Below are 576,716 nucleotides of genomic sequence, written 5' to 3' on the forward strand. Positions count from 1 at the left end.
TCTTTTTTGTTGTTGTTGTTGATATTAAATTGCTGTTAATAGACCTAGATGTCTAATTTTAATTTCACTTATAACACGTCCATCGCAGCCGCACCGTTTGCAAGACCCAAAAAGCCGGGCGCCTGCCAAGAGCGGAGGGCAGGATTCCTGTTCGGCGCTGAATCACGGAGCAGCATCCCGTGCCGGGGGATGGCCGAGGGGACTGTCCTGCTGTCCCATTGCCTCTCTCTCCCGCAAGATGGCGCCGGCCCGGCCCCTCAGCTCGGCACCGGCCGCGGCCGGAGGTTGCGCTAGGGGGCGCGCGCGGCCCCGCTCCCTCCCCGCCGCCGGAAGCTTCGCACGCGGGGTGGCGGCGGGACATGGATCCTGAGGAGGAGATGCCCGAACTGTCCGACGGGGAAGGTGCCTGTGACGAGGAGGAGGAGGAAGAGGAAGAGGAAGGTGCTGCCGTGGCCCAGCAGACCTGCTGCCTCTTCTGCGACAGGTGTGGGGGCGCGGGGCGGGGGCCGCCGGGCGCCACGCGGAGCGGGCTGCGCTGCGAGCGCCCGGCCTCGGCCCGCGGGAGGTAGATGGTGAATTCCTACTTTGCAGCCTCGCTCTGTAGCTTATTGATCACGCACACGGCCTCTGTGGAGCCAAAGGTGTGTTAGATTCAGACTGAAGGAAGGAGTAACGTGGTAATCCCCTTCCCTCTTGCAGAAGCTGCGTGAAGGCTCTTCTCTCTCTCTCTCTCTCTCTCTCTCTCTCTCTCTCTCTCTTTTTTTTTTTTTTTCCCTCTTTTTCCCATCGCCAGTACCGAGATGAGGGTTTGTATTTCGATGCAGCAGATCAAGCTGCCCCACTCACCTTGTGCTAATGTGATTCTCAGGTTTAACGCAGGCTTTACTCTCAGGGAGCGTTTGAAGTTAACAGGATCTGTTAATTTTTTTTTGTTGTTGTTCATTGACTTTTGTTTCAAAATGTTTGAAAGGTAAAGTCTTCTTTCTGAGGCATATAAGCCAGTGCCTGGTCATCCTTTCTCAAAGGCAGGAAATGTGTTCTGAATTATGCAGAACAGAACAGAGTTCTGAGTCAAGAACAAGTCAGAACAGAGCATATAGCACTAATAAGTTAGAACTTAATATGTCAGTATTGGATATTTAATAGTTTGTTATTTACAGGTCGTTTAGTTCTGCTGAAGCTGTGTTTTCCCACTGCAAAACAGAGCATCAGTTTGATGTTAGTGATGCGATCCAGAAACACGGTAAGTTTTTTTCATGACTTGTCATTTCCTTTTGTGTATGAGGATCTCATTTAAAATAAATTGCAAATATTAATTTGTTTCTGTCTGATCTCCTGGTTCACAGCTTCCAAGATTGAATAAGATGAGCCATTGCAGAAAAATGCTTATACATTTTTTTATGCTGTCTGCTTCCTGCATGCTTTTTCTACTGGTAAAGCTCTCAACCAGTGACAAAAGTGAGATTGATCTCTGCTGGCACGTGCTGATTCTTCACTGCCTACTTGATCGACCTGAGCCAGACACTACATGATTGATCTGGTTTGATCTGATCTGCTGGGAGCTCTTGCCTGACCAGTGATGCTGTTGTTGGGCTCAGTATATAGCAGAGCCAATGGCTTGTGTCTTTCAGATGATCATAGGAAGGCTATCCTCTCGTGTCTGTTAAATTCTTTTTAGTCAAGTTTAAGGTTGGCTGTCACTTGAAGCTGCCATTATATATTATATATTGTAAGACCTAGTCTAGTCTGTTTTCTGTCTAAAATCCAAGAAAAAGTATTTTGGGTTTATCTTTGCTGTTCCTGGGGAGAGAACACATTTAAACTACCATTGCTTTTGCCAAGGTGGCAATTTTAAATCAATATTGGTAGATATTCTTGATGACTAGCATCAGTTTACTTTCTTTTAAGCTGAAAGCTAAGAATATGAGCAAGGGAGCACAACAGCCTAAAATGTCATCAAGGTAGCTGGTAGGATGTGAGACTGGCTATCCTGATGTACTTGATTGCTAAATGAATGAAATCCCTCTTCAGAATTCCCAGTTGGATGTCTTCCAGTCTTAATTTGTGGCAGATGTATTTACCCTGAGGGTGAGGATTTCCTGGGTTAGTCCTATAGTGAAGAAGAACATAAATGGCAAACTTAAGATAGGAAGACTGCTCTAGATAGTGATGTATACCCAAGAGGAAGTTTGAAACAATTATCAATTGAACAAGTAATTAGTATTCACATAACTGTAGAACATGTGGTCTTCTCTGTAATACAAATGCTCTCTCCCTTTTTATTTTTTTCCTCTCAGGACTCAATTTTTATGGATACATTAAACTAATAAACTTCGTCAGATTAAAGGTAGGTGTGCTGCATACTACCTCTGTGCTCTGACTCTGGAGAATAGTGCTGTGCTTTCAGTTTGCTCATTTCTAATAATTGCATGAGATTCTGTATTGTAGTTTTAGAAAAAGAAATCATGGGAATTAACATAACTGTTGATTGGTTTATATAGAAATGAGGCTGTTTTAAATATATTTAGTTAATGTGAAGGTTTTCAGAAGAGGATGTTGAGATTTGCACAAAGCCTTCATACTGCGTATTATTATATTATTTTGTTAGGTTTTTTTGGGCCTTTGACTCTGCTGTCTCTCTTCAGAAAAGGGTTCACTTCTCAAGAACTGAAGTTTCTCAGTCCTTGCATGTGTCCTGGTGCAAAAGCCTTTCCTGAGAGCATGAGCTGGCCAGACCCCTACTTAGTAAGGACAGTATCTGATGCCTTAAGTTACAGAACTTAAAACTCTGCTAAAATGATACCTGAGTCAGGAAAGCTAATGAGAACCTACAGTTTTAAGATAGGCTGTCCTATAATTTGTATGTCTTGTGACTTTGTTCTTTCGTTATTCCCTAAAAGTTTAGGTTAAAACTCAATACCGTCTTACCTTATTAAGTATTTTTTACTTCAATCTTCAAATCTTAAATCCTCAAGTAGTTATTTAATGAATAACTATGTAAACACAGAAATGCAAAAACTGAAGCCCAGAACTGACTTCTCTTTTCCTAACTAAGTATTAACTGGATGCAAAGAGGAGACTACAGTGTATCTGACTTTTGTCCCTACAGCACTGTTTATGTAAGAACACACCTGACAGGATTAGTATCTTGGCATCAATTAGGCAAACACTTGAGTGAACTTCATTCCTGAGAGCAGTGCAATCCTACAAGTATATCCTTCAATATCTATCAATGTGCTGTGCATTACTGCTTGCACTGAATTCCTTGATCCTGGAGTTGCCTGGGCTTTCCCTGGCTTTCTTACAAAGCTCCTTCAATAATGCCCTGCATATTTTACTGTGTGACAGAGCATGTCTTTGCCTTGTTTTCTTGAATGAAATTGAAGGGCTGGCGTTTTCAGAGAAACTTAGCTTATATGTTCTTCTCCTGTCTAGAAACCATCTGGAGAATATTTAAGTTCTCTCAGCAGTCCACTGCCTTGGGAAGGAGAGGAATATTTGAAACCAGTACTGGAAGATGATCTCCTGCTTCAGTTTGGTAAATAACTGCTTCAGTATGACTCCTGCTTTGTGGGGTGAATGTGGTACTGTCAAAGTTCATGACATGTGGAGCATTGTCACTGTTACTCAATTGATGTATGTATCTGAGAAAGTCCACCTACTAATTATATCTAATTTAATTATATCAAAACCAAATGTCTTTTCTAGAAATAATCAAACACTGGTATTTAAGGAAGCCTGAATTCTGGATTTATTTGGCTTAACTTAAACCATGCTTCTAGCATATTGGCTTTTTTTGCCTGGTCTTGTGTTCTGTAGTTAGCCCTGTCAAATTCAGTGCCTTTTGTAAAGCAACCAGCTTGTACAAAGCATCCAAAGACACAAATGGTATGAAGTATTTATGATCTGCTGTGAAGCCATACATGATTGGCAGGTATTCTTTTTCCTCCCTTTTTCATCAGACATAGAAGATCTTTGTGAACCTGTAAAAGTTTTGCCTTCTAATGGTTTAAGTGATACCATGGTGCTCCTTGAACAATTAAAACATGCGGAACTCAGAGCCAGAGCTGCAGAAGCAGCCTTGGCTAGAGCACAAGATGATCTTCAGAAAATGAAGTAAGTCTCTGAACTGAAGTTTTGGGGTATTTTTATTTGATGTGTTTTAGATGAGATGTTCATGTCCAAAGACCAGTAGAAACTGAATGAAGTAGTAGAATTTAGCTATGGAATAAACCTTGGGGTGGGACTGTAGGTTTGACTTGTCTGTTGTAGATTGTTAGTAAATGTCTTGTAGATGCACAGTAAAAACTGCACAAACACCTGCACAGATTGAAAGAGGAAAGCTAAGCAAGCTCAGCATTCAGAAACAGGTATTTTCCTTCAGACTACTCTTTGTTTTTGAGAGACCTTTCTGTTAGTCCTTTAGATAGGAATTTAAACACTGAGGATGCACACACTGGAGAAGAGAGATAGAGATTGACAAATTAAATACAGAACTCCACGTATGTTCAGAGTTAGCTTCAAAGAGTAGTTGTTAGTAGAGTCCAGTTACAGTTTGGAGAAACTCTCAGTGAAAGTAATAAAACAACTTTTTTCAGGTAGTTCTATTTTCGGTATCAGATGAGGGTAGTAAGAATATTCAGTGCATCACAGCCAGGACATTCCCGTAGTTACTTCTAAGTCTTGAAGTCTGCAAAATATGGATTGATGATGCTCATGGATAACATGGAAATATAAATTTTGTTTAAATCCTCTACAAACGTGCCATTTCAAGAGCACATGGACTGGGCAGTGAGGAACAGAAATTATATTTAAGAGACTTGGAAAAATAATGTTCTTTTGTGTGAGAAGTTAATCAGCAAAAACCCTTGTGCTGCAAAATACCTTTGAGGGTTTGTTATACATTTTGACAGTACACACCTGGTGCTACAGGTAACTAAGTACACCAAAATATATTCATACATTAAAATCCTCTCAGCTGTAAACAATTACATCAAAAATTATCAGTTTTGTCTTCAGGTGGGTTTGAATTTTGTAAATTCTACTTTACAGCACACTGTGCTTTTCTGGTGTCTGTACCTTATGCATTAATTCATCATAATTAAAAAAAATAAGAATTAAAGACATTTGTCATTGTGCTTCAAAAGCTTTGGGGTATTTTTGTGTGTGTTTTTTTGCCTTCTTTGTGTTCCATTAATTTGGATTTAAAACACAAAGAAAAACTTTCTCAGGTCATCAATTTCTTTTGAGCTCTCTAAACTTCAGTGAGACTTACAGATTTTTTTTGAAGTTAGTATATAAAGTTATCTGCTCTTGTAAGAGGGAGTCTGTAATTTTTCTTTCTCAATGCAGCCTCTTCAATTCAGCAGGGATTGGCTGGCAGCAAAAATAGCCAGATGTAGATCTGATGAAGCAGAACAGTTTTAAATTATGGACAGATGAGCCAGTTGCATTGTAGTAGTCTAAATGCTGTAATTCAGTGGTTTGTACTGGAGGTTATTCCACAGAATATCATCTGCTTCCATTCAGGTAAACCTCTGTGAAGCAATGACAGTAACATTTCTGTCAATCAGATCTTGTAACTTAAGAGATTTAAGAGCACAGCTTGTCTATGCTGAGTTTTTTAATTTGTCACCTCTTTAGAGGTGATGGCTTTTGTTTTTACTTATCTTTTCTCTTGATTAAAAAGACAGCAGGGCCCCTCTGTCTTTGGAGTTTCTTTGATGCTTGTGTTGCGTGCATAGATTAGAGGAACTACTGGCTTAACTAATTTTAAATTAAATCATTTAAATCTCACACAGGGCTAATTATACTTAATTGGATGTCATAGAATCCATTTTATGAAAGTTTAAAATTGTATCATGTGGATATTTGTATAAAAGTAAAGAAAATGCGAAGTACTATGGTAAAGCGCTGTATTAAAAATAAGATCTAGACTGTTTCTGAAGTTTCTGAAACTGACAAAATTTCAAGACAAAATCCCTTACTATATTCCCTTCCCTACCTAAACTAGCTGAGCAGGGAAGTATTTGAAATGTTAGGAATGAAATAGTATTTTTGGTTTTGTTGTTCTATAAGGAGTGTATTGGTAATGAGATTGTTAGCTACAATTTCTGTATGTGAAGTTCCCATTTAAGAAAATATGATCGCTGTTACAGGTGAGTGTCAACGACTTTGGAGTGGTCTAGGATGCAGCTTTTGTTGCTGTTGGACTGTAGACCTTGAAAGAATATTGTCTGGCTGAAATATGTTTGATTTTTCACTTCATTGTGGGTGTAGTATGATCGTCTTGTTAATGTCTAATACTGTTTTCATTATAAACCCCTTGATTGTATATTTTGTCTTCAAACCTGCTTTGAGGAATGAGAACATAGAATCACAGAATGGTTGAGTTGGAAGGGACCTTAAAGCTCATCCAGTTCCAACCCCCCTTGCCATGGGCAGAAACACCTTCCACTGTCCCAGGTTGCTCGGAGCCCCATCCAGCCTGGCCTTACATCCACAGCTTCTCTGTGCCAGAGCCTCACTGCTCTCACAGTAAAAAATTTCTTCCTAATATCCAGTCTAAACCTACTGTCTTTGAGTTTAAAAGCCATTTGTCCTTGTCCAGACTCCCTCTCCCTATATCTTGTAGCCCTTTTATGTACTAAGGGGCACAGTGGGGTCACACTGGAGGCTTCTTTTCTCCAGTCTGAGCAATCCCAATTCACTCAGCCTTTCTTTACCTGCTGTGAGAATGCAAGAGCAGGGAGGAGGGAAAATAAACAGCATGAAATTAAAGTAATAAATTTAATTTTAAGCTCGGTTTTCTTTTCACCCAAATGTCTCAGTTTTAAAATGCTTTTTTCTCCCTTCCAGTAGTCACCCAGTGTTGTGTGGGCTGCAGTTCTTGTGCTCCTTGTACTGAGTCCGTATCTGCATTACACAGCCTGAAGCACCTTGACAGTGCAGTGCTGGCTTTTGTACCAGCAAGTGCGAAATAGATAATTCTGCCTTAGAAACAGAAACTACCCCCCAATATTTCACTGCTGATAGTTGCTTGCTGTAAGCAGAAAGCAGGGCTCACAGGAGGGTGCTGGAGGGAATGCAGCAGTGCAGCAGCCCCGGGGAGCCTGCAGAGGGAGGATGTGCACACCTACAGCTGCTCCCATTGTTGCCCAGCCCCTGGATTCCTTCCTTCTCCCATGCCCTTCCCCCCGCCCCTTCCCCCCCCCCCCCCACCCCCGTCCAGCCTCCTGTTCGTGGTCCCATAAACGCGTCTCAAGGGTATATTTCAAATTGGTTACAGACAATTTGCTCAGGATTTTGTGATGAACACAGATGTCAGGAGCAGCTCGTCATCCAGTGCCATTGCAGACCTTCAGGAGGACGATGATGGCGTTTACTTCAGCTCCTATGGGCATTATGAGATACATGAAGAGATGCTAAAGGTTAGAAAGTCATCGCCACTGCATCTTAGTAGGACTAAAGAGGAGAGGTGAAATGAAATGGGCTGTGTGCCCTTAAATATACTGCAGAGCAGCTGCATTTTTAACCCTTTCTGTCCAGGAGAGGTTTTTTTGGTGGTAGTTGGGCCGAGAGATAATTTTTCAGTTTTATTTCCTTTGTATGCATTCTGTTTGTGGGAAGCACTACAAAATCATTTACAGTTATGCTTGATATTACAATACCTGTACCACAGCCCTACCTTGCCGAAAGCAGCTTTTTCCTGCTTGTTTAAAACATGGAGGATAAATACAGTATAGGCAGTGAATATTTTTCTTTAGTTTTAAATTTTCCTCATAATTGAAATTTGTTAAGCAAGACTGTTTCTCAGATATTGTGGTTTTCTCTTGCACTGGGTAAACAGAAATTGTTACTTGTGCAGGGTTAAGTGTACTGATAGGATGACATGGAAGAGCTGGAGTATTTCATATGCTAAAGATAAAAAGAAAATTGATGCTTAAAACTTCACAAAGGCAAATCTTTGTATGCCCTTTTGACTTTAAAATAAGGAAAAACAAGCACAAAGCCCAACACCTTTAAAATTAACTTGTAAATTAAAATGTCTTAATGCTTCCTTTCAGAGAAAATGTCATAGCTGTGAGAGTTACAAGCAGTTTTATCATTTTAAGGCATAAATAAATAAAATTCCTGTCTAAAGTCAAGGCAGAATACAGAGCTGTGGGGTGACTTTGTGCCTGCAGCTGGCATATAAACCTTTCAGTTTCATAAATCATTTAGTGGCCCCAATGCAGAAATACACATGAATCTGTGTTAAGAGTAGTTTGACTATGAGTTTATTTTTAAGGGGAGGAGATTTTACAGAAGCACAGAGATGGCTGCAGAAGTAGAAGAATGTTTTCTGAAATGTATGGTCTGTAGAAATATAACTTAAGTATAACTTGAAAATAAATAGAAATGATAGTTTTTTGGTTTTACAGCTGTATAAAGCTATAATTTAAGATAATGTTGGCTATAGGATGAGGAAGCCTTTCTGTTGGCTGATAAAGTTTACAGTAAATCTGCATCTCCACACAAAGAGATTGGTACAAAATTGTACTTTACTGATTTAAGGGTATGTTTGTTGGAATGCTTTTAAGAAGACATTTGACATTCCAAAACATAGGAAAATGATTGTTCTTACTGTGTGCACGTTGAAGTTTTTTCTTTATGCTAGGCATTCACTTTGATTTTTTTTTCTCATGTTTACCATATTTACATAAATACAGTGGTTTACTACATGAACATTTTTAAGAAAGCAGTCTTTCTGTCTGAGTTGTAAGCCCATTTCGGAAACTGTTCAGTCTTGAAACCCTTTTTTCCATTATGTCTGATAGTGGTAAGACAAAATTTCAATTTGGGTTTTTTTTCTACAAATACTTCAAAGGCTGAGCAAGAATATTGTTACTTCACAATTGCCAAGTGACTGGTGTTTCCCTTGATCTACATTTTTGCTTGATAAGTTCTTGGTTGTCATCTTGGTAAATTTTTTTACCGTTTTACTTAAGCCAAGAAAACATTACATAGCAATGTCAAGTGGGAGAAAGGGATTGGTGAATAGAGACCCAAAGTGCCTGGCTGTGGCTACAACTGCATTGAGTTGGGGCAGGGCTAAGTAATGTGAGGGGCAGGATGCAAGGCTGAAAGCTTTCCAGCTGGCTGCTTTCTCAATTGATCATTTATTTTTAAACTTTTTTGATCCTTCCATCAAATCCTATTATATACTACAGTAAAAGTGAAGTACTAAAAATTCAATTGCTCTGAATATAACATCATAGCAAACCAATATGGTTTTAAAGGGTCATGATAGTACTTTTATACTTAAAGCTGGATTTTAGGATTTTCAAGACTCAAAATAATTTTTTGTCTCCAAAATTTTTATTATTATAAAAATGTACTCAGTCACTGTTTTTGATCTTGTTCTTTTATTAAAATAGACTTTGATCTTTTTTGCTGTAGAAAATTTCTGTTTCTCTGTTGTTTCTAGAAATTCTTAACTTGCTGTAGTAGAAAAATTGCCTAGATTTAATAAAAGTACTAGGATTTTATACTTCAGCCTTATTTGCACTAGACAAAAAATTGCTGAGTTGTTTTTTTTTACTTGTCTGTAACACTTGAACTGCAACAGCAACTCCAAAACCTATACTTGTCTGTCAATTTGTGTATCTGCTGATGCATGTTAAGCAAATCAGTGTTTTAATAGATTACCTTGCTGATAAACCGAGTTATGCTGTGGGCTTTTATATACTGAGATACTATGTATGTTTTGTTCTAGGCTTGAAAATATTCCACCTTCTCTGACCATGTTGAATTTCAATCAAACTTAGTTACTGTGTTGGATTTTCATCAGATGGGCAGTATAGCTTTGACTACTAGCTTGTCATCGGGATTGCAAATTTGCAGCTTGTTCAGAAATAAAACCAAGTTAATTTGATGCGTAACATTTTTTTTTTACAGAAATCTCCATGTCACAGAGGTGTCAGAAAACAAAATGATATAAAACATTTTATGAGCTTGTGATTCAAATTTTCACCATTGTATAGGAGCTTTCTATTTAAGTTGGAGTAATTTTGTCACTCTATTACTGCTGTTCCTGGTTAGTATTAAGTTAGTTAATTAGTATTATTATTAATACCTAGTTGGTATTAAGAACTTTGAAATATTCAAAAGAAAAGGCAGAATCAGGAAACCACAAAACAGCTTATCTTTTCTCCAGCTGAGGCAACTGGCTTCATTTGCCACAGTAAATTCTGCAATATTATTATACAGAAGTGTCATGGTTGCAGGGCCCATGTAAGTGCAGTATGTGCAAAGCATCCTTAGGCCAAGTTGAAAAGCAAGTTGTTTCCTAAGTAGAAAAAGTGAACCTGCTTTGTTCTTTAACTGATAGGATAAAGTCCGTACGGAGAGCTATCGTGACTTCATCTATCAAAACCCACATATCTTCAAGGACAAGGTAGGTAAAATCGCTCAGAAGGTACAGTAATTTTTGTGGTTTATTTTGTCTCAAATGGCAGAAAACCTGCAGGATAGCTACTCTGTAGTTCTGGGAATGGAGAGTCACAGGATTTGATTTAATATGCTCTGGCTTTATTAGGTGGTAGAGAGCTGTTGAGCTGCTGGAGGGTGCAGCTTGCTGATAAGAGCAGTGGTGATCTCTATTGTCATTGTGCTGTGTGCCATGGCAGGGCGTTCATTAATTATCTTGGCAGGGTGAAGTTGAGCCTCTCTTGCTGAGGATATTAGGTGGAATCTCTCTGAGGGCTCTTTACCAGGATTAAGTATCAGGATTATGCCTGATACAGTAAAAATGTCCTGGAAGCCCTGTGTAATTAGAGGTGGGAAAGAATTCATGTGGAACTGATTCTTTTGAATTAGTGCTGTTTTGTGTCTCCAGACTGGGTGGTTATTAGTAAAGGGCTTGGAACTGTGAGCTAGTACTTCATTTGCAGTGAGGAGGGATTTCACTGATAGGACCTTACAGTGGTTATGGCCCCAGTATGGTAATAATCCTCTTCTTGTATTTTGTATTTCTGCTCGCTGTTTCTGATGAGTTTGTTGTGTTTTGAGCTTATAGAATCATAGGATAGTTTGGGTTGGAAGGGGCCTGCAGAATCATCCAGTTCGAACCCTTCTGCTGTGGCCAGGGACAGCTTCCACTAGACCAGGTTGCTCAGAGCCTCATCCAGCCTGGCCTTGAATGGTTTTTTTTCAGGGATAAGGCATTCACGCCTTCTCTAGGCAACCTGTGCTGGAGCCTCACCACCCTCACAGGGAAGAATTTTTTCCTAGTATCCTATCAAAGCCTACTCTCTTTCATTTAAATCCATTCCCCCTTGTTCTGTCACTCCAGGCCCTTGTAAAGAGTCTCTCTTAATCTTTAAGGCTCTTTTCAGGTACTGGAAGGCAACAATTAGGTCATCCCAAAGCCTTCTCTTTTCCAGGCTGAACAATATCAATCCTCTCTCAGCCTTTCTTTGTAGGAGAGGTGAGAGAGGTACAGTTCTGTCCTGGCAAAAAGTATTTCAGTGTTTGATAAGACCTATTCTTTGTATGTCTTACCTCAGTTTTCAATTTGCAACTACAGAAAAAATGAAAAAAAAAAAAAAAAGGAGATAGTTTTCTTCCCTTTTTTACCTCAATTCATGTCACAAGCCTGTTTCTACTAAACATTTCTAAACTCTTTGATTATAGTGAGAGAACAAGCAAAAGTGTTGTAGAATTATGCTGCCAGCTACTTAAATGATGCAGGTGACTGCATAGGTGGGCAGCTCATCTAACAGAGCAGAATGATCAATGAAGGAAAGAAAACTTTCCTGAGAGAAATTTAGTTTCACAGATGCCCCTAAAATTAATAACTGCGGGTTTTTACAGAGTAAGACTGATCTGAAGTTACTCAAAATGTGAGGCCTTTTGGAGTAGTAACTTTTTATGATTGACAGTGCTTCTCCTGTGCTGTATGGAGACGCTGGGAACATTCAAAACAAAATGTGGAGTAACTATTACAGTCAATGTTGCTTCAGCCCCAGTAGATACACATGCTCAGGAAACAGCTTAGGCAGTATGTGTGCTTACTGTGTTGTAAAAGCATTCAACTTCTCTGGAGAAAAACTCAAGTGTCGCAACATCTACAAACTGATTTCTGAACATGGTTTTTACAGCAGTTTTTGGTCAAGGTTTACTCAAATTCATGGTGTATCCAAACCCATCATGGTATGTTGAGGTTGAACTCAAAGACAGAATCTTGATTGCTTTGAGTTCCCAATATCCTCCATTCATGTGGCTGGTGCCCTTCTTAGCTTGTGTGCCTGGCCAAATGATGTAGCTTTCTGTTGGTACACTGTTATGGAGAATAAATGGAGTTTTCTGCAGAAACCTGGCTTTGAAGTGACATGTGTTACAGACTTCTGCTGAAAGAGCTGTGTGGGATACTTTGCTTAACTTAATGTATTGTATAATGCTCTCAGAACCATACTAATGAGTGAAAATTCCAAAGGCTGTTTTCTCTTAAATTTTAATCACAATTAATAAAAAGAAAAAGTCTGATGCTGTATTTCCTAGAATTCCCATACAGTATTCCTCCCTGGAAAATAAATACTTACACTTTTTGGTTTTTTCTGAAGGAACAATTGTGAGGTGTTTTGGAAGGAGCTTGTTCAAAGAGCTGAATTTTTATACTCCCTTTTGAGGCAAGTCTGTATCCTAACCTTTAGGATACTAAAGGGGTGTGATTGCATGGTGATAGATGATAACAGAGTATCTAGGTTTGTTTATTATGCATATTATATTCAGAACCAGCCAATTTGTTTGTTCTGTCTCAGCTTTCAAAATAAATTACTAAAACTTGAATGAATCCTGCTTGCCTTTGTTTTCAACCTGTCAAATGTATTTGAGATGAGAATGGGACAATTCAGATTACCTGGCAGGAGTAATGAAGGTGGGTGTACTCAGTAAAAGGAAGTGTCGTCCATTTTACAGTAAGAGTATTTTTTGGGTGGAAAAATAACTTAGTAAAGCACTGTTGCTATGCACAGTTTTTGTTGTAAGGCTGAAGTCTGAGGCAAGCATCAGTGCTAAATTCCGGGAATGAAAGCTTTTAAACCACTGTTCTACTAAGAGTTCATTGATTAAATTAATTTAATTGGCCAAAGTCACTGGCCTCCTGATTTTCTGAGTTTAAAGTAATTTTTTCTGTCTCTGAAAGTAGGATATCAGTTTTGCTTAGACTGCAGAGGATGTGAAGCTGCAGTCTGTTGTGGTCGCCAGTCTAGGTGCTCCAGGTCTTTGGAGAGAGGCCATATGTGATCGCTGCAAGAATGTGTGGGCTGTAGACCCTTGTCCTTAGGCTAATTGCTGATCACTCTGTTTGTCTTTAACTTCCTCACATGTATTCCAGCTTGTATATTTTCTCTCCAGTGCCTCTTTTTCCATCCAATCCCCCTGCCTAAGGCTAGGTGAGTTCCATCTGGGTTTTTAAGTGACCAGGGCAGCTGTCCAAAGTGGTGTCTGTTCTTGTTTTTTTCCAGTTTGTGGTGATTGTGCTCTTTCATGAAACTGCACATCAAGATGATTCTTTCAGAGTGGTTTATTTTTGTCTCTGATTTCCAAGTGGCATGGTTCAGTGATTTTGTTAACTACCATTGGTGAAGTGTTAGAACAGGTGATAGAGGGTATGAAAGTTCAGCAGCTGCAAGAATATTGACTTTTATTTTTTATTCCTGTCTCCGGTAGGTTCAATTTAGGGATTTCGGTAGCCAGAACATGCTCTCACCTAACTTCTGAGTTGTAGAGTTGTCTCCTTTTGAAACATAGCTGCAAAAGAGTTGTAGGTGGAACGAATAACTCTATCCACAACTTCCCTTCCTTCTACAAAAGCAGCTGTTAAAGGTCATCATACAGATGGTTTTTAGTCTGTTTCCAAGTTGTAACTGGCTCTACTGAGACAGGTGGCACTCAATTCTTCAGTCGCTGCTTCCCAGACCACCACAGCAGCAGCTCCCTTACACAGTACTGCTAATAATGAACAGCTGGTTTTATTCATGCTGGCTTCAGGATCATTGTTCTATATCCATCATCAGAATGTATAGAATTGTACAATGGAGCATTCCAGTATTTGCTTTGCTGGTCTTTGTCAGGTGAAATGCAAGGTTTTGTTGTGCCAAAGCAAGAGTGATCAGTAGCTGATAAGCTGAAAAGTGTATTAGCAGCAGGGTGCATTATTGCCTTGAAATATTTTGTAAAATGGGGTTATAGTTCTCAAATATGGGATTGATTAGTGAGAGATTTGATGCCTTCTTTGGAAAAATGTTTAATACAATGAAAGCTGTGAGGGTACATTTTACAGCACTCTGTGTTGTGAGGAGAAAAGACAGTAAAATCTGTTTTCCTTTCTAATAAATTCTTGTTATGACTGGTAATTCTGACTCAGTGTTCTTGTTAACTTAAGTGCATTGTAAGTTGTACTTACTCTTATGTTTAGGTCTTATGTATGGGAAAGTAAGTTCTGTCTTTACAGTTCTGATTCTGTTCATGCTTAAATGGTGTACATGGTATATATGAGTGACTCTACATAGTATTTGATTTTTAGACTTCAGAACATTTTTGTGTTTAATGCTTTGAGTTTTTTAACACCTTTAGTAAAGCTTAGCTATATTAGATATTAGTCTTAACAGTAAGACCATTGATGATCTGGCCAATGCAACAAAATACACCCTCAGAATCTCCAGAGATGCCTTTCAGCCCCAGTGATTCTGTGAAGACATCAAGCCTGGAACTCAACTTAAAAGTGTACTGTAACACATTCATTAGGTTTTTAGCTGTTGAGAAGTTTCCAGCAGTTAGAAGAAATACACTGTTATGATAGCAAGGCCTGAAAAAGGCTACTTGATAAAATCTCAGTGAAGCTTAAAACTGCTGGCAGCTCAACTCTACTTAGTCATAAATTCAGTACTCTTTTCTTAGTTGCTTCACATTTTTTAACTTTTGGGTCTTCCTGTAGTAGCTGATATGTGATATACAAAACCCCAGATGTTTTCATGGATATTACTATGCTGAGAGTACTTTTTCCAGCTGTAGTGGTGAAATTTACTCTTTCATGAAAACTGTAGGGATTCCATCTTAAATGCTTTTTTTTTCACTCTATTTTGATTATAAATAGTGCTAGACAGAACCAGGTGTTAAAACTGTCAGTGACCATTTTAAAATTTAGTCGTCTTGAGCCATAGCTGTTTTGAGGCACTGTGGCCATGTCTGGCAGAGGATGCCTGAATAAACTTTCTGAATAGACTTTTAATTAAACTAGAATATGTTTTCTCAGTGCCAGTGCTAAGTTCGGTTATTAGTGATTCAGTGATTAAAATTGCTCAGGCTATAATTTCTTTGTTCTCTTCTTCATGTAACATTTTAGGTGTTTCCCAGGTAATTGCTTGCTAGTTTGTTTCCCATGTGACTGAGTTAATCTGCAGCTGGAATTAGTGGGCTTCACTGTGTTCTTGGAAAAGGTGGTAGAATGAGAAGTTAGAACTGCAGTTTGACTTGGATATCTCTGCATGTAACATTAAGACTTCATGCCTTCTGTTGGAATATGGTATCTCACTGATGTCAAAAGAAATGTAGAAAAATCATACCCAGGAAAATAAGATTGTTTTGCTTTCATTTATTCCTTTCAGGTGGTTTTGGATGTTGGCTGTGGAACTGGAATACTCTCCATGTTTGCTGCCAAAGTAGGTGCCAAGAAAGTGATTGGAGTTGACCAATCTGAAATCATTTATCAGGCCATGGACATCATTAGGTAGGAGAAGTGGTTGTTAGTTTTCTGTTTATTTATAGGAATTTTAAATAATTTCTATAACTTGTCTGTGTTACAGAAAATAAAAGCCCTGCACTGTCAACTGCTCTCCCCTAATTCAGCATTGCTGAGGGTGCATCCTGTCCAGTTGGGTCACTAAAGGCATTCATCAGTATCAGAACTAGCACTGAACCCTGCTACGGATAGGATTTGTACTCGTCCTCTCAGCTCTTGAACCTCATGGTCTAGACCCATCTCCTTGTCCATTTATCCACTCCACATGTCACTAATTTGCCTATGGAGAATATTTAGGGAGGCTGAGCATATGTAAAAATCAAGCAATAACATCTGAAGACTTAAAAAGGATTTCCTAGGATGAAGTAGGAGGAGTGTAAGTGTTCATGTTCGCTGTTAATAGCTGAAGCCTGTAGTTTTTTTCATTTAGGTTGATTTTACAACTTTGAAAATAAGATCTTGGTAGACTTTGGAAGAGACAAATTCTAGGAAGAATTTGGGAGTGACAATTTTTTTTTGTGCAAGCTCAAGTGGCAGAGAAGTAATGTCTGTACAGAATTTGTTAGGTAACATTCACACATTAGTGGTGCAGCGCTGCACACTTGGATGCTGTAAAATTACTCAAATAAATATCTGCTTGGGAAAAGCACCATGCTAAACCTTAAGTGCATGTTTGACTACAATGCTTTTCTGGCACAAGAACTCATTCCTTAAGGAGAACTTTTCCCCTGAGTCCCTGACATCTTCAGAATGTTTGCAAATGTGAAATAGTGTTTTATGTCTAATGTACTAGATTACAAATTTAGGGCTGTTATAACTTTCAACAACTGCACAAAGTCCTCTTGAGTGTTATTTATACTTAGGGGAGAGTAGAAGTAACAGTCAATATGTATTATCTTTGGGGAGGAGAAGGGCAGGCCTCTAAGAAAAAAGTGAATCAGAACTCTTAAACTCTTAAGATGATGCCGCTTGAAGTACGCAGCAAGTCAACAGTAAGGCTGCATATTTATAGGTATTTTCTGCTATAAAAGGTTCAATTCACATTAAAGTCTTCAGTTCACATCCAGACAATTTATATTTGTCTGGTTAAAGCTACTTTTCCTAAAGAAATAAAGCTGACAAAGTTGCAGTGGAGTAACAATTATTTATTGGTACACTGAACAACTCTAGCTTAAAGACTGACTGTTGGAGCATGCCTCCACTTGTGACTGAAGTGTATGCTCAAACTTCTGTCCTTCCCAGAATTCAGGTTAATTCTAGCATGCAAATTACTGGAAACAGTGTAACCCATGTTGCATGTATAAGTGAACCAGAATACATAGTATGAGTAGCCTTAAAAATAAACTTACTTTAGACTAAACGATTGCCTTTTCTTTTTCTTGCTGTGAATAGTCCCTGTAAAATTTCTAGCACAGTGAATGATTTGATTTTTGTCATTTATCACTGTTAAGCTAGAATAGAAAGTTGAAGTAGACTTCCTAAATTAACGTCTCAGTTTTTTCTACAATGTGTAAACTACATTGGTTGGTTTGGGTTTTTTTAAGCATTATAAATGAAAACACATATGTAGTAAATTAATCCTGTTCCTCTCTGTTGTTGTAAATCATGTCCCTGGATGTGGTCATTTAGAAATTTGTCTTTAGATCTCTTTTAATCCTTCTTAAATTGTTGTTGTGGGTGGTAGCTCTTTAACATTCCTCACTTTGAACTTCTGGTTTTACTTCTGTTTAGAGCATTAAATATTATATTAGACATGCACTGCTATCTTCTAACAGAAGACTGTCTTGTGTAGAGGATTTAATTGATCTTTGCAACAGCCTGTGTGTTCAAGGAGCCCTCTGACCCTTTCCTTTCCCTCCCTTCATACTGACCGTTCTTCCATTGTCTTTTAGATTGGATTTTTAATGTCATTACTGGTCTGCATTGAGAGCCAGACAGAATGTAAGAGTAAGATATTAGGAGAGGGAGGGAAGAGGCAGAGATAAGAACTGCAGTGGGAAGACAAATTTCTGTGGTGGAAATATTTTTCTGCCCTCTGTAAGAATAGCCATGGTAATAAAGATAAGTGCAAGAAAGACTAATATGGTTTGCCAAGAAGAAAAACAGTACATTTCAAGCATGTACACACTAATTTTATTATCATGCAATTCTTGTTTCAAAACCTGTAGTCCTGTCCCAGTCCCTCCCTTTTTATGCAGGATGGTTGTACCATGACATGCTGTCATGCATGTGAGGTAATCCCTGATCAGTGCAGGTACTGAATATTGCAGATGCTTTTGCCCAAATCACAGTGGGGAGGGTGTCTTTACTGCTGAATAACTGTAGTACTGATTTAGAGGGAAGCTTTGTTCTGAGTGACTTTGCAGCTGATTTGGTTAAATAAAAAAGCGAGTCATACAAACAGCCTTGTAAGGAAGTTAATTTCTGTTGCTGTCCTGGTGTGGTGAGTAGGCTCTGATTGCTGTGGAGGTCAGAGGAGGAGAAATGGAAACAAGCAATTTTTAAATAAAAAGGACCAGCAGTTTTAAAATTGTCTTCTCTGTTTTCCTGGTTTCTGAAGCTTGCACATTTGTATGCATGGCATGTTGGAGGTATACAGATCTACTCCCTGCCATCTTCTGGCACTAAATCTGCTGTGATTTTTAGCTACTTGGAAATGTTCCCTATGAAATATAACTGAGGAATGGTACATTCTAGTGCTTCTTGATTACTTAAACCAAAATGTTTGTGAGGGGAGGAATGTGAAATATAGATGTCAGTATGTTTCTCTTGATGGCATAAATTAGAAATAGAAACTTAATTCATTTATGTTTTGACTTGCAGATTAAATAAACTTGAAAAGATTATTACATTAGTCAAAGGAAGAATTGAGGAAGTTGATCTGCCTTTGGAAAAAGTGGACATAATTATATCTGAGTGGATGGTAAGATGCATGGCTATTCTTTTCAAGTTGTGTTCAGGAAAAAGATGGGTTTTATTTCATCTGAAAAGCTATTCTATAAGTGATACTTTTATTTTAACCCAAGCATCTATCATGGTTCCAGCAGTGTCTTGGACAATGTCAGAGATGTCATGGCAGTCCTGATTGTGTGGTACTTGGACACAATTCATGGTCCCTCTTGTTCAAGCTCTTCCAAGTCAAGCCTCTCAAAGTACAGTTGAGCTGCTTTGGGTGCAGGAAGTTTCTGTTACGTAGTTAGTTTGGAAATCTATAAAGCATTCAGTCATACTGTTGTGGCTGCTCAGGTGAAAATAATGGAGGAATATTGTATTAGTCATCTAGCCAGCTCATTCTGATGGGTAAAATAACTTCAGTCTGCAAATTCAGCTAAGGACTCTCCAGACTGTGCAGAAAAGGTGATAAGGAGGGGAGGTGCTGCCTCTGGAAATCTGCAAATACTGAGAGAGCTTGAAAACAAGGTTGCTTTTCATTGCTGAGTTTTAGCATCACAGTAAAACCACTGATTTTAAAAGTACAAAAGAAGTGTGACGGACAGCAGTGTCTAAATGAGCCATCTCCTGGAATCCATTGGATTTCAGCTGTTGGCCTGTTAACTTTTTCATGTACTTGCTGATAACCGTTACACACTTGTCCTTTCTACCTGCTGTTAATCCTAATAAAGAAATCTGTGTTACAAAACCTAGTGCCAGCCTGAGTTTCATAGTGACATAGGAATGCCTGTTCCCTATCAAAAATGTGATAGAAAACATCTCTTTGAACTGTTTTTTGTGAACTTCTGCTAGTCAGTGTACTAATATCACAAGCCTTCAAAAAGCACTTCAAAACACAGGTTTTCTTCATTCTACTTCCAGCTGTTGTGACTTAAAAATTCCTTTCTACCTGAAATTTAAGATCGGTAATGGCAACTTATGTTCAGTGTTACTTGTTTCTTTGTGGGGTTTTGTTTTTTAACAAACTGTGGCTGTTCTGCTATATACAGTGGCCTTTGGGGGGAAGGCACGCACTCACTGTGGATCCGTATGTATCTGCCTCTTTTTCCATAGGGAAAGACGAAAACAAAATTGGTTTGCCTTTTTTTTTTTTTAATATTTGTTTATTACATTTGTGAGTGAACTCGAAATCTGCAGATTTTCCTCCACTGCTGTAATGTACGTTATTTGAAACATGAGCTTAATTTAGTGTTGAGGTCACTAGTTTCAATGATAGTTTAAGCCATTGGTTTAAAACAGTGATTTAAAAATAGCACATTATGGTTGGTGATTTCTGACAGTATGGTGGCTTCACTGGAAATGTAATTATAGTTTTTCAGGGAAGCTTCTATCAACTGCCTAATATGTGCACCAAGATTAATATTCCCAAAATATATTTCTCCTTTCGTAGCCCAAGATATGGTTTTAAAGGGAGCATGGGTAGGTGAGCTGAAGTCCTGTTGTAAATCAGTGCCTCTAAGATGAACTAACAAATTTCAAAACTCAGCTTTTGTAAGAAATGGCATATTAAATGCTGGATATATTTCTTTTGTGTGCTAATTTACCTTTTTTAATGTTGTAATTACATAGCCATGTGCACTTAATCTGATTAGGTATTTTAAATATTTAGGTATGTTAGGATTTTTATAGGTTGCTGCATGTCAGAGATAAAGAGGGCAATGCTGTGGAAGTAAGATTGATAGCTGGACACTGTTCCAACACTGTCCAGAAAGGAACATTATGTTGCCTAATGCAGATGAAGATTCCTCTTTGTCTAGCTTTCTTGTGTGAATTTACTTTTTCATTTGCTTCCCTACATGATACAGTGCGAAATCTGTTCTTAATATGTGAATGTAAGTGCTTGAAAATGTTGGAAATATTGAAGCATGAGATCAAAAAAGAATTCAGTATATATCAGATTTTGCCTCTTTATGCAGAGAATCTGTATGTACTGGCAGGAAAATTCTCATGTTTTCTTTGTAACAAAAATATGAAAAGTTGCAGTTCTGTTTAGAAAACAAACTGCTTTTAGATTAGTAAATGTCAATCCCTTTTGTGGAGCCATAGCTTTGTTTTGCTTGGTACAGATCACTGCTTAAGACCAGTACACAATAAGCTTTTTTTTTTCCTTTTAGAGCTTTGTCTGGAACATCAGAAAATTAAAAACAAGTATGAGGCAAGAGAGAGGAAAAATACTGCATTTTTCCAGGATTGTTTCTAGATTAGGCTTTCTGATAAAGCTTCATGTAGAGCAGTTTCTCATAAAAGGTACAGCATTGCATTATGCAGTATGATGGTTTCTGATGATCATTTACTTAATTGCAGAAGTGACCTATGACTGCCACAAACTGCTTGCTCTTCTTCCCTTTCTTTCATTTGTAAATTTGTTCCCTTAAATAATGGAAAAATAGGAAAAGCATTTCAAATTACACAGAGGGCAGGTGTGTATAACTGCATGTGTGTCTATGTAGAAATTTGTATTTCAAATGCATACTTGCCATCTTCCATAATAATACTTTCCGAATTTAAATTCCTCTGGATATGTTTTTTTCATGTTCCAGGGTTAGAGGCTGAATGAAGAGCAGCTCTATCTTCAGTAGTTTAATTTGAGCCTGTGAAAGAAACCAGCAGTGAACTTGTTTGTAACGTGCTAAATTTAGTTTATGACATCTGAAATTTGTGTGTTTGACAATGTCAGCATCAGTTCAGGACACTTCTGTGATTGTGTTCAATTCAACCCAGTGTGTAAAACACAGAAGAAGGCAGTGGGAGGTGTGAAGGGCTGTGAGCTGTTCTCTTGTTGTCCAAAAGGCAGGTTGCTGAACATTGTACACTACAATGTTAGTGCACAACATGTACTCATAAATTGGGCTTTTTATGCAGTGCTTTATGGTACTGAATATGCAGTAGAGTTATACAAGATAAAACTGGGGAAGAGATGGACTGTCAGATTAAAATACACTGAGGATACAACCCAGTACTTGCATTTTAATCATGTCTTTGGTCAGATAGCTAATATTTTCTTTTCTCCTTTTTCTTTTCTTACTTTTGTATTTCTTTCTCCTTTTTTTAAAATAATTTTGATATTACATGAGGATGGGCTGTGAACAGAGGCATTGAAGATCTAGGGAAAAGAAAAGGAAATGAGCATGTCTGAAACACTGAAACCATCTTCTCTATCCTTCCTCCTTTCCCCTGTTTCTGTGAGATATACACAGTTATTTCCTTGCATGATTTTTTTTTTTGTCAACACCAGTAATGGGGATCACCTTTCTGCTCTTCACATCTTCCTGTTTGGTGTTCTCACTTTTATTTGTTTAACAAAACAACAGTGTGCATAATGACAAAGTCAAGTTGTCATTCTGAGATTTGTGAGCTTGTTCTGTCAGTAATGAATTACTTCCTCTTTTTTTCTCTTTTTTTTTTTAATTAAATCGTACATGAGAGACCATCATGAAGGCAAACTTAGCATGTGAGAGATGGAGCTGCAGCAGAGCATGCTGAAGTGTTTATGTGTAGCTGCTGCTTGTCATTTAAGTGGGCTACAGGTTTGGAGGGAATTTGGTCAAATAAAATGTAATTTTTCATGACATAGAGTAGGCCACATCAGTTTTGTGCATTTGTTAATGCCAGATTAAATTTTGCGTTAGAGATCAGAATCTGTTATCGGATTGTGTTGCATACCTTCTGTAACTTGCTTTACTGTGTAGGCCAGTGGAAATCTTGTAGTTAGAAACTTGAGTTTAAGAAAATAATGCACTTTTTTATACCACTGTGGATTAAAAAAAGATAAAATCGACTCTCTGGGCCAGTGATTTGATAGTTCTCATAAATATTCAGTATTGTGCCTTACTGAATCTGGAGAACTAGACCAGGTTCAGTAATGTTATAAAAAATAATAAAATGCATCTTTGATAGCAAGTGGAGGGGAAACACAATGCTTATTCAAGTAGTTAAACAATTCTTCCAAATTCTATCTTTACACTTTTTTTTTCCTGCTGTACCAAAAATTCTGCTAATTCTTGCTGTTCTCGACCCACTTTTTGATGCTTTTAAAGAGCTTGAACTCTTTTTCTCCACAAAGGTTATCATGTAAATACTGAAACACTTAAACTAAAAGAACTTGAATACTTATATTTATATTTTGATCAGTCGTAAAATATTTCTATGTAGGTTTGAATTAAAATGAAAATAAATACAAGAATGCTGTAGTATATTTGAATAACATGAAAAAAATAACAATGCAGGATATTAAGGCATTGATTTATGAGCCTTTTCTAATTTTGTTAGGAACACAGAATACAGATATAAAGGATATATAAGAAATGTAGAAGAATTCACATTGCTGTGGATTCAAGGGGCTCAGTGGATGTCTCCTTGGGGCAGACATGAGGCAGGGCAGGCGTGTGCTTGAACAGAGTTATTCATAGTGCTGTGCATTTCTCTTCCTGTCATTTGTTTACTGGCTTTATTGTTAGCTGGGGAATATTTTGTTTCATCTTTGCAAATACCAAAAATATAGAACTTCATGTTCCTTCTGAGAAGGAAATGGCCAGTTTTTTAGTAGAAATATGTAATGGGACAACATAAAATTTAGTTTTCTTTGCATTTGGGTTGTCTTTAACAGAGAATGTCACCTTTTATATGTCTTAGTTTAGCAGCTATCAAGATTGTACTAATAATATGCAGCTCACAGATTTGTATCATAGACATCTCTTTGCACTGATTGATTTTGAGGATGTCACAGCGTGCTTAAGAAAAAGTAAACCCTTCACCATTTTTTGGGGTGAAGCAAGAGTTCCCCACAGCATCACGGGGAAAAATGTCAGGTATAATTCTCTTTCCAGAAGGCTTCCCTTCAGGTGGGGCAGCAGGCTGTGAAATTACATTCTAACTTAGAGATGAGCACAGCACACTGAGCAAAGTGTTTTGGTGTAAGTAGTAAATTACTTGATTCAGTACCATTGATGGTTTACGTAACTTACAGGAATGCTATAATGAATTGGGATGGAGAGAGAACTGGGAGTGGGAGGAGAACCAGCAGTGCCAGAGAGGAAAGGGAAAGGATGGTGAGAATTTTTCTGTATTTCTCCTGAAGGAGTGTCTTCCAGCTGTACTTCTTGCACAGGTTGGCAGGTGTAGTTAGTGGGCAGAAAGAAGGAAGGAAGGAAGGAAGAACTGATCCAGAAAGATGTCACTTTGTGAATTACTGGCTCTTGCTAGTGATTCGTCTTCAACATGTCCTAGAGATTATCTTTAAAATACCGTGAAAACAACTCATTTTCAGTTAAAGGCATCTAAAAATACTTCTTGTGAGGTAAACATATTCTGTTATTAAGCCATAACAGTATAAAAAAGAAAGCTGTGGTTCCATGCTGTTCTTCTGGCTTGCCATGGGCATCAAATTATCCCTGCCTGACGCAGCTGGAGCTTCAGGCCTTTTCAGCTGTTCAGCAAAGCTTAATAACAGCCCTATTGCTCACAAATCCTTCTGGGACTTATTCTAAGGATGTACAGAAATTGGGCAGTAAAGTAGAAGAACAGGCAAGATTGGAAAGAAAAGTTTTCAGTGGAGCACTATTACTAGAAGAAACAGATTAAGAAAAGGACATGGCCATTATTTTTACACTGTGTCCTCTTTGAATACAAATATGTCATGCTTCAGGTTCCTGGGGTTTTCAGTTTTGTTTTTTGTTCTGAAGGCTGCGGAAAATGGCATTTATAAGCAATTCTGAACTTAAAGCATTTTTTTTAAGATCATTGAGTCCAACCCAGCACTTCAAAGTCCAGCACTAAACCATGTCCCAAGGTGTCACGTTCACATGACTTTTAAATCCCTCCAGCGCTGTCCTGGGCAAGCCTGTTCCAGTGCTTGATAACCGTTTCGGTGAAGAAATTTTTCCTAACATCCAGTCTGGTGCAGCTTTCTAGATTTCCTTTGGTAAATTACTGCTGACTGGGCTTGTAAGACTGCAGGTCCACAGTCTGGACTTCAGCTGTCCATTTTGTTCTTGCCAAGTAAATCAAGCCACATGGCTAAGCTGTGTTTTAAACAAAATGAAAATTAGGTTGCTAAATGAAAATTCAAAATCTTTCTTGGTGTTTGTCTTAACGGATTTGATGTTACGAGAATGTAGATGAAATATGTTACAGTATTGAGTAACAGTGCTCAAACTTGGAGGACAGGAAAGGTATAAATTCAGTATATCAATTGGAAAACAAAGGGCTGTATATCTCATAAGTATGCAGTTTGTTTAGAAGTAGTTGAGAAAGTGGATGTTCTCTATAAAATGTTAATTTCATTTAATACTGTTTTTGAGTTTTTTAATATCTTAAATATTCAAATAAAGAATGTTTCCTTGTTTCAGCAAATGACTCATTGAAGTTTACAGTAAGTTATTCTAAACACCAATAGCAGTAAGATTAACTTGCCATAAAATTAATTCCAACTCAAAAAAGCCCAATGCAAATCTAGTTGTAACCACTTTTATCCTGGAAATTTTGCAAGTCCAAGTGTTGCTAAATGATGTAGAACACCCAGAGAACCTGTGTTTGGTACACGATTTATTTCCACCTCTCTTAGTGAGCACTGACCAGGATGATACAGGGCACCACAAGGTTGTAAATATGAAGAACCAAAGATGAATTCCATTTGGCCTTTCTCTGACAATAGTTTCAGTGTAACTTTCAGATCTGAAGGGGAAGGGATTTTTTATTGTTTATTATTATTTTTCTTGGAACCTCACAGTTATTACTAAAAAATCAATACACACAGCTTTTCACTTGCTTTGAGTTGAATTCAATGTCTTTTAATGTAGGTGTCTTGTTGGGTAATTATTGGTGTAGATGGCATACTTATTTTCTCTGTGTGCTACATACTTGCAGTTTGGGAAATGGAAGATGATACTTTATATAATAAGCTTTGAAGTGACAGTGCTCTTGTTGAGAAACTTTGGGTGTATGGGCTGATAATGGTCTTAAACTGTGTTGATGAAGCCTATCTGTTGAATGTCTAAATAGAAGAAACACAATGATTTCTAAATTCTTTCCCTTTTCTATAAACAGGGTTATTTCCTTCTCTTTGAGTCAATGCTGGATTCTGTCATCTATGCAAAGGACAAGTACCTGGCAGAGGGAGGCTCAGGTTGGTGTTCAATTCTTTCAATAAATTTAGCTCTGGGAGGAAGCTAAATTAACTCAGAAACTTAGAATAAGCTATGCATGGATGAGAAAGTTGCCATTCTCAGTGAAAAATGTTTCCATTAGTAGGAGATTCAAGGCATTAATTTACTGTATGGGCAATAGAAGAACATTAGATGGATTACCAAGGTCTCAAGTTAATGGTGTTTTTAAGAATAGAGTGGGCTATTTATGCTTAAGTACAGACTAAATTTTTCCTCCCTAATTCTTCCCACACATGTGTGCTTTTATTTTCCCCTCCTGAAATCCAAGTTTCTGCATAAATACGAACAAATTCTTTAACATGTGATACTATTTGAGTAAGCTACTGTGAATTAGAGGAATAATGGATAGGGTGTTCTCCTGAAGGAGGGAAGTTGTGTGGGGTGGACACAGTTTCAAACATATGAAATAACTAATGGAATTAACACTGTTTCAGTTCAGCATATTTATCCTGGTGGTAATATGCTCTTTATTTTTATGGCTTGAGGGTAGGGTTGTGACAAAACAAAAGGGTTTGCTTTGAAGGAGAGTTCTTTTACCCATTTAAGTAGCTTAGGTATTGTCATCTTAAGCAGTCTTTAAATGCCTGTAAATATTTATTCCCTATGTGATGAGTTCTTTGCACAAGTTCTGCATGTGCTTAATTCCTTTGTCAGTATTGTATTTCATACTGACCTTTTCAATCGTAGTCATCAGTCTGGGGTTTTTTTGCCCTTTTGTGCTAACCATGCACACAGTTTCACCACACTGACCTAATGATTGGATTAATGACTGTGTCACAGTGCTTGCTGCAGTGCTTCCCTCTGGTTGCAGTGAGCTTTTGTACACTACAGAGTGCAGCAGGAAAATGGGGTTTCTGCCGTTGTTCACAAAGCTGAATATACAAGCAAGAGATGTCTTAGAATATTTAGTAACCACTTACTAAGAGCTTTTTTGTTTTCAGTAATGTAGAATAGTCCAGCCACATCAAGAACACAGATGTGTGCTCTGTGTAGATACGTGCTAATTTTACACTGCAATACAATTAAATATAGTGACATTCCCTAAAATAAATAAGGAATCATTTTATGTTTAGCTACTACCTCCAAAGCCACCTGAAAGGGACAGAAATTTCTGACCTCTTTTTAAACTGTATTGTTGGTAGGTTTGCTCTTGGTTTTTAAGTCCCAGAGATTCCTTTGAGAGATGGGGTATCCTGGTTCTGCAGTACACTCATCCTTTGGGGTATAACAATAGTCTTGGGTCCTTCTTTGATTCTTGACAAAGCAAACAGTGTTGTTCAGGCACTGATGGGATTTTCAGTTCTATCAACAATTTCATTAAGGTGCTTGCAGTTACTGCTCCTCTGCCAGCTTGTCCAGCAGGTTGTTGCTTGTCACGGCAGGCTGTGACTCTTCTGCAGTGCAGCTGAATTGCACATCCAAATCCAGATGAGCCAGACATAAGAGTTCACTCTGAGGTGAAGCCATACAAGAGAAACGTATGAATCTGCTTAATTTTGTCTAAAGCCACTATGTACTATTGAGCCCAAGATCATTATTACAGAGAATGTTTGAAAGCTGAGAAAAGCAATAGCAGCAGCTGCAATTTGACCAGATCCTTCAGTGATTGAGCTGGGCATAGAACCCAAATTTCCAGATCTGTGTTCAGTCAGTCATATTGTCATTACTTCAGTTCAGCCTGTTGGCATGCTGGAGTAGCTTGTGCCAAAGCATAGAATAGCTTTATTTGGGATAATTTTTGCTGCCCAGGGTACATCTGTTTGTTCTTTGGAGCTGTTGCTGAAACTTAGATTTTTGCACACACTTGAGTCCAGTTCACATTGTCAAGGGATGACAAAGGTAAGGAAGGTGTCATTCAAAACATAATACATTGAAAACATAATGCTCCTTCACATCAGAACAGTGATGGTATTCACGTGGAGTTACTTCTGCACATTTGGAAGATTGCTGTCTTCCCCTTCAGTGTCCTGAAGTTTGTGAGGCATTGCTGAAGGCTGAAGGATTTCCCATCATGTTCTCCCTGCCACGTGAGCTGTTCTGGTGACGGATGGCTCGTGGGCACCGAGTCGAGAAGGACACAGATGGTCAAAGCAATGAATCTGGGAGAGCTCTGAGGAGTATGTGCTTTTGTCCAATCAGCATTTTGCTCATTTCACCTGTGAGAAGGAATAATTACTGAATTATAGGCTTAATGGGGAAAAAAATAACAAGTCTGTCAGGGTTGCACAGGAAAGTGTTACAGAAAGAAACAGGATTTCCAGGGAAATCAAGGGTAATGGGGAAATGGCAAATTTTATGCAGGTGCTTTTAAATGTGTACAAAACTCCACAGTGTTCAGTTGATTTAGGCTGATATTCAGATAGCACTGCTTACATTTTCAGTCAAGTCTCAATATAGTGTATAGGACATGGGTGGGTCTGTAAATTAATGAATTGCTTTAGTCTTCTCCCTGAGCCCTGTTGGTGGAACACAAATTTCTTTTGGATTAAGTCTGAATACATTGTCTACTTCTGCTGCTATTAATAGTAAAAATGCAGATTAAATTGGACCATTTTGTGGTTACATTTTCTCTTGTTCTTAAGCACATTGTATAATCAATCATGAGTTCCACTGCTGATTTAAGGATTTGCTGTGAGAGCAAAGATTTTATGAAAACCAATTATGATCCAGTTCAAATATTTTATGATTGATAGAGGGGATTAAATTTCTCTTTGATTTACAGAATGTCCCAGAAATTTGGGCTAGTCAGAGGAAGGAAGTTTACAAAGTAGTTGATGACATTTTGTTGTGGGTTTAAATTTCATTTCCACTGGCACTACAACGCTCCTGTGTGTTCTGTAACCAGGGACTGCAAGTCTTTTCATCTCTTTTCTCACCATACCATTGCATCCTATGAAACCCATTCCCCTAAAAAATAATCCCTCTAAGGCTCTTGTCCCTCGCTTTTGTTGCCTGTATCACACTGTTTTTTAATTTTTGGAGCATCAGTGGTTGCTGTTGAAGGTGTGAATGCTGTGAGGTAAAGCCAAGTGTTATACATACGCACTGTTAAACAGCAGTGGGAAAGCTTGGAGAAACAGGCTTCACTCGCTGTTGGTTCCAGAAACTACCTGCAGATACTCCCACCACCAGATGGTGATGTTTTGTGCTTGTGTGACAGCTGTCAGGTGTGCTGGAACCAAGTGATTTGTTTCAGACAGGACACTTCACTGTCTTCCTGTTTGGATTCTCATCAAACTGTCTTTGTACTGCTGAGTTAATTATAAGCTGTTCATGGAGACACCTTCTGCCCCGATTTTCTCAGCTGCAAAGTAGAGATGATGATAGTTTACCAATGGGATTCCAGTTTAAGCCTGCTAATATTTATTTATTCTGCTTTAAACAATCAGAAAATGAGAAAAAATGTCAGTGTGCTTACTTTTACATTTTGTTCTTTATAGAACAAAAAAAAACTTCAGGGAAGGTTATTCTTTAAAATCACTATTTGTAAGAATATTTCCTTTGCCCTAAAACTGTTCTCACTGTATGAAGGGTCTAATTTCAATTTGCTGTCTCTATCTTCATTATTTTGCAAGGCAGAAAATACTGCTTTTCTGACCTACCCTGCTGTACCAGTGAGCTATTCATTTTGATAAACTAAAATTTCAAGCAGAACTGAAGACAAAATTAATTTTACAGTTCACCAGATTTTGGGGAGTAAGAGAGAAACGTGGCTTCAGTTGTATTAACACTGCCCCTTTCATGTATTAATATAAAATAAAATTAAATAAGGTGTTTTAGTTGACATTTTGCTCTGAATCAGGTCAAGAATTCAATGTATATGGCTTTAGAGGCTTTAAAACTCTGAAGAACAAAACATGAGAATTTTTGTGAAAAGAAACCTAGCTAAATACAAATTGATCTTCTTTTACTATTTGTTAGGGCTATAGACAACTATGTACATAGCAGCTGTTCTTTGTGGGTTTTCCAGTCAGTTGAGATTGCCAAGAAATTGACTGACTTTGTTGGCAGATGTTAAAAAGGCAAATTCCACTACTATTTGTAAAAGCTGCAGTTACTTGTTCTGAAGATATTCTTGGGAGAAGGAAAAGCATGAATGTGAAAATAGTGTAAAATTATACCTTTATCCTGAAAGTGAGAGAGAGGGAATCCATGAAGTTGTCTTCTGTCTGTTGGGCCACTTCCTACTCTCCAGATGCGGACAGAAAAGTGGTTATTTCTAGTACCCAGAAATAATTTTTTAGGTTTTAAGGTAAGAATCAGCCAGACCTGATAGCAAACAGGAATAAAACTTTTGAGTAAGAATATATGGTCTTTTCTGAAAATAAGGTATTTTCAGAGGTTTCTTATTGCAAAGCCCTCACCTGAATTTTTGTTTGAGTATCTCTCTACAGTTATGAAATTTATTTTGTTAGTCTCTGTATAGAAGCCAGAATAGGCCGTTCCAAATTATTTTCTTCAGACATCAAGTTTCCAATCATTTCCTGGTAGTGGGATTCAACTACAAAGATATTTTGTTATGAACAGGAAATAGTAGAGTAGTGTGTGAAAATTAAATTTTTGTGTCTAGTTTTTTCTGTGGACAAATGGGACTCTAAAAAGTAAAGTATCAGAAAAAGTGTCTTGTCCGAGAGCTAGAAAATGTTCTTTTTTTTTTTTATTATTCTTTTGAGATGTTGTTCACTTTTAGACAAAAGACAAAAAGTCATCTGTGTGTGTAAAATAAAATTTCACTACTCTGTGTTGTTACAGTTTATCCTGATCTGTGTACCATCAGTCTGGTAGCTGTTGGGGACATGAATAAACACGTGGACAAACTGCTTTTCTGGGAAGATGTGTATGGCTTTGACATGTCTTGTATGAAGAAAGCTGTCATTCCAGAAGCTGTTGTTGAGGTGCTGGATCCAAACACACTGGTATCTACAGCCAGTGTTATTAAGGTACCATAGTACTTAATGCTTAGGAGCCAGGTGAAAAGTTTCCTTTGTTTATGGAGGAGGGGTAAAAATTCACATGGCACACACAAACTTTGGCATCTTCCAAGTCATAAAAGTGCTATAAGGTTCTTGCTGTTAAGACTGGAAGGTTTGTATTAATGGCTTTTTTTACCAACTTGGAGCCTTTAGTAAGGTAATTTTCCCGTATTTAGACTGTTCTGTTCTATGATTTCTTCTCCAAAGCCAGATATACTTTGGCAATACTCTACTGGTAACAGTGCATGCATATCCCCTTCTAATCCTTGCTGTCATGAGCAGTCACTGTCCAACTCAGATGTAGGGGCTTACAAAATTTTGCCATCATGGAGCATGTAGCATAACTGTTGTGCTGAATGGATTTATACTCATTTGTTCTCTTTTAGTCAGCGTGTTTTTTAAAATAACTTAAAATCAATGCATGTACTTGTTTGCTGGAGTTACAGTACAAAGTACTAAAATTAATGAGTTCAGGAGCAGTGGCCTGGCCTTACAGGTAAATTGGTTTCATCAATAGCTATCCCACAGAACAAATGGATTATATTTTGTAGGGAAAGTTTAAAAATGCTCCTATTCATCATTGTGATTATTACAGAAGGTACTTTGGTGTGTTTGCTCACATCAGGTGGTACTTGTTCTATATAGCTCATAATGTAACTTAACAGGAACGAAAACATTCCCTAAAGAAAGATAAGGCAGAGGAAAAATCAGAGAAGGTTTTGAGTTAAAGATCATCCAGTTCTAATTCCTGCTGTGAACGAGAATGCTTTCCACTGTCCCAGGTTGCTCAGACCTCTCTCCAGTCCAGTCTTGAACAATTACAGGGATGAGGCAGCCACAGCTTCCCTGGGCAGCTTGCGCCAGGGCTTCACCACCCTACAGTAAAGAATTTCTTCCTAATATCAAATCTAAACCTGCTGTCTTTTAGTTTGAATCCATTCCCTCTTGCCACTCCATGCTCTTTGGAAAAGTCTCTCTTCATCTTTCTTGTAGGCTCCCTTCAGGTGCAGGAAGGCCACAGTTAGGTCACCCCAAAGTCTTCTCTTTCCCAGGATGACCAGTCCCAATTCTCTCAGCCCTTCCTGACAGGGGGGGTGCTGCATTGCCTTGGTGGCTTCCTCTGGGCTCATTCCAACAGCTCCATGTCCCTGTTGTGCTGAGAACCCCAGATCTGGATGCAGAAATTCTGCAGAGAAGAGGGAAGAATAACGCCATGTACCAGCAAAGGTTGGGGGCTTCGTAGCTGGAAAGCAGCATTGCACAGAGGAATTTGGGAATTCTGGTTGACACCAAACTGACCATGAGCCAGTAACACACACTCTTGTGGCAGAAGCAGCCAGCAGCTTCCTAGGCTGCATTAGGAAGAAGTATTATCTCCAGCAGCTCAAGAGAGATGCATCTTCTCTTGCACCTCAGGGAGCTGGCTTGTGGAGTGCCATATCCAATCTCAGGCTCCCCAGTGCCAGGAGTGAGATGACTGTCCTGGAGTGAGTCCAGTGAAGGTCTAGAAAGGGGGTTCTCCAAAGGTCTCTTTCAATCTCAGTTATTGTGGAATGGATACAAAACCAATCTGGCAAATCAAAACCTCCCAGTCTTAACCCATACTAGTTTGATGCTGTAGTTTACCACATGACTACATGAACAAGTTTAAAACAGGTCAAGATGCCTGTGAAAGCGGCTTACTCTCAACAAGGGGCAGCTGTCATCAAGAAGCAACTTTCCTGAGCAGACTGAGCTACTTTGTGTAGTTCCATACCACTGCCACTCAAAGTGCCTGTTTATTTCGGCATGTGAGGAAGAGGAGTTTCAGGTGTTTGTCACATGAGATTAGGTATTTTTTTAGTCTCTTCCCATTTTTTGGAAAGCTGAAATAGTATTGCCTCATAAAAGTTGTCTCATAATGAGAACAACTGAACAACCTTCATCTAAAGGGAGATATTAATTGACATTCCTCACTTTTACTGACAGAATTTTATTACTGATTTTGACAGCATATTGACTGTAATACTGCATCCACTCCAGACTTGGAATTCTCTTCAGATTTCACCCTGAGCATTACAGTGAGCACACAGTGCACGGTAAGACAACTTTAGTTTCCTCACACATGGTCGGTATCGCATTGGACTAAGAGATAATGAATTAATTATCCTTCATTTATCATCAGTCCTTGCCTTGAAACATTCATTCCTGCAGTACAGAGGTGTCAAATGAGCTCTTTCTATAAAGAGAGATGGATGTAAAAGTCCAGTAATGGTGTTACAGGGTAATACAGGTAGGTGAGGAAATGGAAGGGTAAGGAATCTTAGCACTTGGATGTTTCTGTTTTGTTCCTTAGCCCACTTTCTGAAATACAAGAAAGTCTGGTGTTAGCTTGCCTAAGTAATAAATGCATTGAGCTTTCAAACACTACATTATAAGCAACGGCAGGATAGCCTAATTTTTACAGCAATGTCAGTAATTTGCTTTTATATTCAATGCAAATTATAAGTGCTTTCTACCAATTTGTTAAAATACCTTCATTAAATTTGACAAAAGAGCATTACACTCTGAAAGCAGTAGTAAAAACTGAAATTTTTGCCCTCTGGAGTATTGTGGAGCTTCTGGGACTTCCATGCTTAAGTCACATCACAAAATCAAGTGTAAAGGGGTATTTTTTAGCTTACTTCTAATACATTGAAATTAATTCTGCTGCAGCTGGTTTATTGGGCTTTTGCACATGTATACAAAGCAGAACTGCAGGCTTCCTCTGACATGGACACAAAGAATATGTTTCTGTATGATATAAACCGCTTAGGCTGATAACAAAATCTTGGATGCCTGCATCAGGCAATGTAATTCCTGATTTAGATGTTAGTTCATGCTGCTGTATTTGCCAACATTTTTGCAGAGTAACAGTCTGCATAAGTGTTTGTTGGTGTCAAAAAGTGAAATTTTCCCATGTACATAGTTTAAATCATTATAATTTTTAGTTAGTAGATGCATACAAATGCTTCATATTTATTTGCCAGTTATCACCAAATTAGGTAAATACACAGTAACATTTTCAGTTTTTTTAAATGGAAACCTTTATATTTTACGGTGCATAAAAATGAAACCCCTCCTGTTTCAAGGTATTGTAGGATAATTCTAGTTGCCTCAGGGCAGGGTCAGGTTTGATTTGAGATCAAGCTCCACTGCAGCCCTGGTTTAATTTTCTTAATATGGCCACATTTGAATAACTGATTAAACAGAAATCGTTACAAAATGTTGGTCATTTTCTGATGCTTGGGTAAAGTAAAATAGCTTATTTTATAAACATTGTTTTCCCCAGCACTAGGCTCTTACAAAAACTTCATTTCTGTTCTATAATTCCGTGGCATCATTGGCATATAAATCAAAATGTATACCTGCATTTAAGACTTCCAAGAAGGGGGGGGATGTTTGAGAAAAACAGTGTTTCTGAAATTTTGCAGTGAATGCAGGTTCTAAAAAAATATCAGAATGCTGTAAAGTGTTTTGCAGTTCATCATTTAGGTTTATCGACACTTGAGTGAAATTTCCACAGTTTCTATGATGGATTGTTGAAGTTTAGTTGAGGGTTGACAGTTCATCCATCATATCAGGCTGCCTAACCTTGCAGTAAATGAACAATAAAAGTCCATTATTTATGTTGAAATTTTTGAGGAGATGCTTTAAGATTGCAATTTGTTCTTTGAAAATAATAATATTTTATGTTTTTCTTGTATGCATATATTTTGTTGTTCTACTGGCATTTAATTTTCTGCATAAAAATAGAAAGTTGCCTACATTTCCCAAAATTCTAGGGTTTTGTACCTGGCTGTTAGGATTTTTCAGGGGGTGTTTAAAAGATGAACATTTTAAAATATCTTTGCTTTATTGACAAAAGAATTTCCACAAAAATAGCAGTGGGGAAATCCATCTTCGTATGCTTGTATTTCATTTCAAAGCAACTTTTCCTCAGCCATGGAAGTGTGAAAGCAGATTTGGTTTTCTTATTCCTGGTGTTGCCATCAACACTGCTGATAGCAGAGCAATGTTACCATCAGAACTAGGACTGCTTCTGTTGAATAATCTGTCCTTAGAAACCAGGCAACTGAAAAATGTTGGGGCACATAGTTCTGTTATTTGTTCTAAGGATCCTCTTGCAGACCAGCTCCTGGTTTGCAGTGTCCCTGGCTGTGGGGAGTGGGTTTCCGTGCTCCCTCCCAGGGCACTGTGTGAGGCAGATATTCCTACACTGAAGTGCGTCAGCAGATTGGAATGCACAGCTGCTTTTGCTGAACTTCATTTTGCAGAGGCTTTGCACTGATGGGAAGTAATTTAGCAAGTAGAGAAAAGTCCTGTGGGCTCTTCTGGTTGGAGTGTGCAACATGATGTTAAGTGGTTAAAGAGCTAAACTCTCAGCTGGCATCTCTAGAAGTAACAGACCTATAAGGGTCTGCTGCTTCCTCCCATCAGCCTGTTTGCTTGTCTGTGCTAACAGGACAGGATGATGGAAAAGCTGACAGGAGTCAGAACCAAAATTGCAGTTTTTTACCAACTCATTACTACATTTTCTCTGGTCATGGTTTAGAACACCCTCAGGATCCCCCAGGCAGGAGAGGCCACGCTTCATGATTCTGTGGCAAAATCTTAGAATACTTTGACTTGGAAGGGATCCTAAAGATCACCTAGTTCCAACCCCCTGCCATGCCCAAGGATCCCACCCCTTTGATCAGGTCGCTCCAAGCACCACCCAGCCTGGCCTTGAACACTTGCAGGGATGGAGCATCCACAGCTTCTCTGGGGAACATGTGCCAGGGCCTCACTTTTCTTCACAGTAAGAATTTCTTCTAATACCGAATCTAAATCTCTCCTCTTTTAGTTTAAAAACCTTCCCCTTTGTCCTATCACTATCTGCCTATGCAAAATAATGTTAAATTCCTCTAAAATCTAGATTTAAAATCTAAAATCTAAAAGTTTTTCCTCAGCTGATTGTTTTCTGGGTTTGGATGAATGCACTAAGGGTATGAATACCCAGCCATCATGGTGAGCTTGTGTGAAATAGAAAAGCTGTGCATTTCAGAAAACTAAGAGCATGGCATTGACACATCTGATTTGTTTGTCCTTCCACCTATTTGAAACTACTCTCATACTTCTATGTGACCAAAAAGCCCCCTAGCAGGGTATTAAGTCATGTTCATAAGAGATGAGCCTCATGTCTTACTGTAGGTGCATATTGAGTGTGTTGCAGATGCTCCTATAATACATAGAGCCATAGCCTTAAAAAATTACTAAGGCTTTAAATAGATTTTTTCTTCTGGATCTTCAAAAAATTAAATAAGTCTGCCAAAAAAAAATTCTAATACACAAGAAATACAAAGTGATTGAAAAAATAAAAAATTTGTCTTTTTATGTGCTGGTTAGTCTTAGAAGTCCTGAGACAGGGTGGGGTAGTTAAGGCTTTTTTCTGAGAATATATTCCTTCTGTTAATTTTTCCTTCATTCCTCACATGCTTTGCCACAAAGAAGCATTTCCTAGCACTAGATTTATATAGCATCATTTTAACTTTAAAAGATTGCAGATTTTCAAAGCATGAAACAGTTGCATGGAATCATTATATGAAATTGTTCCAAAGCGCTTTTATTGCAAGTTGGTTTGATTTTGGTCCCACAAAGATAACAGCAAAAAATAAAATTAATTAGCCTGCAGAAGTGCATTTTCCTAATAAAGAGCTAGGGTTTGTCACTGCTGATTTTAATGAGACATCTGGTTAATATCAGTTAGTAGATGCTGCTAGAAAAATACTCTGTTAATTGTATTCTAAGTTGATCACTGTGTGAGCTTTTGAGATAAAATATAATGGTAATTACCCTCAGTATAGAAATCAATTGACAAACTTTCTCTTTTGTTTGCAAGCATTTCCCCTGTGAGTCCATCAAGGTTGAGCTTTCCTAGCTGAATAACAATATCCCCTAAGAGGAAAATGGTATCTCTTCATTGCTCCCAGGAGATCTTGTCAAAAAGCGGGAGATGTGTATAAAAAGTGGGAGGGAGAAAGGGGGTGAAAGAAGGATAATGAACTAATTAGAGGACGTGATGTATTAAAACCTTCAGGAGGAAAAATGAAGTTCAGTTGACTAGAGAAAATTCTTCAGATTAAGGAAAAAAAATCTTTGTTTCTTAAAATTTTCTTAAATGTTAGGCAGTTTCATTGCTTAATGTCCAGTCTTCCACTTGGGAGCCAACAAGAAGTATTACCATATGAATATTTGGTTCCAACCTTAGCTGGGAAACTACATTTTTTAAGCTAGAAGTTGGAAATCTGGTTTGGGTACCACAGTTAAACCCATCTTGAATGCCTGATTTCTGAGTAAAGGAAGTACTGCTCTACCATGTTACAAAGCAGGTTTTGTCTTTCTCAACTGTTTACTATCTGTAGCCTTCTGCAGAGATGTCCAAATTATTAATCTTTAAAACACAAAATTGCTGGGTTTTAATTGCCAGGGGTTTCTCTGCCCTGTGATAAAAATGCAGCATCTCTGTTGCATGGATGACAAACATGCCATCTCCATGCTTGGATAAACTCCATCAAAAGCACATTATCTCCCACTTCTGTGGCCAGCTGTCTAATTGTATTTGTTGTAGCCACTCACTGTTGGAACATGATACTAGTGAAGAGAAAGAATGATAAATTACTCACTGTAGGTAATAGTGATGATTATAATTTTTAATTTCCTTGTTCCTAAGTGAATTGGTATGACTGCCTTTGAGTTCTCATAAGGAAATGAGCAGTCTCATTTGTTTTGTCCTGTTAAAATGCTGCATGTACAGCCAGCCATTTTCTTTAGCAAAAAAGCGTTAGTATTTAGATGTATTTGAATTATAATTTAGACTTTTCTTTGCATTTCAGCTAAAGGCTCTGAGTGGAAGAGTGCAAATAATGTGTACTAATACTCATTTATTGTATGTTAAAGCTTTTTATGGTTTTATTATATTTGGTATGTGTTACATAAATAAATGGGGAGGAAAATAGTCTTGAAATAATTTAGCTGGGAGCAAAGACAAGCAGTTTGAAGACAAGTGAATCTTACTGGCAGGACCTGCTTTATTTATAGGTTTTTCATATATTTGCGTGGATAGCTTAGAAACCCTCAGTAATGGATGAAGATCTTAAGCTGCATGAACTCTTCATCAAAATGTGGGGTTGAAAAAATTGGGTAGGAGTTTGTGGCTGCTATTTTAATTTCAGGAATATTTTATTCTTACTTGTGTGAACTCTTTGTTGACCTTTGTAGGATGTTGCTCTGTAGTCTCAGTAATGTGTATCTGTTAATGTATATCTAATCCTTAATGTTTCCTTCATTCCTTATTTGGCCACCTTAGTTCCCTGGGTAAATAGATTGGCTTTGTTTTGGGATTGGAATCTTTTGTCCTCATAGCTTGGCTTTTCTCCTGGAAAGTTATTTGAGAACAAGAAGAATAATATTTTGGTAATGTTTCTAATATTTACTGTCCTCTGAGGCTCGAGCATGTGTCAGGCTGGAATTGTAGTTATTTATTGCCAGTTTAGAAGTCATTATTTTTGTTTTACTCTTCCATGGTGTTCAGGAGACTGGCACTTGAAAGATTTTTCCAGAGAAGGTTTACATTCTTACTGATTAGTTGTAGGTGAAGTTGTAAATGAGCTGTCAAAAGTGTAGCAAAAAGATGAGAGAAATTGCAGTAGGAAAAATAACAGCTATCATTATGCTAAAAAAAAAAGAAAAAGAATCTAAGGCAGTAGTTGTAAAGCATCATTTAGAATTTATGGAGAAATTATTTGCGTGTTCCTTTCCTTTAGTTTGACTTCTTGTAGAAAAGATATCACCTTTAATGAAAATCTGGCCAGCACTATGTTTCATTTTAATATGCATGTGTCTGCTTCTAGTATGCCACTTGTGATTTCTTTTCTTATATTTTGCTGCATATGTTAAATTCCACAAGAGGGGAGGACCAGATCTTCCTTCAAATTGTAAACATTGGAAATCTCTTTCTTCGTAGTATTGCATATTTAATATATGCTTGTGATTATTGTAGCTACTGCAATTTGGGATAGTGTTCAAAAGTGAAATGAAAGGAAAATACTTTGAACTTCACTTTTATAGAAGTATTTCTCTGAAATGTAGTGAAACATAAGATACATGATTATGCATTTCAACATAAAACACCAAAAGAAAAGAAAAAAAAAGAAAAAAGGGAAAATATAAATTCCTTAAAAGAAGTTAGTAAACAAACCCACAATATCATAGCTAGTTTTTTATTATCAAGTATTTAAACTTTGATTTGGGTCAGTGTTTAGATTTGTGAGATCTTTTTTTTAAATACACAGCACTAGTGATTGTAGATAAAATTGAAGAAAGCATCATCTGTGTGTACTTCTACCTTTTTTTTTCCTTTTCCATACAATACATCGGGAGGTGGGCTACCAGATCATTTCTGAAGTGGTGCAGTGCTTACACTAATATGGCTTGAGAGTGGTGGTGGTGGTTGTTTTGGTTTAGGGGTTTTTGGAGTGTGTTGAAACAGACCTGTGTGATGCTGTCAGATTTTAATTTTGCAGAGCTCTTTCAAGGAAGACTGAACCATTGGCTCAGTTGGTCAGAACCTGGTGCTACAAATGCCAATGTTGAAGGATCAATCCCGTATGGGCCATGAACTCAATGATCCTTGTGTTTCCCTTGCAACCCAGAATACCCTGTTACTCCCTCTGCTTCATGTAAAAGCAGAAATTCTAATAATTTGTATCAAGGTTTTTGCAAAACACTTAGAGGATAAATAATTAGAACTATGTTGTGCCTTTGTATCCTTCAGTACTTTTCCAGAGGTATACATAGAATTCTTTAGATTGGAAAAGACCTTTAAGATCATTGAGTCCAACCTCTAACCCAGCAGTCCTAAATCCAGCACTAAACCACGTCCCCAGGTGCCACTTCCACATGACTTAAATCGCTCCAGGGATGGCGATTCCACCACTTCCCTGGACAGTCTGTTCCAATACCTGACAGCCCTTTTGGTGAAGAGATTTTTCCTAAGATGCAATCTAAACTCCCTTGTTGCCACTTGAGGCCATTTTCTCAAGGCCTTTTTTCAGGAGCTGTAGAGAGTGAGAATGTCCTCTCTGAGACCCCTCTTTTCCAGACTAAATACCTGCAGCCCTCTCAGCTCCTCCCCATCAGATTTGTGCCCCAGACCCTGCCCCAGCTCCATTCCTTTCTGTGAAGCCTCTCTTGAAGCCTCTTCTGAAGCCCTTTCAGTACCTCAGAGTCTTTCTTGTGTCATTCTACAGAATCACCTGGCAGGTTTTAGGAAGACTGGGTGTGCTGTTTTTAAGGAGTTTGTAAGTGTCTCTGTAGCTGGCTTGAGATCCCTTTGGCCTGGGGCAGGCACAATATGACAAAACTGCTCAAAAGCAGAAAGATCTCAGAACACTGACAATATAATTAAAATTTTAAGCGTAGCATTGTGTTTGAATGAGCACATATGAATGTACACAAACTATGGAGGACCATACATAACAATCCATTTCTTGAGAACAGCTGGTGAATTTAATACCTCCTATAGGGTGTCTGCTCAGAAATAAAACTGAACTTACTTCATGAAAATAATGTCTAATTTGGATAAATTGAGTTTCAAAGTGATGTTTCTGGCAGGGCATGCATTCTATCACATGGAATCTTCCATATGAAATCAGGGAGAGGAAAAGAATGTAGTTAATGTAGGCTGGAGCTTTATGATAGAATTGAGATAGATATTATTCCCTGGATATATGCAAATAACTTTTTGTGTTGAGCAGCAGGTTTAAACGTTTTCAGTTTCTTATTTTAAAAGGGAAGGCCACAGGCTATGTGCATCAAAGTGGGTATATTTATTCAGTGCTTTTTTGCTTTCTGTATTTCCTCATCTGTAATTGGCTTGTAGAATAGCTGTCATAGGGAATATTAGACAAATTTTGCAGGTGGTCAGTAACTACTGGGTTTGGCATTAGGCTTCTTATTTTCCCAAAGATTTAAAATATGGGAGATAGAGAGTAAAAACACTGTTGGTAAAAACAAATTACATAGTTGTAACTAATTTCAGAAAGAAAATCATCGAACCCAAGTGCATGTGTGGTGGGTTGTTTTAGTTGGCTCAAAAATATTTTGAAAATTATTAATGAAACATACTCATTAGATTTCTCAATTGCAATATGTTTAGCATTTAGTTTTCAAAATGTCATTCAAGCTCTCCCTTCAATGTATTTAACTTAAAAAATACAGTTTCTGTTTCGCCAAACAAGGCTGGGGTTGTCTCTTGACACAACTCACCAAAGTGTGTGTTTCAGTTTTGGGGTGCCTCCACTGCCCAGTTTTAACTGACAGAATTTTGGGGAATGCCCAGAGCTGTTCACAGGAGCTTGAGCAATAATATTTTTCTATTTTTGGTTTCTTTTGGCTCAACGATTATTTCAGTGTTCAATATTGAAGGACATCTATCCATCTTAGAACATAACAAGAAGAAATTAATGGATCAATGTAGAGCTCTTGTTCTCTGTAATCCCTGGAGCTCTGACTAAGGCAATCTTTGTGATGTGTAGTAATTATTATTACTCTGGATTAGCTATTCAAAGCCAGAGTTTCAGGTTGTTTCAGATAAGGAAACCACTGACATTGTAAAGAATAAAATAATTATTTATCTAGTCATTTACAAAAGGTACAAATCCTGTTTCCCTTAACACAGGGGAGGCAGCAGGGAGCACTTTCTTCTAATTAACTCTTGTAATTGAGTTTCTTTTCAACCTGAACTTCACCCCAAAAACAGATCCCTGGAGCCCTTTCTCAGGGTAGCATGTAGGATGTTTCTGTCACCTCTTTTTACCAAGTGTATGAAAACTTGCATCCACCTTAGCTGTAGTCTGTCTGCCTGGAGCTTTTGGCTTTTTGATCCAAGATGTAGCTTGATTGTCTCATTTTCTTTGGAAGCTAGATTTTTTTTTCTCCTTGATGTATTTTTGTTGTCACAACCTTGTTTTCCTGCAGTAATCATGTCCTAAGTCTTATTTATAAGTATACCAGCAGTATTGAGCTGATGATTGAAAAATATTTTATATGACTTGGTAGATCTCTGACTAATGTCCAGAAAAGATTGTGCATCAATAAAAGTAGTCTGATGGGTCAATAGAACTTTGTCAAAACCTTCTTAGTCTTTACTCAAAAGGCATATTAGAGACAAGGCTTTAATACATCTGGGAATGAGATTCTCAGATTGAGTGATAGGACTTTACTAAAGGTCTTGAAGAGTCACTGTTTCCACTGTCTGATGCTCATTTGTCATGAAGGGCTCTCAGTGTCTCCATAGATTTGTATTTTAACTCTTTAGCCACATTGAAATTTGGAACTTGCCAGGCTCGTCTGGAGTGCCCTTTGTTGAAAAGCAGGTGCTTTAGCTTAGTTTTACTGTTTTTAACACATTGTATTCTGGAAATTTTGGATTTAGACTAGAGAGGAAAAATGCCAGAATGACTTATTCATATTATATATTTCATAATGATAAAACCCTATACCCTGATTTTGTAAGCGTGTTTTACTTTTTTTTTTCTGTCAGTATCTTGTAGGAATCTATATGAAGGGTGTGCTACAGAAATTGTCCTTTTAGCTTTTCAGAACAACCAGTTTCCTGGTACTGGACTAGGAGAAAAACCTTGGTGCAGTAAGAGAGAGGTTACAATAGGTTGTTCGCCGTGAGTTTTGTTTTCATGGAACAAGCTTGCCATCATTGCACTGGTACATGCTTTGTTTGAATGCACTGCAGCTGATGTGGGGAGTCCTTTCCTCCCGTGGCAGGGATGGTGATCCCCAGCTGAGTAACTTCAGCTCACTGTGGTTACTCAAAAGCTCTATTTGAGTGATTTCTTCAGGCTGGTGTGATAGAAAGCACAACTGCATTGGCACCAGGGTATGATGTGCTTTAGCCTTTTCATAGGACAGGAGGAAGCAAATAAACATGAGCGTGGACAGGATTTCACAGGTGAAACTGAAGTGGATGTTTTCTTAGCATCTTCCAGTTGTTTATTTGGGTTTCTGGGACTCACAAGCCATTTTTTGTCAAAAAAATAATCCATTAGCATTAAAAGACTGAGTGACTAATAGCGTCAATATGCTGTTTTGTGTGTGACTATTTTATATGTATTAGTATTAGGAAGAAATTCTTCCCTGTGAGGGTGGTGTGGAACTGGCATGGGTTGCCCAGAGAAGTTTTGGCTGCTCCATCCCTGGAAGTTTTCAAGGCGAGGTTAAATGGGGTTGGGGCAACCTGGCTTGGTGGAAGTTGTCCCTGCCCATGGCATGGGGGTTGGAACAAGATGATCTTTTAGGCCCCTTCCAACCCAAACTAATCTGATTTCTCTTCCTATTCAAACTGGAAGAAAAGTCCCACTAATGAATTCGGCACTGAAGAGAGAAACTCTTGACATTAGGAGTGGGATGGCAGGAGGGACAGAGATGTAATTATATGAAGAGTTACAATTAGAAACTATTCCTGCTGGAGGGGCCGGCAGGAAGCATTTGTGAATGTTTTTCCTTACCTGTGTGTGTAGTAGAGGAAGAAAAGGATTCCCTGCCTGGTTGCACTGTGCCTTTGTTCAAAGGGAGCTTCTGTGGAAATTCCTGTTTAGCCACACAATGACTGAACAAATCATGCAGAATCCCTCATACTTGATGCGTGTTTACTGAGGATCATGGACAGGACAAGTTTTATGTGGGTTTGCACATCTGAAAGGCTGTTTTCTCATGTATTATTCTAATTGCAGTTAAAGTGTGTGAGTTGTTTTGGAAACTCATACTAAAATCTGATGTGTAATAAAATGCAGTTAAGTTACAGTGGGCTGAATATTCTCAAGTAGAGCAAAGGTATAATGGCAGCTTTTTTTTTTTTTTTTTTTACCCCCTAGGGTTTCTAGCAAACTTGAAAGCATAAATACAAGCTTGTTCCTCTTAGTAAGCACTTGGAAAGGAGTAGAAATTCCAATAAATGCATATATGAATCACAGAATTTTTCTTGACTGTCACTGTTATTCCTTTATCGTATTTACACTTTCACCTCTTTTTTATAGGCAATTGCTGGTTACTTTGATGTATTTTTTGAGAACTGCCACAACAAGGTGGGTATTTGGGGTTTTGCATTTTAAAAATGTCTTTGAGAGATGAGGATTTTATTTTGCCCTCAAGGTGTTTGGCACTGAATCTGTTTTGCTGTAGCAAAGACTTCATATACATTTGTGTTTGGTAATTGATTGATGTGGTGTGATATGAAAAGGGTTGTTTTTAATCAAACTCTTGAACTCTCCAATTGCAGGTCTTGTTTTCAACTGGTCCCCAGTGTACCAAAACACACTGGAAACAGACGATTTTTCTCTTGGAGAAGCCAATTCCTGTAGAAGCAGGTACATTTAAATTCAGTTGGTGTGCAACAATGGTTGTGTTACAGTGCTGTTACCATTAAATCTAAATATAAAATACTTCAAAAATGACATAAGTATCAAAAAGAACTAGTAAATAAATCTTTCAGCTGCTGTTGAAGGAATTTTTTTGTCTCATCAAAGCAAGGAAGTATCTGTGTACAAAATTCTTGTAGTATCTTGTACAAAATTTAAAATTCCACATGAAAGTATGCATAAGTATCTTGTAAGTGGGTATATGTCTTATACTTGTATAGTTCCATACTGGAATTTTGGTAAGAAAAGTTACGTATCAAAGCATTTCTGTTGCAGAAAAATGTAAGACCAGAGCACTGCTATTGTCATTCTCTTAATCATTAATTAATTTTTTTTTGACATTGCTAATATTCTGAAGTATCTAATTTGTCAAGTAATTGCACAGGATTCCTTGTAGCCCTCCTGAGCTGTCCTGTAGTTAAATGGGTCATGAATATATGCATAGGTTTTATCTGCCTATTATTTATGTGGGGTTACTCTGTAAAATCAAAAGTTTCAAAGAACTCACAGCCATGAACTTGAGTCATTGAGGTGTATAATAGGTTGGTTTGATACACTGTAAATTTTTATAAAATAGTTAAGTACTGTAATAAGTTTCACCTTGAATTTGAAGCAAGTAAAAAAGTTTTTGTTGTCATCAGGGATAAGCAAAATTCAAATGATAAACTGTTGTGGTGAGGTTTTGAAGACTGTAAAGGGATACTTGTTAGTGGTTTAATTAGTTCTGTTTGTGAAGTCATGAAAGCACATTTCGTACAAGTAGTCAAATATTCCTTGTTTTGTAGACACAAATATATCCATTACCCTCATAGAATGGTCATGCAAGAGGATGGACATGCAACAGGTCAAGAATTAAGAGTCTTAACCTCTTACTCATGTAGAACTTCCTTTCAGACTCTCACAGTCTTTTTATAATCCAAGGAAATGAAGTAGTTACATTTTTATGCTGTTGTTTTATTTATGTCCATTTGGCCATCAGATACTTATTCACCACTGCTGATCTCTCACCCATTGATAGTCTTTGAGGGCCCCTTTTCTTTACAGACTAGCAGGACCAAAGGAAGAGCCTCAGAATGGGGCTCATTTCTCCTGGTCAGTTAATAAACTCATGGTAATATGTGACCCTGACCTGAACAGTTTGTAAATAGATCAGACATATTTGGGGAAAAGCATAGAAAAAGTTGTGTGGATGCTTCTGAACTCAATTGAACTGCTTTTACAGTTGCCTTTTCCAGCTACCAGACATGACATCTTTTTACTAGGAGCTTCTTTACTAGAGACACTGAGGTTTGTGATATCTGACAAATAACTTCTCTCTTTCATGCTTTAACTTTATGTTCTTAAAACAGTTTTTATTTGTACTTTCTTAGGGTCCTGTCACTTTTTGCAGTGCATTTGTACTTGGCTTATAGTCTCTTCAGATTGTCTTTCTAGACAAATCTGACTAAGATCTCTTTGCTGCTACTCATTAAATCTCAATGTCATAGAGTGAATTTTTTTAAAGTGCAGTGACATTTGTTAAAATATGCACATTATTTCGTATTACAGAGATCATTTGACATTTTTCAACTGTGTGAAATTACTGGGAGATGTTCCCCAGCCTAGAGTTCTGGTCGAGGTGTGGTGACTTTCTGAAGGCAGCTGCAGAGATAACGTGCTCTGAAGCAGTGACCACAACCAACTTAACCTTCAAGATCACTTGTGCTGTAACACCTTCCTTTCTTTTTATTAGCTTTTATTTTTAATGTATTTCTTAACATTATTCCCATAACAAATCTTGTTTCTCTTTCTTTCTGCCTGTCTCCTACTTTGTAACTATTTGAGTTGCCCTTTCCCATCCTTTTGCCCATTCTGTCTGGTTTTATATCTTAGATGAAATTACCACTTAAATCTAGGACTGTCTGCTTTTGCTTCTAGTGTTAGAGAAGATTCTGAGAGAAACTCCTGATGTAATTTCCATTTCTTTTTTAATCCCAGTCTTAATTTTTGTGGGATATCTGTTGCTTATTGATGACATAAGACCATCAAGCAGAAGGTGCTTCCTGATACTTATGTAGGAATGTATGTTAATTTACGTAATTTTTCTGGAAAAACCATTCCTTCTGACTGATCCTTCTCCTTCATTGTTCCAAAAATCTTTTTCCTCATGACATGTTGTTATAAGTATGGATTTCCCTATCTTCCTTATTTATATTCTTTTCTTTGTCTAGTGACTTGAATATTCATCTTGATAATTTGTGGTTAGCCAAATTTTTTTGGTTCTTCAATCTTTTGATTTTCTCAACTAAACCAACTGTTTAAACTCATCTTTTAGTCTATTTCAACTTGCACTTCCAGCTGTTTCTCTTGTCCCACTTGTTAGTAAGTTAGCACTGCTTGCTACCACTTCTCATTCAGCCTGGCATGTTGAACTGAGCTCCATTCCAAGTGCACTGAGCTTGTAGGGAGACCTTATCTTCAAGAGGGCTTTCCTCAATGCAAAGTAACTGGAGGCAAAAATAAGTGTATTAGATTCAACACATTGGCATCATTTGAAGCTTTTACATCCATCCCTGTGTGTACTGGTATTCATCAGCCCTCTGTATAAATGCTTAGATTCAGAAATACATTATGGCAGTGGGAGAAACAGCAAAGAAGATGCACTTTTGACTAAATATATTCATAGAATGATTAAGGTTGGAAAAGGCCTTTAGGATCAGTGACTCAAGCCATTAACCCAGCACTTCCAAGGGCACCACTAAACCATGTCACTGGGTGACACAACTACAGTTCCCTAGACAGCCTCTTACAGTATTTTTCAACCCTTTCCATTAAGAGATTTTTTCTAATGTCTGAACCTCCCCTGGTGCAACTTGAGGCCATTTCTTCTTGTCCTGCTGCTCATTACCTGGGAGAAGACCAACTCCCATCTGGCTACAAGCTCCTTCCAGGGAGTTGTAGAAAGCCAGGAGGCTGTAGAGAACCCTGAGCCTTCTTTTCTTCAGGTTGAGCCCCCCCAGCTCCCTCAGACCTTGTTCTCCAGAGCCTGCCAATCCAATCCATCCATCTCAATTCCCTTCTTTGGACACACTCCAGCACCTCAAAGTCTTTCTTACAGTGCGGGGCCCAAAACTGACCCCAGGATTCAAAGTAGGGCCTCACCAGTGCCCAAAACAGGAGGATGGTCACTGCCTTGGTCCTCTGGCCACACTACTATAGATTCAAGCCAGAATGCCGTAGCTTAAGATAAACTTTTCTTTTTTTCTAGTAAATATTGGGAAATAAACAGAAATAATGTAATTTGAGTCTTACAACAATCTGACCAGTGTTACTTTGATGGCATTTGCTTGTACCTTTTTAATAGGTTGTGAAAGAAGAATTTGCTAGAGGAAGACACGTTTATAATGTTTTCTTGTTTTGAAAGAATCTTTCAGAAAGGGCAGTGGCTGTTTTTCCCCAGTGAAGAAAAATGGTTCCTTCAGATTTTTAGTTCTGAGTAAAATGGTGAGGCTGACTAAAAGTGCCTTATCAGATGCTTTATAGCTTTTGGGGCCATGCCTGGAGTGCTTATAAAGCACTGACTGTATTTGGTTTTGCTCTGTAAAAGAGATTGAGCTTATAGATACCCAAACCTGCTGGGTATTTAACTGGAAAATGCTCCTTTATTGCCATGGCAAAATTGTTTTGTTCTGCAGTGTGGACTAGCTAATTTTCTCAGCTGTTTGATGCCAGGGTATTTGTTGTAAAAATAGATCAATTTTCTCATCCATAAAAAGGACTGAATGTTTTGATCTATTCTAATGATAGCAGAATCAAGAAGTTGCAAGCCAAAGGATGGGTCTTGGAGCTCATCCTGCCTCCTTTGCTGGTCCTGCTGCAGCCTGCACTCCATGTTTGTACATCTCTGGGATGAAGTGGGAGAGTTTAATACTGGGTCTGAAGGTCTGGACAGTGTGGCAATAAAATCTGCACCTTATTAATACTGATTATTTGCCTCTGAGTTTCAGCTTGATACCTATGATAGATAGCTTTATATATAATGGATATATGTAAATGGCCATATTTAATGGCTAATTTGTGTTTATTTCATTTAGATTTAATGTGTGAGTGGGGAATAGCCTCTTAGTACTCGTGTTCTGAAAAGTCAGATTTTTCCTCATGGACTGTGACAAGAGACTTGAAACTGATTTTCAGTCAAGTAAAGCAAAATAGCATCAGCATGTTGGATATGCTTCAACTGTTTAGTAAGCAATTAAAATTAAAGAAACTGGAGAAAGAAGCAATATATCCTGGGTTTCCTCAGACAAAACAGTGATGTATTTTAGACTCCCTACAGAGTACGAACACTCTCTTAGAGCCCTTTTAATAGCTTGAAATGTCTTTATTTTGAAGACTGAAATTGAGATGCCAAAACAGTATTGTTTTCTCCCTAATGGTCCAAAAATGAGTCTCCTCATTTTGTTGTTTGTTGAAATATTCCTGCTAAGCAAACAAAAATTCTCATTTGGTTGTCTCAAGAATTCACTAAATAAATCAAATGCTTACAAAAATTATTTTAAAGGGCCCACAGAATCTTTTCACTAACAATGCATTAAGTTAAAACCCAGCTCTGTATGCAGGCAAATTCTATTAGCAATAAAACAGCCTATTGTCAGCATTGTGTGCTCTTGATACTGCCTTCCAGTGAAAATAAAACCTTGATTTGTTTTTCTATGGTGTTAAAGGGGCTAGCACAGCAAAGCTGGAGCGGAACTCACATGACTAAGCTCCTGTAAAATCCTTGATTATCTTTAGCTCCCCAGTCACTGTAATTGGAAAGCTGTTTGTAAATTTACAAACTGAAAGAATGTTGATTTGTCTACTTAGCACTATTAAAAGTAGGAAAACAACACTGGCACGATTAATCTGTGTGAATGTTTTCATCCTGTACTGAAATACTTCAGTATTGTGCATCCCAGTTGGATAATTTGGTTCCTAATTAAGATCTTGGTGTCTGTTTTGCCTGTCTACAGCTGCAACATGGTGTCTATAGAAATCTGTCTCTTGCTTATTTACAAGTGGCACCTCCAGAAATTATGCTGGCTTTTGAAATTTAGTAAATGTTAAAACCTGAATTTTGAGGACACACTAAGTCTGGCAAGTCTTATGTTTTATTTATCAAAATCTCCATTTTAAAATGATCCTTCTGACTTTTCAGAAACATTTTTAGATGTGTGTTTCATGCCACTAAATTAAATAAAGAATCTCTTCTCATGGCTGTTCTGTCTCACTGAAAGATAATCGAAATCCCATATTTAGGCAGGAAAACTTGGATGGACTGATGACACAGATGTGCCATTCTGGGTGCCTCCCTTTGCAAGTTCTGCAGCTGCAAGGGAATATGGTTCAAACAGCAACAACAATTCGGTTTTCTCAGAATGTTGTCACACTGCTGAGAGAAAGTTTGGGACAAATCTATACTGTTTAGAATCTCTACTACAAAAAGTGGTGAATTAAGCCAGTTCTAGGTGAGTGAGTTTGGCCATTGCAGCTCTACATTGTGGAGGGCCTGGCCTTTATCATTCCCTGTGGCAACTCTTTGTGGTGCCTGAGCTATCTGGGAATCTCTGTCACTTGTGCACATACGCATTACCTTAGGCAGCCATACAAGCTTGTCTTGGCTTGATCAGCTGGCAGTGCAGACTTTTTTGCAGCAGCCTCATTCCTGGGTTGTCTTCAGCAGTTGAAACTGTCAATTTGGTACAAAAACTCCTCAGAGCGTGCATGGAAAAGACAGAACCTCAGGATAGTTTCAGTGATGCAACAGAAAGGAGTTGCCAGACAATTTATAAAAGTAGGCAGCCCAGAAGAGTATCACAGATCAGATGGATGATACCAAAAGGCGGTGCCTGCTGCTCAGAACAGAAACTGTTAGATCACACTGGGTTGGAGATTGAGTAGGAGAAGTGGTCAAGAGGGGAAGGTGGCATTCTGTGCACAGCTGCAGGTGTCTGCAGTTTAAGAGGATGAATGAGAAGATTAAGGATAAGTTCCTGAATTTAAGGGAAATGCTCTTGGTCCCACTGCAAACTGTTTCAGTTATTTCCTATTGTCATAAGATGGGTGATATATGGAAACTGCTTTCTACCCAGAGTAATGCTTTGGAGACTTGCTCTTTTTTCTTTGCATGCTAGAACTCAGTGTTGCATTAGATAGTGCGTCCAGTTATCTAAACTAGATTGTGTTGAAATTGTCAGCTTCCAGCAATGACAACCTTATACAGAGCGGTATCAAATCATGCTAGTTTGTGACTGGGAAGGCACTAACACACTCAGTGGTTCTCTACAGTGCAGAGGATTTGTAAAGGTAGTTTTCACCAGCAGTTCGGTTAAGTGTGTTTAGCCCAAAGCCCACTACAGTTTTCTAGCAGCTCTCTGAAACAATTCCAGTAAGCTCTTTCATAAGATTCTTAAATTTTAATGGTGTTCAGAATAAATAATGGTTTGAGTACTGTGTTCTTACTTGTCCCATTGTTAGCTTCATAAAACTCTTCCAGGGGAAGAAAAGAAAGAAACCTGAAATACATGAAAAACCTGAAATGCTGGCTGCCTTTGGTAACTCTTTGAGTCTTTTTTGGGATCAAAAGAGGGAGGAGACACCAAGTTGTATTGAAAGGCAGGGTAGTTCCTCACATTACAAGCTCATTGCCATGGGTCATGCCAAGCTTTAAGTAGATGTTATGGATATGTATGCAATGTGTAGAATCTTTGGTTCTGATAAATCCTTTATAGACTGAAAAACAGTGATTTGTTGGACCTGAACACTCTTGATGATAGAGAATCTCTGCACTGAGAGATACCTTGGCTCACAGACTGCAGACTGGCCCAATGTATGATTGTATTGCACAGACATAAATGACAGATGCAATTGCTTGCAGTTTTACTGGTGGTAAAAATCAAAACCAAAATAAACTGGTTCAAATGTACAGAGCACAGGTACTGCAGAGCCTGCAGTCAGACATGCATTATGTGACAGGGAGTCAGTATGGACATGGGGATGCCTTTTTTCCCGTACTAGCCAAGGTTACGCAGCACTTCTCCTGAATTCTTCTGCTTTTTCCATTTGGGTGAAAATTTCAAGCCTCCCAAGGGGATAATAAAAGTGTGGAGAGGGGATGTTAATGGATTCCGTTTTGTCCTAATCAAACTGCAGTGGCGCTGTGTGGTTTACTTGCATTCAGCTGAGCATGATAAGAGCAAGGTGATACAGCTGAGTCCCAGAGACAGCTTCCTCCAGGCAGCTCCTAGGACAGAGAATGGGGGAAAACATCCGTCATTTTCTATCTACATGACATTGATTAATTGTTCAGAACTGCCTTTCGGTTACTGCTGTTTTTGCTTCAGCCCTTGGAAAAGGCTGCTCAGAAAAGCACATTTAATGTGGTTACAGCATAAGGAATAGCTAGGAAAAAAATGAGTGGAATGCTTTGTTTCATTAACTGTCTTTACAAACAGAATCTGAGGGTTCTGTTCTATGAAGTCAGCTATTTAAGAAATTACATTTAAGTTTTTGCCTCATTTGTTTTATTGTTTTGTATTAATGTTTTAAATGGGAAGATTGAAGTATGGATTAATTGAAATAATAGAAATCTAATTCTCAGAGGTTCTTTAGTCTTACTGAACTGTTATCACAGCATGTTAAAATAAGTCAAATAGGTCATTTTGTAGCAGTTTTTAAAATCTGTCTGTTCCAATCAGGTTAAATTTCCTAGCCGGACTGAGACTATAAGGCACCTTTTTCTTTATCTTCCTTCTGTCCTTCTGTCTGGCAAACTTGTCTCTTTTAAATAATCTGCGAAACTGTTTTCACAATTCTCTGCATATTGCATTGTTGTTATGTCAGTCTTTTGATTCCTAATAACAAAGCTGCACAGGAGTTGTAGTGGAATCTCCAGCTAACTGTTACATGATGGAAAAAAACCAAAAATGATCAAAATTTTTTTTTTCTTCTGATCCTTGGTACTATAGTCATTCTTGCTGATAAGCCTTTTTTGATATTTGTACTGCAACTTTTAGCAAAATGCCCTGCATTTATAATTTGGACTTTCTGTCAATTTAATGTTTGTGCATGCAACTGAGAATTGTGCCAAATGGAGACTTCCAAAATTCTTTCTGAATTTGGAACCATATTAATTTTGAGATTGCTATTTGTTTTCATTTTTGCAGTAAGAAAGCTTTTTAACAGGATATTAACAATGGCTTTTAAAATCATAGTGAGTAACAAACAGCTGGAAAATACTTTGGATCCAGTGAGATAGAAAAGTAGCAGCAGTGGATGTGGCTGGTATGAGTGATGAAGATGAATGGGGCAGGGGAGGCCTGATGGAAGAGTAGCAGGGAACTTCCTGCTGTAGATTGGGATCACGGCCTGATGTAATGTGTTCAGCACAATCATCTGTGAGGATGTAGCTCTTTTGGGTTTAAAATTGGTGGAATTTTAATGCTGAGGTGGCACGGCAGTGGATTTCCTAAATGCACACATTTACAAATGTGTGTGTTTGTGTTTTGTGGGTTGTATTTTCCTAATTTACAAATTTACGAATTTACAAATAATTCCTTAAATGAAAGGTCTTAATAAGGACTGAAAAGAAATTGAGATTAGGTTTTTCCCTTCTGTGTAAAAACATTTGCTCTGGGTATAACTGAAGGACATAACTATCAAGTGTTATGACACTGACACTTTGTAAAACAAAACCTGCAATTAATAATGTATATACTTAAAATGCCACAAGGATTTCTGTGGTAGTTTCCTACCAGATTAAAAAAAAATACCTGGTCAGAGCTTAAATGAAATGCAGTGCAAATACAGAGCACATGGCCCATATAGCAGGAAGGGAATAGGCTTTTGTGGTTACATGGTTTTAGTCCAAAATGGTGAATATACCCAAGGGATACAGTGGTTTTCCAGCCACAAGTGAAATTTTTGGTATATCAGTAATTTGAGTGAACCTCTGAGAAGTGAAGCATCAGCCACAACTCAGCACCTCTGCAGGTTTAACTGCAGTTAGACTTAATTTGTTGTGAAAAGCTTCAAAAACTTAAACTTCTGTAGACTTCTAAAATTCTTATTAATTTGGAGCAGCTTCTCATGCAACATGGATGCAATGCATCTTTGCTGTTACTGTGGGTGATTCAATACTGTAACCAGCGCAATTCTCTTTATTTTTTCAGGAGAGGCCCTGAGAGGAAAGATCACAGTCCGCAAAAATAGAAAGGATCCACGGTCCCTCTTCATCACCCTCTCAGTGAAGGACGCACAGCAGACCTACAGCCTTCAGTGAAACTCTGTGCATGTCTGGGAGGGGTTCCATTAAAAGGCTGCATCTGACTGCTGATAACAGTTCTGAAATATGCAAAAATGGTAAACTCTTGGGTTTCTGTGTGTGCACACAAGAATATGGAAAAGTTACCTACAACTGAGATATACAACAAAATCTCATTCGGCTACTTTACGTGGTGTGAGGAAAGCAAGAAGGATGGTTTGGGTTACCTGAGACTGCTAGGTGAGAGAAAAAATGAGCCTAAGGTCTTGCTGTAAGGTACAATAAATATGATCTCTCAATAATGTTTTATTCTTTCACTGGCAAAATGCTTGTATAGTATTTTCTTTATGAAAGAAGCAGCTAAATCATATGTCAGTGCACTTCAGCAGTAGCTGGAAAATCCCAGTGGGAATAATTCCAACTGCAGGATTGCCACAACAAAGTTGTTATTTTTACTACACTTCTGCAGTTGAAAAGTTGTACACATTTCAGTTACATTTGTCTAAATAAATGAACCCAGCGTGATATATAATGCAGTTGTTGCTTTCCTTGTGTTCTGTGTAATTGGAAATTCTGTCTATCCTGTGATGGCTCATTTATTTGTGCCTACGTTTTTTTCTCTACTAACCTGTTGGGGCATCGGTGGATGGAAGTGTGTATCTTAGCAGCTTTAGGAAAACCAGCAAACAAAAAGCAGTTGCTGGAAGTGTGGATTTGGTTTGGCTTCTTCCAGAAACACTGGACACTCAAAGGTTGACTGTTCAAGGGTGGGGGGGTGTGCATATAGGTATTCATTTTAATTCCCTTTAGGCTCCTTAAATGTCCTGATTAACATGTGGATGTTCAGGAGCTCAGCTCACATAACAGGAATGCTTAAGTACTGATTTTAGTTCACTCAGTTTATGCAAGTGAGACTGCACACAGCCCTTAAATTCTATCTATTTTAGGACAGGCTTTACTATAAAAATCTTCATAAAAAATGAGACAGTTGAACACACAGAAAAAATCAAAGATATAAGTTTTATTTCCCAGTAGTATCTGAGAAGTGGGAATGCTCTACAGTGATAAACATGTGTGAGTCTCATTGAGCTGATAACACTTGTCTAGCTTGGTGACATATATCCATTTTGTTAAGGGCCTTTCCAATTTGAATTTTTTTTTTATTTCTGCATATTCTGTGTTTGTATAAACCGAAGAAGGCAAGAAGAGAAGAAAAAGAACCCAAAGGGAGAGCAGTACAAAGCCCAGTAGAGAGTTTGTGTAGCCATCAGTTGCAGGGCTAAAAATTAAAAGAAGCTTGAAAATATGTAAATGCTATTTTAAAATAAATAAACAAATAAACTCCCCAAAAACCAACTCTGCCAAGAACAGAGGATTTGGTATCATCTAGCCAGAAGGAAAATGTTTTGAAATTACTTTCATTAATGTAAAGCCTGAGGAGGGTCATTTAATAAAGGCACTGGATTTTCAAAGAACTTCAAATACAAAAGTGGACATTGATCTAATGATGACTCTCACAGCATCCTGTGGAAATAACCCATCAATTATAGGGGGCTTTTTTCAGCCTAGCTGTTGAGTAATATGGGATTAATCTGACAGCACAATCAGTTATTTGCATTTCCTAATTGTAACTAAGAATTAAATATTGTAGGAAACGGGATCAATAAATACTCACTTAAAGGGATTCTAATGATTGAATCAGGCAGAAAAGTGGAAAGTATTTGGAGCAGAGGTACCTTTGAATTTGTTCAGTGAGAGATAGTAATCCTTCATACAAATGTGATCCTTTATTCTACGGCATATGGTCAATGTGGCCAAAGATGCAAATAATCTGTAGCTGAATTTAAAATAAATAAACAAAATTGTGTGGAAATGGCTGGTATTCTGCACAGTTCATGGAAACCTTTCTCCAGGCGGTAGGAACAACTTGTTCATCAGCCATGGGTGTATCACATTTTAAAATATTTTTTAACAATTGTGGGAGTCACAATTTCAGACCTAAAATTATTACTTCAGTGTGTGCTTGTGTATTGAGAACAGAAAGAAAAAAGTAAGTTGTAGAGAGCCTGAATTTCACTTATCATCTGACATAATTTGCCTGTTATAGCAGCTCATCTAAATTTACCTCACAGGATTTTTTTCTTTAACATCTTATGTGACAAAATCTTATTATATTTTTTTTTTCCCTGACTAAGCAGTATCAAAATTATATATCATATGGGTTAAATCTCTGTAACTTTGAAATTCAAATAAGGCCTCTCTTAGAGGTCTGTTTTCTCCTGCTCTTCCCTTTCCTTCCCTGGTGCTGCTGTGGACAGATGCAGTTTTTGATGCAGAAGCAAATCCCACTGGTGACTGCTGCTCTCCACTGCTCATTCTTCACCTCATGATGCTCGTCTGACATGATCCACAGAGCTGTTTGCTGCTGGGTCCTTTCCAGAGCATCTCTTGTATCTGGCCTTTGAGTTTTTCCTGTTCTGGGGTGTTTTGTTGGTTTTCATTTGCTTGAACTTCTAATGTGCCCTGACAGCATTCCCTTATTTCTGATGACCAAACCTGTCCTGTCCTAGGCTACTCCTCTTCTCCCTGATCCTTTCATCTGAAATGTTGAATGTGCAGCTGATTCTTGGGAGATGCTACAACCCCTGTACAGATCTAATCTTTGCTTCAGCAACCAGTGCTGCTTAGAGTGTGCTTGATTTGCAGGCATAACAGAAAGGGGATGCAGATGTAGTAAGACAGATACAGACAAAGGGTTGTCACAGGCCTTGAAATGTATGAATAAATTGTTGCTAATGGAAAACTGCAAAAGCACATTAAAAAATCTGATTTGGTCTATGATGCATATCTAGGAGGATATAAAGAAAAAAGAAATATGATTGGTAATTTCAGGTCAGTTGTCAGATGCATGAAGAAATACAAGATGGAATTGTGATACCGTCCTTAATGTGTAATTTCATGCATAAACAAAGCCTTTTCTTCAACATCAGAAAATTTAGGACCCTTAATTCATTTTATAAATTCATTTTGTGAAACTTGCACTCAACAAAGGGCAAATGAATACATGGGAGTAAAGGCATGTCTTGTTTCCCAAGAGGATAAAATTTCCCTGACCCAAATTAAAGGCGGCAACTAGAAATTTAATGGGGAAGTCTCTTAATTTGCAAAACCAGGGAACCTGTATAGTAGGTATTAGCAGTGTCATGTGAGTTTGTATATGTGAGTGTTTTTTGGGAGGTTGGATTTTTTTTTTTGGAAAGTATGTTTTTGCCCTGCTTAATAGTGAAGTCCAGCACTTCTGAAGAACTTTGTGTGTACAGAAGTTTTTAGTGTTTAATCCCATAGTTAATCTTTTTCTCTATGAGTGTTCTTAACCAGCAGTTATCAATCTCTATTCATGCTGAAGCAATTTGCATTATACTTCGCCCAAAGTCAGAGGAGTTAAGATTGGCCAGTGTCGCTAGAGGACATGGAATGATTCACACGGACACATCTCAGTGGTATGGCAAGAAAGGAAGTAATTTTCTGACTCCAGTATTTATAGATTCTTGACAATGACCAGGGATTGGATACTAAGTTACCACCTTCCCAGTCACACTGGTTATGTGCAACATCCATCAAAGACATTTCTTAAAAGGAATGTGTAAACACTTATGTTTATAGTTACTTTCCTGGGAAAGTAACTAAAATTATGAAAACAAGATCAGAAGGTTTAATTTTCAGGGCGAAAGGCCAATGATTCATAAAAGTTCTTTTAATATTCAGATAAAACCTGGAGGTTGGCCTGTCTTCTACTTGCAAATCAGTGCACATAGTCTTTGTACTTAAAGATAAATAACTCACCTGAAAATGGTATGGATGCTCACAGCTCTACTTCTTATTTAGAAGCTAATGATATGTTGGGTTTTGTTTTTTTAAAATCTTGTCTTCTGCAATGCTTTTAAATGTTTCACTAAGCTGTAAAATTGTCTTTCTGCTTCTACCCATCAGAGAGCAGCTAAACAAGACTGACAAACTTGGAAGCTTCTGGTCCTTGGTTAATTACTCCTCAGTGAGCACCATACTGGGGTCTCTTAATCAGATTTTTGTGTGTACACCTCAGTTTGACCTTCTAAATTCTGTCCTGTGGGGTGTGCTGTAATGAGACAGATCCAGCTTCTGTGATCCAGAATAAAGCAAAGCCTCAATTTTAAATAAAGCTCCACAGAGCTGGTTTGGGAGATACAACTTTTAACTAAAAATGTAGGCTGCTAGCTAAGTTTGAAGAGTTTTATTTCAAGGATGTTTCTCTGCTCGCTGTTTAACAGTGCCTGACGCTCCCAGCAGTAATGACTCTTAGCATTTTCTGTCCTTGGTTTAAAGTATCTGAAGGAAAAATTGCAAAGTGTGTCTTCCCCGAGGTTTGTGGAGTGACACAGCCTAGCTGTGGCTGGAAGAGGTAGGAGGGGGAGTTGGAAAATCAAGGGTTGAAAGTAAAGGTTTGTGTGAAGACTGAAGTGATGATTTTATTTTTAGAAACCGGGTTTAGAGGTACATTTTGCTACTGCTTTTACTACATGGATTAACTGCATAGTGACAGCATTTAGGAGTGTTCAAAGGCAACCAAAAAGAAAGTCATGGGCATATATCTGAAGACACAAACTATGAATGGAATGGGAAAGACATTTTACATTAGTTTGTTTATCCAGACATAGACAGATGTTAAAGCTGGTGAAGTAGTGACATCTAATTAAAAGACAAATACCTTATTACATGGAAAGGGAAATTGGAGGGAAAATCTGGCTTTTAATGTTATGAGCACTGCAGACAAATTTGCAGAAGGACTTACGTGATTAAATAGGTGTAGAAAACATCCAGTTTGAATTGCTTTTATATAACTTGACAGAAACCTGAAGATAGTTCAATTTTCCCAGCCTAGTAAAAGTTTAAACACATACTGTTTGATATAATTTTCGACCTTATATTAAAATCATAGGTCAATAAATAACTTCACAGGGAAACGTGGTATTGGTAAATACCAATTTAATGGTATTGTTGAGCAGCAAAGACAGAAGGAGAAGCCTTGCTGCTGGTGAGGTACCATGCACACAGGAATTACTAATAGGATATTTGAAAAGCTCATGTTTTTTCAGCACCTGAATGTAATGTGTAAATGTCTGTTTCCTGGCACCCACCAATTGGCTCAGAATTTTTATCTGCTTTGCTAATTCCCATATATCAAAACAGAAACAAACTTCATTTCTATCTCTTTCTGAATGGCAATGGTGTTACTGGGTTTCTTTGAATTACTGGTGCCTCCAGGTTCCAATGCTCTCTGAACTTCTCCATGGTAAATGAAAATGCCTCACTCATCCCATGGAAAAACTCTACCATGAAACAATCGATTTCTGGATTTATAACATTTCTATTGCTGTTCCTCTAACAATTAACCAAAGTAAAATAAAAGACTCTTAATGACAGCAATAACAAATTAAAGAGGAATAAAGCTTACTCAACATGTTAATTCTATTTTCCACTGGGGTACTACTCAAAACATCAGAGCAAACAGAGTGATAGCAAATATGTCTCTTGGAAAGCAAACTGGCTGAAATTAACCTTTTACAAGTAAGAACTACAACCCAAACAAAATTATTCTCCTTGGATTCAACTAACAGATGCTATAATAATCTCCCTTCACATGGTGATTTGAGAGGCTTTTCAAATTACTTTGTTTTCTTTCAAGGAAAAATGGGTGAAACAGGGGATACCCATTTTTTCAGGGCTTTTTTTCTTAGATTTCTGGCATCCTAGTACATGATCCCTTCCCATACAAAAGAAGGGATGGATTTTTCCAAAGTGACTTGCATTGACTGAAAGAGATCACATCTGCAGCTCAGAGTAATGTGCAGTGAGGAACAAGGTGTGGGTGATTCAAGTACTTAGAGGATACCCACATCTGGCAAATGCTGAAAACCCTTCTTCTGGACATAATGCCAGTGCTACCAGAATATAATCTGTTCCAAGTGTGCTCCTCTTGGGATCACCACACCTGATTTAATTTGCTTACCACTTGAGCAGATGATATTCATAGATTAGAATTAAAAATAAATAAATTAAAAGCTGTAAAATTGACATAGTACATCCAGTATTGTCCAAACAAATTAATAGACCTTGGCTTCACTCTTTAGAACCATCACTCTCTGTTTGCAGTACTTTTCATTATAAAGTCAATCTTGGTAAGAATTTTGGCTTTTGCTTCTGTTTCCCTGAGTGTTGCAGACTGCCTGGATGAAAGAAAGAGTGCTAGGGTGAGTGAGCTGGTGGGAGACACACCAGAAGACTGAAGGTTCTGGGAAGCACTTCACTCCCTTGAAGAAGTGTTGGTCCACTTTGGGTAATGATGGTTTTGGTTATTAAGCCTGAAATACAAGTAGGATTCAGTAAGCAGAATTGAATTTTGATTTAACCTTCTGATGGGTTATGCAAAGAGAGGAGCTGTGAAGGGAGGAAATTTCTTAATAATATTGACTCCTGTCACAGCACTGGACTTCCTTGGAACAAAGGCTACTCAACTGGAAAATTGGATATGAGGAGGAGGAGGATTTCTCTGTGACTCAGATGTTAAATTGTGCTGTATTGCTTGCTTGGGAATTAGTACAAAGCCTTGCACTGAGGAGAAAAAGCAGTGGTGCCAAGTTAAGTTTTTTGCCTCATGCGCCTACATACACTGATGTTAATTTTGGGAACATTGTGCCTTTAGAACAGTCATAGCCCTTGTGTTTGTGGAGACCCCAAAATGGATTTGGCTTAGATAATAACAGATGTTATGTGGTGTCTTCAGAGGTAGAAATAATGCTGTTAACCATTGCTCTGCAGTAACACTGACCTCCTTTAGGGTGCCAGGTCACAATGACCTGGACTGAGCAGCCTAGTGAGGACAGGTATCCCCAGTCTTTTGAACTTCTCACCTGGAACAAACCAACGTCATTTGCAAATGACAGCAAACCACAGCAGGGAACAAACACACTGCCAGCTCAGGAAAATTGAAGGAGCGGGAGTTTTGTTAACTAAGGTTGTTTAATATTGTCAAAACCAGAGGATATTGAGGTAAAAATTAAAAGCTCCTTCTTTAATTATCAAACTATTCAGCTCTAAACAAAATTTTCTGAAGTGACTAGGAGTTTTAATTTTCTTTTTTTTTTTTTGTTTTTATTGCTCTGATGAAACTGAGATTTATATTTTTACAAAAGTTTGCCTTTCTGAATGCAAGCTCCTCAAAAACCTGAAGGCAATCTCCTTTGTAGTGCCTTAAATGAAAGATAATTTAAGATATTTTCCTCTTAAACTCTAAGACTTCCTGAAGGTCATTTCTTCAGACTAGGTTGATCTATGTTTTAATATTTAAAAGATGTTATGCTTTTTCTCATCTTCCTATGTTAAAAAAAGCCCCACAAGCAGATGATGTAGTATGAGGGCAGGAGTAAATACTCCATCTTTCATGGCTTTCAGATCACCTTTTAATCCGTAGTTTTGGTCAATTCTTAACTTGAAACCTAAATGCAACATCTGGCTAAGGAATACACCATGGAGTTAGGGTTGTGGCTGAGCCCATCCCTTAATGGAATTCTGTGGTTTTCACAGACAACTATTTCTCTGAATCAGATGTTTCATGCCTGATTTATTCATCCATGTGACAGTTAATTACTTTTGAAGTAATTGAGACATTATTGAAGAAAGTGGGTAAGAGAGCTGTCAGCAGGAAAACCTCCACAAAATCAATATTATAACATCATCTGGCACAGGCTGCCCAGAAAATTTGATAATACCCCATCCTTGGAAGTGTCCAAGGCCAGGTTGGATGGGACTTGGAGCAACCTGGTCTAGTGGAAGGTGTTCCTGGCAGGGGGAAAGGAACAAGATCAGCTTTAGGGTCCCTTCCACACCAAACAATCCTATGATTCTGTGATCCTGTAGCCTGCTTTTGTGGTTGATATCGGAAAACTTTGCTTCAGTCAGTGGAATGGCTGAGCTGTTACCCCAGTCCCACCATTTCTCTGCTTGCATGGATTTATTCCCAGCAAGAAATTGTCATGACAGTCTATAGAGTTAAGAAAAGACTTTCAAAGAACTTACAGGGTATTTTATTAGGTTTTTGATAAAATGCTACTCTTTGATATGCCTGCCAGGATATGGTTGCTTTTCCTGAGTTCTGTAATTGCTCCTCTCGGACAACTCTGTGCTTGAATGTTTTTAATAAATTCCTGTGTTTGTACCTCATGTTAGAGCACTGAGATCAAAATGAAGCCATCCCCATTAGTCAAAATGCCCAGCTAATATATTACTAATAAACCTTGTTTTCAGTAGGTCATTGCCAATGAATCTGGTCTTAAGCATATTCTGATGTTGTTGGCTGTATTTTTAAAACACTGAAGTGTACTGATCCTTTGGAAGAGGTCAAATACATCTTTTCAAATCTCTTTCCCCATCCGCATATTCACTGTTTGGTATGTGCAGCTTTTATTATTTGGGGAGGAGGGAAAGTGATCAAGCATGAAGCTTTGATTTGTTTGACGTTGTCGTGGTTTTAAACTAGTAATTAACAAAAAGGGGAAAAAAGGAACTATTTATTTCTTGCTGTGAGATATGGATTAAAATAAGAGCAAACCAGGCATAAAACTTAAAAGGAATAAAGAAGAGTTTATTGACAAACTACAAGAATAAGAACACCAGAATAAACTTTTAGAAAAACCTTTTCATTTCTCACTGCTCACTATTCTTTTGTTTACATGACAACAGAGACAAAAACTGTATAATTTTGATGGTTTAAACAGTTCTAATTCTTTCCATAGTCTTTTCCTCAGTTTCTGTAGAGAAACAGAAGTTCCTTTCTGTTAATTTATGGAGTTTGTCACAAGAAAACTATTTTTGTTATAGTTTCTCGTTTCTCTGATATCAGCTGCTCAGAGCTACTGTTATTAAAGCCCACCCCTCCCATTCTACATCACTGAAAATGTGTTATGGGTCATGAGTTTGAAGATAGCATTTTTAAGGATAAGTTAGTCAAAGGCAAAAAAAGTATTCTTCATCTGCTTCTGTGAGCTTCACTAAGAAACAGTTTTTCTCATTGCCTCTCAAGGCTTCAAATTTCTCAGCACTTCACTATACCACAATTACTTCACTTATTACTTAAATTTACACTTTGAACACCTTATTCCTCTCCATACTCTATTATGAATTAAAGGGGTTTTTCTCAAGACTTCATTGTCCATTTCCATAGTTTTAACAGAAAGATATTTCAGCTTAATTAAAGCATCTCCTTAATTCTCTACCTTTCTTGAAGTCTCTTTTCTTTCTTGCCACTAGTAGTTTATAAAGTCTCTTTTCATGTTGATCACTCTCCTTTTCTCTCTCTGGATGAAAAGATTAATCCGCAAGTCTCATCTGGATAAGAAAGAGTTAAAATCTTGCCCAAGCTTTTGTAGATAGTTCGGTGATCCCTGCTGAACAGGAGCTGGAGCCGTCTGCGCTGGAAAGTTCTTCATAGCTGCTTTTAGAGAGCGTGGTCTCTGTCTTTGCTTGCTGCAGGCTCAGAGTTCCTTTCCTCTTTCACTCAGCAGTTTTCTAGTGAATGTAGTTACAGCAAAACCTCCAGCTGAACCAGAGATCGGGCCGAGCCCGGCCCAGCCCGACCTAGCTCGGGGCAAGCCTCATCTCCCGGCCGGGAGACGAGAGACGCGGCGGGCCCGGCCCGGCCCCCGCCCGGCCGCATGGCCTGGGCAGGGAACCGGAGGCCAGCCGGAGCTCCGCCACGCTTCACAGTCAGAAAACAAAGAACACCACAGACTTCTGGGTGTACACTTTAAGGTGGGGTTCACGAGTTGATTCTACTTTTCAATGGCTAAAACTGCTGTCAATTCTCAGCAATGACCGATAATTGGTCAAGAGAAAAGACTCCCAGGAGACCCCAGCAACTTTAACTTTCTTAAAGGTAAAGGAACTTTATGACAGACGTGTGCTATGCACTAAACAACATTTCACCAGTCTCTTGGGAAAGGTAGTGTGATGGAGAGCCAGAGAGGTTGAGGTGCTGGGTAGATCTACCACATGCTTTTTTGCATAAAATATTTTAAATGCAGAATCTCTTTTCAGAGTGCCTCACCTCTACTTGTCTTCCATAAAAAATAAAATCTTAGATGGGGTTACCCATCTATTTGTCTAGACACGAAGCTGAATTATGGAGTGGAATGCATAATCCTAGCTGGTAACAAGAGTGTAGGTGACAGGAAAATCAATAAAAGGCAATAAAATTACCTGCAACTTGGTAAAGTAATTACCTCAACCTAGAGCAGTGTATGGTTTAAGAAACAGAAACCTCTGCAGGTCATATTTCTCTTTCTTCCTCATTCCCTGCAGCCTGTTGCAGCTCTCACTGTGAAGCTATTTTTCATGCTCAGTAGCATGAAAATAGAAGAGAGAGAGATTAGGTGTCACTTGGAGGATTTTTGCAGGACATTACATGTGGATCTGATGAAGGGCCAGAGGAGAGATAGTGCAGGTGACATTTCATCTTTCTGCAGTGCATTCCAGGGTCTACGGTTTGCTCTAGCTTGCTTCCTTCTGATTGTGTGGGATTTGAGAGAGATAAATAAACCATGTTGCTATGGGTGTTAATACCGTTCTGGCTCCACATACAAGCTTTCTATGCTTCTATGTTCGGTGATAATCACACCAAAAGCAAATACTGAGCATGCATATGCCCCTCTTTTCTGCCTGGGACTATCCAAGGGGAAGACATATGCTCAAGTCCTCCTGCCTGCTGTATCTAGATCTGAGTTTTGAAGTAGGTTGTGGTGGCCTTGCTGGCCTAAAAAAAAATAAAAAATTAGAGATTCTGGATCAGCCCTGTTTGAACACTGCTGACTGTCAGCTGATACCAGGAGCTGCTCGTAGCTTTCAGATCATCTTTGCAGAAGAAACAGTTCTGCTTTGCAGACCTTATTAGTGCTTGTCCTTGGAGTGTGCATTTATTTCCAGTCTGATTCTGGCTATTTTTGTTTCTTTCCCTGAATCTCACACCTGCTCCCAAATTATGATTGTCCGAAAGTTGAAGTGTGTGTATCCTTCACTTTCTTTGCTTTTCCTCAGGATCAGTGCTGTGTGGTAACTGGAATTTGTTCCTCTACCCACTGCAGACCAAGCTGACTTGTTTCCTCTATGCCTGAAGAATAACCACTAGTAATTGTCAATCCCAGGAAAAAGTTGGAGAAAGGAACATATGGCCAAGTTCCGTAAAATTCTTCAGGCTAAAGTCTCCAGACATCAAAATCAATTTAATTCGTCTGTCTAAATGTTATTGCTCAAAGTTGAGTAATGATGTGTTGCTTGAAGATTAGCAAATTGGGTAGAAAGAGTCAGGAGCCATCCTCTAGATCTAAGATATCTCTGTGTTGTCAGTTTTATAATTAATAATTTCTGTAAAGCAGTGAAAAATTTCCTCTGACACAGGACAGATGAGAACACTGACATTGAAGTAATTGGTTGGTCCAGGTGGTTATACTACAGATATCTGGGAAGACATAACTTGTCTGGGGTTTGGCCCTCTGGCTCATCATCCCCATGATGATTTCCATGTCGGTGACTAGAGTGGGGAAAAGGCAGCTCAACCCACCTTGTCTCACCTGACTGAGCCCTACACCATGATGAAGTGGCAGAATGGAAAAGAAAATATTTCCACTGTCAGAAAGTATCTTCAAAGGATATCATCTCACTAAATGTCTTTTCCATCCATCTCCTCCATTGCAAATAAAGGGGGATGTGTTTATGATTTATGATTGAAGAGAGATGTATTGTCACAATGCAGGTATGTGAACAAAAGGCTTCTCTCAGATTTTTGTGTCAGCTTGAAGAGAACTGAGGGGTTAGTCTCAAAACACTTTAAATAGCGAGAATAACAAAAGGAGAAGGGGAATAAAAATGCCTAATAGAATTCTGCATAGAATGAACCCAATGAACTCAATGAACCACCATACTGGTAGCTGTAATCCAAAAAGTTACAGCTCTGCAATAAGGGCACTGGAGATGTTCAGCTGCCAAGTTTCAACAAAGTCCTAAATGTTCAGGCTCCAAAAAAAAAGTTTGATGCAGTATCTTATTTTCTTAGAAACTGTTCAAGGTGGACTGGAAGTAATCACAACCCCTGCATCATACCTTGTCAAGGGACAAAGGTGTATTAAATTATTCTTTTTAGTTGAAACATTTACTAAAATACTAGGAGTATCTCCCATGGAAAAAAATGAAAATTTGGGTTAAAGTATCACAATTACTTTAAAAAGTATTATGTATAAGAATTTCTATTTATGACTATTTTGGGTTGTCTTTTAAAAATTCTAAGATTCATTTGCATTTATAGCATCTGAAATGGAAAACACATATTCAGAGGTGCATGAAAGAGGAAATCAATCACCATATTGCACACCAAGCCAATGGTGCCTGTCAAACACCCATCACCAAACAAGATTTTTCTAACTTTAGTATAAAATCATGCAGAAAAAGTAAACCTCATAAGGTATAGCTATATTAAAATGAAGAGTGCAATAACAATGGCAATCATATTGATGAAATATTAGAATTATGCTTAAAATATGTGAGTTTGGACTTATATTTTAGTACGTTTAAATAATAACAAAACAGTTGCAATGGATAGCACTACCATCTCCCTGAGCCCCAGTAAACTGATTTGCTTATAAATCTGCTAAGTCCAAACTAAAATTACACATTTAGTTTTCTGGCTCATGCTATTGCATGTATTTTAAAAAGACAGATATCTAAAATAATAAATTAGAAGGAGAACATTTTATATTATTTCAAGTTTCATTGTAAAGCTTTGCTTGGGATTAAGATGGATTTTTAAAATTTCTAAGGAGTGTAGGCATCTAACTTAGCACTGTTTGATTCTAACCCCACTCAAAAGTCTTTAAATGCTTTGGAAGTTGTATTTTATTTTGTATTTGTAGGTAGTGATGTATAAGTGTCTTGGGGCATATTTCAGGAAAAGATGGAATGGGGAGTGTGGATAAACAAATATAAGGAGAAACCTGGAAAAGCTGAACACTAAGGAAGCAAAGAGTAGGCTGAGGCTGTTATTTTAGGGTAGGGAAGAGCAAGGGACATGAAACTTCACACTTTAAAAAAAACAAACCAAAATCAACCTTAAGAATTAATATAAATTCATAAATCTTTGAGGGCCTGCTTTGGGGTGTTTGAAATGGAGAAATCTTATTTTCTGGATGTCTCTTTGTACAGATGCCTCTTGTGTCAGTGAGCCACCTGTTTCTGCCTTTTTTTAAAGGGCTCGTTATTGTTTGAAACCATTTGAGGAGTTAATGTTAATATAATTGTAATGTCCCAGGCCTGGGTTTATATCTCTTCTGTGAAGGAAAATTGGAAAATTTAGGTATTGTTAAGTAATTCTTTCTTTCGTTAAAAACTAACAATATATTTTCACTAAATGACTGCTTATTAGAGAAATTTAAAGTTAGCTGTATGATTGTAGTATATTTCTGGATCCAGATAGTATTAATAAAAAAGGCTTTTATAAAGGGATTTAGTTGTAAGATAATTACTTAATGTTATTTACATGCATTCTTTTGGTTATATTAATAAAAGTTTGCTTATAGGTATTTTAAGGAAGCCCTTCCAGTCAAGGCTTGAGCCCTGGCCAAGCCCTGGTCCTAGCTGGTTAGGGAAGTAAGCCTTCAGACCCAGGTGTTTCTGCACTGAAAGTGTAATCTAGTCATTTTGACTTGCTGATTTGGTCTTACAAAGCTGGACCTCCTTTTGAAGTAAACTTGGAAACCGTGTCTGGAAAAGGTTTTCCAAGTCCTCATGGTGAAATGAGGCTCCTCAGCAGTTGCAGACTCTGGGTGATGGTAAAGTACTTAGGCAGCTGATTATATTATCTTGCTTATTTTTGCTCAGTAGTGCTTGTTGTGTTATTAAATTTACTGTTTTGCTGTTCATAGTAAGAAAAGTGCATGTTATGTTAAACCCTGTCCTGAATTTAATAGGTTGAAATATATTCATGTTACAGTTGTTAAAACAAAAAAGAGGGAGTGCAGGGGTGGGACAAAAGCTTTATATGTTCTTAATTTTTAGAATCGCATTCAGAATGACCTAACCACTCTCCAACAACATTTTTTTAAATCACAAGCTTATTTAGCGTGGTAGCAAAGATAAACTTATGTTTCCACAGATTCCATTCCACAATGGGTAACTGCAAGAGTGATCCAACCAGCCTTGGTTACTCTGGCTTCATCATCAGCTCGTGGAGCTGAGGGAGCTTGTTTGGTTCAAGTGGTGGGCCCAACATATTCTAATAAATTGGAATTGTTTGGTTTCATGATTCTTGTTTGTATAAAACAAAAAAGAGGGAATTGTGGAAAGAGGATAAAATTGAGCTGCGGGATGTGGGATGTGTCTGCAGAAGCACATGGCAGCACAGGGCACCTTGTCTCTGCCTGACCTTGGCAGGAGGAGGTGTCACACAGCACAGCCCTATGGAAAGGAGCCTGCCAGAAGCTGACAGATGAGCAGGTGAGCAGTGTGTGATCATCCCATAGAAGGACATTAAGAAAGTGTTGCTGACATGGCAATGTGTGATAGGTCACGTAGTGAGAATTAGCATATAACGAAATTCTGTGCCTTGAAAAAGTGTATAAAACCAGCTTGTTTCTTTGAATAAACAACTCAGATTCCCTGCTGGTCTGAGTCAGGCACTTAACCACTTTCTCTTGGTTCAGCTGCTTAATCATATGAAACCTCCTCCTGGCTGCCAGCATAACCATATCCTCTTGCTTTTGCCTAAAATGAAGATGTCTAATAGGTTTTAAAGTTAGTTACCTAAATGCTTTTATCCAAGACTATTGGGGGCTACTGAGAGGTCACACAAAGGGATATGAAACTGGATGGAGTCCTTGGAATCACACCTGATCTCAGAGGAGGTATTGCTGAACAGGAGCAGAAAGGATGGAGGTTGCTGCCCATGCTCATTCAAATTCCCAGTTGATGCGAAGTGCCTGAAGTCACCTGCGGGTTTGTGGCAGAGCTAAACTCCAGTCTCACATCATCCTGGATTATGAGGTGTCCCCTGGCCCCTCCCCTCCTCCCCGGGAGGCAAAGATTTAGTTTCAGATAAGCACTGTCAAAGTGAGAGGTGTGGCTGTAAAGCCTGGCTTGTGTGAATTCTGAACTTCTGCCTCGGGGGCTGGGCCCTGTGAGCCCTGGAAGAATTGCCCCACCCCAGACCCTCATGGGGGGCACCCCAGGAGTTCTGATTGGGTTTGAGCCCCAGGGCTTTCTCCCTTGCTGTGTTCCTAGTGGTCCCTGACCTTGAACTCCACCCTGGTTCTGTCCCTCAAAACCCATCACCCTGCCTCTATTCGAGGCTCTCTGTCTCTGGATCTGAGTTTGTTCCCATGCTGAATAAATGGTTTCATGAGCAGAAGCCCGTCTCGTTGGTGTCCCATACAGGTTCCTGGTAACTGTAATCTGGACGTGATCCTGCAGCTGCAGAACACAACTCCTCTCTTTTCCCTTTCATCACTGCCTGCCTAAGCTGGGCCTGTTTGTCTGCTTCTTTAACTGCAAAAGAGTAATGATGGTATTTAGCTGTATTTTGTTAAATTCTTTGCAATGTGATAGGAAAACATGTTTTGAGTGTCTTAGATAAATGGGGCTTTATTAGAAAACGGTAAAAAAAGACAAAATGAAAAAGGTACTTGAGAGAAGCTGATGACTGAAGTACCTCTGGTTATCCTTTTTTGCTTCTCTTACCATCTCACTGACAAGAATAGGAGTGAGCTGAGAATCTTGATAAGAAAATGATCTTGACACTGAAGTCAGAGTTTGGTTTTCCATTATCTCAGATAGTGGATCACCTTGAATTTTTCCTATGACCAAGGCATTAAGTATATTTGGAACTCAATGTTGAAGCTGTGTAGAATTTCAGAAAATGAAGCATAGGAATTAACAGAATAATCATTTAAACAATTGATCCTATTTGTACCTTGGGAGAGCAGTGTCATTCTAATTGGAAATTTATGCCCAAGGGAAAGTTTAAGCTTAATTTCAGTATATAAACTGGTAGAGGATTACTTGCTTTTTCAATCTCAAATGTCTTTGATTGAAATCAAATACCCTAAGTGGAATGCACAGATCATCCGAGGATATTTAAGTTTTTCTCTTGTGAGCAATGTCAGAGTTGTCTCTCCAGAATTAAAGTTGAAGGGATGCTGCAAGTCAGGTCTAGTTCAGCATGACCAGATCAGCACTGAGGGGTTACAGAGATGGTTCTGTGCTCAGTGAGGTGTAGACACTGTGGAATTATGGAGCTTTGGCAAACAGCTGAGGGGGCTGTGAGTAACAGCCGCATGTACAGCTGTAAGCCAGATTCTCCACTGCGATTCCACAGCCCCTATGAGCCATCTGACAATGTAATGGAGCTGAAAAGTGGCTGTGTAATGCATGCCTATCTCCTGCTCCTTGGCTACAGGGATGTTCCCAGCTGCACAGTGCAGGCATTCCCAGCACACTCATAGCTAAGGCTCAGACCCCAGGATAGGGGCTCTCTCTGGATTTACACTGGCACTCTGCTGAGGAGGGTTGGAAATGTTTCCACCAGTATATTCCCGCACAGCTGTTCCAAGTATACTGGGACCACTTCAATTCAGAAAGGGGAGTCATTACTAATGGCCTCCAAATAGGTAGCCCAGTGAGAGAAGCTGTAGCTGAAACTCTGCCCTTAACATTTATTCTTCAGCCAAAATAATGTTAGATTTAACTTATGACCTGAAAAGTTCACTGCCCATGAATGTCCTACAGACCACTCACTGATTTAGCCTTACATCCCAATGCTGGGTATTGACCCTGAACAAATGGGTTTCTTCAACTGGCTCTCTGCAAGATGAACACTTCACTGTGTTGGGGGCTTTCCCCTTTCACAGTGAAAGAGGAAAGAAATTTAATGTGAATAATCTGTGCCTAAAGACAGTTAGAATTTCCCATGAGAGACCACAGAAAATGTTTAAGGTTTAGTTTTGTTCATTTTTTTTCCCCAATCAGAATCCAAATGGCTGCTATGACTTGCTTTGTGAAACACTGAAGTAGGTACATTACTATGTTTATTATGTTTCTTTTCTTTAAATGGGACCATGTAGTCAATGTTGCTAACCCTGGAGAAAGTTCACACAGCTTCACACAGGTGCATGCTGTGATTTTTTCTTTTGACTCAACAATCAGAAGTGAATAAGGCAGAGAGTGAAAGGTGTTAAAATGGACTGGCTATCTGCTAGAATCTGGTCTGTGGGGTGAGTACTTCTGGTGTACAGGACACCTGCTTGGAAAATCAACTTTCATTTGTTGATATTTGTGATATTTTTTTTCCAAATTTCTGATCAGGACATGTGGTAATTTTACATGATACAAGTGACCGAGATACTACAGTTTGAAGAATTGTTCTTTTCAGGCAGTGTTGTTTAGACTTAATCTCTATTAATATTGAAATTTAGCTGAATTGATGCTTGATGGCTCAATACTGGGTCAATGTGCCAAGCAGAGAGACCCACCTCTGCAGGTGGTTTGAGCACTTTTCTGCAGGTGAACCTTCCCTTGTGAATGTGCTATGACCGAATGTCCGCCCATGTTCAGTTCCTTGTCCCTGTTTCCCTGTCTGTTTCCATCTGGCATCGAGTCTGCTGCCACTCTGAGCCAGGATGTGCTGCTGCTCCAGCCTGTCTGTCCCACAGTTGCCACAGCCCTGTCAATCCCACCTCTCAGGTTTGTGCCGAGACTGAGATAAAGTGAGCAGGTTAGTAACATCCAGAAGCACTTGGGTTTCTCTGCACAGCATTCCTGGGTGTGTTTTTGCAGCTCTCCCTGTACAGACCCAGCATGGATTCAAGGAGTCTTCTCTGTCTGTTCTCTTTCCTGACACAACTTACTGTGTATTTATTTGTACAGTTGGAAGAAACTACTGCTCTTAATCCAGTTTTGAGCACCACTATGTCAAAGACTTGTATTTTTATTTTGTTTGCAATGTAAGGACAGGTGCAACTTTACCTGAAGAGAAGGATGTGTTAAATTCAATGACTGGGCTAAGCTAAGTCTGGAGTTCACTATGGCACAAGTGAACACATTGCCTATGGGTAAGCCATGGAAATCTACTTAGACCTCTAAATAGCATCTGCTTGTCTTTTTTTTTTCATTAAATATATGTTTTTGGGTTTTTTTTAATGCCCTGTTCTATTGCAAAGTGAAAGTTCAAAGCTGTGGTTATTATGTCCTATACAAAAATTATGCCCTGTGATTAAGGCAAATGTGCAGACAAATGAAGAAACATGTATATCTGGAGGAAATAGCTGTTAGGAGCATAAATGCCTGGCCAGTGGTGCAGAAATATCCTCCAGATGCTTCTGATTTCCCCCCACCTGATCCCCCTTTCTTTTAATTCTGTTTTTTACGGTGGTCTCCAGAGAAGTATTTAAACCTCTCAGGGTTGACTCCTTTCACAATAAGGATACCAGACTTTGATAGTTACCTGAAAATCTAGGAGCCATCCAGTGAGTTATGTGAGTTAAGGCAATTGGAAAGTGTACAGGAGGGTTAATAAATAACAGCATGAGCCTGGGGCATTTCACAGGATAAAAATAACAGGTACACAAACATAAAAATAAAAAATAACAAATCAGTTGAAAGAATTTTACAGTCTCTTCATTATTTGAATAGAATCAACTGAGAGAGGCATAATATTGCAGCCTGGTAAAGTGAATCTTTGCCTTAAAAAAGGGGCCGTGCTCTTCGCATGGGAAAACTGTTCAGTGGAATTAAGGCTACACAATTTTTTGGAAAGGTGAAGTGTTCCTTGGCAAGGTCCAGCTTATTGACATCTACTTTTGCTCATGTATGTGTGTAACTCAGCTGAGTGAATACAACATTCTTCTTGGCTTTGATGCCTTAAGTTTTAGCTTTCATAATTTTCATGCTCTGTGCTGTGGAGGTGTGTAGTTTTGAGCTTCGTATTAAGTGTTAGTGAGCTCTCTTCACAGAGTAGGTGGACAAAACAATTCCTTTCCTAGCTTGATACCAAGGACAATAGACGTTTCAGGCCCAAAAGCATAAACAACTGAAAAGAGAAAACAAGAAGGATGGGACTTCATAACCTGAAGTTGTAATTGGACAATTAACTCCTATATGCAGATGGACCAAAACTTACAAAAATATAGAGACCTCGTGACCAGTCATCCATTTTTGTGACCATTTTTAGGTCCTTCTTGGGTGTAGCCCTGGCCAGGCTCTTGTACTGCCCAAGGTGTGTCCTTTAAGGCCTTTCAATAAATACCTACTTTATTCTTAACTCTCTCTAGCCTCTAGGTCAGCCTTCTCAAGGCATCAGTTTTGCATTATGGATTGCTATATCACTATAGTTTAAGACCATTTGTGGTTTTAAGAAAAGGCATAACACTTTTTACACACATAATAATTTCTCCCTGTTATCCAAAACTGTAATTTCTCTGCAAAATCCCCAAGCCCTGGGTGAGGGCAGGTTTATTCACTGAGGAAAGCTGTGAAACCCCAGAGAACCGATGGAGACCTGCCCATTTCTTGGACTCCTGAAGTGCAGCGAGAGCCCTTTACACTTGCTGAGGACTTGCCTGAATTCAGCATCCTCTCCCCATCGAAGGGGCACGATCATGTGAAAACCACATTTGACTGCAAGTCAGATCCACAAGGTCCTTGGTCCGGATGGAATCAGTGCATTTCACAGCTATCATTTAACATCTCTGATCTAATTGCCTTTAGGCTGTTCAATCGCAGTCTGAAGTGGACGTTTAAAGGCATTCCCCAGGGTCCTCATGCTCATCCTCAGCCTCACTATTGTATTTGCCTTTTAGGTTTAAGGGAGAAAAAAGTGTAAATGGTCATCCGCTATGGAGAACTCCAGCCAAAGGGGTTTTCTCTGGATTTGCCACCATTTCCCTGCCGGAAAAAACATCAACAAATAAAAGAGCCCGAGTAGAGGAGGGAAGAAGGAAACTTTCCCTCCCGCGAGATGGATTAATGTGCTGTGGGAATTGCTTCCCGGGACAGGCTGTGACTTCAGAGGGTGGCATTTGGGGAGGTCGGAAAGGCTGCAGCTTGGGATCGTGGGAGAGACCAGCGGAGGAGGGGTGGAGGAGGGGTGCAGGTTCTTTTAGACAAACTTTCCAGCGGGAAAAGAGGAGAAAGATTTAAGATCACTAGCTGCATCATAACTCCGTCATAAAGAAGCCAGGAAGGGGGATTTTAGCACAGGAATTAAAACTGCATGGGTGCCCGTAAGCGCGTTTGGGGTGTTTGTGGAGAGATGTCATCGCTTGCTCCTGTCGTGACTTGGTTTTTTTCCACTGAGCCACGGCACGAATGCGGCATAAAGCCAGGAAAGTGCCTTTGATGAGGGAACAGTGGGCGAGGGAGGCAGAAATCACCTTTCGAGCCCGCGGGGCCGGGGGTCGGATACAGCTCCAGATCCTCTCCCGGAGGTTCAGCCCCACAGCCTTCGTTCGTGCATTTGCTTATTTGTAAAGAAGGGGCAGAGGAAGAGGAAAGATGGTCAGCGAGGAGAGAGAAATTAATCAATTACTATTTTTCATCCTTGACAAAGTAATTAAGACTCGCTCGTCCGCTCCACCGGCCGCGGAGGGGGCCGCTTTGCGGGGGAGGCACCGCTCCCACGGGTCCCGAGGGTCTCCTTCGGAGAAGAGAAGCGCTGTCTTCCCTTTTGTTGGAAAGACCACGATCCCCGCCCTGTAGCAGCCGCCGTCCCTCCCAGCTATTTCCTTTGGGAAGAAAATAGGCATCCCTCCAGGCAGAACAGTCTCACGTCGAGTGTGGATGACTTGTCCGGAGGGAGGCAGGCAGGCAGGCAGGCAGGCAGGCAGGCAGGCAGGCAGGCAGGCGTGGGCGGTGTTCGGTGTGAGCTGCAGACAGCTGCTTTTCCTTAATTCCTGGTACCCGATGTGGGCTGGGGGCGTAATTCGCCTGCAGGACAGGCGTTCCGGGGGACGGTGACGAGGAGTTCAGAAAAATCGTTTGAATGAACCCGACCGCTGCTAACTGGGGTGCTAAACCCCCACATTAGAGGGAGTTGGTTTGGTTTCGAAAAGAACCGTAAACTCCGAGTTTGGACCAAAGCAGGTATCTCCAGCCCAAATTGCGTGTGAGAAGGCAGAAGTGGTAGGGAGCTGCTGTGCGGCCCCGAGAGCCAGCCACGGATGGGTAGGACAAAGGAAAATGTTTGAAAACCGAGACGTGTTTCTCCGTGGGTCTCCCTCTTGACCAAGAATGGATCCTTGACTCCCATGCCCAGTGCGACCCTCCAGCCTTGCCCCTGCCAGAGCTTTCCCTGGGGTACAGGGGAAAGGGAGGTGCTCTTGACTTTTCAGAAAGTAAAGGAGATCGATTCCCTTTTGCCAGGGGTGAAACTTCGATTTCATGTTTCAATGCTGATGGAGAAAGCAAAAATATAGCTTGGAAAAGAATGTGAAGAGTGAGACTTCCGATTTTTGGAAAAACAAATTTAGGCAATCCGATGACTCTAGAAGATGTTAAGGGGTCTTCCCGACCAAAATATCTCTTGGACAACTGCCTTGACGCTTTTAATTCGGCCCGTGCCTTTAGAGGCATTAATGTAAGCTGGAGGTCAGCACGGCTGCGGCTGGAGGATGGATGCCTCGAGAAGGAAATGCTGCAGAACACCACCAGTTTTTCCCCCTCCTTACTAAAGCCACCTTTCATGGGCACCCCTCGATTTCTAAATAGACCCGCGGAAAGTACATGTAATCATTGAATGGTTTGGCTTGGAAGGAATCTTAAAGTTCATGCAACTCCACTTCACTCCTGCCTTGGGCAGGGACACCTCCCACGAGACCAGGCTGGCGCTCTGCATGATAGAACAGAGGCAGAAAAGTGACTTTAAAGTCAGGAACGTACAACAATCTACAGACTCTTTGTGTGTGTGTGTGTGTGTGTGTGTGTGTGTGTGTGTGTGTGTGTGTGTGTAAAAATACCTATATGTGCATACAGTAATTGTATACCTATGGTATAGGTAACCACTATGCTCGAAGATGTGCGAAGCAACATTTCAACTTAATGACAGTTGTGCTGCGAACGTGCTCTGTAGCTCTCCTGGAAGCTAAAAGCATTTTTCAGCTGCGACACTGACTGATCTTCTCGGCGAAAACCGATTTTCGCCGTTCTGCTTTGCTGGCCCCCAGCTCCCCGGCTTCCGTGCGGCTGTCAATAATTGTGGCGAGTGAATTTCAGCTGCCACCGCAGTGCCGAGCTGTGACGGAGGAGGTCGGGGCTGCAGCTCAGCTGCCTGCGCTGGAACAAAACTGCCCTGTCCCTGCAGGGGGGGCCGCTCCTGCAGCCAGCAGCTCTGCAGCAGTGACTGGCCCCTGCGAATTTGTTATTTACTTCGTCCGCCGAAACAGACACTCGTAACCCGTAAAAGCAAGGACGCAGAAGGAACGCGTGCGGGACTGGGGAGTTCAGCCCCTTCCTCTCCTCCCCTCCCCTGCCAGGCGCATGCTCCACTCCGCTTACGCTAAAATGTGAAATACTCTCCGGAGAAGCTGACACCAGCAGGGTCTATGCGGATGAACAGCGTCGCTGACGCTGAAACAACTGGAAGGTTGCGTAGGGAGTATCCCGATTTGCCAATGCGCTTTTCATTTTTCTGTCAACGTGAGCAAAATTATCTTGTGCTCAACAAATCTTTGAGAAAGCCCTTCAAGTAGCAAATCATACCCACAAGAGGTGATTAGGTGTGAAATACTTAGTTGCAAAAACGATTCTCAGTTAACACCTGACTTTTAATGACAAATAATTTCCCCCCAGTAATAAAACATAAATGCTTTGATGGGTGAGGGAAGAATACCAGCAACTTCAGGGTTGCTGCCGTCGTCTTTGCTACCACTTAACTGCTCTTCAGACAGTTTTGATGAAAGAGAAATTTGCTTTATTGCTTGTATCGTTTAAATTTAATTGGTGTTTTCCCCATGAGGCATAGTAAAAATAGACGATACAATGCAATTTCATGCAACCAAGAAAGACAGAATTTAAATATATTTGTGTACTTCATACATAGTGAACTTCTCACTCCGTGTATAGATATGTGGTTCGACACAAAATTGATAATGTTTTTATTTTTATTTCCATGTATATGGATATATAAATTCATAACGTATAGAAACAAGCTATTACAACATCTGATCTGTGGACTGCAGAAATGCAGATTTTAAAAAGGGAGCTGGATTGCACTACACTAAGAGGGAGGAGGAAGAGGAGTAGAAATGAAAGGTTTTTCCCCATTTCTCTCTTGCCTAGGGTGCAGTAATATGCTTTTCTCACATGTTCGCTCTAATTATCAGCAAGAAAGTTCTTCTGTGCTCCGGCTGGCTTTGGTTTAGTAATCAGCCCCTATATGAGTCACAGGGAACACGCAATGCCTCGTGAGTGACAGCCAGCCGGCTCTCCGGTTTCTCGGTGTCCCTTTAAAATCTGAAACCAAGGGTAATGATTTATCAAACTCTTATTATCAAGAAAATGTCACACGAAGGGCACCTTGCTATGCACTGACGCAAAACCAGTCTTTCCCAGGGAAGTATAGAAAGCTTTGCTCTGAACTGGGTAAAATCCAGTCCGTCAATTGCCTGTACTGCTCTTTTCATCTCAATCGGCTCGATCTGTGGCTATTTAAGACGTGGTAAGTGCTTGATTTCTTCTCTTCGATACCGAGAAGGGCTGGAGGAGCAGAGCGGTGGTGGAGAGGGAGCTGTCCGCGGTGCTGCCGGCGGAGCCAGCGCGGAGCCTCCCGCGGACGGGGTAGGGATGCTGCGGGGGTGGGGGGGAGCATGGGGAAAGCGGTGGAACCCAAAAAATCACTTATTTAGTGATCGAGACCCTGCAGACTTTATCCCTGGTGCCGGGCGAGTGGGATTACGATGGAGAGCAAACTTGTGGCGGAAAAGGTGACGGGGAGTTTTGTGAGACATTCTGAAAAGGGAAAGGGTATTTTTAAAGGTAACATTAAACTGATGGAAAAGGTAGGATTCACCTGTAGGTTGCTGACTGTATAAAATGAAGATACATTTTAAATTGCAGTTTTAAACTGGGGAAAGGTAGAGGTGAGTGTGGGAGTGTCAATAATCTATTTAATGATAAGGGGAAGCAAATAAAATGTTTAGCATTATGTGAGTCGGAGACATAAGAAAAAGAAGAGGGGAAAGCTACTGCATTTATCCCACTATGGCGGTGAGATTATGTTTTGGGGTTTTTTTTGTTTTGTTTTTTTTTTTTTTTTTACATTTCACTCTCTTGCTGATGGGCTTTGAAGCGTAGTAGCCAGCTCAGAAATGTTCACCAGCACTGTTTCACTTGTTTTTTAACAACCTCGGTTGCCTACAGGGCAGTTTGTCTCTTGCTCATATATATTAAAAAAAAAAAAAAAGAAAAAAAGAAAAAAAGTCGATGTGCACTGTTGAATGACAGAAAGGAAATGGGGCGTAAAATTAAAGAATCTTTCTACACTGGTGGTAGGGAAGGAAGCATCCTACAGTCGTGATGTGAAATTTAACGAGGTCTGGAGGCGCAGTGCTGTAGAAACACTTATTTAAACTTGAATTACAGGATTGAAGATGCTGGTGTTGTTTTTTGTTTGAGGTTTGTTGTTTGGGGCTTTTTCGGGAGGGCTGGGGTGGGCTTTTTTTTGTGTACCGTACTCTTTCTCCCTCCAGAGTATTAACGTTGAATGGGAGGGAAAGCAGGCAAGCCGTGGCTTCTCGAAATTCTGCAACACTCCTGTAGCCCGATCTTCTGGCGCATGCGTTCCCTGCACGTGGACAAAAATTCGTATTATCTCCGCAGTGCCAACACTTTTTTTCTCTTCTTCTGCTTTTGGTAAAATATGTGACGTTGTCATTTTAGGATTACGCCAGTCAAAGGGACATGAGCAAACAGCTTGTGAACAATCCCGAAGCGGTGGCTCCCGGACCCAGCGAAGGTGCGGGAGTTGTAAGAATCAGCCCCGAAAATGAGCCGCAAAACGCCCCTCCGCAAGGCCCCGCCGCCACGGCCAGGCTTCCCCAGTCACTCTCGAACGAGAGCAAAACACTTTCCTCCGAAGAAGCGAAACTAAATGATTTTGAGAGGACCAAAGTCGGGATCTGTAAGCTCAGCAGCACCCCGGTGCAAGCCAACTCGACCCTCCGGAGGGAATCTGTGGAAACCTTTCCCTGCAAGCCTAGCCCCGGGACAGGGATCGCCGGGCAAGCTGAGATCCCTTATTGCAAAATTCCCGCTTTGCAAAGCACAGACGGAGACGCTGCTCTGAGCCTTGGTAAGAGCACACTGGAGCAAAACAACGCCAAGGGCGCCTGGGTGACCTTGAGCCAGAGTACCGTGGTTCTGGGCACAGATGGCAACACTGCTGTTCTTCCTGGCAGAGTGGTGGGGGTGAGTTGTCTCCTTACAGGATTTCTTTCCTCCGCTTCAGCTCGTGGGAGGTCTTTTCCACTCAGCACCGATTTGGGGTGGAAGTTCTAAAATCAGGTGCAGATGAGTCGGGGATGGGGCTGTGTCGCAGGGAGGAGGGAAGGAAGAAGGGGAGAGAGGATCTTAGATCCAGTGCTGTAGTACTGGCGAGCGCTAATTATGTAACAACGGTACAAACGAGCGTCCTGTGTAATTCCAGTTGATTACTGAGCCGTGCCTGTAGGTGCACCCCGGCTCTGACTCGCCGTGCGCGGGTGCGCACGTCCTTACACACCTCAGCATGAGGTTTGGCCCTGTCCCCAGCCCCAGACGTGAAGCGTGCCTTCCCCTTCGCCTCCTCAGGCTTGTTCTCCTGCCCAGTCCCCCGGGGACTGCCTCGGACCCTGCAATCAAAAATAGGGCGAAATAATTCAGCCCAATCCCATAAAAGGTCCCCGGGAGGGAATACCGCCGGTGGTGCGAGGACGGAAAGGTGCCGCTCCCTCTCCCGAAACTGTCCCTGTCCCGCATTTACCCTGGAAGCGGAGTGGTGGCGTGTGGGGGCTGTTCGCGCGGTAAAAGCGATTTTCACTTCTGCTGGATGTACTGGGAACCGGAGGTCGATCCTGAGGCCATCGGCCACCCTCAGAGGCCACCGAGGGCTTCCACCCCTAGGGGAGGCGATGGGACCTCCCTTGCAACGGGGGAATCAGAAGCAGGGAGACCCACCCCAAGCACTCTGTGGAGGGCCATGCTTTAAACCGCTCTTCCGTGTGTATTATATATATATATATATATATATATATATATATATATATATATATTTTTTTTTTTTTTTTTTTTTTTTTTAATAAAGAAGAGGCCCGGCAGCGGCGGTGGGGGCTACAGGGGAGGGGGCCCGCGAGGGTCCCCCAGCCCGGCCGCTGCTCGCTGGGTCTACCTCCGGTGAAGCCGGCAGCACCGCCGTGCTTGTTTGCTAAAGTGCCTGGTTTACCATCTCTCTCTCTTCCCCCTGCCCCCTCCTTTTTTCCCCCCTTTTAGGAAGACGATGTTGGGGACGAGAATAAAGCCCGAGGGAACTGGTCTAGCAAGCTGGATTTCATCCTCTCCATGGTGGGTTATGCAGTGGGGCTGGGCAATGTCTGGAGGTTCCCGTACCTGGCCTTTAAGAATGGGGGAGGTATGATGGCTTTTTCCTGTCTCTCTATCTGCAGTACCGTACGGGTCTGAACCAGTCCCTGCCTTTTTTGGCGGGGAGAAACACGAGGGAAGCGGGGTTGGCGGCTTCCTATTGCAGGGCAGCCAGCCCCGGGCTGAGTGGAGGTGCGGGGGCATCGTCAGACACTTGGTGAAACATCTGCCTGGGTTTTGGGGTTGTTTTGGGGTTTTTTTCGTTATTTTTGTGAGGCTTTTTTGCGGGGGAGGGATTGGGGGGGTTGTTTGTTTTTTTGTTTGTTTTTTATGGTCACCTCTGAAAGCAAGAAAGCCCTGACGAGATTTCCTTAAATGGTAGCGCCTTCTTTAAAAACTCCTGCAATTGGTGCTGGCCGGAGAGAGAGGAAAACGAAGAGGCATGTTGATTACACAGGCAGGGCTTCGGAACCCCCCCGCCTCAGTTACATACAGTCGGGTCTGAATCCGCAGTCGGTGGGATGAGGAAAGAGGAGGGATTGTAGAGTCGGGATAGTGACAAGAGGACCTTTGATCCCGAGTCGAGATATTCCTTTATTTCGAGAGGTTTGGGGATATTGTTTTAAATCTCTCCATGATCCGATTGAAAAATAATCGTTTGAAAAGAGTGAATGTCGATCAACTGAATAGAGGAGAGGATAAGCTGGAAGAGGGGCTATGCCGTTAATAGCTTACACGGGGAAGAAGAAGTTTATTTGCAAGGGTTCTCCTACCAGAGGCTCTTACTGAAATGGAGAACCGGTTGATGTTACTGGATTCAAACCCTTGCAGCTGTAAATCCCTTCCGTCTTCGGAAGGGCTCTCAGCAGAGGATAGTGGTGTTGTGATCATCGAAAACAGTTATATAGAGCCCGTAAGAGCTGTTTCCTTTGAGGGAAGAGGCAATTTTAATGAACTGTTTTAAATGGAGAGCTTTTATTTTCTTTTCATTTTACACGTAGAAACTTCTAAGTGGGAGGTGCTAAATACTCATTTAGCAATAATGAATATTTACTGTCTGTAGAAAACGCTGGAAATGTAGAAAGCCGACCCCCATCTCCGACACCCCCCCTCCGCCTTCCTCCTGCCCCGTCGAGGGTGCCGACACCGGGAATCGATAACAAACTGAAAAATTTTAATAGAAAAATGTCTTGACTAAGTTGTCCCCAGTATCACGGGGTGATTCAGGTTGCTCTCTCTTCTCTCCCCCTGCCCCCCAAGGTGCGTTTCTCATCCCCTATTTGATGATGTTGGCTCTAGCTGGGATTCCCATTTTCTTCCTGGAAGTCTCCCTGGGGCAGTTTGCTAGTCAGGGCCCCGTGTCGGTCTGGAAAGCCATCCCCGCCTTGCAAGGTGAGCGGAGCAGGCGCCGGCCCGGTTTTGGGGAGCATGACCTGCACTCCGTCTCTTGCATGGCTTCAGCCGCTTCCCTGAGCCCCGCTCCGCCGCATGCCACGGGCGCACCGCGGGTTCGGCCGCTCAGCGCGCAGCTTGCGCGGCCCTTGGTGACCGCCTCCCACCCACAGCGAGGGTGTCCCTGTCCCTGTCCTTGTCCCTCCTTGTCCCTGTCCCTGTGCCAGGGGAAGCTGATGGTTTGCAGCCGCCGGGCCCCGCAGCTCCCGCCGCCGCCCGCATTAATGGCTTTTCTTCCTCTTCTCCTGTCTGTCCGCAGGCTGCGGCATCGCCATGCTGATCATCTCGGTCCTGATAGCCATATATTACAATATTATTCTGTGCTACACACTTTTCTACCTTTTCGCCTCCTTTGTGCCCGTGCTCCCCTGGGCTTCCTGTAACAACCCCTGGAACACGCCAGACTGTAAAGATAAAAACAAACTTTTGCTAGGTAAGCTGGGACATGATTATGCTCTTCTTTTATTTATTTATTTATATTTTAAAATTTGTGGCCCTGGTGGTTTTCCAGAGCTTTCTGCGGCTCAGCTGCGCCCCTGGGAGATGCCAGAGGAGACTGCGGATGACCGCGGCTGGGAGAGGTTCCCTGCGCTGGGGAACGATCTCTTCCCGAGCCATTCTGAAGTGATCTGTATCTCATGGGCACTTCCCTCTGGTTTTATTTAAAATTTTCCTTAATAAGGATAAATTAGATTTGTCAATTTAAATGCTAAAAGGAAAAGCCGATTTTTCTTCCCGTTTTCTTTTTTTCCCCCTCCTCCCCGCCGGAGAAAAACTCTTTGTAGGCAACAAAATACCACAGCTGGCAGCCTGGAGTGTCTGCTAAAGACCAATTATTTGTCTTTAGAGAAGCTCCTCTTTAATGAAAAAGCAAAAACCATTTCTGCAAACGGCCCCAAACACACAGTGAAATGAAAACGGATAAAGTAAACCTAGTTAACGACCTTTTGTAAAAGGTGTCGGGAAGTGAACAAAAGTTCAAGTAATTAGGTGTGATCTAATGATTCTTGTAATTTTACTACAACAAAAAAATCTCTACACTTTATTTTTCTGTTCCCCCACCTCATTTCTTCCTAGATTCCTGCATTATTGGCGACCACCCAAAAATACAAATCAAGAACTCTACTTTCTGTATGAGTGCCTATCCAAACCTAACCATGGTTAACTTCACCAGGGAAGGAAACAAAACATTTGTCAGTGGGAGTGAAGAATACTTCAAGTAAGATCTTTCTTTGTTTAGATAAATTACGTTCATTTTTTCTGTAAAATCTACTGGAACAGGCAACAAATCACGGCTTGGAAAATCAGAAATACAGTAGTCAAGGGCAGAAAACGATGCTCATTTTTTGTGCTCAGGAATGATGAGAGCTGAATTCAAACACTGGATTACTTGTTTTCTGTTCCTGTGGTGCTTAGCGCAGCTGGGGTGTTGGCTCATGCCCGGCAGTTTTATCTACTACTGCAATGCAGATAAATAAAATAATACATGGTGAGAATCACTGGAACCATCTAGAGAAACTACTGAGGCAAAACAAAAAAGGATTTTTGTGCTGAATTGCTGCCTGTGGTTGCTGTCATTTTTCTTTTTTCCCATTTTTTAATTTTTTTTTTTCCTTATTCTTAGGTACTTTGTATTGAAGATTTCAGCAGGGATTGAATATCCTGGTGAAATTAGATGGCCCTTGGCACTATCTCTTTTCCTAGCTTGGGTGATTGTTTATGCCTCCCTTGCCAAAGGAATCAAGTCATCAGGAAAAGTAAGAACAAAATTTGTGATTGTATACTCACAAGAAAGTATGGTGCTGGTTTTTAGGGACTCACACTCTTATTTAAGGGATGAATTACTGAAAATAGTTCCAGTAATTGACTAAGTATTAATTGAAATGTCTTTTTCCTGTTTGTGTTTTCCTTTCTAGCCAAAACAGAAACAATTTTTGTTCCACCTTTTTTCTCAAATCTTCAGTAAATTTAAAATGAGCTCTTAAACTCAGCAGTGGGATGGTACAAATGGTACTTTCCAGCCTTCTCTATTCTGTGTGATGTTCATAAAAAGTCTGCAATCATCTCACATTTCACTGAAATCCAGGAAATTGTGATGTAAATTAAGATGTTAAGTAGCATATTTTAAAATCAGAACTGAACTTTAAAAAAAGCTCAGAGTTTGTGTGTATGAGCAACATAACTAGGTATTTCCTGGGATAAATATAGTGGAAATGGAGACATGAATTTTCTAGACCTGGTCACAGAGTTCCAGATCCAAGCCATCCCTTTGTTTCTGGAAGCTGACTTCATCTGTTGGGAGGTCACTTGGCAGAAAATCCAGGGACTCGGAGTGCCAGGGGAAAGTTGAGATATTTTTTCTCCTTATCTTAGTGGGATAGGAAAAAATATTTCATGAAAGGCAAGAGACTGGATAATAATGCGGGTTTGAATGTGGCAATGAATATTTGTCTAAGTTACTCTTAGTGGCCAAGAAAAGTACTGATACTGATATCAGAGAGAAAAATATTGACTCTTTGTTATTAGAGACAGAAATCCTGTGTTTAAGTACAGACTAGTTCAGTCTCTTGACTGTGCAGAAATCCATCAGGGCAACTTGTTGAAACACCTCTTGAAACAACAAGGTAAATTCCAAAAGCAGTTTCAAAAGTCACTTCAGCTCAGACCACAGGCTGAAGGAGGGGATTCTCTCCCTCTGCTCTGGTGAGAAGCCACCTGGAGCCTTGTGTCCAGCTCTGGAGCCCACAACACACAACACAAGATGGAACTCTTGGAGCAAGTCCAGAGATGCTCAGAGGGCTGAAGCCTGTCTACTGTGGAGACAGGCTGGGAGAGCTGGGGCTGTTCAGCCTGGGGGAAAGTCCAAGAAGACCTTCCAGCACCTTCCGCTACCTAAAGGGACCACAAGAGAGCTGGAGAGGGACTCGGAACAAGGACATGGAGTGACAGAACAAGGGAAAATGGCTTCAAACTGACAAAGGGAGGGTTTAGGTTAGATATTAGGAAGAAAATCTCCTCTGTAAAGGTTGCGAGGCCCTGGCACAGGTTGCCCAGAGAAGCTGTGACAGCCTCATTCCTGGAAATGTTCAAGACCAGGCTGGGCTGGGTTTGGGTCTGGGTCATCCTGGTCTAGGCGAAGGTGTCCCTGCCCATGGCAGGGGTTGGAAAGAGATGATTTTTCAGGTCCCTTCTAACCCAAACCATTCCATTATATAATTCCACAATGTGTTATGATATGATTGTTTTCTTTAGGATCCAGACATTAATGTAAAAAATATTTGAAATTATTTTGTGTTGAATGTAAAGATTAACTGGCCATAATCCAACCATTTTATTTGACCACAGAGAGAGCTGTCTTCTAGATATTTATTAAAACATTAAACACACAACCGCTATTGTGTATATAGACATCGTGATGATTAGGTCTAAATAATTTCAAACTTTCCTTTTTTTGAATTTGGACCAAAACTATCATCATGGTGATATGTAATTATTAAGAGGTACAAACAGTAATAAAAATTTTTTAGATTTTTTTTTTTTTTAGTTAAATACAGAAGAAAACTACAGAAGTGTCAGTGTTACTGAATAGCACTTCTCATTTAATTTCCACTGTACTGTGATAGTTCACTCTGGACAACAATCAAAAGTGGTATTTAGTTTTAAATTCCTATTGTTCCTCTCCAGATGGAGAGAGGAATCTTCTTCTCTCCTCTGTCTAGAATTCCACCTCTTATAATCTTATCATATTGTTATGATCTTATCATATTGTTATGATCTTATAATTTTATCTTATCTTCTTATCTTATCTCATCTCTGCTGTTATTCATGTTTCCAGCAGCAAGGAGAGCTATAAAATTTCAGATTTCCAGGGAAATAACCCTGTTGTTTTCTTAGTTTATCCCCTGACTGTTGTCTCTGAGCCTGAATAATCGCCTTCTTCAGGCAATAGTGGCACTTACATTTCCCCTCCTCTCTTCTTATCCAAATCAGCCCTTTCAGTAACCTTTTCTCTGCCCTGTCCAGGTTGTGTACTTCACAGCTACATTCCCCTACGTAGTTCTCATCATCCTTCTGATAAGAGGAGTAACTCTACCTGGAGCTGGAGATGGGATCTGGTACTTCATCACACCCAAGTGGGAGAAGCTGATTGATGCTATGGTGGGTTTGCTATTGCACTTAGAGCTGCTGGGGTGAATAAATCACATGGATCTCTTGTGGTCTGCTGCAAGCAGTTTATATGTGCAGAGGCAGTGTTGTCATCTGTGGAAATTTGTTCTTCATCTTACATGGGTAAAGTATTATCTAGGGTCATTGGAAGATAAAAATATCAATATCTGATGCAGGCTTCCCCGCTTGATTTGTATTTTTTGTTTCTGAATGTATTTGAGCTGATATGTATCAAACAATATAGTTCTTATATTTCTGTCTTCCATATACAGAAAGGTTTATATTGTCCTTTTATAGGGGCTCAACAAGAACAGTGCTCCTTATCAAATGGGCCTGATGTATTTCATGGCAGGATTTTGCTTTTAAATATTCTATTGACATCTGTTGGTCTAACACTCTTTCCTGAAGCTGATGCTATTTTCTTTCCTACTTAGGTTTGGAAGGATGCTGCTACTCAGATTTTCTTTTCCTTGTCTGCAGCATGGGGAGGTCTAATTACCCTCTCTTCATACAACAAATTCCATAACAACTGCTACAGGTGTGTAAGAGTGAAATATGTTTGTCCAAAACCAGTTGTCCTTCACTTTGCAGAAATCTGGTTTGTAAGATCCCCATCTCATGGTTTTTTTCCCTTGTCATTTTTTCCCCTGTTGTCCTTTAGTTAGTTTTTTCCCTCCTGTATTTTTTTCCTCTCTTCTGTTTTTTTGTTTGTTTGATTATTTTTGTTTTGTTTGTTTGTTTGTGGTTTTGGTGTATGTGTAATTTTTACATTTAACCATTTTTGGTTTTGTGTATTTTCTCCTCTCCCTAGGTCCTAATCTACTAGTCTCAAGATGAGAATTTAGGCTTATTAAAGTTCCTACTGGCTCCCCATTTTCAGAATCAGGAGGTTGAGGTTGAAGGGCAATCTGGGATGTGTCAAGAGCTGTGAGCAGTGAAACGGAATCACTCGGCAGCTCTGCGGGGGGACAGCCCATGAGTAGAGTGGGCTGAAGGTTGCATTGTGAAACATGCAGGACTAATTTGGAACCTCCATTTATGCGATTCTTACATCTCCTATGTGTTCTTTCTTTTTCCAATTACTCTTACTGTGGTTTTACAGGTACAAAATAATTTAATGCTATGAAATTTAAAATCACTTTTATTTGAAATCACTGAAAGCTATTTTTACAAGGGAAAAAGTTACTGTATAGTTTTCATGCAAAAGTCAGCCAGCTAAAATGTTTTCAGATGGAAAACATGAAAACAAGTGGCATTAGTAGAGTGCTTCCCTGCTACTTTGCAGTTTTTAGTCAGTCTAAAGCAAACTTTTGCCAGTTCCTGCAATGCCAGAGGTGCTGATTCAGGACAGCCAGCAGCATGTGCAGAGACTCACCCAAGAGGATGCTCAAAAACTTTCCCCAATCAAGACTTTGAAGCGAACACTCCTTGGGATTTCCATGCCATATCCTATTGCTTCTAAGTACAGAGTCCAAAATACTTAACTAAAAATGTAGATCAGAATATTAAGAATTCCAAAAACATTTTTATTAGCGCTCAAAAGTAATTTAATGAAATTATCCCAAAATATGGATGAAAGTTAACAGTTGCATACACAGTAGCTCCCACCCAACAATCCTTTGGGTCCTATTTTTGAAAATGCTATTCCTGAGCATATTTTTTTTTAATGAATAATTACAATCAGAGTATCAGGGGGGAAAATGGAAGAAACATTATGTTACCTTTCTGCATTAAGTTAGCAATGTTTTTTGGAGATTGTAAGATGTTAATGAAAATTTTGAAGGGAATACATGGTAATGAAGTATAAAAATATTACAGTACTAATACCAAACACATGCTTTACCTGTGTTATGGAGAGATATGGGAGACTGAAGTAGAAATAATTAGAAAAGCTTAGTTACTGCTAATATTTTAATTTTTCAACACAACTTTGAATACTGAAATGAAGCATGACTATTTTCTCTTTCAATTTCTATATTCATTACATTTTAATACAGCAACTGTACTTTTCAGTTACACATTAATTTTAAACATAGTCAAAAACCTATAATTGCAGTAAATTTACATAAATGGACTTTATTATGAATGACTGAAATATTTCAAACCTATCTAAGTTTTGGAAGACGATTAGTACATGATGATTCCAAAGAGCACATTGTCATTTTTTTTTTCTGTAGACCTAAAGGATTAACAAAATCATTCCCATTAAGATGTGGTCTGTTGGAAATTCTAAAAGTTTGCCAGCTCAGGTTGAGTGAGCTGGAAGCTCAGCCAGTGAGGTTCTTTGACAGGTTTTCAAGTTGTATTTCATTCTGTTCCTGACAAAAAAATAGCAGTAGGAATAAGCAATGCTAGCCAACATAAAAACCCCAAACATTTAAAGTGTGCAATCTGTTTTTCTAAAGAGAAAGTATTTTATGGGGAAGTTCTCTGGACACGCATATGGTTAAAAAAAATCCTATCAAGAATGTAACAGCTATAGATGGAGCTCATAATGGCTGGTTTGCTGTCAAGTCTTGACATATCCAGCGTAGCAAAACATTCAGCTATAGATTTCTTGAGATTCCCTTGACAATAACTACCATGGGAAAATGTACCAAGGAATCCTCCCTCTACAGATAGGAAGGTGATTGAGTGAGTTCTGCAATATACAGAAAGCTTAATCCTGGAATTTTGTGTATGAGTACAAGAAGGATAAGACAAAAGTCATCTTATCTGGACAGCAGTGGTTAGTCCATATCTAATAGAGAGCAGAAGTCCTCATGAGGCAAAGTGTTAGAAAATGTGTTACAAATCACGTCACCATGACTGACTCTGTTCTTCAGAGAGGCCAAGAGCAGATGTGCTTGCCCTCCTGCATGGTCTGTGGCTCCTACACAGCACATGGATAATAGAAACTTGCAGACCTGATTCCTGGTGGTGCTGTGGAGATTTCTGTGCTCTCTGATCAGCATCAAATGTACCTGATGAGTATAAAAGTGTGCCTTCATCAGCATCCCCACAAGATGTGTGTGCTCACGAGAAACTCCTGAAACATATATACAAAACCTTCCTTGTGTGTATCCCAACAGGCTTCTTGTGCTTTCTTTGCAGGGACACATTGATAGTCACATGTACCAACAGTGCCACAAGTATATTTGCAGGCTTTGTCATCTTCTCAGTTATTGGCTTCATGGCAAACGAGCTCAAAGTGAATATTGAAGCTGTGGCAGACCAAGGTAGGGCTCGCTGGCATTCCATTACTTAGGCAGGCACCGCATGGCACTTCCAGCTCTGTTATTAATGATAACATTGATATTGGAGGAGGGAATGATGGCTTCAAACTGGTGTTTGGATTGGTAAACCACATGTAGGCATTCCTGTACAAGACAAGTTACCTTGGGAAGTCAAAATTTTAGTTAAAACCTCTTAATCACTTGCTTGGTAAGAGAAGGAAGGAACTTGAGACTCATTTTAACCCTTGGTGTAAATGACTAATGGAGGGTAGAGTGGGATGGTCCCTTTATGTAGTCTAAGGGATTATTTGGCTTCTCATTGGTCTCTGCTGCTGTTTGTCAAATCCTCTTCAAGGTAAAAGTTATCTCTGGTTGTGGTAATTTTGGATGAGAGGAGGGTGGGAGAAATCTTGCAGGAGGGGTGAATTGTGCTTCTGAACTGTGGGGAGCAAGGAGGTGCCTCCATAGAGAAGTAAAACATTTCTGAAGAGCTAATTAGAACATCTTGGTTAGTGAAGAGAGATGGTCATTAGTGGGGATCTGAAAGGTCAATTGGTAGAGCTGAGCACCACTGTGCCAACTAAACCATAAGTCTAATTGCTAGCCATTTCTATAACAACTCCAGGGATGAGAACTCCACCAGCTCCCTGGGCAGTCCATTCCAACATTAAACCACCCTTCCAGAAAGAAAAAAATTCTTCCTGATTTCCAGCCTGAACCTCCCCTGGCACAACTTGAACCATGTCCTCTTGTCCTGTTGCTTGTTGCCTGGATGCAGAACCCAGCACCCATCTGGCTGCACCCTCCTGTCAGGGAGTCACAGGAGTTTTTAGGAGTAATGTTTACATTAATATTTTTATTTTAGACTTTTCCTGCATTCTGGAACAAACAACAAAAGCAGCCCCAAAATCTAAACCCCACTGCACTCACCAAAATGATTTGTATTGAGTGAGAGCTAAAGAAGCTGTGCTTGGGTGGAGCTGCAGTGGAAGCTCCAAAGAGATGCAGAGAAGTGGGATGAGAGACATGACTGTCAGGGATGGTGGAGGGAACACTTGGCTCAGCTGATGCATCTCTCTGGAGATGGTGAAATATTCAGAAAACAGGATTTTCTGCTGAGTACTTGCTGGTAGTCTTGGAGTGACCAACTAGTCCCAGGCTGGAGTTCTCTATTCCCAGCTGTTCCAAGGGGTAGGAACAGCTGTGAGTGCATTTGTAAGAGCCCGTTCAGATCATGTAAAATTATTTCATGAGGGTGAGGCTTTGTTGCTCTCCATGACAGGGAGAAACAAAATTTAGTGAAGTAATAGCAGATGAATTTGCAATAGGAAGAGAGTGAAGATTAAGGGTAATTGTGGACTGAGGTAGTGGATTGCATAACCATAGCTAAAAAGCAGACTCAAGCACTGGTGTAAAGAGCCAGCCCTTGTCAATGCCTGCTTTTTTGATTTTTTTTTTTCATTCTAAAGTTGTATTTCTTCTTGCAGTGGAGGAGAAAAAAACCAAAATGATGATGAAACATAATCTCCCTTCAAGTTTTCAAATCCTTGAATAAAAATGTTAATATAAATAAGAAAGGGTTTTAATTTTTTTTCCTTTATTTGTACTCTTAAAATATTAACCTGAAAACCATAGTACACTTTTTCATTTAAAATTTTCTTTTCAGGAAAAACTCATTTATCTGATGAAGAAATAAAACATGGAGGGAAAGATGGCACAATCTCTTTTTGTTCCACTCTCTGATTTAGAACATAGTGTATTTGAAAAATGTTATGCTTTAAAATAAAAGTTCAAGCTAATTTTACTTTTTAAGACATAGAAAGTGCTTGGAGTTTTCCTGGCTTTAATACACTTTTTATAAAGAGTTCATACCCATCAAATCTTGGAAGATGGAAGAAACAGGAGCTAGCCTCCCTATGACTATTTCCTGTGGTTGGATGCTACTAGACATGTGTTATCTAAAAGAGTTATGAAGGACTGATATGGAGACGTGTGCAGTTTCATATTTTATAATTTAACTTTTCCTAAAAGTGTGATTAATAGGAACTCATTATTCTGAGACTTTATTAAACTTTTATATGCAGGTAGCAAGTTTAAACAGAGCCTTCATCTCCAACAGTCAAGAAGAAATCTCTAATCAAGAGATTAAAGAGGTGTTTGTAAATACAATAGGGGTTCTACATGCAGAAACCAATATTTTTGCAGCACATTTTAAAGGCAGCAGCACTTACTGAGTCATGTACAGAGCTTGTTTTGGTTCTGGTTTTTATTGCGTTTTAACTCTTTTATTTGCCTTTTGTTTAGAAGGAAACCCAAACACTTCACAAATTGCTCAAGGAGATGATTTTTATGGTGCTTAAACTGTATTTTTCTCAGTACATGAGCAAGCAGCAGTTCTCTCTTGAACACAACTAGCATGTGTAGTTGGAGGAACGGGGTTACAATGATCTAAAGTAGAAATGCGCAGGGCAGAGTGGGGAGCCCATTCTCTTGGCATGAGGACAACTTGGCTCTCATTTGTATCTCACCTGGCAGGAAGCGTCTCTCAGAGTGCTTGAAGTGGGCATCCCTTCAGCTGGGATAAATAAAGTACCACCTACTGTAATGCTGCCACCACAGCCCTGCACCCTTTGCTCCCAAACAGATATAAGCACTTATAAAAATACTTTTTCTTTATGGTGAATAGAAATTAAAGACCAATATATAAAATAAAACAAAACAACAACAGCAACAAAAAATAATGGAAAATTCTTGATTTAAGCTTTAAAAGATTCCATTTCCTTATTTCTGGTGCTCTACATTATTTCAGGTTTTCTTGTGGATTTTTTTAGAATCACGGTAGCTATTACTTTCTGTTTAGTATCAGGTCTGGGCATATTTTATATTCTATCCACATTTAACAGTGTGGCAGTGAGTTGAAGTAGAGTATTTGCATTTTCATTCATGTTGTAGCACTGAGGTGTGGATGTTTGCTATAGGTTGCTAATTGGCAGGGAAGTGGCAGGAATTTGATCACAGAGCAGGACAATGCAATTTGTGGCTGCAGTGTGCAATTTTTGCTAATTTTTTAAAAAAATTTGGATCAGTGTGTTGGTATACTGTTTTTTTCATTTAGAATTTTTAGAATATGCATTTTATTTATAGAATATGCATTCTGCTTGGAGAGTTGAAATAAATAAGTAATTTGAAATTTACAGTGTAAATAGAAATTAATCAGGTAAGGCTAAATTCAGTAATGCTTAAGCCTTTCTGTAAGTAAGGAAGATTGAATCTGACAACCTTTATTTTTCTTATTTCTAGGTCCTGGGATTGCTTTTGTGGTTTACCCAGAAGCCTTAACTAGGCTGCCCCTCTCTCCCTTCTGGGCTATAATTTTCTTTTTGATGCTTCTAACTCTTGGATTAGACACTATGGTAAACTGCTTTTGTGTCCCACTCTTTTCCTTTTGATTTTCCTATTTATTGGTTTGGAGGACCATGCAATTGATTGCTATTTCCCATGTGGGCAGTGAGTCATGAAAAAAGAGGAATGAAGTAAGGCCATCAGTGTTGATGGCAATTACTTTGGCAGAGCTTTGGTGCTGCCATCTGACCATTTAACACCTAGGACTCAAAATACTCTCTTATATTGTTTTATATCCAGTTGGAACACTTTGTGTGCACTGAAGTGAACCCTTTTTTTTTTTTGTTTTTCAGTTTGCCACCATTGAGACTATCGTGACCTCTGTGTCAGATGAATTCCCCAAGTACTTACGTACGCACAAGGCACTGTTCACTCTTGGGTGCTGTGTGTCCTTCTTCATCATGGGATTTCCTATGATCACTCAGGTAATGTAACTGGCTTTGAGCATCATTGTCTACCCCCAGTCCTCCTCTGGTGGTTGCTTTCCTCCCGCACAAGCTGCAAAAGGTTTAGCTGAATTCTGCCACCTGTGACACATGGTGTGTCTGAAAGTCTTATTTAAAAAAAAAAAAAAATTAAAAGATGCTCTGAGATATTCTTTAAAGACTTTGCTGCCCAAATCTTTCTGATAGTCAGGGCTTTAAATTTTTTTCTAGCCAAACATCTCCAAAATAATAAAATAAATTAAATATTCAACCCACACTGACAGAGGGAAGGGTTAGATTATTCATTAGGAAGAAATTCTTCCCTGTGAGGGTGGTGAGGCCCTGTCAAGGGCTTCCCAAAGAAGCTGTGGCTGTCCCATTCCTGGAATTGTTCAAAGCCAGGTTGGATAGGGCTTCCTGGGATAGTAGGAAATGTCCCCACGGCAGGGGTTTGGAATGAAATAATCTTTAAGGTTTCTTTCTAATCCAACCCATACTATGAATTAAGGAAAAAAAAAAAACAAAAAACAACCAATTTTGAATGTTATATAAGTATGCATACCTATTTTGAAAGCCTTTCCTCTGAGATTAGTTATATACTGATGGTCTCAGCAAACTGTGGATTTAATACTTGAATCCCCATCTACTGTTGATAAACTTCAGTGTCTTCTTCACTAATACCTTCAGCATTATATATAATTTCAAGATGAGATGCACAAAATCTTGATATTTTATCCATCTTTTCACTCCTTTTTTCTTTCTTTTCTTCCCCCTTACCTCATCACCTACTAGCCCAACTTTGCTGTTGTAAAGCCCAGGAAGGATTCAGTCCTTTATTCATTTGGGTTATGCTGCTTAACTCCATCATGGACACAGGATATTAAATCCTTTCCAAACAGATTAACTGGACTCATTATTATGGTAGTTCTGTTTTCAATGGTGATTTTGCTTTTGACGTAGTATTACGTGGTTTGAGACACTGCAGGTGGAAGGTCTGATCACAGTTCAGTCCTTGATCTTAAAGTACTGAATTCAAAGTCTTCCCAAGCTGTCCTAGCTAGCAGAATCATGTGTACCCTCTGCTTTCTTCTTGTTGGATTTGATATTCATTCAGCCAGAAGGAAGAAGCTATAGTGCAGCATGAGCCTGTCAGTCGATATTTGGATGCTTCCTTAGGTTCTGTTCCTCTACAATCTGCCTGCCTCAATGCCACAAATAATCTTTTATCTCTCTTTTCTTAGGGTGGGATGTATATGTTACAGCTTGTGGACACTTACGCAGCCTCTTACTCTCTTGTCATTATTGCCATCTTTGAGCTTGTTGGAGTTTCCTATATCTATGGTAAGAAAAAACATTGGTTTTGGACAGCCTATGTGAAATCAACATTTTAGCAAATGATAAAGATAAATTCTAAAGGAAAGAAGTAATTTTTCTTTGTAATAAAAAGCCTCAAAATTATCTTATTTTGGACAGAAGCATGACAGGACCCATATGATACCCATGATAGATACTCAAAATTCTTTCATACAGTCTCAAATGATTTTCCACCAATAGCTCAAAGATATGAACATGAGAATAGACCAAACACTTAGTGACACTTTTCCACTGGTGCTTTTGTGCTGCAACAGTTTCAGGGACAGAGACCTCCTAAGCAATAGAGGTATCTTTGCGTTTGCAATGGGTGATACTGGATGGATGCCAGGCACCCACCAGAGCTGCTCTATCACTGCCTGCTGCAACTGGACAGGGGAGAGAAAATATAACAAATGCTCATGGGTTGAGATAAGGACCGGGACAGATTTGTTCAACCAATACCGTCATGGACAAAACAGACTCAGTCTGGGGACATTAATTGCATTTATTGTTAAGAAAAACAGAACAGGATAATGAAATATAAAATAAATTGTAAAAACACCTTATTCCCACTCTCCCTTCCTCAGCTCTATCTCCTCCTCACAGAAGTACAGGGAGATGGGAAATGGGGGTTATGGTCAGTTCATCACAGGTTGTTGCTGCTATTGCTCAGGAAAGGAGTCATTCCCCTACTCCAGTGTGGGCTACCTACTGTGGGAGACAGTTCTCCCCGAAATTCTCTTATGTGAGTCCATTTCATGAGCAACAGTTGTCTATAAATGTCTGTAATGTGGGCCACTCTTCCATGGGGTGCAGTCCTTCAAGGGCAGCCTTCTCCAGTGTGGGTCCCTCACAGGGTCCCAAGTCCTACCAGGACACCTGCTCCAGCATGGACTCCCCTCTCCATGGGTCTGCAGGTCCCTGCCAGGACCCTGATCCAGCATGGGCTTCTCCCTGCTCTGGTGTGGGCCCCTCCATGGGCTGCAGGTACATCTGTGCATCCCTGTGCCCTCCATGTACTGCAGGGACACAGCTGCCTCACCAGGGGCTGCAGGGGAATCTCAGCTCCGGCACCAGAGGCACCTCCTGCCCCTCCTTCTGCCCTGATCTGGGTGTCTGCAGGGCTGTTCTCATATATTCTCACACTGCTCTTCTCTGGCTGCAATTACTTCTGCACAATACATTTTTCTCCTTCTTAAATCTGTTATCAGAGATGCTGCTACAATTCCTGATTGGCTAGGCCTTGGCCAGCAGTGGGTCTGTCCTGGAGCCTCCAGGGATGGCCTCAGCCAGGCATGGGGAAAGCTTTTACAGCTTCTCATAGAAGCCACCCCTGTAGCCCCTTCTGCTACCAAAACCTGTCCCTGCAAACCCAACACAGCATTTAACAACTTTTGAAGTCTTTTTTTTTTTTCCATGTACACATCCAACCTTCTCGTTTTAATATTTGTCCATAACATAGTCTCAAGACTATACTCAGAATGATTAATTATTCACAGTGATAACACCAGTTGTACTGATTCATGTTGATGTACATTAAGTTGTGAGGAAGATCCCCAGTTAGTATAAAACAGAGCAATTACCACAAAGCTGCAGTAGTTACAACAATTGATGCAAGTTGTTGATGTTCTCCCAGACTTGCCCAGTGTTTTCAGGAGACCAGTTCTTGCAAGTGTGAAGATCTTCCCACATACTGGATAATTAAGTTATGCCTGGAGTGTAAAGCTGTTCCTATGGACAGGAGTGAATTATATAGTTTAATCAGCTAGGCTTAGAATTCCAAGATACTCTGCTGAATGAGCTGGTGTAGCCACATGACCTTGGTCTCTGGTCCTTTCTTTCCACTGAATATTGGCTTGTATCTGGCAGTGTTGTGGAGTCTGCTCTGTAAATAAGCGCTTTAAAATATAGTACAGGTTTACAAATAATGTAGAATTTGGTGCTTTTGCTTGAGAAATAAATGTTACAGAAGGACAGGAAATCAGCCCTTTCTTTTCTCTAATTTCATGGAAATACAGCGGTGTATTTTAACCTCCACTGACATGCAATTCAGTGAGTATTCCTGGGAGATTGGCTGCTAAGCCAGACATGACCTAGTGAGGAATTGCTACAGAATGTGATGGAAAAATTCAAAATACAGAGAGAAGAGTTGATTTAAGCCAATCATGTTTTGGTTGATGAAAATTCTTGGTTTTCTTAATGTCCCTGGAATGTAAGCAATTGAATTAGAGTTGGTTTAGAAGTGAAATGAAACTCAGCGTCTTTAAAATCAATAAAATTTCATAGTAGGTGATGAGTAGGGAGTCTTAAGAAGAGTTTAAGGGTTTGTTGAGGATTTTTTTGCTTTCCTTCTCCTTCTCACTTTGCTGACAGCATGCCTGAACAATGCTGTACTAGATGTTTTCACTCTTCCTGGCCACCAGCATTGACAGCATCACCTAGTCTGTGCCAAAGCTGGCCCCCTTTAAAGCCATTGCTGTTGGTGTGAATGAGAAAAATTCTGTGTTTAAAATATTTTCAGTATTTTAAAAACTACTTACAGCTGTAAAATTTCTTTGCTCTGCATGATTTTCAGTAAGGATGAAGGTAAATAGGGAATGAGAACTGTCTCTGTTCCTCCACTGAACACTGTGTGGCAGAAGCATTGTAAATCAGTCTTTGTGGAATGACATTTTATTAGGTTTGGAAGAAAAAACTGCGCTGGCCAGTGTCTGCTTTGCTCAGCAATTCCAGTATCCCTTAAAATATTAACATTTATGAAAACCATAGAACAATACAGAAATAATAATAGTTCTGCAAAGGAAGGACCTGAATAAAGGAGAAGGGGGTTTTAATTAGATGTTACTTTAGTGTAATCAGATGCGGAAAAGATCTGACAGATTACAAATCATTCTTTCTATGTTTCCTGTAGAACTGATTCATCATGAACAGATGTCGGTAAAGCCTTGGCTATAATCTATTTCAAATAATGTTCCCTGGAATTAACCTTTTGCTAGACTAAGGAGCTTCCTTTCTTTTAAATGAAAAAGGAAAGACATTGAAATCATTACCTGTGTGACTAATGTACCAGAGCTACTTTTACTGTGCTAAAGCTACTTTTGTAAGGACTGTTCATAGAAATACATCTTGTATATTTGTGATTTTGAACCCTAAATAACAAGCAAAGCTGCTGCTTGGGTTATAGTCCTTCAAGCAGTGCTTAAAATCGGCATAATATATTCTCAATGTCTGACAACTGCTGTTTTACACTCCACTGACACCTTTCTCTGTGTACTTGTACTCTTCATGGCAAGCAGGTTGGCACAACAGTGGCAGGTGCTTTTATGATGAAATAAATTTCTTTCTTGTTACATGTTCTGCTTGCCGAGTTTGTTGAGATTTTTAAATTAAAAAGAGACACACGTAGTTGTTGCCTTGCAATTTCTAATTTTTCAGTAGAGTCCATGCTCCATAATCCAATCAACTGCACCTTTTTATTTCACATGCTGGTTCAGAGGTTTATTCTCCAGTTGTTATTTCTCCAATTTATGATGAATGATTAGTAAAGAACAGCTTAGAGGCAGGGGTATTAATTTAATCATCAGCATAATTCCCACTGTTGCATTTTGTAGCATGAAGCTAAAGACAAAATTCCCTGTGTTTGAGTGAAACACTGCTAGAAACTGAAAATATATGATGTTAAATTTGTTCATGCTCTTTCCAGGTCTGTTTTTTGACAGTTTGTTTTCAGGAAGATTCATTGTCAGAGTGGAAATTGGTGCTGTGTATTTGTAGGAAACATTAGTAATTTTAGACATTTTACCTGTAGCAGAATAGTGAAGCAATCGTCTGGCTAGGTTTGCAGTCTCCTTTTCAATGGATTTTATATCTTGGCACTTATGAATACATCATTGTACTTTAGAGAAGGAAAAATCAGATATGGAATATCATGTGTTGTTTGTTTCCCAGAGTTATTTGTTATTCAGCAGGCTTGACTGATCTGAGAGGGAGACAAGATTTACTAAGATCTGGGAAAAAAAAAAAAAGGTATTCTCTTAAATAAAATAGCCTTTGCATTTTTTCTGTGGAACTTTCACTAGAAAGAGATAAGTAACTTGTAATCCCTCTATCTGTTTACATACATTTGACTCCACAATTGCTAATATTTAAGGGTGCCTTAAACTGTGAATATCTACTGACCATTCCAAAAAGGAACTTTTTTTTTTTTTTTTAATTGGCATTTCAAACAAATCTGTGCAGGTTTACATGAAGCTACCATGAATTTTGGAGGCAGAAACCCTGGTAATTATCCAGTTAGGTATCCCTTCTTTGCAGCAGCAAGTGTGACTGAAGTTGACACTTCAAAGGCAATTTGAACTTTGTGGAAATACCCATCAGCTTGTACCTTGCTCTGCTGCAATTAGTTTAAGACCAGCTTTGTTCCCAACACAGCACAGGGATGGCTGCTGTGTTAGTATCTCCCTCACACTCATTGCAGGTGCTGCACAGGTAAATTAAGCACAGGGGAAAATCTTTCAATTGCAGCAAAAATCTCCCTTCAGATCCATCACATGATGACCAGACATTTGTCCAGACATACAAACTTCTATTTCAGAATAGAGAAGGACCCAACTAGTCAGACTGGTGCTGAAGTACAGTGATTATATGGGTCATAAAAATTGCATGTATTTTACAGAGAAGGAGCTTTCTGAAGAAGAACATTTGTGGTAGTCAGTAAAAAAGAGGGAAAGAAATTACAGCTGCAGAAAAAAAGTGACCTCTGATTCACCTTGGCTCAGTCTTCTAAGCTTACATCCACTGCAGATTTTATCTTTTTCCCCCTTCCCTAAATACAGTCCTTGCAGTACCATTTTCCTGATTAATTTTTGTATTTTTCTTCTCTGTTCCTTATCATAACCGCAATTCTTTAGCTTTTCTCTCACATGCTATCTGCCTGAGCTGGGTTACTATGTGCTCACCCCTTGAGCTGGCCCTTAAGGGCTGCCAAACATCACCCAGCCTTGCTGTCTTCTTCAGGCTGCATCAGAAGGCACCAGATGATGAACAAGTGCTATATTTTTACCTTCTTAATTCTTAGAACAATCGGGTGAATAGACTTATTTCTCCTTGATATCAACAGAAAGGCTTCCAAAATAGGTGGATCAAGCCTGGGGATTATCCCTTCTTACACTCAGCAGCTGCAGCAGCTGACTCTATACAATATGAAATAAAGCAGTTTATTACTTTTGTTACAAGTATTTCTTCCCTTACTCCATACCTTTTCTCCAATATTTAAGCCTTCCCTATATCTTGCAAGTTAGACAAAATGCCACAGAATAATGCTTTGAAAAATTTAGATAAAACTGGCCCAAATTTTTAACATTTTCTGACAGATGAACTCAGACCTCACTCTTATTACCATTAGGAAAGCTGGAATCAATTTTAGTGTTGTTATTTTAACTTTTGGATAAATTATTAATAGCTAACTTACTAATAACCACCAGGGAACAGGAGCTGCTGACCAACACACCTTTTCCTGTCACATGGCATTGCCTGGGAGGAGCTGCAGAGTGGCTGAAATATCATTTTTCAATCTTACATGTTTTATTATCTCAAGTAACTTTATAGATGAAATCAATACAATAATCTGAAGAACTAACACATTGCTTTATCTTTTTGTTCAGACAGCACTGAATATAATTCAAAATATTTGCAGGTGCTCTCTAGGAATTTTAAATATCTCTTATGCATCAGGTGAAAAAGAACAGGACATCAGTTTCAATGCTAAGGGCTACAGCTGTAATCTAGTCATGTAGCAGTTATAGAGAAGTTGAAACATTGTGCTGAAGCAGGTATACAGATTAATAAGGCTGAGCTTCAAAGGGAAATAAAACAAATAGACAATAATTGCAGCTACCCAATACATATTTTTAAGGCTTTAACACAAAACATACTAAACACCTAATGTCAATGTAAAAGCTCAATTGCTTTAATCCTTCAGAAGGAAATGTTTTATTGGAATGGTTCCCACACTATTAGTCCCATTTTTTACTGTGTAGTTAGTTCCTCCAAGGAAGTTTTCAACCAAAAAGTTGGAGTGTGTTTTTGTAGTTAGACACAAAGGAGGACACCAGAGCTGTGTTGCAGACTGCAGCTGGCTTCTGACACACCTAATTGCTTTTCCATTTGCTGTTTACAGGATTGCAAAGATTTTGTGAAGATATAGAAATGATGATTGGATTCCAGCCAAGTAAATTCTGGAGAGTCTGTTGGGCATTTGTGACCCCAACTATTTTAACAGTAAGCAAAACAAACACAAACAAAAAATTTAACATCTTCTCCAAAGAGTTTTGTTGTTGTTTGTTCATTATTCATGATGTTTCTGGGTGCTAGTAGTTAGAACTTGGATGCAGGTACTTAAAGACAGTGCATGTGTTCTTGCCATGGGTATGTAGCAGAAACAGTGTAAGTAGTGGTGTTTTTGGTGGAGATGGATGGTGAGTCTACCAGGAAAACGGTGGCTTTTTCCTGGCCATGCAAAATGCTGCTATGGCACACCACTGCACGACAGCATTATATATTATTGCATATGAGTATATATACACACACACACACACACATATATATGTACACACACATATATATATATACATACATACATACATATATATACACACATATACACACACATACATATGTACATATATATAAAAAATAAAAATTGTATATGAATATATAATTGTATACGAATATATATGTAATTGTATATGAAAATATATATGTGTGTGTGTGTGTGTGATATTTATGTATGCATAAGGAAAAGAAAATACAAGATCCTCCTGTCTGCTGTCAGACTGAGCTAGGGAAAAGAACACTTTACTGACACATAAACTGATTTAAGAGGGATGCTTTGGAAAGGCTGAGGTGGAACGGCGAGGGAAAACAGGAGAGAGGAGCGGGACTGTCCCGTCCCCAGGCCCCGGGAGGTGGCGCTGCGGGACAGCGGCTGCGGCCGCGCCGCCCCCTGCGGGAGGAAAGGAGCCCTCTGTACATTTCATACAAATCCAGCGTGTTTGGTTTATTTTTGCTATTCTTCCTATTTATCTTCCACTTTCACTTCCTCCCCAACTACTTCCTTCAAATTCAGCTAGCATTTACTTCACGTTTAGGTCTCCATTTAATCAAAAGATGTCATGTCACGTTCTCTAGTTCACCATAGCTATGAAAGATTTTTCAAGTCCAGGGGTCCAAATCCAATAACCATATCTTCCTTTGCCATCTAGGTTTCTAACACAGTGCTTCCTTTGCATTTTAACCTAAGTGGAGATACAATCTGAAATCACATACCATTATTTTGACATAAAAATGGAATAATTATTTCAGCCATTTCAAAAGTTGTCAGCTTGACAAATCAGCACAAAACAACAAAGACTTCTTTCATCATATTTTCTGAGCGCATGTACCTCCACTTGGAAGTCTTCAAGCCTGAACCACAGGTGCAGAAAGTTCTGTATTTGTGTAGGGTTTTAAATACTCATTATTTCACAGCGGTATGAAATAGTTCCTCCAAGTCACACGATCACAGAATGGTTGGAGTTGGAAGGGACCTCAAAAGCCCATCTCACTCCACCTCCCTACCATGGGCAGGGACACCTTCTGCTATCCCAGGTTGTTCAGGGCCCCATCCAACCTGGCCTTCAACACTTCCAGGGATGGGGCAGCCACAGCTTTTCCAGGTGAGTTTTCTTAGCTGTTCAGGTACAAGATAAGAAGTTTCTGGAGTTTCTGAAAAGACACACATTTTGAAACAGTAAGTATGAGCTCATCTGGTGGGTGGAGAAGCAAAGCAGTGACTTTCTAGTCTTCTGCAGTCGATGCGTCCAGAGAAGTTGTACTTCAGCTCATGTGCTGGGAAGTTCCTGTATGTGCTCTTCTTTAGTGTAGTGTAAGTGGTGGCAAATCTTTTTATTCCTGGAGGGGGAAGAAAAAGACGCTAGATGAAGTTAATAACTTCTTTTCAGAATTGTTAATTCACAAATGAGGACATTTTTTCCTGAATACTGGAAAAGGTTTAGTTTTTGCAGACAGGAATGCTTGTGTTAAGGGATCAGTGAGTTTTGGTGAGCTCAACAAAATCCTAAGTTGTGAAGAAATGAAATTTTCTATGGTGAGAATTATTTCTCCAATGAGAAATGAAAATGAAGGTAGTCTAGTTTTCTCACATAGATTTTCTTTACCAGTTGTCTTCACTGCACTACAGTATTGCTCTGTGTGAAAACAAGGTAGATCTATCTTAACTACCTATTGTTTGATTGTGACAATGTATGACTGTAGTTTGCAAATCACTTTTAAAAATTTTGAAGACATAGTCCAGTCTATAGTGTTAGGATGACATCAGTGGTATTTATCTTCTCTTGGGGACTTTGTTAAGAATGAAGGCATGTGCATATGGGATTTTTTTTCTCTCTCTTTTTTTTTTTTCCCGTGGTTATTTTCAAGATGCTGCCTTAGATCCTATTTTACACTTCTGAAGCGAATTGTAAGGCTTTTCTGCAAATTGCTCAGATCCTTTACTAATCAGACTTGTGCTCATAGCTACTGTCAGTAATCACAAACAGGGAATAGTGAATTATGTTGCTTGTTAAGGGAAACAAATTCGGATTGGCCATGTTTACTCTCTAAGCTTGCATGTTCTGTTGTTCCCTCCAAATGCAATATTTGGTGAAGTTACAGTGAGAAATAAATTTACACCGATGAGTTATAATTCAATTTTTATTCAATGGAAACATACAAAGTAAAACCAAGTAATGAATTATTTTCTATTATTACCTCTGTAAAGCTAATATTTGAATTTGATACATTTGGATAGCCTAATATTAGACTTTCATTAGATTCCCCATCTCTAGAACTAAAGCTGATCATTTTTATATGTGTCTTCACCTAGTTATACTTCTATAAATCTTCTATGTGCAATTATTGCAAGCACAGGAATTTTCCAAAATTTACTGAATTATGCACAAATGTAAGCAGATATATTGCTGTTCATATAGTAAGTGAAATGGAGATCTTAGCATAATCACATTAGATAAAACTGACAATAGACCATGTAATAAACTATGTTACTCTAGGGACAAAATTCTAATTTCAATTATTCTGGCACAAATACAGTGATTGTTTGGGGATTTTGCAAGATTTCCTTGAAACTCATTAGATTCAGGTCTGGAATCCATTTATTAGAGCTTTTGGCAGCACCCTGCCTTAGGTATGTGTACTTTTATTTGTATTCCATATACACCAAATCTGTGTGTGGATACCCACCATTTGTTGCATAGCAGGCTTGTTTTGCTTACTCAAACATATTTGTTTTCCTTTCTTGTTCCCAGTTTATTCTCTGCTTCAGTTTTTACCAGTGGGAACCCATGACTTACGGAGCTTACCACTACCCAGGCTGGTCCATGGTGCTCGGGTGGCTGATGCTGGCCTGCTCAGTCATCTGGATCCCAGTTATGTTTGTGATAAAAATGCATCTAGCCCCCGGCAAATTTATTGAGGTAATTCATCTGTCTTTTTGCTGTTTAAAAATACGGCACAGGAGACTGTCTCTTTTATTTTACATTGCTTTTCGAGGTATTGAATGTCTAATACAGCTCAGATTATTTTCTGGTAAACTAGTTATTGTGTTGCAAAGAGATGCTCAGTTGATTTAAAATGTAGACCTTCTATTCCTAGTTTCTCAAAAAAACATGGTCCTAAATTGTGGAGTGGTTTGTTTTATGGGATCTAGACAAATTTCATGAGGTTTTGTTTGGCTTTCTTGGAAGAAAGTTTTCCTAGATTTGTTGGCCTTGTTGCAAAAGCAGCATATAGCCACAGGAAGCCTCAGCTGCTGGTGTGTATCATGCCCAGGGAGCCTGGCAATCAGCACTAGGAGAGGTCAATCAGGAGTTGCCTGCGTGCAAAGTTAGGGGTGGTTCGGTACTGGAATCATCCAGGATGTGCTCCACAAGCTGTGCCACTCGCTGAAGTCCAGGAATAAGATGTAGAGTGGGAAGGATTTTCATGCATCTCAAACTATTTGTTATAAAACCTAGCTGGAAATCTTTGCTTTTACCCTTCATCTCTTTATTCTTGAATTAGCTGATCCTTTCTGACACCTGGGTGTAAAATAATTGCAAGTTTTATTTTTAATTTAAGCTTCTTTTGTTTATTTTGCTAATTGGATTCCTGGCACTTCCCCCCACTGCTTCAGAAATGTGGTGGTCACCTTCTTCTCCCTGTTCCTGTGTCCTGTCTCTGCCTGTCACCCCCCCTCTCCCTGGCTGCTCCCATCCTGCTGGCTCCTCAGTCCCTGGCAGGGTGTGGTACAGCAATGTCAGCATTTCATCCCTTCACTGCCTTGCCTCTGGCTTCTGGAAAAGCTAAATGCTCTTATTTTAGGTCTTTGAGGCTTTCTCAGTTCTGTCTTCTCATCACTGCCTGCTCTTGTGCTGTTCCCACCTTGGGAGAAGGAACAGACACTTGCTCCCCTTTTTGTAGCCGCTTTCGCAGTTCAGCTTCCCCGCAAATCCCACTGGGGAAGTTTCTTACTTCAAAAATGAAAAGGAGAGAAAATGTACTAAAATAGTATAATCTTTTTGGTCTCTTGATATGTCACACTACACATGCCTGAGGGAAAAGACCATACTTCTCTGCTTCCCATAGAGCAAAGGAATTTTGTAGGAGAGGAATTTTCACAGTGGTGGGACACCCTAGGGAGAGCATCCAAGCAGTAGGCAGTGAGGCCACTTGTCTAAAGGGTCATCAGCTATTGTGTAGAGCAGACTGGAGTGCCTGGGTCAGGAGACAACTGCCCCTACTGGAAATGAGCTAATGTGGAATTACATTTACTTGTTCCCTGTCTCATAAACTTCTCTTGCTGACACAAATGGTTCTGCTTCAAAATTTCTCACGTGTAAAACTGGCATATATATTGCCACAAAAATAGGGTGCTTCCCTTACTGCCTTTCCAGGTGTGCATTCAAAGAAACCCCCACGAACTTGATCTGTTTTGAAAGGGTTTTTGCTGAAGATATTTCAGCTGTATTCTGCTATGTCCTCAATATTGAGTCTGCTACATAAAATTATTAAAGTTGATTTGGGAGGTAAAAGTTGCAAACTGGTAATTAAGCAGAGATTAAAATAACTGATAGAGAGGTCTGATTCACTTTATTAGGTAATAAACATATAATTGTTCCCTCTTAAGTCATCAAAAATACGTTTTCTTTCCTTTGTATCTGTGAATGTACTGATCAAATTACATATTCAATAAAGTACTCAGTGGAAAGATCAGAAAATTTTTGTTGTTTGCCAGATGACATTCTCCTCTTTCTTTTTTCCTGTAGATAGAAATGAAACATTTTGTCATCTCAGAATTAAAATTTTGTTCATTCATAGTGATGTACTACTTCTTGGTAGTTCGTATACTTTGCGAAAATATGCTAAATAGAAATCCAATTATTTGAATGCACTTACCCACTGCCTAGACCATTGGGCTAAGTAATTGTGCACATATCTTTCAGTAAGAGAGCCTCACAGTCTGTGACAGTAGTTCTGAGCTCCCCACACATGGTGTGGGGGAGGACGATAATCAAACCTGGGCACTTTATTCACTATTAATCTTGAAAACTTTGTGCAAAACAAACGCTGAGCAGTGGAGCATTGCTGGGCCATCATCAATAATCTTGAGCCTATCCTCACTTTTTCTGCATTGTAATTCTGCTCCATGACACCAAATGAGACTCTCTTTTCTCTCCCCTATCATAGCGGCTCAAGCTGGTGTGCTCTCCACAGCCTGACTGGGGTCCATTTCTCGCAAAGCACCGTGGTGAGCGTTACAGGAACATGATTGATCCACTGGGAACCTCCTCTCTGGGACTTAAACTGCCAGTGAAGGATATGGAATTAGGAACCCAATGCTAGTAAATATTACAAAAGGGTGGCAATAACATTGCCAAATTTTACTGATTTTTTTTTTCCATTTTTTTTTACCCACCATTTCTTCTTTTCCACATTGCCTGAAAGTGGTTGCTTAGGAAAGCAGGACTTATGGTTGCGTGCCATAGAGGAGGCCTAACGACCACTTCCAGGTGTAGGTGATGCCCATGACATGTTCTGTACCCAGTGACACAGCAGAAGCCTTGTGTGTGACAGATGACATAAACAGGTGTTGTCAGTTATAGGAATAAACAAAACCAACCAAACAAAGTCTTTGGAGGAAATGAGGTGTGCAGTTTGACCCATTTCCAGAAAGCACCATTTGTAACAGATAGCTGTGATGGGACTAGGATTTTGCTACCAGTGTATTCCAAGGAAGGTTCAGCCCTCAAAAACGATGCAAGTGAGCAAAGAACAGGATCTCCTGTAGTCCTGATGTAAATCCAGCATATGGCTCCTATAGCAATGGGGTTGCTTTTTCTACACTGACAGCTGACCTTGACCCATCATGTCTGCACACTTCCTTTATGATTAATACTAACTTGGAGGGTTTGTTATGTTATTTAAACAAGTGGAAAGCCTTGAAACAGCACACTAGGAAGCAATATATGGAGTGAGAACAGAAACACAATAATCCATTTGATCTTTTCAAGTAGAAAAATAAGAACAACATTTCTAAAAATTATAATTGAGACTGGGACTAAACTGCATTTGAATCTAGAAGTGGTTTGGAAATGGTGCCAGAATGAGTTCTATGGGTATCACTGTTTGAAGTCCTGTCATATGTTTCTTTTGATAATTTGATATCTGTCATTTCGACTAGGTATGCCTCAGTTCTACAAAGTGTCTGACAACTTGTTCCAAGCCAAGTGCACCTGTGGTTTTAGTCACTTTGCTCCAATACTCTGAACATAATTTTCCTTCTTTCTCTGTTTTTGTTTACAGTATCTCCTAAGAAGCCATCATATAATTTGTGCCTAACTTTGTATTCTTACAGTGTAGTCTAGTTACCACCTGAAAGCAGTTATTAGAAGTTAGATGTGCTGTTCAACTTTGTGACTCCCTGTTCATTTGCCTATAAGCACCTTTATATAACCTATAACCATTAGATGGTGTATTCTTCTCTTTCAGCCAATGGGGAAATAGCAGGACCCCACTTGTCTATATATTATATATATAGCACGTAAATTCTTCAAAACATTATTTCCTCTGAAACATGTATAGGGTATTTTTTTCATTAAAACATTTTCATTAAATAAAAAGCCCCAAATCCACAATACTTAATCACTGCAGTCATCCATACAGATGCAACATTAGAGATAGAAAATGTAAGGATTGGGGGACAAAGGATAATCTAGTAGAGGGCCATCATAAACATAGCAGTAGAACATCCTAAACCATTACATTTTAGAAATCAGATATATGTAGTCATATGAATATTAGACTTAAATAGTTTTGTTCCCTATTGGGCAGAGTAAAAAACAGAGCTTTTTAAGAATACATTTATTTACCTAAAAAGAAAATTAGCCCAACTTATTGTAAATGCACTAGAATGTGGGAGAAAAATATATCTTCAATAATTGGCAAAATTTAACCTTTATTATCTTATTATATCCTATACATACATATATGATATTTTTAAATGGTGATCAGTGTTCATGTAGTGTGTGCTAGTGATGTTCTATGTCCCTATAAATATCTTACCAATCAATGTAGAAATGATGAGCTTAGTAGTTTAGCCAGTTTTTTCCTCCCCACAGGCACTGCTGTAGTAGCCTGTAAATGTCCTTTCCTTTCAGGGGACTGTTTCTATCCCATTCTTTTGTCTGCCTGTCTTCATATTACAGGGTCTCAGGTAAATCCTCAATTCATGTGTGTCCGTAGATCAGTAGGTGCGTTGTTTTCATCCCACTGAAGAAAACAAAACACTTAACCTTAAAGTAACACTTCCACAAATTGTTAACTCCTTTTCTCTGTGTGTGTATATATATATGTATATGAAATATATTAATCATTTTGTTGAACTTCCTCTTTCATGGGGCAATTAGTGTTGCCACTTCTAGGCACTGCTGGAGACCTTTAATCCTCACACAGAACAAGTGAAGCACTATCAGGGGCTGTCATCCAGAGCAGGGAGGGCAGGTTCCACATGATCTTACACTGACCCCTGAATCTCCACTCTACAGGCTCTTGTTGGTCCCTGTCTCACACAGCAACAAGACTGTGAGCTTCTCTGCCTTAAAGCTGCTCCCCCTTGCTTCAGCTTTGCCTGCTATTTTATTGAAAGACTTGCTCTTCTTACCTCTGGCTTTTATTTTCCTGACAGAGGGAGGTTTGAGAAGCCATGCTGTATTTGACCTCATGAAGGTCCATAAGGATGAGCTGGAAGTTTGGTTCCCAGGTGGGGCTGAGGGACCTTCCCTGGGTGCAGAAAAGAACTTAAGTCAGCACCTCTCTTGGGAATTACATATTTATGTTGGGACAAATCACTTGGGGTCTCTGTTGACCAATATTCCCTTGCATCTTGGTTTGATTTTTGGACCAAGACAGTTTTTGCTACTACTGTCATTAAAAAATTTCAACAAATATCCATAGATCTGGTCCTCTTTAAAAAAGAGAAAATACAGTCAAATAATTTGAGAGTACTGAATCCTTTCACTTACTGGCTTGTCTCAAGGCATGCCTTGGAACTGGGATTAACTCACTGCCATAAAGTTCCCTCAGTGTAAGGATGTCAGTTACTGCCAACCTGGATTATGAGATACCATTTGAAGGAATACTGCTGGGATATATCTTTTGGCTTGGATTACCAAACCAGACTGTATATGAAATTGTGGCTGAATTGCTTTCCATGATTTATGTAATTAATCTGCTTGCTTTTAATTTAGATGTTGTTCCTGTGCCTGCAAAGTCATTAGCACAGTATTAGGCTTAAATTTGAAACTCTGTAAACAGATGATTGTGAATTTTTGCTAACTAATCTTTGTCTTCAGCTTTGACCCCATTGCGAGGCTTGCAAAAACCTTTGGAAAAGGGGAAAAATGCATACAAAAATCACAAAAGATGTGAAGTTTTCACTGCATATGAAAAGCAAGGGTTTATATTGGTCACATGAGAATTTTTCTAGAGTATTTTATTGTCCAAATCTGAAAGCTGAGATTAAATTAACCAGCAGTGTCTTCTTTAAATGAGAAATTACCTTGAAGTTTGGGAATGCACTTAATTTACCATGTTCTAAGGAAAGTTTGCATGTACTTTGATAATTTTCTAAAAATACATTTAATAACTAATAGCATAACAATAAAGACCTTTAAAAGAAAAAAAGGAGGGGGAAAAGCCATATTAGTAAAAAAGTGATGTGTGTACTTTCAGATCTATCTATCTTGTGAGTAAAAGATGTTTAAATTTGGTGAAATTATGATGCATATTTTTTCTTTGAAATTAAATTGAATTTCTGAATGAGCTGAGATGCATTATTGCATGCATTAAAGTTTACATCTAATGCAAATTCTTGCCATCTTCAAATTCTTTGGGGGTCTTCCTAGTGTTTTTAATATGCAATGTTCAAAATCTGTGTTTCAGCTAGACGAGGCAGCACTTTGTTTCCAAAAGAAGGGTTTAACAAAATGACCCTTAATAGAGAAAGACTTGGATTGTCTTTATATGATGTTTCAATTGAGTCCAAGTAGTATTTTAATTCATTTCTGCTCCAATCACCACATTAGATGTGCCTCCACACTGAAGATCATTGCTTCTGATACATTGTGTGACTATGTCTTTCCATCAAATTCCAACACCCAACTGATTTTAAATACCTTTGGTCTTTTTGTGGTGTACAGTTGTATGGATAATATGATTTCTTTTTGCCTCTGTTAAAGCAATGATTAATTATGGCAGTCATGGGTCTCCTGTTGGTTTCTTATTCTGCAGTTCCACTTCTTGCAATCAAGGACAGACTTGCAGGGACTGTGGTCTCGCAGAAAGCAGAGCTTTTTGACCAGAGGCATCCCAGAAAGTTTCTCTATTCTTCTGTTGTAAGAGACACTTGTTTCTTGGTTTGCAGTTAGATGGTGTATACGTAAGGTACCTGGAAAATGGTCAGAGCTTGACATTTCTGAGGGGCTCAGGTCAGTGACTTGAGGAAGGAGGGGAGATTGGGATTTCTGCCTTTGTCACTGTCAGGCAGTCTATTACCAAAGACAGAAGGTTTTCCTGAGGGGTTTTTCATAATGTGGGAAGTAGGTTGGATCTTAATGCTTGCAATATTTTATTTGCCCATAACATTTAAATACATCTTCAGGTAACCATTTGCCTTATAGCTATCTTCCATTGATAGGAAAATTGACTGAACCATATTGTTATCTGTCCTTTATATCATGTAGTATTACCTTGTAAGGTAGATGCTTGGCTGGTATAAATTGTCACAGCTTTGTCTGGAGTTGTGACAATTTACACCAGCTGAGAATTTGCTCCCTGTGTCCTATGGCACTTTATTACGGACCCATCGCTGATGGGTTAAATCTTAATTACTTGCGTAATGTCATATATAAATATATATATATATATATATATTTACAGGCAATCTATGGGGTACTGCTGCCTATGGATAAAGATTTGTACCCTAGCCAGATCACTACAATTTTTTTTTTCATTTCCTGTATGTGCAAAAGATATATTGTTACAAAGAATGCATCATATGTATCTCATATAGTATATATTATGTTGCTGTATGTTGTTAATTTCAAAAATCATTATTCTTGAGGCCCTACCTCAAATTTTGTATTTATGTGTACAAAAGCAATTTATTGTATTATATATTTGCCTAATATATTTGGATGTGATAAATTAAAATTATTCAACAATGTATGGGCTCTAAAGACTCTAAATAAATGTCCAGTGTTTAAAACAGAAATTACATCAACTTTTCTGGTGAATGAAATGTCTCTTTTTTTCCACAGCTGGCTTCCCCATCCAACACACACCACAAATATCATTCTTACTTAACACACAGCCTTAAGGTATCTTCAGAACTGATCCATTTGATTGTTAGAAACATTGAGCAGCAACTGGAAACAGCCCTCCTGGGAAATGGGGATGTTGCAGAGGGAGAGGAAGATGCAGAATGAAGTATCATTTAAATAGCTGGTTTCTTAACTATTCTTAACTATTGAGTGTTCTGTATGTTGTGGAACAACTGATTGCTTAACAGAGGACCAACTGGATTTGTTTAAATCCTTCTTATCCTATCAATTCAATTATCCCAAAGGTTGTTAAACTGTTAAACTGTTAAAAACAAGAGAGGTTCATATGTGCTGGAGATGTAAATGGGAGGCTGAAAGGAGGAGCAAGTGAAGAAGGAAAGTGTAAGTAACAGTTTCTGGTGTTACTGTACCTTGTGTTTGAATTCCTGCCATGTGGCGAGGGCCATGTGCCACAGCACTGATTTGGAAAGCAGGTTCTTCCCTTCCCAGCCTGCTGTGGAAATGGTACTGGTCCAACCTGTTTCATTGTTGGCAGACACGAGCTTTTGAGAAACTTTCCCCAAATAGAGCACTGAAGCATGACATCACAATGTCAGCAAAAGTGGTAGCACAAGAGATACTTGTGCCAAGAGCATGATTCATTTCAGGCAAGGGTCTGAATCTGAAGACTAGTCTATAGCTGGGTGGCAGGACTGTTTAAGTTTGTTCTGTCTTCAAGCTTGTATTTCTCTGAAATGTGCATGCATGGGTAAAGGAGGTGGTAGGACCTGTTGATGGGAGATTACAGCCATTCTTTGTACATTATGTATGCAGGTGGATTTCATTTTGGGGAAGTCTGAACTTACCAGAGAGCATCATGAGAGTCCTGAGAGAAAGCTGAGTGCCATTAACACCCTTTTCAGGAGGAAAAATCGAATCATATGGAATGTGTCAAACCCCCAAAGTCAACCAGCGTAAATCAATGATACAACACATACAACGGGAGAGAGTCATTTGCTGTCACCATTAGGCATCTACTGCATCAAATCCATAAACTCATGGGAACAGATAAAAATCCATGTCCTTTTAACTTGGTTGTATGGACTGACTATGGCCACAGTTTAAACCAATGCATGTTATTTAACGGCTGGAAGATAAGCACATGTTCTTCTACACTGCTTACAGATGTACTTAGTCTGAAATAATTTTACTTTTTTGGTGCTGAAATTCCTATGGTCAGTGTGGAGGTTGAAGGGCACACCTTATACCAAATGGATTAATCAGCGGTAAAGTTTACTTTAGACTTCTTGGTCTTCAAACATTAGCTAACTATGTGTTTAGGAATTAAAAATAATAATAAAAAAAGAGCAGTAAATATTGCTCCTTGACTGCATACAGAAGTAGACAAATGCTTTTCTTTGTAAGGCTTCACTCTGATGGATTTGTTACTTATTTAGTTGTAAACCCTAAAGCGGATACTTCTAGCCCGGTGAACTGATTATATAGTCCTTTATTAGTATTTGTCAGTGGGTAAAGGCAAGCATGGCATACAGTAATCCCCCCTTCCTTTCCACTTACTCTTCACAGTATTCAAGTCTAAGTGCTGCTGCTAATCCTTGCCCTCTACTGGCGGCAAAGCAAACTTACCTCTTACGGAGCTCAAGTGTCCCGGTGCTGCCAGGCTTTCCAGGGGCACAAGCTTTATTTGTGAATAGAGGACGTTTTCTACCCCATGAACTACAAGTGGTGGGCTTTTAAAAATTCCCCCCGCCCAGGTGGAAGCACTGCTGTTTTCCCAGCATTTGCAGTGCAGCTGGCAACTGAATCCACACATATCCAGACACCCTTGAAGTAATACTGCTTTCAACTGCGTTTTAGCTGTGGCACACAGACAGCCCTACAACTAACTGCTCAGAGAGACACTGGGCCTACTCAAAAATCCTTCCTCAAACTACAAAATGTCACAAGCTTTGTGGCTGGCAGGAGCAACAGTTTAACACTACACAGTTAGCAACTTCACAATAATTTAGGTCAAAACCAAGATGCATTCAATGACCAATGGAGAGTGCAAGAACAATATTCACAAGAATATTATCTGAGCTGAAATCCAGCTCAGTTTGCAGGACAAGTGTTTCATTCTTGCAAAATGAATTTGCAAAACCTCCAGATTTTTTTTTTTTTTAATTGCTATGAATACTCAGGAACACAGTTTTAATTCTTATCTGGAAGTCAGTCTTTTCAGATATATATGCTTCCCATTAGAACATATCAGAAAATCAGATTTTCTGGTGACAAAAGGAGATGCTTTGTTGCCGTTAAGGGAGGTGTAAGAATAGTGTTGACTGCAAGAAGGGGATTTTTTGTTTTCCATCCATTTGCCCTATCCTTTCTCCATATGAACAGCTGAACATATGTGCTCTCCAAATGCTCTCCAAATGTGTGAACATTTGGGCATTGAGCTGGACTATAGGAAGAGTCACAACTGTGGGCCCGGCTTTTTTAAGAGCTCTTTTTACAAAGCTGCTTGTGTTACTTTTTGCAGTACTTGTGGGCTTTAGGATGCTTCTGGTGAACAGAAGAACAAATCAGTAATGGTTAGGATATTCTTTTCCTTGAGATTGCTCAAGATGTGTTTGAAACTGTGCTTTACAGCTGATAACATTTTTGCAAATTTTTGCATGTACCCACAGTAATTTTTTTATAAACAGAATTTAATCCAGGCTTAGGTTAAACAGATCATTTCGAGGATGTATCCATGACCAGCTTAAATTACATATCCACTTAAGACTCTGCATCAAGTAGAAAATGGAAAACTTCAATTAGATTCAATTTGGTGTCTAGATAGACAATGGTTTTACCACCAGATAAGCACAAACAGATATAAGCTAACAGGAACTGGATATACAGACCTGTTCACCAAAAAAGAAATCTCTAAAATCAGATAGTAACTGCTATGCAGAATCCTGATGTTAGCAGGACGGAATAGAGGGGTGTGTCTTCACTTGCTGAGGTACCATTGCCTCTCTCTCTTGTTGCTATGGTTATATAGAATATCTGTGCATACCCACACACACTTGTATACTATGTGCGTACCCCTCCTCTCGCCCCATGGCTGACATCAGGGCACCCTAGCCAAAGGGAAGAAGCTGGGAAGTTACAGCTGAAGAAAAAGTTGTTCAGATACACGGGAAATAAATTACTGATGTGCTTTTTGAGTAGCCACCCCAGAGGTTTCCTGGAGTGCATTACCTTGCTGGCAGCCAGGAACAGCTGTTTCCAGGCATCTCACTAATTAAGCAATTAGGCAACCAAGTCAGACTGTTTGTTCTTGCCAGTGTAAATGTGTATGAATGCAATTGCACCCCTAAGATGGGTATGATTTTTATGGTGTCATCCTAAATTTGTGCAAATCTACAGCTTATTATTTAACATTTAAGATGGCCAGAAATTGCACTGTGCAGCACAAAATCACAATGAGGGGAAGCAGCAGAGAGGATGATCCTGGGGCTTGCAACTGCAGATCAACTAGAAATCTCACTTTGCTTCTGTTCAGTAGGGTGGGAACATCATCTGGGGCCAATAAACTGTCCTTCAAAATTAAATCAGGTGTTCTGCAGGGAAAAACATTGCGTATAACCGAGGCATGTGGTAGTGTGTTCCTTGCCAGGCACCGAGACAAATTAAAAGGCTAGAGCGAAGAAATACTTGAAGACAGGTTTTAGAACAGCTATCAGAGCAGATGCTCATACGGCTCATGAATATCTTTAAATACTTTACCTCCCTTTTACACATTAGATGCATGAAAGAACAGTTAAGGGAGTTGAGCAAGGACACGCAAGAAGCCAAAGAACGACACAGGTTTCTGTACTATACCTCAGAACTTCTTTTTGTTTATTCATACGTGGCATAAATTATTACTACGAGTAAATAGTTAATGAGGGTTGATTCTTACGTCGAGAAAAACGGGAAGGTGCCCCGGAGCCGCCGGCAGAGCTGCGCGGCCGCACTTCGCACCCGCCCGGACGTGCCGCAGCGGGTGGCGGGCCCCTCTCGCTCAGGGGCTTCGCGTTCCGGAGAGAGGAGCCAGCGCGCAGTGGAGGCTCCCCGCGCCGGGGCCGCTCCGCTCGGAGCGCAGCCGTGGCCGGGCGGCGGCGCTGGCGAGGCCCGGGGGGGGCGCGCGTCACGGCGGGGGGCGGGCGGGGAGCCCCCGCTGCGGGGGCGTCGGGGCTGCGCCTGGGCAGCGGGCGGAGCCGCCGCCGCCTCCTGCTGGAGCCGCTCCGCGCGTCGGAGGCTGCGCTCGGCTCCGCTGGGCTCGATGCGGCTCCGCAGCAGCTGCCGGCGGCCGGGGAGGGAGCCAGCAGGCGCCGCCGCCCGCGCAGCGCCGATGGGTCTCCTCCTGCTCCTCTGGGCATGTGCGGCCACAGCCGGGGCAGGTGAGGGGCCGGGCCGGGGCCGGGGTCGGGGTCCGTGGCGGGGCCGGGGATCCCCCGCTACGCCGAGCGGGGCGGGCGCGGGGCTCCGCGGGGAGCAGCCGGGCGCGTCCCCGGCGGGGCGGCCGCTCCGCGGGGGCTGGCGGCAGGCGTGGGAAAGTTTTGCGGGAGCGGCGTGCGGGCTGCGCCCCGCGGGGACGGGGAGCGGAGGAGCGGTGGCCGCCGCGGATCAGGGCGGGCGGTGCGCGGGTGGCGGCCCAGGGCCGTGTCTGGGCGGCGGTGCGCGGAGCCGCCCGCGGTACCGGGCGGGGGGCGCGGCCGTATGGGCGTGATGCGGCTGCAAGCGTGTTATTCCAGCCGGTGCCGTGCCGGCTCCGCTATCTCTCCAGATAGCGCGACCCAAAATCCGCTTTTTCCTTACGAAGGCTTTGTTCTTGGTCCCGGGTACCGCTCCTCCTCGGTTGGAGCTGCTGAAGGGCACGTTTCTCCGTGGTGCTTGTAGCTATTCTCAAGGAAACCACCCGGCACAATTATCAAAAGTGCTAAGGAATTAATGTTCTATAATTAAATTCTTACAGTAATTTTAACCTCATCAAAATCTACAGAGAGATGCGGCATAAAAACAGTTGGAAGAAAATACTGCCCATTCTTTTCATAGTGGTGTTACTCCTGATAGTGCATACAGCGGTTTTTAAATGGTCAACAGGACCAAAAACTCTACTACTCGGAAAGTTCTCTGTATGCAACAATTGCCATCGAAGTTGTGAAAGAGGGCAAAATGCCTCTTCTAGAGCCTCGTCTTTACCGTTTGAATGGTTTCACGTGGGTACGTGCGAATGGCTTGATTGTGTTGAATGTGCATTAAGTAAAAGGCACACTTTTACTTTTTCCATCCCCAGTAGCGCATTACACATGTGCAGGAGATTATAAATGTGCTGCATATGTTGCATGGCTGCACATTAGCTAGATAGAGCGTGGCATGATTGCTGGTGCTTGGGTGTAAGTGATAAAGGCAGAAGCAGAGAATAAAAGCTGACAGAGCTGTAAGGCAGAATTAATTTATTTTAGGGATTTCCTAGTGACATCATTCATAATTATATGGCTTAATCCTCTAATCTACTGTAGTGCCTTCAGTTCACATTGGGCCGAATCCACCGAGTCCTGAGATGATTTCTACTCCCGCCCACCTGCCTGAAGCATTTGGAGTGTTGCTTGTGTAAGCCACTGATTTAAAGGGAATGGCCCAATTACTTGAAATAGGAATTGAAAGAAACATAATCCAGAATCAGGCCCAGGTGTTGCACAGCTCTCCAGTGAAAGCAGACAGCTTGATGCTTAATTTTTACTTCAGAAAGAGATGGTATTTCTACTGGAAAGAGATAGCATAAAATACTAGGTGCAAGTGTGGTTGATATGCCTGTCATATCTTTCAGATAGACTGGGGGAGACCAGAGGGGAAAAGAAGACTTGGTTATTATACTGAAGCTGCTGATTTGTTATTTATTAATTATTAACTAGGCATTTGAGTGCCTGCTTCCATCTGATGATCCAGCTCAGGAAAATGACTAGTTATTTAAAGTGGTGTAGACTCTTGCTAAATAGTTACTGTGACATTAGAAATGGTCTCTGTTTTCAAAAGTATTTTAAAATCTGGAAGAGAACACATTGAAGCTGTCACATGAGATCCTTCGTTGGCATAAATTGAACCCTGTGGATCTTCAGTTGTGTATACTTGTTGAGCCTTGGGTATTCAGGGTGGAATAAACAGCTTTAATAGAGCAGTGGAGCTACTGTGATTTATGGAAGTGCCTGTACTTGCTTGCTGTGGTTTCTGTCCCTACCCTATTGATGGCTGTGATAGAGTTTTCACTTACTTTAATGGGATTGAGATTTGTCTTACTGAACACAGTTTGTCTTTTCTGTTGAGCAGGTTTTAGTACCTACTTGCTCTCCCTTCATATTAGTAGATTATGACTGATCTGAATAGATGTAACCCCTTTCTAATGAGGGACAGCATGCTCTGTTTCTCACAGGGATGGCAAACACTTGTCTTTGCTGATAGGTATATTTCACACAATTTACATTGTGCTGTTTCCCTTCTGAATGAAAACCTTAGAAGGATAACAAGTCCTTTCTTGTTTTGGTGCTGGTCTTTATTCCAGGAGGGGAGGTGTTTTTTGTCATCGGTGTGGACGGTGTCAGTTGTGGTCATTCAGTGCCTGAGTGCCTAGGGTGGAAGTCAAAGATAGTACTAAAAGTCTGATAATGTTGCTCATTATCCGGGAGGTTTTTATCTTTGGAGAAGTTTATCTGGGTTCTTTAGTATTCTCCCAATTCCAATTTTCTACAAAAAGGTAGTTATTCCCATATCCTTATGAAAGCACAGTGTATGTGTGGATATGTCAGCACTCTTGGAGCCTCAGTTCCATCACATGTCTCCAGATCTTAATTTTTCTTGTAGAGTAAGGTTGCTAGAGACCTCCTAAAGCTGTATTTTCAGTACTTTTTAGTGCTCTGTCCTTTGTGGAGTAAAATCCTCTATGTTAGCACAACATGTTATTCCAACATCTTTTCATCCTTGAGGAAAAGAGCAAGTGCTGGAGTACAGAAGATTTATGGGTAGTATATGTAACTTCTGGTTCGTTCTGTACACCTCAGTAATTTCTCAGAGCCTTTCAAAGACTCAAACTATAGTACTTGCTGCTTAAATGATCCAGAAGTATAGTCCTGGAATAACAAATCAACCAATTTAGACCTGAATGTGAAGTCTACTTAGTGGAAATCAATCTGAACGTGCTTTACAGGTAATGTCCTTGCTCCATGGAAGTCAATGGGACTTTTACCATTGACTTCAGCTGTGTCAGGATTTCATTCTTGGAGCCTATTCCTGTTACTAATGATGTTAGTGAAAAATTTGATTAGGAAAGTGTTTGGGTTCCACATGAGATATTTGACCTGTGTCTCAGGCACAGATCTCATGTCACTCTTACTGCTGTGTTGAGAGAAACACTGAGGTCAGGCTGTCATCTTTTCATCCCTAGAAAAAAGGAGGTATGTTTGATGAATTTGGTGTGCTCACCATCAAGTTGCCCTGAGCTTTCCAATATAGCATGTTCGAACTTCTGGAGTCTCTGTCTTCTATGTCAGTCCCATCAGGTTCCTACTAGATTGAAGAATACCCAGGCTTTTCCTGGGCATAAGCCTTTTATGAATTTCAGGTTTAGATTTGTGCTTTTCCAGTAGGTGCTCCTGCAGCCCAGAGGTGCTGCAGCTGGTCTGAGTGAATGTGTGTTTGTAGGTAGGCTTTGGCAAAAACAGAGGTGTGCTTCAGACGCAATATCAAACACCTTGGTGAGTCACCCAAGGCTCTTAGTCTACAGGAGGGTATTCTTTGCCCTGCTACCATATCTGCTCCAGGGTCCTTTGGTCCAGTTGGGAAAATGGATTACATTTAGGGGATGAGCTGTGGGCCTGGTCAGTTGGTCGCACTACATAGGGAATGTGAGAGGAATTTTCATTCCTTACATCTCCCTGGAAATAGCGTCACCAGTAGATGAATGCTGCAAATATCTCTCATCCTTTTGCATAGGTGGTTATGCTTTTCATTATTTATTACTCTTTAACCTTTTGAAGATATTGGATAAATGTATCAGTTTTAGAATGTTTTAACACATGTGTAGTAAAATCTCTGGGAATGAAATATTTTAATTGAATGACTTGGAATAGAATATGTTCTCTTTCCTGCAACACAGTTAATGTCTTATAAGTAATTGCTGTGTACAGTGTGTGTGTGAGTGGGAAGGTGCTAGAAATGTCTGTGCTAGATATTCTTGTCTATTCTTTCCATTACCTGATTTGAAATAAAAATTGATCTAACTCTCTCTGCCTCCAACAGCTGTAGGATTTGGAATGGATCCTGACTTACAAATTGATATCATCACAGAACTGGATCTGGTGAATACAACCCTGGGGGTAACACAAGTGTCAGGACTACACAATGCCAGCAAAGCATTTTTATTCCAAGGTGAGAGAAACATCCTCAATTTTCTTCTCTCTCTTCTGCTTGCAAGAGCTCAGAAAAGCTTTGATGCTTAAGTGATTCTCTGTAATGGTGGTCTTACCTAGCTGTTGCTTTCTTTTGTTTCTATTTCTTGGAATTAGTTCCTGAAATACAGACAATATTTTTGTGTGTGTGTGTGCTGTCAGCAAGGGAAATTAGGGAAGTATTTCTGGGTAGGTTTTCAATACTCCCCAGTATTTATTTCTCACTAAATATGTCAGCGTGGTTTCAAGGGATGGCCTTGTGATTTTTTTCTCTGTGATCATATGCATACAAAGACATACAGCTAAAACTGTGTAACTATGAGAAGGCATTTCATGTGTTGACGCTGATTGGTCATGTAGCAAGTCTTTCGTCAACTTTGTGGAAACTGCTGAAGTGGCCAAATAGAACACTTCTCTATTTAACTGCCCAAGCTGAGTATCAAGGACAGGATAAGTCACTTTGTAGGGTTTTTTTCCCCTTCATTAAGTATTCTAACATGAAGTTTGTGAATTGTTTTAAAATTATGTTGAATTTTTTTTTTTTTTTTGTATTTTTACTGAGTGAAATTCTGGATGTAGTTTTACAGTGTATTTAAGTAAGGTCTAGATTAAGGGGCAATGTCCCATTAGGTAGAAGCACTGAGTTGCTACAATATGACAATTAGGCAAGAGAGATAGATATTTATATGACTTTTTTTTTTACTGTGCTTTAGTCAGTGTTGAAGTAAGCATATTAGTGCTTCCCTTTTTCTTACCTGCCTTCTGTAGCTGTTTATAGAGGCAAATGATTATGATCTCATTTAGCTTCAGTTCTGGATCTGCAGTGTTGGCTGGCTTTACTGTAAATAATAAGGGGAAGTGGGTCTGTATCTTAGTTCATTCTTTATTTGTCCAAGGCCAGTTTAGGAGTCAGAGCAGAGAGGCTTCTGGAGACCACTTCAGAATTTGTTTCCTGTCTTTTATGATACACAAGTAGCTTAATTTTCATTGATTATCAAATTAGCACACAGAAGAGCAGCATTGATTATTTTAATTTAATTTTCAATTTTTTTTTTTTGATACCCTGATTCTAGGTTTGTGTGTTATGGACAAACAATGTTAAAGTATAGCCATTCCTCTAAGGACTCCAGTGGTGTAAATATGTTAATAATTCCAGTTGCTATTCCATACAGTTAATTGCAGCCACACTGATGAGCTGTTGTGGTAGAGTTTTCACAGACTGGTGGTCAGAGCTGTAGGGAAGAAGTCTGAGATGTTTGTTAGGACTTGTATTGAGACTACTGATAATGAAAGTAGCTTTGAAAGGTTAGTGGTGAAGATGTTTTGGATATTCTGTTATTTTCTCCTTGGAGTCATCCACTTGTAGTTTAGGAACTTAGGACTGGTGTAAAAAAAGGTGGAACTTAAAAAATTCATAACAGATGAGCTGAAAGATAGACGTTCATAAGGAGCAATAGACAAACATCTACTGTATGAAATAAGTAATGTGAAGACTGTAGATAGGTACATAAAGGTTATTTTAATTCCCAGAACAGATACGCTTTTTGCTAATGGACACAGGAATAGCCTTGTTCTTGAATATTGCCTCTAGTGTAAAACTTCCTGGAAGGTGGCTCAGGAAAATTACTCTCTTCAGTAAAGCTCATCAGCCCTTGGGTTGTGAGAAGACTGAAGGCCTTTGCTGTCAGCTGGGATGGAAGTCTGAGGCTGCCCTGTTATTTTCTTCCCTCCTTGTTCTGTTATTTGTTAAATGTCAGCAGTGTGTTGGCAGCTGTATGGATTCCCTTTTACTAACAGAGGTGACTTACTTTACAGCTACAGTCTGGCTGTGTGCCAGGTCCTTTGGCTGGAGCCAGGAGATACTCAATTTTGATTTTTATCTTCCCATAGAGTAATACCAATATAGAACTTGGAGCAATGTATGGGCGACTGCTATGTCTGTTAGAAGTATTACTTTCTCTCACAGAGATTCACAAAAAACCCCCTTGTCCAACATGACACCCCCAGACGACAGAAAAACCTGGATGTTAGTGCTTAGTTTCAAAATTACTGTATCCTCTTGGACTAGCTGTTCCAGCTTGAAAGATGTGGTCCTTTCAGCACAGCTCTCCTCTGATTAGCCTATACCATGTGTGAGCAGGTCATGTGTGCTGTGCCTCCCTGTGCCCCACTACTCTAGTGTGGCCTTGGAACCTCTGGTCAGGGCAGGACCTGTTTCACCTGGCAGGATGATTGCTGCACATGGAACCACATTAGAAGACCTCTTCCTTAGCAGGCTTTCACTGCTGAGGATTCCCTAGTTTAGGAAAAAAGAGAGTTTGTATGTTCTTTGGCATGTTGTTTGCACAGTGACAGTTTTACTTGTCACCTTTAACAGCATATATCAGGGCTCTGAGCTTACATAAAAGCTCCCTGTGGAACATTTTCTGTCTTGTGAGATGTATTTTCTAAAATGGCTATACTGGAGCTGTTTAAACTAAGAGTGTTCTTTTGTGTGTCCCAGCAAGTTTACATCTTGGAGGTAGAGAAATGGTAATTTTTCTCCAACCTGGACAGTTTTGTGTCCAGGGTAAGTCCTGGAAAATATGGAATATTCTCCTAAGCAAGATTCTTTTTCTGTGAATTAAACCTTTTGAAAGAGAAAGCTCTATAAGTTTTGAGCATTCTTTCAGTTGCCTTTAGAGGCAAAAAGAGGAAATTAAGAAGGAGGGGTGATAGGAAGATATGCATAAAAGAAAGGGAAAAATATTACTCTTAATTAGACTTTTTATCAGTGATAACTCTCTTACAGTAGATAGCATACTGTTTGTTACAGTTTCTGGAGAGTGATGTCATGATTTAATTTATCCTAGAGAAAATGCAGAAAGACTTTTCTTTGCAGTGTTTGAGGTTTCAGTCTGAGACCATCCCAGTAAAGCTGGTGGAGTATTCTGATTTTTTAATAATATTGGTATTAACAGCCAAACCTCAGGTTTCTGTGTCAAACAGCTTTATAGGCAAAGAAAGAAATTTAGCTCTGTTGTGAATTGTGTGACAGCATGGTGGTAGAACCAAAGTGGCAATTGAGATATGTGGGCTGTATTTGGGCAAGCAAATCTGTTCCTAATTCAGAAAAACATAGAAACTTAAAGTTAAGTGTAGTCATCTGAGCAGTACTGCTTGGCATGGACTTCGATTGTTAGAGTATTTCAGCCGGATTTTTGAGTGATCAGTTCCATTACTTGTATGCTTCAGATCCATTCTCTGTGAAGTGGGAATGAGAAAATAAAAAAAAAAAGCAGTGTAAGTGCTGACAATGTGCTTTAGAGGAGATGTACATATATAACTCATAATTGCAATTCTGCAAACAGTCTGATTCTTAAGATCCCTAACATTCTGATGTCTTATTTTACTAACTTTTACACACAGGAGTGGGGGAAAATGTCTTTGTGGGCAGATGAGTTGCTCTAGCATGAAGGGGCAGAGGAGGGCAAGTGGAGATTTGTGGAAAATGCTTTTGGGGAATGGGGCACCCAAGACCCTGATGCTTGAGCCACATCTCACCTCCAACCATGAGGCTGATGAATTCAAGGAAACAGTTCTAGGGGTGGAAAATCTACCTCAGATATTTAAAATATGAGCTCTTCACCTAATGCCTTACAATAACATCTTACAAACATCAAATGTAAGACATCTACGAATAGTATCTTACAGGCATGAAAAGTGTACAGGATCAGGACAGGATTATAGTGTAAGTAGTAGTGCATTAGGAAGCCCTGAATTCTGGCTTTCTTGATGAGGCTCAGTCCTCTTCTCTGTTTCAGATAGCAGGGAAGTAGGGCTTGTCCTGACTTTGATTTATCACAATCTTTAGTTCAGCAGCAGAGGAAAGCTCTGCTTTTAAATAAAACAAGAATATGTTAACTAGTCATCTTGTTTCTAGGTAGAGTGGGACCAACTTTTAGCCTAGCTGTTGAATTTCATGATTACTTTATCCGATCTAACTTTTGTTCCATGCTCAGTTCTTGTTGTGGAAGTAAAATTTTATTCCTTTTACAATCTGTCTGCTATGCCTATTTCTTTTTAATTCTTCCTGCAACATCTCTTTTGAGTTAATAGAGACTTAAAGCCTTTACTTACAAAACAGTGCCCCCCCCCACCCCCAAAAGTTTATTAAGGCTTTGCTGTTTTCTTTCCTAGCAATCTGGCAGTATTTTTTAACTTAGCCTTTCAATTAGGAATGGTCTTTTTACTATGTATACTGTTTAGCACTCAGCAATGGAAGCCACCAAGTACTGTTCAAAGTCTCGAGATCTACAGTGCTTTGTTCTTGACAGTTTCTTGACTTATATTAAACAGCCACTGGATTTTTAAGAGAAACACCTGGCCTGGAGCTCCTGCAGCACAGAGTTCAGTCATGCTCCTTATTCCCACTTTGTACTACAGACTGCTGAGTTCTTTTCTGTACGGTCATAGCTCCAACAGGAAAGGTGAAAGAATAACAAGGATCTTAAAGCACAGAGAAAGGCAATGTTTTTGTGAGAAAAAGAGTGAAACTTGTTGAGTTTCTGAAACAAAAGGACTGTCCTGCTTCAGACCAAAAGAGAAATCAAAGCTTCACTTCTAAGGTGGGTAGAGGTGCCTCCCAGAAGACTCTTGAGCTTCTAGATGAAGTGCAATCCTCTCTGTTGGTGTTTTCCTTCAGTGTTTTATGACTGACTGACTTTTTTAGACTAATTCCTCACTTAGAGAGTAGAAGTGTTTTCAGATTCCACTCCAGTACTCTCAGTCCAAGAAGTCAGGTTTTGCAGTGCTGAACTGAAAGAGGTTTGAATGCTGGCCAACTTTGCCATGTTTTGTGATTGGTGGATAAAAACAAGTGCCTAAATTGATTTTGTCATCAGGAATGAGCACATACCCTTTTTATCAGGAATGATAGCTCTGCTTCTGGTAGGATGGTTTTCAGGATATGCTCCTTGTGCCCTGGCAACGTGTTTGGGGCATCTGCTCAGCACTGAGCTGTGCTCATTGAATTCCAAGGCCAGGTGAAGTCTGTTGCCTTTGTCCATCTGTGCTGAACTTCTCACCCTCAGTCTCAATGGCCAGGGTGATATGGCCAAGGTTTTAATCCACTTGAAGTGTTAAACTCTGTTATGCCAGCATAACGTACAAGGTGTGTGAGCTGCAGAGCTCAGAAAATAGCCAGGGACTGGATGAGAGGGAGCTCAGGGAGGAAACATGTCATTACTCTTCCTGGGGCAGGTGGTAGGAGTTCTGCAGTTGAGTAGCAGAGATAAACTTCAATTTTGGATTTCAGGCATCAGTCCCTCTTTATGTGAGATAATGAGACAAGAGTAATTGCTTTTTGTGGGTTCTCTTCTTCTATGTTTATAGCAAATGTTAAGTATTGTTCTTACAGAGCAGAAATCTTACAGCAGCAGAAAAATTAGGAAGGCACAACATGGTGGCTGGAAGTTATAGTTCTGCGTTCAGCTGTCATGGAAGAGAGTAGCTCTAGTACCTTTGCCATGATGGTGTATCTGAATATCACATCTTGTGGGAATGCCGGGGTTTTTTGGGCAGAGCCTCTGGGCACACCTGGACGCTGCTGGCAGCTCCCTCCATGTGCTTTGGGACAGCTGGCAAAGCAGCTGATGACCCTTGCACTGTAATATATATGTAAATGTATATAAAGGAATGTTGTAATACATATCTAAATGTATATAAGGGAATATCTGTTTTTTCTTAATTTTTTTTTCACCAGATACTGCCCACTGTCACTTGGACTTGTGCCTCCCCTCCAGCTGGATGAGATTTTTTTCTTTTCCCTTTTAAAATGCACTTTGTTTGAGGTGCTGCTGGCCTAGGCATCGGGCTGGGCTGTTCTCTGAGGTGTGCCTGGCCAGATCCAGTAGTATGTCCCTTCACAGAGGTGTCCTGTAGCTCACCATAGAGGAAGCTCTGCAAGCTCCTTGAACTTGTGAGCTTTTATTTTATTTTAAAGGTCAGAATGAGGTATTTTGCCATTGATGTGTCACACTGTGTAGGACTACTCTGCTTCCTACAGGGGTGAGTGAATTTGGGGTTTTACCTCATGTTGCCTGTGGGTTGCCTCTCCTGGGCTCTTGAGAATTCATGGGGGAGAGGCAGCTGACATCAGATAAAAAGCCTTTGTATGTGTCCGTAAAAACACTTTGACACCTGAGGTATGGATCAGCCTCTCGCTCCCATCATGCAGTAATATTCAGGTGCAGTAGCATTACTTGGTGTTTAATTTTGGCTGTTTCTCTTGGCTTTCCACTGAGGTACCTCTTCTGAAAATCCCCCTCTCACCTGGGCACAGCAGAATTGGTGGTTTACTTACAGCTGATTTGTTTTCTGGCTGGCTCTGAAGGCAACCATGGACACTTCTTTTCCCAGTGTTTATCTGTCCCTATGGTGGAGGCTTGTGGAATTGTGAGAAGCCCATCCCTTGGAGAGTGGGATCATCATTGGCACTCCATACTCATCCCTCAAGATGTTCCCCTGTTTTACGAAGCTCCAGCCTGGTCCTTAGGAGACGTGGCAGCTGCCCACCATCCTAGAGTGTTGACAGAGGTGTTAGCCCTTTGTCAGAGCTGGTTTGTGAAGCACTGCTAAAATAAGAATTTAAATAGGATGCCAACAGCTGGGCTGACTGCACCCAGCAGGATGGAGGAAACTGGGACTTCCCTGATGTGGAGATGGTTTCCAAGCTTGTGTCCATCAGCAGGCCTTGATCTCTTCTTGGGGTCTTGAGTGCTTGTCCTGCTTTCATGTCTTCCTTCCCTGCTTTTGTCCCCATCCCTCTGTAGAAGCTGGGAATGAGAGGGACTTGAAGCCAGAAGTCTAGCACCAAGGACTGAGTTTGTAAGTGACAATGATATGGTTGGGATGAGCAGGCTCCCCTGAGAGCTAGGAGTGACACAGGCTGATGCTGGGCATATGGGTGGAAGCAGCTGGATGAGGTGAACTCTGACAGGCAGAACAAGGGATAATGGCCTCAGATGGTGAGAAGAGCTTTGTGGAGGAGCTGGAGGCCAAGAAGGAAGCAGGTGATGGCCAGGCAGGAAAATTGTGACAAAGACATTACAAGGACTTTAACTTTAGGGATGAGGGAGAGAGGTGCAGGGATCAAGAGCATGGTAAGGGGAGCTGTGCACAGCAGTTGGAAGAAGCAGCCTGGAGAGTGAAGCACAAGGCTGTGGCCTGGATTGAAAGCACAAAGACTGCAGTCTTGGGCCAGGAGAGTAGAATTAGGTAAAGGTTTGCTTATGGTATAGGCAGCATTAGAGCAGCAAAATCAGGAAAAGCACAGAAAGTTTAGATTTGGTGGTGCTGAAAAGTAGCTGTTGATGTCTGTTTATATTTAAGAAGTGTTTTTGGGGGATGCAGCTTGGATAATGTGGTGGTTTATATTAGTGAATTAGAACTTTACTTTTGCTGTGTTGCTCGTCTGTAAAACTGAAGTGTTAATGCCCTTTTCTCTAACAACAGTGGTATGGAGAATTCATTAGTGTTTGTAGAAGGCTCAAATACTGTGCTGGAATAATTAGCTTGGTCATGGTGTGTTCTGCCCTCAGAGAAGGATTTGAGTATGGTGGATTTACTGTTCATGATGAGCCTTGAACAATAAAAATAAAGTAAAACTTAAGATCCTTGTTTGTTAAATAGTTTTTACTCTGTTCTTTCCTTTGTGCACTGTGATCACTGACTGTGTGATCCTATAATTAAGAAAGGTTTCGGAATATTCATCCCCAGAGGGTTGAGCAAGGATTTCCTGTGATACTTTAATTCAAATATCTGCCTAACTTTTATATATATATATATAAACCTGGAATTAGAAGGGTTGAGTGAGATGAATCATCTGCAATGGAGGAAATGAAAGATCACCTGAGACATTTTATTAAACAATGCTCTGAGGCTTTGAAGATAAATAAACTGTGATTAACTTCATCAGTTCCCAGAGGTAGTTTTTGAAATACTCTTACATACCCATCCTGTTTTGGCTGTTTAATGTTTCTTCTTCAATGCTTGAATTATGTTAGAAACTTGTCTAGGGGTAAAATTTATCCAGCATATCAATATAAAAGAATAGCTTGTAAATAATTTCAGAGTTTCTCATTCTGTATTCTCTTGTTTAAAACACCCCTGCCCCTTGCTTCCAAGTAAGTGTAGACTTAAATAGAAACCTAGTCACATTAAACAACAGTGACCAATTTCTACTTTACTTTTTCCCCCCCATCCTGAATGCTGTCATGCTGCCTTCTGTTACTTGATATTTTTTTAGATTTCCCATCATGCCTGTAATGATTAGGAGAGAGTTCTGAGCATACATTGCCTCTGTCCTTGACAGTTATTTTTGCTTTCCTGGGAGACAATAATTGTGCTACTTGTCTATCTTCATTTGCTGCGATGGTAAGTACAGAGGGGAAGTGGGATAAGTACTTCTATAGTGTGCTAAAAGCCTTGAATGCTTCTAGCAACCTGTTGACAAAGTCCTGTCATGAAGATAAGCAGAAAAGAAATAAAAGTTCTTTGCTCTTTAATGGGCTGAGACAGGGATGCAGAAATTAATTTATTAGAAATTTATAGAAGTTAGATCCATGTGTGGATCTAGGTCCTTACAATGAAAGTCATGCTGATAAAAATAAGACTAACAGTTTGAGTTTTTTGTATCTTCATCAAAATAGGAATACAACAAAAATAGTCTTTTTCATGCAAAGATTTTGGTGAATGGATACTCTTAAGTCATATCATACTGTAATTAGCTCCTTGCTTAGTAAACAAGTATTAAAATGGAGTAAGAATATTCTGTAGCATCTTTTCAGATGGGCCCATGTTCTTGTCAGAGCTGTGGGAGGTTGGGGTGAAGCGTAGTTTGCACCTGGGTAGTGTTGCCTTGGGGCAAGTCCCTGACTGGTCCTGGGCAAAGAATCCTGCTCAAGCCTCTGCACCTCATATTGCAGCTCTGGGTTGCTGGACAGATGCTGTGTTAAAAGAGGGCACAACTTAGTGCCTTAGCAGGGCACTGCTGAGCTAAAACTGCTTGAAATGAGGAGGATGGGGAAAAGCAGTGCTCAAGAACTGGGTTCTTACTGTAGGAAATGAAATAAAATGCCCTATTATTGAGTATTTTGACCCCAAGGGTGGTGATATTTTAAATTTTAAACCAATTTTAGTAGAAACTTGTTAATAACTGACAAAAATGTTTATATGCAGCCTACTTGATTAAATTACTTCCAAACGCAGCTCCATCTTTTGCCTAAAAGGAAGTGGTGTTTTTTGATATTACTTTCACTAGTTTATTTTTTTAAGATTTTGTACCGTAAAGAAGTACACAAAGTCAGATACAATAAGACCTAATGAAGGAGCCAGACATGGACCATTTCCTGTGGTGAAAAATCCTGCTGTCTTGAACTGTTTATCAAGTATAAAGATTAGATGCTACTTGAGACCTTAATCTACTTCTTCTATGCCAAATTCTAGAATCACCCTGACACCTATGGTGTGGGTGTATAAATTACACACAAGGGGGTACTTTTTCTCTGTTATTTTTCATTTTCACCACATAAATGGCATGAAGTATTCATGTCATACTGTGCTGGTTTTATGGTGTTACATCATGTGATTGCCTTGCCTTCTGTGGCTTGTTCAAGGATACAGAGTGCATTAGGGTGGTTTCTTTGTTTGTTTTTTTGCTTGTTTGTTTGGTTTTTTTTAGAATGGGCAAAAGTTTGTTTTGGCATCTGATGCCCAATCCAACATAGGATGGTATAGTTAGTTATAGGTTGCATATCTGCTAAAATAGTATAGTTGGTCGTGTAATTCTGATGACAGGGATCTGTGAATCACTGTTTTAGAGCAGTAAGTACTGTAGCTCAAAATTGGCTTTGCTTCCTAAAAGCCTCTCAATAAAGCTTTTCTGTCCCCCATCCTCCATCTTTTGTGGTAACATTTTTTACATTACAGCAGAGTTTGCTTTGGGTGCCCTGAATTGTAAATAGGAGAAATAGTATAAGACCACTGCAGCTGCAGGGGCTATTTTAAAGTGTGTCTTCCCTTGCACGTACAGATGACTCCTCCCTCTGAAGCTGTGAGGTTTCCATTTGGCATGTGTGAGAACAGACACTTCCAAAGGAGATAAATTTGTGTTGTAAAGCTTCATTGGTATTGTGTAGCCCTTTTCCTTATGTCTTTATTTTCATTTTTAAAAAACTTTTTGTGAACTGGAACATAGCAAAAAACTTTTGAGAGCAAAACACATATAAAACTGGATCTTGGAGTTTAAATACTTGTTGCTTTTAAGATGGACTAAGATAGCATTTGTATCTTTCTCTGTTTCTCTCTCTCTACTTCACTGTGAATAATAATCTTGAAATTTTAAAGCCTCTTCCTGGGGACTGGGGAAAATAACAAAGGCAGAATGTGTGGGAGGAGAGTGGGATTTGTGTGTGTATGTGTCATGATTCTTCGTGGTCTGTGGAGGTCTCCACAGATGGTCATCGTGCTGTTTGGAAAGTGTAGCAGCACAGCCTTAAACCATGATATTTGTAGAATGATTTTGTAAATGCTGATGATTTGGAAACCTCATGTATTGCACTTATCCCAAGCCTTCCTTTTCAGGGAATGTACTGACCAGCTGTAGTATGATCCTGCAGTATTAGTTATGGTGATCTTGTTTGGGAAATGGTGGAAGAAATTTAGATTTCCTTCATTATAACTAATTATGGAGTAAAAAAAAAAAAAAAAGAGTTTTGCTTTTATAACAGCATTTCTCACATATTTAAGTCATGTCCTTTGCTTTAGCTTTTTGTTCTCTGATACTTGGCATTACTTTTAATGTTTTTTGATGTCTTGTGAGTGTCAGCTTTCAGGCAGGATATTCTGCCCACCTTGCTTTGTGCCATCCTAATTGCTTAAAAATGTAATAATTAAAAAAAAAAAAGGAAATGTTATTGCTGCTGTTACTGCTAACAGCAAGAAATGCAGAAAAGGAGGCACATGAGACAGTTCTATTTAAATAAAAGCTTATTTTCAGAAACAAAAGCTTATGGAGAAAAAGGGGAGCTATTAATATCCCAATCACGTTTCCTGTTACGGATGAACCCACAGCCATAGATGCTATCAAAGTTGTCATATTTTATTCATGTGTTGTGGTATGCTTGGGTGAAATAAGAAAAGCAATGGTCCAAATCTTAATTATGATGTAAAAGGATAAAACAGTTATTACTGTGACTTTTTAAAAGAAATTATTGAATCTCTCAAATCATGTAAAACTGATGGAGAATTACTAAGTGTCTTAGCTATTTATGGTTCTTTGTTGTAGGTGTTGTGAAACACTTCACCAAAATACTCATTTTAGGAGAAAATATAAACGTGTGCCTATGTATGTTCCAAGAAACAAAGATATCTAGAATATTGAATATAAACATACAGAGTCTGACAGCAGAAATTATACTTCAGTAGTGAAGGGCTCTGAGAAATGTATTTTGTCTCATGCTATTATCATGCAGTTAATAAATAAAACAGACACCCAGCATTTATTTGCTTTAGCAATAACATAGAAGTGATTTTTTTTTTCCTCAGGGAAAGAAAACAAAAGGGAGCTTTAGATCAAGAAACAAGTGTTGTTTAATGCTTGTATAAATCATATCTAGAGTATAAAAAACCCTGAAATCATAACATTTCAGCAGTACATGACCTATGCTTTAAAAGTAATTAAGAAACTATTTAGACTGTCAAGTCTTTAAGAGTTTCTGAACCAAGAGAGCACTTCAGCTTATGCTTGCTTCGAACTTCAAGGATAATTTCATTGTCTTTAGTTGGATTATTCATGTGATAAAATGATTGGAAATTAAAACTGGTGTGTAGATATGTCCAGATCTGTTAGCTGCATTAGGCATAGTATCCTCTCTCCACAGTGAAGAAACCAAGTCAGATTTGCGCTTAGCTGAAACTCCCCTTAATGCGCTATTTCAAGTAGTATTTTGATTTACTCATTTATGAATGCAGGTTTTCTCCAGGGAGACAAATTCTAATTTCTGTGTGGCTTTGCTGAAGTTAGACTGGGATTTTCAGCACAGAGTAATTTAGGCACTGTGCTTCTCTCCCACTCCAGTGGAATCTGGATCTTATTTTTTTTTTTTTTAAATGGGTTATTTGTTGACTTTATCTGTTAAAGGAATCATAAATCATTAGGAATCATAAAGGACTTCAGAAGTACTTATATTTTTTTTTTAAATGTTGTTGCCACAAATTATGAGCAGTATTTATTATTACCTGGAAAAAAGAAGAGTGCTAAATGAGAAATCAGAATTATTACATAATGCTCAGAAATTTAAATAGATCAATCTTTCTGTTCTATTAATCTCATATTTTATTTCTGGATTACAAACACATTTGGAGTTACACTGGGAGGAAATACTACAATTAGTAGTTATTTGCAAAACTTGTCTTCAGTCTGTTTTTTTTTTTTTTTTTTTGTTTTAGGAACTCCTTACCTTCTGGTACCACCTTCAGTTTCCTTTAAACAAATGCAGAATGCGTTTTGTTAGGTTTTAGTATATATATCATCATTTTTAAAAGCAATCTCTAATATTTTTGTGTGACTTCAAGCATACTTGAAAATGCTTTGTAGAAGGGGAGGAAAAAATTGTTTAACTTGCTTTTGCATGAAGCCATATTTTTGAGTGGCTCATTATTTGTGTGTGACATTCATATTTAATATATTCTTGAAATAGATCCCCAGAGTGGCCAGTATTTATCCTGCAAAATGGATAGCACATTGGGAATGGTTCTTGGCAATTTCTGCAGTGTTTCCACTGGCTCTGTTCACAGTGTTGCTGGTGTAAGTCCATAGTCTTTCTGTTAAAATGTTATTTTCCAGATTGGCAAAGAACAATCTTTATAGGCACAGTAACGTGATAACCTTATCTAATGTAGGTAAACAGTTGAAAAGATGATACAATCAGTGACTCTTGAGCTAATTAACTAACAACACATGTAATTTGATTAGCTCACATGATTTAAGAGCAGATTATGTGCTTTTAGTGATAGTGAACTTCTGGAGCATTTCAATGAAGCATTTAAATTAAGGGATCAACCATTTGTAAACAGTCTTGATTTCAGCATGAATCCCTTGAGGAAACAATGGAGCCTACTTGAGAAGATGAGCTCAGCAGCCGTTTAAAATACTTGAAATAAGCTCAAGTAGCTGCCTTGAGTAACAGGTGATGTGTAGCCTCAGCAAGGTGTAGTACCTGTTTTGACAGCAGGAAACCTTCTCCCAAGGCCCTTGGCTTGACTGCAGGTGTCTGATTTTGGTCCATAGCAGCCAATTGGTTTGATGGCAATGTCAGTCACTGGGCTTTGGGTGTAACCTGCTTTGCCTCGGACTGCTGGAGAAGTGACTGCAGTGCTTTCCTTGGTCATTCTGCCTGTGTGGGTGGAAAAGACAAGGAAAAAGCCCTGGAGGTAGGAGACCTATATGAGTTTTCTCCATAGGGGCTTTGTATCGACTTTGTATCCACTGTGGTTGCTCTGCCACTTAGGCACCTTGGGCTGGCTGGGGCTGGAGAAGCACAGGTGGCTTCCTTCACTCTTGACATGTGTTCATTTCCAGGTCTTGTGTAGTATCTGCTGCTGTTTTTGTTCCAGAGAACTCAATTGTCATGGTTCAGTTTGAAACGCTGATAAAGCAAACAAAGGACTTAAGGCCCTCTGACATCTACTTAATTAGCATGAGTGTGGTCACTCTAGCTGGTGTTCACGTCAAGGTAATTTTCAAGAAGCAAAGAGTCTGATATTAAGCCACTAAATCAACTAAATTAGTTGTTGAAGAGAAATTGTGATTTGATAAGTATTCTCTGTTTGATTCCTTCAGTGACTCAAAATTCTCCTGCCCCTGGCGTCTGGAGTTTTAGGACTGGGTTTGCAATGGCTTTCTGAAAGGATTTTTATTTATATGTATATATAATTTTAAACACTGGATAAATTTTGTTAGGAGAGACCTATTTGTAAACTAGTTTGCAAACATGTATATCAAAATGAAAGCAATAAATGAGCACATATAGCCAGGGGTAGTTTTGCATGATACAAAAGCAGAGTTTACACTGAATTACACTATTTTTCCACTTTCTCTAGCAGAACTGCTTTTGCTGTATAGTCATGGGAACTTACCTTTGTGACATTAGCTGTTCACCCTGGTAATTGCTCCATCCTCTAATTTAATGAAAACCCATTAAACCGAAACAATAATTAAAATGAGACATCATCTCTGTAGGAGGCTTGCATATTAAAATCACCAAGCATTTCACTGCAGATGAATCTTATTCTTGAGAACACTGAAGCAACATGTAAAAAGTGATTTACTATGAATAATCATAATTTAGAAAACTGTGCTGTTGAACATGATTTCCTGCTGTTTATTACTGACTCTGAATGGAACTAGCAAGGCAAAAACATTTACAGTGTCTTTTCATGCTGGAGAGAATACTCAGAAGCAGAGATGTGCTTATGAGAATACATCATGCCCTCTTTGGTCCTCCATGGTAGTATAGTTTTTCAGAGAGGGGTGAGGTGTTTTGACCCCTCTCTTTGGGTTGCTGGCAGGTAGAACAGGTGATCCTGGTCCCCACTGTTCCAGTGCAGGTGCCCCAGAGAGCTACAGAGTGTCATCTTAGCACCTTAACATAAATTTACACTTATTTTCCATTGGCAGTACCCCCATCTTATTGAACCTCATAATTTAGCCTGGGTGGAAGCAGTGCAGGCCTGTGGGTCTCAGCAGGACAGCATGAGCTGTCTGGAGCCTTAGTGTTTATGGCTGAATTGAGCTCCCAGAGTGCTCTGAAGGATGTACATGGTTCTGTGCCTTTTCCTGCCACAGGAGCATGTTATGAAGTTTTCTATTTTCTTAGCATATAAAGAGAAATTTATATGGGTTTATCCTCATAGCTCAAAATAAAAAATCGGTGATATCTGCAGACATCTACATTTTGCCCTAGGTAGGTAGGGAGGGGCAAGTACGTGAAGCATTTCTCTGCTTGGCAGTGAAATTATTCTTTTTGGAGAAAATCCCCATAATTAATGTAATCATCCTTCTGGGGATTTTTGCATCTGTTTGTAACTTGTGTGGACTGAGGAGTGCTTTTAGAAAGGTGGAAGTGAGTGGGAATGGGCATTTATCACTGGTGTTTTGCACTGTTGGAGATTTTTTTTTTTTTTTGTTGTCGTTGTTTGTTTTTTTGTTGTTGTTTATTTGTTTGGTTTTTTTTGTTTTTACCAGTTCTTCAAAAGATGTTTTGTGAGACCAGTGTGCAGGAAGGGAGTTGGTGCATTGGATCCCACTTGACTCAGAGGCTTTGTGAGCCACCTGCTTCAGTGAACAAGAAGGTTTTATGATGCTGTTGTGTGTTTTCATCCTCAGCAACAGTTAGGAACTACTTACACTGAGAGTTGCTAGTTTTGGCTCTTTCTAATCTTGGTTTCATTTTTGTAAAGCTGGTGGCATAAAAAAAATGGGACACTGAGGTGATTTTTTGTTTTATTTTTTTAAATACAGTTTTCAGTTTTATTGGATTTTTTCCTATAGCAAGATAAAAGCCAAAAAAGCTGTGATATTCAATTCTTTAATTGCTATAGCTTAAATCCAGGTTCTCTGTTGTTGCAGGATTAATTTCTACTTTATTGTCCAGAATGACTGTTCAAAGTTTCTGCTGAAAGCATGTTGAAGCAAATAGCTTTAAAATGATTGAAGTTACCAATAAAGCAGTGTGTTCTGCAGTATGTTCTCTGTCAAGGGAAGTAAAAGGTATTCAAGCAGGCTAGTGAATGATAAAATGTACCTATTGCTTTAGAAAATGAGTTGATTCAGAACTGAATTTTAGTATTTTTCTTCTAATGGAGGCATATATTAAAGAAAAAATATTCCCTAGATGGATTGGGATATGGCTTTTAACAACTGGTGCACATTTTTCATCACTTAAAATTCTATCCCAAATGGTCACATATTTCCCTTTGTATCTTGGATTGTTGTCACAGTCAAAGGAAGCTTGGCAAAACCTTTGCTTTCTTTCCTAGCATAATCCTTTTCCTTCTCTAACTCATTTTTTCTGCTTCTGTGTGGTGGTGATTTTCTTACACTGTTTCTAACGGAGCTGATGCCAACTCCTCCATTTCTCTTATCTGGAACTTCTAATATATTCAGGGTTTCAAATGGCAGAAGCCTGAGATTTTAATTTTTAGTTGCTAGAGCTGGTGATACATAGAGCATTGAATCCACAAAGGAAGAAGTGACTTGAGGGTTGAAATCAGGTTGGGTAGGGACTGATGATGATCCTGAGTTATTGTACCTAATTCCATTTGGCATTTAGGGTTAGTGTGCACTGAAATACCTGAACGGCTCATATGTATGAGGTAAAGCTTGGCCTAGCATCATTGGCCCCAGTGTGCATCACCTTTCATTTGCTTTTGTGGTAAAGTGAAAACACACCTATGCTAAAATAAAAAATTGAGACTTATTTTGAAAGTGGTGGTAGTGAGTGTTGTGGGTAGTTACAGTTGTGGGTACAATCTCTCGGTGTGGGAGCTTGCTGCAGCTGGGCAGGGTGCTGTAGGTATGCTCTGCAGCCAGAGTTGTGGTGTGAATGCTGGCCCTCTGTGTCAGGGCAGCCCTGGGTGCCGCTTCCTCCTGTAGCTCTTTTTGGCTTGGCAAGGCTTTGTTGGTCAGGGGCTGAATGGGTGTAGCATTCTGGGGCTGCAGGATCATGTCCAGAGAGGCTACGGTTACTGGTGACCGATATGGGACTCAACAAGACGGGCTTCTGCATGGGTAGTCTCCGGAGACCATTTACTCAACACAGGAACAAACTCAGCTTAAATCCAGAGACAAAGAGCCCAGAACAGAGGCAGGGTGGGGGTTTTATGGGGCAGAGCCAGGGTAGCATTTAAAGTCGGAGTCTAATAGGAACAGAGCAAGGGAGAAACCCCCGGGGCACAGAACCAGTCACAACACCCTGGGCTGCCACCCCAGAGGGGTCCGGGGTGGGGCAACTCTTCCTGGGCTCACAGGGCACATCCCCCGAGGCAGAGGGTGGAATTTATTTTTCCCAGGCTTTAGAGCCACCCTCTCACTTTAAAAATGCTTATTTAAAACTAAATCTTTGCCTCCCTGGGCTGAGGCACCTCACAAATGGGCTCTCAAGGGACTAGGTATCCAGGAGAAGGCAAGGTGGCATCCCTGGCTGTGGGGGAGGTGGTGCCAGGGAGGGGGATGGTAGCAACTAAATGGCTATTGCTCTCCGTCTTTGCAAACCAGACCATTGGTTTGTGTTTGGCACTTCTTCCTTGAAGCCACAGCTTAAAAAAAAAGAATTTAAAATCAAGCAACACATATCCTCTCTCTGACATAAGTGTATGTCTTAGTTTAGGGGTCACCCCAAGACAGTGTGTCTTGTGCTTTTGTTCTGCTGAAGGTAGAAAGTTGCCTTTACTTGATGCTCTGAGATGATTCTATCTCTTGGACTTGCAAATAACTGAGTATGCTTGCTTTCTTTCCTTGCTTAATTTTAGAAACACTCTGGTATTTTTTAAAAAACCCTCCAGACAGTCACTATTTCAAATTAAGAAAATATAATCACATAGAAGGGCATATGAAAGTCGTATCTGTGTTTATTTATTTTGCTGAGATTGCATTATCATTCAAGCATGAAGCGATGTTTCATTGAAGATTGCTGTATAAACCTATATTGTTCTAAATTATGTAGGAAATATGACATTTCATTACAGGCAGACAGTTGTTTTTATAGAGGCATAAAAAGTATTTTGCCTTTCAGGTACCTGCTGTGAGGGGGTGTATGTAATTCACAATTTTTCTTCTTTTTTTTTTTAATTTCCAAGTGTGAAAACCTACCTGAAAATAGAATGGTCTTATTCTAAACTGATTGTACTCCTTACTCATTTGTATGATATTTTCTGCAGAAATCAAGCAAAACACAAACACGACGTTCCCGGGGATGGTGTGTGAGGGCAGACACTGCTGGAGAGGTGTGGGGGGCTGTGCCATGGGGACAGGAGTGAGAGATGCAATGTTGTCTTCAAAACCCCTCCTTCCCAGCATTTGAGTTCCAGGTTGCAAGCCCAGGTTGTGCTTGGCACTGGTGCAGTCTCAGCTCCAGAATCCCAGGCGGTGTCCTCTGGGTCCCCACCAGCCCTGCTGGCCTTCTCAGCGTACGAGTCCAGTTGCATTTACCATCTCACTATGGAACTAGTGGGAAAGTCCTCTTGTGGTTACTGAGATTAGGCTGTGGAAAGCAGCATTTCTATTAACATTTTTGCATCAGCAAGTAAGTTTTTTCACATGGGTTGCAGTAGGGATGTCCCAATTTGCTGGTAATGTCTGGACGCTCTCCCCAGATACATAGCACTGTACTTAGAATTGTGTTAATTTCTAAAAAACCTGTTTATATAACTTCTTTGTACCAATTACACTACCATAGTGTTGCAAAGCAGTTTCTAGATACTATTTGTTACCCAGTAGTTTCAATCCAACACTCTGGAATTTTATAACTTTGGATCTTAGTGATCTTAATCAACAGGGAACAAATATCAGTGTTTCATATGGTTTTAGTATACTGTTACCTGTGAAGAGGTGGCAGAGAATAGAAAAATATTTCAGTGTATGTTTCTAACTGAAGTAGTCAGTGCACTGACAAACCATGGATGATTCTGAGCAAGGAGCCCTATATTTTTGTATAAAATTTGATGGATAGGTGGTGGAATGTGGGCCTTCCTATAATGAGAAGCTGTTGTACTTTGCAAGGCTTGACTGAAGTTAAAACATCTATGTTCCACTGACAGCATTGCTTTTATGTAAAGGAATTCTGCAAGCTTTGTTAAGTTGTATTTTATTTCTAGTAACTGTAACACCTTTAAGAAAAAAAAAAAGTAAGACATGAAGGTTTTTAACCTTCAAAAAATTACATCATCTTCATCTGTCAGGTCTTGGACATTCTGCCTCTGAGTCTTACTTGTGCCTTGGAACATGCTGGCAATGTAAAATACCTGTTTCTGTAGATAGCATACTGGATATTGGGGAATTTATGGGTCTGTGGGACACATAGTTTTGTATCTCTTGCATCAGCTTTTTAAGAAGAAACTACATGATATTTATTAACAGTAATAACAACTGCTAGGTGAAGATGATTCAGATAACAAAAGCTAATAGATAAAGACAAAATCCGATCTTCTGTGCTGGATTGTTTATTCTTCTACTATATGATGGCAGTGGAGATGATTTCTGCTCTTGGAATCTTTATCCTCTGCTATGGTAAAAGCAGCACTGGACAGACAAATAGTTTGTTGCTGTAAAGTGGGCACTGTATTTATTTATTGGAGAATTTGAGCCCCTGGCAAAAATTTTTAGATGATGACTAGAGATTTTGGATGTCTAACTGTAGTACTTTTCACCAGTGAGCCGTTGAGTACAAGCATATATTACAAGTTTTGGTGTGTAAGCTCATTTGGAGGGCTTTAAACTGCACAGGAACAACTGTGACACCCAATTACCAAACATGCTTGAGTACTTTTTCCTTGGAGTTTGGTTTCAGTCCATGGCATTCCCTCAGTAGTTGTGTGTGAGGTTTTAGGTTGTTTTCCAAGCCAGTCTCTCTCCTCTCTGTCTGCAAAGCCTCATTTAATGACACAATGGGGCCTTCTGGTTTTCTGTTAGCTGAGAATTTGTGCCAGCATTTTTGGCTTCACAGTAAAATCTTTGGAAAGCAAGCACACTGGGTTTCTAATTGGTTGTGGCATCCAGGAACTGCAAGTGGTCTTGCAAATGCGTGACAAAGGCGCAGCAGGAGAGACATGGCAGTGGGCGGGAAGGTGAAATGCCATGATTTCTCTGCTTTGTGGTCAATTGTCTTTCATAAAGATGATGTACAGTGAATAAAAGGCTGAGTTAAGAATGAATGTGGTGGGAGATGATACATTTGAATCTTAGAAGATCAACTCTGAGAAGGTATGGTGCTGCTTGGACGTCATCAGGATTAGACAGGCTGGAATGTTTCTGCATCTGCCTGGTCAGGCTGTAGTTTAATAAATATTGTATGAGCTGTCATACTTTGCTTGTCTAAACTGAGAAATCCCTGAAAACAGCTGTGGCTCGTAAGCATGTCTTGTATTTATTTCTCAGGCAGGAGAACAGCCGCATAGCATTATTAGTAATAATACATCTCTGCCATACACTGTGCAAGGACAGATTTCCTGTGATGTACAAGAGAGAGGTGGTAACAGAGTCAGTGGTAAAAACTGAAATTGGAGCTTGGTGAATTGTGTTGGGAGAGTCAGTGCCTGAGATTTCTCAGAATTTAGGGGCCTATTTATCTGACTGCAGCATAACTTATTTACAGCAACTTAATCTGCTCTCAGCAGACACAAATCGTTCAGCCTCCCGTCAAAAAATCCATCAGAAAATCAGTAGCTGACCAGTTGTGAACTTGTCAAAGTGACAAGTGGGCATGCTGACAGAGATGGCATTTGGTTTTTTTCATTGAAAAAATGCAGTGGTGGACCATGGCAGATAACTCTTAAAAATGAAAAATATTGATGTGAAAATGAAAAATGTAACCTGAATCTCTCTGACTTAGCATTTTTACTAGACTGTCATTTTCCCTTTTTTTTCCCTTTTAAAAATAAAATTCTTAGATACAGAAAGAGAAATCCATGCAGCACCCCATGTGAGTGAGAAGTTAATTCAGCTCTTCCGGAATAAGAGCGAGTTCACGTTTCTGGCCACTCTGCAGCAAAAGGCATTGACTTCTGGAGCTATATTGTCCATCCGGGAGTTGGAGCACAGGTAAGAGGAATTTGTTTCTCTCTCTTGCATCAGCAACATAAAAGATACTGAGTGCCCAGAGGTCCGTTTGGATGATGTGTTGAAATGGTAGATGTAAAAATCTAACATGTAAATTAGAGCATTTCTTCATAATTTGCAATTTACTACTTTTTCTCTAGTTATTTTTTTAAATAGGAAGAATTAATTATTTAATTATTTTAAAATTACATATTAAATAATAAATAATTAATAATTTAATTACTTCATTTCACTAATTAATTATGCACTCTGGTCTGTAAAATAACTTAATCAGAAATATCAAAGCCAATGTAGTATAGATGCAGTGCACTTCGGAGGTTACAAACCTTGTAATGCAATTTTCCTGACTGGTTTATTATTCATGCTTCGGAGTTCACTTTTTCATAAAAGTTATACTTGCACTTTTCTTGCTTCACTGTGTTATATAACATTATGAAAGAATAGATTTTCTTTGAGATTCTCCAACTAAGCTATTAAGCAATTAAGCTACTTGTGCTTCCGTATAATACTGTGTATGCTTTCTTCCTAACATAAACATGTTATAAACAGGTGTAATTGCATGTATGTCTTTTCCCTCCTGCTGCCCTCCTTTTTTTTCCCTCGTTGTCAGTGTAGGAGGAAAAAGAGGTCCCTTTGAGTGTCTATTTTAGTGGCAGACATCAGTTTGTTACAAAAAAGGTGTATTTTGTATTATTGTCCATCATACACTTCCAGTGATGTTTTGAGGTTTCAGTGTGTGTGTTGTATCAGTCTCCTATTTGTAACTTTGTGAATACTTTTTAAATAATTTCTTAGGTCTTGAAGGACCTTTGTGTCCAGTGTGACACATAAAACACTAGTGCTGGTCTTTTCTCTTGTAATACAAGAAATGGGACATACTTTGGTGGTTCTCATTTCAAATCCAGTTATTCTGCAGCACTTCCATTAAAAAAATCCTATTGGTATTTGTCTTAGTCATGTATATGATACTCAATTGTTAGCCCAACTTCTTCCCTTTTTGTTGAGAAAGTGTATGAAGGAGTAGACAGTGACTTCATCATGACTAAATTGTCAGTGATGCCTTTTGCCAGTGCCAACAGCTGAGATGTGTAGACAAGGTTCCCCAGTTAAGGGGAAGACTTTGCTGTTTCCCTATTCTATATTTTTTCTGTCATCTCTACTTTCTTATTGGTCTTTCTTGTACTTTATTCCTTTTTGTATTTTTCAGGCACTGTCTTGGTCTAGAAGAAGATTGTTTTACATTATAGTGGGATCCCTCCTACCATCTCTTCCCGTTCTCCTTCTCCTACTGTGTCATTCCTTTTGCATTACTTTCAATTTCTCTAATCTATTTCAGGCTCTGTGAAGTCATGGTTAACAGGATCAGTTCGCCATGTTAAGAGTTTGTTTAATATTTATTTAAGAAAGAGAACATTGAGGATAGCCTTTGAACAGAAAAATGCTATCACATGCCTGCACTTAGCAAAATCCAAGGTCAAACTAGACAGGCAGTGATGGTTATACAATGCAAGACACATTTTAGATATTTTTAGATATTGGATTTTTAGATATGGCATCTACTGAATGCAGCTCCTTGAGTTGTCTATCTTGACAGGCAGAGGCTTGTAGGGAGATGTGCTATGCAGGAGTAATCTTGGTTGAACAAAATACACTGCTGTTGTCCTCTGGCGCTGAGGTTATCTATAATATTTAAAATGACGGCATCTGCTTAAAAATACATAGAGTTGGAGAATTGCCTGCTAGTCTCAATTAAACCTTTTTAGCTCTGTGTAGTAACTGAGGAAGTTTCAGTCTCTAATTCCATGCAGGAGTCAGAACAGGCATGTTTGGTGTTGCTCTTGACTGCTGTTACTTCAGGTGGATTACTGTGGCTGTCCTTTTTTTGACTCACTGTGTATCCCTTAAAGCCATTGTTTGTTTCTCAGGTTGCTACTAAGACCTTGGTAAGGATCCAGCTTTCAGACCCCCAGGCCTGTGATGACAGAAGTTAATTAAGTGGACGACAATGGAGAGAGTACTTTTTAACATGGATGAGAAGTAGAGAAAAAAAGATTTGGGGCACTAGAAGAGGACCCTGCTTACATTAGATCAGTATAATAGCAGAACTTTCAGGCTGATAATTTTTGATGTTTCTCTAACAGCTCCTATCTATAGCTTTGCATGGGAACTGAAATGGGTGCAGATACATCACAGGGCAAGCCTTTTATTGTTGCTTCTACTAAGCTTCTGATAATTATCATGGTTCTGTTCTTGATGACATCCATTTTTTGATCAAGCTTTTTCAATTTCCCATGTCTGTGAAAATAGACACTGCCAAGAGGATAATAAAGAATATCTTTATTCAAGAGCAAGATGTGTGGGAACAAGTATAAGGATACAATTGTTACTTAACCAGTATAGATTTTTTGACTATGGAAAACCAAGAACTCAATTTCTTCTCTTTGTTCAAAATAGGAGATATTATGGTTAAAGGGTTGCTTTTTTTAACTTAACAGCATACCAAAAGTGGCCTTCAGAACATCTAGGTCAACAGTATAGGAAAAAAAGAAACTCTGTTAGCTGTGGATACCAGAGTTCATATCTCTATGGGAAGTGTCTTTATTTGTTGTGCAGAGATGTAATAGATGAGAAACAGGTGTAATTCCAATCAATGAAAAGGTGTGTGTATATATTCTGCTTTTTGATGTAGTGAAGATGATTGTCCTACGGTAGTAGCGCATAGAATGCCTAGTTTAGATTTAATTTCTCCAGTTAAATTTTAGCAGGATTTTATTTTCCAATAGAATGGAGCTCTTAAACCAAAGATGATAAAGTAAGATTAATACAATTTTTCTTGAAGTCAGTAATTTAGATATTAGTAATTTAGATGCTGTTTTGTTATTCTAAATGGATATTTTGTAGCAATTAGAGATTTGCTGTTAATTTATATAATCATTTGATGGACAGGACAATGATGACAATGCATCTTTGTTAACATTTTGTTGAATCAATTTAGTGATGATAAAGACTTTGTTTTCATGCTTCAAATATATTAAAGTAAATCTTGGAAAATGCAAATATTAATTAACACAGCTAAATTCTAGTTGGACAGTCTGATAGTTTGTGCAGGCTGTGTGTATAGTTATCTGGAATATAGTGGTAAATCTAAAGATTTGTCATGGTTTTAAACAGTAACTAAAAAAATTACTTGAAAACTTACTTATTTCTTGCTCTGAGATATGGATTAGAACAAGAGCAAAACAGGCTTAAAACTTAAAAGGAATAAAGAAAGTTTATTAACAAAACTACAAGAATAAGAACACCAGAATAAACTTCCAGAAAACCCTTTTATCTCCCACTACTTACTATTCCCTGGTTCACATGACAACATAGAGACAAAAAAACTTTGGAACTTTGGTGTTTAAAACAGTCCCAATTCCTGCTAGAGTCTTTTCATCAGTCTTTGTAGAGAAACAGAAGTCTTTTTCTGCTAATCTATGGAGTTTCTCACAAGAAAACTATTTCTGTTATAGTTTCCTATTTCTCTGATGCCAGCTGCCCAGAAATCCTGTCATCAGTTCACTCCTCCCATTTTACATCACTCTGAAGTGTGTTATGGGTCAATGAGTCTAGGGATGTCATTTTTAAGGATGAGTTATTCAAAGGCAAAAGTCCTCTTCATCTGTCTCTGTGAGCTCCACTGGAAAACAGTTTTCTCATTGCCTCTCAAGGCCTCAAATCTTCAACTATTATTCTATCTCACTCTGTTCCAGCACCTCACTGTATCACAGTTACTCCACCTTTTGCTGAAAATCCACACTTTGAACACTCTATTCCTCCCAATATACTCTGTCATGAATTAAAGGAGTTTTTTCAGGACACTATTGTCCATCTCCATAACTTTAACAGAAAAATATTTCAGCCTATAAAGCATCTCCTTATTCTCTCTTCCCCATCTAAAACTTAACTCTTTTCTTCACTGTCTTTGATGATTTTATGATGTCTTCTTCATGTTGATTGTCTCTCTGTTTCTCTGGGAAAAAGGAGTAATCTGTACGTTTTATCCAGGTAGTAAAAGAATTAAAGTCTTGGAAAAGCTGCAAGTGTTCATGGTGTCAGGTTTCAGTCCAGCAGCAGAAACTACAAACCAAGCCAGACCGGCCGGCTCCGTTTCTCCCCACTCCCCCCACCGCCCTCTGTGGCCTTGTCTGGCCTGGAGGGAGGGGGGGGACGAGGCTGAGATAGAGCCTGTTACCTTTTCAGAAACAGGAAACCAAAGAGAGCAAGAGAGCCCTGGCTTTACATCTTAAGGTGGTGTTCACAGGTTGATCTCAATTTTCAACGGTCAAAACTGCTGTCAATTCTTAGAAATGACTGATAATTGGTCAGGAGAAAAGACTCCCATCAGCCACCAGCAGCTTCAACTTAGCTCCCAAAGCTATCTTAAAGGTAAAGTCACCCCATGACAAGATTATATTTTCCCTCCTAAATTATTTAATAAAAAATAATATAGGATGGACAGACATGTTACTTGGGGATGCAGAGAGCAGAGACTGTTTTCTTGATCAGTGAGTTATGCTAGCCAATTCTTCCTAGATGACCTCTGTGAGCTATTTTGCTTACAACCTTTGACTCTTTAGACTAGCAAAATACTTAGAAAAGGCCATCAAGATATTTAAAATGCCACCCACAATGAATTCCTCATTTCAATAGTGATTTAATACAGTTTTACCTGAAGCTGTTTGGCTGCTCTTACCTGCTCTGGCCTTGCATGGTCCAGAGCCCAAGAACGTAAATTAGATGGAGTCTAATCAGCATTACCTTTCACATGTTTAATGAGATATGTTGATGGTTGTTCTACACCACTGGCCAAGATCAGTATCTGGAGAAATGTGTCAAGGATGGTCAGGTATTCATATGTCATTCTTTCTGAAGAGTGTTTCATAATGGGAGATTTTACCATGATAAAACAAGGGACTGAGTCATAAGATGATTGTTTTGGAGATTTTCTTACAAGAAGCATTAAAAACTTTAATTTTTTTTCTAAATTTTTCCTTTTTTTTTTTTTTTTAATATACCTGTAACCTGTGTCTAGGATATGACCTTCAGAAACTTCATGCCACACCAAATATCTGGAAACCTGTAAGCTAATTGTAGTGCTATAGTGAAATGGATTTAGTGAGTGGAAAATCTGCCCCTTCACAATGTAGCAGCAAGCTGTGTTAATATAAATATTCAGAGGGATTCTGATAAATGTGTCAGGCTCATGGTGAGACTTTTATTCCTTGCAGGTCAGTTTTGGGTGGGGAGGTAAAATAGGCATGGGATTCCAGTCCATTTTTGGATACTTCTCCCCAGGTGACACCGTGAACGGCTCCTAAGGCTGTTGAGGAGCAGATAGAGAGCTGTATGTTCACAAATAATATCTGTAAGTCTACCAGGCCATTATATGTTTAATTAAAAACACAAAGGGGTAATAAGCTAGTTAAATTATTCACTGAAACCTAGCTGACGAAAAGAAGCCTCTGCAAGTGACATCTGACCCTAGTAGTAAACCTGAAAAATTGGATTTACTCCCTGCCATATTTTAGATTATTCTCAGCAAGATGGGTATATGCATATTGGATTCCAAGATGCCCAGGATCCAGAAAGGGAAGGAAAAACTCTGCAGATGTATCCATTAACCTTTTTCTTTTAGGGTAAAGGGCACATCTTTATGAATATTTATATGTTGAATTGCTAAACTGGAAAGCTGTAAAGAGAATATAAAGATAGAGCCTTACTTCCACCCCTCTGAATAAGTTGATGTGAAATATGTGAGGCATTTACATGTTTTTTCCTTCTCAAAAGTCTTTAGAGATGCAAATGCAAATAGAATTGTGCTAACCTGCTTCTATTCTTGGGGTTGAAGTATGCAAGAGTAAAATGAAGAAGATCTGTTATATAAATCTTTCACTGATTTAAGCATTGTGAGAGAGGAGTTACTGATGGAGGAGTTACCTTCCATCCTGTGGCTTCCTGCTGAGAGCAGGTGTTTTATGTACACTAGGCTGACAATTGTTGTCTCTCTGAAGCATTAATATGCTGCTCCTAACCAGCTGTTGAAACACACTCATTGGACCACACTGGGAATTGGAGGAGAATGGCTGACAGTTTGAATTTCTTTAAACCCAAGTTTGGACACTGCAGAAATGTTATGGTCAGCCAGGAGAAGGATGTGTGGGTCCCCCAGGAGTCTGCTCCAACATGCTGAGTTATTCTGTTTGATTGTTTTATGACCCTCTGATACAGGCAAAGAAACAGAATGTCTCAAACTTACACTAAATGCTACTGTCTGAAAACTGTCTGCTGAATTTGGGTTGCTTCTTTCGAATGTTAACTCCCCTGGTTAATAAGACATTTAGATGTCTCCAACATGTCATTAATGTTTATTTGCATGGTTGATGGTAGTCTGGGTGATGTGTCTGTTTTTTTGGGTTTTGTTTGCAGTTTTGTAATGATGCTTGTGTGCACTCTGCTCCAGGCATTGTCTCCAGAAAGGGAAAGGGGTGGCAGTGCCTGCCCTGATGTCTGTCTGTCTGTGTGATGCTGTGGAAAGCTGCCAGAACTGAAGGCAGTGGAGCAGAGAAGGGTGACTGCCTGGGACTAAGGGCATGTGGATTGAGCAGACATATACTGGGCCTTGAGAGAGGGCAAAGGAATAGTTTGGTTTGTTTTTTCTGAGAATGTAGGAGAAATGTATTTGTTGTCTGTTACCCAGTGTGCAACAAATCAATAATTACACACTTGAGAGAGACATTGATTATTTATTTCAGATCTGTGCAAGCCTCGGTGCTTGGTGGTTTCACACAAACCAAGCAGACCAACAGGACTTCCCACACTGTTATTTGTACACAGAAGTCTAGAGTTGGTAATTTTCCAATTACAGCCCCTCTGTTACTACTGGTTAGTAGTTTCCATATGGGTAATCTCAGCTACATTTTGTTCATGCTTGAGGGAAGAGTCTTCACCTAGGCAGGTGTCTTTTCGACCTCTAGGTGTGATTTTTTTTATGTTATAATGGAGATTAGTTCAGCTAAGGAATACATGGACCTTAAATTTTTTGCCAAGTCGGCAATGTATAAATAGGCATACAAGGACATATTGATTTACTACATATAGTTTATTAGTTCTAGGATGCTCTTCACTAAGGGATGGTGATTGTTACACTGATTATCTTTTTTTGCTGATTAGAAAAGTCTGAATTAGCCAGCTAAAAGTGTCTAAAGAATACTGACCAGTCCAGACCTAAGATGATTTTGGCATATTCCACGTTTTGCAACATGTGGAATTTATCATAATTTAAGAAATCACTGAAAAGCTGCTGAATTTGAGAGATTAGAGGGAAGAACCTTTCTTCTAAGGACACTGCAATTAGGGTAATTTGTTTTCAAATACTGTAGTTTTACTCAGGTGGCAGACTTCATTAGTTTAAAAAGGTGTTATCCTCTTGTTTAATTAAAATCTGGCATTTAGAGACTGTAGATTTGGGGATCCCTGATCTGAGCTGTTGCTGCAATGATGGGCGTGAGAAAGGGAGGGACTAAGGGGATTAAGGAGATACCTTGGTCTTGGGCTGAAATTCTCTTTGTATGGCTGTGGTGAAGATTTTTTTTTTTTGCTATATCAGACTTCATTTTTTCCCCGTAATTCATAAAGTGCGTGGGGGGATACAGCATTCACCCACAGCCCATGAGAAAAGGGCACTCGTGCTGGAGCATGTAGATGCTGAAAAGCTGTTACCTAATAAGAACAATATAATAAGCTTGAACAGAGAGAGATGAGAAACTTTGCCCCATGGATAAAAGAAAAACCTCTCTTCCCAGAGATAAAAGAACTTTCGTTTTTGTTTTTATTTATGCTAGAACAGCTAATCTTTAAAATAGTACCCCATAAGTTGACATGGCCTGTGAATGCAGCTTTGGGAAAGCTGCAAGGCATGGGAGGAACTATCGCATTGTGAACATTAATTTTCCTTTCCTGGGCAGTAGATTCGCTGTGATATTGATGCCACAAGAGAACTGTTTCTGAGGAGAAGTGTCCATGGCATGATGAGAGAAACTCCTCTCCCTACAAGAACTGATGAAAGACCATTGTAGAGCTGGTAACTGATTCAAAATCCCAGGTTTTGTCTCTACATTGTCAGTGGGAAAGAAAAGAGGTTGTGGGGAGGGGAGGTGAAGCATTTTGAAGGTTGTATGCTGATTCTTACTATTCTTTTGGTTCTGTTAATAAAGTTTCCTTTATACCTTTTAAGTTTTGAGCCTGCTTTGCCCTCCTCCTAATTAATATCTCACAGCAGGAAATGAGTAAATAATTCTAGTAGGTGCACTGGCGATTTAAGCCAGTTCTAAACCCACTACATGAGGTTACTTTTTTCTTTATACAATCAAAGAGGAAAGTAAATCTGTATTAGGATGACCTTTGCCTAGTTGCAGGTACACAAACACATCAAAAATGCTTTATGCCTTGCAGCTTGCATGCCCAACTGCCATGTATAAGATGGGTACAACAAAAGACAAAATGTTAATAAATATTCTAATACCTAAGAAATAAATACTAATAGAAGGTGTCAGTGTGGGAGTGTTTATTGTTAAATGTTTCAAGCTAGGCTGGTAGAACACAATTACTGTTGTCCTCAGAGTAGTCTGAACAGAAAAATAAAGTAGTGTAATTGACTGGATTTATTTCCTTTTGTTCTAAATGAAAGGATATAAACATTTGGAAGAATATTATTTAGGTAGCCAGTAGCACAGTGATGGTGCACTTTCAGGCTTTTACTTGGGAGGTTTGAAAGTGTTTAGTATTACGTTTTTGGCTATATTGGATTTGCTTGCATAGAAGGAATACTTTTGGAATAGAGTAGGAATAGAGTAAGTGATGCAATACATGGGATTCGGCTTTTGTGTTTCACTTTCTAGAAAGTTAATCTGATTTTTAGCAACAAATTTCATTATCTCAGGTAATGCTTCTATTCACAACACCTTTTGTGCTGCCTGATGTCAGCCTGACTTTGGTGATAACAGTGTGTAGTCTCTGTCACAGCAGTGAGTCTTTAATGCCGCATAAGTAACAATTTGCCATGTATGGTTTTTCTGTGCAGCTTCTGGGTCTGTCTGTATTTAAACCAGATGTAAAAGGTAGCTTTGGGTGGTTTTAAAGTATGGATGTTAAGGAAACTTCACTGTCTTACTATCCAGGGCCACTGTGGCAGTAAGAGTTGTACCACACAAGACTCTCACTGTACAAAATGTGTTCCTCAGTATGCACATGGAGTTGAGGAATAGATCTGTGTGCTTGAGCATGTTAAGAGCATTTCTTCAAAATCCAATGTTTCACAATGCTTAATGCTCAGAGCTTGGGATTGCCCTGTCACTTTATGTAGCTAGGGTACAAGAACAGTGCCTGTGGAAGCTACTGAAATATTTGCCTTGACAGCTGTAACTTGTTCTGGTTTTGCATCCACACAGAGCTGTGATGACAACTGCAAAGTGTTTCCTTCCGTTTGAAGAGATGTATCTTTTCTTTCAGAGGCACTGCTTTTTCTCACCATGGCTCATCACTGTCAGGGGCAGTGCCTTGGGCAGATGCCTGCTAGCTTCTGCAGCACAGTGCCCAGTAGCTGCTCCTGCCCTGATTTGCTTTGCACTGAGGACTGTTAAAACAAGATCTCAGTTTTTTTCATGACACTGACCAGGCTGAGCCACTTGGCAGCACATTCAACACAGTGTCCCACTGTGCACACAGACTCACTTGGTGGTAAGGAAGAGCAAAAGGCCAAGGGAGTAATGGCCTGTGATTCATCACAGAATCCCTGTAGAGTGAAAATCCTGCCATCTCTGTAATAATGGATGCAGATTTTTTGCCTGTTTCTAAATACATCAAGAAGTGTTTCTACAAAGATGTTAAAGCACAGTCTTGCCTGAAGCCATTTTTATCATGAAATAGCACAGTGCTATTGTGAAATGAATAAGCTATGTGCACAAACAAGTCCAAATGGACTGATTTTTTCAGAAGCTTGCTGAATTTACAATTTATAGCTGACTGATCTCTCGACTTTTCCTGAATTTTCACTGTTATTAAAAAAAATTAAAAATTGTGCCTTGGCCAGACTCAAATATTTTCCAGAAGTTTATATGCAGTAACAGTCTAATTTTTATGGCAGTTTTTTTCCCCCAGCATTTGGGAGGCTTGACATGGCCTTGCATGTACAAGGTGAATGGGGCTTCCATCCTTGAACTCCTGTGGTTTTGTGACCTTCTCCCATATAATGTTAAGCAGATGCCCAATGTTTTGACTAGATGGCAACCCCAAGTTTGTACATATTTGCAGGGATGCCATCTGTGCCTGCTGCTTTGCCCTGGGACATCTGTTCAGTAGCTCCAAGAGCATCTGCTATCAGTGCTGGTGCTGCTTCTTGAAAGAGGCTGTGGGGCTTCATTTGGCACTTGATCAAGGATGACGGAAGTTGTAAAGTCAGAATGATAGCTCTGCTTTATTTATGTTTGAATGCGATAAAGAGGAAGGTTGCCAGAATTGAATGCAAAAAGTAGTTCTGCTTTAGTTCCTAAAGCTCTTACAGGAGCATTTAATCTGCTTATCCAATTGTGCTGCTGTCTGCATTGTGGGATATTTTAGTGTTTGGTCATAGTTACTCAGTTAGTGAAGATCAGGAAATAAAGTGCTGTGTACCCTAATGATGTTTTGGAGGAAACCAATCCCACAATTCTTCTTGAGGCCCTGTCTTCTTGGATCCATAGTCTGTGAGCTGTCCTTCCTTTGGCCACTTACATAATCTAACAGCAATAAGGTCTTTGAATGAAACTTTGTGGTGTTTGCCACAGGATAAGATCACTTCTGTGGGTTGAGATGATGAATAGGTGGATATGTTTCTTTAATGCAGATGATGAATTAAGACAAGTCACCTTACAGAAATATTTTGCCTTTTCTGCTTCAGGTGTTGTACATGTTCTTATATAATGTTGATAGTGACTTTTCCATTTTTTTTTTGGTAATTACATCCACAGCAAATGTTTCCAACTGAAAGTATACTTTTAGAAACCTTTCTCTCCTGATCTGGAAGTGTAATGATCAGCCAAATGTATGGTTTAGTCACTGTGGTGGTGACTAAAAGAAAGGGGGAAGAAAAAACAGTCATTAAACATAATTTTGTCAAGCTTTATCCTCTCCAAACAATATTTTTGTGTGAGGTACATAGGGGTTGCAAAAACTGTCAGAACGAATTGTAAAGTATCTTGAATAAATTGTGGAATAATACTGTCCTTCTGGAAAGCATATTGGATGACCTTAAAATATCCCAACTTTTTTTTATATGCATAAAATCAGTCTGAATTTAGCAGTGTTTTTCTCTTGTATATTGGGATTTGAATGAGAGACTGCAGATAGACCTATAAAGAGCATTTGAATTCTATTATTGTATGAAAGAAGCCAGCAGTAATTTATATGCTTAGCAAATAGGAAAAATTCTATTAATGGGAGAATTTCAGCAGTCAAATTGCGTTGCTGTTCCATAAAAACAGTCTTTGTTAATGCATGTGTTGTGAGAACTTCATCTGTCAAAATACATGTTAACTTCTGATTATGCCTTACTTAAAATATATGGAAGTATAAATTATTGCTGAGAAATAATAAATAAAACAAGAAACCATCACTCATGCTAAGAAGTGGATGAGATTACTGTCTCACATCTTTCTTCCTTGAAGAAGGTCTGGAGGGGAGGATAGCAGGGCCCTAACTGTAGGGCAGGCTGACACAGGCTTCATGCAGATTTGATGCAGAATCAGAAATTGTCACAATACTCTGGAATACCTCTTGGGCTTTTGGTATGGATTTCATGGCAGCATTGAAAGTTCATGATGCATATATTCAGATGTTGCAGGTCTTTTCAGGAACCCTGATTCATTCTAGTACTGTTTTCTTTTATTTCCTGACAAAATACTGGAAAGTACCTCCAAAACACCTGTTAGAGATCAGTTCATTTTCCTGTCTCTTGTATGGTAGCTTCTATTAATTTCCCCCCTCCTCATTGTTACCTGTTGTTTTGCACAATGGCATTTGAAATTGAAGATGAGATAGCAATTAAAAAAAAAATCCATTTATTTCCTTTGGCTGTACCAATTATTTTCTCACTGGTTGATGATTACTTGCCTGAGTTTGTTGTTCCCCTCATTTGTCTTCCATTCCCCAATCAGGAGATTAGAACTCTGAAACAGAACAAGTGCACTTACTTCCAAGAGTGAATGGTCATTTTGTCATTGCTTTGGAAGAGGCTTCTTTCCCCCAGAGTCTAGTGGAAGGAGGAAAGAAAAGATGTTTGCTACTGAGAAAGCTGTTTGCATGTGACTTATATTCTGGTAGAGAAAAGACAATTTCTGGACTGAGAACATCATGAGGTGTTTGTGTAATCAATGTTTCAGTGTGAATTTCTGCATCTTAAAAAAAATAAAGTCAATGCAAGAGTGTTGGTTTATGTTATCTTTTGTTTTTTTAAATACGAGAGAGAGAGAGAGATATTTATTTGGGTAACCCAGCTAGTTTCTGCTGTTGTGATTTTGTTGTCTGTTGTTCACTGATATTTCTCTGAGTGTAACTGTGATTTGCACTTGTCGAAGGGTGGTGAAGAATAGGTGCAGAATTTGTCTGCTGTCACCCTGCTTTTCCTGCCACTGAAGTGGTAAAACATGGTGTTTAATACAGTCCTGTGGCACTTAGTGCATTAGGTGCACAAATATAAAAATGTTAGCACTAGCTATTTCATGAAATTTTAAGTAATCTGTTCTGTACTATATAAATTAGTCAGGAGATTGACAACAAGATTGATCCTTAAGCAACAAGCTGTTCTCAGTCCTGAGGTAACTATTGACACTAAAGCTTGTCAAGTGAGAAGCTTTGCAATTCCCTATGCTGGACAAATAATAGAGCACAGATGTGATTAAATGAAGTATCTGACTGACCTTTCCAGGGCTGTACTGTTGCCTTTACATTAACAAAGAAATCATTGTGTAGTGAGTGATCAGCTCTGTGGCTACTGGAGATTATGAAGAATGACCTCAGGAAGCAATTTGCTTCCTGCAACAGTAGATTGTCTTGTTTTGGGCCCTTAAGCCTCTGTGATCAACCATATGTCTCTATATGTATATAGGCACAAATACTTTATGTGTGAGATACTAGAATGTTATGTACTTCTCCCTCATTTTTTTTTTTTTTTTAGTTTTCTGTCTCACTTCCTTTTGTGCTGTGACAGCAGATGGAAATTATAAAATGATTAATTATGACATCACTGACAGTACTTGTCCTAGTGCTCTTCTGGCTTGGAATCTCCATCAGGATTATCCTCTGGATATTGACTATATTGTTACTGAGCATTGAAATAATAAATCTTCTCCAGATTTCATGTGAATCTAATTTAGGTATTTTAATGGGTGTTGGCTGTAGTTAAACGTTCTGCTCTACTTTTTAGAAAACCCCTCTTTCTCTGCTCTCCTTGTGCTAGTTCCTTCACACAGCCTGTTTTTTTTTTCCCACTCTGTACTGTATGTAATTTGTTTGTACCTATGCCGGCTGTGTTTTTATTCAGTGTTGGTTTTACCTTTTCCTCCTTGTGTTTTTCACTTTGTTGCTTGAGTCTTTGATTCATGCGATCTAGTAATGCTTTTATGTTGCATGAAAAATATGATGACAAGGCACTAGCAGGATGGAGGAGGGCTTGTGTTGTCTTACACATATTTCCAGCTAGTGTTTTATCACCTAAGTTTCCTCCCAAGGAACTCTGCTTTCCAGTTATGTTGGAAACCCTCAGCTTCATTGGGAAGATGTAATCTTGAAGAAGTACACACCCCCATTGGCTGTGCACACAGGCTGTTAGGGCCCATGTACTGCCAAGCGATGTAAAAGGCTTATGGGAAAATGAAAATTGATGCTCCAATATTTATTGGTGTGTGTTGCATTTATGTTTGGGAAGTAGATTTCATTACTGTAATTTTTCCCACCCTACCCCAAATCAGCACCTATCTCTCAAATGCCATATTAAATCTGTGTTGGCCGGTAGGGAAAAACATAACATTGTGGAGGTAGATGGGAAAAAACTGTCTGGACAATCTAACATCTTCACTTTCTTGTAGAGCTCTTTCTACTATAAAGGGACGTCTGTATCACCTGTTTCTATATACACAGCTTCATTTTAGCAGGAAAAAGATTTGGTATGATGCAAATACTTGGTGAGGTCTAAGAGAAGATTTCACTATGTATACTGTCAGTGTGCCCTGGAAGAGCTAAATTCATCCTAGAGAAAGAACTGGCTCCCCCCCCACCCCTGTGAGGCCAGTTAATAACCACACTTTGTTAGCTCTCCTGTGAGTCTGACAGCTGTATGAAGATTGTGATTGTTGCATAGTTTATGCCAGATGTGGAGACACCTAATCCAGCTGGGAGGTTTTGTCCTTTCCTTGTAAAGCTGAACAATCATGGCAGTAACAATTGAAGTCAGAAAATGAGTTAAGCACAATTGCATGTAGGGGAGTCCTAAAAATAAACAGTTGTGGTTTTTTAACTGGGTGTGCAAGTAGTAAATACAAATTTAATGATTACCTGGTGGTTTCTTACCTTAATGGCTTTTTATTTGTGGTAATGATATATATATACACCATTCTTTACTTTTCAATTTCTTACAAAGCCTGCAGTCATACAAAATATTTTGGTATAAAAAATAAAGCTTGTTTTTTTGTATTTTTCTATGGTTGAAAAGAAGACTCCAGTTTCCTGGGCTAACAAGTGGTACTTTGAGCTGTTTTCATGTAATTAGTATTTCTGGTTTTGTACTGCTCTGAATTGTATAGCCTTGTCTCTTCTTTTAAAAAAACTAATTAGTAGCTAATCCATGCTGAGTAACTTCTTTAGATTGTGATGTTTGCTTAAAGAAATCTTATCACTTAAGAAGAAAGTGACAATGATGATATCTCAGAGTGAAACTGATTCTTCATGTTTTCAATGCAGCTATTTTGAACTGGAGAGCAGTGGCCTGCGGGATGAGATCAGGTATCACTACAGGTTTAACGGGAAGACAAGAACAGAGGTGTTCCCATACCGCCTGGCAGATGGACAGTGGCATAAGATTGCTGTGTCACTTAGTGCATCCCATCTTCTGCTCCATGTGGACTGCAACAGGTAAGCAACTATGTTCTGCAATTTGTATTTATTTAAAAAATAATCTCTAATTACAGGAATATAATTTGAAAAGATTTATTTTTTTTTCTCCTCATTCCTCATTCAAGAAGCACACTAAACTGCCATGGGATAACAAAAGGAAAACAAAGTATTAAAATGGAACAATTCATTGTGATTATGAACAAATGCAGAAAAGGTTGATTGCTGATGGGGGAGTATTAAATGCATCTCTGTAGTTTAAGCAGTAGCTGATGTTATGCTTGCCAGTGATTGCATTTAAGTGTGATGGATGGATGTGCAGTCTGTTCTGTTGTGAACTGCTTCACTTGGCATACCTGAGAACTTGAAGAATAAATAGATTCATCAGAGACACTTTAATTTTATTTTACATAATCAGACAATGTAGCTTTTACTGATTTTTCCACGTGCTGCCCCATTTGGAAACTTCTGAGAGACCTGGAAGCTTCTTTTTGCATGACTGGCACCAATGTTTTTTATTTTCTGAAGGACATTCTGTCTTTTCCATTAGAAGTTGTGAAGGCTGTGAGATGGCATATTGCCAGGATTTCAGGGAATGAAAAACAGCAAACCTAGACTCTCTCTTGCCCTGTGACTTGATCTCACAATGTATTGTAGACTTCAGATTTAGTGGCTGATGAGGAAAGTCAGAGAGCTTGAGATTGGGACTTTCATAATAGGCTTTATGAATGAGGAAAACAAACCATTACTTTTGTACCTTATTGCACCAAAATGAATAAAAAAAAATCCTTCGTGTTCAGTGAGAGGATCAGCATATGCATTTTGGTATTGTGGCACTTACATGGATTGGGTGATTATAGCAGATTTTTTTGTCTTCATTTTGTTTAGACAGGCAGAATAAACTTAGATGAATATTATAGGAGTATGCAGTTTTTGGAACATTTGAAAAATTTTTAATTTTGACCCAAGTAATTGAGATACTGTTTTGAGATGAATGGTACAGCCATTTTCTGCAACTCCATTAACTACTGAAAAATCTAATCTGAAGGAATGTTGTTTATTGGACCTTATTTGAACCTTAGAAGCAATTAAATGCTGAGAGTAATTTTAATTTCATTGAGGCATGAAATCTACAGTTTGCAAAGATTCTCATTTCAGTCATTTAATTTATGTTCCCATAATTTATCTGTTTTTCTATTTCTTTGCTTTCAACAGAAAGCTTTTTCTTTGTTTATTTGACATACTGGGTTTTGGGACAAGTTCTTTGTTATCTACTTTGATTTTTTTTTTTTTTTTGTGAACAGCAAATGTGTTTTGGGAAGACCCTTTTTAGCTGATTGTTTAGCTGGCTGCTTTCTTGCACAGAATGTAAAATGAAGACAACACAAAATGACTGCCTGGTGCAGAATTCTATCCAGGGACAGGAGAACTGCACAGAGTCATGGTTGTGACCTGATTTTCTTTACAGTAAAAGGCAGAAATAGATAAATACAATTATGGAATGATATGTGCTGTCATATAAAGTGACAAATATGTCCAGCAATCTGTCAGGTAGTTCTAAACAGGGCTGATCCATCTAACCATGTCCCTTAAGGTGGTATGTCCTATGGTTGCTTCCAGCATAAATCTGTACTTAGATGTCTCTATTTGGCTGTGTATTGTGGTGTTACATGATAACTTCTTTGGAAGAGTAATGGAAATAGTTCTGAAAGCATTACTTGAGGACAGATCATAGTAAAAGTTTAAATGAGAGGGGGAAAAGAGATGGGGAAGTCTCTAAGTTCCTTCGTCAGCTGTGGCATCACTGTTCAGTTAATTAGAGAATTCAGTGAATTTTTGTGTTAGTTTGATTATATCTTAACCCTTTATATCTTTGCACTCAGAAAATGAGTCAACGTCTTGTTCATCTTGGCATTTTCTTATGACAGTGCAATAAACGTCGAAGCTGTGAAAATGAAGAGCAAGTAAATGAGCAGTACCTCTGAACACTGCTGAAAGCCCTACACCTTCTTCATATTAGTGTTATGTGAAAAGAATGGGCAAGAAGACCAGCTCCTTTTTAATGCCTTTATTGAGGTCAGCTGTAGATGGGAGGGTGGCGAGGGACTGCACACACTACCGCTGCTCCCGACTGATGACACAGAGGAAGAGATGTTTAGCTCTGCTGCATGGCAGAGCTGAGGCTTCCGTGCTCACGCGAGTCCCCGGGAAGACACTGGCCCCTTGAAAACCTAGGCTGTTCATGCATAGCTAGTGTTGCATAGTTATGGTGATGTAGCCCGGGACATCAGTAAGTGGCTCAACGTTCTCCCTTGCCCCTCGACGTAGTTTGGAGTCCATTTTCTGCCATGGCTCGCTGATTCTAGGGGTCTTTAGATGTTAATTCCACTTTCTCTCGGTGCTAACCCCCACGGGAATTTGCTCATCTACATACTGGGCAATGTCATTGGTTGCCATTAGGGGATGGCGGGAGCAGCAGAGGCAATATACAAGGCAAGGTGGCATTTAACAAGGCTGTCACAACAACATTGGACATAAGGTATTTAATGAAGAAGGCACCTTATGGTAACAACATTCAACTGGGTTAACATCTCTGTATACTGATCAGGAAGTCACATTTTACTCTTTACATTAAGAAAGCTGCAGCTGAAAGTGTGAATAGAGTCCAGAGAGTAGAGGTGTGGACTTAACGTGTAAATGTCACTATTCTAGGCTGCTGCGGTGTCTGGCTCTTAGCAGAGTTCAGGATGCCCAATGAGAAGTGGTGTTTCTGCAGACTTGAATGAACAAGAGGAAGCAGGATATGAATGCACTATATTCACCTGTCCCACCTCCTGCAGAGGTTTGGTGTCATCAGAACAAGAATTCAGCTTCCTGTGTACCTATCTAGTTAAAGAAGTTCTCAGCTTTTTATTTACTGTTTTTGCCAGCAAAACAAAAAGGGAAAAGAAAATAAATTGACTGCCAAAATTAATGCCTTGAATTTCTACTGTATTTCTTTAGGGCTTTGCTACATCTTTTCCTTACAGACATGTCTCAATTTGCATAAATGCATTACTTCTTTTGTTTAGGGGTGTGGTAATGTATTATATGTTTTGAAGGCTATTGTGAGTGATTGATTTGTGAATGCAATGTTACTAAAATTAAACTGTACCTGAGAGTGCATTGCAAGTGTTTGCATTGGAAAAATATCCAGTCACAACCTAGTATTGCTACAGAATTCATACCGTGATACCCAAAGCTGGTCTCTGGCCTCCAAGAACTGCAGTTGATCAGAAAGCATTGGAGAAGAAGCTTTTAATTTGTAAACAGATAGTCAAATCTACTTTTTCTCTTCCCAGCCCTATCACCCACATTACTCTGATTTGTAAAATTGCTTTGACGTTTGTACTTTATTATCTTTTGGATTCAGTTCAAAGTCAACTTTGTTTTTCAGACCTGGGTAGGCTAGGGAAAAGTACTTGGAAACTAGCAAAGACCTGTAGTGCTTTAAAACATAACCTTTAAAACAGTGCAATAGTCTCTGTTCTAATGAGATGTCACGTGAAGGGGAAAGCGCATGTATCAAAGGAAGTTTATTTGTCCAGGTACACGTCCTGCTGCATCTTACTGGCTCCTTTTAGTGCTCCTTCAAGAACAAGGAGTGGGAAATGTAGCTGAGTTTGATGTTAGAACTTGGAGCTGTTAACTCAGGAATCATAGAACGATTTGGGTTGGTAGGGACTTTAAATTGATCTTGTTCCAATCCACTGTCATGGGCAGGGACACCTTCCACTACACCAGGTTGCTCCAAGCCCTGTCCAACCTGGCCTTGGACACTTCCAGGAATGGGGCATCCACAGCTACTCTGTGCAACCTGTGCCAGGGCCTCACCATCCTCACAGTGAAGTTTCTTCCTATTATCTAATCTGAACCCACCCAACTTTGATTTGAAGCTATTTTCCCTTGTCCTGTCATTTTGTTTCCTTGTCCAAAGTCCTTCTCCAGCTCTCTTGCGGCCTCTTTAGCTACTGGAAGGTGCTAGAAGGTCATCTGAGCGAGGAGCCTTCTCAAGGCTGAACAGCCTCAAATTTCTCAGCCCATCTTCATGGGAGAGAAAAAAGATACCTTAAAGTCCAGACTGGAAACCTGTTGAATGTCACTGGACTCTCCTCACTTACTTGAAGAGCTTTCATGCTGGACCTAAACAGTAACCTCTAGCGAGAAATGTATCTCAGAAAACTGACATAAGAAGCAATGGGTGCACTTGCTAACATGCTTTTAACATTCTAGTAAAGTTCTGAAACCTTAGAGAAATGAAAAGATGGCATTAATTATAAATGTACTACTTACTGATGCCCAAGCAAAACCTGTGCTCAAAGTAACTTGGATATTAACTTGCCTGCTTTTGGTAGGATCTGTGCCACCCTGCTTTAGGTAAAAAGGTTTTGTCAGAGATTTTCTGGTGAATGTTTAGATTCAGCTAGAGCAACTGCATCATTGTCCTTAAATAACCAGTACTAACAGATCTTTATGTATGTTTATGTATTATGATATTTAAAAGTACTAATAGATATTTATGTATTTGTATGTATGATCAAATTAACTCTGCGGTGCTTTTTCCCATATTGGACCTTTGTTCATACCTGTCCTCTTGGGAGATTTGCAGCCTCAAGAGGCTGTCAATTCCTACAAGATCTGATGTTAGACTTCTCTGGGAATTAGTCTCAGTTGTGGAGTCTGTATTGTTTCCCGTGGCACCTTGCTGTCCACTGGGATGTGTGTCCCCTATGACAGTAACAGCACAGAAATATGTTGTGTTGTAATAGTGTAGAGAAGAGTGAGGGAATAGAATGGAGCCTACGATTTAGGAGATGGCAGGTACTGTATCAAAATGTATTTATTGACAATTTATTTGCAAAATAGAAATTCCAAGTTGATCTCAGAGTAGCTGATTAATCTGGAGGGGTAAGCCTGAAAGGTGTTTTGTGTGTTTTTAATATTTTTTTTTAAATATTGTTTTACTTATCCTCAGCCATATTGCTACAAAGGTACTCACCTATTCAGACAGTATCCATGTTCCTTTACTTGAACTCTGTGGGCATAGAAGGGAGAGAAAGGTGCTTTGATGAAAAAATTAATGTTCTTCCACTGAAAATCTGTGCTGGAGTGCCTTTTGCTGTGAATAAAGCCTGTGATTTTGATGGATACTCTTAACTGTTTGATGGAGGGGGTTGGTAAGAGCATAAGAGCATAGATTATAAAACTGGAGCAGGCTTGGAAGTAGTATCCAACTGAAAAAAACATCTTGTCTGCTTCTTTTATGTTAGAACAGTGCATTAGGGAATAAAAAATGCATGAGCAGTAGAACTTTTTAATTGGAAAAATAAATAAATAAAGTGACATCCTCCAAATGCGGGAATCCAAGACCTCTGAGTTCTTAAAAATAAGATATTCTGGCTGCCAACCTGGGGTTTTCAACTGATCTAAACAAAGTTCTATGACTTTTATTAAAGTGTAATAAATTTCAAGAAGGTTAAGGGATGTATTTGAAAGAGGGATTTGCTGATTTAGTTACTGTAAAACACTTTCTCTTGAGAGGGAAGAGGGTGTGGTGTCAGTGCTATGCAGCTAGGTAATTTAGTCTCACTATTTGAAATATGAGTTTGTGACCCAGATTGCTTCTCTGGTCTCCAAGTCTCTCTTCTACTTCTCTGTAGTAGAAGCTGTCAGAGAAATGGTTACTTCGGTAGAGTGGTGTAATTATGCATTGTGGGTGCACCCAACATCAGATCTGTGGTATTGCGGACTGGAAGTTAATTTTCACCTACTAGTTTTCCCTTTTGTTTGTCAGAAAGATCTCAAGTGTTTAGCATGAGAGAGACATCCAGCTGGCATGCCACATCAGCTGCCATCAGTCTCTATCATTACAGTTACTATAGTTAACTGCAAGGAAATGTTGAGGATACAGTCAGCATTATTTTCTTTTTAAAGAAGCTTTTAAATAGCCAGGGTTTTTCACTGAATAGCTAATGCATCAGCAGAATGGTAGTATGGGTGTGACCAAACACTGAATGATATGATTTAATCCAGTCCCCAATTATGATGTAAATTTTTTTTTTATCCCCCACAAAAATAATTTGTATACTTCATTGAGAGAATTGTGAGAATGCATAAGTATTTATGAAAGTGCTGAAAAAGTTCTAGAGAAAAAATTGGTAACAATCCATCTCTATGCCTGCCTGTCTTAGACCCTTTGACCACCCCTAGGAGGCAGAAATCACTTGTACAGTTATCTGGGTACTGGCTTCAGCAGAGAGGCCTGACATAGCTCCTGCTCAGCATGGAATCTGCATCTGCTTTTGGCTCCTTTCGGGAACTGATCCAGGTGCTGCTGATCTCCAGGAGTTTAAGGGTCTCTTCCATAGGAGCTTGGGGCAGAGTTTTAGGGACCCATGGAGCCAGAGCTTGATACCTGCAAAGCCCAAATACTGTTGAATATAGACTCGGTAATGGTTTTGTTCCGCCCCTGCCCCCCAGTCAGAACTGGGGACTTCTGGTGCTTCCTGGTGAATTGTAAGTGTTGGTAGACAGGTTGATGGCTTCAACAGGACAGGAGTGTTGTGTTATGCTTTACCATTGGCATCTTGCATTCCTTGTATTTTTATGCTCTGGGTGTGTCAGAGAAAGAGGATGGATAATGGTACAAGGAATGATCTTAAATCAAGACTGGCAAGCCTCAAATGGTTTAGTAATTTCCAAAAGTTTGTGACTAGGTGTATTATCAAATTCTCAAGTATTTGTATATTGGTCCAATATACATGTAGACTTTTTTAATGTTAAAAGCAATAAATCCTTAAATTGGTGTGGTTAGTTACAAGAGCAGTCTCTGAAAAATTTAGCTTGCATAGTTTGAAATGTATCTGGGTATTTTTCTGTGAATTTTTTTCAGAAGTCTCCTGTTACTTGGCTCTATTTTCTTTAAATTTGTTGGTGTGAGAGTCATATGGACAGAGAGGTGATCATAGTAATTTAAGAGTCAACCAGATCATGCAAATGTTTTGAGATTTTTCCTTTCAGATTGTAAAAACAATTATCTTGCTCCAGCCAGGCAGATTAACTGAGGTCTAAGAAATAAATGAACTCTTCCATTTGAAGTGCTTAGCTTAATACTAGAATTTAGAGCTACAAGTCATACAGGATAATACTGGAGCTGAATTGAGAAAATTATAGCATTATTTGAGTTAAATACTTTTCTAAAAACATTAGATCTTTGTCGAAGAGCAGGTGAGAACCTGTCTGAACTATTCAACAGCAGACTTGAGACCTGAGTGTTCATGCAACAAATAGTACAGAGCCTTTCCAAAAGATCTGAAACCTCCTGAGTGTCGTGGGGCTTGAGAAGACGATTGAGCAAATGGGTGAGACTGCTGAGATCTGTGAAACCAGCCCAGACTTTTATGAAGTGGTTTAATAGTTGAGGTGTTTTTCTTTGGCAATTTAGTGCAGTTACCCAGAAAGTGATTATTTTAGGAATCCGGTTGTTACAAAATCCTCAAGTTGGCTGCAGGGAGGTAGAGACTGCTTAATTGCATTTCTTAATACCCCAAAATCTGACAGTTCTCATTTCGTGATTTGGCAACAGAAAACTGACAGCAGTGGTGCAGGATCAGTCACATTTTTTCCTTGGGTGTGTGGAGCTGGAGGCATATGGGATGCTCAGAGGTGGAAGGTGTCAAGCTTGGAAGCACTGAGTGGGGCTCTGGGGTGTCAGGCAGTGGCACAGGTCTTACTGCAGCCGTGCTGTGTGAACAGGACCAGCCAGCCTCTGTGGTCTTTGGATGGTCCTCAGTACATAGGGGGGTCAGGTAGACTCAGTTCTGAGCGTGGGGACAACAGAGTTCCTGGTTCAGTGCTGTGGGAGTGAGCTGCTTGGCAAATGTGCCAGTTGAGGAAATGGCAAAGGTGGTCTAGTCTCATGCTTCAGAAGGTGAGGTTTTTCTGTGAGTTGAGGAATACTCAGTTAAGGATGAGTGTTTAGTGAGCTGGTTGGTGTAGCTTTTTTGGTGGTGTGGGTTTTTTTAATGGGAAAAAAAAAAATCAGGTATTAGCATCTGCTTCCACTTTAAATATTTTAATGATGTGAAGCATCCTTGTTGTGATCTGTATTACCAATGGAATGATACATCGAAAAAGCAGTAAGGAGGAAGATAGTAGTTTGAGCCTTGGCACAGGAGTAAGGTAACATGCAATTGCCAGTCCTATAACTTGTATCTGAGACCAGGCAGTAAATGAAAGAATTGGTGGAAACTGCATTACTTAATTGGGCTGCAGTTTCAGTGGCATCCTCCTCAGCACATCAATAGTGAAAGCAGTGAAAGCAAATAGCTAATAACTACCACTGTGCCAACTAAGGCAACTTGGACTTTTTCAGCCCAAGCTGAATTTTTCTCTGTCACACCAGCTGCTTACCTTAAACTTGTCTGAAAGATGTGCCATGCAGTATCCCTGGGGGACAACCGGGTGCAGTCGGCAATGAGAACTCTCACTGATTTGAGCAGAACCATTCTTTCACCTCCCCAGTGTGTCAGATGTTGTGGGAAATGTGCTGTCCCTGCAGAGTGCTTTTCTGCCTGTCTGCTGGCAGTTTCTATCTAAATTTAATTTTAGAACCAATATAATGGTTTGTTCTATGTTTACTATTTCATACACCTCTCCAGTCATGGCCAATTAGTTATTTGTGGAGAGACTGTAATGTTATCTTTCAAACAACCAAGACTAAACTGGACATTTGGAAAATATCATGGGAAAAGGAAGATGTGGGTTATCAGATGAACCTGCAGGAAGAACTGAGGAACCAGGGAATGAAGCCGTGGAATTAGTGTTGCAGAGATGGTGGTTAATGGGGAGGAGGAGTGGCAGCTCCAGGGAGTGCCGAGTGCCTTTGCACAGTGCTGAGGCAACACCAGGGGCACGGCCCTGGCACGAGTGTGGCTGCCAAGGCAATGCCTGCAATCTGTAGCCTGCAGTTGCCTTCTGTCACTGCAGCAAATTGGCTCTGGAATATGGATGAGGTTATTTTATGATACATACAAATCCTCCAGTGATGACATGAACCCCTTGATGAGATGATCCTGTGACAAGATACCCTGTAAAGCAATTAGCTTCTCAGCAGATGTGTTTTCGAAGGGGGAAGAAGCTGTTTAGTAGAAAGGTTTCTTGTGGCTACCTGAATTTTAAATTTCTCTTTTGTATTAGTGCAGAAAGACGAAAGCCTTGTTCTTCTCACAATTGCACCTATCTTATGGTACTAAATAAATCAACTTTGGAGTTGAGAGTAGCCTGAGACAAAGAAAAAAACAAAAGGCAAGACAAAGGCTTCATATATTTTGTGAAGAGGGGCTGTTCCAAAGCTGTAAAAGCTTATGATGCCTCAGGTTCTGCTGTAACTGCCAGAGTGAAGATCTGTGTGCTGCAAGTCTAGGGCCAAGGACCAGCACATCCCTTTACGTGGTAGGTAGATGGAATAGAAGAAAAGTTTCAGAACTGCCAGTTCTTACTCAATAAATGCCTTGTGACAAACCCCAAAAGCAATCTTAGATTTTTTTTTTTTCCATGAAAAAATAGAGATAGCATAAGCCATTTAATTGTGATTTCACCTCTGTTCTGATAGCATTTTATTTTGGGGTTCATTTTGCCTCAAGACCTTTGTGCACATTTTGATGCACATTCTTCCTGTTTTCTTTTCTGTTTGTAAGGTAGGCTTAATTGGCTACTGCTTGTTTCATAGATATTTTAATACAGTTTTTTCATCTCAGATGCGTCTTGCTCTAAGGGTTTCTTGTTTAATTTGTGGGAGAGGTTTGCTTCTTTTTATATCTTGAAAGAACCCATTGAATTAATTACTTCCTTTTATTTCTAAACTCTGCTTTTAATTGTTCTGACATGGTTTGATGCATTTGATCCATTGCATCTGGAATGTACTCTGAACATTCGATTCACCTGAGATGGGCTTTTGGTATGATGCTTAGTATGGTAGCAAATGAGAGTGCTGTGCTTTTAGCTTTCTTGTTAACCATTTGTTTTATTCAGAGATCTGGTTTAGAACCTGATCTTCAGAGCTTGCTGAGGTTGAAGGGTGTCTTTTAGAGATCCTGTGAGTTTTAATATTGTCCTTATTTATAAGTGTCTTTGTCTCCTTGACTGTAAGTGGATACTTGGGTACATCATAAAAACTGTGCTGCTTTGTGGTTTATGCTCTGGTAGCCAGATAGTGATAGTTGCTCACAAGTCATAAAGAGATTCTGAAATATCTTTGGAGAGTCAGACACTTGTTTGAAAAGTGGCATTTGATCTATGTAGCTCTCAGTTCAATATGGAGATGTTTAAAGTCTTGAATTCACATTAATCCATAGAAGTTATGCACATTGTTTTTTATAAGAAAAGACTGTGTATGTAGATGACATTCACCTCTTCAGAGGAAGAATTCTTTTAACCCAGATGCCACTTTAAGTTCTGCTGAATATGACAAAAATTATCATCTTCACCAAAACCTGTGAAAAGTACATTGCTCATGTGCTTCTGCTATCTGTAGATGATGTACACGTTTTATGGGCAATGCTAGGGCCAGAAGCCACATGCTATAGAGCTCAGCTTTACATAAAGGCTGCTTTGTAGTTTAGTGCTGTTAGGCAGCTGAGCACCACATAGCTGCTGCCTCTACAGTGGGATGAAGAAGGGATTTGGAAGGATGAGAGTGTGGGGTGGGGAAATAAAGAAATAAAGACAGTTTAACAGGTAAAGCAAAGTAAAGCAGAGAATTATTTCACATCTCCCATCAGCTGGCAGGTGTTTAACTGTTTTCCTGGAAGAAGTAGGTCTTTGTCTAACATCATGGTTACTCGGGAAGACAAATGCTGTAACTCCAAACATCCCCATCCCCTTTCTGTTTTCCCCCAGCTTGTATTGCTAAGTGTGATGTCATGGTATGGGGTATCTCTCAGGTCAGCTGGGGTCTGCTGTCCTGGCTGTGTCCCCTCCCAGCTTTTCATGTGCCCCCAGACCCTCGCTGGTGGGGCAGTATGAGGAGAAGAAAAGGCCCTGACACTGTGCAAGCACTGCTGGCCATCAGCTAAAACATGGGTGTGATACCCAGACTGTTTTGGTCACAAATCTGACATGTGGCACTATACCGGCTGCTTTGAAGAAAATGAGCTCTGTTCTAGCCAAAAGCAGTAGTTGCCAAAGCTGAGAATTGTGATAACTATTTGGGTATCAAACCAGCTGTCTTGACACTTAAAGCCCTGCTCTGGATCTGTCATAGTTTGGCATATTTTTTTTCTCTATAACTCTTGACAATCCTAAGTAAATGTCCAAATTTCTATTTCTGCTTAGAGTCTGACTCGGCCTGTTTTCTGGGTTTTTCATACTTTTAGAAGTGCTTTTTTTATATGAAGATGGGTAAACATTGAAGCCTTTTATTAGACAGGCTGTTAGGGCGTAGACACTCTTTACATTGTTGTTGTCAGGAGCCATTTGTATCTGTTTCGTCATTTGCAAGTAAAGTTCATAATATTGACCTTGTTTGTAAAGATGTTGGAATCTACCTCAGGTTCTTCAGATGAAAGTCGCCATAGAGGTGACTTTGCATCAACAGATGCATTTCTGCCCTTCATGGACCACTGCTGTGTCATATAATGGGTCCAGTCCTCTACTTTGGGTCAATAATAATGATTTGTTTTAAGTTTAGTGCTTAAGAAATCCTGATAAAATTCGTGGATAAATTTGTAGGAGACTGAAGAGCGTAATGTGTTTCATAATAAAAGCCTCACACAGGCAGATAATATCTCTGTGAATTCACCGTTGCTCAATTGATGTGTAGAGAATAAACCCCCAAACCTGACAGTGAAACATGCTTTTGTGACCATCTTCACTTGCATTTTTGTAGTTTCCTCCTGTTTGTTAGTTACTTTGAATTTTTCTTGAATGAAAAAAAAGTTGTTTTTTTTTTTTTAATAGAATTTTATTTAGATGAATTTTTATTTTTAAATTTAGATTTGTATTTGGAATACTTAAAGTGAAAAATAGAGTATATTAACTTTGTCTCTGTGATTATAGAGGAAAATCAATGAAATCATTTGAGTGACAAACCTTGAAGAGAACGTAAACTGAGCATTCACTCTTGAGTCTTTTACCTAGCATATGCTATTACTGGACACCTATTTTTTTTCTCCCAAAGCTGAACAATAACTTGATTAAATGGTTGGCAGTTATTACTGTGTATTCAAAATTTAATAAGAAAAGGCTTCCTTCATACCCCAAGATTTCAATTTAAATTGCTTTCCTCTGTTAAGTGATTGTGAACTCCTATACAATGGCAAAAGAGATAGCACCAAAAAAATCAGAATTTCCTCAGGCAGTTTATTTTTCTGAAACAAAACTCTGGAAACTGAATGAATAATTCAGTTAAAGTTGCTCCAGAACTGAATGAGTATCAAATAATACATCCTATCTGTAAACACTGTCAAGAAAATCCAGTCATGTTGGTGCTGACAAATTTTCATTTGGATGCATATGGAAAATGGCTTGAAAGAGAAATATGTAAAGATATCTTAGTATTTATTTTTAAAATAAATTCTTAATCTCTTTGGAAGAAATACTGTATCTTAAAGTTAGGGACTGTTATAATCAATCAGTTTCTCTTTGCAGATGGGTTCAGAGAACATGTTGGGCAAACTTTTTGAAGCAGCTGATGATCTTTATACAATGGACTGTGTTAGGAAGGCCTCATTTGCTATTTCAGAGCAAATTCAGATGCAAAAAACATCTATTGTGTTTTTGCAGGCTCAGCTGGAGATAGTAGCAAGGGTCAAAGGTGGTCAACACCTCTGCAAATTAGATTAGGAAAAAGATTGATGTAAAATATAGGGAACTTCCTTATCTCCTCTGACTTTCTTTGCAGAAGCTGAGAGTGCTGTTTCAAAGACTACGATTGTTGGGAAGGATGAGAATTTAACAGAAAAGTTTTATGGATGTGAATGCTTAGCAGAAGGTTCTCTAGAAATGAAAGCAAGCTTTGATACATAAAAAAGATGTTTTTAGGGATAGTTGTTGCTGAAACAGCTGAGAGAACAAAGGTCTAGTCAAGTGGGAAGGTTTAGAGCTAAGGTTTAGCCAGTTAGAAGGAGGTCTATTGCTAAAAGTCCAACAGGTTAAGTGGTCTTCAAACAAAGCATGTTTGCTACCAAGTAAAAAAGCATAGGCAGACAGAAAGATATTTCTTACCAAAGCAAAAATAATTTTCACTTAAAAACAAATTTCAAAGCTTAAAATGTAATTGCTAACTCAGATGATTAGTGACTAACATAGTATGGTAATTCTGGCAGTTTTGATAGGATATATGTAAATATGAAGGTATTGTGTATGATACTGGTTGACTTATGTAATAATATGCACAGGAAAAAGAGTTATAATGCATTGTAACCTGAACCAAAGGGGCTTCAGAACACATGGGCTGCCTATAGCCATCAGCTGTAGGCTGACCCACGACCCCCTGCTGTAACCTAAGCTATGGAATAAACAGTATTAGAAAGAAAAGCCATCTGAAGTCCCCATCTCTCCGTTGGCTCTTACAACCACAAGGGAACTTTTCTATACCCTTCAGTATATTTAAAGGATCTGAAGATCCAGATGGATGTATACAGGGTAATGAATGGTTGCAAGAGTGTAATTTTTGAGCATCAGGCTTTGAATTGCAAAAATCTGTTTTGATGATTCACCCTGATGTCAGGAAAGGCTCCTGTGCAGCTGTTGGAGAGCCTTTAGAGAGTGATTAATTTACCGTAAGATGAATCACACCCTAGAAACGCTTATGTCTCTCCATTAAGTAAGTGAGTCCAGAGAACTAACTCCACTGTAGATGTGAACTTTTGAGACATTTAAAATTGTGTGCGATGAATTCAACACCTGTTATCCACATGGAAATTTAGAGCTTCCCTCAGAGGAGGGACTCCAAACAAAGGAACCCCATGGCTTTTATACCCTTACAGTCTAAATCTCTGTTTCAAGCCTGATTAATGCGATTTAGGGCTGAGCGTGTTCACAAATTTCACAGAATATTCTGAATTGGAAGGGACCCACAAGGACTGGAGTCCAGCTCTTAAGTGAATGGCCCATGCGAAGATCAAGCCCTCAACTTTGGTGTTGTTTAACTCTAACCAACTGCACTAATCTCAAGGTTCTCATATCCAGTCTGCAAATAGAAGGCACTTCCCTATTTTAGCAACCTACTTGTATTTTAGACACGGAAGAATTTGAAAATGCTATGATTTGGTGTGCTGCTTTGTAGTGACTGTTGAGTTGCAGTCTGTTTTACAGTTCAGAATTTTAGGCAGTGGCATCTCCTGATCAGTACATGTTCGCTGATGTATCCTAATGTGAGGAGTCATGAAGTTTATTTTCATGTTCTGCTAAATATTTCAGCAATTTCAAAAATGTGTCTGGCATGGCAAATACTGTATGTGTGACGTAGAGCTGCATCTCCATAAAAGTGTTAACTTTTGCTTATAAAAGTTGTGTGGAAGAACTTCTTGCGTCTTCACTGCAAGAGACAATTCCATGGCATGTTTTTTCCAGAGGGAGTGTGACCCAGTATGTGAGTCAGTTAAGCCTCAGTCATGCCCAGTCTAAAGGCTTAGATCTTGGGCAGAGACTCTGTGATGTTGGTTAATCTGTCTGTGTTTCAGTCTGCACATGTATAGAATTTCCCTTTTTTACCATTTTATATTAGATATATACCATTATACCATTGTATATTTACACATTAAAAAGATGCTAAAAATAATTTATATTGAGTACATGGAAGGGAACTGTCTCCTTGTCCAACAGCACTTGATTTCTAGACAAGTTCTTCCTTTATGCAGAGAAAGATGTGTGTGTATAGTAGGATGCAAATATTTTAGATATGCCTCCTTTCAGGAATCCACTGATTATTTTATAGATTTTCTATTTTTTGCATATTGTCTTCATTATGTCAGAGATGCCTGTTTGAAATGTGTCCTTGATGATTGCACAAGAATACTTAATAAATCAAAACATGCAGATAGGGTAGAGATGTAAATACAAAACACAAGAATATAATGGGTATTTGCTGATTAACAGGTTTATTAATAGGTGTATTTCTTACTATATTTTGCTAAATCAATCAGTGGTTACTGAATATATTCTAAGCATGAATATTTCAAGACAGTAGGATTGGCTTGTTGGTCTATTACCCCAGTTTTGTGGTTTAACTTCTTTGAAATATGTTAGCATAAAGTAGGGGCAAATCAAGCTTTCTCTTGGAAAGTGAATGCAACAATCATAAATCTGAAAGCCTGAAGTACGTTGTAGAGCTTTCATTAACCTGAGGGCCTGGGTCACCTCATGTTGGAGGGGCTATTCAGCCTGCAGCAGTTTTAGTGACCACAGTTCCACTGAGTCCTCTTTCTTGAGCATTCCTTTTCTTGTGAAGTGTATTGTGCATTTCTCTATGTTGGTATCAAAACCAAATGTGTTGGAAACTGGTCTCCAAGGAGCTCTAGACCAGCATTTCATAAGCTGAAGTGTATAATTTAGCTATTCATATGCCAAATACAGAGTATTGGTCACATGGGTATAAAGCCATAGAAGGTGACACACCTCAGCCCAGAAAGTCAAGTAAGGGGAAGTGAGTGATGTGGAAGCTTAATGTGGGTGTTTTGTTTTTGTTTGTTTGGGGTTTATTTGTTCTGTTTTATTTTTTAACTGATGGGCTTTTTTTCCTTTTTATTTCCCATGAGTATAGAGGGGCTTATAGGAGTAGCAATATGTTGTGTATGTACTTGCTAGGCCTTTTTTTTCTGATGATGTTTAACATATACAATAATAAAGTTAATTGACATAGTTTGTAAATCAAATGGTGTCAACCAACACATCTTTTGGCATAAATAGATAGTAAAGGACTGATCTACATCTCATTCCCTCTCTTGACTCCTAAGCCTGTTAATTCATAGGCAGAGCTAAAGAAAACAAACCAGCTTCATTGACATATGTGGAATAAGGCACAAACTAACCTTAATGAACCCCTTAATTTAAGGTAAATACCTGCTTCAGAAATGTAATTTGAATTAGAGTAGAACAGTGGGAGGAATATGGGGACTCTTGAGCTTTTATGTCTTAAGGATGGCACTTCATGAATAGACTGGAAAGAAGGTGACTATAGCCCTGTCCACATAAGTTAAAAGAGTATTAAAATGTCAGAAAAGACAAGATAAGCCATGTTAGCCTTTGATTTGTCTTCCTAACTTGCTATTGTTGAACTGTCATATAGCAATGTCAGGTTTTGAGATTTTTTTTTAATATGCAATTACAGATAGATATTGTAGAGTTCTTCTACCAACTTTAACTAGGCTAGGTGAATAAAAATCAAATATTCTTCAATAAGTAGTGTTTTTTAACCTGGTCAGCACTGGGATTTTATATATTAGGAGAAATGGAGTTCTTACTGAATATTGACTAGTCTTTTTAGGAGATGAGAAATTTTCCAGTGAGGGCATTATTAACCAAAATAATGAATAAAGCTGTGCTATATACACAAAGATAAATTCCTAATATGATGGAACAGTGCAGTGCACATGCGCTCAAGGACCATATCAATTCTTTGTTTTTTGTTCAGTATTTTGCCACAGTTTTGCATTTGTGTGGTTCAGTTTTGCATGAGGTATGACACAAGGCCTCTACTTACACTTTAAACTATTGATAGAGACAGTGCATGTGAAAATCTTGTAATTCTCAAAACCTGTTTTAAAAGAGTACCGTCTTGTTTTGCTGTTTTGACAGGTAAAACAGCTCAACATGGTAGCTTTATAGATAGACTTAATTAAATAGTAGAGAGAGAAATTTTGTAGAGCTCTGAATGTATCATGTGCATGAAATACAGTGAGTTAGGGCTGATGGTAATTATAATAAACTTTAACATTGTAATTATGAATATTACAAGAAGTTTTCTGACTCCTGTACCCACATTCTTAAGCTGTAATTTTCATATAAGTATTTTGTTCTTAAGCTTGAGATTTTTCATGTTGTTTCCTTCAAAAAAAAGTACTATTAGCCTTTAGTTTTATATATTACTTTTATTTCATCTTGACAAATGGTTTACTCTTTTTTTGATAAGCAGAAGTGGGTGGGATATAGGACTCTGTACTTTTACATAACTTTATAGATCTTTGTAGAAGTTCTTTAATACTGGGATGTTATTCTAGGCCTCTGCAAATAAATGAACTTTTCAGTAGTGTGATATGGTGTATTTGATACCGGCTGGACATGAGAGTCAAAGCCACTCCACACTCCCAACACACACCATAACAAAGCCACTCCATCACTCCCTTCCTCAACTGGATGAGGGAGAAAAGAAGATGATGAAAGGTTTGTGGCTCTAGATAAGGGCAGGGAGAGATCACTCACCCGTTACAGCTGAGGGCAAAACAGACTACTTGGGGAAATCAGTTTAATTTGTTAACAGTTAAATCAGAGTAAGAAAATGAGAAGCAAAACCAAATACTTTCCACCCACCCTTTTATTCTTCCTGTGTTTATTTCACTCCTGATGTTTCTTTGCCTTGACTACGCAGATGGCACAGAGGGGATGGGGAATGCACCTCCAGGGGAACACCTGCCTCCCCATGGAATCTCTGCTCCTGTGCTGAAGTTCTTCTCCCCCTCCTTCTGCACTTACCTGGTTGTCTGCAGATCTGTTTCTCTCATGTGTTCTCAATCCTCTCCCTAGATGGATTGCTGTTGCTCAGAAATGTTTCCCCCTTCTCAGATATGTTATTCCAAAGGGGCTGCCACCGTCAGTGAATGGACTCAGCCTTGGCCAGCGCCGGATCCATCCTGGAGCTAGTTGGCTCTGCCAGACATGGGGGATGTTTCTAGCAGCTTCTCACAGAAGCCATCTTTGTAGTCCCCTGGTGCCTACCCTTGCCATACAAACCCAATACCCACAGCAACTTGCAACATGAAAAATCACTGATTACACTTAGTGAGCCTCTGTTAGAAACATGGAGTATGATTGTGAAGATAAGTTCAGCTGATTGACTTAGGTTTTCCTTTGCTGTTTGTTTTTCATGTTTGTTTTAAAGCCATAACTTTAAAGAAAGAAAAATAATTTGACCACAGATAATTTCACCTCTTTAAGCTAGGGGTCTTGGCAGACTCAGAGTCTCTTCTCTTGGCTGTCACACTGCTGTGATTATACAGCAATGCATACTCCCTGTAAACTGTACAGTAATAGATACAAATTCATCATCTCCTCCATAATCCTTATTGAGCATGACGTTTTTGTTATGAAGCAGGAAGTTCATGGCTCCCTCTGATGTGACATGGCCGTGTGAGAATCCAGGGTCAGTTAACTCTGGCCTTGAATTTTTCATGTTCTGAAGTGATGATGTCATTGCAGCAGTCCGTGTTCCTGGAAAAGTTGTTATGGAAACTTCATTACAGATTTTCTAAAAATAAACAAACAAAACCTCAAGCAAAACCTTTTTATAACTCCAAATACTTTGTTAATTTAAAAATTGCATTACAGCAGTTTTTAATGAGTTAATTTTAGAAATCGGGTATGCAGATTGCTGCAGTCATGTGCAAGTTTATGCAGTACATAAAGGTTGCTTATGGACCTGATATTATTTGCTGTCACTGTTAGATAGCAGACGTATATAAATAAGTCCCATTCTGTGTCAGACCTGTGTTAGTGACAGACACAAGGTGAATGTGTAAGAGAGGCACCACACGTGAACACTCAGCCTGAGGAAATACAATAACAAGGAGAGAAAAGTCCATGTGCAAGGATGAACGAGACAAATGTAGAGGAGTGTTGCAGTGAGGGTGGCTGCGACAAACCTTTAAGTCCCCTGACTTCAGGGCAGAGGGTAGTGAGAAAATAATTAGGAGTGGGAATGATGGTTGGCAGCAGGAAACGATTGCTTTAATAAGGGATAAAAGAAAATAGGGATGATACCCAAAAGCTGAACAAAGTGACTGAGGGAACTCCATGGGGGCAACCAACTGAAGACAGACACAAAGGAGGGTACAACAATATATAACCTTAGGGGAGGAACGTTCTAGAAAGAAAACCATATGAGGAACACAACTAACCAATAGGAGAACAGAACTCGGATCACCTAACAACCTCAAAAGCTCCTGAGAGGAAAACTCAGGCTTGTCCCGAGTTCAGCGAATGTTTCCCAGGGCTTAAAACTGAGGCTCGGCTCAGAAATCCCGTGTTTTAGTCAGGCTGACTCCCACAGAGGGGCAAAAAAAGAGAAAGGGAGTAGGGTGTCATAAAGTTCTTTTGTAAAGTCTATTCAAAGTTCTAACCAGTCTGAAAGCCCCAAAGGGTTGTTGGATTTGGTTGGATCTTGTGTGTGATTGCAGTTTTACTCTAGGGTAGATTTTGAAAGACAGCCTTAGACTAAGGTGGTCCTATTTTATTCCCTACTGTGGTGGGTTCTGGCATTGTATTTCATCAGTGCTGCATTGCTGCACAAGGATAGTTTCAATTTTATGGAGTCTTCATATATTTATGATTTTAATATTTTCTAATTTATTTTAAAGTTGTAATATACTTTCTTTACTATGATCAGTGATAAATACTCTGTTTAATGAAAATATTTTAGGAGTTTTATTTTTGGTTCTATTTTCCATCTTTTATTGTTACCTGATTTTGTCAAAGAAGTTTTCAGTGGAAAGAGAAAATTCAAGTAAATGCAATGTCTTCCCTTTACAGGATTTATGAACGTGTCATAGATCCCCCAGAAATGAATTTGACACCTGAAAGCAATTTATGGCTCGGACAGAGAAACAGGAAACATGGTTTCTTTAAGGTAAGCAGATATGAAATGGCATGTTTTATTTGTCCTAGTTTAGGGCAAATTTGGGAGAGAACCTCCAAATGGGGTCCCTCCCCCATCTGGTTCGGGAAAAAGATTTCCTTGGAGAAGAGTGGAAAAAGCTGTTTCTTTAACAGAAATTGAATAATATTAAACAATAAAGCCTCTTGCTGTTTGATGAGATGGAAAATCCAGAAGAAGTCCTTTTCATGGGATGTTGCTCAGCTCACTCAGGATTTTATCAGTCCCTCTGGTGCTGGAAAGTGCCAAGGCCGAGGCTCCAGTGAGCCATAGGCGTGAGCTCCTGGGGTTTGTCTTGGTTTTCAGTTCAGAGCAGGTTTGAACAGGTCCAAGGGAAAAGGAAAAAAAGCCCAGTCCAGGGAACTTCTCTGCCTCAGCTAGCTAAAAACTAACTAAAAGCAAAGGAGAGCTCTGTCCTGCTTCCTGTCTGTGCTGCAGACAACACAGTCCAGGAGCAGGATGTGGGGGAGCGATGGCTCTTTCTCAACACAAACTATGGCTTCTTCTTCCCCTACTTCACTCTCAGACCCAGTCTCAAAGAAATTAATATGTAACATAAACAAGGTTACTGGGGATACAAGCATCATAAAGTCACCCCAGGACACACGTGAAAAAGGAAAGTAATAAATAGTCAACAAGATACGTCTAATTATTTGTTTTAGAGTCATGAAATATGATGTGCATGAAATTTGGTAGGAACTCTGGACAATTTGTAAACAGCTTGTTTACAAGGTAAAAGTTTCTGATATTTATTCCTGTTTTGCATAACAGTAGCCACAGTATGAGTGTTTATCTGTGAAAGGAGTCCATAAAGCAGCAATAGGCCAATCTGCCTATCCTCAATCTGGTCATGGATTTGTTGCCAAGGTGATTTACCACCCACTCAGTTTCCATGTGAAGCTGTCAGTTCCTAAGACAATTTTACAAGTTGCCTCTTCTGAGGATGTCTCCTCAGTCCCCAGATTTCTAACAAGCTAGGACAATTATGCTGAACTTATTTCAGCATACTAGCTAGCAATTTTAATTGTGAAACAGGTGAAAAACAACTTTAGACTTAAATGATAGTCTCAGGGTTGCTCTGAACCTACAGTGCATTTCATCCTCCAACAGCTGAGCTGTCACTGTGAAGTGAAATTGATAGTATTACTTTATTCTACAGCTGTTGGTTTTTTATCTCAGCTGCTTCCCACTATTCCACAGATGGTAAACATATGTTTATAGCTATGGAGGAAAAGGAAGTTATATTAGAGTCGCCCGTCCTAAATTCTTATTTTATGCAGGCAGTCAGAGCCTCAGAAGTCTGGGATATTACATGTTTGTAAATTAATATTTCTATGTGTTAACACTTTGGAAACAGCAGGGTAGCTAATGGAATGCTAATGAACTGACAATTTTTATTGATCATAATGAAAGCTGAAAAGTGCTTTGCTTTATGTGTGCTTGAATATTTTACTAAGATTCTTCAGGACAGAAATATAATTGGTTATGGTTTTTTAAATCTGGCTTGAGAGTTTCAGAAGTCTTACTTTTTTTAAATTACTTATTGCATAAACTTGGAATTTTTCCAGTTTGTAGAGTACACATCTATTTCCTTATATTTATATGCTCTGTAGGACTTCCCTTTCTTTTTCAGAGTAATTAGTTTCACTGTTTTAGCATATAAAAAAATATATTTTCCTTAATGTAAACAGAGATCTGCAGGGAAATAAGAGTATTAAAAAAAAAATTAGCATTTTTGCATGTGTATTGGAGCCATGAAAATGTGTGTGAGGAAAAACAAATTTGTTGTGTGAATGATTTTTTTTCTTATACCTTTTGTTATTGATATTGTTACTGTTACTGTTCATTTTCTTATCTCATTGCTCTTTCCAGAAAATTGTGCCCATCTATAACCTGTGATCTTCACCTTTTGTGTCTCTAGTTCTCAAATCCATCCTGCCACAGCGTGGAGGGGTGGAGGAAGGGGGATCGAGAGAGAACAGCCTGGGGTTTGGGAGAGTCTCGGTGGGTATAATGAATTGGGCAGTACCATTCCGAAACCAGGACAGCCTTAATTGGTGGCCAATGTGTGGCAGGGGGGGTGGAAATAACAACAGAGCTAGAGTGGGTTGATAACTTACTTGCTCTAAGTGTCTGTACTATTAGGTATGGAGCACTGGCCACAATATTACTTGGCTTTTTCATGTGGTTGTGGTGCCTAACCCCTTATCTATTCCCTAATGTTCCCCTCACAACGATCTTTTTCAGCGCAGGGAGAGGGATCAGGATTAGTTTGTTGCTGGTCTGTCTGATATCTGCTTATGACTTGATAACATCAAGGGCAATGAGTGTTATTTTGGATGTGTGTTCATTGTTGTTTTCCTACCTTTACCGTGGATTCTTCTGTGGAGAGTCCATTAATAATCATATCTAGTCTGTGGGGTAAAGCGGAGGGCATGATTTTCCACAGCTTTTCACCCCCTCTTCCTCCTTCTGTCCTGTTAAAACAGCTTTTGAGAATTTTTAATTTCATTTGGAAATTAAAGGCAAGCAAGTCCTTATTGCTATGTTTTCTCAGTATGGTCTACAGTACCACGTTTAGAGTCAATACAGAGGTTTCTGGGATGGTCATTCAGAGATCTGCCCTGAGGGGGAAAAATCATGAGTGTGAGAAAATGGGCTGGTATTTAGAGAAATTCTCTGCTCTAGTGTTTTGGGAGTTCACCCCTGAAGAGCTACAGGACTCTGATAAAGGGTCAGTATTTGCAAGAAGAATGCTGTTGGCGACTCCAGAGAGGAGCAACTCAAGCAAAAGCAAGCCCCTTCATGGAATTGTTTTTGCTCAAGGACTGGGGTCCGCTTGGTAGGTAATGCCGAGAGACAGGGAAGCATGATGTGTACCACAAGGGGATTTGATTTTTGGATAAGAATAGTCTGTACTGTTAAGTTGTATTTATAATATTGGTTGTTACATGACACTCACTGCATGTCATGACTGCCATGGACAGTGAGTATGGTCTGCTCCAGATACACCAGTCGTGAGCTCCTGGTGCAACAACCAGCCAGCAGCATACCAGCCCTCCTGTCCTGGGAGACATCTAGAGTGGATGGAACCCACAGTCATGGACTAAATGAACTCAACAGACATCTTGGAGGGATGGCCATTGACTATGGAAATGATACCTGTGATTGTGTGTATTTATATGTCTATATCTATACAGTTGGAAGGTAGGACCTGGGTGGGATATAAGTGGTATAGAATAATGTGTGGATAAATTAAGGCTGTTGTGGTTTGTGAATGGTACTCCCCAATTCAGTACCCCCCACCAAGACTCCCTCAAATCACACCTTGCTCTCTCTCACTCCTCCTTTCCTTCCCACTTCCTACTGTGGTAGAATGAAGTTCAGAATTAGAGGCATGAAAGGTGAAGATGATGGGTATTAGTAAGAATGGTTTACTGGAAAGAGATAAGAAAATGAACAGTAACAGCAACAATATTATTAACAAAAGATGTAGGAAAAGAAATTATTTACACATTCCTGATAATAGATGGTACAAGATGGCTCCATCTTCCACACTTTTCCTGACCATAAGGAGCTCTTCCTCCATGGAAGACAGTCCCTTCCCATGCCTCCTGCAGTGATGTGAGTACTGTAGAATAATCACCATGTCCCAGCCATGCTCTTTCTTGGCTACTGCAAAAATTAGCCATGTGCTGGATAGAGCCAGGACAGCCACACAAACTCAGGGTTTGTTTCAAGGCTAAGGAATACCATTATCATCAGGTTAGGAAGCTTAAAAAAATGCAGCCGAAGGGAGAACAACATTGACAGCAGGTATCTGTGGAACACTCTTTAGGATGCATCTCATTGCTGTCAGGATCAGAATTATCTGCAAAATTTGTTTTAGTGCTGAGGAGACCTCTTCCTCCTAAGGGTCCCTCCAAAGAACTAGTGCAGAAATAAGCTTATTAATGCCTCGGTTAGAAGGTGATTTATGTTGCAAGACAGTAGTTTTCATAACTACTAGAGCAGGCCCTATTGATCCTGCTTGTGTCTGGGGATTGTATATTAGGTGCTTGAGAAGCATATTGGTATCTTTATTGCGCAGTATCTTGTATATAATTTGTATAGTCATATTGCTCTGTAATAATTTTGGACTTGGAGTTGTATGGACTAAGGTGAAACTCAGTGTGGGGCTCTGGGCAGGTGTTCAGGTGCCTGGCATGGCTGCCTTGAGTGGAGCAGCATGGTGCTGATGGAGTGGAAATCTGGGCTGTTGGCATGGCTTTGCCAAGGCACAGGAGTTTCAGGCATGTCTGCTGGTGCCCACGTATAGAGGCTTTCCTAACCCTGGCCAGTGCAACTTGCACAGCTGTGTGGATCACATTAACTCTGTGGGAGTAGTAGGTTTTAAAGAGGATGAAAGGCAATGGAGGAAATGAAAATGCAGAAATGGAAAGCTCATGGAATATATAAACCTTTTCACAGAATGTGTGAGGACTGCTCTATTTAGTAGGTATCTGAGAAGTGCAATAAACTGGGCTTTTTGCATTATGTTCTCATGGGATTGGCTTGATATTTAGTGCTGCAGACCTGAATTTCATCTTGTAGCTGGTAATCTGCCTGCACCAGATAAAGGTTCTTCAAGGTGGCAAGGCCTGATGCTGAGCTGAAGCTTTGATTGTCATTAGACAAATGTTTTTGTTGGTAACATAAAGGTGATGTCTTCTAGGGAACAGAAAAACTGGAAACATTTTGACCACTGACATCACACTGTTAAGGAAAAATCCAAGCTCTTGGCAGCCTAGACTTAATGCTGAAGCAGGAATAATAAGAGTTTTTTCATATTTGCTACAATAATTATGGCTGTAATAAGTATTTGACTACAATTAAGTCTTTCTATTAAAAAAAATACATCAGCAAAATTTCTGCCCTGCTTCTATGTTTGATCATAATAATTCATTTTCAGGTGGTTTATAGACCTAGAAGTCATCTATGTTAGTGAACTGAAGCTCATATTCATTTGTTATTACATAGTAATATGCTTTCATGTAGCCAGAAATTAAGACACATAAAATAGGTGTGTTTCTTCTTCAGGCTATGTCTAAATGCAAATCTGTCCAAAAGACAATTGAGCAATGTGACTCTGATGCAAGAAACACATTTGAAGATGCACCTAAAGAAAAAAAAATAAAGGAAAAAAAAAAAAACTGAAGTAAAAATCACTTCTCTCTGGATGGTGTCTTGTTAGCTAGGCAGTATGGTCTGGTGGAACTTTATAATCTCATTTACTCTTGGCTGAGCTTTTCGCTGCAGCGGCTTAAGTGTTGAAATATATTTTTATGCCTCACCTTCTAATTTCTCACTGATAACTGCTGACGGAAAGTATGTAAAATGGCTTTCAGGATGTTCCATTTCCAGTGACAGTATTACTTATGGTTACATTATTCTCATAGGTGAAAAGGTTAGTAAATGTATATAATTCTGAAAGAAAGACAGGGTAATCTGATTATATCTATTAATATTTTCAATTAATATTTGATAATGAGACAGTAAGCAGGAAACAGTGCTTGCTGATTACATGTAAATGTTACTTGCCTTGCCAGGCTTTGAGGACTATTTGAGGCCTCTATTTATGGGTGAAGTATGAGTGCCTGTGAGCAAGTGATGATGTCCTTGGTCTGCAAAATTCACGCTATTGCAATTTAACTGAAAATTAAAACACAGTCTGGCAAATCAGTAGCTTAATTAGATAACTGCTGCTGTGATAAATTTCAGATTAAAGAAATTTTTCTATGTCTGTGAGGAGATAGAGCTGTGTCACAACATCTGATTAAGAGTCACGGAGAGTGCAAATATCAGCACTAGAAGTCCCTTGATTTCCTTTGCTCCTTTCCCATAGTGGCCATGACATTATTAAAGCCAGTGGATCCTGTGAAGTAAGTACATTGCACAGTACTACAGAGATGCAGCAAATGCTTTGTCCTGAGCTTAAAGGAGCAAACACAAGTTTCAGCATTTTCTGAACTGTCTGAAGTGTCTAGGGTTCTTCAGGGCCCAGGTGTGCAGGGACACTGGGCATCTTCTGCTTCCATTGTGGGTATCCTTGCAAGGCAGGGACTACACAAGGTGCAGGGGGCACTGGACCTTTAGGTCCTGCCTCCTCACTCTTGTGCTCAGTTTGGTTTAGGAACCCTAAACAGCTTGCAGTGATCTTCTGCCAGTCCTGCATAGGGCATCTCTCTATCTGCCTGGGCAAGAGGGAGGATTTAATTCTGACTAATGGCACAATTACCTGAACTGCCTGTTGAGATACAGAGCTAGGAAGCTTAGTGAAATGAAGCAATGGAATTGTAAACTGTTACTTACATCTGGCACTAGGTACTTGTCTTTTCAGTGTTTGATTTCAGAGTCTTATTTGGTTAAAAAAAAACAAAACAGTTTTACTGTGTTTTCTTTTTGTCTTTTCGAAAGGTGTGTCATTGGCTTGAGCAACGGATATTATTTCACTGCTTTTTTCACCAGTCTCATCCCATTTAAAGACGTTTAAGTAGTTTATATTTGGCAATAACTAAAGAGAAAGCAGTATTATTGCTGTAATATCCAAACACACAGAGAGATAGGAGGAGTTGTTAGATTTTGTTCATCTTCAGTTATTTTCCTCTCAAGTAGAGTGAGCTGGTAATTTTTTTTTTGTATCCACTGAAGAAATGACTTGTGAAAGGGCTTGTACAGATTGAAGTGAATGTTTGTAAAGTTTTCTCTTCTTTTGCAAAGGGTGTTATTCAAGATGTGAAAGTCGTCTTTATACCTAATGGATATATAACACAGTGTCCTAATCTGAACCGCAGTAAGTAGCAATCTTTTTGTTCTCTCTATATTAGATTTTTCATACAGATTGTTTCTTTGCTTTAAAAATAATACTTTCAGGCTTGCTACTTTAGCATGTGCTGACTTCCAGAAGGCAAAAATTCCATATAAATAGATTGCATTTTATGTCCACATAAATCTAGTATGGTAGATTGTTGTTTATTTATGGGTTATTATGTCTTTCCTTCTCTTCTTTTATTTTTGGTTTCTTTTTAATCTTTGTCTATTGAGCATGCCCAACCTGCAGTGATTTCTTAAGTCTGGTGCAAGGAATCATGGATTTGCAAGAACTCCTGGCAAAAATGACTGCAAAAGTAGGTACCTAAGCTTTTTTTTTAGTTGCCTATTGCCTTTCTTTCCTTCCCTAAGACAAAACTGAAAGTATTTATTCTATATGACATTCCTTATACCATGAAAATTATTCTAAATTTTCATAGTAGAGCTAATTTTTTTCTTGCTGTCTGCAGTAGTCTTATGGGTATAGCTCCATGGTTTTTCTTAAGCTTAATAATGTTTCTGTTGTCTGCTTTATTATTTGTAAGGGAGTTACAAAATACCCAGAGTCTGATATTTTGTAGGAAACCTTAGCTTGATTTTCCTTTTCATGCCGAGGGATAAATGCAGAAGCAAAAGACTGAAATCCCTCAACAATTTCCTTACCATGTGATGCTGTCAGAGGGGGGATGTTTTATTGTGGGAAGTCCTGTGAAATCTTCAGAACTGGTGTAGTCTCCTTCCTGGGAATTGAAATGAGGCCCCAAAATGTAAATACCTGTGAATCTGCTGACTGTGCTGACTTTAATAGCACCTTTGATCAATGGTTTTGATCGTTAATTCAGCTCCAGGTGATGTGGTGTGTGCTTTGTTTTTTTGTTGTTGTTTTTTTTCTTTCTTCTTTTCCCCTCCAGCTTTGGATCATGAATAGGATGTATAGGAATCTATAGTGTTGGGGATTTTTTTGTTTGAAATTTTGGAAATTTTCTTTAGGTTCTGCTCCTATAAAACACCAAGGTTGCCTGTGTAAAGCCAAGGCTCTTCAGCAAGGCTGTGCTGAAGTTTTGGTATAGGAAACTATGTTTTAGAAGCGACCAAACCACCGATCTGTGTTAAAGGAGAATCTGAACACTTTTTTGCGCTTAATATTGATGAACCATCTCGTTTGTGGTAGAGGGCAGTTAATTGTCTCTTTTGAAACAGCACTTACGTGTTAATTACTTAGATTTAAGTGCAGATGCAACTAGCCTGTAGATGTCTTTACTCTCAATGTAGTTGCTGTAGGAATTTCCAAAATAGGATTTGCATAGCAGTGCTGCTTATGTAAAAAAATTATGATTTTTTATGCACTGCCTTCAGTGCTCTTGTCCTTCCCAATAGGAAAGGGCAAACTGGTTTTTGGAGAGTGTGTGCGCTATCCGGGCAATCCTCTTACTCAGCTGACATGCTTTGGACAGGCTGGATCCAAATGCAAAATGTGAAGCTTTTATTTCAGTTTTCCACTTGTACTGAGAAAGAGAGGCAATTATTTTGAGCCTTGATGGTGGTATGAGAAAGTTCCAATTATGCAGTGTACCGAGTAACTTGCTTTCTCTGATGTTAATTATATTTTTGCTTGCTAGTACCTTATGAGGGGAAGCACATAACAGTGTTTATACTGCAAAGACTCTGTGCTTTCATAAAGTGTTGCTGGCATAATCCCTCATTGCAAATTCCTTTTCTGTTACAGCAGTCCACTGACTGTTTTGTTGCAGTTGTTTCCTGTTGTCCAGGCAAAATGCTTGCAGCAGGAAAGGAAATTAACTTGGTAGACGAATGCAAGTTAGAACTGGGGGGGTCTGGAGGGAAGCATTAAGGTTTGTATCTGCATTTCAAGTCCTAACCACAATAGCCACAAGTTACTAATGTAGATGCAAGTATATTTTGTGGGGATGATGCATGTCAAGGTTTTGAAGGGCTGTGCAGCTGCCCGCAGAGATCCTGTTTGGCCTGGCAGGTTATCAGAGAATGGTTTACTAATGTACAGGAGCAAGCATCCCTAGCTCCTGATCCTGCACCAAGAGATGCAGAGTGTGAACAAGATGTTTTGAAAAAGTGGTTTGGTTTCTTTTGTTGCTTTTCGGCTCCACTATATCCAAGATTTCAGCTTCTCTCTCAATATGTTTGCTTACAGCTGTATCACAGCATTTAATAGGTGAGCAAGGGTTGTTTGCAATGAATGTGTATGTGCAGTTTATATAAAGTTATGGACACTCAGAGTGGGGCTTGCCTAGGAAGGAAACATCCAGCTACTGGTTTCAGGCTCCAATAATTTTAGTAGCTGTGGAAGTTATGCAGAATGAAAGCAGAAGGAGGTTCCCTCCCTTTCTGTACCTCTCCTGAGTCTGGTGGGCTCAGAGTGGGACACAGGGCCTATGTGGTTCAGCAGAGCATTTGCTATGGCAGATTGCAAAGCAAATGCAATATGGCAGAGTGCTATGAAAGGAGCATTTGATAATGACTTGTAACAAGCTAGTCACCCTTAAGTCCTCTTCCTACCTTTTAAAGACTAATAAGTGCTTTTAAAAGCTTTTAAAGCTTTTTTTTTTGCCCTAATTTGAATTATTTCTGAATCTTTCCAGTAGATATGTTCAGTTGATTTAATCTTGTGTCCTTAAATAGAGACATACTGTATGTCAGGGTGTTAGAATCTGGCTAAAATATTAATTTGCTGCAGGAGAAAAGGATTGTGTTAATTGCAGCATTCCACACTACTGGGCTAGAATACTGTTAGTTCCTCTTTAAATGTAATGGCTAAAATAATTAATCTAGCCGTAACAATCTACTGAAACCAGTCTGGGCATCTCCTGTGCTTCTTTGAGTGGAATAGAACTTCTTTTGGTAAATTATGAGCCTCCACTGCAGTGTGCTTTGTAATCAGATGTGTTTGTTACATGGAGACTTCCAGCACAGAGATTTCTACTGAGTCTTCCCTTGCTGGAAGTCAAGAAGGTTCAAGCTTGACTTCGATTAAAATCAAGAAAAATCAAGCACTTGAGTTCATTGATGGATGAGGCAATCTGGTTTATTTATATCATGGGTTTATACAGCCAGGAATACTTTTATGAATCACAAAATTTTCCATGTAAATTTTGATGGTTTTGGTGGTTTTTTTTTTTGCTTTTTGTTTTTAAGTCTTGTATTTATTTTGCCAGAAGAAAAATGTTTTTAAACAGAGGCCTGTCATCCTTCAGTTATTTTTATGGGCAGGGAAGGAATGCACATACTTACTGCTAAACATTAAGCTTTCATATGCATTAAGTATATTTCAATATATTAAGTATTTTTATTGCAACAGCAAGGAGTGTTCAGAGCTAGCCACAAGCCCAGGGCTTACTCCAGCAGCATGGTTTCTCCACTGATCATAGTGTGGGATGACCATGTACTAACTCCAGCAAAATCTGAGGAATAGGGTTAGTTTATACCTGCTGATTTCCTAGTTCGGTGTTTCGAAGGTTGTAGTCAAGGCTGGTTTGGCTAAAAATAAGTATACTGGTTTTTGCTTTTTTAAATAATGTGTTTGAATTGCAGAAATTTCATCAAGTTACTTTCATTTATAGTTAAATTATGCAGAAACAAGACTGAGTCAATTGGAAGACTGTCATTGTGAGAAGACTTGTCAAGTAAATGGATTGATCTTCAGGGACAAAGACTCATGGGTTGAAGATGATCATTGCAGGAATTGCACATGCAAAGTAAGAATTTCTGAAGAGCTTCAAGGATAGGATTTAATGTGAAAATGGCCTTTGAATACATAATGTTCACTCTGAGAATTGCTATGCTTTTAGTATGCATCTAGTGGCAGCATGGACAACAGAGAGGGAAGTGGTAAAATAACATTTTGACATTGCTTATTTTTAAGCTTCATACATAAAATCTGCTTTCCCTTGACAATGCTTTCTTATTTGCTCTAATTACAGCTGTGAGGACTTCGTGGTTTTGGGGTGAAGGGGTGGCATAGTCTGTGTTTAGTTTGAAATTGTTTCAACAGCAGTAGCTTTTTCAGAAAGGAGGCATTATCTTAATAGTATTCATAGATGCTTAGTTGCATCTTGCATGGTAACAACTTGCAGATTCATTTTCAGCATTTATCAGACTGAAAAATAGAAGGGACAGAACAAGAATTAGTATGTAGAACTTGTATCCTTCAAATTATTTGATAAATATCTGAAGAGAGCCTTTGTTTGCTCAAGAAAATAGAAACTTGATTGTTAAAAAGCTCAAAGATTACTGGAACAGCCTACAGAAAATAGGGCTTATGTTCTTGACTTATGTTTTCCAGTTGATGTATTTTGCTCTGGGAACGGGGTGTAAATCCAGTAATACGTACCAAAATACTGGAGGCAATTCACCTTCAGTTGCACTTTGATTCATTTTGTAGTTGGGTGGGATTAAATCTGTTACTCTGTTACTGAAGGATAAATTTATAATCTAGAATGGTATTTTCATTTACTTAAATAGTTCTTAAGTTTTTTATAAAATACTCACTAATTGCAACAGCAGTAGTTGAATTTTGTCTTAAAACCCTGTGCTCAGAGTGGAGTTGTGGAATGCCGAAGGATGTCCTGTCCCCCTCTCGAATGTCCTCCCGATGCTCTCCCTGTGCACGTAGAAAGCCAGTGCTGCAAAGTGTGCAAGGGTGAGTACATCACACAGACTTTGCTGTTTTTCCTTCTATTCTACTAGATTTAAACTTGTCTGCCAGCAGGCACATTTTGTAATGATTTCAGAGGTCCTGGTAATTCAGGTAACATGAGTCACAGTGGCAAACATGATTTAAGAGGAAAATAAATAATTCCTGAGAAATGAACAAGCAATGCAAATTTCTGAGGTACTATTTTAACCTATTGTTAGTGTAACATTCTTCATCCTTTTGGGGTCTGGGAAGATTGACTTGGCTCCAGTTTGTATCTCCTCTTGGTGTTGAGGAGCATCAAGCCTATGGTCTGATTTTTCTTTTGTGATGACTAACCAAGCTGTTATCTTTTCTCCTATCTTTTCTTTCAAGTTAAACAGCTGTTCTTTAAAATAAACGTGACAGAACTTCAGACCCTGGCTAATATCACTCTGTGGAGCTGTAGTTTGCTGTAATTAACCTCAAAATAAATTAATGAGAAGAAGGAAAAGCTAAGTAAATATTGTGATTTGTGTTATTGTCAGCTTTCAGTCCCTTTTTCTGGGAATGAAAGCTGTTAAGTAACGATTATGGAAGGAATATTCAATATTTTTTACTTTAATAGTAGTACAAGGAACAAAGACAATTTATGCAAGAAAACTTTATATTTTATATGTCTGAAAATTTTATATTTATTGGCTGTACACTAATGTCAGTTGTATCTTAAGCACAAATTCTCTTTCCTCAGATCTGTTCTGGAAGATGAGTAAATTTCATGCGAGAGCTTTTCAATAATTTATTAGTACAGGGATGTTGAATTATTTTAGGATTTATTAGGAAAATAATAACACTTTTTTAGAATTCTGTCACCTTTCTTCAGTCACTGAATTCATTAGTTCTGTGCACAAATATCCTTACACAAATATGCAGCTGTGATTGTGCACTTGCTCTTGTTTCTCATGTAATCTTATTTCTCTCAGCTGTATGTCAGCATGGATATTCTGCATACTAAAAGATGTTCATGAACAGAGTACTTGGGTGGTAAAGTGGCCATGCTGACCTGTATTTTTGTCTCAAAATATTTTTATTTGTAACATTGAAAGTCTAGGAAGTTCTTTCATAAAACTGGATGTATGCACAAAAGTCAAAATCTGACACAAAGAAATTGTAGGGCACAAAATTGTAGATTCAGTGTATGCCCTCATGAGTAAACTGTTCCTGTTATTTGTAATAGAAAGATGAACAGTCAGACATACCTTTTGTCACTGACTGGCACAAACTTGACTCATTATTCTGACAAGAACTCAGCATGTCAGTCAATGGGAAGAGACGTATGGAAGTTGATTGAAATTGATTGTAAATGCCAGCTCTTTGACAAAATGATGTGCTAGGACCACAGTTAGTCACCTCTAGGTAGATAATAGTAATCACAGAGGTTTTCCAAAGAGCTGCACTGCAGGTGTTATTTTCTCTGTGCTTTTTCTATTTAGCTCTGATAGAACCATCAGTTTTAATTTGCTGTCTCTAGGGAATGTTGAATGGCTGGGTTATTGAACACTTTCCCATCTTAATTAAGGGTCAATGAACAAAGCTCTAATGTCTGATATGTTAAGGGGTTTAGGCAGTTAGTTTTGATCCCTGACACCTTGTGTTAGTATTTCAAATAATATTTGGCAAAATACTAAAATTTTGTTTTAAATATAGTTTTTCTGAATTGTACATTAACTTGCTTTCCAGTGTGTCCATTCTTTTGTTTAAAGCAGTCATGGCAGGAGAACAGACGGAAAGAAAAAGGAAATATCTCTAGTTCAAATTCTCCTAAAAATAGTTACTGGGATTCCTAATTCAAACAAAGCTTCTTCATCTGACATTTTCTTCAGAAGTGAGGCATAAAAACGAGGGCTGCTTTTGAAAAACAAAGAAAACCAGGATACCAGAAGGAAAAGGCCTATTTTTAAATGTCTTAGTGATATGAAAACTGAGTTATCCGGAAAATCATAAATAATTCTCTTTTTTTTGAAGGAATGAGCATTTTCACAAGGAGTCATTAGAAGCAAATTTATGTCTGAAGGTTCATGAAGATTGATCTAGCAGTCTCTTCTGTTTAAAATTTGGGAATCAATCTGTCTATAACAGTTGCTGCTGTGGAATTATTCGAATCACTTGTAAGGGGGACACACCTGCACGTGTGAGTGCTTCCCTTACCTGGACACTCAGGAGGGAAATTTAGGTAAAACAGTCCTAGATAGAGAGTGTGTCTTTTGAGAACAGACTACTCTGAACACTTCCACTGTGCATGTGGCTTGACTCTGCAAAACTTTAAAGCATGGTTCAGTTGCAACATAGGATTCACACCTTTTAGCTTTCCTTTCAGAGTCACAGGTCAGACTTTTACCGGCCAAGTACAAAGAGAAAGAGGTGCAATGCCACAGCAGAAAGTTATTTTATCAGTGTTTAGCATTGATCTGGTTTGTAATGTAGGCCGCTTTTTTATAGTGGATACTTGATTTGTGTGAGATTGTAACAGTATAGCTGTTCTCTCTAATTGATGGATTTACTGTCCTCTGGAATTGGAATTTAGACATGTAGATGCATGGGGACTGTGATTGACCAAGCTCTTTGTTGCTGTGGCCCTGATGCAGGTTGCCTTCTTCATGGTGGCAGTAGTCCCAAACTAGGTGACTTTGCCGTAAAGTGAATGAAGAATGATCGTGTTCCAGTCTGTTGGTTCATTTGTGGAGCCACTTATCTTTGGTACAAGGGTCAAAACTTCAGACAAGAATTTTGTAGTAGGAGTTCTCAGTTTCCTGGGAAAATCTGCCTATTTCATATGTGCTTGAAGAATATTTTCCTGAAATAGATTTTTGCAGTTTGTTGATTCAGTACAGTCATTCACTGCATCTAATCTGTTTGTGGAGTCCTCCTGCAAGTTGAAGAGTCCACCTTTGTGCCCATAAAAAAAGTGAAGGCTTAATTGAAATCTGTGTTACATTATTCTTGTGATGAACTGCACACTAATAAATGTCTCCAGTTCTTGAAGTGAGTCATGAGGACCTCTAGTAACAAATACTGTAGCTACTATACATCATATCAATAGTGAATATTTTCTATTGAATGATAGGTTAGTCCAGGATATGTTTTATGCTCCCATTCCCTCTCTTTAGTTTGGATCAAGAGGCTACTTTCTCTTAAAATTAATTTATTGTTTGTTACTTTGTTTGTAATTTTATGTGATACTAACTTCTGATGAAAGCAAAATGCATTGTGTTTTTAATGTATTGATATCTTTTCAGTGTATGTGAATACTGGTTTTACTTCTGTGTTGTACCTTGCATTTATTTCCTGCTTAAATACTGATTTAATTAAGTCTTAATCTCCCTCCTTCTTCTCTCGAATTACAGCCAAGTGTATCTATGGAGGCAAAGTGCTAGCGGAAGGTCAACGAGTGTTAACCAAGACCTGCAGGGAATGTCGAGTAAGTTTCAGTTGTATAAACCTTTCCTGATTTTAAATATATCTGTGGTGTTCAGAAGTGACAGTGAAAAGTTAGTGCATTTCTTTAGGCTTCCTTCATGCAAATGTGACCTCTGTTGTCTTGAAAAAGGTGACCTTGAAGTCACTGAAAGCCACAAATACAAAAACAAGGCGGGAATGTGACCCTTGCAGGATAAGAAAAATATGGGCAAAATTATTTGGAAGAATGTTTTTTCTTATCTCTGCTTTTATGAGCTTTAGAAAAAAGTAACAGCCTCTTGAGCAAATTACTTATTTCAACCAAATTGCTAAAATTTGAAGCAACTTTCTTGTTATATTGTGTGAGTTACTCTATATTTCCCCTAGTATTGTTCATACTATATATAGCTCTTCTAATAATTGAGGTGAATTGCTGAGTATTGGAGTAGACTGAGTTCTTTCTTGGCAAATTCATGACATTTGGACTATGACAGTATTTAAGAACACAGGTGAACAGAGGCTGTGTTAGATCTGTTCAGGGAGTGTTGGTGAATGTGAACATTGGAAAAGATTACAGTGATCTGGTTATTGCTGTGCTTGGAGCTGAGTGTGCAGAGTAGCAATTTTATGTTCACTAATAGAAATGGACAATAACTGGTTGCAGATGTTGTGAAAACAGCTTGTTATGCAGAATTTCTTTGCTGTTGTTACTGTTGAGCCTTAATGGGGTGCTCAGCACTGCGTATGCAAATACATGGGCAAGGCTGTTCCCTTGGAAGGCAAAGATGCCTGTTACATATAATACGACATAGAAAGTTTTTTTGAGAGTAGAAGTACGTGTATAAAACAGGAGTAGAGGAGTATTTTCACGTTAAAGTGAAACCAGAGAGGCTGATCTGAATTATGTTTGTGGAACTTCTCTGTGCTGGAAATAAGAGTGCTATATTCATCATTAGGACTATGATAATACATTCATGAAGATTAAAAGCAAAAACCAACCATCAGATATCTGCCATTAGGAATGAGTAAAATAATGAAAACAGCTTTTGTATTTTGCTTATTGTTGAAAAGCAAATGATATGGCAATGTTAATTACAGTAACATTGCAGTTGGTATTTGCATCTTAATTGACAGTATTGATAAATATTCAAAATGGCGTCTGTGAATGTGACACCATAAAAAAAATGTTTGATGCATGCCTGTCACTAGAGAGCACGGAATGACTCACACGTACACTTGTGTGATAGGATAGAAAAATCCTCCTTTTATTTTTCTGACTCCAGTATTTATAGATTCTCGGCAATGACCAGGGATTGGATAATTAAGTTACCACCTTCCCAATCACACTGATCATGTGAAATGTCCATCAAGGGACATTATCAGAAGGAATGTGGTGAACACGTTATGTTTATAAAACCCCTATGGGAAAGCAACAGAAAGTATGAAAAACATTCTCAGAAGGCTTGCTTTTCAGGGTGACACATGCCTTCAGAAAAACCCCAACAAACTGAAGTTCTTTCCACAACTGTGCTTCAACAAGATATTAAACCTCACTGGCTGCTAATTATTATATATATGTTCACCAGCCTCTCTGTGGCTAAGGTCCACCCTGCCACAGCTCAGAAAGAGGGGAAGATATTATTAGCAAAAACTATAGGGGTGAAAATAAGGTTCTCTCCTTGCTGAGATGGTATTCCAGCTTTATTCTGGGGATCGTGTGGGGAAAGAGGAAGAAAATTGGTAACGCGCTCCTTTTTGAAGTCAGGGAAAGGTGGGAGGGTTACAGTCTCACAGCCAATAAGGGAAGGGAGGAAGAGATAAGGGGGAAGCTAAGATTCTATATTTCAGGGGTACATTCTTGGGTTATACCATTTTACTAAATGCATTACAACAACTGGCCTGGGGAGAGTTTTTAAGAGAGTGTTTGTATCTGTTTCTGTGGTGTGTCTCTGTACAGGAGGTTCATTCAGTATGTCTTCAGCATGACCTCCTAAATCTGACCTACTTGTCTGCTGCCTCAGTTAGGAATGCTCACTAGATGAAGGATGAATCAGTCAAACTGTGGCTGTGTCATTGTGTTCTGTCCTGTGTGGACAAGGCATTGTATGAATAAAGAAGGGATTTTGTCATAGGAGAGGACCACACAAAATTTAATATGGTTTAATTTTCCAGACATGAAAAACTGACATCAAGTTTCAAAAGCTGCTGATCCATGAAGGAATACAGTGGAGGGTACACATGTACTGTCAGTGTAATAGCGTTGATAAAGAAGACTTAAAAGTCTTTGTGTCTGTAAAAGTGGATATATTTGTGAGGTAATGTCAAAAAGATGATACTGAAATTTCACATTTAAATTTTTATTTGAAGATAGATTCCTTGTTCTTTGCATGGATACTGATCCAAACTTAAGAGGCTTTTAACTTTTATTGATTTTCCATCTATAAAAAATAATATTACTACTGATGGATCCAGCTAGATCAAAGATTTTCTTTATCAGGCTGAGAGACTTTTTTTTAATTTTTCAAAACTAAGTCAGACTAAAAATATTTTTGATGCATATCCTCTTAACCATAAGCACAGATGTTATTCATGAAGAACCATTCCCAGCTGGAATCCTGCTCACAAACACTCTTTAGATGAATCTACAATGACAAAATGAGCACACAGGTATTTCTAAGAATCACAGAACAGTTCAGATTGGAAGGGACCTCTGGAGATCATCTTGTCCAGCTGTCCTGCTTGAGCTGGGTTACCTGGGCCCAGTTGCACAGGATGACATCCAGATGGCTTTTGAATATCTCAAAGGATGGAGACTCTACATCTTCCCTGGGCATTCTGTGCTGGTGCTTGGGTAGCCTGATGCTGCAAGAGTGTTTCCTGTTGTTCAGATAGACCCTGCTGTGTTTCAGTTTGTGCCCATAGGCCCCTGTCCTGTCACTGGGCACTGCTGAGAAGGGCCTGGCTCCATTCCTTCCCTTTGGGAAACGTGTCTGTAGGTTCCCCTCTGAGCCTTCTCCTCTCCAGGCTAAACAGGCCCAGCTCTCTCAGCCTTTCATCCTGTGAGATGCTCTAGCGTATTATTTATCCTTGTGCTCCATGTCTCTCCCCAGGTCATCTCTCACTCGTGGGGGGAATGCCAGAAAATGCAAGTGTGTATGAGCTTTTGATAACTGCACCCTTCTGCATTCAACAAGTGTTTGATTTTTTTGTTTGTTGGTTTGTTTAGGGCTTTTTTTTTTTTGGGTTTCACCCATGGTGATGTGGGCCATTGAATGTCAATGGAAAGATTTTTGTAACTTTTGTTGGAGTGGGAATTTGCAGTTGATCAGCTGCCTCTGAATGACATGATGCCCATTCATAAACAGATGACATGCTTGCCAGGAAAGGGTACAAAAATCAATGCCTCTTCATTAATGCTGGGAGCAGGCAGTCACAGTGTGCCATGCAAGATGGACAGGGCCCATAGCTTTCAGGAAGGTTGACTAAAAAGTTTTTGTAGCGATAAGGAATGATGTGCTTCTTAAGAGTGACAACTAAGGCTGCTGTTTGAAACTGTATTCTAAGTGACTGATCAATAACAGCTTGTTGTGTCTTAGTAATGATATTCCCAGATGTGGTGCTCTCATTGAAACCACATCTCTCACTTCCCTGGGTGGGATGAAGACGAGAGTTGAAGGCACCAAGGGTAAAGATCACAGGTTGAGATAAGAACAATTTACTGGAATCAGCAAGGACATAAAAAAATAAACAGTAACGGCAGCAATACTAATGGCAAAGGGTACAGGTGATTGATTCATGGGGAACAATACCCAACTGCTCCCTATCGACCCCACCAGCCCCACCTCAGAGTGAGGTGATGTAGAGTAACCACCTGTGCTGTCCATGCCCCTCCTGGTTACTACAGAGATCAAGCTAGCCTTGTCTGGAACCAGGGCACAGATAAATTCAGACAAGAAAAAAGCCACACCAAAACAGCCTTATATGAAATCTTGCTATTGATTTTTAAAGCAAATCACGTGAGATGAGTTATTTGTTCAGATTTTCACTGCATGTCACTGATTAGGCTTACATATGATCCTTTATTTTATGTACTTACCTTGGTAATTGCAAGAAATTTAACTATCTTGTTGTAAATTTTTGTCTCCAAATCTCATTCTTTGTGGATTGTATGTCACAACTGAAGCTTGATATATTTATTCCAGAAAAAATTATTTTTGACATCTATTTCTGTGACTGCTACATATGTGAATTGAATATAAAAAGAAGTAATTTTTCTAGGGCTGCCTGAAGCAATAATTCTGAAGTGTGAACTCTTCTTACTTATCTCAGTGGATAAAATCTGAAATCTGATGATGATAATTCTTATAATTGGATCTGTACTAGTTTATAACAAATTGATTTTAACCCAAAGAATACTCAGAAATGTTTTAATTGTTTTAAGACTTAATTACAAATAAGTTTAATTTGTTTTGCCAAGATGAAAAGTCTACAGAAAACTTAAGGAAATAAAATCTTCTTAAATTAATGGAATTCTCAGTTTGTGTTCTTTAATCTCCTTGTGAGTCACTAAAGAAGCAGTGAGCTTGGAATAAATTTGTCTTCAGCTTTTAGGCTCATCCTGACACTCATTTGACTTTCATACCGTTTCTTGCCATATTTTTCTGGCCAGATTTATTGTCAACACTTTTTGTCTGTATGCTGACATACTTTACTCTTTCTGCTATAATTGTCCTGTCTGAGCTTAAATAGGCAATTATTTACAGTTACAGCCAGAGCTTGTCTAGCTGGTTGTTTGATAACGTGATAGTAAGTGATGGCCCAGTGTCTGGTTCTTTTATCACCCTTGATCCTCCAGTTGCACAGACAACTGTGGAGGATTCTTCCCTTTCCTTTGTGGAAGTGAGATCAGGAGGAGACCTAACGCCTTCATTAACTTCACCATTCTTGTGGGCACTTGCTCTGGTGATGTGTGCCCTCCGTGCTGCTGTTTGGAGCTGCTTTTTCTTACAAAAAATAAGAAGATGCGTGTGGGGTCTTTTAAGCATTATTTTTCAAGACAGCAACTGATGCAACTTGCCAGTGAAGGCACTTGGCCCTGCTTAGCCTTAAGATTGTAGTGTCAAGGGCAGTGACAGGCAGTGATTACGGAATGGTCAGATTTGCTTTCCCTGGGTTGGCTGCACTTCGCAGCTGTAAGTCCGACAAGCTGCTGTGCACCTCGGGCACAACATTTGTGCCTTGTAGGCTCAGCAGGCGTTCCCTAAGTCTGTAGGGCAGCTAAATTCTGTGAGAGCTCTGTCTGGAGCCTGGTGGGACAGAGCTGAATTAGTGTGGTGTGGTGAAGTGGCAAGACTAATGACCAGCAAATGTTTTACCTGTGCACCCAAGCCAGTGCTTTGGTGTGGTGTGGCATAGCATTGTGCAGATATGAAAGCAAGCTTCTGCACTGAGGTGTTTCTCTTCATACAGGGTGGACTCGGTTAATTTCAGTATCATCTGTTCAAAGTCACGTATCTGGTCCCTCAGATGATGAGTATGATGGCTTTAATGAGGTTTTGTCTGTTTTTTGGTATTGGTTTTCCTTTGCTTTCCTAGCCCTAGATACATTTGGATCATATATTTAAACTTGTCTCTGCAATCATGATAGCTGGAAAATGAAATTTCTTTGTTTGAAGAAAGCAGAAATTCTTCTTCCACTCTTTTGTTCTGCCATCTGAGATGTCATGAAAAAATATTCTGGGAGGAGTGGGGACTAGACTGATGTTAAAAAGGTGTTTTGGCAATGTAGCAGGCTGCCTGCTTTCTTAGTAGAGTTTCATGAGAGAAAATGAGATTACTCAGGTATGGACAGTCCTGTGGGGTAGCTACTGTAGCTCCTACTGAGCAAAAATCCTGGTTCTTAATTTCTGCTCCACTTGTCAGTTCTCAGTGATGGCATAGCTTAACAAGGGATGCTGAACAAGCAAATTATGGTATGAGGGAGGCTGGAGTGGGGGGATAAGCTAAAAGGGGAGACTATTTTGGGACAAGATTTTAAGAAACAACAAACTAAGGTGCTGGAAAGCTGTTTGGTCTGGAGACATAGTGAGGCTCATTTGCTGGATGGGAAGAAGATGGAGTAAAATTCGGTGCAAAAATCTCCTCATGAAGGCTCTATGTCTATGATTATAGAAGGTTTCTACCAACATCTAGACCTTCTATCACGGTTTTATTCTAAATCTAGAAACCAAAATCATAGAAACATCTTTAGCTTGATTTTGCACAGAAGTTTCTATAAGGGTATCTCAAGATGAGCTTTCTTCTCTGAAGGACCTAACTTTGGAAATAAGGTGATCAGTAATTCTAAAGAATAGACTCTTGTAATTGGACATGACAGAACAACACAACAACACTTGAAAATACTGGTCTTGCTGTGTATATTGGAGTTGAATAACTTATCTGTGAAGTATATGGACGGTGAAGTAAGAGGAATAAAGCTCAGATTTGCAGAAAGCAGGAAGATTGTCTTTGACCTGGAATTAAATTCTTTCATTTCTTCAAATACCTGAAAAGAAGACAACTGTGAGACCACATATTTGGTAAAACTAGAATAGAATTTTAAGCTGAAGTGCCTTGTCTTTTAATCATTTTTTTTTTATTCTGGGCAGAGAAATGCACAGTAGATTGCTCAAGATTTGATGTTATGATGGAACAAATGAATTTTACTTGCTTCTTGCTAGTTTACCAGTGTTTTTACTGGAGATTACTAGTGCTGTGGATGGAGAAGTATGTGATCCTTGCCACTGCATGTGTTTGTGTGTTTTCACCAATGTAATTTTTTTAAAATGTTGTTTATTTTCAGAATGGAGTTTTAATAAAAGTAACAGAGACTTGTCCGCCACTGAACTGCTCAGAAAAAGATCATGTTCTTCCAGAGAACCAGTGTTGCAGTGTTTGTAGAGGTAAGCCAGCTTGGATGCAAGTTGTTGTTTCAAAAGGGAGATACATTGAAAGGAACAATTCCCTTTTAATGAGATATTAAGTACCTCTGTAAGCATGATTCTTAACCCAGTCTATGGTACTCCTTTGGTTAGAAGACTTCCCAGATATAAAGTTGTAATTGTTCTGAATTAGGCAGGCAGAGGGAGAAAAGGAAGAGCTGAGAGAGGAAGGAACCAATATCTCCTAAAAATCCCTATTAAAAGGATGTTGTATTTGAAAAAGAAATATATTTTGTTGCTTAAACTTGCAACTGCAGTGTTTTGAAAGTTTTTTTTAAGGTCTCTATTTTAAAATTGCAAAAACAGCATTAAGATTCTAGTTTGATGGATATTAGGAGGTTGATTTAGATCTGAGCACTTTCAGGACTAATTTGTGAATTAAGCTGGACAATAAAATAATACCAATGCAAAACAATAGTAAACACTAGAGCCCAGAACCTCATTTTTCCTCCTTCGAGTGCATGTTGAGATCCAGGTTCCTCTTCTTTTCAGCCCTCTGAGTCCTGGTTGTAGGCTGGACCAGACTGAACATGCAATAACTAAAATCTTAATTGAGTAAATCCTCTTAAATGAGGAATGTGCAGGTATCACTAGATTAAGAAACTCGAACAAGCTTTCTTCTTAAGACATGTTCTAATCAGTGAATTGATCAGAGACTAATCATTCCCTATGTTTTGTACCTCTGTTCCTCATCTCTCTCTTGGTGCTGAGTCTCAGCTGGGCTTAAGGGAAGCCTGGTCTCTCAGGACTCACGTCAACCTGTAGTGATGTACCTCAGAAATTCAAGCAAGAGATGTGCCAAATGAGCATTAGACATTTGCAGTCTTAGATGGTTACTGAGGTCTGCTGGAATATTTGTCTTGCCTGGATATGAATTCCTCCAGCGCCGTTGCAGATGCTGATTAAGGGGCTCTGAATCTCTCCCTCTGTCAGGAAGTATTAATTAGTAAATACGCATGGTTAAACATTTACTTAGGCCTTGAACTTTAAAATGCATGTGGTTGCAGGGACCAGCATATTTTGAGACTCCCTGTTGGATGATGGTCTAAGAATATATACTTTTTTTTTTTAGTGGTTTCTAGAAACATCTGCAACTATTTAAGCCACCAGTAAATGTTGCTTCTCTGCACTTCAGAGGGCTCAGTGTATTGGTGATACTTCTTTACAGATGACCCAGTTTGATGTAGTGCAGTACTGAAAAAAATATATTCATTACTTAAAAGGATTAAAAATATGAAAGCTTCAAAGTTGTTAGAAGATAAGTTCCATAATTATTCACCTCCATATTATTGTTAGTAATAAGTACTCTTTTTAGATATTCGTCCCCAAACTGGCTTCATAATTTATGATGTAAGATGAATATCTATATTCATGTGATGATCTCTAGAAGCAAGGGAAGGAATTGTGTTTTCTCTTTCTAAGAATTCTGGTACATGATGCTTTCAATTTGATGCATGAAACTTTCACTTCAGTTCTGCTTTAGCTGACTGCTAAACAGTACCTCCTCTTTTGTATTTCATCATGGCTTTTTAAAATTCTTTCGAAAGTGAGACCTAAAGATATGATTAATTTTGTCAACTTTACAAAGGCATAAATTCAATTCAGCACTCCTAAGATGCTTTTTATATCTTCAAGTAGAATATATGCTGCTTGATACTTTTGCTTCAGTTGCATGCAACCCAAAGTGATAGTATATAATTTTATCATGTGCTGTTGTTAAAAATTGATATTTATTAAGAATTCCATATTTGATATGGATTTTATCAAGCAAACAGGTGCTCTCTGATATGGCAAGCAGGCCACAGATTCTGATCCTGTCCTGTGCCAAAATATCCTTTACTGGGAAATGGTAAATTTCTTCTCTTGTTTGCAAAACTGTTTTCCTTCAGAGACTATATTCAGCTTCTTTTTTGTCCAAGTCAAAGTAGTAAGGAAGACATACTGTATTAATTGCTGTCCTGAATAAGCAAAATTATTTGTTGGAAGGTCTCATGGATCATTTGCACATCATATACAAATTTCACATTATAGGTATGATGATGCAGGTAATTTGTTGCATTAGCCCTTAGTTATTAGTTATTAGTCCATTAGCCTTAAGTTATTCAACAGAATATTTAGCAAGCATTTACTAGCAATGTTAAATAAGAATATTACTTCTGTGTTAAGTTTTTCAGTGCATGTTAGTGACTGCTAGGTTGTGGGCTTTGTAGCAGTTTGTATTGTTTTTAGTATTTGTAGTTGTGGAATCGGAAGCCTTTTACTGAATTTCACTTTCTGTAGAGTCCTAGAATGTATTTGCTGAACTGGGGAAGGGTGACATGTTTGCATCTTGTGCTTTTCTAGCTGATCAATAGAAGGAAAGAAAACCGCAGAGAAATTAAAAATCTTCATGATGCTGTGGTATGAGACTGTACCCTCCTCAGTGATCTCTGTAGTACTTACCACAATAATATATGAGTGCTCTAGGTTATGCAGGGTAAAACATAAATCTGTGGTGTTTATGGAGATGGAATTTCTGAGTCAGCAAAGAATAGAGTTGAATACTGTTACATAGAGAGTTGGTGGGCTTCCTAGATAGTCATTATCTTTTGTAAATGGTAGGAATGATAAAGACAGCAAAGAATGCCTGCTCTTCTTCAGGTTTTCTACATGAGATTATAGTATAGTAGAAGGTAATAGTATATTGCTAAAGAGGCAATTACTAGATTTCAGGGAAGTGGTTGTGTGAGGTGTACAGCAAGGTGAGAGTAGTATGGAAGAGCTCAGATTTAAAATGACAATTTATTTTTTTGATTTCATGTACTGAATGCATAAATCAACCTCACCACATCTGTATATGAAATGTATCCTTGACTGTTATGTAGAATACCTCCAATTTTTCCTTACCATCTCTGTGCTTTAATATAGATGTCTGCTTAAACTATGTGGCTACTTTATACTTTCCAACTGGACAATGTGGTATTATTAAACTGTCTTTTAGGCTTACAGAAAATTTAATTAATTTTCAAGTTTCACAAAGAATTGTGTCACAAAATACATTTTTTACTACTTTTGAGAATCACTCATTTTTCTTACAGCATGCCTGCTGTAAATTTTTTATAGCTCAGGGACAAATCTAATACAAAAAATAGTGTCATTAAAGTGTTTTATTGTTCCCTTTAGCCGTTTTTCTCCTTGCCAAAGACAGTGTGTAATTTTGAAAGAGTGCATTTTTTTTCTCCTTTGCATGAGTGATTCAAATAAAATTCCATGAGAGAATCTTTAATGTTGTTATGCTCACAATTTTAAATATGTAAAAATAGCCTTAACAGCCTTAGCAACTTCAGATGTGCTCTTCTTATAAGAAAGAGTGTGATGAAGCAATGAAACAGTTGTGTTTCTAGAGAAAATCATTTGCTGTCCTGCAGTAGGGTGGGACTGATGGATTTAGATTGCCTGCTGACACTCATTAGGAGAAAAGGGAAAATTTTATTGATGAGGTGAAGCATACATTTTAGAGCAGGGAACAGGATTCAAATCTAAAATCAGTCTTCTGCCACCCTTTGTGCTGCTTTGTTTTATTCTGGGAAGGTTTTTAGTCTTTCAGTTAGAGGGTAAGAAGGCTTTTCAGTTTTGTATGTTTCTCATCTCATCCTTCCTGGCTGTGAAACTGAGATTTGACTCTTCAGAAATTGAATTTTTCCTATTTATTGCTGTGAGGTAGGAGTTATTTCAAGGTTTTAAATTTATTAAAATTTAATGGCAGCTGATAAATATGAATTAGTTTATTTCTAAACATAGTTGTAGCATTACTTAGGATTTAAAAGAGCTTTCTATCTGAAAAAAGAAGAAATCTTTTTATACTTGTTAGCCTGTGTAGCTACCATTATTCTATTGCACACAGATAAACACTGTATAATAAGCTCTGCATTCACAGAGTAGCTTGAAAGAATGTATGAAGTTGCTGTTTTATGTCAGACCACTGGGTTCTGGGACCACAGTCTCTGAAGGTTTAAAAGCTGCTGTTCAAAGTGCTGCTTTACACATGACTCATTAAAAACTGATTCAGATCATGGAAAGGCATAATTGGTAATTCAAATTTTAGCACTCTTCTATGACTTTTCCCTCAGATTTACCTTACATATTTATATAGTAACTGTGGGGTTAAATCCTAACAGTAGAAAAGATTTTGAGGTTGAAACTACCTTGGACTTTTAAACATTGCTGGTGCTTTTTAACAGGAGAATTATGACACGTTTTTTGGTTTTTTTTTTATATTAAGAAATCTCTAAATGTGAAGCAGTGAAATGAAGATTATCTTGAACAGCAAGAGAACAGAGGTTTTGCAGTTTTTTATGTGAACAGCTGAGGCTATTGCAAGGAGTATAGAAAATGGTACAGAAGTTATAAGGAAACCCTCAGAAACAAGGAGAGGTGCATTACTGTTGGCCATGAAAAAAGTAAAAAGATATATGGATCTAAAATGTATTGATTGCAGTTGTAGTCTTGAATGAGTTGTTGCATTTTACAATCAATAATTAAGCCAGATTACCAAATATGTTAGGTATGCAAAAAACTGGATGACAGCACAAAACACCTTAGAGTGCTGCTCTGCAAAAGCAGACTCTGGAGCCACAACTTGGAAGATGTTGCTTGGAACAATAAGAGCAATGTTCAGATGTCCCAAAATAGATTAAATTTATAATTTGAGATATCTGACTTGGGGCCACTAAGACTTAGCCTGTTGTGCAGTTCCTGATGCTGCAGAAGTGATAGTTTTATGGCTGCTAGCATGTGTCTGGTTCTTTTCCTAATTGTCTTAATACATTTATTAATGGTCATTCTATAGTCAGAATGAAGGAGTAGAAATTTCTTAAGAAAAAGATGGAGCAAACATTTCAGCAGCCTTGATAAAGGAAGAGAGTAACGTTACCAGAAATGTTTTGGGAACGAACAGAGGTCATCAGGCCCATCAAAAACCCAAACACCCTCTTCAATATTTAATTCCCCTGCTAGTATCTAAAAATGTTTTGAATGACTTTGAAGGGTTGTTGTGTACATTTATGATTGTGTGTGTATGCGCAGGGAAAATGGTTTCTGGCATCTGTTCTGAATGCATTCGTCGGTAATTTTAATTCATACTTGCCTTGTCATCTGTGCTGGCCTGAAATTAGTTAAGATTATCAGAACTATTTAAGATTTTCTGGGGTTTTGTTAAATCCTCTCCAATTGCCTGCTTGCTGAGATGTTATGATTCCATTTTAAGCCACTCTTATATTTAGAGAGGAGGTGACTGTCTCAGATAAGACTTTGCTGAATATTCTCAATGAATTGTTATTTTGGCTGGGAGATGGGGATGCATGCCCTCTGCTATCTCCCACCCATCTGAGATTTAGAGATCCCACTGCAGTATCAGCAGGTGGTTTGGGCATCTCTGTGGGCATCTTTAAGGAGTCCTGTGATCCATTTCACACCAAAGAATTAATCAAAATCAGATATTTGGCTCCAAAACTCCAGCTGGGGAGAATGGAAACCAATGTCTAAGAAATCCAAGAACCACACTTGATACGCATTTTTTAGGCTTTTTTGAAGTGCTAAGTTTACATTTTTGCTGAAAAAAAAATAAAAAAGACCTCTGTAAAAGCCTCTGATCCAAGCAATGATGTACTTTTTCTGACAGAGGCAGAGTGAACCCTTGCTCTTCTGTTCTATCAAGTATATTTTTTTCCTGCTGGTTAACCTTAAATTACAGTTGTTTTGTAAAAGCTTGGTAACATAAAATGTTGTAGCACCATGCATGCTCTTAACAGGAATGGTTTTCACTATTCACTTACAGAAGTATTGAACAAATTTGCTGAAATGCTATAGGAAAGTAGAGTCACTTCTAGACAGCAGTTTTAAGATAGGAAACAGTGTTTCACAGGTCTATTGTAATACTAAATGCCAAGACAATCTAGAGATGTAGTAGATGTTCTATGATTGTGTATTCCTACTGACAGGAGAAAAATGAGACGTCCTTGAGAGCCTTTATTTTCTCAAGTTACAGAACTGGAGCTACTTTCAAAATTTAATTAAAAAATTAAACATCGAAATCAATTATTAAAATATTTAAACTATTATTTAGATATAAAAATATATTAAAATATTTATTTGAAAGTTTTAGTTTAATGCTGTTTTAATAGCCTTCAAGCTTGAAAACCTGATTCTGCATGGAGACTGTTCATATTTGAATTGATAAAAGGAACAAAAGTAATGCAGGTTTTTCTGGAAAATTTTTAAAGTACAGGTGACAGCTCTAGTGGCAAAAAATGGATAGGTAAGGTAGCCATCACATCTGCAGATAAATTTCAGAGGTGGTAAATAAACAGTGAAGGATTCACAGGGCTGTGATGTGATATTGAAAATTAATCACTAGCTTGTGCTTGGGAAAAAGTGCTGTTAAAGTAGTTGATCTGGGACCTGGGACTTATGATGAGAGTTAACTCTGAGAAGCCATCAGTTTGGCTAATTGTAAGTCTTAAATTCTCTGTGAGCTGATCATAAGGTGGAATGTTGACTCACTGGGATAAAAAGAACCTTGAAACATAGAACTTTATTGCAGAAAGTTGTGCCATCAGTCTTGTAACTAAAACATGCTGTGAAAGATGATGTGTTTTTTACAGTTTTGGATGAGAGGGAAATACAGCTAAGTATGAACAAAATACCCTGAGACAGAGTAACAAACCATGTGATATTTTCATACTGCCTAGCTTAATATGCTGATATGTTACAGAGGTTCTGACCCAATAATAATCAAATCAAAGGAGAATTGCTATTCTAAAGAAGCAGGAAACAGACTAGGATGTCATAGTCTTAGGGGAAATGGTGACAAAGAAAATTTTATGAAACTTATTTTCTCTTGGATGTTATCTGGAATGCCAGTAGAATAATAATCCTGTGTGGGGAGCATAAATTAGATACTGAAGGGATAAGTTTGAGGAGATGGCTTCCAGTGTTCAGTTTCAATTATTGTTATAAAGGCAATAATGAGAAGTCAAATACTGTGATTGCATAAGTGACTAAAGGCAGTGTGTTGACACTCTATTTTACCAGTCTAAAATGTACCTGGGCTTGGCAAGGCTGGATCTGGAATACTTGAATTGTTTTTACCAAACTGTGAAATGAGTAAAGCCTAGAAGGGATAACTGAAGTTTTCATTAAGGGAATTGGTTATTCACAAGCTGGCTTACAATGAAAGAAGGAGCCAATTGAGCACCAGGAAGATACCTTGGCTGTGAATAAAACTAATTCAATGTTTACGTGTAGGATTGGATGTTGACACTGCTAACAAATGTTAACATTTAAAAAAAAAACAACTTACCTCTGAACTCAGCATTAGACAATTAGACACATAAATTTGGAGTGCAAACTTGCACACCTGAGTGTTAAATCAGTAGACCACTAAAGTGTGTATGTAAAAATACATTAAAGTAGGATATCAGAGCAAGGGATATGAACAAAGACCTGAATCTGGCATTTAGATGTTAGAAGTCCAGGTTGTGTTTTTCTTAGCTGTTTTTAGGGGATGTTAGGAAGTTTATGATCAATGAGCTAGGACTTTCAGTTCGCTCCTTTATGACCAGGCACAAGTGGCAGAAACTGCTCTGGTATTCAGATAAGTGCAAGTTGGAATACCAATAGATGATATTATGTCTGGGTTTCTGCTTTTCATCTTTCCAGGACAGAAAATGGAGACAAAATAGGAATTACCAAAATGACTACTTATGTATCTCAGGCAAATAGAAATTGACTCTTGGATATTAATAGAGAAAATCCATAAAACATACATCAGTGGAGGGAGGAAAAAAGATCCTGTTGTCAAATTCTGTAAGTTATTTCTTAACTTCCAACGGAATGCCTTTAGAGGTGAAGTTACAATTTCACTTTAGACTTAAGCAGAGAAAGATGTTGATGTGTCTCTGAGAAATACTGAAATTCGGAAAGAAAGAACTTCAGCCACTTGTACCTTTACAGAAGGAGGTGGGAAAGTTCATCCTATTTCTAGAAATGACTATATGGAATAAAAAAAACTGTTCACAAAGAAACTACTGAAAATTTGTGTGAAGGAAAAAGGAGAGATTAATAAAAATTCTCCTTGATAAAATATGATGCATGGAATAATTATAAGCTGTAGAAACAATCAAGCTGATTTTTGATGACAGAATTACAAGGGGGTGTATGAGGTTGCTTTGACTACTGGTACAATTTTGTGCTATGTCTCATTTTGCCCTACTAAAGGCACATGTGGCTATGCAAAATAAGAGAATGAGGGCTTTTTTTTTTTTATATTACACTTCATTGTCCTTTTGGTGTAAGTTAGCATTGCACTTCCTGATAATCAGAGACTTATTGCTATGTGGGTTCAGTAGAACACTAAATGAATTGTCATTGCTTCCTACTTTGGAGTAGGATTTTACTCCTGAACAAAACTATTCATACAAATATCTTTTCAAAGAAAATGTTTTTTCTGAGAATGAATTGATGGAGAAATCCAAACAGCCTGTATGCACCCATTAGGTTTATAGAGAGAATTTGGAATATAAAATGACACAGTTTTTGAGTGATACTGTCAATGCAAATACCTTAATATCTGAACTAAACATGTTTTAAAACCTTGTTGAATGTTCCTTGTGTTTTAGGCCATAACTTCTGTGCAGAGGGACACAGGTGTGGTGAAAATTCAGAATGCAAAAACTGGAACACAAAAGCTACTTGTGAATGCAAGAATGGTTATCTCTCTGTCCAAGGGGACTCTGCATATTGTGAAGGTAAACAAAATATTCAAAGATCCGTTTCCTGAACAGCTTACTCAAAAACATAATATGAAATAAATTGTAGAGGAATTAATTTCATTGCAAAGTTCAGTTTCATTTTGATGAATATCACAGGGACCTTTTTTGTGTTCATAAATAGGGATTGAAGGTTACAAGTGGTGCTGGGCCCCCTGTCTGTAGGGTTATTTCATTGTTGCAGTTGTTTTTGCACACCATGGTCACACTGTCACAACAAATTTTAAAACACTGTTTTTCAGACAATACCACCTACTTTCTAAAATGTTTTTTAGAGAACAGTGCTTTTATAAGCATTAATTTAGCAAGTGGGAATTCTGTAGGTAAGCAGTAATATGTGAAGGAGTACTGAGGCTCAGATAAAAAATTGATGAGCTGCGGTCCTTCCTGAAGTATTTCTGTGGGACAGGTACTCTACTGAAATGGTTTTCCTGCGATACATAGGAGACCTATTTCTGAGAAGATTGTAGCTGAGGTAGTTCTGTTCATGTGTTATGTGATCACAGGAATGAATGCAATGGGGTTTTACTCTCCTTTTTGTTTCTCAGTGGTTTCTAGAGCTTGTTATATGTAGCTGTGATGTACTTCTTAATAAATAAATAAATTGATGATTCAGTATTACCACATTCCTTCCTGCCTTTGTGTTATGGGTTGGGTTTTCTTTGTTTTTTGATACCCTTGTATATCAGGTTGCGATACTTAACCTTTTGACCATCATATAAAGTTTTTGAACGACTCTGTCAAAAATATTTCCCTAGGTTGTTTTTACAGTAATACTGGTGATGGATGGGGATTTTTTTTTTGATAAGCTGTTAAAATACAGCATAAGAATTGAAATACTGAGGACTAAGGATGTAAGAATAAAAAAAATACATGCCTGGATTGTGCTTAAATGATCCTGCATTCATAAAAGGGGTTTTTAGTATATGCAAGTGAACAGAATGTCTTGAAATAGCAGATTATAAATGTGTTTGGTATAGTGCAGCTTTAAATCTTATGGTATTTAGTCATTTCTCTACAAACAATAATTTGAATGATCCTTTATATTCACTTTCAGTGACTGGAAAAACAGTTCCTACGTGTGTTCTTAAAGGTAGGCAGCAGATATATTGTGTATAGAGAGAAACTTTTATACAGAAATCTGAATAACTGCTTTATACGTACTATGAGGACTTCTTGGACATCAGAAGACAGGCTGTTTATCAGCTATGATATATAATCTAGTATTATCTGGGATCTTTTTTTCTCTTTTAAACAATGACAGTGCTTAGTATTTCCATTTATCTAGACTGTCCCTTTTTTCTTCTGTGGAAAAAAATGAAACATTCCGAGCCAAGCAATTTTGGAGATACTGGCAGTACATTAGTAGTAGTGATGGTGGAAAAAAGAGCTTTTTAAAAGAAACTGTCAGGATTTGCAACATGCCTGGGTCTGTGTTGCATAAATTTTTGGAAAGGCAAATTAAATCCCTGATTTCTGTGTGTGGGTGAAACATGAGGCAATAGAACAAATAGCTGTTTTTGCTACCTGAGACTATGGGATACAGGAGTGTTGCTTTCTGCAATTTATGAAATTATATATTTGCTAGAAGGAGTGTAGTTCTCTGGAGGTTACACAGAAGAGATGCCCTTAAGCAAGGGGAGCTACAGGCTGACAAATTGATTAGCCAAGAGGTGACTCCTTTCAGCCCTGTGAAGAGCTTCTTTTCACTCCTCATGACAGCTTTCTGCAAAATTTCTTTTTATGCTTCTCTAACGTCATTCCTCTCATCTACGTGTTTATTCTGCTAAATAGAATAATTTCATAGTTGGCTGTACAATAGTCTCAAATGCAGTTTGGAACTGTGATTTAAACAACTGAGGACAAAGGCATGTATCTGAAGGTACAGTTTAGCAGGAGGTTGAAATAGTATAGGGGTGGATTTTTTCTATTACTGTTTTGAATTTCTATGTCTAAAAATTAAATACTCAAAACACCTGAGCAACAGGTGTTTGCATAAACATGCAAAACACCTATGGAAGCAAGGAATCTCTTATGCTCTTTGATTTGTTTTTGGCTTTGCTATGCCTTTAAACTTAAGACATATGATATCACTGTTTCCTTTGAGATTGAAGGTTAAATTCTTTCAAACTCATGGTATGTGCTGGTAAGTGGCACCTTAGTTCAGAGAGCTCCAGATCATTAAGTTGTAGATTCTCTTTCCAGATTTCTCATCTCTTCCAGTGTACTTGAAGTAACTGTGCACGTGAATTGTGATGTATAGTATTATTTTATGTTACCTATGATTTTACTGTTACTTCTGCTTGCTCTTAATCACACACTTTTATCCTGCTGGAGTTTGGCATAATTTTCATTTTGTAAGGTCTCTGAAGTGTTGTGTTTGAGTCTGCTCTGCTTTTTGATAAGTATTTGTCTCTTTTTTTAGCTTTGCATATTCACTTTGCATATAATTTTGCACATTTCATGTATCAGTACAGTGGAAAAAAGAATTAAAAATATTCTAAATTTTATCAGATAATTGGCATCAACAAATACGTAAAATAAATAATAAAAGCCTGAGAGGCTTTCACTATTCATTCTCAGCAACTGCTTTTCAAGTACTTAGAAGCTCCTTATGTTGAGATGTACATATAAGATAACTACTCGCTATATGTATTCCATTGTTAAAATAACATGTATTCAGGGAAGACAATTTCTGAAAGCTAACAAGTAAATGAAGCTTGTGGTGAATGAAGGAAGTAAGTGGAGATTCTCTATGTTATACAAAAGCAATGTGTTTTACTTAAAACCAAAATAGTTGGGCTTTTTCTGTTTTTCTGAAATTTGGCTGCTTGTCTTGCATATGTAAGACATAATTACAGCATTGGTCTTTTAAAAAGAGATGTGTAGAAACATTGCTATTAATCATGTGGTCTGAGGTTTACTTGAAGCTGTGGATAGTCACAAGCGTTGAACCAGTGTCCCTTTATCTCTGTCACATATGCATGGATAGATGCTGGGACTCATGCAAGTGAGCCAGACAAGTCCAAGGCCTGAGAGACTCAAGCATTCCAGTTGCAGCAGTGTGTGCACACTTGCAGCTCTGGGTTTTCAGGACATGACAGATGGACACCTGTGCTGAGCACTGGAAGTTGCATGTGTGTTAGTGCCACATAGGGCAGCAGATTGTGGCAAAACCAGGACCAAAATGGGGAATCCATTTGAGTCTGTCTGACGCTGATTGTTCCGGATGTGTTGTGTGATGTGTGCAGCAGACCTGTAAGTACTTATACACTTACACTTATGTACTTCTTCAGAGTTGAAAAACTCCAGTCTGTGACTACTTTGCAAATAATAGGACAGTACTGCAAACTGCAAGACAAGAAAGAGTCAGCACATGATGAGTCTGAAGTTCAAAGATGATAAAGAAAGGAAAATTAAGTCTCATCAGCTGAAAGCCAGGCTTGTTGCTAGCTAGCATGCTGATGCTCGCTTTTTAGATGCTAACAGGCAAAGTGCCAGGTCTTCTGAAAAGAAAAATTTCTGCTTGTATTTCACAGTGAAGGGGAAAAGAATAATATTTCTCTGCCACATTTCAGCTCCCCGTTCTTTATTACCTTCTTTGCTTGAAAAATTTACAGCCCCTTTCTACCTGCAAAGTTCTGTTGGTACAAAAGTGATTTTTACCTTGTTGCTGTTGAGATCTGATCTGGTGTGAATACTGCTAAAATCTGAAGTGGGATAGATAGCACAGGACAAATGCACGCTTCCTCGCACTGACAAGAGTGCATGGAACAAGAAAATCAGTATTAACCTTAGCCATCCTTTATGCCCCCAAGAAGCATCTCATAAAAGTGGTACAGTGCCTTATCACAAGTGTCTTGTCATGTTTCACAGCATGTGCTCAGCCAGTGTCACCAGAGAATGTTCTGTGATAACGTGTTACAGATGAAAAGATCCACTGACTAAAGTGGACCTGCAAGATGAGTATCCTCATTTTACGACTGTTGTATTCTTTCCCTGTGTACTTAAGTATGCTTTCTAGGATGATTCTTGTATGACCTGACCCTCACCTTAGTGCTGTTACATCAGCTTAAAGAATGATATTTGTGAAAATTCATTCCATTTTTGAACTTGATAGAATTGTCTAGATGCACACATGACTTTCAGAAGGAACATGACTCAGTCGCTTTTTCCCTTCTGTGCTCCGAAAATGTTATTTAATCTGTTGTTAACAAATTACTGCTCATTTCAAAAAAATGTCACATAAGCTCTGAAATGCTGGCCAAATTCAGAAAATCTGCCTACTTCATGCTCTGAGGAAGAGTTATGGTAATTTTACTGGGCTTGGCAGATTTTGAGAAGATGAAGTAAAGACAAATGAAAGCTTAGGGAGAAGACCAAGTGCTCATTTTCCACTGAGCATGGATCCAAGCATGCAGCATGGGGGCCTGGCAGAATGTCTGCCTGGTGTGCTTGAAATCTCAGGATTTTGTTGCTAGGTATTGTAAAAATAAAACCATATTTAATTTCCTTGTAATTTGCAAGTACCTTGTAGACACATACAGTGGTCTTTCTTGCTTTCAGTTTCTTTTCCTTTGAACTTGGCACCACATGTATTCAGAAAATTCCTTACAGAAAGATAGATATGTAAATATATTGAAAATATCTGGTCTGAAGGTCCATTAGTGTGTGTTTTGTCAGAAAATGTTTGTTTTCTGAAGGTCACTTAGAAAAAAAATTGCAACACACAGAAGAAGACAATGGGTTGTTTTTTTCCCCATTATTGCAGACATCAGGAAAAAGTAACCTTTTTAGATTAATGATATAGTTCCAAATGCAAGGACATAACTATCAGCATGCCTGTGGTAGTATGGCATCTAGGAAAAAAAGTGGAAAACACCCACAGAAGTGATGGCTCTGAGAGAGGCTGCTGAGAGTTTCTTCTCTGCTTGAGATCAGGCCAGTAGCTAGTAGAGGTCTGCTGGCAATCCACTGAGTTTTCACAGGTGGTATTTTTCTTGCTCTATAAAAGAATGTGAATTTTGTTGAATTTTCCTCTCCTCCTCTGTATTGATTTCACTGCAGCTGTTGTAATTTTGCCACACTGTGGTATGTGGTACCATATAAACCTTCTGTGTAGCAGTGATGTATAACTGTGGTTTTGGATGGTTGTCCATTGACTTGACTTCGGGGTCAGCTTTTAATGATAATCCTTCTGCTTGCTGTATTTTCAGAAAACCTGCATCACAGGATATCTGTTTGCTGCAGATATTGTTCTGTGTGCCATGATAAACTTATATTCTGTGCATAGGTGTGAGGATACAGATACATATACAGACCTGTGCATACATTTCATTAATTTCAGGAGCTGGGACAAATACTGATGGTAAATGCACTGATTTTTTTCTCTATGCAAAATCCATAGAAAAGGGGAGGGCAGGAGAAGAATCTAAAAGTGTTAAAGTCAAATCTTCACCTCTGACATTAAAGACAACGTTAATGGCAGTGTTTCAGTTGAAACAAAGTCCTCATGGATATTTACAAAGCAAAACCCAAAATCCCCCCTGCAATGCCAAAACCTCCAAACAACCCCTCTGCCTGCCTTTTATAAACTTGAAGCCAGGTTGCTTTTTTAAAAGTTCACCTTTTCTTTGAAAGTTGAAGTCAACCTACTTGACCTACCTACAGTTGACCTACTTTTTAAGATTTCAGTTACCTAACAGTGTCAAATTTAATCTTCTACTATGTAGGTAATCCTGTTTATCAGTGAAAGTCACTTGTTCTGGTGATATAATACAAATAATATGTTTGTCCTGCCTACTGTTTCCATAGAGAGAGACTTTTTATCTGAAATTATACCCTTAAGGATCACATGAACTCAAATTCCTCTATTATAACATGATCAAAAGGCAGGCACTTGTCAGTTGGTGTCCTGCCTTTATGGATATATGGACTTTAATAAATGAGACTGCAGATTCCTTGTGCTATGAGCTGCTAGTGGAGGAGACTTAACTAAAACCAAAACAGACCCTTTCCCTCTTAAGTTCATTGTTTGGTGGTAAATTCAAGGCAGAGATTATATTCTTGCCAGTGGACAGAAAGATTTTAAGTGAAAAACTAAAATTTTTATCCTAAGAAGATTCAAGAGTTTGTTGGAAGGTGATGTTTGTGCCTTATATGGCTGTGGATAGGTTATTTCTGTTATTAAAGCTGCTTTTATATTTACAAGTTACTTAGTTCAAAATCATATTCTAGCTACAGAAACCTGGAAAGTGGAATTACTTGCCATTCCCTGGAGTAACTTTAGTTCTATTGGTATAATGTCATGCTGAGATTTATATGAAAATAAATTCTAATTTCTAATAACGTAACCATATGTTTTCATATTGCTGTAATAAAGTGTCATAAATAATTATGGCTCCCAAGGAGTTCAGGCTTGCAACTGTCAGTTCTTATAGTGTGAATAACTCGCATTTGAACAAATCATAATCATTGCTATTAAAGGAAAAAAACCATCATCACCTCTTCAGGATGGCAATGAAAATTCTGCTCTGAGGATCTTGAGATTTTTGTTCACATGAAGAGATTAGGGATCTTGTGTTCTCAAATCAATAAATGTTCTTACATGTTAGGGTTGCATTCTCCTGAATTGTACAGGATATAATTTGGTAGATGGATTAACGAAAACCCAGTGTCATGTTGCTGGCTACTAATCATAGTAGAATCTGACTTAAAAGTTGACCAGTAAGAGAAAAAAAGGCTATTGCATGTTCCTTTTCACTGTAATGACCCTTTGTTGTGTGCAGAAGAGGAGCTTCAGACCAAGTTTATTAGAAACCCTCCTGTTTACTCAGGATGTGCAGAAAAGGCCCCCTTGTTTTCTAAACTCTTTCTCAGAAAGGAGTTCTCAATGCACCTGGATCCAGGCTTAGCATTAGACCATTAGACTTGGTCAGAGGTTTGAGTCCAAAGGATTGTGTAGATGTAATTGAACCTTAATATAACTTTGTTCCATGGGGTTAAGGATGGCAAACCATACACATATATATATATATATAAATGATTTATCATGATAGTGCTTAGACTAAAAGATGTTAATCAGAATGATTTACTACACAGTAAAGGTAGCTGTGACTACTAATATAGTGTAACACAGTATTTTTGAAGCATACTGAAGGTATTACATTAAAGTTAGCAAAAGCAATTATTCAGTAGAGATTGATGTTAATCACCCATACCAACGACTGCGGGTACATCTTTTTTGCTTACTCTCCAGGATGTCCCCACTCAAGGGAGGATTGTGCATGAACTCCAAGGAGGGATGTGTTAGAAGGCCTTGCCATTAAAGAGTGGGATTGGGCTTTTATAGTATGAAGTGACCATCAGTCATGTGTCTTGGCCAGCTGTGTCAGCCCAGCATCTCTAGTTGCCAGTGGTATCATTGTTAGTTCCTTTATCAGGTACTTTACCAAGTCTGCCACATCTTCACCTCCTTGTCAGGAGGTTGAACTTCAGGGTTGATGAGTCAGGCTGGTTTCAGCATTATTCAACACCAAAAGCAGCAAGAGGCCCCTTCGTATTCTGCCACAAACAGCTCTGTAAATTGGACATTGTTCCAGTTGTTTTACCCCCACTCCAGGCAGTGCATCCTGCTACACCTTTACTGCAACTTCTCCCCATAGCTGTTCCAACAGTGAAAGAGGGAGAAATCCATGCAGTCAGTAGGGGTGTGTATGTCCTGCACCCTGTCAACAGAAAGAGATTTTGCTTGTCTTTACTCATTACGTCCTTGTATTTTTCCTGATATTCCCAAAATTATTTTTTCAAATTATGTTACAGTATAGCTCATATCACATTCCTGCTGGCATCAATGAAAAGGGGAGACATTTGAAAGAGTTTTTCATGGAATTTTGGTGGCTTAAACCAGTTAAGTGCTTGCATCAAACATTTGGCAGCAAAGGAAAGGAAAAATCAGCATTGTTCTTCTAGTGATGAAGAAATTCGCTTGTGTTTGAACTGGACTGAAAAATACTGAGAAATGTTTGTATATAATGAGGACGTTTTCCTTGGACTTGGATGGAAGCCACTTACCAGGGCTTTTATACAAGTTGCTAAAAATGGTGCGCTTAGCTCTCAAAACCTAAGGGTTGAGGTGCTGAAGTTGGGCTTTTTCAAAAATCTGGAGCATAACTAGAATAGTTAAAAAAAATGGCATGTGTGCATGTAAGTGTTGATGTATATATGGGGAATGGAGTTTTCCCATTGCAACACAACAGCCTTCAGTTACTTGGGGTCTGACAGCTGCATCTCTCCCAGTGACCTGTGAAGTTCAAAAGGGAGTTGGCACAGAAAACCTGCATTTAACTTCCAAACAAATTTTTTTCTGATTCTGTCATCTTGACCTGCATCAAAAGCACTGAAGGGTCCTTTTAGATGTTGTTGAGTTTCTGTGGTTACCTGGTTACCTTTTGCAGTGCTTGGGTTTGCAGAGATGGCAATTATTTTTCACTGTTTAATGTCTTGAAATGAGAAAAAGAGAATGTCTTTTAAATGCTGGCACTAAACATTTTTTTCATCTACTTTGAAGAAATTTGATGTGTGGGTTTGGTGGTCATTCTGTATATAGAACTGTAAAATTGCATGTTGCAGGTGATGTCATCTGCCTGCTTCAAAGTCTGTGCTGGCAATAGTAGAGCAACAGATCTGGTTTTGAGGCTGCCTAAATGTTGGCATGGGTGGGTCAGAAGAGGGAAACAAATGCACTTGTTCTACAACAGGATCTATTACAGATTGAAAAGAACACCCTCCACCTCCCTCAGTTTTGAGAACATAAGAATAAAAACATGATTTGCTGGGGAAACCCATAGGAAGGATGTGAAGGACTCTGATCTGAGGCTAGAGAATGTAGAGACCAGAGGTAACAGATGTAGTGAAGTGAGTGTAGAAAATCACTTTGTTCAGGCTTGTGTATAGGTGTTACAAATCTTGGGAAAAAATAGCATGAAACTCCTTGTGAGCTGTTCTCACTGCCATGGTGTCTCAAAGAAAAAATTTTTTTAAATGCTTTTAAGCAATTTTAGCTGCTTGGGTACAAGTATGTCTGAGGCTCTGGTGCATCCTGAGGAGATGCTGAGCCAGAAGTAGGTAGTGACCCTGAGGACACTGTGGCACTTTGCCTGGCTGTGGAGCCACAGCACCCCACCCTGGGAGAAGGTAACAGATGAGAGTGACACCTTTATAGAGGAGATGAAAATTAAAGGTGATGGCTTTGGGGAGCCAGGAGACTTACAGTGCCCAGGCTTTATAATATAAGTCAAAATACAGCAGCTTTGCTGCATCCAGAAAAGGGCATCTAGGAGATATTCTGTGTTGGCCAGTTGTATGATTAATCTTAAACTATTTACTCTACCTGAAGTTAGTTGCAGAAGAAAACAAAAAAGCGCAATAAACTAAACAATCGCTCCTTTTTCTGCACAGGTTTTATGGATTTTTTTGTTTTTGAAGCTACTGAAGGAAATGAGGATTTTATCCTTCAGTAGAAAAAACCTCAACAAACAAAACACCAAAACCAAATAGAAGATATAATTTGGCTTATTATAAAAATATTTTTAAAGTTATTTTTAATAGCAAATATGTCTTGCCCTTGGTGATAGCATAGCTGGAGGCTGCTCCAGTAATAGTAATTATTAAAGCTATTGTCTTTCCCTTTATGTGAAAATATATTTTTTCCAGTAGAAGGTAAACAAAATTGGTTCTAAAAGTACAAGAGTCTCTAAACCCATGACAAATGTCAGTTTATACTGACACATTACATTTTTACCTCCAAAATTTAGTAAAGGACTTTGGTCATTAACCAAAGTTATCCAAAGATATCCAAAGTTAATGTGCATGTGAAAAACAAAGCACAGAAATTATTGGAAAAGGCATTATTGTTAACCTTGGACTTTGCTATTTGGTTTGTTCTCTACTCTTTTTTTACTATTTCAACCTGCATATTTTTCATCCTTGACCAGCAGTTCTCCTTATGGTTTCTCTTCAGATAATGTGGAATTGAGTTGTTTGCTGCTGGTACAAGCTATGTCTGTGTTAAGTGCAGTCTGTTCTGAATTTATTAAAAGTCATTGAGCTTTTGACATTATCCAGATGTAGCAGGGATACACTGGCATATAACAACTTTTATATATTTAGACAATTTTAGACAATAAATTTAATATAGATAGACATATTTCTTTAACGTATTTGTATTAAGTTTTATTATCATAAAAATTCAGCTAGTTGTGGTTTTTTAATTAAGTTCATTTATGGAAATATATTTATAGATTTATTTAAGCAAAACAACAATGTTATTGTGTTGCATGAGGACATGTATTTGAATTGAAACTAAAAATAAGGCTGCTTTTTTCTACTTGCATCACTCTAGTAAGAAGAGAAAGGTGGGTCCACTTGTATGTAAGATCTGTGTGTTTAGTGGTGTGTATCTGGGCAGGTTTGTTTTGTTTGGTTTACTACCTGGAAACTGGGATAATAGTGGTAGTAGCATCCTTTGTTATTTTTCCAGGGTATTGTGAAGTTTACTGAACGCAGGTATTTTATAAGAAACAGCACAATAATAACACAAAAGCAGCTGAAGTAAGTGTAGAAAAGTAATCAAAATGCTTACATAGCTAGAAATAAGTTGTTGGGGTTTTTTCCAGTTTTATTTTCTAACTGTTATTGACAGCTGAAGGCAGACATTCTATAAAATATTCATGTACATATTTAATTTTTAGAGAATTCATCTTAGTCTGTATGATTTTTGACAGACAAATCTATTTCATTTAGGCAGGTAGCTGCCTCTAAAAAAAATACTTAAATTGTATTTTTCTAATACATCTACTCCTATTTAATGATCTGCTTCTCTGTACCTGTATCTTTTTGGAGGCTGGTAAAAAGAGTAATAAAAAAGAGTGAGACTTTGATTTAAATAATTGAAATCAGTACAAATGTACAGCATCTACAAAGGTAATCCTTATATTGATGTTAGTTTCCTGTTGATTTACTGACTCTTATAATAATTTTAGTACTCAGTGTTTTTTTCCAAAAAAGATACCTTCTTATTTTTCCAGTTGGTGTATCTGTTGTTCATGCCTATAGGATAAATTTCAAAATACCCTTTGGGTGTTCACTAGAAAATTTTTCAGTGTCTGTCCTCATCACTTTCTTTGAAATTTTAAATTTAATTTCTAAATTAGAATCTTAGTTTTCCTTCCTGCTATGGATATTTTCTGATTAGTTGCATTATATTTACCTAATTTTTTATTGCTTTTGTTGAAGATGTTTGCAGTGTTTGTATCTTGCATTGTGTTTATATCTTGTCCTGAACCCACTTGCTGAAGCTGTGTATGCCTTACATGCATGAGGCATATAACGTGTCCCTGTAGGGATCAATGTGTTTAATAGTAGAAAATTATTTTCTCTCCACTTATAAGCTTAAGAAAGTGCTTGAAAATAATTGGGATAAAATTGACAATGCAAAAATGCAAGCTCCTTTTTGTCTCTTATCTTCCTTAGGATTGTTTACTTCTCATTTTTGTTTTATTATTTTATTTCCCTGTCTGTTAGGACTCATATTTTCCTTTTAAGCTTTCACCAGAGGCTGTGTCTGTACATCTTGGTAGCTATTAGTGCTAAGATGGTTTTATGAATACACATTTTCAGATTTGAGTGTGAGTAAGTGTTAGCTCCGAGACATGCTGTGTTTTGCAAAAACTGAGAAATCTAACTTGCAGAGAGTTTGCATTGAAGAATCCCTGTCTGCCTTGGGGCTGGCTCTAGGCATAGACACAGCAGGTGGTTTCCTAAGTCAGCAAAACTCCATGGTGCAGGTTGGCCACATGCTCCTTCTGCTTGCCATGTGCTGGTGCCAGGACACAGTCCCTATTGGTGCTTCTGCTTCCCAGGGAGGAGGTCATGAAGTTTGACCTGCCGTCGTGGCGGGTGTTCGAGGAGTAGCTGTTGCCATTCACACTTTTTCTGTTCCCTCAGGAGAAGATCACTGAGTGTTTTGTTTCCTAACTTTGAGTCCCCCATCCATAAGGCAGTAAAATACAATTTTGTGCAGAGTTGATTCAGTGCTCCGCAGTGTCTGGACTGTGTTGTTAGTTGGCATATATGAGGATGCCATGGCAGCTTGTTGTTGATGCATTCTCACCTCCAGGAGTAGGAATGATCCTGATTAGTTTTTCTCCACAAAACTCTTCCTTACTGCTAGAATATGGACATTGTTTTCCACTGCAGGTTTCTTAGGCAAGAGGAATTTTGCTGTACTTGTATTGTCACTTAACTGACAAAATGGAAAACAGGCAAGCCTGTGGGAAGATAAAGATCATTGTTAAAAATTGGAATCTGAGTAATCAATTCAGCTGGTTTAGTCTTTTAAGATACCAGTCGTGGAGGGCCAGGTTCATGCATGTGAGTTATTTTTTGGTTAAGCACTTTGTTTCACTGGAATTATATAATGCCTATTTAAGAACCACTGTTCTAATCATGAAAGGTTTCCTGCATTTACTTTGGCACTAGTAACATTAACCTTTGAAGGTCAGGCCTTCTACTCTGTTCTGGAGGTTTTTTAGCCCATTGCCCCTTTGGTGACTTTATTTGCTTTTCAACTTTCAGTCTAGTTAGCTCAATCAGTGCTATTGTGAAAAGGTCAGTGGCAATCTGAAGTTCATCCAGTTTGTGGAAGAATGTAAGGCACAATTTTCAGTTGCTGTTTTCTATGAAAATCGGTTCAGAGCCTGACACTGCCACTGTGCGTGGTTTTGATCTGATGATTTTTCTGTACAAACAACAATATCAAATTTGGCTAAAACATGACCTCCCTTGTGACTGGCAGGCAACTGATGCTTGACAACACTGGAGCTGCAGTGCAACAATGTCCTTTTCAGCAGTTAGGACCTTGCTAATTTTACATAAAAGGCTACAGAACACTGAATATTATGAAGATGTAGAGCTTTTACCAAACACTGTTTTGGTTGTCAGGAGTACCTAGGTTTGTGTTTTGGGTATACCAAGAAATTGTCAGCTCAGTCTGAGAGCTAATAGATTGTGCCAGTCGTTTCTTTGTTAGTATTAGCATTATTGGATATTCAATAATGTGGAGCAGATGATGAATTTGGAGGTAAGCTGAACCATCCTCTCTCATTAAATGTTAGGAGGCAAATGAATTTTAGTTTTGATGAACAAAATTTTTTTTTCCTTATTTAACACAAAATAAATAACTGGCGTTTGCTACAGCTTGGAACATCTATTTTGCAATTCACATAAATCTTGAAATGAATTAATGAGGAACATGGAAAAGAGGACTGCATCTTGGACATGGGAATCTAATCAATGTGTATTCCCTCTGAGCTGTATCTGTTTTGTGCTGGGTTCCAATTGATTTTGTAAACAGCTTAGTGTTAGCCATAATCCCCTTTGAATATAAATCATTCCCTGGTACTTTCTCCTGTATTTTAATTAAATCTGAACTGACTGGCTTGGGAACTCTTCCTTCAATATCACTACTAAACCAGGTAAATTCTCCCTTATTTTCTTCACAGCCTTATTCTCACCCCTGTGGAATCCATAGGCATATAGAATTCTCAAGAACTGTGAAGTTTAGAAAACCTGAGACATCCAGAAAATGCCAAAATCAGAAACTACATGAAAATCAGAAATCTCAAGGGAAAATGAACTGATTTTATAGTAAATGATTTTCTTTATTTGAATTTGTGTGAGTTCCTGTTACAGGTGATAACACCTTGTCCTTCAAAAGAAAAAAGAGACTGAAATCATCCTTCTGAGACTGGAGAGCTGGGACAAGGGCCTTATATCCTCAGTCTGTTTTAAGATACAGAGAACATGATCTGTCTATTCTCTTTTCAAATTAATTAGCTGGAAAAACAAATTTGGGAAGAAAAATTTTGGTTGATTGGTACAATTTCTTGGTTTCAGTCTTGTAAAATAATGTTTTTAAAGAGGTGATACTGAAATTATTTTGTTGTGTGTCTTGGTTTGGAAGACAGGTGTCTGCAAGGGAGGGCAGGAACCTCCCTTGGAATGGAAAAATGTAGACCCCCCTCCTTCCGAATTATTATAATTCTGAAATCAAGGGGCTCTCAGGCAGAGATCTGGGGATAGGAAAAACAATTCTTTACTAGTATTTATAACAAGGCAAACAAACAACAATAACTACAGTTTTAGCAATAAAACAGAACCAGGGACCCTGTGACAGCTTTCTCGGCTGAGACGGGAAGGGATGGAGGAGAGGCTTTGTTTCACAAACCCCCTTGGGTGGGCAGTCCTGGTGCTCCTGCAGGGCTCTGAGGAACACTCAGCTGGAACAGCAGGGATGAGCTGAGATCCCGGGCCAGTGGCTGAGGTGTATCAGCAGCTCCGCGGCGGTGGCTGGCACTGCCACATGTCCCGGCAGGACAAGGGGTGCGAGGCCACCACCGAAGAGGGAAGAAGGAGAAGAAGCAGCAGCTCCATATGGGTGATGGCAAAATTCTCTTCTCTCTACCGCAAAGTATCTCTGCGCCCAAAGTGTCCTTCTCCAAAACTGAAGAAAACCCACCAAACTGTCCCCACTCTCCCCTTTTCTTGCCCTCTTCCCCCCCTGGGCCCCGGCCGAACTCTTTGTCTTTTCTCAAGCACCTACCAAGTACCCAGAGTTAGGTTTTCCCCCCTGCAACTAATGGGTAAAAATTCCACAGGCAATCCAGAACTAAAAACAAAACAAAAAATAAAAAACACCAAAAAAGACACATAACCCCCAACATTGTGACATAAGTATCCTACAACTAGCATGAAAGCTGGCACTGTTATTTCTTGAAAGATACAGTAAGAAATATTTTGTCTTGTAGAATGGAAAACTTCATCATCAGGTAAACTGGAGATGCAGAGGACAGTCTGAGTTTGGAATGTTGTAAGTGCAGCAGTATCAGACATTGTTCTTTGATATTCCTGCTCGAGGGTGGGAAGGAATTTTGTTTGAAATTATGTCCCTTTCAGCTTAAACACTCTATTTTCACTAATCCTCACCTGTAAATGGAGGGTGGCTCATCATCCTCCAGTAGACAAAACTCCAGGTATTCTAACTACTCTCTTGTGTCAACAGAAATTCTTCCTACTCCTTTCCCAGAGCCTATTCCATAGGTTATGGCTTGACAGTCTTGTGTAATATCACGTGACGCCCCAGCATTAGTAGCAATAATAATACATAGTAAAATAACTTCGGATCTAGTCTAACTCTATTGCAATAGGTGTATCTTTTCATTACTGAGAATTATTGTATTATATTCATTACTGTATTATATTTTTGGACAGGATTTTTCAATGGTCATAACTCACGGAAGTCAAACCTTCAATTCCTTACAGAATAAGATGAGGCATTACTTTTTTTGGGCACTCTCTGTCTTTAAATTGCAGCTTCACAATCCTACTCGTTTTGGTAATTGATCTGTCCATATCTGGGTACCAAAATTCTTTCTGAAGTGGAAAAGTTTGAGAGTTTAGTCCTTTAAATATCTTTTTTTCTCCCCGCCCCCAACTTTCTAAATTCACTTATGCATAGATAGAAGGCAAGAGCTTGTCATCTGGAGGTTACTATTTTGATATGTATTGGTCGTCTAAGACAGCAGTTGGACTTGGTGATCTTAAAGGTCTTTCCCTATTTAAATGATTCTGTGGTTAATATTTAACCATCAAGGTTGGCTTGAAGTATCATGTGAGTAATGAGATGTAAGGATGAGGATAAATGGTAGAGTATGATCAGTCATTGTTCTTCACAGTTTGTGCTGTGCACTTCCATTTAATCCATTTAATGCAAGTATCTCTCACCAAGTGTCCTTTGTTTCCCTCATAACATATTTACCTCGTAAAAGAATGAGTGATGTTTTATCTTTACCTGGAAGCCACTTTGTTGTCATTAGGAGCAATTTTGGAGTCTGTTAATAACATGAAGGTACACAAAAGTGTTCTAAGCTTTGATTATGTGAGTTGTTTATGGAAAGAAGCATCGTCCATAGCTGTGTGTGCTCATGCATATTTATACATGAGTTTATTTTAGATGTTAGCTACATCTGTACCTTTAGGCTGTTGTTTAGTCTGGTGTAATCATGTTGCAATAATTAAAACATCAGAGGAATAAACAAACAAAACCTCATTTTAGTGCAGTGGGGCTTATGATGCCTGACATATAGAAGTAATTAATTTTTTGCATGAAAAGCATACAATAGGAATGCTATCAAAACTGCACTAGCCAAACTGTGCATTCAGGAGGCAGTAAGTGCACTTGAACTCTGTGGCATGTATTCATACAGGACATGGATTTTTTTGTTTGTTCCTTCCTGGTATTTTGTTGTACTAAGAGGCTGCATTATTTGGGCAAAGCCGTGTTGCTCATGCATGGCTTACTAAATTCTCATTTACTGAAAATATTATCTTTCCTTTCAAAAAGTGCCAGTCCTGTTTTTTTCCTAAGTGTCCTTTCAAATTTGATGATTTGAGCAAACTCCAGGCTGTGGGGTTGATTCTTGTTACTTGTTTGGAGAGGTTAGCTGTGTAGACTCCATCACTTTTTACTTTTCCAATAGGCTTCTTGATTTTTGCTGAGATTTCTGAGCACTTTGATGTGTCCTGTGATCACCATATGTTTTCTCTGAAGCTTAGGACAGTAGTTTCAGTTACTGGCACTAGAACTAGAAGTGAATACTTAAATATTCAGATTTTGACTGTGCTTGCCTTCATGCCTCTGGGTCAGTGTGGTGTGAGAGATGAAGAGCTAATTACAAATAGTTAAAAGAGAATATGGATACTTTCTTGATCCTTTTATAATTTTTTTTATATATATGTGCATTGATATTACTTTTCTAATGTCTTATTGTTCAAAGTTACTGAAAAAGCTTCCTGGTCTCCCTGTGGGCTCCTTAAATTCCACTTGCAGTGGAAGCAGAGTTCAGTGTCAGCCCACACAAGCAGCAGTTGATTGTTGGGTTGCCACAGTTCCCCACATGCTGGATCCCAGGAATGCGTCTCCCAGGGTATCAGGAATCAACTTGACAAAGCATAATGATCTAGAGACTTGTCTGCTGCCATAGGGGCAGGACCAATGCTCACAACCAACAGATAGATAAAAATCCCATCTCTGCTGTTTGCAAAGTAGTTAAAGTAGATTATGTTTTCACAAAAGAAAACTATACTTAAGGGTATAATTGGCCACTGCAGACATTAAGCAGTGAAAAAAAAAATTAAGCAAACACTCCATGAGCATGACTCTTGTAAGTCAGTAAGGCAGACTTGCATCAAGTTACCTGAGATTTATTATGGCTTCAAATGATAATAATCTTCACATCTCAGGTGATAGTCTGGGTCATTGAATGTTGGCTTGAATTTACAAGTCATGACAGACTGCTCTTGAGGTCAGAAAATTGTTTTAAAGTGGGAATGTATTATATAAGAAGAAATTATGATTAAAGTCATAAGAGGACATTGTCTAATGACAGCTTCTTGATGGGGAAGTTGGAATTAGGTAATTCTCAGTTATGTTTTTTACTCCTTCCCCTCATCATCACTGTGTTATTCCAGTGTTTTGAAACATGTGGGTCTGGATTTTTAAAACAACTCCAAACTTCTGCAAAAGTTTTTTAGGGTCCTCAGCTAAACAATGTATGTTTTTGTTTCTCAAGGGGATGAAGGAGCTCAGAGCCCTTTTAGGACCAAACTTTCTGTGTTCTGTAAAAGTTGGAGTGTATTTGAGTAAGACGCTGTATGAAGAGGAAAAAATATTTTAAGTTTTTCTTGTGTACCGAAATGCTTCAGCAAGGTATCAAAGCAAGCATAGGCTAAAGAAAATACACAGTTCTTTTGTTAGAGACCAGCTGTCAGTTTTCTGTTTGCCTTAGCAGTTATCTTGGCTGTTGGCCTTACAAGGAAAATCTCACTGTCTCCTGATGAATCCCTTTTCAGAGCAAACATAAGGTGCTTCATACTTCACCTGCAGATGAGTTTGCTCTGATTGTTGGGATGGTGGCCAGGGAAATGGCAATGTGAATCCTCAAAAGTGGAGGAGTGATCTGGGTACTCAATGTGTCAGAACACATTTAATGATTGGGCTGTTGCACAAAAGGAAGAAGCTGTTTCTTTCTCTGCTGTCTAGTGGAAGCGGGGAAAAAAAAAGATAGAAGGTTGTTGGCTTTTGAAAGAGAGGATCAATCCCTAAAGATGATTCAGCTCTTAATCTCCAGTTTAAATCCTGAGATTCTACTGACTTTAGTTGGTGTTTTAAGGGCTTAAGCAGGAATTAGGAGCCTACATGCTTTGGCCCTTTTGTGTCTGTGTTCTCAGGAAAATGTGAGGTGGAGGTGTCTCCTTGTCAAATGGAGTGAGACCTCTAAGCCTAGAGGAGAGGAGGGATTTGAGCTAAACTCTTGCTATTGCATTTTTTTGTCAGCTGATATGGGCAGGTTTCAGCTCAGCAGGATCGCTTATGTGAACCCTATGCTGTGGATTCCCTGCTCTTATACATGGGCCCTTGGCATCTACTTCAGGGTTGTAGATTTTGGTTGAGGAACCAGACACCTGTATATTTTAGGGAGCTAGTAATAGTTATGTAGAAATTGTGCCCTCTAAAATAGCTGTTTGGACCCAAGGTTATATGTCTACCACTACGTTAGTTGACTGAATTTTAATATTTGGAAAAGCTGTCTGCATATGAGAGAAGTTGTCCTTCTTAATACCACAAAGTGTAAACTTTCAATAATTATTTAAAGATAGCACAATGTGTCACTCTTGTCCAGCTCAGAAGAAAGAAGAAAATGTGGGTACTAGCTTAGGGAAGTAAGTGTCTATATCCTTAAAGGTGGGTGAACCAAGATGAAGCAAGCCATGCCTTTGCTGAGGTATGTTACCTGAACAATCCAGCAGTAAGATTTCATAAATATAAATATATATTATATAAATATATAAATATAAATATCAGTACATTCAATAGGCATGATTTATGTTTGTGTTTATATTATAAGCTAATGCACAAACTGTTTTCTCCATGTGAGAGAAGAATGCATCTTGAGACTAGTCCTAATTTAACATCTTAAATTAGGTGCACAATGTAAGATCCTAATAAAGTTACATCATAATTCCTTGCAGAATTTTTTGTAACATTGCAATCCATTTAATCCAGGACAGGTGGGAGACCTCCGGTTTATATTTGAATGATGAAAGACTCAGATCAGTGAATGGTGACCAGCTGAAAGGTTGTTTATGTGTTTGCTAGTTCAATTTCTGAGGCCTGTAGTAGCATCCTTGAGATGCTTGTAACTTGTTGTCTTTCCTGCTATTAATGGAAGAAGATGGTAATAGGAAATAAGTACAAAATGCAGTTGCTTTCTTAGTGCAAGTGTTAAGGAAATGTCCTGTGTTATACTTCACAATTGTCCTCAATCTTTGGACATAACGGCTCATTAAAAGTGCCAGTGAGAAAACAGATGTTAAAACCAGTGGCAGAAAACTAGAAATTTGTATCTATATGTGTCCTGGAATTTCTTGTCTGAAAAGACAATGTTTTAATTACCTGTGTTGGTGGTATGATGGTGGGTAACCAACAAACAAAAGAAAGTAGAAACATCATATTGAAATAGAAGATACTGGAATGTGGTGTTATAGTAGAAAGAAAGATTTATTTCATCAGGTGTCTGTAATATTCAGGTGGTTTATGGCTCATGCTTCATTTACTGACTTGATATCCTAATCTAAAAAAAGATTCCAAAAGTAAAATTGAAAATTATTTGACTCAGAGAGTTTTTAAGGTTGGTTGTCTCAATTCTTTTATTCCCTTTGAGAACATGATGCACTTCATGATGCAAGTTTCAAGAGATGGATTTATAAATGCTATTTGTTATTACCTACAGAGATCCAAAGTCTTTTAGAAATCCTTGCAGTTTTATTGTGGATCATATGAAATAGAGTATTGGGGACAATTTTGCAGCCTGGAATTCTTGTCTGTACCATGTTTTACCTGTTACAATGATGTCTAGGCAGAACCATCACTACTACCTAAGATTTTGTACCTGTTCTCCCAAATTAGCGAACACTCCACTACTTGTGTGGCCTCATCTCCATAATGAGATCTGAGCTTTGTGGAAATACCAGTATGAAGTTCCAGGCACATATCAAGAATCTCTTAATATTGAAGGCAGGTCCTGAGACACTGAAGTCAGGTCCTGAGGAACTGAATACAGTTACCCATGATTTTTTGCAATTGTTACCTCAAAAGATCTTTTGTGGTTCTTCTTCAAGGAGAACTTAAAGAGAGAATTTTGTGTGAAAGGGAATAAAAGACTGTTTGTGAGTATGTAATGTTACATAAAAGCACTCTTTTTTTCAGGTCAGTGCTGCTACTTCTCTATTTGCTTTTCCTTTAGTATGTTCAGGTTAAATTTTCATGAGATGTACAAGATTTCAAGAGCTGGTTTTGAGTATGATTTTTCACTGTTTAGGATTAGAATGCTGAGATTCACAGGCACAGCTATGTAGTTTTGACAAATGAGAAGTAACGTGAATGTGTTTCACTTGTCATTTCATTCCTATATTTTTGTATCTCTAAAAATAGCTTTTATGAGAAAATCCAGTGCTGAAAGGTAGAAAACTGATGAGAGAGATCAGTATGGTACATTTTGCTTGCTCAGGAGTGCATTACCTTAACAAAATGGTTCCTGACAGATATTTGCCTAACATTGTCTTAAAAACCCCCTAGAGATGGAAACTCTACAGCTTTCATGTGAATCACAGAATGACTAGGTTGGAAGAGACCTCCAAGACTGAGTCCAACCCAGCCCTAATACCTGAACTAAACCATGGCAGTGAGTGCCACATCCAGTCTTTTTTAAAACATATCCAGGGATGGTGGCTCCACCACCTCCTTGGGCAGACAATTCCAGTATTTTATCACCCTTTCTGTAAAAAAAAAATCCTAATATCCAACCTATATATTCCTTGGCACAGCTTAAGACTCATTCTGTCAGTTGCTGCCTGGAGAAAGAGACCAACCCCCACCTGACTACAACCTTCTTTCAGGAAGTTGTAGAGAGTGATAAAGTCACCTCTGAGTCTCCTTTTCTCCAGGCTAAACAACCCCAGCTCCCTCAGTTGTTCCTCACAGGGCTTGTGTTCCAAGCCCCTCACCAGCCTCGTTGCCTCCTCTGGATGCGCTCAAGCGTCTCAATGTCCTTCCTAAACTGAGGGGCCAGAACTGGACACAGCACTCATGGAGCGGCCTCACCAGTGCTGAGTTCAGGGGAAGAATGAGCTCCCTGCTCCTGCTGGCCACACTATTCCTGATACAGACCAGGATGCCATTGGCCTTCTTGGCCACCAGGGCACGCTGCTGGCTCATGTTCAGCCATTTCCACCTGGACACTGTCCAGCCACGCTATCCCCAGCCTGTAATGTTGCAGGGGGTTTTTGTGGTCAAAATGCAGGACTCAGCACTTGGACTTGGTAAACTTCATTCCATTGTACTCTGCCCATCCATCCAACTGTTCCAGGTCCCTCTGCAGAGCCTTCCTACCTTCCAGTAGATTGACACATGCTCCTAGCTTAGTGTCATCTGCAAATTTACTAGTGAAAGACTCAATACCCTCATCCACATCATTAATAAAAATATTGGACAGATCTGGCGCCAGCACAGACCCCTGAGGGACACCACTGGTGACTGGCTGCCAGCTGGATGCAGCACTGCTCACCACCACTCTCTGGGCCTGGCCAGTTCTTAACCTAGCAGAGTGCTCCTGTCCAAGCCATGGGCTACCAGCTTTCCCAGGAGTATGCTGTGGAAGACAGTGTCAGAGGCCTTGCTGAAGTCCAAATAGACAACATCCACAGCCTTCCCTGCATCCACCAGGTGGGTCATCTGGTCATATATGGAGATCAGATTGGTCAAACATGACCTACCCCTCCTAAACCCACGCTGGCTGGGTCTGATACCCTGGCCAACCTGTAAGTGGTACGTGATGGCACTCAGTATAAACTGCTCCATTACCTTACTGGGTACTGAGGTCAGGCTAACTGGCCTATAATTACCAGGATCCTCCTTCCCACCCTTTTTGTGAATGGGTGTCACATTGGCCAGCTTCCAGTCATCTGGAACCTCACCAGTGAGCCGGGACTCTTGGTAAAGGATGGAGAGCGGCTTCGTAAGCTTATCTGCCAGCTCCCTCATCACCCTGGGATGGATCCCATCTGAGTCCATAGATCTATAAACATCCAAGCAGCTCAGTAGTTCTCTGACTGCCTCCTCCTGGACAACAGGGGGACCACTCTGCTCCCTGACACCATCTACCAACCCAGGACGACAGCTGTCCTGAAGACAAGCTGTCTTCCCACTAAAGACTGAGGCAAAGAAGGCATTAAGCACTTCTGCTCTCTCCCCATCTTCAGTTACTAAGTTCCCTCCTGCATCCAATAGAGAATAAAGGTTGGTCTTACCCTTCCTTTCTTTTATCATTAATATATTTGTAAAAACATTTTTTATTATCCTTTACAGAAGTTGGCAAATTAAGTTTGGACTGAGCCTTGGTCTCCCTAATTATTTTCCTTCATGCCCTAGCAACTGCCTTAAATATTTCCTGAGAGACCTGACTCTCTTTCCAAAGATGACACATCCTGTTTTTATTTCTAAGTTCCTTCAAAACCTTGTTGCCCACCCAGGCTGGACGTTTGCCTTGTCAACTCATCTTTTGGCACACAGGGACAGTCTGTTCCTGTGCCCTCAAGATCTCTGTTTTGAAGCACGCCCACCTTTCCTTGACTCCTTTGTTTTTAAGGGCTGCTTCCCAAGGAACTCTGAATAAGTTGCCTAAATAGGCCAATGCCTGCCCTCCTGAAGTCCAATGCAGAATTCTTATTTATGTTCTTCCTGATTTCACCAAATATCAAGAATTCTATAATTTCATGATCACTGTGCCCCAAGCAGCTTCCAACCACCACATTTCCCACCTGCCCATCTCTATTTGCAAACAACAGATCTAACATAGTCTCTCCCCTGGTGAGCTCACTCACCAGCTGCAACAAAAAGTTGTCCTCCACACACTCTAAAAACTTCCTGGACTGCCTTTTTTCTGCTGTATTAAGTTCCCAGCAGATGCCTGGTAGGTTAAAACCACCTACAAGAACAAGGGCTGGTGATCCTGAAACATTCTCCAGTTGCTTATAGAATAAATTGTCCACTGCTTCTTCCTGGTTAGGTAGACGATAAAAGACTCCCAGGAGGATGTCAGCCTTGTTGGCCTTCTCCTTAATGTGGAAAGCTATTCCAGTGCTTCGGTGCTTTTACCACTAGAAGACCTCTTGTAATAATGCCTAATCTATGCTGCAGTCTCAACCCTAATTTAATAGGATAGTTCAAAAATGAAAAAAAAATTCTAGAGAGTCACTTTTATATCTGAGGGTCCTATGAGTCACTGTCATATTGTTGCAAAATATTCCATTGTGAAAGAAGTACCAGACATAATACATTTTTTCTACCCTCTGCATTGCAATGCATCACTTAAAGCATTTCCTTCACATCTGGACAGATTTGGATTTGCTGGAAAAAGTCCAAGGAGTAAGCAGATATTGAGCTAGCATAATCTTCATTCACAGAGCTGATGATGTTAGGCTGTTGAAGAGGACACACTGTAACAATTTTCACACCCATAAAAGGCTGCTGCAAAGCAGCACGAAGTAGTGCTTTTTAACCCTTGTAGTTGAGCTGTTGTTTTTTTTGGTTTTGTTTTGTTAGCTGTTTTTTGGAAAAGCAACTGATTTATCAATTTCATTTGTTGTTCCCACCCAGTATCAATGCAGTTTATTATTTCTGTGTAGGGTATAACTTGCCCTTTTCAAATTGCATTCTATTTTAAAGAATTGTGTCTATAATTTGTCAAAACACCTTCAAGTTCTTGCATCCACCAGCATTTTTGTAGTTACTGCCAGGTTAGCACTGTTAGCAAATTTTGTCTGCATACTCTTTCTTTCATCATCCAGGTGAAAGCACTGAATAATATCAGTCAGGACAAACCCTGTGGAAGTGGTGCTTAATAATATTAAATTTGATTAGTAAAACAAATACATGCTTCACACACAGTCTACAAATTCTTTTAGAACACAATGTATATCACAAAATATCCTTATATTCTTAATTGATCTGTTAGTGTCTTGAAATAACTCTGGGGTCTTTACTGACAAATGAAAAAGGAAAAGGGCTAAAAGTTCCCTCATGCCACAATGAACAAAATAACTACTGCACTAGGGCTTCCCAATACTGTCATTCTCAGCCCACAATGTACTTGATATTGACTGTCCATGGCTGTGTCAGTACTCCTGCTGATCACTGATTCCTTTGAGTGTTGTGAAGGAGGATGCTCTGCTGATGTAACTGGTTGATTGCTTCAGCGCCTGACTCTTGCGTTCCAGTTTAGCCAGAGAAGCAGCCTCAGTGCAGCTTTTAGTCTTGGGAGTAGTCCCATTGAGTTAGCTGGAAGTACCAAGGTGCTTCAAGTTGAAAACATGAAGTGCTTCATCAGTCTGTGCATTTGCACTTTATGAGAGTTAAATGCTTTGAAGCTATTCTAATTGAATGAAGATACTATCAAAATTTCAAGCTTTGTGGGATGATGACTTCCTGAGCTTCTGCCATTGGAAAACTCTTTTGTACATGAAACTCTAAATAGCTTGCAACTCCTACTGGCTGTTGTAGCTCTTACTATAAAACCTCCTTTAATAGTGGTGCAGAGAGAACAGGGATCATTTTCATTCTGTGAAGAAGCTTAATTTACTTCCCTTGTGCTCTTTAATTCATTGTTGGACTATGTTGTATTTGTGACCAGCATTTTAGATTAAACAAGTTCACACCTGGGAGCAGTTTGGAATGTAAAGTATTGTGTCAAAAAGGAATTAAAGCTAATTGATTGCAGATATTGGTGAAGATGGTTAGAGATCCTTGTGCATATTGAAACCTATTGATCTGGGCTGTTGGTCATGGCTGTCAGTCTTGGAGAAAATCCTTATGGCAGTTGATTTGCATTTGGAGCTTCCCATCACTGCACTGTTAAAATAATGAAAATAAAAAAAAAACCTTTTATATCTTCTATACAAGCAAGTGCTTTTTATTGTATGCCAGACACATTTAATAATGTGTGAGACAGATAGGACACTTGCAAGTTAAACAGAAGTTGGACTACATATGAGAAAAATAATGTTTGTTCTGACTATATGAAAAGCAGTTCATATAAATATGTTTTGGTGTTCACCATCTTGTGTGACTTAAGGTTTTTCCATTTATAAATGATGACTACTTGATTCAAGAATTGCATGCTATGATATGGTTGAAGGAAAATGTTTAATTGTAGGTTTCTCACCCTAGTAAGAGGATCAGTCAACACATTAATTAATATATTAATCTTCTTTCATCTATGGTGCCTTCAGGTGCCTCATAGGATGCAAAACAGTGGTTTTAAATGAAGTTGAAGACTAAGGGGAAAAAAGAAAAAGGCTAAGAAATATTTTAACCATTATAAGTGAAAACTTTCCTTAATGCATGGTGGGCGAATTATTGTTTCACCTTTTCAAAACAAACCAGCAATAGCTTCATCTAAAAAGAGATGGTAGGTGGGCATTGCTAGTAATGTTTCATCTCTTGGATCCCAGTTTGTTTTTGTTACTAAGGGCATAAGCCTCCACAGTGATTCTAGGCAAGGTTTTAATGTTTAGGTGAAAGAGAGGAAAGAAAAAAATGCTTAATAAAGTGTTAGCATGACAATAAGTGAGTCTGCTGGAAACACAGAAGTTGAATGTTGGTGGGTGACGTTCATAAATTGCAAGTTAAAAGCACTGGAAGCCTTTTTGATATCAGAAGAAAAAGGTAATTGGTGTCTGCCATTGTCTGCAGTATGACTTATCTTCAGTATTTTCCCTTTTGTTGGTTAAGATGATCTGCGTAATTTTTTCTCCCATAGCCTTGAGAATGGAGAACAGAAAGAAAGCCAGAAAAGCAAGGGAAGGGAAGCTTTCTTAGAGTGATGTGTTTCAACCCTCTCCCCTCCTCCCCTGCCACTGATGGTGTATAACAATACAATAATGCAAGTCTTCTAAAAATGATGGCTGAGATAGAGTGCTCTCAAAAATAATGCATTATATAAAATTATTTTTCGGAATAACATGAATTTAGAATTGCTTTTTTTCTCAAAAGTTGACTTAATCACTATGTGCAGTCCTATGTAGAAAAGAGCTGAGCTAAGGCAAGCGCATTATTGGTCAATTTGACATCAAAAACTCTCATTCCAGTGTTTTTATTTTTTTCTAGCGTAAAAATGTTCTTACATGCAGAGAGATCTATAGCTGATATTTTCCTTTTTCTTTTCTTTCCTCTGTCCTTGGTAATTAGATTGGATTAGGCTATTTCTGGGTATAAAATTTGTAAACTGCAGAAAGAAGTCTAGCCTGTATTTTTCAATTTAGGCTACATTTGCAGCTAGGAAGGGAGGCACATGCCCACTCCTGGCTGCTTTTTTAGGGAGTACAAGGCTCAGTGTCTTTTGTGTCTTTTCTGGAAGAGGGGCTTGACCGTTTCATCATGACCCATTTTACTTGGCTTTTGACACTGAAATGACATTCAGTATTACTGACTTCTTTCCAAAAAACATTGGGTTGTCCCTCAGTTGTGCAATTATAAGTGAAGTTAGATATAGAAGTGGAGAGTAACTGGTGTAAGTCCAAAGCATGCATTTTGCTGTGATGTATTTAGAGCTGGGTTTAATACAGATGTTTTTGGGTAAAGAAATAGAGTTCAGGAAGGCCTGATTCTGGAATTCAGCTACTCTAGAGTCACTGAAGCTACTTACCTGGTTTAAAAAATACTCTTCTGTTGCACTGTTGCAAAATATTTTGTTTCTCAAGGAAAGTTGTGCTGTTTCTCAGAACACTGGACCCCAGGTGTTACTGTGGTTGCCATGGCAGTTTCCTAGCAATCAACATCTTAGATATTACTACTGGCAAAGAAGTGGTGTCTTTCTGATCTTTTTGCCAGATGCTCACATTGTAGAACACTCTACACAGAGTGGTTTGATTTTTGGGATAAAATGTCCCATTGTGTCCCCCGAAATTTATTTTTAATAAATAATTTTTTAAGCTAGTGTCACTTTAAAAAAAAGCCAAAACAACCTCCTACCTTCTTTAAAACTCCTTTTAGAAGCCGTTTTGGTAACTAATATGCAAGTGTGATTGAGCCTAGCTGGCTTTACTTGCATAATCTCAGAAATGAATTTTAAAAAATATGCTTTGCTTATTGAGAATACTTGCTTTAATTCTGTTTGGAATATGTCCTTTTTTCCTTGTCAGGTTCTGGGATGTAAAGTGGAACAGCCTGTGTGCCTGAGTGCTTTTTTGTGGAGAGAGGGTAGGTAGGAGGACAAGTGAGCTACTTGCTCTTTGATAACTGATTCTGTTCGGTTGTTTGTTTTTTGTTTTTTTTTACTTTATATCTTCTGAGCAGCCCAGAAAGAGCTGTAGTGTGGTTTTGTTGGGTTTTTGTTTGTTTGTTTGTTATTTGTTTTGTTTTAAAAGAGTTTTCTTCAGATAAGAGTCTTGGGTAGTGCTGTGACTTAATAAGCAAAGGCAAAGATGTAAGGATATATTTTGACAATGGAGATATTGGTATTCTTCACAACTAAGCATCCAAGCTAATGGAATACAAATGAAACGACTTAAGGTTAAACTGTACCTTTCGGCACTTGTCTGAACAAGAAATGCTGCTTAAACTGCACAGCTCAGGATTATCACAAGAGGAGTCATGGTCCAGGGACTTGTCTCTCCCCCTGAGACCTTATTGCCATGTTGCAGGGTTCTGCTAGGAGCAGGGGAATGGTGACATACTTGCAGCAAATTTGTGAGGGTTGGGCTGGCTCCTGTGGAGAGCAAGAGAAGCCATTGTCTCTGCACATCCTCCACATTTCTAGTCCACCTGCTCTGGGTGGGAAGGTGTTGGCATCTATTGCATGAGAGGATTTATTATGACATATATCATGTGGAAAAGTTACAGTCAAGTCCTTAGAGCAAGGTTTGCTTTAGCTAGTCACAATTTTTTTTTTTTTTTTTTTTTATGAAGGCTGTAGTGAAACTTATTCAGAAGGTTATTCTAATCCTGTTCTGCAATATGAAAATAAAGATGTAGTTTAAAACAAATGACTTGCCAGACATTGAACACCTAGTGAGGTTGTGCTAATCAAATAAAATATTGTGGCTGAATTTTTGAAGCGCTTGGATAATTTTATGACTAATAGTAGCATTTGTAGTTATGAAAGGTAAGATAAAGATCATCAGCTCTCATGCTTCAAGGCATAAGGTAATCACTGCAGCGTTACAGGAGGGATATTTCCCTTCTGAGTAGCATTACACAGTTGGTTATGTACATTATGAGGTGTGTTCTTTCCTTTGATATAAACCATTAGCCAAAAAGGTGACACTTGATGGCTGAACAGGTTATTGAGACAAACCTTATATTAGCTGCCGAGGGGATATATTTCTGTGTGAAAGGGTTCTGTTGCATCACATAATCCAAGCTGTTGCTTAGAGGAATGTATATCACTAAAAATCATTAAATGGGTATCCATTTTTCATCAACAACTATTGAGCTGCTGTAAGAAGCTTATTGTTAGCATATGTGTGAAGGATTACTTGTTGCTTGCATAGTTGGTGCTCTCTCCTGCTTTGCTCCTGTTTGGAGACAGCTTCATACACAACCTCCAGGTGTGCACTTCACAGTTTCACAGTGTTGGCAATAGACATGTAGGCTCAAGAGTAAAATCTGCATTCTGACTGTGCTATGGGGTTGTCAGGCACTGCTGGGTCCTGTCCAAGACATTCTCTGCCCTGATGGGTTGGACTCAGCTTCCACATGGCTGTTGGATTCCTTTGCATGCTGTCCTTATTTAGAGCCATCCATGAGACCAAGCTAAGCTTAGGAAGGTTATAACAGTAATCAAATATGCTTGAATATATTCTCAGTTTTTGCTTAACTAGCCTAGAAGAATCAAGGTTGCCTTGCTTCTTGTCATGAAAGTTATTTTCCCATTCTTGTAATCCCCTTAGAAATCCTTTTCTGGTCATACTTACAGTTTTGCTTTGAAAACAGGTGATCAGGTATCACCCCACTATTTCAGATCAATCTGTGCAGTCGTCTGAGTTGATTGGAAATGTCTGATATTCCCAGAAATTCATTAGACCTTTTTACAGATGGTAAATAACAAATAGATACCTCTTAATCATTCTATCCACCACCTTTTTTCTCCTCCATTTCTTAAATCTGATGAACTTCCAGTTTAAAGCAGAAATCCTCATTAGTTTGTCTTGTAATGCTGTGCTTTTTGCTTTTAAACTTCATCCTTTTCAGTTTTCTACCTCACAAGGTCATCTCATTCTCTGTGTGATGATCTTGTCCTCTTCCATGCTCATAATTGTATTTTCTTTGCATTTCATAACCTAGTCCTTGGATCAAGGTTTCTAATGAATGTATTAAGCAGGATCCATCCCAAGACTGGTTCCTGAGAAATACTTAGTAATATTTTTCCATGTTTAGAACTGTTTTTTTTTCTTTTTTCCACTACAGACTCTTGTAGTGTCTCCCATAGACAGTTTTCTATCCATATTATGGTGTATTCTTATCTTGCTCCTCATTGTCTGCCTTTTAAATAAAGATTTCTAAGAGAACACTGCCAGATGCTTAATTCAAACATAGATTTATTAGTTGCACTATATATTGCCCTTGTCTAAGTAGTCATCTGTCTTACTAAGAAACTCATCATGTCTCTCAGGTGATCTGTTAGTAAGGAGAATATATTCCTTTTCATGCTTCTTCAAGCCTACCTCCATGCCCTTGATTACTGCCTCTTCCAAAGTCTGCTGTAGCCAGTGTCAAAATCACATGAATATGTGTTTATCATGTCTCCTTTCTTACAGTGCCTCTATATTTAATACTCCCCAGTGTTATTTTTGCTTTAGCACTGATGATCAGGAATGTCCAAAGAACAAAGTTTTTGAATAAAGATTTATGAAACTAACTGATATATTGGGAAAACTTTAGCTCCCATTAGGTTATAAATTTCATTAAAAAACTTGCCAGTGAATTTGTATTTTTATCTTCTGGCTCTTTCAGAATATTCCTGCCCTTGTGGCATTATTCTTACTAGAAAATGGAACATTTGTCCAGGTTTGGGGTACACAGTTAACCTTTCATTGAATCTCTGTGAGAATAAAAGTCCTTAACTAGTTCTTCTGTGTATTTTAATCCCTCTCTTCTGATTAGGTGAAATGAACCTTTCATGTTCAGTCTGTTTTCCTTTGAAAGATAGAGCTGAGGTGCTGTTTTTACTTTGTGGCTAATTTAGGACACCTACCATACCTTGTTAATCAATCTCTCTTTTTCCATCCTTGTAAGTTTTTTGCTTATTCCTAATACCTTCTTTAAAGTGCTTCTTATCCTTGCTGTTCTTTTTAAATTTCATTCCAAACAGTTTCAACCTTTTGTTAAAGTCATATCTATATTCTTGAGTTTAGTGTAGGATTATCAGTTTATGTTAACATTCTTATGCACTCAGAGTTGGCTCTGTTGAATCTCTAGACCTTCTTTTTAGGCTTATTTTTATATATATTGTTATATATCAGCTTGTCAAAAGATTAGTTGTTCACAATAATTTGATTAATTTCTAAATTTAACCAGATTTTCTGTAGGATCAATGTTGCTTTTAAATTCTTCACCCTGATGTTGTCTCCAGTGAGGCTCAGCTGTGACTGGAGGTAAAGAACAAGCCTGAAGACTTTACATCATGGGTTAAAAAATTGCAAACTGACATTAGAAAAATCACAATAAAGAGAGATGAGGTTTTCAGTCTGTTCTTTTGATTTACTCACAGTCAATAGGATATGATGACAGGATTAATTAATCCAGGCTTCATATACATTATATAGCTTTCTGTTTTCTACTCTTTATTTCTGGAGATTGATGACTGTCTGATGTTATAACTTTTAATAAGGCACTTGGATTTAGAACTGTCTTCATTTTATTTTCGGATTTATAACTGTAGTTAATCACATTTTATTGCACCCTAATTAACTTTAAAATAATTTTTAGTAAAGATATTACAAATTTTTATATTTTGGACATGCCAAAGAATCTCTGTGGTTGAACCACCTATAGTTTTAAAGAGAAACATCACAAATATAGTGGTTATGCTTTTTAATGCTGAAAAACATCATAAAAATGAGATAAGTGAGGAGAAATAATATACAGACCTATTTGATGTGCTGGTAAAGCAGAGTTATAATGGCATCTTTCTGTGTAATTACTGTAGCCAAAGTCAAATTATTTGACTTGTTACAAATCTGTTTCTTCTCTGGAAGGCCATGGCTAGCCAGGGTGTAGCAACTCTTAAGGCTATGATGCATAATTCTTCTTGTTTCCTGTTGTAAAACATGCCAAACCCGATTGAAGTCACAGTTTGAAAATCAGTTGTAAATTTCTGTCACATAAGTGTGGCAAAAAGAAAAATACCTGTTGGTTCTTACTAACCTTTTAAGTTAATTGCTTACCTAAGAGAGCTCATTCCCCGAACCTGGACAGTTCTTTTTCTCATTGCATGCTGGTGACACAACATACTGTTTCATTCATATATTTTTTAAAGGTTTCCTTATAAATTCTGATTTTTCTGACTGAGGTTGTGTATCATACGAGTATATGTAAAAAGGTTTTTGTGTGTAAGTTTTCCACAGTTCTTCTGCATATGTCTTGAAGACTGAGTTAGTGACAAACTCTACATCTTAAAATATATTCAGAAGTGAAATACATAATGAAGTTCTGGAGAAATATGATCATAGAAATTACCCAAGTGCCCTACATTTGGCTTGCTCAAGGGAATTTAAACAGTTACATTTTAGGCATTAGATTTAGAGAATGTCTTATATTTTTAAGTAACACTCTTAATTATAGAAGGGATGAAAGGGATGATTCCATATTCATAAGAGCTTGTCTTTAAGAGAAATTATTGTCAAATTTAGTAAAAGCTCACTGATGTTGCAAGCAATGTAATGTGCAGGTTGGGGGGGATCAGAGAGACTGGAATCTTGGGTGAGTCTGTGGGCTCAAAAAAAAAATCTGCTCCTGGGAAAGAAATAATAACTAAAAGGTCACCTGAAAAATGTGTGCTTCTAAAAGGCTATAATTTGGTATCATGAGAAGGCCAACCTCCCACTTCTAGTAGTGGTGGTTATAATTTTTTTTTTTTTCAGAATTTGAGTTATGTTTGTTTACTTGTATAAAACCTGTTGGGGATCCACATATTTGCATTGGAATTAGTATCTCTGAAAAAGGTATCAGAAAATGTATCTCAAACTACTGCATTTAAAGTAATTCTACAGAAGCAGTAGCCATTTGTTTCAGCTGTTTACAGACTAAATAACACGTATTAAGATAATACAAAATATACAGAAGTGGGATGAAGAGTTGCAGGTGTTTGGGGACTGCTGTAAAGCAAACAAAAAAAATCCCAAGAGAGGAAGCACACACCCTCAAACAGGGTTTTGATGTTGCCTCTATTTATGCTTCTCCAAACTCTGATTGGGATGCTCTTCTGGTGGGAGAGACCCATGTTCAGACCTCTCCACGTCATCTTCCATGTGTGGCACTTGTTCCGTTGCAATTCAAGGCTGAAAGATGTTATTTCAGTAATACCACACTCTTCGAAAAGGATTTTTATTCATATTAATTCAGCTCTGCATCCTTAATTTGTTGTAAATAATTTCTGGTAAGTCAAAACTGTATTTTTGTTATGTGATCTGTTTATTTAAAATAAAAACAAGTCATCAGACTATGCTAAATACCTCCCAAAAACTCAATGAATTATTTCTACTACTGGATTTACATGCTTTTTTTTTGATTTGTGAGGACGTCAGGTTCTGTGACCTCTCTGTTCCTGAAAAACTGTCTGTTCTGCATTCCCGATCTCCTGCTTTTCTTGTACCAGATTTGTCTGCTTTCGTTCCTTAGGGAGAAACTCCCAAGTTGTATCTGTGGTCTTTGGAAAGCTCTCTAAAATATTTGGGAGTCTGAAAATGACTGACAATCTCACTGTTCCTAAGGGTACAAACTTGGGATACCAGCTTGGTAGGGAATAAATACTTTTTCATTGTGCCTGTATTTAGCCTCTACATTTTATCTTTTCATTTTTAATGGGTACCTTTGGCATAACTAACAGGTAAGAAGGAATTAGTGTAGTATAATGATCTTTTCACACTTCCTTGCCACAGCTATAGTACTACATGCTGCAGTAGACTGAATCTTACAACCTCTGAAGAAAAGCTATGGAAATATACTAGTGGAGAAAAAAAGCAGGATATTGCTGCTCCTTGACCTCTCTCATATGTATATAGTGGCATTTACTTAAGAAGATCCAAAAGTCTGTATTCTAAACACAAATGGCTGTCAGCTTAAGAATTTGAGAACTTGCCAGCTCTGAAGAGAGAAATTCCCCCATCTGTCTTTGCCACTGAGAAAAAGCAGTAATGGCAGTGTGTGAGCATGAAGGACTGGGCAATGTTGAAGCTTTTAGTTTTGACCTCCCTCTTTTTCTAAATGAGCACAGGTTTTTCTTTCAGAGGATAATGGTGAAAATGGCATCTGAACACTGAGGCAAATACACTTTACCAAAGGACTGGTCATTGCATGTGAAATAGTTTCACAGTGTAAAAACCATTTGTTGATGTGCTTTCAGAAGTTGCCACTTCCTCTGAGACATTGCAGGTAGGGTATCTCTTTGAGCTCTAGGGTTGAGACACATGGACAGAAGCAGACTAATGTTCAAAAGTGCTTTTACTGTCCATGGTGATAGTCTCTTGTCAGACATCAGGGGAGACTCACAGACTGATTTCTGAAGCAACTCTTTGATTCCATGTGTGGATGGCCTTTTCTCTCTCTCAGATTTGAAAGGAGTTAGCCTAATTTTCTCCTCAGTTGTCTTAGACACCATGTTTTGTTGTGTTACTCCTGGTGGCTTCCAAAGGCATCGGTCTGCAGCCTCCTGCCATCATGGCCCCAGTGCTCTTCAGTGCTGAGAGAATTAAGGATGTGACTGATGAGGCAAGGAAGGAGAAAGCACAGATATAGTCAGGCTCTTCCTCTCCTTTCAGGATGGACAGAACATCCCAGACAAGGTGGGATTCAGCTGGTCACCAGATGTAACAGTCTAGGCACCCTGTCAAATCCCTGTTTGGCAGGGCTCTCCTCATGTGAATTACATTACTGCAAGGACAGTCAAATTGTCATGGCTTTATTTATTTATTGTGGGAATGGTGGCCAGTGGGTTTGTTATTTTATATAACACTTTGTCTTATTTTCCTTTGTTTTTTGCTGTGTCTTTGCTGGTTGGGGCAAACAGGAGGCTCATAGCAGTGAACCAATTAGTCTTTGAAATGTGCAGCTTTTCTCTCTTAAAAACCCCCAGACTGTGCACATCTTGGCTTGCCTTTGTGGCCCTAATACACTGCAGGTGATAGTTGTTAAGGTACAATGCTGACCAACATCTCTAGCTAGATGGATATTCCAGTCCAACCGGATGGAAGATGCCATGCTGGAGAGACTGTCTTTTTTCAGAGAACATTATTGCTTTGTTCTGGAGCCATCTGTGCCCCTTGTCATGGTAGGCTTCATTTCTTTGCTCTCTATTCTTCTTTTTACTTTCAGACACAAAACTGCTTACAATTACCTCTGCTGAAACTAAGACAGTTATATCTGTCCAAAACTGTTTTTGAGTTAAGAAATGTCTTCTGTGATTTATGGTTAATTCAGAAGTCTAGCAGTCCAACTATTCTTTCAATCCACAATACATATTTCTCCTTATTGTACATCAGCTTGCATCAATAGCTATTGTCCATCAATACCAAAACCATCAATTTATTTATGTCTTTAAGATATCTGGGCCTTTTGGGTGGGTTTTAAGACATCAACTATCAGTATTTATTTACACAGACACCAGATAAAATGGCAGATTAAAAGCAACATTGATGAACTGCAACACTGACAGCAGAAAACAGCCTTTGAGAGACACTGTCAGTAGAAGAAAAAAATGTTTTTTTCAAAGTAGTAATAAGCTGGCTATACCTAAGGGAAATTTGGTAAGAAATATGATTCACTTTGATCACCTTGGAAACAAGCTAACCAACAAATACCTAGTAAGATATTTGAATTGTTATTAAAATATTTTGTTATTACATCAATAACATGGTTAATCAGATGTTTTAATATATGATAACATGCTGATTTTCTGACATAGAACCAAATACAGATTTTAGCATATTGATAATGATACCCTGGATAAGCTCTTGATATTTACTAGCTAAGTCTGAAGAACTGCCTGTGACTGAATGAAGTAGGATGCTTTTCAGTTTTTATCTGCCTTATGTGCCTGTCTTTTGTTACTAATTCCTGAATAAACTGCAGTATGGGATGTCCCTTTAATTACACACCTGTGCTTCGGACACTCAGAGACTTTAGGGGTTTAAAGTGTTAAAGGATGCCTTTATTTAAGATGAATACAGCATGCTCAGGGAACATAGCCCCTTCTGGATCTGCATGGGGGAACTAGGGATTGTTTTAATTTATTTTGCATTTTTATATATGGATACGTGCGTGAATACCAGTTTTTGAAACAGTATGGATGTAAAATATTTGGGTTTTTATCAGCTGAAAATCTGGTGTGCAGGTGTTCTAGTGCACCTTATAAGCTGGGTCTTGTACTTTAGCCAAGGAAAATATCCTGTATCCATCATCCATGATGATGTATCTTCTTTTTATTTTAAGTAATAGCACATTTATGGGGGATTTATCAAAATACAAGAATCTAATACCTATTGGAAAACATCAAGAAGATTTGTATAATCTAGAGTCAGTTGCCAATTGTATGCTATGTAATTGTATTTATAAGAAATTCATGTACGTCTTCTTGTGTTTGGGAAGTCTTTATAGCCCTACGTAGACCTAAAAGTAACTCAATGACAGTGATTTCACAATTCCTGTATAGCTTTTTCCATCATACTTTCTCTAAAACTGTTGCAACAGTTCTAGGATAATTTTACAAGGTCAAAGCAGCATATGATTTTACCCTTCCAAAACCTTTGTGATGATTCAGAAGCACAGTTCAGAGCATGTAACACATCAGGTTAGAAAATGCAAAATTAATAAATAGAAAGCTATTCAGAAAGCACTCTAAAATTGATGAACAGCTTGTAGAAATTGATTTATGAGGTAAGAACAGAAGTTAGATAAGTAGAGGTTAGTTGAATGGATGGGCTGAACGTGTCGTCAAATCTGTGCATGAGTAGTCAGAGTGGAGCTTTTTGTGCATTCAGGGTTGTGGACTAGACAAAAGAGGTGTTTTAGGGCTGTCAAGATAGTTAAGAGGGAAGAACTACAGAGCAAAGTTGTTGAGATTTGTGAAAAACTGGAAGGTAAATAGAAACTGATTGTTAAAGAGAATATACATATACACACATGTTCACCTTTGTTAGTCTGGTCAGTCTATTGTGTAAATAGATTATTTCAGTTCTTTGTTATTTGGGTTTGTGAGAGCACTTCAGGAGAATGAGAAGATGGTCTTTATCAGATGAAGATGGATGACAAAAAAATTATTTTTAAATCTTGTATCAGTGCTTTGTGAGAAAGCTGCATGTGCTCTGTGTGCAAGTCTTGTTATTGTGCATTACTAATTCTTTCTTGACATATACCAAGAAACAGGAACAGTGTAGATAGAAGTCACTTATTTTCTTTGATTTTACAGAATGTCAAGTGAATTAACTCAAAAAAGTTGGCAGTTGTGTTAAATGATGGGTTTATTACTTAGAAGGTTTCAGTACCTCACTCACATTAAAGAAAAATAATTAATTAAAATCACACCTATCAGCTGTTAAATGACAGCTACAACCACCATTTTTAAGGGCTTAAGTGGAAATTTGAAAAATCTCGATTTTGCTTTACCATAATAAATATGTCTCTGATTTTTCATTCTTTAGTACATAAGACATAATGAACATGGTGATAAAATTGCTTACATTATTTTTTTTATGCTAAAGTAAATAAATCATAGTGTACAATAAGTAAATTAAGTGGGTTGACCTTAGCTACCTGCCAGGTGACTGCCAAACTGCTTTATCACTCCCTTCCTCAACAACACAGGAGAGAAAATACAATGAAAGGGTCATGGGTCAAGATAAGGGAGATATCACTCAGCAATTAACATCACAGGCAAAACAGACTTGACTTAAGGAAATAAATTTAATTTATTGCAAATCAAATCAGAGTAGGATAATAAAAAATAAGAACCAATTTAAATCTTCCCACCCCCCTCCCCCCTTCCCAGTCTGAGCTTTGCTCCTGATTCTTCTACCTCCTTACCTCAAGCAGTAGAGGATGATGTGAAATGGGAATTATGGTCACTTTGTAACGCCTTGTTTCTGCTGTTCTTTCCTCCTCACACTTCTCCCCTGCTCCAGCATGGGATCCTTTCTGCAGGAGAAAGTCCTTTCTGAACTGTTCCAGTGTGGGTCCTTCCCGTGGGCTGCAGTTTCTTGTGAGCTGCTTCAGTGTGGGTCCCTTCTACGGGGTCACAACTCCTGCCACCCAACTTGCTCCAGTGTGGGCTTCTTTCAGTGGGGTGACAGGTCTCAGCAGGAGCCTGCTCCATTGTTGACTGTCCATGAGGTCACAGCTTCCTTCAGGGCATATCCACATGTTCTGATGTGAGTCTCTTCCATGGGCTGCAGGTGGATCTCTGCATCCCCATGGATCTCCATGGGCTGCAGGGGCACTGCTGCCTCACCCTGGGCTGCATCACAGGCTGCAGGGGAATCTCAGCTCTGGCATCTGGAGCAGCTCCTGCCCCTCCTTCTGCCCTGACCTGGGTGTCTGCAGAGTTGTTTCTCAATGCTCTCTCTCAGCTGCTCTTGTGAAGGGTTTTTACCCTTTCTTAAGTACACACAGAGGTGCTGCTGGTGTTGGTGATGGGCTCCGCTTTGGTCAGTGGTGGTATGTCCTGGAGCTGGCTGGCCTTGGCTCCACTGGACATAGGGGCAGCTTCTTGCATCTTGTCACAGAATCCATCCCCTGCTATCAAAACCTTGCCATGCAAACTCAATACAGTAAAATGAGAGTTTCTTTTCTGTAGAAAGTCATGCAGTACATGTGACAATGGCATAAATTCTGAAGTTCTCTTTCTATACTTTCTCAGCAGAAGGAGCTCTTCTAACTGTTGGTTTTGAGAAGGATGACTACCTTTGGATTGTGATACAAGGGTTTTGACTGTTGTGGAAATGTAATGTTTTGTGTTTTTCTCCTTTCAGTTTTACAGTCACCTCAGTCTTGTGTTACAGCCCATCAGCAGGAGCTTTAGCCTGTCCACGTTGTTCTCTAACGTGTGTGTATGTTAAAATCTAGGCCCTTACTTCCCTCTTAAGCTCACTTTCATGTCTTCTTGCAAACATTAAGGAAATGTCTTTTTTTTTTTTTTTGTTAGCATTGTTACTCTCAACCTTTTTGAGGCATTCCCTTTGCTTTCCATCAAAGGACAGACATTATAGGGAAGGAAATACAGGCAGTGGCTTCTCCTTTCACTTCTATTTGCAGCAATCCTAGGAGTGCTGTTATTCCTCTTGTGGGTAAAGTGGAGGTTTTTGAGTTCACTACCTTTCAGGAAGTGATTGTTTTGCTGCTGCTGTGCAGGAAAGCAAAGGATATTTGGGATGGGGACACATGAACATAGCACAGGTTATTTGAACTGCATACTTTAACTTAGTAAAGTAAGAAGTGTGAATTAACTTTTTTAACACATCTTTTGTCTGAGATTCATGTAGTAATCTGCAGCACCTGAGTGTGTTGGGAGACCATGTCCCACCAGTGCCTGCTAGCTCTCTTCTGTACTTGGCAGCTACAAATTAATATTTCCCATTTTATGCTGGTGTAGGCATGTTGATTTGTATTGACAAGAGATTTGTATTCTCAGAATCTTTTTCATTTACAAAAATGAGAACTTTGATGCAGGAAAAATCTCAGAGACTCTTCAAAGTAGGGTCTTTATTACATTATCTCATGAATTCTGTGTGGAGTAGGTTTGCTTTGACAATTATCACTTCATGTTTTTCGAGGTCTCTTGCAGTGAGAGTGTGTTTTCATAGCATCCTGTCTGGCTTTACTCTGTGGATGACCTCATGCTGTGTGCCACAATATGATGAGGTTACATTGCTGTTTATAAAAAGTGAACAATGGCTTCAAATATATGTGGAGGGAGGAGAAAGCATTGGAAACCATTGGGATGAAGAGTATTTTGCATTGATTTTTGGTATTGAATTTCTATCCACAGCTTGTCTAGTTCTGCTGTCTTTATTTTTTTTTCATCATTTATTTACAACTAATGTAGAATGACCAATAACATGAGGCCAGAATTTGATTCTTAATCAAGATGATGAAAATTCATTTGATATCTATAGAAGTTTCCATCTTTATATTGATAATGGAATCGTATCACATCAATGGTTTTCATAATGGTTCTCTGCAGAGACAAAATACATGAAGGTTTCATCAACAGCAATTTAAGAGCTACTATTTTGCTCTTAAATAAAGTTTAATCTAGCTTAAAAATTTGAGTCAGAACACAGCAATTGGAATCAGTAATGCTCATTCAACCCTCCTTTTCTTTCTCTTCATTCAGGGTGAGATCTTTGTTGATTCACATCCCTCTGGAGTGTATAAATAAGTACATACACACACAGACTATTCAGAAGGTTGGTACAAAGCCCATTTCTGGGCTTTCAGCAATTCATTATTCATTTCTGGGCTTTCTACTAACTTTCACAAGGATTACTTTAATCTATGTAAAGTATGTCTTTGCCACTGCCCTGCTGTGCAGTCCTGTGTTTTATAGACAATTTTGCTTGGTTTTGGAACAACTGGTAAAAGCCAGCCGTGGCCATGCTGGAATTGGGTCTTAGTGCTGATAGTATACTCTGAAATTTATATAATGGTGCTGGTAATTAAACAGTAATTCACTATCACAACAACAGAATGCCGCCTCTGTTCCCAACATCTACTCCCAAAGGTGTGCTATGTACTACAAATTAAAACTCTGCTTCTGGAAAGCTCAGGAAGCTTGTTTGCAGTAGGGCTCTTGGAAGGAAGGCATGTGCCCATTCAAGCTCTTCCATTAAAACATTGAGCAAGCTACACACTCCGTCACAGTTAGCTTTAATGGCTGGGAAGGACTGGCTCTGCACCTCTCTGCTCCATCCTTTCTTTGTGCTCTGACCACTTACCTTGGTGGAACTTCAGGGAATCTGTGAATGTATTCCTCAGTAGCTGACACTGATAAAGGAAATGTAAAAAACATACATTGTAAAACTCCTTATGATGATGGGCTATGTAGTAATTTAGATGAAGAGTTATGAGAAATGAAATATTAAGGATGTGAGTGTTCCAGTTTCTTCTTTTTTTAACTGCAGCTAAACATGTGACTATGTTATCAAAGAGGAAAGCATTAAATCACCAGTTCAATTTCATAGCCAAAAGCAAAGCAATTAAAATAAATTTATACTAAGTGTTGAGGCAGGACTTTAGGTTGCAGGTAAAGAATATTTTTATGATCAGCTGTTGGATTCCCCCCACCCCCTCTTACTTCACCTCAGGTTATGCCTAAGGAATGCAGAACTGTTGCAATCTCCAAACCAGAAACGCCTCTTTTAGTAACTAGTGCTATAAATCACACCTGATTATCATATTTGCTTAGATGAGAGAGGCATCTTGCACTTTTCAGTTATGTCAATTTGAGATTTTGTTTATGGGGAAAAATGTAATATCTAAAATTAGGTTTTTTTATTCTGCTGATCTTTCATTGTTTATTTTAACATTATAGATGAATTTAAATTTAAAAAGGCACAAACAATAAGACTAGATTGCACAGCAAGGATGTGGAACATGAAAATGTGTTTAGCATGGCTCTGAGGGATATTGGGAAAGGAACAGTTTTGCAATGATCCATAATTTCCTTATCTGAATATGTTATTTGTCTCTGATCCTCTGTGGAACCTGATTAACAGGGAATAATCTGGACTCATGAAAATAAAACCAGTAAATTCTCTATCATGTGGAACCACCTGGTTTCACTTATGTGGCAATGAAGAGGCATTGCTGCCAATTCAGCAATGGTGATGAGTCTGTCGCTTCAGTGTTTCCTCGTAGATTTTTCAGCAGAGCTGGATAGGGGAACAATATGTGATAGAAACAGCTGAATAATGAATTGTTGAAAAAGTGTTAAGAGAATAGTTAGGAAAATGAAGGACATAAATAGAGAATATGGAGCATGGTTGGTGTTTGGCAGCATTGGACAATATTGTTCTGTTACCTGTATGCTGCACAAATAGTCCTTGAGTGAAAAAATTACTTCAGTGCAAAATTGTGGATTATTAACTTGATATGATTTTTGCTACTAACATTTTGCTACTAACATATTATAACAATATAGACTTAAAGTCATTATAAAATACTAGACTAGTTGTCCAGGGGCTGTAGGTTTTTTCAGACATGATAAAGACACCACCACAAAAAAACCCCCAGTTTTTATATGCATTTAATTTTTCAGAAATTTCAGAGAGCTGCAGCATCCTTCATGCTGCAATGCTACAAAAAAAATGTTGCTGTAGGCACAGGGATTCTAGATCAATTACATGGGCAGCCTTCTACAATTTATCATTTGAAGATAACATCTATGTGTATTTGAAGGAGTAAGCCCGTCAATATGGCAGGATGTGTACAGAAGTAGACAAACTGGATAAGAATATTGGGATAAAAATAGAGAGTGAAAGAAAAATAGTGGATGTTGGCACAAGACACATGCTGATGGAATAACATGTTTAATATAATTACTCTCAGTATAATGGCATGAAGAAAGAATTGCTCATTTTAATATAGGAATCCATTGTTCAATCCCAGCTATTAGTAAAATCAGAGGGGATTGAAAAGGTAAGGTGTATGAGCTGCATGAAAATGGATAGAGTTATTTCAGAGCATTGTACTGGTTGGCTAATACAGGTAAATGGAAGATTAGAGAAAAAACAGCACTTCCCTCACTTTTTCCCTTCCACCCTCCCTCTGCATAAGCATCCACTGGTATCTCTCAGAGTGTTTGGAAAGATTAAAAAATAACAAAAATAAGGGGGTGAATCTGTTACAGAAGTCTTGCATTCCTTTTTGGACAGCAGAATTTATTTCATCAATGCTTGCTGAGATCCAGGAGTTTCTTTCGTAAGTGAAATCAAAGCCAAAGCAAGCCTGGCTTTGGGAGTACATTTCTGTAGTAAAGTAGGAGCAGTCATTCTAGGCAACAGAGGTATTTTCCTGAGAATGAGGTGATTATTTTGCTTCGTTTTATAATGGGCAGTAATATATTTGTTAGCAGTAGCAGCATAGCCTTTTATTTGTAGTAGACTTATGTAATGCTGACTCTTACAGATGAGCATGAAGTAGTTAGATTTAAAATGAATTTTTGTGCATTAAGAGCCTTTGAAGAAGAAAAATGGGTGAAAGAGTGGTACTAAGGAAGAGTAGTCCAGTTAGATTTATTATCTATAACTCCTCCCACTTCTTTCCCTGTAGAAATTTGGTGAGGTTTCTATCCTGGGTTCTAGCCAGGGGAAAGCAGTTAGTGTCCCAGGGAAGCAAATTGTGCTGCACTGGTGAGTGCCACTTCTGTAAGGGAACTGGCTTCACAGATATTTACATATTTGTTAGTCTGCATGGATTTGTGAGTGAACATGTACAGATCAGCCCCTTGTCATTGCTCCAGGTTTCAGCAAGGGAGTGATGGAGAACAGTGTCAAAGCTGATTTCAAACTGCAAAGCTTGCAGTTGCCTGAAGATGTGCTGTGCTGACAGACTGTGACAGGATAGCTCACAATTTACTGTTTGACTTATCAAACCATCTTTGGTGGAAAGAATTTGTCCCACATACACCTTTCGATAAGCCTTTTTATCCCCACTATCTTCTCCTCAACATCTAGGATATTCCTAAAACATCTCCTGCTTTCTGGAAAAATATACACCACAGCTGATGGAGGACAGGAAAAGCTAGTGGTTTTTGATGTTTTCTGTACTGATTAATTTCTGTTGCACTGCTAAACATGATTATTATGGTAAATTTAAGCAATATTTTCTTTATTGGCTACTTGTCACTATACCTGTGCAAGCATTTATTATATCTGTAAGGATGAACCTCAGGAACATCAACATTTTACTTATCACATCTGTAGAAATGTTTATTTATTCCTAAATTAACACTTGGAGAGAAGCTTTAAGAAGCCCTCTCTTCTGAACAAGGTAACGTGCAAGTATGATTATTTACTAACTTTGAAAAAGGCTGAGGGATGAAAGCATTTATAATGTGAAATATCAAACACAACATATTTTATAAAAATAATAAAACCAGCAATTTTGGAGCTGTTTTTAAGATAAAATTTATATGAAAAAACAAGCTAACATCATTATGAGACTTATAGCTACATGGGTTTATTTCTAATTTCATATTTTTATAAGAGAAGCTTTTAAAATGTATTATATTTGAATTGCATTCTTTTTCTGAGATTCTCTCTTACCTTTCACTGCATTTAGCTGTTACCTGCTGCACAGTCCTTGGTGATATTGTAAGGACATTGCTCTTACTGTGGATAGAGAGAGCACAGACCTCTGCTGGTTTATTATATAGTAACATATGTGATAACTCTGTAACCCCTGAAATCTCCTGTGTTCCACACTACAAAGAGTAAACAACTTCTCCTGTTGTAGGCTTGCTCCTGCAAAGTTCTGACACCCAACAACTCCTGTAGGGCCAGCACCTGTCTATATGGGATTACATCCATTTTAGTTTAAGTGGTCTGATTAGAATCAGCAGAAGTTGCATCGAATCACAGAATGATTTGAGTTGGAAGGGGTCTTAAAGAGCACCTGTTTCCAACCCCCCTGCCATTGGAAAGGACGCCTTCCACTAGAACGCTTTCAGGGATGGGGCACCAGAGCTCCTCTGGGTGTGCTGCTCTTGCCTCACCACCCTCACATGAAAGAATTTCTTCCCAATGTCTGATCTAAATCCACACTCTGTCAGTTTGAAGCCTCAGAATGAGACAGTTTCTCAGTATTTCTCCCAGGCTACCTATCATTACATCTTGCTCTTTTCAGAGCACTTAAACAGTTCAAGAGGCAGCAGTTGTCACAGTCTTTTTTTTTTTTTTCCTTTCTGAAGGACATGAGGTAGTTCCCCTGAAATACAAAATTCTTACTTCAAGTAGCTGCTGGTATTCCTGAGTATGCTAAAATGACTGGGGGTGTCAAAGAACCTCTCTGCCATAATGTCCATGAGAGGGTGTAATGAATGTTCCTCAGAATCCACAAATCCCTTACAGCAGTGTCCTCAAAGGTGTTGATCTGCCGTGATGAAGTCCAAGGGGCCAGGGAGTAGCTGGAGAGCAGGGAAGGTGGCACTGACTTGGGTAAAAGTCCTGAATCCTGCTGGCCAGGCAGACTTCCAAAATGGGAAGTGACTTGCTTGTTACATGGCCTCTCATAAGCCACTGAGGGAAAGAGCAAATCCAGGAGTGTCTTTAAAGAAAAATCCTTATTCCCACTCAGGCACACTCCTTAGTAGCCTGTTCTTTTGCTGCGCATTCTAAATAGAACTATCAGTATAGTTTCAAAGAATAATTAGAAGGAAAAAAATTAAAAGGCTTGAGTAACTCTAGATAAAGCAATCTTTTTTAACCTCAGTTAGTTCTAAACATCATAGCAGCTGCTACAGGAGTACAAGCAGAATTTTGACTTGTTTTTCCTAGTTGCTTTGGCATGTTGGAGGAAATCACTGAGCTGCTGCTCTTAGCCAAAATCTGTTTCCCCAAATGTTGCATTCTGCTTTCTGTGATTATTTTTTTTCCTGCATTCTCTTAAGCTGTGCTATCATATGTGAATTCTGGCTGTGTATTTTTTAAAATAACTTTCTTGCAACTGTCAGAGATAACTTACGAATAAGGTGTCAACCATCCCTAAGAGCTATAGCTGCAAACATTTTAAAAAAAGAAGTCTGTGAACATTTTCTATTAATGTATTTATCAAATGAATGCACTGAGGGTTAAGAAAACAGCTTCTTTCTGTTAAAAACAATACCACATTACTTATATTGTCTTTAACATTAACACATCAATGGCAGCTTTTGAAATGACTGAAATGATCTTTGGGAAAACGTCAACTTAAACTCGTTTTATCCTCAGAGATCTCGAGTTTCTTTGGGTCCATGCCACCAAACCAGTGCACATAGTTTGCCACTGTAATGATGGAAAGCACAAAAGGGAGTGGAAGTGCAAATTTTCAATTTTCCTTAGAGAGAAGCAGAATTTTATAGCATAATAAAAGGAAAAACTTCCTGAGAGGGACACTACTGTAGCTGAGAAACAGGTAGCAAAATGTTGTGATCTCTTTTAGAGAATAATCAATTGCTTCTTTGAGTGTGAATGGTAAAAGTATTTAAGCTTAATACTGTTGAACTAAAGACCAGGAAGGTACCTTCACTTAAATTTTCATTTTTGTCCTTCTCAGAAATGCTACCATTGTTTGGGACTGGTCTGCACTGGAAAGTATGACTGTTTAAGTGTGATTTGTGTGTGAATGTGTGCTTTAAAATACTTGTTTAGTTGTTTAACCTGATAGTCATGCAGTTTCCATCCCTAGAAGGGCAGTTAAATAGACAGAAAACAGATGTGGAATATTGATACTCTTGTCCTGATCATAAAGTGGGTATATCAGTGTAAAGCACTTAAATCCTCTGCCCAGAGGAAGAGGCTGCACCATTTTAATGATGCTCTAAAAGTCAAAGTGATAGTACTTTCTGATATTATTATATTGGCAATTATTTTATTGCCTTTGGATTCCCAGGTGATGCTACACCAGCCCTAATTTATGAAGGGCATTTTTTACTTTTTAGTTACTTAATGACATTAGGGAATATATTCTCAGCCTTGTTGAAAGGGACTGTTTTCTTTGGTTTATCTGCTCTTGTTTTAGGCTCTTTCCCTGCCTCTGATTGGGCAGTAACTCCATCCCCAAGGCAGAGTTGTACTGCTGCCCTGCCACGGAGGAGATGAATTGCTACCCAGCAAGCTGGTAAACAGTTATATAAACAGTTTCAAGGCTAGCCTAAACATTTGTTGCCAGTAATTAGTCCCTTCTTACTCAGGCAGTTGGGGGAGGCTGAACTGCTGCTATCTCATGGGGATGTGCTGACTGCTGTGTCTAGTGCTTTATGGCTCCCAAAGGCTTCTGGTGCACAATTTGAGAAACCAGGCCTGTGCTAAAGGTTAAAATCAGGTGTGGGGTATGAGAGGTGTATATGAAGAAGACAGGCAGTGGGAGGGTGAAAAGGGAAAATAGAAAGGCAATTGGAGCTGAAGTCAAGTGAGTTTGACAGTGGAAAGGAGATAAAAGCAGGAGAGAACAGAATCAGGGAGAATTTGGAGAGCAAATAAATATAATGAACAAGGAACAACTAAGTCAGTGGAGTGAAAATGGCATGTATTGATTTTTGCATAAGCATAAGGTGGCCGAAATTTTAGGAGCTCTCATGCTCTACTACTACTGCTCTACTGTACTCTGCTGGTTTTGAAACTTCATTGATATGATTCCATCAGCTTGTGAGCATACTTTCAGATTTGACATTACTTTAATAGAAACACTGTTTGATTTCACATGTTTAAAAATTCTAATTATGTTGACCAGGGTCTAATATAGTTCCAGTCAATGCATGGTACTGACTTGAATAAAAAGAGGGGAGGGGAATCCTCCCCCATATTAATAATAATAATGAATTAGACATCAGAGCTTTCTGCAAAGCTTGGGTGTCCCCCCCCCCCCCATCCCCCCCGTTTCTGATTTTCTGCCTCTGCTTCCCTACAGAGTTCTCAAAAATTCTAATTTAGTTTGGTATATTCTCCAACAGGAGAATGAGTAACTGGGAGATAGTTGCAAATGGAGTAATTGAATCTGATAAAAATACATAATCTGTTAGTGCTCTGGAACACTTATTAGTTTGTTTTGTTTTGTATGTTACTTTCTTTCAGTAGTTAAACTGAAAATGATTCCCAAACGACAGGTGATGACACTACTAATGTGTAATGGGATTATTGTTAAATGCATGGAAGGATGGTGTACAATTACAGAGGCAGAGTCCTTTGTTTCAAGATTGTTTCCTTACGAATACCTGATTCACACCTGAGTCCTGGGTCAAGGGTTCCACATTCCTTACCTCACCACCATCCATAAGGTCCCAGACACAAAGTAACCAGCTTGCATAAGCCTCACACCCTGCCTCACAATGTCTTTTTGCAGATTATGGTGACTTTCATATGTCAGGGACTCGGTGATGATTTCAGCCTTTGGCTTGTGGATTGTGAGTGCCCTCCTTTCTTATCTTCTGATTTCGCCTTAGCCTTCCGTGTTTTGACAGGGGCAACTGCTGCTGGCTGTGACTGCCCTTGTGGTTCAGCTGGAACCTAGACGGTTGTAATGTCTGTGGGTTCCGCTGCTGCACCATCAGACTCTCCCTCTTTGGGGCAGGGGGAGGGTTTCCCAGCAGCTGAGGAAATGCACTCTAGCCTGTGGGCCATCTCACACATCTCCCTCACCAGAACCCCCACCCACTCTGGGTGGTTCATCTCTCTGAGGTGGGCTGTGGGGCAGGGGCAGGCTCTGGGGCAGCATCCCTAGTCTCTGGGGTAGGTGTCAGGGTGCTTATCCTAATCAATCTCCCCTTATCTCTGAATGCTAAATAGAATAGGCACATCAGCAGCTCCAGACACTGTATGATATCATTAACATTTAGAGATTTTAACCCTTTGGAAACTGGTGGGGTAGGCCCAAGGAACTGGGTGAAAGGTTGGGAAAAAATTTCCTCTGGCGTCATTTCCTCACAGTGCGTACCATTACTACAGTAACCCCAAAACCATGCAGTTAAGTGTGTGATAGCTCTGAATCCATGTGCCCACCTTCAAGAGGACGTTAAACATCCATGAATTCCTCATCTTACCAACCCACAAAACAAACTGGATAATAGCCACAGCAGCTTTAGTTATAGGACCCATATTTAGGTAAGGTGTAGCAAATGGGAGAAGTATAGCCGTGACCACAGGCCACCTGAACCTGGGTAAGCTAAACAACATGGTTTCACCTAACGAGGTTTCTATATCCAGCACACAAAAGTTATGTGGGAACTGTTAGTCCTTTTTCGCCCTTTTTCCCTCAGTGCCCTCAGGCCCCACATTGGGTGACAAAATCTGTCTTGGTTTTGGAAGACAGATGTCTGCTAGGGAGGGCAGGAGCCTCCCTCAGAACGAAAATATAAACCCTCTCCTTCTGGATTACTCTAATTTTGAAAATCAAGGGGCTCTCAGGCAGAGATCTGGGGATAGGAATAACACTTCTTTACTAGTATTTATAACAAGGCAAACAAACAACAATATCTACAGCGTTAACAACAGAACAGAACCAGGGACCCCGTGACAGCTTTCTCGGCTGAGACGGGAAGGGATGGAGGAGAGGCTTTGCTTCACAAACCCCTCGGGCAGTCGGTCCCGGTCCTCCTGCAGGGCTCTGAGGAACACTCAGCTGGAACAGCAGGGATGAGCTGAGATCCCAGGCCGGTGGCTGAGGTGTATCAGCAGCGGCTCCGCGGCGGTGCCTGGCACTGGCACATCCCAGCAGGACAGGGGGTGCGAGGCCCACCAGCGAAGAAGAAAAAAGAAGAAGCAGCAGATGGCGAAATTCCCTTCTCCAAGGTGCAGCATCTCCCAGCGAGTGTTCTGTTCTGAAGCTGAAGAAACCAGCCAGCCCTCAGCTGCCCCCACCCTCCCTTTTTCCTGCCCTCCTTCCCCCCGGCCCAGCCAAACTCTTTGTGTTTCTTTCTCAAGCACCCACTAAGTATCAGCCATCAGGTTTTCCCGGCAGCTAATGGGTAAAAATTCCACAGGTGAGCCAGAACTAAAGGAAGGACACCTAACCTCAAGCAGGAGAGCTCTGCACTGATAATGAACTCTGTTTCACTGTCTGCTGAGGAGACACTTGAACCCAATGGGGTACCAGTCCCTTCCCAGGCCAACCCACCATTTTAACACACCAGTCCTTGCTGCAAGCTGGAGCCCAAATATCTCTGTTGTTGCAAAGTGTGAGCTGATGCTGGTGATATATGCATGATAATTATGCTGTGTCAAGTCTCATTTTAAAGACCATAAGTATGCCTTTTTAAAAGAAAAACAAACTACTTCACTACCCTAGAGAGAATCATAAATCATGTATTTTTGTCACCCCGAAAGACTACTAGAAGATGAGCTTTAATATTTCAAATGCGACAAGCAATCCATACACATGAATCACAATTTGAGTTCCATTACATCTGAGGTGATATATACCACTGTGTGCTTTATGGTTTTTACTCTAACAATATTAGGTGAAAACCCAAAGCTTTTTGTGATGAATAGCTAACCTTTTAAAAGTATTCGTAGCATTGTGGTCCAGAGAAACAGATTTAGTATTGCCCTACAGGCTTTAATAAGAAAATTCTGTTGCCAGTTTTGACCTCTCAATATTATTCTCTCTAAAGAAAATGCATGTATTAGTAGAAAGCTAATACTGCAAAGGTAAAAGAAAATCTGAAATGCTGAAAGGGTTTATGGAAAATGTAAGATTTGCATTTAAATTTAAATTTAAAGATTGCAAAGACAAATAAATTAACAAAGTTTGAAGAGACAGATTTTTTTTTTAACTTTTGCTTCCTGTTTCAGGCCCAGGCTTGTTCTTCCTGGGCTCTGGAATTTCTGCAGCAACCCATTACCAGTTTTTCTCAATTCTTCTGTTTATAGTCAATTCATCACTTGAAGTCCTTAGTCACCTTTTGAGATATTCTCTTATGGCAGTATTTCCATACAGGTAGTGAATTTTCTTTTTATCTCTGGGTATTCTCATATTTTTTGTTACAGCAACATGGGCCTTTCTTGCAATGAATCAAGTTTCAAATTCCTTCACCTTTGAGACTTTTAATCCTCTCACTTCCCCTGGGGGGAATAAAGAGAAATGTAGTGAGGGAGCTGGAGATGAAGGGTAGTGAATAAAGTTAATTTTCAGGTGAACTGGTTGCTGTTTTGACATTCTTGCTTTCTTTGCCGACATCTTTTCATTCCTTTTCCTTTTATGCTAGAAAATTATTAGATATGCAAGAGCAAAACTCCTCAAAGCTACACTCCAAAGGCCTATTAAAAATAGTCTGCAAGCAGATAAGTGTGAACACACGTCAACACCTGAGTGTTTCCCAAGTGGCTTGAGCACTCAGCGGTGTGATAACAAGACATGTGGGAGGATTTTTCCTGGCTTTTATCTTTCATATATTGATGCTCCTGACTTTTTAAAATTCATTTCATCAAGTGGCACTGCAACTGAAACAACAAAAATGCAAGAGTGAGATAATTTAAAGTGTTCGCAGTGGTATACAAAGTATTTTGCCTCCAGGTCATCATTTCTAATTCATCCCAAGTTGGCAGCAGTCAGAAATCGCTGCCAACTGACAGCTGTTTGCTGGCCAGCACAAAGAGATTTAGCTGGTAGCTCTGTCTGGACAGATGTCTGTAATGTAGGAAGTGTGAGTGTAGCTGTCATGTGTTTCATTTTCAGAACCTGGAAAATGGGGATGTATCTCAACTGCAGCTGCTTCACTTTAGGAAGGTAAAACAAGATACCTGATTTTAGGTAACCAACAATTAACATGTGTACAATTAAACTCCCCCCTCCCCCACCCCTCCCATTCTGGGACTGAGTACTGATGTTTCGGTGCTAATCACTTGCTGTGTTTCTATAAGTGCTGTTTGGAGGGAGAAGGGAGACTGTAGATGGCTGTGCAGAGGAATGTGATAGGAGGCTGCACAGTGGGGTGACCAACTCATTGGCACTCTACAAGCTGAGAAGTTTCTTCAGCTGTGTTGTCAATTGATACCTTTCCAGAGTGTGAACAATAAATAACAGAAAGAACAATTCCCCCTGTATTTCTATAGGGGGAAAAATGTCTCTGATTCATCTTTCTTTGTGTTGGACATACGTAACGCTAGAATTAATATTTTGAAAACCATGAATTACTTCATGTAAAATCTGTGCTGCTAAGCAGAAAATCTATCCTGCTGAGAAAAAATAAAGAAAATTCTTCTATATAATGTCTGGTTTTGTAAAAAAGGAAGGGAGAAGATTTTACAGTTTGTAATATAACAGCTTTGAGATACTTAAACAGGCAAGTAAATGATAGGTTTGAGTCACTATTGTGAAAACAGGTTTGAGTTTTGGATTTGCAGCAGCAATAGAGATTGCTTAAGTGGAGACACGAGGTCAAATTTTTGCTGATCCTTAATCATGTGTTTTTTTTGCTTTGACATGATGCAAATCATAAAATGGTTTATGGTGACTGGTTCAGTCTTCTGCTTGTGTGACATGTGGAGGTGGCACAGAGTCCTGGCCTGTAATTCCTGCAGCAGAACCGTGTGTCCAGGGCCACAGCACTTGGGTGAATCTGGAGTGTGGAGAACTTGCAGTTCAGCTGGGCAGTGGAATCAGCTCCTGCATTGTCCTGGCAAATAATGTGTGGCATATCTGACCAGCACTGCAACTGATACCATGCTGTATGGAGTTACTGTGCCTTTAAGAGTTAGGATTTTCAGTATTCCATACTTTGACCCTATTTTATGTGTTTATGTGTGTAAACTGCACCAGTTTTTGGTTTTTTAACATTGCAAAAAACCCTCAAATATATGTTTCTTTTCCAGAATTAAAAAAAGAAAAAATGTTTCATGAACAGTGGGAAGGAACACATTGCTGTGCTACAGGAGTTTTAGCCCTATTTTAAGAGCTATTTTTTACTGAGTTTGCCTTGTTTTTTAGTACTAGTGTTTAAACAGATTGCCTTTGGAATTGTAAATGGAATTAATTTTCTGTAATGTCATGTTACTCATTTCATTAAGTCTGACTGTAACTTTCCTGGGTGTTTCTTCCCTGCAGACATTGATGAGTGTGCTGCCAAGATGCACTATTGCCACGCCAACACCATGTGTGTTAACCTGCCTGGGTCCTATCGCTGCGACTGTGTCTCAGGATATGTCCGTGTGGATGACTTCTCCTGCACAGGTAAGCTCTCAGGTACAGCAGTAGCACTGTCACATTCTGTGTCTTGTGTGTATTACCTACTTTCTGTCTAGTCCCAGATGCCACACAGCAGCTGACCCTTTGCCAGGATAAAATTTAGGCACAAGTAGGGTAGATAAATGTGGTAGGAAGTGCCTTTCCCCTGTTTGGGCCCTTTGGGATTAATTTAGAAGGTGGTTGAAGAAGGGGTGTGGTGCACCCACTGAGGGCCCTTGCCGGCCAAGACACAGTCCCTTTGTGACCCACATCAGCCTTCTGTGAGAGGTGCAGAGACTGAGATCATGTGTTGTGAGAAGAAATAGCCATCAGCTGTGGTCTGAAACTGGTTAGTGTATTGAAACATGAGAAGTTACCCATGAGGAGAGGCTTTCTGGATAGAGCTGAGACAGATATGCAAAAGGAAAACTGAAATGTATAAATCTTAAATTGTTAGGTGGTTTGGAAATTGCTGTTAATGCTGAGAATTAATGTCTCAAGAACTATGATATGCTGTTTAGGAAAGACAGCAAGTGGATAGCATTAGACAATAACTCTAGTTGGTTTTTTTAAAGATCTCTATCTGCAAAATGAGCTCGAAAAATTCCTAGTGGAAAGTAGGTAGGGCCTCATTTCCATCTAGGGTTTTTTAAGGGACCGTCTCTGGAAGTCTCAGAAAAATGTGAGAAGCTGCTGAACTGCTCATCCTAACTTCATCTAGCTGGGTAACATCTTTCAATGACAATCCAGAAAATCTGATTTTGGGATTATTTTGGTGGTGCACTTGTCATGCAGAGGAGGAAAATATCAGGTAAGTTTACTGAAATGGATATAAATCAGCTCAATGCGATACCATATTTAGAATGGTGTTGGGTAAGCTATTTTCTGAAGGGGAAAGGTGGCACAGAAATATTCAATATGAGAATGATTTCCAGCCTGGATTAACTACATTGTAATGCATGTTATCCTTAGGGAAGGTCATAGGAAATGTTGACTTTCATAATGACAGCATGTCTTTTAGCTAATACTATATAATTTATAAAACCATAGGAAAGTCCTGCTTATCTCTTGAGAGAGGCTGATACTAAATAGCTGTCAGGAAGCTGATTTTTATTTTACCCAAAGAGACATTACTTCTGTGTAATCTGTCTCTTTTCAGTTTTTCTTGATTTTTTACAATGTGACATGACAGATTCAGACCTTAAATTCTGTGCTGTGTGAGGTATCAAGCATCACAGTGATGGGGTGAGTGGTTTTTATAATCTGACTCTTGCTTTTCCATATATGTTCTACTAATTTCCTAATGTGCCTTTCTTTCCAGCAAGGCACTATCATTAGGCATGCAAAGGGTATAGAAAGCAAGGTATTTGTGATACACTGGGAAAGTGTGAAGTGGAAAGACAAGTTGCTTGACAGTAATGAGGGAACACTCACTTAAAGTGCATGCACACAAAGAATCCAGAGCAGGTGTAAGAACAAATAATGGAATGAGAGAGACAACTATTTCTTGAAGGTTTATTGTCTTGCAAAGAACACTTCATTTTTGTCATTGTCATTAAAAAGCAGAGCAAGTGCATTACATAGATCTGGAGAAACTTGGTTCATTGCCTGTTGTAGAAATAAATGTTTGTTATAATATTAAATGTAGTTAAAATAAATACTGTGCAATAGAAGCACTAATCCTGTCTTTGTATTTCACATTATGCTTAAACAGACTTTTAGCAGTAATAGTAATGATTAAAAAAAAGCAATAATAAAAAAAATTCAGGCAGCAAATACTTAAGTAATTTCCCCTTGACAGCAAATGTTCAGCAGGCACAATAGACTGTAGCTATTACTCAGGTCTTTAAAATTTTGTTGCTCCTTATTCAAACTGAATAGATGAGAAATTTTCTTGTTACTGAACCATGTATTTGGAAACAAATCTGAACGCCTGAGATGGATTGGTATTCTGCTTAAAACTTTGTGTGTATGGGGTAAGGCTCTGATGGCTTCAGGATAAAGATGAAATTTCAGATGTAAGCACTTAAGGCACATGCATGGCATTGTATTTTGTACGCTACTGATCCTAAAGCAGAGTTTTTCCATAGAGCAGGAAGTATCATGTTTGGGAAGCCTGAGTCTAGTTCATCAAGGTAAAAAGTCATTTGCAGTTGAGCAGATTCTGTGTGTTGCGGGGCAGCATGTGCTTGGTATCTGATCCCCCTGCTCTGGTAGCTTTCAAAAGGTGGAAAGTATGTGGAGGATGTAAATCTGTATGTGGAAGGTGTAAATCAGAAATATTTTTTAAGCTGAATGAAATGTTTCAATTTGATATTGACGGGGTTTTATCTTTATAAAAGGAATGACTGGTGAAATGCTATTTCAATTTGAATTGAGCAAGATAAAATTCATTAGGATACTGCTGAATTTTAACTATGCTACTTCCAGTATTTTCTTTAAAACACTGTATCTTAATGAAATTGAACTAATTTTTGCTGGTTTGACATTGCTGAAAGTTTTTTTTCCCAAAACAATTTTGGATAATAGTTTCCAACTCTGAAGTAGGAACTTCTGTGGTTATCAGTAAGAAGCTTGTCCTAGTTTAGGGCAAATTAGGGAGGAAAACTCCAAATGGGGATTTCCCCAGGGAAATGCCCCTCTTCACTTTCTGGTCCGGGAAAAGAGAGGAAAAAAAAAAAATTCTTTGGAGAGAAGTGGAAAAAGCTGTTTATTTAACAGAAATTGAGTAATATTAAATAATAGTAATAAAACCTCTTGCTGTTCGATGGGGTGGCAAATCTAGGAAGAAAAGTCCTTTTCATGTGGTGAAGCTCGGCTCGCTCAGGTTCTTATCAGTCCCTCCGGCGCTGGAAAGTGCCGAGGCCCAGGGCCCGGTGGGCCACAGGCGTGAGCTCCCGGGGTTTGGCTGGGTGTTCAGTCCAGAGCAGGCTTGCACAGATCCAGAAAAAAAGGAAAAAAAACAAAAGTCCGGGGAACTCTGCCTCAGCTAGCTAAAACTAACTAAAAACCAGGGAGAAGCTCTGTCCCGCTGTCTGTCCGTGCTGCAGACAACACAGTCCAGGAGCGAGATGTGTGGGAGTGATGTTTTCTTTAACACAAACTGCGGCTTCTTCTACCCCCCTCTCTTGCTCTCAGAGTCAGTCTTAAAGGTGCAGAACTTAATATATAACATAAACCAGACGATTGGGGATACCAGTATCATAAAGTCACCCCAGGACAAAGCTGCTGTGTTGGAAGATGTGCTGATTGCATAGAAAATGCAGTCATATGGACAGAGTGACTAAAACATTATTCTGGATGAAGTCTACAGTTGTATTAAACTCTCACCTATGACTTAAATCAAGTAGTGACTATCTTAAAAAGTAATCAGTGTCCAGTCTCACATAAGCAAATGACCTGGGATGATGAGGTATTCTGAGACAGATTAGTCAGCCTAGTAATAACTTCAACCTGTGTTCACCAAGAAAGGTACATTACGTTTTTCTGCTTACCTGTTCCTAGGCCTTTGTGCACTGAATGTTAATTAAGTTGTTGAGTGAAAGACGGTTTTATTAAGAAAAGTTACCCTGGAATAGGAAGCTGCTTTTCAGTCTCTTCCTGTGGCACTGACAGGTTGTTTATCTGTACTCCAGTAAATCAGTTTTGTCCATTCTGAAACTGGCAGCAAGATTTGCTGCTCCAGATGTTCTCATTTGCTGAAATCTACTGATTTAAAGCATTTGATTGATTCTCACTTGTTTTTACCCCGAATGCTTGTTGAAGAATAAGTTCTCTTGGACTGCTTTCTTCTAATATAGCAGTTTGGGAGTTTGTTTCAGAAGTGCATTATTTCATTTTATAAATTTTGAAACATTATAAATTATGTAATAAGAATATTTTACTTTTATTTTTGATGGGCTGCATCTGTTCTCTGGCATGATTTTAAAAATTTATATATATGATTTTCTGTACTTTGAAACTCGAATAGGTAGTTCCTATGTCTCACTGCCATTCAGTCAAGTATGGAAATACTTTTTCATCTTAATAAGCTATAAGTTACCTGTAATGACCACATATATCATGCTGCTAGGAAGAGAAAACAGTGTGGTTTCATCTATTTTTGGATAATGTTGGCATTTTCTATGAAGACAATCACAATGACCACAAAAAAAGATTCCTGACCTTTAATAGCTACGATAGCCATTTAAAAAATAATGACTAATTTTGCAATGTTCTCCTTGGGAGGACACCAAAAACTTCCTCAAATCCTGCAGTCATTCAAAGAATAAGTTTCATTTTATGTAGTCACCTCTGGGCTTGAACACTGTATTTTGTTTGATTTGGGGTTTTCTTGTTTGCTTGTGTTTGTTTTTTTGGTGTTTTTTTTAAAATTATTTTTTTATTTACTACAAATCTTCACTGATTTTGTGATAAAGCTTAAAGACCTTTTCAAATGAGAGTGCCAGGAGATTCTGCGTTTTCTATTTCCATGTGTTACTTATAGCCATTCTTCTAAATGAAGAAGCCTCCTTTGGACTTGAGAATGTCTCAACCCATTTTGTCCAACTTTTATCTTTTCAAGAAGTAGGATGGAAAGTTATCTGGCCATCCAATGTGTCAGCACTACCCACTCTGCCAAAATGGGGTGAGACCTATGCAAGCACCCTCCTCATTATGCATGAAAGCTATGCTGGCAGATGTTTTTCTCTGTGAAAATAATCCGCCTCCATATTTTACTGTTCTGCATGATGTTCCAGTAGTGGACCGTGCCTTTGAACCTCTTTCAGTCCTCATTTACTGTGATGATATTCCCAGAATTTCTTTAACCTTTGGGTTCTCAAAGCAATGAGTCGCTAAAATATTTGTGTGTTACTTAGAAAAACCAAGTCTTTATCTACCTCAGAAAAAGGAAGTATTTTCAAAACACACAGTTCAGTATTCTAATTCTGTGAACAAACAGATGTTACATAGAAATATATTACTTAGAAGTCTTGGAATAGAAATATATTATTTAGAAGAAGTCTTAGAATATAAATCTTGGTCTTGAGCTTATATTTGAATTTGATTTACAGTATGGGTAGAGAAAAGGAAGTAAGAAAAGCTAATGATTTTGACAAGTTATCCTGTAATTCCCTTCACTTCCATCCTGTGTGGTTTCTGGGGCAGCATTCAGTTTTGAATGTACTGCACTTTTCAGAACAAGCCCTTCTGCAGCATATTATTTAAAAAATTGTGCTTAAAGGATAGAAGAACATAAGAGTTCTGAGAAATCTCATTTTCAAGGGAAAAAAATCAGAAATCCTTTCTCCTGCTCATCTTTTCTTCCCCTCCCCTATGTGTGACAGGCAGCTCAACTGCAGAAATTCCTTGCTGTGGTTAGAACAAATGTTAAAATTGTTTGCTGTTACTAAAATTGATGCCTTTGTTGCTGGGGTTTACCTGTCAGGTTCAAGGTGATGTAGTTGACCCCATAATAATACTAATAATGCAGCAAGTTTCACCAGAGTGAAATGGCAATCTCTAAGGGTGGGTTGCTGGCCTCGCATCCAGAATCAATGTGTGTGTTTGTAAAAGAACTGAATAAAAGCTTTTAGGTAGACAATTGATAATATGGTCACTCTTTGAAAGATAATGCTGTTTTTGGAAATCTAATCTAGTGACCTTCTTTTCCACTATTCCTTCTTTGTGAACTAAATTAGCATTCCAGAAAGCAACATTGTTGTTTTTGGTGTGGCACTTGCACTTTTCAAGTGCTGTGCAGGGACTTGGATGTTCAAGAAAATCAGTAAACAAATGTTACACCTCTTCTTGTGATAGGCTGTTGTTGGTGAATTGATAGATTTGTCTGCTAGCTGAAAACACAAGTCTGGGGCTGCAGGCAGTGAAGACAGGTCTCTGGTGGAATAGTTTTCAGGTTTGTTTTGTTCAAGAGCTGTCTTCAGGTCTTGCTGTTATAAAGAATATCATTAGGATCTTGCTGTGGTGGGGTGACCATGGCTGGATTTCTGGTACTCACCAAAGCCTCTCTATCATTTCCGTCTTCAACTGGGCAGGGAAAATGTAACAAAGGTTCATTAGTTGAGATGAAGACCAGTAGAGATCAGTCACCAAATACTGTCATGGGCAAAACAGACTCAAATTAGAGATATTAATTAAATTCATTACTAACAAAATCTGAGTAGGATAATGAGAAGTCAAAACAGACCATAAAAACACCTCCTCCACATCCCTCCTTCCTTCCTAAGCTCCTCCCACCAATGGTGTAGGGAGATGGAAGTGGGGGTTATGGTCAGTTCATCATGTGCTGCTCCTGACACCGCACAGGGAGAGGAGTCCTTCCCGTGCTCCAGCATGGGGTCCCTTCTGTGGGAGACAGTTCTCCAGGAACTAATTCAGCATGAGTCCATCCCATAGGCAAGGCTTCTCCACAAAGTGCTGCAACGTGGGCCATTCTTCCATGGGGTACCGTCCTTCGAGGACAAGCTGCTCCTGTGTCAGTTCCTTACAGGGTCACAAGTCCTACCAGGAAATGTGCTCCAGCATGAGCTTCTCTCTCCACAGGTCAGTAGGTCCCTCCAGCATGCACCTACCATGGATTCACAACCTCCTCTCAGGCATCCAGCTGCTGTGGTGTGAGCTCCTCCATGGGCTGCAGGTGGATCTCTGCAGCCCCGTGGCCCTCCACGGGCACAGCTACCTCACCCTGGGCTGTGCCACCGTTTGCAAGGGAATCTCTGCTCCAGCACCTGGAACGCTTCCTGCCACTCTTTCAGCCTTTACCTGGGTGTCTGCAGAATTGTTCCTTTCATATTCTCACCCTGCTTTTCTCTGGCTGAAATTACATCTGAGCAATAACTATCATTTGTGATTGGCCCAGCATTGGCCAGCAGTGGGTCGATCCTGGAACCGTCTGGCCTTAGCTCTGCTGGACATGGGGGCAGCTTCTCAGAGAAGCCACCCCTGTAGCTCCCCTGCTACCAAAATCTGGCCTCACAAATCTAAAACATTGGCCTATGTAATTTTTTATAGCATCATAGAAAGGTTTGGGTTCTAAAGGACCTTAATGATCATCTAGTTCCGCCTCCTCCTGCCATGGGCAGGGACACCTTCCACTAGACCAGGTTTCTCAGAGCTCCATCCAACCTGCCCTTGAACACTTCCAGGGATGGAACAGCCACAGTTTTTCTGGGCAACCTGTGCTAGGGCCTTGTCATCCTCACAGTAAAGAGTTTCTTCCTAATGTCTAAACTAAAACCTTCCCTCTTTCAGTTTTAAGCTATTGCCTCTTGTTCTGTCACTATGTGTCCCTTTAAAAAGTCTCTTTCCAGTTCTTACAGGCCCTCTGCAGGTGCTGGAAAGTGCTGGAAGGTCTCCCTGAAGCCTTCTTTTCTCCAGGTTGAAAAATCTGAAATCTCTCAGCCTGTCTTCATAGGAGAGGTTCTGCAGCCTCTGAACATCTCTGGGGGCCTCCTCTAGACTCTCCAACAGATCCATGTCCTTCTTACACTGGGGGCCTCAGAATTGTACACAGTGCTCCTGGCGGGGTCTTACAATAGCAGAGTAAAGGGACAGGTACCTCCCCAAGATGTGGTTGCCTTTCTAGGCTGCACAGTGCTGGGCTGTGTTGAGCTTCTCCTCCACCAACACACCCAAATTCTTGTACTGAAGGCTGCTCTCAATCCATTTTCTCTGCCGAGAGACAACGTATTTGTGGTTGGGATTTCCCTGACCTGGGTGCAGGACATTGCACTTGACCTTGTTGAACGTCATGAGTTTCTGAGGTGCCCACCTCTCAAGTCTGTCAAGGTCCTCCAGAATGGCATCCCTTCCCTCTGGTGGGCACCACTGAGCATGGTGTCATCAGCAAACTTGCTAAACTTTTTGAGAAAAATTATGGAAATATTATTCGGGTTGAGGTCACAGTTTTGTCACTGTTTATAGATTAGGTACCAAATAATCAACTGTCGTGGTTTTAAACCAGTAATTAACAAAAAGGGGGAAAACGAATTACTTATTTCTTGCTGTGAGATATGGATTAAAACAAGAGCAAACCAGGCATAAAATTTTAAAAGGAATAAAGAAAGTTTATTGACAAACTACAATAACAAGAACACCAGAATAAACTTCCGGAAAAACCTTTTCATTTCTTACTGCCCACTATTCTTTTGTTCACATGACAACAGAGACAGAAACTTTAGAACTTTGATGGTTTAAACAGTCCCAATTCCTTCTACAGTCTTTTCATCAGTCTCTGTAGAGAAACAGAAGTTCCTTTCTGTTAATTTATGGAGTTTCTCACAAGAAAACTATTTTTGTTATAGTTTTCCATTTCTCTGATATCAGCTGCCCAGAGCTGCTGTTATCAGAGCCCACCCCTCCCATTCCACATCACTCTGAAATGTGTTATGGGTCATGATGTTTAGGGATAGCATTTTTAAGGGTAAGTTATTCAAAGGCAAAAAGTATTCTTCATCTGTTTCTGTGAGCTTCACTAGAAAACAGTTTTCTCATTGCCTCTCAAGGCTTCAAATCTCCCAGCACTTCACTATACCATAATTACTCTACTTTTTACTCAAATTTACACTTTGAACACTCTATTCCTCCCCATACTCTGTCATGAATTAAAGGAGTTCTTTTCAAGACTTCATTGTCCATCCCCATAGTTTTAACAGAAAGATATTTCAGCTTAATTAAAGCATCTTCTTAATTCTCTACCTTTCTTGAAGCTTTTTTTCTTTCTTGCCACTAGTAGTTTATAAAGTCTCTTTTCATGTTGATCACTCTCCTTTTCTCTCTCTGGATAAAAAGATTAATCCGCAAGTTTCATCTGGATAAGAAAGAGTTAAAATCCTGCTCAAGCTTTTGTAGATGGTTTGGTGATCTCTGCTGAACAGGAGCTGGAGCCGTCTGCGATGGAAAGTTCCTCATAGCTGCTCTGGAGAGCGTGGTCACTGTCTCTGCTTGCAGCAGGCCCAGAGCCTCTCTCCTCCTTTAATCGACAGTTTTCTGGTAAATTCCATCACAGCAAAACCTGCAGCCAAGCCAGGAACCGGCCTGGCCCGGCTTGGCCCGGGGCAAGCCCCCACAGGCCCCATCTCCCGGCCGGGAGAACGGCAGGCCCAGCCCGGCCCCCCCCCAGCCGCATGGCCTGGGCAGGGAACCGGAGGCCAGCCGGAGGTCTGCTACCTTTCACAGCCAGGAAACAAAGAGAACAAGAGAGTTCTGGTTTTTTACTTTAAGGTGGGGTTCGCAAGTTGATCCCACTTTTCAATGGCTAAAACTGCTGTCAATTCTCAGCAATGACCGATAATTGGTCATGAGAAAGACTCCAGGCAGTCCCCAGCAACTCCAACTTTCCTTAAAGGTAAAGTAACTCCATGACATCAACACAATGGGTCTGACTGGGGTTAAGGACCTCAGGTAGATCTGGGCCCCTGATTCTTCTTGGAACCAGTATGTGTTCCCCTCTTTGGAATCCAGTTTGTCAAGACACACCTGAAGACAGACCTTGATCTTTCTAGGAACCTCACTGTGATCTGTGTGCATTTCTTCTCACTGCACATCTTCAGGACAATAGTAAGGCATTTTCAAACGCACTTGGAAATTGGTTGTAAGGCAACCTGAATGGATGACACTCAGAAGACACAAAATATTTTTGTGCTGATCTCTACTCAGCTGAGTTCTTTACTGTCAGGTGCTGTATGGCAGGGCAGGACTTAGCTCCTAGTGTTAAGTAGGACTCCTTTGTTTGAACTGCAGTCAATAACAGTTCTGTTCCCAGAACTGTGAAGGGAAATGTAATTTAGTTTGAGGTGCCTTGAAATGCAGAAACATTTGTTTGAAGTACCTTAGAGGGCTGTTGGCCAAGTTCAGCAGCAGGTAATCTATGCGCTGGTGGGCATTGCCTGCATCAGAAAGCATTTCTTTGCTCTGCAGGACAAGTCATCAGAAGACTTGTGTATTAAATCAATCCAGCAAAATAGAACCCGAGCAACTCCAAATCATCTGACTGACAGTCGCAGAGGTTTTGACTCAAACCCCATTAATGTGGGAGAAAGCTTTCAATGGCACTAATTTTGGCTTTAGGTAAGTCCTGAAGAGAGATAGCTGGTGCACTATTGCCATAGGGAAGCTCTGTTTTTAACAATATCAAAAAGGCTGATTCTTCTGTATTTTAACAATATCAAAAAGGCTGATTCTTCTGTATTGTGAGAGAATGCTGTAGTAACACAGATAATGTAGCTTCTCAATGCATCCCTTGAAGCCTGATAAGTATTTAATTGCTCTTTTGGAAAAGGGAAGTTGAGGCACAGAGAATTGAAGTATTTTTTTCCCAAATTCATGCGGAGACAGTGACAAGCATTAGGGAGTCTAGTAAAGAGTCACATAAATTAGATATGGGAAAAACACAGACTTACAGCAGCAAGAATTCAGTGAACAGTGAGGTTTATTTTTATAGATACTGACATTTTCACAAGAAACAATAGCAGTTCATTGAAGCACAGTGTGCATGAGCCCTGAGTAACCATGTGGCCTTTATGTTATAAATCTTCTCCTTCCTTTTTCCATGCAGTTTTGTAACATCTTTTGTTGCTTTGGAGTTGAATTATTCCGCAGTTCTCTAATTTTAAATGCCGTGTTAGATTCTTTTGTTCCTGACTTCACCTTCATTTTACAGGCTTATTGGGTTTGACTGCAACATTTTTTACATTCCTTCCTTTAAAAAAATGGCATTAAAAAGCAATATTATTTGCTTCTAAGTGCTTTCAATTTGAGGAAAAAGAAAAAGTACTAAAAATGCAATATTTACAGTGATGTTAATTCCTCGCTGGTAAATAGCTTAATTAAACATCTTTGTGCTTTCCTATGCTCTAGGCATGGAAGTGTTGCTAATTTGTCCAGAGTAGTTGGTAATCCCTTGAAGTCCTTTCGACACACTGATTTACTGTAACTTTATTAATACTAAAATTAATTAAACAGCTGACTGCAAATCATACTGATGGTTGTATTTCTTGACTTAGGCATAATTAGCATTTTTACATGATTTCTTAGCTGCAGCCTTTTGTGCTGGTATATAAGCTGTCACAAAAATGCAGTATTTTAAATAGTTTTGCCCATGTATCTTCATGCTTGTGCATAAACTTAAGCATTAAGCATAAACAATAATATTATTGATTTAATATTCAGTCAAAATTCATTAATGAAGCTGTATCTCTAAAGAGACATCAAGGACAAGCTTTGTCTCCTGGTCAGCATTTGTCCTGAGCTCTCTTTGGATTTCTTCTTGATACAATAGGACTAAATCCATTTTTATGGCATAAGAATTCTCAATTTCTAAATGTGTCAATTGCTACAAACAGTCTCTGAGGTGAGGGATAGAAAGAGAGCCACCACACTAATTTCTTACTGGGAATGTGCTATCTCGCAAATCTGCAGCAGTTGCAGGATCGATGCAAGTGTCTGGAAGCAAAAAGCTCTCATGTTTTAGTTATCTGCTCCCACAGTAAATGTGAATGCCTTAAGGAGTGCAACTTGCTTTTGGGAAAGAGTTTACTCAATCAAGTTCTGATCTTTTTGGAGATATAACTTCCAGGGTTTATCCTCTCCTTTGTCCAAACATGTAAAAAATTTCCCAATCTGTATTCTGTTTCTAGACACAATTTGTAACAACTGCTTTGTTCCTCAGACATAGAATTGAACTCTCCTACTAAATCAAGGAGGTAACTGAATCATAGAGAAGGGCACCAGGCTCACCATGCCTCAAGGCAGGATCCTTGAACTGTGAAACATCCTTTTCTTATCTGTTCTTAAAAAACACAAACATTTCCAATGAGGGCGACACTTTAATCCCCTTTTTGTGTGTGTACCCCCCTTACTCAGCCATTTAGAAAGGTTTCCTTAATGGCTCCTTATAATCTCCCTTGACAAAATTTAAGCCTGTCCCCTCTTGTCATATTCTCAGGGAACACAGAGAATGCTTTGACCTTTCTATTTGCACTCCATTTTAATATTTGAAATATCTTTTCATGAGTATGTGTTAATCTTATTATCTGAAACCTAAAAGCCTATTTTTAGTTTTGGCACTAAGCAGTACAGCAGTACTCCAACTCTTCTTCTTAACTTCACATCTTCTTTTGGAAAAATTCTGGGTCTTTGTCCCAGAGTTTCAGTGTCTTATGGAAGTATTTTTCACACTGAACTGCAAGATTGTTGTTGTGTGTCAAGGAAGTTGCTCTCAAGAGTGGTCCCAGGTAAGAGGAGGTGCAGTGTGTGTGAGGTTGGCAAGTCAGATGGGTAGATGTGGCCTAAACCTCCCATACTGATTCTCAGAGTTCCAGGCAGTATTAATGTCTGCTTCCAAAGGCTGGTGAGCAGGCCCAGCACTGGCCATGCTGGATAGTACTCTATTTGCCCTGCTGCATCCTCTTTTTTTCCTGTCCAAACATATTGTTCAGCTATACAAAGAAGAGCTCTTGAATGACTCATGGCCAAGTATAGAATGTCTACAGTGTTTGCTTCTGGTGCTGGAGTAGATTCTATGGCTTGTCTGATTTGAGTAATAATGAGCACATGGCTGCTGGAAAAGATCAGGAAAAAAGGCTCAAATGCTCCTCTAATATGCCTGTGTGTATCTTGCAGTATGTGTATCCTGTGTGACCAAGGACCATACAGGGTGTGGCACATACATACACATTTATTCCAAAGAAATCCTGAACAGAGGGAGAGGAGCTCATTCACATTGGTTCATAGGAGTGCCAAATTCCTGTGACTTCAGTTCAAGGAATGGTGGAAATTATCTGGGATGCAATCACTGGACCTGGCCAAGAACTTGCACTGTATTTATTTGGATTTGATGGTGTGTATCTCCTGAAAGGCAGTGTGTCATGGTGGATGAAAACAGCCTAGCAAATTAGGAGTCACATATCTGTGAAATGTGCAGCACTTTGCTGCTCTGCTATTGTATCTTTGTGTTTGCTGCTTGGATTTATGATTTCCACAGTAAGGCTTTTACTTATGAAACAAAGGAATTCCATAAGACTTGTTAAGCTGAACAGAAAACTTTCCATTAAGTTCATGGTTCTTTCATCTGATGGGCTTTTCTGACAGTGGGAAATATGTGTGACAAAGGTTTTAGCATGTTTTCGTTTTTTTTTCTTTTTCTTAATCTAAATCTGCATTTTATACAAAATGAAGCAATATATTAATTATATTATTACTTCTCATTTTGCTATGATCTCATTTTATACCTGTGCTGAATATTTCATAGTTGTGTGTTTATTGATTGGGAGAAAGGTAATATTTTATTAACAGGTATTGATTCTTGAATGTCTATTACTTTATACAGATGATCAAAGGATCACCTTCTGAGCAATCTGAGATACTGAAAAGATCTTAGGACCCTGGTTCAATGATGGGCACCTGTAATTTCTTTGAAGTAGCTGGGGTTTGGTTTAGCACTGTTTAGAAATGCATTGTAGATCCAACTCTTGCTTTGCTGGTTCTGCATGTTTACATATAAGTTAAAAAATGTTTTTTTCAGGAAAAATACGTACATTAAGGGGATGGAGAAGAGTGCATGTGACACTGAAGGTGTGCAGTGTGATTTGTCTCTTTATGGATAGTCTAATTCTGGTTTTGGAGGACCTTTATGTTCTGTCTATGAGCAAGAATATTGAGATGTGGGTAATAGTACAGGTGAATGTCAGTGTGTCTGATAACTAGATACCCTTGATTCCTAAATTTATTTTTGTGCTTTTAAACATTAGTCAATAACCATAAATCTGGTACTGTTGCCTTTCTGAAGTATTTGTGAAATAATTTTAAAGGGTGTAGAGGAGCTGACACTGGCAAGAAGACTTGCTTGGGTCCTTAAGAAATATAGCAGTGGGAATAGTATGGGGATGGGGGAAGAAGAGGTGCTTTAATCCATCACTTTGTAGTTAATATTTTCATCCTTTCTATATAGGCTTCTTGCCTCCCAGTATGAAACTTACTATTTAGCTACATGACTGCATGTAATAATTGCTCAAACTAGGGATTTTTACAACTCTTACAGAAATAGCTCTCTTCATTGTCAGAGAAGTGGGACAGAGCTGGGCAAATGAACGACACAGTCTTGCTAATTGTATTCCCATTAGAATAGTCTATTACAATTTCTGTGTGCTTAGATTTTTATTTTTTTTTCCCTTTTCAGAGTTTACAAATGAAGTTCATTTTTACAAAATACAGATCATGCTGCTATACTGAGATAATCAGGTGTTTTGGGGAAGGCTTTCTAGGTGATAGCAGAAGGGGCCAGAAAACAGGGCTGCCAAGCAAAGGATAAGGATGTCAATGGAGAGACAGCTTAATGGCCTTATTACTAGTATTTATAACAAGGCACACAAACAATAACTACAGCGTTAACAACAAAACAGAACCAGGGACCCCGTGACAGCTTTCTCGGCTGAGACGGGAAGGGATGGAGGAGAGGCTTTGCTTCACAAACCCCTCGGGCAGTCGGTCCCGGTGCTCCTGCAGGGCTCTGAGGAACACTCAGCTGGAACAGCAGGGATGAGCTGAGATCCCAGGCCGGTGGCTGAGGTGTATCAGCAGCTCAGCAGTGGTGCCTGGCACTGGCACATCCCGGCAGGACAGGGGGTGCGAGGCCACCAACGAAGAAGGAAGAAGCAGCAGAAGCAGCAGCTCCATCTGGGTGATGGCAAATTCCCTTCTCCAAGCCGCAACAGCTCCCAGCAAAGTGTCCTTCTCTGAAACTGAAGAAACCAGCAAAACTGTCCCTGCCTTCCGTTTTTTCCTGTCCCACTTCTCCCCTGGGCCCAGCTGAACTCTTTGTGTTTCTCAAACACTCATTAAGTACCAGCAATCAGGTTGGCAACTAATGGGTAAAAATTCCACAGGTGAGCCAGAACTAAAGGAAGGACACCTAACCCCCAACACCATGTTTTCAGGATCCTAGGGATTTGGTTTAGTCTGCTTTGTGTTTGTCATAACAGAGGGTTCTATTTCATAAATTTTAATTAATAGAATTTTTCATAATGCTGAGCTATCTACCAGCATTTGTCCTTTGTGCTAGTTTTTGGCTGGTTTGTTGTTGGCCTTTTGCTTTCAAAATAGCATAAATCTTAAGAGTGGTGTTCTGTGGAACATATTGACACAGCAAATTCTTCTTCAAACAGTAAATTAAGAATGTGCATATTTAGGCAGACACACTCCCCAAAGGGGCAGAGGAATCCTCTGATCTTTAGAGACTTGGTCTCAGATTCCTTGGTATTCATCCAGTTCTGAGCTGCATCCTCTTATAATTGGGCCCCAAAACCAGCTTTGCAATAAGCAAAGACATTGAAAATGTAGTACCATTCTAGCACAACATATTAAGTTACTCTTTCTTGAATATGCTAGTAGTGCCTGCTCAGTACACTTTTACTTCACTCTTCATGCTTTCAAGAGTCCTACAAGCCCTCTGATGTTTATATGAGGGTAGTTAAATGTATGTAAAACACGTTCCCTGTTTCTCTGGCTGGCATGTTAAATCACTTACAGAAATCTTTTGATTCACTACACAGCTGAGAAAGTTGGGAAAAAATATAGATTTATTCTATACCTCAGAGAAAGTTCAAAATCCACTGTCCAGGTGACTCATCTCTCCCTGGATCTGGGGTTTCTAACTTTTCCAAGATGAAGTAAGCTGTATATCACATCTGATAATGTCGGTTCCTTTCCATTTTTTCTTGTTGCTGCTGCTAAAAGTGAAACACTACTGGGGACACTTCCAGGGATGGGGCATCCACAACTTACCTGAACAACTTGTTCCAGTGCCTCATATCCCTCACAGGAAAGAATTTCTTACTGGCACCTAATCAGAACTTGCCCTCTTTCAGTTTGAAGCCATTCTCCTGTGTCCTGTCACTCCATGTCCTAGTCCAAAGTCCCTCTCCAGCTCTCATGTAGACCCTTTAGGTGCTGGAAAAGAGACTAAGGTCTCCCCAGGGCCTTGTTTTCTCCAGACTGAGCCAGCCCCAGCTCAGCCTATTTTCAGAGAAGTGGTGCCTCACCCCTCTGAGCATCCTTTTACTGAAGTCTTCTGGTAAAGATAAATGCAAATGCAGTAGCTGAAGGGTGTCCTTACTTTTGCCTTCAGTGATGTCTGTATTTGTGTGGTTCATGGGTATCCACACTGCCCTTTCTGTGTTAGTGAAGAGTCAGCAGGAGTAATAGTATGGAGTGCAAGTTTGTTCTCCTCCTGTGTGACACCTGCTGGAATGACTTTGAGTCACCCTACACTCCTGCATGAATTGCCTCAGCTGGGCTGAGGAAAGCTAACTTCCCATTCTTCCTCTGTCCCACAACCAAAACAAGTGCAAAGGTGGTCTTTTATCAGCTGAACTGAAGAAGAACAAATAATTAAGGTGGTATAAGTTGGAAGGCCCACTGTTGTAGACAGCAATCCTGGATATCCTCCTGCCCAAGATCTCTTCAGATAGCAAAGTCTTTGGGTTTGTTTCTTTTTTCCTTTCAGATAAAATTAATTTCCTTTTTATTAGAATTATTATTTAACTTTCCTTTTTATTAGAACCTGGCATCTTGACCTACAGTTCACCTTGTATTTGTTCTCTGTCAGCAGAATTAGTTGTTTCAGAGAAAATACAGGCCTCCCTGCAACTATAATATATCATAGAAGTAATCCTTTTCCTTGGTTCCAGCTAATGATTATTTTGTGCCTTGAAGCATAAGAATTGATAATTTCATAATTAAATTCTAGCTGGCAAGATGATTTGTGCTGTTCATATTCATTAGGGGGCTACTATTTTGAATATTATTTGACTTAAATTCAATACTGCCTAAAGTATTTTAGCAGTTAGACCTATTTTGTAAAATGAGTGTTTCTATCTGTCCACCCTGATTTTTTCCCCTTTAATTTCACTATGCAAGAGAGTCTTTTTATTAATACTGGATAAGAGTATTCTACATTCTGTTACTCATTTTACATACCTTTGTCATAGCTGCTATTAATTTTCTCATAAGTACTGAATAATCATAATCTTTAAAATATTTTTATTCAGTTCTAAAGAAAACAAATGGGAGCTTCCAAGGAAGAAAGTTAAGTAGATACATGAATATTGCAGTGATCTTGAAGATATAATCATTTTTATCACTTTCATGCTCTACAAAGAGGAGGATAATTGCTGCTATCTGTTTAAATCCCTCAAATGCTATTTGTTGGTATAATTGCAATTGGCCACAATACATTATTCCAAATGTCCTTACATTTTAAGTTTAATATAAGAATGTGATTGCTTTAGAGATGATAAAAGTGAGATGGTCTCTGGAAAGGCAGTCAGATTATTATGAAATATTTAATCTAATTACATAATTTGCTGTGATTTAAACCAGTCTGTTAGATGTAATAAAGAATGTTAGATTAGTTTGGGTTGGAAAAGGCCTTAAAGGTCATCTTGTTCCACCCTCCCTGCTATGGAGAGGGACACCTTCCACTATCCCAGGTTGTTCAGCTTGGACTTGGACACTTCCAGGGATGGAGCAGGCAGAGCTTCTCTGGGCAGCCTGTGCCAGGGCCTCACCACCCACACAGGAAAGGATTTGTTCCTAACATCCAGTCCAAATGTACCCTCAGTTAAAGGAGAATAATAGTTGGAGAGTATTGAACACCACCACCACCACTAATAATTAGATGTTTGCCTCTGAATCCTTCAAGATACTTCAAGAGTGTTTGAGTATCTTAGAATTTTTGTGAATCAGTTACCTTGGTCTTACAATAGAGTACAGCACACAAAATGTTATTGCAGAGATTTTTACTCTGGTAAATATTTGTGAATATATCTTTTTTTTTTCTCCTTTCACGTCCATACGCATTCAAATTATAACCCTTAAACTGCATGTAACTGCAGTGGGAAGGCAGGAAAGTTCAGACTTCATGAAATATCAGTTTCAGATGTTGTATAATGATGACATTGCCTTTTTTTCTGTAGTTTCTTGACATTTGTCATCTGGTGCGGACCATGATGCTCCTGGGTTTCCTCCACCATTTAAAAGCTATCTCATATTTTTTAATATGACAAACTTTGTAAAAATTACACTTTTTCTCATAGGGATACATTCTTGATTTTTAATGTTTTTATTTAACATGTGAAGCATACACTTACTGGCTTTACAGAAAACACTGTTAAATAGTATGTTCTAGCTAATCTCAATGAATTTTCAGTAGAGTTTTTTCTTTCTGAGCCTCAATATTAACTCTTTATTTTTTTTCCTAAAGTGAGTTACATTTGTTTCTCCTTAGTGTTTTTTTTTTTGTTTGCTTGCTTTTCCCAGAGCATATAAAGCTATTAGCATGATATTGTATTATGTTCCATGTCCTCCTGTATCTTTTCTTAATGGCAAGTGAAACTAGTTTGTATCTTATTCCCCTTCTGCCTTCTCTTTCTGTGTACAACTGATAGAAATATGAGTTATGAGTTTTATTCCTCTGTACATGTGATTCAAGACACCCCCATATTCAGGTTTCTTTGGTTTCTTTCCATTTACTGCCGTTCATCATCTTCTAATCCTGTTGTATTTCTATGCCTGGCTCAGTGGTTATCATACCAGCACTGGTATAATATGTGGTGATCTGTTCCAGCCTACACAGAAAATGAGAAAGGCCTGTCCAAGGTGAGGTGATAATCCTGTTGTACTTAATGAGCATCTCTTGATATAAAGTAAAATAAAAAAAACCAGTTGTTATTATTATATTAGAACCCACATTGTACTTTCTCAGACAAGAAATAGCACTCAGTGAGCTTCACAGAATAGTGTTTCCTTTCAAAGGGTTTTGAAAACCTTACAACACAGTGTCACAGGCTGTAATAATGCCAAGTAAGTATTTCAAAGACACTAAGCCTAAAATATGAACCTTCCCCATTAATTGTTCAGAAAAAGAATGAAAAATAGGATCATGAGCTAAGACTGTCACTGTTCTTTATGTTAGAAACAGAAGATGGAAATTACTCTGGGTTTGGAATTAGTCATTGGTTCACCCAGTCCAAATGGGCCACTTCCCCACAGGGGCTAGTGAAGTTTTAGGGAAGCACTCAAGTCTAGAAGATGCCTTGTTTAGCTGACTCTTTAATACATGCTTGTCTCAAGGTGTCATCTGTCCATGTAAAACACTCCATTTGTAAGACACATTTTCTCTGTATTATGCCATGGTTAGTTATTCACAGTTTTTATTGAAAAGGAGAGGAGAGATCTCCCAAGGCTTATTTTCTCTTGTATTCCTCCACTGTCATTCCTCCAGCAGGGATCTGCTGGGCTGTGCTGGGCTGTTTCTGAAGGCTCATGCAATCCTTGCTGGAATTCTTACTTTCAGTTATGAATAGAGATAGGAACAATGCATTGCAATTCAGGCCTCTCACAGGGTTAACTGCATTGAAGTTTTTTTCTATTCTGTGTGTCTGCTTTTCAGAAGCTCTTGGAAAATACAGCAGTTTGTTGGTGTTGGTATGGTCACCAGCAATAAGACTTGGTGACGTGTCGTTCATCTTTCCCAATGTGAATACTTTTTAGGATTCCCTATCAATTAGAAAAGCTTTTTCTGGCTGAAAAAGATTATTTTCTTCTTATTAAGGGAGAGTTAAAAGAAACAATATTGCATATGTATAATTTTTCAGCTCTAAGATTATTCCCGGTTGGCCTTATCTTGCCTCTTAATAAATATTTGAAATGCATTTCTGTCCTCTTAATTTTCTGAACTGCATGTGGATCCAGCAAGGTGTGCTTCACAAGATGACTTCCTTGGGTTTCAGCAGCATGAGGTATGCCATTGAAATTCAATTTGTGGTTCCAGGCAATTGTTTTGTTGCACTAATTTTATTTACTTGGCATATTTTTCATGCTGTCACCTAGGAGGCAGGGTCAAATTAGTATCAGAAGAAATGCAAAGAAGAAGAAATCTTCTCCTTCCAAATTAAAATATCAATATTTATTATTTATTAATAATATTTATTAATAACTATTCAGAGTGCTGTTAATTTTTACCATGTTAATTGAATGATCTCTTTCTGTGGTACTGTAGTGCTTGTGACTGTTATGCATAAGGATCCTGCTTCTGTTGCTGCAAGATGGAGATTAGGTGGAGGGCTTCTAGCTGACATCCATCCATCTGTATGCATGGGAGCTTTTCCAGGGAATTTATCACTGTGATATTGCAGGCTCTGTCAGTGTTCAGATTTTCTGAGGAATAGTTGAAACTAAAGGCTCCATGGTTCTCTATGGGAAAAGTTACTCAATTAATGCTAATTTTGTGCTGATTTCAGCACTTGTGCAGCATAGCTCAGGGATCTCATGGAAAGACATTCCTCTTTTGCTGTGACAGTATTTGCTGTTGCTTGCAGACATTTGTCATATGTCAAAGAAGTGACACACAAGACACTGATTGTTAATGATTATAATTGGCCCCTAAATGGATTATATATATATTTATATTTATATTTATTTATATTTATTTATATTTATTTATATTTATAATTATATATATAATTGATTAATGATTATAATTGGCCCCTAAATGGAAGATGTTAAAAGGGCTGAAGTTGCAATTTTCAAAATTATGTTCAAGCCATACTTACATCACTTCCATTCCTTCCTCTAGGTGTGGGACAGGAGCAGGCAGGGGACCCAGGAACCTTGCCTTTTCTTATCTGAATAGGTGTGTTCTTCTAGGAAACAGCCAGTAAAGACACAAAATGCCTTTGCATTGATTAGGGACAGTATCTAGAGCAGGAATGTTACTTGATGTGTAAAGTATGCCTTCATTTTTCTCTTTGGTGACAAATGACAGGACCCAAGACAATGGCCTTGTGTTGGGGAGATTTAGGTGGGATGTTCAAAAGAGGTGCTTCCCCCAGAGGGTGGCTGAGCACTGGAACAGGCTCCCCAGAGGAGTACTCATAGCACTAAGCCTGGTGGATTTCAAGAAGCATTTGGACAATACTCTCAAGCACATGGTGTGATTCTTGGGAATATCCTGTGCAGGGCCAAGAGTTGGACTTTGACGATCCTTGTGGATCCGTTCTCACACAGCATGTCCTGTGATTCTGTGTTTAATTAATTTGATCTTTTCATTTCTTGAAATTCTGTAAAGGGTGATGTCTGGGCATGTACCTCCTGACACCTTCCTCCAAATAATTTTACAGTGATTGTTTGATGCTTAACCTGTAAGTTTACATAGATCATTTTCCTAATGGGCTTTTATCAGATTTGTTTCAGCCATTCCTTGTTTGTGATTATCAGCAACCCTTTTCAAATTGTCTCTTGATTATTTTATAGTGCTTGTACATGCAAGCTAGCCCTGAAATGTCAGTGGTGCTCCAGCATGTCATAATGTTTACCTGTCACCCAACAGTAAAAAATGTCAGGTTTCTCTTAGATTCCAGTCTTTTGTTTCAAATGGTTCAAATACTCCAAATGTAGTATCTTTTCCATTCTTGTCTGTTGGTAAACAATTTCATTATATTAGATGAGCATTTCACTGACATAACACCTTTCTGACCATTTCTTCACAAAAGTATCTCCATTATATAGTCAGTTAATGAGAGAGAGGAGTGGAATTCACATTGTGCCAGATGTTGTCACCCCTAGATTGTGCTTTCTCCTTTGAGCATGTTCTACAGGAAGACCTGTGCTCAATTTAGCTAAGAGAATCATTACTCCCTTTTCTGAACTGGAATGCTGTATGTAATACTGCTTTTCTTTGCTGAAACACATGCTGGAATTAAATTTTAAGCAGTACGTTAGCACGTGGTGTGCATAGGTACATGTGTTTTGTGGAAGTTGTTCCTTGTGAACATGAAAATTGTTCTTTCCAAGTTCACTCTTACGTGATTCTCATTTGTCATATTTTCTCTTGTTTGACTTACGTCACATTTTCTGAAGAAATATTCTAACCCCCTTCATGAAGTTTAATGCTTCCTTTGTGATTTGTGATCGTTTAGCCCCAGTTTCTCACCTGTACTATCCTAGAAGAGAGATTTTGAGTAGCGCTCTCTGAGTCAGTAACACAGAGAAGGGAGCGTGGACGTGAATGTGACTGCATGCCTTGGGGGCTTCTGCTCTGAATCTTTAGCATATTTCTGCAATGCTTTCGCTGCTGTTTGATGGTTTTAGGTACTTCAACTTACTGTCTCTTTATCCCCAAAATTATATTCTAAGTTTCTTGCAGAAAATACTCCTTTTTTGCCTCATCATCAGTTCTCTTGTAAAGTCCTGTATTTGAGTTCCCTTTTCTTCTTGTACTGTGATTATTCTTTGATAAGTTAGTTGTGAAAACCTGCACAATGTATGGTATATCAATTCTATTTGATCCATCTTTTGTCTTAGCAGCAGGATCTTCAAACTGTGCACCATTTTGCTGATGTAAGAGAGTATAGTTGTAGTCAAAGGAGCTCAGGTTGTGATCTTGTCAGATCTCATAGGACAAGTATGGCCTATTGTGATCACTATTATGGTAGAATATCTACAGGGAAAAATATAAATGAAATGATGTTGCACTAGTTTCTATTTCTGCTTTCAAATAAAACTTGATTCTGTGAGTTGAGACTTTCTATATGATACTGAATTTGCACATCTTGAGGGGTAAAGCAATTTGATCACTTAATTCCATGTTAAAGTTCCATAGTATTTTTGTGAGGCTAAAGAAGTTAATTAAGACTTGTACACTGGAGTGACATAAAGAACTAGCCTTACTTGTTTTGATTTTTTCTGTTTTTAATTTTTTTTTAAATGCTGAGAACCCATTTATCCTAGTTAAATCCATTAACTAGGGGGAAGTTAGATTTTCAGCACTCTAAGAAAATAAAACCATTTAGTAATTTAGATGCCTAAATACCCAAAATTGATTTTTTCAACATCCATTTTTAAGAATCAGTCAGTACTCACTGGATTTCTTGCAGTAGTTACAACCAGAGTGTTGGGGTTTTTTTGTTAGATTCATGTATTTTCCTGGAATATGATGATGTTTACCTAGGGAAGTAGTTGAGTCACCCTCCTGGAGGTATTTAAAAGATGGGGAGATGTGGCACCTGGGGATATGGTTTAGTGGTGGGTTTGGCAGTGCTAGGTTGGTGGATGGACTCAATGATCTTAGGATTCTTCTCCAGCCTAAATGATTGTATGATTTGACATTTCCTGTTTACTTTCAGTAAGAAGCAAGATTCCATCTTTGCTCTATTAAAAGTTTTAAATATATGGGAATTTATCCTATAAGCACCATTTGCTTATTTTAAAAGCAGTATATAAAATATAAAGGAAAACCTAATGGCTCAGTTATGTCTAATTTTGTAACCAGAAAATCAGAAGTATGCTAAGTCTTTTTGACTTTCATATCACCTGTTACACAAACTCCAGCACTCCTGAAGCCTTTTCTTTGCATTTGTGATGGGTACAGAGAATTAATACGCCCTCTCTTCATTGTACTTGAACTCTGTTGCAGAACCCTACATGTTTTTATGTGTTCTTCTATCAGCAGATTGACACATCACATGTGCAAGTTCATTTAGAAACAATTCCATTTTACTGTATTGCAGTAGCACTAAGAATTTTGTGCTTCTTTGAAATGGGGTATGTGTTGCTTTCTGAACTTCTTTTTTGTATGGTAGTTAACACATCATGAAGTGCTGGAAACTGAAGCTCTACAGAACTTTTTTCACCAATATAAGTTCATGAAGCCGTGATTAAATGTTGGCTAAAAATGACATCCAAAGATCTATTACATACTTTTTGTATTACTGATTTTGAGATTTCTGCAGAGTAAAGCTTTCAGGTATTGTTGAACTGAAAATACCTGAAAGATGAAATTCTGATATCAACTTGATAGAAGTGTGCAGCTTTCACAAATTTATGGATAAAAAGCAGCCCATCCTGTTATATTGGTATATAAATAAAATGAAACATTTCTTGAGGGCTTTTTTGCTGACCCAGTGAAGGTGCTTGGACCATATTCAGCTTTTTACAACAAAGAAGCAAAGTAAAACTGTATCTTAAGATTTAATGGTAACAAGCATGTCTCCTGAAAACTGTAAATTAGACAGTAGCACTTGCTAGACAAAGTCTCAGGTATTTCAGATACTGTCATCATGTGTGATTTTTTTATTTTCCTAAGTGAATGTTCTATGATTTAGAGAAATGGAGAACTTCATACAACTGGTGTGTTGTTCTTGTCTCTATCAATATTAATGACATGCTGCAGTTTAGTTGGAAATGCAGAGCTGCTTTCTTTTGGCGTGATACATCACATGTAATTCAAGGCTTTATTTGCTCTCAATATGAAATTATCTACTTTGTAACTATGTCAAGGAAAACAGTAACTACATAGAGAATAACTAATGGTTTATAAATACACAAATCAATATGTGCAATCAAGGTACCTCATAAAAGTCCTGTGCCTTGATGCTTAACTAGTTTATGAAAAAGCAGGAGATTGTATTAGAAGTTTAACATCCCATAGTAATAATCAAGATGATCATACTGCTCAGCATGATCCAATTAAAAAACACTGTTCTGCCTTATAATTTAGGCAGGATTACTTATGTGAAGTGCTGTGTGTGAGGGAGAGCTCAGAACAGAATCCCAGCGCATGGACCTGTGCTCTGACTGATCATTGCACCTCAAGGTCATACTGTGTCTTTTATGAAATCTGGAATTTCTTTGGGATTCCTTAAACAAATAAATGAATAAGAGACTGACAAGCAGACTAGGTTACTGCATATCTCTAAAAGTAACAGTGCATAAAATGGTTATTCTGGTGTATAAATGTGGTTAGGAGAAACAGTTTTAAGATGTTCTTGTAGATGAGGATATATCTATTTGTTTTTCAACACATTTCCCATATGTACAATATTATGTTTTTTGTTATATTTTGTGAATCATTTCCTGTTCCTCTGAGGCTTTGTCTTAATAGTTCAGCCTCACTCCTGCAGATTTTGAGTGGCTGCATATGTCAACTCTTTGCTCAGTGAAAAACTGTACCTTGCAGAAGAGCTCATTTCTTTCATGGTAGGACTTTGCCATCAAAAAGCTGACACAAGATTTTTTTTTTTTTACCATGAAGTGGGGGTGTCTTCCTTTGCTAATATCCTATTTCTCTCACCTCCGGGAAGTCACCCGAGCAGCTGCAGTCCACTGGGGGGAGAGCGGATTTAGCAAGGACAAAAGATAAAAGATAAAGGAGGCTCTCTTCTTCCAGGACACTGTCCCTCAGTTTATTCTGAATATATCCAGGGCAGAAAAGAGAATGAGAATTGCTCGTGCTGGACTTTTGAACAGAGAGAAAGGGGGTGGGGAAAGGCAGGTTACAACCAATGGGGAGAAACCGGAGGGGAGGAGTGAGGGGGAAGGGACCAACACATCACAGACTCAGAGGGGGAGCAACAGGAATAAACAATGCAATACAACGTTCCTTATGAATTTTTTTGTTTGCATCTCTAAATATGCAATACACAGATTTCCAAACTCTTGTAATGAATGTTTTGTGTACACCCTGTCTGAATTGAATTCAATGTCTGTCTCCACAATTGTGCTCAAAGTTTGCTGGCAAGTTTGAGAATTAAAGACACACATTGCTAATGACATGAATAATCTGGCTTTCAAAAATAAGACCACAAAACTGCAGCAGAATATCCAGTTGAGTATGTCATGTAGATTACCATTTTATTATCTGCTTTTGATGAGGATCTGTTTTGAAATTTCTGTGTATATCCATATTACTAATATTTCACTATTATATAGAGCATAAAAATTCAGTATAAAAGACTACCCTTTATACTGTGACTCTTCACATTAATAATCTATTAACTGGTTTTGATAATTTTAATATTATTTACTAATTTGACATGTCTACTCAATTTAAATGCAGTTCAAAAGACTAGGGAAGTAATATTTAAGTATAAAGATAAAACAACCATGTACATTTCCAGTGATTCTTAAATTTTCAGATATTTGGTCTAGTTTGTTCAATGCTGTTTTTCTTTAATTTTGGTGAGCTTCTGATTGGGGTGAAATGTGTCAAAATCTAAAACATGTTTTTTCAAGATTTCACTTCTTTAGCTTTCCCACTTCTTACCTTGATTTCGTGTTTTCTTTTTTATGATTGTATTCAGAAAACAGTAAAACCAAATGTCTCTCTTCCCTCTTCTTTACAAAATGTTATATAGGCATTTAAGGTATATGTGCAAATATTTTATAGTGTGCTAGCAAGAGATCAATTTCTTTTTTCTTCTCCTCTTGCAGAAAACAAATGCAATGTTACTGTCAGCAAGGCTACCTATTATTCATCTTGATTTAGTGAAAAATAAACTTTTTTATTACAACAATTTAGAATTTCTTTGCTGCTCAGTGAACTCATCTCATGGAATTCAAATGGGTACTATTGGCAGTTGCTTTTATAAAGTAGTGGGGCAGAACAGAGGATCAGAGTATAAAGTACTTTTCCCTTGGGAGAAAAAAAAAGGTATGTGCATATACAAATGCTCTAAATTAGCCATTAGCATTCAGAGAAGAGATGCTGAACATGTCAGCTCACTGCTCAGCTATGGTCAAAGCTGAGCAGAATAGTGAGATCCTTTGGGAAAGGCATTGAGAACAAATTGATAAATATTACTATGCTATTGTATAAATTCATGGTGTTTTGATGTGTTGAATCCTGTATGTGCCTCTAGTCTACCCATCTCAGAAACTGAGGGGATCACTCAAAGAACTTCAGTGCAAGAGGGGACATGGTAGAGCAGAACTCCTTCAGGTTGCAGAAGAAGTTTGATTCCAAGAGGCAACTGCAGGCAAATTTGGAATTTCATATTCAAATTAAATCCCACTATTTCTTCCTAATTACCCAAGAGTAGCATGTGTCTACTCTTTTAGAATGTAGTCTAAATAATGTCATGTTTAACATCAGAAGTTGTTTGTTGTGTCATAAATTACAAAGTCATTTTCTTACTAAAAAAATGGCAAATGGGATACTTTTGCCAGCATTTTGTATGTTTAGGTGCTCATAAGGATAGGGTTCCCAAAGGAAACAGCGGGGCTTTTCTGTTCTGCATGCTTTTTTTTCTTTCTATTTCCTTGTGGAAATGGACAGGGTGAGCTTGAATGCTAAGGCTGGGAATGGGTATGAATAAAATTAACTTTGTTTTTTGCATTCTCATGAGTAGAAAAACACATTTGATTTGTTTTTTTTACTTAGAATTTTCTGGATTCACAATTAGCTTTTATTCACCAGCTTACCATCTATCTGCAATGTAATTTCATGTTTTGATGTATGCATCTTGTTTCTAGTTGCCCTGGTTTTCTGTGATTCTTCCTGTGTGCTCAGAATAAAGCTTCCTTTTATTCAATCTGTTTAAAAGCTATCCATTTTGTTTCATAACATCTTCTTATGAGCTGAAGTCTTGATTCCACTAAGTCCACAATTCCACCTAAATTCAATTTTTTAAATCTATCATTTTTAAAGCCTTAGTTATTACATAGACATCTGAATCCTAATAACATGCAACAAAGGGTTGCGGCTTCTTAGAAGTATTTGGGGGAGATGGCTTTCTTCTTTCTGAGTTTTCAAAGACCATTGCTTAATGGCTGCCAGATAATTAATCTTACATTAGGCCATGTACTCTATAACAATGGTACCTGTATTAATAAAAAAATGGTGGCATTCAATGACCTTGCTGTTCTGTGAGTTGTCTCTCTAAGTCTCTTGGTCTCTAGAAATGTTTGCTGCATTTGTGGTTCTGCAGACCACAAGATGTCTGTTATCTCAACATTTTAGAGAACAACTTAGATTTCTTTTCAGTGCTATAAAAATATGAATAAATGGATAGTCAGAATCTTTGCACAGTGTATTCCAAAGATGAATGCTTTATTATTGAAGTGTGAAGGCTTTGAGGAAGTAGTGAAACAGAATCCTTACAGTAAGAAAACTGTTTCCATCTTGTAAGTAAGTTTAAACTGGGGCCTTTTTTGTAATAAGAAGTGAAAGTAGCTATAGTGAAAGACCCTACAATGGAATGTCTCCTGTAATTCCATCCCAGTGTGTCTTTTATTGAAGAGCGTCTTTATTTAAAGAAAATGAAGATAAAAATTTTGGCATTCTTGCTTAAAATAAATCCTGTGTTATGTGTACCTTTAAGAAATTATAGGTTTGAAATCCTTTATGTGTTTTTGCAGAAGGGAAAGCTATCCTGATTTTATGACTCTTGACCAAAAGGTTCTTAGCTTCACTACGTGTTTTTTGCTGTATATTTTTAATGTAGAGTTCTAATTTTCAATTAAACATTTTAGAAACACAAACAATACAAATTCTAGAGTTATTCCAAGCATGCACAGAAAAAAAAAAGAGCAAGAGAAAGCTAAAGTTGTCTAGATGCTGCCTTGATATCCCATACAAATCTAGTAAGTGGTAACAGTGTTGTGTGGGAAAATAGAGGCATCCTGTAAATTTTGCAGTACTTCTTGAAAATGCATTTTAAAAAGTATATAAACATAATATAAGCAAAGGCCATATTCCTCTTATATAATGAATAGAAAATTATTTTATTGAAAAGATCTCTTTCATAAGAATGGTAGGTATTTATAATACCCAAAACTTAAAAAGTATAGAACTATTTTATGTTTTGACTGATGCTTCTGATGCTAATTGTCAGAGCTGCCTAGAACCCTTCACAGACACTACATTTCATGTATATATGAAGAGAGAAAATTTGCATTTTCCAGTAATTGTTTATATATATGTTTAGATACATGTGCATTTGCTTTCATAAATGCATGATTAATCCTTTTTTGTACCTTGCATGTGTTCTGAATTATTTTTTGTGGCTGTTTTTATTTACAGACAGTTTTGCAATCTCATATGGGTGGCTTTATGCAGAATATTTGCCTCAGGCAGGCAAAATCTTTGTCTGGCACCTTTCCTTCTGCCCCCAGTGTTTTTCCTTCTGCATTCTTCCAGTTCAGTTTAGCCTGAAACAGAAAGTATTTTTTAAGTACCACAAAATAATAGTATTTTTCGGATTCCTTCACAGAGATTAATCTGGAAAAGTTGTGGTAAAAAGGATTTGACAGAAATATGTGTAAATCAGTGTTGCTGACTTTTTTTGTCCTTGTTTGAATATTTCAATTTATACTTCACACTGAAGTGATCAGCCATCAGCAGCTGGAATGGTAACTCATTTGAGGTGTGCAGGAGCTGCTACAGCCTGGTCTGGGTTAAATTCCTTAGCCTTAAATAGATACTTGCTTTGAAGACAGCTGAAAGTTTAGTCAAAATTTAAACAAGTGGTTTCACAACTGAAACATGGCATGGTTGAATGATCTGCTGCTGCTGAAGGTGGAGCTGATACAGCTGTTAGAGAGCCTTGACCTTTCACAGCAGGTATTCTGTTGGTGCTTGTGTTCTCCTTCTGCCTCAGGTGTTACTCATTTGTTGTTTTTTCACATGTACAAGGTAGATGTTGGTGTGCTGCGCTCTTTGCTTGGATGGGGTCTGTCTCCTCAAGCACATGCAGGGGGACAGTGTGAGTGATCACAGCTGTCTTGGCAGCCTGGTCACTGTGCAATTTCTTACTCATTTCATGTCCTCACATCGTCCATGGGAAATACTTGTTTTCCCACTGTACTGTCACTGAGGAGCTGCTGTGTGTGCTCTGGTATCAGTGTGCACAGACCAGTCTGTGTTCTGGTGCAGGGGGGTTTTCTGCTGTCTGTAGGATGTGTTGGGACTTCTTATAACAGGATGTACAACTAACCAGCTACTTGAAACTATTTTATGTCGAATTAACTTCATTTTTTATGTGATTGCGATCTTTCTAAGACCATGTAGTATTGAAATGAATTCTGTCACTATCAAGATAAACTTCGATTAGGCTGCTTCTGAACAAAGTAGAGGTGCCTGTAATACTTGTCTTACACAACTGTGCATATACTGTGGTAAAACTACCCACATATGAACATTAGACCTATGATACTGTTGGTGTGCACTTCTAAGGTGATTCATAGAATCATACAATCTAGGTAATGGAAGTGTGTTTTTTTAAAAGGATTATTTATTTCTTGGAAATGCTTTTGGAGGTGGATAGCCATTCTCAGATGAAGCCTGAAAAATAATGAATTTCATAGTAATGTCTTCACAAGATGGCCTGACCTAGGTGTGAACTCAGAAAATTCACAGAAGATCCTCTCTAACATTTTTGGAAAAATTCATGGAAGCTTTTGAAAATTGTAGGCAGTTTTTGTCCAGAAGGAAAGCATTAAGTTTAAATGTGTATTTTGCTGGCCCTCACAGTAGCTTGGTGGGTAGGAAATAGGGCCAGGGAGCTGCAGCATCAGAGAGGCTGTATCCTTCCATCCCTCATCTCTGCTTATAGGCAGAATAAATAAAGTAGAAAGAAAATGAGAATTGGACATTTGATTATTCCTTTTTTTTTTTTTTTTAATAGAAGATTGATATCCTTTAGTTTTCTATAAAATCTCCAGTACTTGAGGATTTCAGAAGAATGATAAATACTAGGGAAAAAGCAGAATCTTTTAATATCCTTGTTTTATAGAGGGAGGGGAAAGGCTCAGTAAGCTAACTGATCTTGTAGCTTTACCATAAAGCATGAAGTAGATGCAACAACAGTCCTCAGTAACAGAAATGCTGATGTTGAAGGCTATTCTGAGAGATTTCATAAACAAATTAACTTGCCTGTAAGAAAAGAATGGTGCTGCTGTTCATCAGCAGTAGTAGCTGTTCTTGAAATAAACTTTAATAATCCAGGTAAATGAGAGTTGGGTCAAGGAATTCTGTCCTTCTCAGTAAGCCTGTTCTTTTCATCTTTGATTATGAGCTCATTTTGTGTATACTATATAGCAAATAGAAGTCAGAGAGATGGAAGACTTCAATCAGACTTACTGGTGACCGTTTCATTCCTGAGCATTGCAGGTCATTTGTTTACATGTAGATATATGTGCATATAAAAAACTAGAAGTTACTTTTGTTTAGTTTGCTAGAGTCCCTTTCTTGCACTTCTCATTTCTAGCTACAAGGGAAATAGTCAAAATAAGACAACTTTGGGCTTTTTGTCTTGGCTCTGCCCTCTTTGGTGCTTTGGAATGATGCTGTTTGTGACTCCTTTCACTTGCTATACGGTGTCCTTTGCCCATTTTGTTTGCTGTCTATTCAGTATTTACCATAAATTTACTATTAAAGCAAAAGCAGGCTCTGTCTGATGTGCTTGAATGGGAATTTTTGGAAAGCAATGTGTATATGAAAGCAATATTGTTTGCAAATTAGTCACAATCTCCTTTGAGTTTAAACAGAACAAGAGCCTACTTTCCATGCTCCCTTCCCATTGTGAACACACAAGTGTTACAAAGGATGAGCTTCTGTGAGGGCACATAAAACCCAAGAAAACTTACTACTCAGAGATTCTTAAGGATTTTTCATCTGGATAAAATGAGTTTTGTACCTTGGCAGGAAATGAGTGTTTTCATATTCTTATTAGGCCTGTAAAAACATCAACTATAGACATCCCTACACCAGGGAAAACTTCATTTAAAGTTCCCATCATTGAAGCCATATTGCTTATAAGAAATCTTGGGATTCCTCATTCAGATGAGGTTCCCTTAGACCTCCTTGTGCTAGCAGCATCAAGATATCTCATGAAGAGCAGGTTGCCATGCTGAGATTTGTTGCTCACTCTTTAAATTATATCAGTTTTGAAAAAACTGACCTCTTTTACAACATATGACTGTGGGATAGCTGCTCTGTCAGTGCTAAATCTTTTAATATTTCCAGCATCTGTACGTCTGCATAAATGCTAAATAGTGACTAACATTATCAGAGTCCTAGAACAATACAGCAGACATCCTCTCCTGTGTATTTTGGTAAAACACATCTGGTACCACTGGGAAATCTTAATTTATACTTGAAGTGCTGAGAAGGTAACAGACCAATTTTGGCACTTGTTTGCGTAGGAATGTTCTTGTGTACACACGTGGGCCTAGCACAAAGACATTCTCATTAAAGTTTGAATACTAATACAGGAAAGCTAATGACAGTTAGAAGTAGGAAGAGGAAGGAGAGATATGGAGAAGGGTGTCTCTTTTAAAAGAAAGCATAATTTAGGTTCAGCTGCAGTAAACACCTCCTTGGAGGATAGCTTTATACTTTTTGTGTCTGACCCAGCAGCCTGAGCACCATGAGACCAAAGCAGCAAAGAATCAGCCTGTGGTACAGTTTCATTAAAGATGAAGGTGAGAACAGCAGCCCTTCAAGATCCCTGGCATTCTGAATATGTAAGGCCTCTGAAAATTGGCAAGAAGCTGAAGTGAATTACTAAGCAGAGCTAGGGACCAGCATAAACTAGCATGTATAAATGGAAGCCTGAGTTTATCAGCTGAAGTCAGGCACATATGAGAGTGTGTGTGTTTCTTGCTAAAAGCAAAGAGTGAGAGGCTGTATATTAACTTTGATGCTATTTAAGAGAAAACAGTTGCAATCCGTATAATTTTGCTGTCAAATGTATTTGAAAAATGGAAAACATGTTGGATATATGTTCTGCAAATAGTTATCAACAGTGTTACAGAAGTATTTAGTTTAGTGGATTCCTTAGAGCTCACCATTCAAATCTTACATGTGTCTTGAATTATCTTGAAATTGCCTGTTGTTCTGTACTGTGGAAGAATGAGAGCATTGCAGAGGTTAATTTTAGCCTGTCAAAGTCTGTGATGCTGCTGTTCTCAATGGAGAGACTCTTCCAAAGGCCTTAGTTTAGTCTGAAGAAATGAGTATTTTGCCATGTTTTAGAGGCACTGCCTCTCTGTGATCTATAGAAGGCTAGACTTAATCTGTAGTCCTTTTTCTTCTTTGAACAGCCTGATGCACTGGTAAAAAACTCAAGCAAATCATAATTCCAGGAAAGCATAGCTTTTACCTCTCAGCATATGGATATCAGCGTGATGATTGCAGTTGCATAAATGAAGGCTGCAGAGAAGGGTTCCAGATTGTGATTTTTTTATTATGACAATTATCTGTTGTGTGATTTTAAGAAAATTCATTGCATTCTTTTTGTATCACTGAAAATTTTTAAAGAAAATTATAAAGGTACCTGTGCAAAAGTGTAAAATATTCAGGCTTTCTTTGTGCAGCCCTATATGAGGGAAGTTCCTTGTAATTGCAGGAAGAAGCGAAAAGCTTTGAGGTCAGGTAGCTCATCACCTCTAACTGGTGCTTTACATGAACAAAAAGGTAACAGGATAGTGAAGTGCAGGAGCTGTGGCAAATTTGGCTTGGGGCAGCAGTTGGAGTTGCTGGATGAAAGCAAAATATGGCCTTTTTGTCTGGGAGCCTCTTTGAGGCTTGATGGTATGATTGGTGCTGTAAAAATGTGAAATGTTACTATGTGCTATTAGAGAAAGAGCCAGTTCAACATGAGTTAGAGCAAGCAATTGTGACAACTGAATTGTTAGTAGTTAAAGGGTAGCCTGGTAGGGCCCCCTCTTCTGTTACTTAGCTTGTATTTATGATCATTACTGTTGGTGATGGACAGTGATGTAAATGTTAATCTTCATAGCAGATATATTTTTCCTGAAAATCTTCTTCATAGCTTTTTGTCACAGCCATACTGTGCCTCTTCACCAATTCTTTTTCTGTTTTTGAACCTAAATAATCTACTGTTGCCATGCACATATTGGTTTCTGAACTGAAGCAAGCCCATAGCTGACTCCCATTCCACACCCCCAGCACTCAACCATTGCACTATCCTGGTTATCCCACTTGGTTTTCAAAATCCACATCAGGTCACTGAAACGCTCACTGCATCTTGTAAATATTTTTTTTTTCCCTTTTTTCCCGCCTCACTTAGAGCGTGATGAATGTGGCAGTGGGCAGCACAACTGTGATGAGAATGCAATCTGCACTAACACTATTAGGGGACACAGCTGCACCTGCAAACCTGGGTACGTGGGCAACGGGACCATCTGCCGAGGTAAGTCTGTTACTGTAGAGATACCATAAACTTGTCAGGCTTTGTTAACATTTGCTGACAGTCAGCTACATTCTGTAGCTTATGATGTTAACTTTATGATGTAACTTATGATGGCTGGATTTTGCAATTGTATGCTTTAAGACATCTTCTGGCAAATGGACATGACGAGAATTGATTTGTGCATGACTTCTTAGGAAGAAGGAAATATTTTTGGAATGCAAGGAGAAAAGAATTTTATATTTGCTGAACTGAATACTGTCATTTGAGCTAGTATAATTCAGCTTTTGAGTGGTCATGTTTTATAAAATATGGATGGTATGTGCTGTCACCTTTGGCTTTTAAGTTTTAATGAGACACATTTTAAATTAGGATAATGGTATTTTATGCTAGCATCATGTGGTTGTTATTTGACTACTTGCATCAGAATCATGACTTTTTTAACATATAAATCTTTAAATGTGTATTTTGAAGATTTCTCAGTTTTGTAAACAAGAAATAATGATAGCCAGCCATGCTTTCTGTGAAGTATTCATTTATGGCATGTCATTTCTTAGGATTGGTTTTATGTTTTCCTTTCAGTGGAGAAAGAGAAGCAAATATCTCATATAAGGAAAAAGGATAGTTGGATTAGTGAGGGTTCTGTCTTGAAGTATTACTGAGTTGTAACTCATGCATTTATGAATTATATTTATCTCATAAAAAACTATTTTTTGTCTTTTCTGGGTTTTCATACTTCCTAAACATAATTACAGTAACAGAAAACTAAATTTTAGGTTGTTGTTTTGTTTTTTTTAATTACAACAGCTGAAACTGAGGAATGTACTGGACAAACTGTTCTGTACAATTTGGGGCAAAACAGGCTGAATATTAATTTTTAATACTCTTGTAAATTGGCCAAACAATTCCTAAAAGGTCAATGAGCTTTGATGTCATTCCTGTTTCAAGATGAAGTCCTTCACCAAGATTGTCCTGTCAGCTGCTGAATTAACAACTATGAGATTGGTTTTGATATGACTTCTATCTGGGTACTTTCCACCAATGCCAGAGCATCCCTACACTTAAAACGAAAATGATTTTTTAATGATTGAATAAAGAATAGAAAAATGTAGTGGAAGTGTTGGACAAATTAAACCCCTTGGCTCGTCTTTATTGAAGATCAACAGGTGATACCAGGGAGAGACTCAGTATAACTGCAAGTATATTTTCAGTCTTTGATTACAGTAAACATGAATTGCAGCACAGAAAATTTGAGTTTCAGAGAAGTCTGAGTACTGAACAGCCTGACTGTAATTTTTTTTTTTATTATTATTATTTCATCAATTATATTAATTATATTTCTTTGAAACTGGGATGTTTGGATTAGTTAATAACATCTATGTTTTCACACTGGTTTTCTTCATTTGCATACCTTTAATGTGCCAAAAACTCAAAGTTAAACTCCTGCTGCATATTTATTAATCTAGTAATGTTGTAGTAATGAAATGTCACTAGAGAAATGCAATAATGTTTTTACTCTCAAAGTTCTATTGAAACCTGAGCTACTACAATATATTTTCATATATAGAAATATTGTATATATATGTATTTTTAGTATGCTGTGAATTGCATATGCAAGTGTAATTATAGTTGACATTTTGAAATAGAAATGCATGGAAATACAGGGAATTACATGTTGGGGTCAGAGATGCAAGATATATACCTTTATCTGTAATGCCTAACTCTGACACCCAAGAAAGCACTGAGTTTCACATAGCACCACGGAGACAACTGTTAAGAGTTAAGTAGAAAAGACTGAAAATATAAGTGTGTGAATTAGAAGGTTTCTTGAGTCACTGGGTGAACAGGTTGAAGTTTAGAGTTTAAGGTAGTTTAGAGAGCAGAGGACAAGATGAAGGATTTAGGGTGTTGTCTCTTGTCTTTCTTCTTTCTTCTTCCTGTTCTTCTCCTAGAGGTTTTTGGGTGGTAGTAAGTGATTGGATAAAGAATGCCACAGTACAGCACACAGGTGTTGGGTCATTGGGTCACTAAGAAAAATAATTTAGTTGCCATCTGTTAATTGGGTAAATGGACATATAAAAGACCTTGAAAAGAATCTTTGTTGGCCATTTTACCCCTTTCTATCATAGTGCACATAGCTCCTCATACCTTGTAATGCTGATAAGAAAAGAATAAACAACTGAGACCGAACAAGAGAAAACTGCCTCCCTCTCATCAGTCTTCAGTTCAAAGGGAAAAAGAACGTAACCCAAAAGTCCTTAACGAGACAATTACATTCTTCTATTTTGACTAGGAAGCATAAGTTGGAAGGACAACTGGAGATTATAGAAAGGGATTTGCAGTCTAATAATTATTGAAGTTACTAAGAACAAAAATAATCCAGCACTGCATGGAATAGTCATTACTGCTAACGAGCTACTATTAGAATCATTGGCATTTTAGTAAATTATAAAACCCACAATATAATGTACTGGTTTAATTTTCTGAGCCTGTGGTTCTATGATTACATGAGGTTTTCACAAGTTTGGATGCTAATTGAAGAAATGTTCCCATTTTGCCCATGATAGCAGGAACACCACTTTTGCCTCTTTTTTTACCAAATTCAACAGTGATATGTCATCAGCTACATTTCCTTGCACAAGTGCTGGGGCTGGCAGCAGGAAAGAGGTGTGAGCATGTCAGGGCAACTATAAACTGTTGTTGACCTGTAGTATTTTAGGGTTTTATCTTCAGGCAGTAGAAATTGGGAAAATGGAGATAAAAGTCAAGGTGATATGTTTGCTGTAATACCATCTGAAGATAAGATAAATGTTTCTATTCTCCTTGAGACATCTGCAAGTGCTTCATAAATGTTTACACGTTATAGATGTATACACACACAAAACAGTGGTTCCAACTACTATTGAAATAATAGATCTCTGTGATTCAGTAGGAAATCTTATTAATATTGTTCAGCAAAACCATGAAAAGAAAAATGGTGATTTTGTGATGAGAGAAAAGGTCTGGCTTTGTGCATGATTCCGCATTCAATTTCAACAATCCATTTTAGCAGTGTTATAAAAAGTGAAGTGAGAATAATGCTCTTCTTTGGCTTTACTGAATAACACACTGATAGTCTTAAAAAAAAAACAGGACACTGTTATTTTTGTTTTAGAAAAGTTAACATCTGTAGTTGAATTAAATTGTATTGTGGACTACTGGGAAATACAACTCAATTACTCTGGCAGGAATTTGTGTTGTTTGCAATTTTTGTGAAAAGCACAGAGAAATAAAGAGGAACAGAAATAACATGGACATGAATATAATGATTGCTGGGGATTAATGAAAAAAAAACAACCCGAAAAAAACCCAAATATTGAAGATGAAATAGAATATTTCTTTAAAAAAGCCCTGTATAATCAGGCTGTCACATGTCTTGACTAGCAAAAGATCTCCTGCGTAAAGAATTGCATTACTGTAAATGTACTACTGAGCTATGCAATTAAAGACTGAATTGTGTCAAAGATGTGGAAATGGTCACGGAGGAGGGTGTTGCAGAAAGGGTACAGACCAAGACTTGAAGGCGCTTCAGCATTAAAAGAGATACTGCCATAGCTTAAGCACAAAAAATGGTAAGAGAAGTGGAGATGAATGCAATAAAAACTTTACAAACACATAGTTCTGTATATGTGTGTGTATATATACAGTGAGACAATAAGCTATAGAAGTAAGATTTCTTGTGGATACTCTCAATTTCACTGTAAGAAGCCAACTTTAGCATCTCAGGCATACACTGAAAATTGGGTAATAGAGAGCAGAGAGAAACTGAGGTGAGCTGAAATGATAAGGAAGGACAATACTGTGCCATCACCATCAGTAAACTGGACAGAACAACGGACCCAGAATCAGGTATATTATATATTAGGATTTTTTCAGAAAATGGTAAGTAAACCAGAGAGATCCATTCTAGATGAAATTACAGCATCAAAACCACAGGACAGAGGTATAACTTCTTCTGATAGAGAGATTCTGATAGAGAGATTCTGAATCTACAGATTTGTTAAATTGCTCTTTTCTGTGAAGGAAACTTTAGAAAAAATACGAAGAGTGACTTGGGACATAGAAAATGTTATATGTGGGTAGTGGAAGACGTGTCGTGCCCTTTTACTTGAATTCTCTAAATGAATTATAGAATTCATAGGTGAGGGTAGAATAAGGACAATTGGAGCAATTCCACAAAACTTCAAGATAGGATGTAATAGTACAGCATTAAGGCTGCACTTTGAGTGGAAGGGAAAGGTGATAAAAATTGGTTTGGCAAATGAGTGCCCTGGTTAAAAAAAGTTGTGGTAGGCAAATGGTGGCTTCTTAGTACAGCCTGGTTCTTTGAAGTGTGCCTGTCAGGATGGACCTCCTGTAGTTAGAGGAAAGAAGTTTCAGGTTCCTAGGACAGTTTCAGTTTCCTAGGACAAGCAGGTTTATGAATAACCCATAACCCAGGATTTTGTGTGTGAGCACTGTCATCTATAAAATGAGTAAAACTCACTGTCATGGCTTCAGCTGAAGAACATGGGGTAGTGAATACAGATATAAATACCATTTTTAGACCTCAGAGGCTCTTGGTCTGTTGCAGTATTTGTATGTGTAGTCTTGACAGGGCTTGAATGTGGGAGGCTGGAATAATAAAGGGGGAAAATGTATTTTTCTGCTTTTGATAAGATGTCTTGGTAAGGTCTAGTTGCAGTTCTAGTTCCAGGCAGCCTTGCACCATATGCTGTGGAAGTGACATGTTGAAGTAATATGTGCCATTTGTTTAAAACATAAAAGACTTTGTGCCCTACAGTCTCCTCTGCTTCAGTGAGAGGGGAGGCAGAGAACACTTGCTGTGGAATATAGAGTCCTACAGCTTAGTAGAGTTTATTGTAGAGCTTGTGCCCTGTACCACAGACAGAAGCCAAACAAAAGAACCAAGGAAGCATCATAAGGTTTCTTAAAATAATTGATAGCTTTTGAGATTAAATGCCTTAAATAAGCCCTCGCCCATCCTATTTTACCAGGAGCAATGTGCAAGTTGCCATCAAGGTTTTATTTAAATTGGTTGTTTTCTTTCATACAAGGAGATTTAGATGTAGTATACAAGCCTTGTCCTAACTCTTGTTATTTTGTTGCAAGTTGTTATAAATGAAATTAGAATTTTGACAACTAGGTCCCTTGAGTTAACAGCAGTTTAATTAAACATGAATACAATTTAGTAAATTGTATAGTAATTTGGTATAAAAGAATACAACTTAGTAAAAGAATACAATTTAATAAAAAAAATACAATTTATATATGTAATTTGCCAGTAATTAACTACGATCAAAGCATAAGCAAAACCGATCGTGGTACAGCAGGGCTTCTCACCCCACCTCATGTACAAAACCAACCAGGGTATGGAGAGGGCTTCTCACCCTACCTCACATACAAAACAAAGCACTTCAAACTAAACTTATATACTGTATGCTTATACATATTCATTAATGTTTCCCGTAAGTTTCCTTCTATTTCCGATTTTTCTGACTTTACATCACTATTCTTCATGGCGCATGCCTCACTTGTTGTTAGGGGGTTTTCAGTCTTCTTTTAGGGGTTTTTTGGTGAAGGCTTATCCTCATCCTCATTGTCCTTTGTTTAACCTTACAGGTTTGCGTGTACGTACTAAGCATTGTGTTATGTAAGTCTACTAATTAGACTTACATTTAATGAATTTTATGCCCTATGCCTAAAGTCATTCTAATTTTGTCCATCTCAAGGCCGTTTTCATCTTGGGACATCACTTATCTTCCAAACCACATCCTGCACCTTAATTTTAACATGTAACATCTGTAAAGAGGCACATCTGCCTTGTAACACTGATTCTTTTGATTGCTTCTAATAATAACTTTCCAAATAGTTACAATTTAGTTAGCGTGAATCAATTGGATTTGTTACACAAATGGTTGTTTAAAAGCATAAATTCTGCCCACAGACATCCTTACATGCTATCAGAGAGATTGAAGTGGTCTTGAACACATTCAGATGCTAAACAGGAACAGTTCTTCAGAAACATGGACGAGGTGTGTTTGTTAATCTTTCTCATGAGGCTTTGTTGTGGAGAATGAACAGAAGTCTAGCACTTAATCAAGTGCAAATACTGTTCACTGTATTTTCATATTTTACATGTACAATCTAACAGGTATATTTAGTGTGCCATTAACTAATGGAAAACCGCTCAGATAATTCACTGAGTCCTCACAGAGGTATAGCGAACGTCATTTATTTCTATCTTTAGTACACTTTTATAGGGTCCTACAGGGTTTGCGTGGCTTAACAAGCTACTATTGATTAATACATATTGTTTAACATTCTTTTCCTTATACACAATGCCATTGTTTTTCTTTATTCTCACTGTTCCAGGAGAGTTTCAAGGACACTGCCTTTAGAATTGTTGCCTGGATTGAAAGCTGGGCTGTGCAGACAGACTTTTACTAAAATATTATGCCCTTATTGTAGTAAAATGTTTTCCTACAATTAACACCTCATTTAGTGGTTTCTACTAGAGGTGTAGATTTATTGAATGATTAAATTAGGTGGATTTAGTTACAATCGTACACCATAAAACACATGCATCCAATATGACTGATGCCTGGGCAGAAAAGCATCAGGTATGGTGAAATAAAAATAAAAATCATGTTTATTCTAATTAATATTTAGGCTGTATAATGGTTTATTTCTGCCAGAACAGAGACCATGATTATTTTTTCCCTGTTACATTTTTCTGCAGCATTACACAGGAAACACTTAAGGGATTACAACTCAATATATGCTGCAGTCTTAAAGACTAGCTGTTATTTCTAAATTACATAGTTCTGATGTAATCTGGAAGTTTGGTTTCTTAATTGCACTGTGGGTCCTTACGTATTTTTGTTTTAGGATGTGTGTTTAGGAGTGGGCTTTTTACTGGTGGACTTTACTGGTCACTTCAGGAATAAATTATTTGGACCCTAAAAAAAGCAACCAGATTTTGAACAGATACTCTTTCTTTTTTAAATGGTAGTTGGGATAATCATAGGGAGTCTTTATTTATGATACACCTAGAATGGTTCCTGACAAGAGTACATCTCAAGCTTAACAATTTCTTTTTTTTGGATGTTGGTTAGTAAGTTAACCTGTATTAAACTGTTTTAATCACAAGTTGTAATTGGATGGATATGTTGCTTTGTCCAAAAGCACTCTGAGAGCTGTTTTGCAGTGCTGTTTTCTTGATGTGGTGCCGGAGCTGGCTAGCTCTTCCTCAGCTCTGCGCTGGGAATGGGACACGCCTCAGGAGCAGGCTGACCCGAGGTGTGGCTTAGAGCAATGCTCTACAGCACTTTATAGCTGTCAGGCACAGTATGGAGGCAAAGATGAAGAGAAGATCTTTTGTATGGGTTCCAGGGAAAGGTTTAATCTATGAAGGGTCCAGGGACAAAAGACAAAGAACACAGATGTACAGCGACTTATGTACGGGGGAGGATCAAGGGGCAGATACAAAACTTCAACCAATGAAGGATATCCTGGGGAGGTGTACAAGGTGGGGTTTTACAGTGAATCAACTAATGGAGAAAACATGGGGAGGGGAATAGGTCATGTGGACCAATGGGGCGTCGAGACTTAGGGGACTTCCAAAGGGGACGTCCAAGGAGAGGGTTGGCATAAGGGAGGATTGAGAGGGAACACTCAGAATGAGGGGCAGGGTTTACAAGATTGATAGGGAAGGTACTGGAAAAAGGGGTTGGGATACAGTGATGGGCAGTGTAGAGGAGGAGATAACTTTGGGTTAAACCGACAAAGCAGGGGGGTAACAGAACTAACCACTTACATGAAGAACTTCAAACTTACTAAAAGAAAACACACCACAACATTTTCTTTGTTTCAAAGCAGGTATTTTTACGTTTCTTAGTCTGAAATATATTTAATAATCTGAAAGATGTTTCTCTGAAAGGAGTTTCATATTGTCAAGATGAAATACAAGGGATGGGACCACTTTGCTTTGAGATGATTTATCGCTCAAGTGGCTCAATAAGATATCAGTCTTGAGGCATGAGGTTTAGAAGCAACACATCAGCCATAGCTCTAAGAAGTCATGAGTTTCTTCTCTGCACGGTAATATATAACTTTTTAGTCCAGTAGACAGTCAACACAAAGTTTGTTTTCACTTATTAACCTATCACCTTTACTTAATTTTGCCGCACTGCATCTGTCTTTCAACCAATAAGCTGACAGGTCACGTATTCACACACACCTCTGTTATAGTTTCTAGATCTCTAACTTACTCTATAAATCACACTATTAGAGTTTAAACCTCAAACTATTTTGCCTAATGAATTTTCTTACTTACTCTAGGTATATTCTTACTTGCACCTATAGGAACATAAGTTTATAATTTCTCTACCCAATGTCTGTGTACGTTCATTACTGCATCAATCTAAGCTCTTTGCAAGGCTTCAAATTGAACTCTTCAGTATATGTAGAAGTTTCTATTCATCAGTTTCCAACTCTATATCTTGCAATGTGTAGGCAGTATAGTGATGGTTTAGTAAACAGATGAGTAAAGATAAAAGAATTTTTATGTGTTACAGAATTTCTTCTGGTATGAAAAATACTCATCAGTATTTTAGTAGGAACTAAAGAACAAAAAAAGTCATTCTCTTTGGTTATTTCTGTACTCAGTAGTCTGCTTTTTTGTTTCCCATTTACACTGACATCAGCAAAGCAAAGGTAGATTAAATATCAGCAATGGAAGATAATCAGACATGCTGATAATCTTGATATTAAAGAATATCAGATCACTCTAAGGTAACTAACTGCCACTTAGGTTTATGTTTTTTGCATACGTGTCTATTGGAACTGGAGTTGAAATCCTTTATGAAGCATTGGAGTAAGTTATGAATAAAATGTAGGCCAAGATGGAAAGAAACAAACATGACTTTCATGTAGCCTTGGAATTTCTTTTTAGCAATAAGGCTTTGAATGGTTCATATGCCTTATTATGGCTTTAATTGCTGTTTTGGTGTAATATTCACTAGTCTTATGAAAGAATAACTGAGTTTTGACTCATGCTCAGATTATCTTAATTTTTCAGAGTCTTGAGCTTTGTATATTCTTATAGCGAATATATAGTGAATAAATCACTCCAAAAGCAGGCAAGTGAATTCATGTGCATTTTGCTGTCAAATGGCACACAAGGAAAATGCCATGGCAAGTGCAAGACATTGCGATAGTCACACTTACTGGGTGAGGTATTCTAGATATAATTGACTTAATAATTTTAACCCAGTATATATTTGCACAATAGTGCAATTAGAATTCTTACATATTTTTTTTTCATTCTAAAACTAGCATGGCTGGACGCAGACTCAAGGCAGTATTATTGAAGCCACTAAATTTTCTGTTGTCCTAAATCAACTGTACTAATAAACATAAAAATTTGAAATTTTAATATAAGAATCTTTATATTTTTGTTCATGATTTGACATTTATAAAATGTGATACAGTCATTGTAATTGCTATGTTTGTGTTTGGATTTTGAGTTATATAAACTCACTTTGTGAATTTGCCATGTACTTTTAAAACTCCTTTAGCTCTAGTGTTGTTCTTGGTTTCATTGCATAGATTTAGTTGTGTGAGGTGTTGAAATTCACATGTAATTATTTTTGTATGCATTAGGTTTGTGTGAGCAGGCCTTGGAAGTGGAGGGGCTATTCCCCATCTGTTCATGCTGCTGGGGAGGAGATAAAGCCTGGGAGAAGGAGCAAGGGGTGGGGGAGAGATTCATCAAGATTTATTTTATTTCTCATTATCCTTTGATTTTGTTAGTAATAAATTAAATTAATACCTGCAGGTTGATTCTTTTTTTGCCCATGAAGTATTCAGGGAGTGATCTCTCTATCCCTCTCTGAGTCCTGATCTCAACCCATGAACCCTTGGTTCTATTTTTTCTCCCCTGTCCAGAGAGGCAGTGACAGAGCAGCTCTGATGGGTGAGTGACTCTCAGCCCACTGCATTGTATTGAGAGCTGAGCTCTACACATCCACCACTCGGCAGCCCAATTTTACAGTCTCTCCAAGGGCACAGTGATTCCTGGTGCTTGGAATCTGTTCCGTGCATGAGATTGTTCATGCACATCAGTTACTGAAATAGCTCATTTAAAACCCATGATTCATGTAACTTGTCAGAATCCAGATCCTGATCTCTTTGTTGTCATAGATTTTCTCATCACTGTAGATAGTTACACTACAGTGTAACTGATGTTACACTGTAGCAGTATAACAGTGATTTGTGCTTTGTCCAGAAAACTGTTGTATCTGTATAAAAGGAAGGAAGAGCTGTAGTAATGTTAAATATTTTGAAACTTAATCTGACAGGTTTTTCTGCATTTACTCTGTATGAGTAAGTGCAAAGCTCACAGCAGACCTACTCATGAGAGCTTATGAGGGTTCCTAGGTTCAGATCCTGAAGTGGAGAGTCTCTTGTTGACTCAGTTGCTTATTGTCTCCTATTGCCTTGGTTTGCATTCATTGCTTTCAGGTCACCTATTCACTCTGGGATCATGGTTCTGTGCAGCATGCCCAAAAGAATTGCCAGGTGATGAAAAGTTAAGAAATATGTTTCCCACAATCTCCTGGCCAGTAAAACTGGGCTGTGTAGACTATTTAAGTATTCATTTCTATGTCTTTTAAGAGCATAGTTAGTAAAAGCAAAAATGTAAAGGTGTTACTTTATAATTAATTTCTGCTCCATATATTTTAGTAATTTTCTACACTTTGTTTGAGATCATCTTAGTCAATAACTCCTGTTTGCAGCAGATGTATCTCCTCCCAAGCTGCTGTCAAAACATTGAGGAGCCAAATTTGGAGCCTCCTGAAGTCAAGCTGAAGCTTTCAAATACTACTGGAATGGGTCATTTGTATTACACAAGTTAATACTTTTCTTTTTCTTCCTGTAGTATTGAAATCTAAAATTATCAATCATTAGCCCTCAAACACATCCTTTATTAAAAAAAACTCATTCTCTGTGCTCTACTGCTTTTTTGACAGTCAAGCAATAGAGTCACCATGGACAGTGGTTTGGTCAGCCCTAAACTGACTGCCCTAAACTTGTAATCCTTATGAGTGAAACACTGTCTGTTTATATAAACAATCTGTGGCTCTCCTGGCCTGCCCTGGGAGCTTGAGATGCTTGGAACAAAGCATGTATGTTTTCTTGGTGGCTGAGAAAAATGAGTTCATTAAGAGAATCTTGAAATATATCATTGCACAAACCTGATTGCAGTGTGGACTCAGCTCAGAGGAGCAATCGGAGCACAATAGCAATATCAGTGCAGAGTTTCCTCTCTTGTGAAATCAGTGTCAGGGTTTTAAAGCATTAGCTAAAAAAATCACTAGAAAACTTACTAATTTCTTGCTGTGAGATATGGATTAGAAGAAGGGCAAAACAGGCTTAAAATTTAAAAGGAAGAAAGAAAGTTTATTAACGAAAGTACAAGAGTAAGAAATGAGAATAAAACCTCCAGAAACCCTTTTTCCCCACAACCCAATCATTCCCTTGTTTACATGACAACATAGAGACAAAAAAACCTGGTGGTTAAAACAGTCCTTACTTTGCTATAGTCTTTTCATCAGTCTTTGTAGAGAAAAAGAAGTTCTCTTTTGTCAATCTATGGAGTTTTTCACAAGAAAACCATTTTCTCATGGCTTCCTATTTTTCTGATGCCAGCCACCATCAGAAAAAGAGAAAACTCTGCCATCAGTCCTTTCCTCCCGTTTCACACCACTCTGAGGTGTGCTCGTGGGTCATGAGTCAAAAAGGGCTGTCATATTAAGGATGAGTTATTCAAAGGCAAAAATTATCTTCATCTGTCTCTGTGATCATCTCTGGAAACAGAAGTTTTCTCTTTGTCTCTTAAGGGCCACAAATCTTCAACAACTCTCTCTTCTTTTTCCTGTTCCAGCATCTCATAAGATCATGACTTCTTCACCATTTGCTTAGATTCCCACTTTGAAATACTCCATTTCCCCCAAAATACTCTGTCATGAATTAAAGGAGTTTTTTTCAGAACACTATTGTCCATCTCCATAGTTTTAGCAAAAGAATATTTCAGCTTATTAAAGCATCTCCTTATTTCTCTCCCCCATCTGAAGCTTAATTCCTTTCTTCACTGTCTTTGATAATTTATGTTGTCTCTTTACATGTTGATCACTCTCTCTCTTCCCTTCTCTCTGGAAAAAGGATTAATCTGCAAGTCTCATCTGGGTAGTGAATCTTGCCCAGGCCTTGGGGATGGTCCCATGATCTCTGCCGGAGCAGCAGCTGGGGCTGTTTGCTGTGGAAGATTTTTTTTTTTCCATGGCTGCTCTGGGGGAGTGTGGCCACTGTCTCAGCACGCTGCAGGCCAATATCTTTCCCTCCCTTTACTCGTCAGTCTCTGGTGAAACTCAGCAGCGGCAGAAACTGCAGCCAAGCCACAGACCAGCCTGGCCCGGCAGCTCCGCTGTACAAGGCTCAGCGAGCCCACTGAGAAGGGGCTACTGACTTTACAGTCTCCATCCTCCCCGGGAACTGCAGAACTCCAGCCAGCCCCGCTCCCCCCACCATGGCCTTGTCTGGCCCTGGGGGGAAGGAGGCTGAACTGGATCCCTGTTATCTCTTCAAAGCTGGAAACCAAATTGAGAGCAAGAAATTCCCAGGCTTAGGTCTTAAGGGGGTGTTCACAGGTTGCTCTCACTTTTCAATGGTCAAAATTACTGTCAATTCTCAGAAATGGCTAGTTATTGGCCAGGAGAAAAAATCTCATCAGCCTCCAGCAGCTTTAACTTCCTTAGGTGTTTTCCTTTGTTTCATAAATGCCAATCCATCACAATCAGTTACAGTGTGCAACCATTTCAGGATTTATGTTTATGGAATAAGCACATTAAAAGGCAAGGAGATGCCAAATAATATGAAACTAATTCTACTCCCTGTAGAACATAACCAAACAATTTTGAAAACTGAATATAAATATCTTATTCAAATATAAAATAAGGGCCTTGCAATTTTTGCTTTTGCCAACAGTTTTTGGTAACACTGCTGGCACACCAATACCAAAGTGTATTTATTAATTATGTGTCACTAGAGGACACGAAGTATGGAGCAAGGGTTTCCAGAAATCATCCACATCGCAGCCACTTTTGTGAGGCCAAAAGCCTTTATTGCGGGGTCTTGTCAACCCTTTTATGAGCTTCTCCGACCAGGTCACCCCAATTGGTAGAAGGAACAAGACCCCTCTCATCCCATTGGTGGGATAAGAGAGAAAAACACACTCAGAACATCTGTGCCTTGTTTTGGGAAAGTAATTCCTTATTTACACAAATAATCCTTGAGCGAGAATGGGTTGCCAAAACTTTCCCTTGGGAACAGCCAGCATCTGAGAGCTTGAAAATTCTCTCAGGTTCAGAAAATCATGTCCACAATTATGTGCTTTTCACACAGCACATACTTAATCTGGAGAGTCCTTGCTCATAGGGTAGTGAGGATGGTAGAGAAAAACTGTGGGAAGAACAGCCCAAACAGGGAGGGCAACATATTTGGTTTGAGAAGGGTGATCCTTCTTTATTCACCAGATCTTTGTCCTGTTCTCCTTGATGGTTGTTTAGGGCTGTAGTTGGAGAGAGGATGCTAGGCTAATAAGTCCCAGGGAATAACCTGGTTGATTGATTTGTATGTTCCTCTAGATGGAATTATTATTAGAGCAATCTCTTTTGGGTGACGATAATATTTATGTGTATTCTATTTGTACAAAAGTTTTTTTGGGGGCCTATTCTTGCCATAGCAGTTGAATAGATACCACCCAGAAAACTCTTTTTTATGGAGAGGAGGCTTCCTCTTCATAGTAATTTTCCCCATTACAATACATCAAAGTAAAACCATTAAGTGATTTGTCAACTGCGACATCCATGATTGGTAGCTGATCCAGGATTCAGACTCTGTTTCCAGTCCGATAAGTCTGTTCTTAAACCACTGGGCTGTGATTACTCCACAGAAACGATCCAAACCATTTTTAAAATACCTAAAGAATCAAACAGAAGGACTCCAAAATCAAGCACCTGTGAATATGTAAAATTTAGGTTATCTATTCAGTGTTCAGTCACTAGCATATAGTCCATGCTAATAAAATCACAGGTGTTGTGGGGTTTTGATCCCTCTGCCTTACTCAGTGCACAGTGTACACACACAAATCAGTGAAGAAGATGAAGTCCTGAAAATACATGTTCTACATTTATTATTTTTATTGTTCATTGTGTGACCCTATTTCTTTTAGTTACTGTCCCAGTATTTGTACTGAATTTAAGATGTTACCGTGTCCTTTAGAAACCATTATAAACTATTTTTATCAAGTGGAGTAAAGATTTTTGTCTGCCCTTGCATGAGCTCTCTGGTGTAGTGCAGTGATTTAGTTGTTTGAGCAATTGTCCAGTTTTTCAGGCCTGTGGCTGAGACTCTCACATTTTTCCATTACTTGAGGAGTATGATATTACTCTGTGGTTTTGACATTGGAGGAGGATGTGAGGAAAAGGGGCTCGGTCCCAGGTTCTTAGATGAGTGTATTACAGTTTCATTTCTGCTGCAGACCTGGTTGTATTCCTATTCCCTCTGTTCCCCAACTGGATCTTGATTCTCTTTATTTGTCCTTTCCTGGCTCAAGCACCATTGTGAAACCTGATGAATGCTGTAAGATTAATAGTATGTGATTAAACATTTACAAATGAAGTTTTTTTCACAGATATAGTAAAGGCATATCCTTCAAATCTCTAATGCCAAAGTGGGGGTCCTTGCCCAGTAACAAAAAAAAAAAAAGAGTGTGTACATATATATATATATATATATATGGATTTTTTTTTCCTGCAGTGCAGCTTCTGGTAGATATCCATCACAGGAAAAACTTCCTATAAACCATTTACTCAATCACATTACTGAAAATTGTATTTTATAGTAATAAAGCTTGGATTGCCCTGCATGAAGGTATGGCTCACTTTGTGTGAGTTACATTGGCCGACTTGCTAGTTTTGGAGATTGCATTTATTTTTTTAACACTGGGAATGGCAAATCTGGAAGTTGTGCAGGATGTTTGATGGGACAATTTGCATCTTTTTATCTGGAAAGATTCTCCAGTTCAGCTGTTTCACAGTGGTGCTGGTGTATTAGCCTCTGCCACATGCTGAAAAGTTGAGGCACCCCTGTGTGTGAATGGAGTTCTTACCTAAAGTGTTCAACAATAAAAATAATGAATGTAGCTATGCTAAGTGAGCATATGCTAAGTACAAGACTAACAGCAAGTTTAAACTCTATACTCAGAATGGTACCTGAAAGAAATGTTGCAGTGAAAAACAATCTATTCTGGAACCTACTAAAAAAACAACAGATGATGCTTTGAAGATTATATCATCAAAATTAATTATTAGGTGAATTCAGTACACAAACTACAAGAATAATGTGATTTAAAATAGCTCAAAACACATTATGTGCAGAGGGAATTAGAAGTTAAAGTAAACCAAGCAGAAGTGGGAATTGAAGGTGTCCTGCTTTTCAACATAATTTAAAATTCAGTCATCCAAGAGTAAAAATGAACAATTTGTGTGTCATAAAACATAAGAGTTTTTATATAAGTATTCCTGAAGGGCCAGAGCTGTGTGACCTGTGTTGTTATTTTGTCAATAAACACTGAAACAACTTAGTGTGTCACCTTGATGGTGCTTGCAGTTTTCCCAGCCGCCCTCTGCCCCCTTTTACTTTCTTTTGGTTGTGACCATAAGGAGAGGAATTGTCAATTTGGATTTCTGCAGATGAACTTTAGAACTATTTATTAATATAACTTTATTATACACAGGCACATCAAGCAGGGTTTTAAATTTTAAAATTAGGTAAAGTTCAGAAACTTAGCTTTTGTCTTTCAAAAAGGTGAAAGCAGTACACATCCATACCTTTGTGCACGTCCATCTTACCTGCCTTCCTCTGTAGTCTCTTAATTATGTTGCAGCCTTGAGGGTATAGATTATGGAATGCATTTGCTGCCACTGATGAACAGACTGAATAACTGTTCTCAATAGTCACTTGTACTATTAAAGTCTCCACCCATTCATTTGAGCATATGATTTTATAGTGTCTGATGGCTTTTAGTGAAGTAGCTGCTACTAGTGGAAAGCCCTAGGATGGAAAAAAATGTTTAAGTAGGCAATATCCATTCCTCTGCATTAATTGTAATGGTTTACCGATGCTCATTAATATGCCACTTTTATTACCGAGACACATGGTTGTACTTTTTCATGACACCCATTATTCCTTCCTCTGAACAGAAATAAGGAAACAATAGTCATCTGATATTGCTGTGACATACGTTATTTCCCAAGAAAAGATGGAGGCAATCAAATCAGTCCTGCTTGCACAGCACAGTGTTCCCTTAGCCTTCAGAGAGAGGCAAGTGAGACAATTGTTAATATGGCTATTTTACGCCTGACTGAGCAAGGTATGTGTCTAAGTAAAAGTAAGTGTTTGACTCCAATGAGACTTCTTACGTAATTAGGCACTTCATTTTTCAGTTTTATGCTGAATATGCTTTGCTGTGTTTATATCATATGTAGAATAATCACAGACAACAAGCATTCATCTTCTACTGTGGGTATCAAGGGCAGGTTGAATTCATAATTTCTGAAGAGAGAACTGAGCCACACCCACCTATTGCTCATCTTTGAATCCTTGGCAAATAGAGTGGGCTTAGAAGATTTAGAAACTAATTTTCAGTGACATCGCAGAGAAGTAGTTGAAGCCAAAATAAAAATGAGTGGGACTCTATAATTTCTAATTGGTTATAGGTCTCATTGGTTATTGCCAAGTGATTTTTAGTGCTCCATTATTTATTTATACTTTTACTGCTCTAAAAGCCCTGAAATTAAGAAATAGCTCAGATGTTAAGGTTTTGTCCACTAAGTATTTGTGCCCCTTGCATTAAATGTTCATCAGATGAAAGTAAAAGAATCAAATAAGCACCTGCACACAGCTGGAGTAGAGAGCAGGCAGTATACTTACCATCTTAGGGCCACTCGAAGTGCGATGTGTACCACAAGGGGATTTGGTTTTTGGATAAGAATAGTCTGTACTGTTAAGCTGTATTTATAATATTGGTTGTTACATGACACTGTCACTGCATGTCATGACTGCCATGGACAGTGAGTATGGTCTGCTCCAGATACACCAGTTGTGAGCTCCTGGTGCAGCAACCAGCCAGCAGCATACCAGCCCTCCTGTCCTGGGAGACATCTAGAGTGGATGGAACCCACAGTCATGGACTAAATGAACTCAACAGACATCTTGGAGGGATGGCCATTTACTATAGAAATTATACCCATTGTTTTGTATATATATCTCTGTCTAATTAGAAAGTGTAGGATATGGGCCTGACATAGATGGTATAGAGTTAGAAGTGATTAATATCCTGATTCTAGCCAGGACAGAGTTAATTTTTACAGTGTCCAGGAGGAGGCTGGGCTAGGACATGGAGGTTATTTCATACTAGCTCACATCATTTTCTGGGAATGGGGGAAGGGGTCCCTTCTGAGTTGCGTAGTCGGACATTACAGTTGGGTTTTCCATGGCAGTGAGCATTCGCATATGAATTGTTTGTCTCTTGTACACTCTTCTATTAATATGGCTGCTGCTTCTGTTCATTTTCTTATCTCATTGCTGTTGCCAGTAAATTGTTCTTATCTCAAGCCATGACCTTCACCTTTTGTGCCTCCAGTCCTCTTCTCCATCCTGCCACATAGGAAGAGGAGAGTGAGTGAGCAGCATGTGATTTCAAGTGTTTCAGTGGAAACACTCATTGGGGAATACCACTCTTAAAACAATGGAACAGCATTTTTAGATGTAGTTACCTAAATTCTGTCCACATGGCATTTGAGGCATGCAGATGTTTTTTGGGTGCTTTTGTTTTGTTTTGGGTTTTTTGGGTTTGGGCTAGGCTTTTTTGTTTGTTTTCAATTTTTTGTTTATTTAATTGGTTTTTTTCCCCTCCTTTGTTTTCCTTTGTGTATTACTTCTGTCAGTGTTCCTATTGATCTGGTTGCCTGTTGGGGAGAATTACACCTCATGACAGAGTAAGTTACACTTAATGTATGAAACTTGTTGCATGAAAAAGAGGGTAATTACCTGCCATTGATAAAGGCAGATGTTAGAAATTTATAAGCAGTATTTCTTTGTGCCTTGTACTTGAAACTGAAGATTGCACATTAAACAGAAATATGATACATATCTTAAAATATGATTTTAGGTACTTCTATGATGTGTTTCTAAAGTCTGAACTGCCTTTTTTGTATGTGCTTCAAAATCTTTTATGTTGCTCTGTTCCAGCAGTTGGTGAGAAATATGCTGGCCTTCAGAGCAAATAAACTGCAGTGTAGAATGTGATTAAACTTAATATTAGCAAACGTGGTATTTTCATCTGCATATAGTTATTTAATTGTTATTTAAACCTTAATGTCTTTCTGACATCATGACCCTGATAAACCTTGTAAGTTGTATCCTAGATCATACCAGACAGGGCCAGTAAGGCTCCATCTGTTTTAGATGGGCATGCTAGGAACATGTTAATGAAGCAATACATGAGGACAGTCTGCTCTTGCCTTGAGAATTACATTTGACAGATAGTATGTCAAACAGCAAAGAACTTAACCTGTTACTTCTCATGAAATTTTGTAGGTATCCTGAGAAAAAGCATCTTCATCAAAAATTTGTTCATGCCACTATTGAATGTATGTAGTCTTTTGGCACTTTCTACTTTTGACACTTTCCAGTTTTTTTGGAGCACACTGCAGTGCTGAAATGCCCTGCAGGACTGATAGCTCTGGAGTGTCATAGGTTGTATCTATGTGCCTTGTATTAGCAGCTTCAACATACAGCAAAAGCAACATTTATCTCTACTTAGCTGTGCCACTTAAGCACTTCTGCATCCACAGACTGACTCTGCTGTAGGAGGATGAAAACTTAATGGAAGTTATTTTAATCCTACAGCTGGAAACACACTAGTTTATAAAACATGGAGTGGATGGAGAATGCTCAGGTTGGTGCTTGTACAAGCAGTTACTCACATTTATGTGGATGGTGACATTTGTTCATGGGAACACACATTCATAATGTGTCCTTTTTACTGTGTGCAGTGATAAATGCCTATAGATGTGGAAATGTCAGAAAAGTACGTGGTCTTATTAGAAAGGAGAAAAGTAGAAAATTTCATGCAATGATACTTGAATTCCACTCTCACTCACCAAAGACACGACCATAGAATGGTTTGGGTTTGGGAAGCATCCCTCAGGATCATGCCATTCCAACCCCTTGCCATGGGCAGAGACACCTTCCACTAGATCATGTTGCTCCAGGCCCTGTCCAACCTGGCCTTGAACACTTCTAGGGATGGGGCAGCCACAGCTTCTCTGGGGAACCTTGCCACAGGGCCTTGCTATGATCTAAGAAGAAGGAAAAAAAAAAGGCTTCACTGCCTTCAGTGTTGTATCTTGCTGTTTGCTCTTTGCTACTTAAAGCAGAGGGTGATATCTGAAGGTCCATTTCTTTGCATTTGGTGACGGCTAGGTAATATAACACTTTCTGTCATATTTCCACTATTATTTTTATGCAATTAAGATGCCAGTGTAATTGTCAGAATTATTGTTGAACCCAACCTACCCACCTTTTCATGAAAGTCCCCTGTTAAATCATCAACTTTATTCAGTCATGTTAGGTATTTCTCATTAAACCATAATAATGTGAACTCTCTTCCATTAAGTCAGGTGAGACTTTGTCATGAATGTATGATAACTATATTGGTGATAGATCAAATAAAAATATCATCTGCTAGTAGGGTTATTTGCATTTCACTCATGATGTTGAGTAGCTGTCATGAAGTCTCTTTTCTTTTTATTGCCTTATTTCAAGGATGCAGGGAAGTGAGTTCTGGGTATAAGATGATGTGAAGACAAATAGATCTTCTAAGTTTGAACCAACACACACCATAATGGGATTTTTGTTTTCCAAGCCCAAAGTCAGTTCAGGCATTTGGAAGGTTCAAATCTGATCCTCAGCAGATGTGGATCATATTTCTTAATCTCATTATGCAGTTTTGCATTTAAACAATGCTAAAAGGAGCAGTTATTAATGTTTTCTTTTTATTTTTCACTGAGAGATTTGCTATGCTTGTATAGATATGATACATTGATAACATATGCTGTAGAATTTCTGTGTTTGGCAAATTTTCCAAAACTGGCACCAGCTTTTGTGGTGGTGTTTGTAGAATCATAGGATCATTTAGGTTGGAAAACGCGCTTAAGACCATTGAGTCCAACCACATGTGGTTGCAGTGAGGATGATGCTGTACCTACCTGGCTTGTAAATGCAGCCACATGGATGGGCTGCCTTTGCATTCATCCATCTTTTCTGTGCTACTCCTTTCACATCCGGTTTCTGTGAGTTTTGCCCTGGCATGGCATACTTCTGAGCTGCATGGTCCCTGTATGCTTTCGTATAATGTGATCAGTATTGACTTGATAAATATACAAGGAAGAGGGAATGGAGCAAGTTCAGACAGACTCGGGAATCTCCCCTGTGTTCCACTCTGTGCTCATTGAGTCGATCAGATCAGTCAGGTCAGAGCTCTGTGTTCTCCCCTGCAGGAGCCTCAGTTGGGCAGTTCAGCGCCTCTATACACAGAATGCTTTTCTGTACACAGAAGCATTGGGACTGTATTTTACAAAAATCATTGTCAGTGTCTTGGAACACCAGATAATAAGGGCATGTGAACGAGTGTGTTACTAATGCCTATCACTGCCTGTAGCCATCGCCACAGCATGAGGCTGGTGAGAAGCAGAAGAGAGGGTGACTCAAGGAAACAATGCAACACAGTTGTCTGTTTCCCTTCTTCTCTCATCATTTCCTTTCTGATTTTAATGACAGAGCAGTGGACAAGCTCTAGCCCTTGGAGTTATTTTGGATTGTCTGTAACAATTATTTATTTTCTTTTTTCTTTTATTTCCTTCTGACTTCCAAATTGCTGCCATCATTGCTCAGGAGCTGCTGATGAAAGGGCAGGACCTGTGGACTGTCCTAAGTGTGTATTATTGGTGTTATACTGGTTGATGGAACAGCCAGTTAGCTGAGTTGTAAAGCAAGGGCTTTGTGTTTGCTCTGCCACAGAATATGAAGTATATTAACCGTTTTAGTGCATTTTTTTTAAAGAAGCATATTAAAGTCACTTTTTCTCCCCAGTTTCCCAGCTGGCAACATGAAATGTTACTTTGGCACCAGGACAGCATTTCTTTTGTTGTCATCCAATGCTGGAGGTTAGGCATGCTTTTCAGCTGCTTGGGTAGAAGGATATCTCAATGTATTTGGTTTATTGATATTTTAAAAATACATGCTGTGAAATTAAATGAATAGTTAAATACTAAACTCTTAGGAAGAAATGTCCCTTTAGTGTCTCTTAGATTAGAATTTATCAGGAAAAATGCTTCCAGTTTTGAGTTCAGCATATCACCACAGACTAAAGAGACAAGTATTTTATTTTTTTCTTTATTTGTTAATTGATCTAATGTCAACAAAACCTATATTGATAGTCCTAAAGGCAGAAGTCCTCAGCTTGGTTTATATATAGTGTAACACTGACTGTAAGAAGGGAAAGTGCTGTTCCCTTGGCAAGGGGCAGGCTGTAAACTCCAGGAAGTGAATCTTCAATGACCAGCTGTAGACTTATGAAATATGGTCAATTATTTTCACTGTTATTTTTTCTAAGTTTTTAACTGGGCAGAAGAATACTGGAGTATATGGACTAAAGTATATATACTTTATTTTTGCAGTCTGTTTTAGTCATAGTATCTTTGTCTTCCAACCTACATGAACCTTTGTCTATCTCATGATTTTTGTCTTTGGTTCTTCACTGTCTTTCCAACAAAAAAAAACCAACTTTTGAATATTCTGCTTGGAAACTTATATTCCAGAGTTCTTTGCTACAAAAGTTGGTCACAGAATGTCAATTTTACACATTCAAGAAATATATTTTTTTCTAATGCTGTGTGTTGGTTGATAAAAACAGGGCCAGGAGACCTTCTTCTCCTGTTTTAAAGCCTTTATTAGAATCAGCTTTGGGTGGGGGCCCAATGGGTCGCGCGCACACCGCCGTCGCTCCCTGAAGTGACTCGGAGGAATACGGCTCTTCCTATGGGGTGCAATGTAGGCCAAGCCGGGATCTCCGTCTTCGCGGGTAAACCCGGAGTCCCCGGAGTCCCCTTTGGCTCGAAAGTCCAGGGGTGCCACCCCTAGCGAGTCTCTTCGCGGTCTTAGCGAGGAAAGCGGAGTTGGTGAGTAGTGTCCCTTGATCCCGACCTTAGGGCATCGCTCCCAGTTTCTTTATTCAGTGTTCCGATGCTTCATAGATCGGGTTTTTTGTCCGAGGTGGTGTTTTTCAGTAGCTGATTTGCATAAGCCCCGATCGTCATTTCGGGAAGTTCTCCTCCCTGGCCGCCGTTTCGGGAAGTCTCCGGTCGCCATGTTGAGAAGTCTCTTAACTCCGGTTGCCATACCGGGAAGCCTCTGACTATGGTCGTCATAGGACAGGGGTAACAAGGAACAGTTCGTCATGGAACCCAGAATCGGTACGCTTTGGAACCTGGAATAGAGGCTGGAAAGAACACGTGCAAAACCTGGCCGGCGGCTCCAGTCGCCGGGACATCCCCGACTTCGGGCACGGCCGGACAGGAGCAACGAGGGAACAGCTCGGCACAGGCCCAGAACCGGAACGCCTGGAACAGAGGCTGGAAAGAACACTTGCAAAACCTGGCTGGCTCCGGTCGCCGGGACGTCCCCGACCCCGGGCGCGGCTGGACAGGAGTAACGAGGAACAGCTCGGCACGGGCCCAGAACCGGAGTGCCTCAGAACCTAGAACAGAGGCTGGAGAGAACACTTGCAAAACATGGACTGCAGGTAGGGCTTATTTATATCATTGGTTTTGCATTAATTGATATTTGGTGAGGAGGGAAGAAGCCACCCATGGAAATTATTTTTCTAGGAAGGGGCTGCTAAGAGATTCCTCTGTGTTTAGAAAAAACAATAGCTGTCTAGCTCTGAGAATTGGCAACCTATTGAACCATTTAGAAGCTAGATCCGCCTCTGTGAAATACACATTTTAAGAACAGACAAGCCTGGGAAAGCTCTCTCTTGCTTCTGGCTTTGGAAGAAGGCAACTGGGTGCTGGTCAGGCTGGCCCCGCTCTGCCATGGCCCACACAGCCTGGCAGAGCCAGGCCGGATCCCAACAGTGACCGGGCAGGGGACGGGAAGCTGTGGGGCCCCGGCCAAAGCTGGGCCAGTTCACAGCTGCTAACATCTTGCTGACACCAAGCCCTGCCTCCGCCTGCATTGAGCTGGGGTCTGCCAGGTCCCGGGAGTGGCTCTGGGCCGGGCCAGGCCTCCTCTGCCATGGCCCCTTTTGCGGCTCCAGCAGCTGCTGGTTCGAGGGAGTGGCCCAGCATGGCCTGAAATCCAAGACCATGCCTGCCTAGGCCGCTGCTCGGCAGAAACCATCATGACCATCTGCAGGCCTGGGCGAGATACTAACTCTTTCAGTGCACCAATTAGACCTGCAGACCTTGATTCTCCCCTCGGCTAGGAGAAAAGCACAGAGTGAGGCTCGACACATAGAAGACAACATGAAGACACCAAGGTCAGTAAAGGAGTCAAGTCCCAGAGAGAAGGAGAATGAGGACATGCCCTAGTATTGTGGATAAAAGGTGTTTTAGTAAGGCCATGGCAATAGACTATGATACACTGGAATATCCCCTTTAATTCATGAAAAAGTATGGGGGGATGGAGTGTTCAAACTGTAGACGTGAGCAGAGGCATCTATAATGAAGCAAAACAGACACTGATAGTTGTGATTTCATGAGAAGCTTGAACAGTGTGAGAGAGAGCTAAGAGTGATGAAGACCCTTTGCCGCCAGGGAAAGAAGACTTCTGCTCCCAGAGATGATCTCAGAGATAGATGAAGAGAACCTTTGATTTTGAACAGCTCATCCTTAAAATAATACCACATAAGCTGACATAGTCCATTAGCTCAGCTGTGGGAAGGCTGTGAAAATGGGAGGAGCTTCATGATTGCAGATTTTTCTCCTGGGCAGCTGGTATTCATGGAAGTTAAAAGCCACAAGAGAACTGTTTCTCGTGGAGAAGTCTCAATGACTTGGCAAGAGAAAACTTCTCTCCCTACAAGAACTGATGAAAGACTATTGTAGAGGTGGTAACTGAATGAAAATCCTAGGTTTTGTCTCTATGTTGTCAGTTAGGAAAGGAAAGAAGTCGGGTAGGAGGAAGAAAAGTGAATCTGAAGGTTTTACTCTGATTCTTTTTATTCTTTTAGTTCTGTTAATAAAATTCTCTTTATGCCTTTTAAGAATTGAGTCTGCTTTTCCCTCCTCTTAATTCATATCTCACAGCAGGAAATGAGTAAATAATTCTAGTAGATGCACTGGCAATTTTAGCCAGTGGTAAACTCACCATATTATTTGGTGCATTGACCAGGAAACTCATATTAGCAAACCTAAACCACTACATGTTGATTATTTATTTTTTTAAATTAGAAGCATCTCTAATAGTGAACTTGAAATGTGTGACCAGCTTCTACAGTGAGAATATGTTTAATTTCCAATTAAGTATTGGGGCAGCAATGCCTTGGGGGCAGAAAGGCAAGAGGGGAGAGGAATTTGTTGCTGGTATTTGCTGACTGGGTGATTATTAGGAATAGGAAATACTGAAACTTAATTAGAGTTTCTGATCTGGAACAGTGTATTAGGTTTAATTATGTCTGGAAGTCTAATATATTACACTTTTAATTAAAATGCATGAATGTAAGTAGAAAGCTTTTAAATTTTACAGTCTGGGAAGACCAAGAGCAAGAAATAACTACATTGAATTGTCTACATTGTCTACAATGTCTACATAATGCCATATTAAAAAAAAGCAAAACCAAACAAACCAGTGGTAGCAGCTGAGGAAGCTGGAAGAAAGGTGAGTTTAAGTACCTGACCTGTATGAACTGAAATGAATTTTAATAGTGTACAAAGCTAGGCTTCTTGGCAGGACTCCAGCCAATATCTGTATGGTCCAATATGTAGCAATTCATCCTAATTCTGAGCTGTCATGGGTTCACACCATGCTGTTTTTAACATCCCATCTTTGATGCCAAACATGAACATTGAAGATCCCTCAGTGTCCTGGGGAAATTCCAGTTACTATTCAGCACTGATGAGCTCCAAGGACCTATATAATATGGATTAAATTATTCCTCTGCTAGAGTTTTACAGCATGGTAAAAGGTTTAGCAATGTTATGGAGTAAGATGCTGCGTGATATAAAGCAGATTATATAAAGTGCACAAATTAAAAGTGAATATGAAGAAATAATATGGGGAAATGCACATTTAGATTGATGAAAGTACTATTATGGTTACTGTAATTACTCTTGATAAAAAAATAAAGTAATAAAGATAACATGCAATACAGTATGAACAGTGATCAGTCTCAGCATTCATTCTCACATTTTAATCTCTCCTGAAAGGAGTTTACCACTCCAGCATGGCTGATGGTGGTGATAGATGCAGACTATTTCAGCAATCCTCTCTGTTTTGACAGCTCTACTCACTCATCTGTGGGGCTCAGACCACTGGGATAGATCTCCCTAGGGTTTATTTTGTATCTTGGCATATTTTCCCTCTCAAGTGATGCTTTTGTTTTATGTTGTGAGAGATCGTGTTTGTTCCGTCTTGGAGTCTGGATGAAAGTGGCACAAATCCAGCAACTTCTCACATTAAACAAGTTCAGCTTATTATTTTTTCTGTTTCTGACCTTCAAGTGGTAGAAGGTCTATGTTTAGGACAAGTCAGGATTTTCATTTGCATGAAGATGCTAACATCTTTTATTCAGAAAAAAAAAATCTAGAAACAGAGCATGAGGTGGGATGTAAGAATTTTAGCTGCATTAATATAGCTATTATAGAGTTGGGTAGGAAATGGAAGTGTGGAAGAGGAGAGAAAATACAAGCTATCAGGAGGCAATGAGGAATGGCTGATGTGCCTGTAGGTTTGCGAGGGGCTTTCTTCATTTGTGGGAAACATACGGAAGACAGCCATGCCCAGCTGGAAGAAACTGGTAAGCCGTAACACCATGCTGTGTTTTAGAGATCTCTTTGCTGTTTCTGGATCTCTGAACTATTATTTTCATACTGTCCTTCTCCCTGGGGTCAAGAAATGTTATTCTTAATTGCAAGTATGTAAGAATAGTTTATATACTCCACAGAAGCAATGTGCTGATAAAACTTGTGGAACATGTGGGAAGAGAATAAAGGCCAGAGAGCAACAATAAGATCCTCCTGGGAGCATGGAAGTAAATTAGTAGTTTAATTCTGTTCAGGGTCTCTCTTTGGGTTTGGCTTGGGCAGCAGCAGTCTGTGCATCTCTGGACAGCAGGACAGGCACATGGAAACAGAAGGTGGTTGTTTGGAAGTTCAGGTATTGTTTTGTAGATAACTACTGAAAAATTAGTAGAGCAAATATTTATAAACTCCAAATTTTACTGATAGTAACATAAACTGTGACTTCAGGACCTTATTGCTTCCTGTGTTGTCTTGGTTTAAACTGCAGTTGAATATCACAGTACAGTAAATAGCAGTCCAGGAGTTTCTGGGAAAAAAAAAAAAGGTAAGAAACTCAGCTGAATTTATGACAGTTACATGTTCATGAGGTGCAGTGGTTTCTACATCTTCCTGTTGCAGCAATCACATAAAGAGTAAGGTAAGGTCTTGCAGATCACCAAAATTGGACCTAAGATAAGTTTTTTAATGAGAGGCTTGCAATTGTCGAAAGTGTCTTCATGGATCTGGGCTTTATTTCAGATTCATTCTTACCATCTTTGCCAGTGAGGAATGTCTTTGTGTTGTGTATATCTAGCAGTTGTAAATGGGGAATAACTTACGCTTGTGTTACGTAAGATAATTATGTTTCATGCACAAAATTGGTAGAAGAGCTTGCACATGGTTGTGACAGCACCACCCACTGTAGAACAAAAGATGTTTCTTTTTTTAAAACTTGGTCATCGAATCCTACAATGATTTCAGTGGGTTACAGCAAGGTGAAAACTTTGTGCTTGATGTCCATAACTCAAAGCTTTCTTATAATAGTATCATATTGCTGGATAAATGATTCTCATTTGTAGCATCTGAGTCTTGGACATGTTTACAGACTCTGCTCTACCTCTTTCATTTTAGAATGTCAGGTGAAGATAAAAAAGTACCTTATCTGAAGATGTTAGTGAGTTAATTAGTGCTGTCAACATAAAGATAGATTTAGCCAGACTTTTAGTACAGGAATGTATCAATGTTATATTATTGTGGGGGTTTGTGTTGGGTTTGTTTTTCCTCTTGGTAAAAGATACTGCTCAGTCTGTTCCTAGAATCACAGAATAGTTTGGGTTGGAAGGAATCTTAAAAGATCATTGTGGAGGCAGGTCTGCCTACCAAGGCTTTCCCTTGGAGGAGTGTGCCCTGAGGGAGCTGTGAAAAGCTTATCCCAATCCTCTTCTGGAGAGATCCCCATCAGATAGGACCACCCTCTATTGTCATGGTGAGCTATCCCACCATGCTTTGGTGACTGTGCTGATCCTTTGTAACCCATTGGTTTTCCCCCCTGGTACTGCCCTGGCTTTCCCCCTTAAAAACCCCAGCTTCTGCCGGATTCAGCAGGGGGCTGCTGTCCCTGGTCCCCCTTTGCACAGCTGCTGGAAAATAAAGTCTGTCTCTGTGGAATCGCTGCATGACACTCCTGCCTCTCTATCTCTGAGTCAGCCCAGGATAACCTTGCAAGCTGAGCTGAAATCACTGAGCTGAAATCACTTGCAGCCACAGTCTGCCCCATGCTGAGGTTACCTAGTGGTCAGGGATTGCCAGAGACCCCTTGAAGGCTGTGTCTTGCAGGACTGCTCTCCCTGGCAAGGTCGTGGCTCCAGGTCAGACCAACGGACCTGGCCTGGCTACCACAGATCATCTATCTCCAACCCCCTGCCATGGGCAGAAACACGTTTCACTATCCCAGATTGCTCAGAGCTCCATCCAGCCTGGCCTTGAACACCTCCGTGGATGGAGCATCCACAACTTCCCTTGACAACTTGTTCCAGTGCCTCACCATTCTCACAGTAAAAAATTTCTTCCTAATTTCTTCCATACTCTTGTGAAAAGTCTTTCTTGTAGGCTCCATTCAGGTACTGGAGGCCACAGTTGGGTCACCCCAAAACTTTTTCTTCTCCAGGTTGAATAATCCCAATTCTCTCAGCCATTCATGACAGGAGAAGTGCTTCATTACCTTGGTGGCCTCCTCTGGACTAATTCCAACAGCTCCATGTCCTTCCTGTGCTGTTGACCCAAAAACTGGATGCAGCACTGCAGGTGGGATCTCGCAAGAGCAGAGGGCCAGAATCCCCTCCCTATCCTGCTGCCCATGGTGCTTTCGATGCAGCCCAGGACAGAGGTGACTTTCCAGGCTGGAATTACACATTCTTGGCTCATGTCCAGCCTTTTACCCACCAGCACCCCCAAATCCTTCACACAGGGCTGTTATGGATATGTTCATCCTCAGCCTGAATTGATACCAAGGGCTAACCTGACCCAGGTGCAGCACCGGCACTTGGGTAAACTTCATGAGATTCCCATGGGCCTACTTCTTGAGCTTATCCAGGTCCCTCTGGATAGCATCTTACCCTTCAAGTGTGTCACTGCACCTTCATCTTGGTGTCATCTGCAAACTTCCTTGTCTCAGTGTCCCTTGTAGAGCTACCACTCCAACCACCTGGGCTAGCCTGACACTGTCAACCTGCGCCGGGACACCCCCCCGTGTTACCTCTGTCTCTCTTTTCTTTGCCTCCTTTGGGCTCTGTTCTCTGTGGATATATCTTTTCTTTAGTCTCTCAGCCTTCTCTGGGCTCAATTCTCTGTGAATACAGCTCTCTATAGTCTCCCAGCCTCCTCTGGGCTGAATTTTCTGTAGATACAGCCTTTCTATAGTTTCCCAGCCTTCTCTGGGCTGAATTCTCTGTGAATACAGCTTTCTATAGTTCCCCAGGCTTCTCTGGGCTGAATTCTTCTGGGATCCTCCCTCGTGGGGAGTTCCACTTATATCTCAGTTCTCATTATTCGAAGTAAACTCTCGAGCTCGTTAGAATCTTGTTTCTTGTGTTTATTGCAGGATCCTTACAGAACTTAACAGGTTTCTCTAGGCTGGTTACAAGGTTAATCTTTGCAATTTGGTACATTTCTTTCTTCTGATGGTACAAACAAGGCCTTGTGGCACACTTCATGTCTGATACACAAAATGGCCCTGAGCTACGCAGTTCTTTTATCTTTATACTTATTTTTATCCAATTAACAATAGACACGTATATTATTTTTCTTAATGACCCAATGACCCATCACCTCTGTGATGCACTGCGGCATTTTTTATCCAATCACTAACTATTACCCAAAAGCCTTTAGGAGAAGAACATGAAGAAGAAAGAAGAAGGAGAAGGGACAACACCCTAAATCCTCCATATTGTCTCCTGTTCTCTAAACTACTTTTTTCACCCAGTGATTTAAGAAACTTTCTAATCTACAGACCTACCTTTCTTATCTAACTTTAACATTTGTTTTCATGTATTACTATGAAAACATGCTCATGAATTTCATGTTATATGAAATTCAGTGTTTTCTTGGATCTCAGAACTAAACATTAAAAGCAAGGGCACACAGTCTGTATTTCAGACTCCAACACCCCGAATCCTGGGAATCAGAGGAGCGGCTTGATGGAAGAGACCACAGCAACAATGGAGGAGGCAGGAGTTTTCCTGGGGCTTTGCCCTCTCCCGAAGGGCAAAGTCTAAGGTTTATTGAGTCCGCACAGGGACCTCTGACCTCAGGAATGCTGCTCCAGGAGAGCCCCCGAAGCAGGGATGACAACAACTTAAATTTGGGGGAGGAACCAGGGGAGGAAACAGATCTCAAACCAATGGGAAACTAGGAGGGAGTGTGAAGGGATCAGAGGGACATTGGAAAGGATCAATGAGGAAGGTTCAGGGAGGAACCTCCTCTGTCTCTGCCCTATCACTCGACCACCCTCCCTGAGCTTTCTAGAAGCTAGGAGGACTAACTGAGTGACAGACAGGGCACAGAGGGGAGGAACAGGGAACATTCAAGAACAAGAGGCAGGTACAAGGGTGGATTGACAATTGGGGTAGGAGGGTACAGTTTGGGTTAAACTAGTAACAAAAACAAAGGGGAGAGGGGAACAAACCATTAACATAACAACATGGGGAGCAAAATTAACAACACAATACAACACTTCCTAAGGGTGTGCTCAATCCTTTCATGTGTGTTATTAATTAAGATTTTAAATAACACTGGTCCCAGTATGAGCTTAGAGGGACACCACTTGTCACTGATGTCTGTAGGGACTCTGAGCCATTGACCACAATCCTCTGGATATTACTGTACCACTTTCGTATCCATCTGACAGTCCATCCATCAAATCCATCTTTCTCCAGTTTAGGATGTTTGGGGGATTCTGTCAAAGGCTTTACAGAAGTCCTGATAAATGGCATCTTTAGCTCTTCTATTGTCCACTGATATAGTCATCCCATCACAGAAGGCCACTGGGCTGGTCAGACAGCAGTGGTGCTTAGTGAAGCTGTGCTGTCTGTCTCAAATCACATCCTGGTCCTTGCCTTAGCACAGCGTTTATAAAGATCTGTTTTATGATGTTTGCAGCATAGAGGTGAGGTCAACATGTTGGCACTTGGTGGAGTCCTCCTTTCTACACTTTTTGAAGACAGGTATGGTGTTTCCACTTTTCCAGTCGCCTGTGACTGCATTTGACTGCCATGACTTTTCAACTGTTATGGAGAGTGGCATGACAATGACATCAGCCAATTCTCTCAGGATTCTAGGGAAGATTTAATTTAGTCCCACAGATTTATGTACATTCAGGTTCCTCAGGTGGTCTAAGGAACCTGATCTTTTACAGTGGGAAGCACTTTGCTCCTGTAGTCCCCGTCCTGCTCTCCATCCACTTGAAAGGTATGGGAACAGAGAGTGCCATTGAAGAATAAGGCAAAAACATTTTTGAGTACATCACCCTTCTCCTCATGTGGAACCTTGAACTACCCCCTTTTTCTCCTGTTTTTGCAATACCTGTTTTGCTTAGTCATTCATTATCATGGTTTTATGTGTTAGTAGCTGTGTTTATTGTAGATAATAAATTCCAGATAATAGCAAATGTATTCACTTTCCCTATGAAAAAAAAATTACCTTGAAATTTACTTAGGTATTACTGCATGCTGATACAAACAAATTGGAGAGATTGATTTTTGACAGGCAGCAGCACTTTTTGTTGGTGGTAAACTCTATATGGAATTGAAAAGGAACTGTAGATTTCTGTTGTCTATCAGAATGACAGTAATACTAAAAAGCAATGTCTGTCAACAAATGATGCTGTAGGAAGGAAAATTTGTACTCAATAGGTTCCTTCATTATTGCAACTTCTGCTAAAGTAAACAAGGACAGACATCTTTGTTAGGAAAGCTTGAGCTGCTCCTGAGCTGAGGCAGGAACTTGTACCATAAAAGTGCGTGGACCTGATTTTTCTGAGTCTGAGAGTTCCAGGCTGTCAGTGGCTGATCTGTTCGCAAGGGAAAGTCTCTTGAGAGCATCTCTCGCTCAAGGACTATTTTGTAAAGAATTTCATTTTCTCAAGAGAGTTCTGTACAGCTGTGGTTAGTGTGAAGATTCGGACCGTGGCCCCTCCCCTCCTGCTTGGCGGGTGTTGCCCTGCCCGGGACTCAGGACGCCGTGGGAAGATGGGAAACACAGTATTCCTGTGGTGTTCCCCGGGGGAAAGGGTTCGAAGCAGGCACTGGCCCCAGCGGGGCAGGTGTAGCCTTTTCGGATTCTGTCCGTGGTATGCATGAACTGCGGTGTGGCGGCCCTGATTCCCTTTCCGCACTCCGAAGTTGTGGGCGGCGCGGGCGGGGTCCCTTGTGCACTGCGGGGTCCCGCGGGACCGGCCCTCATGCGCCGTGGGGCCGTTGATCGACTTCAGGGACGCGGGGGCTTCCACTTTACTGGCAGGCGGAGGGGCCGATCCCACCACAGCTCCATGCTGTGGCAGAGCAGCAGTGGGGCCGATGGGTACGGCCCCACTCATGGCAGCATTGGCGAGGCCGCAGCTGGCGCCACGCCAGTCGCAGGCGCGGCTCCAGCTCAGCGAGTACCGCTGCGAAACCTTTGGAGGGTGGGGGTGGGACACAAGCGGCTCGAATGCTACCGCGGAGCACACAAGCAGCATGAGCCGCGGGCGGGGCTCGGCAGAGGCGGCGAAAGCGGGCGCCGCCCAGGGAGGCAGCGCCACCACTTCTGAGACCCGGCTGGGGCTGTCTCAGCCCTGGGAGCGGCGCCGGGAAGGGGCAGGGGCGGCCCTCAGGGGGCACCATCCTTTTCCCCTGGCAGGCCAGCCCGGCTACCAGCTCGGCTTCGGAGCCGGCAGGAAACGCCCCCTGGCTGCTGCTGCTGCTGCCGGGGCAGGGGCGAACGAGTCTCCTTTGTTTACCATAGTGGATTGTCGGGGCGAGTGTCTGCTGGAAGTGCAGGTCGTGGAGAAAGCCCACACTCAAGTACACATTGGACTCTACCACCGTGCCTGGTTACAGTACGGCCCCGGGATCCTAGGAAATTTTGGGATGAAGTCAAAGAAAAAGCTGTGCAGATGGGAGACTGGGAGCTAATGTAAGGATTTAGAGGAACTGGGCACAGTTTCCTTGGTTTTTCAGATTCTGCCAGGAGTAGACAGTATGGTGCAGGAGAGACAAGCTCCAGCCAGGGGCCTGTCTCTGCTCCTGTGACGTCAAAGGGGCAGGATCACAGAGATGCTGTGACCTCTCAGGGAGGTCTTCGGGCTTTTCCTGTAATAAAAGGAAATCCTGGAACAGTACTACCTAACACACAGCGAGCCCTGACCACAAAAACTGTGATGGATATTAGGGACAAGGTTACACAGCATGGACTGGTGTCTCAGGAAGTAATGCACATGATTCGTGTTCTTAATTCTGAGCCACTGGTACTATATGATATTAGGCGCCTTGCCCAGGTGTTGTTTCAGCCTATTCAATTTGAGATTTTTTAGAACAATTTGAGTCAGATGGCCACAAAAGTGGCTGGACAAAATGGTCAATTGCCTCAACAGGACCCTAGATTTGGGGTGGGCCCTGACCTTTTGACAGGGATTGGAAATTTCTCTAACCCTGATTTCCGGGTCACATTCCACCCACTGATGTTAGATCAGTGCCAGAAGACAGGCTTTGGAGCTCTGATGAAAACAATCAAGCTGTCTGCTCCAGAGCAAAAGTTTGGATGCCTATGGACCCCTGTGGGAGGGTAAGAGTGCTCTCCTAATGGGATGGGTGAGTTTCTCCAGGGCATTATTGTGCGTCCGGGGCTTATTGATGCTGATTATTCGGGACAAATATCTGCTATGGTTTCCATGCCCACCCCTCCCCTCACCATTTCCAAGAAAACACACATTGCTCAACTTGTGCTTTTCACGTCCTCAGTTTCTAGGGCTGCAAGCCTGTGTCAAGGGTAGTGTTGCTTTGGATCGACTGGACCACCTCAGGTGCAGTGGACTGCAACCCTGACTGACAAAAGGCCTGAGATATGGTGTACCCTGTGGCCTCTTGGTGCCACCCCACTGCAGATCCACCTGCAAGGCCTGATTGACACGGGTGCCAACATTACCATCCTGGCCTTCTCTGCGTCACCCTCACAGTGGCCTCTGGATCCTGTGGAGTGGCCTGTCACAGGGTTGTGTGGAATGGCCAAATGCTTCATCAGCCAGTGGCTGGTGCAGATCACAAACTCAGAGGGACAATCGGCTATGATTTGGGTTTATGTTACCATGGCTATGGCTAACCTCTGGGGGCAGGATGTACTGGTGGTTTGAGGGGTTCGGATTGGGACGGATTTTTAATAGGGGCCACTACAACAAAGGGCGCACAGTGCACCATGCCTCCCTTTATGGTGGCTGGTGGATGAACCCATCTGGGAGAATCAGTGGCCTGTCCCAAAGGAGAAATTAGTTGCCCTTCAAGAATTGGTTCAGGAGCAAGTGTACCAGGGGCATCTTGAGCCTTCGACCAGTCCCTGGAACACTCCTGTCTTTTATATCAAAAAGAAATCTGGGAAATGGAGGTTATTACAAGACCTCTGGAAAACCAGTGCCATGATTGAGAACATGGGGGTGCTGCAACCGGATATGCCGTCGCCCACTATGCTTCCTGCAGACTGGCTGGTTCTCATCATTGATTTGAAGGATTGTTTCTTTACAATTCCTCTGCATCCTGATGATAAACCTAAGTTTGTTTTCACAGTGCCAGCAATTAACAATGCTGAGCCTGCTCAGAGGTATCAATGGAGAGTTTTACCACAAGGCATGTGCAATTCCCTGGCCATTTGCCAATGGTATGTGGCCCTGGCCTTGTCAGGAGTTCGCAAGCCCATTTTTACCATTATATGGATGATATCCTGGTGGTGGCATCCACTCAGGATGAGCTGTTGAGGATACAGCCTCAGTTGCTCGATGCTTTGCACTCTCACGGGCTGCAGGTGGCTCCTGAGAAGGTTCAGCAGCAGCTTCCTCGGAGGTATCTGGGGGTGAAAATACTGGAGCAAACAGTTCGACACCAAGGGGTGCAATTTGTGCAGCCTGTTAAGACTCTGAATGATGCAAAGAAATTGGTGGGTGTCATTACCTGGTTATGTCCATATTTGGGACTGACCATGACACAACTTTGTCTCCATTGTATGATCTATTAATGGGGGACTCTGATTTGAAGACACCTCGCGAGTTGTCCCCTGAGGCACGACAAGCGCTGGAGGAGGTACACTGAGCCATTTCTTGATTGCCAAGTCTATCGCATTGATCCCTCTGTTGATGTCACTGTCTTCATCACTGCTCCAGAGTTGCCTCCTACAGACATCATTGGCCAGTGGTATGACAAATGGTCTGATTCCTTGCACATTTTGGAATGGTTTTTTTTGCCCCATCAGCCACGAAAAATGGCCACATTGTTGCTTGAATTGATCGCTTGCCTGATAATCAAATGTGGACAGTGGTGTTTGCCATTGATGGGAGTGGATCCCACAAAGGTTCGTATCCCGGTACAGTGGGAGGAATTTGACTGGGGCTTTGCAAACAGTGTTTTCTTGCAGATTGCTCTGGAAAACTTTACAGGGCAGGTCGCTTACCATCTGCCCACCCACAATCTACTGAAGGTGGCAACAACAGTTAATTTTTCTTTGCGGCCAAGATGTAGTTGGGACCCAGTGCAAGGACCCACCATCTTCACTGATGGTTCGGGGAAAACAGGAAAGGCCATTGTCACTTGGCTGGATGGGTCTAAATGGCAGGAGCTGGAAGGTCATGAGACTGGCTCTGCCCAATTGGTTGAATTGAGGGCTGCTGTCACGGCATTCCAAAGATTTTCCCAGGTGCCTTTCAATCTGGTCACGGATTTTGCCTATGTGGCAGACATAGCTAGGTTATTCACTGTTGAAAAAAGTTCACAACGCTACTTTGTTTCATTTGAAGACTTTGTGGTGTGCTATTGAGGCTCGAGTTCATCTGTACTATGTTCTGCGCATTAGAAGCCATACCAATCTGCCAGGTTTCATAGCAAAAGCTAATGCCAGCGCTGACAAATTGGCTAACCCTGCATAGGTAGCAGCCCAGCCTGATGTGCTAGCACAGGCCAGAGCATCACATTCTTTCATCAAAATGCACGTATGCAGAAGCAGTTTCAGTTGACTCCAACTGGGGCTAGTGATACTGTCATTCCTGTGATGATTGTCACGCGTTTGCTCCGCCTTTACTGGTGGGTGTAAACCCTAGGGGTCTCAAGGCCTTGGAAATTTGGCAAACAGATGTTACTCAAATTGCTGAATTCAGCAGGGTGAAGTATTTGCATGTGTCTATTGACACTTCCTCCTCTGCAATGTGGGCTTCTGCTCACACTGAAGAAAAAAACGCGCAATGTCATTGCCCATTGGAGGCAGGGTTTTGCTGTACTAGGAATACCTTCTACTGTGAAAACCGATAATGGCCCTGCTTATGCCTCACAGAAGGTGCGGCAGTTCATGCAGATGTGGGGTGTTTCACACAAATTGGGCATTCTGCATCCTCCAACTGGCCAAGCCATTATTGAATGTGCTCATGGTACTCTGAAGCAGGTTCTTCAAGAACAAAAACAGGGAATGCAGAGTGAAATCCCACAAAGTTGATTAGCAAAAGCTAATTAAGGTGATTAGCAAAATCACCTTATGGTGCTGCAGAATTCAAATAACCCATCTTGAACCATCACCTTTCTTTGCAGGCTTCAGGCTAGACGCATCAGCCCTGAGCGAAAGTTCAGGTGCAAAATTTGACCACCAAGCAGTGGGAAGGCCCCCTTGAACTTATCGCTTCAGGTCGTGGGTATGCATGTGTATCCACAGACACTGGGGTACACTGGGTACCTACAAAGTGTGTCCAACCTGACCTGCATTCCCAAAGGCAGAACCGCGCTAACAGGAAAACCACAGGCCATGACCAGGAGGAAGGTCATCTAGTGGAGGAACCTTTGAGTGATGACACATGCTGAAGATGCAAGTGATCACTCGGATGGTCCTACTACAAGCAGACATTGAACCTCTTGCTCATTTTTTCTTTTTTTTTTTTTTTCCTTTTTTTTATAGCAAGAAAGGGTGAGATGTGTACCTGATTCTTCTGAGTCTGAGAGAGTTCCAGGCTGTCAGTGGCTGATCTGTTCCCAAGGGAAAGTCTCTTGAGAGCATCAAGGACTATTTTTGTAAAGAATTTAATTTTCTCAAAAGAGTTCTGTACAGCTGTGGTTAGTGTGTTTTTCTCTTGTCCCACCAGTGGGACAGAGGTGGTGTTCCCTTTACCAATCATGTTAAACCTCTATCGTAATACCCTATAAAAAGCTGAAAAGTTTGGACAATAAAGCTTTTCCTGAGCATCTTGTTCTGGCTGCTGTGATTGAATCCACCTTTCTACTTCGTGTCCAACAGCGACAAAAGTGTGTTGCCTTGGTTTAGAGATATGTCTGTGGCTGCCCTGAAAAACAACTTGGGAACTTGGCATTGGAAAAACATACTTCCTCAGTATCTGCTGCTTATATTTTAGTAGTCTGGTTGGTTCTCAGCAGGTTTCACAGGCATCTTGTTTTCTGACATTCTTTACCTTGTGAACAGCTCTCGTTGGGTCAAGTTCTTTTACTGCAGTTTTTGGAATGACCAGGAAGCAAAGTCTGTTGAGGTCTATGAAATTATTTAAGCAGTCTCTAAATGCAAAATGCTTCCTGGGTATGTTGATGCTCCTGTGTAACAAAATGAATAGTGCTTATTTCAGCAATGTTAATTGGGCCAGAGCCACTGTGGGCCTTGATCCAGTTTGGGAATTCAGCAGAAGCCTTTGTGGTGAATTAGTCAGGATAGATATGGGTGTCTTGCAAGGTGGTGTTACTCAGTTAGAGGGTAGTACTGAGAACTCAGTGTGAAAGCTAGTGGATATCATGGTAGGTTACCGTTCAAAATACCAAAAAGGCCTCAATAATCCTAACAATTTATGTATTAATGATGACTTATGGGGGGGTTTGGGAGGACTTCCATCCTGAATTCTCCTCCAGAAAGAATTATATGGTCTTGTGAATTAATGTAATCATTGAGTTTAAATACTGTAATAGCCTAAGAAGTCTTAGAAGCTGATTACAGGGAGCTTTTCTATACAGCTGGGACTTCTCATTTTGTAGTAGCATAGAAAGTGAGGTGGCATTGGTCTATTGCTTTAGGTGAGAGTGGGCTGCTGCTGAGAACCAGCTCAGTGAAAGGTAAGATACTTTTACTAGAGGCAAAGAAGCTTTAATATTGTACAAAAAATTAATGTAAGATCTCTTTGAAGATATTTTATATACTTCTGTCATGTTTGTCCCAGAAAGGTGATTTTAAATGGGGAACATTTTCAGTGATGACTGTGAGGGTGTGTGCAGAAATGCAGAATGTATATGATAAAAATGGATTAAAGAGAGTTGGTTTTTTTTTAGCATAGCAGTATGAAGCTAGTGAAGAGTTACTTGTACCATGTACAAATCCAGTGAGAGGTAAACAACAAGGGACAAGAAAAAAAATGGTGAAGGACACTGTAGTTGCAAGAGCAAATGATACAAAATTTTAAAGAATGTAGCAGCTTGGAAGTAAGATTCCTGAGCATTTAAGTTGTAATAATGCCAGAATTTTTAAATTACTGATTCCATATACAGTTATTTAATACAAAAATCTCAAAGGGGAAGAGCTCAGAGAAGGCAAAGTTCTGAGATAGGCTGCAAGGATTTGGTGATTTCCTATGCTGCCACAGTTGTAGCTGTAGCAGCACTTCTGAGCAAAACTTCATGTGAGTTATCTGTGTATGAATGGAAGGAGGGGGATCAGTATTAAAAGTCTCTGGGGTGTTAATCAAAGAGGTTTACAGGTAAGGGCGTAGTTCTTTACTACATCTGTGTGCCCCTGGAAGGGGAGTGGGACATATCTGCATGAGGGGTGGTAATGGCTGACATCTGGCACCAAGCAGCTTTTCACAGACCCTGCCACATCCTCTGGCACCACGGAGGAACAAAACCAGCTGTGGTGATGTACTTCTGGTAGGTGGCCTTGCCTGGTAGCAGGAGCTGGGGTGGTCTGGGCATAGGAATGATCTCACCCTGTCAATAGGCACCGTGACTCAATCCACCCTTGCCACATACAAGTTCTTCATGACTCTCTGGCATATTTTCTACCTGATAACAAATCAGAGGTTGAAGTGATTGATTGGCCAGATCAGGACAGTGCCAAGGTCAGACCGTGACCATGGTTCCAAAACATAGGGAAGAGTTTTCTGACACTGACAAGTTGCGATGTATTTACTAGTTCAAGGTCTTTTACTAAGGGGGAGGTGCAAAAGAAGTGTTTTTTAGGTAAACTGTTCCATTTCAAGGTGTTTAAAGACATAATAAAGACATGGTTTGCATTTCAATGAAAAGGATCAAAATCAGGAAATCTGTATGTGCGTTTAATACTTGGATTATTGAATAAGAAATCCAACCTAGCAGTTAATGCACTGAGTGAAAAATGAGAGTGAAACTATTTAGGTCAAGAAGTAAATGAAGAGATAAGAACATTAATATCTTATTTCAGGCAGAATCTAAAAGTGTGGAGATACAAAGGTTTAGTTTCATGGCGCAAATAAATGTGGGTAAGGGAGCACAAGGACATATATAACGGAACTTTGGCTCTCCCCTCAGGTTGTGCTCTACATGTTAACTCAGATGCCATCAATGTGATGGTAGTTGTGGTTTGGGATGCTAGTTTATTTTGCTGTTACCATTTGTGTGTCTGTGTTACAGGATCAGCACATGGATCTCAGTATCCAAGTGGATAAATGAAAAAGAAAGGGAAAAAAATTATAAGAAAATGCTTATTATAAGAAATTGCTTATTTCTTTCATTGAAAGAAAGCTTTCAATGAGAAAAGCCTCACTTACCTACTGATAAATTCAGGCTTTTATGCATAGCATTATATGCACCGGCCTTGAAAGAGAGAAATGAGGACAATGGCCTGTCTGAGAAGAGCTTAAAAACTCAACCACACAACCCCCTACACCCTTCCTGATTGTACCTGAAATACCAATTTAATCAATTAAATTGATTTTTCTCCATGGGAATGTTTATTTTAACTATAACTATATAAAGAGAATCTAAAACCAAAATCAAAGTCAGTGACCTGACCTGAATGAGGAAAAATGTGAAAAAATGTTTTAATCTCACCAGCACATATTCAAATGTTTAGAAATCTATACAGCTCAAGCCAGAGCAGTAAATAAAGATAAGCACTGCAGTCAGCTCTTGCATCATTTAAGCATCTGGTCAATATCAAATTTAGTTCATGTAAAATAGATGTAGATGAATGTCTGTTGCAAAAGAAACTATAAAGTGAATATCTGCTAAATGGAATGTTGCTGCGGCAGAGTGACAAGGAAAGATATGTCAGAATTGTTGTGCAGAAATTCTAAAAGCCAGCAGTGTTTTCTGCAGGTGCAGTTGGGTTAACAAGCAAGATTCCATAATCTTTTTGGGAAAAAACTTAGTCAATGTTCAAAAAAATGCAGTTTTGCTAATTAAGAGACTGTATAAAACATATTTATTATGTATTTTTTATGTACAATTGCAGTCACCCTTCTAAATACACAGTTTGTCTTCCAGAGCTAAAAGCATATAAACACAGTATTTATCTTAGATAAAGATTTCCCTTTCTTCTTCACACAATGTCATGGCAGCTCCAACACAACCTGGGCAGAAGGGATACAAGTGCTTGAGTGTGTTGTGCTTTCAGTAGATGGGCTGGCAAGCAGCAGAAAAAGCAGGGCTGAGGCAGGAGTGACAGGGAATTGGCCAAATACCATCTAAATTCTTCCTCTCTGGCGCCAACCCTGACCCACCCCTGATCCTTCAACGCAGTCATAAGTTGGGAACCTCCATGCATTTTCTTCTTGAAGCATGAGTTAAGTTTCACATCTGGAAAGATCTTGAGAAGATGACAAGCACTCTTTTTGCAGTATTACTAGGAGTATATTATGGTAAGAATAGTTTCTACAGGTAAATTGTGGTTTTGTCATTGTAGTAAACCATGATCCATGGTTTGTAATATTAACCCTTGTAATATTAACTTCTTGTGTCCGGGCAATGGGCTCGTTGAAAGTTGTGTGGGAAACAGCAAATCCTGGGGGTTACCTATGCACTGATAGCTTCTTGTATTTCCAGGTGTCATCTTCTCAAAAGATTCTAGCCTAGCCAAGGTGATACAAACCATGAAAGCAAAATGTAAAACTTCTTCAGACAGCTGTTCACTAAGTGCACCTTTCAAAAAATAGTGGAGACTCAGTGATTATATCCTCCTTTATTCCACTTATATTCTATGACATGGAAATTTATATCCATTTGACTGACAGTGCTTCTGTGTAATTTCCCTACCACTTTGATAAAGAAAATGTAGCCCTCTGAGAGACTTCAGAGAAGCAAATAAGAAGGAGCTTTGGAAAAAAGGTCAGTTTTTGAAGCCCCCTTTAAATAATCTTATTGATTGTCTTGGTTAATACTTCTACTGGGGAGATCATGTTTGTCCTGGGTATTTTGGACCTGGGGAGGAACTGAGGCATTTCATGAGTGCTCTGGCTACTTCTCAGTGACTCTTTTCATTTTCAGAGTAGTTGGTAATGTCAATAGAAACACTGATAAGATGATGTGTGCTGAATTTGTTGGAACTTCTTTAGTTAATGAATGTCTCAGAGACGCCCTTTCAACTTCTATCTCTTCCAGGACTGGCATCACTGCTGCTGCCAGGCTTTTAGTTCATTCTTCTGCTGACAGTATAATTGACTTGTTTGGGCAGCAGCTGTGTCCTGGAAGAAAGGAAATTTTTCTTTAAATGAGGAGAGCTCCTATTAGAAAGCCTTAACTGTTGAAGTAACGTCAGAGTGGAAGTAGCAGAAGAGGTTGTGAATAAAGATAGACCAGACTTGGTCTATCTTGGTTGGAACTAGCTGAGCTGTGGTTTGTGACTGCTTTACTACTTTTAAAAGTTTATCTGAGCATACCAGACTACATCCATACCACTTTGCTTTACACTCACTGAGCATTTTGTTCAGTTTCACTGAACTTCATCTTGCTGTGAGAGTTTGAGTTTTTTATTCATTTCAGTGTGTTAGGGACTAAGAATTTACTGCTGTTTAATTTCTCAGTTTAGTTCTTCTAAGGCATATGTCTTTTCATGCTAAGACAATTCCTGAGCCATCCAAGGTATCATGCTCTGTGCCCTCTTCTTCATGTCACTTTGTGTGCACAATTACTGTGCATACCTGGCTACTGCTGGGTGTGTGGAATGTGCAGGGGTAGACAGGGCTGGTCTAGGTGTCACCTCAGAAGTCCTTAACAAGGCTTGATTCTGTACAAGCCTTGTTTTCTTACTTGTAATAATTCTTGTCTAATGGATCAAGATATTTTTCCCCTCAATTCCTCTAGGATGGAATGAGCTGCATTGTAGATTTCTGTAGATAATATTTAGCCTTTCTCCTTTCAACTTAAACATTTTGGTGTTTGTTTCTTAATTCTGATTTATATTAGACATTAAATGCCTATCAAGGATACATGTACTTGTCAAAGCTGCAGCAGACTTCAGGGAAAAACTGTGATGCATATCAGAAAGATATGATGTTAGCTTTATTGCGGAGCTGTACCACTCAAATTACCACCCTTTACATCTGTGGCCATCATTAAATGTACAAAAGGCCAAGCTGTAACTAAACAGTACTGTAACAGTGTTGGAGATGTGCCAGTGGCAAAAATGGGGAAGACAACAGCATGTAATAACCTTCTGGAGTCAAAAGCATTATGTCTTAGACTGATCTGCCAACTCAGATGCTTATTTGGGAGAGCAGTCATTGGGGTTTCAGTCCTTGGAGCTATTTTGCTTAATTTTTACCAGAGCTGCAGTGTTGGGGAAGGTGAAACAGGGAAACCTTGTGAATGGTTGTTTAACAAAAGATTCTGAAAATATGAAGGCTAGAATCAAAGTAGAAATGAAAGCCTGCTTTGAGTCATAGGATACTGAGTACTGGTTAACCAAAGAACAATAGCTTAGCCAGCTAGAGGAGAATCCCTGTTGATAAAACAATGTCCTTCTGCTGATAGAGAATGCAAAGGTCAAGAAGCAAGGAAAGAACTTGTAAGGTTTTGTAGAATCTAAAATGCAACACTGTATGTTAATATAGGGAAGCGCATAGGCTGTATGTAAATTCTTCAGTGGGTGTGTCTCATGGTGATTGGTTACTAAGAATTAGAATATTCACGATAGAAAAAGATATATTGGATTGTAACAAGATCTTCGCTCTCTTACCTCTTCACTCTTAACTCTTACCTCTTACCTCTCACCCCTTAGCCTTTCCCTCTTACCCCTTTACCCCTCTCCCCCACTCCGAACTCTCAGCCCCCTCTCCCTGCTCCTACCCCTCTCGTCTTCCCTGCTCTCTCCCTCTGCTTTTTCCCTCTTTCCCTCTGCTCCCTTACTCCCTCCCTCCCCCTTCCAACCTCACCTCCCCTGCTCTACCTGTTCTCTCTCCCCTCCCCCGGACCACGTGGATGCCAAGGCTGGTGGTGGACACGGGTCTCCCCTCCTTTTACCCTTATAATAAATTGCTTATACTTGAACAGCTTGACCCTGGAGAAGTCTCTCACCGCAAGCAAGCGATTTTTACACTCCAATACTGCAGAATGTTCTTTTTTAGTTACTTGAAGTGCCTTTGCACTGATAGTTCATGGAGTTCATGAACATGTGATGATTTTGCTGCAAAATATCTTGAAGAGGTGCAGTTATTAGAATGAACGATCAATTTGTATTAGAAGTAGCAGGACAGCATATTTGCTCTTCATTGTACATGAGAAGTCCTTTCACAATCTGTACAATTAAGAATTATAATTCTTTAACTGAATTAGGACAATGGATTTATATTTAAAGTTACCTTTTAGTCATCAGAATCTGTTTTCAGACTTTCATGCACATCTTACTGTGACTTTGGTTCCTTTTCCAATGATAACAGCTTTCTTTTAATTTCTACACAGTTTTAGGTGTTGAAAGCTAGTTCTTCCCTTTATGGGATTCTTCTGCCTTTTGAACTCAGCAGGCATTTCCTTTTTCATTTTTTTTTGAAATTTAAATACGAGAAGATGTGGCCAGAATTCTGGTGCAGACAGCATTATTCCCTTTTTCTGGTGATTTGTTGTCAAAATTTACATCAAGGGGTACTAGATTTTTCTGTGTGTTTTTTCAGTTTCTCACACATCCCAACTGTTTTGTTTCATTTATTTTCTTCTTCCACTGCTCCATTTTACTTTCTTTGTGTTTTTTTCCTGGAACTTTTGGAAGAGAAAGATAAAATTCATCTGTCCCTTGTCTCGCATGGCGTTTGAGCAAGCTCCAAGTTTCCTGCGGGTGATTGTCCCTCCTCTTGAAGCCTAGCTGGTATTCCTTAACTCTGGCACTCTTTAGAAGTGTGATATCAAGAGATGTTAGAGAGCCCTTGGCTGCTTGTCCCTTGGATCTGGGGTGCTTTATCCTCTCTCATTTTATTTAGTGTGTGCTTACCAAGCAGTGCTCTCTTCAACCCCATCCGTTTCCACACCTTCCAGTGATGATGGACCCTTTTCAGCAACAGAGAAGGAAGGTGGAATCAGTGCCTTGCTGCCAGCCAAGGACTTCAACAATCCATTTATATAGAGGAGAATACTTCTAATGAGGATTGTTTTCTTTCTGTTCTTTTAGATGTTTTCTTGCTTTTGTGTGCAGTGCCTATCTGCAAGATAAGCTAGCAGATTTTGTATTTGAGATAAAGGTTTAGATTGAATTTGCAGCTCACATGCTCTCATGATATTATCATTACTTAAATGTAGTTACAGTTTTAATATTAATTGGCAGCAGCTTTTACAGACAGGGTGGATTTCATAGAAACCTAACTTAAAATGCACAGAATGAGAAAAATGCCTCTCTTGAAAGGCTCCTGCTGAGCTGATAACAGTCTACAGGAAGACATCTATTTAAACAGAAATAAAGAAATATCAGAAATAGCCTTAGGTTGTTCAGATCTTATTTTCAGCTTTATTAAGCTATTTTCAGCTTTATTAATGCTGTGTTTAATTTTTCCAGCATTCCCAACCCCCTTAATTTAGTTTCCACTGCATTTGAATCAATTAGTACACTTTATGATGCACTATTTGCCTCTGCCTATTTAAAACAAGTGAAACAACAGGATGGATTTTCAGTATATTAAAGAAACTGAAGTTCCTCTAAAGACTTGATTATTCCAAATGGCAAATCTCTGAGGCTGGCTGTAATATAGGTTGGTATAATTCACATTTTATTGTACACATATAAAATCAAGTATGAAAGAATGTTTTATGTAAAAAAAACAATACACAAGCAACTTGAGATTGCAAAAGCAGCTGCTGGAAATCCAGGAATTTGCATGAGAACGACCCAGCAGTTAAGATGACACTGAGAAGAGGCGGGTCCACCCAAGCAAGATAAGTGCTCTAACAATCCGGTGATTAACGCCTGATACCGAACTAATCTGATTCTCCAGGACCATGCATCTCAGTGAAAAAAACTACTCAGACTCCCTCTCCTGAGAAAAAACCTCACAATTCTACATCTGAAAGCCTGCTTCCCGAAAAAAGCCACTCAAATTTCATCTCCTTCTCAGAAAACTCATCAGCAGTCCAGCAGCAGAAATATAAATATGTAATAACACAAGAAAAAGAAAGAAACTGAAGCTACATAGCCTCTGTTATAAAATGTGATGGCAAAATGAGGTTAAAAAACCAATTTATTATAAAGCAATTTCAATAAAACAAACAACAAAAGGAAAAACCACAATAAAATATATCAGCGCAGCGCTGGGTGGACAGGGGTCTATACTCAAAGGTACAGATTTTCCCAAATCCACGCTGTATGTGTTGCAGTCCGGGGTTTTTATAGGGGTTTTGTGCCCTGAGGCCAAAACTCTGAGCAGTCACTGTTCAACAAAGAGTCTTGATGGTTGGTTGAATGGATTTCCTGGAACTGGCGAACTGAATCAATAGACAGTTGGGCAGAGTCTCTTTGCATGTAGAAAGGTTCTGAGTGTCTCTTGATTTCATCTTGGGTTGGGCTATCAGGACGGAGTGGTTGGGTTCAGGTTGGAGCCGATGAATATCTCGGCTGGGCTTCTCTCTTTGTCCAGTTTGATTGCTTCTCCAACTGTGGCTTGCAGGGTGGGGCGTTTAGGTCCGGTGATGAGTATCTCGTCCGGGCTCGTTTCTTTGTCCAGCCTGATGGCCCGTGTCCTGCTCATTCTCTTAGGTTGATGGGCGCCGGCTAGAGTTGTTATCTGAGTGCCGCCTAGAATCGTTATCTCTTGAATGGGTATTTGCTGCTGGGTCTGGGGAGGAATCCTTGGGCCACACTATACTTTATATTATCTTATATTATAAATACAGATATATTTATTTAGGCTTTCATGAATTTTTATTCATAGATACATTTATCACACCTCAAACTGAAAAAACTGTATATAACGCAGCTCTCCAAAAGACAGGTTGTGAACTTGGGGGAATCAGTGCGATAGAGGCTAGTTCAGAGTTCACCCAGTGCCAATCCCGGGCTTGATACTGACTGTGATTGTGTTGTTTCCATAATTCGATTTTACAAATTTTTCAATAAAATCCATATTGATAAAATTTGGCTGATTTTATTCATAACACTGGCCAAGTGGAAACAAAAGTTCTATGTTTGTTAGCTGTTCTATGTGCTTATTTCCTCACCCCAGAGACTTCTCAAACTGATTCTTCTACTAACATCTTGGCTTCAGGATTTCTTCCCCTTCAGTATGGATATTCTCATGAAGATTGTTACCCACAAGTTAACAATAATAGAGGTATAGCCTCTATTCAGAAAAGAAAGAAAAAAAGGAAAAACCCTTTTCAGTACTGCAAGGATTTAGAGAGACTTCCCAATGTGATGCCAAAGCTCTTAGAAACCAGTTGAGATCACATTCAGGTTTCCTTACATCACTAAGCATATTTACTTTTTTTTTTCTTGGAGACTAAAACACCCAGGGGTTAGGACAGTAGAGAAGGCAACCTCTCTGAACCTGACCTGCATGATCTTACTCAGCACATAATCAAGGTGCTCATATGTTAAATTTACACTTCATTGTATGTCTGTGCCCTAGTGTATGGCATTGTTTTTGTCGTTATTGGTGTTGGTGGGCTTGTTTTTTGTTTTTTTGGTTTTTTTAGGGAAGTATTTGCTATAATAAGCAAATGTAAAACATTAACTTCATTGCAACACTTTTCTAATACAACTGGGTATATTTAATATTGTTTTAGGTCACATTATCAACTGTTCCTGCCCCCTGATCAAAAGTATTGGCAGCACCAAATTGTAGTTACTAATGTAAAGCAATGCTTTACAGCTACAGGTTTGGGTTTTTTTTTATTGCTACAGGTTTATTTGGCACAAACATGTTAGTGAAGCACTAAGGTTCAATATATGAATTTTATATTCTAGAGAATACATTGAAATGTTTCAGCTTGGAGAAACTACCTCTGTTTTTCTTTGTGTTTGAATTATTTGGGGGGCTGTTTTGTTATTTCCTTGTGAGGTTTTGCTTTTTCATGAATGAACAGTATAATTTTCCATCAATGCTTTGACTATTTGCTGTTCCCAAAGGATACCTTGTTTTGTCTTGCTCCTGGTCTGTCACAACATTTTTCGTTTGACTCAGATTTCTTACAAGTTTGCACATGGCAAATCTTGTAATCTCATTTGGTTCAGCTCTGAGAAACATTCCCATTTCACTGAAGTACCTCCTCAGCAGGACAACAGAGGTAGATCTAAGTCACTGTAGAAGTTGTATTGTGATGCTAGATTTGTTGATTTATTTAACAGTAACAAAATACAATAGGTGAATGACCTTGGCTAAATTCCCTTGAGTTTCTAACTGATACAAAAGTATCTTGTTCCTTTATGTGTGTTTTGGAAACAACAAAAATAAATTAATTCTTAAGTATCTTCATTCAGCTGCTAAATGTCTTAAATGTGTCTTTAAATACCCTGATTTTGGTCAATTGAGTAAATGGGGTTGTGGACCCTGAAAAAGCTGAGCTTCTTCATGGAAATAGCAAAATCCCAGTATTTCTTGTATCTGACACTCCACTGTAAGAATTTCCGTCTTTATCTTGCCCTATAGCTTTTGTTCTGCCAACCCCCTGGAACTTGAGAATTATTGTGCTGGCTAATGTGCCATATAGAGCACAATTTAAAAAGTTTATTTTTGATGGCTGTAGTAGTCTTTGGCAGTACACTGCAGGGCAGACTGAGGAATTGTTACTGACACTATTTTGTGGTTAAATAGATGACTTCAAACTCTGGATTACTTTCAGAAGTACAAGCCTGTCAGGCTGTGCACTCCCATGCAGCAGATTTCTCGCTCTGTATAGGTTTGGTGCTGCTGCCCATTACTTTCTTCAAGCCCATTTGGTGGCTGTACAATTATCAGATTTCTAGTCTGATAATAAAATGTCAATTCCTGAAATGTTGACATGTCGGCTGCAGTGCACAGGAGTTACAGTAATTTTAACTAGAAGCTTGCTTTCTGTCCAGTATATATTTTTATTTCAAGTTTTCTGTTTATACAGAAACAGGACGTCTTAATCTGGTGCTATCCAGCAGCAATAGTTTTGTTTGCTATTAATGACAGATTATGTACACTGTAAGTGATCTAATTTCTTTTTGCTATGCAGTATTATTCATAGTGTAGAACACACCTGGTAATTCTACTGGGAGATTTTTTGGAAAAAAAAAAGAAAACAGCAACAACATAACAGTGTGAATAAAATTTCAGAGTTATTCAGAGACTTATATTTTCCCCAAAATTTGACTTGTTTTGTCAGTGTACATTACAAATGACTAATTGAGTGCTGCTCAGTGAAACCATATACTTTTTTTTAAAAGTCAAATCTTACTTAACACAAAAAGTGTCTTTAAACAGAAATTACTTCTATATGTAGCCACTTGTGTGAGAACACTGTAAGTTTAAGATCTCAGGAATGATTTTTTTTTTTTCACTAGAACGGAGAGGAAGATACTTGAAAAGTACCTTTAGTCTGCTGGAATTTGTATTAGTGAAACAACACATGACTTAAGTATTTGTGATGCTTTGCTTTTATTTTCTACCTGATATTATTAGGCATATTATTAACTTTACACTTGTGTTACTGGAAACAGAATGACAGAATGGACAGGATTGAAAGGGACCACAGTGTATTATCTGTTCCAGCCTCTCTGCTCAAGCAGGGTCATCCCAGAGCATATGACACAGGATTGGAACCCGGTAGTGCTTGATTATCTCCACTGAGGGAGACTCCACACCCTCTCTGGGCATCTGTTCCAATATACAGTCACCTGCACAGTAAAGTTGTTCATCATATTCATGTGGAACTTCCATGCATCAGTTTCTGCCCATTGCCTCTCATCTCACTGCCTGGCACCACTGAGCAGATGGAGCCTGGTCTATCTTCTGACATCTCCCTGCATTAACAGGTTCCCCTCTCAAGTCAGCTCTTCTCAAGGCTGAACAGGCCCAGCTCCCTTGGCCTTTCCTCCTTAGAGAGATGCTCCATCTCTTTGTCATCTTTGTTAGTCTCCACTGGACCCACTCCAGGAGCTCGGTGTCTCCCCTGTGCTGAGGAGCCCAGAACAGGACACAGCACTCCAGATATGCCTCACCAGGGCTGAGTAGAGGGGCAGGATCACCAACCTTGACCTGCTGGCAATGGTCTCCCTAAAGCATTGCAGGATACCATTGGCCTCCTTGGCCACAGGGCACTGCTGTATCTTGGACAGTTTGTTTTCCATTAGGATGCTCAAGTTCTTCTCCACAGAGCTGCTTTACAGCAGGTCAGATGTGTATCTTTGAAATAAACACTAACGTTTTCAAAATAAGCAAAATTGTTCTATCTGATATATGTATCTCCATACTACACATACATATATCTCATTCCTGGCTTGAGTAGTATGCTTTGGTGTTAAACAAACTGTCATGTAGAATAATGCTTATTGTACGCTGATTTCCAGTAAGGCACATGAAGACTAGGTACTGAATGAGAGAATATACTACAGTGTATTATGTTTCTGATTATTTTATTGAATTACGACATGGCATTGCTTTATTTCTTATACCTGATGAGTGACGTTTTCATATGAACAAGAGTATCAAAACAATATGCCAATGCATTGCAAAGTACATTCTCATTTACCATAGTTTATACTTGATAGATAAAATAAACATGACCTGAATGAAGCAGTTTCCTTTCTAGTCCACATCGTCGTTGCTCATGGTGCTGAAATATTTGACATGCCTTTGCATCAAAACTTCAAACTAATAATTTTAATTTTGTCTTCAGATATTTCTTTTGTCGCTGTCTGTTTATGCTTGAACCCAAGTATTTCACTAAAGTTAATTCTCACAGAAGTCACTCCTATGATTTGTGACTTATTTCAAAGAATACACACTTTGTGGAGCTCATTTGCTTGTTCTTTTAAGAGGATACTTGCAGATTCAAGTAATATGCTTTTGTAAACTGTTTTTAGAAGATTTAGTAAAACCACTCACAGATCCAGTAAGTAAGCTGCATCATTGGGCAGGACTAGGGGAGCTTGAATTTGTTGTTTATAAAGTCAGGTGCTCATCATCTGCCAGAGCTGCTGTTACCATTTTGCAGAAAGTCTCAGGATGAGGATATTGAGAACAGAAACATGCATGGACAGATATTCAGAAACCTCACTCTCCTTTGCCAAAGCAAATCACAAAGCAGGCAACTGGAAAAAGCTAAGAAGCAAACAAATCTTACCTTATTTCATATCACAACTTATATAGGGAAGAATTTCCCCAAATCATGTCATATAGCTGTCTCTTTGTCTTCTTCCAGATCACTTCTTGGGCCTTATTGTTTGTAGCATGTCTGCAGGATCTGTGCAATGGTACAACTGCTGTGTGGTTCTGGTGGTTCCTCACAGTCATTCACCTCAACTGTGAAACATATGCACATGGTTTTCCTTGAATTAATTATGAAATATTGAAATTATATTTCTCCATTCTAAAATCTTCCAATGCAGAACAAAATCTAATTTTTTTGACAGGACACAATTAAACAGGATGTTTAATCTTGATTTGGGAAGGGGACTAACCTCTGACAAGCTAAAAGGCTGAATTTAATTTTGTGGAAAATTTCTTGATACTGCACTTTTCAAAAATTATTTATTTTAGTTATCTCTTATCTATAAACAGTCTTGTCATTCTTACTCACTTTAGAATGCATTGTTGGAACACTTTGTGTGCATAATCACAAAATGTATATTAGAATATATATGGTATGCATGTGATCAAATCTCTTAAGAGCAGTGAAAACTAAATTTGTTGTTATTCAGGGAAGCAGGATGTTAGGAGAAAATAGCTAGTTCCCCACACAGCATTTATGGATATGAAGCAGTTTAGTCATGATATTAGGGAACCGATACATCTGTTAGGAGAAATGCATTTTATGCACCATAAAATTAAATGCTGCATTGCCAAGAAATATAGGAAGTATTCCGATAGTCTGTTTTTGCAATCTAAACATTGTAATGAGATACCCTAAGAAGGTGGAACTGTTTTGAAATCATATTCCATTAGGGATGCACACTGTATTTTATGGGAGCTGTCTTTTAAGACGCTTTATTTTTTCTACACTGAAACTAAACTGTGTACCATTAGCAGACTAGTGCATAAGAAAGGTATTTCAAATTTATGTTGAACTATATCATCCTAAATGAATCCAAAATACTAAAAAATATAGGCAGCATCTGTCCCCTGGTGCTCCTGAAGCTCTGTTACCAGTTTGGGCAGCAAACAAACAGTATCTGGAGTGTTTTGCATATGTTACGAAAGAAAATTTTGGCCAGACACTCCAAGCTTTGAGTACTGTGCTTCTGGGAAGTTCCAGCACCTCTGACAGAATCATAAAATGGTTAAGGTTGGAAAATACTTACAAGATCCTTGAGTCCAACTGTTCACCCAGCACTGACTATCTCATCACTAAACCATGTCCCCATGTCCTTTAAATACTTCCAGGGATGGTCACTGCACCACTGCCCTGGGCAGCCTCTTGCAATGCTTGACAACCCTTTTCATGAAGAAATTTTTCCCAGTATATCCAATCTAAAGGCACGCTAGAGCTAGTTGTAGGGATTTCTCATAACTTCAGTTAGGTACAAGAAATTATGCTGGAGCCTATATGGCAAAATAGAGAAAGCACTGATGCAGAATCACTGAAGTCAGATTGGTGACCAAGGTGTCTATTCTGTAGAAAGCAACCAAGGATCTGTATATCATTTTCTTTTTGGTTTGCCATTCTCCAACATGTTACTACTGAGTTCTCTAGAGAAAATACAATTAGAGACAGGGAATAGGTAGCAAAATCAAGTCGATATTATGCATGTTTTCTAGATATCAGCTGAAATACTTGCGTGATTACATGTGCATGCAAAGACACAAGTCAGCAGTATGGTTTTATAAGTCGTGACAGTGATGTACTCCTTTGAGTCTTGTAGCTCAAACAATTTAGAGGGTAAATTCTTAGGCACTGTAAATTGGTGTAAATTGGTATAGATTACTAATTGCCGCTAACAGAGAGGGTGGCCCCTTGGGTTTCTGAAATGCTCTTGGCTCATTCAAAGATTATACACACAAAGATTATATTTGCTTTTCTGTTCTTACTTGTTAAATGCATTCTTTATTAAATTATATTTCTGTAGTTAACTCTGTTCTGTAGAAGTTCCTGGCAGGTTCAGGCTCTTAATGCTTCTTCCTCACTTGGGGGTTTTAAGGCTTAATTGTTCATAATGTATAAAAGCTTGAGATGAAAGGATTTATTTAAAGGCAACATATTATGATGATTAAAAAGCTGATGGTGGTGTGTATAACACTTGCTGTCACACCAGCTTGAGTGAAAGCAATCTGCTTTTAGACTGAAATTTCTCTGGAACGGTAAGAACAATATCACTTTTCAGGGCTTCTTTTATCCTTATTGAAAAACCTGATGTCTCTTTGAGAAGGCAAAATACTGAAGTTTGGTCTCCTTTGTAATGGATAAAACTAATTTGGTAAGTTTATCTCAGGTAAATCCTGGTGTTGAGATGAACATGTCTTTTGTCATGGGGAAAATTAAAATAATTGATAAAAATATACTTTATTTTTTTAGAATAATCTGCTACTGTGGTAATATTTCAGCTACAGAAAAGGTTTATCATTTAAAGTGCACGTAAGAACAGAGATTGTCTCCAATTAATAGTTATTTGCATTCTCTTTTGATTAATCAACTGCAAAAGTCAGAAGAGATGTAGGAGTGCAAAAATTATGCAGACCTACAGGAGAGAATTCATTATTTAGTGTGGTATGTTTTAGCACTGTGTTTGAATCTCTCTTCCTCCATGTGGTGGTTTCACATTGACTGATATTTGGGGAAGAAGTATGAAACCACGCATGGAAGTGATTTCTCTGAGAGAAGCTGCTGGGAGCTTCCTCTGTGCCTGGAAAAGGCCAACAGCTGGCTAGTTCTGAGAAATTACAACATTTTGAACCATTTAGAAATTAGATCTGACTCTGTGAGATCCACATTTTAAAAACAGCAAGCCTGGAAACTCTCTCTTGGCTTCCAGCCTCAGAAGGTAACTGAGCTCTGTTGGGGCCAGCCCTGTTCCCCCATGGCCTGTGTGGCCTGGGAGGGGGCCGGGCCGGACCCCAGTGAATCCCAGGCAGGGTATGGAGGCTGTGGGGATCCAGCCCCAGGCTGGGCTGGGCCACAGCTGCTGACATCTTGCTGACACAAAACCCCCTGGCCCGCACAGACAGCTCCAGGCCAAGCTGGGCCCGCCCGCCCCCCAGCAGCTGCCGGGCAGAGGGAGGGGTCCAGTGCAGCCTGAAATCCAACACCGTGACTGCTGTGGCCACTGCCCACATCTGCAGTGCACAGATGAGACCTGCAGACCACAAGTCTCCCCACAGTTGGGAAAAAAGGACAAAGTGAGGACACGTAGAATAAAACGCGGAGACACCAAGGTCAGTAAAGAAAGAGTAAAGCCCTAAATGGAAGGTCAATGAGGAAATGCCTTAGTGTTGGGCTGAAACATTCTTTTGATACGGCCATGGAGATGGACAATGATACAGTGAAATATCCCCTTTAATTCATGAGAGAGTATGGGGGGATGACATATTCAAACTGTAGATATGAGCAGAGGCATCCATTGATGAAGCCAAGCAGATGCTGGAATAGCTGTGATCTCATGAAAAGCTTGAACAGCGAGACAGAGAGATGACAGTGATGGAGACCCTTTGCCCCCAGGGAGAGAAGTTCCTGGAGATGATCACAGAGACAGATGAAGAGAACCTTTGCCTTTGACCAACTCATCCTTAAAATAATACCCCATGAGTTCATGGCCCATGGACACACCTCTAGGAGGGCTGTGAAAATGGGAGAAATTTCACAATGGCAGAACTTTTCTGCCATAGGCAGCTGCTGTTTGTGGAAATGAAAAGCCATAAGAGAACTGTTTCTTGTGGGGAAGTCTCCATGGCATAGCAAGAGAAAACAACTGATGAAAGACTATACTATAGTTGGTACTGCTTTACCTTCCCAGGTTTTGTCTCTGCTTTGGGTAAGGAAAGAAGTTGGGCAGGGGGAGGGAAAGTGTTCCAGAGGTTTTATTTTGATTCTCCTTATTATTTTAGTTCTATTAATACAATTTCTTTATACCTTTTAAGCCTGTTTTGCCCTTCTCCTAATCCATATCTCACAACAAGAAATGAGTAAGTGTCCTGGTGATTTTAGCCAGTGCTAAACCCACCACATTATTTGGTGCATTGACCAGCACCAAACTGGGGAATCTAAACCACTACACTCTGCCACTCCCACCCTTCCTCATTGTTATTCTTTCTTTCCCTTGTATAAAGTTGATCTGAACTGAGACAGAGTGCCATGGGGCATTACTTATGGGATCCAAGGCTTTTCATCCCTTGACTGCCTTCTTGGCAGCATCTTTAGTGAATTCAGGCCTCTGTCTGTTAGAGACTGTAAGGTAAGATAGATCTGTAAATTGAGATTAACTGTTAATTCTGTTCCTTAATGGGGAAATGTCTGTATCTAACATGGCATCTCTCCTGATAAAGGAGTGAGGGCTGGAGGATATTGTCGGGAGCTCTGAATGTTTCACCTACTTAAGTCCTTCTCGTGTAAGCAGAGGACTCTGATCTCTGGAACTGACAATTCCTGTCCTTCTGGTGTTGGTCAATAGAATGTGATCCAGTTTTGAAAAAGGAATTTTTTTTTTTTTTTTTTGTGGAGTATATTGGCAGAATGGGTGAGATTTGAAAGGTTATGAAAAAGCCCATTAGAGAAGGTTTTCAGAGACACCACTATAGCTGTTACTTGCAGTGTAAGTATAATACTAAGACAGTTAGAGAGAACATCTGAATTTTAGTGTGCTTGTATAAAAAGAAACAGCTCAAGGTCTCTTAATGTCTTTGTAAATTATTTGTAAATTACTTGTCTTTACACATGCCTGATCCAGACCTGAAAGTCCCATTGCCCATTTATTTCCCATTTTCATCTAATTCCTCAAATTAATGTCACTTTCAGATACTTAAATGCTATCAATATTTCTTGGTTTGCTATTGCATATTTCATGCAGCTGTCAAAACAAGGGACTGTTTTTCAGATTCAATTTTGTTTACAATAAGGCATGAGCAACCTTAAAAAAAAATTGCTGAATTTGAGACTTTAGAGGCTATGATTGCATGCAATTAACATCCTCACTTCCAGCCATGACTGAAAATGCTTTCTTAAAGTTTCTCTACAATTTCAAAAGATAGTTTTTCAATATAGAGAATCACCTCAATACAATGTTTTATTAAAATTGTAGGCATTTTTGTTACAGCTTATTGAACATTCTGGTGTTTTTCATAACACGCAGTTACTTGAGGGTGCTTGGATAGATTTTTTTTTTTTAGCAATATAGAGTAAATCTCTCACACTGAGACAGAATGTTTCTCATTGGTAACCAGGCTTGTGTTTTATTGGCAAGGATGCCTGTCAGTGCTACAAGGCTAGGCAAGAAGAGCAAATTAAAAATATACACCTGTTACATTAGGGGTAATCCAGCTATTCTTTTGCTGAATGTGTCTACAGAGTATGCTTATATGGATTGGAACGCTGGGATGAGAGATCTGTAATATGTATGTTGCTGGAAAATTATTTTTATGTTGTCATATATTCCATATACTGCACTACAGCCAAGCAGATCTCAGATTGCATGTGCTGTTATTGAATTCAGTTTTTTTTTTCAGTGAGTTCAGTGAGATTTGAAGTAAGGTCTTTACAAAGTTGTGGTAATAGATCAGGCAAGAGAAAATGCTTTTGTTGTGCTTCTGGAACATACTTCCTTATCCTTAATTTAGGATTGATTAAGCATTTCTAAATGAAATTCTAATTTAGAAATCTGCTGATTTCTAAAGAAGCAGTATTATGTTTGTAAATATAAATTATTCTATACCCATTTGTTAAAACAAATAGGGAGTATAACAAGCACATTTATGTGATGCAAAGAAAAACCGTCATGTCATCTCTCAAAGTAAATTTCAGTTTAGTTTTGCAGTTTAAATTGTTGAGCTGAATTTTGAAACATGATATTGGGATGGTTTGTGGAAGAAGTATTTTGCTCTATTTTGTCATGCTCATTATTAGGTTACTAGAGAGACAGCTGCATCTGGCTTAAAATGGTGCACTAAAAATATTGAAGAGTCTAGCCTTGAGGAAGCAGAGCAGTAAAATGGCAACAAGAATATTCATTCAGCACAGAGTTATCTGGGGATGTGAGAGATGCTTTCAAAAGCGTAATATATCACAGGACAATTTTTATTACATTGCTTTTGTCCCTCACTGCTTCTATTGATCTTTTTCAAATATATTTTTCAAAATTGTCACATATCTGTCTTCAGAGCCATAAAATAAGGTTGACATTAATAAGGGTTTTGTATCTGTCATTTTATCAAGGGAGCAGAGGGGACAGATTCTGTCTATTCAATATGATCTCTGAATGAATTTCATTAAATATAGCCTGTTTGTACATTAGAAAAGATTTTAGGTGAAAACGTATTAATCAGAGAGGGTAACTTTAAGTTGACCTATCAGTCAAGCAAAAAACCAAGCAAGCAGAGAATTTAGTATCATTTAACAGTAAAGAAGGGGCTCAGAGTTCAGAGCCTTCTGAGAGATATGCTCAACCTTCCAAATTCACCTAAATCTTAATTTTGCAAGTGCTGTGTGATAGAGCACTGGGAACTTGGAAAGATTCACTGCTATATCAGCTGAAATAGCCTACTGACAAACTCTAAAATATTAGTTCACTACTTCAATAAATATTATGTAGCACACAAGTGTATACATAGACACACAAACTAACACATTGTATGTGTGTGTGCCTATTATATTTTACATAATTTCTTCCTGATATATGTGTTATTCTTCATAATCCTGCTAGGGACTTTTCTATTTTGCCTGTTTTTCTGTCTTTCACTGTGTGTTGCCTGCCAAATTTGATGGAATTCCTCCACGCTTTTCTGAGTTCTTTTAAAAACCCTCATCTCCTAACTTAAATTCTGAGTTCATTGATCTTTATTCAAATTTAGCTCTCATTACTTACACATTTCGTACTACCAGGATTTGGAGTTTTCACTACACTAGGTGGCAATTATGCTAATTACATTTGCAAAGTATATTTTGTATGTGAAATTTCTAGAAAAACAATTCAAGAATAATAGCTTTACAATCAGCTGATAGAAAACCTTAAATTTTTAGGCTCTTCTGAAACGGCGCAACCCTCCTAAATACCGCACAAAATTCGAAGCATAAATTGGGTTGCAAGTCCCTCACAAAAGTGAGAGCTGCCTAGCTGTGAGTTTGTCTTCCACTCTCAGATGTGTTTGCATCCTGACTGCCAGACCTGACCCACACTCCCCTTCTTGCTTCAACTTGTTGGAAGAAAATTTTCCAGGACCATTCTTTTGCCCAAAGTTCATTCCTGCCAGATTTGTCCTTCTCTGACTCCAGCCAGCTGTAAAAGGACTCCAGTGGCATTTGACAGACCGTGTGTGATATAAGTCGCACCCTGTGTCCAATGGATGTAGTTCATTGAACCAAAAAGAGTTTTGTACTTTTATAGATGATAGTGTCACACTTGAATACAGAGAAGAAGAGCAGAGCCTCTATTGCTCATTTATTTTACTTGTGTGCTCTCTCTTCACTTTCTCAGCTGCCCTCTAAACCCACCTGAGCAACTGGTATCATCTGATTATTCTGGTATTTGGCTTACATAGTTGGATTGTTACCAACTGCACCCCTGTGTATACTTGTCTGAGTAAATCCAGTCAGCCGATGAAATTGTGGTCCTTCCATCATTTGATTATCAAATTCCTTGTATAGTTACACTAGCCCATCTCTCTTCCAACACTGCATATTTTTGTTTACCCAGGCAGTCTGTGCCTGACCCCTTTCTTGCCCTTCCTGAATGTCCATTTTTTTTTACTTCACAGGCATTTAGTATATAAAAAAATAATATATATTATTTATTTGGGAAGGTGACCTTTGTATCTCTTCAGTCAAGTAACATTCCATTAAATTTGTAGGGTTATTATTTGGGTTTATTTCTTTTTTTTTTCACTAAAACAGTTTTATATATTCAAGTATAAATATTTTGTAATATCTACTGTACTACACTTGAAAGTGAGAAGTATTTGCTCGACTTGAGGGTTCCATGCTGCAGTATCTGCTTTACTATGTTAGCCCAGTGAAGAAGTGTACTGTGCTGCCATACAAAAGCCAGAATAATGCAGCCTGTGCATGTCCAGGAGCATGGTGCTTTCATGCTGCTCTTTGTGGAGCTCTGCAGTGAGACTCACCCGCCCCTCCAATATCATCACAAAAATGATGTATCTGCAGACCTTTATTTTTGGCTGTTTCTGTTCTACACAGATGCATCATCAAAGGGGATGTGCATCAGAAATAAAATCCCTCCTCTGCAGAGAAATTATGTCTGTTTAGGAAAGGTCTTTATATAATAAAGGCTTTTATTTTGGAGGGAGAAATCTGTTGGCATTAGAGAGTTCTGTTGACTTTGGCAGAAGCCTCCTGAAATCAATAGATTGTTTCTTTTACATACAGAATACTGAATAAGCATCTAAACAATACAAGTTTACTTGTGTAGACTTTACCCTAATGGCATCTTCACTTAATTTTCCTGATAAAACCTTTATGGTAAATTCAGTAACCCCTCTCCTTCTTTTCAAGGTTGCCAGCCTGCAAATAATTTCAGAGACAGGATCTTCTTACGGGAATATATTAGCAATATTTGATCCAGCAATGATTTGTCTTTCTTGTTAACTTTGAGTAGGAGAGAGTCTGCAATCAAGATTTATAACTGCTGATTCTGTGGTACTGGTAATTCCATCACCCCCAAATAGACTACTGCTTTTGAGGGGTCCAAACCACAGTGGAAATCTATATCCCAGAGATATATTTGTTATATATGACATATAACAAAGCATAAGTCCCAAAGCAAATAGCTTCAGGAGGGCATGAGCACTCCAGTTGGTTTCCTACTCAGTTGCTGAGTTGGTCCTTGTTGGGTCCTCTTGTCCATAAGGCAGAGGTACAGAAGGGATGTAAGGAATTTATTTAATTTCTTCTGCTTCTGCTGTAAAGGAAAAACCTCATTATTGGAAATTAATTAATTTGAGAAAACATGTTAAAAGAAAGTTAATAGTCTTTATAATAGTTAACTTTTCTTTAATAGTCCAGAGGCAGGACTATTAAAGAAAAGAGTTGAAATAAATGAGGTCTGGTAAAATTTCTAGCAACTGAAACTGTATATTGAAATGTAATTCAAACCTATTTTAGAGGTATTGAGCATTTTTATTATTCAGGGGAGTGCTATCAGTACTGCATGTAGTACTGTGAGATTATTTTTTAGCAGTTAAGGACAGTAGCCTTTAGCCTGATTTTTTAACTGTCTTCTGAGATTTGTGGGTTTGATGTTCTATTTTCTGCAAGCCTTTACAATGCAGGAATGAGATGGTTTGTACAAGAACCATCTGGGAATCAGCAAGATAATTCTGGCAGTCTTCCTTGGGGTGTGGGGTTTTTTCCTCTTGCATAAAAATGCAAGAATGAACCACATCCCATAAATCCACCAGTGGATTTTGCCTGAGTGACAAGAACAAGCACAGTTAGTCTGTGTTGCGGAGGATCTTTCAGCATCTACAAAAATTGAAAAGGAGAGTTGTATTCTTTCTCCTGCAGCCATTGCTCAGCTTCTTCCTCAGTTTCATCCTTCAACATCTGTATAAAAAGCTGGTGCCTGGATAACTCCTGGGCAGTACAAAATCCTTTCTCACAGCAATCTGTAGTGCAGAAGTTCCTTAGGGTGTCCCTGAGCAATTATTTTGGTTGTGGTTTTTTTTCCCTGTAAATTGTTAAGATGGGAGATATAAAGGATAGTAGCATTTCAAATTACTTGACAAATAAGAGCTAGCACATTTGAATATGCATATAGGAGGTGTAGTTGTAGGAAGGAATAGAATGATAGAGGTTTGGCCCATGACAGGCATCCCAGCCTTTCTCCCAGATGTGAATGGTACACTTGGCTGTGCCTGTGGATGTTAGTCTGGCTCCTGCACTGACATAACACATAAGTTCTAAGGGGAACCTCTTTTACATGACCAGTCCTGCTACAAATCTTTTGAAGAGAAGGCACCTCACTTTTCTGACCTCCTAACAGGATTTATTTTAAGAAGCAGATTATTTCACAGTACTAAGTTGGTAGTATCCATTATGGTGGCAAAGAAAGTGCATGAGAGCTCTAACTGAAGCCTTCTTACCTACCTATCCCTATCAGCACTTAAAACTTTCAGTGGACATGCATGATTGATATAGACAATAAATGTCATCTTTTTTTCCCCTTTATGAATTCTTTCAAGAGCCCCAGTGTAATATGCGTTCTTTCCCAGTGTAATATGGGATATGTTAAGGATTAACTACTCACTTCTTTTGTCAATATTTTTTTTTTTAAATTTTTGCTTTATATCTGCTCTGCCACAAATTCTGCTTCTTTTGATGTTGTGCAGAAATTTATTATTACTTCACAGAAGTCTCTCTTTACTCTCAATTTCAAACCAGAAAACATATATATGTAGAATTTAACTTACACCTTCTCTGAGAATACTGAGACTAAAGGTGAGTAAACATTCTTTCAAGAGTTCTGGAAGGAATTTTTAGAGTCTCATCATGGGTTTTGTATTCTTTGAGTTGTATTTCTTACAAGTACTTTCAGCTTTCTGCACAATTACACTTTCTTACAAATATTTGTATGCAAAAAAAACCCTAAAACTACTCTTAAACCATATTTTTCTTCTTCTCATTCCGAAATTGCCCGGTTTCAAAATATATTTTAGAAGATTCCCATACGGAGTGTGTGCATTGATGGGGGGAAGTGAGACTGTGCTTTCTCCACAGCACTGCCTTGCTCCAGTGGTGCTTACAATATTCTACTATAGTCTTGTTCTCTTCTCTTGTCTCTTCTCCTCCATAAAACAGTATGGCATGCTATGAATTACATATTTACAGCAAGGCAGATGTGCCTATCAGTTCAGTCATGAGATACAATTATGTGCTCTTTTGCCTGTAAGTGGTTAACAATTGCAAAAGGATCTTTTTAATGCCTAGAACTCTATTCACTTTATTTTTCTTTTTAGTGTAGTGGAAAATAAATCTTAAACATTTCTTCTGTTATGTAGCACTTTAAGCCTTTTCATAGCATTCATAACATCTCTTTGCCAACACTCCACCTCTGATTTTAGCTTGCAGGAAACACTGTGAAAATCTGTTATTAGCTTAGGTACAGAGAGCTTCTGTTTAAATATTAATTGTAACTTCTCTCATAAGTGCAGTCAAACCCACTCAGTGACTTGAGAAGTTCAATAAATACTGAGGGAGTGTGTCAGGGGTAGGGCCTGCTCTTAGCTGTAGAAAGGGTCCTGGTAACTCAGGTTACCAGTGCAATTTAGAAAAGTCCCCTCCCCTCCCCTCCCATTCCCTCCCCTCCCCTCCCCAAATTCCTCCTCTCAGATTATGGTCTCCCTACAGCATAATCTGAGATTTTTTCTCTTGTCATTTTAGTGAGTTACTTCTCTTTGAGTCTGCAGGAGGACTGTATTTTAATGTGCTAAATTTTGTTAATTGCTTAGAATTTAGATGTTTTTCTTACTATCCTACAAATATATATTTAAATAAATTAAGTATTACCCATATATTCCTTTTATCTTGCAGCATTCTGTGAAGAAGGATGCAGATATGGTGGAACTTGTATAGCTCCTAACAAATGTCTCTGCCCTTCTGGATTCACTGGAAGTCATTGTGAGAAAGGTAAAGCTTTACTTTAAAAAAAGAAAACCACCTTCTTTGGTAATGAGAAGTACTGTATGTGGAAGAAGTAATTCTTTTCATTCTTCTTGAAGTTTTCTCTCCAGTGAAGATATGGCTGTTCCATTTCTGCCTTTTCTGCACTGAAAATTTATCTTGTCTAAAACTTTTCATGTTGAATTTTATCAGGGATAAAATACTTTTGCTTCTAGCATGCACTTTTAGTTAATTAGAAGTGACATGAAATGAAAAATATTTGCTCCACCAGTTTCCTGTAGTGCAAGCTCAAGGTTTCCTTTTACTTTTACTAAATTTGTTGTGCAAATTAGACCAGAATTTAGATGATTGCTTTTCACTTCAAGTTATAAAAGTATTAATATTTGATTTGTTTCAAAGTCACAGTTTTTGTAGAATCACAGCCTATTCAAAGATATCTCATTATTCATTATTAGATTCTGCCTGTTTCCAAATTTTTCTTTTTCAAAATCTGCTTCTGACAGCCTCAAACCTTTCAGTTTGTATCACAAAGAGCAGGTTCCTTGTCTACCTTAAATAAGGAGAAAGGGATCTCATCAAACTCTATATAGGACTCTTATTATTTTCTTTATTTAGCAGATTTGGAATTTTATTTTGATTTGTATTTATTAAGGTTATATATTACTTACCTAACTCGATGATGGGTTTTTTTTTTGCACTGCACATTTGTTAATAACTGTTTACACATGTATTTATTTTTGGATATGAAGTGGATTGTTAATGCAGGTTGTATGCTGTAGTATGGATGAAGTTATAATTGGTGAATTTTTTTAGGAAGGAAAAAAAACAGAGTAATAACTATGACAATTAAATTAGTGAAACCACTTGTAACCCAGAGATTGTGCAGTAACTTGTGTGTTTATTAAAGTCACTTAAGCCCAGTTGTCAATAAATCTGCTTTAAGTAGCTTCTGAAAACTGCTAAATACTTCTATAGATGTAGTCAAATTAGCGAATACTAAAAGCCCATAGTTTCCAGTTGTCAGCATTGTTTATGATTATTTAAGAATGAACTAGGACATTAATATTTTCATCTCATCTAGAATAAATCTGAGTACTTAATATTTTTTTTTGCCTGTAGCTTTGTTTTAAATAGAAAAACATCTCCAAAGTCTCCTGCCATTCAGCAGTAACTACTGGCAATATCACTGGGAAGAAATGCAAGGCATTCCTACCTCAGAGCCCCACCTGTCATGGGTCCCCAGCTGCTAATCCTTCCTGCTGGTTACCCAGCATTATGTATAATTTGCTCATTCCTTCCTAAAACATGTTACTCTGAGATATCAGTACATTCAGAAGGATGCAGGATACTAGAGATCTGTTCTGTGTATGTGACAATATGGTACTGCCAGCATTGCCCAAAGGTGCCCTGCCTACCCAGGACTTCAGGCCAGATTTCAGCTCCTCTGCCTGTGATTCTTTCACCCAAGGATCTTAGAACATTCTTTTTTCTTATAGCTGTAAAGGGACTTTCATATCTAGAGCACAGATTTTTCTAAGCTGTTGAAGTGATGGTTTAAAATTGATAAATGGAGGACATAACCATATTTTGACTCCTGTGTTTTTCATGGCTTTTGTATTGTTTTGATCTACAATAGGAGTTAGCACACCAACTAAAAGAAGCATAGCAGGTATGGTACTCTCTCATTATATCAAGCAATTTAGAGATAGATGTCAGAAGGTGATAGCTTCTATGGATGAAATGTTTACAACTTGAACCAGAAGGCAGTTTTTCTTTGAAGATGTATAGAGTTTACTAGTAGGCTACAAATCAAGATAATGATGATCTGACATACAGGCTGGTTTGAGAATGAACAGGGCATTCATGTATGAGTGTATGAGAATTTGTCACATTTTAGTTGTGTTGGAGGGTTTGAAAACTTCAGCAGATACATCATATGTCATATGCATATTTCAGTGGCTAGATGCACAGCAGATCTGTGAGAACAGCTTCAGCCTTCTGAAGGTGTCTGTCCTGGCCAGACTAAACGCTCAGAGTAGAGAGGTGATGAACCACCTTTGAAGCACGATTCCTGTTGCTTCACTGATTACCCCTAAAACACGTAGTGCTTTCAGGAACAGGAGGCAGTTCAGTAAAGGCTTTCCTCATTGTCTCATTGCAGTTTGCTGCAGTTTTTAAAGGACACCTAAGTATTCTAACCCCATGTTTGTTTGTTCTTCTGTTATCTTTCACATTAGAAATAAGCACTTTGTTTCATTTAGTATATGGTATCACTTCCTCAATCATTATGACACAGACCTAAGACAATGAAATGGTGGAGTAGTGCTTCAAATCAAAGCCTAAATGTTCTTGGCAAAACCTTGTCTGGTGGAAGCTCATAGTGAAGTGAGGCGTATCAGAAGTAAAGTGATGTGTTTTGGTAATGTATTCAATTTGCCACAGTGCATTTGAAAATGTCTTTCAAACTGACAACACAGCAACTTCTTATACATTATTTCTGAGCTGAAAGGACTCATCACCAGCTAAAAACAGTATGACCCAAATTGGCTTCAATGCAATGTAAGGGGTAAAATGAGCCAGTAATTCGAAATGTTGTTGAAGAGCAGGTGTGTTTGCTTCTGAATATGAATCATATGTTGCTCATAGTTTCTGACTGCCTGGTTGAAATTATGATATTAAGCTAATTAAAAATTCAGAGATATTTGAAAAGGGTAGGATTTATTCCAGTGATTTACTCAGGTGAAATTAAAATACACATTTAAAGCTTATGTATAGATACATAATTCAACATGCTGCTAAAAAGAATTGCCTCTTTTCATTTACTTTGGTTGACATGAGTAATCATCGTAACAGTTGTGGGGCTATCTTTCCTTTTTGAAGGTGAACTGCAAATTGTTGTTCACAGATACTGTCAAGTAATGCCTTTCTTCATCCATTCTTTATAATTCTGTTTCTTGAAGTGTGTACTTGATGCTTCTAGCTGGATTTTTGTAATATTTAGGATATGATTTTATCTTCACATCACTTATTTTTTGTTCATTTTGTGTTTTTTTTGGCTAGGGCTGAAATCTGTCATCTCTGTGATCATTACCTTTGATGGTGTTTGACACAGTTGTGATACTTGTGTTGGAAACCTTTGCTGTTGGAATTTTTAGTAACATTTCTGTATGATTCCAGCATATTGCCTGAACTGGAGATAGGCATCTGTAACTGTTTATAACACTGTGGGCTTGAACCCAGGTGCATCCTTGGCAAGGATCCCTGTTAAAGGCTTCTGAGAGACATTTTGGTGTGCAGAGATGAGTACAAATAAAAAAGTACAAAAAAAATACAAACTCTGTTAGAATTGCTGGCAGCATGAACTCAATTGCCCCAGTTTTCCATCCATCTCATATTTTTGCAACCCTTAAAACAGAAAAAACTCTAGATCATTCACTGAGCTGCTTTTTTTCTGTTTGTGGTTGATCCACAGGTCAGTGGAGTTTTAATGCTAGTTTTGTGGACAGGTTCACAGTTATTCTGTATTTGTGGAGTGTTAGTCACTACTGCTACTGATGAAGTGGTGAGAATGAGATAGACAGGACAGCCTATGATATCAAAGGTAAGGGTAAACATATGATTGAATGCCTGGAGATTGTAGGGATTCCTTGAACACCTGCCTGCATGTGCTGGAGTCCTGTGCGTGAGTCTAAGAAATAAATCTCAACACTCTGGGACCTGACCAGTGGTGGGAGTTACAGTGTCTGTCCATACAAATTATAATTTTGGTTGATAAGCAGGAAAAAGCAGAAAGGTTTGAAGCAGTGGGTTTCCAACTAGGGCCATGGAAAGGAAACTGCAGTATTTTTCCAGGGGCTGCAATTGATGTGGTTCTGCTGGAGCCTGGACTAGCTCTGAGACACTCTGGCTTGCTTTGCACCAGGAGTGGGGAACAGCCTGGGTAGGGTTTGTTCTCAGAGCTGAACCTTTTGAGCCACAAGCTCAACAAGGGCAGGGTAATGACCGCAGTCAGGATCAGGTAAAGGAGGAGGATGAGGAAGAGGTTCTCTGAGGTTCCAGGAACAGGATGATTGCCAAAGAGGATCAGGGACAGAAGAGCCCCAAGCACTGCTGTGCTCGGGATTTTATATAGCAGCAACTCAGTGGGCGGGTACAAACAAACAGCCAATGGGGAATACAGGATGGAGGAACAAGGGCAGGGGATTACAATGCAGGGACCAACAGGGATGAGAGGAAGGAGAGTACCAGTCATATAGGCCAACGGGGCCTTGAGGGTTAGGGGATTGACAAGGAAAGGTCTAGAACAAAGGGCAGGGTTTACAGTGATGGACAAGGGGTAGGGGCAGGGTAGTGGTGACAGGCAGTGAAGGTTTGGGAATAAAGGGTTGGGTTTACAATGATGGGCAGTCAGGGGAGGATACAACTCTTAGGGCTAAACCAACTTGGGAGGAACAGGGTTCTTGGGAGGGGGTTACAAGAATGAGCCATATAACTGACAAACTTAAACATACAACTACAAATAAACACCCACCACAACATCTTGGCAATGGGAGAGCACTGCCTCCAAAATGGATTCAACACAAGTGCACCACAGCTTTTCTCCCCTGTCTTGTGACAGCTGCTGTCTTAAGTGGTACACAATAAATGGGGAATATGTTTCTGGTAGATTAGAAGGGCTTTGTGTGGGCTGAAGCTCATGGAGGCGGATATTTCTGTGATAGCAGCTCATGTGTCTTTGTAAAGCACTGGAAAATATGCTGTCATATCATATAGAATGGTAGAGAGGTGTCAAAGAATTACCTGCTGATTATAAACAGAAGCAAGGGTAAGATATGGCAGCAGAGCGTCAGGATGTGATAATTACTAGGGTTATTTTTTCATGTTGTTTTGGGCTGGGTCTGCAAAAAATTGTCTAATATTGCAGTGAGAGGTAATTATTCAGTATATACCATGGCTGAGAAATGTGCTTTGAATTCTATTAATTATATTGCAAGTGAGTAAGTAAATCAAGACTTGCTGTGTTGTAGTAGTTATATATGGATTCTTCAGCACCTCATTAATTTCACAGGTGTGTAATGAAATGTTGCTGTGTTTACATCTGCAGTGTATGATGTTACATCATGGAAATGAGGAAGTCTTTAGCTGATTTGTTTCATCATAGTTGGCAGTATCTGCAGTTGTAAAAGAAGCTGTGTAACATCTTTGTGTTCTCATTTCTTAGATTGCTTCTATCTGGAATGTATTGTCTTCTGTAGTCCTTTGGGTAAAACCTCCTATAGTCTCTATTCCTGTGGACCCTGTGGTTAGAAAAAATATGAGAACAGTATTTATATGTGCCATTTCTTTGATTCTTAAGCTGGATTAGTCTTTAGGTGTATATCTGTCGAAGACATTTCAGTCAAGGAGCCTGGTTTAAAAAATGAGCAAATAAAAACAAAGCAAAGCAGAGAAAGGGATTTTTTCCATGAGTACAGTAAGCTAAATGTCAAAACTCTCTACCTTTCTCTATCTATGATCTTTTGTAAAATAAGAAGTGAGGTTTATTTTGGGAAACAAACCAGCTGTGCAGCTGTGGGCACAAGGCTTTACATGAGATTCTTTCTCAGGCCTCTAATTTCAAGGTGAGGCAAAGCCAGGATAGAGTAAGACAGGAGGGGTGAAGCAAGTGATGCTTATCTTATTACAGACAACAGTGACTATATGTCACTCCTGAGGGTGTGGCAGACCTGCAGAAGGCAGATGTTCCAGGTGGTTGAGGTTGTCCTGCTCCATTTTCTGTCAGGTTGTTTGCAGCATTTGCCCCAGAAGTACTTATTGCAAAATGCCAAGGGTGATATCCTAATGTGATGGAAAAAAAGAAGCTGTGATTTGTAAAGATAGCAGAGAATAGATCAAAGAATATTTACTAGTAAAATCTGAGTAAGGCCATCTCTGAGGATCAAGGGGACATCTGTCTGCAAATCAACAAGTAACTGTCAGTGGAAGAAAAAGTTGTTTTATCTCAGTGTCAATCTCCCAGACCAAGAACACTATTCACCACCCAGCTGACCCTCATATGAGACAACTCATCGGTGTTTATTCTGCCTCATATATATATGTAATAGTTTGATTTTTAAAGCCCTGAAAAAACACTAAGCAGACACTGGGTTTAGGGTGGTGGTTTTGTGGTGGTGGCTTGTTGGGTTTTTTATGTAATATTTTTACCTTCCTGTGTAGTTCATTTTTTATGTGCAGGTCTTTGGGTCTGTGTATTTTTCTTTGGTCCTAATTAAAGGAATTCATCTTTTATGTTACCTGAGATGATACCCTGACAAATTGTTCTAACATTCTAGTGTTTCATTATTTGTATGATTTATGGTGATATGTATTGGGTTTGTGTGGTAAAGTTTTGGTGGGGGTGGGGGGAGAGCAGGGAGGGTTCTCTGGAGAAGCTGCCAGAAGCTTTTGCCTATCCAAGATGGACTCAACACTGGCCAAGGCCAAGCCCATCAGTGACATTGGTATTGCCTCTGGGATAATGTATTTAAGAAAGGCAAAATGTTACTGAACAACAGCAATTACAGCTGGAGAGAGGAGTGAGAGCATGAGAACAGCTTTGCAGACACGCAGGTGTTAGTGAAGAAGGATGAGGGGTGGTGCCTCTCTTTCCTAGGTGAGACAAGAGCATACTGTGAGGAATATAGGCTATCTTAGCTAAATAGGCAAAAAAATGTTAGGACCTCTCTTTGCCATGTACTTGTCACCTGGAAATCACTGGCGAAGGATTGTTTGTTCCTGTTTGCTTTGTTAATTTTGGCTGATGCTACAGTGTTGGATGTTTATTCATCCATAAGTTCTAATTAAGTACTACAGGAGTATCATCATATTCAGATTAGGAGCAGCAAACTCTGAACTCTAAATACAAAAGTCCTATGTTTCTGCTGAACTTCCTACAGCTGAGAGCTTATATGGCCAAATTTTGTTACAGAAGCCTTGCTCAGACTGAGATATTGGAATCGGTTTTCTGTTGGAGGCTATGTTGCTTTAGTCCTTTCATAGAGTTCTCAGTCCCTAATTTAGTATCTGTCCAGTTTATCACCAGGAATGTCTCTCACACATTATGTGTGCAGGCATATCTGCTTCAGATTCCTCTTGGATTCTGAGGACTCAAGCAGTGGGATTTAAATTTGTTTCAAGTGCCAGAATCACTACTGAATGTATTTAAAGAAAACAAAGAACTACAAAATGTTCAAAATTCTGGGCAAATACTTGTATTTGAGCCAATAGAAATATTCATATGTTAATGAAATTTCCATTTTGCAACTAAGAAGTTTCCATGTATGAAGTTTCCCTTGTGATGTGAGCTATACAGAAAAGACAGTTGCTTTAAAATACTACCTTCATGGTGAATTAGCTACAAATGACATCTCATTTTACTGTGATTAAAAAATACCCCAGAAAGTCTGCTTTTGAGTACAGTGCAGTAATGCTAATTATAGCTTATTTTGCCAGGATATTGCAACCCCTTTTTTAAAAAAACTTTTCTCCAGGTAGATGCCTACATCAGTGGAAAACAATAATTCTACAAAGTACCAGAATTAGGTAGCAGACCAGCTAAAACCTGAATAAAAACTACCTGAATAAAAATACAGGCAGTATTTAGGGAACATTACCAAGTTTAATAAGTTCTTTGCCACCTTACTTTTTCTTACTAATAGCCAACTCTGGACTGGAGAATCAACCATGAATATTTAAATTTGCTGATAACCTAGAAATACAACTCCAGACTCAATAAAACTTAAGCGGACATAGAGAGGTACTTAAAATTTTTAACACAGGAATCCTCTTGGCTTCAATCGGAATTTCACCTACATGGAAGCCTTAGGATCTGTTGCAACTGAATTAGGTGAAATGAATAATAAAAGGCTCTAGTGAAATAAAAGAGCATCTAGAATGGGGTTTTTGTGTGGAACCATCTGTGTAGCGAAGCTGCCAATGATGAATATGGCATTTTTAACTCCTTAATCCAACTAGCTAGTCTGGGAGCAAGATCCTGTACAAACTGAATAGAGAATTCAATAAGAAAATGAGTACAACTTTGAGAATTTTACTATGTAGAGCCATGTTTCTTCTGAAGTTCAAAATAATGAATGCTAACATATTTCATGAGTGATCTCAATGAGGTTAGTCAAGGTTAGTGAGGAAAAATGTGCCTCATTCATCAAAACCAGCATAAGAAACCAATTTCTTTTTGAGAAATACTCCAACAATGAAAAAACTGGAGAAAACCACATGAGGAAAACATGCTGATGTTGTACAGCTTATTGTGTGTTTAATTCTGACAAAAAGCCAGTTTTCCTGCATTTTTTCTTTTTTAATATAAGATTTTTTCCCCTGAAAAAATTACGGTACAAGAATGCTTTAAACAAATGAAGTAAATGTAACCAGCAAGTTGGCACTGGGGACAGGAGATCACTGGGATGCCGTGTCCTGTCCACAGTCTCTCCCATCTCCCTGTGGGTGGCTGACACTCAGCTCAGCCCTCTGTGGCTGTGAAGTTCACCAGGGCCAGCTGGATGGCCAAAAGCCATGCCAAGCGTCCTACCAGGACAGCCTGACCCACTGGGTTGGAAAAGTCCTGTGGGAATTTGACTCTCTGGGCATTCTTTCTGCTTTTAGATGTTCCCAGTATCCTTTAACCACAGACCCTGACTCTGTCAAGGACTACCAGCTTCTCTGGGTGCTGAAGGGTGTCCAACGGAGAAGGCACAGTGGTGTGAAGGACAGTGATCTTCCATTTGGGATTGCTGGGGACAACTTGGACCAGAACAATATCCCTAAGGCTGTGGCGTTGGATGGGATTCAACCTGATCTGTTCCAGCAGGAAGCCCCTAAATTATTGTGGTACTTTGACATTAATTGACATTTAGGGAAAGAAGAACCACCCACGGAAGCGATTTCTTTGAGAGAAGCTGCTGGGAGCTTCCTCTGTGCCTGAGACAGGCCAATAGCTGGCGCGTTCTGAGAATTAACAACATTTTGCACCACTGAAAATTAGATCCACCTTGTGAATACTACCTTTTAAAAACCCAAGCCTGGGAACATCTTCCTTTTATGCTTCCAGCCTTGAAAGATAGTGGAGCTCTGGTGGGGCCAGCCCTGCTCCCCCATGGCCTGTGTGGCCTGGGAGGGGGGTCGGGCCGGACCCCAGTGGCTCCTGGGCAGGGGATGGAGGCTGTGCAGCTCCAGCCCCAGGCTGGGCTGGGCCACAGCTGCTGACATGTTGCTGACACTAAGTTCCCCCTGGTGCTGGATGGCTCCAGGCTGAGCTTTCCCCCCAACTCCCAGCGGCTGCCAGATGAAGGAAGGGGCCCAGCACAGCCTGAAATCCAACACCATGACTGCCACAGCCTGGGCAAGAGATTTAACTCTTTCACTACACAGATGAGACCTGCAGACTTTGTTCCTCTCTCCAGGGAGAAACAGTGACAGTAGAAAGACAACATAAAAACATCAAGGTCAGTAAAAGAAGGAGTCAAGCTTCAGATGGAAGAGGAATGAGGAGATGCTGAACGGGGCTGAAATATTCTTTTGGTAGGGTCATGGAGATGGACAGTGGTATTCTGAAATATCTCCTTTAATTCATGAATGAGTATGGGGGGATGGAGCATTCAAGCTGTAGATGTGAGCAGAGGCATCCATTGATAAAGCCAAGCAGATGTTGGAGTAGCTGTGATCCCATGAGAAGCTTGAACAGAGAGAGATGAGAGTTGCTGAAGACCCTTTTCCCACAGGGAGAGAGGAAGGAAACCTCTGTTCCCACGGATGATCACAGAGAATGATGAAGACAACCTTTGCCTTTGAACAACTTATCCTTAAAATAATACCCCATAAGTTCATGGTGCATGGACACACCTCTAGGAGGGCTGTGAAAATGAGAGGAAATGTCACTATGGCAGAATTTTTTCTTGGGCAGCTGCTATGAAAATGAAAAGTCACAAGAGAACTGTTTCTGGTGGAGAAGTCTCCATGGCATGGCAAGAGAAAACTCCTCTCCCTACAAGAACTGATGAAAGACTATTGTATAGTTGGTACTGCTTTACCATCCCAGGTTTTGTCTCTACGTGGTCAACTGGGAAAAGAAAAAGTTTTGCAGGGGGAGGAGAGGTTTCTAGACGTTTTATTCTGATGTTTCTTACTCTTGTAGTCTTGTTAATAAAGTTTCTTTATTCCTTTTAAGTTTTAAGCCTGTTTGATCCTTCTCCTAATCCATATCTCACAGCAAAAAATGAGTAAGTGCCCTGGTGATTTTATCCACTGCTAAACCCACCACATTATTTGGTGCGTTGGCTGGGAAACTGAAATTGGCAAATCTAAACCACTACAATTACCTACTCCAGCTCCTGAAAGACAAGTGTCAACGCTTCAATGGGGTTTTGAGGGATTTTCCAGGTCTCAGAGAGACATGAGCAATTGATGGTTGCTAGAAAGGTATTTATTGTATAAAAGCATCAGTCTCAAAGGCAAAGAGTTCAGATAATTAAAGTCCTTGCTAACAGCTTTTGGCATAAAGTTGCAAATTCTGAGTAGCAGCTTCTCAGCGTGGTGTTCTGTTGTCCTGGGCCACAGAAGCAGTTGGTGATGATGATGGTGCTGCTGTTCTTCAGGTGTCTGTGTGTGATCCCCAGTACAGGGGATTAAATTCATAAATCATCCAATCAGCTAAAAAACCGTTTCTAAAACAATGCTTTCTGCACCAATCTGAACTTAATTCTAACATGCGAGAGCAATGTTCTTTTTACCTAAATCTTACATATATAGGGTATTACCTGTTTATGTGAATAATCCTATCTGTTCTATCTAAGAATGTAAGCTACATTTTCATTATGTCTAGAGCTAAGTTGAATCTGTGAAGGGTATTATCACTGAACTTTAAACTGGTAATAAGGCTTTTCACTAGCTAACACAGACTCTTAGGACACTTAAGCTATATTTTTACCTACTTAGAACTAAAACCTACACTTTTACTGTGTATCTATGGTTTAATATATTTTAATTCTTTTCTCTCTCTGAGGAGCTCAGAGAGGCTTTTTTTTTGGATTCCAACAGACAAGGAGGTCCATGCTGGCTTAATATTCTCCAGCTGTATCTGACTTGACAGGAAGGGTTTGGACTTTGCAGGAAACTCCAGCCCTGTTAATCTTATCTTCCTAGCAGGAAAAATGGTGGGGAAGTGTCACTGTAGGACACGAAATGATTCACACAGACACGGCTCAATGTATGATAGGGAAAAAGAACGATTTTATTTTCATGACTCCAGTATTTATAGATTCTCAACAATGACCAGGGATTGGATAGTTAGGTTCCCAATCACACTGGTCATGAGAAACATCCATCAAAAGACATTTCTTTAAAGGGATGTATAAACATAAATGTTTATAGTTACTTTGCTGGGAAAGTGGCTAGAAACTATGAAAACAAAATCAGAAGGTTTAATTCTCAGGGTGACAGGGAAGGTCATACTTGGCACTACTGGGAAGTGATGGAAGGACAGTGCCAGTGTCAGCCATGGGCAACGTGAGATAACAGAGGAAAATTCTTGTCTGATTGATTATCCCACTGCCATAAGGTCACCCAGCTCATGGATGATGGGAAGGCAATGCAGGTTCTATTTCAGGATTCTAGGAGGAGTTTTGATCCTGTCCCTCATAGAATCCTTCTGCAGTAGGTGTCCAGATGTGACATGAGCAAGGAAAGGGTGTGCTGGGTGAAGAATTGGCTTATGTACTAGTTTTCCATGGGATAGGATTCATTGTCTTCCCAGTAAGTGGCACAGATCTGGATTTGGATTCAAGATGGGAATGCGGTGGATAGCACACAGTCTGGATGTTGCTGAGCAGGACTTGCCCTCCTTTGGGCTCTGGAGGGTCCAATATGATAATCCATGGTTTTCACTGGGAAGGGAGGGATGAGTGTTGAAGACGGAGGCGAAGAATGCATTAAACACCTGTACGATGTCTCTGTCCCTGTTTGTGAAATGACCATCCACATCCTGGAAGGGGACGATCTTATTTCTACACTGCCTTTTGCCATTAATATATTTGAAAACACTGTTTTTGTTGTGTCCCACATTTCTGACCACCTTCATCTCCAGCTGAGCTTTCACCATACCAAATTTCTCCCTACAGTGGCAAGAAACAGCTGTGTATCCTTCTCTTGACCTCTCTCCCACTGGGCACACAACTTCCTTTTCCATCCTCTTTCCCAGAGAAGCTGCCTGTTCAGGCAAGCCAGCCTTCTGCCTTGCCTGCTTGGGTTCCAACTGTGGATACTAGCTTTGGAGCAAGCTGCAGGCCCCATGGCCTGCCAGGCCTGCCTGAGAAGCTAGCCTGGGAATTTCATGGGAGGATTCAAAACAATCCTCAAAGACAGAAAACAGCCTGCAGGTGCTGTTTGCCTGTCTTCTTGTTTTCCTTGCAGGAGAAAGTCAGGGGGTGGTGAACCCCACTGACCAATGATGGTAATGTAGCGCTTTACTAACCAATAAGAGTTTCCTTTCTGTACTTTCCACGAACTAGTCTATATAACATGACTGTAGCAATAAACTAGAGATTCTCTCTTGTTCTGACTCCTTTGAGAGTCCTGTCGTTCTTTCCTGCCGTTCCCAATTAGAACGACATCCAACATTTGAGAATCACCTGCTCCTGTGCCCTTAGGAGGTGATGTTTCCAAAGTGACCAGCAATGATGGACCCCAGCATCCTCAACAACATTTTTTCCTGGGGACCTTGCGTACCAGTTCCCTGAGCAGCCTGAAGTCTGCTCTCCTCAAGTCCCGAGCTGAAGTTTTGCTGGCCCTTTTTCTCTTGTCGTATGTTTGAACCTAAATTTATTTGTGGTTGCTGAGGCCAAGATGGCCACCAATCCCCACTTGGCTCAGGGCATGTGGGGCTCAGAAAGCGGTCTGGCTCTAGGGGGGCTGAAGTGGAGAATCCTGGGCTGGGGGGGGCTCCCCCCTCACTGTAAGGAGGCTTCCTCGGGAGGAAGAAGGGTCTGGCATGAGCCACAAGGCCCCTGGCCAAGGGATGGCAGCGGGGGATGTGTCTGTAGCAGATGCTGTCTGGAAGGAGCTGTCGGAAGGAGTGGGTGTGGAGCTGAGCTCAGAGAGGGTGTTCCCCAAACCCATGAGTCAGAAAGGCCCTGGCACACAGCAGGAGCCAAGTTTCAGGACACCAGGAACAGCCCTTCCCTCGCCAGTGTTCCCAGCTCCACACAAAGGTTGGTTATGCCCATGAATGCTGCCAAGGACCCTCCCGATGGGAACAGGGTCAAGCACCCTAAAAAGTGGGGTCAACACCCTAGGGGCAAAGCCAATGCAGGGGGGAATGAGTGGAATGAGTGTGAGAAGGTCACCTGTACCCCTCCTACCCCGCACCAGGGAGCAGGGACCTTCCTGGGACAGATACAGGAGGACCATCCTTGCTGGGACAGGGGTGCAGAGGAGATCAGGTGGGATCAGTGTCCAGCTCTGTGCCCTGAGGGCTGCCTTTCACACCCCATGCTCCCTATAGGTCCAGCTTTGCAGGAAGGAGCTACAGTAACCTGGACTTTTATGGACTTTTCTTCCAGGAATTTGCTGTGGAGCTCATTTCTCTATTTTTTCCTCTTTCTGAGCTCCTATAAACACAGTGTAAAGCTGGAAGAGGAGGGAACATGAACACACACAGCTGGGGGACTCTTGGGCAAGATCTTGTCCCATGTTGATCAGAATTAATCACTGCAAAAGCATCAACCACTTGCTTTCATTGGGCTGATACTTGGAGGAAGAGATCATGTCCCCATTTATGTAATCCTTGGAAGGTGAATAAAATGAGGTAAATCATTTTCTTAGGTGACTTATGTAGATTGTGGCTTATTTACAGTGAGGATAACTAATCTAATTATTTTGCTTTAATGAGCTGGGGTGAAAATGTGAGTTAAACCCTTGTTGTGCTGTCCTTGAGTGTTGTCCCCTCTTTACTGACATAGCCTCTGTAACATCCACAATTCTGTTGAATTTCAATCTTTCAGAGTATCTGTTTTTGCAAGAATAAGACCCATGGTTTTCAACAGTGTGCTCCAGGAAAATTTCATGGATTGTACAGTACTACTAATACAGCAAAGAAGCCATAACCAAAGGAGGTGACTCTTTGCAGAATCTGCTGAATCACATGCAGCATGTGGAATCAAGAAACAAGTGTATCATTAGGATTGTACTCATATGTGCAAATTTTGGTGATACGGAACCTTAGAAACTTTCTTTTCCCCTCCCAGTCTTTTTCTGTATCAAGTGAAACATTTTTATGGTCTATTGTTTCTTTACTAGTGTTATGTCAGTTTTCTGCAGAAAGTACATAATGTACCCAAAGACTTCACTTCACAGTAGACTTTTTCTGGATAATCCAACATACCATGCCTGGTAACATATTAAAAATAAATAAATGAAATCAATAGAGTAATAGCTATTGCGTTTGAAAGAAACTTGTGAATCTGTCTCCTAGAAAATGTGGCATTAAAGCCGTTCCAGGTTCAGTGCTCACTAACTCACTGTGCAGATTCCTTTTGTTTTAGTTAGGCTTTTGTTGTAATTTTTTTTTCTAAAAAATTCTTTTTCACTTCTATTTTCTTTTTCTTGATTCTGCTGCACTTCTTCTGAATTTTCTTTCCTCCCGGCTTTCTCAGTCCCCTTTGGGCTGAGCTCCTTTGGGATCCTCCCTTGTGGGGAGTCTCACTTATCTCAGTTCTCTGGGTTTGAAGAAATCTCTCAAGCTCATTAGGATCTTGTTTCTTGTGTTTATTAGGATGTTATCACAAAACTTGGCAGGTCTCTCCAGACTATCTGCACAAGTTCAATTCACTGCAATCTGGCTTATTTTCTTCTGATGGCACAGAATGGCCTTGTGGCTCACTTTGTGGCTGACTTTGGCTTTGAAAAATGCAATGGCCCCAAACTGTGCAGTTCTTTTATCTTTATACTTATTTCTATCCAATTAACAATAGACACATATATTATTTTTCTTAATGACCCAATGACCTGTGTGCTGCACTGTGGCATTTTCCATCTAATCACTTACTATTACCCAAAAACCTCTAGAAGAAGAACATGATGAAGAAAGAAGGAAAAGAAACAACATTCTAAATCCTCCATCTTGCCTTCTGCTTTCTAAACTAACTTAAACTCTAAACTAACTTTTTCACCCAGTGGCTTAAGAAAACTCTCTAATCTACACACACTTTTAGCTTTTCAATCTAACTTTAACAGTTGTTTTCATGTATTACCATGAAAACATGCTCATAAATTTCATATTGTATGAAATCCAGTGTTTTTCTGGATCTTAGAATTAAGTATCTGTCCTGGTTTAGGGCAAATTTGGGAGAAAACCTCCAGTGGGGCTCCCCCCCCTCCCCGGGAAGGAAACTCGCGTGGCTCTTTTCCCCCACCCCCCAACCGGTTCGAGAAGAGATTTCTCTGAGAGAAGTGGAAAAAACCTGTTTATTTCACAGGCACAGCACCACCCAGCACAAAAATGAATGATATCAAATTACAAAACCTCTCGCCGTTCAGAAGAGATGACAAAACTTCAGAGGGTCTCTTTCCTGTGGGTGTTTGCTCTGTTATCAGTCCCTCTGGCGCTGGAAAATGCCGCTGCCCAGGCTGGGCTCCCGGTAGTCCACGGGTGCAAGCTCCCGGTGCTCCCCCGAGTCCCCAGTCCAAAGCAGATTCGATTTGTTTCAGAAAAAGGGAAAGAAAACAGTCCAGGAAGACCTCTCTGCTCCGGCTAGTTGGAAAGCCAAGGCGATCTGTGTCTTGTTGTCTGTCTGTGCTGTAGTCAAAACTCCCGATGGGGGGGGGGAGCAAGTACAGTCTCTGATAACAGACTCGGTGCTTCTTTTCCACTCACTTTTAGTTTTAGATGGAATTTTAAGAATATAAAACCTGTCTCTGGGCTAGGTGGACGAATGGGGATACAATTTAACATCATAATCAACCCAGGACAGTATCAGAAACAAGGGCACAAACTCTGTGTCTCAGACTCCAACATTTGTTCATGCCTGTAGTCTCCAGAGAAAGAATATGCAAGGTGTTAAACACTGTGCTTAATGTAGGGTAAGCATGAAGCATAAAAGGAAACTTGTATGGTTCTGGTTGAATATTTCCTTTGCTAGTTCCATTATGATTGAAGAAACTTTAAAATAACAGTCATACTGAACCTCCAGGAACTGTATGTCAAAGTTATTTTCAAACTTTATATATATAATGTTATGACAAAAATCTGTTAATTCCTTCACATATTCAGAAATAGAGTTCTTCCTAAATACATCAATCATTTTCTTGCTTTTAAAAAGGAACTTCTGATTTAGCAATTCAGGCAATTCAATAGCTGGAGTTTCCCACTACTTCAGATGTGCAACATCTGAATTATTTCTTTCACAGTGTAGTAACTACTAAGTAGATCAGCCATTTCAGAGACAAACAGAATGGTAATGTTTATATGTGAAAGAGTGAAATTACCTTTCTTGGTTGATTTTTTTCTAAAGAGACATTCTCTGTTTGTTGGCAATCTAATCTTCATAATAGTACTCATTTATCTTTTGAATGAGACATAAAATAAAAGCTGTAAACACTTCTGGTCATCAATGATCTAGTTGAACCTGTATCCTATTTCAGCCTGAGTAATTGAATCTTGCAATTCTTTAGCAATGTCAGTCAGAGAAATTACTCAGTTGAAATAGCTGTCTGACTAACATGGAGCAGCACCCATGCCATAATATCATAGATGGCCATGTTTCTGTGATAAGTTACAGATCCTTACAGCTTTTGATGGTAATTACATGGTTTTAAATGTGGATCAGTCTTAGGTGGAATACAGGCATGTGGGTGTGTGAGGGTAAGCTCATCCACTGTTCTTCTCATTGCACTGTCTTGGAAACAGTGGCATCTCTGATCTGGACAGCACAGTTCAGCAGGGCCATTTACAGGTTGTGCAGCCCTACCACATCATCTTGTAAGCTGGTAGGCAAAGGTACTTTTGGAGAGAAAACTGAGAAGGTGCTCACTTTCTGATTAGGATCCCATGCATCACTCCTGCATATGTTGCAGCCACCCAGTTTCTTTGTAATAGCCTGCTTGTTCATTGACAACTTTGGCTGTAGGCACACTCAGTTCAAGAGAGATTAAAACAGACTTTTCTCATTTTCAAGACAGTATTTCAACAAGTTTCAGGATGGGCCTGTCCTTTTGCATTTGAGTCACTGACCTTGAAAACCAATGGCAGTTTTCAGTCTGAGAAGTGAATTTGCTTTGTAGTCATGAGAAGAAGGTTTATTTTTCTCTTGAGTTTTAGCAAACATTGACAATGTTTGTCAGTCCACGTATGGCCAGTATGTGTATTTTACTTGCTTACATGACTGCTTATGAGGATTGAATTCCAATCTACAGATGTTTTATGAAGATCTCGTACATCTTCATTTGATGTTTTGGAGCACAGGTGATACTGCAGTGAGGGAGAGGTGTTTAGTTATTGGTAGTGGTTATGTAAGGAAAAACTTGTCTCTGTCAGTTGTTTGTGATTAGGTTTCCTAGAGGGAGACCTAGTGTTTTCTCTGGTGTTGGCTGATTGGTTTGTTTTTTCTTTAATGTAGAATGGGTAAAGAATGTTCTGTGAGCTGTGTCAGCCCATGCAAAAAGTAGTTGTGTTGGGTTTGAGGGTCCAGGTTTTGGTAGTTGTCAAGGCTACAGGGGTGGCTGCTGTAAGAAGCTGCCAGAAGCTTCTCCCATGTCCAGCAGCACCAAGCTCAGCCAGTTCCAGGATGATGCGCTGCTGGCCAAAGTCAAGCCAACCAGTGTTGGGAGTAATGCCTCTGGTAACAGATTTAAGAAGGAGAAAAAGGTATTGTGCAGAAGTCATTGCAGCCAGAGAAGAGCAGTGTGAGAATATATGAGGAGAACAGCTGTGCAGACACCCAGATCAGGGCAGAAGGAGGGGCAGGAGGTGCCTCTGGTGCCGGAGCTGAGATTCCCCTGCAGCCCCTGGTGAGGCAGCTGTGTCCCTGCAGCACATGGAGGGCACAGGGATGCACAGATGTACCTGCAGCCCATGGAGGGGCCCACACCAGAGCAGGGGGAAGCCCATGCTGGATCAGGGTCCTGGCAGGGACCTGCAGACCCATGGAGAGGGGAGTCCATGCTGGAGCAGGTGTCCTGGTAGGACTTGGGACCCTGGAGCATCCATGTTGGAGCAGGACGTATCTGAAAAGACTGCACACTGTGGAAGGGTGACCCACATTGGAGAAGTTCATGGCAAACTGTCTTCCATGGGAGATACCCCACATTGCAACAGGGGCAGGACTCTTCTCCCAGAGCAGCAGCAGGAACAACCTGTGATGAGCTGACCATTACCCACATTCCAATCTCCCTGTGCTGCTGAGGGGGAGGAGGTAGAGCCTGGGAAGAAGAGAGGGAAGATGTTTTAAAGGTTTATTTTACTTCTCACTGTCCTGCTCTGATTTTTTATTGATAAATTCGATTAATATCTCTAATTCTAGCCTGTTTTGACCATGATGGTATTTGTTAAATGATCTCTCCTGTCTTTATCTCAGCTCATGAACTTTTGCTGTATTTTCTCTCTCCTGTGCAACTAAGAAGGGAAGTGATAGAGCGGCTTTGTTGTCTGGCATCAGTCAGTGTCACCCACTACAGTAGTGTGACTAAACAGGGGCCTTTTTCCCTGATACTAATTCTCTCAGGACAGCTGTCTTGTCCACCTATTGTGACAGCCATAACTCTGGAAAGCCTATCAGTCTGTCCAAAATTAAATAAAAATGGGAAAAAATCTCAGTGTATGTCAAGAGATTTTTGTTTTGTGTCTGAATTCTAAAGTTAATGGAGGCTGGTTTTTGAAATGGAACTTTAATTTTCTAGAAAAACCTTTCTGCCCCCACCTTTAGATGTTTTGGTTTTCACCTTGGAATATCCAACACAGAGTTTTTCAATTCTTTCTATTAACTGTGTGGAGAAAGTAAAGATTTTATTCCTCCCTCAGAAGTTTTCTTCCATTTTCCCATCTGAAATCTCCAACTTTGATAAAGGTCACAGCTGATGCTATTTGAGGTGTGTGTACTGATAGTAGTAATAACTCCCTCAGCAATGCCAGTAATCATTTGCAGGTTAGGTAGTCAGATTTAGTGTGATAATGCTTGGCTATTCCTAAGGCCTCCCTTTTGAGATGACTTGAGTCATAGGATTCTTTTTGAAGAGATTTCCCCCCCCCCCCCAATCTTTCATCCCCTTATCTTTTCTCAGCAGGGTTTATTAGGTGTATGCATTACTGAATAAGATGAAAGAAGGTTGCATGTGTAGATGGATGGTGGTGGGTCACTGAGGATGCAGAATATGATTAATATTGAGCAGAATTTTGCTATATCTAATGTCTATCTCACTGAATTGACTGTAGAGGATTTTTTCAGATCTTCTCCATCATATGTATAGTTTGCAAATGTAAAAAGAATTTAATAGAACATTACAGAAGGGGGTAGTCCTTCTCCCTCACTCAGCCACTATAAAAAGATACATTTCTTTGTTAAAGTTGTAGGTTGTCCTAATTGTGCTAGAAGTTTCCTTACTGTGCATTAAATAAATTAACTGCTGTGTTAAATCCATTATTATATCTTCTTGCTACAATCTGCAAAATTAAATTGGTCACTTAGTCCATTTTCTGTATAGCATCAAAGGTGGACTGATTCACTGTAAAAATATATTGAAATAGCTCTTTTGCAGGAAATTTTTCCAGGGAGAAGGAAAATCCGAAGTGAGAAATGTGATACAGTTGACATTGCTACTCTGTTAACTTGTGGAAAAATGGAAGACATGTCGCCTCATTGCATTTAATGTGATTTTTCATGAAGGCTAAATTCAATCTAGTTAAAGAAACTTACATACAGTATATTCACATTTCTAGATTTCATGTTCCACTCTTTACACTTCTGTATATTAAGTGCCAGACTTAAAGGGCATAGACATTTTTTTCTAAATCAAATTGAGAAATAGAATGAGGAAAGAATTTTGTGTCAGTCACAGCTAAAAATAACTGCCTGTATGTGCGACTACCAATTTCTGTTTTCCACTGAAAGAAAGATAGCTTTTTTAGAGTCATAAAGAAAAGGGTCCAACCAAACCAGGGAGTAACTCCATAAATGTTTTTCTTTTCACTATTAGAATGTCTTGCTTTTGAATAGAGATTAAAAAAAATGATACCTAAAGCGAAGGACTGACCATATCAGAAGCATAAGGTGAAAATCAAAGTATTTTACAAACTTGTATAGACCTATAGGCTTTCTGGTTTTCATAAGCTTTTCATTTAGTTACACTGAAACAAGCTGAAAATCCTTGACCTATTAAATTTGGGAAAATTTTGGGAAAACCTAATTTATCTGACAGAGTGGGAAAAGGCATTGTCAGTCTTTACCCCAGTAAGTTGTTTTCCACTTCTAGTAGTTATGTGGATTTCAATGGTCTAATAATGATGTAAAGTACAGCTCAATGTAATGCTAGCCAAGGAAAATTAATATGAAAGGTACAATTAATGAAAGGAATATTAAGTGGTAATAAGTATTCAGAAAACATTTTGAAAGTAACATTTGATTCATAATATATTAGTCACTTATCTGACATTGTGAGCATCAAGCTTTATAAATATTGGGATATATTATAAGGTTGTAGTTTGTCTGTTTTAAAAGAAACATGTCTAGCACTTAAGAATTATTGTTGGCTCCTTCCCAGAGCAGTAGATGATTCTAATTATCTGGACTCAGAATGAAGCTGCTGTTCAATCCTCCAGTTCCAGATTGCTCTAGTGGATGAATAAACCCTGGTGGGAACTAGAATGATAGGAATATCTTATTTTTGTGGCTCTGAAGGTTTTGGCTGGATGAATTTTAATCTTTACAGGAGAAAACCTTTGTATTAGTGTACAGTGTTATAAACTGTTTAAAGTGGTAGAGCAAAGGCCATATAATGTTGGCATTCTGATGTATCAGATCATGTACATGCCAAAAATTTGAGGAATGTAAGCACAGAAACAAAACTTAAGAATGGAAGGTGTCATTCCAGCCTTTCTCTGTGTGTATATCATATTGGCATATGATATGAATATTTGTACTTTCTGGCAATGCTGCCCCAAGTAAGGCAGCAGAACTTGCTTAGCACAGATCATCTTTTCTCTAGATTTTATAGGAAAGTATACAGTCTGTGACTGTACATACTGTTATTAGTTTATTTTTACAGCATAGAAGAGTGGGAAAACCAAAAAACCCTTGAGAATTTTTAAAGTTGATTGAGGAGTTACTGCAGAAAGTGTTTTATAAAGTTCATTGCATCAGATATGACTATATACTTTTTTTATAATCCAGTTTAGGGAGGATAAACAAGAAAAAATACATCAGAATTATATGATTCAAACAAACTAACAGATTCCAGCTTTGGGCAGGTCAACCATAACAATCTATCTTAATTGTCATGTGTTGCAGTATGTTTATTTAGTTCTGTTAAAATTGTTAGTGTTTTGTCTGTTTGGTATGTTCCTGGTTCTCCCCCATTTGCTGCTTTGGTTGGTTCCATTTGTCTGTTATGTAAACCCCTCCCAGTTTTCCTGAATGTTCCCAGTCAATCACCTTTACCCTGCGCCATCTCCCCATCCATCATCATAAACCCCACCTCTCCTTCCAGCTCCTTCCATGTATATCATCCCTTCCTTGACACATTATTGGTTGTTATGTTATGTTCCCACCTTCTTTATATCCCCATTGGTCCCTGACATTGTAACCTCCTCCCCTTACCCCTCCCTCTGTGAGCTCCCATTGGATCCTGGCCTGTGCCCGCCCCTGAGATAAAACCCAGTGCACAGAGGTGTTTTGGGCTCTTTTCGGTCGTGATTTCTCCCAGCTCAGACCATTTTGCTCATTCCCTCTCCTGAATAAACCTGTTCCTGGGAAGTACAGCTGAGTGAGTCTCCTCCTTCCCTTTGCCACCACCCACGACACCTGATTTGGCAGAGCCCAGCAGGATTCGGTGCTCTGAAGGTTCTGCAGTGGGATCACCTTTCCCCTGCAGTTCCCCACTCCTGGCGACTGCCCGTGCCGGAGTGGCACCGTAGAGCTAGCCCGGAGCTCTGGTGCGGCCAAGAGCAGCGTCAGTCATGTTGTTAATTTAAAACAAAACATTTTCTTGTGCTGTTGTATGAAATAGCACTAATATGATGGGCAGTGGCAATTTGTGGCCATGGAGATTGTTTCCTAATTGGTAACAACTGTTAAAGTATTAGTCATATAAAAAGAGTGGATATTACATTGTTTATCAACCTTGATAATCAGCTTTTTTTATGAAATTTGCTGCAGCTGTTCCCCAAGGCACCAGGAACAGGCATTGTAAGGCAAGGGATGAACCTGGCAAGACCTGGTATAAACTCATCACAAGTCTTGGGTTCCTTTCTATGAGTAAAGATTGTGAGAATTTGCCAAAGTAATCTCCAAGGACACAGCTGTCTTAAGACAGCCGGACAGATTTTATTTCTTTGGGTTATTAAAAGCCAAGATAAAGCCTCCTTAAAAGAGAAGTTTATACTGTGAATATGAAATGATTGCTCTGTTATTAAGGGCTGATTTGGCTATATATGGTTCCTCTTACTTTTAGAAAGAAAATCACTTGCAGTTGTAAGTTTAGTTGCATCTATATATTTTGTGGATATGTAATACATGTATAACAAAGCTTATATGTGCCTGAAGTGTTCTTTCAAGAACACCCAAGGAAGGAGTGCCAAAATTGCTTGTAAATGTTGGCGGATGATCACAAAATTAATGAATTCTCATTTACTTTGTTCTACTTATCTCTCAAAATTACCCAGTGTTGTTGTGAGCATTCTGTTACTTCCAGAAATTAATTTGAAAGTGAGATAATCTAATCTAAATTCAGCGTAATTGTAAATACTGCTAAAATATGCTTCCATAACTAATATAGCACTATATGTGTACTGTGGGGTGTAGGTCACTGCTTGTTTTCAGAAAACAAGGATGTCTGTGTCTAAATTCTACATTACTGATTCTAAACCACAATTTGTAATTTTTGTGTACGCTTGCAGTATGGAGATAAGTAAGAAAAAAAACAGAAACAAAAAGCCAACCTAAATAGTTATGCATTTTGTATGTGTTTTTCTTATTTTATAATAATGGATATCTGTGCTGAAACAGCATGTTCTAGACCTGTAGAATTATGCAGATGACTCTGAGTAGCCCCATGGGGAAGGATTCTTATATAGTAGTGAAGAAGTGGAACAAAAATCATGTTTTCATTATTCTAATTCTGGTTTTTAATCTGCGGTAGGCACAGTCATGTGCATGTGTATACATTTAGAGTAGCTTAGATGGAAGAGGATGCCTGGCAGAGGATGCCTGGCAGAGGACATAAGGGCTGCACCATCAAGTAAAAATAAGTGAGGAAAAGAGGACTTGTGTATTTTTCATCTGGTCACTCCTGGTGCATTGTTGCTGGGGGCAGCATCCTTGGGTGCTGTGTTCATGTCATGGTTTTTACAAGACCTGTGGCATTTTCCCAAAATGTTATTTCTCTAATCACACCTCTGAAGGAGTAGAGTCAGCTCTGCAAGCTGATATGATGCAAAACAGTTTCTAGTTGCATATTTTGTCTTATTTCCATGACTCATTATTTTACAGAGATGTGGATAATTAGAATGTAAAATCCCTTTAGATGATTGCATGAATTCCATTTCTTTGGAGCTGAGGAGGGTGTCTGATGCTTGAGGACTAGTAACCAAATGGTGAAAATAATTGAGATGCTCTTAAATTTTTAATTTTTATTTTCCTTTTGTCTCTGGTTAGATAGATGTGGGTCATGGGTAGATAATGTAGCATAGCTAGTTCTGTCTTCGTGATGCTTCATAGATTAAGCTTTTTATTTCATTGTTAATTTTCTCTGACAGCATGACAGCATTTAGACGTGAGGATTTCTAAATTTATGTACTGCAAATTTGACTTTATGTTTCCAAATAACAGCAATAAATGTATTACAGCTGAAAGAATTATCAGGTGAATAGCACTATGGAAGTAATTTGAGATTTTTAAAAAACAAACAACACCTATGTTAGACTTCTTACCATATTTTAAAATTCAATATAAAGCTCAAGTTATTAATGTTTAAAAAGAGAGTGTTTTCTCTAAAAATCAAGGAGTAGATGTAATTATTTGTTTTAGCAAAGAACTTCAAAAATTAAAAAAAAAATTCCACTGGTTTGAAACTGTCCTAATGCCTTTGGCTATTAATATTTTATGGAGCTATATCTTCATAGAAAACATTTCCACTCTGTCATCTTCATTTAATTCAGTCATTTTCTTCTTTATTCCTTTCACCTTGGTTAAACTGTATTTATGCTGTAATACAATTTACATTATTGAATGTGATTCTTATAGGTCTGTCTGAGAGGTTGTCCTGGTTTAGGGCAAATTTGGGAGAGAACTTCCAAATGGGGTCCCTCCCAGAAAAGCGAATTCAAGTGGCCCTTCCCACAAACTGGTTCGGGAAAAAATATTTCCTTGGAGAAAAGTGGAAAAAATTGTTTCTTTAACAGAAATTGAATAATATTAAACAATAAAACCTCTCGCTGTTTGATGAGATGGAAAATCCAGAAAAAGTCCTTTTCATGCGGGGTTGCTCAGCTCACTCAGGTTCTTATCAGTCCCTCTGGTGCTGGAAAGTGCTGAGGCCCAGGTCGTGGTGGGCCACAGGCATGAGCTCCCAGGGTTTGGCTGTTTTTTCAGTCCAGAGCAGGTTTGAACAGATCCAATAAAAAGGAAAAAAAAAAAAAAAAGCCCAGGGAATTTCTCTGCCTCATCTAGCTAAAAACTAACCAAAAGCAAAAGAGCTCTGTCCTGCTGCCTGTCGGTGCTGCAGACAACACAGTCCAGGAGCAGGATGTCAGGGAGTGAGGGCTCTTTCTCAACACCAGCTGTGGCTTCTTCTTCCTTCACTTTGCTCTCAGAGCCAGTCTCAAAGGTGCAGAACTTAATATGTAACATAAACAAGGTGACTAAGGATAAAGTCACCCCAGGACAGAGATACATATAGCCCCAGCTTGCAACTAACCTTCCTCTTTGGTGTCTTCATTACTGAAATCTGCTCACATCAGAAGTATGTAAATAATGAAGCTGTCAAGAATTTAATGTCATGGAAAATATGTCAGAAACAGAGGCAATTGTGTGTGTGTATCTTTGTATGAATTTTTAGACCCTCACATTACACTGCCTATATTACTTTTTGCACGGAAACCTGGAGAGCAGTTTGTACTGAAGATACTTCTGCAGGGAATGTTCAAGATTTGACAATTAAAAGGCATGCATTTCCTCTGGTTAGCCTTTTCTTTGACTTCAAGCTATTTTGGCAGATCTTTTACTCCACATAATTTGCTTGACAGCTGTTATTACTTAGTCATGCTTTCAAATGCTATCTATTGTTTGTAATATTAAAATACAATGTATAATTGACTTTCAGAACTTCTGAAAAGAATATATTTTTTCACATAAAATGATGTAGTCTTGTGACTGCAAATTTTTATGAGAGAAAAAAAATACTATGCTTCACATCTCTTCAGGGAATGCAGGCAGTTGCTTGGATTTATTTTCTTTATTCTTCAGTATTTTGGAGACCTTTGTTTTACTGTTTTAAATCGATCTGAGGTTTGTAACTGCATAATACCTGTGGAAATGGTTAGGACTGAATATAATGTGCACAAGTGGCAAGTAGATATCCTGCACATGGTTCTTGTTACCTAAACCATCAGACTTCCCTGACACTCTTTCATGCCACATTTTGTACTTGTCGTTTTTGTCCACTGAGGACAAAAACCTGCTGTCACTTTCCCATACATTGCTCAGTGGAACCTGTCTGAAGCAGGGCTTGAATAAATCTCTCTGCTCAAAAGAGGAAGAATTTTAAATCAAGCTGCAGAGAGAGAGTTGGGCAAACTGTTGGGTTGAAAATACAGATATTTTTAAATTCTCTCCAAGAGATAACTCTTGTGATAGTCTTGTGACCTTTTCTTTCCACCATATTGGTAAGAAAGAGTCTTTTGTTGGTTGTTCAGTTACTCTGATATAGCAGGTGGATGAGTAACACTGAAGGGGCAGTAAATTTCAGAGGTTTCATGCCACCCCTTAAGTTCACTGAGGGCTATTGCGATCTGTTCTGGGTTTTATGTGTGAGTGAGAAGTAACAGAGATCTAAACAGAAAAGCCTCGACCTACAGAATAGCAGTGAGAATGCTCAAGTATTTTCTTGAAATCAGCACTGTGGGACATACTTCTCCAAAAACACATACTGCTTTCTAATCCCTATTTTATTGTGAGAGATAGATGTCAGTATCTGTTCTTAACTTTGTCATGGGGTGACTTTACCTTTAAGGTAGTTTTGGGAGCTAAGGAAGTTGAAGTTGCTGGTGGTTGATGGGAGTCTTTTCTCCTGACCAATTATCGGTCATTACTGGGAATGGACAGCAGTTTTAATCATTGAAAAGTGAGATCAACTTGTGAACCCCACCTTAAGATGTAAAGCCAGAATTCTCTTATTCTCTTTGCTTTCCTGGTTGTGAAAGGTAACATTGCTCCGGCTGGCCTCCCATTCTCCACCCACCCATGCGGCCTGGGCGGGGGCTGGGCTGGGCCTGCCGCCTCTGGCAGTTTCCTGGCTCGGCTGCAGGTTTTGCTGTGACTGAATTCACTAAAAACTGCCAAGTGAAAAAGAAAGGGGCTCTGAACCTGCGGCGGGCTGAGATGGCAACTACACTCTCCAGGGCACCTATGAGGAATCTTCTATCGCAGACAGCTCCAGCTGCTGCTCCGGCAGAGATCACAGAACCATCTACAAAAGCCTGGGCAAGATTTTAACCCTTTCATTACCCAGATGCGACTTGCAGATTAATTTTTTTATCCAGAGAAAGAAAAAGAGAGTAATCAACATGTAAAGAGACTTTATAAAACTATTAGAGACAGTAAAGAAAAGAATTAAGTTTCAGAAGGGGTAGAGAATAAGAAGATGCTTTATGAGCTGAAATACCTTTCTGTTGAAGCTATAGAAATGGACAATAAGGTCTTGAAAAAACTCCTTTAATTCATGACAGTATGTAGGGAGGAATAGAGTGTTCAAAGTGTAAATTTTGAGTAAAAAGTAGAGTGATTGTGATACAGTGAAGTGCTGGAATAGAGTAAAGCAAAGATTTGAAGCCTTGGGAGGCAATAAGAAAACTGTTTTCTAGTGAAGCTCACAGAGACAGATGAAAAATACTTTTGCCTTTGAATAACTCATCCTTAAAATGACATCCCTAAACTCATGGCCCATAACACACCTCAGAGTGATGTGAAATGGGAGGAGTGAGCTCTGATACCAGCATTTCTGGGCAGCTGACATCAGGGCAATAGAAAACTAGCAGAAATAGTTCTCTTGTGAGAAACTCTATAGATTAGCAGAAAGAGACTTCTGTTTCTCTACAAAGACTGATGGAAAGACTCTAGCAAGAATTGGGACTGTTTTAAACACCAAAGTTCCAAAGTTTTTGTCTCTGTTGTCATGTGAACAAGGGAATGGTGGGTAGTAGGGGTAAAAAGGGTTTTCTGGAAGTTTACTCTGGTGTTCTTATTCTTGTAGTTTGTTAATAAACATTCTTTATTCCTTTTAAGTTTTAAGCCTGTTTTGCTCTTGTTCTAATCCATATCTCACAGCAAAAAATAAGTAATCTTTTTTTTAGTTACTAGTTTAAAACCACGACAACTTACAAGAGGATGCTGGGAGGAAGAAACTGTAGGAAATGTACCAGTGATTTCATTGCTGGAAGTCTGAACAAGAGCAGTAAGTTTGGAACTGTTCTCACTGTCCCAATTCTTTGAAGCAAGATCATGCAGCTCCATGAGTATGATGGCAGCTACTCCTCTGAAATGCTGTTTTTTCCTTGTTTTTATTTCAGTCCACAAAAACAGGCAAACAAAAATGGGTTATATAAAAACCCTTTGATACAACCATAAACTATAATTATTCTTGTTTGCCTCTTCCTACTTTCCTTTGTGAGTATATATGAAAAATGGTCCCACAATTGAAATGAGACTATGCAATTTGCTTTGTTGACAGAGGTCTCTTAACCTCTATCCCTGTTTCTTCCTACTGGTAGATTTTATACCTGGAAATAGAGTATCTCATAAATCTGATGTCAGCAGTCAGCTTCTGTGTGAGAGTGGTGTTTGTGCAACTGAAAATTGTGAATTTCTCAGCTGTTCTTTGAAATTGTACACTTTATTGAAAGGAAGTTGTTGGTAGAGTTAGGCCATGGCTTTTCCTGGAGCTGATGACAATATGGTCTTCATTGTGGCTCACTTTTCTGTGGGCTGTTGTCTTGGTGCAGAAAGACAGATTTTCCCAGAGAGGAAAGAAAACATGCTTTCTCTAAGTTTAGGAAAAAAGATTGAATGTGCTGGTGAGTGACTGATAAAAGGAGGCTCCTAATCAGCTTTAAAGTACTCTGATTGACAGCTTTGAACTGTAGTGGAGCCTGCTTGGGGCTGCATAAAGAACCTTATGATGATAGCTCTTACTAACCTTTTTGCTTGATTTTATTTGTGTTTCATTCTTAGTGAGCCAGGGCATATGAGTTATTTTTCATTCACTTACCCACCTCCTCTGCCCGTGACTGTTGTTAATCTTTGCAGCTAAACAGTGGATTTCTTTGGCATTTGTCTTACCTTACAGAATTAACATGGAAAGGGAAAAAAGGGAGCGAGACTGTAAATATGTTTAACAGGCAGCTGAACTAGAGTCTTAGAGTGTGTCAAAGCCACATAATGCTCAGGGAATGCTACATGCACTTCAACAAATACTAATTAGATGTGATCTTCCATGTTGGTTTGTGTGTCTATTCTTAAAATGCAGCAAGTTGTCTGATTATGGAAAGGTAGAAAGAGGTTGCTTTGGGAAGACAGCTTTTTACACTCTGTGACTAAAATAAAAAATGGCACTTTTGGGCTTGAGATGCCCATTATTTTGGTTACTCATAGATCTCCTGCTGCTCAAGCACACTGGGAAACAAATGCGTTTCTTTTATAAGAGAATGAAACCGAGAGTGAGTTTTCTCAAAGCTTGTGTTGATCCTCTTCTGAAGATTATTGTATGTTTCCCTGACTGCCTCATGGTCTCTCTTGTTTCTTACTTATCTGGTCTGAGACTGTGTAACAGAAGAAAAATGGCTGTTTCAAGTTGATATGTAGGTCTTAAGTTTCAGGGAATACTGTCTTCCTTGTTGATAACCATTCCAGATTAATTCTATTCTTTGAAAGAAAAGAAAGCTGTATTTTGCCATGTCAAATTACTGTATCATTGCTAGTTAAATAATTTTTTTTGAGGAAAGAGAATGATCTCAGATTTATGGAAGGCCAAAACTTGAATATCTTATTTATTAAAAAAACTTACAGTTTTTTTTATGTATACTATAAGATTATGCTGATTTGGTCTTTCTAATCAAGGGCATGAAACAAGAGTACTGGCTGTGCTAATCAGAAGACAAATGTAATCCTCTGAATATCAGGTAATTTCTCGTGGTGCTTTGAGTTAAATATTTTGGCTGCTAAAATATTATTCTTCAGTTAAAACTGTTGTTCTTGTTCATGGCAGGAATGGATGGAGCTCTTTTATGTGTAGTTCTTTGACCCAGAACACACAGGGTAATTTAATTCTTTCCCTGAAATACTATATTTTTTGCGGGGGTGGAGATTTTTGAGTCTAGTGAAGTCCTAAACAAATCATGTGAGCACCAGAAGAGCTAAAGGAATGTAAAGAATGTATTGCCTTTCCCGAGGCAGGCAGTTCTGCATTCTGTATCTTCTTTCTATCTGATCCACAGATCTGAAGGAAAGGTAAGAGTTGCTGCTCAGTATGGATGGATAGCTTGGGTTCGAACCTCATCTACTCCTGTGCTGGAGAAATACAAATACCCCCTTAGAAAACCATGGTCAACACAGGCAGTTTAGCTGAATGGTAGGATATTAAATATGCTAGTAATAGTAGAGATTTGGCAGTACATTTTGTCACTCTTTATATGTTATCTGTGTATTTTTAGCTTGAAAATGCTCAGAATTTCAACAGAATTTTGTGCACTCCGTGCAGGATGCTCAGCCACTGACTAAACACAGTTTCATTCCCCTGCTTGCCCCATTTCTGGTTCAAAGTGCCATTTAGGCTCTGTGTGTGGGCAGGCTGGGAGTCTCTGGGTGAGCTGAACAGAAATTCAGTCCTGAGCAATCAGTAGAGAAAGGGCAGAGCTGCTTTCTGGTCATATGCCACAAAGCATATGTTCCACAGGTCTGACCTGGTCTAAGGCTTGGAATGTTGCACAATATTTTTATTCCTTTAATTACAAGAATTTGTGTCAGTTCTGATTTTAGTGAGTATTTCAAAACTATCTGCATTGAACAATGTGTTGACACATTTTAGATGTCAAAGATGAGCAAGGTTAGAAGTGCTGGTTCTTTACAGAAGAATGCAGTGCTATCATTACTGCTGTTAAAAATCAGTATCTCCACAAGGTTCCCTACATCCAATTCTGGTATGACCAGTTGCCCATGGAAACATTCTATGAAAAGCTGACCTTTCCAGTCCTTTGATCTTGCCAGATCTCTGGGGAAAATCAGGGCTATTTTACTGTCATTTAGGATTATGTATAGGCTGAAGGAAAATTTAGTTCTGTTGACAAAATCAGCATGGAGAGATTTGATAGATATTCAGCTATTAATTCATTTGAGAGCACTGTTCTTTCACATAAAACAGTTTCTTAGAAAATGTCTTGTGATTAAAAGACAATGGTTATATTCCAATTCAAAATACCACCCTGCAGGGTTTTGACAAAGTTTATGAGTCTTATTTCTGAGGGCACTATAATGCATAACCTTCACAGGTGATTTATGATGATTTTCAGGAGACTAGGTAATACTGTAAAAGGGCAAGGTGAAGAGAGAACCGTATCCAATTTAGAAGTGATTAAAATAAGGCTAAGCAAGAGCCTACTTCACAATATGTTCAGTTCACTTCATGAACAGTAGGAGGCATGAATGCTGGCAATATCCCAAGTTCCTGAATGAATTTTCTTGGTCCTAGTAATCTGCAGATTAGCCACGTGGTGCATTGCTGCATATGTTGGTTTAAAAATCTCAGCAAGCACCTGTGTTATAATTCGGACTGGAAGTAATTACAGACTGTGACTGACACTTCTGTTAAAACCCTCTGGTTTTCAGGGTCCATTTCTGCCTGAGAGCCCTTTTTCTTTCACTTGTACAAAAGTCCAAAATACATATTTTACTATTCTTTACCTCCATAATAAAAGAAGAAAATATAGTGTTTTTAAGGTATCACCTGTTCATATGCAGTTGATACTTGCCACTGCCAAGCTGTAACCAGAAGTTTTGATGCTTTGATCATAACAGTATTTGTTTTATAGGAGCAGACCCAATATCTGGTTATGTTTCAGGCTTGTCTTATACTGAATTTTCTCTCTTTCTCTTGTAAGGCCAGCCCATCTGGAAGATGACACCTCAAAAGGTTTGGCTTCTTTGCTCTGCAGAGGGCCACTGCGGGTCTGCTACTCTTGGTGCTGTTCTGGGGAGATGGGAGCATTCCTCCTGTTCCTTTCCCATGGGCAGAGCTGGGGCTCCATTTCAGTCAAGCCAAGAACCACAGCAGGACTGGTGCTCCCCACCATTCCCCTGTGGAGAAGCAGTGGCATTCTGCAGCCAAATAAGGTATCAGCCAAATGGGAGGGAGGAGGAAGAATTTTTAATTCCCCTCCTGGCAGTGAGTGCTTAGAATAAACAAATAATAGTAGAGGAGCAGCAAGAGGCATTCCTTAAACCTCCTCTCAGCCAGCCTAGGACTGCTTGGCAGGCAAAGTATGGCTTGCGTGCTTTCACTGGGAAACCATAGAATGGCTTGGGTTGGAAGGGGTCTTTAAAGCTCATCTAGTCCAAACCCCCTGCAATGACCAGGGACATCTTCAACTAGATCTGGTTGCTCAGGGCCCTGTCCCGTCTGATCTTGAATGTTTCCAGGAGCGGGGCATTCACCACCTCTCTGGACAACCTCTTCTGATGTTTTGCCATCCTCAGCATAAAAAACTTTATCCCTATACCTAATTTAAGTTATCCCTTTTTTAGTTTAAAACTGTTACTCCTTGTCCTGTTACAACAGGCTTATCCCCATATTTCTTATGGGCACCCCACAATTATTGAAAAGCCACAATAAGATCCTCCAGGAGGCTTTTCCTCTTCAGGCTGAGCAACCTCAACTCTCAAATGTTCCTCATAGGAGAGGTGATGAGAAAGGGCATAAACTCATGCTTAGCACCACCTTTACAGTATTCCTGCACTTCAAAAACCAAGAGGCCTTCTAGAAGTTGAGAAATGTAGGTGGTGGTATGGGGGATGGATTTCTTCTTTACCTTTTTCCACACTGCCTCTGTGTTGGCCAGGTTTGTTGTAAAAGTTCACTGTCTTGTTTGATTTCCTCTCACTCATTGCTACTCATGTACAAGAGCTTGTGTTTCTTTCCGCCACAATATCACCTTGCTAGCTAATGTCCAAAGTATTTTTGGAAATTCATTAAAAATGTAGATGCAATATGCTTGTGTTATTTTAATTATGAATTATATGTTGCCTAGGAGTTAACAGACAGCTTTCTAGACAAAAACAGAGCTGTCATTTTCTTCAGTGAAAATGTCACAGAGATAACCTTCAATATCTTGTGATGAAATTTATATATTCCATTTTATGTATGCATGGTTTGTGGCATTTGGCATTTAATAGTCTTAAAAATGCTATTTACCATATAAAAAATGTAGAGAACTGCCTTAAAATTGGATCAAACTTATTGCTGCCTTTGAAGGAAATAATTTGATTTTATTCTGATCAAACTGGTTTTACCCTTGTGTAACTTTATTGAGTTGGTTGGCAGTAATGAATTAGAGTGGAGTACATTTTCTTGGAATCTGTGACTGTGACTTAATTTTTTTCTTGACACAATTAATACTTCATCTGTGAACCTGGCTGAACAAAGTGTCATCCTATGCTCGGGAAATGAGATCCTGATTCTAGGAAGCTGGCAAATTCCAGTTCTCTGAGGTAAAACTCTTCAATGGGGTAGCTCTTCAGCAACATTTCAGACACCTTGTGATCTATGAGACATCTTGGGAAAACCAAGGTAAAAAGCTGAAATAGAAAAGAATCCTGCCAAGCTGTCTGTGGTAAGCTACTGAGTTATTGTCAGGAAGAGGATTAGGAAGGTTTTTACAAGTACCAAACTGTGCCTAAATTCATAGTAGAATATATAAATGTATCTCCCATTGGACCACAAGTTTAAACACAGTATCTGGGACATTTGACTCCTCCTTTCTTAAATGCCAAGATCTGAATTGAGGAATTTCTATTGCTTCTTCTTCCTCCCCAGTTAGCTACATTTATCAGAACACTAAAGTGATGAGAGACATGCAAGAAAATTGGTATTTTCTCACTCCTTGAGTTTGCTGAAGCCAGTAACAGAATAGGAACTTGATTCTTAATATATTAAATCTATTTTGCCGTAATTTAACATACTACTTCAGTTCTCTTCAGAATTAAGACCTGGTTTTGTATCTTGAGTTTATATTCACCTGTATATTATTTTCCCCCCTAGTATTGCCTTGAATCCATGTTTTCTAGACCTCTCATAATTTTTGCCACCCTCTTCTCTAGATCTTCAGTTGATCCACATTGCTGTTCAGCTTGTTAGCTGCTCTTTGGTGGGCATAATACAGTATGTAAGACCCTCTCAGGAATGTGAAGATGAGGAGAGGATACATAGTGCTTTTTGTCCATTCCTGGTTTGGTTTCATTCTGTAATGGCATCACACTAAGTCTGTGATCTGCTCCAGATCTTGCTCTACTGCTTAGTTCTCCCGGCATGGATGGTCAGGGAAGAGGAGCTGGGCCAGCAAAAATGTTCAAGGTAGAACAGCTTGAGTATAATGACCCAACTCTATTTCATCGCTACTAATTTCTTGAAAATTGGCCTGCATTATTTACCCACTTTCTGCTAAATAAATCAGAATATTTTTGTATTACACTGCTGCTCAGCAGTCCTCTTCATGAGCATTGTGAGATGATTATTTGTAATCCTGAGCCCCGGACTTCCAGTAATTTCAGTAGTCAGAGGTACTGCTGATTAAATGAGCTGTTACCAGGAGAATAAATCTCTCTGCACACATAGAGTAATTGACAACACACCAAGATTTCCTGTATGTTTTCCTTACTACACACCAGGTTTTCCTTACTATTCCAAGTGTAAGAGTCCAGTGTGATTTTGTATCTGTTTATAAGCTTGGGAGCAGCATTGGAAACGTCTGCAAATGTTTTCAATTTTCATTGCGAAGCAGCTTTTACAAACCCTTGAAAATATTCAAATAATGCTAAAAAATAAATGAAGTATTATTTGACCTGAAGCATGGTTGTTTCACTTTCCAGTGTTGCAAACAACTAAAAAGCCTAGTTATTTTGACCCACTCTATTTAAAATGTTAATTATGTTATATAAAGTTTAAAGATCTTCTGCCATTGCTAATCTCAGTCTTCATTTCTCTTCTTAATTGCACATTTGAACAAGAAATTGTAATGTTTTTAGATTAGCTCTTACAATCTATTAGGTCTTATGTGAAGGAGAATGTAGTTTCTTGGGGGAGATGAGGTTTATATCTAGCTAGATCTGACTGGTTTCCAGTAAATTGCAGGGGAAGATGTACTTGCAACAAAAATTTTTGAAGAATGTGTTGAGCTGTTGTTAGTTTCCCTTTCCTCAGTCCTGCCATCTGGAAGAAGCCCATGTTTTGTATTCAGAGTGCTGTTTGGCTGGTCTGAGAAGAAGCAAGGGCTGTTGGTATGTGATTGCAAGGATTTGATAACAAAGAATAAAATTACAGTGGAAATCAGTCAAATTCCACTAAGACAGGAAAGGGAAAATGGCTCAGGGTTTGCCATGTGGTATCTGATATCATGAAGAATAAACAGCATTGTCTCATTTAGAGACATATAATACACAATAATTAATATACAGTATAATATTGTATATTAAAAATATTATTAATAGAATAATAAAGTCTCTAGCATTTTATAGCTTCATAAGGAGCATTCAGATGATCTAATTTAGTTCCCACTTACCATGGGAGACTGTGCCACATAGTCCTCTTAATGGATTTGTCAGATCTGTCCTAAAAATAGTTATTTCTTTAAAAAAAAAAAGTTACTATCTTGCTCCTCAGTTTGCACTGGTATTTCAGACATTGCATTGTTATGACTTGGAGTCTTCCACTAATTTCCTTTCAAGATTTACTCCTGACAATATACACTTACTTGTATTGGTGGTCTGCCACTTGTCATCCTTCCTCTTAAATGAAAAAAAAAGCCCTTTATATGACTTGTCCTAATAAGTTTACATAAAAGAATAATATCTCCTCTTGGCTTTGAATGTGCCTGGCAAAATAAGTGAGGAACACTAAAGTTCATACAATAGATTGTTGTATGTGCTAGTGCCTCTCTTTACCTCTTGCCTTTTTTTTTTTCTAGTTTTTTAAATTCTTGAGCAGAGCTGAAAAAGAATTGTATTGAGATAAGCATCACTGTGGCTTGTTTCATGGCATTAATAGTTTTATATTGTTGTTACAAATGCTTCTGTTGATAAATTCTAGATAGCTTTTGCCTTTTTCAACAAAGCTAATCTTTCTTATCCTATCCTCCGATTGATTAACATGGTTTCATCCTCCCCAGTAATTTCTCACTCATAATTTCCCAACTTTTAGTAGAAATACTTATTATTGCTAGGCTCTCTAGCAGAATCACAAAGCACATTATATCATTACATTTCATTCCATTTCTATTAGGCAAGACTTTTTCTTTCTTTCAGAATGAAATTCCAGTATTTCCTGGCATTGACAGTGCTTTCCAAAGTTGTACCAATCTTACTGACCAAAGTTGTGCCTCCTTTTTCATGTCTTTGATAAAAATACGAGATAAGCTCCAAGACAAGTGTTTAAAGAAATTACCTTCCCCGGTTGTCATTTTTTTAAATCAGTAAGCTTCCATGAACTCTAAGGGTATTGTTACTTTGTTTTTATTGGCAAATATACTGAGATGGCATAGCTGGAAAAGCATGGCTCTCCAAGGCAGTTTAGTCACTTGTAATAGGGCTGTGAAGAAGTTAGATGTTCTACTGTATAGTCCCTCATTAAATTCTGTAATTGTATGTCTGTGGATGCTCCTGTTTTCACAGGTAGAATGACCTAGAGGGCGTAAGTTCTGCTTCTGTATGTATCCAGTTTATCTACCTTATCAGGGATGCCCAGCCCTGCATTTCATGCTAAAGCCATTGTAACTAAAACTCCAAAATAAGCTTTATTGAGACCCAACTAACTAAAGTGCTCCAAGAATCCCGCCCTGGAGTTGGGCTCTTGGAAACACACCCTTGACCCACCTGTAGCTGCTGCTTTTGGTCAGAGACACAAACATTTCTATTTGTGGTTGTATGTGGCTTACAGAGTGGCTATTAATATTTTTAATCTCAAATTTTTGATTTAGGATGACTCCTTGTGCTTGAGGTGTGACACATCTCCCCTCCTCCCAGAGAAGGGTGTGAAGGAGGGTCCCTTTTAAGGTCTGCTGGTCTTGGTGTTCTACTCTGCAGAAACCAATAAAGACTGGTTTGTCCAGGGTGATAAACATGGACATAGATTCCTAGGAGGATGGTGGGGTTCCTCTGCTGGGCTCCAGTAGCAATAACTGTTTAATTCAGGGATGGCTACACCTCCCTGTCTCTCACTGCTCATTTCTCCCTGTCTCTTACATGCTGCCTGAGGATTGAGAGTGATGCTCCTCTCCCCATCCCCAAATAGTCTTTGCAGGATATAAATTCAAATAATATGTACGTCATTACCCACAGATCAGTGACACAGCCAGCAGTCAGACTTGAGCAGCAGAATGCTTTCCTTTTTGCTTTGTTCCCATTTGTAAAAAGTTGACAAAATCCAGTGGGCTAGGGCCAAGGATGTTCCTAGTTACCTCGAAGTATCGTCATTTCTGTGTGGGTGGAATAGCTGGTGGCTGTTGGAGCTGAAACAATGAGACATAGAACAGTCTTCAAAAAAAGTTTCATTTCAGAGTTCAAATTTGTTATTTATTAGACGTACTAATAATGGAAATATATCTTTATCAGCTCATTGGGGCTGGTCTGAACTGTTATCATTTCACACGTGATTTTTGTAACCTCACCATTTTGTCTCATTTTCTGTTTTCTCTCTCTGGCCACCTTGCTTCCATCTCTTTGCTTCTCAAGAGATTAAAAGGCCAAATTTCTGCTCCCTAAACTTACTTCATTATCCACAGAAAGTTTCACAGTATAATTATAATGCAAATAGGAAGTTACTTATATTTATAAAAGATAAGGCATTTAATTTAGTACCAAATAACAGGAATGAAAGGTACTCTTTTTCCTATCTATGAAATTGCCCCGTCTTTTCTGGAAAACAAATTTTGTTCAGGCTGCTTAATAGCATTTCAAGTTGTATATTAATTATTGTGATCCAAATTGTCACATTTACGAAGTGTTGCTGCAGTGGTGTAATTTAATGTCTACTGTCAGGAAATATACCCACAGAATATAGATTTTAGTTCTGACTATGCCACTAACTTAAGTGACTGGAGGTGCTTCCCTTATCGCTTCAGGCTCATTTTTCTCTGCCTATAACATATGGGGTGAATTATGAGCTCTTGATGCAGCTAAGAAGTTGGAATTCACTTTTAGAGAAAATGTTTGTTTTTCAAATGCTAAGTTTTGATATGTTTTCAAGTATTTCGTCCTGTGAACCTGATAATATTTCCAGAAATTCTTCAGAAATGGGAATACTAAAATTTCATCTTCAGTAGTGCTGTTGTTATATTATCTCTCTCTTCTTGTGTTGGCTTTTCATGGCTTAATAGTGGTAGTAGTGCATATATTAGTGTTGAGCCATGAAATTATAGTGCAAATTGGAGAAACTGTAACAAATAGCAACAGCCCAAATGATCTTATGAAACCAAAATGCATTAAAATTCTTTATGTCTGCATAAAGACTGCATACTGTGTTAAGAAGTAATATATAAAAAAATTAAATATTAAATCATCATAAAATACATTTTCAAAAGGTAATTATGAGATACATGATTTATCGATATTTTTAATGTAAGCAGAAATGGCATTTGACAGCCAGTGCTTCAGAATATAGATGTTCTTTTTTGACATTCTTCTGATATATTTTCAATAAGCTATTGAAATAAACAAGTGTTTTTCTGTCCTCATGTTAATGTATATCAGTAAATTTTCTCTAGCAATATTGTAAATGATAAGCAATTATAAATCAGTGGCGACCATAAGCTTTAGACATAAGCTATGCAGAAGTAAAGAAAAAGATAAAGTAATAGCATTATGCTGTTCAAGAAACAGAATTTTATGAGCTGTAGAACCAAAGGAGATGTTTAAAATCAGAAGAAAAATAATACAGTGTTTTGCTAAAAAAGGGTAGTGTATACAGATAAGAAGATGGTGAATAATAAGAACAGGAATTAATGTGAATCTGGGTAATCCAACCGATTAATTGCATGTGAAAGTCTATTCAGTTTTCTTGGAAATGGTAAAAATTGTTTCAAGTTAGAAGGAAAAACTTTGATCTTTGTTTCTCAGCAGCTTCAGAGTGGGTCCTCTCTAGATCTAAAACAAGAATGCACTCTGCTGTCTCTCACTTCTAGTCATATGTTGGAACTATGAAGCAGAGCTAAAAAAATAGGAGAATTATTACCAATAGTATTATCAATATCAATAATATGATATTTGATTTATTTTAATAGAATTTTCAAGACTGTTAATATGAAGCCTGAAATTTACTTTCTAATATTTTTTACAAAACAATGAAAATAATGAGATTGCAAAGAGACTTATCTGTATTGGGTTGACCGTGTCTGGATGCCAGGCACCCACTAGGCCACAGAACATTCTGAGTAGGAAGGGACCCACAGGGTCCTTCAAGTCCAGCTATTAAGTGAATGGTCCACATGGGCATTGAACCTACAGCTGTGGTATTATCAGCACCTGCTCTGACCAGTGTAGCTCCTCAGAGTCAAAGCCTCTTTCTTGCTGCCCTCCTCAGCTGGACAGGGGAGAGAAGAAAAAATGAGGGGTTCATGAGTTGAGATGAAGACAGAGAGAGAGAGAGAGATCACTCACCAAATACCAGCACAGGAACAACAAGCGTGAATTAGAAAAATTAATTGAATTTATTGCTAGCAAAATCAGAGCAGGATCCAGCCACAACCATCTTGGATCCTCCAGGGATTGGCTCTGCTGGACATGGGCGAAGCTTCTGACAGCTTCTCACAGAAGCCACCCCTGTAGTCCCCTCACTACCAAATCCTGACCACACAAACCCAGTACAACATATTTGGAAAATGTTCTCCCCAGAGATCCAAGGCTGACACATGTTCAGTTGAGTGTTTTGGTTTCCCTTTCTACATCTCAGTGTGGTTGAACATGAGAACATGAGAACTAGAGTCCTGATGGGAAGGCTAATTACCCCCCCGGGAGCTGGGAGGGGCTGGGAATAAGTCTGGTGTTCTGGGAGGGATGTACTCTCTTCTCTTAGTGATGCAGGAGCTGCTCTTTGTGCTGGGGAGCAGAGCCAGGTCTCTGCTATCCAGTGAGGGAATTGGGGATCCCCATTTTTTAGTTGTCTTTTGGAAGTACGTGTTTTGGAACAAGATCAGGTATGATTTGATTTTAACTTGTGGAGACATAATTTACCAGGGGTAGGAGATAGTTCTGTGGACTTGTTCTGATGGACATCTCATTACAGGCTCCAGACCGGTTCTTCACGTACCATTTCTTGTCTTCTTGATGGTTGGATCAGGATGAGCTTTTCCTTCAATTCTAATTTAATCAGAAGGCACCTTAGTGATATTCTTTAGCCCTGTCATTTTTCCCCTGCACAGCGGTCTCAGACAGACACCAAATACCGCCTCCACAGGAAATATCTGCATTTCAAAAGGTTACTTTAGAGTTTGCTTCCATCTTGCCTGATAAGATGTCAGTAACAGTCATGTAATGGTTGGAGTAACTTCAGTGGCATATCATAATGAGAAATTATAGTTGGGTAAACTATTTTTAAAATATTATGTGTTACTAAGTAATTACTAACGTGCTTTACACACACACACACACATATATGTAAGTATATAAAATCATTTCTGATTAGTGTTGCAGTGAAACAGTTTGACACTTCACAACATGCTTTGATGTAGTAAAAATAAAAAAATAAAAAAAAAATGGAATTGTCATTCAGAATTAAGTTTTCTATCCAACCTTTTTTGGATTTATTTTTCCTGAGATGAGATATTTGGAAGGTCGCACTCCAGGAGATTGCATCTCCCTCCTGGAAGTGCAGTCCATGGAGCTCAAATATGGTCCTGTATCTCCACATCGGGATGGGAATTGCATCCTGATTTCATTAGGGGAAATGGTACCTTTATAGTTGTTACGTCAATATGAATGCACAGCAATTTGGAGTCAGAAGCTGAACTGGTTCTCACCACAATGTGATCTCTGGTATTGACACACCAAGGGTTAGGTTCTTGAAAAACTTCTCTCTGGATAATGCTGCTCCTTAAAGTAACTCTAATGTTTGTGGTCAAGGACACTTTCTCTTTGTCCTTGCCTGTGTAACTATGTGTCATGAAATAGCTGCTGTAGATAGCTCCAGGGCTGACACTGATTGGAAAAGGGATTTCTTTGTACAGTGTATTATTTGATGGCCTTTAATGGAGGAAGCAATTTTTTTTTTAATATTTTTTAAGCATCACCGTGAACCTGAAAAATTAAGACATAAATATTCAGTTCTTCCTAGAAAACCCAGTTCTCATTTCATGTTTTTGGTATTCTAACAGGGCTAAAAGAGATGCTTTTGACTAAAAGCAATATAAATGAAGGTAAAAATTTAAACTTTGATGAGGAAGATTATGAAATATGAAAGCTCTTAAAGTAGTTCAGAAGATTCTAGTCCCGTCTTGGAAATGGAGGAATGCTCTATGTGTGCTTAGGCCAAAAACTCTGTTACATAAGCCTTGGGGGGGGGGGGGGGGGGGGAGGGGGAGGTGTGTGAAATTCAAACGAGGCAATGAGTGATCACTTGCAGGTGCAAGATGGCAAGAAACCTGATCAAGGGTTTGCCAGCAGAATGTGTGGGTTGTTTGACTTTGAAAAGGTACTTTTCTGGAATAGTCAAAGCAACCACAAAAGAGCCAGCCTAGGACAAAGATCAAAGTATGGTTGGTAAAATGGCAGCATTTGTCTTGCTTAGTGTATGGAATATTCTTCCTTGTGCTAACTTTTCTTTATTTTGTCACATGAACTTTTTATTCTCTATCAGAAAATAAAAATTAAGAAAAAAGCAGGAAGGTATAAAAATGGATAAAACAAAAAATAAAAAGCAGGCTTACTGTAAAGTATAAAGCATTGTTAGAAATGCTGTTTTTCAAGCTTTTACACTTTCTCCATCCAGGGTGTCCCACTGGACAATTAAAGAGGCCAAAACAGCCCCAGTAGCTTACTTGTCTTCATGCCCTGAAGATGAGCCTTTCAAATTTATGTTCAGCTTTCTCAGAAGAGGCCTCCCATGGGGGTCTGGAGCTGTTCCTCACAGCTGGTGTGCTCTGTGCACTTGTTACTGCTGCTCCTGCCGAAGCGCATCAGCCAAGGAGGGAGTGACATCTCCAGGGGACACATCTTAACAGGAATGGGGTGGTTTTCCACATCTCCAGCTCTGACCTGAGTAGCTCTGCTTTGCTCTCACCATGGTCCCTGCTGGATACAGCAGCTTGGTCCAGAGACTTCTGACATCCCAGCCAGTCTGAATTAGTCTGAGATTTGGACACAAAATTTGCATTTGCAGACCCCTTTGGCATAGTTGTCACTGATTTTTTCTCATGTAGATTCATTCTTTGCCAGCTGAAATAGAGTTGTTCTTACCCTCTCTAATGAGAGAGATCATGGCTGTATGCCATGAGGTAGTCAGTTAAACCTTTTATTATAGTGAGTGAAGAGAAATAGGTGTTTCTAATGCATGGTGCATCTTCTCCTAAGGAAGCATCTGAAGGAGCTGTTAGATTAATTGTAGCCTGAAAGCACCCAACTTTCCATTGATAATGTGGTTTGAACTAAAATTATTCCTATAACTGAAAATCTGTGAGAGTCCACATTTTCAGTAACTGGACAATAAGGTAGTTTTCCTAAGTATCCATAGGAGTATAATAGATGACCCCATATTAAAGAAAAACACGAAACTGATATTTTACTAGATATTAACAAAAATAAGATTTGCATCTAAAAGACTGGTGAATTTTGGGATATTATGTTGGATAACAAGAATAAGTAAAGAAATCATCTTCTTTTACGGTATTTCATAAATTTGGAAGACAGTCTGTAGAATTTCTAAGTTGGCACATGTTAAGAACTAAATAAAATGCACATCTCTCATTTTGCCTTTTCTCTGCTGTGCTTCACAATCTGTGAAAATCTTGTTTTGAAAGGCCAGATATTTTATATTCAGCTTTGGTGGTCTCAGGTTTCTTGCCAGTTGCATGCCACGTGCTTTGCTGATACTTAGTGCTCATCTATTTTAGAGCCACCACTGTCCTAAGTCACTCTCAGGCAGTAGCATCTTTTTTAACTGACTTTCAAGTGATTTATATCCTAGAGACTGGGACATGTGGCCCTCAGAGTAATTTCCACTGCTGCTATTTGTTAGCTGAGGTAATATTTTCTACTGTGGAACAGTTTCCCCTACAACCCTTTTCTTGTTCACATCCTCTGATGTTCGTGGCTAAGCCACCTGCTGTTGTTTTTGTTCGTGACATGAGTCACAGTTGTCACACTGTCTGGAGTAGCTCACCTCAGCCAGTCTCTGATCTGGATCTGATGTACAGGACAGAAACCACAGTCTCTGAAGAAACATGCATATTGAGTGCAATTAAGGAAAGAAATCAAAAGGGACAGGATAAGTGCTCTGTTTATACTGATTTTTTTTCCCCCTTGGAGTTAGTTTTACTCCTAAATGCATAAATATGTATGGGACAGCCTTTTTAAGAGATGCTCACTTTTTTTTTCTTTTTTTTCCTCTTTTTTTCATGCTTTGGTATCCCCTGTGCTACGCATCAACCTCATTTCACTGATAATGAAGCTCTGAAACACAGACTGTGCATATAATTATATCCATATATGAAATCTCTTTGTGAAATGATAGCATTTTGTATATTCATTCTTTTATCTACATACTATCTGAAGGGTGTATGAAGAGCTACTAAAGGTTTTTATACTATCAAAAAATTTGCTTGCAGATAAACAGAAATGCAGAGAAATTTTTGAAGAGCAAAGAGAGGGACAATAGTAGCACCAGTGTTAAACCCCAAGTAGCTGTTGCTTCTTATCCCAAATATACTCACCTAGCCAGATTCACTGGGTCTTTCCAGCTACCCCAAGCCCCCAAGCACTAATATTGAGACCACATAGTTGCTTGAGATCCTACAAAGTGCTGGGTGATCCTCCTAGTCCAGTAAAATCTATGTGCCAGCTTTTACAGATACATTTTTTGAGGACACTTCTATGGGTTAGTGCATTTGAAGACAGTAAAATCAACTACTATGAGGATCTCCTTCCTTTGGAAATGCTACTGAAAACAATTGAATTCAACTTAGGTATAATGAAACTTCGTTAATTTAATGAAATGAAGGGCACAAAACCAATTTGGATTAATGTATAGTTTTAGTGAGTGGAAGACCTACTCATTCAGCAAGCACTGACTGTATCTTCATCATGAATAATTAAACCCCTTTCAGATAATCAAATAAACAGAGGCTTTTTATATTTTTCTTTTTGTTACAAACTATTGTGCTATTAATAGCACAATATTATTGTGCTACTAATATTATTAGTATTCTGAGATCACAGAATGAAGGACAATATAGAAGTGCAATGTATATTATTATTATTTTTTTTTTCCACTGGCTTGCCTTTTAATATTTTCTACTTATTTCAGTTGCACTTTTTTAATTGCTTAGAGAAATTATGTAGTCACATCTCAGAGTTGGTTTAATTAGAATTATTGATGTCTGAAGCGGCACCCAGGCTGGGGAAACTGGGGTCTGATCAAAGTCACAACTAATGGTTTAGTGAAGTTAAAAATTCAGTCGGTAATTAACATTGAAAAAGAAAGAATATGCTTTCAAAAAGCACATTTTATGCTAAGGAAAAAGGCTCTTCTTATTTATTTGGAAATATCCATTGCACTATTTAAAAAGAAGGGTAACAGTAATGACTGAGTTTTTCACCTGGAAGAAACACTGGATGCCACACTGTGCTTTTACAAACATTGGTATACCTTGCTCTCCCTAATTAGGTTTAGAAGTGCATATGAAATAGGAAGTTCACTTTATGAAGCGTTTTAAGACTTTTGAAATTTTGAGTCTTCTGGGGGGAAATCTTTCTAGCTTGATTAAAAGTACATATAAATGTTTACAATTTTTAAATGTATTATATAGAACAAATAAGTTTAACACTGGAACAAATTCTGATTTGAAGTGCTGAAGAAAACAGAAGATACTTGGCAGTTGGTGTTTTAAAGTCTGTATCAGATGATTGACTCTCGAGGATGCACAGGACGGTTGGGATGAATCCTCACCTTCATTCTGAAGGTGTCAGTGGATATGTTGTGTTTGTTTAGTAAGTTTTTGTAGATTTTTTTGCAACATGTTGACTCTGATTATGTAGTGAAGTGAAATGTGGCACAATCCAGGTTTAACTGGGAAAGCACACTTATTTTGTGTTACTCAAACTTCCCGGGTTGTGCATGGGAAATCATGACACCAAAGCACTTTATATGACTGTGCACAGGGTGTGACAGAGTTGGGAATGTGGGTAAATTTAACTGCACTGGTGGAGGAGGCAATGGGTAACAGATGGAAGATGGCAAAGTTGTAGAGAGTTCAAGCAGACCAAAATAGGGGATGACTTTTACTTGCATGATGAACACGAGGAGGTAGACAGAGTAGTGCAGGAGTCTTGATTCCTCTTAAGCAGCCCTTCCAGGCTTCTCTTATTTGGTATCTATTATAGAGTCTTTTTGTGCTCCCTTCTTACTATCAAAAATAAATATATATATTCCAAGGTGGCTGGGGATCTTCCCTTTATGAAAGCAGTTGCAATTCATTGTGCTGTGTGGAAGACTTACCACAGATTTCATCTTTTTATGAAACTGTATTCACATATTCTGCAAAACTATGCATTTGTATTATTTGCACTTTATTGATCAGCCCTTCCTGAACCATTTTCATCCCTAATTAAGGATGCAGAGAGCTTTACATTATTCTGCTTATGATTTCATAAGCTCATTTTATACTGCTTGTTTGGGGATTTGCTTCCTTGGGAGAATTTATTACTGTATGAATGAAAATGCTTTTCTGAAGCTGTTAATCAGTTCAAGATTTAAAAAAAACTAATTGAGAATATTTTTCATAATTATTAAATTCTCAGGCATGCTATAGGGTATGCACACAATATTATAATTGAAACCTGTAAGTTGGATTTACTTCTTGTGCACTTTGGCCCAATGGTATACATGGGAGTTTTAAGGAGAATGACTGACACTTAGCCACCCCAGCCACAGTGAAGAAAATGTGCTCTTTATTATTTTCTCATCAGCTGCTGCCTCCTGTTAGCAGTGAAATTGTTTTGACAAGTGCTGTTTTGATATAGTCATTTATAGAAGGGCTCAAACTAATCAAAAGAACTTTCTAACACTGCGGACTATTGTGCTGCAGTATAATCTCAATGAAGTGGGGGAGGACTCATTGCCGCAGTGAGGGTGGCTGCGACAAACCTTTTGGGTCCCCTGATTTCAGGGCAGAGGGTGGCGAGCAAATAAGTAGGAGTGACAGTGATGGTTGGCACCAGGAAAATAACACTTTAATAAGGAATAAAAGAAAATGGGGACAATGCCCAAAAGCTGGACAGCAATAACCAGGGAGAGCTCCATGGGTGTGACCAACCAAAGACAAGAACAAAGGAAGGCACAAGAATATATAACCTTAGGGAATGAACATTCTAGTAGTATAACCATATAGGGACCAATGTTACCCAGTCTGTAACATAATAAATGTAACTTACTTAACATAATAACAGAGGGGTATCTTGGGGAAGACTTTTAACTCAAATGAGAGATTTCAGATATATATCAGATAGATAGACAGGTGGCTCTTCAGAGGCAATAGTCAGCTGGCTTGTGTCCCTGGCCAGGCTGATTTACACAGCTCATCATGTGAGTTGTTCTAAAATTGGTTGAGGCAAATCACCAAAGAATTTATGGAAGGGAACATCTATTTCCTGTCATGGGATGCTCCAGATAAGATAATAGGCTATTTCTATCACTGTTTGATGCTGAAACTTAGCATTTCAAGTGCTAGATGGAGTGATATACTGCTTATGCATTGTACCTAGAGATCATGCATGAAGTATGATGGCAGTAGGTAATAATGCTGAGACTCATCCATGAAGCTTTTATACATAGAGACCGTGTCACCTGAATGATTCCTTTCATGCAGTGCACTGGATTGCAGACAGTTGGTAAGCTGGGTGGAGAATGCTGTTTGTCAGAGTCCTCTTTTATAAGAGGTTTCATTCATCTTTTGTCTCTGGTGAAACAATCTGCACCCTGTGTAGTTCATCAGTTTTCATTCAAGTGAGCATTCCTTCTGAGGCAGAATCAGAGACTGACAGAATGGCTGACATTGGAAGGGACCTCTGGGAGTCACCTTGTCCAACCCCACTGCTCAGTTACAGCCACCTGCAGACAGTTGCCCAGGACCATGTGCAGATGGCTTTTGACTATCTCTAAGGGTGGAGACTCCACAGCTTCCCTGGGCAGCCTCACACTGAAAGGGTGTTTCCTGATGTTCAGATGGGCCCTGCTGTGTTTCAGTTTGTGCCCATGGGTTCATGTACTGTCACTGGGCACTGCTGAGAAGAGTCTGGCTCCATGCTCTTGGCACCTTCCCTTTGGGTATTTATATGTGTCTGTAGGATCCTGTCTGAGCCTTCTCCTCTCCAGGCTAAACAGGCCCAGCTCTCTCAGCCTTTCCTCATGTGAGAGATGCCCCCAGCCCTCACTCATCCTCGTGTCCCAAGGTTGATCTCTCCACTGCTGTTCCATCTCTTTCTTGTGCTGAGGAGGTTCAGAACTGCGTCCAGCTCTTCAGCTGTGGCATTACCAGCTGAGAAGTGGGAAGGACTATCTCACTAGCTGAGCAGCAGGAAGGATCATCTCACTCACCCTGCTGGCAATACTTCATTTAATGCAGTTGAAGGCAGCATCCACCTTCTTCACAGCAGTCATCTTTCTGGTTCATGTTCAACTTGATGTCCACCAGGACCCCCAGTTTCTTTTGTGCCAAGCTCTGTTCCAGCTGGTTGGCACCCATCAGCTATTTTGTCTTAACATCTGTCCCCTTTAGGTGATTATTCTTAAATTTTGTAATCTTGGCAAAGAATGTTCAACTCTTCAATTACAGGATGCCAAAATCGCTGCCAAAAGTACTTTTTATTCTCATTGATATATTAGTCCTATTATGATATACTCTTTTGCCATGCAGATTTTCTGAAATGTAATTGTGCAATCTGTAGTAAGATTTTTAGTATGGTTTTACCAGTCATTGTAAATTCAATTAATCTGAATTTACAGCAGTTATGCTTTCAATAGTCTTAAAGCAGCTGTGTATGTGAAAGTAGTTTGCTTTAGGAATGGCTTTGAATTTTCTTTTTAAAAATCTGTATAATCCTGGCTGTGTAGAAAAATACCTCTGTGTTCTGAGCACTCCATTGATTAAAGTCCATTGACACAACAGTCCTCTCCTATTGATCTTGGTTCTCAATTTATTCTAGTATGCATATCTAATACTCTGAATAATTACTTATATATAATATATGCAGATACAACTCCAGTATCACAATTTAATTGAATTAACAATCATGGATAAAGGTATTGAACATTCTTAAAAAATAAAGCTCGTACTCATGAATCATGAAGGTAGAGAAGGTTGGTCTTGCCTCTACCTGGTTGCTTGAGAATATTTTTATAGGGAGTAGAGTATGGTGACCTAAATGGCAGGACAGTGAACTGGAATTGCAAAATTGAGAAGTTTCTCACAGTTTGGCTTTGGACAACTTTGGGAAGTTCTGTCTCTCTCTGTGTTATTTATTTCACCTGTTAATTGCACATTTTATCTCCCTACCAATAAATATATATTAATATATATTATATAAATGAAGTCATGGTGGTCTGTGATTTACTAGTGGTCTGAAGTTCAGTTTCTCTGCAGAAATGCTGCCAGATTGATTTACATGGGTTACCATAGCATGAATACCATCCACTGTTCGTACATAGGCAGAATGATACTAAATTTGGAGTCCTGACGAAGTGCTCCGGTATGTTTAGGGACAGCATAATGTCAAAAAGAGTAAGAAAGGACATTCCTGGAGAGCTATGGGATACTGCCAGCAGGTACAAGGTGTTAGTAGGCAATGAGCTGTACTTCTGTCCTGAAGTTTAGTGTCATTAGTTCAGTAATGGCTGGAGTTGGCAAGCATGTTCTTTTGACCTGTGTGTTCCAAATTCCCATCTTCAAATCAGCTACATTATGCTTGATTGGCACTATTTTTCCAAGAACTGGAGTACATTAAATGCTGGGCTAGTAGCCCTGCTGTTTTCAGGATGATGTGGTTTGAGAGACATATTGACCATAGGCCTCAAATTTGACAAGAAGGTCTCTGCCTCAGGTTGAAACTTAACCCACTAATTGTGAAGACAATCTTTCTGGCTTCTGGAGTGATAATTAAAATCCTGTTTGAAATGAAAACTCAAATGCAATATTAAATATGAAATAGTTCTTTACCCTGCCAGGCTTTCTAGTGAATGGTCTTGTTCCAGTTCTTATGTCCTCCATCACCCAGTAATCTTTAAATATGAGAAAAAAAGTTCTTTCAACTCGTCTTGTGAAGTGAGATTTATTTGAATGATCCAGGATCTTTCAATTGCATACTCCAAGTATGCTGCATATTTAGCATGGAAGTAGATGAATATGAGGGTATGGGAGAGACATGCACTAAAATTGTAAGACATCATCTTGGACTGTGTATAAATATATAAAGTACAAAAATGAATTTCAATAAATTAGATGTTATATATTAAAAGAATTAATCTTAAAAGATGCTGGTACTACTAGTCTGTGTTATTATTCTGATATTGGTTTAATTCCATTTATTCGTGGTGAGCTCATCATTCTGAATTTGTATGTGAGTTTTAAATGATTAAAAATCTTTATACCAGTCCAAAATGACACAATAAAGCATATTATAGCTGTTATTTAATTATAAAGGATGGTGCACACAGATTTCATCTCTGAAAACCATATAGTATTATTAAACTGTTTGCGTGGGCTTGATTATTCATGAACGTGAGTTTTACTCACTATCTTAACAAATTTAAAATTTTATGGTTTACCACTGTGTCCTCAAATTAGGAAAATGCACCAAAGCCTGTACCATTTTTACAGGCACAACTAATCCTGCCCAACAAGGAGCTGCAAATGCCAATATAAATATAAAGCAATTAAAATCAGTCTGTGAAAACAGGCATGACAACTGAAGAGAGAGGAATATGTTATTTGGTGTTGATTGTTTGCCCAGAATCTCCTAATGAGTTAAAATGAACATTATTAAAAAGGAGGCTAAATAGTCAAGGAAAAAATTCCTAAGCAGTTATCCCAAAGCTTGCTGCTGGCTTCAGGCAGATGTAGGGGCAATCTTTATGACCTGAGATACTTAAAGCTGTGAAACTGCTATAATTATTTAAAAAAGCCCCTATTATTCTTTCCCCCTTGGAGGGTGTCTGCCCTGCACAGTCCATGAGGAAGGGATTTTATAATATATAGTATGAATTAGGGTAGTTAGACCAGGCGGCTCGATCTTGTCAGAATGTGGTCCCAGGTTTATTACTTGCAGATGCCTGGGGCAAGAAAGAAAAAGAAATGTCTCCTGTGCTATCTTTTAAACCGGGGGGAAGAAGATAAGGAGGGGGGGGTTACAGCCAATGGGGTAGGATCAACGGAGAAGGGGAGACTGGGAAGGGACTAACACATTACAGATCTGAGGGTATGTCCCAGGAACATACCATATATCTAATACACTGAAACACCTCACCCTTTTTTGTTATACAAAAGTAAAAGAAGGGCTTTGGGCTTATTTTGACACAGAATGTGAGTTTGTACACCACTCATAATTGGTAAGCTGGTTATATTTTTTTCAGTTGTCTAGTTCCATGTGGTTAACTTCTGAGGTAGTAGAGATTAAACTACTGAGAGCTTTTAAAATCAAACAATGTATAATCCTGAATGCTAGCATGATTAGGAACAGAACAAAAGAAAACAATGGGATTTTTTTAACTGTTGAAATCCACCACCCCGTGAGTCCCCAGCCTTTGAACAGCTCACTAAACCAGTCCTCAGATTCTTGTTTCACTTGTCCAATCAAGTTCTCCATCTCTTGGAGGGCTACGTGGAAATTGGGAGCTTTCAAGTTCAGGTTTAGGCAGCAAAGTCCTTCAAATTCCTGGCATTTGTGTCCATACAGCAGCAGAAGGAAATCTATGGCTGCTCTGTTTTGGAGGGTGGCCTGTCTGGTGTTCTCTTCGTCTTCGAGGAGGGAACTGAGGGCGATGGATGTTAAGTTTGCCTGTTTGACTACCCAGCATTCCAGGTGTCCTAACTCATCTAGTGCTTTGGCAGCTGCAACCCATGGAAGGAATATGGATGCAGCAATTCTTTTTGATTTTGCTCTATGAAAAATTTCAGAATCACAATTTGGGTCTAATTCATTAGCACTCCTTCTATGGAGTTTACTAGAGTTGAATTGTCTTTCTGAATCCATTTGGTAATTTGGGTTTGGTTGGGTGCTAACAGGGACAGTTGTCCTATGGTACAAGGCCCTCCTCGAAGCTGAGATGGAATTCCTGCCTATGCTCTATCTCTACAAATTAGAAATAGACCTTTACGGAGGCTTTTTGGATGTGAGTGGAGAGGGTTGTCTGCTGTAATGTGACTTAGGTTACCACACCATTTTTTTGCTGTAAATTCCTCTTGAAGCTACACTACATTGTTAAGGAGCTTAGAATCAGGCAGCATGTTGTAAAAGAGGTGAACACAGTAAGGTGCTGGGGAGGAACCCAATAGCTCTGATTCTTGGGGTTCCTTATCTGCTTTGGGCTGTTTTGGTAACCACTCCTGCACAAGGTTCTTAACTACTACAGCTTGCCGCACACGAGTCTTCCATGGGCGGGCGCTGTGTGCTTTGGGAACTCTGTTGGGCCTAGGAGTGTCAAGGCTGGCTGGAAACTCTCCAGCCTGCAATAGAACTCCTACCAGACAGGTGGATGTAGGGTCCTTTGCTGCAGCAGTGGACAGACAGATTTTCTCTTGCTGGAGTGTCTGTGCCAGGGTCACCGAAACGTTCTGACACGGCTGAGGGACGATCCAGGCAGTTGTCAAACTGCCCAGCACAAGCAGGATGACCACAGGGGTAGGGTTCATCATGAATTTGAGTGTGAGGTAGGTTTTTGTAACAGAAAAGGAAACAAACATTTTTAAGGCATGATTACAGTCAGGGTGTGCAGGTCAGGAAGAAACCAGAGGCCAGGAAGGCTTCTTCTTGTTCTTCCCAGCAGCATCTTCTGTTGGAGGCAACTGCCACTTGTTTTCCATCTCCTTCTGCTGGAGCTGGGTTTTTGGGAACAAAAGGCTTTACCCACTTCTGAGGTATCCATCTGTAGCTTGTAGGGGTGGACACACATGCATAGCCACCGCCCCCAGGTGACAAGTTCATAGGGGCTGCCAGGTTTCTGGGTCCCTGATTAAGAGCAGTGGACGTTGTGACAACATAAATTGATCACCACTGTTAAAATGCCAAACCACTGGGGGAGTGGAGATGTTTTCAAAGGAACAGTTCAGGAAATTGATGGTAAACATGGCTTTGCAGAGTTTTTGTTGTGGTGACATCCACACTGTTGCACTGCTCTGCCTGGCTAGGACTTGTTTGTGAGGTGTGTGTGTTCAATCACAGCTTGACCTGTGGGGGAATGCCGGTTTTGTGTTCCACTCCCAACTGCTGGACAAATTCTAGGAACTCCTCAGATTTATACGCTGGGCCATTACGTTTTAATTTCCCTAGGGATCCCCAGCACTGAAAAGGCTTGTACCAAGTGTTGTTTGCATAGCTTTTGTGTTGCATAGCATAGTTTTTTCTCCTGTGTGGGCAGATGCATAAACCTCACCTGAGTATGTGTCAATGTTCACATGGACATACTTAAGGCTACCAGAACTGGGAATGTGTGTCATGTCTGTCTGCCACACTTCGCAGCTCCCAAGGCCTTGTGGGTTAACCACGATACCCAGCAATGGCACAGCCTAGAGCTGGCAACTGGGACAGGTGGCTACCAATGGCCTTAGCCTGACCCCGTGTCAGCTGGAACTGACAGATCAGTCCTGGCACATTTTGATGGTATTGCTGGTGGCTCGGCTTGGCCTGCTGGAATACATCTGGAAGACATACCCTTTTGACTGGGGCGGCAAGAGAATCTGCTTTATGGTCCCCTTCTGTGATCTCCCCTGGCAATTCAGTATGTGACCTCACATGAATCACATGGAATGGATACTCTCGAGTTGAAACTAAATAAATTGGTTTTGAGAGCAACCTAAAGAGATGCTTGTTCTCAATGTCTTTGAGAACTGCCTGCTCTGCTCTAGACACGACCCCTGCTACGTAGGCTGAGTCAGTAACCAAACTGATCGGCTGAAAACTTCTCAAAGGCTCTCACAGCCACAGCCAGTTCATCTACCTGGGGCGACCCCTCCACAAACTCAAGTTCCCAATGTTGAGTCTGGGAATATGTCCAAGTCATCACCAACTTGTGGGATGTCCCAGATGCATCAGTGAACACTGATGTGGCCTATGGCTCCGTTTCTCACAAGGAATGAGGTGGAATTCCTCATGAAACAATTTGTGTGAAGGTGCGTGGACTGATATTTGTCCTCTGTAGCTGTCCAGAGCTAACTGGAGGTTAGCATTGCTCTGCAGCAGGTGCTCAAACATCTCTTTGGTCAGTTTCTCAGGAGAGTTTTCCCACCCCAGAAAGTCTGACCGGGAGGTGAATACACACAAATCACAACCATCCAGTTCCCGCAGCCTCACCCTGGCCTTTTGGATCAGCTGAGCCATCAGCTCTTATGGCTTGGTAATGGTTTTGGGTCGTTGATGGGAGAGGAAGACTCACTCTGTGATTAAGAGTGCATCTCTCTGCCTTTCAGCCCATTGGAATATCAACCCATATAAGTGTGGTAGTTTTCCCAGGACAATGAATTTGGAAGGCAGCTCAGGTTTGAAGTGATGTGCCTGTCTTTCTGTCAAGGCCCTCTGTGCTTTTTCAGTAGCAGTTTTCATCTGTGGGGTCAGTTCCCTGGGAGAAAGCAGCTCTCTCTCCCTTTTCAATAAATTGAACAGGGGAATTACGTCATCATTAGTGAGATCTAGCCAGGGTCTGACCCAGTTCAAGGACCCGCACAAAGAATGGAGATCTGCTAGGGTTTTGGGATTACTAATGATTTCCAATTTCTGCAGAGTAACGGTCTGCACGGTAATCTCCAGGCCCAGGTATTTCCAAGGCGGCATCCTTTGAACTTTGTCCTCCTGCAGTTGGAATCCAGCAGAGGTTAAAACTTTAACCACTAGGTCAGGTGTGTGTTGCAGTATAGTGTCATTGGGGCAGCACACAAGCACATCATCCATGGACTGTAAGATGATGGCTTCTCTTTTTTCAGCGCGAACAGGGGATAATAATGACCCTACATACCACTGGCAGATAAAGGGACTGGACTTCGTTCCCTGAGGTAGTACTCTCCAATGGTATCGTTTCACTGGGGCCTCCCAGTTAACTGTGGGGACTGAGAAGGCAAACCGTGGTGCATCTGCTGGGTGTAGGGGAATTTGGAAGAAACAGTCTTTGATGTCTAGGACTGCCAATTGCCAATTTTGTGGGAACATTGTTGGAGACGGCATCCCAGGTTGGAGTGACCCCATGTCCTAAATTTTCTTGTTTAACTCCCTAAAATTCTGAAGGAGGTGCCGCTTATCTTTCCCTGGCTTCTTTATTACAAAGACCAGGGAATTCCAGGGGCTGGTTGTTTCTACTATGTGGCCTTTGGCTAATTGTTCCTCCACCAGCTCTTCGAGTGCCCTGAGTTTCTGCTTACTGAGTGGCCACTGATTTACCCACACTGGATTGTCATCCAGCCATGTTAACTTTTGGGTGGGGTGCTCCACAGTGGCTGCTTCTAAAAATCCTGGGGGGACTCAGGGATGGTTAGACTCCCCACTGGGACATGGTGCCTCTTCCCCAGAGGGGACACTTGCAGTCAGTGACAAACGGATAGACACTAGCCAGTCTTCCATCCAGGCCCTCGATCTGAACAATGCTCTTAGAGACTTTTGCCAATTTGCCCCTCCAACACCTTGTATTTTGCCCGCCACAGGTTGCAAGTCCCAGTGTGAAGGCCACACCCTTTCAGGTATGATCATCATGTCTGCCCCTGTGTCAATCAACCCTTCCACATGGAGATGATCTGATCCGTGGGTTAGGTTGCATCACACACCATTTTATAAAGCTGTTATTTGCTTTTCCCTCTGGGTATTCTGAGCATCCTAAATCTCAATTTCTAAAACATCCATAATATTTTCCTGTTCCTGCAGACCTATGTTTATACACATGCTAAAAACAATGCACAAGATCATAGGAGAAGCTTACAGAACTCATCATGGTATCTCCTACCCTTTCACTGTTTATGTGCACCTCTTCAAGAAATAGTAATGTGTTAGATGAACAGAGATGTCGTTAAAGATTTTCCTTGTTGATACCACTCTTCAAGCACATCACATCACATGGTGATGCTGCTGATGTGCTGCCAAAGGAATCCTAATCTGCTGCAGGAGCAGAGGGAGAATTGCTTCCCCATTTCTGCACCATCCTCCCAGCCTGTATCCGGCACCTGTATGCAGGAGATAGCTAGGCTGGGAAGCAAGGAGGAGTGCTGAGCTTAACCTGAAGAGGAGAGGTAGGGGTAAGAAGTAGAGCTTGAAGAGTTTTTTACTAGTTGCTACCACACCTATGATGTCTGTCATGGCAGATTTTCCCAAAAAGCCCACATAGCTTCTCTGGTCCTTTGCCCACTGCCCCTAGTGTGGGTTGGACAATGCTGGTATAGCTCCACTGGTTTAAGGAAATCAAGGACGTAAAGGAAGAACCTGTAAAACTGAAAGCAAGTCTTTTTTTCCTAGCTCTGCTGGTAGAAGAAAATGGTTAGTGTCTCCCTACACATCAGGGAACAAAAGCTGTAACAGGTATGGTACTACCACAATAAAGTCATCTAGTCTTGAAAGAGTTCTATTTATTATTTTACTTTTTTACCTAATGTAGAGACAAAACCTAACAGCTCTTCTTCCACTGAGTAAAGTACTCTTAGCTTTGGTACCCTGGCAGACAGGCTTTCTGAAAAGTAGCCAGCTAGTCAGTTACTGTCTTTTGCCATGAGCCTAAATCATATAGTTTTGAAAGGGCTTGAGTTTAGAAAAGAACTTTTAGTAACACTCTATTAATTTTGTAAATTAAAAATGTAAAATTGAACAAATAGAAGTCCAGTACGGGACTGACAAGGAAGCACTCTTTAAACAGAAACATTCTTCAATCCAATACTGGGAAAGAGAGTAAGAAGATAGATTCATTTGCAATTGACCTGCAGTAGCAAAGTCATTCACTTTCCAAATAGGATTAAACCTGTTTTATCAGCCATGACATGTGAAAGGATCATGGTTATAAATTCCATTTGTATATGTAATGAATGTAATGAATTGAAAGTGTCTGAGTTTGCAAGCAGCACTCACTGTTGATGGACAGCTAGATTCATGCAGTGTTTTAACACTAAAATTAGTTTCCACAAAGTACAAACTACAGAAAAGGTGGCAGCAGTGACAGATCTTCAAGCATTTAAAAATTGACTTTATTGTTAGATGGGAGCTGAATAAAACTAGAAATAAATACTGTTTATGATCCTGTTATGTAGATAACTTTATGCATGCTTGAGTGAGGGTGAACATGAATCTTGGAAAACGGCATTTTTTTATTTTTCTGAGCTGTATTTCAACAACAAAAAATACTGTTACTGAAATGAGGAAAAATCAAACTTCTCTATGATATCGCTTGTAAGATGTAAGAAAATGGGATTGTGTTGAAGGATACTTCATTCAAATTGATTTCCATGTGCATCAGCATGACTCCAGTGCCATGAAACCATATTGGTGTATGTATTTTGGAAATTGAGATAAAAGCTACATTCTGTGGTTAATCACTTTAACTCAGTCTTGCATCAGGATCATGAGACATTTATCCTTTGATGCTTGTGGAGCTAAATGTAGTTTCCAAACCCATTTTCACCACTTTTTTTTGTTTGCTATGCACAGTTTTATGCACATTTGAAGTGTGCCAAGAAAAAAAAATCTCAGTGGGTGAAAGTGGGAATTGTTTGGGAATAATTTGAGTCTCCTTTTAATTGATAAGTTACCCATCTGAAAGCTGTCCAAAATTAAAAAAAAAAAAAAAAAAAAAAAAAGCTTGAGCTGAATAGAGGAATGAAAATATGATGGCTTCTTAAATTACCACAAAGTTAACATATAATTAGTTTGCTAATTTTAATTACAGTCTTAAAAAATGTGCTGAAAAATGCTCAAAGGGGAGAAGCAGCCAGGTGCCAGCCATGATTAGCCAAGGTTATGGCAATTACCAAGTCTCTATTAAACGTGTTACCGAAATTTGAGAAACCCCTTTCTAAAAACAGCATATTTCTTCAAACTCAGCAGGGTGTTCATCATGCTGTATCTTTCCATTGCTACAGACTTGATGTCATTTGCCTTACTCTTTTCCAGCTAAGGGTTTTATTGCAGCTGAAACGTGGACTGCTTTTTCTGTTTGTCACACACTGTTACACTTCTACTAGGTATTTATTTTGATCGTATAAACGAAAGAGATTAACAAGTGTTTGTGAAGTGTTCTGAGCACCTTCAGTTCCAGATAGCTGCCAATATTGCAGCTGAATGCTGGAAACACAAATCCTGAAGAAAATGCTTTTTCTTTCCAAGGTGTCCTGGCACATGCAGTTTGTAAAGCAGGAATATTGCTGAAACTGCCTTCTCAGTAGACAACCTCTTCTGCAATGCTTTAAATGCACAGACAAATGTAATTTCTAAGTTAAAAAAGCAAACAAAAATCCCCAACACAAACAAAAAATCAAACAAGGAGCGATGTCTGCTTTGCGCTTTCAAATTATGGTGTAAAAGAATGTCTTGTCTGTAACAGATTACATTATGTATTGTTGTTATTTTTTATTGTTGTTATGTGAGTCATGTTTTAAATGTCTGTTGTTTGGAACTGTAATAAACCTTGATCCATTTATTTATTTATTTATTTTCCATTTAAATTAAATCTTTTAAAAAACTCCTAACCAATAAGATTTTTTAAAAAACAAACCTACAGTATTGGTGTCAAAGGAAATTAATTTCCTGGCTGGCTTGTGTTTTTCTCTGAGGCAGATATTGATGAGTGTGCAGAGGGGATCATTGAGTGTCACAACCATTCACGCTGTGTTAACCTCCCAGGGTGGTACCACTGTGAGTGCAGAAGCGGTTTCCATGACAATGGAAGCTATTCTCCTTCTGGGGAGTCCTGTGTTGGTAAGCAATGATCAGTAGAGCCTTTTTTTTCCCTCCTTGTGCATGGTGTTTTCAAGAGACTGTCGAGTTCCTGAGCAGTGGCTGTGTTTCAGGCCAGAATGGGGCACAGTGAGGATGTCTCTCTGTCCGCATCCCCAGCCATGCAGGGTGCTGGGCCTGGCACCTCACAGTCATGAGGGGTTCCCACAGGAGGGAGATCTGAAGGATGACCTACTGCACTGCTCCGTTTATCAGAGCAAGTGGTTGTAAAACCTGAAGTGAAGGTGGGCTTGCTGGGGAGCATAATTGGCCACAGAAGGGGAAGAGGTAGTCTTCCAATTTCAGGTTTCAACAGAGTGATAGAAGAATATATCTGTGGTATGTGTGTGTTGCTTTAGTTTGCTTGTTTTCCATTTTTCAGCATCTTCATAATTTAATTTTTAGAATTATACAAATAACATCAAATTCTCTATGCACCATATTTGCAGAATAAAGTCCCAAGAGCAAGAATAGAGAGGGACTTTTAATGGGTGCAGAGGAGTTTGTCAATTGTTTCTATGGGAGGACAAAGGATGAGGCTCCATGAGGAGTTAATGCTGGCTCCTGCAGTCTATGTACCCTCACTGGCTATAGGACTCTGGTTCCATTACAGAAAGTAAGCAGCAATAAAACTATTGTGAAGATGGTAATTCTGCCTTACCCCTGCCTTACCATTTTTCCACATTTTCAGTTATTTGCCTTATACATAATTCCTATGTGGCATTTTATCAGGTGAGTTTCAAACTCTTTAGAAGGGATCCCATTTTAACTTCTGTAAAGATACAGATCAGTTGGCTCCTAGTGTTATGTCCTTTCTTTGGAATTTCAGTTACTTCATGTCTTGTCAGTTACTTGAGTTTTCTATAAAAGCTTTTCTTCTCCTTTTGGTTTTTGTTTTTATATGTGGTAAATTTCATTTATCATGTCCATAACTTCAAAGGGTGTTCTCTATGATTTAAAGTCTACCATTAAAATAACGATTTGTAACAAAAATGTATAAATATGTACTTGTAAAAAACATACCCATCTTTTATGAATTCTGGCTATTAGAAGTCCTTGGGATAAGATAGTATCATAATTTTAAAATGCAGAGGAACTAGAATGATTTTCAAAGCAATATTTTGTAGATTGTCCAGCTAGGTTATCTTTTTATACATTGTCCTAAGTTGATGGGGAGCTCAATAAAATCATAGCAGTGAACTTCTGCAGAGGGTATCTGTGTAAAAAAATGGCAAAATTTACACCATTTCATGATTCCATAGATAAAATAGATGAAAGTCATGTAATTCTAAACAAATTCTCAGCTGTTAAGAGTTCTCCTCTGGTTTATTTGAATGTTGTAAAATGAGTAATGAATGGAGAAATGTTGAAAATGCCTTCTTTATGAGAGGTCAAAGCAACATGACATAACCTGAAAAAGCCCTGAGGCAACTGGGGGTAAGAGGTATTTTTATAATTTCTGGTGCTTACTTGTACCACTCTTACGGGGAGCCCCATCCCTCCTACCTCCTGTAGCTGATTTGGGAAGCAGAAGATCAAGAGCCAAGCTGATGTCAGAAGACAGATACATAGGCAAGACTATGGAACCCCCAGGTAGGCTGTGTGCTGGCAAGGTCAGTATTGCTTGCACTGAATCACTGTTGAAGGGTTGGGCACTGCAAAAAGAAGCCCCAAATGTTCTGTGTTCTGATGGAGACTGGAGGAATGATTCCATGAAAACACACTGCCCTCCTTTTGACCTGTACTGCATGCTGGAAGTTGGTGAGATGAGGTGCTTATCTTGCCATATGCAAGTTGTAAACTGAATGTGAAATTAGTGGGGTTATTTTAATGAAATAGCTTCTCCGAACCATCTGCTTCAGGGTACCAGTGAGGAAGAGAAATACACCAGTTTGCTTCACCAGTATAATGAAATATAATAATTAAAAATTAATTGGAAGATTCTCCTAACCCATACTGACAAATTTCAAACCATGATGCTTATTTTAAAATGCAATTAAGAATTGGTAAAACAACAGAGAGAGAACAGTGCACATTATAGCTAATAAATCACATCGCAGAGCTTGTTTGCATGATGGAGCATTTAGAGTCAGAACCTGTGTCTTTCACTGTCTTTCAGATAAAAGCGGGTTCATCTGCTTAGCAACAGTAATTTTTCCTGGTGTATTGCATACTGAATTTGTTTACATGTGGTGGGTATGAGCCATTTTCTTTCAGTGTGTTTTGAAACCTTTCTTCTTCCTCCCTGAAGGACTTGAAGAACAATAAATAGGCTAAAACCTTAAGTAAAATAAGATTAAACCCTTTCCTACAAAATAATAACAATAAATATTACTGCTAACAATAATAATAAAGAAAAGAAGATCACAAGACAGTGGGAAGGAGTACTCATCTCTGACAGATTGCCCAAAGGCCCAGGCAGCCAGTTGCTTTTGCTGGATACATTTATGTACATATTGGTTAACCCCTTTTCCTCCATATTCATGTAGGTGTTATGGAGCTGAGTCATGCTTGCACTATCTCTGCAGTGCTTGCATTAAGAAAAGTTTGCCTTAACATTAAGAAATTAGCATCTATTTGAGAAGTGTGATACCTCAGTGCTTCTAAAAGCTATATTCTCGTTGACAAAGAGAAAACAGTGAAGTTTGTCACCTGGTGAGGGACAATTGTGTAAATCAGCAGATGTGGCACAGAAGGTCATAATATTGTACCAGAGCTTGGATAATAAGGATGTGTAGCTTAGCCAGGCTCCTTCAAGTTTGAGAAAATTATTTTATTGCTCAAAATATCAACCAAACACAGCTTTTATCAGGGATGTCAGCTTCATGTAGTGATGGTGAGCAGGCTCAAATTAAGAGAATGTAATTTGATTTCCCACAGTAGTGTTTTTATGAGCCTCTGGTCTTTCACAATGTGTTATTAAGAATACTGCTTGCAGACAAAAGACAATTGCTGTACAAAGTTGCTACCAAAGTTTGCTTAGCAATTAAAACCTGTAGGCTACAGCTGCTGTGTTGTTTGTTTGTTTGGTTTTTTAAAAAAGTTGTAATAGGAGCTTTGCTGCAATCTGATTTAAAGAAACAATAATAGTGCAGAGAGAATGATGAACTGTCATGTGATACAGTATTTATGACTATCTACTGATAAAAAAAGCCCAAAGCAAATGATATGTTTCAATCTCCATCTCTAAGTGAGATGCTTCCAGTCTGTAGAGTGCTGTTCAGATCCTGGAGTGCAGACTTACTGATTCTATTTTTTTCATAATGATTTGTGTTTCTTGGTCCCTACACTGCGACTTGCATGCACAGAATGAACAACAGCCAAAGCAGCAGTGCCTGTCAGGTTTTGTTTATTTTCTTTTTTCTTTAAGAACCACTAAAAGTTTTGTAGGGAAGCTTAACATGGATCCTCCTTCCACCAAATCTTCATAGGATTCACCGTTTATTTCAGCCTGAAAGCTAGTGTAGCTAGACCTCATCGCAGGATTAGAGTTTCTGGTTTGGGGAAATGAGAGCTGGAAAAAGGTAGGACTCAGGAACTCATGAAAGAAAACTCCATAGGTATTAGTCCCCCACAAAAGTTGGATGCATCAGTGCTTACAGGTCAAATCTGAATGGACTTTAAATCCGTTCCTTTCATATATTCCATGGTATGCTACTGTGGTGTCTCTTATCTAGATTAGAAAGTAAAAGCAAAGGAGGTTTATTTTTCCCCCTTTTTGTGTGACACAAAAAGGAAAACCCATCCTTTGAAAATCTTCCCATACACCTGAGAATTACTTTCCAATCTGTTGGTAGGGAAATGCTATGTAGGCAGAAAGGTTTCCATGTGGTATAGAGTATGCAAGCCCAACTAGAACCTGCTATTTTACAACTTTCTTCCATTCTGCTCATAGAATTTCTTAAAGTTTACAGTGTCAGAGTTGGTGTTTGGATTTCATCCTGTAAAATGAAAGTTATCTTACTTTCCATCTAGTAAGTTCTAATTTTTGTATTCTGACAGAAAATTGTGTTACATGTCTTCAAGGTAATTGTGTTTAGTCATTTCTATATTTTTAGAAAGCTTTAGTAAATTCTTTCTTCAGAATCTAATTTACTATGCACTGTTTTTTAATAGACTGTTATAATCTCTATAGAATGTAAGTACCATCATAAAATATTTTCTAGCTAAAAATTATTCTATTTGGTGATACTTTTTCAAAGACAACTCCGAACTACTTTGATTCAGAAAGAAGGCAAAAACCATTAAGTGACAAGTTGCCTGTGAAAAATGATTTGTCAAAACAGTGTTTAGTTAAGTTGTACATACATTGGTTTGGGAGCCCAGCATATATTTTTTGTATTAATAATATACTGTATTGTTTAATGTACCATAACAGTTAAAATTAGAACATTAGTAGGGTTCTTTCTTCTGCAACAGCTTATCATGATAATACAGAGCGCCACACTGCATGGCTTGCTTGCACACATTTATTAAGGTGCTATGGAAAAGTCTTACAATTAAAAATTACAATTAAATAGCCTTGAAAACTAAGAAATTAAGTAGCTAGGGATTGATTTAAAATTTCAATGAAACCAAGTTAATGAACTTGCGTTGATATGTACAGTCATGCTTGTCTTCTACCTGATTCAAATGCAGTGGTCATGGGACATCATAATATCTGAGGCAAATTACTTCTCATTACAGCCAAAAAGGATGGAAATTACATCTCAGGGAATTATTTGCTTCCATTTTGATTCTGTTTTCTTGTCTGCCCACATTACTGAGCTATCCATGTACTTTGAGAGTATATTAGAAATGAGTACATCTTGGGTGGTTTGATTTCTTTCTTCTTTTCATTCACAAAATGTGACTGATTCCTGAAATGTGTATGGTCAGATACCTATGGTTGTGCATTTGTTTATAGAAGCACTGACTGGAGAGTTTGAAGAGTTAAGATCTTGATTAGTTGTGAGAAGGCTGACGTGCCTTGGCAGCAGTTCCTTTGCTGCTGGCTGTGTTGTTGATAGAAAATTGCATGAAGCTTTGCAGTACAAGCAAGTTTCTGCTCACTATGGGTGTTTCCACTATATCCCCACTTCTCCTTGAAAAGGAACTGTCTGGAGAGGGGAAGGAAAACTCTGCCACTTTTATTTAGGTTAATTAGTAGTTTTGCCACAGAGAATCTCAGTATAATGAATAAAATTGCAAAATCCTATTCCAGGTGTGAAAATAAGATTATTTCCATAGGTTGATAGGATACATGAAAGAATTAATCCGTCCAAACGTAAAGACAGTTTTGTTCTTGTCCTTTCCATATAGGGAAAGAATACAGAGTCTCCTTGCTTTTTCCAGTGTTCTTCAAAGTTGCTTGATTTATAAATTAATATTTTATCTCCCTCCTGCTTTGTGTAATTATAATGGGAAATGACATTTGTGTGCTGTTTTGCCTTTCCCATTCTTAAATATTCCAGTTTTGGGCCTGCATCTTCTGAGAACAGTTGTGGGAAAGCAAATGAAACCTGATGGGATGCGGCAAATTTGAGCCAAGCAAGGATTTGAAAACTACAAAAATAAGCTAAATGCAAAAGTCTCATAATAGTTTTCACATTCACTAAATTATTGTTTTGGACAACTGAACTAGGCTAATTTTTCAAGACCTAAGTTGACACATTGATTCCAGTTGCTAAAGAGAAATTTCACACTAAATACAAGTATTTTCTTTCATTCTTTGCATAGCCACCTACATGCTGATCTTACACTGATATGGCCATTTGATCTTCATTAAAATGAAATACTTTCTGTACCTAACTGAGAGCTAATAATGTGGGAGCATTTGGCTGGGATTTTTTTTTCCTTCCCCACCCCTCCAATCTGGTTAAAGGCTGAAGGAGTGACAGGGACAAAAACATGTTATGCTTATAACATTTTTCCCTCACATTGGGAACAATGTCTGTTTGTTCTGACTTTAGGAAATGTAATCAATGATGACAGTACAACTGCCGAAGGGATAGTCTCAGAAAATTAGTTCTGTTAAAATTTCAACTGCAAATGAGTGCAGTGTCCACACCTTTTATATCTGTTTAATGACTAAAACTGTTAAATAATAAATGTCATAAAAGAATAACAAACTATTATTTGCATAAAGAACCAAAAAGCTGCGTAGCAATTAGGAATTTATGTTCATGCTTTGCTTGATTCTTGTCAAGAATCTCCCATTTACCAGTTCAGGCTGCTCTTAATGTTTATGTGTGCTAAATGGAGAAAAGCAGTAGAGGTCCATAAATTGGGGGTTCTTCCCTTCTGCATACACATAGGAGATTAAGTTGGCTTTGTGTGAACATGTCTGTACTACTGAGAACATAAAAAATGTTAGTTTCTATTATTGCTAACATCTGGCTTTCCATAAATCTGTTAAATTACATGGAAACAGAATTAGATTTCAGTGTCATAAGTAAAGTAATTAAATGCAACTTTGTAGGCAATATGGCTTTATATTCATCTGTGAAATCCTTAGTTTTGAACTGTGAAAGCTACCTTTTTAATCTGCACTCTTATTCTACTACATCCTATACAGATTATAGTCAAGGAGCTCTTAATGGGGTAGGGAAGACAATATTGATGATGCTTGTTGAAACTACCAAAGGCAAAGTGAATGCTTCATTTATACCTTTGTTTTCAACAAAAAATACAAGTTGAAGTCTATTGAAAGGAAAATGGGATATCTTTAAGAACTTTTTAAGTTTTACAGTAGCTATTTGGGTATAATTAATTTGATACCAGTTTGTTCTATTCATGTCAGTCTTCATGCTTTTTACTTCCTGCAGCACTCTAGCACTTGTTAAACAATGAAGAGCAAGTTTTAATTTATCTTAGTGCTGTACCTTTTTCACCACCCTGAGTAAATATTTCAAGTACTCAGTTATGGCTAAGTTGTGCTCTAGAGGACTGATGTTCTTTTCTGGCAATTAAGATTTTAAGGACAGCAAAATGCACCATTTTTAGGCAAGTCTGGATGATGAGCAATTGAATCATGATGTCAGGCCACTGGGGACATTTCTTGCCTAGGACTGGCCCACAGGTTGGTGCAGGACTGAAGCCCTGGGAAGGCAGTGAAATTGCCGCCACCTTCCCTCTGGGTCTATAAGCACAACAAGGAACAATCATTTTCTGGCAGCCCAAAGCTTTGACTCAGTTGTGCAGACTGATTTTTGCATTTAATCAAATCCAACTGCATGACCATATTTCCACTTGTTCCTGGAATATTTATGAATTGAAATCAGGAATTGCATTATCCAGACCAGACTGAATGTAGCGATTTGATTGTTATAAAGAGTTTCCTTCAGCAGAATAAGAGAATTCTTATTCTTTTTAAGATAGGACATTTTGAGGTGATGACTCATGGACCTGTGGCACTTGTCCAAAAAGTAAGGCCACTGGACATCACATCCCACCTAAATTAGACTTTAGGTAACTTTTGTCTGTAAATTCTCTTGACTTTGTTGGTTTAGAGAGAAGTTAAAAGTACTGTTGGGTAATACTGAACAGTTAAAATTTCACCCTAGCAATAAGGTAATTTCAAATTATAAGTATGGTGGTTCTTCCTTGTAATTTCTGAATTCATCTAATACTGTTCTGGAACTATCATGATAGAAACCACCACATGCTTCTAAAGGATTTTCTTTTCTACCCTTCCTTCCACTGTTGATTACAGTTTTCCTTGTTCATGTTGGAACAAAAAAGACCCAGCAGTTTACCTGTATTTCAGCTGCACAGTTTGTCATTATATTAAGAAAAGCCCAAAGTTATTTTCTGAAAAAAACCACCAATTTTTAACAATGTGCTTAAAAATATAATAGCTTTCATTGCAAGAAAAAGAGCACTGCATGAACTCCCTAGATAAATTCATATTGCATAATTATATTTTACCCTTCAAAAACAAATTAATTGGGATATTGTTATTGGCTTTTCTCTGGTGTGTAGTGATTTTCTGTTCTCATCTATTATTCGTGTCACTGCTAAGCCATACTGCATAGCTTTAAGAATATTTTTTGTGTATCAGGTGCCTTTGAGTTATTTTTATTTCCTTTTTTTTCTTTTTCTGATTCACTTTTACCTTCCAGCAATGGGAAAAGGATGCAACTGACTGCTTTTCGTATGGGGAATGTTACTTGTATTAAGAAATTATGAAGAATAATGCACTTCTGTTTTGATGTAAAACCCAGAAAGAGAGTGGTCTAGTTAACAGAAAGTCACTCTGCTTGCTAGTTTCCAGTCACTGGGAAATGAGTATGCACCCTTATATGAAGGTTCAATTAGTCATTCATATATGGTTCCACTAAGGTACCTCAGATTCAGCATTTGCAATTCAGCCTGATGGAGATAGTTTAAGAATTCTTTGTAGAATCAAAATAAATGCTGAAGAATAACCTAAAAACCATCAGTGCTTAAAGTCTACCAAGTAAATATGGAAGATATAGAAAGGAATTCATCCTCATCCACCAGCAAGGCAGAATAAGCAATAATTTCTTAATGCAGAAATAAAACTTGCCTCATGAAAAATGTGCCCAAATCTTTTATAAATCTTCTATTTTGCAGATATCGATGAGTGTGCCTTAAAGATCCACACCTGCTGGAATGATTCAGCCTGTGTGAACCTGGCAGGAGGGTTTGACTGCCTTTGTCCATCTGGGCCATCTTGCACTGGAGATTGTCCCCATGAAGGTGGCTTCAAGCGGAACGGGCAGGTGTGGACCCTGAGAGAGGATAGATGCTCCGTTTGTTCCTGCAAGGTGAGATTCCGCTGGCCTGGAGTTCAGGAGTCCTTTAATTCTCTGGGCTCATGTGAGAAACCCAATATTGCAGTGCTACTATTGCTGGCAAAAATATTAGCTTAAGCCCAAGGCACTGAAGCAAAAGGAAAGCTGCACTGTGTACACTGAAGCTGGGATGGAGATACTCTTCTGGGAAGGCATTTATTTTCTTAATTTGCACAATCACACACATAACTGAATAATGGCTAACCCTGCCGAACTTCTACCATGTCAGACTGTGGACTACAGCATTTCAGAGTGTGCCTTGAAGAGGGTCTTGCATTACCCTTTAACGCAATGTGCAGGTTCCAACACACTGGAAATGCTGAAAACTGATTTTAATTTCTCTTTCATATGAATATGCATCTCACAGCACTGTAGTCAGCCCACTTCCTGTTGGCTGTGTTTTCCTCTGCTTGGAATACATTTCTTGTATTAACTGGGGGAGAAGAAGGGTCTGAGCAGGTGTCAAAGGTCAGAAGAGAACAACATGTCACCCTGAAAATCAGACCTTTCGATATTGCTTTCATAATTTCTAGCCACTTTCCCAGGAAAGTAACTATAAACATAGGTGTTTATGCATTCCATTAAAGATATGCCTTTTAATGGACATCCCTTACGGCTAGTGTGGTTGGGAAAGTGCTAACCGGACTATCCAATCCCTTATTGTTGTTGAAAACCTATAAATACTGAAAGAACAAATAAACTTCTCTTCTTTTTTCACCACACTTCGAGCTGCATCCGTGTAAATCATTTTGTGTCTGACAGTAACAGCAACAGACAGTTATTTTCCTCAAAGTGAATAAAGGTGAAGGCCAGCTTTTTCCTTAGCTTTTTCCTTAGTTGTGTTGGTGGGTCTCCCACTTGAGCAGTGAAGCTCTCTCTGCTTATTTGGAAAATCCAGGTCTGGTATCAGTGGATGTTCCTTAAATAGTTAACATTTAGATCAGGGTGGGGGCTTTTTGTTGTTTGTTTGTCCTGGGCTGACTTATGATGCTGGTATCCCCAGTCACCTGTTCTGTTTATGTTATATATTAAATTCTACACCTTTAAGATTGGTTCCAAGAGTGAAGTGGGGGGAAGAAGAAATGTGCAGTTTGTTTGCAGAAACTGCACTCACTCCCTTCTGCTTCTCTGGACTGTGTTTTCTGCAGCACGGACAGACAGTGGGACAGACCTTTCCTTTGCTTTTAGTTAGTTTTTAGCTAGCTGAAGCAGAGAAGTTCCCCAGACTGTATTTTTTTTCTTTTTCCTTGAACCTGTTCAAACCTGCTTTGGACTGAAAACCCAGACAAACCCTGTGGCCTACCAGGGCCTAGGCCTCGGCACTTTCCAGCACCAGAGGGACTGATAAGAACCTGAGAGAGCCGTGCTACACTCCATGAAAATTACTTTTTTGGATTTGCCATCTCATCAAACAGCGAAAGGCTTTATTGTTTAATATTATTCAATTTCTGTTAAATAAACAGTTTTTTCCACTTTTCTCCAAAAAAATCTTTTTCTCGAACCAGTTGGAGGAAGGGCTGCTTGAATTTGCTTTCTGGTGGGACCCCATTTGGAGGTTTTCTCCCAAATTTTCCCTATACCAGGACAGTGCTTTTGTTTGCTTTTTTTCCCCCTGGAAATTACCTTTTTTTTTTCTTTGTATGGTAACCGAGTTAGAATATTAGTTCTGCTTTTCTGATTTTCACTAGTTAACAGAGGAATGCTGTCTTTGAAATTAGAAGAATTTTAGAAACACAGTAATCTGAGAAGTGGTTGGTCTTTTATGATCACTTTGACCTGATTTGTTCATAGTATGGATGAAGTTGTCCAAAGGCACAGCAGAGAACTATAGGCCCATATATGAGTTCAGGTAAAATTAGGTTTTGGCCTCTGCGAGAAGCTGAAGTTGACCATGGGAATTGGCCTGTCAGTCTCCATATCTCAATGCTTGGGAGCCAGAGAAGCATGAGGGGGTTTGAATGGGAAAGAGGTATTTTGAAGTTGCAAAGAAGCTGAAAGTCTCATCCTTTCTGTTTTGCTGTGGTGTAGCAGAAGGGAAAATGAAGATGTAAGAGTGAATACAACCTAAAAAGTACACTGCTGGTTTGGGCTCAGTAGGGAATATGTTCTTGTTAGTTGCTATATTTTTTACTTTAAGCAGCCTCAAGCTCCCTAAAACTCCTCCTTTCAGAAGCTGAAGTGTTCAACTTTACTGAATATATATCAAGCTTTTATTGTAATCTTGCAGAATGGGCAATCTTATGAAAGGATTTCCAGTCAATAGAATAAGCAGTTTTATACATGTGAAGACATCTGGTCTGCCTTTGTAGAATTATTAGTATTCACATTTTAGATTGCTTGCAATTTATTTGCCATATCTCATTGCATGTATTTCTTATGTTGAATATTCTTACTAGTATATGAAAATAAAGAAATTATTAACTAGTACATAGTTTCAACTGAGCCTGACACTGTTGTTATGACTCTTTCTATGTCTTCCTTGCTTCACTTTTTCCCTCTGTGAATTAACATTTGCATTTAATTCCATTCCAGTAGCTGACTGTTTCAACACCAAATTCTTGTCTATAGAACACAGAAAATAGGAAGAGCTCCTTACATATCACATCTCAGGCAAAATGTAGTCTTCACTCAGTGTTTAATGAAATACATTTTTATACATCCTGATAGCTTCCAGTACACCAGACTACTTCTCAAATCTCTCCCTTTCATGCAGTTCCATGGAGAACTGGCCCTGCTTGATCTTTTGCAGTCTGCTCAGTTTGCAGTGGGGAAAAGAGCAGAATGTAACTAAACCATTCTTTATACTACTTACTCAAACTTTGCAATGATCCTACTTACTTGTTTTATCTAGGAGGCAAATCAGCATTTCAGTTTTGAAATAAAACTGTCTTTTCTTTTGCTATAACTATTCTGTCAAAGGACAGGTGGATATATTTTATGCACTGGCTGAAACACATAGTTACCATCTTTAAAATATTTTTACTTAAAATCTGGTGCAAAAGAAATTAAATATATTAAACTTACTTAATGAACTTCAAACCTATTTGTGAAGAAGAATGCTGTGGAATATAGGAAATTATATCACTTCTTTTATATAATGAAGCAAAGTGTCATTATTGAAGCACAGGCTATTTCAGTGTTTCACTGGACCTAGTGTCTTCAAACCATTCTTGTTCATCTAAATGTACATAAAGTTTACAAAATCATCAGTTCTCAAAACTATAAATTAACATTGTTCCTTAAGTATATTTGGCATGCCTTGTATAAGCTTCTTTCTGAACTGTTGTGGATTTAATATGCCATCAGATTTAAGGCTGGTAGAATTTGGAGTAGGAAGCTATTGTGCTCTCATGAAATAAGCCAAGCCTGGCTGTGCAGTCTGGCTATGTCTGGGCTTTCGAGTTTGTCATCGAAAGGCTAAGACAACCTTCCCTTCCCTGTATTAAAAAGGCCTGGGAGATACACGCAGCACTGGGAGCAGGAGGATCTACCAAGCTGATGTGTGTTCCTGAGGATGAGAACCATTTGGTGGTTTGGTTTTTGCATGGTCTGATTTTTTTTCCAAACTGGCTTTGTGGCTTTGTGAAAACAGCAATTCTCTTGTGTGTCAGTTTTTTCTTTGATGAGAACAATTTTATGTTCATACCTCTGATGCTTTTGAAGAATGTAGAACTGATTCAGTGAGGAAAGTGGGAAGGAAGAGGTAGTAAGAAGATGTTATATGTTATTACTCACCTAAAGAAAATAAAGTTTTCTATATATATTTCTCAATTTTGTATGTATTTCTCAGGGCTACTGCTGAGCTGCAAAGATGCACATGAGATAGTGTAGCTTATGAGGCTTATGAGGCACAAAACACAGATGCTTAGAGACAATACAGAGTAGCAGTGTATTATGATTACCAAAAATTCTCTGGTAAAATCATCAGGTCTTTTCAGTGTTCTGAAATGTGGAAAGTAAAGGCAGCAAAGAAAATGCTCATAGAATTATGTCACCAGCCAAAAGGGCGATTTTGAAGACTGATCTTGAAAGCTTAGAAAGTGAATTGCATTTAAGCAGATGGGCTGTTGTTAGCCATTTTTAATCAGCACAGAAGAGGAGAGAGAGTGCCATGGCTGAGTTTCCCTGGATTCCTGTCACAGCCATACATGCCTGGAGCTGGTCATCCTGACACAGCTGCTGGGCTAAGCTGGCTTTTAATGTGCAGCTGGACCTGGCCAAACTCATGGCTAAGGAAATGGGCTGCTACCATTCTTCCTTGTGATTTACTCAGACTGCCGAGTAAGGAGATAAAGTTTGTTTATCCTCCTCCCACAGCTGAAGTGGCAATCTAGCCACTAGTACAAAATACTTACCTGAGTTTCATACAACATTGAACAGAGCTTGTAGAGTAATATATGCCCTGCAGTTGGCAAAAGCAGTTCAGATCCGTGTTAACCTGGCATTTTTCTACTTTCTCGTAATTTTGTGTTGTCTTCAGCTTTGCTTGTTAGGCATAAGAAATAATGATAATTATTTTTACAACAGCAATGAATACTCTAATCCATTCAAAACTATGATGGAATGCAGCAGTGACACTGAATTGATATGGCGTTGTGATTCCCTGATGCTGCTTTTGTACATGTTGCATTGTGGACAAGATTGGCTTTGCTTTAAAACAGGAACCAAACCCTGGTTCCTACATCAGATCATAAGCAGTCATCCCCCCTGCTACAAGTTGAGCAACCTCAACCTGCTTTAGTGGAAGGTGTCTCTGCCTATGGCGGGGGGGTTAGAAAAAGAAGAGCTTTAGTGTTCCTTCCAACCCAAACCATTCTGTGATCCTTTGCTGTGCTTCTGGCTTTTTTGTCTGCCTGTGGAAAAGACATCCTGGGCTTCACTCACTCTTACTAGAAATAAGTTTTTTCAAGGATCAGGGGAAATAAATTCCCTTGCATTGAAAGGTGTTCCTATATTTGGTGGCAATGAAATTTTCTTCCTTACATCAGATAACAGACTCAAAACAAAGTTCCCACGTGGCTAGGAAAAACTTCAATGAAATGAATAGAGTTGCTTTAGGAGTTGCATAGTTGTGATCCAAAGCAGAATATAGCTTTATCCAGGCCCTCTGTAATACATGCACTGAATTATAATGAATTGATGATAAGTTCTTTTTATCTTTAAGCTGGTGTGTTGTAGATCCAGATGTGGAACAGGCACAGAGGTCAGAATAAAGAACAGTTAGTGCTACTGTGATTGTGCTATATTTTGCTCTGGTTAAGTTTAAGGGAACACCTTTATTCAACCTATTTTCTTCACAGTGGTACATTCAGTCAAAATAATGCTAAATAAATATTATATGTATTAGAGTGGCAATTGCTTGAACAGTTTGTTGATGTAACCAGTGAGATATGAAATTGCTTCACTGTATTTCACTGAGATAGTAACTGCTTTTAAATTCAGTTGGCTGGAGACAGTAAAAGTGTTCTCAGATTCCGACAGAATTGTGTTAATGCATTGACAGAAACTGGGATAGTACTGGTATTTGTTGTATTATAACAGGCAAGATCCAGTCCTTATTGGCATGGAATACACTAAGAAATTAGTATTTCCTGATAAGCCAAATATATACCCTTTGATGTACACACCCTGTGACCTGACTGTCTGGCAGTTTGTGGTTGATGTCAGGTCAATGTGTCCTCACAGGATGGGAAGATTTTCTGCCGGAGAACAGCCTGTGACTGCAGGAACCCCAGCGCTGACCTCTTCTGCTGCCCGGAGTGTGACACTCGTGTCACCAGCCAGTGCCTCGACCAGACTGGGCACAAGCTCTACCGCAGCGGGGACAACTGGACCTACAGCTGCCAGCAGTGCCGTTGCCTGGTATGCACAAAGCAGTTTGGATAGGAGTAAGAATAATAATGATTATGACTTTTAGCAAAACAGACCTGGAGGCAGGCTCATGGCTCTTTCTTCACCTGCTTTTCAGATGCGGGGTGATGATAAAGAACTTACAGAGCCCCAGAGAACTGAAAGCTACACCATCAGTTTTTCTCTTACTGCTGAATAAATAGGTCTAATGAGAAAAATTGTAAGCTTGACTAAAGCTTGGAAACCTTGACACTTTAATAATTTTAGCATTAGTCTGCTTTTGAGAACTTCTATAAGGTTGTCTGATCTTTTAATGACTTTTTAAGACCTTTTATGCAAGTGATGGAGTTGGTTGGAGAACTTTCTGGTTTTAATTACATCTGGTGGGGCTGTTTTGTCAAAAGGAACAATAAATTTATTTCTTGATTTATATGAATTCTGCAAATCTGGAAACATGGGGTGCCAGTGCCACTGTATAAATTAGAAAAAAATTACCAAATAAGGATAAAAAAGACTGAAATTACTAGGAAAACATACAAAATAAAGAACACTTATTTTCTCATTAGACACTATAGATTATTCCCTTAAAGCTTTAGGTTTTCCATAGTTATACTAATTAGTGTATAAATGAAGTTCATTAAAGTGATCAGTTTTCCATTTATAGCTATCTGTATAACATAGCCTTTATATATGTTAATAATCAAGAGGTATCTGAGCATCAGGAAGGAAATTGCATTCAAAGTTATGTCACTGTCATGAGGTAATTATCCATAATGCACAGAGTAAGTACTGAGGTTGTGGCTTGCAGTTTCTTGCCTAATTTTTTGATTGGGAAAACATCCAGAGCTGTAAAACAGCGATGACCTAAATCAGTGTTGTACTTTAGCTTCTGTGCAGTGTGTGATATTCCCAGCATCTGAAGTGTTTACTGAGCAGTATAGTGCAAGTTATTGAAGACCTTTCCAGGTTAAATTTAGACACACAGAAATATACTCTGCAGAAGTGACCTGATGTTTCTGTCTTCTCCATGTCTTTATCTATCAAACTGTTTCAAGGGTTTTTTTTCAAATAAAAGTAATAATAAAGTAAAAATAAATGAGTAATGGAATAAAATGGGTCAGTGGAACATAAATGGTATTGCTCTAACAATAAAGTTGATATTGGCAGTTGCTACTTAAATTGATGTTCAGTGCTTCTCCAGCATACAAACCTACATCTATCTGCAGTGTTAATTTTCTATTTAAACCCTTGCTGTGATCCTGCAGAGATGTTTATGTGGCCAGGAGAAGAAAGAGTGCATGAATCTGCAAGGCAATCACAGCAAAAATTATAGTTTGTAGAAAATGTAAGTACCCAGTGTTTAACTCTGCCTTCAAAAACCCCAAAGATCTCAAGTTCTCCTGCTATGATGATGATAGTGTTGTTTAGTCAGGAATCAACCAAATGATAATCTGCTACATTTAGGAAACTTCAGATCAGTATTCAAAGATGTATTTGTGTGATCAACCAAACTGAGGTCTGAACCATTCAGTTCATTGCAAATTTGGCAAAGTAGCACTTTTCCATTCAAAAAGGTACAAAGTTTCTTGTTGGTTCATAAATGGCAAGTTCAGTGACATTTGCTTCAATATTTATAGGAAGGAGAGGTGGATTGTTGGCCTCTTCAGTGTCCAACCCTCAACTGCGAGTACACAGCCATCTCAGAAGGAGAGTGCTGTCCTCACTGTGTCAGTGATCCCTGTCTGGCTGACAACATCACCTATGACATCAGGAAAACTTGTCCAGATGGCTATGGAATCACACGGCTTAGTGGCGCAGTATGGACAATGGTGGGATCTCCTTGTACAACCTGCAAATGCAAGGTACAATGGACCAGGTGGTATGGTCATGGATTATACCTGTCAAAATTGGGGTCTTTTTCTGCCCCTGGAGGCTCACATTAAGATTTTGGTGAAGTAAATGAGACCAGTGGGGCTACAGAAAACACATGTGTTTTCTATCTGGTAGAGTATAGGCAAAACAATTCTCTCCTTGTTGAAAATGTTGAGCACAGATATGTTAATATCCTTGTGCAACTTTAAGACATTCTCTTGAAGTGCCCTTCAGGCATTCTCAGTATGAGTCAAGGGTAACATTTCAATAATTCCCTAGTGTGCAAGTTCATGAAAATATGTATTACAGAGCTAATAAGCTGAGGCAAAAACACTAATATAAAAGTTTCACCAGCAAGTACAAAAGTAAAAAGGCGTTGCAGCTCTGAGATAAAAGCACTCCCACAATAGTGATGGGAAGGGAATGTCACAGGTTCTGTTCCCTGGTCTCATCAAGACATATTTAATCCAATGGCTGTTATGCAGGAGTGCAGTCTATTTCCCTTGCTTTGTGCAGTGATGACCCCACTGTGCTAATATCAGAATTATGAAAATGTTGGTTTGGGTTATATAAAATGTTCTTCTGTTTACTCTGGGAGAGAAAGATATTCCCCCAGGGCTTTAAATTATTGAAGGTAGCTTTTCTGCCACTCTTTTGAGTTTTTTCTTCTGCAGATTTGTGATGGATTAAAAAAAAAGAAAAGTGAAAAAAAAAAAAGTTCATTTGGACTTTTAGTAGTTGCTGTACTTTTTTATTACATAAGATAGCTTTATAAATGACAATAGGTTAGAATAGAGATAGATAAGATATTTAACAATGGATTATATTTCAGAGCTGTATGTTGTTTATGTTGCCCCCATCCCCTCCATATCTGCCATGAACCAAGAGTCTGATCTTTCTACTAATTTCAGACAAGCAGAAAGCTTTCCTGTGTGGATCACATCAAAATTATCTCCATTAACTTTCTTGCATGAGAGAAAAGTCCAGTCATCTATTGCCACTGCAGTGCTGTATTTTATTATGGGGACCACATGCAGGTTTCAAGTTCCTGTGGTAGTTCAGGCCAAGTCAGTATTATTTGGCAAAGTTGGCCTCTTCAAAGAGACATCGTTGGGAGTAATGCCAACACCCTAGATGCTGGGGGGCAGATATTTTTAGGCGGTAGATGTGTCAGGGATGCACCTATCTCTGCATGCCACCAGCCCCTGTGACTTGTTCTTGTTTGTCCATGCAGAATGGGAATGTCTGCTGCTCGGTGGACTTAGAGTGTCTCAACAATAACTGACCGGGTCAGACTGGACTGTGCCAAGGGAGGAAAACTGCTGGAGTTAACACCTGAAAGGAAGCTGTATGCATTGGCATTTTATACAACAGACAATTACCAAAGTCTCCGAACAAGGAAGATGTTTGGGAGTTGCCTTTGGGACCTATCACTATGCTCATCCTTGCTAGCCTTGTCCGGGTGACTTCCAGTACAGTGCATAGAAATCAATGGTTGCTACAAGTTTCTTCAGTGTTGTAAATTAAACACCTTACCTGTCAAGAAATTTTCAAATACGTTTAAATTATTTCATGGGTAAACTAATGCTATATTTTTGTTTTAATTCATGTATTGACAACATTGATAGAATTCAGCTCTTATTACTTTGAATTTAGATTTTACAAATAAGACAGCCTATTGTGATTTTGTCCCATGATATCACATACTTGGTTCCAAGGTCCCTGTTAGATGTATTTATGAAAATATGTATGTATGTACAGTCAGATTTCATAGTACTTATATTTCACAGCTGTCCAACATTTTAAAGCATTCAAAGGTATGGACAGAATGAAAGTAATCAAAATAAGTCTGTCTTAAAGCTATAAAATTAAATGCCATGAACTGAATGAAATGGCAGAATAAGCACTTTCTTCTTCAAACATGCAGAGCAGCAACAATACTTCTATAGTGAGAAATGGAACTAAAATCCTATCCCACTGCCAATTCAATACATATTCAAGAAAGAATCACCAGTCATTATCAGTATTCTGTTGAGTTTAATTCCTCTGGATTATACAGTGCTAAAGCAGTCAGAGACCCTTAAGAAGATACAGTTTGAGTAGGTTAGATTTTGCTTGCATTTGTAGCAGCATTGATGAGTTCAGAATTTTGCCTCTTTTGTGTTTACAGTAATAATGATGTCTGTCATCCTCAGTCACTGCTGCCATAGTGACAAAGGGCAGAGGTACCTGTTCCAGTGATATGCAGGACAGAGCACCTTAATGCTTGGTAACTTCCATTACCAACATCTCAGAAACAGATTTTATCTTCTCATATTTTATGACATTCAAAAATACTTAAATTTACTGTGTTGCTGAGGACCTAAGTTTAGACAGGAATTTAAATCAAGACTCTTAGCCCGGTGTGGAGGTTATAACTTAGATTCTCTTCAGCTAATGTGTATTTTTTTTCATGAGGCTAGAAAGTCTGTGGCATTAGAACAAGAATATATTTCTATGGCAATGCATCTACAGCTTAAATGTCACATTTTTAATGTCCTGTTGTGTTTTGTTCTGCTCATTTGTGTAGTTTTTTTGTTGTTGTTGTTTATTTAATTAAACACACTGAATATATGGAAAAGGTTGCAGAAATAGGTATAGTGGCTACAGTTTGGAAAGTCTACATTTGTGAGTTTTTCTTAGTTTCATGCAGAAAATGTGAAACTGATTAATGAGAAAGAAGTGTGACTATACAGTAAAAATATTAGTTGTCTTTTAAATGAAGTACTATTATGTTTATAAGGGGACAGTGGCAAAGAATATAGAATTACTTTCAGACATTCAGATAACTTTATTCCAATTTTTTAAACAGGTTTTGTTTTAGTTAACAGCTTTGTGTGGTAAAGTTAAATTTATTTTCTTAAAATGCCCCATCATTTTCAGGTAATAATGTATTGACTCTATTTGCATTGCCGTTATGATTGTATAATAAGGGAGAGGGTTGTGTTTTATATGATACTCAAAGGATGTTTGTAAATCATAATGTGAGTTCATTTTGTATATCATATTGTAAAACCCAATTCAGTTGGATAAGATGTCCAGTGGGCTGAGATATGAAGGGGAATGATTTAAAATTTGTGGGCATCTAAATAAACTCCTGTGTACAGATTGCTTTCCCTGAGTTTTATTAGCAGGGTTATAAAACACTGATCAATGTCCTTTCCAGCTTGAACTCATGATGTTGCAAAAAAGGAGAAAAAGTGTTTGCCCAGAGGTGTAGCATCAGAGTGGTAAGAAATATGTCATTTATACTTAGGCAGAATCATATATTCCAGTCTGTCATGCTGAATTGCTGAAGCTCTGTAAATGGATTAAAGACAGTGCAGGCTCTGAAAATCATTCTTTTCCCTTCTACCTTGTAGTGAAGCCCTTTCCCAGGATGCCTTCTGGAAGCTCCAGACCTTTTAGGATCATATTTAGGATCATATCATTTAGAACCACAGAAATTCACACTTTTCCACTGCACACCAATTTTCTTTTTCTTTTTTCCCAGAGCTCAAATGCAAATTAATTCAGTAAAACCCTTTCAGTGCATTTTATACAGCATTACATGTCATTATCTTCAGAGTGATACAGCTTGAATTGTTTACACAAAGTCAAAATATTGACACACACCTGTTTATGTTGCATTTTAAGCTGTTGTCCTGGCTGTGATGAACATTTCCTCATGAAGCAATTTGATCACTAGTCACATCACATGTATGTTCAGAATACTCAGAAGCCCCAGCTCAAAGAGAACATTATGGAGGAAAACTTAATTCTCTGTGTTCTATGTGACCAAGTAAGAACTTCCAAAACTTCTTTCTTGATGAAATTCCCTATTTCCGATAAAGATATGGGCACTAAAATTAAAATGCTGAAAAAAACTAATGTTTTTTACAATAATTTAAGAAAATTCTCTTTGTTTGTGAGATGGACACTGTCTCCTCTCAGGAGAATGTATATATGTTATATATATAGTAAATATTTGTATTGTAGTATTAACTTGAGGAGGACTACCATTAACTTCTGTGAATGGTAGTCTGTCTAAAGCTCTGGCTATAGACAATTGGAATTTTGTAACTGTTTCTATTTATTTATCCTCTGAAAGAGTATTTTCTCTGTAACCCTTCTGATGACAAAAGAAAGTAAATGACTGACAAACAGAAAATAAAAATTCCAGCTCTGGTAAAATGTCTTTGCCCTCCCCCTTTTGGTAAAAACGTCAGCCTAGGTTCTCTAAACCAGAACCTAGTGTTATGTCCTGTGAGAACAATGAATTCTCACCTCTGCTTCTGTGTGTTTGCAAACTCATCTCTGACTTAAAGCAAATCCAAATATTCCTTTGTGGGAATATTTTTTGTCCCTAGAGTCATGGACCACTCTGAGCCGTGCTGGTCACTATGAAAGGCCAAAGTTGAATTACTCCCCACAAATGTTGAATAATATTGGCCTAACTCGCAAGAGTGTGTGTGGGATTTATCAGTGCCTTTGTGTTGCCTCAGAGACCTAAATAACAACTTGTCTTCCAGTAATATATCTTTCCCCAAGAGCTGTCAGTGAGTTTTCAGGTATAACTGTGTACAAGATTTAATTAATAACATTTTTTCAATCAGATTGCAATGACAACCAAAATATCATCTTTCTTTTAATTTTTTTTCCTGTGACAGACTATGTTTTACAAAACAAAAGGTAAAATGTCAGGAGTGATTACACTAATGGTAGAGTAGATTTCAGGAGAATTAAATCATAACTCCTGTGAGCAATATGGGAATGTCTCTCATCTAATGATACTTACATAATCATCATTAATGAGGGGTTTTTAAAAGGGCCCCATGATACAATTTGATGTAAAATTTTAAGTGAGTGTTGTGATAAGACATAATTGTTTGAAGAACATATTCTGCCAGCAGGAAAATGTTCCTGCCAACAAGCTCCTCTTCTTCTTAAGGTACATCTTTGGAGCTCATTGAAATTTAAATTGGTCTAAGGAAGATTCATGGTAGTATCAATTAAAAAAATAAAGAAATTAAAAATATACAGTCTGGGGTGTCTAAATGCTTAATATCAAATTCTTCTCTGGTAGAGGTTACTGGTAGAAGTCAGCAATAATTCTGATTCTGCTGTCATTGACCTCAGAAGTGTTACTAAGCTGCTGGTATTGCATGTAATCTGCAAATTACTTGCTTGTGCTAACAGGATTAATTTTTGCTACTAGCTGCAAGTGGATAGTCCCCCATGCATAGGTTTAGGTGTATCTGAGAAGGATGTATATGAACAAGCTGATAAAAAGGGTCAAATTCAGGGTTTTTTTAATGAAACCATGATCACGAGGTTGACAACACATTGATATATGATGCCAAAAATCATGCCCAGTGAAAAAAAAACCACAAGCGAACAAACAAACCTAAAATAAGATTCCCAAAACCATGTTATCTGTCCTTTAAGTTTTTTTACTGTTACTTCAATTGTGCAGTTTGAGGGATTCATTAAATTCAGATGGGTGGATTTCTGACTGGGAGCCAAATCTTTGCTTCAGCAGTGCCTTACACTTGCATTTTTTATTTCCTTAATCTGTACATGAGATTGTTTTGTTTGAGTGTTTTCATTGAGATTGAGTGGTTTGGGGAAGTAACCCTTACTGTGTTCTCTTTGAGGTAGAAGCAGCTGCAGCAGGATCTGGACTGATCCAGGCTTCTTTTTTATGCGTGCCTCTACCCCCATGGGGAAAAACCCCTTTGGGAAAGGGTAGAGGGCCCAGAGTGACCTGGCCAGGGCACTGGTGTTCAGGTGGTTCAGTGGTTACAGCCGCTGGTTCTGCAGGGCTGGGCACTTTAGATACACAGCCCCGTTGATGGTGGGGTTTGGTTGTCCTTCTCTCTTCTGTAATTTCTTTCAAATGATTCCTCATGTCATCCCTACACATTTACCTATCCCAAAGCTCTTTATTATTGAGTGCCTGGTGGTTATTCCTGTAGATCCACTTTAGTGAGGAAAGGCTTAGAGGTTCTGCAGCAGATCACACCATCACTCAAACACAAAGGAGAGACAAGGTATTTTCATGAATTTAAACCAGAGTTGAAAAATCCTGTCTTCTAATAATGCAGTTGATTGATTGCTGTTTGATTAAATCTACTTTTCCTCAAGCAAGAATTGAAATGTACTTGATGTAATCCAGTACTTTTTTGCACAGGTTTTGATGGATTCCCTTTGGTGGTATTAAATATGCAAATTTGTATTCCTACCTGAATATTATGCAAAATATTCATCCACGTGATAGAATGTGTGTGTTTTTCTACTGCTATGTCTCTAGACTCAAAATAGGAAATCCTTACCTAATGTCTATGAAATTAGAATCAGAGAATCACCAAAATATGTTCAGGTAAGCACTAATTTTAATGATAAACTTACCTGCTAGGGTAAGGGTTAAAGAAAACCAAATATGTATTTTTAAATTACATTTTCAGCTGGAGAGGTGGTTTTTCAACCTGAACACAGTTTTGCCGGGTTACTCACATGTGTATCAAATAGTTAGCTGATTAGTTCCCTCATTAGCCACACAAATTTAATTTATGATTTGCAGGGTAGAAGACAGCTTTGAGAACTGCTAAATTAAGTCACCTCTGAAAAAGATTTTCATACAAAAATAATATTTGTTAGAAACTGTTACCATCACTTTCTCAAAATCAGAAGGAAATGTCTCTTGTGCGGTCCTGGGCAATGCGCTTTTGCTGTATTTTTCTCTTTTTCTGCTGTTGTAGCATTGTAACCTTTGGAGAGTCTGGCCAGCTGAGACTCAATCCATGAGCTCCCACTGCCTGCAGAGGGATGGTGGGAGGAGGGGGATGCCGTGGGTAGGATGTGCTCAGGGTGGGATGTGGTGGTTGTAGTGCGGGAGCACCTGGAGGATACCCTCACAAAGCTGAGAGCAAGCATTGGGGTAGCAATTGTGTTTCCATCTTTCTTCATGGGTGAAGCAGACATGCTTCAATCAGATCAAGCAACAAGCTTGATTCCTTTGCATCTTCCCAACTAAAATCAGGAAAAATCTGTTTGGAAAGTATTGAAAGACCCCGGAGCTGTTCACCAGTCTTCACAGAAGTAATTGTGAATGCCGTTTATTTCTATCTTTAGCACACCTTTTATAGGGTTCTACAGGGTCTGCAGGCAGAGCAAGTTACTACTGGCTAACACACACAGTTTACATTTTTTCTCTTACACACAAGGATATTGTTTTGCTTTACTCTCTCTTCTGCATGAAGGTTTCAAGGACTTTAGCCCTTAATATCACGACTTACTTCAAAGGCTGGTTTGTGCATACAGGCCTTTCCTAATATATAAAATATAGCAACAGGAAGGTGTCTTTTGCTGGTGTCTTAAAAATGCCAGAAATACCAGGAATTACCTGCTTTTCTTAGTGTTTTGGACAGTAGCGGTTAAGGATGAGTGTTGCAGGATTGGATGGTAAGTAAATGTATAGCAAAGCAGTTCTTTTCTCAGTGGTCTGATTAGTAATGTCAACAGATATTACTAAATTGTCTTTTGAATTTGGAAGTATTTTAATTCTACTTACAACAAAAAGTGATTGTTCCCTTCTTTACAGTTTATTCTTTACTTTCCTTGATTATTTTGCTGATCTCTGTTGCTGTCCTGTCACTGCAGTCTTACATCCTGAGCAGTGACTGAGCAGATAACTGCTCAGTGCAGACTGAGCAAAAGAAATACTTTTATGCCTATAAAAGTATGTTTTTATGCCTACAGTAAAAGGAAATTTGGAACCACAACTAGCTTTTTCTTTTCATTTAAATGTCATTGAAACTAACCATGGCTAGAATTAAGGCATAATCTGGGTCTCAGTCTCAAAAAACCTGATTTTATTATTAAAGGAAGGCAGACCAAAACAGTTACCTACTTGTCAGGCATCCTTTCTTTTAATTATATCTTGCTTAAGCATTTACTGTCTCAGGGAGCAAAGAAACTGTATCTCTGGAATTTGAAAGAGTGACTCCAGACTGACTGTCAGTTCCATGTTCTTTCTGCCTAGAGTTCTCAGAGCTGGTTCAGCAGTATCCAAAAATTCATTTAGTAAACCAAGAACATAGTTGTATCTTAAGACAAGTTGACAGCCCTAGATAGGAGAAAGTAGGGGAGATGGTAGATTCTACCTAGATGGTAGAAGGGAGGAGGAGATGAGCCTGAGAGCAGTCTGACATCAATCCTTAGCAAAGCCTCAGGCATCACCAGGAAGTATTTTGGGACAAGCAGGATGATGTAAATCACAAATGCTGGCTGCAGTTCTTTATGGCTGTGAAGTTCAGAGGAGCTAAGCTAAAGGTTTCCTATGCCTAAGTATTGCTCAGCATGAAAGTTCAAAGCTATTTCTCTTCCTGAATTAAAGCATTATTTTAAAATAGGTGGGATTATGGTGTGCATGTATATATACTCTACAATTCCTCTACAAAGGAAAAAAGAAATTATCCCGGATGACTTTTTCACCTCTCTGAGTAGCCAACTCATTCTAAGTCAATTGTCAATATTTAAGGTACTATGTACAGAGGAGTTTTTCTAGTGTGTGTAATACTATTTCAAGTGAAAATAGATGGATGTCATCTATTTCAAATTAGTTGATCCAGTACAAGAATAGCAATGAGAAATGTCAGTTCTACATGTTCAAAAATTATACCCCAGCTGTTCTAAAATTAAGAGCCAAGTTTAAGGAAAATGTGTGTGTTCGAAAATGGACATTTTTCAGTGATTCAGGATTGTCAGTGCTGAACTTAGATTATTCCTGTCTGTAAGATTCTACCTGCCAGTGCCATGGGCAGATGCCTAAGCAGTCAGGCCCAGCATCGTGAGGGGATGGCTGGTGGAACAAGCTGATGTTCTTATTGCACTGGGAGGTCATGACAGGGCAAGCAGAATGGTATGAAATTAAAAGAGGAGAGATTTGTACTAGATGTTAGGAAAAAAATCTTTACTCAGTAGGTACCAAGGCACTGGAACAGCTTGCACAGAGAACCTGTGGCTGCCCCATCCCTAGAAGTGTTTAGGGCTAGGCTGGATGGGGTTTTGAGCAACCCGGCCAAGTAGGTGGCATCCCTGGTCTCTTTCAGTCTGAGCAGATCTTTCTGTCATTTTTCTGAGGATTTCTTTGGTGTGTGCCTCTATCTTCATGTCAGCAGAATAGCTGAGGAGAGCCTGGGTTCCAGGGGTGGGCTGAACCGGGGGAGCCCAGCTGCCCCCCAGGTAGGCAGTGTTTGAGCCACTTAAGGAGGGTACATTGCTGGTCTAAAACATTGATGTTTCTGGTCCAGGCCAAGCTCAGTGCTTTCATCGAAAATAATGGGCTAGAGATACCTAACTCGTGTCGCTCTATTAGGAACGGCGAGAAGAATGACACAGACTCTCTTGGGAGTAGATCAGGAGAATTTCTCTCTGGTTTATTACCTCAGGTCTTTTTTATAGACCGATATGTGAAAAGTACAGAAAAGAAACTCTTATTGGCTAGTAAACTAACACATCACCATCATTGGTCAGTGGGGTTCACCACCCCTGGACCTTCTCTTGCAAGAAAACAAGGAACAGACAAACAGCTCCTGCAAGGCTGTTCTTTATCTCTGAGGATTGTTTTAATTCCTCCTTATGAATTCCAAGGCTACTTTCCCAGGCAAGACTGAGAAAGCTATGTGGCCTGCAATTTCCACAGGCACCATGCTCTCTATTTCAGAGTTACCATCCATAAACTCCTTTCATGGGAGTTAGACAGCTTTTGGGAGGCTGCTGATGCTGGAGATCAGTCTGTGTTTGGAAAGCAGTGGTGCTTGTACTGACCTATTTTCCTGTCTGTTTTTTGCCCTGAGTTTATGCCAAGGCGGCATAAACCAGGTGCCAACCAACCCTGGTGCCTAACTGTAAGCAGGAAAAAAAAGAACCTGTGAGAACCCTGCCCACAGCACCCAGAAGAGTGGATTCTACCTAATAATAAGGAAGAGACCCTAAAGAGAGACACGTTAAGTCTTTAGCACTGAGCAAAAAAATACAAAAGTGTGTATTTAGTGATTCTAGTTCATAATGAGAATGCCATAGTGTAGGAGCAGTGCCAAATTTATAGCACTAGCTCTAATGCAGAAAAGCTACTCATCTAGCACTTGTGCCATTAAGTCACAGTAGGGTCAAACTGCACCATGGTCCATCATAACAGTGCATGCAGACACATTTTAATGCAGAAAATACATCCTATCTAAAATTTATCTTTTAAGCAGTGTAATCAAATGGAAGAAACTGATCAGGGAAATGGTAAACTTAAAAACTTGTGATGTGTGACTGGCCTGTGTGCTTATCATATTGTACTTTAAAACAGATAAAATGATTTGTGATTGCTTAAAAATAAGGAGAGGGATAGGAGCTTCGATGAAGCCTCTCAGTTCAGAGGTGGTCAAAAATTGCAGCTTTACAATTGTAGAATTTTTAAAAAGATCCTGGTTAATGAAATTTTATATATATATGAAGTGATGTTTGGTAATCAAGGCAAAAGAAATCATTAAGTCAAACTTGCAAATGGAAGGGAGAGAACCAAAAGAAAAATAAAGCATTATGCCAAGTAAGCAGGAACTTCAGAATGAGATTTCTGCATTTTTTATGACATGAGAGTACTGCCTACAGCAAAAATAAATGGCTTACTTAGCTCAGGCTGGTACCGGCCTGAGCTATGCAAAGTGTTAACAACAGTTCAGGAACTGGAAAGCCATTGTCAAGAATGGAATGAAACATCACTGAGTTATCTAGGTTATAAACATTCCTTTGGCTTTCTGCATGAGAGAAAAGTGGTCCTGAAATCAAGCAAATAAAACTAGTATTACTAATATTGAAAATATTATGTCACTGGACAGTTTAAATTAGAAGAGAAGCATACAAGAGAAACACATGGGTGGAAGAGCCAGGCGATACCAACACAGGAAATGATGCTTTTAGCAAAGAAAAATGAATTTGTGAAGCTGGTGACACTAAATGTGGAAGTGATTTTTAGGAAAGGCTCCTAAGCCAAGGAAGCAAAGGAAAGGAGTCTAAAGAAGTCAGTTACTAAAATACAATTAGATATTATTTTTATTTGTCTTTAGAATGTGGACACACAAGGTTGGAAACTTCCACCTTTTGATTTCATTTAGAAAACATGACCCTGGCCACTGGGAGAATGTCCAAGAGCAGGAGCTTGGGTCTTGGATCTGTGACTGCCCATGAGAGTGGGGCTGTGCCAGGGGAGGGGCCCAGGAAGGCAGGGCAGCCAGACAGCAGCGTGGTATTTCCTGGCTGGAGCTGTAAAGACAAGATTTATTGTAGAACCAAAGGGCTGTGGATCAAACGGAAGCAGGACTAGGATCCCAAGTCTACACGGCCCATTTCTTTCTAACGAGCAGCCAACTCGATGAAGAAACCAATGACTCTAGAGGCAGCTTAAAAATGATCCCTGGAGGCTTGGAGCTTTGTGAACTGCTTGCAGCTCTGCCTTTTCCACCCCACATCCCCACTTTCATCACTAGTAGAATGTTTCTTCAGCATTCTACAAGATACATGAGACTTTATAATGACAGCATAGTTCTTCCCAAGTTGTTCTCAGATGTTAGGTATTTAATGAAACTGTACCTTAAACGGTGCTGAGATCTCTAGATGTCTTGTGAATAGCAGTAGGCACCTTTGAGGCCTCTACAGGGAATCTTGGATGCATGAATTGAGGCACAGTTGAGCTGACCTCTCACCTCTGGACAGAGCTGAGCAGAACAGGAGCTCCTTGGAGTGAGGCTGGAGCACACTGCTCTCAGCTAACCATCTTGAGCCTGCTCCAGATTCTTGATAAATGGTAATAAAATTGCCATGTAGGATCTAATAACATAATAGACCATAGTCACAAACTCTAAGTATGAAAGGTAAACAAAATACAAAAAATATAATTTATCCTTCTCTGCAGAATCTCTGTATAACATTCCACTTATTTAAATGGTGAGGCAATTAGAAAGCTTTTGATACAACATTGTCTTTAGACATTATAAAGCAAATTGTTTGTTAGTATGGTAGTAAAGGCTTTGCTGCAGACAAACATGCTTTGCAATGATAAAAACAAATGGTTTACAAAGTCACAGAATAAGAACTGACTCGATCTGCTATCCTCCAACAATATCAATGTTGAGTGATAATGTACTGTACTGCTTGTTACTGAGTAAATAGCTATTTTTATATTACTTGCTTTCTTCCAAATTGGCTATTACCAGGAAAAGTAAAAAATATGGCTGTCTAATATCCTGATGCAGTAAACAAATTGTGCAGGGAGAGCATCAGTGAAGCACCGAAGAATATTCACTGATAATTTCTGTCTCTCTAAAAACTTCCAAAAGTTCACAATTCTCTTAATACCAGAGATAGACAGAGCCCTGTTGCTTTACCATTTTCTTTTAATACTTCTAATACATAATAGCAAAATACTGAATATGTTCTATGTTAGCAGAATTCGAAATCACAGGATCTTTAGCAGTCACTGAGCATACAATGTGATACTATCTTCTTTATTTTTCTCTTTTGCCTTGAAGAAAACTCTAGAAGGTTAAAAATGCAGCTAAAGGCAGGAGCAATATTATAATTCAATGACCATGACTAATATTATTATTCAGTGACTATGTAGCGAGTATAAATAACCATGCAATAAATATTTTGCCTTTTATATTCTAGTAGGTTTTAATAGCTTTCCACAGTTCAGGCTGGGGAAAGGGAAATCATTATATCTTGACAAGGTGATTTTCAATCAAGTTGTCATTCTTTGAAGAAAACAGAATTCTTACAGGTCAGTGACACACACCTGCCATGATTTATGCACCCATAGTGTGGCAGGCATGGGAAATCTAATAGGTTTTTCACTGTCAATTTAATTCAGATTTTGATCATTGCCTCTTTTGCAGGTTAGACTCTTAAACAGATGCTGATCCAGCCTGTGAGTTGTTGCATGATGTTATCTCAGTGGCCATTCCTGGAGGCTGTGGTGTGGTCCATGAGCCAGTAGTCTGGTGAGTGGTGCAATTCTGGAGCCAGAGAACTGGTCTGGCAGTGCCTATGCCCAGCTTCCCCTCTTGCCCCAGCCTGGGGAGCACCCACAGGGCATCCCCAGATCTGGCTCCTGTGTCTGAGCTTGTTCTGCCTGGTTCAGGCATTGCAAAAATTAATGAGGCACTGAGTAAATAGTGGGGAGAAGAGAAAAAAAATTGGGTTTGCTAAAGAAGAAATTATCTGGTTTTTTCTTGGTATTAATCCAGAATGGGAACCAGGGTCTCTTGTCTTGTATGATTTCTTCGTTAGTGTTTAAATAGGGTGGTTTAGAGCTAGCTCAGGAAGGCAGAGTTACCTGTCCTCTGCTCCTGTGCCAAAGGGAACACATACAAGTTATTAGAATATAATATACTCATTGATTAGGTAATAGCATGGCAGAGAAAGTTAAATATTTTATGACAAATTTAAATAGCAGTGGTTTCAAGTTCAGTAGGACTGGGGATTAAGAAAAAGGATTTCATCTGGTAAAGGTAGATAGTGGCCATTAAACTGTCCTCTGGAAGATGTGCTGAGCCTTGAATAATAAGAGTGTATTTGTGTGTGTATGAGTTTCCATAACTTGTTTTCCTAATCAATTGCAGTCTCAAGCAATTCTTAAATTGCCTTCCTTCTTCCTTGCCTCACTCCCTCAGCACTCCTCCCTCCTCCATTTGTTTTCCTTTAGTCTGTTTATGGACTTATAAGTAGGAAGTAGAAGTTAATTGACTGCTTATGCTCTATTTAAAATGGTGACATACCTAAATCTAATTATGCAGAAGATAATGAATGCCACCTTGCTGATGCATTGCCATCAGCAATGTCCACCCTATTTTCTTTTCTTTGCATTTCCTACAGGGAATGCAGTATAGGCAGGGGAGGGGAAAATTATTCCATTCTAAATACTGTAAAAACACCTTGTGCATAAACCCACCTCTTCCTATTGTTGTGAATTTAGAGTGCTCAACCTAAGATAAGATCTGTGCTAATTAGAATGCTGCAGCAAAATCTTCCCTACTACTGGTACTACACTGATAAATCCCAGTGCAAATTTTAAGAAAAAGTGTTGATTCATTTCTTAAGTGCATCTTTTTTAAGCCATGCAGTTTTTTGAAAGGGTACTGGGATTTCTTTTGAAGTACATCTTGACTTTTAATAAACATATCAAAAGTACTTTAAAATATATCATAGCTAATTTTGCTCTCCCACAAATCCACCACTTTTTAATACCTTTTAACTAATTCACCCTTTTCCACAGCAGAGAGGAAACAGTTCAAATCTCTTGATGGCATGTTTTTTCTTTCAGTTTTTCTGGTTGTAAATGTTTAGGAGGAAACAATTACCTAGTATATCCCTCTTAAAAGAAAGGACAGAAATGTGTTCCCTCATGACACCTTGGCTAACTGGACTGTAATATATCTAAAGATACCAAGTAATGGGGCAATACTGGGGCAGCTTACAGTGCACCACGGTGATTTAGGAAACCAGCTTCTTACAGCTGGCTGATTCCTGGGATGGAGAGGTGCAGGACTAAAAAACAACCCTGACAAAATGCCGGAAGCTAACCTGGAGTTTGTTTGCATAGCAATCTCTTGCATTTCTGCTTTTTCCTCTGAGCTATTCAGTGCTTTTTGTGCAGAAAGATAAATACCTGCAAGTCCAACTGAGGTGCTTGGACCTTTAATGGCATTCAGTTAATGCTTGGCAAGTGTGATGTGATTTGCAAAAACCATCTGTTGCATTTAATCCTCTTCAGTGCCAAGAGTTATTAGGAAGGGACTGCAAACAAGATGAGAAATTGGAATGTTTATATATTATGGAATGAATGGAAGAATCCTCAAGTGGCTTAAAAATTATTAGTTTTTCTTTAAACCTGTGGTAAAATTATATATTATGGAATGAATGGAAGAATCCTCAAATGGCTTAAAAATTACTAGTTTTTCTTTAAACCTGTGGTAAAATTTGGATTATCAAAACAAGTATTATAAAAATTGAAGATGACCTATAACTGAGCAATCCTTTCACTTAAACCTTGAGAAAAAGCACAGACAAATGACAGCAGAAGCTGACTGCTGCCTATTGCTACAGCACTGAGCTGGATGCACAGAACTGTGCTGGGGTTTAAGAAATAGTCTGAGTTTCTTTTCTCAAATGCACACCTAAGACATATCTCCAAGGCACATACGTGAGATTTCTCACTTTTTGCTCTCTGGAAACTTTGCAATCTGTTACATAGTTCACAAGGGGAGAAGGAAAAGCTTTATTTCATGGAAAGGAATGAGGCAATGAGTTAAGAGCTGTCATTCTGTGCTTGTAGTCTTTGCTCTTACTGCCCAGGCTGAATAGCTGCAGGGTTTCTGAGCTGTTGCAAACAGCATTTGCAGCTGGATATGAGCTATGATAGACAACTGATAGGTATTTCAGAAATTAGCTGCTCCTGCGTAGTGCTTTTCTAGCTGCAATCTCTGTGAGCCCAGTTCCAATGTTTGGGAGGATGCAAGTGAGAGGGGAAGGAAAAATGTCAGCAAGATTGCTGGATGCACACATTAATTTGTACTAATATGTCTGGGAGGAGTTCTGCCTGTAGCTATGGAGCCTGTGATCCACAGCTACAGAGAAACTGCCTTATCAGGCACTGAGCCACACGGTCTCTGGCAGTATTCCAGAGGCATTTCACTGATGAAACAGGGGCTTCCACATAAGAAGCAGAAGGCAACTTTAAAGGAAGATATTGTATGACAGGGAGCTCTAAAGTTACTCCTTTTCCCTGTAATTATACAATTATGAATTCTGTAGCATGCACCGTGCTACAGTACAATGACAGTAACGTAATCTTGCTTCAGCTTACCGATAAGATGTGGCAGGAACTGAGATTTCCAGGACTCAGACATGCTTCTGAAATATCAGTGGGTTACCAAAGTTGTTGATTTATGAGAAAGCCAGCGTAAAGCACGGGATACCTGGACTAATTACCTGAAGAAGGCAGCCTGAGGCTGCTGAAGCCTGAGCTGATTAGCATTCACAATCAGCGCTGGCAAATGAAGAAGGAGCTCATGGAGGAGGAAGATGAAAGGGTTGTGTTTCCTGGGTGTCCTTCGGGCTCTCTTCACAGTGAGCCCCCCTGCAGTGCCTGCAACCCATCCCGGATGAGGATGGGACCCAGTGCCGGCTGACCCCAGGGTGCAGGCGGGACTGGGGGTGCCCACTGTGCCAGACCCACATGTCCAGCGGGCTCCGATAACCATCACCTCCTTCAGGGGGGGTAAGGACAGTCTGAGGAATGGAAGGACACCTTCCATGGGAGCAGCCAGCTGGCATGCTTGGCTAAAGAGGATGTAGGACACTGCAGAAGCCAAGTAGTAAATGCAGAGCCAGGCAAAATCAGGACAGTGCTGTTGAAGTAGTTGGACTGCTCCAGTTGTTCCGTGTCCTCTGTTTGGCTGGAGAAGGGTTTCTCAAGGAACACGAGTGCTTTCTGTCCAAAACGTGAGGGTAAAATAAATAAACAAATAAATAAAGGCAGTCATTTTCTTTTAACTATAAAATAATTTTTCATAGTTACTTTTTAAATCTCGTAACTGCAGCTTTGACTGGCTGGTAGAAAACAGAGGCCCATGCTTTGTGCAGGATGATTATTTTAAAAACAAAATCAAGGCTCTCTGCAATTTGGATCTAATTTCACATTTATTTTTCATAGTTTGTTTGCTTAGTAGCTCTGCAGTAAGTTAAATCAGTAAGTAGTTAAATCAGTTGTATATAAATTCAAAGACTTGTTCTTCATTTTAGATGTTCAGACTTAATTGGATTTAAATCAGATTAAAAAGTGACTTCTGAAGGAAAAATACCCCCAAGCATGCAAAGAGGGTTGTTTTTTATAACTTACCACATAAACGGCAATAGAGATTTTTATCTTTGTAATATTTATTCTCTCTTACAGTTTGCAATTCTATTTAACTTTTAAAGAGAATACTCTTTTATTAAAATGTTAGCAGGGCAGAGCAGGAGGAAGCCATTGACATTTCTTTCTCAGAATAACCTGTTTTATACTCCAGACTATTTTCTTTAGATTGTAATGAAATTTGAAACGTAAATATTATGGAAGGAGGTAATTCTATTATTTTATTTAATATATTAATTGCTGTGAAAATTACATAATACAAGCCATATTAAAACCATTGAAAAGACTTGGTGTTTCCCTCAGGAGATGCCTGGGTAAATCCAGATAGCTTCTCCCTTGGGGTTTAAAGGACTACCAGGGATTTAATTACAGGCTTGGGCCATATATGTAAATAGGAATTACTGAATAATGAACATCAGGGTTGGGAGAGTTTGGATGAAGATGGAATATTTTTAGTGCTATGGGAGTAGTTTGGGATAACCAGAAGTAACATCTGTGAATCCAGCAAATAAATATCCTTGCAAAGGAACAGAGCACAACTGAGTCCTGACTGTCAAGAACAATTTATGCTGTAGGGCAGTAGCATTTTGCTGCCTGGCCTTCTTCCTAAATTTGAACATTTTTTCATAGGCATTTGGACAAATGAGGCTTCTGCAGGGTAAGCTATCTGCAGCTCTGCAGCCTCTTCATGATGCAGAAGATTGTGGAGTTTATGCAAAATCAGATACTTAGCCATATGCAAGGCAGGATGGAGGTACAGCTTTTGGAGGACAGAGCAGAGATTTGTATTCAGATAATTCCCCATCTGGACTGATAAAAGGCTGGGGAATTCAAGCCATCTCCCCCAGAAGGTGTGTTTTCTAGGAGGCTTGACAGAGGCTACTACTGCAGAGATGTGAAGAGGCAGAAGGAATAACAACTGCTGGCTTCAAATGCCTCTGCTCATCTTTCCTATCAATTATTTAGACAAGAAAGATTTACATGAAAATTAATCATTAAATTTTGAATTGCTGCTTTACATCAATAATGAAATAGTTGTGCCAAATACAAACAGATAAAGAGAACAGGAAAAGAAATCATCGTTAACACACAAAAGGAAAAGTAATATTTTAATGAAACTATAAAGCTCATTACTGCTTCATGGCAGAGGGTTACTGTCAGTGACCTAGAACAGACAGCCTTATATGCCAAAAGTGAAGCCTCCTGTTTAATCTATCATAAGTGATGTTGGCATATTTCAATTGTGTGAGCTGGATTCTGTTAAATTCCATAAACAAGTCATTTTTGGTACCAAAATAGCTTTATAAATTAAAAAACCAAAATTTTAAATTAAGATTTTACAGATTTTAATACAGTCCTAATTTTAATACAGGTTGTCTTTCAGGTGTCAACATACAGAAGTATCATGGTAGACACAAAATTTCAATATTTTAACTGTTTGAATTGTTTAAACAATGTTGTCAGGTATGTTTCTGGAGAAAAGAGATTGAGTCTGAGACTTAGTCTACAAAAACCCATTTTTTGTTAATATTCAAATTTTTGCCAGTTGCTACAATTGTATCATTAACCTAAAAAAGCTGTGAGAAAGGGCTTGGTATGTTTCTTGAAACACTGCAGTCTCAAAACTTTAGCTTCTTTCTCCCCTACCTCCAAGGTAAATTTCTAAGGCTCCTGTCCAGAAAAAGGAATGTGGAAAGCATGGAGAATAAACAACCTGTATGCATCAAAATAGACAAGTAAATAAAATGAACTCATGACTTATTCTAGTAACATGATGTATGTATTATATATATAATTTCTGAATGCTTGGTGATGAGAAAACTGCAAACTTAGTCAGATAGAGCACTGACCTAGAAAGCATTCAGACCCTGCAGTATAAGTACAAATCTTTCTAACTTTACTTACTTTTCACTTGCTGGTCGATCTTTTCAAAATCTTGTGTGATAGAATCAGCTCCTAAGGTGCACTGTGGCCTACATCTGTGATTTTAAAGTAAGGAAATGGTAAGTATGACAAAATAACTTATATAATGTTTAAAGTTATGTATTATTCCTTCACCTGCTCCAGCTCCTTCATTTAATGTTCTTTTCATTTTCATATAGATTTGTCTTGCCATTTCCCTTCTGGCTTTCACCAGATTGCTACCTGTAATGAATTAGAAGGAAGACAAGCATAAAGTCAATCCCACTTGCTGTAATTCTCAAGATTTTAAAAGGGAAAGACATGTATTTAATTTGCTTTGCAACGTTTGAGCTCATGGGGTTCATTAATTTCTCAAGAAGTAAATAAGTTCCAGTGGTTTGTTCTCCAGTTTAACACTTTTTGTCTGTTTCCATTTTAGCTGATAATTCAACCTCTCCCTCTTGATTGAATGAACTCTGTGAGTGAACACATATGACCTTTTTCAGTTTGGGGCAGAACTGTGCAGTAAGCAGGTATTTTTTGCTTAATTGCTCTTGTAGTTGGCACCTCATGGCTTCAGAGCACAGGTAGCACACAATCATGGGCTGTATTGCACCAACAGAGACCAGTAGGGACTGTCCTTTTTCAAGACCATATTTTATTGGTTCTGGGGTGGGTTTCTTGGGCATGGATGTTCCTGGTCCTGCATCTCCCACTGAGTGGCATGAGGAGTGCTCCTGGGCATGCCAGCTAGGCAGGCATTGTAGACATTGAGAGGAAACTGTAGCTCACTTGTCTGCTGTTTTAGGCAGAAGGGAAACACAATTAGGTGAGGAAGTCTCCTTAATGAGGCTACTTTATTAGCAGCTGTTGGTGGGGTGAGGTGTGGAAATGTTAGATTTAGAAGATAATCAGCATGCATTTTTATCTCTACCTAAAATAGTAGAATGGAAAATTATCTTATCTCCATAAACTGCTATTTTTCACTTAGTAAATTATTTTACTGCCCAAAGAAAATGCCACACAAAGAGCTGTAGTTGGGAGGCATGTAGTTATTTATCTTGGTCAAAGTGTCTCAGTTAAAAAGCTGTTAGCAGGAGACAATAATAATAAATACATACGGCATTTGGCTAGAAGAATACAAGATTATCCTAAATAGAAACACATTTCTAAAAGCATAATTGTAACTAATTAGAAGCTAATTAGAAGTTTCCAGTTATGCTTAGAGTTGTAAGAAAGTGAAATCAAATTTAATTGTGCAAGGTCCCAGCTATGCCAAAGGTGTTATAAAGAATATCTTTATGGAGACATTCAGTATAACAAACTGGCTTGTGTTATTATTAGCATGCTCAGTTGCACATTTTCTTTGTATTAGTTTAAAGTTTAATGATGGTGTTTGTAGGACTAATTACCAAGAAACTGCACAGCACTTATTGGGATAGTCACCCAAAAGGCTTACATTTTTGCAATGTTAAGTTATTGATGACTCCAAAGTATCTTTGACTAAATTCTTTATATTCTGTATCTGTAAGAACAGGTACTTAAAAGTGGACCTGTGATCATGCCCACAGGTCCTTTGGATACATTAACAGTGACTTTAAACAGTTGTTCCCTCATTCCTGCATGGTAGCAGAGCACTGCTGGCCAGCATCAGAATTTACTAGGATGAGTGCAGCACTGCTCTGAGACATTGTCAGTGAAGGACTGGTTATCTTGGGTGATAGGAGGGTCCAGGGGCTGGGAGCTGGGAAACACGGGCAAAGAGGACACACAGTAGCCATGCATCTTTTCTGACAACTTGTTGTCAAGGCATTCTGAGGAGGAAAGCTAATTCTTCATAGTAGCTCCAGATAAAAATCTTGATACACAATGAGAATATAATGTATCTCCTTCTTGGATTCTGGCTGGGCAAACCCAGAAGTGAACCAAGGGCTTTTTCAATAGCACTCACTGTCTTCACCAGGGGAATCCCTGTCTGCCATGGTGAAAATAAATATTAGGTACCAATGTGGTCATGGAGGAACAGTGATCATGAGAAAAATGCTGTGATATTAGAGGGATATAAGAAAATTTGATGTAGAAATCCTGCTAATTTTGGAATTGACACAGAAGTCAGGAATGGTTTTTGGATTAGGCTGTGCAGTCCAAACCATTTTCACATTCTTTTCCCCCTTGGTTGCTTGGCAGCTTGGTTCCCCCACCACAGCCTCTCTGGAGGTGACATGGTGACATGGATGAGTGAAGCTTTCAAATTTATGCAAGTCTTCCCAATGATTTTTTCAAGCCTTGCAAGGTTAAGTCTTCTCTATTTAAGAGAATTTCTTTCCAAGAGCACAATTTGCTTCTCAGCCCCAAAGGTGACTTTCCTGCCCATAAATATCCCTCCTGGTCACCAGGCTGTTTTGTCCTTAAACCACCTGGCCTGGCACACTGAGACCCTCTCTCTTCTTCCCCTCCTACTGTTGTAATGCATTTAGAAAAATGGTATTGTTAGTGTTCAGGAACACACATAATCACGGAATAATTATATGAAGGTACTTTATTGAAGAGCTCTGGGTGTCAGGGGTACACATACCCAAATCTGACCTGACTTGGTTTTGAGTTGAACATGTGTTTATACTCTATCGTTATATAACTTACATATTAATTATTAAACTTACATTATTCTATTGTATGCATTGTTTTTACCCAAACATGGATTTCTCGTGATCCCACTCAACCCCCTAACATTGTTCCTCATGTTCTTTAAACAATAATTATATCTAATCACATCTAACAATTGTATTATTTATAATATACTGATTACACAGGTGCAGTTTGACCTGATCTTTAGCAAGCACAAGGTCTTACATTTCCCAGGGCCTACTTTTCCCAGGGCTTTCCAAGCTTAACTTTCTTTATAAGTCCCCGAATTTTCTACGATTTTAAAACCTTTTACTATCAGTATGACCAAAGAATGTACCCCTGAAATATAGAATGTTAGCTTCTCCCCCTTATCTCTTCCTCCCCAGTTTTCCTCATTGGCTGTAAGATTGTAACCCTCCCCCCTTTCCCTGACTTCAAAATGAGTGCATTATCAATTTTCTTTCTCTTTCTCCACTCAATCCCCAGAATAAAGCTGGAATACCTCGTTTTAGTCCCTTTAGTTCATGCTATAATATCTTTCCCCCTTTCTGAGCTGCAGCAGGGAGGACCATGGCTACAGAGAGGCCGGGGAGCATATATAATAAATAGCATCCTACCTTGAAGACAATCACAAGGCAACCATCTCTATTCCCACAGCTCCTCTCCCTTGCTTCACAGGACCACAATGAAGTGTTAGTAGCCTTGGGAGCTGACTGAGGGATTGACCCTTAATTATGGCAGGAGGGGGCTGACAGGAGCACTGTGTTCCACAGCCACTCATCTGACACATGACACTTAGCTTTTCTGCAGTGTTGTATGTGTGGAGCAAGGGCTGAAAGTCTCCGTTTCAGTAGCTCTGATCTCAAGAAGGGGCATACAGAGAAAGGAGTTGTCCTGTGTTTCTCAGCCTTGATTGTCATATTCTTGGCCTTTACGTTCAAGTAGGGGGAGGCAGCCAGAGAAAGGCAGCAAAACACAGCACAAGGGTTTCTCCCAGTAGATCTGCAGGCACTGTTGGAAAAGGAGTCATTCCTGATACTGACAATAACTTGGGATGGAATTCACTTCTCTCCACCTCAGACACCTGTGATGTATTTACATTTGCAGCTGAACTGAGCACTCCAGGCTTCCCTTATTAGTTAATGGAAGTGATTTATCTATTTTTAGGCATGACTCACCTGTTCTATTTTAGATCTCTATTTTAGTGCATGATGAATTGTATGATGTCCATTAACAATTCAGGAGAAAGTCTAATCCAAGTAGCTCAGATGTGGACCTCTTAATTGATTTATTTGGATCAGTTCTACCCCATCTGCCTAGGTCATTAAAGCACTGGGTATCTCCCAAGGCTAAAACTGAGGCAAACAGTGAGAGAGGCAGTGCAGAAAGCACTTTTCCTTTCTTTGCCCAGACAGCAGCACATTTTCAGGTGTGACTTGCACCTGAACACTTGAATTTGCTGTGGTCATTTCATACTGTCAAAAGTATCATTGGTCCTTGTCTAGAAGCAGTATGGTCTCCATCTGTAAAAGCTCCATCTAGCCAGAAAAAGAAGTTTTAGCTGCCTTCCCTCTCAAGTATCTGCTGTTTTATTCACAAATTCCTTCCCCTCCCTTGCCCTATCCCTACCCTCTTTTTCCATATGGCTTTCTGTCTGGACCCCTTCTTGATGCAGTCAGACCTGGCAATTCGCTGTAACTCCTCTGAGGCTGCTCAACCTCTTTACCTTTAGCTGAAACTAAGCTACCTGACACAGAGGCAGGAATATAAGCTATACATCAACAGCCACTACTGTGGAACCTGGAATAACAGATCCCTGCATGTGACCCATACACCTCTGCCTTCCACATTGTTCCCAGAGCTTGTTGTGGATTGGAAGAGGCAGCAGCAGGGAAGGCTGGGTCCTACCAAGCATTTCTAAGCTGATGAAAGGAGTGGGAATTCCCCAGTCATGGTCCATGTGCAGGGACCAGGTGTAGGTAGCAAAGCATGTCAGTAGGGATGAAGTACAAGAATGATGAGGGACTGTTTTGTCTCACACAGCATTTTCCCACAGCTGACATGGGCTCATGATGTTTTCCATGGGAACAGATCTCATGCGTAGTACAACTCTGAGCCTCTGGTACTCGAGGAGCTGCACTCCTTGAGGACACCACAGGCCATGGGCCATCAGTGGCTGATGGCTGCCCACACCCTGCCTGGAAAAATTCTCATAAGGTCAACTGTCCCACCACTGAAGGCTCTTACAGGAGGGGTGCCTGCTATGACGGTCTCAGGGTGAGTTTGCCCTAGGGGTGGGTTATATGGAGACTGAGGAATGAGGCATTTGTGATCAATTCAGCTGTCTAATAGAACTAGGATTGAATTTCTCATTTCCAAGCCTTACTTGTAGCTTGAATATTGATGCATCTTTTCCTGCCCTTGCTTTTCAATCTGAAGGGTTTATCTTCAACTTGTTTCATCCCTTTTCACACCATTTAGTTGTCAGTGGTGTACAAATCTGCTGGATATTTATTTTAATCTCAGTTCTGAGCATGCATACCAGCAGTCTAATGATGTCATGAGCTCTGCAGATCTGCCATCCCTAAACTCAGTCTGAATCCAGCACCTGTTCTAATCTTGAATATCTGTGTACTCACGCACATAGTATGGGTTTCCATATTCTCTCTTGACAGCTAACACAGTGAATCCTGGATGGACTGAGGACACTGAATCACTCTTCATTCTTCTCACCATTTGCTTTTTGTTTCCAGGCTGTCATTCCAAGACAGATGATGAACTTGGCCTGTGATAAACTGCAGAGGCTTTGGATAAAGGGTGAATGTTGATCTTCATGGATAGGATTTCTTCTCTATGGGAGAAGTGAAGATGTCCAAGGATGTGTGGGATGCAGAGAATCCACCTTGTGACACTAATACTTTATAAGCACAAGTTCAGAATATGTGTCCAGCTGTTATATCAGAATATAGCAATGATAAAAGCTTCCTGTTCCAGTGCAAGATGATCCTGTAGGATGTCCTATAATATGGAGTGCTGATAGGTGTCATGTCCCAGGACTCTGATTCTCAATAATCCTGCTTGCTGTAAAGAGAAAAGAGCACACACAGCAGGTTCTAGCTATATCAGTTACTGTACATCTGAAATGTGTCCTGATTCTAGAAGAATGTCTGCTAGATAGCTTAAAATACATGAAATGCAAGTAATTTGGCACACTTAGGGAGTTCTGTCCTACAATTTTTTCCCCTTCTGCTTCTCTTGTTGCTAATGAAACAGCTGCTTTCTGGTTTCAGGCTTCAACCTATTTTTAGAATCTTTTTATGCTATTGGCCCTTTGAAATGCATGAATTGGTATGAAAGAAAGCCAGTGTCATTGCTATGAGGCAAGAAGAAGGCTTATAGGTAAAGTCATGTCTAGTGATGAGAGACTGTCTTAGCTATTCATCTCCTCCCTTCCTTTATTTCTATAAAGTAACCCAGTTCCCCATGGTACATGGTTTCATGCCTTTTCTGCTTTTATTTAAGCATTACAATTATATCAGCTATAGCCCTTAATTAGCACAGCATCAGCAGATAACTCCTTGTTCCACTGCAGGAATGTGATGGCCCAAAGTAAAAGAGGAAGTGGAGGAGCTTGGTTTCCAAGAAAGAAGCTGGAGAACAGTGCAGAAAGAAGGAATTCATGAATGAAACAGAGAGCAAGTGGAAGGTAGAATCTATTTATTGGATGAGTGTTAAAGCTTGTTTCTGTGAGCAGCTGTGTTCTCACTGGGATGTCAGATTTTGCCACTCTGCAGCAAGATTTTACTGGAAGGGCTGTGGGTTGGAAAGTAGAGTATATCATCATCTAAAGGGTCAAGTTATCCTAATGACTGAGGATGTCAAAGATACAAATCCAGAATCACTGAATTGGTGTATACTCCAATCTGCCCAATATGACTGCAGGTGTGACTTTAAATGTGATATAAATAATTGCATTATTTCATTAGTTATTTACACTCTGCAATTAATTAATTCAGCACTAAACTAGCTTAAGCAGCAGTTCCATTTGGGTTTGTAGTTTGTAGGCTGGAGGTCCATCTGTGTCTCAGCTGGCTGTCATGATCCACTAACACAAGTGGGAGTCATGAGAGGTTTGTTTGATCTCAGAGTGCAAAAAGAACGCCAAGGGATTTCAGTTTAAATCACAACAGCAATAATGTATCTTTATTTTAGTGTCAGCATCATGGGTTATGCAATAGATGAGAGGGAGAGAAAGGGGGGGGGGGGGGGAGTAGAGAGAGAGGCAAAGTAAAGAGTGAGAAAAGGGGAGTTATAGCTACCAGTAGACGAGACAGGGTCGCTGGTGTCTTCTTCCATGGGGAGATCTCTCTCTGAAAGTAACTTAGAAAAGTCACTTTTATGGTCTGTTTCAAAGAGAGGGGCAGTTGACCAAAAGGTGATGAGATTTATCAACCATTGTCGTGTGACCTGTTGCTCTGAGAAGCAGGTGCAAGGTACAGAGCACGCCACTCTTCACAAGTCCCTGCTCACCAGCAGGAATTAAGGCAATGTACCATGGCAGCACAGCAAACACACCTGCAAACAATCACTATTGTGGTGAGACCCGTTGCTCTGGGAAGAAGGTCGAACACACCTTCAAACAATCACTTAGCAGGCATCCACCTCCACCAGGCCAGAACCCCTGCACAAAGTCCCCTGGGGTCTTCAGGGTCTTAGTCTCTGTTCTTGCGATGGTCATGAGGCAGATGAGGGAAACTTCAGACCATCTCTTACACTGACACAAATGAACATGCTGTAGTTAACTGAAGTGGGAAGAATCATAACTAGCGTCTTGGCTGCAGTGTTGACAAGTAACTTGTTTCTTTTAAAATCCAAGCCACACTCAGCTCATTTTGAATGATTAAAAGGAATTTTAATTTTTGTTCCCTGGTTTCTGAGTTTTCTCCTGAAAAATATTTTTGATCTGATCAAACAATTTTATCCTTCCAAACAGACCTTTATTCTCATTGCTGCATCCATTTCTGCCTTGAGGCAGTGGACTCCTGTTTGCTCTGCATCCCTGTGCAGTTTCATTGCAGTTGAGTAATCTCCAATGTATCTGCTAAACTCTGGCTAAAGACAAGAAGGTCTGAATGCAGCAAGGTTTGGCTTTCTTTTTTTATGGTGGAAAAAATGTGGTTTGAATTCTGTGCTACGGAGAAAATCTCTGTATATAGTATTGCATAGATTGCAAATATCTGCCATGTTTTCCCCTGCTTAGAATACAGCCACCTATGACACCTGCATAGTGTCTTGTGTTCTTAGTGCAAAGTAGACAATGTAGGTTAGGAAGCACATTTTGTTACACAGAGCATAGGTAAGGAGGTAGATGGTTGGGAAAACTAATTCTTCTTAAGATTCTAAGTATTAATTCCTATCTGTTTTTCCTGCCCTTTCTCTCATTTTTTTAGAAAAAAAATCAGGCATTTGCTTTCACATCATATTGCAGTTGAAAATACAGTGTTAAAATAGTGCTGGATGACTGGAAGGGATAGCCTAATGGAAATGATAGATAGGAGCAGCTGGAGTGATAGTGAACATGTCTGTGATTTTTGAAATTAATAACCATGGTATAAAAACCATGGCTCAAAAAATTTGTGGATTTATAATCATGTGTTTGACACAGTCCTCAGCAGTAACTCTGCTTTATGTCTTTGTACAACACTCAGCACAGATTCTTGCTGTTATAAATGAACTGCTAATTTGGTGACTTCAGCAGATAGCCCAAACAAAGAGCCGGTGACTGGTTGGTCTCAGATGACCACAAGCTGAAATTTTGGGATAACGTTGCTCTCTAGTAACTTTATGTGATAATTCGTGATCTCAAATGACCATAAACCAAAATTTTGGGATACAGATTATGTCTAATAACCCCGTTTGATAAATCTCAGATGACCCCAGGCTGAAATTTTGGGTATAGGGGTAACGGCGTGATAATTAGTGACTTTGGATGACCATGAGCCACAATTGTAAGGGTGACCTCTAGTAACTCCATCTATTAATTGGTGATCTCAAGTAACTGTCTGTGCTAATTAGCAACCACAGATGATCCCCATGTTCTAACTGTTGACTTCCTCTGTGCCCAGACATGCATGCAGTGCATGTGATTTTGGGGTCACCACATTAGCTCCTAGAGGTCAGTTCCAGATGCCCATGCACCAAATCTAACTGCAGATCAGCTCAGGCCCATCCTGTCCTGTATTTCTTTCTCAGAAGTCCCCTGAGATGTCCCTATGAGCCCACAGTGTCCCTTAAAGTTACCTGGGGACTAAATCCGCATCAGGACATCAACTGAGATCATCCTCACACCCAAAAATACCTTTGGGCTCCCCTAGGGCTCAAGTATTATGCCCCACTATAATTTGTCATCCCTCACTTGGCTTCTTGGGATCATTTGAGGTTACAGAGGTATCAGTTATATTCCTTGGGGTGACCCAAGGTCAGTTTCTGCTGAACTGTAACATCCTGGCTGCTTTCAGAGGCTCTCCAAATCCAGTGTCAATTGGAAGGAGTTGGAGTGGAATGAACCCACTAGAAGATTTGCATTACATACTTACCCTGAGTGCAGCTTTTAGGCAGTATCCTCTGAGAGGAGCACATGAAGTCACTAATAATGGTGACCCCAGTGCATCTCCCCCTCTACTTCCCCCAACAGACAGCACTGTTTAACAAAACCATAATGTCAAGAATGGAGAATGAGGAGCAGCCCTGTTTTATCTCAGGAAGGAAGGGTAAGAGGCAGTTGCTTTTCCTTAGAAAACTGTTACAAAATTATTAGAAAGTGTCTTCCATCTCTTTACATCACAGGGAGTTTTAGCAGAGTCTCGGCCCCAACAGGACCCTGCTGTCATCCATCACCTCTCACCACAGTGCCCTCTTTCTCTGGGCCTCTTGGAACCCATTGCCTGAGATCCTTCAGCTCCCCATTGTTCACTTCATGATTTTGGCTACTAAAACCAGTTAAAGGCATCTTACTTAGCAGTTGTCTTTTACAAAGAAACTACAAAGAGAATACACTTGATATTCATGCACATTTCTGGAGCAGCAGCAACATCTGCTTGGAAACTTTCTGCCCTGTGCAAACACATTGGCCCGCAGTGGCAGACCCCTGCAAGCTCTTAAAAACTGGATTCACCTTTGCTTCAAGTATTTTGAGATTGTCTCAGCTTTCATAAGGGGAAAAAAATCAATTAAAAATCCCCACCAAAACAAAGAAACAAACAATCAAAATGCATGAAAAACAAAAACCAAAACAGTGTGGGGATTGGATGGGGAAAAAAGACCATAATCCAAATTATTCCAAGAATGACGCTGCTATTGGCCTCACCAGAGCTCCGGGCTAGCTCTACGGTGCCACTCCAGCACGGGCAGTCGCCAGGAGTGGGGAACTGCAGGGGAAAGACGATCCCACTACAGAACCTTCACACCAATTCACACCGAGCTCTGCCAACTCAGTCGTCATGGGTGGTGGTAAAAGGATGGAGGAGACTCTCTTGGTAGAAGCTCCCAGGAACAGGTTTATTAAGGAGAGGGGAGGAACATGAGGGTCTGGGCTGTGAGAGTTCAGGACCGAAGGGAGCCCTGAGCCCCTCTGTGCACTGGGTTTTATCCAAGAGGAGGGTACAGCCCAAGGTCCAATGGGAGCTCGCAGTAGGAGGGGTGAGGGGAGGAGGTTACAATGTCAGGGACTAATGGGGATACAAAGAAAGCAGGAATGTAACATATCAACCAATAAAGTATAGAAGAAGGGATGACATACATGGAAGGATCTGGAAGGAGCAGTGGGGTTTACAATGATGGATGTGGAGTTGGGGCAGGGTTAAGGTGATTGATGAGGAACAATCAAGAAAACTAGGAGGGGTTTATATGATGGACAACTGGAACCTACCAAAGTAATCAGTGGGGGAAAACCAGGAACATATCAACAGACAAAATACCAACAATTTCAACAGAATTAAATAAACATATTACAACATAAGAGAAGAGGGAGACTAGTTTACAGGGAGAAAATCAGACAGTACAAAGTCCAAATGTGCAGTTCCAAATTCCCAGCACTAGCTGAAGCCAAAAGAGCTCTCTGTACACCTTTTCCCTCCTTTCCCTTTTGTAACTGTCCTGAGGTGACTTTATGATACTGATATCCCCAATCGTCTGGTTTATGTTATATATTAAATTCTGCACCTTTAAGACTGGCTCTGAAAGCAAGAGAAGGAGAAGAAGTAGCGCGCAGTTTGTGTTAAAGAAAAACATCACTCCCACTCCCTGGACTGTGGTGTCTGCAGCACAGACAGACAGCAGGACAGAGCTTCTCTCTGGCTTTTAGTTAGTTTTAGCTAGCTGAGGCAGAAGAGTTCCCTGGACCTTTGTTTTCTCCTTTTCTTAGATCTGTGCAGGCCTGCTCTGGACTGAACACCCAGCCAAACCCCAGGAGCTCACGCCTGGGGCCCACCGGGGCCTGGGCCTCGGCACTCTCCAGCGCCGGAGGGACTGATAAGAACCTGAGCGAGCCGAGCTACACCACATGAAAAGGACTTTTCTTCCTAAACTTCCCATCCCATCGAACAGCAAGAGGTTTTATTATTTAATATTATTCAAATTTCTGTTAAATAAACAGCTTTTTCCACTTCTCTCCAAGGAATTTTATTTTTTTTTTTTCCCTTTCCCAGACCAGTTGGTAGGGAGGGGCATTTCCCTGGGGAAATCCCCATTTGAAGTTTTCCTCCCTAATTTGCCCTAAACTAGGACAGTAACCTACATCCTGATAGAGTTACTCAGAACATGGAGACAACAAAATGCAGAAGTCCAAGATGACCCAGCTTCTGTCCAGGTACCAATACATGTATAAAGATGCTTTCACTTGGCTTGAACCTGTTGAAAAACCTGAAGGAGACCATAAGCACCAGCAAACCCCCAGGAATTCCTAGGGGTGGTCCCACATGGCAAAGAACTGGGGCAGGACAGGGCACTAATGAGGCAAGGCACTATCCCACACCAACCATGCAGTAGAAGAGGCACAACCATGCTAAAGACAACAAATAGTGGTGCTGCATTTCTTTGAGGTCTCTTAGAGGATGAGTAAACTCATACTTGGTGCTGCCCTGAAACAGAATCCAGGGCAAAAGACCAGATCCTGCTTCCTTCAAATCAGTGCTAAAACAAGTACCAAACCTACTGCAGTCAGTACAGACCATTTTATAAAACACCAACAGCTCCCAGTTTCAGTCCCCACTCTGTGTTTAATGGATTTTATTTTGTTCTGGTGTGACTGTCAAAACCAATGGTCAGAGCAGAGCTTCAGATGGTGTCCATGAAGTTTGAGTCTGCCAGAATGCCAGAAGGCAAAATACCAAGTCCTCAGGTAAACTCTGGGCAAGTTAGGTAATAGCAGTGGTGTCAGTCTGATTGAAAATGTTATTTGGGTTTTTATTTAATTGTTTTCTTTCAGAGCAGACTGATTTTCACTACCATTTTAAATAGACATTACCACCATATGTAATAACTTTCATGGTTTTTTTACCCTCCAATAACTTTATTATGTACTGGCATGACTTTTTTTTTTTTCCCTTCTAGAACTCAGTAATAAAATACCCAAGAGAACCATGCACTTGCATTCACAGCAAAGCCTCCAGCCAGATAAAATTCATATGTGTAAGGAGTTTGCACTGGGTGGAAATACCCGAAATACTGCAGTTTCCTGTTGGTTGAAGAACAAGCATCCATGAATAAATGCAATTTAGAATTGTCCCATTGACTCAGCAACACCACACAATAAAACAGTCCCTTTCCTTCGGGGGCTTAGGAGTGCTACTGTCTCCATGTCTTCACAGATACCATATAAGCTGCAAATTAAATGAGAAGACAAGAAATCACCTTAAACACACAATGTTCCCTACTGGTTTGTGTTTATGCAATAGATAGAGCCAAGGAGAAGATGTGACCTATATACTCTGGTATGGATGCTAAATGCAAAAAGCAAGCAGGGAACAGAGCCTGTGTGAAACTAAGTCACACAGGCTTCTCAGTCTGGCCTGGGAAAGCATAAGAAAGAATCCAAACAGTCCTTGGTAAAGGACAACAATCTGCAGGTGTTGTTTAGTCAAAGGGTGGTGTTTCACTTATGGTGATATGTTGTTTTGGTGACCAATGAGAGTTTTACCTCTCAGACATTCTCAAACATGTGTATAAAAGAAGATTAAGAATAATAAATTTTGCTCTCTTGGACAATGAAGCTAAGGGAGTTAGTGTCATGCTTATCACTGTTTCTAATATAGTGCGACACTCTGGTTATAGAATTTCTTATAGAAATTTAATGTTTTGGTAATCCTAGGTACTCCTTTGGAACTCTGGCCTATGTCTGTGTTGATATCTCAGCCTGCAGGAGCTGAGGCCTAAAACAAGTTCCTCAAAGGAAATGCCATAATATTGCCAAGCCAAAAGAAATAGCAGTGATGGAAGATACATGGAAAAGCATATTCAGTGGGTTACTTGTAGGGAAGTTGTAGCTACTCATCCATATGAAAGAATATTCACTGAAGAAGTGGAATGGAACTCTCTTCCATTTAAATGTATTGGTTGACTGAAGTGGGAATATTCAAAGCATCTTTTTCTCCTATTACACAAGTACCAGCTACTTGAATAGAATGCTTTGCAGGAGAGTGGATCCAGCTGGTTCCTCCCCTTGCCATGCTCTCAGAGCACCTCAAAGGCTGCCCTAGGCTCTAATGTCTGGTAAAAGATCTCAGAGGATGAGAATTGGTGATGAAAACTCCAGCAACACAAACACCTATCTCCTCTCCTGCCTGGATATGACTTCAGAGGAATTTTGTTATAGGTGTGGGATGCCTTTCAGATATAACATTTCAATATATGGAAAATTCAGTCAAACCATGGTATCTCCAACACAAAAACAGCTGGTAGTTCTTCTCTTCCACTCCTGCATCAATAAAGATACTTTGGTGTTTATTCAAAGAGCAGCAAAACTTATGGGGAGCTAGGAATTACTTAAAAATAACAGAATGAGTGTGTCTAAGTAAAAGGCCTAAAAGAGAGCTCAGACACCTGAAAATACAATCAAAGAGAGAAGACTTGAAACAACTCAATGATATTAAAAAACAATGAAGGATTGGTTTTGGAGCAGAAAACCTTTCTGACAAAAATACCAGTGTAAGTTTACAAAAGCTGTTGTCTACACAAAATGCTGGAAGCATTGATGGAATAGTCAAATTTATGGAATCACTAGAAATTCAGTGAAAACCAGAAAAATTGTTCAGCCAAAGTCCTCTAAGAAGTGCATGCCATTTCTAATTTCTGTTAGTGCTGGGTGTTGGGGGACCTGGAGTTCTGAGCAAGATATAATTAAAAAGCTACACAAGCCTCAGAAGTTGTTCCTATTTCAGCTATTTCTAAGGGCATTTTTAATTGGCAATATTCAAATACAAACTCCTCCAGACATGAGTAATGACACAGCCTTCAACTCTCTCCTAAATTATTCCAAGTTTCTCAGTGAAAGATAATTTTAGAATGAGCTAGTTTTCTCCATTTAGAATAATAAGAGAGCAACTTGGGTAGATTCTGAGCTAAACTTTCTTCAGACTGTTTTATAATGAAAGAGAGAGAAAAGTAGCTCAGTGAAGTAATCAGCAACAGAAAGACTTTCATAAAGCTTCAATATGTTCAGAAGACTCTAAGCACTGTAAAATATGTATAAATACATATATTTATATCTTTATAAACACCTCAGAAGTTAATGAAGAACCACTTCTTGGGTTAATGGTCTGGCTGCAGTAACACATTGCAGCCATGAGCAGAGAGCTGTTGTTTGTATTCCTCTGACATTTAAAACAGCACATTGTCCTGACTAGACATAATTTTTCAAGGATGTCTGACTCTATCACCAGTATCTACACTTAACCAAAATATACTATTCTTTGATTAGTCACTAGCATCAAAAGGATAAGAAAATTTACAACAAATTCCTTATTTTCCAGAGACCACTCTGTTAGGTAGTTCTTATTACTACTCAGGATGCACTGACTTTGAGCAATGACTTTCTCTTATTGTAAATTTATGAAACATATTAATTACCTGATATAAATTAATAGCTGTGGCTTGTAGGAAACACAAAACCTATACCTGTATGTTACTATGGAACATACCAGCAAAGCATTTATTTGATGCAGCTACAAAACATCCTGCAAGACATTTAATGTAAGATAAGGTAAGGAGGAGGGAAAAAAAGCCGGTCCCTAATCAGCTCAGGAAGTTTAATAACACTGAAATGTTGCAGACTCATGCCATGTACCATCTCACAGAGAGCTGCTCCAGAGGAAACAGGGTGTGAGACAGGTAAGGCTGGGTTATACTCTGCTAGAATTTAATTAACAGACTGCTTGATGTTTTCTAATTATCATAGAATCATAGAATATTTTGGAAGTTGAAGGCCCCTTAAAGCTTATCTGTCTCCAATTCCACAGCCATGGGCAGGGACATCTTCCACCAGAACAAATCACTCCAAGCCCCATCCCGCCTGGCCTTGAACAGTTCCAGCAATAGAACATCCACAGCTTCTCTTGGCAACCCATGCCTCACCACCCTCACTCACCCTAATGATCTCTAAAACAATCTCAACAGCATGCACTACTGAAGGACATAGAGCTATTTATGTTTTCTGCAGAAATCCAAATCTCCAACAGTTTGAAATAACTTTTGTGGATTTATTGACAGTAAAAGAGGTTTTTGCACTTTCAAAGCAGGCTGTGAAATTTCTGACAGAGGACCAAGAGCTGGCAATGTTGCTGGAGCCATCAGGGAAAGCTGAGGGCCACACTTCTGCTGTGTTGTCCATCTTTCACCACAACAGGGTCACAGGGACCAAAATACAGTTAATTACCCATAACTTGTTTTCCCTTCTACCATGAGATAACACATCTTCCAAATGGCATTTGTTCTAAAAAAAAACTCAAGGTGAAACTATCAACTGTGGAAATTTCATGCTATCTTAGTATAGTATTTATAGTATAGTATTTGTGGAATTGGTGATATATCCTTCAAAATGTAAAACACCCCAAGTATTATATGAAAATACAATCCTTGCTTTAAGTTTTGGCAGCATTTTAAGGAAGTCTCTGAAAATCTAAAGAACAATAATAAAAAAGAAATATTTTGAACAGTTTATTTCATATAGACTTTCAACTGTATGAGCCCCAGAGTAGTTCAGAAAGCATCTCTATGTATGGGCATGTGGAAGGTCACATCATCCCATGATTGACATGACTCTGCCTCCTTTTTCACAGGAAGGCTTCAGAACTCGAGGAAACCCAGGCTGAGTCTCTCCCAGTTTTCCCTTCCCCAAAGATTTCACTTTGCTCTTTGTTAACTGCCATAAATGGCTCCTACAAAAAGAATGAGAATTTGATTAGGATGGCAGAATTTGATGTGATGACACACCATCATTTGATGATTTGATGTGATTAGAATTTGATGTGATGACACAGGCTAAGGAACATGAACCATCATCATTCATCCTGTTGCAGCACAGCACCTCAAAATGAAAACCACATGGGAAATCCAAAAAGTGACAGTCTAGATTAAAAGGATTCTTGAAATTTCAAAGAAAATAAGGCCTTAAGTTCAGGTTTAAATAATTAGTCAATTATTACATGCAAATATTGTTTTCAGCTCTAGGCCTCAGTATCTCCAAAATATCCAAAGCTGTTATTTTGGTTAAGGTATGCTTCTAATAGCAATTTATACATTTTAAAGATTACAAAATAGCATGAGAAATAAGAAGTTATAAAATAGGTGTCCATTCTCAGTATCCCTTTCAGTGTAATGAGGTATAATATTATATCAAGGTCAGTTCTTTAATTCAGTGGTGTCAAGTGCCTTCAAAATGTTTCTAGTTAGACACATTTATCAATAAAAATAAGCCATTTGTTTTGAATCCTTTTTATAGTGAGTAGCTCTGGTTGCCTGCAAAATAAGGTCAAAGTGAACAGAGGGGCAATGATGTCTATATTCCTGGCCTCCACTCATTTAAAAGCTAATCACATTTCTACTTCATTGTGTTTAAAATAGAAATGAATTTCACAAATTAGATTGAAATCCATGAGCAATTTAAAAAAAAATAAACTGTGAATCAAACATTGTTTGACTCTGTTAGATAACTGGACTATCATTGCTTCTGTAACGCAGAAAAAATGGTCCCATAATTGACAGTGGACAGATAACTGGAAAGCAAAATAATGAAGTTGCCTGGGGTGAGTTTGAAGAAGTGAAGTCTTTTCACTAAAGACAAAATAATTGGGAAGTTTTAGCTGAGAAATGATGGAGAAATGAACAGAACACTACCATAAAAAACACTTGTGTAAGCTTAGATAAAAAATAAAGCAATTGAGACAAAGACAGCATTGGCAGTGATTAGAAAAGACAGAACATTAGAGAAAATGACAAAATGTTATGTATAGATATTGCTTTCTTTAAAGTCAGAGTTTTCTGTGAAGTTGTATGAAAAGTAGAAGTTGGTGTGAAGAAATGAGACCACATCATTGCAGAGGCAATCTTCCTCTAATGAAGAGCAAATCACCTGTGGATTAATGGTTTCTTCTGGGGCAGGGGTGCACAATGTACTCTGCACTGTTTCTCAGCGATTTTTCTGCTGCATTAAAGGTATGGAAATCTGGCAGGAAATAAACCCTCTTGTGTCCCAGCTGGTCCTTAGTAATCTGAGGGGCTAGGTGTGGCTGCACTTAATTTCTGATTGTAGTCAGTCTGGTGGAATTCAATAAGAATTTGCGTGATCACAGATTTACAAATAGTGCATTATACCAGTCCAGTACTCTCGGTCTGGCTGAGTAAATGAGAGCTTTCACAAATCCGATGGTTTATTCAGGCAATGGGAAAAGAGATTCAGGATTACAGAATTTGGATTCAGGTGAAAAATGCACTAACTTGCAGAGTGTTACTGTGTATTGAGACAGAAGTGACAGAGATATTAGTGATGCATATATGTACATATATATAAATATAAATATTCAAAGGTCTGCTCCAATATGGGTGGAGGTGGAAAGTCCACCTAAAGGCATTCTGTCAGAATGACAGAAGGTGACAGTCCCTCAGCAGACCCTGAGAAAGCAGAGGAGTTACCCCCTCTTTTTTTTTTTATTCTCCTTTTTGTTTTCTTTATCTGTCAGAAGTTGGATGGCATTGCAGGCACTCACCATGGTGTGCCCAAGAGCTGTGCATGTGCATCACCAATGTTAACAGGTCCCAGGCACTGGAATTAGCAACAAGGTGGAGAAAGGCAGCTGGCCACAAATGTGCCAGTGAACATTTCAGTGTGCATATATTACAGCCAAAATCTGATGTTTTAGAGGTGCAGCTCACTGTCATGTTGCACTAAAATGTTTACCCTAAATAGTTCTTCCCTGTGCTCCCCTCTCGGTTTTGTGATGTTGGTTCCTTCCCCTCACCCCACCCGTTCAGTGTTATCCCATTGGTTGTAATTCTACTCTCCCCCACCCCCTTCCCCTCATTATAAAAGTTCCCACCACTTCCTGCTCAGTCTCTTTTTTCCCTGGAGTCGTTGTGGAATAAACTGGAGACAGTGTCCCAGGAAGAGAGAGCCTCCTTTGTCTTTTACCTTTGTCCTTGCTAAACCCCCTCCCACCCCTGGTGGACTACAGATAGTCGGAAGACTTCCTGGGGCTGGGAGGAAAGGGATTTTGGCAGTTTGGAGTCCAACATGGGAGCTTGTCTTAAGGACAGAGACCCCATGAGCAGATGGAAATCCACATGTGGATTGTACAAGCTTTGGATTGTCAACTACCTTGGGACTGTGAGTATTTTTTGCACAGCTGAGCATACAAGGGGGGAATCAGCAGCCCTCCTAAGCCCGGGAGGGTTGATTCCTAGGACATAAAGGACTTCCTTCACAGCCCTGAGCCAGCTGAGGACCCAGGAAGGGGTGAGTGTATTCGCCATGTGAGTTCAGCTGTGGAGGCGTGCGGGCGGACGCAGAGTGTGTTCGCCACAAAGTCGTGAGGCGCAGCAGCCATGTGTTTTCTGGCTCTGCTGCTTTTTTTGGCATGCGGCTCAGCGGGCAGCACAGTTGTGGATGGACCTGTGGTTTTCTCAGGTGGCCATGTGGCATGCCCAGTGGCATGCAGTTTCTCGGCAGCGTGGCAAGAGTGGCGCAGGTGGACCCCAGCACAAGTGGGTTCAGGCATCTACGTGCACTCAGCTCGGTGCAGGGAGCAGTAGCGGCACTCCCACGCAGTTCTGGCCATATGGTTTTTGGCGGCTCAGCTCAGAATGGGAGGGGCAGTGGCGGTCCTGTGCGGCACTGGCCATGTGGCTTCTAGTGTCTCGGCTTTTAGGGGGTGGGGCGGCACCTCTGCTACTGCGCGGCTGCCAGCTGAGTTTAAAGAAACAGTGGTTCTCTGCAAAGCAGTTTTGTCTCTTACCCCAGTGTGTGGAGGGAGAGTATCTGAGAAAAAGCTTTCCCAGGCTGGCTGTGTTGTTTTTGCTGTGAAGGAAGGTATACTGAAGTGTGCAAGTCACTTTTAACATCAAGGTGGGCTCACAGCTATCTGCACACCAAAGGAGTTTGTTTTCCTAAGTTTGGGAAATTTTAGAACATTGGGAATGTTAAGATTTCTAGAACTTGGCTGAAACAATTTGTGTGTTGGCTTTCTGTCCACTTTCCCCAGCTCACCCTGCTAGATGTGGATTCTGTCTCTTCCTGGGACAGAATTGGAAACTTGTTAAATCTTAAAGTAGAACAGGAAGACAAAGTTGCTTCAAAGTTTCTCCAGTTGTTCCTTTTAATTTGGAAAAAGCTGGTTAAAAGGGAAGTGAAGGGACAGTTACAGAAGATTCCCCCAGTTTCTCCTCCCAAACCCTCTGCCCCTGAGCTGAAGGGGATGCATGGAGCAGCCCAAGAAATGCAGGATCACCGGTTCAGCCATTGCTGTCCTGGCTCCCTTTCAGCCCCCTGTCTCTCTTGGTTGTGCACAGACTAGCAGAGATCTCTCCCTGCACCCTTTTACCCCGATTGTTACTCCTCGGTTACAGTGTTTTGTTAGTTCTAAAAGTGATGACCCCCACATCCCCACATGGCCAAGGTCCAAGATGGTGCTGGCCATATGCTGGCTGGCCACATGGTGGAACCTCCATCTTACCTTCCTTCTCCTTCCCATAATCCCTTTCACCAACCTGTTCCCGCCCACAACTCTTACCCTGCCCACAACCCCTTCCTTCCCTTGGACATCCCTCCCCACTCCACCATGTTCCTACCCTGCCTGACATCACTTTGCAAGCCTGCCCCCAGGTGTTGTGATCCTGGTTCCCACAGTGACCCTGCCCCCTTTCCAGTGCCTGGTTCCCATACCCCCTCACCCTGTTCCTGGGTGGCTCCACCCCCAGTTCCCACAGGGTGGGGGGGCAGGTCCTCATCCTGTTCCCACAGTGGGGAGGGTGCGTCAGCCCCCTGTTCCCACAATGGAGGGGGGTGAACCCCTGCCTGGCTCTCACAGGGGTAGTCCTGGGTCTCTCTACAGACCCGGTGGGGGGGCTGGACCTCCCGGCCCCTGCAGGGGCAAGGTACCAGGGGATGGTACCCTGGGGATGATGAAAAAGCTATACCTTAAGCCACTCCTGTCATATATATTGGTAAAAGGATAAATAGACACTATCAGCCCTTCTCTTAACAAAATATAAAAGAAATCTGTAAAGCCAAAGAGAGTTTGGTAGAAATAGTGAAATCCTTTAGGGAATGGTGAGAGCTACTTTAACATCTAATGAGTTAGTTCCAGCTAATCTCAGAGACTTCTTCTGGTATTTCCATTGCCCTCAGAGTTCAATCTTTAGGAAAGCACATGGAAGAGATCCTTAAAAAGTCTCTTAGTTGAACTCAAGCAAAGCACCCAGTATGCAAAAGATGCAGATGATAATGAGATCACATTTGAACATCTATGTGGCAGGGGGATGTGGGCTAAACCTGTGGACCAGGCTCAGGTGCTAACAAAATCTATTTTAGATAAGATCTGTGCTGTGGCAGAAAAGATTTTTAACCAGTTTCCAGCAGTTTGGGCTTCCACCAGAAGCCCAAGGTGGCTGTGTTAATATTAGGCAGTTTCCCTCAGAAAGTTTTTTGCAGTTTGGTGACTGGCTATGAGCACAAATAGAGAGGCAAGTGGAAGGACCAGTGGCGCAGGCAGAGCTGATTAAGGAGATGGCTCAGAGGAATGCCAACAGGGCCTGCCGCAGAGTGATCCTGGGACTGCCCATTTATCCTCCACCGACCATAGAACAGATGATTGAGGCATGTACTAAGAAAGCAGAGCTGTTTGGTGCACAAAACAGGAGGCCAGGACTGACAAACTGTAGCAGTGGTAACACCAGGAATGAAGAAGCCACAGATGTCATCAGAGCAGCTCCAGAATATCATCTGCTTCCAGTGCAAAAGGCCAGGACACTTCACCAGAGGCTGTCCTCAAAGCCAGCACCAAAAGAAATACCAAAAGGAAACAGTAGCCAACCAACAAAAAAACTGAAACTAGAGAACAGCCCCGCCTATCGCAATGATATAAATGTAGCAGGCTCCAGAGTGGGGAAAGCCTCTCTCTTAATTGATAAGGGGGAGGAAGGGAAGTGGGGTGTGGGACTGCAGAAAAATAATTTCGGGGAACCTCTGCATAACAAAATCTGGCAGCCTCACAAGAGATCCAGACCTGTAACTGCCAAAGCTTTTCTTTTCAGGTCTACTCGTTGGACAGTCATTGGAGTGGACTTGCAGGACAATTCACGGAACATGGCAGGACTGGATAGTGAGTATTTTGTTACTGGGGACACAGCACACACCCCCATGGAGATTAAGGTGGTTCCCATGACAATCAAGAGAGGCTTAACGCACCTCGCTCTCCTGGTGTGTTGCCCTCAGCCACGATTCTATTTGACCAAACTGTAAATCATCACCCAGGCCATTTCTGTTCCAGCAGAGGTCCCAGTAGGTGACAAAACACCTGGTGTCTACTGGGCAGAAGTGGTTGGTGAGGATAAACCCATCATGGGATGCAACCTAACCCTTGGATCAGATCATCTCCATGTGGAAGGGTTGATTGACACGGGGCAGATGTGACGATCATACCTGAAAGGGTGTGGCCTTCACACTGGGACTTGCAACCTGTGGCTGGCAAAATCCAAGGTGTAGGAGGAGTGAAACTGGCAAAAGTTTCTAAGAGCATTGTTCAAATGGAGGGGCCGGAGGGCAAATTGGCCAGTGTTTGTCCATTTGTCAATGACTACGAGTGTCCCTTGTGGGGGAGAAACACCATGTCCCAGTAGGGAGTCAAACTAATTATCCCTGAGACTCCCTAGGATTTTTAGAAGTGGCCACTGTGGAGCACCCTACCCAAAAGTTAGCATGGCTGGATGATAATCCAGTCTGGGTAGATCAGTGACCACTCAGTAAGAAAAAGCTCAAGGCACTCAAAGAGCTCATGGAGGAACAATTAGCCAAAGGCCACATAGAAGAAACAATTAGCCCTTGGAATTCCCTGGTCTTTGTAATAAAGAAGCCAGGGACAGATAAGTGGTGCCTCCTTCAGGATCTCAGGGAAATAAAGTAATTGAGGACATGGGGTCACTCCAACCTGGGATTCCCTCCCCGACAATGCTCCCACAAAACTGGCAATTGGCAATCCTAGACATCAAAGACTGTTTCTTCCAAATTCCCCTACACCCAGCAGATGCACCACAGTTTGCTTTCTTGGTTCCTACAATCAACCAGGAGGCCCCAATGAAACAGTACCACTGGAGGGTTCTGCCACAGGGAATGAAATGTAGTCCTTCAATCTGCCAGTGGTACTTGGCCTCATTGCTGTCCCCAGTGTGCGCCGACAAAAGAGAAGCCATCATCTTACACTACATGGATGATGTGATTGTGTACGCCACCAATGACACTATACTGCAACACATTTGACCTAGTGGTTAAAGTTTTAACCTCTGCTGGATTCCAACTACAGGAAGATAAAGTTCAGAGGATGCCACCTTGGAAATACCTGGGCATAGAGATCACTGCAAGGACCGTTGTTCTGCAGAAATTGGAAGTTGTTAGTGATCCCAAAACCCTAGCGGATCTCCATTCCTTGTGCAGGTCCTTGAATTGGGTCAGACCCTGGCTAGATCTCACTAATGAGGACCTGGAGCTTCTGCTCAATGTATTGAAAGGGGAGAGAGAGCTGCTTTCTCCCAGGGAACTGACCCCAGAGGTGAAAACGGTAATTGAAAAAGCATAAAGGGCTCTGACTGAGAGAGAGGCTCATCACTATAAGTTTGAGCTGCCTTTCAAATTCATTGTCCTGGGGAAGCTACAACACTTGCATACGTTGAAGAGCAGAGAGATTCACTCTTAATCAGAGTGGGTCTTCCTCTGCCATCAATGACCCAAAACCATTACCAAGCCATAAGAGCTCAGCTGATCCAAAAGGCCAGGGTGAGGCTGCAGGAACTGGCAGGTGGGGACTTTGTGTGTATTCACCTCCCAGTCAGGCTTTCTGAGGAGGGAAAGCACTCTCCTGAGAAACTGACCAAAGAGATGTTTGAGCACCTGCTGCAGAGCAATGCTAACCTCCAGTTAGCTCTGGACAGCTACAGTGGACAAATATCAGTTCATGCCCTGTCGTGAAAATTGTTTCATGAGGAATTCCACCTCATTCCTCGTGAGAAACGGAGCCATAGACCACTCAAAGCTCTTACAGTGTTCACTGATGCATCTGGGATGTCCCACAAGTTGATGATGACTTGGACAGACTCAGCATTGGGAAGCTGATGTTGAGTTTGTGGAGGGGTCACCCCAGGTAGATGAACTGGCTGTGGCTGTGAGAGCCTTTGAGAAGTTTTCAGCTGATCAGTTTGGTTACTGACTCAGCCTAAGTGGTAGGGGTAGTGTCCAAGGCAGAGCAGGCAGTTCTCAAATACATCGAGAATGAACATCTCTTTAGGTTGCTCTCAAAACCAATTTATTTAGTTTCAACTCGAGAGTATCCATTCCATGTGATTCATGTGAGGTCACATACTGATTTGCCAGGCAAGATCACAGAAGGGCACCATAAAGCAGATTCTCTTGCCGCCCCAGTCAAAAGGGTATGTCTTCCAGATGTATTCCAGCAGGCCAAGCCGAGCCACCAGCAATACCATCAAAATGTGCCAGGACTGATCTGTCAGTTCCAGCTGATATGGGATCTGGCTAAAGTCATTGTAGCCACCTGTCCCAGTTGTCAGCTCCAGGCAGTGCCATTGCTGGGTATTGAGATTAACCCTCAAGGCCTTGGGAGCTGTGAAGTGTGGCAGACAGTCATGACACACATTCCCAGTTTTGGTAGCCTTAAATATGTCCATGTGAACATTGGCACATACTCAGGTGAGGTTTATGCCTCTGTCCAAACAAGAGAAAAGGCTGTGCATGCCAAACAGCACCTGGTACAGGTGTTTTCAGTGCTGGGGATCCCTAAAACTGATAATGGCCCAGCATATAAATCCAAGATGTTCCATGGGTTTTTCCAGCAGTGGCGAGTGGAACATAAAACTGGCATCCCCCATTCCCCCACAGGTCAACCTGTGATTGAACACACCCACCAGACACTCAAACAAGTCCTGGCCAGGCAGGGCAGTGGGAGAGTGTGGGTGTCACCACGACAAAAGCTCTGCAAAGCTGTTTACTATCAATTTCCTGAATTGTTCATTTGATAAGATGACTCCCCCGGTGGTTTGGCATTTTAACAGCGGTGATCAATTTAAGTTGTCATAGTGTCCACTGGTCTTAATCAGGGACCCAGGAACCTGGCAGACCAAGGGCCCCTATGAACTTGTTACCTGGGGGCGTGGCTACGTGTGTGTCCAACCTTGCAGACCTGTGTTGGATACCCCAAAGGTGGATAAAACCTTTTGCTCACAAAATCCCATCTTCAGCAGAAGGGGATGAAAGGCAAGTAGCAGTCTCTTCCAAAAGAAGATGCTGCTGGAAAGAGAGAAGAAACCTTCCTGACATCTGGTTACTCTCTGGCAGACACACATACTGACTGTTAATATGCTTTAGAAATGTTTGTTTTTCCTTTCAGTGAACACCTACATCCCACTCAGCCTCATGATGAGCCCTATCCCAGTTGTCATCCTGTTCACGTGGACTGGTTCAGTGAATTGGTTAAAGGCTGGGGACTCACAGGGTGGGGGACTTCAATAGTTAAACTCTTCTTTTAACTTTATATACTTAAAAAGGGGGAGATGTCATGTTGCACTAAAATGTTAATCTTAATGGTTCTTCCCTGTGCTCCCCTCTCAGTTTTGTGATCTTGGTTTCTTCCCCTCGCCCCACCCCTTCAGTCTCATCCCATTGGTTGTAATTCTACTCTACTCTCCCACACCCCCTTCCCCTCAGTATAAAAGTCCTCACCATTTCCTGCTCCATCTCTTTTTTCCCTGGAGTTCATTTGGAATAAACTGAGGGACAGTGTCCCAGGAAGAGAGAGCCTCCTTTGTCTTTTACCTTTGTCCGTGCTGAACCCCCTCCCAACCCCAGTGGACTGGAGCTAGGCAGAAGATTTCCCGGGACTGGGAGCTAAGGGATTTTGGCAGCTCACCTGGGTTCAGGTGATAGTATTTCCCTGCAATACTCAGTTGAAACTACTGTCTCAAGTTGCTTAACATTCAGAAAAAAAGGGTACATCACTAATTAGTATTTGTCTTTTTTTTTTTTTCCCCCAGAAAAATTTCTGCGATCTGTAGGTTTTAGTCACCCTCTCATTGTCACTGTTTTGCTCCTCACATATCTGTCTTCAACCAGCTAAATAATTGAAACAAATTGGGTAAGAGAAACAGAATCGTGTAAGCAAAATATTGTTCAGTACTATGTAACCATTTTGCAAACAGATCACACTGATGAAAATACCAAACATCAGTTTCATTTAGCATGACCTGAGTGGGATGCAAAGGTGATTTATTCTACTCTATAAACATTCCTTTTTCAAGAGTAAACCATCATCTGTTGTGACAGTAAACAGCTTCAGAGATTCCCTGTTCTTTGCTTCCTGAGGTGCCATTCATCTTGGTGGGAAGATGCACACTCCTGTTTCTGGGTACCTTCACCAGTAAGAATGGCAGTTGTAATGCATTAGGAAAAATGGTATGACCAAAAGAATGTACCTCCGAAAATGTAGAATTGTAAGCTTCTTTCCCTTATCTCTTTCTCCCCAGTTTCCCTTATTTGTTGTGTGAAAGTAATCCACCCTCTTCCGCCTGCCTTCAAAAAGAGGCACTTATCAGTATTCTTCCTCTTTTGCTCCTGCTCTTCTTTGCAGGACCCCAAGAAATAAAGCTGCACTTCCATCTCAGCAAAGGGAAAGTGCCTCGTTTTTAGTTCTTCTGTTCCATGCTATACTATTTTTCCTGTTTCCCTGGCTGCAGCTGAGCAGACAGTGGTAACAGAGAAGCAGGGGACATGAAATTATAGCAAATGGCCTGGTGCTGTACTTCTGTGATAGATCCCTTACACTCCCCCAGGAATGCTGCACTCTCCCAGTTTCACTCTTGCAGTTCTGCTAGGATGGCTGGGATGCCCATGCAGGGGAAAACATCAGGGCCTGACACCAGAGGAGCAAGTAGGTGAAGTTCCACAGACTGCTTGTTTGTTATCAGGGAAGGAAAAACCCACCCTGCTGTTATGTCCCATGTGCTCCTTCATAAAGGTACTCTATAAACTGGAAGTTTAAAGGGCAACATTTAGAAGAATGTAATAGTGTTGGTGCATTATGATTCTATGAGAAACAGCACACCTAATACCCTCATATGATACAGTTACAGCAGTAATATTTTTTTAATCAGCTAATCAAAATTTCTTTGGTTCCAATTTTCTTCATGTTGTCCAGACTGTATATTTTTCCTTTGCTTCATATTTATTTTCTATTTTTGCAGAAGAATTTTTCACTAAACTGAAACATTTTTAGGGGCAATATATCATTTTTAATAGAGGATCCTTTCATGAAATATACATTTAAAACCATCAGCAATGCCCAATAAATAAATACCCAATTAATACCCAATATATACCAAATACATATAAAATATGCATGTATATTAGAAATATCCTTTCCTACACAAGTTAGGAAAGATCTCAAAAGATTCTAAATCTTTAGCTTGGTAATATGCATATCTATTAGCATCTTACACTATTTGTTCATTCAACATTAAGATTGATTTAAGGTGGTTTCTAGTAAAAACATAATTTCCTCCTCCCCCTGCCCTTCACTCTTTTAAATGCCATTTAAATCTTTAACCTAAGATTTTTCCTTTTCTACTTCTCTCCCAAGGTTAAAGTTTTTTATTTCTGTGCAATAGCTGAAAATGGACTTTTGAAATAAGCAGTGTAGTTGCAAGGATTGCAGCAAGGTTGGATGTACAATTAAGATAATAGTGGCACTATCCATCTGAATAATAATTTAGATAATGATTACTACATTGGAACATTTTATGAGAATAAAAGTAAAATCAAAAATAATTCCCTTTGAATAAATATTTAGCATGGCTGAGTACTACAACAGCATATCTGAATGATAAAAGATGTTCAGTAAGCCAAAGCTGTATTCTCTGCTAGAAAAGGGGAGTATTTAATTTGTTGCTTTTTTCCCCCTCCAGAGCTGTAGTTTAAATGCAAAGTGTTGCTTTCTTGAAGTCTCAGTTGTTTCTTGAAAGGATATGCTCCAAAAGGAAAACTAAATTAAATTAGATTTACAAAACTTTTAACTTTTTCTTTTTAACCCTTGTTGTCCCAGGAAATAGAGTAGAAATAAGCTGTTTAAAAAGAGGATGTTCTGCACAGGCAGAACAGATCTTTGGGCTGATTCTCCCCAAGGTAACAAAAAATGTCTTGAGGTAGAAGCCTATTGTGTTTGATTACTTGGCTGTCTGGGCATGTGGACTTCCAGGACAGGTCTATACTCTTGCCATGCTATTGTATTCCTTGATTTGAAATTGTCAATCCATATATATATATATATATATATAGATATATGGAAAATAGATTTATTTTCTCTGAGAAGTAGAACTCCAAACACATTAACTACACCTTTTCTTAATGAGTGTCTTGGTTTGCAAAGACAGGTGTCTGCTAAGGAAGGCAGAAACCTAACCTGAAATGGAAAAATGTAAATCACTCCACCACCCCTTCCATATTATTATAATCTTGAAATCAAGGGGCTTTCAGGCAAAGATATGGAAATAGGAATAACAGCTCTTTACTAGGAAAATTAAAAATGCAATAGTACAAAAATAGAAAGCAAACAAAAAACAACAACCCACTGACAGAGTCAGAATACAACGTGACACCCTATTCATCAGGTGTTGGTAGCAGTCTGATTTAATGGTGGCTGCTGTCCTCCTGGAGTGACAGATACAGTTCTGTTGAAGTAATGATCCTACAGAAGGGCATACTTTCCCTCTGCAGGTCCAGTGGTGTAGATGGGTCCAGTCTCTCTCCTCTGGGAATTCAATGGAGAAAGGCTGCTGTGGTGTTCTGAGTTTTTAAAGATGTACAGGTTTAGATGCTTGGCTCCTCCCCCTGGGTGGAGTGTCTCACAATGGGATGATGTAATTTTATCAGTCATGTGAGACTCAATGGCCTATTAACAGAAGATATCCCCCTGGAGGGAGGATGGGTTGTGGAAGAGACAAAGAACACTGCCCCACCTGGTGTTAACAGCTGGCCCATCAACAGAAGATATCCCCCAGTTATGAGGGATGGGCCATGAAAGAGATCAAGAAAACTGCCCCACCTGGTTTCAACAGATAGTAATAGAATTTGGATGTTGAAAGCAGGCAGGGAGCACAGAGCCTGTGTGAAACTAAGTCACACAAAGTTCTCACTCTGGCCTGAGAAATCATAAGGAGGAATCCAAACAGTCCTTGGAGAAAGACAACAACCTTTGCAGGTGCTGTTTAGATCCTTGTTTACTTGCAAGAAACAGTCAAGGGGTGGTTCCAATTGTCCAATGATGGTGATGTGTTGGTTTAATGACCAATGAGAGTTTTATTTCTCAGACTTTCTCAGAACTATCTATCAAAGAAGATATGGAATATTAAAACTTGCTGTCTTGGGCAACCTAGCTAAGAGTCTGTGTTGTACTGCTTTGCCATTCTTAGTATAGTACAACAATAGAATACATGCTTCTGGTTACATCTTGCATTGCAACCCAAAACAGGGAGCCAGGTCATAGCCTTTCAATTACAGCTGCTGTGAGTCACCCAAGTGTCACAGTCAGAAATTAATTTGGATCCTTAAGTGTTTATTAGCATAGCACCATCTTTTGCAACCCAACACTTTTCTCAGTTACATTTTTAGATTTTTATCACTCTGAATCGGTTTTGATCTTGTTTATTGAACTCGTCTTAATTTCTTGGTTGGTTTGTTGGGGTATTTTTGTAAGAGTTACTAATCAAACTTCAGGAAGATCCTTGTTAATACAGTGGATTCAACTTACAGTTTAAAGATCTGCTATTTTGGACGAAAAGTTAAAAATGTGCATTGTTTTGCTTCAGTGTCCAGGAGAACCAACCTTTCTCATTTCACTAGCCTTAATGAGGCAGCAGTCTATCCCCAAAGCCCAAAGGACATTTTTCTAAAATAGTTCAGGCAAGAATGTATTGAATGTGTATCCCTTGCAATATAGTTGCTAAAAGAAGTAGATATTTCAAATTACCTTTTCCAGGCCCTGTGTTTACCAGGGGTATTAATTAAACTTCCATGAAAAAGTCCTCAAGGATTACATTAGAACCAGGTACAACATCCCTCTGACATACCTGGCCTATTTTGGGTGTCATTTAACCAACAGTAGAATGTACTTGTGACCCCTTGTGACTTGTGATCCCTTTCATTAGTCAATCTAAACACTCTAGACAGAATTATAGATCTCTAGCTTTGCAGTAACAATTTTCCATTTTGCTCAGCATGACACAAACCATCAGATGCTCTGAAGGTGCTTGGATATCTGCAATGGCTGGCTGATACTGTGTTTCTGATGGTCCTAAGAAGGATCAAAAGAAAAATCATTGTGCCAAATGATCCAATTGTCAAGACTGATTTTTCGACAGCTGCATAAATACTGTCACTGGCACTTGTTTATAATCTTATCATTTTGGATCAGACATGTAAGCTTTACATGCCTGAAAATATGCAAGCTTTTTGGTTCTGGAAGATGCATTCACCTATTCTACAAAGCACTAATTTAACATATAAGCTCAAGATAAAAAGTGTGTGATGTCTGTCACCAGCACAGTCTTAAATTAGTCCTGTCTTTGGGAGCATCTTTCTTGCATCCCATGGCAGACTTACCTTGCTGGACTTTGCAGAACCAGTTTTGGAAGAACGAAGGTTGATTTTGTGAAAAGTTAAAATTAATAATTAAGATTTCTATTTAATTTTGCAGTCCCAATAGAGTTATAAATCACAACAGACAGGAATACATAGAAGCTGAACACTTCATTTAATACATTAATCCAATGTTTTACATTTTTATTTGAAAAGGAGTGTCAAAGCCCACTAAAACTGGATATAGAGAAAACTGAGGGTGAAAACAAAAGTTTACATAAGATTAGATAACCTACTCCAAGATATGAAAAAAATGGAAGCATCCTGCAAATACGTTTGAAAGAAGCATAGTAGAGAATTTAAATGACTAACTGAATCTAATTTCTTTTGTTATCACTCTCAGTAAGCAGAGAGATTGTTTCGTTTGTTTTCCTCTCCCTTCATGTCTTTATGGAATACACTTTGTGGCAATTTAAAGACACTTTGACATTCTTCTGAGAAGTTGGAATCACTGGTCTCTTTACATTTATCCAGTTTACAAAATAAAGGAAAATTGAATAAGGCCTCCAGAGTAGGAAAAAAAGGGAATTTTATCCTAAAATGATGCCTTGTTGAATCTTATTGAAATGAAATCATGATCAGACCATAGCAGAGTGGAGATACATGTGTATAGGGACCCATATTCTACATAAACACAACTATAACTCACTATATTTTATTTTATCACAAGTCTACTACAAATGTTCTCCTGGATGACAGCTTGGATGCAATAAGACAACTGGGGATAAGTGCTAAAGTCTTGTCAAAGTTATACAGTTTCTTTTTCAAGAAGACATCTGGTTTAATTGCTCAATGCCAACTGAATCCTTATAACCAAAGGCAATAATTGCTTGCTGCTGAATTATATCAATGAATAATTGAAGGACTTGGCTTACTCTATCCTTTCTTTGGCTCCTGGGATTGAAGGGACCCAGGCTTTGCACTTATTAAATAGATACAATATTGTTTTTATTTAATTTTCATTTTTATTTTATGTTCTTTGTTCTCACTTATGTTAAAATTCTTCCGCTATTGTTATACACAGTGTAACAGCACCAAAACACAAAGGTACCTGAAAGCATGTCTTGTTTGCTTCTTGCCTTTAAAAAACAGAGCTTGGTGGATGTTGGGGGTTAGGTGTCCTTTCTTTTGTTTCTTCTCACCTATAGAATTTTCCCCACTAGTTGTGGGGAAACCTGACTGATGGTAGTGGGTGTTTGTGAAGACAAAGAGTTTGGCTGGGCCCAGGGGGGAAGGGGGGCAGGTAAAAAGGGAGGGCGGGGGCAGCGGCTAGCTGGCTCTCTTCTTCGACCTCAGAGCAGCACACACTTGGAGCTGTTGTTGCCTGGGGAAAGGAATTCGCCATAACCCAGGCAGAGCTGCTGCTTCTTCTTTTTCTTCTTTTTCTTCTTTTTCTTCTTTTTCTTCTTTTTCTTCTTTTTCTTCTTTTTCTTCTTTTTCTTCTTTTTCTTCTTGTTCTTTTTGTTCTTCTTCTTGTTGTTCTTGTTCTTCTTGGTCTTGTTCTTTGTTCTTCATTCTTCATCTTCTTCTTCTTCTTCTTCTTCTTCTTCTTCTTCTTGTTCTTCTTCTTGTTCTTCTTCTTCGTCTTCGTCTTCATCTTTGTCTTAGTCTTAGTCTTTGTCTTTGGGCCTCACATCCCCTGTCCTGGCCAGTGCCAGGCACCGCAGTGGAGCTGCTGATACACCACGGCCACAGGCCCAGGAACTGAGCTCATTCCTGCCTTTCCAGCTGAGTGTTCCTCAGAGCCCTGCAGGAGCACCGGGACTGACTGCCCAAAGGGGTTTGTGAAGCAAAGCCTCTCCTCCATCCCTTCCTGTCTCATCCGAGAAGGCTGTCATGGGGTCCCTCGTTCTGTTTTGTTGTTAACACAGTTACTGTTGTTTGTTTGCCTTGTTATACATACTAGTAAAGAAATGTTATTCCTGTCCCCAGATCTCTGCCTGAGAGCTCCTTGATTTCAAAATCATAATAATTGCGAGGGAGGGGGTCTACATTTTCTTTCCAAGGGAGGCTGTTTTCTTCCCTAGCAGACACTTATCTTTCAAACCAACACAGTGGGTTTTTCAGGGGAACCATGTCTGCATTGTCTATAGAAGAGCTCTTCAAATGACAAAAAAGCATTTACAACAAATGACACTCATCAGAAGGGTTTTCTTCTAAATGAAGAAAGTCTTCATAACAAGCCCTGGTGTTACATCTCACAGTACTTTTTTATGCCAAGAAACTGCAATTAGGATGATAAATTAAGCTTCCTTTTCTTTATGCAGTCTTAGAATATGCTACAAGCTAGCAAACTGCTGTATTCCCTACGTTTATTAAATCCAGTGGTCAAAGAGATATGTTTATTTTTGAGAGACAGCCTTATCAAAACATCTGTGTGGGAATTTTATAAGAGCATTTTATGTTATCTGTTGAGCAACACAGTCATTTCCATATTCAAGATTATAAAAGTGACTGAAGATAATTTTATTTACACATACTTACATGCACACATATATTTATATGCAAAATATAGGAATGTTTTCCTTTCTAACTGCTTAGGCTCAGACAAGGGTTGTTAACAGGTAATCTTTGTGGCATTGACTAGACAGACCAACTATGAATGTCAACAGTGGACTGAATTTCAGTCTTTTTTTAAGCACACAGTACTAAACAGTTGACTACTTACCTGAGGCTTGCTCTTGCTTCCATTTAACTTGGAGTCAAAAGAGCCAAGAGTAGTAGATTCACTATATGGAAAATGCTGCATTTCTGCTTTTGCCCACTGCTAAATGCAATTTAATTGGCTCAATGAATGCAGCATGCAATATTTATATGTCCTTATAGTTCCTTAAGAATATGCTATACATTTTTTCCAGAGACTTTGTTAGACTTTGTTAGAGTTTGCTAGCCATTTATGAAGGATTAATTATCTGTGATTAGTAAATAGCTGAATATGCCAACATGCTTGTTCATTACTTTTAAACAGTAATTTAGGAGAAGTTTTCCACCTTAATTAAAACCTTAGTGTATTTTTGCACATATTCAGCACTCCCTTAGAAATATAGGAAAGAAAAGCTCCAACAGAGCAATTGCCAACTCATCCCTTTTTTTCATCTATAAATTCTCAGTCCTACAAGCAAGAAAGAGATGCACAATTCCTAGTAAAAGAGGGATTAAAGAAGCACTTGAGATTTTTTATCTGTTTGCAAACAATTTGCAGGTGAAAACAGGAGTTACTTCACTGGCTCTGGAAGTTGTTGTGAGCTTCCAGTGGCTACTTGATTTAATACTCAATAGAGTAATTTCTAAAAGAGATGCTCAAAAGGACCTCTGGTCAAGATCATATGTAATGTCACAATTGAGATATTCACTTTAAGTATTGGTCCACTTGGTTCCCATCTCTGCTCCTGACCAGGTAAGAAAGGGATATCAAAAGATCAGATAAGTACTGTGCCATGTGGGTGGAGGAGTAACACTGGCTGGCTCCTCCACTCCAATCTCATTTATTAGGAGGGATAGGAGCCACTGATACACCTAACTGTGTTCAGGAGAGGACACTAAGTAAAATAGCACAGGCACAGAAATAACTATTGTGGGATACAGAAAAATTAAATGTTCATATCCCTGATCAGAATGGCATGAAAATGAAATAAACTACCTTTCATTCATCAACTTTATCACAGGGAAAGAGCATGCACATAGAATTAATCACAAAAGCAGCTCCTTTGGTACATCAGCAGCAAGTTAGCTCCCAGTAACTCCTTCTACCTCAAAGCACTCCTTGCTTTCCTGGGTAGGATTTAAACTGCAGCCTCTCTTTAAGATCTTTAAGGGCTCTCAGATATCTCTGCTCAATGAAATTTGGGTTTTTATCGTGTGCATTTGTCTGGCAAGTACCATTCTTGTTGTGAATAGGAGAGTCCATGTCCCTTACACAGAGGTGTGCAGCCATCAGTGCCTCCTGTGCTTCTACAGTATTGCACAGAGGTGCTGAAAGCTTAATCTGTCACACAAAAACCAAACAGTCTAATCTCATTCTGCCCAGCATGCCTAAAAAAAACGTTCAGGAGCTGCTTTTAAAATGCTGAGTGTCAATGCATTATGTTAACAATTAAGTGGAAAACAATATTTTTGATGGAACTTATTTGATCTGGTTTACTGCCTTGTCTTGAAGCCTATTGATAAGAACAGCCTGTCCTTGGGCTTAAAACTGAAGACATGATGTTTTTGTTAATCTTGTTAATCTCATTAGATGTCTACCAAGAAGTTCCTTTACAACAAAATGAGTCAGAGTAGAATGGTTATAGATTTTTGCTAACTTCTGAGAGATTTTCCCTGGCTTTGGAGCATCCATAGCTACCAAAATGAAGCATTTTATACTCTGTCGAACCCTGTCAGGCCAGCATAGCTCACAATGTAAGGCAATTCAAACTGATTCAATAATGTGAAGGCTACCTTCAATTTGTTTGAATTGTATGGTGCATAGAGTGCTTTTTAAGAAGGAATAGCTTGACAGTTTAGGTTATTTCAATGGACTGTTCACATTCAACTCAGTGGTCACCATAAGTTCCACCTTACCACTATAAATGCAAGCAAGCATTGTTCACAGTTTCAGCTTGGGTACATTCCTTACCTTCACAGTGCAAACCATCCATCGGTATTCTGGTGGAGAATGTAGACACGAACTGGGAAAAATTTCATCTTCTGACACTACATATTCTTTGAGAAGATTATGAAGATTTTAGATTATAATATGGTGGGTTTGATGAAGACCAGATAAAGTACAAAGTGTTTAAATGATGTTTGAGAGCACCAGTCCCCTTTCACATTCCCCCTTATGTTCCTGGCTCTCTCTACACATGTGCCTGCTATATATATGAATATATGAGGAAAAAAGTATAATGCAAAAGTATCAAATGGGATACTGTGATATATTTTCCTTGCCTTTTTTATTACAAAATTTAAAAAGGGAAACGTGTAATCTCTCACTATGTTGAGATTCAAAAGAACGTTCATTTTCTTTCTGGGATTATGACTACTAAAATAATGAATTTCAAAGCACCAGTCCAAGTAGATGTCAGCCCTTTTATACCAAGAAAACTGTTGTATGGCAGAATCAGAATCTGTGCACGTTGATGCACTTTCTTTTCTAAAGGACCTCTCCTGGAGTCTGAAGCACAGAGTGAGTGTCCTTGTTTTTGATGCTTAGCTCTGAGATCCAAGAGAACACTGAATTTCATACAACATGAAATTTATGGGCATGTTTTCATGGTGTTACATGAAAACAACTGTTAAAGTTAGATAGAAAAGCTAAAAGTGTGAGTGTGTAAATTAGTGAGTTTTCTTAAGTCACTGGTTCAAAAAATTAGTTTAGAGTTTAAAATAGTTCAGAAAGCAGAACACAAGATGGAGGATTTAAACTCATTTCTTTTCCTTCTTCTTTCTTCTTCATGTTCTTATTCTACAGGTTTTTGGGTAATAGTAACTGATTGGATAGGAAATGCCACAGTGACACAGGTGATAGGTCATTGGGTCATTAAGAAAAATAATATACATGTCTACTGTTAATTGCATAAGAATAAGTATAAAGATAAAAGAACTGCGTAGTTCAGGGCCATTTTGTGCCTTCAAAGCCCAAAGTGAGCCACAAGGCCATTTTGTACCATCAGAATGAAATGTGCCAGGTTGTGCTGCATTAAACTTGTGCAGAAAGTCTGGAGAGACCTGCCAAGTTTTGTGATAACATCCTAATAAACATGAGACCCAAGATCCTAACAGGCTTTGGAGTTTTTGTCCTGACCCGGAGAACTGAAATAAGCGGGACTCCCCATGAGGGAATATCCCCAAGGAGCTCAGCTCAGAGAAGCTGAGAAATCCAAGAGTGAAGAGAAGTGCAGAAGCAGCACAGCAGCAGAATCAGAAAAAGAAACAGGAACTTAAAAAAAAGTTACAGACCACCTTTTTAAGTACACAAAATGAGCTGTCATAAAGAAACATGATAGTATTTCCTGTTTGTGATTTTTTTTCTTTTCATTACCTGTGCATAGTATTAACTTCTATCTGACTCTGCTTGCCAAAGGCAGCCTTACAGAATGATAGGTATGGGTCACACAGTACTTCCATTTACTGAACTGTCAATATTCCATTGTTAATTAGTCGCTAATTATGCAATTTGCCCTGACAATATTTCAGCAACAGAAACTCTTCTGTCTAAACATCCTTGACAATCTTATTTTCTTGACATATTAAGACCAGAACAATGTAATCTGTTATTATTTCTGTCTATTTCTTCACCCAAAGATTTCCCTTTGAGACAGTGAGGTGATGGGTAGAGACAAAGCATCTCATCTGTAGGACTCTAGCTTCAATGCAGAGTGATGCTGGTAACCAGAAACTTGTGATCTTACATTACTGGATTTTAGTGTGTCTTGCAACACAGAGACATTTCCAGTAGAATATCTATCACAAAATTCCACTGCAATTGCTGTCCACCCTAGGCAGCATTCCTATCTAGGCTACAGAATTCACTGCCTTGCCAGACTGCTGTTCTCTGAGGACACTCCAAACCCAGAGCTAAGCAGAAGTGGGCCATGCCTGCATTCTCTGACTGCATTCTCCATCTTAAATAGAAGAAAATCAGGTCTTAGGCTACTGTGACAGCTCTGTCTTTTTAGAGGAGATGACAGCCCAGTTCTCACAATCATCAAGACAAAAAACTTAAGCGTGAATACTTGTGTTCACTACCATGTCCTAAGTAGTTTTATTTTGTATTTCCTCTCCAACCTCTAATTCATATTGGAAATATTTTTCTATATTTCCTACTATGAACTGTTGTATAACTAAAAATTTTTGAGACACCAGTTGGAATTTTAACAAGGGAGGACTAAAGCAATCATCTCAGTGTCTTGATCCATGTCAAAGAGTTAGGCACAGCTTCACCACACCTAACCCTAAGTGCCCTGCTATTATCCACACCATAATCTTCTTGATACAAGTGTTAAAATTGTATTAATCGAGAGATGCTTGCAGTCTCAATTATCTAAACCCTTGGCAGGGAATCCTAAAGAGATGGGCTTAAGTTTCACCTTCTAAGAAGAAAAGGGCTGCAGGAAAGCTTTGATAGCAGAAATGGTAAGAAGTTTATCTCAGACTGTAGAAGCACATGCTCCTAGAAACAAACTCCTGCTTTAAACAAAGAATAGGAGGATTTGAAACTCAGTTTCTCATCCTCTAAGTGGAACCCATACACACCAGGTTCCAAGAAAAAAAATAAGGAAAATGCACAACACATTTTTTCTTCTTTTCCCCTGTGTTCAGGGGAAAAGCATGAGCTCTTGCAAAATCTTACCTGTCTTTCTCTTATAAGTTTATTCATTTGACCTGTCTTTTCAGGTATTATGGGAAAGGAAAAGTCTGATTTCTGAATCTGCTGGAGATTATACACCAATCTGCTCAATAAGAAAAGACTTCTGTATTGGCTCAGTGGACAGCTACTGAGGAATCCTAGTTAGTGGACAAGTAGGTATCTGCAGGCTTGCTAAGTCACTGGGAAGGCTGTTGGGAACATATATTTTGGATTTAGCGATTTAAATAAAAAAAATTGGTTGAGCTTTGTGCATTTGCTGGTCAGAAAAGTATTCTCCAGGCACAGTTACAGGCAGCGGTTGCTGCAGTGCTTCACTTTCCTTTGCCTGTGGACACCAAAAGGAGTCATCAAGGGTTAACATAGCAAAGGTGTCTGTCTGTCCCTGAGTTACACATTTCCCCATCAGAGTTTCCTCCATAGTTTTCCTTTCCTGATTTCCTCTGAGATACCTTGTCTTCAGGCATCTGTAGAGGAATCTAAAGGGTGGTTTCTCTAGTAATTGGGATCTGTGTGTTGCTAAAAGCTGATAAGGTGGTTTCCCATGCACCAACAGGCTTCCTCTGTATTTCTGGACTCATTTAAAATTATTCCATAGAGTGTTTTGGAATCCTGCGGAGTGAGATGCATTTCTGAAATTTATTTCATATATCATATGTTTTGATAAAGAATATAACATCTACCCCAATATTATGGTAATAGGTGCTTTAGAACAGTCACTGTATGTAGTTATAGTAGTCTAGATTGCACATATCCTGATGGAAAGGGATCAAAGAAATTACTTGCTAATGTTTTTATCAATAATTTTGTCATGTTAGCTGGTTTCACCCTAGTACCACAAAGTACTTCACAGAAACTCTTCCCTGAACTAGCTCTAAACAAGTATCTTTCTCACTATTCTTTACAACTTGATTCTGGAAAGAAGTTGAGGAATTTTCATATAGCAGCCCAAATAGCCCCACTGGCATGCTCATGCTCAGGAAAAATAAAGTGGTTTTGTTTTTTTTTTTGTTTTGTTTTGGTTTTTGGGGTTTTTTTGTGTTGTTTTTGTTTTGTTTGGAAAGTTTAAAAGTTAAAAAAAAGAGATCTTTTCATGAGCAAAATATGACTGAATGAAAATTTCCAAGCCAAAATTAAGGATCTTCAGTCGCTAAAGGGGAAGTGATAGGTGCAAGAAATTAACTCTTTTCCCTTGAAATTTTCCTTCTTTAACCATACAAAAAATGTGAGCAGAAATTCAGATTTTTATTCATGTAGATCTGCCACCAAGGACTGATAACTTACCTAAGAGTCCACAAATACTGACGTTTCTTGGATACTTATATATAATATAGTCATACATGAGAAAAGAAGCTTTAAGATTTTTGGTGACGTCATTTTCATCTGCTACAACTTTTTTTTCTTTTGGCCTGTCCAGAGTCTGCACTTTCCACATTTTAATTGCTCTTTTTTTACTTAAGAATTCCATGTCTTGTTCTGGTTGTGGACACTTTGCAGACTTTCAGATTTCAAATCAGTTATCCCCTCCTTTACCTGTAATTTATGGACTTGATTACTTTTTAAAGTAGTGGAATTAAAGCATTTTCTACAATTTAAGGTATTCTGACTAAATTAAAGAGTGCTGTGCCTTATTCTACCTTATCAGATTGTATTTTAATTCATATTTTGTATTTTGTACTCCAGATATCATTCTGTACAGTCCTTAACTGTAATTCTAAAGTTGTCTGCATTTTAAAATCAAAATCCAATGCTATTCACTTGGGGAGAAAAGGTCAGGTTTTAGGATAAGGATTAGATTAGTACTGCTTACAACTCCATTATGACCTAACTTTTAAAGGGCAAAACGGTACTATTTTTTTACTCCCTCATGAAAGGCCTGAGCATATAGTTTTGTGTAGAAGGACTCAGGGTCATTTAAAGATCAGAATTTAATGAATTGCCATTAGTTAAGGAAAAATCCCAGCTACTACTAAACCTAACTCAAACTTTAAGGTTCAGCCTCTTTCTCATTTTCCATGTGAATAGCCTTCATTTCCTTGTGAAATGGACAGTCTGAATTTTCTCTTGGTTTAGTCATTCACCATATGATCCTTTCTAGAAGAGAAACCAATACATACCTGGTGGGTCTGACTGTGACACCTTTAGTTAAAAGTAATTGTTTGAGAAAAAATTTTATATATATATATATATATATATATATATATACACACACACACACTCACAAGCCTCAGATATATCTGTGAAGCAATAAAGCTAAATATAAATTTATGAAGTTAGATCTTTAAAAATGCATGCATAGCATCAATGAACAGTAATTGCAATATGTAACTACATGCACAAACACAATTAGATATAGAGACTTCAATGTGTAAATATTCTACTTGTTTATTCAGGAAGGGTTGCTCTAAATGAACAGCAAATAATAGCACATTTGTTTTGCAAGTGCAATTATGTTATGAATTTTGCCTCTGATTTATTAGCCAGGCTTTGTTCAATGTTACAAATCAAATTACATTCATATATATATATTCTTGGTCTAATGCTGAACATAATATTAACTGAGAAATTTTAAAATTCAGCCTTTGCTTTTATATTTTTATCCCCTTTTTTTAACAAATTGTTATGTGAGAAAACTTGACAATCCATGTGTTGGGTTAGGTGATGGAGAATGTCCAGAGAAGGGCAACAGAGGTGGGGAAGGGAGTGGAACACAAGTTGAGGCTGAGGGAGCTGTGGGAGATCAGGCTGGAGAAAAGAAGGGTCAGGGGGGCTTTCTCTCTCCCTACAAATTCCCTGACAGGTGGGAGTCAGCCTTCTTCTTCCAAGTAATAAGTGGTAGGTTGAGAAAAAATGGCCTCAAGTTGTGCCAAGAAAGGTTTAGATTGGTTATTAAAAAAAATTCCTCATTGGAAGAGGGATCAGGTACTGTAACAGGGTGCCCAAAGAACTCGTAGAATCACCATCCCTGGAAGCGTTCAATGATGCATGGTTGTGGCAACTGGGGACATGGTTTAGTGCTGAACATTGGTGGTGGTGGATTGTTGTGTTCTTGGGCTGCAGGATGATGTCCAGGGAGGCTGCAGTTTCCATTGACCGACATGGGACTCCAACAAGACAGGCTTCTGCTCAGGAAACCATTTATTCACCACAGGAACAAACTCAGCTTAGATCCAGAGACAGAGAACACCGAACTGAGGCAGGATGATGGGTTTTGTGGGACAGAACCAAGGTGGAGTTTAAGGTCAGGGATTAATGGGAACACAACAATGGAGAAATCCGAGGGGCTCAAACCCAATCAAAACACCCTGGGCTGCCACCCCAAGAGGGGTCTGGGGTGGAGCCACTCTTCCTGGGCTCAAAGGGCACATTCCCCTCGGCAAAGGAATGGAATCCACCCTTGCCAGGTTTTAAAGCCATGCCTCTCACTTTAACAATGCTTATCTGAAACTAAATCTTTGCCTCCTTGGGTGGGGGGCACCTCACAGTGGGTTAATGGTAGAACTTGATGATCTTAGATGTTTTTTCCAACCTCCTTCTCTGATTCTGCATACCAGAGGACACATAATTCTGATCCGGTTATGGACTAGAAAAAAGCAGGTGTTCTTGTGGAGCCCCAGGGGATAAATCTGTTTGACACAGTGGAGCAAATGTACACCATTTTCTTGAGTCCAAAAATTCTCTGTACCTACAGCAGTGAGATCAAGAGGTCAGGCTTTGCAGTGCTCTCTGTCAGTGACTGCAATGTGCATAATGCACAATGTTTTATTGTGCCAAATGGGGGAACATCTCTTTTTTTTTTTTTCTGCTGTGGTCCTGATGAAAAAGTGAAAGCCACTGTCTGTGAAGTATTACATTAAATTCAGGTGAGCTAGTGTCATAACCCCATCATTATGGGCATGCAGCCATCATGTAGAAAACATCAACAATTATATATCAAGTTCAGTTAATGAGAGAGAGAGAAAAGTACTGCTTAGTTTTACAAGATAATTAGAAATCAAATTAGCTGCCTGGATACAACTCTATTTTGCAGGCAGAGGAAATATACCGTCCAAATGAATCAGATAAGGAGTACATTCCCAGAAAGAGTAACTCCAACAAAGCACCTGTACCTCATTCTTCTTACATGTATAATTCAATGAATTGTGAAAACCCCTACATCCTACAGCATGATAACCTCAGAAAGTTCAAGAATCTTATTCAGACTGGATTCAAGCCCCAAGTTTAGGAGCAAGACAAATTTACTGAACTAATCTCTCTTGTCAGTGCTGTGAAACCAGCATTTTGCTGCCTTCAGTCACGGACTTAAATTGAAAGCCAAAGGAGAATAAAGAAGTCTAAAAAGGGGGAGCCTAAGGAGAATAAAGAAGTCTGAAAAGGGGGCCAGATACAATGGTGAATCCAGTTTAACAAACTGAGAACATCACAAAGGCAACAGCTTACCTTTGCTCCCTCCCTTCTCCTAGAATGTTTTTAAAAAATGAATGGCTGGATGAGTTTTAGCAGCTTTTTGACCTTGAAAAACTGTGTCCTGGATGTCACCTGGGAAAAAGAAAGGTAATTTTGCTTAGTTCAAAAAAACCCTTGTGTGCTAGGCAGGTTCAAGCATCCTACAGACCTGCTGGCTTGGGTTTTCATTGTGAGCTTTTATTCCTAGGAACTATGCATTCCTGTACATTTTTTCAATATTTTAGTAGTGACAGGACTGAGCTGTAAAGCCAGAAATGTGAGTAAGACCTGAAATGCATATCATATGCAGTTAAAATAGGAGTCTTACCACTGTTGGAATCCAAACTAAAAGCCTCTCTGAGCTCCTCAGAGAGAGAGAAAAGAAATAAAATATATTAAACCATAGATACAGAGTAAAAGTGTAAGTTTTAGTTCTAAGTAGGTAAAAATATAGCTTAAGTGTCCTAAGAGTCTGTGTTAGCTAGTGAAAAGACTTATCACCCAGTTTAAGTTCAGTGATAATACCCTACACAGATTCAACTTAGCTCTAAACAAATGAAAATATAGTTTGCATTCTTAGATAAGAACAGATAGAATTATTCACGTAAAAAGATAATACCCTATACGTAAGATTTAGGTAAAGAGAGCATTGTTTTCACATGTTAGAATTAAGCTTGGATTGGTGTAAAAAGTATTAGAAGCGTGTTTTTAGCTGATTGGGTGATTTATGAATTTAATCCCCTGTATTGGGGATCGGAGAAGAACGACCGACAGAAGGAAAAAAAACATCCGAAGAACAGCAGCACCATCATCATCACCAACTGCTTTTGCAGCCCAAGACAATGGAACACCATGCCAAGAAGCTGCTACCCTGAACATTGGGATCTTATACCAGAGAGCTGCTGCTCAGAACTCGGGACTTTATGCCAAAAGCTTTTAGCAAACACTTTAACTCTTTGAACTCTTTGCCTTTAAAATTGATGCTTTTATACAATAAAAACCTTTTTACCAAACATCAACTGCTCATGTCTCTTTGAGACCTGGAAATATTATCAGAATCCCCATTTAAACTCGATTACCACTGAATTTGAGTTTTCAAATTTATATTAAATTATTGAAAGGCAAATCAGAACCAAATGTTTTGCGGCCTTATCTTGACAGAGTATATATGCACAGTCAGCAACTGAGCCACTGTGCTTCCCAGTTCTATCAGTTCTTCATTATTTTCTTGGTCTAGTCTTTTTCAAAGACAAGTACAAAACAATTTTCTTTCTTTCCTTTTTCTTTCTGCCCTTTTTGCAAGGGCAAAACACTGAGTCCATTTAAAACCATAATGCCAAATCCTGCCAGTAGAGGAAATCACGCTGCTTTTCTTGTGAATGCCTTTAAATCTATGCTGTCAAAAAATAGGCAGCAGAACTTGCTTTGAAACAGTATTTCCTCCTCCCTCTGCTTCCAGTAAGAATCACTTACAGTGATACAGGTACTTACAGTACCTTTTGGGGGAAGGAAAACCATGACATTTTGCACTTCTATTTGATAGATACAAGGAACATCCATATGAAGAGATTAGGCAGTTGGATTTACTCCTTCAGAGTGATGGAAATTATAATTATTTTGTATATAGCAACTTGATGTGACTGAATTGTGTGGTGAAGCACTATACTGTGAAATGCAAACATCTTCCTTCACTGTACTTTGGAGGAGAGAGGATCTCAGTGCCTCTCTACAACAATGGTGAGCACTACAAGAATACTCACTGCATTTTGAGAACATTTTTTCAGATTCAGCTCTGCAAGAAAACACAGAACGTATGTAAGAAACTTTGAGATCTGTTTTAGAAAACCCAGGAGAGTAATCACAGAGTTCCTGTGTTTCACAGACATGTTTAAGTTGTACAGTGCTACAATCAATTGCTATCCTAGAGTCTGCTGCACGGCTGTTGAAAAAAAACGTGGGTTAGAAATACAGCCCATACAGAAATACAGCCTTGCTCTGCCAAAGGTCAGTCAGAATAACGAGACAGGAAAACGAAGACTCAGAGCAGGCCTTAATCTACTGACTGTGCTCTTCCCAGATTGGTTTTCAGTCAGTTTTTGTCACCTTCTGTGATAATTTGAAGGAGAAAAAAAGGAAAGGGAAAGGGAAAGGGAAAGGGAAAGGGAAAGGGAAAGGGAAAGGGAAAGGGAAAGGGAAAGGGAAAGGGAAAGGGAAAGGGAAAGGGAAAGGCCTTTCCAACAAAATTCATGCATTTACATTGCCCTAAAAATTGCATAAGGAAACTCCTATTTAATAAATTATTAGAGAGATCTGTCAGGTTCAATCAAGTGTGATATGGCCTAGTACAGAGTAAAGACATGTACTCTTTAAAAGACCACAAGACCACAAGATTGAGATGAATCTAAAAAGCAGCCAAAGAAGGAAAAGTTCCATGGGAGGCTACTATGGCTACAAACTGTTCTTGGTTTATGAGCCCTGCAGCACTCGTGTTCTTTGGCAGCCCCCAGCATATTGGATGCAACAATTAGAGCTGATTAGGAAACAAGCAGCAAGGAACAGCACACACAATGCCAAGCCCAGCATTTTAGCCTGCACAATGCTGAGTCGGCATGCAGGAAAAATCTGTGGAAGTGCAGCAGAGCAGAAGCTCTCAAGAACCTGTTGTCACTCAAGGTTTTATCTGAGACATATTGATTTTAATCAGCTTTTCATTGCTATTTTTTAACTTTACAACAACTACTGTGATAGTGTTGGAGCTGGGGAGGTTCCCAATAATGAGATTCATTTAATTTCATTTCATTTTGGATGTTCCCACTTTTAGCCATTCACATTTTTGCTAGCCAAGTAAATTCACGTGAGAGCCAGTAGAGAGAAATGAGCATTTCTGTAGCAGTTCTCTGCTGGTATTTACATATCGACTCCAAGAAGAAATTAATTTTGTTCCATAAGCAACTTTTTTTTTCTTTAGAATACAAAAGTAGACAATTAGTTCAGATGCTAATAACAAGGACATATCATGATATATAAAAATGATATAACATTATTTAAAAGCACTTTATTTTCACACCTTTTTGCAAGTAGGTCACTTTCTCCATCCCTTCCTAGACTACTCCAGAAGGTTTTTCCTGTTAAGTATTCAGGCACTATATGGGACTGTACCCATGGGAAAAAGACTGGGAATATAATGAAAGAAAAGTGGAAAGTTACAGACACAGTTATAACAGCATGGAAAATATAGGGGAAATGTGGCTGCTACTCCCTGGATGGAATGCAGTCAGCATGCTCAACTTTCCCCACACAAAAAATTCTAGAGAGGACTAAAAGGAGGATAGAGCAGAGTGGAAAAACCAGAGCCAGGCTCTGCCAAAACCACTGCAGAGAAGGAAACTCAGTGGTACTTTTAGCTGATAACAGCGCAGCAACTGGAAACCAAGGGCCATAAAACAGGACATCTTGCTGCTGAGCCAGCAACCATGGTGAAATTCCTGTCCTCAGGTGTAATATTGACATATATCTCCATCCCAAGCTTATCACAGAGGTAATACAAACTCCAAGGCACGACAACCCCTCACAGAGCACGAAGTATGAGTAAAGTCACTCAAACTCCACCTAAATGTAAAGAAATAGTATAAAAGTAAGTGAAGAATAGGGAGAAGTCAGGGAACACTCCATTGTAACTTCTGGGATCAGTCAACAGGCTAAACCTGTCTTCTTCCCAATTAGGATGCATTGGATAAGAATTGTGCTGAATGACTGTCTCAGGCTAGCTTTGAATTATTGCTTTTAATAAGTTTTTGCAGTCAGATACTATCACAGGCAATCCTTGAACCTTAACCTGTCACAATTTTATTAGTAATTTTATTCCATAAACTGTTAGTATGAGTCTTGCAAGGGTGCTGGCAGCTGTTGGCAGCAGGTAACACACTCAAAGAAGGGTGTGGAGACACAGGACGAGGTGCCTCTGTTGGTGTGTGAACCTGCACAAGTCAGTCAAACTGCCCTCTGAATCCAGCAGGATTGCTCAGTAAAGAGTCCCCAAAATGGGACACTGACAGATTGGTTGGGTATAAGGGTCTCAGCTCTCCTGGGTGCTGACAGACTAATCAAACAGTAAGGGCTTGAGGAAATCTTCCCTTTCCATGTGACAGTGCCACTTTCCACATGCCCTTGCACTCTCATCTCTTTCTAATTATTATTCTTGTTACTACCAGAAAATAATTATAAATATAAATATAAATATAAATATAAATATAAATATAAATATAAATATAAATAGAAATAGAAATAGAAATAGAAATAGAAATAGAAATAGAAATAGAAATGTTATTAATCTCTATTATTCTGGTTACTACTTTCTCTGTAAGAGTTTATTTCAGAACATTTTGATTGTGGCAAAAAAAAATATTTTTTTGACTAGCAAAGCTCAAAAGGCAGGGCAGGATTTTATATAATCCAGAACTATCCTCACCTGTGGTCACTGCTGTACTTCCTTTACATTTCATAAGTATCTCCAGAATGAAACAGTATTGGTTAGTGTCTTTCGATTGTAGATAATGATAACAACCAGTGCATAAGATTAATGTATATTCATGAGCAGAATTATAGCTGTGCATGAAAGCACTACATTAGTGCTTGGTAATCAACATCTGCTTTACTTTTTTTTAAATTTTAAAGTTAGCACAGTTGCTAATCAAAGATAATTACACCATTGCCATTTGAAATATTTATCACAAGTTCTGTAGTTGGAAGAACAAGAAGTACAGATTTTGTGTACAGTTACATGCAGTACTAACTAAAGCTGGGCCAATAACACTGTGCGTGGCTTGGCAAAGCTTCTATGTAGAGTTTTGACATGGAAACAGTAATTGTAAAGAAGTAATATTTTTTAATCTGGATACAACCTGCTACTTAAGGATCACAACCTCATAGTAAATATGAATAAACTATCTGCAGTATGAAGTACAGAATCACTGAATCCCCTCATAATTGTAAAACTAAGGCATAAAATGGAGTAAGCTTCTGAAGAAGTGACAAAATCAAGAACAGCATTCAAATCCTCTTGCTCTCACTCCTCAGATTTAAACAACCTTCTGAAAATAAGAATGAAAAGGAAGGATCATTCCCATTCTTTTCAAACCACAGAAGGATATGAGTAATGTTTTCATTGTGGATGATTACATATTAATTATATAAGAAGGATAAGTAAGAGGCCACCATAACAATAGATCATTTAAAGCTACAAAACACAAATTCATACACAAAATACTAATGGAGACAAGTTTCCAACGTCCTAAATTTGGATTTGAATTAGATAACATTTATTTCTGTTCAGATTAGATGGGTAGTTTCTTTACAAAGAAAGAAGAGACCAAGTGACCTCGACCTCTCCTAAGGCTTCTCCTCCAGACCCTTCACCATCCTTGTGGCCCCCCTTTTGATGCTCTATGTATTGTAAAGGTGTATATATGTTTGCTCATGTATGTAAATTATTTAATTTGGCTTTAAAAATTATCCAAATATTAGTTATTTCTTATTTTGGGTTTTCTTTTAGCTTTTTTTAACTGGATGCAATAATTTTCCATTTGTGTAAATCATTGAACGGCAATAATAGGTGAAAATTATAAACTCTTAATATTGTCTATTGTTCCAGGAAACCTTAAACTTCTACCAGCACTGAGATAGGATACGCTGCTTTTAAAGAGTCCCATGCCATCAGTTAGCATCAAAATGATTTTATCCCATTAAAACCATCAGGTCAAGAGTTAGTCACTAGAGGCGTACAATACTGCAGGGTGTCATTATGTCATTATGGCTTTAATGGCACAGCCCTGAGGCTTGCATTACCTGGGCCCCTGCAAAATTCTGCTTCAAGTCCTGGCAGTCCTGCCTCTTCCCTGTGGCTTTCTGGAGCAGTAAAATCAGTTCCATGCTATTTACTCAGGAAGGGTCATTCAGGAAGGTTCCTAAACCCAAGATGTTATCAATAATCTGTGAACGTAATGATCTTCTGGCACTATTCAGATCAGTCCTGTTTGAACATCTAGCCATAAAATTAATTTGTGAGAACTGTGCTCCACCTCCAGTGTCTTACTTCACTTCCCATTTGTGATTCCCCTTTTAATAGCAATTCAAATTCCAATAAATCCCCAATGAAAGCCACAGCATGAAGTTTTGTCTAAAATGTGATGTGCTGTGTAGGTGTCTGTTCAGAGTTCTCAGTGTCACACGGTAGCTCTTTTCATGTTGACCATTAACAAGGCAGAGCAGTGTAACACATCACCTTGGAAATCAATGACTACATACAGCAAAAGCTCAGGGTCTGTTTATGGGCACAACACGCTCCATGATCTGTCCATCAGCCTTCCAGATGGGTGCCTGTGAGCAGCCTGCACTCTTTTGTTCCAATGGCAGAGTCAAGTGGCTGCCACAGATGTCAGGGGCATGGACCTCATGCTGCCATCCACAAAGAATCTCCATACCAGAGCTTTAGAGGGTCCCTGCTTCTCCAGACAGCAGTTTTGACTAAGGGACAGCCCTCAAAACTCAAGGTTAAGCACCTTTATAAATAAAGGTTTTAAGGCAGATTTTTACTGTGGTAGTGCAGAATGAAAGAGGAGTCTACATCCTACTGTAGCATGGAATAAGAGGCATCTGTGTATCAACCAGTTGCCATATTTTGGCAATGGAGCCAGGTGTGGCTCTTCTACCAATGCCAGTAGAAAGTTCTCTGCCACAAAAAGCCTCCAGCAGACAACAATTGCAGCAATTACGAAGTTCTGCACATTCAGGGCGAGCACAGAGCTCATATTGGCTCAGAAGTGGCTAATACTTACTGGGAAATTAAAATGGATGATGCATCAAACAGGCAGTAAACCAAGGAAGGGTTACAGTGCATTGTTTTTTAGGATTAGTATCTTCTCCATCATATGAGAACACTTAAAGCTCTCAGGTAGTCAGGAATACAACTGTACTATTTCCCAAAGACAGCAATTAAAACATAATCAGCAATCACTGTTTGAAACAGAATAATCCTTAAAAATGCTTCCTTTGGAACAAAAATCCACACAACTCTCATCTTAAAGCCTGAAATATTGTTGCTGCTTGAAGAATTATTAACAGAGAAAGTTTGTTTCTCAAAATGCCTTTGTTTGAAGGCATCAACTTCTTCAGGTCTTAGAGCAGCTTTTGCTTGTAGCTATTGAAGTGGTAATGAACACTGGCAAAAAGAGATAAGAAATAGTCCTGAACTCCACTGCAGAGTAATAAACACATGAACGTGCCACTTACAAGCAGAAATTACTGCAATCTCAGTGCTTGAAAATTAATGATGGGGGAAGACACATGCACAGCTACTGAAAGCAGAGCAGGATTTTTATTGACAGTATCCACTCACTTATGCTGCACGTTCACATTTTTCACATGCTTAAGAATTAGAGTCCATTAAGTGGGAGGGGGACAGAAGAAGAATAATTTTCATTAATTGTCACAACACATTGGGGAAGGTAAAGAAGAAGAATACACCACTTTTTTGTTTTCCATAGAACAAACCCTCCTATTTCCATGAAAATGTGCTTAATTTTAAAAAGCCAGAAAACTGTGTCTTCAGAATCACACTAGTTGGGATTTAATAATACAGCTGCTCTGTGGATCTTCATGTCTCCAAAAAGGCTAAAGCAGCTGCCTGTAAAAACTGGATTGGGAATAACCCACAGATATGAATTTACCATTGGTAGCCTCTGACGAGGCTGGAGAGCCTCATGGAGAGCCTTGAGGCAGTGGCAGACCATAGATACCTGTATTTTGTGGCACTGGTTAACCTCAGAGTGATGTGTAAAGCTACAGGAGGTCCTGTGAGGCATCCTGTTGGGATGAGAAGGGGGCAGAATGGCACACAGCATTTCAGGAAGACCGGACTAAGAAACAACAGGTCTTGGTTTCTAGATACATTAGAACTTGATTAAATCAATGCCTCAGTTTGTCCAGTTTCATATCTTGAGTAGGAAAAATAATGATTTTAAGTGATTAATTACACAGCTAATTGTGTTACTTAATGCTGCACTGTACATTGAAAATATCCTCCAAACGATGTGAAGTGGTATAGAATAACCTCTGGATCCTAGCCGTGCCCCTTCCTGGTTACTGCAAAAGTTAATCCTGTTCTGGCTGGAATCTGGACAATTATTCAGGGTAGAAAAGCTTTTGCATCTACTCTTGTCTGTCTAGATAGACTGAAGTGAATTTGATGGGCTGGAGGAAGCTCTGATCAACTGTGCAAATTTTCTCACAAAGCCTTGCATATATAGTTAAATCTGACTTAAAAATAAGATATTTCGGCCCAATCAATGTGGAATTTATTTTAAAAATAAACACATTTTAAAATAAACATTTTAAAAATAAACTTCCTGCCTGGAAGTGCAGGATCCCATGCATAAAACTAGAAGCAGTTTTGAATCAGGGATGCAGTACATGCAGAACCAATACATTTTACTTAAAACTGAAATGCTTTTTTGCCAGATCTAATATGACATTTATGATGACACATAATTTATGACGATACAAGACACATGTATGAATTACTGCTAGTTTTATGCACTGTCCAGAATAATTTGGGTTGCACTGTTATCAAGAATTTCAAAGTTTCCCCAGTCTCCTAGAAGTTACACTCCCTGATGAAAGTTGTGGTTGTCCTGCTTGGAAAAGAGAAGGTTGTGTGGGGACCTCACAGAAATGCTCTAGTATCTGAAGGGGCCTGCTGGGAAACCAGACAGAGACCCTTCACCAGGAACTGTAGTGACAGAACAAGGAGTAATGCGTATAAACTGAAAAAGAGGAGATTTAGGCCAGGTATTAGGAAGAAATACTGTACTGTGAGGGTGGTGAGACTCTGGAACAGGTTGCCTCTCATGCAAGGAGGGGCTGCGATTAGATGATCTTTAAGGCCCATTCCAACCCCTTAACATTCATTCTATGATGCTATAATTTTTCATCAGCTCAGTACACATTTCAAAGTGCAGTGAGCTGTTTCTGTTTTACTGTTTTGATTATGCAAGACCATAAGCTGCTTTATGAATTATATTATAAAAGCATTTCGATTCTTAAATTACAATAACATAGCAAATGTGAAATCAAATCAGAATGTTGAGGTTTGAAGTCAGATTAGAAGAACTACAGACATCTCTAAGAGAGATACCACAGCCAGGGCCAAAAGCTGCAAATAGGTGCAACTCCTTGAAGTTAATTTAATGTCAGTAGTAAATTCAGCCACTGTCTGAACAGGAATTAATTTGTTTCGTGTCTGGTAGAGAAAGGTTTGTGGCTGCCTGTATGGCTGCTTCTTTACATCACCAAAAATCCTTCATTCTCCATTTTTTTCATGCACAGACTAAAAAACATCCTGTCCTAGTTCTCTCCTGAAAAAAAGTTTGCTGCCCTTTTTGTGACATCTGATCAACAGAGGTGAGGCAAGAGCAGAGATGAAGACTGGGCAGAATTACCAAAGCAATGTTCTGGCCACTGAAAGGAGGGGTATTCTCCTGCTAGTCATCAAAGAAATGGTGCAGGGAGGACAAGGGTTTTATTCTGAATGCAGAACAGCAGTAATGTCAAGATCTATTAAAACTTCTCTTGGAACAGGAAAATCTCACACAGAGAATCCCTAAGTCTCCCACTAGTGAGGTGTAACATCTTCACAGCTTGGAATAAAATGCTTATATTTTTTTGTACAAGTCTTACATTTTCCAAGGATAATTCTCCACACCTCTCATCCTAGCTTCTGACAGCAAAATCAAAAATTCTCAGAATAATGCTTCAGAATACATTAAAGGAAGGAAATACTATTTAAAAGATGCTCAACAACTGCAGTGTTTGAAAGCAACAATTAAAAAGAAAGTCAGTGTGAAACAGAAACATACGAAGGCACATCTTGATTCCCATGCTAAGTACCTGGAGCTCAGTTGTATCAATCTATCAGAAGATTGTGCCTAAAAATTCATAACTTGATGTTATTTACAGCTTACAAAACTTCCAGGTGAGCAAAATCAGAGGAGTAATTCCAACCTTTTTAGTAGCTTCCATCAGAATTGAGAACAACAGAAAAGAGATGTTTGGCCAAGATGACAAGAGGACATGGGAGAGGAAGGTCAAATAAATATCTTTTGAGGGCCACTACCACTTTTTGGTAGTTAAGACTCTTTAATCCTTCTTCTATATATATTAATCTCTTAGAGACATCTTAAGGAAGCAGCTTGAGTAGATACAGAAAATGAAGAAGAGTGTTGGCCTTGTTGCAGAAGAGGACTAAGACCAACTAATATGAAGGAATATAGCCCATTGTGTTTGACTGAACATTTACAGTGACAGACAGGATATAAAACCCGAAGATTTCTTCCCATCCTTCCATTTTAGATTACTTTCTGGAAGCACAAAACAATAATCCTCTTATTCAGAAGGACAAAAGAAAACAAAGACAAATCTTTATTCTAACTCCCCACCTTTATTCCATAAGCAGGAGCTATGCTGATTTGTTCCCTTGGCTTTGACCTTTCTGAAGGAAATAGTCTTATTTTGCTCCAACATTTATCACTGGGCCAAAATGTCAGCACTGTCAGTGCTGTTTTTTAACAGCACTTGTAACAATGGATTGCATGCAATTCTGGAAATCGAGCTGCTGATATACTGGTGGATATGGTTATCTCCTTCTCAAGGGACACAAACAGAATGAAATATCACGATCACTTTTCCCCAGTCCAAAGACACAACTTGATTAGAAAAAAGGTATTGGAAGGTTTCTATTGCTAAATGTATTATGCCTGTGAAGGCAATAGACGTAGCAGCAAGTTAGCCTATATAGGTTTTCTTTACCAGTACTGTCATTCTGACAGCTTCCCTACCTATTGGTTTTTCTTAGACTTTATACTGATTTGTTCAATAATCTGAATGGCTGCTTTCATCTAAACTATGGTGCATTGTCAAGACTGCCTTGGTTTTTTCTTGGGTCCCCCCACTAATTCTGTTTTTTAATTAATTGTCTGAAGTCAGTACCAAAATGAATCAATTTACTGGGTGTTCTGATGATAGCAACACAGATTTCATCAACCAAGCAGCATTTCCCATGTTACCAGTCATCTTGCATACCTCTTAATGACACACCTATATTATGACCAGCAAAACACTTATCTATTCTAATTGAATTGTAAAAAGACTATGCTATACATACATACATACATACATACATATATATATAGTAATTATGTTTTATCACAGTCAGTAGCCTTGTCAATATACCGATAATATGGTGTTTCATTTATAAGTCAACAGAAAAGAATTTTAAGCAAAGATTGCTGCAAAGATTTAAAGCAAGTAACAGAGTTTGTCTCACAGGAAAAAATAAAAGGAAAGAGGTACAGAAGCTACAGAAGAGGTACAGAAGGGACAAGGAAGGAGATATCTACCAGACTGCTGTTCTCCCAATGAGAATTAATGAGGGGTTATAATTGCTCTTAAAATATTTTATACCAACTTGTTGGGTTACTGTAATTTTATCATTCTGCAATTGATTACCATTTCTTGAAGTGAGTGCAATACTAGAATCTACTTCTACTAACTTGACACCAGAGCGACTCTCACTGGAGTCAGATATGGGAGGTTTAACCAGTTTCAGTCATTCCTCATGTCTGAAATTAGGCCAGACTCAAGTATTTATGGACCCACTGTCAGGCTCTATTTGTAGTCACTTCTTTTCAAGATTAAGTACAATGATGACTATGCTTAAATATATTAGATGTATGTTCTATAACCTAATTGCTAGGAGATACAGCCTATTTTTAATTCTCCTGAATCTCACCTCTTCCCTGGGTAAAGCCTTCATTCTTCATTGTCCAGAGTCCTCTAAAAATTTAAATCTACTCTCAGAGTAATAGATGCCTGGTGACTGACTGAGGGAAAAAAGGTATGAAAATAATTTGAACTGTGCAGTTTGAACAGAGCGTCAATACAGAAATTAGTTATTTAACTACCTTTGTGTAAGGATAATCTTTGTTTTACTATTGTCTACAGACTATGCTCTCAGGAGGGACATGTTTTAATCAATAAAACCTCAGCATTACCAGGCAGTGTGATAAGATTCTACAGCTTTTTTCTGCGTTTTTCAAGGTCCATATTGCAGAAAGCCTCTGCATGCCTCCATGGACCCTCTCAACTCCTCATCCCCACAGTCTTGCTTGCTACTGTGACTTTATGGGATGCCAACAACTTCTTTCAGCTATCAAGATGCTCAAAGCAGGACTGAAGTTAATAGCTGAGACCATACATGCTAATGGTTCTTAGTAAATTGATATGTTTTTATTGCTTAATTTTGGTAAACATTCTTACGGGAAATAGTGTCTCAATTGCAGCCCATCTAAAATAAGCTCATGTATGCTAATGTCTATCTCCTTGACAGTAAATTCTTCCTAATGTATTAATTATGACTCCAGATAGACCAATGATTATTTCATATATGCTAATTAGGAATAATTTTATTCAGTCTGCCACACATATCAGTAAACAAGTGGAATGAATTCCCCACAGGGAGGATAAAAAGACAATGGTTTTCCTTCCAATGAAGCTTAGAGAATTTACCCCACAAATAAGACGTAATTAGAGAGAAATGAGGACTTAGAAAAATACATTTACAGGTGTGAAAGACACAAAGAACATGTTCTTTCTCAGTGATAGAATAAAGCAGATTCTTAGGTAATTCCTTAGCCAAAATCCCATTCTCACTTAATTAGTTTTTACTATATATGATTAGGAAGTGCAACCACCTTCTACAAAGTAAATAAAAATTACAATCAAATGAGTTCCATTTGTGGCAAAAAAAATTGATACCAAAAAAAAAAGTGTAATTTCAGCTCTAGGTTTGGAAGAGATAGAAGGCAGAAGAAAATGGTGTGATGCATCACAGTCATTTGCACTCATTGAATGTCAAGGTTAAAACATGGTGGAGAGAAGTTTTTGGTACTAATACTAGTGACCCTTATTGCTATTAAATCCCACAGTTCTACAACTGGATCACGTACACCTCTTGTTCATGACTGCTGTATAACTAGTAAGGATATCTCCATATAAACATAATTTCAGGCTTGAAACCAACCAAAGAGAAACAAAAAATGAATGATAAAAGGTAACATCACAGGGTTATATATTGTTAAGCACAAACCTTTAGAATCTCATTACATAAATGATAATATATTGTGGATCAAAGCTAGCAATTTTTATGTGCAGGACAAATCCCTAAATCTATATATTTAGGGTTGTCCTAGTTTAGGGCAAATTTGGGAGAAAAACTCTAAATGGGGGTTTTCTCAGGGGAAAAAAAATTCAAATGACCAATGACCCCTCCCCTGCAACTGGTCTGGGAAAGGAAAATAATTTCCTTGAAGAGAAGTGGAAAAAGCTGTTTATTTAACAGAAATTGAATAATATTAAATAATAAAACCTCTCGCTGTTCAATGGGATGGCAAATTTAGGAAGAAAAGTCTTTTTCATGTGGTGTAGCTCGGCTCGCTCAGGTTTTTATTAGTCTTTTCAGCGCTGGAAAGTGCCGAGGTCCAGGACCCAGTGGGCCCCAGGTGTGAGCTCCCGGGGTTTGGCTGGGTGTTCAGTCCAGAGCAGGTTTGCACAGATTCAGGAAAAAAAAAGAAAAAAAAGGTCCAGGGAACTCCTCTGCCTCAGCTAGCAAAAACTAACTAAAAGCCAGAGAGAAGCTCTGTCCTGCAGTGTATCCATTCTGCAGACACCACAGTCCAGGAGCGGGATGTGTGGGAGTGATGTTTTTCTTTAACACAAACTGCGCGCTTCTTCTTCCCCCCCTTCGCTCTCAGAGCCAGTCTTAAAGGTGCAGAACTTAATATATAACATAAACCAGACCATTGGGGATACCAGTATCATAAAGTCACTCCAGGACAAGGGTTGAACTTGGAGAAAAATTTATTGTGTGTGGATATGACAATTTATACTTGATTTTTTCCCTTCATGTCTTACACCAAGTTAATTCTCTGTAAGTTTACACACTCAGAGCCTATTGTCCTGCTGAGTACATTCTAAAAATATTATAAATATATATTATATATATATGTGTGTGTGTAAGTATTACCGAAGGCTGAAATTTAAATTCAAGTACCAATTTTGATCTGTGAGCCAATCTACAACCAAATTTGGTCTTCCAAAATCAGCTGTTTCTGTGTTTGAAGGTTGACTGGTTAATATAGATCTAACAGTATCTTATACAAATAGGAAAATATCAAAGTCTGAATGAACAGGCCACGTATGGTTCAGAAACAAATAATTACTCTGAAGGCGTATACTTTTTGGGATATGCCATTTTTTCTGTAAACTCTTTTTCAATCTTAAGCATAGGCCTATATTAAAAGAAAAAAAAAAAAAAGGCAAATGAGAAATTGCCTTTGAGAAATTCGCACCTAATTCTATTCTGAAGCCTGTGACCGCAGAAGTGGGATGAACTACACTGTCCTAAGAGAGACATGTACTATTGCCTGCAAGGAAACAAAGTACAAATCTTTACCTTAATTATTCTAGAGTTTGAGAGTGTTGGGCTGAAACCTGGGTCAGTTCCTAGAATCTAAAAAAAGTGAATGACATCCTACAAAGATCCCAAGGTATATCAATCAACTTTATAAAAATTAATTCTATCAGATGTACTTTTGTGTGTTAGCCTGAAGAAAATGAAAGTACTTTTTCTTAGGCAGATGAATCAAAACTTAAAGTGACTACAAATTAATGTACAAATTAATGTAAAATTAATGTATTCTTAATACTTAAGAAATGTTGATTCTGGATTTTGTGTTTCACAGCAGTGAGCAGTCCATAAAAGCTTCCAAATCTGGTAAATAAAATGTTGTGGATTATTTGTTGGTTTCTGTTTGTTGTTTTGTTGATTTTTTTTTTATTTTCCAGGAATTTGAAGAACACTTGATCAGCTAAGACACAGAAAATACTGAAGATGTGCCATCAAAAGCAAACACCCTTGTGTGAAATCATCCCTGTACATTTACACTACTGTCATCACTTTTTTTTTTTCAAGCAAGGCAGCTCCTTACCATAAGGAACAGCAGGCACAAAAAGTTATTCCTAATCAAGGTAAAAAAAGGCAGAACTCTGCTAATGACTCTCTGGAACATTAAGGGGAAAAAAATTAGGATTATTAAAATTAACATCAATCAGCTTAGACAGAAAATCCTTAACTGTCCAGGTGGATTACTGTTTCAGTTCATTTATTTGATTTTGTTAAGACTTGTTGGTACATTCTTGTTCCTCCCCTGTTGTTGTGTAATGGTTTAGCCCTAGCTGTCAATATTGTTAACCCCTCCCCTTTTTCCTGAAAGTTCCCTATCAATCACCTTTACCCTGCCCCTTCTCCCCATGCATCTTTGTAAACCCCACCTCTCCTTCCAGCTCCTTCTATGTACCTCATCCCTTCCTCGATGTGTCATTGGTCAATGTGTTATGTTCCCGCCTTCCCTATATTCCCATTGGTCCCTGATGCTGTAAACTCCTCCCATCATGATCCCTGATTGGACCCTGGATTGTGCCCACCCCTGAATAAAACCCAATGCACAGAGGTGCTTGGGGGTCTCTCTCCTGTTCTGTAGTCCCAGCCTGGACTCTTGCCTCCGTTCCCTTCACCCTAATAAACTTGTTCCTGGGAAGTACAGTGGATTGAGCCTCCTCCGTCCTTTTACCAGAACCCATGACACCTGGATCAGCAGAGCCCGGCAGGGGTCGGAGCTCTGTAGGTTTGGTAGTGGTGTTACATTTCCCCTGCCGTTCCCCACTCCTGGCAGCTGCCCGTGCCGGAGTGGCACTGTAGAGCTAGCCCTAAGCTCCGGTGCGGCTAAGGAGCAGCGTCAGATTACTCAGCCATTCAGACTCCAGGCAGATAAGGGCTACTTACAGGCTGTTTAAACTCTGCTACAATTCCATTGAATGCAGCATAGATGAGTTAGAAAAGCAAACACCTTGGAAAAAAAAATACTAGAAAATGTAAATTTTAATTTCATTCATGTACTTCTGTGTATGGGGGCTGATATCCAGTTGAGTGGTTGCAGCAGTTTATGGAAAAGGTAATGAAACATCAGATGGGAACTGTTCAAGAGCATTACCCATAACGATCACATTGTAAGCTATTAGCAGTTTTAAATACATAAATATATTACAGCTAATGGGATATGTATCTACAGCAAAACAGCAAGGTTATTTTACCACTATTTTTTAAAGAGAAGAAATTATAATATTAAGTTATCCACTTATTGTGCTATTTAAAAGGGAGACCATTCCCTTAATGTTAATTTAAACAAAGCTATAAACAGAAAAGTTGAAATTTTGTCAAATGTATTGAAAATTGATTAAATTATAATGATGGTCCCTTGCTGGTAGTAGAGTAGTTGGGTTACTTTACTTTTAAGGAAGTTGAAGTTGCTGGGGACTGCCTGGAGTCTTTTCTCCTGACCAATTATCAGTCATTGCTGAGAATTGACAGCAGTTTTGGCCATTGAAAAGTGGGATCAACTTGTGAACCCTACCTTAAAGTGTAAAACCAGAGCTTTCTTGTTCTCTTTGTTTCTTGGCTGTGAAAAGTAACAGAGCTCCGGCCTCTGGCTCTCTGCCCGGCCATGCGGCCAGGCGGGGGCTGGGCTGGGCCTGCCGCGTCTCCCGGCCGGGAGATGGGGGCCTGCGGAAGGTTTTCTCCGGGCTCTGGCTGGGCCGGGCCAGGCTGATCTCTGGCTCGGCTGCAGGTTTTGCTGTGACTAAATTAATTAGAGACTGCCGAGTGAAGAAGGAGAGAGGCTCTGGACCTGCAGCGGGCTGGGGTGGTGACTACACTCTCCAGAGCAGCCATGAGGAACTTTCCATCGCAGACGGCTCCAGCTCCTGCACCAGCCGAGGCTACAGAACTATCTACAAAAGCCTAGGCAAGATTTTAACTCTTTCATTACCCAGATGAGACTTGCGGATTAATCTTTTTATCCAGAGAGAGAAAAAGAGAGTGATCAACATGAAAAGAGACTTTATAAACTACCAGTGACAGGAAAGAAAAGAAGCTTCAGAAAAGGTACAGAATAAGGAGATGCTTTAATTAAGCTGAAATATCTTTCTGTTAAAACTATGGAGATGGACAATGAAGTCCTGAAAATAACTCCTTTAATTCATGACAGAGTATGGGGAGGAATAGTGTTCAAGATGTAAAATTTGAGTAAAAAGTAGAATAATTGTGATACAGTGAAGTGCTGGAAGATTTGAAGCCTTGAGAGGCAATGAGAAAACTGTTTTCTAGTGAAGCTCACAGAAACTGATGAAGAAGACTTTTGCTTTTGAATAACTCATCCTTAAAATGCCATCCCTAGACTCACGGCCCATACACACCTCAGAGTGATGTGGAATGAGAGGAGTGAGCTCTGATAACAGCAGTTCTGGGCAGCTGATATCAGGGCAATAAGAAACTATAACAGAAGTAGTTTTCTTGTGAGAAACTCCATAAATTAACAGAAGGAGACTTCTGTTTCTCTACAAAGACTGGTGAAAAGACTGTAGAAGGAATTGGGACTGTTTTAACCACCAAAGTTCCAAAGTTTTTGTCTCTGTTGTCATGTGAACAAGGGAATAGTGGGTAGATAAGAGATGAAAAGCCTTTTCTGGAAGTTTATTCTGGTGTTCTTATTATTGTAGTTTGTCAATAAACTTTCTTTATTCCTTTTAAGTTTTATGCCTGTTTTGCTCTTGTTCTAATCCATATCTCACAGCAAGAAATAAGTAATCTTTTTTTAAGTTACTGGTTTAAAACCACGACAAGTAGTAGCATGCTTTATTTGTATTTCAGTACACTACCTTAATATTCAGATATAGCTCTCTCACAAAACATCAAATGAAATCCCATGGAAATCCAAATTTTTACTGATTTTTAGTATAGAGAAATAGGGGAAATTTCAATTAACTAATTTTTTTTGTCCTTCACAGAAAACCAAAAGCTACAGGAAACCATAGTTTTATTTACATATTCAACAAACATCTTCTCACTAGAAAGTATTTTACATGGTTCCATTAGTTTTCTAAATTTTTACTCACTTTTGAAAAAAAAGGAATTAAATAATAATAATAATAATAGCTCAAGGAGCATAACCACTTTATTAACACTTGTATAGCTCTACTCATATTAGTTACTGACTTCATGGAAGGACATCCAAGTAGGCTTCTTCACAATATGGACATGAAATCTTCACCCACGTTAGATCCTGCAAGCACAATGGCATCTGCTTGGATTAGCAACTAGAGAGCGCAAGATAGGCACAATTTGCTACTAATTGACTATCCTCTGAAACATTTCACACCTTTGGGGGTTTCACTACTCACTCATGTTTGGATTCTGCATTTCTGACTATTGGGGGTTGGACTTCTTTCTTTCATACTTATGGAATTTTTTCCCATAAGTTGCTAGGAAACTAACTATTGGGTACTTAGGAGTACTTAAGAAAAACAAAGAAGTGGCCAAACTCGGGGGAGAAGAGAGGGGATACCTGGAGATTTGAGCAGGAAAAAAGTCAGGGGCTGGGGAACTGCTAGGGCTCCGACTCTCAGTTTCGGAGGAGGACAGGCAAGCTGTTGCTTACTGCAAAGACAATTCCCCGTTGCGACCAGAGCCCAGTCCTTTATTGCCTCATCCTTTCTGTGGGTGACCCTTTGCTCATAAGAGCAGCTATTGGACTGGGACAACAAACACCCTACCTCATTAAAAGAAGGACAGATCCCTGTCTGTTCACGTGCCCGGGATCTTGGGCTCTCCCCTTTCTGCCCTGCTGGGAGCCGGGCTGCCACTGTCCCAGACCTGTTCTTTCTTTGTCACAGTTCCGAGTTTATGCTGCACTGTAGCCCAGCACCTCCTGCCTGCTGAGACGTCTCGCGGTTCCAGCCACAGCTCTGGAGCTTCTGACACATCTCATCTACCACCCCAGGATTTTTGCTCATTCCTGCCAGCCCCGCTTGCTGTTTCCCTGCTGGAGCACTGGGACCAGCTACCCCAGCAGAGGTTTGTGAAGCAAAGCCTCTCTTCCATCCCTTGCCCATCTCGGACAAATCCGCCACAACCGCGTGCTCCCCGGGCTTGTGCCACAGCACCCCCTGCAGCTGTGGGGGAATCACCGCATCTGCTCCACCCACCGGGAGCACCAGCGCCCCTGCCACCTGTGCCTGGAACTGCACTGAAGGGGAAAGCACCTGCGGCCAAGAAGGCTGCCACAGGGTTCCTGTTCTGTGTGCTGTTGATGCTGTAGTTGTTAGTTTGCTTTATTATACATACCAGTAAAGAACTGTTATTCCTACTCCCATGTCTTCACCTGAGAGCTACTTAATTTCAAAACTATAATAATTTGGAGGGAAGGTATTTACACTTTCCATTCCAAGGGAGGGTCCTGCCTTCCCTAGTAGACACCTGTCTTTCAAACCAAGACACATACCACGATTAAATACAGCATGATTAAATCAGCACTTTGCCACATAAAGTAGATTGGAGACTAGTATATCTCCTCAGTCAGGCAAGGAAGGCAGGAAGATAGTATATTAATAACACCAATTAATAAAACTTTTTAGTGCACCTCTGAAAGAGTTGCTGAAGAGTCAATGTGAATACAGGTTCCAACCCAGGTGGTATTTCTAAACCCGTGACAGAACGGAGCATTTCAATGTCTCACAGCTCACTGCTACACATATAGGACTAATTTTACTATCAATGTTTTTATATTCACAACTGGTTTTTAGCAGCTTTCTACTTTTCATAAGTTTCATATGAAGTAACATATGAATACAAATAAGAAACTGATTTCCTGATCAAAATTTGCATTTATATTCTGACATTCAACCCAGTTACTTTCATTTGTTCATGAAAATTCTCATTCCACTGCTAACATTTTCAAGAAAATTATATCATTGTATTCCTTATAATATTCCAGAGGGAAGGACCTGAAAATGCTTAGCTACGTTTCAACTTAAATTTGTTTAAAAGCACAGAATTTATTTTCAAGTCATTTAGCATTGGTTACTTGTTTCTGCGGGGGGAGAAGCAGTGCTGAGGCGGGAAGAGGAAGCAGTGAATGTCAGGCATTTAATTTTCAAATCTGGGAATTATATTCTTTTCCAGTGGTCACAAAAGTTATCCTCTGGACAAGACGAACATCAATTATATGAGAACTTTTAGAACTTTAATTAAAATGGATGGTAGTTTTAATTACTTAAACCTAATTGCTTCACAACGAAGCTTAGTCTTGTTTGTGGAGATGATGTTGGAGGACCAGTGGATCACAGTACAGTTTAGCCAACTAAACCAACTCCCAACACGTCTCCTGTACCGAGATGAGAAGAGATCCTACACTACGGCATCTTCCTGGTACGTTATTTGGAAAGATCCTGGCAGGAACCAAGTCTGTGTTCAGCTTTGATCTTTGGCATTGCATGACTAGCACAATCACACTTTGATCTAAAGTTAGAGCTTGACTCACAAAAAAATGTCAGATGATCTATTAGGAGTATCTATAAAAAGAGTGTGGATCTTCAGAAATATCTAGAAACCCAAATCACATACCACAATTCTCTTAAGCTAGAATCTATGCAAATATAAAACCAAAAGATTTTTGGTATTCTAAAAATAAATTAGAAATAGACACAGATAACACTGGAGGAAATTCACTTGTAGTTTGTTTAGTTTGTAATGTGTTGATTTATGAATAAAATATTTTAGTTTAAATCAGAAAGAAAAATAAGGACATGGAGAATGTAAAGAAAACCTTAGCAAGGTTGAAAGAAGGATTAACTCTTTACCTTCATGCTTAGAAGCAGCCAGGAGAAAATAAACACACCCATTATTACATCCTTTTACTGTAGTTGAAATAAAATAGCTTATATTGGTGATTGCGTAATCAGAGATGCATTCTGTCCTGGAACAGAGTTCCTTTGACACTGAACTGAGATCCATGCTGAGGTTCCCACCTGCAGGTGCAATGATGCACTAACACACTTCGCTCCTTTCAGCTTACTACATATCAGCCTTAACCTCATAAAATATTCAGCATTAGGACTTTTCACATTCCGTTAAGTGTATAAAATTCTCTTTCATATTTCTTTAAGACCATTTCTACAGCTATTATTTTGTTATATTTAATGATGAGTTCAGTAAAGTAGCTTTTTAAAAATCTCTTACTTGAAATATTTTTCTCCCTAGGAGCCGTTTTCCCCACATATACTCAGGACTCAAGAAGATCCTGCTTGAACAGCAAAGTTGACCATTTTTTGGTCTCAGTGAAAAAGAAAACAACACTGAAACTGATGTGATTACTAACCAATATAATTGAGAATTGAATTCCATTGTATTCATGTATGACAGCAAGAGCATTCAGCACTCATACAGAAAAAACAGAAAAATAAATATTCAGTAAATATAAATATTCTACATATTATTTAGAGAAAAATCAAAAGCCCACTGATTAGAAAGAGACTTCAGCAAACTGTAATCAAAGTTTTGATTTGAATTTTCAGCTTCTTTGGCTGGTTCAAAGGCTTCTTGATTCTCTAACATAATATTAGAAAATTTAACAAAAGGAAGCTGAATGGGCATCCAAAATTTTGGTGCTGCTCTTCACCTTCTCTATCATTATTCCTAGAATTTCAGAGAAATGTATCCAGCTTGAATACATCCTCAGATTACGTGGCAGAAGCTGTGTGGCTACAAATCACCAAAGTGTATTTGTCTGAACAGAACATCCTTGGGGAGAAAGAGATTTGTGAGTCCTGCTTCCATACAGAATTGAAAACCTGAAAGAAAATTAGGTCAACATATAGAACTAATTCTAATCACTCATGTCTTTCATGCATGTTAGTTAAGCATTCCCATTGCTCCACACCTGCCTTGATAATCACTACAAAGTATGATTTGAAGATCAGACAGTGCTGTCATTAGAAAGTAATTACTTCTAATTTGTTGTTAATGATAAAAGAACCAGCAATGAGAGTTTGTTTAAAACGCTGCATCTCTTTTACAATGATTTTTAGTTAGCCCCATTTTTATGATGCTATAAAACTACCATTCCTGATTACATTACTCCTTGTTCATACACATATTAATCTTTCACAGATAATGTGGCCTGTTTCTAATGAATGCCTTAAACATTAGAAAAAAAGCACTCAATTTATGTTCTTTAGAAATAAGTGTCTCATTGTAACCACATAAGAGATTGATTAAACACCTTGCTGCCCAAATGACTTCAGAAAATTAATGGACCCAGTTGAAGTAAAAACCTCTATGTTCTTTTCTTGTAACAAAATAAGGACAATCTAAATGTAAAAAATTGCCAAGAAGATTATATAAGCAATCAGTTGCTAACAATGTTTTTCTAAATGAGCCAATGTATCAACATTATACAGAATTCAGGCTTTATTCAGGCTTCATTGGGAAGAACAATTATACCAGAGAAATAATAGTACAATCTTCTCTCTTGTTAATAAAGGGTAGTAGTAGAATTTTGGAAGTTATCATAAAACCAGTGAGACATTTTCAAACTGAAAGATGGGAAATTTAGGTTAGATATACAGAAGAAATTCTTTACTGTGAAGGTGGTGAGGGACTGAAACAGGTTTCCCAGAAAAGTCATCTATGCCTTATCTGTTACAATACACATCTAAGACAGGGTAACTAAGGTTCCTGTTAATAAATCCCTTAGGGTCAATTTGAGTGAAAGAACACTGAATGACCAGTGTATATATGAAGAGAATTCATTTTAAAACCGTGTAATTGCAGTGAAAAGAATGTATGTGGCCATTTTGGTTATTTTCTATAGAAGTATGAAAATTCGTGAAGAAAATAAGGAAAAGCAACGAAAGTGAAGGAAAGGATAGTGGATAGTAGATAGTGGGGAGGAAAGATATCTGTGGATCTGGCAACAAGACCTGATCATTGCAGTTTTGGTATCTATGGTCAGAGTGATGGTCACAGTCCTGATCTGTTCAGGGTGGGGGTCCCCAAAACAAAAAGTTCATTGAGTTGTATATGTTCAAGCTGGCATTGGGAATGCCTAGATCTTCCTCTAGGGAGTGGATTCATTTGTCTGATGCAATACTATGGGGCATGTGTAGTGCTCTGATAGAGAGTCTCTGAAAATGGTTGTGGGGTCCTTGGTTGGTCCACAGCCCCTCTGGGAATATGACTGCTGTTGCCCCTGCTTCTTGCAACTGCACAGCTGTGTGGTCATCATGGACCTGAACAGGAAAATTGGCTCCAGAGAGGTGCTGCCCTACCTTCATGGGTAAAAGCCGTCAGTGTAAGTGATACTTCGCGGTGCGGATGGTCTGGGATATGGCAGAGACCTCTATTGAGTTAGATGTTAGTAGTTTATTTCAGGGCGTGGGAGAGAGAGCCCTGCTACGAGCCAGCAGATGAAGCTCAAAGCAGGCTCAGAGGGAACAATACAAAAGGGGGTAGAATATGAATACATGAGTTTAAGACTTAATATAGCTAAGAAAGAGAGTAACAGAACAGAAGTGAGAGAGCTGGAAAAAGAGGCGAGCTCTCCTTTACAATTACTTATATAACCTATACATTTGAATATTCTATTCCTTTACTAACCAATCTTTATAAGTATACTAATACAGTAACATTTGTGTGCAACCTATGGAAATCACTGCTTTTGCATATTTTTAGTTATCTCAGGGGTACTTCAGACTTTTCCTTATAAAGCTGGGGAGAGGGGTCTCAGCTTGGTTTTATTGGAGGAAAGAATGTGTTCCAGCATACCAGACTGGTTTCTTTGAATTATTCAAACCGTGCTTTCATTTGTATTTCTTCCTTAGCCTTTCTGGCTAAGGAGTCATATTTATAATTCCTTTCTGATTCTACCTTTCCAACACACCAGCTTTCCATGCACATCCTGTTCTAACTTGACTGCTTGAATGGTCATCAGAGTTTGAAGCATAGCAATGCATTAACTCACTACTGACAAGCTTTCTACCCATCCCTGTCAGTATTCAAGTATTCAAGTATCCCAGGCTGCACAGGGAATTCAGCAACCTGGTAGAGTCAAAGGAATTCCTGCACATGGCAGTGAGGTTGGAACTAGATGACCTTTATGGTCCCTTCAACTGAAATCATTCTAGGATTCTATGATTCCAAGACTTAAGATTAGATATTTTCAGAAACAGACATGAAAAAGGAAAATGTAGATCCATTGCTTATTCTTATCTCAAACAGCTGGATGTGGATTTCCAGACTGGCATTGACATCAGCTTCTAAGCTTCTTCTGCATGTTACATTCCTAAATACGCATGTAGGGAGATCATTTCACACCGCTCTCTAACAAGAAAAGGCACATTTCACCTTACTGGAATTGCACAGGAAAAATCCATCAGGATAACAGCCTAGTCCTACATCACTTCCTTATGGAGAATGCCTTTATACTATGTATTTTGGGGACCAAAAATATGTATTTTTATTTGTTTGGTATGTGATACATTGGAGTTCCTTCAGATCCATTGATGTTACTGGACTGGAACTAATAACTAAAAATCTTCAGAGAGAACTGTCAGTAAAGTTAGTTGCCTACAGAGAAAAGACACATGAATTTGGAATTTTAGATTTTTTTTCTTTGTGCTTTTACACACCTACATCTCAGAACAAATTGGTATGCTGACAGTCAAAAAATGACGCAATTAAAAGGGTGGAATTTAAGTTGCTGCCAGTATCACACAACTGAAAGAAGAGTCTGAAGTTTAAGCAAAATGATGTAAAAAGAGGCAAGTGAATGGCCAAAAAGAGGCACTGAGGACTCACAGTAAAATGCAGAACATTTTGTAGAAGATAAACCTGAAAGACATGCTGAAAGCCTTTCTAGAATATCTGCCTTAAGATATGCCAATTTAGTAAAGGAAGACAGCTTTAGACAAAAGAATATAGGTTGGCTATATGTAGGTATGAACAGGAGAGTTCCATAAGCAGGTGAAGAGAGCATACCTTTAAACATCAAAGCCCCAGGGTGCACAGGACCAACCTGGACAGAGAAAGCAGCTGGCTGGCATCTGTACAATATATATCCAGGGAGGTGATATGCACAACAGCATATGCTGGAGCCAAGCTGAGTCATCACTACAGCTGGCTTTCCTTCTTACCACATATACTACATTCTGTCCCTCTGCTAAAATTAAAAAACAGGCTCTCACTCTCACAGTTGAGTTGGTTGTTGTGTTTAAAATACGTCCATTAATTTCAGTATTGTAGTCTGCAGAAGTCTCTACACAACAGCTCATTACAACTTTCAAAATCTCATAACAAACCCAAGAATTACATCCTTAAGTTTTTCTCTATTAAAATATGCTGGCAGAAAGTACAGTATTCAAAGTATCCTAACATTGTGTCAAGTAAAAATTGTGAACTTTTCCTTCCTTGAAAGAAAGCACTGCTATGTTTAATATGTTATATCTTCTCCAGTTGCCTATCCTTAGTATGAAAATTAATGTGCCCTGCCTGAGAGCATCTGCAGTAATATTGAATGCATTAAAAATTGCTCCTTCAATTTGACACTGATTAGTTGGCTTTTAAAGTATAACATGGCCAGCCACAATTGCATTTTATTGATTTACATTTTTTATTACATTTTACATAACATAAAATTAATTTCCAAATTATTATCTGGTTAGCAAACATTCTGGCTAATTTGCGAATTTGAAAAAGCCTCCCTATGAAGTTCATAGTAAAAGGTTCTAAAATCTTAGAAAGTTCGGAGACTTAGAAAGAAAGTTAGGTTTGGAAAGCCCTGGGAAAAGTAGGCCCCGAGAAATGTTAGGCCTTGTGCTTGCTAAAGATCAGGTCAAACTGCACCTGTGTAGTCAGTATATGATAAATGATACAATTGTTAGATGTGATCAGATATAATTATTATTTAAAGAACATGAGGAACAATGTTTGGGGGCTAGGGAGGATCACGAGAAATCCATGCTTGGGTAAAAACAATGCTTACAATAGAACAATGTAAGTTTAATAATTAATATGTAAGTTGCATAACGATAGAGTATAAAATATGTTCAACTCAAAACCAGATTGGGTCAGATTTGGGTATGTGTACCCCTGACACCCAGAGCTCTTCAATAAAGTACCTTCATATAATCATTCGTGATTAAGTGTGTTCCTGAATGCTAACATTTTGGCAACCCAGATGGGACCTTGTGAGTGCTGCTGAGCTCACTCACGACCCGATCATGCTCCAGCTGGCACCGAGGGATTCTCGGGGAGCCCATCTGGCTGCGACCGTCTCCGCTGCTCACAACGTCCCCGGGAGAGAAAGGTAAGGTGCTTTATTTTGGTTTGGGTGCCTGCCAGTTAGACGCGGCGAAAGCTGTGTGTGGTTGGGCTAAAGGAATTCCTCTTGGTAATGCCTAGGCGCCATCCAAAAGACGACTGCGAAAGTGTCGCAGGTTCGGCATTTGGTGTATTGTAGTTGCAACATCGAGAAGGGTTTTGGGCTGCTATGTTCCCATACCGGGTACTTCTCCTTTGGGGTGCTTATTAGCACATTGGAAACAAGGTAACTTTGGGGAAGAATTACGAAAGACTAAGATAATTTCGGCCAGATCTCCCACAGAAAAATACCGCAGCAACCCCGTCTCGTCTGTTGGTAGCTATAACCTCTTCTCTCTTTCTTTACTTTGTTTTCCTTATCTCTCTCTCTCTCTCTCTCCTCTAACGCATAACCCTTGTTGGTACTAAAATAAGGGTACATTATTGTTGTTATTATTTAAACTGAAATCCCTTTGTGTCCTTTTTGCACTCTGAGATCAAACTAACCTCTCACGAGTCCCACTCGCGTTAGCGAATCATGACGTTTGAATTGGAATCACGGACAGGATTTCTGACAGACAGAAGGGGCTGCAGGTTTGTTGTGCAGTCTGTACTAGGGGAAAGACGTTTTGCGCCAGCCGCAGCTAGCCCAACACTCGCAAAAGAGTGAGCGGTGTCTAGAAAGCAAGGGGGGCGACTCGAATTTCCCACAAACTGCACATGCTGAGGTGAAAAGCGCCCCACACTCACTTGAGGGCTCTGTCTGCAGAGCAAAAGATCTCTTAGTGCAAAAGGGAGGGACTGTTTTTTGTTGTTGTGTGTATGAATTTTGACTGCTTTGTGTAGCAAAGAGACAACCAGAATTTTAAACTGAAGGAGTGCCTCCCAAGCAGATTTGGTCTTTTTACCCATACAGGGAAGCAAAAAGTTGTGTGTGTGTGTGTGTGTGTATAATTTAAGTTTATACCTCCCTGTAGTGGTTTTTCCTTTGTAAAAATGACTGAAAACAGCAGTGCAAAAGTTAAAACTGCATTTTATGCATGTTATGCTCTGTTAGCAAAACACAATGCCAGACCTTCTCCAGGAGGGAAAAGTTGGTGCTCAATAATTGGTTTAATTTGGAAAATGTGATTGATAGAGTATGTTCTTTACAACATGAAACAAAATTTAAACTGGGAGCTTGTCTTACAGCAGCTATAGAAATTCAGTGTAAGTAAGGAAGTGAGGAAAAAACTACAATAAACTCCCTCCAAAACCTAGTTAAAATTTTGCAAAAACAATTGGATGAAGAAAGAAGTACGATCAATCTGTTGCGAGCAGCCCTCCATAATAAAATTCATAAAATGCTGACTTGCTAAAAGAAACAAGAGAGGGAAACCCCTCTCATTAATCAAATTTACCCTCCAAAAGAGCTAACTTGGATAAAATTGTGGGAACACTGCTGTCCTAGTTTGAAACCTTTAATTAAAACAGAATATAACTATATCAATGATAAGGATCTAGATCTGTACATAACCACTAAAAATAGAAAAAGGGAAAAAAAAAAAGAAAAAAAAGAGGAAAAAAATGGAAAGAAAGAGAAAAGAAAAAAGGGAGTACAGGCGTCTCCCTCAAGAGTCAGAGACAGAATATGTACTCCGAGTGTCTCACTGGAAGTGATCAAATTCGATTGAGAGAACAGGAATCCAGTGGGTACTGGGGACATGAAGTATTTTTAACAACAAGAGACATACATAACCCATGGTCCCTAACTCAGCACGCAGCTTATTGGGCAGAGGGGCTTAACCCCTTGGAAAGGGGGGATTTTATTGCTATAGTTTGTACCCCCAACCAACTATTGAAAAATATTCAGAAAGCTGCCTGCTTACAAATGATACACAAAAGAAAATTAATTGTTGGTTATGAATCACCAATGTTGTTACCTGTGAAATTATGGACCTGTAAAAAATCCCAGAAGGAAAAATCAGAGAAAGTAAAGGGTGTTAGATACATTGGTTCTCTTAATGAAAACCCAAAAAAAAGAGCGAGAAAACAAATGTCTAATTGCCAGTATTAGTGGTCACTAGAAATAAAGAAAGGGGTCTCCAAAACATAATGGGTGGCTTATCACTTAAAAGTTGAGTAAAGTAGACTCTAATTGGCACTGTCCCAGGTTCATTGTATCAAATGCCCCATTGTATAACCCAGCACACCTCCACAGGCTCTGGGCTGTGAGCCAAAGCAGTCTCCTTCTCAGCTTCTGGGAGTGGAGCCCAAACAGCTTTAGAATCAGGGAAACTGGTAACTCTGCCTCTCATGGGTGAGCAGAGAGGAGGAAGTTAGTTGTATTTAAAATGCTCACTAGAAATAACAAAACTGGAGACATACTGATTACAGTAATAGTAAGTCCTAAATGTCCACCCATTGCTTCTGTAGTTAACAGTAGAGCCCAAATTTCTGTGTTGACCAATACAGACTAGTACAGGATTTGAGAGCAATAATAGAATAATAGAATAACTAAAGATATTTACCCAGTGGTAGCTAATCCTTGCACACTGTTAACATCCGTAAAAGAGAAATATAAATGGCTTAAGGTAATTGATTTAAAAGATGCCTTTTTCTGCATACCCCTTGACAAAGAAACTAGGAAACTGTTTGCCTTTGAGTGGGAAAATCCAGAAAATGGAAGGAAAACTCAGCTCACCTGAACACAACTCCCACAAGGATACAGCAACAGTCCAACCCTATTTGTAAGTCAGGTGGCAAAGGAGCTGAGAATGGGCAAGTACTGAGAACAATACCTGCCGTTACAGTATGCTGATGATATACTGATAGCTGCAGAAGAGAAAACAACCTGCAGAAAGGTAACAATTGAAATTTTAAATCAACTGGGAATGGGAGGATATAAGGTGTCTAAAGAAAAGGTACAAATTGCCCAACAGACTGTGATTTACCTGGGGTGTGAAATCTCACAAGGGCAACGTAAGCTGGGTACTAATCGTATTCAAGCTATTTGTGCCATTCCAGAACCCCAGAACCTACAAGTTTTCCTTGGAATGACAGAGTGGTGCCATGGATCATGGACTATGGACTAATCGCAAAACCCCTGTATGAAGCCCAGAAAACACAGCTGTTTACTTGGAGCAAACCACAGAAGGAGGCCTTCCCCAAACTAAAGGAGTCATTGGCAACTGCTCCGGCTTTAAGACTGCCTGATTCATCCAAGGATTTTCACCTGTTTGTGCATGAAAGACTACACCTAGCACTGGGAGTACTGACCCAACGTTTGGGAAGCTGGAAAAGGCTGGTAGGCTGCTTTTCCAAACAACTTGACCACGTGAGTGCTGGATGGCCTTCATGCCTGTGGGCAGTTGCAGCCACTGTGATGCTGATCCAAGAAGCTAGAAAACTCACGATGAGTAGACACATAAATGTCTACATGCCACATATAGTAACCACTGTTTTAGAACAAAAGGGGGGCCATTGGCTATCTCCAAGCAGGATGATGAAATTCCAGGTAATCCTGACTGAGCAGGATGATGTCACACTAAAGACAACTAACCTCTTGAATCTAGCTTTGTTCCTAGGTACCACAACAGAAGAAGGCCCATTAGAGCATTGCTGTGTAGAAGTAATAGAGTACACCTATTCAGCAAGAGAAGACCTGAAAGACATCCCACTAGAACAGCCAGAATGGGAGCTATTCACAGATGGAAGCAGCTTCACGGAGAATGGGACCAGATACACTGGATGTGCGGTAACAACAGTCAGTACAGTAGTGGAGACATAAGCATTATCACTAAAATACATCTGCCCAGAGGGCAGAACTGGTTGCCTTAGCCAGAACACTAGAACTGAGTAAAGGGAAATCGAAAAGCAGACTGGAAAGCCTGGCAGATTGCTTGAGAAGTGCAAACAACAATGACATTGATACCTTTAAAGACTAATGCACCTCAATTTAATTTGCCTCCAAAACTGAAATATTCAATAGAAGATGAGAAATTGGGACATTTGCTAAATGCACAAAAGGATTCAGAAGAGTTATATATAAATATGTATAAAGAGTTATATATAAATAAATAGAGTATAAAATATGTTCAGCTCAAAACCAAATCGGGTCAGATTTGGGTATGTGTACCCCTGACACCCAGAGCTCTTCAATAAAGTACCTTCATATAATCATTCGTGATTATGTGTGTTCCTGAATGCTAACAAAGTAACATAGGAAAAAGTGTAGGAAGGACTTCAAAAGTGTAGTATTGTGGTAGCTGCCAGAAGTACTTAACTAGTGTGGCAATGCTGATGACTAAGCCTAAGAGCCTCACAATGCACCAAAGCATCACAACAGTTAAAATAACCACAGAAACCAGTGCTTTTTACCACAATTATTTAAGAAAAAAAATATATTTTGCCTAAAAATAATAGGCTTTATGGCTTTCCAAAAGGAAATGAAAGAAGTGTTCTAATGACAGTCTTGATTTGATTCTAATTTTTTTTAGAAAGGATGTGAAAGAATTACTACCTAGAAGGTGTTGGGAAAAGGGGTAGATCTGTTTCCAAATATTTCCATTAATCTGGCATATTTTTAATACAATTAAATAATGAAAAAATTAATAATAATAAAAAATTTTGCAGCTTCAAATAAATTTCTTTATTCCTTTCAAATAAAGTAATAATAAAAAAGTCAAAATGTGAAATTGTGTGGGAGTAGGATCTCTGAGTCATCTTTAAACTGTTGTAATTTAGAACTAGACTAATGAATAATAAGTAATTTGAAACTAACTGAAATTTAGATTGATGAAATTAATTTCACAGAGGCATTCCTAGTTTTTACTGGGCTTGTAGAATCATTTTTATAGCCTATAGCCCACACTCCTGTTACCACAACTATTCCACCAGAGAAGCTCCAACCAAACGGACCTTTTCCTTTATATGGGGGGGCAGTCATCCCCAAGAGATGGCCTCTTTCTGGTCAGGGGGGCACTGGTGCAAAGCGCAAATCATGCTCCTCTCCTGAGAAGAGGATGTCCAGCACCAGCCAGGGCAGCTGAGCCCTTCCTGCAGTTGGGCATTACTGACACTGAGGTCTTGCTGCACTTCAATTCATCTTGGTAGAAAATTCAGTTTCTTCCTTCATCTAATGTGAAACTTTGTCACAATAAAAGGGAAATGCTATGTAATTATTGCAGCTGCCTCATTTTTTATATATTTTTGTAGGAGAAGGGATTACAGGTGACCTCACCCCTGATGAGTCCCAGCTAATAAGGATAAGTGTGTAAAAGAATGAGTTACCTGGTCAGGGGAGGATCCTGAGGAAGGAGGAACTGAAGGAACAATTCAGAAGGACTGAGGGAAATGGTCAAACAGGAGAGAGAACTGCTGCTGTGAAGGACCTGCAGGGATGTCAGTCTGGGTCTGCAGTTGGAGCCTGTTGTTGGAGCCTGCAGAGCCTAGCAGGAAAATCCTGTAGGCAGAGTCTGCAAGGAAATACCTGCAATCAGAGTCTGCAAGGAAATACCTGAAGTTAGAGTCTGCAGAGAAGCCTACAGTGAGAGTTTGCTGTAGTAAGAATCAGTGAGTAGTTGGAGTCAGATGACAGAGAATAAATCGGGACCTTTTTCACATTGATTAACTAGAGGGTGTGTCTCAGCTCATTTCTATCCCTAACATGAGGTCTGCTGCAATGTATTTTTATATCTAGACTGGCACCTTTCCATGACTGCTCTAGAGATACAAGCCAGAGTTGAACCAGTGCCTAGGAAAGTTACAGGGGCTTCTGTTCAGCTCTAAATTGAAATGAAATGCAGCATTGCTTTTTACAGCCAAGCACCAACTGGACGGGGCTGAAGAAGTACTTTAATGTATATTGCCTAACACCCTTTGTCTTAAATGTTGCGTCATTGACTTCTTTAAGACTAAGGAAAAATAAATGTAAAAGAAAAAGGAAATGGTGATTAATTATTTTAGAATTACTTTTAAAAGAAATCCTCATGCTGACATGAAAATCTTGGAAAAGTAGTGAATACTGTTTCCCAGTTTTAAAATTATTGAGCCACTGTGAAGATAGCAATTATTGAAGCAATGTGAAGACAGGAATAGGTTGCCCAGAGGGGCTGTGAATGCTCTGTCTTTGGAAATCTTCAAGGTCAGTTGGGACAGGGCACTGAGCAACCTGGTCTAGTATAAGGTGTCCCTGTCTATGCCGGGGACTTGGAACAAGATGATCTTCCAACCCAAACCATACCACGGTTCTATGAAGACCTGGTCCTGGTGAACTCAGCAAGTAGAAACATGCCTGTTTCATGCTGCCTCTGAGGGGGGTAATGAATGCACGTGTTTTGTACACACATGAGCTGCTGAGCTTGCTGCCCCAACAAACATATTGATGCCAGAATGATTTTTGCTTTTGTGTTTCCTTCATATATATTCATAGCTCTATTGTTGTGTAGTTGTATAGTTCCTAGCTAGCTTCAGTACTTCTCCTTATCCTGATAGGCAGAAAGACAAAACACATTCCAGGGGGTCCAAGACCCCTATCCTATCTTGGTTCTTCCTGGCAGCCAAGGTTGAAACCAGCTCTTTACACACATTTCACAAAGTTTAGTTCCAATCTAAATGGAGGCTACAGTAAGAGGTGGAAACAAAAGGGGTTATTACCTCACCACTTATATCTCTGATTGGGGATTTTTGTCAATTATATTAATTTGCTAAACTTACAAAACTGTGTTCACCCCATGCAGGAGTGTGCACTTTCTATATCTGCCCCTTGGAAACCTCCGATAAAAACCAGCCTTTATATTACCTCCTATATGAATAATGTCTCAAAAGTGTGTTCTTTCATTTCTAGGTCTTTAAGGCATCAATATTTAGCCTGCACCCAGAGGCTCAGCAAGGGTTGTAACTGAGTACTAGTACTCTGACTGAGTAGTAACGGACAGCAACATCCTTGGTTGGGCCTAGTTTGTCCCTTCTGTTGGGACAAGTACACCTTGCATTTCGGTGCTTTATCGTCTATGTGCTATGCTGATGGATGATGGAGCCCAACACTGACCATCTAGTGCTGCTACCAAACTGGAATAGACCTGTCCAGACTCTCTGCGCTACATAGATTTTCATTTAGAGCTCTTAGCATATGCCTCTTCTGGATCCCTGAGGTCTCCTAAGGCCTTCTGTTGAGCACAGGGCTTTGTCTGAGCAGTGTGGATGCACTTTGAATCTATAGAAGAGCTTTGGGCTAGAACACAAGCTCAGGATGGTACTCGAATATAAATCCCACCAGATTGCAAAGGCATAAATGAGCTCTTCATTAGTATGTGAAAAAAAAGCAATAAATCTGAATGATCAGCAGCTGTTCACAGAATCAAATACCCAGAGAGGGCTCGAAGTACAACATCTAAGAGGATTTTGTAAATTAGGAGAGTACAACATCTACTTGTTGAATGCCAGTAAAGCATCCCCATCCATTTGATTATATCTGATACTCTAGAAATGTTTCATGTCTCATGGTCACAGAAGTGGTTCTATTTTTTTGTAAGAACCAGAGAAATAATCTGTTTAATTTTTTTCTTTGTTGTACCAAATAATTTTAAAATGGCATAGCACCTTTTTCATGCTTAATCCTATCTGAATTTTGTTATGGTTTGATTTATTTTAGCAAAATCAGATTTATGATAATACTGTGTGATAATATTTTTATATTTGATATTTATATTTTACATTTTTTATATTTTATAATAATTTGTGATAATATTTTTTTATTTTATAAAAGCAATTTTAATGTACTCATTTTCTTCAGAGCCTTGTAAAATGAATCACTAAACAAATTAAATATCTCACCCAGTATTTAATCTAGTTTGGAGCTGTCCACAGTATAGCAGTAACTGAAGTGACCTGCTTGACAGATAGCTTCTCACTAGCTGCTTATGAGGTAGAGAAGCATCCCTACAGAATAAGAAGAGTCTTGCATGGGTATGTCTTTTGGTTTGATCATTCTTGTCCCTGAGGCACACCAAGATTGTAAGTGGCATACCCTATTTTTCAGAGTGCCACAGGAAAATGTTCACAGCTGCAGTCTAATATTGGACTTCAATACTTTCTTCTGGATATTCTGGAATAATGTCTGATTTCTCCTGGTACATGGAAAGAGCCGCAGATCATGTACAGTTTCTTCATGCCCAGAATGCTCCTAAAAAGCTCAGAGGATAGTTTGACAGAAACTACATGGTATTAGTCTATTTTTTAACATGGGAAATTAGCACTCAAGTTCATATATTACTGTCTGATGTCATGTGATTTATGTTTGTTACTAACACCACCTTGTCAACAAATGTCATAGAACACAGAGATGAAGAGCCATGTAGAGCACCTGAATTAGAATTGGGCAACAAATGTCATAGAATAACCCTAAATCCCATTTTTAAGATACAGGAGAATCACTAGACTGGGTTCAAGCAATAAGCCAGTGTCTCAGCAGCAGAATTCAAATGGTAAGAACAAATGTGAGAGGTTCTCACTGATACCTTCCCTTATTCACCCACGAAGCAACAGGGGGTACTCTCAGTTTGGGGTTGGTATTAAGGACAATCCAAAGTCTCCTGCCAGCATCCTGGAGGGATTTCAGTACACTATTCCAAAAACATAAGCAACCAAGCTTCATGATGCATAAACTTTCCTCCTTGGGAGCAGGAGTACACAAAGGCACATTGCCAGATGTCAAGAAGAGTATGGTAGCATGACACAGCGCATTACAGAAGTCATTGCTAGTAGACACCAATCCATAAATGTACAGGGAATCCAGTCTATGAAATAGATTCACAAACAAGTAGCTGAAACAGAGCCCTAAACACAGCAGGCAGCATTATGGCCAGAGGCAGGTGTAGAACAGCAGCTCAGAGACAGCAGCTGAGTGACTGTCATGTTCAGGGAGATGCATGTACCAACCATACCTGAACGCTGCTGCCAAGGGACAGACAACTAACACATGGACAGAGACATAGCAAGCTAGTGTACAAAAATTCTAGCTGTCAAGTGATCAAAACAAAGAAACCACACTGACCAAAAATCCCCAAACCAAGCCCAATAGACAGTGTTATAAAGAGAAGCTGTGGAGTCAGTGCTTTACACTTGCAGGCAGGCTAAATAATGATTGCATGTCAGGGCCTGTTTTCTATTATTACCTACTCTGTTGTAAAGGACACAACTCAGAGAAAAGGAAGATTCCAGACCATGATGAGAGGACTTGCATTCTAGGGCAGATGGCAATGTAGATGCAACTAAGGAGGACAAATGAGAAACCTCCCAAAGAAGAAATGCAGTACTGAGAAAATCCTTCATTAAATTTGAGAATATAGATGAGAAGCTGGATGTTTACTTCAAAAGCCAGTATTCTAGGACTACAAGGACATTGAGGACTCAGTGGTCCAGCCACAGACTAAGCCTTTGCAATCCCTTGCAATAGAACAGTCTGGGTAAAGCAGCTGAGCAAATATTAGGAAAAATAAGACAACTGTGCTTGTTTAAAACAAAGAGGTTGCAACAAGAGTGGAATTTGGAGGGACTAGCAGAGTAACAAAGGGTTTGGAATAGACACTGTGAAGTCCATCTGCTGTCATTAGGTATGACTGCTAGCTACTGTTGACTGTTGATTTATAAAAAGTTCCATCATTAAGTAGTTAGTTTAGATTTAGATACATGCAGTCCTCTCAGTTTATTATCTACTGTGAAATACTCAGAGCAGCAGACACAAACAGAAATGTTATGTTCCCTACAGCTCACAAAATCAAATGCCTTTCAGTTCCAGCCTTTAATTTATAGTCTTTCTTCCAGGTGGTGGCAAGGCACAGATCCAAAGTACAGTGTGGCTTGCACCAGATGTAGGCACTCATGCAAGCCTAATTTTGGCAAGCAGGGGAAGAGTCAGGGCATTGAGATGCCATGGCAGCCATTCTGGTGTTGGCTTGGTGCCTTGAGAGCATGGCAGAACTTACTGTGTGTGTGTCAGCTCCAGATGCTTCTCCCAGTTATTTTATGTCCTTTAAATCAAAGCAAGTCTCCAGCTGTTATAGTGTGGAGAGGCAAATTTTAAGCAACCAAATGAGTGTATCTGATACAGAAATATGTAGAAATGTTTGAACTTGCAGAGTCTGAAACTCTACCTCTGCATATCAATTCATTGTGCACTTAAGCCTGATTCAGATGGGCAGCAATTTAGATGACAATGATGATGTTTTAATTACAAGTATTTCTAATTTTGCCTTTTATTGAGTGCAGTGTTGAGTCAAGATAGAACATGAACTTTTGTACAACAAAATTGACTTAAACAGTACTGTAAACTCCAAATAGTTGGCCTATCAAAGACCCACATGAAATGATGCTCAGATAGTGCTGATGTTTGAATTACCAGCATCATGAAAAAGCAGCTACAGATTACAAACTGAAGTGAACAAACTCAGTTGCTAAACATAGACCATGTGCTGCTTTATTATTTGGCTGTTCCCTCTTGAGCATCCTGAATTGAATAGAGCAACTTTAATTCAGCCATGGCTGACATGAAGCTGAATAGCATTGCAATGGTACAAAAAGCAGGTGAAAAAGCAAGCAAAGAATCATAAAATGAACAGATGAACCAATGTTCCTCTAATTCAGAGCTGAGAAAATGGAGGGTAAAAAATGAAATAATACCTTCTGTACATGTGAGGGATAGGGAACTAAATAAAGGCACTATATGGGCATATGGCAAGGGCAGTTGCAAGGCATGCCTGAAGCCTGGGTAAGCATCCAGGTGGTAACACAGCAGGAGGACATGATTTGTTAGCCACTCAAATTTTGGTGCTGTAATGCTCACTGAAACTTTTTAAAGTATCACTAGGAGATATGCCTTAATTTAATTTTAGTTTAATGTAACTCTAATTTCAATAGGATTATAAGGGGATTGGATCTCTAGAAAAGATATGGAGGGGAATTAATATACTTCTAAGAGAAATTTTCATAGAACGTGTCCTAGTTAGCAGAAGAGACACATGCCCTCTTTCAGACATGCTAAAAGGTTTTATCCTGGGGCAACATGGCAATGACTCAGGAACACAGACAAATCTTTTCATATCACTGGATATACCTTGCATTTTAATCACTTGACAGAGATGACAGCCAGGGGTCTGCACCCAGGAGGAGGCAAAGTGTGGGGTGGGGCTTTATTTGGCTCACTGGTCATGGATTAGTTACCTTTAAGTGAAAAAAATATTCCAATAAGAGATCATGTAATGCTACTAACACCAGTTCTATTTCCAGGTACATCAGAATTTAGCCTCAAATTAAGTCAGTAGTATGGCTCCATAGTAACCCTGGTCTAATTCAGTGAATCAATGCCTTTGTTACCAGGGAAACTGGCTACTAGGAAAGGGTTGAGGTTTAGGATGAATATTCTCTGTTGTGGACAAGACAAAAAATATGTAATACTGGAATAGTGTGCATCAGTTGACAGTGGCCAGTACTTTCTTCTTTGAACCCGCCCCCCCCCCCCCCCCCACAAATTCAGCTCCCTCTTTGATGATGACCAAGATGATGATATGAGCTCTTTAGCTAAAAGCTACCTATGACAAATGTTGTACAATACAAGCAAAAGTACATAACATTACAAAAAACCTAACAAATCACCAGCACCACCCATTGCAGTGTTTTATCTGCAGTGAGAACTACTGTTGGATGCTTGAGGTATCTTAGCTACCAATTCTAAGATTAGTTTTGAGTACATCACTTCATTGTTCCTCCAACATATTTGACATTGAGTAGCAGATCTCCATGCATTTATCTGTCTTTTTCTTAAGATTTTTTTAATTAAGGCACCTAATGAATCCCTTTAAGCAGAAATTTGTCCACAAAAACCCTGCTAAAAGTGTCCCTCATAGCAACAATTTCAAATGAGGTGATGGTGGCAGGCTGAGAGCAGGATACATTCTTTTCATATCTCTCTCTGCTTTTTCACTGTTGTTGACCTCTCTCTGAGAGGCACATGAATACCTTGTGTACAACACTTGAAACCAGATCACCCAAAACACCTGACCTGAACAGTCTTGTTGCCGCTGATGATGAACAGATCACACGGACACAGGTCGAGGTGTGGTGAGAGAAAGTTTATTTTTCCCCCCAGGATTTATAGGCTTCTGACCACGGCCAGGGATTGGATGGTCAGGATAACACTTTCTCACTGCACTGGCCATGAGAGATGCCCATCACAAGACGTGTAACAGAAAGAATGTACACATATCTATGTTTATAGATACTGTCCTGGGAAAGTCTTTAGAAAACCATGTCAGCAAGCTCAGAAGCTGAGTTTTCAGGGCGACACAGTCTTGCTCTGTGGAGGTAATGAAAACCCATCTGAACCTGGTGAGAGCTAGAAAAATCAGAAGCTTAAAGGTAAGTGCATTAATAACCTCTAAGTAAATGCTATGGGTATTTAAAATCCATATCAGGGATGCAGGCACAACTTTTAGTAATAAGATTGTAACAGCAAGGATTTTGAAAGGAGACTGATGGATTTGAGAACCCCTTATATTTGTCTATTAAGTCACCAAGAGTATTTAAACACATTAATGTTCATAGCTGATACATAAAGTCATATTTGTTAAACTTGTTTCTATTTTATGCTTGTGAACTGCATGCACATAGAAAAACAGTTTTGAAACTCTGTCATTTCAACAATATGCACTAAGTTTTTTTACATAATGTTTCAAAAACGAGTCTACAAAACACAGAGGTCCATTGAAGAGTTTAGCCTCTTTAATCAAAAAAGACAACCCCCCTGCTATATATAATTTCAGCCTATAAACACTTAAGAGAAAACAACAGGAAAGGACAAAAATCCATGCCTGCATGCTGGACTCAGGGGTAGGTCTGTAGGAGTGCTTGCACACTGTGAAGCACCTACCTAATTCAATTAGATGGATCTCTGTGTTAACAAACTATTTCTAACTGGGAAAATTACAGACGCCTTTGGAGTCTATGATTCCAAGCAAAGGGGGAACAAGCTTATTACCTACCCAGGCATTTCCCATACCATGCTTTCCACAAAAGCCCCAGTGAGGTCAGTCCTTTGGAATGGGATACATAGGTTGCAGGAGACTGAATTATGAAGAGCACTCCTCAGCAGGCAGTTTATCACCAGATGGCTTGTGGGGCTTGCAGCCTATGCAAAAGGAACAAACACTCCCCTTATGATTTATTTCCCCATGAATCTGTCAAGAATTTGTCTCCCCAAATCCCCTGGGAATCAGTTCTCTCACGTAAAAAATCCAGGCCTTCAATTTTTGTCCTTTCTGGACCAATAGTCATGTCTAGAGCTGTTAATTCTTATGTTGAAAAAGGTCTGATTTCTTAAAAAAACATCAATATGCCACATTGCTACATAACAAAAGATCCTCTACCCCTGGATCCAAATGCCAAAAGAGGATGCTAGGGAAGGACTTTAAAACAAGGAAATTATACTGTATTTCAAGGACATTCACTATTTCCAGATCAACAGATCATCTCTGCACACATATAGAAACCCTTGGTGGATTTCTCTTCCCCGAAAATACCCATTTCCTTTTGTTCCCACATGAAGTTTTAGCATCCCCAAACCAATAAGCCTGCCACCTACCATCTGACAGCATCAATAGAGGCATAAAAGAATTTATACTGACACAACTAGTGAAAGGGATTGACAAATAGCAGCTCCTAAGCAGCTGAAACAAGAACATGAAAAGAGGTTGATTTAAATAGATTTCTATCACATGCAATTGAAAGAAATCAAGGGTTCTGAACAACAAGAATGACTCGTTTAAAGCAACAATTACAAGTCAGGCTCAGCTTTAGCTGTCTAAAAGTTACATGCCTAATCTAAATTACTATCATTTCTTTATGCTATATCTATAGATAAGGATACATAGCAAGGCAACTTGCTCCAGATGACAAATCCTTCAGTCAAATCCTTCCAGTCAAATCATTCCTATGATAGATGTTTTCTTCGAGTGCCTAGAAAATTAACACAAGATATCTGTTCTCTTTTGCTATTTATTTCATTAATTGAAATAAAGAAAAGTTTGATTACCTAAAATAATTTCTAAATTCCTAAAATATATAAGAAAATAACAAAATTGTATCCTACTGTTGGGGGTTAGGTGTCCTTTTTTTAGTTCTGGCTTGCCTGTGGAATTTTTACCCATTAGTTGCGGAGACAACCTAACTGTGGGTACTTGGTGGGTGCTTGAGAAAAGACAAAGAGTTTGGCCGGGCCCAGGGAGGGAAGGGGACAGGACAAGGAGAGGGTGGGAACAGTTTGGCAGGCTTCTTCAGCTTCGGAGAAGGACACTTTGGGTGCAGAGCTGTTGCGGTGGGGAGAAGAGAATCTCACCATCACCCAGATGGAACTGCTGCTGCTTCTTCTTCCCTCTTTGTTGGTGGCCTCACACCCCCTGTCCTGCCGGGACATGTGGCAGCGCCAGCCACCGCCACGGAGCTTCTGATACATCTCAGCCACTGGCCCAGGATCTCAGCTCATCCCTGCTGTTCCACCTAAGTGTTCCTCAGAGCTCCGCAGGAGCACCGGGACTGACTGCCCGAGGGGTTTGTGAAGCAAAGCCTCTCCTCCATCCCTTCCCGTCTCAGCTGAGAAAGCTGTCATGGGGTCCGTGGTTCTGTTTTCTTGCTAATGCTGTAGTTATTGTGGTTTGTTTGCCTTGTTCTAAATATTAGTAAAGAACTCTTATTCCTATCCCCAGATCTGTGCCTGAGAGTCCCTTGATTTCAAGATTATCATAATTCAGAGAGGAGTCTACATTTTTCATTCTAAGGGAGGCTCCTGCCCTCCCTAGCAGACACCTGTCTCCCAAAACCGAGACACCTACTAAAACATTCCTTAAAATACTGCTCAAAAAACTATAGGATAAACCACTGGTTTATCAGAAGGATAAAGTTCAGACAAAACACATATAATTATAATTTATCTTGTTGCTAAAAGAAATATCTAACATCAGCTTTCCTTTGAAAGGAAGATTACCCTTGGTTAGTAAAGGTGAAATTTTATCACTAGAAGCCCACTGATGGAGTAATGTTTATAATACATTCACACCTAAATGGGCTCCCTTGAGTAATGCTATAGAACAGGTGGCTTCCCAGAAATATGATATCATCTTCTACCATTTAATTGAGCCCTTGAACTTTGTGGAACATTCAGGAGATGCAGCTTAAGCTGTCCAATAAGCTGTCCAGGTTGTAAGAGACGGTCTGAAGATTCTCCCATCTGTCTCACAACCACCGCAAGGAAAGACACTGAATATCACAAGGGACTTGGTACAGGGGCTCTGTCCTGGTTGAGGTAGATGCTTGCCAAGTGATTGTTTGCAGGTGTGCTTGCTGTGCTACCACGGTACACTGTCCTCGTTCCTGCTGGCGAGTAGAGACTTGTACCCCACACCTGCCCCCCTGAGCAATGGGCCTCTTCACAATGGTCATCAATCTCCTCTGGTTTTGGCCTTGTGCCCCTCGCTTTGTAAAAAACTATAAAATACGCCCCAAAACTTACTTTCATTTGAGATCTCCCCAACAGAAAGAAGACTGCATCGGTTGGACGGCTGAGTGGACTTCGACGTTGGTAGCTATAATCCCCTCACTCTCTTTTTCTTATGCTTTGCTTTCTCCTCTTTTCCCTCTATCGCATATTATTGCTGATAAACACTCAATAAAGTGTGTTTTGCTGTTCAAGTCCCTGGTTTGCTGATAATCTTTTGTACTCCAAGATCAAATAAAAGAACCACATCATGAATCCCACCTTGTGGATCGTGACACAGGTGCAGCTTATTGGCACTCTAGGATCTACATATTTATACACAGCATTGGGTTTTCCTACATAGGCTTTTATTTCTAATTACTCTCTTCTCCTTGATAGATACTTGCAACTCTTTCACAACAATTTTGCAACAAGCCACATTACATCTGACTGTAAAATCATCATACAAAATCAGAATCCTAGTTACTTCACACTAGAATAAATGAAATAATTTTGCTCAACAGTTAGGTTAACATGTTATAATTCTCAACGCTATTGAGAGTCCGCCAGCTTTTCACCACTCTTCACAGAAGTAACAGTGAACGCCGTTTATTTCTATCTTTAGCACACCTTTTATAGGGTTCTACAGCGTCTGCGGGCTAAGCAAGTTACTATTGGCTAATACACACAGGTTTACATTCTGTCTCTTATACACAAGGATATTGTTTTACTTTACTCTCTCTTCTGCATGAAGGTTTCAAGGACTTTAGTCTTTAATATCACGACTTACTTCAAAGACTAGTTTGTGCAGACAGGCCCTTATTAATATATAAAATACATCAACACAACACTTCAATTTTTTCCATCTTTCAAAATTATGGCAGTGAAAAAATGACTGAAAAGAAATATTTTCTTTGATATACAAGGTCATTTCACCTGACAGTGACAAATGTCTCAAAGGATGCAACATACAGATCAATACAAGGGAAGTTCAAGGTCCTTTTGCTTTGTTTGTATTCACCAAAGGGATTTTAAGAAAAATGTATACCTTAAATATTGCCTTATGCTCTCTATGTACTCACATTTGTAGCAATACAATTGTTGTCATGTACATATTAAAAAACACTTAGCTGGTTAACACAAAAGTACAGAATCTGGGGTGATAGTCTGTTATTCTGTTATTAAACAATGTTTATGTAGAAAACACACTACCTTAGGTGACAGCAGGAAAGCCACCACACTTGGAAATTAAATTAAATAAATAAATAGCCTGTACACTTACCATTAGAGATAAACACCAATTTTCATACCTGTTGGAAAAAACCCATCTACGTTCATCACAGCAGTGTGTGCAGTTCAATTTGCATCTACACAATTTTAAATTAGAATTTACTTTTCTAAAGCCAGTGTAATTCTGCTGAAAAAGTGACCTGAAAGAGGAGTTCAGCTGATTTCTCAACAGGTCTGGCTCCCATGGGTCAGATTCATTGCGTGCATGCAGTTATCTTCCTGGTGCCAAGTAGGAGCAAAGAAATCAGTCAACCTACTGGGGTTATGGAGACGTGGCACATCCTGGGTGAAGATGGCATGATTGTATGTACCAGATATTCCCCCTCCAGGTAACCGGGTCATCCAGATGGGTGACCTCAGGTCTCCTTCCAGGCTATGAGGCTTTGGTTATTTATATAGGATAGTTACTGCACCACTGTGGCTGGACCTCCTCTCCCCCAGCCTGGCCAGTAATGTGCATCAAGCTCTTTTCTAGGATTTTCACCTCTTTTCTAGGATCATACAAGAGGTTCTTGCAATACAAATCAGGTTAACAGGCTGTCTGTACTTTTGCAGGGATGAGTTGGTAAGATATTTTTATTGCTTTTATATAATATATGTAAAATATGTTTATTTATATAACATATATAAGATATTTTTATTGCCTTTATGTAACAATAACCAAGTGCCAAACTCTAATGGACAGACTATTCAAGGCTTTTCTCTCTGCACTTTCAGTGCGCACACCAGATCATATTCCTCTTCCTCACTCATCTTTTACATCTTAGATTCATCACTTATAGTTTCCTTCCCCAAGATACTCACTAGCATCTTTTTCTCAACCCAAAACAGAGCTGCCAAGGGAACAACCTAGTCCATCTATCAGCAAATCTCCTAACCACTTCTTTTCCATGTTGGTTCTTTGTCTTCTGAAACTAATGGAAATTATTAGCTGCAGACAGAGAAATTTCTCTTTGCCCAAGAAATCATTAGATTTTAAAAAATAAGTCAGACACTGTAGAGAACATTTTAACAGAGCAAGGGCATGATATTTTAGTCAAAGCCTGTCTGTACAACGCAGCTTTCAACCCAGACGACAATTCCAAAGATAGTGTCCTTGGAACTTTCCTGAAGCAGTGAGAATGAAGAAAAAAAATGATGTTGTGTACAAGAAAAAGAATGATAAACAAAATGTATTTGCCAATAGTAACTTGTGAAGCTGCATGAACCCTGTAGGACCCAATAAGAGTGTGCTAAAGATAGAAATAAAGCAAAATTCACTTTTACCTCTATGAAGACTCTGCGAATATTGCAACTGGTTTTCCTTTATAACACCTACCTCATTATAACCCAAACTTTCTAAGGAACTGAGAGCATACCTTGAGTGGGCAGTCAGGTCTGGGGTTTCAGCACAGGAGTAACATGGACCTGTTGGAGTGAGTCCAGAGGAGGCCACCACAATGATCAGAAGGATGAAGCACCTCTCCTACAAGAAAAGGCTGAGAGAGTTGGATTTGTTCAGCTGGAGAAGAAGCTTTGGAGTGACCTCATAGTGGCCTTCCAGAACTTGAAGGAAGCCTTCAAGAAAGATGGAGAGAGACTTTTTACAAAGGACAAGGGGGAATGGATTCAGACTAAAAGACAGAAGGTTTAGTTTACATATTAGGAATTAGGAAGAAAATCTTTACTCTGAGGGCCATAAGGCAGTAGAACAGGTGGTGCAGAGAAGTTGTGGATGCCCCATCCCTAGAAGTGTTCAAGGCCAAGCTAGATACTCACTAGGGTTATATGATTTGGCATTATATATATTATGAAAATTACTTAAGAATCATGGTAATGACAAAGAAAAGACACTAAAATTTGGAAAAAGAAACATGTATCTGTAATGATCCTAGTTATATACCATTTAAGATACATCACTACCTACACAGGTATTAAGCAAGTAAGCATATAAACTGCATGTGACTTGTAGAAATCAAACACATATGCACAAGAAGTGTTCAACAATAGTGACTGTTTAGAGTACAAAATAATTTCAGTTCAATCTTAAAGCTTAAAAGCATGTGAAGTCACTCAAGAAGAATTAATGTATCCTATATTTTTTAAAAAGTGCTAAATTTTTGGTTAAAAGAAATGAAAATCAAGAGCTTTATAGAAAACTGTGAATTTTGATTAAAAAAATACTTTAGGTGAGAGACAATTAAATCTCCATTTTCAAGAAAACAGGCTCCCCAATTTTCTATTTTGCTGACCCATGAAAAATGACAGATCCTAACCATAATGAATCACAGAGATGTAGTCTAGATATCACAGGAAAGGAAACAATCTTATCTCTAACAACCAGCAGCACATTTTTTAAGGTGTAATAACAACCACAAATATAAATTATTACTTTCTCTTATTCATCACACCCAACATCATGAAGAACATCAGAGATGTTCTTATATTGCACTTCCACTCTCAGGCAGCAGAGGAATGAAGCCTTTGAGCAATGCCTATCACATCTGGAAAAGTGGGGCAAAAAGGATTCTTCCAAACTGAAAATCAGAAAGCCAGCTGAAGTTTTAAAACTTAGTATCTTAGATTTTAAAATGTTAAGTAAGTTGCTATGGAATTTACTAACATGGGATGTGACTAGTACCCGATTTATAAGTTGTTCACATACACTTCTGTGACAATATTAATGATCCTAGTTGTGTCAAAAGTGTGCAGTTATATGGCTTCAGCCTCAAATTGAATAATTCCTTTAGTTAAAGAGAACCCCATACTGTTACCTTGGGGAATTGTAAAAGTCAACACTAAACGATCAATTTTATCCATAATTCTGAAAGTACTAGTCACAATTAAACTGTAATCATGTCTTGTTATTAGATCAGTATATGTCTGACTAAGGCTCGGCTGAAGGAGGATTTATCACAAGTTCAGTTACATCTAATGCTTTCCCACTTCTATTGCTCCCAGCAGAGCTAGTCTGATCTCAATAGAAGTTTATTGGAAATTCAGCTACTATACAAGTCTTGTCTTTCCTTTCTTTCTGACTTGTATTTGTGGGAAGAGATGGGATGGAATTAAGCTGTGGGCTGTGGGACACACCTGCAGCATATGCCAGCACAGGCAGCACATGAGAGCACATGGGAGCACATGGCAGCACAAGCAGCACAGGCAGTAAAATGAATGGGCAGGACACCTGAGTCCTTTTTTGTGCCTTTACTGAGATATCAGCTCTGAGGTGGGGGCTCAGGAGGCTGTGCACGCCGCTGCCACTCCCACGAGGTCGCCAGGAAGGAGGAGTTTCAGTCCAGTCGATAGTCTCCTCAGCAGGCCTGGGCTTCCATCCTCACAAGAATACCGTGGAAGACCTCTTGTGGCTCATTTGTGTAGCGGTGTCATCCCAGTCAAGCACTCTCCTGGTGATGGTGAGGATTCTGAGTCAAGGCTAGGAACACCCTGGTCTCTCTGTCAGTTAGGTTATGAGGCTCTTTTGTCTCTCTTGCATCTGGTTCACTTGATCTAGGGGCTCTCTCTGCCCCCATAACCCTTTTTGCCTCATTTACATACCGAGGTTGGTGGTGCGCCATGTTGGGGAGCAGTGGCAGTGACCCAACCAAAAGGGGATTACAGTGTAACACCAATATTACATCGTAACACATCTTGCTTGAAAATAGTTTTTGTTCATAACAGGCAGCACATGGCACCACATGGCAGCACAGAGCAGCTTGTCTCTGCCTGACCTTGGCAGGAGGAGGTGTCACACAGCACAGCCCTATGGAAAGGAGCCTGCCAGAAGCTGACAGATAAGCAGGTGAGCAGTGTGTGATCATCCCATAGAAGGACATTAAGAAAGTGTTGCTGACATGGCAATGTGTGATAGGTCATGTAGTGAGAATTAGCATATAACGAAATTCTGTGCCTTGAAAAAGTGTAGAAAACCAGCTTATTTCTTTGAATAAACAACTCAGATTCCCTGCTGCTCTGGGTCATGTCTCAGTCATTACAGGTATTATCTCCTTTTTTTTTTTTTTGCTTTTCCTCAAAACAGTCATCTTTTTATTTTTAGGTTTACTCCTGCACTGGTTCTGGCTTGTATTAATTATCTTTTTGTTCCTCCTCTCTCTCATTTTTTTCTCCTATCATTTTTTTTTTTAGTTTCTAATCTAGCTAGCTCATTGTAGCACAAAGTTTAAGCAGATTGTAAGTACAACATGTACCAGAGAATATTCTCTCCTTTTTTTTTTCTTTTTCCAGATCTCCACATAATTCCCTGAAAAGATACCCTTGTAATAACTTAAAGGAGAAAAACTGAGATGCACTGGGAGACAGCCATTCTTCCAGGGGCAGTGATGCACACACAGTCCCACAAAGGCCCAGAAGAGAAATCAGGAACTACTGTTTTCTGTATTGATGGACAGTACAAGCAACAGTCACAAAAACTCTGTCAAAAACTAGGCAGGATATAGCCTTGAAAAATAAGGATACTTACGGCATCTATACAGTCTTCTTTATGTGTTTTGGATGACTAAGTTGAATGGATGGATGGATGGATGGATGGATGAATGAATGAATGAATGAATGAGCGAGCAGGCAGCTGGAACAATTTTCTTTGGTACTGTAATTTGTATGATATGAATTTTTGTAGACTCTGTACATTCAAGGAGGCCTGAAAAAAAAGATAGGCATTTAGTTATGAAAACTTTAGTGTTGACACTTCTGTCTGCTGTAGATCAGCTTCTTTCTTGTTTGAAGTTAAGCTGTATTTCATCCAACTGCAGATGAAAATGACTCAGGGTAGAAACTGTCAGAGTACATTGTCTAGCAAGGGCACTTGTATTAGTGATCTTGACTTATTATTAGGACCCAGAGTCACTGTCAGACCCAGTATTAAAGTATCCTGACTCCTGATTCCCAGCAATAAAATGAAGTCACAAGCAGGTACCTTAGCATACAAGGATTTATCCTATTCCTTGAGGTTAACTTGCTACTGATGATGCTCATGGAAATAATCAGACCCGCTATGATTCCTCAAACATTAGGGATTAAGTTTAGGCTTATTAAATGTGGTACTGTCTCACTTCAATACTAAAAGATAAAATATATAAAACTATACAACGGAAGAACAAAGATTCCCCTGTAGTCCGTGGTGATGACCATGGTCAAGCAGCTGTGCCCCTGCAGTCCATGGAGATCCACAGGGGATGCAAAGATCCACCTGCAACCTGTGGGGGAAGTGTCCATGCCATAGTGGGCGGATGCCTGGAGGAGGCTGTGATTCAGTGGGAGACCCGGTGGAGAGAGGGGCCCCCGCTGCAACCCATTGGATTGCAGCAGTTTTAGGAGGACTGCTGCTGGGGAGATTGGAACCATGCTGGAGATGTTCACAGAGAGCCATCTCCTGTGGTAGGGACGCCACAGTCTCACAGGGAAGGACTCCTCTCCCTTAGCGAACATAAGATCTCAAGTGACAAACTGACCCAAAACCCCATGCTCTGTCTCCGTGTGCTGTCGATGGAAAGGAGGGAGGGGCTGGTGAAAAAAAAAAAGCTTTAAAGGCTTATTGTGCTTATACTCCTATGATTTTGTTAGTAATAAATTCACTTTTTATCTCTGTTGGGGGTTGGATTTCTTTCTTTCATACTTACGGAATTTTTTCCCGTAAATTGCTAGGAAACTAACTATGGGGTAATTATGAGAACTTAAGAAAAACAAAGTAGTGGCCAAACTCGGGGGAGAAGAGAGGGGATACCTGGAGATTTGAGCAGGAAAAAAGTCAGGGGCTGGGGAGCTGCTAGAGGTCTCACTCTCAGTTTCGGAGGAGGACAGGCAAGCTGTTGCTTACTGCAAAGACAATTCCCTGTCACTGCCAGAGCCCAGTCCTGTACTGCCTCATCCTTTCTGTGGCTGACCCTGTGAAAAACAAGGTTCACATAATTTTTATAGAATTTAAAAGTTTAATAAAAAAGACAATTAGGAGAAAAAAAATAAAGTATACAGATATGGCCGGGTGTCTCTGCATTCAGCCAAGAGAGCACACCTTACTAACAAAGGATTGTCCCTTAAAAACAGAACCCTACTACATATCCATAAATTCTCATACATATTCATACATTCTTCTTAGGACCTTTGGTGTTATTCTGTTTAGTTTTCTCTTGCCCCCTTCCCAATAGATCAATCTTCTTGGCGCCATTGAGATTTACATTCCCTGATACCAGAATTGCAATAAATTCCTCCCCCCAGAGTTCTGGTCACTGCTGTCTTCATCTGGATAAGATAGTTTACAAAAGGAAAAAAAAAGGGTCTCCAGCTATCTTTTTCAGTCTTTGGGTTATACAGACAAAAGTAGTTTTTGTTTTAATGCTATGTCATAGCTTAACATATATGTATTATACCACTATTTCTAAGTTTCATCAATAAGAGAAATAAAGAAAACTATATTAATACAACAAAAATTTCCATTCTTATACACATAACATTCATTTTAATATTTGCGAAAAGCCAACAATAGATGTATCTATAACAACCCTTTGCTCATAAGAGCAGCTATTGGACTGGGACAACAAACACCCTAACCTCATTAAAAGAAGGACACATCCCTGTCTGTTCACATGCCCGGGATCTTGGGCTCTCCCCTTTCTGCCCTGCTGGGAGCCGGGCTGCCACTGTCCCAGACCTGTTCTTTCTTTGTCACAGTTCCGAGTTTATGCTGCACTGTAGCCCAGCACCTCCTGCCTGCTGAGACGTCTCGCGGTTCCAGCCACAGCTCTGGAGCTTCTGACACATCTCATCTACCACCCCAGGATTTTTGCTCATTCCTGCCAGCCCAGCTTGCTGTTTCCCTGCTGGAGCACTGGGACCAGCTACCCCAGCAGAGGTTTGTGAAGCAAAGCCTCTCTTCCATCCCTTGCCCATCTCGGACAAATCCGCCACAACCGCGTGCTCCCCGGGCTCGTGCCACAGCACCCCCTGCAGCTGTGGGGGAATCACCGCATCTGCTCCACCCACCGGGAGCACCAGCGCCCCTGCCGCCTGTGCCTGGAACTGCACTGAAGGGGAAAGCACCTGCGGCCAAGAAGGCCGCCAGAGGGTTCCTGTTCTGTGTGCTGTTGATGCTGTAGTTGTTAGTTTGCTTTATTATACATACCAGTAAAGAACTGTTATTCCTATTCTCATGTCTTCACCTGAGAGCTCCTTAATTTCAAAATTATAATTTGGAGGAAGGGGATTTACACTTTCCATTCCAATGGAGGGTCCTGCCTTCCTTAGCAGAAGACTTTCCTACCTGTCTTTCAAACCAAGACAATCTCTAAGATGAGACTGTTTTGCCCTTGGAGTGTTTTGTCCTGGTCCTTATATCTACTAATGAACCCTTCCTTTAATTTTCCTCTGTCCAGCTGAGGCAGGGGAGGGTGACTAAGCAGCCTTCCTGGGTGCCTGGTGTTTGGCTAGTGTTAAACCACTACAGGGTTACTATATTACAGTGAAAAATCGTATTACATGAGGAATTCTCTAGATAAACTCCTCCTAGATCTAAGTCCTTCACCTTCAGGATGAGGGCAAATCAGCAGCAGAGCAAATAAAGATTATGCATGATAATAAAGATACTGCATGTTCTCAACAGGTTGAGGCCTGAAAGGACAGCATAAAACAAAGAAGCCCTAAACCTGCTGAACTCAGTAACTCAACATGTCTCCTGCCACCAATATCTTGCAACATAAACCAAGACATGGATCAACTTCACAATGGTCTATAGTAGTAAGTATTTATGAAGAAACTTAATGAGTATTAATGACTTTATTATAGCAAGAGACTGTCCAAATCAGGAAACCAAGAGAGCAATAGCTGCAACCCAAAGCCACGCCAGCAGCTTTGACAGAAAAGCTCTGATTAGCTCAGGTCCTCCCAGACAGATTAAGGTGTATCAGCAGAACAGCTTGAGTGAAACAAGCATTGCTGACAATGACCTTACTGGTTTCATGGAGAGAGAGAGAATTTCAGTCTGAAAATCTTTCAACTTAAGCATTTTTAAGCAATGTTAAACAGTCACACTTCCAAAAAAACCTGCATTTTTAGTATAGAAGAAATAAACAGGGAATTCCTTGACTACATTTTAATGGGTTGCTGGGGGTTTGGTGATCTTTTGTACTGTCTCACCGATGGAATATGTTGTCCATTGGTTGCAGGGAAATCTTATTGCTAGTATTTGTTGGGGGCTTGAGAAACACAAAGAGTTCGGCTGGGCCCGGGAGGAAGGGGGGCAGGGGAGGGGGTGGGAGGGGGCAGCTGGGGGCTGGCTGGTTTCTTGGGCTGGAGAAGGAGACACTCTCTTTCGGAGCTGTTGTGGCTTGAAGAGAATTTTGCCATCACCCAGATGGCGCTGCTGCTGCTGCTTCTTCCTTCTTCATTGGTGGGCCTCGCACCCCCTGTCCTGCTGGGACGTGTGGCAGTGCCAGCCACCGCAGTGGAGCTGATGATACATCTCAGCCACTGGCCTGGGATCTCTGCTCATCCCTGCTGTTCCAGCTACATATTCCTCATAGCCCTGCAGGAGCACCAGGACTGACTGCCCGAGGGGTTTTGTGAAGCAAAGCCTCTCCTCCATCCCTTCCCGTCTCAGCTGAGAAGGTCATGGGGTCCCTGGTTCTGTTTTCTTGCTAATGCTGTAGTTATTGTGGTTTGTTTGCCTTGTTATACACACTAGTAAAGACCTGTTATTCCTATCCCCAGATCTGTGCCTGAGAGCCCATTGATTTAAAAATTACAGCAATTTGGAAGGAGGGGGTCTATATTTTCATTCTAAGGGAGGCTCCTGCCCTCCCTACCAGACACCTGTCTTCCAAACCAAGACATAGGTATTTCCATCTTGCCCCCTTTCTCTTAACAGAATTACCAGCACACTGTCATTTATGCAATTAACAAACAGATGGATGTCATGACAAAAAAATTAAGACTAAAAACTATACAAATTCAGGCCTAGACAAAATAACATGAAGTAGTTTCATCAGTTCTGTTTTTATAAAAGAATATAAAGAGAAAAGTCCCGGATATAATTGTTCTATTTTCTCTTTAGCATATTAGATTTGTATATGTAGTGATGTATTTCAGTTTAACCATCAAACCCTTGGAGACAATTTAACCATTAGAACGTTATAATCAACCATATCAAATGCTAAGATCTTTGGAGACTGTAGTACTTTAACAAAACAGGTGTTTATATAAATCAAAAGGAAAAAGGATAGAATGCAATGAAAGAGATCAAGGTAGAAAATATTAGTTAACACAAGAGTGATGTACTTCTCTTTTACAGTTGGATTATTCCAGAAGCAAATTGGAATAATAATTAAAAATAAATAAGCCATTATTTTTCATCAGATAAGGCACTGGTCCACAAAGGAATAGGGAATATGTCTTTGTAACAAAACAAGCACAGCCTGAATCCTGTACTGGTTAATACCTGAAACAGTTTGCAACATGGCACAAATAAAGTGCACTGTTTGTAATAGAGTGCATGCCTGAAATACAGAAATCACAAAAATGGTACAGAAATGTCTTACTGTGCTCTTTTTTTAAGAGCAATAAACCATATTATTTAGCACTGTCTCTATATCTCCAGAACCGATTTTAGAAAATAAATGGAAACTTTGGAAGATATATAAACCACCCTGCCAAGAACAAAAAAACCCCAAACTGACATCCCTTCAACCCCACAACCTGTATGAATAGTGTAGGCCATCATATTTCTATTGTTTAAATCACCCCTTGACATCAGACATGCCGAGAGTCATCTGAAATAGTCTCATACCTTGGCAAGCTTCCTTCTTTAAGAAATGCACATGGTTTAAATAGAATCCTAGACATCTGTCAAGTACCTGAAATCTGGTTTAAACCGGAATGTTTCTGTAAACAGTAGCTCTAAGCACCATCAGCATCTGTGGATATGTGCTGATAGAGCAGATGAGGTCCTTTGTGCCTACCTATATTCCCTCCAAAATGGCACTCCCTCTTCTTTTTCTGCTGTGTCACAAGGACATAATTTCAAGCTGCCTTAAACTGGAGCTTCTGAGTGGTACTCTGATGAGCTTAATGAGTATTTTTATCCTTTTACGCTTAGGAGGTAGGCACTTCCTAAAAGCTTCTGTTTCTTCATGTGGCGATGATAACCGGTAATTTCCCTAAGCAGCACTAACTGCAGCTCAGGAGAGATCATTATTTTGAGGATATATTAAAACTTACTACATCACTAGGTTAACTGATCATATGGCCTGCCATAAACAAACAAACAAACAAACACCCAATCCCTCTCCCCCAAAAGAAACTTTAAAAAAAAATAGAAAAAACCCACAACACCTGACTTTCATGCATTACATTTCAAAGTATCATGAAATCTTGATTTGGCAGCCCACGAACAATTAGAGAGTTCATTAAACATACCACTGTGCATCTATCTGTCTATGTAATATGCACATACTGTTTTTAAGCATTTCCTCCTTTCTGAAAGCCTATTCTTCATTGCACCATTTCCGCAACACAGCTCCACAGAAAAATAAGTTTACCTTATACTGAAAACAGTCTCATACTAGCCTGCATGCAAATGTGACTTTAGAAAAATTTTAGAGAAAGATTATAGGAAAGTTCTCATTTGTGGGGAAAAGAAAAAGCATTAAAAACTGCAAGGCTGATTTGTGAGGTGTTTGAAGAGCCCTACAGGGTACCAGCATTTTAGAAGTTACCAAGAGAGATACATTAATCAACAGAGAACAGCTGACCTGTTGAAAGATGCATGACAGTTACTTTACTCACATAGCTTTTATTATAGAACTCAACCCTCATAAGGAGTCTGTAGGCCCCCTTGTAAATAATTCAGTCCACAGACAATAGATGGCTTATATTTGCAAGCAGAGCAATCATCCCAGAAGACTATCATGGCAAGGCGATGTAACTTAAAAAAAAAAAAAAAAAAGTTAAGCAACTGAAGACAAGAAATTTTAAGAACTTTAGAAAGGCAGAAGGAGAACTGAAAGGGTTTAGCAAAAAAATCCAAACCACACCATGACTCTGTCCCTCAAAAAAACCCAAACAAAACCACATACACAAACCCAAAAACCCCCACAACTCCCTGCCACAACCCCCCCAGAAAAACAACAGAAAACAAATGTGCATACACACACAAAAGCGATGTTAAGCTCTTCATTTTGCAAAAAGATCTATTATATTTTGCAGCAACATGAAATCAAGTTTGCCAAACAATTTACTTTGGAAAGAAATCATTGAGATACGCTAGAGCGCAGAGTAAGTGTTTTCAATTCATTCTCTAATAGAATCCTGTGCTGCAACATTCATTTTTAGCCATATGGAGTGAAGTCATAGATATTTTGTATTGTATACTGCTGTATGCATAGGTAGTGTAGTGGGCCACTCATAGCTCTCTTATAAAAAGTACTGGGATTTAAAGGTAATTATGGAGCTTTGATAAAACTAGCATCCTTTTTCACTTGGAGAAAATTAATTTTGGATTTTGTAATCTGGGTTCTCATTAGTTTATGATCCCACTGTAACAGAAGAGTTATTGAGGAAAAAAAAGAAGAAATATCCATCCTCTCACTTACTGTGTGCCATGTGTTCTGTGGTGTCCAAAGGCACCAGTCAAGATTGAAACCTAATTGTGCTTGGATCTGTAAAACATGAAATGAGATCACATTACTGTCACTAACCTGAACAGAAGATTACACCTGGGTCCATTCTGGGGCAGGTGGCAGAACTGACTCTTGAGGAGATTAAATTAGATGAATGTTAAGAGACTGGTGCAATAAGACAGCAAATCACTTCCAGGTATAAGGCATACATGGCAAAGGAATAAAAAATGAAAAAGGTTCAAGGTGAAAACTCATCAAGCTGTTCTGGGCCTTCAGACATAGGGATAAGGAACTGAATCTGGCAGTAAATCTACCATCATGTAGGACCTACCCAAAAGAAGCCAGTGAAATAATTTGGAGGCAGAAGTATCAACTCAGATAAAGAAAATGATTTTAGAAGTTGAGGGACATGTAATTCAAAAGGATTTCAAAGAAATAATAGACAGGGCAAAATATAACATACACTGCTTAGACAACAGTTTAATAAGCAAGCTCCCTTCTCGATAAGGCTTTTTATGCACTGCTACTGTTCAGGCAAGGTCTGTGTCTTCTACCCTGTTACAACTCAGTACCTAGTAATTTGCCACAGAATTTAGAGAGCAGTTGGTTAAATATCTTGGTCTGGCTCTATAGAATAAAGAATGTCATAGGCAGCATCATTCTTAAGCATCATAATTGGATTGTACCTTTAATTAACAAAGTTAAGAACCTTATAGCATTAATCCAGGTCAAAATTAGTGAACAGAATTTAAGAGAATGGAAGAATCTAAGATTCTTGAATAATGAAAGGACAATTAAAGCAACCAAAATCCACAGATCTTTATGTTGTAAGCATACAGTTTTTACACTTATGAACATGGATCTGATAATTCAAGTCATATGGACAAAAGCTCCACCAAAACTCCATTTAATTGAAACGTATTAATTATTCTTCTAAACTCTTAAATACTTTCTGTGAAATTTGCACACCATTAGTTTTCACTGAAATGGTTTAAATGAATGCAGTAATCATAGAAGAGAATTTTTTTTTGAGAAAAATCTACCTTTTTATTTCAATGTTACTCTGTTCCAGAAGAACCATAGCCAACTGTATCTTCCATATGTCTGGATATGGAGCCAAAAATAGACAACATGGAAAGAAGGAGCTAATATGAGATTCAATACTTGTAAGGAAGGATGACCATTGACTGTGTTGACCTTAAGTCTCATCAGGAAACCTTATTCAGCTCCTATCTGCCCTCCTGTAAGTACTATAAATCCCCAACTTTTACCCATAGGCACTGGACTCTTAAGGCTGTAAAACTATTTCATATTAGACAGGAGGTCAACTTTTGAAACAGGTTCTTTCCTCTGAATCGTGGTTATATTGTACACCTCTCACACAAGATTGGTACAGAATGAACCCAAATTGCCACTTCCATCTTCCAGCCCTACAGGGTGTCTGAAGAGGAGAGCAGCAATTGCTTTGTGTTTGCATAGGCTGGCCTTGCCAGGCTGTCATAGTATGGATAGCTTTGCTCCAAAGCCAAAATCTGCAATGGAAACTGCTGCAGTACTTGGCATGGAAACCTCAAGGCTGACCTCCTGCTTAAACTAAATATTAGTATGGACTTGCCCTGTGTTCAGATGATAAATTAATTTGTTTTACTTGGTTATCTCTGTTTATTGATTTTGTAGAGATGTAATAGGATAGCAGAATTTGCAGACCTTGTTTCCAAACTATGTTACAATCAGGCAAGAAGGGTTGTGTGGCAAATGAGCCTTCCAGCATTGAGCCCATCTGACTGGCAACCACTGAACCTCTGAGAGAACACAGCTGGCCTTTGCCAGTTCAAAAGCCCAGGAAACCAGCAATAAAGGTATTTAACAGAGAGCAACACAGTTCCTTTTACATTCTACTGTAACTGTAGAGAGGAGGAAAGTTTAACAGAAAAGGAAAGCACAGCTTTTTCCTATCTCAAGAGGGACAGGGAGCAACAACCATCACTGCTCTAACAGTTAATGACATGTATTGCTCAGGCTGAGGAAGATTAAAACCTGTACAACTGATAAATGAACTAGATACCATCATAAACTAATTTTTTTTTGTTTGTGGCAAGTAGTCCAAATCTTCATACACACAAATCCTTGTTTTATGTCGAATGTTTGAAGCATGATCATCTTTTGAAAGGGGACAAAACCAAGAACTTTAAATTTTAAATTCCCTGGTGTTTTTTCAAATAGCCTAGCTTTAAAATACCACTATGCAAAGCTACAAAAGCCTAAAATTAATTGAAGACACTAGCTAATAGAATTTGGCTTAGTCATGCATAGTAGGGACATAAATCTGGAAGTCAAAGACAACAAATAATTTAATTGAAAGCATAATGTTAAATTAAGTATTAGGTTGCTTATTTTTAATTTAACCAGAATAAATTTTGAAAAATGCACTAGCTTACTTTGGATTTGCTTTATAAGCATAAAGCCCTATAAGCAATACTATAGCACTCTCAGCACCTCTGCTCCAGATGGAAAAAAGTAAGTTCTCTTCTGTACTAAGTACTTTATTGTCACAGTGAGAGCGGCTGTGACAAACCTTTAGGTCCCCTGACTTCAGGGCTGAGGGTGGTGAAAATAATTAGCAGCAGGAGAGTTGCCCAAAAAAGAAACACTTTAACAAGAAATAAAAATAGGGATGAAGCCCAGAAACTGAACACAGTATCGGGTCAAACTCCAAAGACCAGAAACAAGGGGGGAGTAACAATATATATATACCTGGGGGTGGAACCTTCTGGAAATATAATCATATAGGGAGAATAGGTAACCAATAGGGAAGAATAACTTGGACTGCTTAACATAACCACATTAGGGACTATGGGAGGAACTCTCAGGCTTGCCCTAAGCTTAACAAATGTTTCCCAGGGCTTGAGGCTGATGCCTGGTTCTTTCAAGGTGAAATCTAGCTGATTTTGAGTCCTAGTCAGGCCCACTCCCACATTCTATGTATAATTATGTTGCAAAGAAAAGGGTAAGTTCTCCAAGTGTGGATCACTCTTAAAATGTATTTTAATAAGAAACTGGTAGTGTAAAACACCAATGACATATTGCATTCCATAGAATTACTCCGGAAGGTGAGTCTGTAGGATGAGGTCCACAAGCCATTAAAAAGAGTTGTGGCAGTAATTCCAGTGGTTTCAGCTGAGCCGAGTCTACTTAATTTTTCTGATACCTTTGAGGAAAAATAGAAAGAATAGAAGGCTGGATTTTTCTATTAGTCTTCTGCTGCAGCAGGGGCGATGGTGGAGAGGGTGTCGCAACCTTCCCAAAGAAGCGTCCTGAGAAGGATTGCTCAGGGGCACTGGCACATCCTTCTCTTTCCCCGAAGAGTGATTTCTTACCTCAGTGGCTAGCTCAGCAGCTCTTTTAGGCAACACAGAAAAGGGACTGGAGCACTGTATGGCAGTACAGAGAGAGAGAAGCCTTTATTGAAAGCAGGGCCCTCTGAGTAGGGAGCCAGGGACAGTCTCCCCCTGAACAGGGGAAAAACTGGGGTTTATATAGGGAAAGAGGGGGTCGGTAGAAACTAGTAACAAATAGAATACAAGTAACTTGGAGGGGGTGACAGGGAGAGAACCAATGAGTTACAACAAATCAACATACAACCTGCAAAGGCCTCTGGGTGGGAGACTTTCTCACCCTGAGCAAAAGTACCTTGCTCAAGGGTTCGCTCTCCAGGGGAATACCACAACTCCTTTGCTGTCTGATTCTTTGGCCCCCACAGTCTTCAACAAGGGGAAATCCAACATACTGGTCACAATTAAGGAAGTTGAAAGTTTTATGAAGAAGACTAAACTAGCAGAGTTACTTGAACATTTCTCTCTCAACTTCTTAACCCAGCAAAAATGAAGCAACAAATGGACACCGAAGTTTTGTCAAATAAATAAAGATTTGTCATGGTTCTGTTTATACCATATGTTCCTTAAAAATACCTCTGTGCCTGAGATAAAATATAAAACTTGATCACAGACCGATCAACATTTAGTTACAAATCAAATACCTTTTTGAGTCAGCTGGTTACCATCATCAAAAATCTGCACTAAATTGCTGCTAATTCAGTGAAGAAAGAAAAGTACTTTAATACTAAATCCCAAATCTAGTTTAAATACTAAATCCCAAGATCCCAAAACCCACTATTAAAGAGAAGAGCAATCCTGTCTTCCAAACTCCTATAACATAGATACCAGAGATCAAAACTCGGTCATCAATTGTTAGCAAGTACTAATATGTCCAAATATGAACTCTACAGCCTTGAAGATGTAGTTTACCTGGAATGCAGCTCTGTGTAGATTAGTCAAATGTCATCAAAGTGCTCTCAGCTGTCCCTGTATCAATAAAAGATGACCAACAGTTTCAAAAGATAAAATACCACTTAAACATGCATATAATCAATGATACAAAGCTGTTCCTAATTATCTGAAGCTTCAGATTAGGTAATCTAAATGCTTTAGCACTGCAAACAGGGAAAAAAACAAACCCTATCATTTTCCTCACTGAGAAGCTATGTGGGCTTTATTGAAATAGTCTGTCAGCTTGCCAAGTGTTTCTTCCTATGAATGTCACTATTTTTAAGCTATTGCCATCAAAGTCTGCTTCTACAGGTAATTTTCTTAACGAATTACTATTTTCTTTGAGCATAATTTTAAAAAGAGAATACAGGAGCTAACAGCAGCAACAAAGCAAAATAAAAAATTGTCTGAAGCCTACAAGAAGAACAGAATCTAGAATACATCATAAAATATTTACCTAAAGAAGCCACAAAAGTATCACCAGCTGACACTTACTCAGGCTTAGGACTGTATAATACTACTATTCAAGGAAAGAAGATGATTGGTGGATAATCAATGTGCTTATGTGAACAGTCCTACTTGGACCAGCTAGTGCTGTTTTCAGTAAGATAAATGCTTTTGTCCTAAAGATATTAACACTCATAAAGGACCAGTACATGAAATTTTGCTGCATTGAATTAGTCCAGTGAACCACAATAAGCCTTTCCATCAGAGATTATTTATCCTTCACATACTACCACTGACTTATTTACCTTTCCTCTCTACTCCCTATATTTTTCATTTTGTGCTACATTCATCAGTTTTTTGCCTAGTCATGATCAATCATCATTTGCCTACTTATAATATCTATGCACTGCTAACCTCAGTTTTGAGTCTTTCCCGTTACTAAATCGTAACAAAAGAAGTCAGAGAGCTTTATATATGCATGTGTCTTGGTTCTAGAAGACAGGTGTCTGCTAGGGAGAGCAGGAGCCTCTCTTGGGATGAAAGAATGTAAACTCCCTCCCTCCGAATTATTATAATTTTGAAATCAAGGGGCTTTCAGGCAGAGATTTGGGGATAGGAATAACCGTACTTTACTAGTATAACCAGGCAAACAAACAACAATAACTACAGCATCAACAAGAAAACAGAACCAAGGGCTCCGGGACAGCTTTCTCGGCTGAGACGGGATGGAGGAGAGGCTTTGTTTTCACAAACCCCTCGGGCAGTCAGTCCCGGTGCTCCTGCAGGGCTCTGAGGAAACAGTCAGCTGGAACAGCAGGGATGAGCTGAGATCCTGGGCTGGTGGCTGAGATGTATCAGCAGCTCCGCGGAGGTGCCTGGCACTGCCACACGTCCCAGCAGGACAGGGGGTGTGAGGCCACCAACGAAGAGAGAAGAAGGAGAAGAAGCAGCAGCTCCGTCTGGGTGATGGCAAAATTCCCTTCTCCCCACCGCAGCAGCTCCGCGACCCAGCAAAACGAATGTCTTTCCCCGAAGCTGAAGAAAACCAGCCAAAAACTGTCCCCACCCTCCTTTCCTGCCCCCTTCCCCCCCTGGGCCCGGCCACTCTTTGTCCTTTATCAATCACCCACTAAATACCCACAGTTAGGTTGTCTCCGCAGCTAATGGGTAAAAATTCCACGGGCAGGCCAGAACGACAAAACAACAACAACAAAAAAAAGGACACCTAATCCTCAACAGCATGGAATTCCCAGGATTTCATCTTTGATGGAAAAAAAATAATACATATTTCTTGTAATGCAGTTAGGAAAAATGGTATGACCCAAAGAATGTACTCCTGAAAATGCAGACTTGTAAGTTCTTTCCCTTATCTTGTTCTCTCAGTTCTCCTCATTGGTTGTGTAAATTCCCCCACACCCTGTTCCCCTGCCTTGAAAAAGAGCTGCTCATCGATACCTCTTCCTCTTTCCCTCCTGCCATCTCACCCTGAAGGATCCCAAGAAATAAAACTGCAACTGCCATCTCACCAAAGGGAAAGAGCCTTGTTTTTAGGGCCTTCTCTGGCAAGCTAAAACTACCTCCCCAGCCTCCCTGCCTGCTGCGGGGTGGACAGTGGTAACAGAGGGGCTGGGAACACACTTATAAAAGCACATACTATTACAAAATTATTTTGGCACAGACATCCAGGACATCCAATTTCAATTTCAGGAGCAGATCAAATACCTCAGAAACAGCATGGCAAAATTAAGAACAGTAAGAAGTTGTTCAGAAATGGAGATTCAGAGAGTCAGCAGGCAGAGGTCAACTCCAGAACACTACACAGACACAAATGACTCGAAAAGACCCCTCCTTTTATTGTGATCCTGACCAAGATACATAGTGAGAAACGCCTTTAAAAGAAGCATTGGTGTGGATAATGCCTGTCCTTCTCCAGCTGACATCAACAGAAACACCCTGCAAAGATCTGCTGCATTCCCTGAAATGCCTCTGTGCTGGCCTGGCCCCAAAATCTACAGGCATGAGTGAAGCACAGGAAGCTCTGCACACTGCTTAGGAAGTTATGAGTTGGAGAGAGGGGAATTTCCTGGTTTATATGAAATGAATTCATCATTAATGTGTTCATTACATTCCTGCAAGCAGGTTCAGTTTCAGCTAAAGGTATTTAATATACTTCTCCTTCTCTGCCATGTCCCCCTGCTAAACCCAACTCTCCAACCTATCAGGTGTTCAAAACTATATGTGGGAGGAGGAATAAAGAAAATCAGCCTGGCTGGTTTCAGAATATTGGCTTTACCATTATCAGTAATTCTGGGGTCATCCGTCTTATAAGCATGACTCTCTGCAAATAACCTGCAATTTGTGAATGAGCTGTGGGAATGCACTTGCTTTTATTTATAGTCTCTGGATATCAATCACCCTCTGCTTATTTCAGCATTTCATTCAAGTTTTCCCAATTTTTCTGTAGTCCTGGAAAACAATGCTTGTAAATTTTTCATGTAGCAGGAACCCTAGTCAGTCTATCAAAGTATCTCGTAGGTCCCATTAGACCCTTCTCTCTTCTAATAGTCAGTTCTGTCCCCAGGTCCCTAAAATTTTCCTCTGTATATACATCAGTGGCATAGCAACTTACCTCACAACTTTTCACCAGACTGCAACTTTTCTTAATTCTGACTTCTGTTTGAAAAACAGCCTGAAAGCAAAGGAAAAATCAGTGCTTTGAAGCTAAGAAAAAACACAAACAACCCCACCTGCTTATGGTCAACTATGATTATGAACAAGTTCCTGTCAGTGTAAGCACAAGATCATCCAGCTCTTTTCCCAGTCCACAAATGGCATGAGATTTTGGATAATGCCAGTTCATGTATGCTCCCTATATGCTCCCAGAAGATAACATGAGGCAGGTAACACAGGCAACAAATGTCATGAAAGTTTTGGGGTTTTTCCATGTTTTCAGATGAGGTTCTTTGGGCATCTTGACTTAGTAGAGTTACATGCCTTTGTTCTGTATTGCTTTATATTTGTACAGCAACACACTCTGAAAATATAATGGCCATTTGTTCTGTCATTGCTTTCCTGCCAGTTCCCTTAAAGAAATTTCCTCTAAAACTTCCAGATGAAAAGTTTTACTAGAACCAGTGTCAAGAAAGAAACATACATACAGTATGAGAATAAACTAGCTTACTCAACACAGACCAGAATTTTAACATGGACAATTCACTTACTACAAACTGCAACTGTTCTACCTTTTTGGTCTTTTTACTATAAATCAAAACTAAATGACAAGTGAAAGACAGGGAGAAAATGATCTTACAGATGACTTTCTTACAGATGCTATTAAACCAGAATGGTCCTTCTGAAAAAGGAAGAATAGTATTTCTTGTTGCTCACAAAAAAATCAGCGATTTGGGGGGTATTTTAATGCATTGCAGAACAGATGTTTATGATTACAGGAAATTAAAAATTGTAAACTTCGTTGTTGAAATATCTAATACTCATACAAATCCATGATCAGAATTTAATTCTAGAATATAAATGAAAAATGAGTAGCAAATATTCACAAAAGACCATTTTCATACAATTCAAGAATTATTAAAGTGTTGTGAACAGTAATTTCATGTAACAAAACCATAGAATTATAGATTCCTCACCTAGGTTGGGAAAAACCTTTAACATCATAGAGTACAACCAGTTCAGTTCCGTATCTCTTTCTGGCCAATTCATAAACAGAGAAAAAAAGAGGAAAATTCATTAACATTGTTATTAATTTAGTATTTGGCATCACGTCCTGTTCAATATTCTTATTCAAAAATTAACAATGATGGTTCTTCACTGTAAGGAATTAAACCAGCCATACTTAATAGAAACTTGCACAGATTTACAAAACAGTGAGTTGCTCAGCACTCACTGAATTCACTTAAACTATAAAGCTATAAATCAAATAGATTTGAAAGCTGTATCAAACAGACCTTATCCTCCTCTTTGTATTCCTGTAGAATAGTACAGTGTAAGCCAGATACATTCGTCACTGGTACATTAAGGACCAACAAAGGCTAGAAAAATCAAGTTAATAACTTTTTGCCTATGACAGATCCATCAGATTTGGAATCCATTTCATTCACTTTTTAGTGATGATCAAACTTTTTATTCTATTGAATTTTTCATATAATCTCTCAAGAATTTTCTGGACATGAATAACTTGTCATCACAAAGGTGTAATAATTAAAGGCCTTGTTTTCACAAAATTATTACAATTCTGGCACCATGCAACAAAAGCGAGAAAAGCAATTTACTTGCAAACTAGAAACTAAATATCTTCACATAAAGACTGGAAAACACCACTACTTTAATGTGAGGTATAATTTTACATATTTCTATAATGGCTACATACAATACAATTAATGTATTTTCAGACAGTAGGAGCAGGGAAAAAGAAACTAATAAACATGAATAGTAATTTTCTGTCTGGACTAAAGCGTTGCCATTCAGAGTAAATAGATGCTATTACACGTTTAGCAATTTATTCATCAGCATTACGCAGCAAGGGCAGATTGCATTAATACAGACAAAACAAACAAGAATGCCAGCATTATGTTTTGCCAAAGAAATATATAAGAAATAAGTCTTTAGTTTTATTTACTTAATCTAGTTTGGGGGAAGAATATGAGCATATTACTATACAGCAAGTTTTGAGAATTCTAATATGAAGTGAGTATATGAAGTCCCTGCTGAGGGTCTTCCAAGTTATTAAAGTAACACAGAATAAATGCTTTTTCCATGTGAAAAATTCTTGTAGCTGCTAGACAGTGAACTCAGAAACAAATTCTAATTTCTAAGGTTATATTGCTCTATCTGTCTGGTAGTAATTTTCCGCATTTTCACGTTAAGGATTTACCTTAACTCAGGTATAAGAACTGAACTTAAGAATACAGTAAGATCTTATGCATTTCAAGCTACCATCCAAACTTGTAGATTGGATAGCAAAGGATTATCTGAAACTTTCTCACCACCTTTATTTCCATTAAACATACAATCCCACAGATATAATACAACATAGTAAGAGACAAGGCTGAAGAATTACATTAAGATGCAATCTCATGGAAGGTTAAGAGGCCGTGAATGGAGATGCAGCATTTATAAGGACTTGGAATAATAAATACAACTATTCACAAACAAAACCCATTCACCAAAAGTGAGCTGAGATTAAAACTGCATTTCAGTGGAGCCCAGCTCTTCTGTGTAATACTAATAAATTCATCAATATATTCAATTTAGATTACAGTGGGAAGAGAAAGCCACTGACTAGGGCAGAAGTGAGCTCCTTGTAAAACTGCACCTGTCATTTTTTGGTACAACTGTACTACAGAATAGACTTTACTTAATAGGTTAATGTCACGGTGTCCCCTTTGGACTTAGCACTTCACCCACCCAGACTAGCTCGACACTGTCAACCTGCGGGGGCACACCCCCCCGAATCCTGGGAATCAGAGGAGCAGCTTGACGGAAGAGACTGCAGCCACAATAAAGGAGGCAGGAGTCAGGCTCTCTTTAAGAGCGAAGTCTAAGGGTTATTGAGTCCTCACACGAACCCCTAACTGCAGGTAAACAGCTCCAGGACAGCCCCCAAACCAAACATGACAGCAACTTAAATATGGGGGAGGAACCAGGGGAGGGAACAGATTGCAAACCAATGGGAAACAAGGGGGGGGGGGGTGTGTGAAAGGATCAGAGGGACATTGGAAAGAACCAATGAGAAAGGTTCAGGGGGGGACTTCCTCTGTCTCTGCCCTATCACTTGACAATCCTCCCTGAACTTTCTAGAAGCTGGGAGGAGTAGCTGAGTGACAGACAGGGCCCAGAGGGGAGGAACAGGGAACATTCAAGAACAAGGGGTAGTTACAAGGGTGGATCGACAACTGGGGTAGGAGGGTACAATTTGGGTTAAACTAGTAACAAAAACAAAGGGGAGAGGGGAACAAACCATTAACATAAGGTCATGGGGAGCAAAATTAAACAATAGAATACAACAGGTTCACTCTCAGATTATATTTTTCCTTGTTTGAAGATGATTAAAAACCTAGTCGCAAAATGGAACTCAGTGTGCCATAGCTACCTGATACAACTACTGTCCAAGAATTTAACCTAGCTTTGTGGTGCAGGGGCTCCATGGACAGGGTTGGCACACCCTCTGTGCACCTCTGGGATGGATGTTTTTACGAAGACGACAGCTTTATTTCTTACATAGTATTCCTGAAGAAAACAGGTGCATAGCTGGCAAAGGAGACCCTTTAAATCAATGTTCTTGAAGCAACAAAAATATTACGGTCTGCAAAGAATACCAGTAAGAAGTAAAAAGAAACTCTCAGTTAAATGTGCACATTTATAAATAGCCTAATTCCTGCTTCTAAGAGAGACATACTTTAGTCGTTAATATATATGCTAAGCAAATTTCATATGCAATTTAATATATATATTTCCAAGCCTGGTTCCCACTGAAACACTGTTTAAAAAGTTTGTTCTCTTTTCAGTTTTGAAGTGTGGTTTGATGTACTAGGTTATTTAAAAACTGTAGTTTCATTACTTCAATAGCCCTAGAAGTAGCTGACATCATTCCCTGATCCTTTATAGCATACTGAGCTCATGGAAGTCAGTCTCTGTATTGCAGTTAATCTCAAAGGATGAGGCTAAAAATTATTGTTTTCTCCTCTGTAAAGAACTTCTGTCCCTAGTGCCACTTAACATTCCAGGGAATTGTGGTGGGGGAGAGGTGCCAGAGTTAAATGATCCTGCAAAGTCCTCTGTGTCAAGGGTTCTGGCTGCTGAAATGGGCAATCTGCAGATGGAGAACTTTTTGGAAAGGTCACAAGGGTGACTCAGACATTTTGGTGTACCATCTAGATGCCATTTCTCAGCAACTCTGCTAAATTCCTTCACATTAACATTGTATTTGCGAGGACAATAAAATTACTAAGTCCCAAGAGCTTAAGAAATGGGTTCTAGAGAGAGATGTCTGTATGCTGCAGACCCAGATACTCCAGCCTGCTTTCTTCTTGCTCAAACTTTATCCACTCCAATTCCCAGAGGAAAATTCATGAGAAGAAAATCATCTGTCATATTGCACTCAACAGTCCTTGACTTAACTGCTTGTACTGGCTTCTTTTGGAAAGCTAATACTGCTTCTCAGAGCAAAGATGGGGATTGCCAACAAAAGAACCGGAGAGCTATACAAACTGCTATGCATCTGACAGTTCATTGAGAATTTGTGCAAAGATAAAACAGGAAGGAAGAAATTCTAAGCTTCAAGAATTTTGTAGCTAGTAAAATACAGAGTTTGTTATATTACAACTTGGATTGGGAGAAACTGTCTTCTTAGGCCAGTGCAGCACCTGGCAATACTGAAAAAAATCTACCATTTCCCCTAGATAATTTTTTTTATTTTGGCTTCTGGATAAAAGTACAAGATTTTCAAAGCCTCTGGTGCAATTTCTCAAAAAAAATAAACCCGGACTTTTTAAATTTTCTTTCTTTGTTTCTCATTATAAATGGTCCATGAACACAACCTTGACATCTTCAGCCACCACAACAGGAACATGTACATGAACAGGAAGGGACCACAGTAAACATATTTAGTTAAGACCTGTAAAGCACTGTGTCTTGGTTTGGAAGACAGGTGTCTGGTAGGGAGGGCAGGAGCCTCCCTTGGAATGAAAACATAGACCCCCTCCCTCCAAATTACTGTAATTTTTAAATCAAGGGTCTCTCAGGCACTGGTGTGGGGATAGGAATAACAGGTCTTTACTAGTGTGTATAACAAGGCAAACAAACCACAATAACTACAGCATTAGCAAGAAAACAGAACCAGGGACCCCATGACAGCCTTCTTGGCTGAGACAGGAAGGGATGGAGGAGAGGCTTTGCTTCACAAACCCCCTCGGGCAGTCAGTCCCGGTGCTCCTGCAGGGCTCTGAGGAACACTCAGCTGGAACAGCAGGGATGAGCTGAGATCCCAGGCCAGTGGCTGAGGTGGATCAGCAGCTCCACGGCAGTGCCTGACACTGACATGTCCCAGTAGGACAGGGGATGCGAGGCCCACCAACAAAGAAGAAAGAAGGGGAAGAAGCAGCAGCAACTCCATCTGGGTGATGGTGAATTCCCTTCTCCAAGCCACAACAGAGTGTCTCCCTCTCCAGCCCAAGAAACCAGCCAGCCCTCAGCTGCCCCCTCCCTCCCCCTCCCCTGCCCCCCTTCCCCCCGGGCCCAGCCGAACTCTTTGTGTTTCTCAAGCCCCCAACAAGTACTAGCAATCACATTTCCCTGCAACTAATGGGAAAAATGTTCCATAGGTAAGACAGAACAAAAGTAAGGACACACAACCCCATCACACCATTTTTCACTCTCTCATCACACCTTCTGTATTGGTTTATTTTATTTTAATAAAATCTTTTAATTGTATTTGCTAGTGGGAAGTTATGCCAAATTGCTATGATTTCTTGTGGGAATCCTTTTCAAATTTTAATGCCAGTAAACAGAATGAATTGCTATCAATAGATAGCAATGCTGATCAAGGAAGTGGCAGGGAGTTGTTGAACCAACTAATCTTACTTCAGTCTAGTGAGGTCTGACACTACATTATGTCTTTCTCTGTTTATGTTAGGGATAACACTTCAGTAACAAATTGCTGGGACTCTGTAAATAGCATTCGTCAACAGGGCTTAGGGTCCTTGGTAAATATGAAGAATTTAAGAGATGCAATTTCATGTTAGCCATTTTTGCTAGTGTGGTATTTGTAAATTTCTGTGAAAGCTTGGAAAAAGTCGTATCATAAGCAAGCTATATTTTATTTACTTATTTTCAGTAGTATTGTGCTTGAAAAAAGCGTAATTCTTCTGACAGGCACAAAAGTAGCATCAGAAATAAATAAAGTAGCCCTTCTACTCTACACAATCCAAATAAGGCCTCACCTGAGATCCTGGGTCAGGACTGGGACATCTCACCTTAAGAAATTTGTGACTCTGATTATTTTTTGGTGCTCTTCTATGGATTTTCTTAAACAAAGTTCTAGAAGAGATGAAATACACACAGTGAAAACAAGAAAACCTCTCAGTCTAGTCTAGACTATAGACAATTGAGATAGCTGCAACTATTAAAAGGTTGCCACAAAGAGGAAGGGAATAAACAGTTGTAATAAATGAAATTGATTAGTGCTAACTAAATTCTAACCATTATTAAAGTAATTATTAGAAGCAATCAAAAGAATCAGTGTTACAAGGCAGATGCACCTCTTTACAGATGTTACATGTTAAAACTGAGGTACAGGGCATAGTTCGGAAGATAAGTGGTTTCTCAAGACTAAAGCAGCCTTGAAATGGACAAAATTAGAATGACTTTAGGCATTGGGCCTAAAACCCAGTAAATATAAGACTAATTAGTAGACTTACATAACACAACGCTTAGTACACACACGCAAACCTGTAAGATTGTCCAAAGGACAGTGAGGAAGAGGAGAAGCCTTCACCAAAAGACCCCCAAAAGAAGACTGGAGACCCCCTAAAAACAAGTGAAGCGTATCCGATGAAGAATAGTGACATAAAGTCAGAAAAATCGGAAATAGGAGGAAACTTACGGGAAACATTAATGAATATGTATAAGCATACAGTATGTAAGTTTAGCTTGAAGTGCTTTGTTTGGTACATGAGGCAGGGTGGCAAGCCTCTGTACCCCAGTTGGTTTTGTATGTGAGATGGGGTGATAAGCCCTTCCTGTACCCCAGTCAGTTTTGCTTATGCTTTATTAATTCCTGGCAGATCATATACATAAATTGTAATTTTTTTCTAAATGATATTCTTTTACTAAACTGTATTCTTTTATACCAAATTACTATTCAATTTACTAAATGGTATTTATTTTTAATTAAACTGCCATTAACCCAAGGGACCTAGTTGTCAAAATTCTAATTTCATTTATAACACTGTTATATACATTCATCTGGATGAGGCCAAAAATCAATGCAGAAGAATGAATGTGGAAACTTGGATGACATGTTAAAATAAAATTTTCCTAGCCATAAACATAGATAAAATCTAAATGTTTCACAGAGAAGGGAGATGGATGCCACTACCAAATGCTTTGAAAAACCGTACTAGAGAACCACATTGCCATGAGCAGCTGAGTAAAGACTACATAGCTTCCTGCAGTCCTTTCTCAGTCACTTTTTGATTATGCTTCAGCAATGTGAACTTCTAAAATGAGATTCATCAGCAAAGGTGGACTTGGGACGTTGGCTACACAACTCTTTCTTCTGTTGAGGGAAGCAAAGGGGACTAACACAAATAAGAAAAGATGGGGACAAGAGTGCATGGGTGCACAGCAGCTGGTTGGGTTGCTTTCCAGTAAAAAGAATGTCCTGTTGCGAGTATGTCTTGCAACAAGAAGCTATTTACTTTGTTATTTCTTCAAATTATCTGATATATTTGTTACCCCAAAATGCAGTAGGCTGCCTAGTAAAGAGAAACTGCACTCATAAGCAGAAGTAAATTATTCTGCGCACTCTGTACACCCCAAGTGGCATTGACAAGTGAAATAACCTTCCTCTCTGGAAGGAGGCCAAAAATTGGAATAATTTTCTTCTTCCACCACTCTGAAGCCAGGGTAGGAGCAGAAAGTGGATCTAACCTTATTGCTTTGGGGATTTCATGGCAGCAGATTCCGAAATGAGAATTGATTTTCTAGACAGAGGATTCGTAAAACTTTTGAAGCCCAGATAGATTTAATCTTCTGCATTTCTTAGAAAATCAGTCAGCACACTGAAAGCTGGCTGATTATTCAGACACAATCTATCTTTGGCAAATCCTTAGTTAATTTTCTACCCTTTTTTCCTTATCTGTGTTTCTTTAATTACAACTTGTCTGGTGCATATCCTTCACCCACAGCAATTATAACAAGCCTATAACTGCCTTCATTATCTCTTCCTTCAAGATCTCTTTTAAATCCTTGCATTATGCTGAGGTCATACCAATGACTCTATAGTTGTCCAGATCACTATTTTAAGGTGTCACACAAAGTTGGACATGATTAGAACTAAAAATAAACATGAGGAAATATGGTGGGTAGAGCTGAAAGAGGAATATGTATCTGCAACTGAAGACCTTTATCAAACTGTAAATTTTCATTCCCAATCCTTGAAACAAAAATGTCCTGAAATAATATGCAGGCAATAAGCAGTTAGTAGGTATTTCCACTCTTCAAGAGAATAAATATCTCATGCTGCAAAACCCTGAAATAGAAATCAAGTTCAAACATGCAATGTGTAAGATCAACCTCTGAGCAAACACTCCAAGATTTTTATAAGCTCAGAACTCATCAATCAAATAACTAAGGAGGAGAATGACTGTTAAATAACAAAAAAATACCAAGAAATCCAGAAGTGGTTATAAAGACTGAACATAATGTAATGTCCATTTAGAAAAGCATGTTCTACTTATTACTTTTATATCACTTGTATTCCTACAGTAAAGATACTTTACAATAGAATTGGAAACATTATTACAGCTCAAGCAATGCTGAGATTTCACTTAGAGTACTGTTTCACAAATAGATAATCTGGACTGAAACAAGTACAAGGGCATTTTTAGATTTTGATGGTAATTGAAATTCAACTTTGGAGCAGAAGCTAAAAAAGACTGATCTGATTAGTCAATGAAAATTGAGGCTAGTATAGCTTGATATTAATGAGAAGTATATTTTTCAGTAATAGTATTACTGAGAATATCTTTACTTTCTTAAAAATGTTTCTATCAATACAAATGTAAACAGATACAGAACTAAAAATAAATATAAAATTCAACAAGACATCAGAATTAGTTTTGTAAGTTTCATTGTTGGTGTCAATAGATGACATAGCCTTCCAGCAGAAAGGGATATGGGAGACCCTGTCAGGAGAGTAGGAGTAAGCTGAAGGGAAGTTTTAGCATCACAATCTTCCATCCCTCAAGAGAAATACATAGCCTTGGTGGAATGACCAGATCACCTACTTTCAGGGAAAAACTTCCCACAGCAAGGAAATCAGTGGGAAATCCAAAGGAGAGAGAAAAATAAAATCAATTCAATACTTTATATTTCTGTAAAAGCTTTTCAGATCCACATTAAACTTGCTGGCAACTCTTTGTGAGTTAAACATGTTTCTCCAGTGAAAATGTAATGAAATTTAAGGGACTCAGATATTAGTTTCAGTGAAATACCTGTCAGGATATTATTTCACAGAATCACAGAATATTTTGGGTTGGAAAGGACCTTTAAGGATCACCTAGAGCAATCCCCCTGGAGTGAGCATAGACATCTTCAGCTAGATATGCTGCTCAGAGCCCTGTCCAACTTGGCCTTAAATGTTTCCAGGGTTGGGATATTGCTCTCTGGGAAACCTGTGCCAATGCTTCACAAATCTCACTGAAACTAATTTCGTCTTTGTAGCTAGTCTAACTCTATCCTCTTTGTTTAAAACTGTTACCGCTTGTCACATCTCAACAAGCCCTGCTGAATAGTTTAGACCCATCTTCCCTGTAAGATCCCTTTAGGTACCAGAAGGTGCTCTAAGGTCTCCCAAGCCCTTCTCTTCTCCAGGCTGAATGAACTCAGCATTCTCAGCCTGCCTTCATTACACAGGTGCTCCAGCCCTCAGAGAATCTGCTCTAGACTTGCACCAACACATCCATATCCTTCTTTTGTTGGGGGCTACAAGGCAACATGCAGAACTGCAGCTGGGGTCTTATCAGAGTGGAAGAGAGAGGGAGAATCATCTCCCTGCTGGTCACATTTCTTTTGATACAGCAAAATACAGCTCTTGGCATTGTCTGCTGCAAGCACATGTTGCCATGTCATGTCCAGCTTGTCATCCACCAGTACCCCCAAATCCTTCTTAGCAGGGCCTCTCTGAATTCCTCCACCCTCCAGCCTGTATTATTACCCTGAGGGCAGGTCCTCAAGGAGTCCTACTGACTAATTCCTTTAACAGCTGGAAGTTTCCTTTCTTTTCTATCGCACTTCAGAAGTGTGATAATGAAACCACACAATAATTTACTACAATTCCAGTAAGAATGCTGAATTGTCAGGAAGAGGACTTCTTGCATGACACCTTAAAATACTTGATAAGATTGAGCTTCTAACAACTGGTTTAGATATTGACGTTTCCAACTCAAATATAGTTATAAAAGGAAATTATGGGGAAAAATTTTAATGTTTAAGAAGTAAAAATACTATTGGCCATGATTTGTGTCTGAATGTGAATCTGGGACAAAATATTCAAATGTGAATGTGGTTGAGCCCATGTTTAAATGCTGTTCACAGCAGAGATTAATTTTTCACTTGTTTCAGTGCTGTTCTCAATAAGAATAAAATACTAACCTATCAGTGTGAGCACATCGGTGTTAACGGAGAAATGTCAGCTTTTGCACAACTTGAGAAGCCAAATCTTCACCTTGTGAATTTTTCAAGGACATCTCCAAAGAGAAAATCATGGCCATGACAGTGATCACACACATCATGCACATTGTTGTCAGATTAATTTTCACCTTGTCTTGTTGGGAAAACCACAGGATGACTCAAGGTGCAACTAGAGCACTTGCTCTATGGTTTTTTGGCTGTCAGTCTGTGCTCTGAGGAGGCAAGGATGAGACGGAGGTCTTTTTTATGGGATAACAGAGGATTTATTGCTCTGGGAAATCTTGGGGCAAAAGACAGAAAATGCAAGCATGCAACAGCTGAAATATGGAGGTGGTTCAAAGGGACAGTATGGAGCATCACCTAATCAGAGATATCCTGGGGAAGGTAAAAGGCAGGGTTCACAAAATCATCATCCAATGAGGGAGGTGGGGGGGGGAAATTGGGTCACGTGGACTAATCAAATGTCGAAATTTAGGGGATTTCTGAAGTGGAATTCCAAGCATGTGGTGGGCCTAAGGTAAGATTGACAGGGGACTCAGGGTAGATTGACAACATGGAGTATGAGAGTATAATTTGGACCAAACCGTGAACTTAGGCAATAACAGAACATACCATTAACAAGAAACATACTGCAACATTTAGTCAATATTTTCATGGCAAAGTTAAATTGTTTTTGTAAAATGAGATTTCATGTTATGGTTATTTTAAGGTGTCATGCAAAAATTCCTTTTCCTGACAGTTCAACATTCCCACTGGAGCTGTAGTAAATTCACAAGTAATTGAGCCTTAGTATAATACTAACACTATAACATCCATTCTTTGCTCTTTTAATAAATATACAGATTTCTTTGTTGGCTGAATGAACACATTTGGCTTTCAAGAGTTCCCTGTCTACATTTCTAGATGTCCATTGACTCTTCAGTCCATAATTCAGGGAACACCTCACACATATGGAAATAAAGTTGTCTTGCTGATTACAGAATTATACACTTTTAATAGGAAAACTCTTTTCAATTTAGCTTCTGTAGTGTACAAATAAAAGTCATCATTCCAGGTATATTAAGTGCAGATTTAGACAAAAAAGCTTTATGTGCATAACCAAAATTACATTTTCTAATTACAGAAATGTATGTAATTTAAGAGGTAATTGACCAACAAATATTGTGAGTGAATCTGTTTAACCCAACTACATAAATAATTTATGAAGTGGGAATATAGCTAAGATAATCATTTGCAGAGGCAGTATTCATAGTAATTAAGACAGTTTGAATGTTTGCCTGCTTTCCTATAGTCTTTCCATATAGATGTCATAAGGAAACAGGAGGTGAGGAACCTAAAACCTGCAATAAAATCTAAGCAAGAAGCTACATTTAAGATTTCAGGCACACACTTCTTCAGGAAGCACAGAAATCAGCCCAGAAAGATTAATCTGCATAACCAAGTCCTTAGGGAGCATGTTTCCAAGCAAAATCTAAGAGCAACACAACAGCTATTCACCTTCAACACTAAGCCAGTTGTGTACATAGTGCTAAAGCTGTCACCTTTCCAATGAAAAAGAAACGCAAAGTCCTAACAAATCCAGACACTATGAATGTCACTGCTCTTTGCCCAGTCACATGACAGCCATCATCAGCTCTGTCTCAGCACTGTCAGGGAGTTTATTCATTAAAACCAAAACAACCTTTACTGGCAAACTTCTCTCTTCTGGTCTGAGGCATCACAGGATATTTAAAAGCTACTGGCTCCAACTCCACTTTGATGATAAGCAAAAAGAGTTTGATAGGTACTATTCATATTTAACCAATGCCTTTTTGAAATACTATAAAATCCATACAGTTATTAGGACAGTTCCAACATCTTCCAGACCTGGGAGATTGAAGGATTTGAATGTTTTCATCAGACTTCTGTAAGTGCTGTTACCAATCTCACATGGGGTCTCTCAAGGAATATCAATTTGCAGCAAATAGAAAATCTCCAGAACAAATAAAAACATAAATGTATCAAAAAATGCCAAATTCAAGACCAATCAGAATGTGACTTTGAGACCTGATATCACAGGTGAATATCTTTACCTCTGGATATTCTTTCCACCTTGTTTGTCACAGAAAGCTTTGAAAAGGCTTGGGTTTATCCCACTGTAGTACAGAATCACTTCTGAAATCTCAGGAAAAAAAATGCCTGGTGTGGAAGAGAGTTGCTGTACACAACTGTGTCAGATGCTGGATTGAAAGCTGCATTTGCATATCCTGCCACTCTGTCTTGGCATCTTTTTCCATGCTTTCTGGCTGTGCATGTCTGAGCTCTGAGCTCTCCTCCAGCAACACACCAAGCATTCCTCAGTGTCCTGGGGTGACTTTATGATACTGGTATTCCCAATCGCTTGCTTTATATATATTAAGTTCTGCACCTTTAAGATTAGCTTTGAGAGCTAGGAAAGTTTAAACTGCTGAAGGCTGATGGGAGTTTTTTCTCCTGGCCAATAACTGGTCATTTCTGAGAACTGACAGTAGTTTTGACCATTGAAAAGTAAGATCAACCTGTGAACACATACCTTAAGATGTAAGCCCGGGAATTTCTTGCTGTCTTTGGTTTCCAGCTTCTGAAGAAGTAACAGGCTCCAGCTCAGTCTCTTCCCCCCTCCCCACCCCCACCAGGCCAGACAAGACCGTGGAGGGTGGGGGGAGAAAAGCAGGGCCGGCCTGGCTTGGTTGCAGTTTCTGCCGCTGAACTGAAACCTGACACCATGAGGATCTGCAGCTTGAGCAGATCTTTAGACTTTAACTCTTTTACTACCCAGATGAGAGTTGCAAATTAATCCTTTTTTCCCAGAGAGAAAGGGAAGAGAGAGAGAGAGAGTGATCAGCATGTAAGGAGACATCAGAAACTAGCGAAGACAGTGAAGAAAAGAATTAAATTTAGAGGGGGAAGAGAAAATAAGGAGATGCTTTAATAAGCTGAAATATTTTTCTGTTAAAGCTATGGAGATAGACAGTAGTGTTCTGAAATAAACTCCTTTAATTCATGACAGAGTATATTGGGAGGAATGGAGTGTTTCAAAGTGTGGATTTTGAGCAAATAGTGAAGTAGTTGTGATCCTGTGAGATGCTAGAACAGAGGGGGAGAAGTAATAGTTGAAGATTTGTGGCCTTTAAGAGGCAAAGAAGAAACTTCTGTTTCCAGAGAGGCTCACAAAAACAGATGAAGAGAACTTTTGCATTAAATAACTCATCCTTAAAAATGACATCCCTAAGCTCATTGACCCATAACACAGCTCAGAGTGATGTGAAATGGAAGGAGAGAACTGATGGCAGAATTTCTGGGCAGCTGATATCAAAGAAATAGAAAGCTATGAAGAAAATAATTTTCTTGTGAAAAACGCCATAGATTAGCAGAAGAAGACTTCTTTTTCTCTACAAAGACTGATAAAAGGACTATAGCAAGAATTGAGACTGTTTTAACTGCCAAAGTTTTTCTTGTCTCTATGTTGTCTTGTGAACAAGGGAATAGTTGGGTAGTTAGGGGAAAAAAGAGTTTCTGGAAGTTTTTTCCTAGTTTCTTACTCTTGTAGTTTTGTTAATAAACTTTCTTTGTTCCTTTTAAGTTTTAAGCCTGTTTTGCTGTTGTTTTAATCCATATCTCACAGCAAGAAATAAATAAGTTTTTTAGTGATTTTTTTAGTTTCTGCTTTAAAACCACGACATTTATTTGGTGCGTTGGCTGAGAAATGAAATTAGCAAATCTAAACTACTACACTCAGGTAGAAATCAAGGTGTAGTTACTTCTGCATATAATTGGAAAGCACTTCTGCAAAAAGATTGTCGTACTATTTCACCTTTGTGCCTTTCCAAGACTATTATGAATAATAAATTCTCATAATTTATTATTCTCATAAATGTAGGAAGTTTCCTACACTTACAACTGGGTCTTTAGCTCTGCTATGTGTTGATTTGGCTCACATACCCCATGGTAGCTATATTTACAAGGTATAAAGCAAAAATGCTTATTGTTAGCTATTGTTCGCTTTTAGTTTCCTCATTTATGCTTATATCTTTCAGCTGAATGTATAAATCTGTACTGAAGGATAAAGAAGAACCTTCCCTATTGCTGTTTGAAATGCTCACTCACGGTGAGAGACTTCTCCTGGGTCAAGCTGTTCAGGTATAAGCAATTTATTATAAGGGTAAAGAGAGGGAGAGACCCGTGTCTGCCACCAGCCTTGGCGTCCACGTGGTCCGGGAGGGGAGAGAGAGCGGGGAGAGCAGGAGAGGAGAGGTTGGAAATGGGGAGGGAGGGACCAAGAGCAACAGAGGGAGAGCGGGGAGAACTAGGCAGGTTTAGGAGAGAGGGGGAGGACAAGAGAGGGGTAAGAGGGGGAAAGAGGGAAAAACAAGAGGGAGAGAGCAGGGAAAACTAGAGAGGGGTAAGAGCAGGGAAGGGCTAAGAGAGGGGGAAAGGCTAAGAGCTGAGAGAGGGGTAAGAAATAAGAGCTAAGAGAGGGGTAGGGAAAGGGAAGGGCTAGGAGAGCAGGGTAGGGAATGGCCAAGAGCTGTGAGTAGGGAAAAGCTATGAGGTGGGGAAAGGGGTAAGGGCTAAGAGGGGGGTAAAGGGGTAGGAACTAAGAGGGGGGTAAAGGGGTAAGAAGTAAGAGTGCAAAGTTCTTTTTACAATATATTATATGCTTTCCTATAGTGAATATTCTAATTCCCAGTAACCAATCACTATAAGATACACCCACTAGAGAATTTACATACAGCCTATGAGCATCCCCATATTAACATACAGTGTTGCATTTTAAACTCTAAAAGCTTTACAAGTTCTTTCCTTGCTTCTTGAACTTTGGACTTTCTATCAGCAGAAGGACATTGTTTTATTAACCAGGGGTTCTCCTTTATCTGGCTAGGCTATTGTTATTTGATTATATAGTAACTAGTTCTCAGTATCATGACTCAAAGCAGGCTTTCATTTCTACTTCGATTCTAGGCTTCATATTTTCAGAATCTTCTGCCAAACAATCACATTCATAAGGTTTCCCTGTTTCACCCTCACGAACACTTCCCTAAGAATGTAGCACAACAAAAAAGAATAATTTAAGGAACTGATGGGGTTGGTGGGAATATGGAGAAATATTAAGCCTCATGAGAGAAGCTACTGTGCAAAGCAATTCACTCCATATAGTACAGAGGGAAATTCTGCAGGCACGCAGGAAACAATGTGTTCAGGTAATATGGGGTGAATAATATGGCATGGCAGGATGTGCTAACTTTATAATAAATTCTTCTTTTATTTTTTTTTCTTGTGAAACATATGAATCCTTCCCATGTTGTGTGCCCATAAATATACCTCTGGAAAAAAATGTACTTTGTGTAACTCTCTACTTAGATCTGAACACCAATTCAGCCACCAGATAAAAAGTCCAAGTTATCCTTTGGAAGAACACTGGTTAGAAAAACACTAGTAACCTTTAGAAGGTACTTGCTTTTGCAAACTGACAACTAATTATCCAAAAGCTAAATGCACATCAGGCATTCAAATAATGAACTTGTTAGCATTCAGGAGCACACATAATCATGGACTGATTATATGCAGGTGCTTTATTGAAGCGCGCAGGAACTAGGGGTATCAGCAACCCAAATCTAGCTCCATCGTCTCTGTCCAAAGTGCACATATTTATACAATTTCAGCTGTAGCAGTAATCACTATAACAACCTTATCAATATTGCTTCATTAATAAATTCTTCATTAACTTTATCGATATTGCTACATGAGAGTTAGCTCATCCTTGTACGAACATGTACGAATCTTATCTCTGGGTGGGTATCTTGGAGACCCCAAGTACCAACTCCCTTTACCGTAAAAATTTCAGCTTGCTAGACCATCCCTAATACCAAGCATTCTTGAGGCCTACTTCTACAAGATTTTAAGAAACATTTTCAGAAACTAATTTAACCCCATAGTAACAAAATGTCAGTCAATTTAATAGAAGTGTCACTTTACTTTTTACTTTCAGAAATTATTTTAGCCTTAAAATTAATCTATATATGCATAGGCAAATGTATTTTGCAATTATGCTTATTCACATAAAATAAAATCTTACAAAGCTGTACTATTTCTGCCTACTGACTGCGTGCTTATATCTTTCAGCTACTGCTGGTATTTTTAAAGGTACAAATAACAGTACTACTACAAGCTGCTTCAGGCCTGCATTTATTTTTAAGTGCCCTCTGCAGTATTTTGCTGCTTTCTATGTGAATTTTCTGTCCACTGATGATTTCTAGATACCTAGATACCTATTTTACTGTGTAATGAATCTAGAAGTCAGACATCTTTACATAGAAACAAACCATGCTAACATTAGGATTGTGAGGTCTGAAAAAACGTGGTTCACCATGAAGCTGCAAAAATTAGTTATCTCAAGGATCTGTTCCATTTCCCTAAATAATCACAATCAGATTTTGTACAAGGCAATATTAGGGAATGTTTACTTATAACATAAGGTTTCAGCAGTGGGAAAGTGGTAAAGACTGTTTGGTAGCATCTTACCTAGACATCTTCACATCAAATTCTTTAATATCCCAGCCAGTTCTGAGGCTAACACACCTGAACCCTCCTCACAGATGTTCAAGGAGGCTGCCTCGGGTAGGGGAGCATGGTCCAGTTACATGTGCCTTGGTCCTGCTGCTAAACCCTGTCAGAGGGACAATGAGAGCAGATGCTCAATCCTTCTTCCTCCTTGACCCTTCAGGGCAGAAAGGATGCTTCTTACACCTGTGTTTCACTTTCCAGACTCACTCCCTGAGGTAGGGCATGGCTATGTCATGTGGAAACACACAGGACTCAGTTTTTTCTACTTTAAATTATCAAAGAAGATATTAAACATGGCAGTGCAAATAGTGCGACTGAGAATGCACTCCTTTGAGTACTGTGACATTTGCACCCCACTACAACTAATTTTTAGAGAGCCTTAAGTATATCACATGTGTAGGAATAAACACATTTGTCGTAGAGCCACATACTGCCTCTGTATATTCAGATTCACAGAGACTGATGCAGATTAAAGCAATTAAAATATTTTCCAAAGTCCATAAGTATATTTTATACCTATGTGTGTATAAACACTCATCTACATGTACATGTATTCTCTGTGAGGGTACAGGGACAGGTGAGTGTGTACACAATAAACCAGAATTCAATGTAAGCAAAAGAAACAAAATAAGTTCAAAATAATACAGATGTGAAACTAGCATTCATGCTGTGATACCATATTTTAACAAAACAATTTGGAAGTACAAAATAAAATGTGGCATATTTGAATAGAATCAGGAGTGCAGCCCTGTTCCAAAGACATCCATCATTTTACCTGTAAAATTCATTATAAACTTTTTGGAAATGGTGTACAGAGTTTTTGTTAAACTTACTAGGTGGGCACACAGATATGTAACTTTACACTAACTCAGACACTCTAATTTAGACACAGAAAAAGCAGGAACAGAAATAGGTAGTTTAACTCCTTTTACCCATCTTATTAATTTTTCATTACAATAGCTCTTCAGTCAATCAAAAACCCAAGAATTATTAATTGCTCCAATTCCATGTATATGCAAATTACAGAACTTCTTTATTTAGTATATATAGCTCTAATTTAATGAGCTCAAAATGAGAGTGTTGCCTGATCATAACATGCAAGAAAAAGAAATTGCCTTGTAGTTGTGAAAATTGATAATGCCGTTCATTCTTGAGGTATCCAGCAGATGCAGGCACCATTTTATAATAATCATGATCAAGATATCTGTAAGACTTCACTAAGCATTTCTCCCTCCTTAAGTATCTTTGTCTAATACCAAGGAAAACCAGACAGCACAGACAGCAAGAGCCACAGTCACATCTTGCCATAGGGGTAGGTGCACATCTGAGAACCATAGCTATAATCACAGAAAGCATACAGTTTATGTATGGTAAAAAATGCAGGAAAGTGTACTTTTTACCTTCTCACAAGGACAATATTTGGAGTTGTCTTCAACTTTGATATTTCACATTTTGTTCTGGTGCTTAAATGTACACCCTTCCTTCTTTGCTGGATAACTACAATTGGGCAGATAAGTCACAGTTATGCTTTTCTTTTATAATGGAAGATTCATACTTACTACCAGAAAACATTCACATAATAAAATGTCGTATTAATAAATATTAATGATGAAAGCTTGAAACCTATTTTGATGTGCATTAGTGCCTGCAACATACAGCAAGGCAAGCATCTGCTGTAGATAACACAAGGGAGGTAGAAATACGATCATTCAGTTTGCAAAACAGAAATTTTAGTAGCTGATTTTTGAGCTATTCATTAACCTCTTTTTTTCAGCAATAGAATAGGAAAAAGAGCAAGAATGGCTGGATAAATGTCCCCTCTCTGCTTCCTCTGTAAAAAGACAGAGCTAACTCATGCATTTTAAATCTCCACAGAGCCAGTTGTTATGAAGACTATGCTTTGATGCTATGTTGATACTCTGTGAATATCTGACTCATTTACATAGAAAAGGAAAGAGCAAGGAACACTCCCTTGTATTATTCCATGGTAAAATGGAAAGATGGAGTAGCCATGTAGCAGATATTCTAACTGAACTGCTTTACCCTCCTCTCACCTTCTCACACACATTCCTAAGATTCAGATACATAATAGTGCTATTTTGGAGATGAGTGAGCTGTGACTGGTTCATAGCAGGCTTTTTCAGTGAACCAATTTTTAGTAATACTAAGCAGAGTAATTATAAACAGAAAGAATAATTTTGTGATGACAGCAATTAATTTCTTGCCATTTCCTCTATCACAGTAAGGAAATGGGAAATAAATCCAAAACATTCTCTTCTGCAGATTCATCATCACTAGATCATATTTTATTGCTATTATATGAACATTGTATTGAGATACTTGTGCTTAGAGAACATCTTCTCATTTTTGCAATTTCCCTTTTATAACTCTACAATTCCAGCTAATTTCTGCCTCATTACTTTAATATAATTCCTCAGTGATGAGAATCTTAGGAGAAGGGACACATTTTATGACTTCAGTTCTTCTTCATGAAAAGATTGTAAAAGTATGTATGAAAGGGATTGAGTCCAACAGAAAAAGGACAGACATAAAGGCTTAGCCCAGGTCTATTTATTTTTAAAGATTTGTCTCCCTTATGCTACTGAAGACCAAAGGAAACAAAAAGAAACTTCATATTATCAGGTAAAAAAAATTAATAAAAAAGAGAACATAGTATGAGATTGATTTTGATTTTTTTTAGTAGAATCACCAGCTCCTCCTAGGGATAAAAGATCAAGGGTAAGGATATATGTTAAAATTAACCTGATAAGAACTTTTAACTAATTAACCAGAACTTTTGCAACAGATAACCACAGTACTAGTTTCAGACTTGAAAAAAATATTTAGGTGCTACCACTGCAAAACTAACCCAAAGCAGAAAGCTTAACAGACAACCTGCAAAACAAACTAAACTAATTTTTGAACACTATAGTCCTTTCTCTTTCACAATATACAGATAATTCTCTCCTGCCATTTATATCCCAGTGTCATCTCACATTGAGCATTTTTGGCACTAGAAGTCACTTAGAACCAATTAACATTCAACTGTCCATTTCTCAGGACTGTGTGCTTTCTATGTTTCCATGCACATGAGGAGAAGCTGTCAGATCCACAAGCTTTACAAGCATTTAGATGTTCTCTCCAGGTTCAGTAGCTGCTCACAGTAAGTCTGCTTTCAATTAATTCAGGAGGTTGAACTCTTGCTTCTTCCCTAACAGTAGCCTCGCAAAATTATCTCAGCTGGAAATCAGTCCCCACTCCCTAGATTTTCATCTCTGCCTTTAAGTAATTGATTTTGTGAAAGACTGTGCAGCAGTTCCTGAAAGTGATTTCAAGACATATGGGAAATTTATGGTCTCCAACTTCTCAGTTGGTTGATGAATGCCAGGGGTCATCTAATAGTAGCACAATCAACAGCTTCAGCACTACCACTGTGCTGGACCAACACTTACTTCTTTGGACATGAAGTGAATAGAAGTATTATCATGGCTAAACACTATCATCATCGGGGACACCAAATACACACCCCCAGAGATTGAGATTTCCCTGATCACCTTTCCAGGTGGTCCATAAAATCTCAGTCTCCTAGCGTGCTGCACTTACCCACTCTTCTTTTTACCAAAAAGGCAAGTCATCGCACAAGCCATTCCCATACCAGAAGATGTCCCAGTAGATGACTACACACCGGCTGTCTACTGGGCAGAAGTGGTGGGTGAAAGTAAACCAATCATAGATTGCAGCGTTAAGCAGGGGGCAGAAATGGTAAATATGAAAGGCCTGCTTGACATGGGAGAGGATGTGACGATCATCCCTGAAAGGAGGTGGCCGTCACGTTGGGAGTTGCAGTCTGTGGCTGGCAAGATTCAGGGTATAGGGGACACACAATTGGCACGAGTATCCAAGAGCATGGTACAAATTGCGGGGCCAGATGGGCAATTGGTGAATTTATGCCCATTTGTTGCTGACTATCAGGCTCCCCTGTGGGGGAGAGATCTCATGTCCCAATGGGGGATGAAAATAGAGATCCCGAAAAACCCTCAGGATTTTTAAAGGCAGCCACTGTAGAGCGCCCTTTCCAGAAATTAGATTGGACAACTGATACAGCGGTCTGGATTGATCAGTGGCCACTAAGAAAAGATAAATTAAAGGCACTCAATGAGCTCGTGGAGGAACAATTAGTAAAAGGAAATATAGTCGAGACCACCAGCCCCTGGAATTCCCCGGTCTTTGTAATCCATAAGCCGGGGAAAGACAAGTGGTGGCTCCTTCACGGCCTTCGAGAAATCAACGAAGTCATTGTGGACATGAGACCTCTTCAGCCAGGGACCCCTACCCCAACCATGCTCCCCCTAAATTGGAAATTAGCTGTTACTGACATAAAAGATTGTTTCTTTCAAATTCCTTTACACCCTGATGACGCACCATGGTTTGCCTTCTCAGTGCCCACCCTTAACCAAGAAGCCCCAATGAGGAGATTCCACTGGCGAGTGTTGCCACAAGGTATGAAGAACTCGCCCACCATTTGCCAGTGGTATGTTTCCTCATTGCTGTCTCCCGTTCGCACCAGAGTGGGGGAGGTCATCATCCACCACTATATGGATGATGTCCTTGTGTGTGCCCCGCAAGACGATCTACTAGAACGAGCACTTGACCCGGTGGTTGAAATTCTAACCTTTGCAGGATTTCAACTCCAGCAAGAGAAAGTTCAAAGGATGCCACCCTGGAAGTATCAGGGCCTACAGATCACTGAGAGGACCATTGTTCCTCAAAAGCTGGCTATTAACAGCTATCCAAAAAACCTGGCAGATCTCCACTCCCTGTGTTGGACTTTGAACTGGGTCAGGCCTTGGCTGGGCCTCACTACTGAGGACCTAGCCCCCCTCTTCATATTACTGAAGGGGGAGAAGGAGCTGAGTTCTTCCAGGTCCCTGACCCCAGAGGCGCGGAAGGCTCTGGAAAGGGTACAGAGTGCCTTAGTGGAGAGGCAAGCACACAGGTATGAACCAAACCTACCTTTTGAATTTATTGTACTGGGAAATCTGCCACACCTGGTTGGGCTTATTTATGAATGGGACCAGGACTCAAGGGACCCACTCTTGATCATAGAGTGGGTTTTCCTAAGTCATCAGAGGTCAAAAAGTATGACAAGGCTGCAGGAGTTGATGGCTCAGCTTATCAGGAAAGCTAGGGCAAGGCTTCGGGTCCAGTTGTGACTTTGCATGCATACGGGTACCGGTCAGTCTGTCTCGGGACAGAGCGTCCCCAGATAAACTGACCAAGGAAATGTTCAACCAGTTGCTGCAGGAAAATGAGACTCTCCAAATTGCTTTGGATAGCTACAGTGGACAGGTTTCAGCCCATGCCCCTGCTCACAACTTGTTTAACTCAAAGTTCAATGTGATTCCTAAAGAGATCAGGAGCAGAAAACCTCTCAAAGCAGTGACAGTTTTCACTGACGCGTCCGGAGCATCCCACAAGTCAGTGATGACTTGGAAGGATCCTCAGACTCAGCAGTGGGAAACAGATGTTAAGTATGTGGAGGGATCTCCACAAGTTGCTGAGTTGGCTGCTGTTATCAGGGCATTTGAGAGGTTCCCCGAACCATTTAATTTGGTGACTGATTTGGCCTATGTAGCAGGGGTAGTAGCAAGAGCAGAAAATGCAGCATTGAAATAGGTCTCAAATCCTCAGCTTTTTAAGCTGCTTTCGAAACTGATATATGCCGTTTCTCACCGAAAGCAGCCTTTTTTGTTATGCATGTGAGATCATACACAGAGCTCCCTGGCCCGGTGGCTGAGGGGAATGAAAGAGCAGATTCCCTCGCTGCCCCTGTTGAAATGGTTCAGCTTCCTGATATATTCCAACAGGCTAAACTGAGTCATCAAATGATCCATCAGAATGTGCCTGGTTTGGTCCGTCAGTTCCATCTAAGGCGAGATCAGGCCAGTGCCATTGTGGCCACATGCCCACAATGCCAGTCATCGGCAATGCCATCCCTAGGCTTGGGAGTCAACCCCAGGGGTTTGGGTAGCTGTGAGGTGTGGCAGATGGATGTTACCCATATCCCAGAATTTGGTAGAGTTTAATATGTGCACCTCTCTATTGATACCTTTTCTGGTGCAGTCTACGCCTCTGCCCATGCAGGAGAGAAAGCTGAGCATGTCTGCAAACATCTCATGCAAGCTTTCTCTGTGCTGGGGGTTCCCAGGGAAATTAAAACAGATAATGGTCCAGCATATGTCTCCAGGAAGCTGGACAATTTCCTGCAGGAGTGGGGAGTGGAACATAAAAGAGGCATCCCCCATTCCCCCACAGGCCAAGCTATCATTGAGTGAGCCCATCAATCGCTCAAAATGGTCCTGGCCCATCAAAAGGAGAGCATGAAAGGCTGCACGCCTCAAGATCAGCTGTGCAAAGCCTTGTTCACCATCAACTTTCTAAACTGCTCTTCTGACAATCCGAACCCTCCAGTGGTACGCCACTTTCAGTCCACAAGCTATAGACTACAAGAACATCAGCCAGTGCTGGTACGGGATCCAGAGTCCCAAAAGATCTCGGGACCTTTTAAACTGGTGACCTGGGGGCAGGGTTACGCCTGCATTTCCACACCCCAAGGACTGAGGTGGATCCCATAAAGGTGGGTGAAGCCTTTTGCCCCAAAGCACTCCAGCAGGCCACCGGATGAAGAGAAGCAGGTTAGTGTTGTGTCCCAGGGAGCAGTTGCAGAACATCATCCCAGAAGAAGAAGAAGCCC

The 576,716-nt window shown here is 39.4% G+C and overlaps 3 protein-coding genes across 9 annotated transcripts; all 3 read left to right on the forward strand.

Moving 5' to 3' along the window:
- The first annotated feature begins 328 nt into the window (after window positions 1–328).
- PRMT3 (protein arginine methyltransferase 3) lies at window positions 329–54,178 on the forward strand. Of its 2 annotated transcripts, XM_058828344.1 has the most exons (15): window positions 329–484; window positions 1,161–1,243; window positions 2,298–2,347; window positions 3,436–3,538; window positions 3,963–4,116; window positions 7,289–7,430; window positions 10,373–10,438; window positions 15,651–15,772; window positions 18,608–18,707; window positions 25,781–25,859; window positions 30,652–30,839; window positions 32,864–32,950; window positions 43,982–44,029; window positions 44,224–44,311; window positions 53,551–54,178. In XM_058828344.1, the coding sequence occupies exons 1-15, from the start codon at window positions 360–362 to the stop codon at window positions 53,658–53,660; spliced, it is 1,545 nt and encodes a 514-aa protein (XP_058684327.1). In that variant the 5' UTR covers window positions 329–359; the 3' UTR covers window positions 53,661–54,178. The 2 variants fall into 2 exon arrangements, with proteins under 2 accessions (XP_058684327.1, XP_058684331.1); XM_058828348.1 differs by lacking the exon at window positions 32,864–32,950.
- A 26,048-nt stretch (window positions 54,179–80,226) lies between these two features.
- SLC6A5 (solute carrier family 6 member 5) lies at window positions 80,227–106,269 on the forward strand. Its single transcript, XM_058846480.1, has 14 exons — window positions 80,227–80,367; window positions 81,579–81,710; window positions 82,030–82,203; window positions 82,848–82,989; window positions 83,395–83,527; window positions 85,794–85,928; window positions 86,372–86,475; window positions 89,031–89,155; window positions 92,453–92,565; window positions 92,848–92,979; window positions 94,221–94,320; window positions 100,511–100,611; window positions 103,695–103,862; window positions 106,114–106,269. Exons 1-14 carry the CDS (start codon window positions 80,298–80,300, stop codon window positions 106,267–106,269), a joined length of 1,785 nt encoding a protein of 594 aa, XP_058702463.1. The 5' UTR covers window positions 80,227–80,297.
- Window positions 106,270–115,473: 9,204 nt separating this feature from the next.
- NELL1 (neural EGFL like 1) lies at window positions 115,474–432,815 on the forward strand. Of its 6 annotated transcripts, XM_058828276.1 has the most exons (20): window positions 115,474–115,678; window positions 119,571–119,699; window positions 140,426–140,576; window positions 155,625–155,795; window positions 175,557–175,653; window positions 182,440–182,512; window positions 182,764–182,846; window positions 186,126–186,260; window positions 187,102–187,204; window positions 190,582–190,655; window positions 197,475–197,574; window positions 206,271–206,399; window positions 258,601–258,726; window positions 292,587–292,709; window positions 354,967–355,062; window positions 412,992–413,132; window positions 421,728–421,921; window positions 427,634–427,810; window positions 429,436–429,660; window positions 430,905–432,815. In XM_058828276.1, exons 1-20 carry the CDS (start codon window positions 115,561–115,563, stop codon window positions 430,953–430,955), a joined length of 2,496 nt encoding a protein of 831 aa, XP_058684259.1. In that variant the 5' UTR covers window positions 115,474–115,560; the 3' UTR covers window positions 430,956–432,815. The 6 variants fall into 6 exon arrangements, with proteins under 6 accessions (XP_058684259.1, XP_058684276.1, XP_058684264.1 ...); XM_058828293.1 differs by lacking the exon at window positions 412,992–413,132; XM_058828281.1 differs by lacking the exon at window positions 354,967–355,062.
- Window positions 432,816–576,716: the final 143,901 nt, after the last annotated feature.

Source organism: Poecile atricapillus, chromosome 1 (genome assembly GCF_030490865.1).
Source record: "Poecile atricapillus isolate bPoeAtr1 chromosome 1, bPoeAtr1.hap1, whole genome shotgun sequence".
NCBI classification, from domain to species: domain Eukaryota; kingdom Metazoa; phylum Chordata; class Aves; order Passeriformes; family Paridae; genus Poecile; species Poecile atricapillus.

What these genes read in the sequence shown, in the direction of transcription:
- PRMT3 (XM_058828344.1), top strand. Translation starts at nt 360, where the DNA reads ATGGATCCTGAGGAGGAGATGCCCGAACTGTCCGACGGGGAAGGTGCC. An exon ending in CCTGGCAGAGGGAGGCTCAG is followed by an intron (nt 25,860 to 30,651) that starts GTTGGTGTTCAA and finishes GTGTTGTTACAG; the next exon opens with TTTATCCTGATCTGTGTACC. An exon ending in GCCAATTCCTGTAGAAGCAG is followed by an intron (nt 44,312 to 53,550) that starts GTACATTTAAAT and finishes TTATTTTTTCAG; the next exon opens with GAGAGGCCCTGAGAGGAAAG.
- SLC6A5 (XM_058846480.1), top strand. Translation starts at nt 80,298, where the DNA reads ATGGTGGGTTATGCAGTGGGGCTGGGCAATGTCTGGAGGTTCCCGTAC. An exon ending in GGGAGTGAAGAATACTTCAA is followed by an intron (nt 82,990 to 83,394) that starts GTAAGATCTTTC and finishes CCTTATTCTTAG; the next exon opens with GTACTTTGTATTGAAGATTT. An exon ending in TTCCATAACAACTGCTACAG is followed by an intron (nt 86,476 to 89,030) that starts GTGTGTAAGAGT and finishes CTTTCTTTGCAG; the next exon opens with GGACACATTGATAGTCACAT.
- NELL1 (XM_058828276.1), top strand. Translation starts at nt 115,561, where the DNA reads ATGCGGCTCCGCAGCAGCTGCCGGCGGCCGGGGAGGGAGCCAGCAGGC. An exon ending in GGATGACTTCTCCTGCACAG is followed by an intron (nt 258,727 to 292,586) that starts GTAAGCTCTCAG and finishes CGCCTCACTTAG; the next exon opens with AGCGTGATGAATGTGGCAGT. An exon ending in CAACGGGACCATCTGCCGAG is followed by an intron (nt 292,710 to 354,966) that starts GTAAGTCTGTTA and finishes TTTATCTTGCAG; the next exon opens with CATTCTGTGAAGAAGGATGC.